Genomic DNA, 460,025 nt, shown 5'->3' on the forward strand with positions numbered 1-460,025 from the left:
TAAAACAAAAAAAAAAAAAAAAAAAACACAGATTTAAAATTTAAAATTTAAAATTTTAATGCTCATTCTTTTATATCTTCTTTCCTCCGTTTGGTTACAAAATTAAGGAAGCTTTTGAAAGCCCTGTTAATAAAGATAAATTATTATCATCTTTCATTAATTTGTTTTAAGTTATATTCTATATTTAAGCTATTATTTCCGTATCAATACTAACGTGCTGGTAACGGCGATTTCGCTTCGCATGAATTATGTCGCTGTGTGGAATAAATAATTTTAATTTTTTAAAAAAATTAGTGTTTACTATGTCCACAGATTGTTGATGATGATGGGGAACGAGAGACGTACGTGTTGCAATGAGTTTCACCCATTTTGCTAAACTATTAAATAACTACAATTGCTAAGATGAATATATATAAATTAAAATAATATGATTAAGTAGTAATGCAGAACTATTTGAATCGGCTTATTAAAATATTTCAATTTCAACATACTTTGTGAGAAAAAATTTTCTGATCTTTTAATTATTTATTTTTAATATCTTATTATTTGCTGTGACTACTGACTAAACGCTGAAGAAATCTCATGTAAAGATTTAATTATATATTTGGAAAATAAAAAAGGAAAAACGTGCTTAGACTATATTAAAAAGCGGATTGGTTCATCGGTTGACGTGGCCAAATTATTATTCAAGATTCATACAGGGAAATAGAGAAAGTTAGGTACGAGTTTACTCGTTTAGATCGAAATGGGAACTAAAGTGGATAATCCATTAGGTTTTTTTTTTAATAGTTTTTCTAAATAATGTTCTAAGAATTTTTGTTTAGGTTAATACACAGTTAATGTAATTCGCAAGACAAGAGTACGGTTAGGAGTAAAATGCATACCAAGTTAGAACGAGGATGGTATAATAATGGTGGTAGTTGGTGGTTGATATTTAGAACCGGCCGTTTGGATGTTCTACAAAATGTAGGCATAACAATTAATATTATTTTTGTGAGAGAAATGTGGTATGTGATGCATTTTGTTTATTTTTAAAAAATAAATTTAGATAAAAATATAAAATAATTAGGCTTCGAATTTAAAATTTTGAATATAGATCGTTAAATTCTTAAACAACCGCGCTAAATATGGTAGAAAAATATGACAATTAATACTGGTGTCGGCCAACTAAGAAAAAAAGAGTTCATCTCAAATAAAGTTTCTAGTAACGAAAAATGCGGAAAATTCATTCTCAATCATTCATGACTTTTTTTTCGTTAATGTGCTTTGTGATTTACAATCTATTTTACTATTCATTTTAATCGTTTATTACAATTAAAATTAAGCATTTGATCCCATTTTATTAGTACATTCTTCACCTAGTAAGCTAATTGTTGAATATAAATATTAAAAAATTATTCTATGCAGGTTAAATTTTTTAAGATAAGTGATTGTTGAAACAAAAGATTCTGAATTCTAATATAAAAGCATCATTATCATCCCGAGTTCAAGTGCATGCCCACATGCAAAAGAGTGTTATATATATATATATATATATATATATAATATAAAATTATCCTCATCTAATAACTTAAACTTTTGAAAAGAGTGGGCACATAAAATCGTATAGCATACGATAGATTTGGTGGTAGCTTTTGTCAACAACTCCAATCCTTTCAACAAAGAGCAAGAGCAGTTTCCTACGAAAACTATCTTTGATTGGTCAAAATGTGCAAGGAATCCCCAATGAAAATGAAATGAGACAAAAAGAAAAGAAGAGAAAAGAAAAGCACCAATAAATAAATCCACAACCCAAAAAGACCAATAGCATATGCACCTTGTCCCAAGTTATCACCTTCCTTATACTAATTTTTCATCAATTTAAGTTGATTCACATACCAAGTCCATGGCGCTGTCGAGTTCTCTCATGCGCTCCGTCTCCTCCTCGCATCGCTCCGTTCGCAGTAGCTCCCTCCGTCAACCCCCTCTCGTCGATCAAACCGTATCATCGATCTCTTTACCAGTTCGCGGGCATCGAGCTGTTGTCGCTCTTGCGATGGACTCGTCCCGCATCGACACCGCAGTTCCGACTACAGAAGACTCAAAGTATGCATGTTATCCTTGCTCAAAACATTAGAAGCAATATATACATGCAATATAAGAATATTGTTTTTTCGTTAAATTTCCTTGTGGTGCTACTTTGATGTAGAGCGACAAATACAACCGTTGGATCGGCAGAGACCGCAGAGGCGAGTAAAGGAGATCCAGAGTATGTGATCTTCATCAAAGATTATGCTTTTTTGGTTTTCCTTTTTGTTAAACTCCTTTTAGAACTTTATCTAATAGTGTTTTTCGTGAACGTGATTATTACAAGGTGGATAGTACTGCATACGAACGGCGAGATCGGTTCGGGTAATTCCGGTGGTCGTGGCGGCTTTTCTCTACCCAACATTCCAGTACCTCACATTCCCCCGTGGTAATTAATTAAGAGCTAATTAATTTAAGGTGTTCAAATCATTTCCTCTTCTTAATTTCGATTCAATATGATCATTACATGAAGAGTTTTGTGGTTGGATTATTCTGTTCCTTTCTTAGGGCAAGATGGGTGCTTGGTACCATATTTTGCGTCGCAATTCCGCTTTACAAGCGAATGAGAAGAATCGAAGGTACGGATATATTGAGATTTTTTTTGCTTTTCGTACACAAGAAGTTCATCTTTCGTTTTAGATAAAAGCTCCGAAATTTCGGACTTCGGTTTCCTTAATAGCGAATTAAGTTTCTTAAAAGCGGAGCGAAATAAATTCTAAATTGTTGCTACTAAATATGAACACTTTAGTTTGTGATGGTGCAATTCTAATCTTAATACCATCATGTTACATTTGTTAGATAAGGTGGAAAAGACCGCGGAAACTGCGATCGAAGTCATAGAGAAGGTGTCTGAGGTGACAGAAAAGGTAGCTTCCGACGTGGCCAACGCTCTTCCCGGCGACGGAAATATAAAGGAAGCAGCTTTGAAGATTGAGAAAATAGCTGAAGAAGTAGACAAAGATGCGGGAAAAGCCGAAGCCATCCTCCACAAGGTCCTCTCTAATTAATGCTAAAATATTATTGTCTTTTTCAATCAAGCATCATTAATTGCTCAAGAGTTTCTAATCTTGATTAGCACATTATAAACGGTTAAAATGGCAAGTTGTATATTAGTTTGTACTTTAATACTCAAGTATATACTGCACACGCATACAAGGTACACATAGAATTTTTGTGCGCACGAAGTTTCTTTGAGTTGGACTATTTCAATTTTTGACCATCAATTACTTTAGGACAATGTTTTTGCTTATAAGGAACTAACTCATCTAAACATGTTCTCCTAATTAAGTAGACACTGACCAAACAAGTTAGCATTTAAAGATTGACAAGTATTATTAGACTAAAAATGTTGAAAAAAATGATGCAATGGATATTCCAAACTTGGAAAAAAATCTATGTAGCCTTTTTGTTTTCTTTTAAATTCGAGATAGCCAATGAAACAAGCAATTGTTGGTTTAGTTCACCGTGTATTTTATTTTATTTCATTTATTAATTTATTTATATTGCTAGAGCAGGTTGATGAGATAAGAGAAGAGGTGGATGCAATAGTGAACCCTATCATCAAGGAAGGGGAGTCCATAAAGAAAGAAAAGCAAGAAGAGGACAAGTCAAAACATATCACAGAGAAAGAAAACCAAGAAAAGGAGGAAGCAAAACCTAGCACAGATCAATCACAAACCAATGGAGAATCAAATGATCAGAAATAATTCAGATTTTTTAAAAATTATTTTTTTTATCAGAAACGATTCGTAGATACATGAATTATGAAATAAAAGCTCTCTTAATTTGTTGTTGTGTTCATTGAATTTTTCTTCCTCTGAATCTTTGTAAATATATATGTCTCGGCCTTTGTATTAGGCAATGCTTGAAACACAATAGTATATGCATGCAAATTGGGCTCCACATATGATTCTATGTAATATTGGTTGCTAAGTGGTGTTCTAGGAGGCTCCCATATTTTATAGTCAACTCCAGAAAGGATATATGAGAATAGTTGATTATGTCTATTTTACTGGTCGTCCCTAAAGCAAGTGGCAAAGGATTTGATGGTTGGTACCTGAGACCTAAAATTTGAATCCTAGTTGATTCACATTTTAAACTTCATTTATAAATGAAGTGGGTAGCGTGCTACCTATCTCTCAAAGAAAAAAAAAAAGTTGATTATGCCTTTTACGTGTCCATCATTTTGTTCTTGTTTAACCTCAAGAATGAGAAAATAAAAACAGGGAAAACAGGGCTAATTCAAAAAATAAGATAGGATTTAAAACAATCAATTGTTGGACCAAGAAGTTTTCAAACATAAATGAATTTAGGGAAGGGAAAAGGTCATTTTGGCGCAGGAGATATTCCAGGTAGAAATGTATAATAATACATGGTTTTGAAAGATCACATTCCTGTCATTGTGCGGATGATCCTTGATTTTTTTCAGAAAAATTCAAATTTCCCAAATTAATATCCAAATATTCCAACATGCTTAACTTTATTCTAAATAATGGTTTTTAATAATTGTATATGTTTATGTGAGATATGAAAGTTTTGAATATAATAATAAGCTTAATAAATGAGATAGCCTCGACTTTTCAAGAAAACAGGAAAATAGAAGTGTGAAACAACCGTTGTACTCTAAAAGCTTAAGATGTTGAAAAACGGTCACGTCTGGGCTCGAGACTTTTTAGTCGGCCCATGACGTAGGCTTGAATTAAATGGGAGGAAATTAATATGCTAGGAGGCTGGTGTGACTCGAACTCATGACCTCCTGCTCTGGTATCATGTGAAACAACTGTTGTACTATAAAAGCTTAAGCTGTTAAAGAATAGTGTTTATATAATTTTATATTTAACAAGAAGAATACAATCCGTACACCCTATTTTAGTGTGTACATCGTGCTCTCCATGATCCAAGAGTTTTAAGGTATACAAATAGTATTGCTAAGAAATTTAAAAACATTAAAGATATAAGCTCTTAAAATTAAAAAAAAATTATTTTTTCTTTTGACAAAAAGATAGCGAGCTATATTTTTTATTTATTAAGAGGAATAAACTTGCTACAGGAGTGACCGGTGAGGCAACTAGGGCCTCCAGCAAAAAGACGGTGCTGGATATAATGACGAAAAAGGTAGGAAAAAAAGACAGAAAGGGGGGAGCGGGCAGCAAAAATAAGAAATATAGTGATCAGCAATGCTAAGTCCTCGCGCCCACGAGAGATTTTATGCCCCACAGAGCCTAGATTAGATTAGAGCTTTATCTCTTAAAGATGACACAATTCTGCTCCAGTCAAATTGTCCACTAGATAGCCGAAAGCTTCTTAGTGAGCTTCTTTTTCTTTTTTTCTTTTTTTTCTTTTTTTTTTTTTTTTTTTATTTCAGACTACTTCCAATGCCCTTCTGGATCAGTTCCGCCCGGAGCTCCCTTACACGATCAACATGCAGCGCTCTGAGCAAAAGTGCAAATAATGAACTTGCGACAATAAAATATTGTTCCTTTTTCTTCCTGCAGTGCTCTTTTTTTTCGTTTTTTCTTTTTTTTTAATGGGAGTCTGGCTTTTGGTACAAACATTATATATTATTCTTTTTGCCCCTTTTTTCCTTTCTGACTCCGTCTCTCGTAAGGTTGAGGCTTGAGCTATATATTTTGATGGATCGAAACCTTTTTAAATTGGATTTAGATTTAAGGAGTGCATTAGAATGACACGCATATGTAGCAATGTACGTTGGCAATTCACCGTTCAGCATTACTTTGAGATTTGTTAAAAAAAAAGATAGCGCACTAACACTTTATTTATTTTTTAAAGAATAAAATTTAACTAAAAATATAAAATAATTAAAATTTAAATTTAAAAAATTTAGAAACCAACCGTCTGAGTCCTGTCCTCCCGGTCACGGTAACGATGGCCGGGTAGTTAGGCGTATATTCCAATCCTGGGAGAGTGCGTACGCACGCCAACTGGAAAAGATTCTTCTGGGACACAAAACGAAACGAAACGAAACGAAACGGAGGAGCCCCTCGGAAGAAAGTAAACTCCTCTCCCTTTCTTGCGCTGCGCTTCTCCCTACCATCTCATCACCAACCCCCACCACCTACTCCCTCCTCTCTCTATCTCTCTATCTCTCTGAAGGAAATTAGAGAGAGAAAAGGAGAGAGTGATGGAGGAGGAGGAGGAGAAGAAGCAAGCGTCTCGTGCGCAGAGCAAGAGAGGCTGCTTGGATTGGCAATTGTCGGAGCAGTACGAGAGGGACATGCTCATGAGCGGCAACGTCCTCTCCGCCCGCGCCGTCCCCGACCTCCTCCAGAACTGCGACCTCCCCCCTCCCCTCAAGCTCTTTTCGCCCGTCGCCGACGACGAGGAGAAGAAGAGAAAGCCCGAGCCCGGTTATCGCGTCCCTCTCGGGCAGCAGAGATGGGGAGATTACGGTGAATTGGGGCCGGATCGCGGCGGCGGGGACAACCCCAGCCTGCTGAGGGCTCTGCAGCTGTCGCAGACGCGGGCGAGGGAGGCCGAGAAGCAGGCCCTGCTTGCGAGGACGACGAATCGGCGGATGGCCGCACTGCTCCTCGAGGAGTCGTTGCGGCTCTCGGCTCATCAGCGGTGGATAGCGATGCTCGAGATCGAGATCTCTATGCTGCAGAGAAAGGGATTGTGGCAAAAGGAAGAAGACGGAAGGGATGAAGATGCGGCTGTGGCTGCAGGGGCGGCGGCAGCGGCAACGTGGTGCTTCGCACTGGCCCTCTGCCTCGGCATCGCCGGAGTGGGTTTCGCATTGGGCAGATGTTTATGTTGATTAGGGGTCGTAAGCTTATGAGAGGATATAGAGCATCATCATCACAAATTTGTTTACAGGATGAGGATAGGTAGAGATCAAAAGACGAAAGCAAAACTTCTGTAAATGAAATATGTGGGAAGCATTTGTTGATCATATGTATTTACCAACGAGAAAAGACAAAAAAAAAAAAGGCAAAAAAAGAAAATCTCTTCATATCGTGAGAAGTAAATACATATTTTGCATCTTGTTTGTATGTACAGAAGGGAAATACATGTAAGCATAAAGATAGTACTAAAAAGACATTACTCCTATTATTATTATATTATAATGATATATAGTCCTACATCCGGATGTCTAATAACATAGTGTAAATATTATTTCTAGTGTTATTTCACTAAGAATTGTACACAAGATCAATAAAATGAGAGATTTTACAAGAGGAGGAAAAGGATGCTACAATAACTTCGAGAAGAACCCTATTATATACAAGGATAGTCTACAAAATATGAGCACGTTAGGTTTCACATAATTGCATGGTGTACCGACCTGAGATGATCGTAACAGCTGTCGCTGCAATCGAAGGACTCCAAGCACACCCAGCACAAGTGCTTACCACACAAGCATTCTACGTGGTTGCACCCTTCTGCCTTCTCAATCGTGTGCCCGCACGAGGGGCAGTCCTTCACGAAATCCTTTCCCTCGCGCCACTCCTCGAGCGACAGATCGGGATCGACCTTGAACTCCCTGTAGCGCTCGCACGACACAGAAGGGTGGAACTCCATGTGGCACTTGGTGCACGTCTCGACCCCGCAAGCCCCACACACGAAGGGCCTGCCTGGTTCGCCATCTCGTGGGCAGACCTTGTAGACCGATGGGCAGTCGGGGGTCGGGCAGAACCTGTAGGCCCCGCCACTGGACCCCACGAATGCGCCTAAAGAGGCTCTGAACAGCTCCTCCAACTTGTCGCAGGATAATAGAGACCTCAAGTCAACAAGCAATAGAGGCTCGCCGCAACTCTCCTTGGTACAGCATAGGGGGAACCTGTCATGGGATCTTATGGCAGACTCACACTGCTCAATTAAACAGTTCCGACAAAAGCTGTGGCCGCATTCTTCGAGCCTGTACGGATCTTCAAGCTCGCATAAGCAAATAGGGCATGTGGCCTCTGATGGTTGGATGGCTAAACTTGTGCTGCCAAGAGAGAGCACCAATTCGTTTACAATCTCTTGTACTCTCTGTTTCAGCTCCTTGCTTCCTCGGACTGAGAGGATATGGAAGCGGGTGTTGAGAAGTACTTCGACCCCTGGTGCCTTTTCCTTCAGCCCATGAAGGTCCGGGCCGAACCTTTGAACCACCTCTTTCATTAGATCTGGTGGGAGGCTGCGGTCCCGGAGCCGGATATCGAGTGGCCGATTTTCATGAAATGATAGAAGTGACTGGACCAATTTCTCCTCCGCATCAGCCACACCATTGTGAGGTCCAAATACTTTAACATTTAGATTGTACCGGTCGTAGAAAATGTATGTTTTAGTGGACCGCTCCACGTCCTTCATAAGCGTGGCACCATCACGGGACAGCAGTAACTGTAGAATAGTAGGAGTCAGGCTTTGATGGCTTATAGTCTTCCCTTTCATCAACTGCTCCAGAGGTTTCCTCAAGTCGGCTATAATCTTCGGACTGTTGGCAGATATCGTTATTCTAATGGAACCATTTACGTTCTTATCTTGCTTATAGTATGCACCTGCAGAAATGAAAGAGCCAGGATTTCAATTACTCATGGTCGCAAAGATAGCAATGAAGTCCATAAATGTAAGTAAATCTCAAATTCTGGGCCACGGCAATAAGCAATGGAAACATTTAACACAGTAAAACAAGAAAAGAAACACAGATAACCTACAGGAATCCTGTTAAAACTAAGCTTGCAAAATATCTACGTTTGACAGATGCAGCCAATGAATGGGGAAAAAAAAAAACGTTTGTCTCTTCATTAGACCTCCATTCAGCATGTCATCAGAATAGGGTATGCTCAAATACATTTCAAAGTGAAAGCAACAAAATAGGACAAGTGAAAATGCATTCCGAAGAAACTTAATCTATAGACTGCAAAATATGCACCCTGAATTGTTTCCATACATCTTGAAGTTTAGCCCATTGTCAAGCTAGTGACATTTGTGTTTCCTTGTACAGAAAGACATTAGAAAACAGGAAAGGTGAAAATGTATATACCTTACCTGAACTATACCTGAACTATAGAGCATTTTGAAATGGTTACCTAAACTTCCAAACTTTGATTCTACTTCCTAATCTCTTGCTCCTGATTGCAGTAAATTGTTTGATAATTTCTGTCAAGCTTTGTTGGAATTAATAGTTTCAGAATATTTCATCAAACAACATAATACTCTGTTAGCTTACATGATATCTCTCAGAAAGTTTAAAACTAAAATTTCTGATAGGTCAGACATTGTATAAGGTTAGGTAGTGATATCAACATTTCTGAAGTTCAGGTTCCATTTCAAAATTCAGTGCAGTTCAGGTGAGTCCATTCTAATTTACCAGCAAGGTATGCTCATATTCCATCAGTCATAAACTCAAACCAATGATATGCGTAAACGATGAGCCAGGAAAGCACATAAATAATAACCAACAACAAGAAAAAGGCAATGCAACTAGGAAGAGACTCAGCTGTCACTAATCAACAAAAATTTACCAGAACAAACACCATATGCAGTTAATTTAATCATTATGCATGGCTCTAAAGAAGATAGAATCATTAACTTATTGATGGATCAAAAAAGTAATCCTTGCTATAGGTAACTAAAGGCAATAAGCATAGAAACAAATACAAAAGAATGTTAGACCCACATACCATCCTGATGCTTAAAACCTTCAAGTAGGTGATCCAATTGCCCCTTAATTACAAAGTAAATACGAGACGGACAAGATAAACAGCTGGAAAAAATATGCTGGCACTGTATCTTTTGCCATGGAAAACAGCCAGAAAGTACTTTGCCTTGGATGTGATCCAAGGCATTTGCTGCCTCTGCATGTAGGCTTCCATCAAAAGTGATCATAGCTTTCACCATGTAATCCTTCGGTTCATAGTTATACACTTCAACCTGAAAATTGCAGTTTGGGAGATTCTTATTAGGCATGAAAGGCGCAATTTCTTTGACCAGAGCTTCTGCATAAGTAGAAACCGGAAGGTTATTGATGGCATCTCCTCTTAACAAACGAACACTAAGAATTCTCCTCTTTGTTGCATTCTTAAATGCATCATATACTTCTTGTTCTCCAATATCTTTTGGAATTCCTGTCACAAATAGACAATTTGGGTACTTAACACTGACATTACAATTAACATACCTGTCTCCAATAATTAATGCAAAGCAGTCTTTAGCAATAAAATCAACATCCTCCTTTGCGCATGAAACAAGTGCAACTCCCTTGCTGGGCCTATGTAACCAATAAACTTTTGCTCTGACTGTAGGAAATGGTAATGCTTTATGATTGAATGCAGAAACAGGAAGCACCTTTAAAAAAGAGCCATTCAGTTCCACTTTATTCAGGTTGGCTACAGCATTTTCTGCACCTTCAGGATTAAGAAAAGTTACTTTACCCCACTTATTTGATTCTAGGCCCCCTTGTGCATTTGCTGGATGCTTGTGATAATTAGCTATTCCATTGCCACATCTATCCACAATTTTAAGAAGCTCCCTGTCATTTAGTTCATTTGCCTTTAGATGGAAAATTTCTACTGTAAGGTATCTCTTCTCAAGCTCTAGATGTTTAATTTCAGCACCTGAACCAAACAGTGCAATAGAAGGAGAACTACCAAGCCCTCCATGGTACAAGCATTTTTCAGTGCATTCATGCCTCATCCATTGTCTTTCACGCTCCAAGGCATTATTAAAAAGGCAGCAAACCTTTTCCATATCTTTTGCTAAAGCCAGTAACTGAATCTCTCTTTTATCAAAGTCAACGTCAATAGTGATATGATTATCCATGCATTCTTCCTGAATATTAGAAACAAGGCAGCGTAGGTTATGATTTGATTTGCCACATAACCTTCTAATAAGATTATAACCAACTCCAGTAGTTACATTCATCACCATCTTCTGGCTCTCCAGCTGAAAAATGTCAAACAGAGGAGGCTGAATCTTATGCAAGCATTCAGAATCAACAGCAGTCACACAGACCAAATAACGACTCGATATACAAAAAATCTCACCAAAAACCACCCAGCTTGGCCTCTCGCCAAATATTAGCAATGAACAAGAAGGATGAAGTGGAATATATTGCCCTGTTAATGCCACTTTGTAGCCAAGAACGTCAGATCCAGAATACATTGCTGTATTATCAGCAAGAGACAGGAGTAGAACCTTCTTTAGTGACTTGTCATGTTCGGTAGGTTCATGCCGGTCCCATAACCAGTAACTCGGAACGATAACGTTCAGTTCATTCTGAAGACAATTTTCTAGCTCCAGAATAGTATCCCGGCATCTTCTCATTGATTTCGCATTGATGCTATTCCCCCAACACCATTTGTTCCTATTCTCATGTTCGCTCTCCCATTCCTTGTAAACTGAGAGCAATGTAAAAAGGTCTCCACCACGATGACAGAATGGCACTTTAAGGCGATCTGCTTTAAATTTCTCCTCGTCAGTACCAACCCTACAAAATATGCTGCTAGAATTTGCCATTACAGCAGCAAGAACTACACCCTCTTTTCTCAGCCCGCAGCTAAAGCAATCAAGAATGATCTTCCCAAGCCGTGGCTCGACACCTAATTTAACCAAGCAACGGCCAGTTCCAGTTAACTCAAACAAGCCATTTTTACGAATGACAGCGCCTATTCGGATTAAATTCTGCATCGCTGTGTCAACGGCACATGGGCTTGGGGCATCTATAAACTCAAATTCTCGTATGTCCTTTATACCTAAAGCAAGAATTCTTAAGCAGGCAATCCCCAGGTGTACTTTACGGATTTCAGGCTCTTGATGCGGTTGCATTAATTGATAATCATGCTGCGAATAAAGCCTGTAGCATTTGCCTGGCCCCGTCCGACCTGCTCGACCAGCACGTTGGTTAGCGGAACTTTGGCTAGTGCGGCACACTTTAAGCACATTCATCCCATTTTTAGGTTCAAACATGATATCTTTGACCATTCCGGAGTCAACCACATATTTCACACCTTGAATAGTAAGAGAAGTCTCTGCAACATTGGTGGAAAATATAATCTTTCTTTTTCCTGGGTAGTTCTGAAAAACACGGCTCTGTTCTTCACTAGAGAGCTTCCCATGCATTGGGAGTACAACTGCAGAGGGATCACTAAACCTCTCACATGCCCATTCTACTTCCATTTGAGAAGTTAAGAATGCGAGTATACCGCCATCTTCCTCAGTTTTGTGGATTACACTCACCATTTTAAGCACATCAGAAACATATGAAACCAAAGTAGCGGGAAACTTCAGATTTGAAATATAAGAAATGTCAGAAGATATATCAGGAACATATTTGATTTCAACTGGGAAGTTTCTCCCCTTCACATTAAAGGTGCGGCAACTATCAAAGTAGTCTGAAAGCTTCCTTGCATCGGCTGTGGCAGACATTATTATAAGTCTCAAGTCAAACCTCTTGAGCAGTTTTTTCTTAAGCAATGCCAGTAACATGTCGGTGTTTAAGCTTCTCTCATGTGCCTCGTCAACAATAATATGTGAAATACCAGCAAGGCTATCATCGTTCATGTAATGTTGCAGAAGACAGTGGTCAGTCATGAATATAACCTTGGAAGGGAAGCACTGTAATGAGGAGAAGGTCGGGTAAGAAGTCACAGAGTAGTCTTCGTAGCATCCATTAGTTTCCTCTGCAACCCTTTGTGCTAAAGATGTGGAAGCGATTTTTCTTGGCTGAGTACACACTATTGATCCTTCGTCAGCTAGTCCAGAATCAGCAAGAAATTGGACCAACTGTGTACTCTTACCCGAGCCAGTCTCCCCAATTAGGACGCTAACCTAAAATTATAGTTTATAAGAATCAGAAATATTTGCGAATTAATCTACAACACAGACACGTTTTACCTAAAATTACAGGTTATTCATATTGCAAAGGCCACATTTTTTAGGAAATTAAATACCGCAATAGTAGAACTTTCAGAACAAATCAATTATACCATCTATTATCAAACATGTACGTGGGCAGAGGTTCTGCAATTTAGTAAATTAAATACTGCATGAGACAAAATAAAAGTTAACAAGTGACAAAAAGCGCTTATTTACGAAAGTAGTTCGACAGGAAAGGTTCGAGCGATCATAGTTATTGCATTATACCTGATTTGAACTAATATTTCTCAAAATACTTCTTCTGCATGCATAAATTGGGAGGCCCTCCTCGAGCCTTCGGCACTCTCGCAACATCACGGCTTGGATTCGGCCCCAATTCCACTTATCCTCGAACTTGAGCGGCGTAAAAGCGCATTGCTCGCCTTCTCCAACTTCACTCTGAGGCTCTCCGAGATGAGCGAGTACACACCCCATGGCCGCTCTGAACTCCTCGAGGTTACCCTTCAACTGCTCCCTCTCGCTCTCGAGCTGCTTCCGATTCGAGCGAAGCTCTCCAAAGCTCTTCAGCGGATTCCGGCGTCGGAGCATCCCGTCCACTTTCGCGATCTCGACCGTGAGCTTCTCGATCTTCTTGCTACACCTCTCCGCCGCCTCGCCCTTGAGGAGCGCGTGCGCGTGGCCGGCGAAGAGCGCGCGGAGCCTCGCCGCCTCCTCGCTGGGATCGTAGCGCGCTGCGGATGCGGCGGCGACCCTAGGGCTCAAGTGGTGGGCGCCCTGGAGGCGGCGCCGCCACAGGAAGACGACGGCGTCGAGCGCGTCGACCTCGCGGCGGTAGCAGAGCCTCCCGGCGAGGGGGCCGAAGGGGTAGACGAAGAACTCGGCAGGGGGGATCGGGATGGCGGAGACGAGGGTGTCGACGTCCTTGGGGGCGGTGCCCCGCCGCGCGGAGGAGCGGGCGAGGAGCACCTCGAACGGCGGCGCGGGGGGCGGGTAGGGGCGGTGGGGGCGCGAGTAGGTCGTCGCCTTCATCCTTGCGGCGGCGACGGCGAGGGCGACGGCGGATGAGGAGGAGGCGAAACCCTAGAATTTTGACGAGGGGGTCCGGGGACGAAGACGAGGGAGAAGGGGAAGAGGAAGTGGGAATAGGAACATGACGGAGAAGCAGAAGGGGGGTTTATATAGGGAGGAGGACATGGAAAGGAGCGGGGGCCGGGTTCGGATTGCGGTTGGAGAGCAAGGCGCGCGAGAGGGTTTCGGGTGTACTCATTATTATTATATACGTGAAGAGGAAATTTAATGGATCGTAAATACATCGAGTGCGGAGTGGACCCGGATCACCCGGTACGATTCGGACTAGGAGTATTTACAAGGAATTATTTCCTGCACTCGGTGTATCACGCACCTTAACTCATTTTTATATTTTATATAGAGTTAGTTGCATATAGCTCTCTCTAAACAAGATATGTTCCTACAAAATTTAATTTTTTATTTTTATTCTTTCAAAAATTTTAACGCTTTCAAATATATCTTTACTGTTAGGATCCATTAGAAAAATATAATAAATCATAAGTAAAATACATAATTCTGGTTAGTGAATAAGTTAAATTAATATTTTTTACCTCTCTTATATTATTAGATAAATTAATTTTCAAAAGAAAAATTCTGCAAAATTTTAATAGTTAGAAATATGAATATCATAGGACTATTCGATATGTTTATAGGTAGCTATATACAATTAATCCTTTTATATATATTAAAGTCATAATAATAATATAATTTTGATTTATAATTTACATTTATATTTAGAAAGCTTGTTCAGTAATCTGAATAGAAATAATTTTTATTTAATTTATGAAAGGTAATTCTCTCTCGTTACTTTTTTCTCTATAAAATTTTTAAACATCCTAAAATACAAGTTAGAGACTTTAAAATTTTGCGATCTCTGTAAATAGATTTTCAGAGTACGGTTTATACACGGGGTGCACGCAATAATGTGGCGTAAAATCCAATGGGGGTTGGAGCCACGACGCCTTGGGTACCAAGGAGTCGGAGTATTCGAGAAGGGGCTGTGTCAGTGCTGAGTCCTTTTTGACGGGGCGGTGAAGGGACACCACGAAGATCAACTGCTCCTGATAGAACAATGATCGTACGGTCTACAAAAATCGTAAAGTATTCCAATAATAACAATTAATTAAACTAAACATATTTTAGGCTTCCACAAAAACTAAAATTTTTCAGTACACTATCGTCTTGAAATTATTTTATTAGGTTTTTTTTTTTTAACATAACTTGGCACACCAAAGTTCAACCTTTGCCTCTCTCAATATAAATTCAAAAAGAACAAATTTTGCAAATAAAAAAATTTGGCACCAATTAGTAAAATCAGTAATCAGAGACAAAATTATTAGAAATCTACAAACTATATGTGGTTGGTCCAACTTAGAGATCTGATAGTTAAATATAATTAGAAGTAGAATATAATTGAAATACACACATCTGAAAGTAGAGTACTTATAATTACATGTGTCTTATCCAGTTGATTATAATAGAAATTGCTACAAGCGAAATAATTTGTTTAGTTATATATAGTTGAGAAGTGTATTTTTAAATTTTTATTATTTTGTATATGAGATAAAATTACCTTTCATATAAAATAAAAGGCAATTTTTATTAAAAAAGTAATTAGAAAAATAAGCTTATGTTTTGTTTATAATTACTCTCCTAAGTTGGAACTGCTGCCAATTTAGGCATAGTTTTAACTGTTGTAGTTGAGTTTCGTACAATTTCAACTACAAAAGTTAAATTCACATTCGTCAATTAAAGCACTGAATTTAAATATGTATGTAATTATAGCTGCAATACAGTTATATTTTTATACAACCAAATAATAATCTTTTACCAGTACAAAGTTAGATTAGTTATACAATTAAAGCTCGAGACCATTTCGCTTTCACAATTCCGACCAAACAAACAAACTCTAAACTCGTCCAATATTCTCTTATTCTTAGCCTTTTGTCAATTAGAAGTAAATATCGAAGATTAAAATATTATTCTCTATCTACATGCTTTAAATCTTTGAAGAATTTTTTTTCGGACAATGTATCTTCAGAGAGTGGTCCTACGGGCCAATGGACCTACAGGTCAACATGCAGGAAAGAAAAATAACATAATAAAAGGTCTTATATTAAATAATAAATAGTACACAAACTAATGAGATTGTCATACACTAGTATAGTAGTACTGTGAATCCACATGAATCCCTTTATTTCAACTAGTTTTTTTGAGCTTCACTTTCGAAGCAATGCTTTATTCCATTATTCTTATCTTCAAAACTAGCTCTCTCTCCGACAGAAGAAAAGGAAAAAGCAGTGAAAAAAATTCATTCCAAGATTTGCCTTCTTTTATTTAAGCTTTTTGTAGGGAAAATGCTAAGATTTATTTATCATGTTTCCAAAGAATAATGATTAATTAACTTAGGAGGTAAGCTCACCGATTGGCCACTTGTATGAATATATGAAGAGTTTTTTTTCTTCTCAAAGGAAAAAAAAAAAAATTCTAAAGAACTTTATTTTCAGAAAAAAATATTACATGCTGTCTATTTTATTCATTTTTTAGAAATAAACTTAATTAAAAATATGAAGCAATTAAAATTCGAACTAAAAGACATTCTATGCGACAACGACACTGAGGTAGTCAATCATTTATTTGTGGGTTTTGTCTACAGTAGATTTTTGCCATTTTGCATCTTGAAGAAGTTCATATATAGGGATCTATGGCGGAGGTTCGAGGTGTTTGGGAACACCTGATGGAGAGTTGAAACCAAGGGACAATATTAAAAAATCTAGCTAAAGACGCAGTTTGTTGGTAGATGATTTGGTGGGAAAGAAATAATGCGATTTTTAAGAGCCAATCTTCCAATCCCTTAATGGTTGCTAGACTTATTCAGAACGTGCATGGGATAGGGAATGAAGCAAGTTTTGTAGCAGTAGATGACGTGTTCTGGTTAGCAGAGTTAACTCCATTATTTTGTTTATTCTTCTTCCTTTATTTTTCTTTTTTCACCTACAGTCTAGGTGCCTTATTTTTTTTAACTAAATTTATTTGCCTAATCAATGGAACAAGTAATGTGCTATCTTTCTCTCTCTCAAAAAAAAAAAAAAAGACTTCAAACTTTGGATACAAACTATCAAGTTATTTGCCACATATGCTAGAACAATCGGCATATAAAGAGTTATTGTAATGTTTGGAAGGAAAGAGTGTTTACAAATGTAACCTGCAAAGAGTCAGAAGTTTGGAAATCCCCATTGAGGAATAATACATTAAAAAGCATACTAAATTAGAGCACCCATACATGTTCCAAATATTGTGCTGGTTTTATTTTATATACAGGACACACAGTTTAGAAATATTGGTGTAATATTTAAATGGTCTCACTTAAAGATCAGAGATTCGATTATCTGAATATATATATGTATTTGAAATTTTGAAAAAATAAAATAAAATGGAGCTTCTTGAGCTTTAAATTAGTGTTAGGCATTTGAAAGGTTTTACAAGGTATAGCTCTACAGGTAAAATTGAAACAAGAATACATATTTATTAATACATTAATAACATAAGAAAAACTTTATGAGACTTTGAACATTTCTAATTAAATTACCTTAAATAATTATAAAAATAAAAAAATATATACCTTTAAAAAAGAGAAGGGATGTAAAGGGATGATCAAAGCAGAGAAGCAAGATGCGAAAAGCAGTTTGCGACGATGACGAAAGAGAGCTGCGAAAAGGAGATACTGCGTGCACTCGGTCCGTTCGCGCATATATTCTCTTCTTCTCTTTTTACAACCATAAAAAATTACAAGTTTTAAAAATTTATTATCTATGCATCAAGTGTTTTTAAAAAAAGCCATTGATGTACAAAAAGAAATTATCAAAAAAGTAGTGTTCAAAATTTACAATTTTTTATATGTAGACCTTTTAGAAGTTATACACGACACCGAACAAAAATTGTTGGAAGATTTTAAGAATTAATTACACGAAAACTTTTATGTTTATTATTACTACTACATAGCTTAATTAGGCCCATCATTGCAATAACGGATCCGATTTAGATTCCGGAGTTTCCAAACACGACCCAATATCGGCCCTTGGGCCTTGGCCCATCATTGTTACAAATCCAAGTGTGTGCGCGCGCGCGTGTGTGTGTGTGTGTGTGTGTGTTTTTTTCCCCTAAATTGTGTAGCCTCCTCAAGTCAATTCGATTTAGATTTGTTTTCTTTCTACTGCTAGTATTTTTTTTTTTTTACTGTCTTAGCTATAGTTTCGGTGTTGATATATTATTATGATAATTATGATTCAATGTGTTCCACACTTCGTGCTTGAGTGTTAAAACTTTCGACTGCATGGACTTCAAACGTAAATCAAGCACTCAAATTTCAGCCCCTGCTACTCATTCTTAATGTGTCTTCTTTATTCTTCTGGTCATAGTTCAAATCAAATCTTTAAGGTAGCATTTGGTTCGGGAACAAGGGGGGAATAGGCTCTTGTTTCCCTCTTTGTTCCCAAACATGATGTTTGGTACCCGGAAACAATAGTTCCAGGGTTTCAAGAACAAGCCGGTATAAGACTGGAGCTGCTGTTCCACCTTTTTTCTGGGGCAAGCTTGTTCCTGGATGAGAACAAAGTTAATTAAAATCTAAATTTAATTTTAATTACAGTAAATTATTAATTAATATAATTAATATATTTAAATTATTATTTATTACTTTAATAATTTATTTATTTATTTATTATTTATAATTAATTAATAATAATTAGATAATTATTATAATTAATTTATTATTTATAATTAAGTATTAATAATTTATAATATTTATTATTATTTATTAATAATTATTAATAATAATAATGCGATAGTGATTATGAATTTATTATTTATAATTAAATTATAATAATAGTTAATTTAGACAGATCGCTATTAGATGTTATTAATTTATTATTTATTCAATTTTATTAATAATTATTTATTCATTTATTAGATAAATATTAAGTAATTGTTAGCGCTTAATAATGTAGATAGATCTCAGTATTAGTATTCAATTTATTATTTGATAAATGTAATTATTAATAATTAGGATAATATATTAATTATTACTAGTAAATTAATATATTATTGTTATTAATAATTATTATAATATTATATATTATTTTTATTAATAATTATCAATTATTATTATTATTAATTAGATATTCAATATTGTTAATTTATTATTTATAATTATTATTATTTATAATTAATTATTAATAATTAATTTATTATTTATTTTTAAGTAATATTTTGATGTTAATTAATTACATAATATAATTTTAATTTCAAATTATAACTCTTATTCCTCTTGTTCCAATCTAATCATCCAAATACTATTTACCTTATTCCAAGAAATAACCCAATTTTAATCCAAACGTTAAATTGGTCTAGTTCCTGCTTATATCTGAATTTGTATCTATTCCTAGAATTAGCAGTTCTTACTTATACCGGAACCAAACGCAGCCTAAATTATCTTACACTATAATTACAATAATATTTCTAAATACTGTGCAGATAATTAATTATTTAGTCATGCTTTGCTCACCATGACACGAATCCTACGTGCCCAACAAGCTTAGTTATTCCTCCTGTTCCACAGTCCAAATGCAAACTCGGTCCAACTACAAAAGTTTGTACAAGTACATATTCATTACCTTGCACGAGTCTTAAGTTCCAGGTAGATAGTATCCAAATAACCTAACACACGATCTGAAAGCAACTTAATTATTGATTACTGATTTGTTGTCCTAATCAGAATGGTTTTATATTATTGACTAAGTTGCCTGTTGACTACCCTTTTCATTAATTATTTTCTCCCATTCATCACGCAGTGAGAGAGATTGAAACCATTTTTTTCCACACTATAATCATATTATTAATATTAATGATACGGTCTTAATTAATATCTAAAATTTCTCTAATTAACTAAAAACTTGAGACTCGGGCCAAAAAGAGAGGCGGCGTGTTAGGTGGTGTCATAGAAACCGACTCCTCTTAGACCCGGGCCATGCATGGAGGAGAAGCACATTTTATTGGTCCTCAAAATTTTAAACTCGAAATTTGGGATATATCACTTTAGTCTTATGCGCTGTGTTTGGTTCAAAATTTGTAATATATTAAAACTATTATATATTTTATATTTAGAATTGCAAATCTGCTCCTAACTTATCAAGTCGCTTGCTTTGAAAAATTATATTTTTTATTAATATACTACTAATAATTCTTATCAAATATGAAAATAAAAATATACCTCCTGCTCTGTAATAATTATAATAATTTAATATTGCTATAATAATTTTATTATTTTATTAATATTTTTTATAATTATTTAATTTGAATTGAACGAAAATAATTTGAATATTTTTAATAAAAAAAATATGAAGAATTTTTGAAAAAAAAAAAAATGCTAGCCACAAATCTAACTTTCGTGCACTACAAATCCATTGGTCCTCCGCTGCTCTCCTAAAGTTTGATCCAATTGTAATTGGTGGGCGACACAATTGTTATATAGATGGAAGATTAAGGGTTGAGAAATTTAATTGTGGTTAGATCTACACTTTTGATTATTTTTATCCGTTAGATCATACCATTCAACCAACCACCCACTCAATTCTAGAGGGCCCACATCATCCTAACCGCATATCTCTTAATCCAATGGCCAAAAACTTGGTAGCACAGATGACTTGGTGCTATTAATAGTATATTAGTCTAGTTATATATATATATATATAAAGAGAGAGAGAGAGAGAGAGAGTTGAGCTAGAATACTATGAGTAGCAAACGGTTCCGTTGCTACCCATTTGTTCTTGATGATGAAGCCTTCGAATCGACGATTGACATCGTTGAATATAATTTATAAAACTTGAAATATCTAGAAACCAAATTTTAAATGTTTTTGATATTATTAATTTAATGATCAAAGGGTTTCAAAATTTATAATTTTAATGATCGATATGAGGTGTTTTTTCGTTTAACGGTATAAAGATATCCAAATCGATTGAATTTTGGTTAGAAAATTTTTTTAACTTTTTAGAACAAGATCTATACTCTCGATCTTGATTACAAGATTTCTATCATCACTTTTTAAAGAATATTTATTTTCAGCCATTCATTTTGTGTCCATTTGATGGACAAGGGAACAATATCTAAAAAGCATAAAATTTGATTGTTAGATGCTTTAAGTAGTATAGATCGTATTTAACGGTATCAATCGACGATTTAGAAGCTCCATCATCGAAAATAAATGGGCGGCAACGGAGTCCGTTTGCTACCGATAGTTTTCTAGCTCAACTCTCTCTCTCTATATATAGAGTTCAGCTATGGTACTTTTAAAAATACTAAGCACTTGGTGTTTATAAATTTTTCGCCGTTGGATCTAACTCTTTGATTGTTTCCACCCGTTATATCATATTATTCGACCAACCATCCATTCAATTTTAAAAAATTATTATCATCCTAACCGTACATACCTTAATTTAATAGTCGAGAAAATTTATAAATACCAATAACGTGATATTCTCTAGTAGTAAAGAAGGATGGAGAGTAAAATAAAAGAAACACTTCCAAGAGCTAAAAGTTAATTCTGAACGTCACATTTTTCTTTTTTTTTTATGGTATTTACGCATTATCTTCGTAAACCTTAAAAAAAAAAAAAAAAAAAAAAAAAAAAAAAAAAAAAAAAAAAAAAAAAAAAAAAAAAAAAAAACTTCTCTCTCTCTCTGCTTACTATCTACGGTGAGGTACTGCGTATGCCGTAGCCTCCAGGATATGGCCACGTGTACTCAAAGATTCGTGCTGCTGATGTGATTCGGTCAACCATTTTAGTTGGGAAGGTTGAGACATGTGAGGTCGACATACAACTGCGCGAAGCTTCTAAAGGCTAAAAAGCGCAAAGGTCCAACTTTGACTCGCAAACTAGGCTTTAAAATTTGACCGAGGATTATAACTTTTCCCACAAGTATATATTTATATATAAAAAGTATTTATTTGTGGTACCGACTCAAAAGTTTAATTCCTTCAATTTGTTAATTGGTTCACACCAAACAAATTTTACCTCTCAATTATCGCGTGTGTCACAATTGCTAGCTATATAAAAAAATATTTAAGATTATTTTTGCTTTTAATCTAGTTTTCTAAATTTGAAAACTCGAAAGTTTCTCCTAATTCAATATTAAATGTTCTAAAATAAATAAGAATTCGAACCGAACTGAGTAACTAAATACTACTTCGATTTTTCAAATTATTAAAGGTTTCGATGTGGCGTTCTTATTAATTTGGTTTGTAGCAATAACCGCTCGTCATCATTTAAATTATAAGCTAAGGTATCGTTTGGCTCGGTAATAAGCAAAAAGTGGGTATTCCAGAAATAGGTATAAATTGAGGTATAAGCGGGGATTAGATCAATTTTGCGTTTGGATGAAAATTGAGTTATTTCTAGGAATAAGAAAAATAACGTTTGGTAAGGTAAGATGGAATAAGATTGAAAGTGGGTAGTTATAAATAAAAATTAATAATATTATCACTTTTTTATTTATATTAGAATTTAAATTTTTATATTTTATATTTATATTTTAAAATTTAAAATTTTAACTTTTAAATTTCAAATTTTGAAATTAAAATTTAAAATTTAAAATCTCAAATTTTAAATTCAAAATTTAAATTTTAAATTTCTAACTTTAAATTTAAGATCAAATTTAAATTTGAAAAAAAATAAAATTCAAATTTAAAATTTCAAAAATTTAAAATTTCAAAATTTAAATTTAAAATTTAAAATGTGGAATTTAAAATTATAAACTTTAATTTTGAGATTACAAATTTTAAATTTTAAATATAATTTATTATAATATTTTAAATTTTAAATTTATTTAAATTTTAAATTTTAATTTATTTTAATATTTAAATATAATTTGTTATAAAATTTATTATAATATTTAAATATAAATAATATGTATTAATATAGTACAATTAATAATTTAATAATAAAAATAATGTATTATAATATATAATATATTATATTTATATAATTTAGTTTTAATTTATTTTTTAATTTTAATTAAGTTTGAAATTAAGCATGGGAATAGCACTATTCCATCAAAATGATGGAATAGTAAAAAGCTTGCTATTCCGGGATAACTGGGAATAGCAAGCTTTGACCGGGATAAAATATCCCGGTAAAAAATGATCCCGTTTGGCGGAATAGCGGGGATAACTTTCGTTATCCCCGCTTATCCCCCGAACCAAACGGGGCCTAAGAGTATAGATTTCTTTATACTTATGTGAAAAGAATGTGCAGCTAGGATGATAGTGATTCTCCAAAGTTGAGTGGATGGATGAATAAATAGTATAATCTAATGGATGGAAACGATCAAATGAGCCGAAAATTTATGAGTATAAAAAAAATCTATATTTATGAAAATATAGTAGTCGAACTATATATATATATATATAGAGCAGGGCTGCTGTGCTCTTAGGAGAACGGAGGCTTCCGTGCTCCTGAGCTGTTTTCGATGATGAAATTTTCGAATCGACGATCGGCTCCGTTAGACTTGATCTAGCCTATTTGAAGTTTATAGAAAATAATTTTTGCAATTTTTTGACATCATTTAATTACCTAGTGATCGAAAGGATTCAAAATTCATAATTTTTAATGGTTGATATCTGCCGTTTTCAAATTTAACGATGTAGAAGTATTCAAATCAGATAAAATTTTGATACAAAATTCTTTATACTATATACAACAAGATCAATATTTCTGATCGAAAATTTTAGTGATATATCACTACTTTTTATAGAATTTTTATTTTCAGCTGTTAAAAATTATTGATTTTAAATCATTTCGATTGCTAGGTAAATAATATCGAAAAATCACAAAAATTATTTTTCAGAAACTTTAAATACGCTCTATATATATATATATATTCTGAACAAAAAAAAGTTAGCACAACGTAAGTGGCTACATACATGTGACGTTCACAATATTCCAGATTCAATCTAAGAATAAATTTTCTTTCTCATGCACTTCTCTAAATATGAATTATTTAATTAATAAGAGTCCATCCCAACATATACAATATGTCAACACCTACCGTATGGGACTTCACACACATGTGAAAGAGGGAATAAATAAACGCTAGAGGAGACGCGGCCACCCACGTAGTAGTTAGCTAGGTATTGATCGAGTCATTATTATAATCACATTACCGCGTTTGTAGAGACTCGGATCGTGCTTGGAACAGTGGACAAATTAGACCAAGTCCAAATCCAAATTGAACCATGCACGTTTCCCTCGCCTATCTACTATCTATATAAAGCCTCCCTCTAACCCTCATCTCTTCATCAAATTCATTTGCTCCCTTAATTACCACTACTTCTATTCTAATACTTCACCTTTGATTAATTTGCTTAATTAAGGTGAACTAAGCTTAGCAGCCTTAGAAATGGCTTCTTCCTACACATCTCTAGCTTTGGGTGCTCTTCTTCTCATGAGCTGCGTCTCATGGGGCTCGGCCGCCACCTACACCGTCGGCGATTCCCAGGGTTGGGGCTTTAACGTCAACTACTCAACTTGGGCTAGCAACAAGAAGTTCGTCGTGGGCGACAAACTTGGTTAGTTCTCCGAACCACCTAAATTATCAAATACAGTAATTCAATCTCTTTTTGTTAATTCGTATTTGTTAATGCCTTACTGAAGTATGACTTGAACTCGAGACCTATTATTTAGTAATGTACATGTTTGCTGATACTGTTGTATTTGCAAATACAGTTTTCAACTATCAAACCGGCCAACACACGGTCGCGGAGGTGAGCTCGAGCGACTACAACTCGTGCTCGACCAGCAACCCCATCAGCACCAACACCAATGGGCCCACCACCATCACCCTCGCCACCGCGGGGTCCCACTACTACATCTGCACCATCCAGAGCCACTGCTCCGCCGGCATGAAGCTTGCCGTCAACGTCGCCGCCTCCTCATCCTCCTCTCCATCCACACCGCCACCGAAGTCGTCATCCCCCGCCCCGCCCGCCACCCCTACGACACCCTCCACGCCGACAACACCCTCCACTCCGACCGCAGCCGCTCCCTCCACCCCGACTGCCTCCGCGCCAACCAACCACCAATCCGGAGCTGCCTCTGACCTCGTGCCGACCTTATCGGCTGTGGCGGCGATCGCCGGGCTCGTGGCGATGATCTTCTAAGCCCGGCCAGGGTGGAGACAGTGCCATTGTACACTCTCTCTCTCTCTCTCTCTAGATCTCCCTTTTTGGAGACATTATTCTTTTTGTTGTATCTTAGGTGGTGATTAGATCGTTTTACGGGGTATACGTTGATTTCGTTACGAGGGTTGATTACCAGGTGTACGTAATTTTACGGCTTCAGATATTTTGTGCGCGTGGAGTGTGTTCACATTTGTATCTTGAGATTCATTACATTTACTGATTCAATAAAGGACATTACTTTGTACCAACCCTTTCACGTACTTTTGCTTTTCCTTTTTCTTTTTAAGACAAAAAAAAGGTTTAGACTAAATTTAAACCGATGTCATGGATGACGCAATTTTATTTTAAATGAAGATCGGTTTTGGGTTGAAAGACTACACTTCCAAAAATTTTCAAGTCGATTTTATACTTGACTGCTGCGCTTTATTTTATTTTATTTTGAGAAAAAGATAGCAGATTATCTGTTTTGTTCATAAGAAGAATGAACTAAATATCTGATATTAGAGATGAAAAAATAAATCTAGATCAAAAAAATAAAAAATAAAAAAAAATTACAGAAGTAACACTGAAAAGTTAAGAAATTATGAAAAAAATCATTTGGGTGAGAGAGATTTCTTTCGACTGGATCTCCAACCGCTTGATCTTATTTTTTGTTGGGCTTTATTTAAGATTGCAAAAAAATTACAATAAATATAAAAAAGTATGACAAAAACATATTTTATTTAAGTTTATATATATATTTTCGTGTTTTGTATATTATAACAAATTGATATATCAGAAAATGCAGAAATTTATATCAGTTGAGTCATGCTGCGTGTCTAAGATGAGTTGACAGTTGGGTTAGGTTTGACAGGTGGGTTTTGACTAGATTTACGAGTTGAGTTGCACTGAATTTAGTTGATGGGTAATGTTCGGTCAAATTAATAATATTTTTTTAAGAAAAAAATAATAAGCTATTGATTTTGTTTTTTTAATCAAAATAAATTTAGTTAGAAATGTAAAATAATTAGATTTCTAATTTGGGGCCATGAATACTAATCATCAACCTTTTTGACACTTGTGTTAAAAATAATCAGTTAAACTAATAATTTGTTAGATTAATATATATATAGAAAGAGAGAGAGCGTAAGACTACTGTACTAATAGAAGCACAGCAGTGCTTATACTTCTAAGTTTGTAACTATTCAGCAATTTTGATGGGTGATTAGAGTTAATATCTCAATTCTCTCTTAGGTTTTTTTTCTCTCTTACTCTTATCACCCATCTTTTTATAGTTATCAACTTAGAAGTATAAGTACTCCTTTACTCCTAATAGCGTTATAATGCTATTATATATCTATATCTATATAATATATATATATATATATATATATATATATAATATATATATATATAGAGTCTGCTAACTATACTTTTATGAGTATAGAGTCTCTTGTATTCATAAATTTTTAGCCGTTTGATCCACCCTTTAATCCATTTTACCCGTTAGATTAATACTATTCAACCAACCACTCACCAACCCCTAGCCAGCCCACTATCAACCTAAACTGTAATCATTCTCATCCTAACCACATATTTTTTCATCTGAACAGCTAAAAACCTTATGAGTATAAGAGGCTATATACTCCATAAGAGTATAGTAGCCCCAGCTATATATATATATATATATATATATATATATATATATATAGTGGCGGCTAGATGCTTATGGAAGCACGGAGGGCTTCCGTGCTTCCACTTTGATTTCGATGTTCGGACATTTGAGATCGACGATCGCTCCGTTAGACTTGATCTAGAGTATTGAAAAGTATCTAGAAAATTAAGTTTGCAATTTTTCGATATCATTTGCTAGTGATCAAAGTGCTCAAAATCAACCGCATGAAAATAAGAATCTTACAAAAATAATGATGATATGACATTAAAATTTTAGATCAAAGTTATTGATCTTGTTTTATATGTATAAAGAATTTTCTATCAAAATTCCATGCATTTTGGATTTTTCTACATCACCGTTAACTTGCAACCTGCTCACCAACGGCCGTTAAATATTGATTTTGAGCCCCTTCGATCACTAAGCAAATGATATCGAAAAATCGCAAAATTTATTTTCTAGGTACTTCAAATACTCTAGATCAACTCTAACGGAGCCGATCGTCGCTTCGAAAGTCCAAACATCGAAAACAGAGTGGAACACAAGCAGGGCTCCATGCTTCCTTAAGCATACCAGCCCCATATAATATATATTTATTATATATAATATATATATATATATATATATATATATATATATATATATATATATATATATATATGAGTAGGGCTAGATACTTTGTAAAAGTACTCATGGGGGTGATACTTGTGTGTTTTTAGCCCTTGATGGAGAGATTGTGAGGTTGAAGATGACGGTGGTTAGTGTGGTAAGTGCAATAGTGTTTAATCCAAGGGCTATTAATAATCAAAAAGTAGATCCAATGACTTAAAACCTAATAGCACCATGATGGTGATACTTGTAAAAGTATCATAGCTCAACTCTATATATATATATATATATATATATATATATATATAGTGAGACTACTATACTTCTGGAAGCACTGAGCCTTTCGTGCTTCCAGGTCGTTTTCCATGTTGCGACTTTCGAATCATCGATCGGCTCCGTTAAATTTAATCTAAAGTATTTGAAGTACCTATAAAATAAATTATATGATTTTTTGATATTATTTGCCTAGTGAACGAAGGGGCTCAAAATTAACAGCTGAAAATAAAAATCTTACAAAACGTGATAATATGACATTAAAATTTTAGATCAAATATATTGATCTTGTTTTATATACTATAAAGAATTTTCTATCAAAATTTCACGTGATTTGGATATTTCTACACTGTTAAACTTGCAAACGGCTCATTATGACCGTTAAAATTATTGATTTTGAGCCCCTTCGATCACTAGGCAAATGATATCGAAAACTTATAAAATTTATTTTCTAGGTACTTCAAATACTCTAGATCAAGTTTAATGGAGCCGATCGACGATTCGAAAATCGCAACATGAAAAACGACCTCGAAGCACGGAAGGCTCCGTGCTTCCAGAAGCATAGTAACCAAATGGGCTCCTTTGCCACCCATTTGTTTTCGATGATGGAGTCTCCAAATCGACGATCAGCATCGTTGAACATGATCTATATCACTTAAAGTGTTTAGAAATCAAATTTCATATATTTTCAATATTATTCTTTTATCCATCGAGTGGACACAAAAATGAACGGCTGAAAATAAATATTCTTTAAAAAATAATGATAGGAGTCTTGTAATGAAGATCAAGAGTATAGATCTTGTTTTAAATTATTTAAAGAATTTTCTAACAAAAATTCAATTGATTTGAATATCTTTACGCCGTTAAACGAGAAAACGCCTCATATCGACCATTAAAATTACAAATTTTGAAACCCTTTGATCATTAGACAAATGATGTCGAAAAGATATGAAATTTGATTTCTAAACACTTCAAGTGGTATAGATCATGTTCAATGATGTCGATTGTCGATTTGGAGGCTCTAACATCGAAAATAAATAGGTGGCAACGGAGCCTATTTGCTATCGATAGTATTTTAGCTCAACTCTCTCTCTCTCTCTCTATATTTATATATATAGTATAAACTAAATTTTATTATCAGATGATTCCAAAGAAAAAGATGATTCCAAAGAATAAAAATTTTTAGAAGACCAAAGAAGTTATAAAACCGAATCGACTTAGAATCTGCTAAACCTTCACATCAAAAATTTCGAATGAATTTTTAATTAACACATATGATATGATAAATGTTATGATGTGAAATCAAGTTGTATAATCGTATAAATATAAAAAATATAAATATTGTCATTAAATTTTTTTTTAAGAAATAGATAATATGTTATCCATTTCGTTTATTTCATTTAAAAATAAATTTAATTGAAAATATGAATCATCTAAAATTTAAATTTGAAATTTCGAGATACCAATCATCAAATTCTTTACTACTTGCTTGATTGGTAATATATTGCCATTAATTAGTGCCCAAAAAATTCCAATTGGGAGGTTGGGAGAGAGGCGGCGTGTTTGGTGGCTAAGTGCCAAGTGGCAACCAACCCAAGAAAAAAGTAACTAAAAACTTTCCTCAAAACATCTCGTGGACACGTTTCCTAACTAAAAGGCAATCGCATTCACAATTAAAAAAATGGGATAATTACTTATATATTCCTCGTGCGTCTGAAAATATTCGATATACTCTTTTTTTTTTTCTTTCTAAAATGCCCCTCATATGTTCCACCATTATTATAAAATACCCCCACAGTTATCTCCTGTTAAGTTAACCTGAGTTAAACGTGAGTTAAATATCTATCACAGTTAAAAAAAATTAAAATGCCAATTTTGCCTTTAACTTAAGGGCAAATAAGAAAGATTGGTTACGGTAGAGGGATATATTGGAAAAAATAAAAAGTTGAAATACTTTTTGTACCCCTAACTTTAAGAGCAAATAAGAAAGACAATGATGGTGGAATGGTATATTTGAAAAGGGCAAAAGAGTAATTTTATAGAGATAACAGTGTTACTTAATAGATTTTAACTCTAAAGGTATATTAGAAATAGGTTGGAACGTAGGAGGGGTATTTTCAATATTAGCCTTCTAAGAGGGGTAAATCGAAAAATCGGAAACTTTTCAGAGGTATATAAGAAATTGCCCCTTAAAAAATTTTCGGATTCGTGTCGCTTACGTATATACCGAATGATAAACAAAATGATCTTAGTATAAAAACTGTTACGTGTGTATTTCTATTTTTCATTAAAAAATTTCGTAAAAAGTGAATAAATATAGGAAAGAGGGGAAAAAACAAAAAATAAAAAAGAGAGCCTTCTATTATTGACCGAAAGTTTAAATAAATATAAGTTATTATTTCTTTGAACAAATTTGATCCGATTAAAAAAGTTCACACTAGGATGGTAAAAATAGTTTTTATTATAATTAAAATAATTATTCCCAAATGAGATTATTAACAAACTAATGTTATTAATTAGTTTTAAGTTGTTCGTTAGATATATCCTTGCACATTGTTATACGTGTTAAAATTTTCCTTTATATTCATGGGCGAACTAGGTTTTGATATTATATGAAACGATTCAAACAAATTCGAAAGTTTAAGCGGATACATAGAAGTATTCTTACACATGATATGCATCAGGTTGAGATTAACTTGGTACATCGCGATCATGGTGCCATTTGAACAAAAAATTGATGAGGATGGTCCCTAACATAAGGTTGTCTCAATTACCATTATTTATCACATAGATGACACGCATCTTAAATCTTCTTAAACGGTAGTTAGACACTGACCTTATTATTTTTCTTTTTCTCTTTTGAGATAGTTTAGACTCAATTGCATGCTATATGAATGTGAGGTCCACATGCATACATACATGCACTTGAGGTCCACACATCATTTTCAAATGTGACAATATTGTAAGCATTTGACTGATGCGTATTTTCCAGGGCACACTATGATTTGATTAATGTACGCTCCATTCCTACATAACATGTCAACACCAACCATATGAGGAGGTCAAAAACACATGTTGAACATAAAGCTCGGAGGAAACGAGCAGGCATTTCCTACACCCGGTGTATCCATATATCTCAAACATTTGTGATCAATATTTATAATGTATGGGCATTTCAAGTATTTTCCATAAAAAGTTATATAAAAATTTGAATAATCTATAACATCAGAATTAAGGACAGAAAAATCAAGTTATATACATATATAGAGTTGAGCTGGAATGCTTTTTTTTTTTTTTTTTTGAGAAAGAGTTGAGCTGGAATGCTATCGGTAGCAAATCAGGTCCGTTGCCACCTATTTGTTTTCGATGATAGAGCCTTCAAATTGACGATCGGCACCATTGAACATAATCTATACCACTTGAAGTATTTTGAAACCAAATTTTAAATATTTTCGACATTATTGACCTAATGATCAAAGGGTTTCAAAATTTATAATTTTAATGGTAGATATGAGGCGTTTTCTCGTTTAACGGTGTAAACCTATCTAAATCAATTGAATTTTGGTTAGAAAATTTTTTAAACTATTTAGAATAAGATCTATACTCTTGATCTTGATTACAAAATTCCTATAATCACTTTTTCGAGAATATTCATTTTCAGCCGCTCAATTTTATGCCCACTTGATGGACAAAAGAACAATATCAGAAAAGCATGAAATTTGATTTCTAGATACTTCAAGTAGTATAGATCATATTCAATGATGTCGATCGTCAATTTGGAGGCTCCATCATCGAAAATAAATGGGTGACAACGGAGCCCGTTTACTATCGATAGTATTCTAGCTCAACTCTATATATATATATATAGAGAGAGAGAGAGAGAGAGAGAGTGGGGCTACTATACTCTTATGAGTATTGGGCCCTTCATACTCATAACTTGTTTTCGATGATGGGGCTTTCGAATCGACGATCCACTCCATTAAATATGATCTAAAGAACGCATTTAAACTACCTAGAAATCAAATTTCACGCACTTTCGATATTGTTCTTTATCCATCAAAGTGAACAAAGAATGAATGGCTGAAAATAAATATTCTTTAAAAAATGATGATAGGAGTCTTATAATCAAGATCAAGAGTATAGATTCTTGTTTTAAATAGTTTAAAGAAGTTTCTAACAAAAATTCAATTGATTTTGATATGTTTATGCCGTTAAACGAGAAAACGCCTCTTATCGACCATTAAAATTACAAATTTGAAATCCTTTGTCATTAGGCAAATGATGTCGAAAAGATTTGAAATTTTGATTTCTTAAGCACTTCAAGTGGTATTAGATCATGTTCAACGGAGCCGATCGTCATTTGGAAGTTCTATCATCGAAAAACAAATAGGTAGTAAAACGGCTCGTTTACTACTGATATAGAATTCTTAGAGCAAAACTCTATATATATATTATATATATATATATATATTATATATATATATAATATATATATATATAGTAGTATATAAGTTGAGGCTACTATGCTTCTGGAAGCACGGAGCCTTCCGTGCTTCCAGATCGTTTTCGATGTTGCGACTTTCGAATCGTCGATCGGCTCCGTTAAACTTGATCTAGAGTATTTGAAGTACCTAGAAAATAAATTTTGTAATTTTTCGATATCATTTGCCTAGTGAACTAAGGGGCTCAAAATCAACGGCTGAAAATAAAAATCTTACAAAATATGATAATATGACATTAAAATTTTAGATCAAAGATATTGATCTGTTTTATACAGTATGAAGAATTTTCTATCAAAATTTTACGTGATTTGGATATTTCTACACCGTTAAACTTGCAAACGGCTCATCATGACCATTAAAATTATTGATTTTGAGTCCCTTCGATCATTAGGTAAATGATATCGAAAAATCATAAAATTTATTTTCTAAGTACTTCAAATACTCTAGATCAAGTTTAACTGAGCCGATCGACGATTCGAAAGTCGCAACATCGAAAACGATCTGGAAGCACGGAAGGCTCCGTGCTTCCAGAAGCATAGTAGCCTCACTATATATATATATATATATATATATATAGATTCTTTGGATATGTAGAACATGTACATCCACTAAATTAAAATTTGATTCTTAAGCTTTTACGATTGAGTTTGAAAATAAATGTCATGGAACGTTACACATTCACCAAATTAAATTAAAATTTAATTATGAAGCCTTCGTGTATATATATAGACCGCCTGAATGTGGTAGAACACACGATACACAGGATAAAAATTTGGTGGGTCTCGTCTCCTACACAATATCGTCCTCAAACAATTTTGTTTGGGGACGATTCTGATGGCCGCCGCGTGGTGTGCGGCGCCTATCGTGACCCTCGGAAAAAAAAAGAAAAAAATTGCGGGTTCCGGTTTTTAGAAAGAGAGAGAGAGAGAGGAGAAAGGCGCGGTGGTGATGGGGCCCATCTGGCTCCGTGCCCAAATAAATTGTTTGGGCACGGATGCCCAGCAAATTTTTGTCCCTATGCACAAGGTGCATGCAATTAATAATTTTTCAAAGAAAAGAAACTCTGTAATAAATGATCCACTTCATCTTGCCATGTTAAAGTATATGAGGTGACTGTTGTTATTTAAAATCTAAGCTATCAACAATGGGTATTTTTAGATTTTATATTCAAAAAGGAGGACTTAAATAAAATTAGAAAAAATTAATTATGTCAGGAGTCGAGGATTTTAAGTTTTAATACCATATTATTTCTAAAAAACTAAAAAATTATAAGAGAACGCTATTTTTATATTATATATTCAACAGTTGTATAAAAATATAAGAGTAAAATTATTTCATATTATTTTAATTTGACGAAGTTGATCAATAATTATAAATATAGTATAAATGATGCGTAATGGGGAGAAGACTCTCTCTCATTAGAGAGGCGGCCACCCACGCAGTAGGCATTGATCGAGTCATTTTCGAAAGGACATAACGGCGTATTTAGAGACTTTTATAGAGCTTGGAATAGTACGACGATTTATATATATGGACCAAGTCCAAATTGAGCCATGCACCTTTCCCTAGCCTATCTAGCTACTTCCTATATAAACCCTCCCTCCAACTCTCATCTCTTCATCAAATTCATTTACTCTCTTACCACAACTTCTATTCTAATACTTCACCTTTGATTAATTTGCTTAATTGAAGTGAACTAAGCTTTAGTTAAGCTAAGTAGTCTTGAAAATGGCTTCATCCTACACATCTCTAGCTTTGGGTGCTCTTCTTCTCATGAGCTGCGTCTCATGGGGCTCGGCCGCCACCTACACCGTCGGCGATTCCCAAGGTTGGGGCTTTGGCGTCAACTACTCAACTTGGGCTAGCGACAAGAAGTTCGTCGTGGGTGACCAACTTGGTTAGTTCTCCGAACCATCTGAATTATCCAATACAGTAATTTAATGAAGTATGACTTGAACTGGAGACCTATTATTTGGTAACGTAAACGTTTGTTAATGCTGTTGTATCTGCAAATACAGTTTTCAACTACCAAACCAACCAACACACGGTCGCGGAGGTGAGCTCGAGCAACTACAACTCGTGCTCGACCAGCAACCCCATCAGCACCAACACCAATGGGCCCACCACCATCACCCTCGCCACCGCGGGGTCCCACTACTACATCTGCACCATCCAGGGCCACTGCTCCGACGGCATGAAGCTCGCCGTCAACGTCGCCGCCTCCTCTCCTTCCACACCGACATCCCCGACGACACCCTCCACGCCGACCGCGCCCTCTCCCTCCACCCCGACGGTCCCTGCGCCGCCCTCCAACAGCAGCTCCGGAGCCGCCGCAGGCCTCGTGCCGACCTTATCGGCGGTGGCGGCGATCACCGGGCTCTTGGCGACGCTCTTCTAATCCCGGCCAGGGTGGAGACAGTGCTATAGCTAGCTAGCCGTTACATTAAATCTCTAGCCCTTTTGAGACATTGATTTTTTATTCGATCATTCTAGGTGCTTTAGTTTGATTAGTATAAACAGCTTCATTATACACTTAGAGTGTGTGGATTGGGATGTTATTTGTCATGACGTTTGTATAACTAAATAAAGGAGATATTCGTACTATTTATTTTCATATTTTGTTCAATTGAAAGAGCTACTGATCAAAGAATATACTTTTCTTGGTACGCTAATAAAACACTAATAATCAATATAAATATAAATTTAATTTACACATATGAACCAACACAAGAAGATGCGTAAGGCATTTTTCGATCTGGTTGGAAAAAAGAGAGCCCGGGTGTGGATTTGGTGGGGGTGACGGAGTCGTTTTGACAAAACCTTTGTGTTTGCATGCTTTTTGACTAAGTTATTGGAGATTAGGTATATGATGTGAGATGATCCCAGAAAAAAAAAAAAAAAAAAAAAAAAAAAAAAAAAAAAAAAAAAAAAAAANAAAACTAGTAAAGAGTAATTGGTTGTTACTCAGGAAGGTTATTCTTAAGGTCCGAAGGTTCGAAAGTAATTCGCCTTTTGCCTTTATTTCTACTTTTATTTTTAGGAGCAATTAATTTTAATAGAATGTTTAGCAAACAACAATATTTGAAGCCCCCAAGATAGAATCTCCAATTAATTTGGTGTTTTTATTTTTATTGCAATAAGAATTTGTGAGGGAGATTAAGTAATATAATAATACTTCCTCTAAATTCAAATGTCGCGTTTGAAATAGTACAATTCCTAGAAAAACAATCCATTTGAATGTGACTTGAGAGGAATACTAAATAGAATAAAACAATACATGGTATAGCACTCATTTCCTTAAAATGAACAATTAATCCTTGTAAATTAAGTTGCATTTTAATGGGCACCCAAGTCCTAATTTGACTAAAATTAGATTCACCTTTCTCGCCTACTAACAGCGTTACATATCAATTTTTTTTGGGAAAACTTAAAAAACCCCCCCTGTGGTTTCATGCATTCTCACTTTCATACCCTGTGGTTTAAAACGTATCAATTTGCCCCCCTGTGGTTTCATTTTTCTCTTTTTGTTATCAATTTTATTATTTTTTTTTTCTTAAATCAGTGACAAAATTAAAATTAAAGGATACTAAAGTGAATATTCGATAAACATAGATGGTTATCTGAAGTTTTTTGTATATAATTTAACGAAATATTAACGAAAAAGCTTCTGAAAAGATAAAAACGAAACCACAGGGGGGCAAATTGATACGTTTTAAACCACAGGGTACTAAAGTGAGAATGCATGAAACCACAGGGGGGGTTTTTTAAGTTTTCCCAAAAAAAATTGATATGTAACGCTGTTAGTAGGCGAGAAAGGTGAATCTAATTTTAGTCAAATTAGGACTTGGGTGCCCATTAAAATGCAACTTAATTTACAAGGATTAATTGTTCATTTTAAGGAAATGAGTGCTATACCATGTATTGTTTTATTCTATTTAGTATTCCTCTCAAGTCACATTCAAATGGATTGTTTTTCTAGGAATTGTACTATTTCAAACGCGACATTTGAATTTAGAGGAAGTATTATTATATTACTTAATCTCCCTCACAAATTCTTATTGCAATAAAAATAAAAACACCAAATTAATTGGAGATTCTATCTTGGGGGCTTCAAATATTGTTGTTTGCTAAACATTCTATTAAAATTAATTGCTCCTAAAAATAAAAGTAGAAATAAAGGCAAAAGGCGAATTACTTTCGAACCTTCGGACCTTAAGAATAACCTTCCTGAGTAACAACCAATTACTCTTTACTAGTTTTCTTAGATGAATATTTTTCTTATTCGTTCTGTATATGATCGCATCGTTGGATCATCGATGACGTAAGTGAAATACCAAAAACCTAACATTCCAAGGTGTTGGTAGATATAATATAATCTCATTTTGAAGCTTGTGGTTTAATTTCCACATATTGATGTGGATAGGTTAGGAATCTTTGAAGGAATAGATAGCCAATTTCTGGTCCTTAGACCAACTCTTTATCTTCGGAACTTACACTGAACTCTTTGTTGGAACCTACCAGTTTATATTCTTCATGTAAATATATAGCAAATCTTCTTTTTTTTTTTGGTTTTTTCCCCTGCTTTGAAGCTACTTTTATTCTATTTTGCTGGCATGCAACTTCTGTTAGGTAATATCTCAACCAACCTCCAAGAGAACGACCGCCATGTAATGCGCGAATCTTAAGGTATAATGGACGGTTGATTAAACTGTTTTTCTCTAGGGAGGCTCCTTGGACAATCTTGGTCAAAAGAGGAATAAGTATTGCTTTTGTGATGCGCACTGTGTCCTAATAAGGGGCAAGTTGAGATATTCTCAATAGCGGAATTTCAATAGAACGGTTCAATGCACATCATATTTGAATGTAGGTAGTTGATTAAGTTAGGATGAAGCTTTAAGTAAGAAAACATGATATTGCCTGTTTTTATCTGTTTATTTTAACATTGAGAGCGAAAGATACACCAAATCAGAACTAAAATGATAACAACATGGTTCATGATAACGAGAACACAATATCCGCGCTAAGATGAACCAAGCAGAATTCGACCATAACCGCGCCTACTGCTATCCATGAAGTGTTGGCTGTGTTTGGTTCTCCACCATCCTTCCAAACACCGTAAGTCGACGAATATTCTCGCTTGGAATTAATTCGAACAGAGATAGAAATTTCGTAGCGCACGGTGAAATTATACTATTGCTATGGAAACTGGAGAAGGTTCTCATAGTGCAGGGATACAAGATCTCTCATTGTTCCTAAGATGGAAATTTCCAAACTGAAGAATTTTGTCTAGAGCACAGAGTGTCTTTGAAGAAGCTGATTATGTTGAGTAAGTTGAGTTAGGTAGGATTATGTTTTGAGTTAGTTGAGTTAGGTATTTAGTCCTCATCCCTTGCATGTCCTACTTCCAATTTATGCAGGGTTAAGCATTCAAGCCAGCTAGCCATCATTGTCCTTCAGATTTTACTTTGCAAAGAACAGCTTATGTTAGACAATGAAAGCAACAAGATACCTCACCCCATTACAGTACAAGTATAAGAACCACTTTTATCAAAGGGGGTTATCCCTTTGGATAGCTAGGTGGATTGTCCTTGTCCCACTAATTGTGTGCTTCTAAGATTAATCTAATGATAGACACAGCATTTTGCAAGTATAATTGTTACCAATCATTTTAAAATCTGTGCAGTCAGCTGAATAGAAGTACAGTTTGAGCAGAGCTGAGGAAGCAAGTTTTTTTTATTTTTTATTTTTTTTGGTTACAAGTTAAGCTCATTCCAGTTTTCTATTAGAGCGAGAGCCTTGACAATTTTGTCTGTCAAGCCATCTAATTACTGCATCTGGGATCAAAGAAGCTGATCCAAAGTAAAGACCAAATGAGCATTATGTGCAATAATTTGCCAAATTAATTCATGAGAAAGTGTACAATTATATCCTTATTAAACTAGCTCACAGTGGGACAAAAATTTTATGGGCATAGTGTCCAAACTAATTAGTTTGAGGACTATGCGGATCGGCGCCACGTGGCCGATCCGACGGCCACGGATCTCAGTTGCTTTTTCTCTCTCTCTAAAAGCATAGGATTTTTTGTCTTTCCATCTGTGGCCGTCGGATTGGCCACGTGACGTTGATCCGCATAATCCCCAAACTATTAGTTTGGGGACTATGCCCATAAAATTTTTGTCCCTCACAGTGCCCTTGGCCCGCATGTTGGAGCATGGGGTCTGGTCATTTCTGAACAGAGGGCCCAGTAGGGCTCCTAAAAGCCTTCCGGGCTCTGGCCTAGCCCTTTTTAGGGCCAGCCCCATGGGCCAGTGACCACTCCTATCACATTGGCACACCTAGCGGAGCATATACCAAACTTTTGTTAAATATAAAAATATTTAAACACCGTTTTCTAACAGCTTAAGCTTTTAGAGTACAACGGTTGTTTCACATGATATCAAAGCAAGAGGTCCTGAGTTCAAATCATGCCAGGCCCCAACATAAAAGTCTCGAACCCAGACGTGAGGGAGAGTGTTGAGTACAACGGTTGTTTCACAACTTTAAAGCACCACAACATTATTGATAGTCGATAGAGCACAACTTTAAAGCACCACAACATTATTGATAGTCGATAGAGCAAGAATCGTAGCACAGATGAATATATATATATAGATTAACTTTAATGTATTTTATATTTGTCATAACGAGTACAAGTTTGTTAATATCATTTTCCAAATATTAATTTTCTTTAGAGATAGAGATAGGTAGCATGCCACCCGCTTCGTTTATTTCATTTAGAGATAAACTTAGCTGTAAATGTGATTCAACTAGGATTCGAATTTGGGACATCGGATATCAACTAGCAAGTCCTTTGCCACTTTGTGCTAGGGACGGTCGGTATTTTCCAAATATTGTTGATGTCCTAAGATGCATGATGTGGTTGTGACTGCTTTTGATTAATTTATGCACAATATATTTTGCCAATATTTAGAGGGCCAAAATATTTTACAAAGAAACACTATGCCCATTAATTCTATTCGGGATTGTTTGCTTGTCTATAGTTGTAATTGCATGAAGGTGCACATCTAACATTTGCTGTGTTCGCTAGAAGATTCAACTGCAGTAGGAGTCAGCCTTGGGTGCTTGTAAAAGCACTAAGTATTTGGTATTTGTAAATTTTTTACCGTTAGATTTATCTCTTTAATTATTTTCATCCATTAGACCATTTTATTCAACCAATAATTCACTCAATCCTAGAAATCTTACATCATCCTAATCGCATATCTCTTAATCCAGTGGCCAAAAATCTATAAGCACCAATAATTTGATAGTTTTAAGAGCATTGGAGCGTAATTTCTACAGTAGTTAGAACTATATCCAAACTCCAAATTAATCGTTGTTTTAATTACAGCGATCGGATAAAGTAACGTTAAACAAAAGTAGCCTTACTTACCTAATCACATTTTGAACAGAAATTGTTTTTTCTTACTGAGAGTAATCTCACATACCATATATAAAACAACAAAATTCTATAAATCCACTCTTCAACTGTATAAAATCAAATAAATTATTAATAATTACATTATTTTTTACTACATCAATCCAATCAAATAAAAATTAGAAAGTTGCCTCTAATATGCTCTCTAACGATGTCTCAACCTCCGATTTGCTATCACATGTCAGTTTGGCTCTATCTAAAAAATTATAATTTTTTTTTCTAAAATTTAAAATATTTTTTAAAAAAATTTAGTATTAAAAAAAATATTGTAATAAATTTTTAGATTAAAAAAAATAAAATTATGAGGTGACAACAGATGAGAGGCTTTCTTCAACAAAGTTTTATCTCGTCGTACTACTACACAGCTGCCTTAGTTGTTTTCCACTTGCTGCTACAGTGGTCCCTTCGCCCCCCCCAATAATTAGAGGCCACCCATTTCTACACCTCACCCACATCAGCACCGTCCATTAGCTGTCCCCTAAGGACCACAAAACTCCAAGAGGCCCCCATCCGCCGACACGTGTACCCAACGGACGCCCTCGATCGCTACCACACGTACAAATCGATAATTTTTTGTTAGTTTAAAAGAGCTTTTTAAATTATAAACATCTCCCCACCACCACGTGATTCCGATCCCCCGCGCACATGGCCAAACCCCTCGTATTCCCCACCCAGCTGGCTCCTGCTACACCCAGTGACGTCACACCCCACTAACACTCTCTAGAAACATATAGATATAAATATATATATATATATATAAAATATTATAAGATATTTTTTTATTTTTTTTTAAAAAAAATTTATAGGTAACTGCATTATTTGAAGGTAAAGCTGGTTCACGTGGTTGGTGTTCCCGCGTCGAATTTACGAATTTACCCCTCGTTCATTACACCCCACATTGTACGCTGAAGCTGGCGAGAAAGATAAAATGCAAGGGGCAGGATGGGAATAGTGAAAAAAAAAAAGAATGCACTAAAAATAAAAATAATAATAATAATAATATTACAATGAACACAGAAGCACCACCACTCAGAGCGCGCGCGCTCTCTCTCTCTCTCTCTCTCTCTCTCAAACATGTCTAAACAAGTAACGAAGCCAAAGCAAAGATCAAACAACGAGGTGAAAAAACAATACAAAAAAATGAACAAAAAAAAAAGGAAGAAGAAGATGAAGGGAAATAAGGAATCCGATCTGAATGATAATAATCACATAATAATGAGGGAACAAAGAAGCAAGCGACCGATCAATCACTATCAGATCCTCGGTGGGGGTCAGGAGCTAAGAAGGAGAGTGGCCGTACGATCGAGATCCGACGGCGATCTAGAAGGCGGCGACGGCGACGGCGGCGGCGGCGGCGGCGGCGAAGAGCAGGGCGGCGGGGCGGATGGCGGAGGCGGCGGAGGTGGGGGGTCCCGGCGAGGAGGGGGGCTCGGAGGAGGGGGCCGGGGAGTTGGGAGGGGGCGCCGGGGGAAGGCTCGGGGTGGAGGGGACGGGGTGGGGCTTGGATTTGGGGGCGGGCCGGGGCCTTGGGTGCGGAGCGGGGGCCACGGGGCCGGCGGGGCGCCTGGGGTCGGCGCCGGAGCCGCGGGCGGGGGCGGGGGCACCGTGGAGGCGCCGTCGGCCACGGGCGCCGGTTGGGCGGCGGCGGCGGCGGCAAGGTCGGGGCGGCGGGCGGGCGCCGCCCGGGGCCTGAGCGGAGGCGGCGACCGCGAGCATGGCGAGCGCGCGGCGAGGAGCTGGATGCGTGAGATCCCCATTGTCGAACCCTAGAGAGAGAGAAAAAAAAAAGGAAGAGAGGGAAGAGAAAGGACGGTTCTAAGGGTTTGGGTTTAGTAGTGGGAGGAGACGGGGAGTGAGGGATGGGACGGGTATATAAAGAGGGCGTGATGGGGAAAAAAGAGTTATTACAGTGCACATTATAAAACTACGTAGTTATTCTCCAAAAAAAATTTTAAAAAAATTTATGCAAAAACAAAATAAGATAACAAAAAGGGGGAAAAAAAAAAAGCCAACTAAGAAGGAGAGGTGACAGCCGTAGGATGTGTTTTTCGCGGTTGGAAATGGGTCCACAGGTCTCACCCAACTGTACCTTTTTAATCATTAGACAAAAATTAGATAATAACAAATACTTATATATTTCTTTTTAAAATATATAATATTAATTTTTTATATTTTTGTTTAAATTTAAATTTTAAATTAATAATATTATGACAAATGGAGGTTGGATCGCACCGAACGCAAATTTTCAAAAACCTTATCTCCAAATCGCGTGTAATGTGGATAAATAGTTTTGGAAGTTTTTTTTTTTTTTGAATTGACTAATTAAGGGCCTCCGCGTGCGAACGAACGGTGATAAACAAGGTGGCGCGCTCCGTGTATAGTTTGAACGCTCCTGTTCGCGTCTCCGCGTTTGGATCTCGCCTTTCCTTTCAATCCAACGGTCGCTTTCGCACTCACGATCAGCGCCCATTTGGAACTCCACCAATTGTTGTAATTTTAGCTGTAAATTACAACTTAGCCATCGACTCGAACTTCTATCAATCAACCATTAAATTTTCACCACTTATTTTTTAAAAAAATTATTAAAAAAAATTATTATTCTCTTTATATAATATATATATATACTTATATATAACTATATAATATATATATATATATATATATATATATAATTTTTGGAGAAAATTTTAATATTTTGATATTAAGTATTCAAAATTTAATGAAATATACGCACCCTTCTCCACTGTAGTCCCAGCTCCAAGAAGCTTCTACAAAATTTGTTCAAATTAGTGACCGTTAAGGGATCATTACTACTAACCCAGAGAGAATAAATTAATTAATTAAAGTGGGAAAAATGGGGGATATTTTATGAGGAATAAACCGAGTGACAGGTGGAGAACAGCTTTATATTGTTTTTTTAAGAAAAAAATTAGATATATTTCGAGAAATCATTGGTTAGGTGCGTCCAATCAGGGAGCAATTGGCCACGTGGAGCTACCATATTCCATTTATTTTAATCCCCCATCATTTTTAATCTTAATATATTATTATAAGAATTTTTTAAAAAAAAAATAAAATAAATTTGGTGTAGTAGAGCCTGGAGCCATGGAGAGAGCACATGGAGAAGCTAATAATAATATTCGTGGTTTGATTAGTATGAATTATCACGGAATGAGGAGTTAGTTGTTGCTGGGTGTTTATTAAGCACCAATTATCCTGTAAATTTGGTCTAATTAAATGTGTATTTGGGGCACTAATCAACCTATGTTTTTTTTTTATCAAATAAAAATCAATTTGAATTTGAATTCAACAAGACAAGCAATTGAGATGTGCTTCAACAAGCAATGCTCCTTAATTTCCTTTCTCTTTCTAATAAGGAAGCTCCCGAGAACATACAAGCAATTGCTCAAGCATGAAAAGTAGACATTTGCGTTAATTTTTCGACAAAATCAAATCGAAATCATTCTCTATTTCTCTCCTAATCCGCCAACTTAAAAATGGAGTTCTTTTAGTTCTAGTTAGGTTGGTTAGTAGGGATGCAAACGGATCCGGGTTGGTGGAGCTCCCGCCCCGATCTGCCCCTACTGGGACAGTAATGAAAGAAAATAAACGGATTCAGAACAGAAAACATGATAAATTTTACGATTCGAGACGGATTTGGGACAGGAAACGGAAAAAATTTTGACCTATCCCGAATCCGTTGGCCCGCCGTAATCCGCATTAAAAAATCATTTATATTTTTAAAAAATATTACTAAAAAATAATATATTTACAAAAAAGGTCAAAATATAAATAAGTTAGCACTCTTATTTCTAATGCATTTGAAACTTTTGAATTTTGTTTTGAATTGTTATTGATATTTTTAATTTTTATAATTAATATTATTAAATTATATATATAATATTATTAAAAATTATTAATTTATATTTTTATAAAATATTAATAATATTATAATTTTATAAAAAATATTAGTGGGCGGGACGGATTCGGGGCGTCGGCAGGTTACGAGGCAGAACGAATTGTGAGATATATTTTTTAACCCGTTACGGATTCGAGACGGAAGGCAGGGTGAGATTTTACTTATCGGGGTGGGAGGCGGGGCGAGACTCCCGCTTCCATATCCGCCCGGTTTGCATTCCTATTGTTTAGTCAAACTTTTTGCACATTTCCTTTTCGTTGTTCGAAAGAATAAGGGGTTGGGGGGTTTTTTTAATAAAAAAAAATATATAGTGGAAGGTTTACTTGCGACTTGCGAGTAAAGAAGAATTTGAGAAGAAAGCTTCAAAGAAATTGGTTGGAGCAAAATATTTGGCAGCTGTATGCTTGCATCTTAAGAAGTTGTTTTACAGAAAAAGAAAAACCACATCAAGGCCGTAACTTGCAACCTAATTGACTGCGTCACATGTGGACTAAATTAGGTAACGAATTGTTAAAAACGCGTGGAACACCAACAGAATAAGTAAAGCAAAAATTCGTAGCATACGAAAATTGAATCATGTTCTCTATCAGATCATTGGTGCTAAGTATTAATTCCAAAAATTCAAACTGTTTAAAATATACAAACTAATTTATTTAAATAGTACAAGCATAGTATTCACAGGTCTCGATTATGACTCGGCACAATCAAGCTCGTGTCATTTCGAACATAATTTGGTCCAACGCGACTTTTTGCTATTTCGAACATGTCTCCTGCACAGAATAGAATGCCGAGCCTTTTAAGTTAACACATAGAAGTTGGCATTTGCCTCATCCAAGTCTCATGTCCAGTGCATTCAAAAAGAGTGCAAAGTTTGATAATTATGGCGACTGACGAGGAGTGGTATATTCCTGAGCAGCGAAGTGTTTAACTTAAACACAGGAATCTTCAGCAACCACATTCCCTCGGGGTTTTCTCATTTATTGCTCTGTTTGTGTTTTGTTTTTGTTCCAAACAATTCCTTCGCCTGTCAATTTAAGCGGGTCCCAATCACGCAATATTACAAGTTTTGGCTATAACAAATAATAATATAAAATTTTGTTATAATAAGAAAGCAAAATAAAATTTTTTGAGCTTTTTTTTCCATAAAAAAAAAAAGGACCTATTAAATATATTTTAATATGATGGTTGTTCTAATGATATGGCTGAAATAATACTTCATTAAGTAGCTCTCACCATACAAATAGAAATCCTGGTGGCTTGAGTCGTGTGATTTGAGTTATTCAAAGTTGTAAAGCATTCTTGTTGTCTTATCAAATAATAATATATATATAATAATTGAAAACTTGGCTTAGAAGTTTCCTTCTTTTTTTTTTTTTCCTTACGGGCATTTAGTTTGGCGTAAAACAAATCAAAAAATTATTTTTAGTATAAAAAATACTTTTTTATTTGTTTAGTTCGACTTTATGGATTTGAAAAAAAAAAAAATAAAGTTTTCGTCTTCTGCTGAAAATTAAGCTAGGTAAAAAATTTTTTGTTCATTTTTTCTCTGAAATTAAATAAATGTGATTTTTTTTTTTGGACTAAACAAATGTCTTGAAAAACTTTTTTTTTTTCCACTACAATTCAAAGACTACAAAAAGTAATTTTTTTCCACTGAAAATTATTTTTTACGAAAAATTATTTTTCACAATCTATCTATACACATACATTATTTCTCATAAATTTTGCCACGTGGCAACACCATAGTCTCTCCTTCTCAAAATTTTTACTCTCCGGTTATTGTGACCGCTCGTCTTCCTCGTAATGTCTGCCTCTTTGGCTTTCCGTTTTATTAATTTCTTACCTTAACGTCTGCCTCTTCGGCTTTCCGTCTCATTACTTTCTTTCCCGTAATGTATGTCTCTTCGGCTTCCCGTCTCATTAATTCCTTTTCTGTAACATCGTTGGTTCGACTTCCCGTCTCATTAATTCCTCTTTGGCTTTCCGTTTTATTAATTTTTTACCTTAACGTCTGCCTCTTCGGCTTTCCGTCTCATTACTTTCTTTTCCGTAACGTATGTCTCTTCGGCTTCCCGTCTTATTAATTCCTTCTCTGTAACATCGTTGGTTCGACTTCCCGCCTCATTAGTTTCTATTTTCTGAAAGGCGTTGCCTGAGGAGCCCGTGGGCACGACATACGGCGTCCTCGACAACGACCTCGCCTACTACGTCCGCTCCAACCTCAAGCCCCGCAGGCGCGCCGCCCTCACCCTCGCCGTCAACGTCGGGTGAGTCGAACTCTAACCCTAGCCCCCAACCTTCCTCCGTCGATCTCGACCACTTAAATTTGTAATGTATAGTTATACAAAGGGTATGTATCCCTCCCCTCTAATGGCCTTGAAGGACAAGAAATATTGGTTAAGATATATATGGACTTGCCGAAAAGGGATTGAAGGCACTGTGGTACTTCACGAAATCGTCGGTGTTAGTAGAGAATACCCTAAATGAGGGTACAAAGGGATCCGATTTCTATGGAACAAATTTTTTTCTTTTATAGTTTTTTTTTATCTTTTGTTGTTTTTCATTGAATTATAATTCTATTCTAAAAATTTTAAAGTATTTTTTATATTATTAAATTTAATTAAATATAATTATATCCGCCGCGTCGCGCGGGTTCCTACCCTAATTTTACATTAAATCAAACGGAGTTTGCATATAAATCCCTACCACGAATCCCCCGTGCCCAAGTGAATTTACAAGCGGGAAATGATCCTGCGACATCAAGAACAGTAATCCAAATGACAAGCACTCGTCTAGACAGGGCCTGTTAGTTTAAAACAAATCTTTAATTGAAGAACAAAACCAAATGTAAAAATGGCCCGCGATGAGAGATATCAGTTTCTGAGGAGTACAATTGAGCTTTCGAAGACATTAGTTTCGTTCAAGATTTAAGCGTTCATTGGTATGAGCCGTGTCCATTGTATCATATCGTGTCAGTAAGATATCGGTATAATACAATTTCCATACCGCTGGTATAATTCAAAATCTTCTATTCTTTAAATTAGTAAATAATTTTCTCAAAAAAATTTAAAAAATTGGATAAAATACATAATAAATAACTGATATATTTTGTTGCTTAAAAAAATAAATATTTTATATCATTATGTGTCGACACACATATTTTTTTATGACCGACATACTTCGGCATATTTCGACACATACTGTGCCGTATCATATCAATAAATTTCGACATGACTCTGTACCATGACTCTTAAATCCCTGATTTTGATGTATTACACAGTAACAACCCATTTGGGACAAACAAAATGGTTTCACTCCTCTTAGGAGTCTCACAAAGTAACCAAAGCAAAAACAAGAGTGTTCTGTAAGCATGCGAGGGTTAACTATGGCTTGTACTAAAATGCAACACATAATTTTCCCTTCTTCCTTTGACCCTTGCTTGTCCCTTCTTTCATGCTCGGTCTCCACTTCTTTCTTTTTGTTATCCACCCCGTTTTTCTTATTTACTTTGTCTAATCGGTAGGTGTAGAGTTCTTTATTTTGGGTTTTCTTTTTTATATTTTTTCGGCTCTTTCAGGAGGTCCTAGCTGTCTCCATCGTGTACGTTTAGTTCATTTCACTTAATGAATGAAGCAGGTAGCTTGCTACCTATTTCTCAAAATAAAAAAAAAAAATTTCTGTAAAAAAAATACAAAGCAACACAAAGTCCGAAAAAAGAAATCTCTTGTTCTAGTATATTCTTTTTTGGTAAGAATTATTCTACTCTTTTCTAACTATGACACACATTTTTTGTATTCTTTCTTAGCCATCGAACTTTCTCCCAAGTAAACGACGCTTAATTTTTTCTTCCTCAAAAGAAAATAATAAAAAGAACCATTTGTGAGGCACGGTTCAACATCTTATTTTGTATATTCTTTCAATTACTCGAGAAGCATATGGTTTTTGATACCATATTGGATCTTCAAATTTCTTTTTCAAAATAATAGGACCTTTTAGTGACCGAAAATCTAATTCATGACTTCCAACCACATTAGAAAATCCTTCCAAGAATAACTTATTCTAAAATTCAAACAAGACAATCTAAGTCATATATTTTCAAATAAAATATATTATTTAGTAGTGAAATATATTATCCTGTCAAATAATGAATATCATGCCCTTCAAAAAGCAAAATTCAACCTCCCACATTTTAATTATATATAAGAAAATATTTAGTGTATAAATTATCATTAAATAACTTATTCCAACATTAACAATATGGATGCAGATTATTATTTGAATTAATCCCATGCGTATGGATTCCTCCACACCGGATTGTAGCGAATGCATTCCCCACTAGGGGCATGTTTGTTTCAACGTAAGTAGATTTGGGGTGGAAGTAGAATTTCGGTTGAAGTAGAGTTGGGGTGAAAATTAATTCACTTCCGCTGTTTGTTTCTAGCTGTAACCAGTTTTGCGAATTCTGTTGTTTGTTTGGTAGGAAATAGATAACGTTAAAGTGTAACTCTTCATCCCCGGTATACTTATCTCCGAAATGATATCATTTGTCTATTTTGTAACTTAGTGAATAATAAATAAAAATTAATATAATTATATATGTATATAATTATATATATGTATAATTATAAAATAAAATTTTAAAAAATTTGATTATTTGTTTGCATATAAATTATAATAATACAACAAATAAAATTCTAAAGTTAAAAAATTATTAACATTTAACAAATTCATTTTTCATCATTTTCTAAATATACAAATTAAACAAAAAATATATTAAAACTTACCTAATCAAATTTGATCATATTTTAGACATACAATCAAAATAAAAAAATTTAATTACTTCCACAATTAAATATATTTGGATGAAATAAAACTAGCATTGCTTTGGCGGTGAAAGAAAAATGAGGAGTTTTTTTTTTTTTCGTAGTGTCTGCTGAGAAAAATAAAAAAATGGCGATGTGGAGTTGGGCCTGGACGTCGCCCCAACACATTAATTTCCACTCTTGCTTCTTTTCACCTCACCGAAATTGACTTCGCCCCATGGGAGGAGAAAGTCAATTTCATTATTTTTGGATGAACTAGACTTTCGGGTGTAATAAAATTACGGTAAACCAAACAACGAAAGTGGTCAGTTTTTACCGAAAATTACTTTCCTCTTCCAACTTCCACCCTATTTCCGTGCAAACAAACAGGCGCTAGGAGGGGATACCAGAATGGAAGATTCCGCCACCTCTACCACAGAGTACTCCTTTTGCTGAAACTGCCATTACCAGGCAACGCTATAATACCTGCTGTTAGCCACCTTCCAAGTGGATCCCCAGCGAAGGCCAATACATATCATCAATACATATCATCTGCACCCCGTGCATTCGTACAATCCGTGCACCGCACCGCACCCTCCTATGTATTCATTTCCGATCAGACTCTGAATCTCCCCAGTCGACTTAGTAACGACTTCTCATCTTTACACTCCTATGTATTCATTTCCGATCAGACTCTGAATCTCCCCAGTCGACTTAGTAACGACTTCTCATCTTTACACTCCTATGTATTCATTTCCGATCAGACTCTGAATCTCCCCAGTCGACTTAGTAACGACTTCTCATCTTTACACTCCTATGTATTCATTTCCGATCAGACTCTGAATCTCCCCAGTCGACTTAGTAACGACTTCTCATCATGTAAAGATGAAGTGAAGCAGGTTCAATAGGTACATGAACAGTGGAGAATAGACTGATACGATGTGATGAATGATTGACAGGTTACGGTGCACAGATTGTGCGGAGCGCTGGCTGCTGACGACAATATTTTCTTGCACACAAATAGGCATCAAAGATATCCCACAAGCTGCACATGGATGAGACAGCTGGTGCGCTTAGGTTGGCAGCTTCAGATAATTTTGTCTAATTATACTTGAAGTACTCAACATAGAAGGGTGAAAGAATCAAGAGCAGAGGATTTGCATCGAAGTGCAGGCAGAGCTTTAGCTGGCTGCAACCTTTCTTTTTCTGCCTTGTCCTCTATATCCTTTTGGGTAAAATGTACAGATAAACCACGTACTATCCCACATTGTGACCTCACACTAAACACTTCAGTTCTTGATTAGAAATTGACTACAATGAAAAAAGTTTAAAATTTACCTTATAAGATAACTAGTTTATCATTTCCATAAGGTAACTTAATTTGTTTAATTTCAATACAAACAAAATTGAAAAGGTACCATTTTACAGCAAAGATCAAGACCTTTTTCAGTGGTTTGGTAATAGAGCACAGAATAGACAAAGTTGGAAAACTAAAGTATTCAAGCAAAAAAAAAAAAAAACATAGGTACAATCCCAAGTTGCAATATCAGGATAGCACAAGGGCTTACCAGTCATTTTACCAATTCTGTTTTTTTTTTTCCCTTTTTTTTTTTCTTCTTTTTCCTTGCTTTACGAAATGGCAATAGAGGCCTTGTCCTCTATATTCTTTAACGTCAGCCTCTTCACTTCAAATAGAGGGCGACATTTTGGCACCTTTCAAATACTTTTAGCCTCAATAATTTGGCCCATAATTGAAATTGAACTTTAGTAATCCTTCACAACGGCTCGTACCACGATCATAATTTAATAGGCTGGTTGGGCAATTATTTGGCCAATTGTTTGTACCGTGAACTATCAAGAAAGAAAAATACGAACCACTGACTCTTACCTAAACAATAGGTAAGAAAATGCGAAGCAACAATGGTGAATTTTCCTTAAAACATGGACTCACGCAACATCCTTAACAAACCAGACAACAGCTTAACATCCCTTGCAGCTCCGCTATGTGATGCAACTCAAATCATAATCATAATGCTCAGGATAATAACTGAAATCATGCTACAACAATTACAAGAAGCATGAAACTACAACATTATGCTAACACAGATTTAAGAAACATGAAACTAATAATTAAGCCGTAACTACTCAAAGTTACCTTCTCATGTTTTCAGGCTCTCTATGGTTGCCGGGCTTTCGAGATTGAAACATAATTTACCTCCATTCTTTTTTTTTTTAGAGAGATAGGTAGCACGCTACCCGCTTCGTTTTGTTTTATTTTATTTAGAAATAAACTTATCTGGAAATGTGAATCAACTAAGATTCGAACTTAGGTCTCGGGTACCAATCACCAAGCCCTTTGCCACGTGCTCTAGGGACGGTCAGTAATTTACCTCCATTCTTGTTTTGTAAGTGAGAAATATCCTGTCTCTATATGTAGCATTGTCTAAGAACGGATCTCCATTTCAGACTTTTCAGTTTTAGAATGGCAAAATTTTACTTCTCGTAAACATAAACCAAGTCCGAGATCACTTGATACTCTTACTATGATCTGATGTAACAACCAACCTTTCTAAAGCCATGTAAAATGCCAGCCATAAGCAGCAGTGAAATATGCGGTATTACGGCTTGGCCTCAAGGAGAATGGAAGAGTTTGGAGCAATCTTATACCTTGGTCCACTGAATGGTACGCCTTCTGGAACAATATCATTAGGTGATTGCAGATTTGTGTCAACCTGCAATAGAGCAGTAATAATGTGGAGTTAAGTGCAAAAAGTGGAAAGTTTTACATCAAGAATTGGACAAATAAAATGGCCATGGATAGAATATTACAGTAGCCTTTCTGACTCAAAAATAATAAAGTGCTTTATCTTGATGCCATTATGATTCAACCTTCAAAATATTCTAATTTCACCCACTGACTTTAGGTGAAGCTCGCATTAATCTTGCGCTGAAAGCAGACTTTTTGGCAAAAATTTGTCTTTAATAGTAGTTAACTAGTTATGGCTGGTCCATAAGGGACACAGCTTGTAAGAGACAAAAACCAAATATTACAAGGAATACTCCAAACAAGCGCATCATCATAATTTTTTTTTTTCCAAAAAAAGCAATGAAAAGAACCACTTTTTAAAGAAGTATCTGCTGTGTTCGATTTTAATGTTGCCAAGTCTCAAAACTTTGTAAAGCATTAGAACAGAAACTTAAACAGAAAAGCTCATTTTGAATTTCTAATTATATCTTCTGTTTGAACCTCGAAAGAAACAAACAATTGTTTAGTGAATATGATGGGTGAAGGAAGCTGCAAGGTATGGAAATCCACCGAATGTACAGTGCCAAACAAAATTTCTGCTGAATTTTTAGACAAGAGATACACCAAAATATACAGTGCAAGCATCAGATAGAAATGTCGCTAGGTTTAGATCTAGCAGTATAGACTTGGTTAATAGATATATGAAGAGAATGTGGAGAACATACCACTCGGTGCCACCGTCTCATGTGGGGTGGTGAGGGTATTATAGCTTCAACAACATAGTGATGTGCGTTGAAAGCCAAGTAGATGTCTCCTCCAAATTTACGCTCATGTAGCCTGCGATCAACATTACCATAGAAGACTGAAACTAGAAGATATTGCAATTGATAGCTTTAGGTCTTAACATCAATGCAAGTTAAAAACTCAGATGAATTTTGTCATATATAAGAAATCAATTGTATAACAAATTTCTGCACAAGAATTAGATCATGGATTTATTTATAACTTACGACAAGATGTTAATTGCATAAGTCTTTTTTGCATGGAGGAGGATAAGATGGCCTTACGTGAAAGCTAAGAATTTGCTATCATGGTTCTCCCAGCTGTCCTCATGCCACGTGACATCATGCTGCATAAGTCAGTTGATCAGATTACAAAATGACAAAGTTGATCAGCAATTGAAGAACTTCCAGCAGATGCCAATGATAACTCGCACAAATCTAGTAGTAAGGCCTGACTTTGTTAAAATTGATTTTAATTTTTCCTCAAATCAAATTCATGCAATTGAATACACCAGCAGATGTCAAACTGTTTGCAATCTACACATAAGATTTTGTTTGAAAGAACAGATTATGGTTTTTTTCTCCCTCTTTTTTGCTTCTTTGTTTTTCTTTAAAAGAACAAATAGGTGCTAACAAGTGAAACCATCAATAGCAAGAATAAGAAAAGAATACAAAGTGCACATCAGCTGATGCTTTCAATCGCATAGAATTTTGTCTTTTCTTCAGAAAAATGTAACCACAACAACATGTGGCTGTATATTTAAAAAATAATTTGATCAATTCTGAGGAAGGTGCCAAGTAAAAGGTTAATTAAAGTAGGATGGCTGTGATAGCATGATGTTCTTTATTCTAGACATATTGTACCCTACCCCTTCAAGATTTCTGCATTGGATCACCCAAACTATTTTCAGAGATGCATCAGTGAGACGTCCATTTCATTAAATTACAAGCTGCCATATAATATTAAAACGAATAGCACCCTTTTCTAACTGTAGCTTTAGATAATTTTCACCCCTTGTGCAGGAAAGCACGTTCACTGGGAAGTAAAGGGAGATGAATCAAAGTTTTAAGTCCTCTGTACAATTAGCTGAATATGCAGTAAGCAAAAGTGAAGTTCAGAAAATGATATATAGGCATCACACCTTCCAACGAAGAAAATGCTGCAATTGAAAAACATCCATAGCATGGTATTGATCATTTGGTTGAACATTTGCAGCTATAATGATTCTCCAAGTTAAAAAAAGAAATTGCTTAAATGTCTAGATCATTCTATTTATATGAAACAATCCAATTACAAAGCCTAAATCTTACTTTGGTAAGAAACTTGTCCTGATGCAGTACAGGATGTTTGTGACGAAACTTTATCATCTCAGAGAAGAATCTAAAATGACCATTTTTCCTTGCTTCCAACTGATTTAATGAAAACAGAAGGAAAACATGAGAGATAACAATCAGTATTTACATTTCACAAAAATAAACAGAAAGGACCCGAAAAAAAAGTCTCGCTACCTGTCCCCATTGAAAATGATTTATGGCAGTGTCATGCCCATAACTATTATTGTTTCCATAGCGTGTATGACCATATTCATCTCCCATTAGCATCATTGGTGTCCCCTGCTTATATAATAGGCTTTATATGTAAAGAAATATCGAATGACATATGTCGACTGCACAAGAGAGGCAAAGCAGTGCTGAGAGGTTCGTTCTGCGCTTTTTATACTAGCAAAGAATATAAATGATCATCTCCCATTAGCATCATTGGTGTCCCCTGCTTATATAATAGGTTTTATATGTGAACAAATATGAAATGACATATGTCGATTGCACAAGAGAGGCAAAGCAGTGCTGAGAAGTTCCTTCTGCACTTATTATACTAGCAACGAATATAAATGATCACCTTGCTGACAAACTTTCAGCATTAAGTGCCGCAAAAGATTTCAGTAGATGAACAGAACCAACATTAGTATTATTCTGAGTTGCTTTAACAGCCTATCCATTTAGTGTTGGAAGTAAACTATAATAAGATAGTGACTGGATAATAATCATCTGAGTGTTACCTGAGAGATCATCAATGCCATGTGGAAGTTCTTCATTTGCCTCGAACGCAGACTGACAATATTAATATCATCAGTTTCTCCTATCAAAAGGAATAAGGAAAAAAAAATGCTTAATCTGATAAAAGATGGCCAACCATAGGCGGAGAATATGCTAATAGATATATCCAGTGACACGACAGAAGTAAAATTTAACCTATTCATTTTAATTGCTAAAAGAAAGTATCAAGAATTACTGAACAAATTGAGTCACAGACATAAAATGTCGACCAAATAGATGGTTACAATATATATGTATATTTACGATTTTGTTTTAAATTGCAAACTGAACCTATTATTAAGATTTCATAAATAAACCTTTGAGACATTTCAGGTTTTCTAGCTCCACAATGGATACAACGATAATTTGAAATTAAAGAATGTATGGATAAATGGTATACTGAAGGATTATCATAAAACATATCTAGGGAACCTTTCCTTCGTCTGTCTCTCAAACAAATATATTCGTCGAGATCATGCACCTTTTTCCCTATTTTTTTCCCCCTCAAAATACTATAAAAATTCTCTTGTGATCGTCCATCCTTTTCCTTTAAATTCCATTCTGGCAAAAAGAGCTATAAAACAAGATGAAACCAACAAAGAACTAAAAATTTTCCATTAGTGAAGGAAAAAGATAGTATTTCATTTCTTCCCCAAATGTTAATTGGTATATTTATTGAGTGCAGGTCCGAGTTGAAATTTCAGTAAGTCGATCGAGCTACATAACCTGTTATAATGTCTATGGTGACTGGAATTTGAGAACAACTTGCAATCCTTCTAGATAATCGGAGAAATTCAAACTTCTCAGCTGTAAGCAAAATATTTAGCAAGCAAAACAATAACATGTAGTTGATAAGTACCTTCAAATCCACAGTTCCAACTAAAATTATCATTGCTTCCATCACGACCATGTTCTCCATTAGCATCATTGTGCTATAAGATTTGGTTTTTCAAATTAAAAAAGATAAAAAACAAATTAGTAAAACATCTCTATGTATGACTATTCATGCATTTTAAAGGATTGCTCAAAGTACCTTGTTATTATATGAAACCAGATCATACAAAGTAAATCCGTCGTGTGCAATGACAAAATTGACACTATGGTAAGGCTTGCGCTTGTTTACCTGTTAAATATAGGAGCATGATGCTGAAATATGACATTCAGATTTATTCACCATGGTTGCATAACTAGGAAGTCCAATAATACAGATGAATAGATAAACAACTATAGATGATATGAAGTAAAGATCATACTCTTTAAGAGATTTGACAGAATAAATGAATAAAGTGTTTGTGGGACTATTTGATCCTGATAAACAATTTCGAATAGGTATGGTTCTTTGCTTAGAAAAGTCGGACTACACAATGGGGATATGTTAAGAAAAGAGGTGTCATTATATCAAGATATATTTACAACACTATATAAAATTTTGTCTAACTTTCTAGAGTAGATTTTAAAATCCTTTTAAATATCCTAGGATTCAATTATTAGCGACCAAAAGCCTTTCTGCTCTGCATAATTGAATCCACTCTTTGCCGGTAACTCCAACAAAAGATAATTTAGCAAGCAATCTGGGGAAATGCCATACCACTAAAATTTGTGGCTTTGTAGCTACATAGACCAGACAGATAAAGTCCTTCCACACATATAGGATTATATGAGGCAAGTAATCAGAAAGACCTTGCCAACCTGTCAGTGGAACATTACGGATATACTGCAAGTGCAAAAATTCTTGTAATTAATCACCTACCTGGTAGAGATCAGAAGATCCAGATAAACGGGTTGCAAAGGCCCCTTTCATACCAGGATCACCCTGAAAAGACAAAAATGCAAGTCCAAAAATTCAATCATATCTAATCACTAATGCAGCCCCTTACTCCAAATTAGAGTTCTTGCATAAGCATGGCATGATATCATATTGCCCGTTATGATGAAAATATTTAGCAATACTGTTCTCAAGATTATCTATCACCTTTATGAATTTCCGAATATCATCTCGGTACTTTCCATTCCATTCCGCCCATCTGTAAGATTAATATATGGAAACAGATTCTAACTATTAGACATATTAAAAATAGAGGTTCGGGTTTTCAGCAGAATAAAAAACAATTATATTAATATCTCAGTATCTCAGAATCTCAATCAATATTCACACTACAATGTATTGGGTATATCATAAAACATCAAACCCGAACTATGAACACTTACTTTAAGAAGATAACAACTAGTCTAGAAGTCTTCTAATGTTGACAATCTAGGATTTGATGCTGTGATTGGCAGAAAAATCTTCTAATTTTATGACGTGCAATAAAGGAAGAATTAATATAATTTCCATCTATTCTATCCTTCCCCACCTTCATCTTGGTGCTCTCCACCTTCCAACACGTTAAACACCTGTCCTCAGCAAGCATCCCTTGAAACATTTATCATGCTATTCTCAATAATAACCTGCTATCCATCTCTTCTGTTCGTGGTGTTGTTAAAGAGCAATATCTAATACCTCTCTTCAAGATATCAACCAGAAAATAATTTGCTGAGCTTGTCCTCACGAGCTCCCACGTCAAGTTACATTCTTACAACTACTATGCCAGGATATTTGTTGGTCGTACAAACATTTATTGGCAAAAACAAGATCTTCACAGGAAGAGGAATAAATCTGCATGCCTAACTGATAAAAGTGGCCAAAATAATAACTCAACCAACAAATTGATATATATTCTTGAATTTTGTCCATAGTTTTTAAGTCGGATTCATTTAGTCCGCTAACTTTTAAATGGAATACAATAAAGTTCATCCAGAAAACAGAATCTGAATGTAGTGGACTCAGATAAAGAATCTCTACTAGTGTTATATATCGACCCATTGAAGTAGTTCCTGATATTTTCCTTGCTTTTCACCGATATGACAAAAACTCCAGGACAACAAAAGAAGCATACACTGATACTAGTTGTTATTAAGACAGTAATACATTGAATAGAAACTCAGAGAGAAAAAGGAGCAATAGAAAACATAACGAAAGGGATACTAACAACTCACCTATCCCAATTTGGAAACCTACCAACTAGATAAAGTCCTGCGCAGTCCCAAGGTTCAGCAATTATCTTGCATCTTGACAATATAGCATCTTTAGCAATCGCCTGCAAGTGAAATACCAATAACCACAAAACTATTCCTCACTTTGCACTCTATTACAGCAATTTGTTTATGCGATTCCCCATCAGATAATTCAAGTTCCAATAGCTAAAGAAAAGTAGAAATGCTACTGCTCATCACTAGCAGTTGATATTCTTAAGTAGTGTGGAAAAGTATTAGGTCAAAAATCCAATGGAAAACGAAAAAAATCACAAAAATAAGTATTAAGTTGTTGGAGCATCAAAAGCGACTATCCAACAATTTGGATGATACAGTATTCACATATTAACAATTAAGATCTTTCTCACTTCGTGATACTTTCATTTAATTCCAACCTTTTACAAATACTACAACGTAAATCCATGTTTACATTTTGTTCACTGCTCATCCTAGCTATAAAAGGCCAACCCTTTGTTAAGTATAGACCAACATTGCACAAATGAAAGACTTCAAAACTGATCCTAATTGTTTCCCATCAGCATGGATCCTATCACAACAAACTCTCCATAAAAGAGTTTACCTAAGAGCAAGACTCACATCCATCTCCTAGAACAATTAAAAGTCATTAGAAAAATATAAACAATAATACATTGCCTAGTAAAAAGTACCTTCACAACTGGAGGTGCATTGAGGGGACTCCCATCAGATCCTCGACAAAGAACACTAGCTAGGTCGAAACGGAATCCATCTATGTGGTACTCCTTAACCCTTGATACAGACGAAAGTACAAATACTACTCATTATCAATTAAAAAATAAGCAGTTTTATTCTATGTTAAAAATTCAAAACATGTTGCCTGTGAATAGAAGATTTAGAAATCTGTTATTTGATATTAAAGCCTGAAGATTCCAAATTCATTTAGTGGTAGAAGGTTTGGTAGGCAGAATACTAGAGTATAGGTTGCAGCTGAGGCTCATTGCAAGAGGGAGAAACAACTAAAAGATTTCACTACGACACGAAAGGAGTGTAGCAAAAGTAAACACTCTTATATTCTGCCCTCACTTTGGTATATAAGGCATAAATGATCCAAAATGAAAAAAGAAAAAGAGTTGAGAGGTGTGGAGGAGATAACCACAGCTACCAATATATCATGTAATTCCAACGTAAGTTAAGCTACATAAAAAATAGTTGCACAATGCTCACTTTGAGAGGGGGAAAACGAAGGAAGAAATCAATCGTCAAACTTTCCAAGGTAAATATATAAAGGTGAGAAAAGCCTAAAATAGAATTTGTAGGTATTATAGGGATATAATATATGTTAGGACTTTCAACTCAGCCATAATATGTAACTTAAGATCATAATTAAAAAGTAAGCAATACCAATGTCTCAAGCTGTCGAGTATAAGTTCCATAACAACAGGGTGGTTGCAGTTTAATGTGTTTCCTGGATAACAACAGAAAAAGAGCTTAAAATTTTGAATAAAATATGCCAGGTAAATAGTGTAAGCGCAAAGAGTTGTTCATACTGGACTCAAAACATGTGCAGATACAGTTATATTGTTCTTCTGTAATTTCTATTAATAAATGTTCTGATTTAATAATTCAAAGACAAGTATGAAACTGATATAGGAGTCATGCAGAAGAAATATTTTTCTCCAGATGGGCAAATGTTTAAAGATCATTCTGCAACTATCATAAACTACCCTGTCTCTCTCTTTGAAAAATATTTATTAACACAGGACGGAAAATTCAAGAGTTCTATTATGGACAATTCTTGCTGTTATCACACTATAAAGAATAAAAACATGGAAGAATCAGCACAAAAATTTTGATAGACAGTAATATGCAGCTGAGGAAAAGAAGTTACCACAGCCTGAGAAATTGAGTAATTGAGCATTGTTGTTGAGGTCCACCATGTAATAAACCTACAAGCATATCAAGCAATCAAAAAGGAAGATAAATAAATGCTAATTCTAAGATGAATAGAATCGACGCAGATCAAAGTTACTTTTGTTGCCTGAAACAAGTATATGATAGCTAGTTTTGTTTTCCATCGAAAATCATGCAAATTTATTAGCTTGTCTACTGTATTCTTAAATGTTCTGAACTCCTTTCTTTTTGAATGAATGTTCTGAACTCCTTTGATCCTTTCATATGTTCAGCAAACTCAAGTCATAGCACACTGTGGTCTCTAGATACGATAACTCTCCTCCACCTTTGTGATAAACACTCAAACTTATCATTAGGTCTTAGGATTTACACCAGTGAACTTATGTTGTGTGACAAACTCGAGTAAGCACAATCAAAAAGAAATCAGAAGAGTTAAGTTTGAGTGCTTATCCTTATCTAGCTTTCCTTTTACTCAGTGTAAATGTTGACTGACAAGCTTATATAACTCCTGACTAGCTAACATAAATTGGCTAATTGAATGTAAGTAGCACCAATTTTAAAAATTTACTCCATGTAACCACAGAATACATTAAATAGCTTAGTAAAGCAGAAAATAAAATTGCAAGAACATATATTCTTGTCAAGAAGAAGTCAACAGAAGGCTTAATGATTCTTTTTTTTAATACAGAATATTAGATGAGCAAGTCAGTTCTATCGTTGATCAGAAAATGCACACAAGAAAAACCACAAACCGAGTAAAGCAGAACCTCACCTTGTTGTCAATGCCCCGAAAAGAGGTAGTGTAAGGGTCTTTATCATCAGCTTCGTTTGTATGGTTGTAAACCACATCCAAGATAACCTGAAATTGCAGCCACTGCTTGTCTTAAGATTTGATTTAAAGTTAAACAAAATACTTAGATGGATTAAATCGTGACAATTTTAAGCAGCCGACTGTATCTTTGCTCACCTCTATTCCAGCATTATGCAAAGCTTTAACCATCTGTTTGAACTCTTGAGAAGCAGCCAACGGACCACCGCCAGCACTGGCGTACCGACTCATGGGCGCAAAAAAATTCAGAGTAGAATAACCCCATGTGTTAACCTAACAAGTACGATAAATATTAAGAAATTACAAATCAAAGGAATGACAATTATCATAAAAGAGGAATAAATAAGAATAAGTTAAAGCATACCATGTGATCTCTGGGGTTTGGATACCTCTGAAATTCCAGCTCATCAAATTCAAAAACTGGCAACAGTTCCACAGCGTTGATTCCCAGTTCCAACAAGTGAGGAATCTAAAGAAGAATGAAAATTTTTAAGGAAAACCCTTCGAGGACACCGACCGTCCCTAGCGCAAGTGGCAAAGGGCTTGGGGGTTGGTATCCAAGATCCCAAGTTCGAATCCTAGTTGATTCACATTTCTAGCTAAGTTTATTTAGAAATGAAATAAACGAAACGGGTAGCATGCTACCTATCTCTCCAAAAAAAAAAAAAAAAAAAAACCTTCGAGGACGAACCACACATCAACTATAAAATTGTCGACCTTCAAATAATGGAGTCACTTCTTGTCAATCATTCACATGATAAAAAGCTTAAAATATGGTTGAAAAACTTGTATGTTGACAAATATATAGCTCAGGATAGCACATGATAATGAGATAGATATATTGCCTCTCTTCTTCTTTTTTCTTTCACTCTCGATAGGCAAAGATAGATGAAATGTCATGCAAATGATACATACATTAAACAGACAATAGCTGCAAAACATGGATAATGGCTTGTAGCCTTCTACAAATAATCTGCAATACTGAATGCATGAAGAAATCAAAATGTTTTAAAAAATAAGTACCAAAAAAATCATACTCTCTAAACCAGGAAATAAAATCTCATACCTACTGTGTGCAACCATGCCTAGCATTCTATTATTCAATTGCTTTGTTTAACTTAATAAATTCTCATGTATATTGATGTTAACTAAATGATGCTATTCTGTGCAAATTGTTATGTAAACTAAAGCAGGATAATAATGGCTAGATTTATCTCTCATAATAATCTCATGCTCACCTCATCTAATTAGAGTATTGACTAGTGTAACTTATACTACTTAAAATGAAGCATAATTAATTAATTATGTATATCATCACAGCGTAATGTTGAAAGGAACAGACTAAAGAAATGGATCTAAAAGAATCAGAACCAAATATCATGTAAAGGATGCAAATCATAGAGATAACAACATATCATTACATTCCAACTGCCTGATCACTATTGCTATTGTGGGTACCCAATGCATACGGTAAAGAGCCGCATGCAGAAATATCAACACAGTGTAGCACTTGAAAGAATGAGGTACTAAGAATAAATCAATTAATGCACCTATATTAGAAGAAGCCATGAACAGTATTTAGCTCACTGTTATCTTGCATACAATTAGTGGCAAACACTTAACGCCACAACTTACGCCAAACCAGAGAGAACCGACCTTATCGATCACACCGAGATAGCTCCCACGAATGTCTACATCTAGTCCACTCGATTCATCAGCCGTGAACGCACGAACATTCATTTCATATATGACAAGGTCAGCCTGAACAATGAAGTAGTGAATATCAAAGTGACAAAATGAGGAATTCATATTAGGGTCCATTTATTCTCTGAAAATGCAAATACATAGTGATTTACCTCAGGTATGTTCGGAAGCTTGTAATCAGGGCCCCAGTCAAAAGAAGAACAAACAAAGTCAAAGGTTCCCAGAAATTTAGATGACTTATCATTGGTATCACCAAAAAATTTTCGACCAGAAACTAATTTTGCATAGGGGTCAAGAAGGATGATGCTACTATCAAATCTATGCCCTTGCTCCCATCTCCGAGGACCATCAATGCGATACCCATAAAGAACACCAGAACTAGGCAAGCCCTAAGTTTTCAGAGTAAGAGAAAGTTAACAATAAGCTATTTGGACAGTAACAGCGCTGAGGAATGAGGTGAACCAACAACCATAAACATGCACTATATATTGTCCATTTGCAGGAAATACTCTTCCAAAATTTGTCATACAGCTAAGCTTGACAGGGAAAACAATTCGAGAAACCTTCCTACTTTCTAAAGTAAAGTCCACATCATCGGTTAGTCAATGCTACACAAATTATTTCTCAATTGTAATTAGTTGTTGGTGCTCAAACTGTAATATGGGATTATTAGACAAATTGCATGACTGATTTGTCTTTGTCAGATTTGGACCATGTTTCAAATCATTTTAATTCTGGTTTGTCCATTTGAAGCAATGACTTGCTGCTTCAACAAAGAAGAGCACATAACTTTTGCATAGATTGAATCACAATGACCCTTTGCTGATCACAAACCAGTTTACACCATGAGTATAGGAGGAAGAAGCAGGATGTGCAACTTACCAATTGCGAGAAGTCCCATAAAAAAATATCATGTCAAATTTACTCAAACAATAGAATCTATGTAAGGCCAAGAAAATTGGTAGATTTTATCTCATAAGTTGTCTAGCCACATATGGACGCTTCAATATCTACCTGAGGGCAGCAGAAATTCTAAATTTACACAAAAGCACACAATTAAAATGCAGTTGACCAAAAAAAAATCAAGGCATCAACCTTATGTTGAGTTTTCAAACTACCTCCACACAGATATGCCATATGTCGCCAGTTTTATTCCTTTGTGGATCCAGCTCGACCTCAATAATGCCAGAATCTGGTTCCTCATTATCCTCCCTAAAGAAGAATATGACAATTAAAGACATCTTGTAACGCCATATGATAGAGTCGGTTCATATTCTTTTAATCAAGATAGGAAGAAAATCTTCATCTTTCTGAATTTAAGACAAGGAGGGAAAGTACTGGTCTAAAACTCACATTTTTTCTCAAACTCCATCAGTAAGAGTAAACATACCGAAGTATATGAAAATTTATGTTAAGTACACTATTGAATTACTACTAAGACTCCATACGCCAAAATTTGTCCATTGCAAAACTATTATATTTAGTAGATTCAAACAGATATAAATGAGCATCTATTTACAAATCTATCTATATACATCCATGTACACAAACAGTAACTTCGACATAAAATAACGTCAACAATTTTGATACACCAGAATGGACAAACACTCCTAGCCAATAACTATACAGTATAGGTCAGAGATGTCAAGCTATCTCAATTAGTTTCAACAAGGAAAAATGATGAAAAGGTAAAGGAGTAGATGCCAGTGTTCGTAAAGAAAGGAAAACAGCAGGTAAATTACAAATTAATAACATGAACTCCAAACAAAAGGCATGTGCAAGCTAATGAAAAAAAGTTATAAATGTTGCTAAGGAATAGATGTCTACAAAAATATTTGCAAATTTACATAAGCTGATCTTTTAATATTGTTATGAGGAATCAGCATTCCAACTTGCACAACAGGAGATAGTCATCACTACTCTTAGTTACATAGAAAATCATGACAAATTTTTGGGATCAAGGAGGATTACCTATCTGATAATAACAAGCAAAGTGTAACCGAGAAAGCATGCTGCGAGAAGATTGCTAAATTAACTCCGCCTTCAACTTCTGATGCTCCAAGCGGGTAAGCCTTACCAGTAGAATATTTCAGTGAAAGGCTCATATCCAGCATTTGAGGAGCTTTTTCCTGAAGTGAAAATATTAATGACGAAATAGTAATATATCTCAAGCATATAGTACTGCTTTCAGTACATATTATATTATATTTTACACTAATATATATATATATATATGAGAGAAGAAGAGAGAGAGAAGAGAGAGAGAGAGAGACGAGAGAGAGAGAGTCAGGGCTATGGTGCTTGTAAAACCACAAAGATTATTGGTGCTTGTAAATTTTTTACCATTTAGATCTATACCTTTGATCATTTTCACAACCTAGATTATACTATCAACCAAACCACCTGACTCAACCCTAAGGGGGACCACATCATCCTAACCGCACATCTCTTAATACAATGGTGAAAAATTACAAGTACCAAATAACTTAGTACTTTTAAAAGCATAGGAGCTCAATTATATATATATATATATATATATATATATATATATATAATTGAGCTCCTATGCTTTTAAAAGTACCAAGTCATAGGTACTGGTAAGTTTTCGGCCCTTGGATTAAGGAATGTGCGATTAAGATGATGTGGGCCCCTTAGGGTTGAGTGGGTGGTTGGTTGAATAGTATAATCTAACGGGTAAAAATGATCAAAGGCGTAGATCTAACAGTAAAAAATTTACAAGCACCAAGTGCTTTGTACTTTTACAAGTACCGTAGCCAGACTCTCTCTCTCTCTCTCTCTCTCTCTCTCTCTCTCTCTCTCTCTCTATATATATATATATATATATAAATCTAATTTACATTGCATTTAATTTTATAAATGATAACAACAGTGAAATAGGAAGATTTTAGTGACAGTATATGCCTCCATACTAAACAACATAATGTTTACCTCCACTACGCCTTCTCCAACATGCCGACAACATACTTTTGCAGTATCGCATGCGGCGAAGTCGCTGCTTCTGACCTATGCCACCAATCACAGTTCTCTTGAATTCAAAGTAAACAACAACCAATGTATTACTATGGCACAGAAAGAAAAAAAAGGAAAGGACACATGCCTTTCCAAATATACTTTGCCAGCGAGACGCACTTATAGCTTTAGTTGATCTCACTCTACATAGAACATTGAAATTTTATTAGTACCAAGATATATCAAACTAAATAAAGCACGCTGGTGGAGGCGAGAAATATACACTAAAAACTCACGAAAAAGAAAAAGAATTCTGGAAAGCTCGCGCACAAAGTATGGGAAAATATGAACAACTTCAAGTAAACTAATATGGATAACAATCAATGTGAACTGTTGCAAATGAAAATCCATAAACTTTTTACATAGGCATATGGTGGTACCATGAAAGAAAAAGGTTATTAAATATTACAAATTTTAACATGTAGAGCTTAAAGGTGTTGTACATACATACATTCAATGGTTAGTAAAAAGCAAAAAGGGGATGAAATTAAAAATAAAAAAAAAAAAAAAAAAAAAAAAAAACCAATCGACACATGGAAAACAACGGCAAATTCAGGTAAATGCAGTCCAAATGCAAAAACTCCAGATATTACCGAATTAAAAGCAACTGCTCTCCTTGCATTGCGCTCAAACAATCACAACTCCAGAGCATTAAAAAAGAAGAAGAAGAAGAAGCATATGTAAAGACGTGTGATACCAATTACTCTGCTGTTCTTCTTCTTCCCTGTTTTTTTTTTTTTCCTCCCAACGTCCATCCTCAGAAGCGTTGAGAGCGACATTAAACCCAACCAAAACCCTTCTCTACCAACCTAATGGCGAGAAATTCTCTGCCGCATTCGGACCAAAAACCCAAGTAAAAAGATACCAAAAATTAAATTTACAAACTAACCCGAAAAATCAAAACACAAGTACCATAACCAAATGATCCATCAAACGCGAGAGGAAAAGGAGGAGGAAAGAAGAGCGGAGAGCGGAGCTCACCCCGCTCGGGAACGGAGGCCATGGCTCGCACTGCTCGGAAGGAAGAAGGAGGAGGAGCCCCGTGTTCCCTGGACTCTGCTCGTAGCGAGCAGAGGTTCCATCACTAAGAAGAAGAAGAAGAAGAAGAAAGACCAAGCGAATCAGAGTGGGGGCTTTCGCTCCTCTTCTTCTCTGGGCCCGCGCAGGGAGCGAGAGCGGTGATCCGACCTCGATCAGCGGGGAGCGGACCCACGAGTTCGCTCCGGACACGCGTTCGATCGTGCGATCCCAGAGAAATTCTCTAGCGTTATCTTTTTTTTATACATTTATTTATTTTATTATTACGATTAATTAATTGATAACTGCTGTACTACTGCTCTTTCCATTGTTATCACGACAACTCTCGTGATTGCTTCTTGCACCAGAACCTCCGCTTCCGTCCAGTCCGCGTGGCCTCTTTCTGGAGGAAGATGACAGAAAACCTTCTATTGACGAAACCGGTTAGGCCGCTTTTCAGGTGCTTACACTGCCAAATAATCCCATGCGAATTGTATAATTGTATTAACGTCGCTGTGCAGCCAAAAAACTTTTAAAAAAAAAAAACAATAATAACGTGCGGAGAATCCCTCAACTACTGGCCATTTTCAAGTGGCCCCATTTTTTTTTGTTACCGCGTTGGTAATTTTATTTTTTTTAAGATTAAGTAACTTAATTAATCAAAGCAATTTGTTGGTAGATTCATTAAACATAATAACTTAAATCACTTTCCGGCAATAACTGGAACCATCAACCATTTATAGCTACTGTAGCTATTAAATTTAACAAACTTTTAAATTAGGCTAATTATAACAACTCAAATTAACAAAAAGTTTATAGTTAAACGGTAAAAACAAAAGTAAAGTTGAGGGGCCCGTCTTCAAACACACTATAGTTGAGGGATATACGTACATGTTTTTCCGGGAGGAACGGAGTAAGCGTACCGTATAATCATCATATTTAGCCCCTTCCACAGTAATAATGCAATATTTCTCTAGTTGCGGGTACACGTATACTGCTTACGACTCAACAGCAACTCTACGGCAAATGGAAATTTAAGTAACAGAAATAATAAAACATAGATAAATTACGACAGGAAGTCAATAAGTTTAGAAGAATGTTATGAAAGCCTCTCAACATCTAGCGTGCTACACAGGAATACAAGAAGGCAGTTAACTCTAAAATTTCAGAAACTAATATCTTAATTTATGGTTCAACTATAACATCTAGTGATTGTGTTGAATTTTATAAAAAAAAAAAATGTTATCTGGTTTCTATGATTTTACATCAGTTTTACAGGTACAAAGTTACATATTGACCTCATAATAAAGTAAGAAGCTTGGGCTGGTGAGAAATGAGAGATATTTTGTGCTACAAGTTACCATGAATGCACTTTAAAAGAATCTCTGTACAGTCCTCTTATGCTTACAGGATGAAAGACAACATACAATAACGGATTATAGTCTTATAGAGGGCTAGAAATTCACACAATGCCAGGTTTCTCGGCGAATATCATGCATGTTTGCCGCAGCTAGCAACAGGATGGGTTTTGCCATCAACATCTGTTAAGAACTGCAACTATTGATTGGAAGCAGGTCATCAAAGTAGTAGAATAAATGTGATAGTATTAGAACTGATTAGAATTGCTCCGCTTACATTGTTGATAGGAGTGTATTCAAACTCAGTAGGTACCGTTATTTTGAGCTGCTAGTCAAACTGACTGCCTCTGCTGCTTCATCAGGATTTGACTCTGTTGTCTCCATTTCCTTTACTTTTTCAAGCTGCCTTAGGAGATTTAACCTCTCCGGGGCGTATGTGGATGGAATCTGCAAAAACCAGTAGATCACAAAAATGAGCTAGTGTTTGTAAATAGCATAAAAGTAAAGGAGAAGGTTGGGACACTACATACCAGGGTAGGAACATATCTTTGAATAAAAGCAAGAATGGCCGCATGCCCCACAGCAGTAACCTGGACATTAGAGGCGTCAAGTAATTTAATAGCCATCGTTTAGCATTGTACACCTATTTGATAGTTACGTAGTGAGAAGTGAAAATGAAAGTTTAGTAGCTTTGTCACCTGAATACATACATAGAGGAGCTGTTTCTAAAAAGAATAACTCACCTGTGTATTAATGGTGATGAAATAGTAAATGGAGGAATTGGTAATGTATGTTGCATTATGTTGGAGAAATTCGTAACGTAAGTTGAATGAAAGAATTTACGAACTACTAAATTCCTGGAAATTCTCCAATAGTTCATGGATTTCATCTATAGCTCAGACACTAATGAAGGTAACGCAGAATGAACCTCAAAATTGACAAAATATTTGATATTAACAAAAGAAAACTCATCCAGATGGAATTATCCTTAACTGATGATAATTTAGATCATGATACTTACTTCCTTACAGAACAAACAATCTCAAGACTTCCAAATCAAAATGATAAAAACACTCGATATTTGTGAATATATTAGTAAGCAACACAACCTATGACCACTGAGGTACTACACAGCAGTCATTCTCTAGCTGTATCAAATTACCAGAAGGATTTCCTATAAAAGCCACTATCTTCAGTATCGAGTTGGAACCTATGTAATGAATCTGCTTAGTATGCAACAAATACAAGCAGAGCAGAAGAACACAAACAGTTTAAAAGCATAAAGGACTCACAGGTAGAAGCATGAGTATCCCAATTGGCACGACAGATGCCAAATCAGTAACAGTTCTCTGAAGAGCCTTCTTTTCCTTATCTGTAAGCTCATCTCCAGTAAGTGATCTTTTCAGTAGAACCGAGGCAGCTGCCACATCTATGGCTAACAATTGAGTTCCCTGCCATACATCCTGTGTATAGAAATCAAAATAATCAGCTCTGCAAACATGTTTCTTTACCTGAGAAATTTTTTTTTTCAAACTAGTTATGAACTGATGAGAATTTGGAAAACTGGATATGCTGGAAAGAAATAATATAATTCAAATTAAAAATATAAAGGCTTCTTGAAATTAGCTTAAATCCAGGTATAGAAATCTCTAATAATGTTTACAGATTCATAACAAAGTACCGAACATATCCATTTGTCAGAGTATTTTGAAAAACAGCTGTTATTTTAGTTCTATAGGTATAGTATTAATAATATCATGAATGCAAAAGCCAATATCCTGCATGTCACAAAATATATCCGTTTGTCAGATGATTTTGAAAAGCAGCTTTATTTTCGTTCCATTGATTAGTATTATTAATAATAGTATGAACGACAAACCAATATCTTGCATGTTTCGCAAATGTACACATAAAAATACAGAACAGACAGTCCCAAAGCCATTGATCTGTATAACTTTCTACTTTTGATCTAAATAACCTTTCTTTTATCAAATCAACAAAAGAATAAAATGAGTCATACCGTCGTGGTCTCCTTAAGTTTCTCCATTGACTTGGCAATCATATTATCTTTCTTAGAAGTGGGCAATAACATAAGAGGNTTTTATCAAATCAACAAAAGAATAAAATGAGTCATACCGTCGTGGTCTCCTTAAGTTTCTCCATTGACTTGGCAATCATATTATCTTTCTTAGAAGTGGGCAATAACATAAGAGGCTTTGCAGCAGGGGCATGCTTATCTCTGTCATCTACAGGATCAGTCTCCTGAGAAATAGTCTCAAAGTTAACAGCGGAAAAAGGAAAAAAAAAAAGATGAGATAAGCTAGGTTATATCATTGCCAAATTCCAATTGTATGTGAACAAGGAATTGACAGGCATAAGCACCTAATTAAATTTTTTTAAAAAAGGATAATGGTCAGGAAACTCCAGTAGCTAGGATGCTTTTTATGAGAGAAGAAATATGGCAAGGAAAAGAAAAAAAAAAATTCATATTTGGACATCTGTGGTACTTCAAATGCTATTGTATTAAGAATTACCACTGTATCGAGAGGTTCAAATTGTACTTAAAGCTGTAATGGATAGTCTTACAATCACCTGTTTAGATTATCCTGGGAAGTTTTTTTTAAAAAAAAAAACTACCATATTGGATAAACACAGTATAAACACAAAAACCAGTCCTTTTTTTTGGGATTATATGAATTAAAAAAAATGATTAGCACTTATCTCGATTCTTTTCTTTCATGGTTCAGTTAAGAAAGAGAGAGCGATTTCATTGACAAGACGGAAAGTTTACAAAACCTCAATATACCATATACAATAGTAATAATTTTAACAAAACATAAGAGAATGGACCATATATAATACGGGAATTAGCCAACTATGAATATCACAGCCTTAAAGCACACGCACAGTATTACATTATAGATAGTTAGAAACAACATGTTAGAAACCCAAATATTATGTTGAAACTAATCAAATCTAACCTAATCACATGACAACAACACATGATGCCTGGCATCTATAAGCAGTATACATATATTACTTGGTCTTTACTCTTCAGACTACTTGGACTTTACTCTTTATACAGCGGAAAATCTGTGTGATTTGACAATTACCCATTAGAGTGACAAGAAAACTCATTTACCATGGCTAAACAACCATATTAAATAGAGATACCTCCTCATTTTCAGCATCATCTGTACTTCTTTGGACTCTCTTTTCAAGCTCAATCAGTTCATTTCTCAATGCCTCAAAGCGGCGAATATCATTTGATTCTGAATCTTGATTATTCATTTTGGCAATGGCAGCCTGCAGAGGGTTTTTTTTATTCCTGTTCTGGTCAGCACATATTATTTTGGGGAAAGAATACGAGAGCACTTCACTGCTACAACATCTAAACATCAAAAACACTAAGTAAGAGTTGCCATACATCTTGATCTGCAGTTTGTTTTCCGGGCTCACTCTTTTTAGTGGAACTCCAAACCAAGGAAGTCCAAAAACCACGAGGTTCATTTTCCACCCTAGCAACTCACGATGAGATCAATTTTCTTAAGGTAAGGACAAGTAAACCAGATTACCTTATTGACAAGTATTATAAAACAAATAATGTTTGCGTAAACACAAACCTAAATTAGAAGACTCACCTCTCCATTGGATTGGTAGATGTTGCAGCCTCATTGGAAGTTTTCCCATTCTTAATTCGTCCCTGCTCACTACCAGATGAGAGCGGGCTGTCATCAGTGTCAACCTAGTCAACACAAAAAATTGTCAAAAAAGAAATAGAAAAAGAATGTCACAAATATAAGCACTTTCCTAATTTCAAGCCAAGCAAGAATAAGAAAAGCAAGAACAAAGGATATCAGCAATGGGATAATTACTACTAGAATATTAAATGGCATATAATTAAATATTCCTTTCTTGGATAATGGTGTATGAGTTTTGTTGTGGACAAACACTGCAAAGGTGATGTAAAGTGCGAGTTTTCCGATATACAGTCGAACAACAAATTGTGATTGCATCCTAAGAAAGTAAATGAAGAAATAGCTATAGCTTCTTTCTTGCAGCCACTTCCACTAAAATCTTCATATTTTAAAGATACAGTTGAATGAGGTTTTACAAAATTTTTGTGAGATGCTAGGTAAAAAGTTGTTCTCCCAACTCGGATAAATATCCCAGGATAAAATCTGCTTGAATATGATAAATTACAGAAACTGCTAAAATTTACCTGCTCAAGTGATGCTGCCTTTGCTCTAAAAGATGCCTCAAGAAACTCAGCTTCCTTCTTAAGCTTTCTGATCTTCTCAAGATCAGAGCAGGCCGCTTTTAAATGTTCTTTTCCGGAGTTTGAACTGGAAAGATGTAATTCTTGCAATAAATTCTCCAATCTAACCAAAGCTTCCTCGACACTTTCAAGCGCCTGCAACCAGGAAATGAATATGCATCAACCAACGAGTAACAACTTGACAGAATAAATCTTCAGACCCAAAAACTAGTCTCAGAATAATATATGTTAAATACCTTATCAAAAGAATCTAGGTCCAAATCAACTGGTAGGCTTGCCCTAGGTTGTTCAATTGAATCAAAATACTCCTTAGTATCTTTTCTCCTATTCCTGTACCTCAGATAACATTTTAGAGCATATTTTTTAACATAAAATGGTAATACAAAATGTTATTGTCTTAAAGTACTTACTTTGCTATACCAAGCTCCGTCATACAATCATTCAACATGCTGTGTCTATAACACGAAAACAAGAATGCAACTATTATATAAATGGTTCATGTGCTAAAATATAAAAGGTTAAAGATAGTCCAACCATAAAGACCAGAGATTTCCATACCCTTTAGATAGATATCTTGCTGCCTTTATATGTGATGGATTCTCAAGCCATGTGCTGTACTTAATAAAACTAGTCATCCAGTAAGAGCATACACTTAAAACTCTGGAAATTACTTCCTCTGTAGATGTTCCTTCTCCTTTAACATTACCATCAGATGATGCGATGGATGAAGTACTTTGATAGAAGGGAAGCCATTCCAGTTCCTCACAGACTACCTGCAGCACCAAAAAGAGTAAAACAATATAATGAGTCCAATTATAGGATCTTACAGTATTATTGACAAAGTCCATTGTATACTGACCTCCACATACAGCTGATAGGAACTAATGGATGATAATTGTGGATAATACAACACACTCCCCCCTATGAGATAACTGAAATAGTGACAGTTTCAATAAACAAAATGATGAAAAAAAAAAATATTAACCAATTAAATGGTTAAGCGGGAAAAGTTCTTGTACGATAATACGACCTTATAATGTCTTGTATCGGGTCATCTATAGCAGTGAGACCATTGGAAGACAGATAAGATTGCGTACTTCTGCCCAACGCAATAAAAAATCCAAATATTGCTAAATCCTTTTCCAATACCTGCAATAAAGCTCAAATGTGGTCTAACCCAAGAGTAAGAATCATCTGGAATCAGCATATCGGAAAAGAGATACTAAAGAATGCTTGTGAGGCCAAGAAAAGCATTTAACAGTAACTAATGAAGTACATGGGATATGTTGTAGTCGTAAGATTTGTACAACAAACAAAACTGCACATAGAATACGAAAAACTAGAATCAAGCAACCAAAACAACACTTTCACCTCGTATGCTGTCAGTGTATGATATTGAAGTTACAAAGAACCTATAGGATACCGACAAGCACTTAGCAAGTTCTAGCCACAGTGGGAACTTAGCAAAGTAGTCATCTTGTTTCATAAGTTTCCTGTATGAGCAAGCATGAAAGACAAAGAAAAAGAAACTGCCTCCAACCTTACCATGATTTTTCATAATTATCTAACAAATACAAATAATTTTACATGTAGCCAATAACTTAAAATTAATTGAGAAATATCATGGGCAGACACAATTGGATTTTTAGTTCCAAACAAATAATATGGCCACATAAAATTCAAATGATAAGATTTAGAACTAGTTACAAAAGCTCTCCAATAGATTATCTATTTTCAACAATTAGTTAAGAAAAGAAGAAAGAGCCTTACAACATTTTATATATGAAGGTACTTGAAATTCTCACCTCAATACTTTCACATGTTGTCAGTCTTGACCATATCTTTTCCCGGTCTATAGCCCGTTGCAACTGTTTTTGAACAAGATCAACCCAAAATGATATCTCCTCGACTCCATGATCATGAAGAAATTTGCCTATAGCAGCTCTAGGGCCAAAATGGAAAAGAAACTCTCTCTGAAGGCCTATAGCTTTCATGGACTTGTATGCTTCACTTATTGGGACAAAATCAAGGAGCATATCCATGAATCTACCAGTAACGTCTGGGACCATGGAAAAGAACTGTGGACAAGAAACTTTTGCTGATCCAAGCTTTGTAACGGCAGCAAGGCAGCTCAGAGCAAGCATAAGTAGTGAGAGATCACTTGCAGTAGATGAACTTGTCGACTCCCCCTTACAGCATCTGACAGAAAGAGAGTAGTAATTTGTAAAACATCCACACTAAGTAACTTGATTATCATGAATCTTGTTCAATTTTAAGCATATAACAGGGAAGAACACGGCCTTACATTGATGTTGCAGCACTAAAGCAGGGATCCTTTTCAAAAAGATTTACAAATGTCGTCACGACCATTGGGTGTTGATGGGACCAAAACCATTCATATGCTGCCGGTTGCTTCCTAGACAGCTGTTCCTGGGTTATACTCTCTAATGGACCGCATAGCCGCACTAAACTGCATTTAAGAAACTGATTGCACAATTAACATGGCAAGTAAACTGAGGAAGTTTTTCTTTTTCTTTTTTCAGGAAAAAAGTGTACCAAATGAAAGAGAGAAAATACACCAAGAAACAATCGTCAAAGATTTGAATATTGAATACTCTATTGAGCATAAAGAGAATATATCCATAAAACCCCATGTTCCAATAACACGTATACACTTCTAAAGAAGTTATGGCAATAAAACCAGTATCATTTATCAATTATTATTAAAAAATTATGTGCATAAAGTTAAAATAACAAAAAAAAAAAAAAATTATCCAGAGCTCTGTGATGAAATAACATTAACCCAAAGAGAATAATTGACTTAACAGCAGCATCACTCGCAAACAGATTAAAAATAGTTAGTCATCACAACTATCATAATAGCTTCAAGATATATTTGCTAATAATTAGATAAGCAGCTCTTGTAATAAAAGTATTCAACAAAAGGGAAAAAAGGGATGTAAGAAGACAGTACATAGGAAGCAAACAAACTCTTTTGCACAAAAATATTGATATCCCTGTCTCTACCATCTCCTCTCGATGAAACCTCAATGACAGCTTTTAATAAACAATCCACAGCAGCCTGGAAAAATAGATTGTTAAAGTCCTGAGAAGATGGAATAGCAAAATATGGTAATAGTATGCCATTGTGCAATAACAGAACATTAGTCTACAATGATGGACCTGCTACTACTGGATTGGTCACAAAAAAATTATGAACTGGAACAACAATATTGGCTTTTAGTCCAAGAATGTTTCAAAAAAAAAGGTAAAAAAAGAGGGGCTTTAAGTACAGTGCCTATGGAAACCCTTTTTTCTGGTCAATTACTTGAATCATCATACATCAGATTTGTCATGTTTTGTAAATTTTTTATGCTTTCCCAATGGAAAAAATGAGGGTAAGACATTCTCATGCCAAGGGAGAGTAAAGCATTTTTCAAGTATGGCACTGGTTAGAGTGTACCGGTGAGGTGGAGAAGCATAATCCATGGGAACTCTCCGCTGAAGGTGTTGCGCCATTGTGTTTGTTCGGAGGATAGTAAGAGAGCAGTCTACCAATGGAGGTATCAGATTTCCACTCTACCCTATGAAATTGCTATCCCAGAAATTGGATTCCCAATGGGGAATTTCTACTTGCCAGTTCGAGGTGGCAATCCCATTACACCTTACACGGTCAGATATTTGGGTATCAACAACAACTATTCCCACTCTATCCCAAACAACCTAAAACTAAAAACACCATGATGTTTATACCTTTCTGGTGAATAACGACATGAAGCATGCAAAATGGGTACAGTTCAGTTATTGAATAGGCGAGTAATCATTTGATCTTAAACCTACTAAACTTAATTTGCTGATCAATAATCAGAAATGAGGTAAAGATTGAAATAAAAATAAACAGCATACAATAACCACTTAGGACTATACCATGAACAGAGTATAAAAATTGGAAGTAACAACCCGAGCTGTCCTTTTGAAGACATAAGTTAGTTGAAATATCAAATGCAGACCAAAAAAACACATGCTTTCAGGAGGTGCATTCCTTTCAAGACACAGGTTTTATAGGTGCACGCAGAACAACAAATGAAATAACAGCAGTAAGCAAATCGTAATGCTAATCTATCACCAACTAATGAAATAACAGCAGTAAGCAAATCGTAATGCTAATCTATCATCATCAGCCGCATCTCAGATTGTAGTTGTATAAAATTTTCAAGCGAATTAACGAAACATGTTAGCAGGTAGAGTTGAATGTACCAACGGCTCCTAAGCAGGACACCAAACGAAATGGCAAAATATATCAGATATTATGCATGCAAAAACTATGGCACCAGATAAACATATAAAGGGATGTTCATTTACTAACCTGATAAGACAGTGTCTTAACCCATGCATTTTTGTCCACACCGAGCCATGTCTTCCGAAACCAAGTGTCTTTTAATGACGAGCTATGTTCTAGAATGGCTAGCTCAATAGCCCTTGCCGCATCATGTATGGACTGGATGAGTCCGCTGCTTAGATCTTCATTTTGTAAAGCTCGATCCAACTTAACCCTCATTTGCTCCAACTCACTACTCGAACTTGTTTGCGGGACTCCATTGACTGTCACGCCGTCATCAGGAGAAGCAAATGGAGTTGCACGCCTGACCTTTCTCGCCCTCTGAAGAGGCCGCCAATGTCTCTTATACTCTAGCCACCTTGTACTAAGAACGTCTGTATCACGCACACGCAGCGAGCACGTTATACAGCAGGTCTTCTTCCGAATGCGAGGACTATAATTTTGGTCATTAGGATCAGTAACGCCTTTGCGGATAGGTATTATCTCAAAAGCTTTATGCGAAGCATAAATCTTCGAAGTGCTGCAGATTGAGGAAACAGAACTCTCACAAAGAAAAACCAAAATTACACCCAAAAAAAAACCAAAATCTATGTTGATTACAACAAAAGAGTAATAAAATAAAAAAGATAAAAACCTGGTGATGGGCCCAGCCACCCACCCCGGCGGCGTCCGAGCCTCGCCGCCGCCACGAGTGAGCCGATGGTGCGGCGCCGTCGCCATCGTCGCCCCCTCAGCTGCAGCGACAAGCAAGTGTTGGGAAATCAAGCGGTCTCATAGCTCGTAATTGCTCGATTTCAATCGGATAGGACGTGAAGAATCCGAAGTGGAGTCGGGAACAAGGCAAGGGAGGAGGGTTCGAGAGACGAGAGGGATAGGGTTTATAACTTTATATTCGGCGCGACTCTGTGGTGGCGAATCGAGGATCGTGGACGGGGTCTGGCCCCGATTTGGAACGAGAGGCGCCTCACTAGTCCGCACGTACCAACCGGCGCTGGATGTTTACGAATACTGTGGCTGAAAAAATACACCGAAAAAACTCGTGTTAGGGATTGCACGTTAAAAGCTAGCACGACTAGAAGATCTGTTCCACTGTTGCACTTACCGGTTCGGAGTCTTCGGACCGCTTCCATTTTGCAGGCATCTGCTTCGAGTTTTAATTAATTCAATTTGATATTATATCTTGCAATTTGAAGTGGTTACTAATTAAAATATGATCCCCTTTAGCTATTTGATTCAAATCAACCAAATTCATAATCTCATCAGCTGGAAAATTATTCAAAACAGTTGAATTTAACAAAATTCCTGCTGAATATAAAGTGTTGAATTTAATTAATAAATTTAGCATAATCAAGAGAACCAAAAGTCGGTAGAATGTCACTTAAAAAAAAAAAAAAGAAGATATTGAAAGGTTTATTTAAAATGGACTGTAATACCATTTGATTGTGAACTAGTCATTTATTTCCCAAAAAAAGTTATTTAGAGCTTTTTGTATGATAGAAAGCAAAAATTTCTAGAACCCAGGAAATAGAAACTCTAGTTTCAAACAGGGTAAAAGTTTTTAAGCATTGATGCTATTGATTTTTAAAACAACTTTATCCGAATATTAATTCTGTAAGCTCTAGCCAGTTTAAAGATGTCACTCTCTAACCTGTGTTTGACTCAACAGAACATTGCTAAATCCCTATGATGTTATATATTAATTTTCTTAATTACTAAATTCAGTCCAGTTTAGTCAATTTATTTCGAACTTGCTTGACTTATGAACCAACTTACAAAGTTTTACAACTTTTGACGGGCAACATTTTCCAGGCTCCTCCCATTTGGTGTTGTCCTGCAGGGGAAAGTGCATTTTAGAAAACTGCAACAAGAAGTTTCAGAAAATGTTACTTGGCATGACATTAATGGAAGAAGAAACAGTGGCCATAGAGAAAAAAATCAATCCACACACCACAAGGAGAGCTACAGTTTTGTCTACTAAAAATTCCTTGCTGCCACAGAGGCAAAATATAATTTGTTTTAACGATAAAAACTTACGACCAAAGATCTCCTGTTCTTTATTATCACCCTTCATCTGGGCATTGATGCTTTTGAATTTTCGATAAGATAAAACTATAAAGTCTTCATTTGCACATTAGTTCTTTTCCGACTTTCAGTAAGGTTATTCTTCAAGCTGCACAGGAAAGAAAAGGCTATTCATGGCAACAAAAGCTGAAAATAGGCTTCTTAATTAAACACGTACCCATCAACACACCTCATGCCATTGGATTGCTTTGTCACACTCCAATGCATCGGCCATCAAAAGTTTGTGCATAAAACGAGTGATCAAGCCCTTGCATGAAACAATTAAAAAGCATAATTAAAAATCTAATAGCAATATGCTAATCTCTAGACTAAACACACGCAAAACAAAGTAGATAGTACATCAAGCTCTTTTCTTACATTTCCTGTGAATAGGATCAGGTTGCTCACACCAATATCCCACATTTTCTGTCAGATTGAAATAACAGGTAAACATTATTTATTTTACAGATTACACAGTAACGGTGATACTGTGATATCAAATTTATCACAATATTACCATTAGATGAACAATAATAAGGCACTAAGGAGGAATCATACCAAAGATGTTTCCTTCGCACACACTCGCTGTGAGATTATTAGGGCATAACACACCTCATCCAAGACCAATGCCTGCAGCAAAATCTTAATAACGAGCACCAAGAAATCCCTCAAAAGAACAAAAAAGAAAGAAAAAGAATAAATAAAAGAATCAGGAAAAAAAACTTTTACAGTGGATTCAGATCAGAGCCTTCCAGAATTCCTAATACAAAAACACAAGAAGGTAAGTATGGCTAAAATGCAAACAAAACAGTCAAAGGATAATACGAACCAAAAAGTTTCAGAAGCTCTTCTCCTCATCGTCACCCAATTTACTTACCAAGTTTTACAACTATCCACCCCTACTTAAGTCTTGAAGCCTCCGACATCGTGTTGTTTTGCAATGATAATAGCATTCTATCTCATAAATTAAACATGCGTCCAACAAAAGCTACACAACAGCATAATATCAAAAAGTTTTAGAAAGTATTAGTCGGCAAAGAATTACTCCAGAAGGGCATAGCTATTGTTCAAATAAAACTATGGATATATAACATTAGTGGGGAGCTAGCTATAAGCCATTATCTTTGATCCTTCCTATCCAGTGGTGAAATCCAAACTTTTAACAAAGAAAACTTAATTTTTGGAACAGAACACTAAAAAAATATGCTTCATAATCAAACATAGCATCAATATACCTCGTGCCATTAGATTGTCATTTCCTTGCCTTGGCACATCCCAACCCATGGGCCCCATTCAAAAGTCTGCACTAAGAGCGACCTATTACCCCCCAGTATGAAACAATTAGCCCAATCAGTATTAAAATCCAAAACTGATTTGCTAAACTCTCAAGGAAAAACATACTAGAGAAATTAGTATAGTTATACATACCAGCCTCTTTTCTTCACAACCCAACTGGGAGTAGCATTGCGATGTTCTTGCCAATGTCCTACTTTTTCCATCTGACGGTTATACAAGTGGGAGATTTTGTATACTGCTACATATTTCTTACTAATGATCATACAGTGATAGCAATTTTTATCATCATATCATTTTAGAAGACAGATCGTAAGAACGTATTTAGTTAGATTAAGTATTATACCTAATATGATTTAAATTATACCTAAGATATTCCCTTCACTCTCAATCTCGACACGGGTTCATTCGAGCATAGCACACTTCATCTGAGACCAATGCTGGCAAAATCTTAGCAACAAGCATTTAAAAACCCCTAAAAAAAACCCAAAAAGAAACAAAAAAAAGGATTGAGAACGAACCTCTGATGTAGAATTCAGAGCAGAGCCTCTCACAGTTCCTAATTTTACAAACACATAGCAATTAAACTGTATGTTTGAAATGAGAAAAATGGGGAGTTAGAGAAAAAGCGGAACCAAAACCTTTCAGAACGCTTCTCCTTACTACCCAGCAATTCCTTCCTTTCTCACTTCTTGACCACTATCAGCAATCTACAGTTCGGTGTAGTCATGATCTGCTAAGCTTTTTTGGAGGAGAAGCGTCCTAATCTTGATCTGGTGCTTTGTTCATCGTCCAGTACACCCTCATTAAGCTTCTTGAATCCACTCTTCATCACATGCTAAAAGGCCGTGGAGGTGATACGCTCATATATCAAGCATATCATAGTATCATTTTTAGATTCAGAATAGCGAGGTATTCAGTTAACATTAATATTACATCTAAGATCTTTAATATTATATCTAACTAAGATCTCACCCTCACACCCTCAATCTCGATGTGGGATTATTAGGGCATATTGCACTTCATCTGAGACCAATGCTGGCAAGATCTTAGCAGTAAGCATCAAGAACTCCCTCAGGCTAACAAAGAAAAGAAAAAAGAATGAGGATCAGGAACGAATCTTTAATGGCGGATCCAAAGCAGAGCCTCCTACAATTCCTAATCTAAATCACATACCGGCAATGTATGCCAGGAAAGAAACAAAGATAACTAGAGAAAGATACGGACCAAAAGTTTTCACCTTCCAATCTCTTCTCTTTGCTTGGACGCTATCGGCAATCCCTGACTCAGTGTAGCCATGATCGGCCAAGCTATGCCGGGAACGAGGATCTAGAGCTCGATCCGGTGCTTCCGCTCAATGCTCGATGATGCTCTCGTTTGGCCTCTTGAATCCACAATCTCCACCACGATCTCAGAGGCGAGGAGGCGGCCACAGCCGCAACTGTGGAGGCCTTCGGTTTAGCCAAGAACCGATTGGCCGAATCCGAGCAGCAACGTTGGACCTCGGCATCTGAAGCTCGACGCCATTGCACATCTCCAACCCACGGATTCTTGAACAGGGGATAATGCATGGTATCAAAGGACTAGGGTACGAAATCCTACACGCAAAAGATGAATCGCAAAGAAGAAGAAGAGAACGAAAGAATCAAAAGAATTAGGGCACAATTCTACACGTCAAAGAACGAAACAGGAAAGGGGAAGCGAAATAATAGAGAAGGGATTAGGGAACGGAGAGGAAATACTTCGGGGAGCCATCGCCGGAGGGGAACGAGGCTCTCGGGAGTCGAAGGGTGGGCTCCTATTCATAGCCTTGATCTGGTGCAGTCGACCGTTATGGTGGATGACGTCATGGCGATGAAATGCAATTGGCGGGACTTTTCCGCCCCGACTTCGATGCCATCTGTAGAATTCGGCGTCAAAGTGCTTCGCTCCTGAGTTTAAACTAAAATAGTGGCTAGGAGTCGGCGGTGTGACGGACATTCCCGCGGACTTCGACTTAATATCATTTGCCGAGTTCAACTAGGACTGGGGTCTGGGGGTTATCTCCAGCATAAGTCATCATGCGTCATCAATCTATTGCCGAATTCGACTAGGACAAGGAGCGTAAAAGATCCATATACTCGGTGCATTGTTGAAGTCTCATGCACCACATCATCCCATCCCTCGATCCCATGCAATACTACCATCTCTGCCCTGCAAATCAGATTGGGCGGTTAAGAAAGTATTAGTCGGCAGAGAATTGCTTCAGAAGGGCGTAGCTACAGTTCAAATAAAAATATGGATATATAACATTAGTAGGGAGCTAGTTATAAGCCATTATATTCTCTTTTTCCTTCCCATCCAGTGGTGAAATCCAACCTTTTAACAAAGAAAACTTAATCTTTGGAACAAAAGACTAAAAAATATGGCTCATAATCAAACATACCATCAATATACCTCGTGCCATTTGGTTACCATTTCCTTGCTTTGGTACATCCCAACCCATGGGCCCCATTCAAAAGTCTGCAATAACAACGACCTATTATTCCCAGTATGAAACAATTAGATAATCAGTATTAAAATCTAAAACTGATTTGCCAATCTCTCAAGGGAACACGTACCAGAGAAATTAGTATAGTTATACATACCAAACCCTTTTCTTCACAACTAAACTGGGAGTAGCATTGCGATGTTGTTGCCAAAAACAACGACCTATTATTCCCAGTATAAAACAATTAGATAATCAGTATTAAAATCTAAAACTGATTTGCCAATCTCTCAAGGGAACACGTACCAGAGAAATTAGTATAGTTATACATACCAAACGCTTTTCTTCACAACTAAACTGGGAGTAGCATTGCGATGATGTTGCCAATGTCCTACTTCTTCCATCTGATGGTTATACAAGTGGGAGATTTTATATACTGCCACATATTTCTCACTAATGGTCATACGGTGATATCAATTTTTATCATCATATCACTTTTAGACACAGATTGTAACAACGTATTTAGTTAGATTAAATATTATACCTAATATGATTAAAATGATACCTAAGATGTTCCCTTCGTACTCTCAATCTCGACATGGGTACGTTAGAGCATAGCACACTTCATCTGAGACCAGTGCTGGCAAAACATTAGCAACAATAATTTAAAAATCCCTAAAACAAGATCAAAAAAACAAAAGGAAGAGAACGAACCTCTGATGTAGATTTCAGAACAGAGCCTCTCACAGTTCTTAATTTACGAACACATAACAATTAAACTGTATGCGTGGAATGAGAAAAAGGGATAGTTAGAGAACATAAGGAGACAAAACATTTCAGAACGCTTCTCCTTACTACCCAGCAATTCCTTTCTCGCTTCTTGACCACTATCTGCGATCTACAGTTCAATGTAGCCATGATCTGCTAAGCTTCTTGGGAGGAGAAGGGTCCTAATCTTGATCTGGTGCTTTTTGTTCATCATCCAGGACACCCTCATTAAGCTTCTTGAATCCACTCTTCATCACATGCTCAATGGCCGTAGAGGTGATACACGCTGATATATCAAGCATATCGTAGTATCATTTTTAGATTCAGAATAGCGAGGTAGTATTCAATTAACATTTATATTATAGCTAAGATCTTTAATATTATATCTAACTAAGATCTCACCCTCATACCCATCTCGATGTGGGATTATTAGGGCATATCGCTTCATCTGAGACCAATGCTGGCAAGATCTTAGGAATAAGCATCAAGAACTCCCTCAGACGAACAAAGAAAAGAAAAAAGAACGAGGATCAGTAACGAATCTTTAATGGCGGATTCAAAGCAGAGCCTCCTACAATTCCTAATCTAAATCACATACCGGCAATGTATGCCAGGAAAGAAACGAAGATAATTAGAGAACGATACGGACCAAAAGTTTTCACCTTCCAATCTCTTCCTCTTTGCTTGGTCGATCATGGCTCACTGAGTTATGTAAAGCTCCACGCCATTGCACATCTCCAAACCACGGGATTCTTGAACAGGAAATACTGCATGGTATCGAAGGACGAGGGTACGAAATCCTACACGCGAAAGATGAATGAGAAGAAGAAGAGAACGAAAGACGAAATACTACTACACACCAAAGAACAAAGCAGGAAAGGGAAAGCGAAATAATAGAGAAGGGATTAGGGAACGGAGAGGAAATACCTTGGGGAGCGATCGTCGGAGGAGAACGACGAACCGGAACGAGCTCTCGGGACGAAGGGGGGCTCCTATTTATAGCCTTGAGCTGGTCAGTCGACCGTTATAGTGATGACGTCATGACGATGAAATGTGATTGGTGGGAGTTTTCCGCGCCGACTACGATGCCATCTGTAGAATTCGGCGGCGAACAGTGCTTCGCTGCCGCGTTTGAACTAATAGTGGATAGGAGTCGGCGGTGTAACGGACATTATCGCCGACTTCGACTTAATATCTTTTCCGAGTTCGACTAGGACTAGGACTAGGACTAGGACTAGGATTAGGATTAGAGGATATCTCCAGCACACGTCATCATGCGTCATCAATGTATTTCCGAATCCGACTAGGATTAGGAAAGTAAAACTTCCATGTACCTGGTGCATCATTAAAGTCTCGTGCACCATATCATCCCATCCCTCAATCCCATGCATGACTACCATATCTGCCCTCCAAAACAGATTGACCGGTCAAGATGAACGTTTGAGATGGAGCAGAGAAAGTGTGGTGCACGACATGCACGGGTGGACCTGGTGGACCGGCGTGAGGCACCATGGCAATTCTTTGACGGCTGTGATCAAATCGCCCAACGGCGTTTCGTTCGATCTGGTTCGTCCAATCATTCCTTCCCCTACTCCGAAGCAAAATGAGCCGTTGCATTTTACCCTCCCCTCCCTCGCCAATTCCCGTTAGCCGCCGCAGGGGACTTCAAACAACGAACGATATTTTAGGGCGACGATTTTGGGGCCGCGTACGATTCCTCGTTCCTTTTCACATCCCTCTCTCTCCCTCGCAGGTTTTTATCACGAATCCTCTTCTTCTCCAACGAGATTTTTTAGCAGTTTTAATAAGATCGAAGCATTTGATCCGCGGATTATTCTTTTATGCATTGTTTGTTTGTTTTTGGGCTTGTAGTTTGCGTTTTGTAGCAATTGGTAGCTTGGATTTTAATGGAGTAACTAATTTGTTAGCTCACAACATCGGTAATGTGCTTGCAGAGTGAGTACATTGGGTGGTATTCTTTTTAATGGCGCTTCGCTTTGAGGTTAGTACGAATATGTTGTTGCTAAATGTATTAAACAAAAGGAATTCTTATATGCTTGTGTAAGCAATCAAATTCACACCAGTAGGTTTTCGGGCTTAGTGGGAGAGCTCTCGACTGATGGGAAACTATAAATAAAAAGAATCCTCTCTGTTTTGATCGGTAATTCGCGCTTTAAGGCTTGATTTCAGGTGGTAGGAAGGTTCAACCGGGCGCGTGCGGCACAACTGACGCTGCCTCATTTCGTATGTCAAACGCCACTTTTTATGCCTGTGGGAACTCAAGGTTTGAAATCCTTAATTCCCATGTCGTTTCGCTATACAAGTTCACACGATCGGATGTATAGCATAAAAGTTGTATCTAGGTGTTGTCGAGCTTATCTCTTCTCAGCTGAAACCAGAAGTGGAAATAGAAACTACTAGTGCGTATTCAGAACTCCTTTGTGTTTTTTGCAGGTACAATAAAAGGTCTAACTAATAACCAGCTGGAGGAAATCGGCTGCCAGATTATACTTGGAAATACGTACCACCTGGCGCTTCGCCCTGGTGCAGATCTGATTGATGAATTCGGGGGCCTTCACAAGTTCATGAATTGGAAAAGAGCTCTTCTTACCGACTCGGGTGGTTTTCAAATGGTTGAAAATATACGCCCCTGATTGCTTTTCCTTTTTTTTTTGTGGCAATTATTGAATTTGATGCAACTTGTTAGTTGCGACCGTTAATACATTCATTTAGCCGTTTCTGACTGTGAAGATATATTTTTTATTTTTTAGGTTTCTTTGTTGCATTTAGCTGATATTACTGAGAAAGGAGTAACATTTCAGGTAATTCTTTATTGCACTTATTAGCTTTCCTATTGAAATTTCCTATGCAATGCTCTAGAAGATGAAAAAATATCTGCTCGTGAATGATATTAGTTAAAACTTCTCTACATTCTCATTGACAGTCACCTGTTGACGGAAAGCCGATGCTCCTGACACCGGAAGAGTCCATCCAAATTCAAGTACGTACATCTTTTTGGGATGTTTTCACCTCATAGTCAGACAATTTGGAGAATTGATGAACTTCAGAATTTCGTTCAAAAAATTTAACTGTTAGGCAAGTGCTAAATCTTAGTGTTTTTGTCTTTCAGACTGCAAGCAATTTAATATGTTGAAGGTTTAAGTTCATGAGGTTTAGATATATTTTTGTTCATTTTCTTGTGGAAAGGTGTTTCAGGTGAATATTTAATTCCATGTGGTATATAAATGGGCCAAAGTCTATGTACTTTTTGATCTGATAAAGTAATGTTCTGATTGAGGGTTTGCACTCAAGAACATAACAAGATAAATTTTGTGGTGACATGATGTAGCGGTTTTCTCATGTGTAAGAGGGAAAAGTCGCCAGAAAGGAAATATATTAAAAACTCTAGTTGTCACTTAGTTGCGTCAATTTGGGAGATAGTATCTCTTCTTTTTATATGTAGTATCTCTTCTTTTTATATGTTGGTATTATGTTATAATATTGTCATTTTCACCTTTATTATTTCCTTATAAGCAAAGGACTTCTTATTCCTTGGAAATTATAATTTTGTTCGCAGACTTACATGCCTCCACCTAGTATTCTTCTTGTATCTTACCAAATATATGTGCAGAATAAAATAGGAGCTGATATCATCATGGCCCTTGATGATGTTGTAAAAACCACCATTACTGGTCCAAGAATTGAGGAGGCCATGTATCGCACTCTTCGGTGGATGGACAGATGTATAGCTGGTATATCAATGACCTCATTGCCTTAGCTATATTTAGCTTAAACTTATTAATCTACAAGCTTTTTCTTATAGTATAAATGACAGGATCGATTTATTCTGAAGGAAACCAGGAAAAATAGTCTGGAATACTTTGCATTCTTTGTATTGTTTTGTAAGAACTGGTGGGTGATGTCAGCCAGTCCAGTTATGCACATCATGCCTGCCTATCTAGAGTGTTGCGATTTGTGATATTTTAGCAAATAAAACTTACTGTAGTTCCTGTTTCTAATACTTTGCATAAACCTTCCTCGTCTCTTAGAAACATATGCTCATCCTTTTGTGTGTTTATCTTGCTTAATTTCTTGTTAGATTTGTTTCTTTAAACCTTTGTAGTTTTTGTTTTTGTTGCCATTATCCTATATTATGCAATCTTCAAAATTTCGCTTGGCCTTCCATTGTTTGTTTTGCTCATTATGTGAACAATAATAGGTTATAATACATTGCTTGTACTTCATTTCATCTGTCGCCAGCAGAAATCTCAATCATGCAGTTTCAAAGCTAGTTCACTTTTTATTTTTCCCGTGGATAAATTTCTTTCTCCTTCAAATTTCATGTAATATAGTTGGATGACTGTGTATCTACTGTTTAATCGTTTTTTGGTGATCAATGAGTTTCATTACATGTTCGAACATGTACAACATGGTGTGGTCTGTTGTCATTTATCTTTCTTCTTTATTGAAGTGCAGCTCATCAGAAACCTGATACTCAAAATTTATTTGGAATTGTTCAAGGAGGGCTAGATCCAGTTCTCAGGTAACTGCCACCAGAGTATTATATCTGTGACGTGAAACTTTAAATTGGCCTTTAATTGTATTAGGTTTTTAATCAAATCATTTCTTTTATCAAGAGTTTGGAACTCCCTTATGCAGAGATATATGTGTGAGGGGCTTGGTTGAACGTAATCTTCCTGGGTATGTCTTTCGATCCATCTTTTCTGTAGAGTATTATTAGAGCATTTTTTTGACATTGCTCGACTGTGGCAATCTTGTGGAATATTTATGTTGTGCCTTGTATGTTCTCAGCTTTGCCTCTCATGTGGTCTACTCCTATAGATTAAATGAATTATAATTGATCTATGTAATTAATATTTGGAAACTTCATCTGTTGTACGTCTGCCTACGGAGTTAGATGCGGTTTAAGAACGATTTGATTCTTTTGCTCTTAAGAAGCTAGCCTCATTGTCTCTCAACTCCTTAATAATTTGGAAAAGCAGTTAAGGAGAACCATTTTTGGCATCATGTGATAGGCTCGTTCTGACCCACTTTCCATGTAACCTATTAACTTGCTATGTGTACATATTAACTAGTGGAAAGTACAATATATTGCTTTAATATTAGTAGGGTGTTGTTTCGTTGAACTTTTGTGTAATAGGACAATATTGGCCTGTTATATATAACATATGAAAATATGTCTGTTCAGTTTGCTCTACCTTATTTTGTTCAACTTATCAGACTAGTGCTATTCGATTTTTAAGAGGGGCTGATTTTCTAAGTTGTTCTTCGTCAGCTATGCCATAGGTGGTCTTGCAGGTGGTGAAGATAAAGATTCCTTTTGGCGTGTTGTGGCACAGTGCACTGCTGCATTACCAGAAGACAAACCACGCTACGTGATGGTGCAAACCTTGGAATAATGTTTTTACATATACATCTCATTTAACTAATCAAGCATGCATCTAAACTTTGATTTAAACCATCCATATACATTGCAGGGTGTCGGCTATCCACTTGATATTGTAGTCTGCAGTGCTCTAGGTGCAGACATGTATGATTGTGTTTATCCTACTCGTACTGCTCGCTTTGGCTCAGCACTCATACCAGAGGTAGTCAAGATTTTTCAATTTTCTTTGATAATTTATTAAGCAGAATAACTATGGTGTTTGACTGAATATCCTTAGTTCTGAAAACATGACTCACATGATAGTTCATTTTGCATGTTATTGTTTTATGGTGCTAAACTTTTGTGACGATCGGTCTCCTTACCTCAAGTACTTGGCTTTGGGTTCTTGCTAATTATCTACAAAAGAAAAAGCTAGAAATGGAAACCACCACAATATGGAAGTGGGCCCCCCTGGCATGCTCAATGCACTATAAGGTTATAAATATGTAAGTTATGTTATTAGAATAAATCCAACATATTGCATAGGTAGCTACAGTGTTGTGCGTCATAAAAATTTGCTGTGAACCTTGAACACTAGAGTCCTAGACGCAGATCACAACTCGCAAACTCAAGCAGACATGAATATTGCAATTAGAACCTATGTAGAGCTGAACAAATTTAAACCTATCGGGTGTCAAAGGGGCATGATAAAATCAGTTTCTATGGTCTAGCTATTAAGATTCTCGATGGCTTTTGAGTTCTGTTTCTTATCTGCTGTTGTTGATAATTTGTATGTATAAAAAATGCGAATCTAACTATGTCGCTGTATTAGTGAAGTTTTATGTTGGCAATCTGAGGGAACCTGCAATTCTACTTACATGATCTCATGTTGGGTGCTATTTTTTAATTAATAGGACTTAATTTCATTCTTCTTATTAAGGGAGTTTTGAAGCTGAAAAACAGGGCAATGGCAAATGATGAACGCCCTATTGACCCTACATGCCCATGTATGGTGAGTGTTTAGCCAAAGTCAATAAAAATAGCAAACGCCACTCTTTCTGCGAAAGTGTCTTTTATACGATCGATCATCTTTGGCAGGTCTGTAAAACATATACACGTGCTTATCTACACTGCCTTGTCACAAAAGATGCTATGGGTTCTCAACTTCTGTCATATCATAACCTATCATACATGATGAAGGTATAAGCACGATATTCTAAAATAATTCTGAATTTGCAATTGCTATACTTGATGTTTTATCTTCTCTTCTTTTCTGTGTTTACAGCTCAGCAGGGATCTCCATACATCGATAGTTGAAGGACGTTTCCCTGAGTATGTCGTTTTGCTTTTCTTATTTTGTTCCAAATATCATTTACCTCCTTCTAGTAAAGTAAAAAAATGTAGTTTGACAAATTCTGGTTGGTTTGTCTGTTTATGTAGGTTTGTGAGAGGATTTCTGCGGACACAGGTTTGTTTTTTTGGCTTCATATGCATATTTCATTTCTATATGTTGTAATATGACTGCAAGTACTCAAAACCCTCTTTTTTCTAGAAGCGCTTGAAGAATTGGTAATGTCTATTATTTGTCATATTTGTTTTTACATGTAAACGTAATCGCCGGAAAGGTCAAAAGCTGCCATGAATAATTATTGTTAGAAGAAAGTAACAATATTGAAGACTAGAACAAAAAAAGAAGAGTTCATGTTATGTGTGGAAGATATGTCCAACTGATGTAGAAAAAGCTCTTTTCTTTTTTTTCCTTTGTTTTTGCCTTTTTTAGTTCCCTAATGTTGGCATGTTGTCACAGTTCCCCAAGGGTGATGTCCCGGAGTGGGTGTGCAATGCAATGGAAGTTGCCGGTATCGACATCTCTTCATGCTGTGCTTCCTTCTCACCAAGCCATTAGCTTGAAATTTTGCGATATTAGTCTTAGTTAATCAGACTAATTTCACACTCAGCCTCAAAGAGGTCTCACGGTAAGATTCTTCGTCAACAGTGTCACCGGCAGCATATAATTTTTCAGCAATATGCTGCTTTACAAGAAAGATAATACAGGTGATAATTTTCAACACGAATTTGTTGTCCCACGAACTGAGTCATACAGTTGTTGTTATTAATCATACAATTGTTGTTGTTAGCAAAGAGAAACTGTGCAAAACGCTCAGATTACCATTCTAATGTTGTTGCTCAACATTGGTTCATTTCCATTTCATTCTCTCCCCATAATCTCATCTCGCTTGCTCATGTTACAAAATTTGTCATATAAAATCAGATTGTGCTCCCTCTCTAATAGCTGCTAAGACAAGCGAAGATAACAAACAGAAGAAAGGACAACAATTTCCGAGGGATTTAGATGAACAGGAGCATACTAATTCCTCTTGATGAATAATATTTGTTGCATCAGATGTGTCTCTTAATAGGTGTCTCCCAAGGAAATGCAGAAAGAAACACAACCATCAAACTTACACATACATGTTTGTCTATAATCTATAAATAACAACATTATAAAAATTACGACAAAGTTGAATAAAAATTACGATAAAGCATAGGGAAAAAGAACTGCTGCAAAATATATTTCATCCAAAACTCCAGCAGCGGGGATCTGCTATGGAAAAATGGTGGATTCAGGATACATAGGCTTAAAAGCTAATAAAAAAGAATGCGGTATGTATGGAAACGTAAACTGTTAAAAACATAGCTGTATTGATTAGTCGAGCAAATAAGGACTAGTGCGCATTATGAGCTCTGCTGTTGATCTTCTGTACCACTATTTTCGGTCTGACTAATGAGGTGACCATTGAACTCGGATCCATAAATGTGTCCCATCTTTGCTCTTTTTGTCTCCAGGTATCTTTGGTTCTCCTTAGTTATTGGAGTTAACAGAGGAACCCTGCCGACAACACTCAACCCATAGCCTTTGAGCCCAACATACTTTGCTGGGTTGTTGGTCATCAACCTCATTGTACGAACACCTAGATCTTGTAAAATCTACAAAGATAAGGAAAATGTACAATTAGATGACAAAATGGTTCACATGGAAATGATTGCGGTAAAGGAAAGAAAATAATTAATACTTAATCCCTAAAAGGAGACAAATAATGCTTCCTCCTGTCAAAGTGGTACAAGCCTGTGGTTCATTCTCATAAATTGATGCATCTCTTACCTGGGCGCCAATACCATACTCCCGTGAGTCAACAGGCAATCCCAATTCCTCATTAGCTTCCACAGTATCACGACCATCATCTTGTAAGTTGTAAGCACGAAGCTTGTGGCCTAGCCCAATGCCCCTACCTTCATGACCACGAAGATAAACCAGGACGCCCCTGCCGGCTTTCTCTATCATCTCCATTGCCAGGGCTAGCTGATTGCCACAGTCACATCTTGCAGACCCAAAGATGTCCCCAGTAAGGCACTCTGAATGCACCCTTACTAGGATATCTTGACCATCTCCAATATCACCCTGTAAAACTCGGCAAACTAGGTAAATGCAATCAAAATGTTTGAATTGACATGTAAATGAGATGATAATATCAGCTTTTGAATAGGATAACTTTAGAGGCAACTGCCAACTAGTAGCTATCGGCCATTAAGTGACAGGACAATTATGCCTTCTTTTTATTCCTGTCCTTTTTTTTTTGTTTTCTTTAACTTCCAATATTGATTAAACAACTTTCAACTTGGAACAAGTGTTAATTCTACATGTACTTGCTGTTAGATAATATCAGGTCACCAAAAACCATGCTTTCACATACAATTTGCTTTAATCTAATCATTTTAGTTTTTCTTTTTTTTTAAGTCATAATTACAAAATGAACAGGTGCACAGTTTAAAAGATTTCTCAAAGATTCAAAATTTTCTCAAAAAGAACCTCCCAAGCAATATACTACACGTACAACAGCAATGCATGATCATTTTTGTACTTCGTAAAGGCAAAGAACAATGGTCACTAAAGCTCATTGTATAAAAATAATTTTGTCCTTTACGATGCTCACTTTAACCATTGCAATATGCTCCATTCCATCAAGAAGAGATCGGTAGCAAAAAGCCTGAACCGAACCCCATTTGAGGGGTAAGCGTGCAACAGAGGCACGCTCCACCAACTTGTCTCTTTTCCTTCTATACCTGTCATCGTGTAAATTCATGTTTAGCACAGAAACAGCTCACTTTTTATGACAAAAGCAAAAGTAAAGTGAAAAAATTAACTAGTGAATCATGTCATGTTAGAGCATTGATGAAAATACTACAAAGAGGATGCCAAAATTTTCCCTAATGCCAAAATTTAATCTACAATTTTATGATTCATCTGAATCATCTCTCTTAGAATATAAAAGAGAAAAGTAACTTTCGCACAAGCATGCTAAGTAAAAGCGTGAAGAATAGGACACCTGCCCCTTCCACAAGTGGGGATCTAAATTATGAGTAAATTGTACCAGGGTCCTCACCTTTTTAGTGTAGTTTCATTTTATTCCTCGTGTTAGATTCATGTAATTGGATCCCTAACTTTCAAATTCCGTTACAATCTTATCATTTCTATTAAGCTCCTCCATCAAATTTGGTAGAGATATTCCACATAATCATCATCAAGCTGTTATGTAATCCACACTCAGAGCTCTCATTTGCAATTAAACGGTCATTTTCATCCAATTTAACTGAGAAAATTAGTGAAAATTGGTAAGATTGCAACCAAATGAAGAGGTTAGGGACGCAAATATAAGAATTGAAAGGTTTGCGACCAAACTAAAACCTCCTGAAATTTTCAGGTCCCTTGATGCAATGACTCTTCTGATAATCAATAAGCGGAGTACTGAGACATGCACAGATAATTATACCTAATCAAGTCTGCTATTGAGACTATCTTCAGATTCTCCCTCTTAGCAAATTCCCGGAGTTTTGGCAACCGAGCCATGGAACCATCATCATCATCCACAATCTCACATAAAACTGCAACAGGTGGCAACCCTGCCATCAAGGCCAGATCAACAGATGCTTCAGTATGACCAGCTCTTTTCAAGACACCACCCTCTCTATACTTCAGAGGAAATATATGACCAGGGCGGTTGAAGTCTTCGGGCTTAGAGTTAGGAGATGCAAGAGCGACAACAGTCTTTGCTCTGTCTTTTGCAGAAACCCCAGTTGTTGTACCCTCTTTAGCATCCTAAGAAGAAAAAACATATAACAGTAGATTCAGAAGCAGAAAGAAATGCAAGTGAAACTACCAGTTGTTGTAACCTACTCATCATACAAAAATCCAATTATCCAAATGTGAATAAGGAGACCGCTGAGCAAGGCCACACCCAGTGCAACAAAAGAAAAGCCAAAAAGAAACTGCTGAATATCCAACTGACACAACAAAACAGAAGAACGGAAGAATTCTAGGTCAATTTAGTCAGAACAGTGCGAGGATAGTGTGTTGCAAATAGAAGTTGCCTAACGACAAAGGTGGGAATAAAACATGAAAGGAACTTTCATAAATTGTAGAACCAGAAGAATAAAAACCAATATCAAATAATATATCTATGCTAATTGTAGGTGCAGTTTAAAGTTTAAACAATTCTCTCGACGGCTAGCAAGAGAATTTTCTCGGGAAAAAAAGAAGACAGTTAGCAAGAGAAAGATGGACAAGGATAAAAAAAAAAAACTCTCCTTGCTTTTCTGTCATTTGTACCAAATGCTAATTTCTACCAGCTGGAAATAACCATTTACGACTTACCGATTGAAGAGAAAGAACATACCACTGAAACAGTGAATGCAGTGCAGAGTTTCTCTTCATTTTCTTTAGTTGTTACCATCAGAGGAAGCTGCAATCTTTCAAGATGTTCTCCCTTCATGCTGACACACACAATCCCAGTCCCATGTCTTACTACAAAAGCCATTGCCTCTGGCGTTACCAAAGATGCAGCCATTATAAGATCTCCCTCGTTCTCTCTGTCTTCATCGTCTACAACAATCACATACTGCAAACCAAACATCAGGGATATGATAATGAGATATTGACATATATTATATAAATGTCCCAGTTAATTTATGATAAGACACTTTCAAAGGAGTATATGTGAAAATTAAGATTTCCAAAGGCAATATATAGATAAGAAGATGACTTTGGTGAGATACATATGTTTGTGTGCGTGTAAAAGCTCCATAAAGAAATAATTGATAAAGAAATAATTGATGAAAATCAGAAAATATAGCGAAATAACATGTCGACATTCATAGCAGACCTTGCCTTGCCGGATGTCCTCGATGGCCTCTGCAATAGATGAGAAACCCTCTGTAGGACAATCTAGATCAACTTCATCATTATCAACAGAAAACGCATCACTAACAGGAGCCATGTCAGCAGAAATCGTTCCTAGTGCTACAGCATCTGCTTGAAGAACTGAAGATGGATTGTCCAGAGCATTGACGGAAGCACTTTGTCCCATTATGGCGGTTTCACCTTCACTAGATCTTGGACCAGTCTCGAAGCCACCATCTCCTCTCAAAGCAACAGCTCTCACGGTCCTCAAATCCACCAATTTAGTATTTCTATTCTTCCTATTCATTGAAAGTGAGGCGTAAGGAGACCCTCCAAACTCCTTGAAGAAACTGTGTTTTCTTGAGAGATATTGGACTCTAAATCCAAGAAAAAAAAACAAAAGAGAATGTAAATCCCTAGAATCTACGCATAGGCGCGTTTAAATTGCATCATAGTTTTCATACAATGGATGTAATAGATAAAATATTCCTGTCTATGTTTATCAGCTTACTGAATTTCATCGACTAATGATAGTAGTATAAGGTCCGAACTTCAAATAACACGCACTATGTGGCTATACCATCTTAAACAGTTAGGTTAATCTAGAAAGTTAGGGCATGTTTGGTTTATGAGTGGAATGAGAACGGGAAATAAAATTGGATTGCATTGGGATGGAAAATGGAATGATAAATCATCTAAAAATTTTTAGTATATTATTGGAATGAAAATCGAAATGAATAATTGGGACACCTACGTCTTTTAGAGAGGGGTTTTGGTTAAGGGAGAAGAGGGGGAGGTGCTTGGGCGAGAGGACTTTGGGTGGCTTACTGTGGAATGGGCCAATTCGGGATTCAAAGCCGGATTAGGTCATTCTTATTTCAGAATGGAATAGGGATCGAATTCCGATTTCTGTAAAATAAACAGGAACTATCGGAATCAGTGAATTTTATTTCGATTTCAGAGTCTAAAATAGATGAACCAAACAAGCCGTTAGATTAGATAAAAGCCTGTTGTTGATTTGGTTATTACCATAAAAAAAAATTCCCAGAAACTATGCAATTGCTTCAACTGAGCAAGACAGAGACACAAAAAGTTGCGTAATGTTGTTCACTTTTTTTTTTTGTCTTTTCCTTCCTAACATTCAAAATTTATGATACCCACAAACTTAACAAAACAAACATGAAAATGGCTTACTGATGGAGATGAACGCAAAATGTAGAAGATGAAGGAACAACCGACGCCATTTCCTCAGAATCCCACCTTATCCTCGCAAGCCGCTTCCTCACGGATCACAACAATAACAATTTCTGGAGCGAATCATAGAACTTTAGTAACAAGTTTCTTTTCACGATCCAACAAATTCTACAACAACATACACTAGATTATCTACGGAGATCGATTTTGAACAAACAAGAGAGATCGAGAAAATTCTAGAACTCACCCTACCGAAGCATCACCAAATCGATACCAAATTCAAATTGAATAAATAACAAAACGAAAATGGAACGATACGACGTACCAAAAGTGCAATCGCGCGCGCGGGGGTTGCGGCGCCGATCGAGAGCTAAAAAGAGCTCCAAAAATGGGAAATGGGGAGAGAGAGAGAGAGAGAGAGAGAGAGAGAGAGAGGGTGAAATGGGGTTCTACAATTTTCCAAAGGATGAGGCGGGTAGCGGGGGAGTAGCTGAGTTAGGAATTTAGCCCAACCCAGCTGGCTCGGAGATTATTTGAAATAAAAATATTTGAGCAATGCTCCTGTACACTAAAAAGAACCCGGCCCTTAAATTTTTTAAAATAAATAGTAAAAATATCTTTTAGTTAAGAGGTTGACTGACTTTTGTTGTCTTAGATACCAGTCACCCTCTTATCAAGGATAAACTATTTTCTTATATACAAAATTAATATAAAGGGCTTTTTTATAAATTTATATTTTCATTCACATAATGCCCCTCTAGTAATTATAAAATATCTCATTCTATTTTTGGAAAGTTTTCACCCTCAAATATTGCTATGTATCAATTAAAGATAGGGAAAGAAAAGTTAATTTAGCTGGAAAGGCTCGGCGTTGCAAATAAGAAAAGTGTGTAATTACCTTTCCTAAATTAACTTTTCTTTACTAATTTATCACATTCAAATTTTAAATAAAAAATGATGTATTATTGAAATCATTTAGTCTACCCCTAAACTCGAGCTTGACTTAAACCAGAGGTTAAAAGTTTAGCCAATTTTGAATTTATTTGTATGATTTGATTATGAAATAAAATCTTAAATTTGTTTCAATTTTAAACATTTTTTGCATCGAAAATTATATATAAATATAAAATATTGCAACTGACAAGTTATATTATACAATCTCTTAGTAATTGAATATGAAATATTATCCCCAAGTGAATGTTTGAAAAATTTTGTATTTGACTTTGTGATCAATAGTACTAACAAATTCAGTTCAATACCTTAATTAAAATAAATTAAACTTTTATAATTTTTACGAGTTTCAGAACAAATTACACATTTTTTTCTCAAATTATAAAAAACATAATACTTTGGCTGTCAAACTTTATTCAAATCTTCTAGATTATTGCATCGAGCCTTACGCTCCAATTTAGATGGCTGAATGATGAGTTGAAGTTGATGTGGTCAAACTTCAAGACCAAACTCTTAATAAATTGAAATTGGATGATAAAAGCTAAAATTCAATTAAAAAGAATGTAATATATTAATATTTTAACTTTTGAATATGGATAGTTGATCTGAAGTTGACTGTTGGAGTTATGATTATTTGATTGGATAGCTCAATCAGTGTAATATTAACTTAATTAATTTAATTTTTATTTTATTAAAAAATCCTATGTCAAAATAGGTGGTAAAGTAAAAATTTTAAAAAATAATGTGGTGGCAAAGTAAAAAATGCGCTAAACTTTGAATGGATGTAGAGTGATTTTTTAGACCATGAAATGCCAAAACAAAAATAAGCTAAACCATAAAGAGATAGTAAAACTTTTTTAATTACAAGTTGACAAAGTAAAGATAAGCTATACCATTTGAACAAATGATCCAAGTTAAATGAACTTAATGTGTAATTTAAACAAGCTAAAAGCCTTTTTAAAGATAATTTGAAATTATAATAGCTAAAATTAAATTCAAATTTATAATTTAAAGTTAATTTTCAAACATAGAATCGTTTAGTTTAAATAGTTAATAAAATTTATTTTTTTAACTATAATATAAACTAAATCTAAATTTAAAATTTAATTTTAATCAATATTTTTGAACTTTAGTGTTGTTTTTACTATCGAATGAACAATTTGAATTTAATTTTAAAAATAGAAGCCTTTAATTTAAATAAATAATAAAAGTTATGTTTATAAATACATCATAATTTACAATTTAAAATAAGTTAATATATTTGAAATTTCGTGTCATTTTAATATCAAATTAACAATTTGAATTGAAATATACTATTCATTTAAACATAAATTTTTTCGTTCTGAAAATTAAAATTAAAATTAAATTTGAATTTAATGTACACAATTATAAAGTTTAAATACAGGTTTATTACTTATCAAATTAGCACTATCTAATTTGGTAAGTAACAAAACTAAATAAGGAAACAAATATTTGTATAGGATTAATCAAATTTGGTAATTAGTTTGTATTTGTTTTTCCATATTATTCTTACGAATAGTAACCTGTTGAGCAGGTAATTACTATGCAAAAGTCAATCTCGTCTTTAAAATATGAACGGCTAGATTTAATTTAACCAGTGTATTGAAGCATTCCTCAAAATATTTTATATTATCAAATATCAATAAAATAAAATAAAAAAACTAATAAGTGGGTATAACATTTCTTTTTATATAATATATATGTATTATATCTTTTTAATTTCAGAATTCACAAAAATCTAAATAGATTTTAGTATAAAAAAAGTTTAACGAAACTAGAGGACAGAAATGAGATTTTGAAGCCCAAGTTAACCGATCTATACGTAGAATGTGAAACAGAACAAATANGTGTTTAATTTATCTCAAAAAAAAAAAAAAAAAGAGGCTAATGGGGCTAGGAATGTTCCCGAGATTGAGAGAGGATACCAAAGTGCAAAGTTCGTGTGGGCCAGCTCATTTTGATTGCCACGTCCTCCGTGGACGTTGATTGTACAAATGTGTGAAGAGCCCCTCGAGGCCTCAGATGTGAGCAGTTCTCACGATAACTTATAACACACATTGGTGCTCTGCTACCGACTGTCGCCAGCATAAATAATAAAGAACTTGATAGATAATATCTGAGGTTTCAAGTTTGAATTTTAATTAATTCATATTTTTAGTTAAGACACACCAATGGAGGAGGCATACGAATGCTGCAGCACTTGGAGGAATCCGCGGGTGAGCGAAACAAATATACCAAACCTGCATGTTTTGAAACTTTGAGAAAAGTCCGAGGGCTACGGTGCAATTTATCCAGGAGCGTGAAAGACTTGTACAACCCGTACAACCCGGGGGAATTTCCACGCAACTTCGCTTTGTTCACAAAACAGAAGTAGAAAGGGAAAATTTGTATAGTCGGACGCGAAGAAAAAGACTAAAATGTTCAAGAGTTTGAATGCAAGGAAAATAACGTTCATAAATACACTGAAAAAGTCTAAGGTTTTAATACTATTGGTACTTGGTGGTACAATTTCAACAAGTTAACACAAATCCATAATTTAATATTGTTGGTACTAATTAAGGGGAGAAAAGGAAGGGACGAAATTTCTAGATATTCACTAATCATCCTTTTAAATGCTAGCTAGCTTTGTGGCCCACTTAGTATACTTTAGGAAAATAAAGTACACTAGCTGGTGACTTGATGTGAAATAAATAAATAAATAAATAACATCTAAAGTCACAATTAATGCTTCTCCTGTGTTGCATATGAAAAATTCAAAGATAAAATTTAATTGATTCATCTTAAAATTAAATTAGAAATACTTAATACCGACTGTCTCTGACGTAAATAGTAAAGACTTGATAGTTGGTACTCAGAGGTTCCGAATTCAAATCCTATTTTATTCATATTTTCAGCTAAGTTTATTTCTAAATAAAATAAACAAAACGGATAGCATACTATCTATCTCTCTAAAAAAAAAAAGAAAAAAGAAACACCTGATACTAACCGTACCTAATTTACTAATTACTTTTAAAAAGGCTTAATAATATAATAAATATATATATAATTTGTAGGAAATCTCCTGTCATGTACCTAAGACATGCACCTTTGATCGATCTGGCCCCAGCCAATGGACTCAGTACCTTAGAATACTATTTAAAAAGCGAAATCCAATCCAAACACTAACTCCATGAACATGTCTGCTCACTTTTAATTGTACAAGAAATAACCAAGAAACTCCCCTAACCCCCCTCATCACCACCACTTTTATACACATGTTTCCCCTTGCAAATCCAAGAGAAACTGATCTACCAAGCTATATAGTAAGAGAAATATATTGTTTTAGAGAGAGAGAAAGAGAGGAAGAGCTAGAGAGATGGGAAGGTCCAACCCTAATAGAAGCATGAGGTGTAAGAAGCATCCAAAGCACAACCAATCTATAGGAGTGTGCCCCTTTTGCCTAAGAGAGAGGCTCTCTCACCTCTCTAAGCTCTCTTCTACATCTTCTTCTTCCTCTTCTTTCTTAACCTATACTATATATAGTTCCTCTTCGAGCAGCTCCTCCTCTGTTTCGCCTTACTCCGACGACGACTCCGAACTCTCCGACTCCCACTCTCCTTTGTACCATGAAGCAAAGAGATCGAGGTGGTCTCTCCTCCTTAAAGAAGAGAAGCGAGACCCACCGCTGACGAAGAGCCGGTCCATGGCTTTCGCGATCGGCCGCAGAAAGAAGGAAGAAGGTAAAGAGAAGGAGAGAGAAGCGAAGAAAGGAAAGGAGCAGGAGAAGAAGAAGAAGAAGAAAAGGTTTTGGTTTAAGTTGAGTGGATATATATCGAGGAGAGGGAGAGATGAGGAGGGATGTTCTTTGACACACTCTAAGACCCTCAAAGAGAAGCCTAGTGCTAAGTGGGTTTTATTTGCGTAGATCTTAAACCTAGTTAGTTAATTACTATAACTGTATAGTATTTGCTCCTGATTTTTTGTTGCTTAAGTTATGAAGCCCTTTTTAACCTGTACGTACCCAGCACAAAACATGCATGCATGCATGGGGGCGCATAAATAGAGTAGATGAGTACGTTGTTGCTTTTAATATCCATCGATCATTTATTTGTTCATTTAATTGGATTTATATGGTTTGTCATATTGTATTTGTACAAAAAAGTTGAAATGGGAAGGAGGGGACTAAAGTTTGCTCGAAATTAAGTACAATTGCCACGGGAGAGATCGAGTCAAATTTATAATCCACACAAAGTACACTGCGCTGAGATTTAAATGTCGCGCGAAGTGAGCAATGGGTTAATCAATTGCATTGGTCGATGATCTGCTTTTTGCATACCGTAAAGTTGAAGTGGAATGGACTGGCTAGTTAATTTGCTCACAGAAGAGAAAGGAAATATATATAAAAATGTTTTTTTTTTTCAACCTTTCTTGAATTAAAATCCCTTTCTCACAATGTAAATTAAGTTCCTGCTTGGATGTGGATCCAAATAAGTTATTCAATGATGTTCTACTCGGTTTGAGAATTTTTTATTATGATTGCAATTACAAATGTCGTCAAATGTTTCAAACAAAACGACATATTCGATCTTCCAATCATTTTTGAAATAAGATAAATTATCTCAAAAGTGAAATATGTTATCTTGACAAATCATGAATATCAAGACATTTCAAGAAGTAAAATTGAACTGCAATCATCCCATCACATAAGAAAATTTCCATACTAAATAAGATATTATTGGCCAACATACTTATTTTGACATCCAAATAAGGTTGTGGTTTCAAAATGAAAAAAAGAGTCGAGTGTGCGGTAAAATTTGAATAACTTTCAAACAAGTAGTTGGCCGTCTCTAGCGCAAGTAGCAAAGGACTTGGTGGTTAGTACTCGAGGTCCCAAGTTCGAATTCCAATTTATTTACATTTCCAGCTAAGTTTATTTTAAAAAAAAAAAAAGAAAAACACTTTCAAACAAGTAAAGCCATTTAAGGGCCCTTCCTTCAAGCATTGCATGATATCTAACAATCTAAGTAGCTTGGATCAGTTGAATTAACCTTCATTAGTTTATACCGACCGTCCCTAAAGCAAGTGGCATAGGGCTTGGTGATTGGTACCCGAGATCCCAAATTCGAATCCTAATTAATTCACATTTTCAGCTAAATTTATTTATAAATAAAATAAATAAAGCGGATAGCATGCTACCTATCTCTCTAAAAAAAAAAAACCTCGCCAAACTTAATTTTCAACAAAATTCACTTATAAAGTTCACCATTTTATGCATGGAACATGCCCATTTAACTAATGGGCCGGCCCAAGAGAGCACTTCTACGGCCCACTTATGCTTTCTAGTATCCACACCTTGTACGGTTTTGGGAGTCATTAACCCTCTATCCAATCTCTAACTAAGAGTCAAAATAAAAGCATATTCTCCATTTTCAAAAGTATAGAATTTATAAAATGTGCAAGACGTATTATCATAGCATGCTACCCGTTTCATTTATTTCATTTAGAAATAAACTTAGCTGGAAAATGTGAATCAACTAGGATTCGAACTTGGGTCTCGGGTACCAACCACCAGGCCTTTTGCCACTTGCTCTAGGAACGGTTGGTCACAGTTGAAATTTTGTACACCGTTGATTACCTGACACGGTCACCTTCTCCTTTATGGTATAATAGGTAGACAAGTCCAACTTTATTACTGTAAAGATGAATTAATGCCCCTTCCCCACCTCCTCTCTTCTTCATCTTTTTTCCCCTTAACTAGCCCTCAGCTTTTGACTTCTGCGAAAAGCACCTTGGTGGAAGCTTCAGCTTTCTTAGGTAGCAATGGATGGTTTAGTTCACCTGCTCCTCCCAATTCTATGCATTTGTTCATCTACAATTGAAAGGGTCTCTACATACACTTTCACCAAAACATTTAGGAAAAAGAAAATAAAGGGTTGTTTGAGGTTGACTTGGGCTAGATCTCTATCCATATTTACTGGTGATGTTTGATCCCTTTAATGCAGGGAAACAAGTGTGTGATTTGGATTTGTTCTGGATAACTTTTTTTTTTTTTTTTGAGAGAGAAAATGATAGGTCCATACCATGTATCAATAAAGTGAATCGAGGATAAATGTATTCTGTTTGATCCAAAAATGAGGCTCCAGTTTTTTCAATTGAAATGGATTAAATAGGGCATGTTAGGTTCTCAATTAAAATTGGATCGAATTGAGTTGTATGGTATGCACATGACAGAAGTAGAATATAAACAAAAGCGATTCTTTTCCTTTTATCCAGTAATACATGTACATTTTTTGCATTTGGATATCATGAAGTGGAATGCAATGGTGAACATAGCAATTGACCAAACTGCCAAACTTGTAATTGGATATTATGTTTTTTGTTATTTTTAAAATATAATTTTTTTGTTTAAAATATAATTTTGTAAATAAAAAAATTACACTAGTGAATAAAGTATTGCTTGCAACCGTTTGTTCCAAAATTTGTATTTGACAACGAAAGATAAAAATTTGAATTTTTTTTGTGGTTCCAAGCCTTTTTCAAATAATTTATCATCTATCTTTTCTCCGACATATCAAATTATATAAAATTAATATTTAAAATAATTAAAAAAATACAACGATTACCAAACAAGGTCTTTGGCTCTTTTCAGCTAGTAACTTTATAAAGGTATAAATATATAAAATTTATCTCAATTATCACTTATTTGGATTTAGCTTTATACTTAATCTTTCAAAATTTTAATTTTACTGTTTGATCTTTTGATTTATTTGATTTAAAATAATTAGTGACTTTTTAACTTCAAAATTTGAATGTATCACTTACTTTACGGATTTAATTAGCATATTTCATATAATTTACATAATTATAAATTTATTAAGGTAAGCAATTGGCCTAAAGTTTGTATTTTATCTAAAGAGCTATTAAATTATTTAAATTTAAGTAAATTTAAATAAATAAAAATTTTAAAAATTTGTGCAGTCAAATCAAAATAGTTTATAATTTAAATAAATTTTACACCTTTTCACCTTTTACAAAATTTTGCACGTAATTTTGCAGAAGACAAAAAAGAGATGAAAACACTTGAATCTAACAAATCCCACATCCACCTCAATACATTCCTCTTACATGCGGACACGTGTCACCGAACACGACCACTTACGACGCACCGGACCCGTCGATTGGATCAGATTGGGTCATCTCGTCTCCACGTACGCGCCTTCACGTGACCCGTTGCTCTGTGACACGTGGCGGTGGAGACAAGCGCTACGACCTATTGTCACGTGGTTGGACCACTTGTCCTACGGAAATTGTCTCCTGCACCGGGCGTACAAGTGCATATCATACACCTTGTGATATTTGTACACAACCTCGGGATATTCAAAACTTTTGTTTACATATCATTTACCATTATTCAAAATGTTTAAATTTATTTTTTAAAATATTTTTCTAAACTTCAAAGTCCACTAGGAAACTCCATGTTTAGATATATATATTCCAATAAAATTTTTTAATCAGTAAAAATATTTTTAAAGTTCTGAAAATATATCAAATATTATCCCATATATCAAACATCTAAATACAAAAATTATATAATTTGAATATAATTTTATTATCAATTGAACAGTAGGCCCTTTAAGACTAGTAACATACATAGGTAGTTGTGTTATTTAAAACTCATGATATTTATGCATATACTTTTGTAAATTACAACTACCGAATTATATATTGGTTTTATTTCATTGATTACAAAATGAGGTGCGGTTCATGATGTTTACTGTAACAAGGTGCAGGGAATATTTATCCTTCTTTTCTGTGTCCTGCAGAGTCAACTCACGCCAATAAATCTTAAAAATAAAAAGAAGGGCAAAAAAAAAAAAAGGGGGGGGAAAAGAAACAGGTTTTGAAGTTGTGAGCGAAGTTTTATTCCTTTTATTCTGTGTGGTAAGAACATAATCATATAAATAACAAATAAGTATTTTTTTTCCTTTTATTTAAATTTTTATTATAATTTAATTGGTTGGGCAGTGGATCAAGGTATTTTATACTAGAGCAAAAGTGAAACTACTTGGAAGATTGTTGATGTACTCGTAACTATGTACACTGATTTTTTTTAGCACATTTTTTCGAGACATTATCGTTATAAGAATAATACTTTGACTCTCCTTTTACAAAACGTAGAAAATATGGTAATATATAGCTACATGATTTATCGTTGTTGTGTGAATCATTTTATTTATAGTAAAAGTGTTATGTAAAATAGAATTTGAGTTGTGTTTGGATTAATCTTTAAGACTTCAACACATTTTATGAAAGCATCTAATGTGCTTATATTCTAGTTTATTTTACTCTACTTTTGCTTCTATTTCTACAACGATCATCTCAAATAGAGCATTTATAAATTAAATTTTTTATTTTGTTATTAAAAAGTTAAAATAAAAGTGCTAATTTGTAATTGATAATTACAAATAGAAGCTAACCAAATAACTGCAATATAATCTTTTCTTAAAATAACACTTTTTTGACATCACTGCGCCATATAATGGAATTAATGGCATTACCCCTTTTTTAATTTGAGTTCACATTCCTTGCTTATAAGAGGTCGTTTGGTTTTTGAAAAAAGCATAAAAAATTATTTTTCAAAAAAAATTGTGAAAAACACCATTTTTCACAACCTTTATTTTTCGAAAAAGAAATTCAAAAAAAAATGAAAACACAATTTTTTTTTAAAAAATAGATTTTTTTAATCTAGAAAAATATTATTTTTTGAGATATTTTTCGGGAAAAAAAACACTTCCTTACTAAAATTTCACACTGTACTTTAATGTATTAAAAACTAACCTTTTCGAAATAATTGTTAAACTTAGCTTTGTTATTATTATTATTAGAAAAAACTTCCAATACCACTCATATGATTTCGCACTTTCTCACTTCAATATTCTTAGGTTTAAAGTATATCACTTTCGTATTCTGTGATTTTATTTTTATTTTTTTTGTTATTCCCTCTACTAAATTTTTTCGTTAAATCGTAAAACTAAAGAGTACTAAAATGAATATTCGATAAACTATAGGCAGTATATCTGAAGTTTTTTGTATATAACTTAACGAAAATTTAAGGTTAGTCAAAAAAAAATCTCATGATATTAAATTAATGTAATTTAAACTACAGAATACTAAAAAAAAAAAACCTTAGAAATAATATTTAAAATTAACCATTATTATTATTATTATTATTATTATTATTTACAATTTCAGTACATGCATTAACTTTGACAGCGAGTGAGTCGTCCTTTCCATGTAGGACGAAGTGCGAATATTTTGCTCTTCTGCTCGCGGAGAAATTTAAAAAGAGAGAGTTTGGAAAAGACAGGGGTCAAAGTCAAAAGGAAGAAAACGCTCGCAAAAGAGAGCAGAATCGGACGCTCAAATTAAGCGCGCGCGCGCTCCACTTCCCGAGGAAATTCCAAACGCCAGCGCAAACCCCGATGTAGATGTCGCGCGGAGTCCAGATCGAATCAGAGCCGTCCTTCCAGTTGGGCCCGACGGTTTGGATTCGTTCGTCTTCGGGTCCATCAACGCGATAGTAAAAGGAAAAAAAATTTCTATCTTATTTTCATTGCACATATTATTAGGACTGTTTTGTCGCTCATTACATAAATGGCCTGAAGTACTTCAAAACCACGTGAATCACAAATAGAAAAGCCTCGCATTAAAAATTTATTTTATCAAATTTTTTTGGTATGTCAAAAAAGTAAAGATCAATTTGCATAAAAAAATTTTAGGCTAAATTACAGAAAATTTTCTTGTCAAAACTCGCTTTTTCACTTTCCTCTGTCATTTAAAAACCTACACTTTGCCCTCTTATAAAATAAAAAATGTGCACTTCATCCCTTACCATTAAGGTTCCGTTATAATATTTTTTTTATGCCAAAAATATCCCTCCGCCCCTCTTCCCTGTTGCTTCGATGGCTTTCGAGACGGCGCCCTCGCCAGCCTCGGCCTCCTCCACGAGCTCAACCTCCTCTTCGACTGTCCCCTCGACGCCATCTTCCTCAACTCCAAACGCCTCCGCCGCCGCCGCCCCATCCCCGCCAACCTCGGCGACTCTCCGGTCTCCATCGTCGTCTTCGCCCACAACAAACTTGGCGGCTGCATCCCGCCTTCCATCGGCCGCATGGCCGACACCCTCAACGAGATCGTCCTCCTCGACGACGGCCTCGTCGCCTGCGTCCCGCCCGAGGCCGGCCTCCTCCGCCGTGGATGAGGAGGACGAGGGAGAAGACGAAAATGGCGAAGGGCAAAATGATCATTTTGTCACACCGTACCCTCCTGTAAATATTTTTTATTTTACAAGGGGGCAAAGTGTAGGTTTTAAATGATAGGGAGGAAAAGTGAAAAAACGGGTTTTGATATGGGGGTTTTCCGTAATTTAGCCAAAAAGTTATTAATTTTATATTTTTGTAAAACTAGATCACCTTTTTTGATTTTGCAGATTCTGACTGAATTTTTAGAAAACTGACCAAAATACCTTTATATTTCTTTCTCTCTCCTTTTTTTTTTCGCGTTCTTTTTTTTTTCTCTCCCAAGAGCACGTCCACCTCCCCTCCCCCTTGCGGACATGGCCGCTTACACCAACCTCGCCGAGATGTATGTCGGCGACAACATGTCCCCGGACTTCTACGTCTGGGTCTTCCCCAAGTGCGACAACGTCGCCGTTGGCACCGGCACAGCCGCCACTAAGCCCGCCATCCTCAGCCTCCAAGGCGCCGCCCGCGCCCAGGCCACGCCCAAGCTCGCCGGCAGCGGCGTCGTCTGTGTCGAGGCCCACCCCATCCCCGAGCGAAGGTGTTGTTGGCCCCGTCAACGCCAACGACGACGTCGACAGTGAGCATGGAGGAGACCGAACCGGTGCCAGCGCCGGAGGGGCCAGAGGGGATATAGTGGAGGAGGTAGAAGTGGAGCGATCGATTGGTTTTTTTTTTTACTTTTCCTTTTTCCTTTTTTTTTGGGTGCAGTGCTGGTTTAGGGGTTTGTTAGGGATTTCTTTCCCAAATTTGCACATTTTTTTGTGCAATTTTGGGTGAAAATGGTGCAATTTTAAGCGAAATGGTGCAATTTTGGACGAAATTTGCATCATTTCTCCTCCTCCTCCTCATCCTCTTCCTTCTTCCCCTCCACTCTACATGCCGGCGTCACACCTGGGCTGACTCGACTACGACTAGTCCAGCACGCTCGGCGTCCGGATGGCTCTCACGGTGGTCGCCGAGAACGACAACCGCATGACCACCGCGGGCTTTTCCGACTTCCACCGGATTGACGTCACACTGCGCAGAAGGTCGGGCGGAGCCTGATGCGGCGGGACACAGTGGCGGCGCAAAAGGTCGAGCGAAGCCCGATGCGGCAGGACGCAGCGGCAGAGAGGAACACCATGCCTCCGCCGCCGTGGAGGGGCTCGTCGGTAGACAGCCCGAGGCTGAACGCGGAAGGGAAGGTTGTGTTCCAGAGTTTGGAGCGGAGCTTAAGCAGCCCCAGCACCTTCAACGGTGGGCTGCAGGTGAATTTGAGGAGGGACTTCTTCTTCTCTCAGTCTCAGGTAAAAAAAATCTTTAAAAAAAATCTTCTGAAAAGGGGGGTGGCGGCGTGAGGGGCACTTGACGGTGGAGAGGGAAAAGGTACAATGATATTTTGAATAGTTTTTTAAAAATTCGGTCCGAATCTATAAAATCGAAAAATGTGACCTAGTTTTACAAAAGCGCAAAACTAATAGTTTTTTTATGCAAATTGACCAAAAGTAAACTAAGTTTGGTGAATTTTTTTATAATAAGTAATTAATTTGTTTCTAAATATAAAATATGATATTTTATTTGAACATTAGTCCTAAATTACTAAACTAACAAATAAATAAGAGAACGTAATATGTGATGCCTCTCTTTTCTAATGAGTGGGCAATTAGGAAGAGATAAAATTGATGGATTAACATTTAATCTGAACTGATCATCAATTCGTCAAATTTGCTAAGTGTATTATGACTGACTTTAATTATATCTAATAAATATACTCAGCCATTAGTAAAAGTGGCATTAGGAATATCATTAAGTGAATGGCTCTTTGACCATGTATTACATTGCGTAAAAGAGGTGTTATTATTCGCCTTTTAAAAAAAAAAAAAAAAAAAAAAAAAAAAACAACTCAAAGGAGAGCTTAAGCATAGCTGTTTTCGTGCTGGAACTGGTTGGGTTGGGTCCTAGATGAGTTCAAGAAATGGTGGATCTTTCTTACAAGCAACTCATCCATCTCATCAGATTATTTGTGCCTGATTGGCAAGTTTCCATGCGAATAGTCGAACATGAGATTCCCATCTTTAATTACGTATATCATTGCCACAAAATTCAAAGATATATGGCCAAGAAGAACCTAAGATGGTCCCCAAAAAGATAATCAATTATATGCATAACACCGACCAAGCAATTATGGAGTAGACATCAAAGTGCAAAAGCGCCCACACACACAAAAATAAAGGAAAAAAGGAAGAAAGGAAAAAAGGAAACCACCTAATTAATTGTTTTATAAGTTCAAATAATTTCACCTCGTAATACGGCATAATAAAGAGGTAAAAATGTACTATGACCCTCTTAACTATCGATCATTTTGAGGTGGCTCTTGCAACTGTAAGTTTTTTTTTAGCTGAGACTCTCTTAACTTTTGATCTTTCTAAAATTGACTTCTTCTGATTACTTTAGCTGAAACTATTATTAAAATTTGTGGTTCTATGAATTATTAGTCATTATTTATTTATTTTTATCTGCTAAATAAAATCAAATGAAATCATCGATGAATTTGATGAAATTATTAAAATTTTAAACTAAAATTACTTAATTTTAAAATATTGAAAGTCGATAATGCTGGTTTAAAGGGGTCAGCATCTTGTCCAGTGAGGAGAAATCTGGATGGGCCAAATCACGTTCAAAATAGTGAGAGTTCGGGTTAAGCTGAATCGTGTTTGAAATAGCGTGAGGTAAATTGTACCGAATCATAACCGAGATCTGTGAGCGCTATGTCTCTATGCTTAAAGTGGATTGGTTGGATATTTTTAACGGCTTGAATTTTTAAGATTAATGATAAGCGCCGAAGATCTGACATAGAAGGTTTCAATCAAAAAGTTCAAAGTTGAGATGGTCGTTTCCAAATGGCCCGTATATGAGGGATCTTCATGCATTTATACCTTATAAATATTTAAGGCTCTAGCAATAATAACTCAAATAATATGATGAAGAAGCTCTAGGCAAAATACACTGTACACTGTTCCTAACGTGATGGATATAGAATGCTGTTAAATTGGATGCTGTGGGATGGGGACGGAGATTGAAATGCACAATCTTTTTTCTGTTCTAAACATGATTAATTGTTTCTGTAGCTTATTTGAATTTTCTGAAGGCGCGATTTGGTTAAAATTGTAAGTCGTAGTTTATTATATTTTAGTTGTTATTATTATGAGTTGAGTTTCTCAAAAATACACATTATTATTTAGAATCTGGTTACTAGCTTGATTTGCATGTAACTATGTAAGAAATACTTAAAATCATTAATATTTGTGCAGAAAAAAATTATTGTTTAAATTATTTTGACGATAATAAATTATAAGCTTCTTCAGTCTAAAGTGCTGGTATAATAATAAGAACTTCAAAAACAATCTTTAAAAAATTTCACATAAACATAAAGCAATCTATTATGAAAAATGCACAAACATATGTTATCCCTATTGGATTTGGATTTGAGTTAGAATCAAAATCCGAACCCTAACCCTTCTTAACCCTCCCTAATGCAAATGAGGATTTGAACATAAACAAACTCGAATAGGTTTGACCGCGAAACGCTTACCTCTAACTCAGTTAACATTAGATATCGTACATTGTTATTTTATTACACATGACTTTAAATATGTGTACCGTGTCAAACATTTGAAAAAGAAGGCCTTATTATTCTAATGAAAAAGAGAAATTTAGGATGTACCGAACGAAGCAAAAAGAGAAAGAGAAAGAATAACATATTATTATTATCATTAATATTTTTCACACTACATGATTGGCCAATAAACACCATAATAATTAGGAACTAGGAAGGCTAATTAAAAGCTTAGGGTCGTACTTATAAGCACATAATATTGGATTAGTATAAATGCGGAAAACAGAGTTGTAGTAGTTCCACGGAGTATCCTGATTTTGTTATACTTTAGTTTCCATTTTGCGTACAAGGGGCGTAGCACCAATTCCATCTCTCCAGGGCGGTGGTTACCTTAGTCCTCGGCGGAGCACCACACCGCGGGGGTCTCTTCCTCCTCCTCCTCTTCTTCTTCTTCTTCTTCTTCTTCGTCCTCGTCCTCTTCGCCGGAGATGGCCGACGACGGCGGCGGAGGCGGCGGCGGAGGAGGGGCGGCGGAGGCGTATCGGAGCTACAAGGCGCTGGTGGAGAGCGCGGATCGGAAGTTCGCGCGGGTGCGGGACCTGCCCCCGTACGGGCGCGGCGCCCACCACCTGCTCTACTACCGGAAGGTGTTCAAGGCGTACACGCGGCTGTGGCGGTTCCAGCAGGAGCGGCGCCGCGAGCTCGTCGCGGCGGGGCTGCGGCGGTGGGAGATCGGCGAGATCGCGTCACGGATCGGGCAGCTGTACTACGGGCAGTACATGCGCACCAGCGAGGCGCGGTTCCTCCTCGGGGCGTACGTGTTCTACGAGGCGATCCTCAACAGGGGCTACTTCGACGCCGCCGCGCGGGGGGAAACGCCGTCGCCGCGGCAGCGCCCCGATCTAGGGCTCCGGTACAAGGAGCTGCGGTTCCACGCCAGGTTCCTGATCGTCGCCATGCTTCTGAACCGCGCCGAGGCGGTGAGGCACCTCGCCGAGCGGTTCCGAGCGCTCTTGGAAGAGTCCAAGGCCGCTTACCCGGTAATTACCTTTTCTTTTAGCTCTTATTAATGTCTTAATTTGATCCGTATTTTTTTTTTTTTTTTTTTTTTTTTTATCTTTGTTGAAAAATTTAGTTCTTTGTTGAGTTGGTAAAGGATTTAGGGTGTTGTGATTGAAGATGAGCACTTTTATTTGTTTTCAAGTTGCAACGAAGAATCGAATACTCGATTAATCGCTCAAGATTCACCATTTTGTTAGTGTTCTTACTCTCTGAACTTGCAGTTCGCTCCGTAAGCAAGTTTAGTAGCCAATAATTGTGAACTTATTTATGCGTTATAGAAGTAGGTTGCTGGTTGGTGCTGCAAGCCACGTACTTTAGCAATTTGTCTCTTCATATTTTTAATTAGTAGTTTCACCTACTTATTATTTTAAGCAGCCGACTACTTATTTTGAGCAGCCAATTTCCCTAGTCGTTAGTTGTTGGTACTAAATTCAATGCTTCAGAGATGGTTCAGTCTCCTGAGTTCTTCAATTTTAACAAACTATCATTTCAATCCCTCAATCATGATGATGGGCCAACAAAACTTAAAAGTTCTACTATTATAGTCATGAATTAAAGTTTTAAAATTAAGTACTGTTCACTATAGAATATAGGGCGCTCAGCTGCTGTCTTATTCATCACTTTATCTTGAGTCTAATATGATGAAAGCGTAACTTTCTTTTGTATAACAGTAAGCAAGGTCTTGAACTATAGGAAAAATAACAATTTGTGTATGTAATCCTAGAAGTTGTTGTATAAGCAGGTTGATACGCCAGTTTTTTAACAACATTGGGAAAGAAGAATGCTCTGGTGGAAGGCTGGAAGCTACAGAAGGTCCTGATGACGAAAGCAGCCTGATAGTTTTCCTGACATATTCAATATCTGAGTTGAGATATAACTCAGCAAATAGCAATTCTGGGCAATTGTTTTGACCTTTTTATATTTTAAAGTAAGGAGACTAATCTTTTGGCTCATATTGCTGAGCTGTAGGTACTGACAGCAAACTCAATCAGAGAGACTAGTATGACGTCTAGTTATAGCCAGCGTTTCAGCCTTTTTCATGTGACACAAGACAGCAGTGCGGGCTTGCTTTTGGACCTAGAGAAGAAGTTTGCATCTCTCCGAAGTGGAGGAAGTGTATTTAGCGCTCTTAGTTTTCCTAAATTTGCCAGATAAGATCCTTTTAGTTAGATACTTTAGAAAAGCAAATTAGGTGAATTTTGATTCACATTCATCGAGGTTGTGGCATTTGTTGGTTCCAGTGTATGTGACTCAAACTTCTTGGCCCAAGTTTGTTGAGTCATTGACAACTTGAACCTTTATAGAATTCACATGTTTATGCCGAAGAAATGATACGGTAAATAAAGCAGAGTTCCAATATTCACAAATCCAGAAGATCAAAGTTGATATAGCCAAACGGCCGATTGGTTGGAGTTGAGGCTACTAAGCCCTTCAGTGTTTTGGCTGATTCAGAACCTGATGTAGCCTACGAAGGAAGATAATCGTCTGAGGTGGAGACTACTAATCCTGTACCTGCTGTTGGAATGCAGAGGCCAGAAAGTCATTTTATGAATGGATGATATTACTTGAACATCGACACAGGAACTTCTATACACAATAGTCAAAGTCTCGAACTTCTATTTCATTGGACAGATTCTGTCCAAGCAAAAAGTGAGATAACATACATTTTTATCTTGTTTGCTAACTTGTCAGCATGACATAACTGTCTGCTCCTTTTCTTTAGGTTTACTATGTCATACAATTGCTTTAATTTACATCATTCTGTTTGGATGCTGTGATACCCCTGTATTCGCATCAGTGATTACGTACTTGATGTACATGTGTGTAGTTTGCTGTGCTTTTTGACTTTTTAGCTAATAATATTTGTGAGAGTGATCCTTTTTGTTGCAAATCTTAATTCGATTGTACAGCTCTAGGTTTTTTTCCATGTTTATAAAATATAATTGCATACATTATTATTATCTATGTTCGGCAGGGATCAATTTAACTAATTATTAGCAAGTTCCATAGTTCTAGACAATTTCATATTTTGTCTAGTTTGACCTATTGAATGTTATTGCCAGCCTCTCTCACAACAGAATATTTTACTATGCAGGAGACCAACTTTAAAGAATGGAAGCAAGTGCTGCAAGAAATCACAAGGTTCTTGAAAGCAGACAGAGCTTTTACAAATTCCAGGCCTTTGAGATACAATGTGTTGTTTGATTCTCATCCATCTTCGCTTCCATATATTGCACGGTTACATTCGAGGAGGGTGTTGAGGCTTCAGGATGCTCTGTTGACAAGTTATCGGCGAAATGAGGTATGCTGATTGATACCAATGAAGCCATGATAGCCTGTTTTGTGATAATCTTGTTCTTACGATCCAGTTTAAAAAAGCACCATTTCAATTTGGATTTCGTTATTTGCAGTGTAAGCAGAATTGTAGAAAATCCACTCGAATCTTTTCATGGAGTGGATTATACAGATTGTGAACCATCCAATCCAAATTGAATGATCACCATATGTTTGTTTTATTATGGAAAAATAGTCCCCTTAATTTCAAAAAGAAAGATAGTCCCCTTGAACTATGATAATAAACATAGCTCAGAAATCAGAATACAGAAAAGTAACTAAGATTAAAATCCCGAGATCTAAAAGCAACTACGAATAAGTTAAGATGGAAAATGATAATGGAAATTCAGGTACCAGCAGAAATGATTGAAATGTTGAATATTTTGAACAAATGACCAAATTATCTAGCATTCGAATCACCAAATGTAGCATTTCTGCAACCCACAACAAATGTAATGACAATCTAACACAAGTTAGTTATGTGTCTCATCACTTTTCTAAATTTACATGGCCCCATTGTAAACGAAGTCTTTAACTCTTTAATCATCGTATAATATTTAATTTCTCTTGATAAATTCAATATTGCAGGTTTTCTGCAACTAGTCTATGGCCCTTTTCTTACTGGCTTTTATTTTTTTTGAACTTCCAGGTCAAGTTTACAGAGCTTACTTTAGATACATTCAGAATGTTGCAGTGTTTGGAATGGGAACCCAGTGGATCTTTCTGCCAAACTCCTACAAAAGAGACTGCTGAAAATGGTGGTTTCACTGATGAGAGTGGAGCATCTGGACTGATTGATATAAATCTTGCTGCGGCTGATATGACAGATCCAAATCTGCCTTCGAATCCTCGAAAGGCTATTATTTATCACCCTTCTATCTCTCATCTAATTGCGGTGAGTGTAGCAACTGGATACTAACTGTTGTTTTAATTTTTCCCAGGTAGTGAACTGGTACAAAGCTGAACCTTGTCAAACTGAATTAAATCATTTAGTTTGGTTTAACTAGCAGTTGGTTTGGGTTTTGGTTTTTATATTACCCGGGCCACTCAATTTGATTTAATGTAGTTTTTCACCCAAAATTGAACTTTACCAACTGATGTAATTGTGAATACTTGTTTGTTAAAGCAAATTACATAAATTTCAAGTTTCTAGCTGTCGCCTGAAAAATCATAATACGACTGTTAGTTGATCGGAGCTAGTTAAATGTGATTAGAAGATGATATACATCTCCTTCGTCTGTATGAATAGTAGGTACTAAAGCAGCGATTTGATTGACTCCACAATTATATACCACATATCATGCTTGTGTCAAACATGTCTGTGCAAAAAGTTATTTGTCCTGTAGCTATTTGCAGTAGCTTTTTCTAATATGATTGTTCTTTGACTGTCATAAGGTTGTATGCTGTATCTACAGGTCATTGCAACAATTTGTGAGGAGCTCTCTTCAGATGGTGTTTTACTAATATATATATCAGCATCAGGTTGTTGTTAGTGCGGTTGTTTCTTCTTTATCCTTCTGCTTATTTGAGTGGGGATCATTCCATTTACTAATTTTATGATACTTTGCAGGAAAAGCTGATCACTCTCTTGGTGGTAAACCAAATACAAATGTCTCTTCAGAAAGTTATCTATATCTAGGTTCTCGAGGAAATGGAGGTATGTAACTGTTGTCAAACCCATGATATACTAAACAATGTGAAACACATCTTGGTCTGATAGTTGAAATTGCTAGTCCTTGTACTTTTTTAGCTGACATGGTGTTTTCCTGCTTATAAGCTCGTAGTCTTTCTTGTTAGCAGGGTTGAACAACCTCTATCCCGAAGATCTGATTCCTTTTACTCGAAGTCCGCTTTTCCTTATTATCGATAGTGACAATAGCCAAGCATTCAAGGCAGGTTTGTCAAAACTTGTTCTCTATGTGCTAGCAAACATTCTCAATCATGAACGTCTCTTTTTATGATCAAATCTTGGAAACATCACTTCTAAACTGGTGTTACTCCTACTTATATTTCTGTTTTAGAGGTTTAGATCTTTTTACGGCTGATAATTATGTGACCACATGATGTAAGGAGAAGCATTTGTATTTAGAAAAATCTATGGTTATGATATATATAACTGCCTCAATAACCCTTCGAGCTTCAACTGTTTTACATGATAGACTTTAGTATTGACAACAAAAGACATGGGTGCCTGGATCTCATTTCAGTGGCTTAACACTTTTGTTTTGGATACTGTCAAACTGTATATCATATAAGAGATGATAGGCGTTGAACCACTTCAATTGCAAAATATAATTTGACACGATATCAGTGCCCACTTTCTTTTGTTGCACTTTTTGTCAATTTATCATCACATCATGTTGAAGAGTCAACATTAGCATTGCTACTTCATATTTGGTGGGCTACACTATATTGCCTATCTACACCAGTTTATACAGAGAACTTTATTATCTTTTTTTTCAAAAGTCGATTGGTTCTCGTACTTCCTATAATATAAGTTAGAAGGTCGCCCTGCCTTAAGTTGTTTTCTGTTTCTATTGTAGTTACTATAGGAAGATGATAGGAAGTGATAATGTGGTTTAGCGCATTCGTACTTCGTAGCCCTTATTCTAAATTTATTTACCCTTCTTCTCTTGGGACGTTTTTCCTTTTTTTCAAAAAAATAAAAAAGAAGAAGAAGCTCAAGCAATCAACAATCCTCTCTTGCATATTGTACTATTACCAGGCCATACATGGTGCTGAAAAGGGGGAAACAGCTGCTTTGCTTCTTTCTCCTGGGAGAACAATAACGTCTACTGCAGATTGTGCTAATAATGGAAGCCAATTTACGTACTTCCTAACTGCTCCACTGCAAGCATTCTGCCAATTAGTTGGCTTCTCTTCAGATATAGAAGCTGTAAGCTTATTCTAAGCATTTAATATCTTTACATCAATATATATGCTTGCTCTGATTTTATTTTTCCTCGCGTGATTTCAGAATGTATATAGCAGTGCCGAGACGATACTCTCATCCGCTTTGGCTGAATGGGAAGTCGTACTGTGCACATCAGATGATCTGAACCTGGTCTGGGGACAAGTTTTACCTGATCCATTTCTGAGACGCCTAATTCTTAGGTATTTTGTTCTCATTCTTCTTTCATGCAATATTTCTTAGTAAGTTTTCTTCATCTTAGACATTTATTCTTTACCACTTGATATATTTCTTGAAAATAACTCAAAATTTTGCCCCATGAGTATTAATCTAGATCTTTTTCCTTTCCTTCATAAAACTTGCTAAGATGGTGATATATGTGACATTGTATTCCTTGTTTGACTCCTTAGCATAAATATACCTTGCAAATTGATCTATAAACAATATTTTTATAGTCATTTACATCAAATTGATGCAGAAGCATGGATTTAATAGAGTTGGGAAGTTCGAATGCTTGGCAGAAATGAATGTCCTAATCAGAACACTTTGTCATTGATATTCACAAAAAAAGAAAAAACCGTTAACTCATATAAATGTGCTGAAATTAATGTTCCCTTGTGTATACATATAGGAATTAAAATTCTTCATCCAACTTACTGAATATGAGTTTTTTTTTCCTTTTTTTTCACAAGTAATCTTCTTCTCATGTAATTCTAACCAGGTTCATATTCTGCCGAGCTGTGCTTTCTCTCTTCTGCTTTCAAGAGGGTATTCAACATCTGCCCGATTGCTTACCGAGCCTTCCAGAAACAGTCTCTCCAAATTCTGCAGTAATTCAGACCAACATCCTTTTGCTTACAGAAAAACTTGGGGTCGCCAACCGTTTTAACTTTCGAGATATTGTCCGCGACTATACAAGGAACAGATGATTTGGAATTCGTATGTGCAATCTTCTGTAGATAGAATCGCAGTAAATAGACCCCCACTATTTGTTGATTGTTTTGTGTCGATACGCGGGATCATGGACTCTGCTGCGAGCTGTGCTTAGTTAGAGGCAAACCAGCGAGCAGATTCGGGAAATAGAGTTGGTATGTATCATCAGAGTATGTTCGTAGTATTTATCGAATTGTAGGGAGTCTATGATTTTTATTGTTGATAAAAGGAAACAGTAAAAGAGGCTAAAAATAGACGTTTTTGTCTGTCCTGTAATGAGCTACTTTTCCGGGGAGAGATGATTTCAGTTTTTTAAGGAGGCTTCTGCTGCAAATCTTTTTTTCTTTTTTTTTTTTTGAGAGAGAGATAGGTACCATTCTATCAACTTCGTTTATTTCATTTAGAAATAAATTTAGCTGAAAATATGAATCAATTAGGATTCGAACTTGGAAAAAAAAAAGGGATGCACGCTTCTGCTGCAATTCTCTTTTATTCAAAGTGAATTATTTTTTGGTTTCCCGGTTTCTTGTGTTGGGTTCATGCTTAAGAATCTATGCTGGTCCAGTGGCCTTTTCGAATATGTATATATATATATATATATATATATTTGCTGTATTAATCATAATAGCTTTTAAAGTTTCTTCATACTACAATGCCGTACCATATTATGATTCAAAGTTTATCAACATTTTTATAGCTGGAGTGTTATGTAACGATTCTTCTCTTTTCCTCTGTTCAAATAGAGTATACACCTGTTTAATTATTTTTTTAAAAAAGGATTATACTATGATCTGTAAGTCAAACATCGTCACTTTTTACATTGTTGTGAGTTAATAACTTGAAATTTTGTTATTAAAAGATTACTATTGCTTATTCACAGGCCATTTAAATAATATATTAGATAACACATATAAAATTATATTTTAATTTAAAGATGCTAATTATTAAGTAATAATGCAACATATATAACCTACCAAAACAACCTCATCTTCTACGGCACTAGGCAGCGACATGACAGTGGCGGTGACATTTGTAATGAAAATAATATATATATTAATAAGAGTAGAATAGTCTTCTTACTCCAAAATAATTATAATTAGATATTTAATTTATGATTAATTATAAAATTCTAACGGATGCTAACAACATAAGTATTTTTACAGACGACCTTAAACTTTGTAGGGACATATTTAGAAATGCGGTCTTTGCAGAAAGAGAAGAATAGCAAACTAAAAAATTTAAACTAAAAATTTTGAATATTAATAATTAAGTGCTTAAGTAACTGTGCCCGTGTATTATTTGTTGGACTACAAATTCTTATACAAAACTCATAGGGCGTGTTTGGTTTTGAAATTGGAGTCGGAATCAGAATCGAAATCAAAATAAGTTGGAATCGGAATCGGAATGACTCATTACCTAATTCTGTTTGGTTTATCACCTGAATTGGAATCGAAATAAATCATTCCCATTGTCGGTGTTTGGTTTAGGTGGATATAAAAAACGTAATCAAATTAATATACTAACATTATTTTTATAATATATTAATTTAAATTCAAATTAAAAAATTAAATATTAAAAATTTACATAGAAATTTTGAAATAATGTCAAAATTTTAAATCCATTTTTTTAAAAAAAATTAAACTTTGAAGTTGAGTGAATAATTCAAAATATGAAACTAAATTTTGATTTATTCAAATTAAGACTAAAATTATAATTTTAATTTTAATTTGAATCCATAAATGTAATTTAAATTTGAAATAAAATTTGAATAAAATTTTATATAAATTAAAATTTAATTTAAATTCATAAGTTAGATTCGAAATACTTGATTAAATTTTAATTTTTAATTTAAGTTCAAATTAAAATTTAAAATTATATATTTAATTTTTAAATTTTAGGTCATATTTTAATTAAAAAAGTTGAAAAAACAAATTTAATCCGAATAAATATCTATTCCGTCCGGATTCAACTTCCAATCCGACCTCTTAGGCCAGATTGAAAAAAGAGGTGATTGTGAGATTCCTATTTCACTCGGGAATCAGAATCGGAATGGAACTCTCGCGTACCAAATACCCACAAATGAATTCACCCATTCTGATTCCGATTTCAGGGTGAAAAAGAAGCAAACCAAATATGCCCATACCCATATAGAGTAACAATTTAAAAGACCAAAAGATATTTTGAATGGGAAAAGCCCTAAGGAGCAACTAGCCTGCAAGACAATGAATTTTCAATTTTTTTAAAATTTAAAACTGGTCATATTCAAACGTGCTAAATTTCCTTGAAAGTACTGAATCTATATCAAAAAGAACGGGGAGGACCAATAGACTATAGACACATGGCACATAGCAATGATGCTGAGTGGTCAATCAAAAAAATCTAGGCCAATTTTATCTTCCCACTAAATTTTATTTATCTTTTTAATTTAATGTTTTTTGTTTGTAAATTTGAAAATTTTTTGTTAGATTCAAATGGCTATAAGAGATACGCTCTACCTTGTATTTTTGATTGAAATGATTGTATCTTTTATGATCGTTTATTTTAATCCTAATATAATTATTAAAATTGCTAAAAAAAAAAAAAACTCAATTAAATACTTATTACGAAAAATAGTAAAGGATCAATTCCAAATAAGTTAAAGTGTAGAGGGTGTCTATACATTTTTTACCGAAAAAGTTAGTACGTTCCTTTCAATTCACGTAAACTTAAAAAGAAAAAAAAAGAAAAAGAAAAAGGAGAAAAGCCCAAAAAGGATTTCACGGTAAACCTCACGAGAAACGCCTAGCGATCCGTGGACGAACTCATCAGCCAATAGAGACACAGAACAAGGGCTAACGCGATCCACCCACCATCTAAAATCCGATCTAGGCCGTCACTTGGGAAACGGGAAAACACAGAAAGGGACAATCTCTACCGTCCGTTTTCATTAACACAACAATGATTCTCTGATCCGTATGAGCCGTTGGATTGTCCACGAGGAGCCGATCTCGCTGACCCGTTCTTCGAAGGCCTATAAATAGGTCTCCACCGCGTGCAAGTCACAACTTTTGATCGCTCGAGGGGGAATTAGGGCTCGTTGATTCTCTGAAAAGCTTCTTCGAGAGGTACGCCTCGGTCCTGTTCTTTTTTTTTTTTAATTTCTTTTCTTTTGCTGTCTTTTTCAGTAATTAGATGTGTTAATTTTTTACTGTAATTGTGATTTTTTCGTGGAATTCTTTTGTATTTTTTTTAATCATGATTGATCTTTGATTCGTTATGCTTCGTTTTTGTTTTGGTGATGTGATAGGTGTTTTTCTAATCGGGGATTTTGATTTTTGTGTCGTCCTTGCAGTGTTGTAGATTCGTCTTGGTTTTGTAAGTTTTATGTTGATTTGGCTTTTGTTTCTTTTCCTAGTTTTAAGGATTTCTATTATTAATCTTATCTCGAGGAACATTGTTTGAATAAGGTGCGAGATAGTTTTGCTGAGGTCTACTATCAAAGATTAATGTATGCAGTGTTGATTTGGTTTTAGATGTATGTTCGCGCAATCTCATTGTTTCAGTTTGTAGAAAGAAGTATCACTTTTAGAATTTTTAATAGATTATGTATCTGACGATGAGGTAGATCTTTATCTCACTATTTTGTAGAATCGCCGTGAAAGTATTACACTGTTGCATTAAAATCTTAACTCAATAACAGTTTTGCGATCTGCTATAATACCTGTGGTGTAAAACTTCTTGATGTCTCTGCATTGAGTGAAATTTTAAGGGTGGGCTATACCCTTGACACAATAGCACCTGTTTAATTCAATTGTAATTTTGATCAATAGAGAATCTCTCACAGTTCAATCACATAATAACATATTAGATCAATTAAGTTAAATCAATGGTATCAAGGTTACTTGATGAGGAAGAAAGACGGTAATTATTTTTTGGCTTGTGTGCGGGAAAGGTTTGATCCATCAGAATTCGTTTGTAGGCGGTAGGAGTATTGCAGTTTTTATCTTAATTTGTTTGCAAGATGATTGTCTTCTATCTGCTAAACTAGTTTATGTGATTTGTTGGTCCGGCAGATGGCTCGTACCAAGCAGACTGCTCGCAAGTCCACCGGAGGAAAGGCTCCCAGGAAGCAGCTTGCCACGAAGGTTTGTTATCCAGCATGTTTTATTGGCTAAAATGTATCGCAAACACCCTGAATTGCGTGTGACCTAAAAAACAAATCAAACCTGCGAACATACATCTTAGCTTTTTTAATGATGTAACAGTATTTACTCAGTTGCATCTGAAATAACTTTGCATGAACTTTGCAGGCGGCACGCAAGTCTGCTCCTACAACTGGTGGAGTGAAGAAGCCTCACCGCTACCGCCCTGGAACTGTTGCTCTTCGGTGAGTGCAATTAGAGGTTTTAAATTAGAGGTTTTAGGTTTTATCTGTATATTTGCTCTTGTTTTCCCCCTTTTTTTTTTTTCAGATGCATAATTAGTTGTTTGCTTTCCTCAGTGAGATTCGTAAGTATCAGAAGAGCACTGAGCTGCTCATAAGGAAGTTGCCTTTCCAGAGGCTTGTCAGGGAAATTGCACAGGACTTCAAGGTGAGATCTTGCTGTGATAAGAACATCATCTGCTGTTTATGATCAAATATTGTTCTTGGAGAGAATTACGCAAAAGCCCTGGGTATCAGGGATACACGTATTTTCTTATTTCAACTGCTTCATTTAGATACTGATTGATGATACTCTTCTTATTGCCCTGTAATATTATTGCAGACTGATCTGCGGTTCCAGAGCCATGCAGTGCTTGCCCTTCAGGAGGCAGCGGAGGCGTATCTTGTGGGTCTTTTTGAGGACACCAACCTGTGCGCCATCCATGCCAAGCGTGTAACCATCATGCCCAAGGATATTCAGCTGGCCAGGAGGATCCGTGGTGAGAGGGCTTGAGCTCTCTCTGTCTGTCTCTAGTCTCATGCTTATGTTTCTCGTGTAGTATCAGTTTGTCGAACTGATTTATGTTTTTGTTCAGTTGGTATTTATGCAACATGGACAATGTACGTTTTAAAGTCATTAGAGTGGCGTAGGATGCTAATGTTGAACCTTTTGTTATTGGTTGGTGATAGGTCATCCATCCCCTGGTGGATGTGTATTGAATTATTAATGTGTTCTATGTGGTTTTATGGATTGGACTGTTTGGCTTGTGTATCTGTGGTCGTGAGTTATCATTTTCTTTTGAAACCTCTGCTCTGTAGCAAGAAAGGTGCCAGTTCTATACTAATTCATGAAAAGTTTTAACTGACGATGGTGTTCAATTTTTTTTTTCCCCACCTACATTGCAGTTTTATTCAGACTAATGTAATAATGGCTCTCTTTATATAGCTGGTGGGTGATTTATCTTATTTGCAAAAAGGAAAAATGACCATAAAGATTGAATGTGGTCTGTCATGCTAGATTTTTGTTTGCCTTTTCGTGATTGCTGGTCATCGTACACTCTCTGGTTAAAGTAAGAAAATATGCTGAAGGTGTTTATGCATTCAAGCATGGGTAATGTTACTACATCAAATTTATTTATGAGGTAACATCTTCTGGAAGTGCAATTAGTGTACTTGTAAACAGTTTACAAATGGCCTAAACATGATGCATCGTTGGTCGAGAGCATCACAATTTGACTCTTGTTAAGATCGTGGGCTAATATGTTCTTCGAGGACTGGTTTACGACTACTTCTCATTCCAACCCTGCGTCTCTACCGAAAAAGCAAAAGATAAGGTTATTATTATACACATTATTAGTTTTTACCTCAAAGAAACAAACAAGTCTGATAAATTTCCTGGCAAAATCATGTAGGACTTGTTTGGCATGATAATGACAGTTTGATAATAGCTCATCTAATGCTATAAGATAAAGCAGAGTCAGAACGAAATCATGTAAAGACAAGCTTCTAAATCACAACTGACCGTGAAATTTTTTTGCAATACCAATGGGAGTCCTAATTGATGAATTTGTATTCAGGCTTGGTTTTGGATTCAATCTGGACAATTAAGTCCATCTCCCTCCCTCCCAAGCTTCTCTTGTATGCGGACTTGATTTGAATTTATGGAATAATCACAAAAAAAATAGTATATCAGTTTTGGATTCTCACAGCACGATTGATTTGAATTTATGGAATAATCATAAAAAAAATAGTATGTCAGTTTTGAATTCTCACAGCACGATAATCTATCGGGACAACCCCTCTCGTAACGAGAAGAGAAAACATTGCTTCCGCAGGATACAAAGTGATTTCAGAGGGGATGAAGCGGCTGACAAACTTATAAATCTCCCTCATTTTTTACTTTTTATCCAAAGATGGCTCAACTGCAAGTCATTCATGTAAGAAAAAAATTAAATTTAACCAATAAAAATTATAAATTCATTTAAAAAAATATAAATCATTTGTAAATATTATAGTACTGTTATATGTCAGATATCAGCAATTACTAACGAATTATGATAACGCAAGAGAAATTTATCGGACAGCGCGGCTTCTTCCAGCAGTCAAGTTTGCTCAGAGGCTAAAATATAGGACAAAAATAATTTCCCAAATAGAAACACGCCTGAGGAATGGGTCTCTTACCGGTCCATTTCTCGACACCAGAAGGCATCCCATCCGGCACTGCCCCTCCCAATATTAAACATTTCCCCTCCTATAAAAACCCCACCCTATTTCCTCTCAACATTCAAGCAATCACCATCGTCGAGCCAATAAAAAGCAGTTAGAGCATACCACAGGTGAGAGCCGCATCCCAATGGCATTTCTCGGCAACAAGGCGGTGCTGGCACCTGCTTCTGGTGGCCATGGTGATGGCTGCGTCGGTGGGGCCGTCGACCCAAGAAGAGTCCCAGTGCTTCTGCGACTGCATGAAGACGCAGTGCATGAAGATCCAAGGCGCCACCAAGGAGGGGTGCGCCAGAGCCTGCAGCGACGGCTGCACCGACGCTGGATTCCTGGGCCAGTCCAAACCCAATGAGCACTGTGGTTACTAATTATGTTGGCTCGCCGCGGCTTTGCCTCCTCTTCTCCTTTCTTCTTCCTGTTGTTTTTTTCTTTGCTCGCATATTACTTCGCCGTTGTAAGCTCGTTTGTACTGTTGTTTGCTGCCAGTGATATCTCTATTCAAAAATTTGTTATCTTATTTGATCAAACTTACCAAAGGAAATGGACTTTTTAGCCCCAAAAAGCTGCCTCAAGAGCGTTTTACACAAGGAAGATCAACATAAAAAAAAAAAAAAAAAGCTTTTAAAAACGAAAAAAAAGAGCTCGAATTTAAAGCTTTCGACCTCTTGAAATTCAAATAATAGAATAGCTCGGTTACAGAAATGAACAAGCGACAATTTATACACTGAGTGTGGATTTTACCCCCTCAAGCATCTACCATTACGGCTGCATAGGGGGCGCGTAGCAAAATATCATTTGTTGAATGTAACTTAAGCCTCTTGGTTGTTGTATACCACACATATTAAATTAAATTTAAATTTTAGAGTATCTACATTTCAGATGTTGAATTTGTAGAAATCAAATAAGAGCCCATTCTCCAATATTTTCCTTTAAGAGTGAAAGATGACGTATTATTTTGAATTTGAAACCACAGATATCAACTACCAGTACGCAAGGCATAATTAGTTCTAACATTAATTTTTGAAATTACTTATGCATACATATTGTTTTATTTATACATAAAACAAATCACATACATAAGTTATTTAATACCGTAAATCAATGGTAGGCGGTGTACAAATATAGGTTTACACTATGTTCATGCAATGGTGTTCTCACTCGGCCACTGCAACATTATTTTTCTACAAAAAGTAAAGACTACTCTAAATGGGTCCCTCAACTTTAACTTTTTCCAGTTAAAACTTCTTCATTCACTCATAGCAAATAAAACTAGAATAGCTAATGCAATTATTAAATTTAATTAGCTTTTTAATTAAAATAATTAGAGTAATTTAATTTTGAAAATATTAAAAGTAAGGAAAATGTTAACAAAAAAGTGATAAATTCTGGAAGCAAATTCAAATTACCTATATTTGAGGGCTTCCATATGTTTATATTTTCATATAATTAAAATTTATTTTGATAAGTGCAGCTTATAGAATTTTAATAAGGGAAAACTTCACTTTATCACTTTAGTACCCTATGGTTTAAAGTGTAACATAATTAAATTGATAAAGTGATACACTTTAAACAACAGGGTACTAAAGTAATAAAGTAAGAAATCACATGGTACTAACTTGATTCACTTTAAACCACGGAATACTAAAATGAAAAAGTGCGAAATCACAAAAATTTTTTTAAAAGTTTTCCCTTTTAATAATTATGTATAAAAAAGTATTAATTTAGAAAATTATCAATTACTCTTCAAATGGCTCCGAAATCAATAATCAATAATATAAAAGAATACGTGGTTTACATATTATTTTTTATAAGAAGTATAGTAATTAATGATTTTTGATATGTAGCCCTTGTAAATATTATATGCCACATTTAACAAACTAAATTTTAAAGATAAATAAGCTTTCAAATATAATATTAGTCTATCTTCTGTGCTTATAATTTTTATCACGGGATGATTTGGTGGAACCAGATAATAAGCAAAAAAACTAAGATTAAAAAAAACTAAATACAAAAATTTATTGAAGGTTTACATATATAAAAACCTCGTCTAATTATTACGTAATAATAATTACTATCATAGTTTACCTATGTGATTACCCAAATATAAAACACTCACAGCAAATCACGGGCCATTTCACTTCAAGCATAGTATGGTAAACAACAATATATATGAGATTGTAGAAAGAAGAGAAATTTCATAAGCCAAATATATTAAATAGGGAAGTATATAGCATTCTCATGATGCAAACATAACAGCAGCACACCTAATAAAGCAGCAAAAGAAATGGAAAACCGAGTACAGGAGGCACTTCCGTCTCAAGCCACAGGAAAAAGAAGAAAAATAGAGAGGAAAAGGTACTTGCAATTGATAAATCTGCAAGCTGGAACATTTAAAAACGAACCGGAGCAGCAGAACACGCCCATAAATAATAAGCTACTACTGCTCATCATCGGCCTTGGTTGCCTCTTTGATATCATCAACCCCATCATCCTGTATACGAAGCACGAAATGAAAAACCAGAACAGTAACTAAAGTGCGCAACAAAGAGTGATAATTGAGAAGGCAAGTATTCTGTTCGTAGGGTGTATAAAGACCTGCATATCCGAAGTCCACAAGGTGAGGTTGTCGCGAAGAAGCTGCATTATTAGGGTGCTATCCTTGTATGACTCCTCTCCAAGAGAATCTAGCTCGGCAATCGCTTCGTCGAAAGCCTACCAACAACTAGTGGTGAGTGCACTGAATAATTATAGCGCCGACACTATATCTTAAAACAGAAGTATCGAGTGACACGAGAAAAAGGTTATACTAAGAATGATCTGTGCAATCACGGGATATAAACCCACTGTGGATTGTAGATTCATACAAATGTACCCAAAAACAAGGAATTGAAATGACCAGTAAACGAACAGCATAATAAGGTGCAACGAAACTGTGAAGTACGAACTTACATAGCAACAAATTTTGTAACTTAAGGAACTCACACTGGTCGACAATGTGCTTCGCCAATAGAAAATTTACATCTCTTTACGAATCTCTGATTAATCGAGAACAGCCTAAGCATAAAGTACAGATTTTAAAGCCAGCAGGTGGGGAAAAAGATAAGTGTAGGAACAAGAAGGTGGATAGCTCAGCATGGTAGCATTATATACAAAGTGATAAACAAGATTAACAGTAAAACTCTTCTAGCTTGTCTCTTGAATTAAAATCCCATGCATAATAACCCCTCAATTAGTAATCTAATATCTCTATGAAGTGAAAACTACAAGATGTCAAGATAGAGATTCCTAGTACTTCAGAAAGAGATGGACCGAAACAAATGAAATTACATCCCTCAATCCTCTCATTTGCTTAGAGACATTCATAAATTAGAGTTGATTTTTCATTTGCCCCCGAAAAAAAATCATTGATCAAACTCTATGAATTTTTGTCATCATCAGATAATGCTCTACTTCTAGCAGATGAACAACAATCACAAAACCCTAGAATCCATTTCTTAGCGACATAAATATACAATCAGAGAAACTCAGAACTCTCGATCTGCTCACCTGCTTTGCGAGAGAGCAAGCTTTGTCCGGCGAATTGAGGATCTCGTAGTAAAACACCGAGAAATTAAGCGCCAGCCCCAGCCGGATCGGGTGCGTCGGCGCCAACTCCGCCGACGCTATGTCCTGTCACAAATCAATCAAAACTTGTTGAATCAAACTCGGAAACCCTAACCGTAACCCTAAGATCGGAAGGGATGGGGAGAGATGGGGGACCTGCGCGGCCTTGTACGCGGCGAGGGTGTTCTCGGCGGCGTCCTTGCGCTCGGGGCCGGTCTTGAACTCGGCGAGGTAGCGGTGGTAGTCGCCCTTCATCTTGAGGTAGAAGACCTTGGAGTCGGCGGAGGCGGCGGAGGGGACGAGGCGGGAGTCGAGGAGGGCGAGGATGCCGCCGCAGATGGAGGCGAGCTCGGCCTCGACGCGGCAGCGGTAGGCGCGGATCGCGGCGGCGTGGTCGGGGTTGCCGCGCCCCTCCTCCTTGGCCTCGATGGAGGAGACGATGCGCCACGAGGCCCGCCGCGCGCCGATGACGTTCTTGTAGGCCACGGAGAGGAGGTTGCGCTCCTCCGCCGTGAGCTCCTCCGCGTCGCCCTTCGCCGCCGCCACCTTCTCCATGAACTCCACCATCTCCTCGTACCGCTCCGCTTGCTCCGCCAGCTTCGCCAGGTACACGTTCTCCTCCCTGCTCGCCGCCGCCGCCGCCGCCGCCGCCATGGACGCCGCCGTGGATGGTGCTCGCGAACGCCGCGAAAGGGAAAGGCAAAGGGAAAGGGAAAGGGAAAAAAGGTTAATTTGGTGGGAGCGTATTGAGAAAAGGTGAAGGCGAGAAAAGGAACCGAGAATATTATACAGGAGTAAAAAGCGAACGAAAACGAGGAAGTGGGTGTAAAATAAGCACGAGTATTTATCCTTCAAAAATATCCATCCTCAAATAAATTCATCTAAAAATTTAAAATTTTTCCAATAAATTCTCAAAATAGAGAAATATATATATAAGAAAAACTTTTTAAGGGACAATTTTCTCTTTTATTCAATAGTTTCTCAAATTAATTTAATTGCTATCTCCAGCGGGATGTGGTTGGAGTCCTCTTCTTATTTCCCATTCAGTTTTGTAGGAAACTTGGTTAAATTGTTTGTGAGAAAATCCTCCCCGTAATGATTGCCAATCAACAAGCCCATATCTATAACTATTATTATATAATCAAATTTCAGCGACAAAAATCATAAACGAGTATTTGGGAACGAAAATAATGTACTCTAATTTTAGATTTTTTTAATTTTTTTCTCCTTTTGTACTTTTGTTGAAGTGCAAGTTGTTTAGATAGTTATGTTCTTCTTCAAACAGTAAGACCTAAACTGGGCTATAGAGAGCTCCAACACTGGGCCATTTACAGATTTACTTGTAATACGAAAAATTGGTACGTAGGCTACAGTGGATGAAAGGGCCACATTTTGCTTTAACTGCGTTGGATGTTTAAAAGTTGAGGCGCCTTTTAGAAACGTCTTTGTTCTAAAGCCCATAGAATGTGCTTCGCTAACTCGTGTTGGTTACCTATGACTCCACTTAAGATCGAAACCCAAACTTCTCAAAACAGCGCAAGTGACTTTAATTTATCCTAGACCAAAATTAATTATAAAAAAAAAGTAAAACAAAGAAATAACTAATCTTTCACACTTCTATCCTGCACCTCCTTCACTTCCAATCAAACAAGTATGAGAACTGAAAAAATTTTAGTTTCACAAGCTATAAAACACACAACAAAAAAAAAAAACCTTTATCTAAATCCTAATTCATCCGAACTTTGATCAAGTCAGTTAAGGAAGCTTTTAATCTAATCGGGCACATTAGAGCCGACTAATTTATGCTACATATTACTCATAGCGATCATGATCACTTGTTCCGTCCAATTGACAAAGCGTGCAACTTTTTTTTTTTTCCCTATGTTTCAATGTATTCTAATTCGAATGTATTTGACCTGACCTACAATATCATCATCTTCAATGTCAAAAGCAGGTTTATTTTTTATGATGTGTTAGTAACAACAATGGTGCACTTTTTTAATTATCATTTCGAAGGGCCTGCATATTATTGTCAGCAAAGTGCATTTTCGAATATAAAGAGAAAAAATAGAACCAAATCCATAGAAAACAAAACAAAACAAAAAATTCAAATTCAAACATTTCAATATGGAGAAGAAACCGTCAATTATATTATTATTATTATTATTATTATATATTGTTTTTCTAGAATTTTAAAGTAACTTTGCAAGTACTGTACCTGGTCGACGCCTTGGTTGACCAATCGCCGAGTAATTTTTTTCGCACCACAAATCCAGCTTCTGAAAAGTCAACGCCCGCATTATCCACGTTTCGTTGTGATAAAGTTGATTCGGCGTGTAAATTTCTCCCCCGCCACGTCACCAATTCGACCCGGTCTAGTGTGTACATGCACAATAGACCCAGGCACGCCTTACGGCGGTTCAGCGCCAAATCAAGGGGCGCAGAACAAATCACAGCCGTTCGATCAGCGTGATCGTTACGATATCATACGGGCCCACCTTATTGGCCCGTATTTTGACATAGGCGGTGCCCCAAATCGTAGGAGACAAGTGGGGGAGAGTGACATGATGCCAATCCAGTGGGCCCACAATCCGAGATGGGTGGGCCCACAGTGGGTCTGTTTCACTCAAATTACGTAAAGAGGTGCAGAAATATTTTCAGCCGTAAATACTTACTTTTTGTTGTTTAATTCTTCATAAATTAAATTAGATCGTAACACTACTTTTCTTCGCTTTTGGAAATAGAATGAGATAGAAAAAATTATAATAAATTAATTGCTATAGCAATTTTTTCCTCCATTTTTTTATGTGTTTGTAAAAGTTTTTGATAAAATAAATCAAAGAAATAGAATAATTATATTTCAAGTCATATACTTCCTATTAAAGATTAGAAAATAATTTTTATCTGAATTTGAATTCAACTAAAAGCCTTTTTCAACTTGAAAATCAGCTATGGGCAAACAATCAGGCCCTTAGCTCTTATTCTTGAACTGTGTTACTAAGCAAGTAATATATATATTTTTTTTTCTATCACGAAATTATTCTATTGTTCTAAATTAGTCCCCTAAAACTAGAGATGGTTTATCTTGTCCGTATGTGCCTAGACCTCAAGACTCACTAAATTTCTACTATTTAATCTATGAAGTTGGAAGTTATGGGTCCAAATTTAATCTCCACTCGAGAAATCAAATCCCGACCTTAAAAAGACCAGTTATCTGAATAATAACCACTAGACCATTGGAGTGATTGTATTGATTTTACCGGTCGATGATAGGCTCACGATAGCATATTGGCAGAGAGAATGAGAGAGGAGGAAGCCTACCAACAGCTACACTGCATTATTTATGTCCAAACAATCACACTTTTTTTTTAAAAAAAAATACAATAAAAATATCTTTCTAAAAATTATAATACAATAAATGAATTTCAGAAAAGAAAATTACATAAATAAAAATACCACATTAATTTTAGACTTTTTCAGAAAGAGAGGGCGCCGATTTCAACTCCTCAGCTGGGACGCTTTTGGAATTGGACCCAACAACGGTTTCTCTTCACACCAGGTTTGCTTTTCTCTTAAATAGAGGTCAAGTAATGTTGTTCGAATGCGTCCAACCTACGTGTATTTGGCTCTAGAGCAAGGAAACAAGAAAATTTGAATGAGAAGCGCCTCACTTTTTATCACTGAACCTCTTCTAAATTTACTGTCTAATATAGTATTGATATTGTACGGTCATTGAACCATCTTAACAAGATCTTATTGAGAAGCTAGCTCTTCAATAAGGTCGCGCTGCATAGTAATAAACTTTTAATCTGAATTGGTATTCGAAACTTGGTGCTGATGCTTTCGTATAATTCGAATATTAGAAGTATATGACTAGAAACTTCACCGTGTTTATAAAATTGCGATCACTCGAAGTATCTCTATTAATAGATTTTAACTCTTATTCACCACTTCAGCCGGTGGGTTTGTTGTTTTGTTTCAATCAATCGAGAAGCTCGCTTCGAATGCTTCAGTAGACCTGACAAATTCAATTTGTACTTGTAGATACTTATGGATTACATGCAAAATTTGCGCGTATAGATACTATTTTTTTATACAAAAAGAAATTGCTAGTAAAATAGTCAAATACCCGTTAAATTATGGATAACTTGCGGATACCAATGAATAGCGCATATTTAATTTTTTTAAAAAAATAAAAAATGAAAAAAGTAAATGCTCAAGTTGTTTTACCCGTCCCTACAATCCTAACACTAATTTTTTCTAGTGTCATTTTTTTATTATCTATTGTACGCTGCGATGTTTTAAACAATAAATTAGTTTTTGTTTTTTTAATAATAAATAATAATATATATGTCAATGTCCGAAAAGTATAAAAATAGAAAGAAAAAAAAAAAAAAAAAACTTTGTGAGAAACTCGTATTCCTGACCGCTTATCCACGGACTGGTATGGATAAAAATCATGAATAATCAAAAATTACGGATAAATTTTATCTGTATTTGTATAATCTATAAATGTAATGATCCGCCCACAAATTGTCCAATCTTTCGAATTTTCAGCCATATGCTTGAGCCTTAAAAAGAAAAAAAAGGAAAAAAAGAAAAAGAAAAAGTTAGTTTGAGCTTACCATCTTTCCTGAATGGTCATAAATAAGGTTAAAGCACAGCGAGAGATAAAAGACAAAACACACGGGTGAAACCCTGCGCGCGCGGATGCCCTGATCCCCGTACATAAATTTAACATTTGGTCACGAACAGTGTTTACGTGACCATGTCCATATATCAACCCAGTATGAATGGAACAGGGGGTTTGAGGAATATAAGCCCCTGGTAACTAAAGCTGGTACGTGCGAGCCCATGGTTTCCCTACACTGGTAACTGGTAAACCCTCTCTTATTTGGAGTACTACGTACAACTTCGAAAAACATATCACATATACCTAATTATATATACAAACATGCACAAAAACAAACTTATTTTAGGTTACTCGAGATTGCATATTATTTATGCTAAACAAACGCCTAACCACGCCTTTTCGCTCCTCAACGGAGATGAGCAAAATACAGAGACTGTACAACGCATCCAGTAGCATCTTCTCCGCGGAAAGAGGGGGTCTGAACCCTACCTTCAATCAAATTAGATGGCTACAAGATCTACTTGGTATATATATATATATATTTCTCTCTCTATCATGGATCTTTATCTATTTGATTTGAAGAGCTTAATTACATATTATTGTAGTGTTCGTAAACTGTCCTTTTTTATGTTTTTTCTTTTTCAATTTTAGATGCAATGGAACCTGCGGACGTAGGAATTGATGGATCTAGTGATTACGAAAACAAGTCTCAGGATGGGCTCATCTTTGGACAAGCTATAGCCCAAATCACGTACATACATATTCACGAGTCTGATCATTTCTCCGTACGTTTCAACGTATCTTAGCTTGTATAATGTCGTTCTCTAAAACGTTCATCGTTTTTTCAAAGCTAAGTTTGTGGTATAAAAGTATGTTATCTCTTAATAAATATTCTCTATATATCTATCTTATTAAGATTAATCATGCTTACATGTATATATATACATGCTTGTTAAGTTTAATTTGATTAGATTGAAATTAATGCTAGTTTCGGGTTTGGCAGATCGGGGTTTTCTGCTTCCCGGCCGGAGCGAAAATTCCTTTACATGATCATCCACGAATGGTGGTCCTTAGCAAAGTGTTATACGGTTCTGCAAGGGTGAAGTCCTATGACTGGGTCACCACTCCAAAATCCAAACCAAATATGAGTAAGCAAGTTTCTTTCATTATTCTTCTTCTTCTTCTTCTTCTTCTTCTTTTTCTCAAAGGTTTTAGGAACCCATAAAACAATTTCATTAAAAAAGAGAGAAGAGTACGGAGCATAAAATTATGGGATATTACGGACAATGGATTCGGTTCTTCAGAAAAAAGGGATCAATAAAACCATTAATTAGATAGAAAGATTGACTTCCAGTTTAACAATGGGCAGAGGTCTACTCGCAGAAGATTCTAAGAAAGGTGGTGTATTTATGACTAACAATGCTCAAGCACATGCAACTAAATATGTCCTCGTATATGCCTTTTATTAATTTAAGACTTAATATCAAGTACTATAGATATTAAAAACTGTGGACTTATACCAACCACACTCAGCGTAGTTGAATAAGAGTTTGATAATTGGTATGTAAGGTCTCAGGTTTAAAGTGTAGTTACTTTAAATTTTTGGTTAAGTTCATTTTTAAAAGAAATCATGAACAACACGGATATTTTGCTACCTTTCTCTCTCTAGATCTCTCTCTCAAAAAAAAAGGTAGGCTTATATAAAGACTTTTTACCAAGTAAAAAACGCTAGAAATTTTAATGGAAGTGTCTTTTACTGAATATAAGTGGTTTGATTCAAGTTTATGGACTAATTAAGGGTCAGCTTAATAAGTTGGTCTTAGGGTGGCTTAAATGGTTGGTTTGCTCATTTGTTTGTCAAAGTCAACGTGATGCCAAGATTAATGAAGTTTTAGCTATTTTTCCAGAGACAATGTGGAAATAAGTGTTTGCATATTAATTGAGACAAAGTAAAATCTTTTTATTTATTAATAAAACAATGGAGGAAATTAGCAAATAACAATCAATCTGATGTAATCTAATTGATGCGGAGTCGCGCTCTTTAGCTGAAACGACCAGGTATTAAGCTTCAAATTAATAAAGTTCCTACAAACTTTAGAAAAGTCTTTGTTTCCTCTATATTTAGGGATATATGCATAAAAAGCACAATGCTTTACAAAATTTTATAATGGTCAAAGAGATAGATCTAACAGTAAGAAGCTTACAAAACACCAAATGTTTAGTGCTATATATATATTGATAATATTGTTGTCGGATTCTATATATAAAACTAAGCTAGAATACTATTAATAGCACCAAGTCATTAGTACTATTAAATTTTCGGTTCTTGGATGAAGGGATGTCCGGTTAGGATGATTGGCTGAATAATATGATCTAATATGTGGAAATAATCCAAGGGGTAGATCTAACGGTGAGAAACTAATTAACAAGCACCAAATGCTTGGTGCTATTGATAGTATTATAGATGGTCTCTCTCTCTCTATATATAGAGAGATCTCTCTTTATATATATAGAGAGAAGGGCTGCTGTGCTCATTCGTGCTCCTAAGCCATTTTGGATGATTAAGCTTTCGAATCGATCGATGATCGGCTCCGTTAGACTTGATCTAGCATATTTGAAGTATTTAGAAAATAAATTTTACTGTTTTTTTTATATTATTTACCTAACGATCGAAAGGGTTCAAAATCAATGGCCGAAAAAAAAATCTTACAAAAAGTGGTGATATAATACTAAAATTTTGATCAGAGATATTGATTTTGCTGTAAATAACATAAAAATTTTTTTATCAAAATTTTATATGATTTGAATACTTATATGTCGTTAAACTTTAAAACGGCAAGTATTAACTATTAAAAATTATTAATTTTGAATCTTTTCAATCATTAGGTAAATAATATCGCAAAATCGTAAAATTTATTTTTTAGATACTTAAAATACGTTAAATCAAGTCTAACAGAGCTGATCGTCGGTTCGAAAGTTTAATCATCGAAAAATGACTTAGAAGCACGGAGGCCTCCGCATTCCTAAGAGCACAGAGACCTCTGCGTTCCTAAGAGCACAACAGCTCTACTCTCTCTCTCTCTTTATATATATATATATATATAGTTAACTGCCAACTGAATTTGAATCTGTATGTAGTAAACAAATAATATTGCTGTCAGTAACATCAGCGGTTATATTTCTGTGACGAGCTTTACCAATTTGATCACTCTTGAAAGGTGGGCTTGCGAAAGTAGTGGCGGAGAACCAGCTCCTACAAGCCCCATGCAAGGCTTCAGTATTATTCCCGAGGAGTGGCGGAAACATCCACTCCTTCACCGCCGTAACTCCCTGCGCCATTTTGGACGTGCTGGCTCCGCCGTACTCAGAAGAGCTAGGAAGACCGTCGACCTACTTCTCCGACATTCCCATCGCTTCTGTCCCAGGTGATCATTGGATTTTTTACATACATACTAGTAGGAAGCTAAAAGATTAATCGGGTACCGAAAATTGTTATATATGCTCATGACATTGTAATGCAATTTGCGAATAGAATGAGTTTTGATCATAATTAAGTGGCAATGGAGGTTTAAGACCACCTTTGGGTCTCAAACTTGTGAACATGCAAGTAAAATGCTGCAACCATGCATCTTGTCATTTCCTTTCCTTTTCTTTTCTTTTCTTTTAATTTCGAAGATTAACTAATTACACGCTTGTAATATTATCGTTTAGGGTTTGCAATACTCGAGAAGATAGAGATGCCGGATGATTTAAATGTGGCTGGAGCACCATACGTCGGACCTGAGCTCAGCGTGGACATCGACTTTTGTTGATCTTTTTTTTCTTTTGTGTGATCTTGTTGTGACGACTATATATATATATCTATCATGATCGTTGATCTTCTTTGTACATTTTTGTATATGTAATCTACTATACGTGAGGGGATGGTTTTGTATTCAATCCAATCGTGCATGTGAAAAACTAGCTAATATATTAAGCTAATTCACGAAGCTATGTAGTGTAGGTGGGCGAGGAATTCAATATGAACTAATTTAACACTTGACAGGAAAAAAAAAAAAAACCTAATTTAACCAGATCTGACAAAGAAAACGGACAAGACAGCCTATGTATGCACCATTCACGTGACAAGGCAGGATGAATTAATGTGAGCAGGTGATGTAACATGCATGTGATTTGATGGGTATGGTGAGATGACACCAACTCTGTTCTCATCTAAATTGTTTTTTGCTTTATAATATGTCCAAACTTTCGAGGGACTAATTTGAGAAAAAAAAAGAAAGAAAAATCCCACTAGCAACGGCATTCTAAACACGGTTAATTAACGCACGAATGTAGCCCGGCCCACTAGGGTTTGTATTAACAGGGCCCAAATCGTGTCGCCCATGCGAGGAGGAGAGGGCTCGACGGGGCGAAGCAAAACCCTCCGATCGAAAACCCCCGCAGAAGCCGAAACGCAGTTACGCAGCCCTCTCCCCTGAGATCTGCGGCGGCGCCACCGCCACCGCCACCGCGGTAGCGATTTGCGGAGAAGCGGGCTTCGGGGATGGGCGGTGGGCAGAAGCGCGGCCGCACGCAGCGGCGGCACTTCAAGCAGAGCCGCGAGAACGTGTGGAAGCTCAACCCCAAGAAGACCCGCCCCGACGCCGACGAACCCGACGCCGACGCCAAAGCCAACGCCAACCCCAAGTGGGAGCCCTTCGCCACCCAAAACCCCGGCTTCGACGAGTACTACAAGGTGCTTTTCCTCTCCACACTTCCACGAGATCGATTCTTGGTTTGGCGTGGATTTGTTTTGATGATTGGGATCTTATACGCGGTGCGTAGTTTGTTTCGTTTTAATTGCGAGTTCTTGGAGGAAAAGGTGAATTTTTTGGATCATTAATCTTTGGCGCCATCGCTATGGGGAATCCCCTCCTCCCTTTTTTTGATCTGTGAATTCATGTTTATGCTTGCGCTCTATGATGTATAACACAAATAGGATTTGCTTCACATGTATGGATACACAAAAAAAAAAACGTACATATACATGCTTGGTGTCAGCAGTAGTTGTATGCACACAGGACATGCCGTTAATGAGCAAGATCTCTTCTTGGCGAATGTCTAATGAGCATGCTACAATTACTTGAGCTGTAAGCGGATTTTGATCTGATATGAAGAAGTATCTGACCTTTACATATGAGGTAACCGATGTGCATGAAGATGTGGTATCCGATAAGAACAAGCCTGTGGTATTAAACTATCTGAGCATCATAGCTTGTGCATGCCTAGTTCTTGAAGGATTAGCTTTGTTTTTGGTTTTTTTTTTAAATGATTAAGCGATGGCAAAGGGCTGAGGGTCAGTGTTGCATGGTTGGAATAGGGGATTTTACAAGTTGTTTTGTGTGGAAGGTATGGTTTTTGTACAACGTTTGTGTTGCTAGACCATATGGTGTAAGGTTAGAGACGGGATCATATCTGGAGGGTTGATCTGTTGATATTAAGATTTCTCTCTACCTAACTTGCGCTTTGTATTGTATAGGTAATGATTTGGTAGAATTGTTCTGTAATTGCTGACGTTGCTATCTCAAAATATATCTCTAGGAGCAAGGCATTGTTCCTGAAGATGAATGGGATGATTTCATTTCTTTGCTCCGAAAGCCTCTGCCTGCAGCATTTAGAATCAATGCAAGGTAATTCTGGATTGTACTCACAAAAGGGTTGCTGTCATGCCATATAAATTTGATATCAAATGTACCATATATGTAGCAGATTTACAATTCTCTAGATTTGTTCAGAATTATGTCATTTTCTGCTTGAAATATCTTGCAGTCGTTCATAATTTTTATTTGACTATTGTAAGACCATAGTTAGTTGTTCAGTTAAAAAAAAAAACCTGAATTCTGTTAATTGAAGGATGATAATACTTGCTGCTAGTAAGGGCTTGTAGAGTTGTTGATTCTTCTAAATTTAATTAATTCAAAAGATAAGCATCATTGTCACACTAGCTGCAGTTTCTAGTTTTCTCATAGTTTTGCCTCTGAGGGCTCTTTATTCCTTGTATGTTTAGTTTGTTTTAATGACGACCTGTCATGTATCAAGTAAGATTCCGTTTGGTGCAATTGATACCATACTAGAAGTTGAAGATCAAAGTGAAATTTGCTATGCTGCCGTATCTGCAGATTAGGTGATAAATTCATCAGATGAAAATTATGTGTAGCTTGCTGTCTTATAACTCAATCTGACAAGTTTTATACAATGTGTCTATCAATAGCTGCTTGTTTAGTTCCTTAGACCTTCGTGTTTGGTGCTACATTTGCAAAATAACTAATATCAACTCCTCATTTTACAGTGGCCAATTTTTTCAGGACATTCGATCACAGTTGGAAAATGACTTCATGAAATCACTGCAGGCTGAGGTTCCATTTAAATATTGCTTGATAAATTATTAGTATTTACGTGCTCTTTTCTAACTTTCAGCCATTCTAATTGTTTACAGGTAACAGATGATTATGAAGCGGAAGCTATTAGACCATTGTCATGGTATCCAGGGAACATTGCATGGCATTTGAACTTTTCTCGTATGCAACTTAGGAAGAACCAGGCACTTGAGAGGTAGTTGTTATTAAGTAGACTATATTTATGCCAATTGAAGTATAGTACCATGAAAGGAATTTACAAGATTTCTTTTAATGCTTCATTTGGACGATATCTTTTAGTTGTACTGGTCTCTATTCATTTGGACTAAGATTTTCTTACATTGTGCTGATACTTTGTAAGCATCAATTTTGGGATGATTATTTTTTGCATCATTCTTGTGAATGTGAAATTTTATTGTAAATTGGCTATTGTCTATTTCGTTAGTCCTGTTTAATCATGCTGCCTAATGGCGAATTCCAGGTTCCATGAGTTTTTAAAGCAAGAGAATGAGATTGGGAACATAACAAGGCAAGAGGCTGTCAGCATGGTGGGCATCTTCAAATGGATCTGTTCAAGAAGCTATTATATTTTTAGTATTCCGTAGTACTTTGTTGTAGAGCTTATAGTCATTTTAAAATGTTTGCTACAGGTTCCTCCACTCTTCCTTGATGTACTACCGGATCACCACATTCTTGACAGTATGTTCTATCTCTATTCATCAGATAATTGATGTGCATTATTTGCTTTTTCATCATTTACTTGTTATAGACCATCATCTTTTCTTTTTTTTTTTTGGATGTCGTTATAGTGTCACATTACATGCATATATTGGGTTAGGACTTAGGAGTTCTATGCCATGCCCAATGCTAGGATTGTCATCTATGAGTATAGGTCGTACTATTATTATGAATAATTTATATTTATTTTTCTCTGCAGTGTGTGCTGCTCCAGGATCTAAAACTTTCCAGTTGCTTGAAATTATGCACCAATCAATAGGACCCGGAGTACTTCCCAATGGGCTGGTACTTTCCTTTAAGCTTTGAATTTCCAAGTCGTTTCTTTATGGTTAAGTGCATATAATTCCCGGGATATATCATAATTTGTTTCTTATTTTTCTCATTAATCAAAATCTACTGATGAAAATTTGATTGATTTATTAGTATCTTACACCCTAGAGAAGGGAATAATATAGTAAGTTTTATAGATCTAGGGGGTTGTCCATTGGGGCTTGATTGCTGAATCTGTTGAAGTGAAAATTGCCATTTATCCAAAGGGGTTATTTGCATTTTAACCTTTCTGTATTGGATGGTCTGATCAAGTGAGAGTCTTAAGGATTTTGAATTACGTATCCCTGTGGTGATGTGTTTTGCTTGGTGATATGTTTTGCTTTGAATGTTTCTTTAATTGACAATCAAGGTGATAGCTAATGACGTCGATGTTCAAAGATGTAATCTCCTCATCCATCAAACAAAGAGGATGTCCACTGCCAACTTGATAGTAACAAATCATGAAGCCCAACATTTTCCCAGTTGTTCTTTGAAAAAGGGTCAAGGAGTTGCTTCTGAAGGGCAGGAGGAGCATGGAATACATACATTAGAGTTTGACCGTGTTTTATGTGATGTTCCTTGTAGTGGTGATGGCACCCTGCGCAAGGCTCCTGATATCTGGAGAAAATGGTAATACATATTAGTACTCAACTTCCCTTTGCATTTGATTTCATTGGTGCTCCTTGCAGTTTTCTTGATAAATGAAAGTTATTTTCAGGAATGCAGGCATGGGAAATGGTCTTCATCGTCTCCAAGTGGAGATTGCTATGCGTGGTAACTATAGAACCTCGAGCAGTTTATATGAGATCTATTTGCATATGTACTTCTGCAGGGTTATCCACTTACATATATTTTCAAAATCATGTATTTTCATGTCTTAACTTGAAACTTCTGAAATTGTTGATACACATGTAAAAATCAAGAGAAGCAGAGTTGTTCTATGTTGAAGAAGACACTCCATCTTTATTAAAATCTATGACGTAAATCATATTGTTTTCTACTGGGAAACTTTTGTGAAGCAGCTAGCCATAGTTACATTGTAGGCTCATGCCACTACAAGTGTTTCCATTGCAGGTTTAGCTTTGCTTAAAGTGGGTGGAAGGATGGTCTACTCTACCTGTTCACTGAACCCAGTTGAAAATGAAGCTGTTGTTGCTGAGGTTAATTTGAAATCTGCTTGAAATATTATACTATAGGAACATTTCTCATTACATGTTTTACTTGTACTTTCAAATCACTTGCTCTGTATCATGTTTGAAATTCAGTAAATTAAATATTTGATAGTCTACTTCTATGTTGTCCGAAAAGCTTAAATATATAATACCTAGGATTTGCTTGCATGATTCTTGCACTGTGTGCTTAGATCTAGCTTTTCACTCTATATGAACTATGATACTTAGGATTTATGTTTACCCTCACTTTTGATTCTTCAGAACATGGAGTTGTGCATTTGTTATTTATGGCTTATATACATATTTTGATATTTACTTCTTGAAGATTGACCCCCATTTCTATATCATTCTTATAGTTGAATATAACAATTTAGTCCGGAATTTCCTTTTTAGATAACAATTTGGCCCTTCTATTAGGACACTGTCTGAAAAATGCATCATGGAAGTGCCACCAACAGACTTTGTTTGGTTAAGTATAAAATTCGAGGATAAAATTGATATTGGGGTGAAATTTCAGGGACTAAATGTTAAAGTTAAAACTTTGAGGATGAAATTGAAATGGGGTGTCAAACTAAATTGAAACTCTAAGGACAATGTTAATGTTCAGCTCAAACTTCAGGTACTAAATTTGTAAATTCTCCATTGTTATTCAGTGATATTGATGTGCTTATTTGGCATCTTGTTTTCTTTCCCCACAATTCTACCGTCCTAGTATCCTCAAACTATCGATGTTATTCGAGTTGCCTCATTATAATAATAAAATTTTTTAAAAGCTGTTGGGTTTGAAACGTCACGTTGTGATTCCTTCTTACTGTGACTGCTTGATTGGAAAAGAGTTCAAAATGTGATATTACTGTTGCACTTCATACAGTTTTCATGTTTTCTGTTATCATTCATGTTGTTGCTTAGTTTGCTGGTTTCAGTATTCTTGATTAAGTTTGAGTTACCTCTGTTTAAATTAATTCCTGTGCTTTTTTCATGTTGCCTATATGATTAAATTCAATTGAAGCAAGTTTATCTCTTTCAATCCTTGTTGTTGATTCATTTTTATCGACCCATCTAGGTTCTTCGAAGAAGTAGGGGATCAGTTGAGCTTCTTGATGTCTCCAATGAGCTACCTGAATTGGTGCGCAGGCCCGGTCTTAATACATGGAAGGTCAGTTTCAACATGAACAAATTCTTTGGTGCCCACTGCCCGAGTTTTGAGTTATACTTTATTGAATTACTTTTTTGTGCTGCTTTATGCTTATGTCTTAATATTCACCAAGAGAACATCTTCAATAATCTCTAGGCACTTCTGGTTGGCTCATTTGAAGAAGTGCAAATTCTGCCTTTTTTTACATCTTTTTCTTTTGTAACTCAACTTTTAGTTTAGAGCCCTTGATGATATTCTATTATTTTTACCTGTTGCTGTAATATTGTACTGCAATTTGTTTTTCTTATTCAATATTTTGTCTTCACAAATGTTTGATTTTGTTTTTTTTTTTTTTTTTGACCCAACACTAATAGGTACGTGATAGAGGAGTTTGGCTAACCTCTTATAAGGATGTTCCCCTCTATAGGCGAAGTGTAATATTACCAAGCATGTTTCCTTCTGGTCAAAGCTGCAAAGAAAACCATACACTATGCAATGATGTCCAAAAGGATGTAAAAATAGTTGGTAATAACTTAGGGGAGGAAACTGTAGGAGTAGTAGTTATAGAACAGGATCAGACAAATACGGAGCATCAAAATTCTTCTGATGATTTAAGCAGCAATACCATTCCATTGGACACTGTCAAAGCTGCAGCTATGGCCAATGAAGTCTCCAAAAAAAGTATACCTCCTGAGGAATTGGATAAGAATTCCATTGCAATGGAAGTTTCAGGTTTTCCACTCCATTATTGCATGAGAATAGTTCCTCATGATCAAAACAGCGGAGCATTTTTTATTGCTGTTCTTCAAAAGATGGCCCCTTTGCATGGTAATTTGGGACCGAATAACTTTTACCATATTGAGGTCTCGATGTTATTGTTGTACTCTCCTATGTTGTGATTTATGTTGTAGGAAAAGACTAACGAGTTTTTCTTTTGCAGTAGTTCCGGAGAATCATGCAAGTGAGCCAGCTAAATTTAGTCAGGTATCAGAAAATACCAGTGAGAACCCCGAGGATGAAAATGAAGCAGAAGAAAGGATATCTGGACAAGTCTCAATTCAAGCAGAAGAAAATACTGACACGAATGTTCTAGAGGAGCAACTGAAATCAAATTTAAGTACTAAAAATGCTTGCTCTACAGCTAATAACAAAGAGGAAGTGGTTAAGTGTGACGGTGGGAAGAGTGGTCACATGGGGATTAAGGATGTAGAGAGGAAAGGCAAGTGGCGAGGGGTTGATCCTGTTGTTTTTTTCACAGATGAAAAAACCATTAACAGCATACTTTCTTTCTATGGTATCAATGATGCATTTCCACTCTATGGTCACCTTGTGACTCGAAATAGTGATGCTAATCATGTGAAGAGAATATACTACATATCAAATTCGGTTCAGGAAGTCCTACAGCTGAATGATCAAGTTGGTCAGCGGCTTAAGATTACTTCCCTTGGTTTGAAGATTTTTGTAAGTGTTCTTTCTTTCTCAACCGTGTCAATGCTCTAATTGCTTTGCAGCTGTACATGAAATCTTCTGTCACTTTATTGAGCTATCAAACAGAATGTTGAATGTAATATGGCCATATTCGCCAGCTTACAGAGCTTCAAACGGAATGCTGAATGTAATATGACCATATTAGCACAGCTTACAGAGCTTCCTATTGCATATCTTAAGCTTCCTTTGTGAGTATATCCTTTAAAATTGCCAGTTTAGCTCGCTCTCCTGTTTGCTTAGATGCATGAGTAAAATTCACAAATTAAAAATTCCCTCTATTCGCATGCCTGATATTATTTGCATTTAATGATTAAGTAGTTTCTGTACTATTATTATTTTTAGTTTCATTTATGGTGTCATTTAACTGTCATCAGATACTTAAATAGATACATCTAACGGATCACATGATTACTCTATAACTTACTGATATATAAAGAAAAGGTTTAAACAATCTAACTTGGCGGTATTACGTCTTTTCTCATATTTTAACCTTTGCAGGAGAGACAAACATCAAAGGATGGATCAACATGTGCATTCCGGTTATCATCAGAAGGATTACCGTTGCTACTTCCATATATCAGCAAGCAGATTTTGTTTGCATCTTTAGCGGACTTTCAGCACCTTTTACAGTACAGGACGATCAAATTTCCAGATTTTGTTGATTCTAAATTTGGCGAAGAAGCGTCAGACTTAGTTCCTGGTTGCTGTGTTGTAGTGCTACGTGAAGGTATCCCGTATTATGTCTTGTAGTCATATTGTAAGACATTTCTTGATAACTCGTAATGGTATCTTACTCTGTTCATTTAACCTGAAGTAATGCTTCTGTTGCAGGAAATCGGAGTACAGATTCTACTGCAGTGGATGCCTCTACAGTCGCCATTGTTTGCTGGAAAGGCAAGACAAATATTAGTATCATGGTTTCCCCCTTGGACGGGAAGGAACTTCTCGAAAGACTCGCGTTTCGGTTCGGAATTAAGAGCATCTCACTAGAAGAGAATAAAAAATCAAACATGGAAATTGAGGGGGTAAGCAACTTGGAGGATGTTGAACCTATTGCGACCATCGAGACAGATAACCAAGAAATCGAGCATTAAGACTGAAAAGTAAGTGGTCGAATATTGACCCCCTTGGTTGCTGCTATTTTTGGACAAGCAGCAGCAATTAATGGTCGACAAAGTTATATCATGTAAAACCTCAACTGATATATTGAATTCTGCATTATGTATTGTGTTATTTGAGGGAGATGTTTTGTTGTTGATTTGGAAATCTTCGTATTCATGGGGGCGCTACTTGGTGAATTTGATAGACTCTTGGGCCTGCATCTGCATGTTGGGTGCTGGTCTTAAGAGAGTTGCCTCACAAGAAAGAAAACTAACATGGAAAAAATCAAGTCATTTACAGGAAAGAACATTCAATGTATGTCTCCAGCTCCCTGCTTGGCTCCTTTATAGGTGGGCAAAAATAGGTATGTAGTTTTTTGTTGCCGCAATTCCTATTTATGTATTGATTTCGCTTCCTGGGTGAGATTGTGCGAATTTTGATTGTTACATGTCATTCTTTTTGCTTGCTCCCAAAAGTTTAGTTGTTATTTTGCATGAGAATATGTGCTCAGAACTGGCTAGGAAATATCGATTTAAATCCTTGTTTGGTATCGTTGCTGTTCTGCTCTCTCAAATAGAATTTTGTATAAGTGTAGAAAGGAATGTTGGATTGATTGTTTGCAACCTTATGACCAAGATGCTTGTTTGACAATAAAAATTAAAACTTCCAAAGCAATCCTTTTGCTTTCTAGATTTTTCTTGAATTGAACTTGTCATCCTTCTTCCCGGAAAAGGTTGAGCGAGCAAAGCCTGTTGGACTGCTCCAGCCTTTACCAATCTCAGGTAGGCCAAGGCTGGCAGCAGCAAACTTGACATTTTTTTATTTGGCTGGGGTGTATTGTGAGCTAGCCAATCACGACTAAGAGGTAAGTTTTTTCTTTGATATATTAAAATATAAAAAATCAGTATCCAAAAAATTATTAAGAAAAGCACTAATGTAAAACAAGGCAAATTTTTTATTTTGTTGGTGTCGGTTTAACTATTTATTTTTTAAAAAACTTCAAATTTGAGTCTTTTCATAAATAATAACAACCCATCATAAATAACCCTTGTCAAGGTCCTTTTGTATTATTTTTGCAATTAAATGCTTCTTATTTATCTTCAAGGAGTCGTAGTCCAATCAATCATTGTTAGATAGGTGAAATGTGTCAGATAAGATGTATGTGGTTATTGTTTAATTACTTCTGCATAAGTAATTTTGTATTTCTGTTCAAACATTGCTTCACAACAATTTGGAGAAAATGGACCTAGTCCACGTTTTCTGTTTATTTATTTATTGTTTATTTTTTCAACTGTTGTTGGTGTTTGTACGACTTTGAAAATCGAACCTATTACTGTAATTTCATATGCTTCATAGATTATCCAAATGCAGTGTAGAATGTATGATTGTCAGGAGTTTGTCGTCAAATTTTTTATTTTCTATAATTATTTTTTTTCAGAGAAAGGTATCAGGCTATTATGGGCTTTGTTATGTTTTTTTTTGAATGAGCTCAGTTAGCTACGTAAAGCAATTAGACTCTGAACTTAAAATTTTAAATATCAACCATCAAATTTTTAACCAACTGTGTTACGGTCAGTCAGTTGTATATGGTCAAATTAATGCAATAATTTGACGTATTTTGGGGGGTTCAACTACGTGCCCAATATTTTTAAAACTAAGGTCTATTTATCTACCTGCTCCATTCTGAATTTTATTGTCTACTGCCTCAAAGTAATACCTGGTTTGAAATGGTCTTTTAACAACTTTGAATGAGGGAGAATAGAACAATAAATGATGAGCCATCTAAAAATGTATCATATTTCGGCGTGCTTTGACTAAAAATAGTTGAACATTCGCATAAACGAACCGCATGATTGGATTTTTTTTTTTTCCTTGTTTTATCAACAAGTTATTCGTAAGCAATTTTTTTCTGTTTATGTTTCCTAAGGTATCCTCACAGTGTATATATCAAGTCTTATAATTTTAATTGCTTTCATACGTTACAGCTAGATGGAAAACACAAGAATTGCTGATATTTTGCGATGTAGCAGTTATAACGCCATACATTTTTTTTTTGTTTTAAGCTATGTTTTTTTTTTTCATTTTTCCTTCTTTCTTTTATTTTGTGTGATCTCGTTAATTTAACTTTGCACCTTGAATTGTTTGGTCTACAGGTTTTTTACTTCTTAGCTCGCACAGGATTTCGCTTCCCATGCCAACCTAACACCCGTTGACAAAAGAGATAAAATCAAGCAAAATTGTTAATAGTGATAAGATCACTTAGGAGCTCGAGGGACGATTTACCAGGTAATATAAAAATAAATAACACACGGTTCACATCAACTCATCGAACCATATAATCCGTAAGAAATTTAAAACATCACGTGCGGATGCGCATGTTGTAGACCATTAAAAGCTGCAGTTAGAAATTGTAGTAACTGTGAAACTATAACTCATTTGTTCAAAGAAATTGGCATTAATATAAAGTCTACTTGGAGTAGTTTCTTCGTATTAGGTTTTTCAATTTGTAGTCAGATATTATTATTTAAGTTTCCTGTGCTAGCAATTCAACCTGATGCGGTGGAAGATTTGGTATGATAATAGAGATTCCAACAACGACGTATTTTAAGTAAGTTGCTTAAGAAGCCACATTGCACAAGGATCTTTCTTCTGAAGATAATGCTTGTTTCAGTGTGAATGTCGCGCCGCAGTAGTGTGTTCTTTTGCAATGTTGCAACACTCACATGCTTCCTGATTTGCACAGTGCAACAATAAATTTCTCACCAATGTGTATGGGAAATGAGGTCGCTGAAACTATATACCTTCGTGAGTTTGATTGATCTGCTCAAACATTAATTTGTGCCCAGTAACGTTCGCTGAGCTGCAAAAAGGAGAAAAAGTAATATCATTTTACATGAAGTTATTCTAGAATAATCTATAAAGCAAAAGAAGTTATTCCACAGTAATCTATGATCTAATTCTTTTAATTATTGGAATTGTGTTATTATAATCTCCCTTGCTTTATATTTAGTTAGCATAGCTCAAGCACTGATTGCAGTTACTCATTTATTATTGTAGAAGTTAACGCTAACCTAGGTTTAACTTTGTTTTTAGTTATTTAAGGATATTGTGCTAACTTTGAAAAATTATGTCCATGGAATCAATTAATCAAATGCATTCTAAAAAACACGGCAATCTCACATGATTTAGGAGTGGAAAGTTTTATTATGACTATTGTTGTTTATTAAAATAGACGGTGCTTAGTTTTAGATGCTTTAATAGTCAAATCTATTTCTTAATACTGAATCCTACGTGCAAACTGTTCCAAATTCATTGATTCTTTTCAACTAATACATCAACCATAGTATGGATTTAATGGGTATAATCAAATCTGGGCATCAATTAGGGAGGGTAATATCGAAATTTTGGTAATGCAACCTGTTGAATTGGTACTAGCTTGAGTGATCAAAATGATAATTTGGAGACTGATGAGAAAGCAACAATTTAGAGATATCTATCAGAAAAAAAAAAAAAATAGTATAAGCTAAAAAAAACAAAAATAAATTTAAAATATAGTGTAGAAATTGCTAAAATATAATAGTACAAGGAAATCTTTTTTAAAAAATAGCACAATGTAGCAAATTAAAAAAAAAACTAAAATACAGTGCAGTGGAATGCATATTTCAATCCTAAGTTTTTATTAATTTTTTTCAAACTATGTTTGAGTGTTTAGTATGGAAGCGGATAACGAATTAATATCTTTAAAAACGAAGAACACCATTCAAATTGACGAGTCCTAAATAAGTTAGATCGTTAAAATGTAAATATAAAAAATAGATAGATCAATACAAACACGACACGTTAAACACATTTTAATGATTACTTCAAGATCTGTGAATCTGCTTACGTACGTTATGTATTATTCAATACAATATCCTCTAATTTCGTATATCAGCTCGTACCGAATTCAGCTGGTGGTGTCCAAAATCTCCACCTGTAATTTGTACGGTGCAAGGATTGTGTGCCCGGAGTTCAGCGAACAATTTCTCGGGCTACAAGGAGACCTATGTTGAAAAAATTTTCCAATCTTTTATTATAATATTATTTAAAAATTAATTTGAAAGTTTAATTTTAGATTTTAAAAAATTTTGAAACAAAATTAAATAATAAATATTGTAAAGAGAAGGTTTAGATAAAACCTATGGATCGAAACGTGTAGAGTACTATTTTAAAAACGAAATTATCCCTTCACGTGCGAAACTTTTCGGCAATTACTTCTAGCAATACTGTAAGGAAGTAAATTCTCGAGACCCGAGAATTAGACTTCGTTTAGAATCGACTGATTGTCGAGTGCATAGGCTTCGGAAAGTCCGAAGATGATTAAAATGCATAAAGTGCATTAAGGAAGAGTCCGCGAGAGCAGCAGTGCAAAATTCTGCACTGGAGCAGAATTGCTCTCCGGGACCGGTCCCTGGCAGGGAGGGACCGGTCCCATCAACTGGGCTGGTGGGGACCCCGATGCAACCGGTCTCTGACAGGGAGGGACTGGTCCCCGAACGTTAATCCAGCGAGAAAAGCCGAAATTTGGCTAAGTCCCGAAAATCCAACTCTCTGGTAAGGGCCGCCGGTCTCCTGGGGACGAGTCTCTCAGGCAGGGACCGGTTTCCGAACGCGAAATCCCCTCTGCCTGAATGGGAGGCTCTTGGGGATCGGTCTCCCTGACCAGGGACCGGTCCCTCACTGCGAAAATGTCGAGTGAAGGTTGTTTCAGAGAATAAAAAGTTGAGGGGCTTATTTGCAAAATGCCTTATATGAGAGGCTTGGGGACCACTCTTCTCTCCCATCCCTCTCATTTGCTCTCTCTCTCTCACACTTTTTTCCTCTCTCTCTCTCTAGAAAGATAAGAAGGAGAGGAAGAAGAAGAAGGAAAAGAAGAGAAAGAGGAAGGAGAAGACTGAGAAGAAGAAGAAGGTTATCTTCTTCTCTCCCTCTCTCAAGCTTGGAGCTTGGTATTGAGGTAAGCCTCAACCCTACCATGGTAGATTTCTTGAGTTAGGATTTTATTGCTTAGAAATGGATCGAATGGAACCTATTGAGGTTAAGGAGATGGTTCGAGCTCGAATTTGAAGCTTGTACCACGGATTCCTCCATTGTTGCTAACCTAGGGTACGAATTTGGAATTTTTTAAAAATGTAGGGTTTTGATATCGTTTAATAGGTCGCAAACCTAATTGCTAGCTCTCTGAACGCGTGGGTGAAGACGGTTCGTCGATACCACGAGCGAGTGCGAAGATATCGCCGAAACAAGTGTTTGAGGGTTCGTTTTGCCCCGAGGAGTTGAAGCGACGTACGAGGATCGTGACGTCGAGTTTACTAGCTACGCTGCATTACTAAAAGGTGGGGGAATGCCATCCCGAAGCAGTCGAACTGCTCTCTATGTCTAAGTTCTATCGTCGATCAATTACATATTGTAAGATAGCATTATAGGGTGTTAAATGCAGTTATTACACATTATTGCATGCTAGTGTTAGTTTGGTTTCGCGGATATAGTGAATGAGAACCTAGTATGCATGAGCTGAATATGAGATGGTTAACCCTATATGTGATGAACATGTTTAGATGAATAAGAACCTAGTATGTTGAGAACTTGTCAAGAAAACGAGTGGCATCTAGTTAACAATGAACACGAACGAGTGGCATCTAGTTGACATCGAACATGGGAACCCTAGTGTAGTAAGAACACTATGAGCTTGGAAAATGCTTGATTCTATGATGAGACCAACCTTAGTTGGTAGGACCAGTTCGTGAGTTCAGATTAAGCTCACATAGCCTGTCTGCGTTTGTAGGGGTCGCTCCCCACAAGCTGTGCACTCCGGAGTATTTGTCACTTGAGGGGCAGTCGCCATGCGCTGTCCGGATAGTCTGCGAGCTGTCCGCAGGCGGTCTCGGGGAATAGTTCAGCGAGGCTTTTCCCTATGAGACTTATAAACGTGAGATCGAGTTGCCGGATTGATCGAATGATTGGGTAAAGTAATGAATAACCCTTATTGTTGAGCATAGTAATATGGTAGCTACGAATTCCTTATGAATTACATGCATGCATGATATCAGATTGAGGCATGGTAGAGTACTCACATTTCTATTTAATGCTAGTTCGTAATTGTTATCGCTTTCAAGTTTATATACCTATCTATCTGCATATCTACCTATGCCTGCTTAGACCTAGTGGGGAGATGGGCGGAGTTGGCGGCCGAACCCACTGGGAATTATGGAAGATAGTTCTCACCCCACTCTCTACAGGTACGAGTTCGAGTGTCCCTGGCGAGCGCGAGGATCATGGCAAGGGCATAGCGCCCTAGTGGTATATGTACATAGCTAGCTTTACTTCCTTTTATATTAGCTCTACTCTGTACTTATATTTGAGAGTAGATGTTGTATAGGGTGAGGTTTGAGAGTGATTGTATATATATTCTGGAAGAATGTAAAAGATAAAATAAGTGTATAAAGTTGAATGAGTTTAATAGTTAAGTTCATCTCTTTTTTATCACTTGTATGCTTTACTCGTGTTGCTTGCTCTTGGTTGGTATGCACTGTTTATGCTTCGTTATCGTTATTTGATCATGTATGTAATCAAGTGTATTTCCTGAGAACTTGTGTGCATGATTTCGTCGTTTGAGCCTTGGGCAGACAGGGGAGTTGCTGTCCGTTCGGCTGTCCGTTCGCCGAGCCCGAACCGAACCAATTTGGTAGCGGACTCGGGGCGGGGGCGTGACAAATACAACGACCACATTTCACACTTTGGCGAAAATCGCAAAAGTGTGCCAAGACGAACCCAATCGAGAAAGTAGGAAAAGACGAGATGGGGTTTAGGTATGCTCGGGTTTTTCATCAACTCGTGCAACCTCGCCCACCGGGTGTGAGCATAACTCTCATTTTCTTCCAAACAATTAGCTTAAGAATAAAGGAATATATATATACCATCAATATCCTTTTGATTTCTAATATGAGACTAAACCTCACACATGAAAATTTTAGTTGGACTCCCATATAAAACCCATTAATAATTATTTGGCTCCCCAAAGATCCTTAAGAAATTTTAAATCACAAAAATCTAATAAAATTCATCAACCCAACTCATTCACAAAGCGTACTTATTATTATTATTATTATTATTATTATCATCGTATTACAATTACTTCAACAGCTGTCCATCACATGTCGTGAATTAATCCTGCCTATTAAATTAGTGTATGTATTCAAAAAGTCTCATTTGCTCTATAATCTAAATCCACTTATCCTTGTTTGCAAATTGCAACTAGCTAGCTATATATATATATATATATACTAAAAGAGTTCCCTCCTCCCCCCAGTTTACTTTCATGGCTACCCCACAAAGCGTACCCAGATGGACACCAAGACCGAGCCCAAGCCCGCCGCGCCGTCCGGCATTGACCGAGAAAGCCGCTTTCCAGATGCACGGCATAAGCCCTGAATCGGGCGACGACTCTCCGAAGAGCGACGAGGGGTCCTTCCCCTTCGGCAGCTCCTTCGGGCCGCTGCCGCCGCTGTTGCACCGCCGAACTCCGCATCAGGAGACCGAAGTCCCCGCGGAGGTCGCAATACCGATGGCGGAGAATGGGAGCAGGATGGGCGGCACTGCAGGCCGCGGCAGCGGCGGGAGGGAGTGCGGCGGTGTTCGCTTGACGTGGGAGGATCTGTGGGTGTCGGCGTCCGACGGCAAAGGCGACCGCACGGCGATTCTTTGTGGACTCAGCGGGTACGCCCAGCCGGGGGAGGTTCTCGCTATCATGGGGCCTTCCGGGTGTGGCAAATCTACACTTCTTGATACTTTGGCAGGTAAAATAGCGAAACTTATTTGAATTTTGTTGTGTTTGGATTTAATTATGAACCACTTAGATTTGACTATTCAATCTTTCAAATTTTTAATTTTATCATCTAATTTTTCAACTTAAAATTCAAATTTTAAAAAATTAGATACTCAAATCCAAATGGCTCGTAGCTCGGATAAGTTTCATACATTTTTGCTAATAATGTAACAACTACATGCGTGGGTAGTATTACTGCGCATATATAGTTGACCATGCTCTCTGGTTTTTGTTTTTTTTGTTTTTTTTCTAAGAATGAAATGCACAGTAAAATTGAAATTATGATTACACCCGCAGGAAGATTAGGCGGGAACGTAAACCAAACAGGAGAGATTCTGATCAACGGTAGGCGACAGAAGTTGGCATTTGGGACGTCGGTGCGTATACAACACCCGCCGTTGGATTATTTTCCCTTTTTTTTTTTTTTTGGGTCTTTTTTCATACGTATCTCTGTAGTCTGTACTGGAAATGGAAGTTACAAATATGCATCAAAGCTTACACTCCTTTAGAACCAAAAGTCCATTTTACGAATCTTGATAGATTACAATGCTCTTGCTTCAGGCTTATGTGACTCAAGATGATGTGCTAATGACCACTCTCACCGTCCGTGAAGTCGTGTACTACTCGGCGCAGCTGCAGCTGCCGGACTCCATGTCGTGGTCGGAGAAAAAAGCGCGCGCGGAGGAAACTATACAAGAGATGGGCCTGGAAGGAGCAATGGACACAAGGATAGGAGGGTGGGCCGCGAAGGGCATCAGCGGCGGACAAAAGAGAAGAGTAAGCATTTGCGCGGAGATCCTAACCCGGCCCCAGCTCCTCTTCCTGGACGAGCCCACCAGTGGGCTCGACAGCGCCGCCTCGTACCACGTCATGAGCCGCATCGCGAGGCTCGCAAAAACGGAGGGCATGACGGTCGTCACGGCCATTCATCAGCCTAGCAGTGAAGTCTTCGAACTCTTCCACGGCCTCTGCCTGCTTGCCTACGGCAGAACAGTTTTCTTCGGCGCGGCTTCGGAGACTAGTGAGGTACGCAGATATCTTGATTACCAAAAGACAAAGTGACACTTGAGAGATTCTTGTTTTCTGTTAGAATTAGATTAGCAATTAATTGCGACAGTTCAGTGAATTGTTCTAAGATCATGTCCTTCTAGCTAGTAAGTATGTGTTACAGTTGAGACAGGCCTAGATGAGATGTGATCATAACAATTAATAACAGGGAATAAAAACATATTAAGCTGTTGTAGTTTCTGATTTGTTCATTGATGTTCTTCAACTTTTCTATCGATTATTACATTCTAGCTAGCTTGGTTATTAATGTTCATCATCTTTCCTTAATTTGTCGCCAGTTTTTCGCTTCAAATGGCTTCCCCTGTCCTCCGCTGAGAAATCCTTCTGATCACTTTCTAAGGACCATCAACAAAGACTTCGATAAGGTACGTGACATCTTTATATTAGTCATCTTTCTTAATTCTAAACCGCAAGCAAGTTATGGTCTCAACTACTTTCTCTAAATCAGGACATCGAAGACGGCCCTGAAGCTACGACAACGACCACAGCTGAAGCTATCGAGATTTTGGTTAATTCTTATAAATCCTCCGTCAATTCACAGAGAGTAGCACAGCGAATAGCTGAGATACGCGAAATGGTGATTCATATATCTAACTTAAGATACAAACTTTTGTTGTAACCTCGCACGTAATCCATGAACTTGTTTCCGACCTTTTTTTTTGTTTTGTTTTTTTATATGAAGGGAGGATCATCAGTAAAGAAGGGTAGTCAGGCCAGCTTTTTAACTCAGACGCTTGTTCTCACCAGAAGATCCTTTGTGAACATGTACAGAGACTTGGGCTACTATTGGTTACGATTTGCAATTTATATCGCTCTCTGCCTCTGCGTTGGGACCATCTTTTACAACGTAGGTTACTCGTACGGATCGATCCAAGTAAGTTTAAAGCTTATGAAATCCCTTCCGAGTTAAAGCTACGAAGCGAGAATTATTATCTATGTATGATCATCATTTGACAATAGTTATAATCTTTTCAGGCTAGGGGATCTATGCTTATGTTCATCGCAGCATTCCTGACTTTCATGGCAATTGGAGGATTCCCCTCTTTTGTGGAGGATATGAAGGTATATGTCGACTTGATTTTCGACAAAATAGTAATTGCTTCGCTGTTTATTGTTCACAGCAAGAATTATAGCATTAACTGAATTATCTAAGTACCAATTTAACTTGTGGTTTTCTTTTGGCGTAGATATTCCAAAGAGAAAGATTAAATGGGCATTACGGTGTCACCGCGTTCACAATTGCAAACACACTCTCCGCCACTCCGTACTTGGCGCTTATCTCCGTAGTACCAGGCGCCATCGCCTACTATCTCGTCCACCTGCAGAGAGGTGCGGATCATTTCGCCTACTTTGCTCTAGTGCTATTCATGTGCATGATGTTAGTCGAGGGTCTGATGATGATCGTCGCAAGCATTGTGCCGGATTTCCTCATGGGTATCATAACCGGGGCGGGGATTCAAGGGGTAATGATGCTGAACGGCGGCTTCTTTCGCTTACCGGACGATCTTCCCAAGCCTGTCTGGCGATACCCGATGTACTACATTTCGTTCCATAAATATGCTAACCAAGGCTTCTACAAGAACGAGTTCTTAGGATTGATCTTCCCCAATGACCGAGCCGGAGCACCTCCCACGATCACCGGTGACGAGATTTTGCGGAGTATTTGGGAAGTTGAGATGAGCTACTCCAAGTGGATTAATCTGCTTATTTTGTTTGGGATGGTGATACTCTATAGGATGCTGTTCTTGATAATTGTGAAAATCACAGAGAAGGTTAAGCCTATGATGAAGGGTATGCGGTTCAAGGCTCCGGAGAAATCCGTGCATACAATGGAGCAACCATCAACTGAACCTTAACCGTTAAGCAGTTTGAGATTAAAATGGAATAAGTATAATTCTCTATTCATACTTCATGAAAGAGAGTTTGTGTATTTGATATTGAGTAGTGATCCTTGTGTATTACTTATATGACATCGTATGAAGGTTTATGTTTATACCTCTGTGTATCCCTTTCGCGGCATAGAGACTGGAAGGCTAAAATATTAGATGATGAGCTCGAAAAGCCATACTGTTTTTTGAGGAACACTTTATGCAGAAAATAAAAAACAGTATCTTAACACTTGAGATAGGCAAAAGAACAACTGGCCTTGGCATAATTGACCTGCACAAACGAGTACGTAATCAGCGTTGCCGAACTGATGTGGAAACCCTTTCTTAAGTTTTCCTTTCCCGTTGTAAAAGACTATTACAGTAAAGACAATTACAATAGGGAAAAGAATGCTCTTGTAACGCGATAAGAGCATGTTTGTTTTACCAAAACTGTACGTTGAATTGAAATAGACTTTGTGTTGATAAAGAGAGGCATCTACAAGGCCCTACAGAACCTAGACAAATATGATGAGAAAACGAAGATACATCGTACCATCCTCGTACAGGAGAGCACATTCAATCTAGAATTCATGAAAAATAATGGCAAAATCCAACAAAACGAAGATTGCTTTCCAGGTTCCACGACCAAATTATCTTACATTGGACTGTTCGGCGATAACCTGAAATTAGCAAAACTCGTACCATCCTTCGTTCATAGTTCACGATAAGAAGCAAAATTATACTACATTTCGAGAGACCAGAACATACAGAAACAGAGCGAAAAAACAGAGTAAAATCCGAAGAGACACTACATCTCGAGAGACCAGAACATACAGAAACAGAGCAAAAAAAAACCAGAATAAGATCCGAAGAGACGCGAATTAAGAGGATTGCGAAATTCACTCAACGTTGACATGGAACACGTCCTTGCGATCCTCCTCCTTCGCCTTGGGCACGACGACCCTGAGCACGCCGTTCTTCATCTCGGCCTTGATCTGATCCATCTTGAAGCAGTCGGCGGGGAGGTCGATCCGGCTGCTGAACCTGCGCGCGCCCCCCTCCCCGTCGTCCTCCGACTCCTTCTCCCCCTCGCCCCTGATGACCAGCGTGTTCTGCTCCGCCCACACCTTCACGTGCTCCTTCCCCAGCCCCGGCATGTCCACCCTCAAGTAGAGCGCCTCCTCGTCCTCCTTCGCGTCCCACCCGCGCCGCAGGCCCCCGAGCCCCCCGCGGCNCCGCCCACACCTTCACGTGCTCCTTCCCCAGCCCCGGCATGTCCACCCTCAAGTAGAGCGCCTCCTCGTCCTCCTTCGCGTCCCACCCGCGCCGCAGTCGCCGCCGCCGCCCCCGGGTTCTCCAGCATCTGGTCCATCAGGTTCAGCACCTGGCTCAGGCTCCGCGTCGGATTGAACGGATCAAACACATCTGCGATCACACAATCAGTATTTAGATTTACCATCAATTTTGTGAAGACGAATCACAAGATGATGATTGGATTGGATAGAATAAGATGACGACTACCTCCGAAGATGGTGGGGAAGCGGCGGGAGACGGCGGAGCCGGCGCTGCGAGGGTCGACGTCGTCGGGGTGGTCGTCCTCGTACTTGCGGAGTTGGGCGTCGGTGTTGAAGAAGCGGGTGGAGGGAGCGGCGGCGGGGCGGAGAGGGGAGAAGGTGAGCTTCTCCAGAAGCTTCGAGAGAAGCACCCTCCGTGAAGCGATCATCGCGGCCATTGATCTCGAGGTGTTTGCTCGATGCTATAAGTGCAACTTCTTCTCGCCTGTAGCTATGCAGGAGACGAGGGGGTTTATATAGAGTGACTGGGGGTGGGGTCCGTGGGGACGAAAGGTTCGTTGTTTCTTGGGAAAGAAGTCCAGATTCGCGTAGAAGCTTCTAGATAGATTATAGCAACGAGAACGTTCCGGAGGGCGATTTTGGAAGGTTCCAGAAACGTGCGGCTTGTATATGAAGATCTGAGTCATCTGACGCTTTGTGAGGCTGACGTGTGGGCCCGCATCTCTGTAAGATTACGGAATTAATTAGTTGATGCTGGGTGGTCCGTCCGATCGAGATCAGACGGCTCTTGAATGCTTGCATCCGACCGTGACTTCGTTAGATCCACAAAGATTAAATGATCAATGGATTGAATTTAACGATATATATCTGTAAATTAAACAACCAAATTAAAATAGATCTATTTAAAGTATCAAATTCCAAGTTACTTGTAGGTTCTTATATTTATCAAAATTAGGAAACAACTTTAATATATTTTACCGACCGTCCCTAAAACAAGTGGCAAAGGGTTTGATGGTTGATATTTGAGACCCAAGTTCGAATCCTAGTTGATTCACATTTCTAGTTAAGTTTATTTTTAAATGAAATAAACAAAGTTTCTAAAAAAAAAAAAAAACTTCGATATACTTTGACTATCTATATTATATATATATTTTAGTTAAATCTATCAAGAAGGTAAGGACTAAATTTGGTTATAGAAGTTCGTGAAAATTCATCTGAACTAAATCATGTAGATCTAACTATATCTTAGATTAAATTAGTTTAGAAAATAAAAATTTCTAAGCTGAAGTATGTGTTGGTTTTTCCAAGGTTGTATGTGACTTTTTTTTTTTTTTTTTTTTGAGAGATAGGTAGCACGCTATTCGTTTCGTTTATTTTATTTAGAAATAAACTTAGTTGAAAATATGAATCAACTATAATTCGAATTTGAGACCTCGAACGCTAACCACCAAATCCTTTGCCACTTACTCTAGGGACGGTCGGTGGTTGTATGTAATTTTTCTAAAACTGCAAAGTGCACAAAATATCTCCAAATATTTCTGTAGATAGTATGTATCGAACAAAAATAATTTACTTGAAGATAACTATCTAATAATTTAAATTTAAATTTTAATGTTTAACTTTCCAATTTATTTGATTGGAATCATTTAAGCTATCTTAATACTTGTATCGGAGTAGGTGTTGTTTGGTAATTATGTAGTTATTTAATTAACTGGATGCAAATCATTTGATAGTTGTCGCAATTGTAACTACATTTAAATTGATTATAGTTTCAACTACAATAGCAGTAAAGATTCAAACCATACCATCTTTAATTTACAAACAGAAAAATTATTAGGACTTTTACTTATACCATACCAATTACTATTATCCAAAAATTTTAAATTTATCTCTCTATTTTCAAAATATACTTCTAAACGTCAAATTCCATTAGTAAACCCAAATGTTAGGAATATATTTGAAGAAAATTTTGTAAGGTAATAAAATATTTTGATCCATGAGAAGGTATATTAGTTATTATTCCAAATAAGTGCAATATTTATATTTATTGCTGTACAAAATCGAATAAATAGATAATTGTAGTAATCGCTGCTCTTTTAAGTGCCCACTACGGTGCATTATCTTATTGATGGTGCTGGAACAAACACGACCGGTTCGGACCGGACCGGACCATTCCGAACCGGGCTCAGCAAGTATTAAACCGCGTACCATGGGATCGTCATGAGGAGAGAGAGCTCGGTATGCGACAATGGAGGAAGAGGAGCACGAGGTGTACGGCCAAGAGATCCCCGACGAGGGCGAGATGGACGGCGAGATGGAGCCCCACGGCGCCGACGTCGACATGGCCGCGGCGGAGGAGGACGCCGTAAAGGTTCTCCGATCCCCATCTGTTTCTCCAATCTCAACCCTAACCCTAACCCTAGCGCTCCTCGGGGGCAGATGCAGGAGCTGGATGAGATGAAGAAGCGCCTCAAGGACATGGAGGAGGAAGCCGCAGCTCTCCGAGAGATGCAGGCGAAGGTTGAGAAGGAGATGGGAGCCGTACAAGGTTTGCGGAACTCTCTCTTTCCTCTAGGGTTTTGAGCTACTGAAACCCAATGCTCTACTTAATCTCTTCAGAATTAGGTGACAGTTTGTGAAGTTTCGTTCTGATCGGATCTGTTGAGGTTTCTCGTGGCTTATCTAATTGTGCAATTTCGTATTTGGTATGATGGGATTGATACGCCCGCAAACTAATTTTTTACAGTTATTTGCTATCCTGTTAGTTCTAGAATTTATGCGTTGTATGCCTCGCGTGCTGTTCATTAGAGTGGTCGTGGAGCTAATGATCGAAGGGAATCGACGTTTGAGAAGGGGTGACTGTGATAGTTGATGATTTGCAAATTGAGTACGTGGGGAGTGAGGTTGATTAGAACACTTGGTAAATGTTAAAGGGCAGATGAATGTCTGATGCATGGAGAGAAAAAGATGGCGTATTTTACTGATCAGCAATGTCTTAGAAGGAGCCTTATGGATTTTTTATCTTCCAGATCTTTTTGTTGATTTTTACCACACATTTAATGAATTTCTTGAGTAATTTCTGTATGGTATGCCTTTTTGGCTATTACCTTCTAGTAATACTAATATAGTTGATGTGTTTATTGCAAATAGATCCTGCAAATGCAGCGGCAAATCAGGCATCTAAGGAGGAGGTGGATTCTCGTTCTGTGTTTGTTGGTAATGTAAGTTTCTACATTCTCTTACTCTCTCATGGAGATATTTGATTATGTTACTTGTTGGACTATCATTAATGTGGTGGCTGTGTAATGTGGTCATATTCTATTCTTCCTGTCCTAACGTATATGTTACTCTCCAGCTGCTTGTTATGCTTAGCATTTTTCCCTCCTTGGTATTCTTGTTACGTAAGATTGAGGGATTATCTGCACTTTGAAAGTCCATAAGCTATTTACTTATATAGCTATTTGAGAATCTGATGTTTGTTAGCTTGAAGTTGTTTTAGTGCTTAATCAATATTGCTCATTCTTTAATTTATGAGAAGTATGGGTTATGCGAAGGAACATAGATAAATAAGAGCCATTTGCCACAGGCCAAGGGTTAAAAAAAAAAATAAAGATCTTTAGTAGATGTACTGCTTTATGTATGGTAGGGATCATAGTGATAGTTAAAACTTGGGTCCTGTTTTCCAGTAATGGACTATCAAAGTATGAGAACTCGCTGGGATAGTTCTGTTGGACTTTTGCATCATTGGGGATGATAAAATTGTAGCATATTGCTTCTAGGACCTTATTATAACTCTTTTGAAAATGTAGCAGATGTGTTATTGTTTTGAAAGGGTAGCAGGTGTGTTATGCGGAAGGTTTTTCTGTATCTATTGCTTTGTGTGGCCATGAGTCCATTGCCCACAGTGACTGTGAATTTGGAGATAGTTCTACTTTTTAGGGCTCACTGAAGTGGCTGCTCAATATTTGAATATTCGCCGATTTGATTGTAACCTTCATACCTTTAATATGTGCCGATTTGATTGTAACAATCATACCTTTACCTCTGCATCAAGCAATGACTTATTTCAAAATATCATCCTTGATGTAGACATATGCAATCAAGATTCAGGAGGCTGTAGGCTCCACAACAGTATATTTGTGAAAACAGTCTCCCTCTTGCTTCTTCCAGTCTTTTTTGACAAAATAAGTAGTTCTGTTTCTTTACTTTGCAATTCATGGGTGCTGAGTTTGTCCAATGTTCTTTCATGCTCTTTAATTTTAAGATTCATGGAGCAGTCTAATGCAACTCTTTTCTAAAATAGCTTATTTACTAATTCTTGCTATTTGCCCTGGTTGTTAGGTTAGTTTATGCATTCTTGATGTAAAGGGTCATGTAATTAACGCTAGGACCTCTAAAACATTATGGGTCTTCTATGGGGGCATGTATAAGCAGCGTAGTTAAGCAAAGGCAAGAAAACATTTTATGTTCCAGAATTTATAGACCCCTGCTTTATAGCACGTACAGTTTAAATAAAGGAGTACTTGTGCATATATTGGTGTCCTCTCATTCACTTTACTCGTTTTTGTCCTGCATTAGACTTTGGCTTCAATCCGTTTAATAACCAATTTCACTTAGTATTATCTTTTTCATTTTGTAGCATCAATTTGTTGTATTCACACTTTTTGCTCTTTTATTTGTTAATTTATATCTTCCCATTTATTTTTATCTTCCATAGTGATCCTATTGACTTTAATAATGGTCGCAGGGTCAGTTTTCATCAAGTTCTTTGAAATCCATGCTCCTCTGCTCTGGCATAATTCTGTGATTAACAAAAGAATAAAAAAGAAAAAGAATATACGTAACAAGAAAAATTTATTGAAAAAAAAATGAAAAAGAAAGGCCAAAAGAATGTGGGCCGAAGAGAAAGTTAAAAAAAAAAAAGTGTAAATGCACTGATTCGTTGAGAGGAAAAAAGATAGAAAAAGAGAAGAAGAAAGAAGGCCCAGATGAATTTTTTTGTGAGAATAAATTAAGGAAAAATGAGTGGAGGAACTTGGGTTCCTAGAGTGGCACTCACTAGTCAGGTCTGGAAGGACTGTTTGACTGATCTGCATCAGGCACCAAAGCTTATAAATGTTGGTCGACTTGAGCATTATGGGCACACAAGGGCGTGACATGTAAGTGTAACCTTACATGAGGCCTAACTTTTGTTGATGTGAGTTTTGCTTGCATCTAGAGTTGTTTTCTGTTACTCCAAGTACTTTTGTCGAGTCACAGCTTCTTGCTTTTATTAGTCATTGCCTTCAGATGTTTCTCAGTTACCCACCTTAGTCAATTTATTTATGCTATTTGATGGCTTTCTTTCTTACTTGCTTTTCTCTGTAGGCTTCTATTTCCTTTTATTGCACATTTTCTGTGCCCCAGCTATGTAGTGAGGTTGTGAAGAACACGAGTGTCGTACCTTACCCTTATTCTCACTTTTTTGTGCTTGTTCGCTTGGTTGTTTCATTATCAATATAACCATGCCAATAATGGATGAAGATTGTGAACCAATGGAGTAATTTCATTAAGTTAATCTGTGAAAGTAGATCTCCTGGTTTTCATTTGTTGAAGCATTATCGAATTTGTTCTACTGATGACCTAATTTGTACGACATGAAGGTGATAGATACCAGGAACTAAAGATACCACGGAAAATGACGAATTATAGACAGTAAATCTTCTGTTATTGCAATGCATGTTAGTCTCCTACTATCTGTGATAAGTTGCAGTGTGGGAAGGCACTATGTTTCTCTTTTTCCTTGAACATAAAATAGTGAAAACGGAAAATGTTTACTTGATAGAAGAAGTTATTTGTCTGATGGGTGATTTATATGAGGGGTTCGACATGGATGTTGCTCCCTGCTAAGCATCAGATATTCAGTGACCAATGAATATTGACTTGTATTCTGTGGTCTTGCAGTTAATCTTGAATCTTCTTATCTTGTATCTTTTGTTAGTCAGAAGAGCATTCTCAACAATTACCTGTTAGCTGAGTTATGAAATAATTGCTCTCTTGGATATTTCATACACTATTTTTTTTTGCTGAATTTTCAATGAACTTGTCACTGTTCTAGGTCTTATTTTTAAAAAACATTCTTTGAGGAACTAATGATCAACATCCAATGCAGGTTGATTATGCATGTACCCCTGAAGAAGTGCAGCAGCATTTTCAGTCTTGTGGAACTGTTAACAGGGTGACGATCCTGACTGACAAGTTTGGCCAGCCAAAGGGCTTCGCATATGTGGAGTTTTTGGAAGTCGAAGCTGTTCAGGAGGCCCTCCTCTTAAATGAATCTGAATTACATGGTCGTCAGCTGAAGGTGCTGCGATTCTTTGGAGCATGGCATTTTGTCACGCAAAAGTCGATAAATATTCTATGAAATTCTCATATTTGATATTTTTTCTTTTGCATTAATGGAAATACTGTTTCTCAGGTAGCGGCCAAACGAACTAATGTACCTGGAATGAAGCAACACCGCCCTCGGCGGTTCAATCCTCACCTAGGCTATCGGTTTAGGAGGCCATACGTGCCTCCTTATTTCTTCTCCCCTTATGGTTATGGGTATGTTTGTTGACTTTGTTTATGTTGTATAATTTGATGGACTCTTTTTGCAAGCATGCTCGGTTTACATTTTATGTCTTAAATGTATAATTTGATGGCCTCTTTTTTCATGTTTCCAGGAAAGTTCCCAGATTCCGGAGGCCAATGCGATATAGACCATATTTCTGATGTCGGGCCGTCTGAAGCCGTTTGTCTGTCCTTCTAGCCTAATAATTAGTGTCGTAACTATCGCAGTAGTTTGCAGTAGTTTGCTTGTGGGATTGATTCACTTGATTCCATCTGCAGTATGGTTCTTTCAAAACATTTGCTGAATTATTTGATATTGTAGCTGTGTGCCAGTGAGGACTATGGATGCGACTATGGATGAGGGACAATAAACGGTAACCATCATCCTGTTTGATAAATCAATAACTATAATGCCTATACTATAGGTTTGGCTTTTTTACAGCTTGCTTGAATTTTATGGCTGCTGATGGTTACAATCTTTTGCGGAATCTAACTTGTAATTGTATGCTTTTTTTGTTTTCTTTTGGGCAAGCCAGTTATCTTTGGCATTTTGTTTCTGACCTTCAGATTCGGTAGTTTATTAAAGACTATCCTTCATTGATTTGCTGCAATTTATTTTCATGGGATTTCGGATTTGGTGCCAGATCGCTCTATTTCTCTATCCCACCTTTTCCTGCCACTGTAGTTTTTTGTTCCCACAAGAAGTAAATAAACGATTACAGCTCCGCATTAGGGCATACTTGTCTGTTGTATTTGTTGCGTGAACTTAATTGTTCTAGGAAGAGGTGTTCTAATGGATTTTGGCATTTCGGCCTGATGAATGGTGTGGCCCGTGATAGGGCTGTTGTTGAATATGAGATGGGCCAGTTTAAGATTGGCTGGAAATTATTGGAGGCCAGCTCGTGTTCAGCGCTCAAGTGCGTGACGATCTTGAAAGCCTAACTTGTGATCAGATTGTAATTAGATCGAGCTAGCTCATAATTAGCTCAAATTGTCTATAGCTGGAAATTTAAGTCTCAAATTGATTAATTTAAAAAATGAACATGTTTTGCAGAAAAAAAATAGTCTAATATTAGATGACAACTTAGAAATATTAATGAAATAAAATTTGACTTTTAGACAAATCACCTTACAAACAAATTAATCTAAAAAAGAAAATAAAATATATGTATTCAAAACAAACTAGTCTATAAAATATAAAATATATGTATTTGAATAATATTGAGCGGAACAAGGATGAGTTGATCTTAGCTTGTATTTGACTTGTTAAGATATCAAACTAAAAACTTCAGTTTGTATTTTGACTTATTATTAAACGAGCGATTTGATGTCAAGTCGAATACAAATAACGAGCTAGCAAATAACCAAGTAACGAGCGAAATTGTTCGAGCCGACCCGTGTAAAGGCAAGTAATCCTATGGTGGTATATTTTAGCATATTGTAGTAAAGAAAATGAAAGCAACCAAATTTCCAACATGGACGGTATCCAGTCAGAGATCCCAAGAAATCCTTTGCTAACTTCCCATGATGATGGCGATGGACGGTATCCAGTCAGAGATCCCAATAAATCCTTTGTCCCCTTGAATAAGGCACAGATTTTTTCCAATTACACCTAATCAGAAGCAAGTTGGTATTGACCAAAACAATGGCGTATTAATGACGATAGTACTATTTCAATTGCTCCAGTGAATTGTTATTTCCTAAAATAGCTAAAATTACCCCTGAAGATGACAGGGCTATTTACTTGTAGGTCGACTTTTATAATATTGCTGGATATGTTAATTAGTGCATACAAAGGGAATACCACTCAATTTTCCGTCCGAAAGGGATGAGAATGTCAATAGGCCGTGAAGCTTACTCTCATGCCCACATCTTGAACCACTTTATTCTTTTATATCTCAACGACCGCATCGAGTTGTTCTGGTTTGTTCTTTGTCCATACATAACCTGAAAATGAGGATAAAAAGAGGGCGATAAAATATTACAATACAATCTCCCATCTAAAGTCCTAAGGAGGGCAAAGAGCTGGAGTAGCTGTGCTGGTTGAGCTGCCGCGACGCGATCCTCCTCTTCCTGAGCCGCTCGGCGATGATGAAGGCCAGCTCGAGAGACTGGGAGGCGTTCAGTCTCGGGTCGCAGTGCGTGTGGTAGCGCGAGCTCAGGTCGTCGAAGGTGACAGTCCGTGACCCGCCGATGCACTCCGTCACATTCTGACCGGTCATCTCCAGGTGCACGCCTCCCGGGTGGCTCCCTTCTTGCTCGTGAACATCGAAGAACGCCCGCACCTCCGCCTAAGTAAATCAAAGAACCCACACAACAAATTACCATCGGTGAAACATAAACTAAACTACGACGGTTGTTTTACTAGAAAGTAGGATACCCGCAGTTAGATAAATCATTGTAATTTTTTGACCCAGTGATACACAGTGACCAACTACCCAAGTCAGGCAGACTAGAATATAACAAGGAATAAACCTAAATCCACCAAACACCTTGGAGAAATTCTACAAAGGACATTTTGACCAGTCCCTTTCTGTGACTTAAATGGCTCAACAACTTTTGTGACCTATAATTAAGATAAGTGAAGACAATAATTAAACGATAAACTATATGACTAGAAGAAAGCAATCCGCCCAACTACTAGTGCTGGATTATGAATAACTGCAGCAAAATGATGCAAAAAAAAGCCATCTTTCAATTACTTGTAAAGAAATTAATTTTGGCCAGATCAGGTGATGTTACATTATCACCTGAGCCCTGCATTTGGGTACCAATTATTTCTATGGGTAGTCCAAGAGAGCACAATTTGACTTGAGTAGCTATGGCCTACTTGATCCGGCTGAAAATTCTGTAGAGATGTCGTAGGCTAAACCTAATTGAAAGAGCACTTACCAGGTTTGTCATTGCAAAAGCTTATTTTAGTTTTCCGCTATAGCAAAAGATCTTTAGTTTTTATCTACCAAAAGCTAAACTACCTTTCTTTGAAATATAGATGCTCTTTCGGACGCCAAGCCAAGTCGGCACTAACAAAAACTTCTAGGAAAAGAGGATTATACCAGAATTCGGTCGAAGGGCCGGGTCTTGAGGCCACAGGGGGCCTTGATGGTGTTCCCGTGCATCGGATCGCTGACCCACGTCACAATCTGGCCAGCTCCACGGACGGCCCTGATCAGATGAGGGAGCTTCACCCTCATGTTCTCTGCCCCCATCCTTGTGATAATGGTGATCCTCCCTGGCTTGTTTTGAGGGTTAAGGATTTCAATCAGCTTCACCAGCTCCTTAGGGTCCATCTTGTCACTCACCTGTTAAACATCATCAAAAGCCACACCTATCAGATCTAATCTAATGTATGAATCTATAGTTCCAAGCTGAAAACATGCAGATTTATCTGAACTAAAGGGCAGGGCATGTCTAAATAGACATCTCAACTTAAAGAAGTTTCGATTTGAACAACGAAGTTCTTATTACCTTGATGCCAAGTGGGTTGGCAATGCCACGAAGGAACTCGACATGGGCACCATCGAGCTGGCGGGTGCGCTCGCCGACCCAGAGGAAGTGGGCAGAGCAGTCGTAGTAGAGACCAGAGGTGGAGTCCTCGCGGGTGAGAGCCTGCTCATAGGGGAGGAGGAGGCACTCGTGAGAGGTCCAGAACTCGGTCGTGGTCATGATTGGATGGTCCATCGTGAGCCCAGCAGCAGCCATGAACCCCAGGGCCTCATCGACGCGGTGTGCCAGCTCCTGGTACCTATTCGACATTACAACAAACAACATTTGGGCATTAGCATGCCTTTTCCTTTAAAACTACAAAGCTACTTTCTCCCCAAATCAACATTATCAGAGCCCAATACAGATAGAATTCATATGATTTCAGTTCAGAAGAATTTAATCTAATAACTAACAAACAAGCTTAATTGATGGCTCATCATTAGAATGCATCAACTTTTTTTAACGTACAACTAGTTAAAACAAAGAGAGCTAACATAGTAAAATTGCTGATATTATATAATATCAAGTGAATCATAATCAAATCAAATCCTCCCTAAATTATGAAATTTGGCCGCATTATCAGAAGTTCTGTTAATCCCTAAGAAACCAATTAATATCCTATTAACGAATAATTGAATCCCTTAGAACTCTCCAATTTGAGATACTCATACCAACTAATAAAGAGGAAAGAGACACTCATGATAGACACATCCTAGCACTAAATTAAACAATTAACAACGAAAGATTACCTCCAAAAAGAAGAAAAAAGAATTCCAATCTCTCTCTCTCTCTCTCTCTCTCTCGCTCTCTCTCTCTCTTTCTCTCTCTACTAAAAATTCAATATTTCTAAGAATGGGAAAAGAGATTGGCGAGGGAGAGTGTAATGGTGGACCAACCTATCGCCCTGCTCGCTGTGCTCGGTGAAGTCGAGGTTCCAGTGGGTGACCCTCTGCATGGCGGCGTAGCCACCGGTGGCGAAGGCGCGGAGGAGGTTGAGCGTCGCCGCCGACTGAGTGTACGCCCTGATCATCCGCTGCGGATCCGGCGCCCTCGACTTCTCGTCGAAGGCGTCGCCATTGACGTTGTCCCCTCTGTAGCTCGGCAGCTTCACCCCGTCCTTCTCCTCGAACGGGTCCGATCTCGGCTTCGCGAATTGCCCCGCCATGCGCCCTACCTATAGAAACAACGAGATCGGATGATCGAGACCGAACGAACGAGACGAGATCTCGGGTTTTGACGAGGTCTTGTTTGGTAAGATCGAGACGAGATCTAGGGTTTCTTACCTTGACGACGGGCATTTGTCCGCCGAACATGAGGACGGCGCCCATCTGGAGGAGGATGCGGAAGGTGTCGCGGATGTTGTTGGCATTGAACTCCTTGAAGCTCTCGGCGCAGTCGCCGCCCTGGAGGAGGAAGGCGCGTCCCACGGCCGCGTCGGCGAGTCGCTCCTCGAGGTGGCGCGCCTCGCCGGCGAACACGATTGGGGGGAAGCTCTCGATGGTCTTCAGCACCGCCGCGAGCTCCTCCTTGTTCGTGTACTCTGGGAGCTGCAGCGCCTTCTTCGATCTCCAGCTATCCACCGCCCACCTCCCCGGCTTCGCGGCGATCGACGGGTTCTTCGCCGGCTCCGCCGCGTGCACGGCCGAGATCCGCCACGGGCGCCGCCGCGGCGGGGCCGCTGAGGCGCGGAGGAGGCAGGGGAGGCGAGTCTTCGCCGCCGGCCCCGCGGCGGCGCCGCCGCCGGAGGAGGAGGGGAGGAGGGAATTAGGGTTGCTCGCGAGGGCCATTTTGGGAATTGTTCTCTGTTAGGTTTAAAAAGATTAGGGCGAGAAGAGAACGAACTCCTTCCACCGAACCCTGGGAACGCTGTGGTAATGGGAGGGTTTGATATATAGGAGCGAAGCGGGGGTTGGTGAGAGTGGGGATGGGTAGTTGACGAGATAAAGTCATAAAGGGGTATTACTATTTTATTGCAATAATTAGATAAGTCATTAGAGTCATTAATAAAAGAGTATATTGGGAATATACGATTACATGAATTATCTTTGTCACTTGCAAAATGGCGAGCTCTTTCTCTACTCCGGACCTCCGGTGACATAATTGCAGTAGATCGGGGACGTAAAAAATGTTTAAGCCAAGATGGACGTTTCTGACGTGGCGTCATGCGATCCGTGTTTCTCGTGGGACCCACTGGAATTGGACCGTGGGGCACATCTGGTTTCTCTTCGTCAAGCCGCCGAGTTGGGCCTGAGACTCGGCGTGCGGGCTCCGGTTTTGGTTGGTGGGGAAGCCTGCAGTTCACGTGCTAAGGTACGTCTTGAATTCAACGAATGTGTAGAGCTAGCTATTATATCGATAAAAGGAGTTAATACTTTCCATTTTTAATTTTTAGATCAAGAATTATATGATCAGAATGGTAGTGGTCTTTTTTTTAACTAAATAATTTTTTTAGAATTAAGTGTTTTCTTTAGAATAATAATAATAATACAAAGATCATAAATGGTTAAAAAGATTAATTTTAAGAGCTTAAAACTTGGAAGCATAAACTCTTTTATACTTCTGAAAACATAATAGCTCTACTCTTCAACGAATTTAATTACTGAATAATTAATTAAATTTAAACAGACAATTTAATAATTTGTTCCCAATAAGCATGATGAGATAAACTTTGATGACACCAAACATACCCATGGATTAGACTGTTGGGCCTGCTGTGCGTCGGCCTGTTGGGCTGGTCAGAGCTGATGTGTTAACTCTGAAATTAAAATTTAAAATATTCAAATATTCAAATAGTAAATTTCTGAATTTTGGATGCTTACTTTTTTTTTTAAAAAAAAAAATTTAAATACATTTTCTTGTTTCAAGACAGCGGAAACTTCTGCGGACAGCACAGCGGCTCTAAGACGCCGGCAAGCCCGAGGCCCACCCGCAACCCACGTGAGCTCCACCACCTTCTCCGGTCCTTCACCTCCACTAACCAACTCCACCCCCCACAACCCGCCCCGGTCCAATGCCAATTGACCCGAACCCGGCCCCGCACTCTCCACCCAATCCTTATCCCACCACCGCCACCACCACAACCGCCACCAACGCCACCCCTTTAACACCTCCCCTACCCCCCAACCCATGCCCCCGCCGAACCCTAACCCTAACCCTAACNGCCACCCCTTTAACACCTCCCCTACCCCCCAACCCATGCCCCCGCCGAACTCTAACCCTAACCCTAACCCTAACCCTAACCCTAACCCGAGCGTCTCTCCCCCCTGATCCATGTCCGCCTTAGCAGGAGAGCCCGAGCGCCGTCCCCTGCCTCCTCCGCCTCCGGCGCCGGCGACGCGGAGGCTCGGGCCCGGCCAGCCGTGGTCGCACCTGGAGACGGTCCACCTGATCGACGCCTACGAGCAGCGGTGGTACGCCCTCAAGCGGGGCCAGCTCAAGGCGCAGCAGTGGGAGGAGGTCGCCGCCGAGGTCGCCGCGCGGTGCGGCTTCGAGCGGCCCTCCAAGACCGGCACCCAGTGCCGCCACAAGATCGAGAAACTCCGCAAGCGCTACCGCGCCGAGCGCCTCCGGCCCGTCGCCTCCCCCTGGCCCTACTTCGAACGCATCGACCGCATGGAGCGCGGGCCCATGCCCATCTCCGTGCGGCCCCCTCCCTCGCGGCTTCCCCAGGCGCTCCCGATCGCGTCCAGCGACGAGGAGAACGACGACGCCGAAGACGACGACGGCGCGGGCGAGGACGACGGGGTGCGGATCGCCAGCAACACGCGGAGCATCAATGGGATCCTTCGCGAGTCCAGCTGGGGGTTCCCTAGGGCATCGGCGAACCCTCCCCCTCTTCCCCCGCGGAAATTGAGCCATTACCAGAAGGTTGAAGCGGAAGACGATGATGATGACGACGACGACGAAGATGATGAAGAAGAGGAGGCGGAGGAGGATGTGGGAGTAAAGCTGATGTCGCAGCTCGCGACAGTGGTGCGGAGGTTCGGAGATGGATTGGAGAGGTTGGAGAAGAGGAGGATGGAGCTGATGAGGGAGATTGAGAGGGATTGGATGGAGATGGAGACGAAAAGGGCTGAGATGGTGATGGAGTCGCAGCGCTATCTTGTGGAGACCATTGCCGGTGCTTTCACCTCAGCAAAGAAGGCCAAGAAAGCCCGGGATTCATGAGAATGCTAATAATGCCAGGTCCTGCAAACACAATCTCCAGACCCTGGTCTTTCTTAATTAGAAAAAAGAAATTTGGGCGGAGATCGCGTTTCCTTTTGACTTTGCTAATTTAAGATTTTATTTTTCATGCCCTTGACCCAATACGGATGTAGGGATCTTGAATAATCTTGAATAATAGAAGTAGATTTGGTTTAATATTTCTACTTGGGACCCTACAGTTTTACTATGCTGATGGTAAGTTTGCATGCTCATGCGACTTCATATCTGGTATGTGCTCTCTTTATTCGGCCATATGGTTCTGCATATGCCCTTGCATTAAACATCTCATCTGTTGTTCAAGTTGTTCAAGCTTTTCATAACCATTGCCCAACTTCTGTTTTGTAGTTGAAGGCAAAGTATCGCCGTTACTGAAGTAAATGTCTGACATTCAAAGATGGTTCATGACTTCTATTAATGTCTGATCTTTTGCATTTAGCATATGTAGCTTGATATATTGAATGCATTTGGCATGTCATGTATCATATCAGGTTAAAATAGTTCTCTCTTTTAAAAATTAGAGGTAGGTTTCTAAATGATAATCTATTTGTCCTTGTTCTTGGCATTCCATTAATTAGTCTTTTAGGAATTTGTCTTTTTTAAACAGAAATTCAAGACCCTATGTGCAATGTATTTTCACGGATGGCTATATTTGAGTCCTACTAATTGCAGCAAGTGCAATTTGTGTTTTCTCTTCATTATGATCGATAGAATTTATACTAGTTGTTGTATACAATGTCAAAATGAATTGCTCGACTTTCCACTGACTGTGAACGTACGATAAGTTCAACTTATGGATTTATGACTCCTTATTCACTTGCCTCTTAATTTGCTTATTTTTTTTTACTTTATTATAGTTTACTTCTGAGTTGCAACTATTTCATGGCTTCTAGATGAGAAAGGGCAATATCGTCATTGCTGTTGATTATAATAAGCTTCTAATGATTGTAAGGACTGCAAGTATGCGTTGCTTCTGAAGAATGGAAGTCATGCATAAATAAGATGTTAGAATACATGTGCATGATGCTGAGATATATTGCTTGAAACAGAACAGGAAAAGGCAATAACAGCTCTTCAAATAGTACTGTATTTTAACCAGCTAATGTATGGTCTTAGAAAAGAACTTGCTAATATATCAAACTAATCTAGAGTCTTGTTAAGTTTTGGATGGTGGTCTCTTTAACAATGTGCGTTAGTGTGTTCTGCTGCACATGCCTAAGCTGTGAATCTGGGCCTGGGGCTAGACATAGGAAGCATACAGATCGTCTTAATTTCATCAAGATGGATTTTGTTGCTTTATGTTTGGATATGTATTTTTTTAAATTTTATTTGTTGGCTGCTTTGAATTTACATCTCTTCACTCTTTAATACCCTGGAAGTTGATACTAGATAGCTTGCTGCCTGGTTTAGTCACTGCAGCCATTAACTTACTGCTTCCAGGGATGGTCTAGAAATGAGCTTCTGTTTTCAAATTTGGTTTCCTCTTTGAAAAAGAGGATTAGAATGTGGTAATTTATTAGTGTGTTGCCTAAAGTATGACTGTTGTTATAATGCTCGGGAGGAAGTATGATGATCCTTGTACATGCCTTGATACAAGAAGATGTCAAAGAGAATTGTTTGTGTGAAAGTCAATAAAGATTATTGATGTAGAGTGGGTTAGGCCTTTGCAAGGGGATAGGAAAAAGGGACAGGTAGAAATTCTAGTTAGAATTCTGTACTGCTTATGTCCGTTGTTTACTGAAAATCTAGCATTAGGGTGAAGTGCATCAAAGGTTTTCAACTTTAGTGGGATGGATCATACTACTGTCTTGTTGCCTGAACAGTGAACAGAAGTGGTTTTTTTAGACTATTGACTGGCATTTACTAGGTGGGTAGATAGTTCGGCAACAAGAACAAACTTAAAGGATGTCAACTACATTTGAAGCTTTAGGATTCCCTCTACTGTGCAAAAGTGATGAAAATCAGATCTTATGGTCGTGATCAGTAAATAACAGATCAAAACAAGGATTTCTTGTAAATGATGAAATCGGATTACATGTTTGGCGTAATAATTGTCAGAGCCTTATGTAATTTCATGTTACAGTGTTGAATAGTAGTTGCAACATGCGTGAATTCTGTATGCCTTATTTTAATCTATTTGTATATTTTCCGTATCAACCATGTGCAACCATGTAGTTTGCTGGTCCAAGCTTAGAATGCGCTAACAAGCAAGTCTTATTGGAATGGTGTTGTAATTGTCGATGATTTTTTTTTAAAAGATTTGATGTGAAGTTGGTCAGTTCTATTAGTGCAAGTGTGGTTAGAGTACTACTAGATTTACTATACATAATCTGACTCTCACTGGAACCTGATCATGATAAGAGTCTCTAGAACCTGGATTGAACTTGTTAATGCGCCCTTTGCTGTCTCTGTGTGTTTTGTTTTCTACATTCATTGTTTGATATTCTGGGCTAGGTGCAAATCACTAGACAATATGATTGAACGTTGTTTTAGCAGTAAGAAATCATATTATTACTTATGATTTGTTACTCACATTACTACTGGCAAGAGATGTTCTATCTTTTTTTATTGCAGTCATTTATACTACACGAAGTCAATGTTCTCCCTAGATGATCTCTATTACTCTGTGATACTCATCTATATATTTATGCAGATATCTAATTTTTAGGATATATTTGAATGCCGGAATAAGATATCTAATGATAACTTATTTAATACAAGAACTCTTCTTATATTGTGTGATTAGAAAGTTTAGAAGGTCTTGATATTTATGATTTGGTAAGGAGTGATTTGTTTTATTCCGAAAGAATAATTTGAAAGCTCAATATGTTATTCATTCTAGATATTTGATCACATTCTTCATCTTTTAAATATTATACATGTTTTTTGAGTAAATTGAATTGATATAATGAATAAGATATTTTTATGTCCAAACAGGGTATTAATGTATTATATTAGGATGTATAGGATTTTCTCAGGTCATTTGTAACAACTCGGTACATTCTCAAAAGTCCTGGGTGTCAGCTGTGGTTACGCGAAAAACCTTTTGCAGGGGAGGATTATACGTCAATGAAAGGGCCGGTTATGCCAATAATGATAGGGATTCTCTTGTCATCTAGTACAACTTTAGTCAATTTGCTTTTGAATTTTGTTGGGTTGGGTTGAGTTGGATTTGTTGGACCAAAATCATGAATAAACGACAGACCATAAAAATCATGTATAATATATATTTATATTTATCTTCAATAAACTTGATAACGCTGATGTGCTATCTACAGTTTTTTTTGTTTTTTTTAGGAGAGTTACCACATATTTCTTTTTCATACGAATCTCAATTTCAATTTACACGCGTGGATAAGGAAATCTAATCCCATTAACTATCAAAACGATTTTATCTAACCATAGTGACAGCTTTATTCGAAGATTTATAGGTAAGTAGAATCTTACGAATTATTATTATCCAGCATAGTTTAACTTTATCCCCAAACGAAAGCCGTCCAAGCGTGACTCGAGAATATCCGGAAGTATATAAGTTTAGATAAGGCAAATCCGAACACTGTCATGTGGGCCCCACTGCTAGTAAAATTATAATGATTTTATTTTCTTATAATGGAAGAAAAAATAGAGGGTCTAATTCCGAAGTGTAGAATAGTTGAGGGTGTCTCCATGCATTGTCACCTTCGATTCCGCTCATCTCACCTCGCATCGTCCCAAAGCTCTCCAATTTCTCCCTCTTCCTCGTCCTCCTCTCCGCTCTTGTTACCTCCGCCATTTTTTTCTCCTCTCCCACTCCCATCAATCCACAAAAAAGAAACCCTTGCTCGAGCTCCGATCCAATCCGATGCCTCCTTAACCTCCTCAAGATTTCGAGGAGGAGGAGGAGGAGGAGGAGGAGAGGCGATGTCCCCCGCCACCGCCGCTGCTTCCCCTCGCAACCTACTGCCCCTTCCTCGCCCTCGTCGATTCTACTCACTCCCCGTTCCTGGGTATCGCCTAAAAATCCCTCCTTTCTCCAATCGCTCTTTATCCCCACCGCTTTACTCACAGTTCACGACTTTTGAGCCCAAAAAGAGTAGATTCGCCTCTTCGGTAAAGAGCCCATCTCGGTTGCCAATTGCCGTGTACTTATCCGGTAACACAATACTCAGAAACCCACTTTCCCAAATTCACCAAAAAAGTGAAAAAACAGAAGAAGAAATGATTGGAAAAGAAGCTAAAGATTTGATGTTTCAAGTGAGGATGTCAGTGGGAGTCGAGAGAAGGATCTACCGGGCCAGCCGAGCTTCGACGCCGTGCTTTCGGCGGTTGAAGTTCTCTGCATCGTGCCGCCCGCCATCTATTCGATCGGGTGCCTCATCGGGTCGGTGCTGCCGCCTGCGGCGGCCAAACAGTTCCAGGCATCGGCAGGGAATAAGCTTTTTGTATGGCAGTATTTTCTCTTGGTCGGTGCGTTGGAGATTGGGTGTTTGATTCGGTGGCGGCAGTGGCGACGGCTGTATAGGGTGAATGGGAGCGGTGTGAGTGTTGATCTGATCGGGAGGATCGAGAAGGTGGAGGAGGATCTGCGGAGCTCCACGACCATCATCCGCGTGCTCTCGCGGCAGCTTGAGAAGCTCGGGATTAGGTTTAGGGTTCTAGGAAGGCCTTGAAGGAGCTGATTGCGGAGGTAATGCTTGTTGCAATGAAGCTGTGACTTGTATATTTTAGATTAATTCTGCAATTTGCGGTTGCTTTTATTGCAATTGGTCCTTATCTTCGGAGAATTTGTGATTGTACTGAACTTTAGGCCCTTCTACATATAATCTCTTTTTTCGATAGTTTCTGCTAGAAGTATTTGTCCAGATATCATCTCATTGTTATGCAGAACGTAATCTAGAACGAGGACTTGTTTTAGAGTAACATCGTCGCATTTATATGATTTGCTATAGATATGGTGTGTTTGCTATGATCTTTTGGTGTTTCACATTTCATCATAAGAAATGAAAATATCTGCTTTGTCGGATCATGTTTATCCTGCTTCTGCTATTTGCCTTTGATTTGCAATTTTTTTAAATATATAAGTTCATACTCTTACTTAATGATTGACGGGCAGTGGTATGGGACATGTATACAGCATGATATTGTCTGTTGATATGGTAAGTTTGAGAAAATAGAGTATAAGTTGATCAGGATACAAAAATGCCTCTAAATATTATACGTGCGCATATCTGATTATGCATAGAATACATAATTTGCAATGGTATGCATTTTTATGATTCAGCTTCATCTGGCTCTTAAAGCGTACCATCGTATAGTTCTCTTCCTTATTTTATTTACATTTTATTTCTAATCAATACGAGAGAAGCTGATTTTACTGTAGTCTAACAATTCAGAAGTGACGTCTCAACGCCCACTAGAGTCTTATATAGTTGGTTAGAAGTAGATATCCAGACGATGACGGAATATAAATATAACCATGTTGAATAGTTATTAGATGGCTACGAATCTGATATCTTGTATATGGGTGTAAGGGTGTTGAAGGATAAGTAATCTAGAGTCGTAGAGTTCTCGGTGATGTAAAGACTATAGAGCTTAGGGCGTGGTTATGTTTGAGACCTTCAACACTAATATAAATAGCAAGCATTTATGCTAGTTACCAACTATTAGGAGAGGAGGAATTGATGGTTCCTTTGCTTTTCAATATTGGCTCCTTCAATTATCGTGTGCTCCAGTAAATTAAAGGTACTGGTGAAACCTAAATATTTACAATTCCAAGTTCCTTGGGCAGTAGTCAATTAAATGACAAAATCCTTTTTGAAGAAAAAAAAAAAGAAAAAATAGACATTTCGTCAATGCGTTGATCCTGCATTCTTGCTGCATGTAACACATTTTTAACCTCAGAAATTGAAGGGTTTCAATAGAAGAAATAGACATTTGGTCAATGCATAGATCCTGCATTCTTGCTGCATGTAACACATTGTTAACCTCAGAAATTGAAGGATTTCATCTATATTCACTTATGTTTTGACACGTGTGCAGACAGCAGCTTTGGCACAAAAGAATTCTGAAGCTACTGGAGCACTAGCGATGCAAGAGGACATTCTCGAAAAGGAGCTTGGTGAAATTCAGAAGGTTCTGTTGGCTATGCAGGTGACTCTTGTGAATGACTTTTTCTTTCCATGTTCATGTCTTTATAGTATTAAGGGTTAACTTTTGTTAGGTTATGGCTCCTCATTACCACATGGTTTGCCAATTATTTTTCGGAGGTTTCTTTCAAAACCTTAACATTATGTCTTCTAGAGTTTAATGAGTTATATTTATGATGATTCTTTGAGTAGATCTTCATTTGGTCGTTTGTTCTGATCCCTTTGTTTTGCAAAATTAAAATTGAGGAGATCAGGGCAACCGAGATACCTGGAGGATCTAGAATAGCCACATAATTCAGACTTATTTGGCAATCTGGAAGCTGCTTCTGATAATGTGTATTCAGTTCTCGAATGCATTCTTTGAGTAGAAAAAACTGCTTATTTTGAGAATTTGATGGGTGAATGCAAAGATACCCTGATGAGATTTAGCAAGATCAAGATGATCATAGAGAGTGATTTGATGTTAGACTGAGTACAAATTAGCTTAAATCAAAAAATTACTGGACCAAATCCAAACCATACAACATAAGCATATTGATATTTGATAAGAAGCATCTTAGAAGATTGATGCCTGGATAATGAATTGTTCATTTATGATTTCCAGAAATATAAAAAAGAACAACCCCAAAATGAAAGAGTTAAGAGAAGCAAAAGGTGATTAGGTGAACACTTAAAAAGCAAATTGGAATAAAGATCTAGGAGATATAAGCTGGACGATGGAGGAAGTCTTCTTTTCACCCTTGAATACCAACACGCAGCCTCCTTGCTTTAGCTCCCAGCATGCTAATTGGACTCCTGTCTTGTGTTTCTAAAAGTTCAGCTTCAAACATTATTGTTACCTTCTGCTTTTAGTTTCAAATCATGAACTTAAAATACTAACCTTATTCTGGGATACCAATTGGGTCAGAACTGCATCTCGTATGAAACCTTCCGATTCTTCTAATTTTCATCTATGTTCTGTATTTGTAGTTGGATACTAAGATCTTCTATATGAGTCAGATGCCACCCATTTTTGGCCTTTGTCAGCAGTAGTGGAACAACAGGTTTGGAACCAACAAGACAATCTCTCCCTGCTAAATTCATCAGCTGTGTATGATCTTCATGGACATCGTTTTTATGTCTTGTGACTAATATCCTCAGGCTACTCAAATCTTTGGTCTTCTGTCCCCTCTTTAAGTTGTGTGAATCCTATATCCCATCTTCATGTCAACCATGCTATATCTTCAAGTAATTAAAAAATTGCCTGGACTGATTTGCGTGAAAGTTGAAGATCAACTTTTTCCGTGCAATATTAGTTGACTTCAATAATTGAGCTAGCTAAGTTTTCAAAAAATTTAATTGAGTTAGCTCATGTTATTATGGATTTCATTGTTTGCTGTTTCTGATCTCACTGTGAAAAATTTCTGGATTCCATGCTTGACTGAGCACTCTCTTCAAAGCCAAACAGATGCCCATCCAGTTTCACATTCTTCAACTAAATATCTTTCTATTGAAATACTTACGCAGGAACAACAGCAAAAGCAGCTTGAGCTGATCCTTGCTATCGGCAAGGCAGGAAAGCTATTATTAGATGGTAAGCGAGAGTCTGCACTAGAAGAGGGTAACACCGTCGTTGCTACTCGCATTCCAGAGAAAAGGGAGAAGGAAGAGCTCAAGGTGCAGTCTAAAGTAGTTGCTGGAGGGAATGACAAAGCCTAGATTTTCAATTTTCTTTGAAATACTTCTCAGCACGGCCCCCGGAGGTCACAATTTTTCATGTAAGTTTGGATTAATTGTATAATTAAGGTCGTGGTTAAGAAATACAAATATGGGTAATACGCGCCTGCAATATTAAGTAGTTAATGGCTGTATATGATATGAATGTGTTGAGAAATCATTGGGTTGGAGCTCTAAGATTAGTTGTGTCAGTAATCCGATGAGCACGGAATTTTGGGAATAAATTCAAAATCAGACTTCCTAGTGTAAAAACATGGTGATTATTCTGAATGTTACTGATGTGGGGAAACAAAGATTTCTTTTCCACTATTTGAGCCTCATTTAACTTGGCTGTATGTTTTCTAGTAGGCCATCCTCTTTGTTAGTAAAAGAGCAGTATATGTAGGGGTGTAAAACGGGCCGGGCGGCACGTGGGCCGCCCGGTCCGGCACAGCCTCGGGCCGGGCTACAGCACGGCACGGGTACTGTAGCATCCGTNTAGTCTATATATATATATATATATATATATATATATATATATATATATATATATATATATATATAGGCTAGGGCTACTATACTTTTATGAGTATAGCTGTCACGCCCCGGGGTCCCTTTTCAGTTTAAAACAAAGCGGAAAAGCGTCTGAATTTTTTTGAAAACCTGACCCGAGAGTATGCCAGATCTGCCACAAATACAGGAAATCCACTGTTCACACGGACAGAGTCTCCCTTGTATTTGTACGGCGTCGCACAAGTACAAGAAGTCATCCAGGCACAACCACAACAAATGAACATACAAATAACCAACCGTTATATATATTCATACACCATTCACCATAGATTCACATTTATGCATAAATCCACACCTATCAGTTAAAATGTTTCCAACCACAGAAACAGGTTTTGAAATACTAAGATGCAAAATCCACAGAAAACCTTTTGAAAACTGTTTCCTACACGAAAACCTTTATTCTTTAAAAACGCTACCACCAGGGGGAGAAAACCTTTTATTTTACAAAATCCAGAAATCCGTTTATTACATTCACGAAAATCCATATTTTCAAATGTAATAAAAATACTGAACCATATAACTATTTAAGCTATAACAACTAAAATAATAAGGGTAATAACTATACCGAAATAACCTGGGTCGGAAGCTCTATCGACCGCTACACACGTACCTCACGTCTCGTCCTACTACTCATCGCCCACGATACCTAAAAAAAAAATGGTGGGGGAGGTGAGAACATGTAAACATGTCTCCCCTCCCAGTGGGTACCGCAAGCCGAAGAAGGCGAGGAGTACTCACCGGATCAGGAAGAGCTATATAACAATACGGGTCAGTGGGAATACAGTAGGAACAATAGTAAACGAAAGAGATGTATAAGGTAATGAGCAGATATACTAAATACAGTAGCAATAATAATACATGAACAGAATGTATAAGAACGACTACCGCTACTGTAAGAAGAATATAAAACATACCTGGGTATCAAACTATAGTAGCAAGACAAGTATATAGAAAGAACTGTAAGTATGCATGCAATAACTGCTACTATAGGCGTATGCGTCAACGGGACAATCAGTCCAAAAGTACCCAATCTAAAACCAATGCTCTCTTGGTCAGCACCGCAGACCTCAAGCCAATGCCACTACTACTCTCCAGTGCATATAACCCCTCTAGGGCTCACGGGTTGTCACCATTCACCCACTTTTTCGGAAAAGAACACTCCTTGCGGTGGATCAAACCGCCAGTGTTCGTGAAATGCGACGAGTATCGGGCGATCAATGCAATATGCTCAATGATCAACCGTCGGCAACCAGCCGGCAATCCTGCCCCCCACGGCCCATCGACCGCATGTCATCAACTGTAAGGAAGCACAATAACCGACCACTCAGGTCAACTAGGATGGGACAACATCGACATCCTCTCAAACATATGAAAATACTGCTCAATGAACCACAAGGACTGACCACTCAGATCAACTAGGATATGAAACTCGACCAATCATGTCACAAGTATAGGATATGAAACTCGACCAATCATGTCACAAGTATAGGATATGAAACTCGACCAATCATGTCACAAGTATAGGATATGATGCACTGACCGACTAGGTCACAAACATGTCAAATAGTGAATATGAGTAAAGTATAATCATCCGTCGGCAACTAACCGACAATCCTACCCCTCAGGGTATACCGACCTCAACGGTCATCAGACAACAAAGGTCGAGGAACTCACTGAATAGGTCACAAATACTGAATACTAGAATCGACCGACTAGATCGCTGATCTCACAGATAATCACGGAATCGCTCTACTATAAACACGAATTAGGGTATGGAGAATAGCTAAGTAGAGCAACAAGGAAACATGGTATCACATACAGATAGACTATACTCCTACACATGATACTAAGCATGGAAACGTCTGAGTAGAGTAAAATCAAACAACGTGGGTGTAATATAAACAATAGAGGTGCAAAGCTCAACATATAATATATGCATGGGTAATAACAAAAGAGCAAGGGTAAGAAACCATCACCGAGCGTGCACCACTGTACCAACGTCGGATCGAAGTACCCACCTGTACAACTGTCGCACCTGTCTCCTGACTGCAAAAGAACATCAACAGGACCTAAGGAGGGTCCACTGGGTTAGTGTCTAACCCACAACTAAGAAACCCTAAAAGCATAACCCCATAAATAAACCATTGAATACACAACCCACAAAAATCCCACGGAGATCGGTTTCCCAAAACCGATTACCGAACAAAACGGAAGTCCCAAAAACCGCACCGAGACTCTGCTGGGACCCACGGACTGTCCCGGAACTCACCGACTCGTACTACGAGTCACCCGCTGCCACTAAATACAATTTACATGTGACTTGGCAGCAAAGACCTTAACTCACTCCAAAACGATTATCGTCGGATAATCGTTCCGAACCGGGTTCCCGGAAGTGTCTATTTCGACACCGGAACTAGGGGTGTAAAACGGGCCAGGCGGCACGTGGGCCGCCCGGCCCGGCACGGCCTCGGGCCGGGCTACAGCACGGCACGGATACTGTAGCATCCGTGCCGGGCCGGCCCGGCCCGAGCCTTCGGGTCGTGCTGGGCCGCTCATATGTAGCCCGACGGCCCGGCACGGCACGGCCCGATACGGGCCTGGGCCGTGCCGGGCCGAGGGGAGGCGGGCGGCCCGGCACGGCACGGCCCGTTTGGGCCGTGCCAGCCGAGCCAGCACGGCCCGGGCCCTCAAGGCCCGAGGCAAATGCTTTGGGCCTTGAGGCCTAAGCTCCTGGGGAGGAAGGAAGGAAGGAAGTCCTCCTCCTCCCCAGGAACTCTCCTCCCAAGGTCCAACCTTGGGAGGAGAGGCGCCCATGGCACCTCCCGCAGCAGCTCCGCCCACGGCCCCGACGCCGAACCCCTGTCGCCCCCGCTCCGGCACCGGCCCCCAAATCCAAGGCCCCACCCGTCCGGCCGTCCCCCTCCGCCTCCCCGACCTCCTCCCCCCGGCTCCCCCGACCTCCTCCTCGGCCACCTCTTCCGAGATCCCCTCCACCGAGACCCCCTCCTCCCCGGAAAGCCCACGGCCCTCGGAAAACCCCGCGCCTCCGTTAATTTTTTTTTTTAAAAAATAATACAAATTTATTTTTTTTAAAAATAAATAAATAAATATTTACTACATTATAATTATTTTTATAAATTTTTAAATAATTTAATCAAATTTAAACTAAAATTTTAAAATAATTTTAAAACATAACTATTTTAATAGGCCGGCCCGAAGCACGGCCCGGCCCGGCACGGCCCGTGCCTTCCGGGCCAGAGGCTAGGCAGTTTGGGCCCGGCACGGCACGGCCCGAAATTGAAGGCGGGCCGGGCCGTGCCAGCCACTAGCCCGTTTCGGCCCGAAAAATGTGGGCCGTGCCGGCCCGGCACGGCCCACATTACACCCCTAACCGGAACCCACCGTCGCTCACTCGTCATTTTCGAACCCTCGAAATAACACGGGTGACCAGCCAACTAGGCTCAGCGACACAATAAATCATCCCGAGACACCGTCGGAATAATTCCGAACCGAAACCGCGTTCCGTCGGCGAATTTTGCCGACAAACGCACCGGAATGCCCTTTTCGATCTTCGCAATGGTCCGGGGCCTTGGACAATCAGTCCAGAGGTCACCCACAACTCATCCATGCTACCAACAGCAGCCGCGACGAACAAAGTTGCATAAAAACCCTTCCGAATACTCGAAATCGCATTATTTCATGCGATTTCGGCGCTTTTATGGTCCGTCCATGCAAACCAGAGGTCAATCAGCCGAGCCAAGATACCCACTGACAGGTTTCGACGTGCCGCAGGCCGTGCTCACCTTTCGGAGCAATTTTGGCCACTGTAGAGAGTGCGGGGGTGACGCGAAAGTCTGCGAACAGCGCGCACAGCATGAAAAGCATGCTTATCTCGCTAACCAGGGGCTCTCTGACCCTAATTGAGGTGAGAACTGTGATCAGCACTGACTGATGATCACCGTGCTCACTTCCGGAGGCATCGGAACAGCCTCGGGTCGCCGGAACACTATACACAATCCCAAACAGTGCACAATAATAGCAATACAAGCTTACCGGAGCTAGGCAGGGCTCGGGGTGGCCGGCGGCGGCCGGACGGCGGGCAGGCCGGCCAAGGGAAGGTGCTCCAGGTCAGAGGAGGTCGGGGCTCGCGTCAACAGGCGACGGGAGGCGGCGACGACGGCGGGCAACTATGCCCTAGTTGCACAACCCGAGGAGAGCATGGGCTCACCACGGTTGACAGGGAGCTCCGGCAGCGGGTTAGCCGGCGGTGGACGGGTGCGGCCGGCCAGGCGGAGTCGGTGCTCACGCCGGACGGCGGCGGCGCCGGTGCTGGATGTGGCTCGGTCTACACAAAGCCCAACCGGGCTGAGCCGAACAAGACGGCGGCGCTGGCGGCCGGGAGAGGTCGGGGGTGCACAGGGGCGACGGCGGTGGTTCGCCGGAGGCCGAGGGAAGGCGGCGCAGCGGATCTGGAGTGGCGGCGGCGCGCGGGCCTCGAGCCCAACGTGCTCGGTCTGGGTTGACCGAGGGTGGCCGCTGGGAGCAGGGGCAGCGCCGGCGGCGCGTGCGGGCGGTGACGGCCGACGGCGATGGCGACGGGGAGTTCCAGGAGGGTGGCGCTTCCAATCCTGAGTGGCAGCAGGGCGAGGAGGAGGAGATCCCACCACCTCGGCCAGATCGGCTCAGATCTGGCCGCAACTGGCCAGGGTGGTGGTGGCGGCGCTCGGGGGCGGCCGGGACGGCGGCGGCCGACGGCGATGATGTTGGAGAATGGTCTCGGCCAGAGGGTGGAGTCCGAGGGTGTGGGTTCACCCTGGTAGCAGCACAAGTGGGGGGTGAAGGGTGGTGAAGCAAGGAACAATGGAGAGGTGGAGGAGCAGCCAGCTCCGGCGGCCGGCGGCGTGCTCTGGTAGCCGGAGCGCGCGCGGGGAGAGCAGGGGAACGTGAGGGAGGCGATTAAGGAAGAGGAGGGGACCCAGGATTAGGGTTTCATGGTGACCTAACTCTATGATATATGTACAATTACAGAAAAACCCACCTCAGCCCTATTTTTATAATTTAGTCCCTGCCATTGCGCGTAACTTGCGCATACGCACCACCACGCTCGATCTCAAGCGATTCGGTACATAAAATACAATGACTTTTGCGAAGTTTCCGATTTGCCACCTTCGACCCCTCAGTGAACATTTCGCGTTTCCCGAAAATTCGTCCGTTGGATTTTCGATCCGATAGTGCCATCGCGTTCAGCACGACGGGGGCATCGAAACTACGATTTCGTTTCATCCGATTTGCTTGCCGATTTGCGACAAAATCTGACCTCTCTCCAAATAACCTATATATCATACATAGGCCTTGGTGGAAACCCGAAATCCTTTAATTCAAACTCGTATTTGAATTCCCTGCCACCAGTAGGTACTTGAAACATCTCTCACCCATCTCCAGATCACTTGTACAAATCACGAGGAGTTTTAAAATGCACGAATAGCAAAGAGCGGAAACCCTCTTTTTGTTAAAACTCCTTTTTCGACACTTTAGACATAAAGAAATTTTCGAGGTCTTTGGAATACACCACCCACCTTAGATGGTTACAAGGATGCTACGGTGAATTTCTTGAAATTTTTGAAGCCCTAATCCGCGTACTGCGGCTATCTGTATAGAAAATGACGTTTTTGTCAATAACTTTGCGTACACTCGTCGGATTGTCGAACCGAGCGTTCCAACGCATTTAAAATACCCTCAATTTGGTTTCTACATGATCAAAATAGATCAAAACCTAACTTGGGCAAAATCCCTCTTTGGGATGCCCTAACATGTCATTTTTTTTACATTTCTCCTAGATTGATCTCATTGCTAAGTAAAAGAAAGCTTAGTATCATCTAGGAAGCATTCTAATAAGATTTTCAAGCTTCTAGATCCATCCCTAGGGCATCTACTTTGAGCCCTAGTGATCCATCATGAGAGCACCTCAAGAAAACCATGGATTTCATGGATTCAAGGCTCTTAGAGGGTTTCTAGGTTAATTAGAGGATCAAATCTCTAAATCCCAAGGTTTAAAACCAAACCCTAGAGTTCTATGAGCAAAAGAACTTACCTTTGCCACGAGCTCACCCAAGTCCACCTTGTTGGAGAGCCACAAGATCCTCTCAAGCCTCCAAAACCACCTCTTCAAGCTTCTTCTCAACCTTCTCCACCAAACCCTGGAGTTCTAGAGAGAGAAAAGAGAGAAAATGAGAGAGAGGTGTGTGTGTGGGTCTGCTATGAAGGGGAGAAGGGATGGGTATAACACATGTTGCAACAATAGCAACTAGACCCTCCACCTTTCTAACCTGCTGCAGTTCACTCCCTGCTGACAGAGGCTTCGCGTACCGGTACACGGTTTGGTATCACCGGTACACGACCTGCGCAGAGGCAAACCCAAGAGCATACTCGGCTCGGGTTGCTTGCTGTACCGGTACAGCCATCATGGCGTACTGGTACACAATTCTCCAGAGTGCTGTTTTGCATCGTTTCGTCTCTACTTCGCGCCGTTCGATGCCAAACTCATTCTAATACCTCTTTAACTTATTTTTACCATTCCAAACTTGTTGGAATGCAAAATAGAACTTGCCCATCCATTTCTCTTGACACCTTAACCCAATTTGGGTTAAGTTCGATTCCTCATTTTCAGGTTTTGATATGTTACATCTCACTTGCACCTCAGCCTAATGTCCACTCTACTAGGACTCAGCTACCGCTCATATGCCTGATTTGCACAATTCTCATGAGTATATTACCCAATCTACTGGCTGGCCCATAGGCGCGCCCTCAACTCACATCTCAAATCCGTCTTTAATGGGGGACTCGAACCACCCGAGGGATTGTCTGCGGGACCCTACTAGGCTATCCCTTGGGACCACACATAGGCTATCCCAATTGATTCACGTGCCAAACTCCGGAGCGCACTACTTGTATGGAGCGACCGCCACAAGCGCTGAACAGACATGTGAGTAAAATCCAAATCCATTCCTCACCAAATGGGGAAATCCGGTCACTAGGACTACCATACCACAAGTGTTCTCTAACACTAAATTCTAATGCCACTCGTCAAGTTGTTTACTTGGTATACATATGTCACTCATCAAGTTATTTACTTGGTATACATGTCACTTGCCATAATGCAGTTATCCCGACTATGCTAGTCATATATCACTATACGCATCCATACAAGATCAAGTTATGGTTTAACTTATCTCTATAGGGTTCTATGTCACGAAGCTCATTCTCACGCACCCTAAACTCACGTGCCAAGCCTACTATGCTGCACTATAAGGGAGCATGCAAGAATAGTAAAAGTAACCACTAGACACCCTATCATGTATATATATCAACTAACATCTCATGATATGCCAACATCATCTAGTATATGCCACATATCATCATGCATTTACATTTATGCATCATCTAGCATTTACATTATATGCATTATTTAACACTTACATTACATGCATCCATTTAGCATTTACATTACATGGATCATTTAGCATTTGCATTATATGCATCAATGAGAACTACACTTCGCTTCGACATGGAAGCGAGCTAATAACTTCGGTGAGCACAACCCACCTTGATTCGCCCTCCGATTGCTTGTAGTCACTTGCAATCGGCCTCCCGCGGCACCCGTATCCGGCAAGGCCCGATCTTGCCGTTGCGCACCAACCGTGCGTCGAATCGTTGCCCCGAAAATTATAGGTCTACAGCTTGTTGCCGCGATGCCATAAATCTATTTTCATGATTTTTGGACGTTGCTTCGGCCCTCTAGGCGGAAACGAAGCTAAAAATGCCGTTTCTTCAATATCTTCGCATAGACTCGACGAATCGCCGAACCGATTTCGCAAGCGTGTCAGAATACCTAGCAATTAGGTTTGTATAGGTTTAATTTAACCCCTATATTTTACAAAATCCGATTTGGAGCCCTAACATGCAATTAACCTCTAAATAATTCAAATTAAATAGAGCAACATACTAACAATGCTCATTAAAGGCTAGTAGAACACTTAAAGTTAAGGATTAGGTCAAATCCCAAAAGCTTACCAAAATGTGAATGCCGAGACGGAAGCACGCCGCTCCAACGAGCGCACGAAAGCTCGATCCGTCGCTCCCAACACGTTCACAAGCTCGCTCTCCACCAACCCTCAAGTTTCTAGAGAGAGAAACAAAGGAAGTAGAGAGATATCTACCACCATGAACGCATGGTGTGAGGTGGTGGTCGGCTGAGGGGAAGAAGAAGCAATGGCTTCTTTTATAAGTAACACCCCAAAACATTATTCACTTCAGCAGTTTAAAACTGACGTTTTTTGCCGGAGCCCTTCTGAATGTCCGTTTGCGCTCAAATTTGACAGACAGGCTCGGTTTTACCTAATAAGTATAAAGAAATTTTAATCTTTAAGTTTCGACCATGTTTGGTCACCGAAAGCTCTACTGAACTGTAATCTTTATCAGATAGCTGTCGGATTTTATTTTTCACTTTCTAGGTGTCAGAATGGCATGAAGCTTTAAATCTAGCCCCATAAAAATAATTTTGACATATCCTCCAGTTTTTATAATTTTCTGACACTGTGCATTTTCTGCTAATTTATCTGCCCCATTTCTCACAGAAAATTCTAAATCTTCTGTTTTCACTTCGATTTCAGCACAGGTCATTTCCAACTTATATTTCACTTCTCTAAATCCAATAAAAATAGTATCTCATACTATCTTTATTTATTTTCACTTTTATATTTAATATCCGGTATATTACATTCCACCGCAACCTCACCGGAACCATTCAAATGGCTTTCCAATCAAATGTACCCCGTAGCTTTATAATTTTAGAAGTCCAGTACCTTACAAAAATGCATGATTTTTTATTTTATAATGAAGAAACTAACATAGGGGGAGTTCACCCATTTTGGTGAGGTCAAACCCATAAAGAACTCCTCGGATCCCCTTCGTTTGCACCAACGAAGATGTCCACTGGTCTTCTAGCTCCTTAAAGAAAATTCTAGGAGGGTTAGACGAAATGAACGAACACTCCACGTGTCCATTTTTAATCAACCCAAGAAGAAGGCAAAACTCACCTAGAATGGTAGAAAAACCCTCCTAAAATTCAAATGAGAGCTAGAGCCCTTCAATTCCAACCTAGATGAAGGTTCTACACCTATCAATTAAGCTCCAAAAGCTATAAATCAGAAATCCCCAAATGAACCCTAGATTTCTCATTTCTAGGTTTCAACACAAAAATTCTCCAAAAACATGATCTAAAGGGAAGATCAAAGCTACTAACCTCTCTTGATGCTCCAAACCTAGTTGGCAAGGTGCTAGGGTTGAAGATCTTTCCTCCAACAAGCTCCTATCCAAGCTCCAAAACTTCTCCCATGGTGGAAAGGTTACCAAAATGCAAAAAAGAAGCAAGTGGAGAGATCAAACCTCAAATCCAAAGCAAAAGAGAGGGAAAAAATTCAAGGAAAATGGAAGAGGAACCCTACTTCTTCTCCTCTTTGGTTGCAGCATAAGAAGCCCCAGCTAAAGGGTGTGGGGTATATAAAGTGTTGCAACAATTACAAAGAAAATCCTCAAAAAACTACAGACTGCAGTCTGCACTGCGTATCGGTATGATGGAAAGAGTACCGATACCAAGCAGCAGCCTGCGCAACCCAAGCCTCAGGTAAGAGAGAAAATGCACTGGGTACCGGTACCCCTGCGATGCCGTACTGGTACTAAGTCCAGTACCGGTACTCGGCCAATACAGTACCGGTACTCTGCTCTGCAGAGTCCAACCCGAGTGCAGCTCAAAATCTGAATTTTGGAGATTTTGGTGCTATGTTTTAAACCTCACTCCTCAGGGTTCGAGTCATAGGTCGGAACAGAGTCAACGACCCTCCAGAAAACCTAAAAAAACTCAGAACACAGATCAAACACTCGAAACTCGCAATTTGCTAAAGTTCAGTGTGTTACAATAATAATAGTGTTTAATAGTGTTTCCTAATAAAATTCTAGTTAATTGTATATATAATTATATTTAATTGGTATAATTTGTTAATTGGTATTGTGATGTTTGGACATAGAATCGAGTCCTTGTGAATGGGCAAAGCCAGGTGCTTATAGGACCTCTTCGACCCAGTACTGTACCTAGGTATGGATCTATATCACTAAGGTCAGTATATGAATCTGTTGCGTCTTTTCTCTCTGGTCTTGGATCACCTACTAACTACTGCCCTGCGACAAGGACTGGTAATTTGACTTAATTTGATTTAATAGTGTTTCCTAATAAAATTGCTATTCTATATTTGAGTATAATTATAATAGTTGTGTTTAACAGTGTTTCATAATAAAATTCTAGTTAATTGTATATATAATTATATTTAACTAGATTTTCACCCGTGCGATGCACGGCTAATATAATAATATAGAATAATAAAAATTATTATGTGATGATAACAAAAAGATTTTCTAATTAATTTTATATTTTTTAACAAATAAAAAAATATACTATCAATCTTAATTATAGTACATATTAAAGTACACAAGCTAGAGAAAAAAAAATTTGGACCAAAGTAAATATTCAACTAAAATGCAAAATTCAATCCTGCTCTATTATCTATGAATTGGTGTTACATATTGATGTGCGAAATAAAATGATAACTAAAATTGATATGAAAAATTACAAATGACATTAATATTTAAGCATATAATGAGATCAACTAAACTTTCATATTTGACACAAATTAGAGTAAGCACACATATATTATGTTCCTACTGTCACTTTTAAGATTAAAAAATATATAGATGTTGGTTTTCAAGAAAATATAAAGAAAAAAAAACTTTGTTGCCTGAAGATGAAAAGTTACAGGAGTGACAGTAGGGAAAAAAATTACAAAATAAAAATTACAGAAGTGACAGTAGGGAAATAATATGTTCTATTTTAAAGCATCAATATTTAAGGGCGAAGAAAATTACAGTAGTGATGTGAGTTTTAAATTTTTTTCTCTTTCCAAAAATGCCTCTATCCTTTTTTACTAATATTTTTATGTCCAGAAATTTTCAACCAATCATTTCAAATAATGAACTAAGTAATAATTTATTCCCAAATAAAGATAAATATTTTCATTCTCACGCATAATATCCGCACCGCCAATTCTTTCGCAACATAATATCTGTAAATTTTTCAAATATCTCAACATAATTATAGGTGACTTTGAAATAAAATTTCCTTCATTATATGTGATTTTTAATAATATAGTAAAAGATATTAATTTTTTATAAAAGCGTGAGTTTTGAATTTTTTCTCTTTCTAAAAATGTCTCTATCCTTTTTTACTAATATTTTATGTCCAGAAATTTTCAACCAATCATTTTAAATAATTAACTGAGTAGTAATTTATTCCCAAATAAAGATAAATATTTTTCTTCTCACGCGTAATATCTGCACCGGCTAATTTTTTTGCCACATAATATCCGTGAATTTTTTAAATATCTCAACATAATTATAGATGACTTTGAAATAAAATCTCCTTCATTATAGGTGATTTTTAATAATATAGCAAAATATATTATTTTTTTGCCATTAGATCTTATCTAATGATTGAAAATAAAAATATATGTTAATTTTTGTGACAATATTACCCTCGCATTTATATCCTATTTTCTATCTACGCGTTTCTCAAATATTTTTCTTCTCACGCATATTATCCGCACCAGTCAATTCTTTCGCAACGTAATATCTGTGAATTTCTCAAATATCTCATTAATCCACCTATCATTTGAATTTAATAATATAGTAAATAGAATAGATACGATGACACGTGAAATACATATAGAAAGCCACGTCAGGAAATTGTCTCTATCTTTTTTTACTAATATTTTTATGTCCAGTAATTTTCAACTAATAATTTCAAATAATTAACTAAGTAGTAATTTATTCCCGAATAAAAATAAATATTTTCCTTCTCATGCGTAATATCTGTACCCGCCAATTCTTTCGCAACGTAATATCCGTGAATTTCTTAAATGTCTTAACATAATTATAGGTGACTTTGAAATAAAATTTTGATTTTTAATAATATTTTTCCTAGAGTAGTAATATTCGCACCTACCAATTCTTTCGCAACATAATATTCGTGAATTTCTCAAATATCTCGACTTTGAAATAAAATCCTAGGTGATTTTTAATAAAATAGTAAAAGATATTATTTCCTTTAAAAATTTAATTTTATTTTTCCTAAAGTAGAAAATCTGTATTTGAGTTTGACACGTAGATTTTCTATATAGTAAAAGATATTATTTTCTTAAAAAATTTAATTTTATTTTGGATAATTATAAGTGATTTTGAAATAAAATTTCCTTCATTATAGGTGATTTTTAATAATATAGTAAAAGATATTATTTTCTTAAAAAATCTAATTTTATTTTCCCTATGTATAAAATTTCATTCATTATAGGTGATTTTTAATAATATAGTAAAAGATATTATTTTCTTAAAAAATCTAATTTTATTTTTCATAAAGTATTATTTCCTTAAAAAAAAAAATCTAATTTTATTTTCCCTAAAGTATTATTTCCTTAAAAAATCTAATTTTATTTTTCCTAAAGTAAAATATCTATATTTGAACTTGACACGTAGATTATTTTCTCTAAAACAGTAATATCCACACCCGCCAATTTTTTCGCGTGAATTTATCAAATATCTCAACATAATTATAGATGGCTTTGAAATAAAATCTCCTTCATTCATTACAGGTGATTTTTAATAATATTGTAAAAGATACTATTTACTTAAAAAATTTAATTTTATTTTTCCTAAAGTAGTCATATTCCCTAAAGTAGTAATATCCGCACAACATAATTATAGGTGACTTTGAAATATTCTCTAAAGTAGAAAATCTATATTTGAGCTTGACAGGTAGATTTTCTATATAATAAAAGATATTATTTTCTTAAAAAATCTAATTTTTTTTTCTAAAATAAAAAATCTATATTTGAGCTTGACACGTGGCAAACATATAGAGCGCCACGTGTCAGCTTCTCACATATCTTTTAAATTATTTCCATTGTAATATATAGATAGTAAATTAATTTTAAATTTTAAATTGAAATATAGATTTGCAGTAGATATTCTGGCAAAAATTTGGATAAGCATGAATTTTTTTTTTTTCTTTTTTAGAGATAAAAAAATTAAATAAAATTTTAATTAAAATGTAGATTCACAGTAAATATCTTTCGGGTGGTAAAAAAATTTGGATAAGTGTATCTTTTTTTATATTTTAGAGATAAACAGAAATTTAAAGTTTGTTTCATTACGTTATTTATTTTACGTAAGGAAAAAGGAATCAATATTTTTTCCCACCAAAAAATGGGTCTGTCGACAGGCCCAAATTTGAAATATGTGCTTATATATATATATATATATATATATATATTCGAGCTTTTTGAGCCTAATTGAAGAGAATCCAGTACTGCCGCCGCTTTCCCGGGAGGAATAGCGCAGGTGGAATGGCCCGCCGCCGCTTTCCTACCTTCCTTGCAGAGGCTCGATCTCGCCAACCTAAGCTTGTTTCTGCCCGCCGGGGACGCCATCTCGAGCAGCTGCCCGGCGCTCAAGTACTACCGGCTATCGATCTTCTCCGCCGCGACTCCCAAGCTCGACGTGAGCTGCCTGCTCCTCGAGGTTTTCGAGCTGACGACGCGCGTCAGGCCGACGGGCGGCGTGATCAGTATCTGCGGTGGCAGCGTCAGAGAGGTGCGGGTGCGCCAGGAGTTCGCGCGCTCCGCCCCGTCTTACCTGAAGCTGTCGGCGCCGGGTCTCCGGTCTCTGGAGTGGGTCGGCCTGCTGTCGCGCTCTACCGCCGTCGACACCGCCGATGCTCTCGTCTCTACCCTCGTGATTCGGACAGACCGCTCGCTCGTCGAGCATGATCTGAAGAAGATGCTGCTGAAGGCCGGCAGAGGCCGCAAGCTTTCCATGCTTAAAGTCAATCGGCTGATCTTGCCTAAATGCTGTATAATTGCGGTATATATGCCACCTGTAATGTTTGTTAAACGAGTCGAACATGAGATAGCTTGCTCGTTAAAACACGAGAACTATATCTTTTATATTTTTATATTTAACAAATACTATCTATAAACCTTCTTCTTTTTATTCTGAAATGATACGCTGAATTAAATAATATTGTAGGATTTGGGCAAGTTAGTTTTCGATCGGCGCAATGAGGTGAATAATCCACCAGATCAGAAATATGAGATCTCAAGCATTTAGAATTGACTGCCTACTTTGGAGGATTTAGCTCGTTGGGTGTTGCCTTCTTGCTCAAGATGTTCTCTAAGATCGAGACACTGCATGTGTCTGTCAGCGGAGGATGTATCAAAGATTCAGTAAGTAAATCTGTTGTTACATTTTATTATTAATATGATTTTAATAACCTTTTGATAACTTATACTCTTGCATTCATGGAGGAATGCAAGTTACTTCATAACTCTACTTTGATTGAAACCTAACCTATGCTTTCGTAAACTCCTATAGCACTAACTACGTAACCTATGGGTTTAATACTATCGTAACCTATACTTTTGAAGCCTATATATAGAGGGCTTCTCTATTCACTTCAACATAACATAAAAAAGAAAACTACAATATCTATATTCTACTTGAGAGAGAGAAGGACAAAGAAAGGTGTTTCTTTTGGTGGAGCTTTGGGCTCATCTACTTGTGCAGAGTTGGTGAAGCCACACGACGAGGGTCGAGCCGTTGTATCCCGGAGGGGACAAGTCAGTGCTCTGCTGCATCGGTTCAAAGGCTTTGCCAACCGCAGAGGGCTTGAATCTCCTTAAAGAAAGCGAGATATCCGTGCCTCGGCTTGATCGACTCGTTGATATTTTTTAAATTATTTTGTAGCTAACCTCTATTTTTTGAATATTTACACCAACAATTTTAAGGAGATTCAAAAATGGAGGNGAAATAGATATTCATCATAATTTGACTTTTAAGATTTACTTAAATGTTGCTTGTCTCTGTTGCACGATTTCTGGGCCTCGTCATTTCTTAAAATTAAAACACAGGAAAGTCCAACTAAGTTTAAAAACAAAGGAAAAAAAGCTTGGCATTTTCAGTTCTCCTTGGACCACAAAGTTACAACAACAACAACAACAACAACAAAAAGGCCCTTTTCGAGCTATAAAAGGCTTTTGTTTAACCTAATTTTGTTACTTATTAATGCAAAACGGCATTATTGTTACATTTTTCTCCAATCATAATTTAAGTTGTAAAAGTGTTAGGTCTCTTCCTTGAAAAACTCTCCTACTTAGATATCCTCATTAATTACCAATTTGTCAGCATCTAATCAGAATTGTTTTCATAGCTGTGAACCTCTCAGCATATTTATTGGTTTTATCATCTCTCCTTTGCAAACATTCTACTTCCTACCTATTTAACTAGCATGGCCTTCAAAAAGCATCAGCTAGAACATTTGGCAAATAAAAAAAGTTTAGAAATCTACTTTAACTAGAAAGTGCAATAGATCGATTATTCTTATAAAATACAGATTCATTTTGTAATAATATCGTTATCAGGTCATTTAACAAAATCGGTTGATGTTGTTTTAGTAGCTAACTCAAACAGTAATTCTGTAAAAATTCTAACTGAATTAAATACATTTTTACGTCATATGATGCAATGTCCTACATCAATAATAAAGATACCGAGGGTTAAGAAAAAGTTTAGGATGTAATACTTATATTACTGATCTACTTCCTCCATCCAATCAAAAAGTCCTTCCGGAATTCACCTATCCCATCATTATTTTTAGAAAAATATTTTTGTCATACTTTATTTTTTAAAAGAAAAAATATGATTGGTTGTTAATAGATGATGTGGCGTAATTTTTATATAATAGACTTTCTCGAGGGTTAAAGTGTGCGTATACCAGATGATTGAGAGTTTTCTAGGGCATGTCTACAGGGCTACAACCATCCATCAATATTTCTTAGCCATTACCTGAAAGTATTTTGTCCCCTATCATATTCAAGACAAGATGATTGGAATGCCTCTCATCCTGCATGTATATAGCATGCCAACAAACTTTATACTTATGCTCCATCAATTAGTGTGGCCAAGTTAGGTTTTATGGACCCATTCGATGATATGACAATATCTCAGATTTTCTTTTTTTTCTTTTTTTTTTTGAGAAAATGAGGGATGATTTTGTTTTATTTTTGTTTATTTATGTGAGTTAGCACGTGGGCTGCTTGCTTCATATTGCATATGTATATAGTCCATCCACATGATGGGAATATAAAATTTCTAGAGAGTAGTACTAGCTTACCATTCGTTAGGAGATATTTTAATTTTTTATATTTGATGAAAATTATTAATAATTTTAAATAAAATATATTAATTTTAAAATTTTTTTCAATCGAAGTAGCTTGAAAAGTTAATAACAAATTTGTCATTCAAAATATAAAATGTACAATAATTTTAAAATATTATAAATTTTGAATCAAACCGCCTTTGATCGTATTCTTACCTATTGGTCTATGTACATACTATATTACTATGAAACCTTGTATTTTTTTTCTCCCAACATTTTTGAAATATTTTTTGAAAAATGGGTTAAAGATGGATTATAGTGACTTACTGATCAATAAGATGTTTGTAATATATCTAAATAATTTTGATTTTTGTTATCTATTATACATGCAAACACATCAATAATCTATTAAAATAGTACTTTAGAACACAAAAACTTTGTACCCTACATATATATTATTATTATTCTTAAAAAATGTCGACATGTCGGCAAATAAATTAAATAGTCTTAAAATTTGTATATCATAAGTGTTAATTAATCAACATATAGAAACTAACATGGTAGGGAACAACAGCAGTACTCTGCTCGGAAGGAGAAAAGGTACTCCATATTTTAATATCCAAATTAATAAGTAAACATCATGATTATATACAAACATTTATGCCCGTGCATTAAGCAATTCCGTGGTGTGGTAGGACGATTCCCGTACGGCCGTGAGTGCACCGTACCACGTTCACAGCGATCCGTACACTGCGTCGCTTCGGCAGAGCGTCTGATGCGCTTAATTGACCTCTGATTCAGTGTCAGAATCTCACACACACGCACGCGCGCACACAAAAACACACACGCGCACGCACACACAAACACACACAAACACGCACACCGAATCTGCGTTTTCGAAGTGCGATTCTTTTCCCAGACGATCGCAAACTAATAATAAGCTCGCATCATTTCCCAGTATCACACGGATCTCTATTTGCTTCAAGTCCTAATAGAAACGACGAGATCACAATCGGTGTTTTCTACGCATAGAGACGTTTGCAGGTGTACGCTAGGTGAGGGAAAGCATAGCCCAGCAATGAATGGGAGACCATATGAATGAGTGAAAACAACCGCGCGCGTGTGTTACGAAATAAGCGTTTTTGATCGCAGAGCCTATTTTGCTGAGTCTTTTGCAGGTGTCTTTGGCTCATTTTAGAGTTGGCTAACGATTTCAGAGTTAGAAAGTTCAATCAAGCGAACAGAATAAGAATTAGGTTCAAAAATAGAGAATCTCGATTGTGACTTACTTTATTGCGATTATTATCATGTAATCGAACGCTGTCGTATTTGCCAACACTAATATTTTTTTAAAAAATTTACTTTTAGGACCAATTCGACAACTCCCAACAGCAGCTTCATTTGTAAAAGCGCGCGAGAGAATCAAACCTCTGGCCGTCAAATAACAAATCGAATAACAACCACTAAGTTATCCCAAGCGGCATCATCTTACGTACTTAAAGAGGGTTATTATACAAAACTTCCGGTTATAGATATACACAAACAGCAACATCACAGATTCACATTAATATTACAGCAGCAAACACGTCTCACGGATACGTGGGGTCGCACAACAGCAGAAACAAAAGCACCATTAACTCCCAAAAGCTAACGCTAGAGCTATTAACACAGCACTATAAGCTTTTCCCTTTCCCCCTCTCTATTTCTCTCCTCGATCGATCTCTCTTTTCTTTTTTGTTTCTTAATAAAAAAAAAAAAACAAACATATTATTACAAAACGGAAAGGTCGAAAAAACGAAAAAGAAGGAACAACGTGAGGACGACGACGATGATTAAGATAAAACTAAGGGTGGTGTTGCTCTCACCACGGGTGCCACGTCAGACGAGGGTGGCGCACTGCGACCTTGTTGGTCCCACATGGCGGGCAACAGATACCTCCTCCGCCGAATCCGTTGGGTGTAGCTCGCCCCGTGGTGGGGTCCACCAGCAGCTGCCCCGGGTAGCCCGGGTCAGGCGCCCTTCCCGTACACCCCCGCGCACGCCGTCGCGCCTCCACGGCGCCGCCCGGCCCTGGAGAAGCCGTCCCGAAGGGGTTCGTGACGGCGCCGGCGAGCAGCCGTCGCGAGGTTGATGACCAGCCGTCGACCCCGACGTCGCCGTTGGGCGGACCAACGGCGGGGCCTGCGGGCCGTAGATGGGGCGGTGGAAGGGCCAGGCGCACTGGCCCGGCACTGGGCCGAGGAGTCCCCGCCCAGAGGTAGTGCGAACCGGCCGGCCGCGGCGGCCGCGCGGGCGGCGTGGAGGCCGCAGCGGCCGAGCAGAAGCCGTCGACGAGGACGTCGGGCGGCTGTGAGGATCGCGGCGGATCGCGCCGCGGTGCGGGCGCGAGCGCGCGGCGAGGCGGCGAGGTCGGCTTCGGAGAGGGTTCTGCCGAGGGAGAGGGATTCGTCGAGGTGTTGGGCGCGAGAGGCGCCGCCGCGGCGGGCGGCCGCCGTATCAGAGGGCGAGGGTGCGCCACCACGAGGCGACGGAGGGGGAGGGGAACGGGGAGGGGAGGGGGAGGAGAGGGAGCGGACGAAGTCGGCGACGATGGAGCGGTGGGAGGCGGGGAAGCGGCCGTACCAGAGGAGGTGGAGGGTGTAGTTGCCGGTGAGGAGGGACCCGTTGTGGTAGTCTAGGGTTAGGGTTTGGGGAGGGACGAGGAAGAGCTCGCGGGGAGTGGCGGCGGAGGCGGCGTAGAAGAGGAAGAGGAAGAGGAAGAGGAAGAAGAAGAAGAGGGGACGATCACGAGCCATTGCCATTGGGGAGGTTTAATTTAGGGGATTATGGGAGTAGTAGGGAGAGGGGTTTATTTATATACAGAGTGGGGAAGAGAAATGGAGTGAGACACTGATGAGTGTGAGAAAATAAGTAGAGATTAGTATATATTTTCAAAAGAGAGAGGGCTTAAGTTTGGGAGAAAAAGAAGGGCTTAAAAGTAAAATTCACTTTAGCCCTTTAAATTTTTTTAAGATATTTTACTACTTTTCGAATCCAACGGGTGTTAAGTTATGCATTCTCTCTCTCTCTCTCTCTCCCTCTTTAAGTTGTACAAATAGTAGTTTTCTTTTACAAATGCATACAAAAATTTTTTGTGAGGATCGCCTCATTTACTGGTCTTAGCTCTAAATATGCCTATCAATTCGAATCACTGAGTCCAACAACAGAAAAGTTTTAACTGGAACTATGTTTTAATTAAGATACAAGCATCAAGTGTAGCGAATGACTCGTTTGTATTTTTTTCTTTTTTTGAGAGAGATAGGTAGCATGCTATCTATTTGTTTATTTCATTTAGAAATAAATTTAGCTGAAAATGTGAATCAACTAAAATTTAAATTTGAATCTCGGATATCAATCACCAAGTCCTTTGCCACTTCCTCTAGGGACGATTGAATTATTCTGAATAACACCTTAGATATATATAATACGAAATTCAATCATCAATAAAAATAATATTTGTTACATCTTATGCGGTTAGATCGTATTCGAATGTCGACATAAGGTATTCAGTAATCACTATAAGTTTAATTTTTATTCCTTAAAAAAATTTAATTAATATTCGTATATATTTGATCAGATAGTATATTTTATCTATAAAATAATTTATTTTATTTTTTATAAATCGAATATACTATTTCAATCGAAATATTGAACCACACTTTCAACTCCAATCTTAATAAAATACTTTTGTATTTAGTTAAATATTAGTAAGTAATTTATTTCCACATTTAAACAGAGAATTAGAGTTTGCATCAAAATTGAGAAGATGAGAGAATCCACCACACCTGATGGAGAGGGGGAAAAGTGGAAAGGGGTGTAGGTAGGCTCAGCCTAAGCCTGCGCATGGGCTTGGAAATGGAAAGTGGTGACGTGAGAAGCAAGGGATAAATAAAAATGGAGAGCAGTGTGATAAGGACCTATGAACCATGAACATCTATTTCTTTTTGTTTTTTTTTTATGATTACACCTTGCCAATAGGCCCTAGCTTTTTAAGTTACAATTTCTTATTAAAAAGGAGACTTAAGATATAGTATGGAAAAATCTGGATACGTTGCTGCAGCAGCTCCTGAGACTACAGCAGTTTGAGCAAATAATTTAGGAAAATATGTAGTATTTATAGTTATATATCAATAAATTTATATAAGTATATGACTATGATGTTTTTCGCAAGCACCACTCATGTGATGCCTTCAATTATTTTTTTAATTTTTAATAAATTTATTTTTTTTGAAAAATGACTAAATTTTAAGAAGACCACTATCATTCTAACTCTTTGGTTCGCTTTTTTTTTTTTTCCTGGAATCGAAATCGGAATTGAAATCGGAATAGACGAATCCGTTTGTGGGTGTTTGGTATGCGGGAGTTCCATTCCGATTTCAATTCCCGAGTGGAATGAAAATCCTCCAATCACCTCTTTTCCAATCCGGCCTAGGAGGCCGGATTGGAGTTGAATCCGGATAGAATAGATATTTATTAGATTAAATTTATTTTTGCAACGTTTTTAATTAAAATATGAGTTTAAATTTAGAAATTAAATTTTAATTTAAACTTGAATTAAAAATTAAAATTTAATCAAGTATTTCGAATCTAACATATGAATTTAAATTTAAATTAAATTTTAATTTATATAAAGTTTATTCAAAGTTTATTTAAAACTTAAATTAAATTTATGGATTCAAATTAAAATTTAAATTGTAATTTTAAATTTGAATTTGAATAAAATCGAAATTTACTTTTATATTTCGAATTATCCACTCAACTTCAAAGTTTATTTTTTTTTAAAAAAATATAGATTTTAAAATTTGACATTATTTCAAAATTTTGATGTAAATTTTTAATTTTTAATTTTTAATTTGAATTAAATTAATATATTATAAAGATAAAGTTAATATATTAATCTGATTACATTTTTTATATTTACCCGAACCAAACACCGACAATGAGAATGATTTATTCCGATTCCGATTTAGGTGATGAAACAGACAGAAGTAGGTAATTAGTCATTCCGATTCCGATTCCAGCTTATTTCGATTCCGATTCTGATTTCGATTCCGACTTCGAACCAAACACGCCCTATAATTCTTCATATAAGGGTCAAAAGTCGAAATCAGTAACTCCTTTATACTTCCCTAAATATAGTAACTCTAGAGTGAGGCTACTATACTTCTGGAAGCACGGAGCCTTCCGTGCTTCCAGGTTGTTTTCGATATTGTGACTTTCGAATCATCGATCGGCTCCATTAAACTTGATCTAGAGTATTTGAAGTACTTAGAAAATAAATTTTATGATTTTTCGATATCATTTGCCCAGTAATCGAAAGGACTCAAAATCAATAATTTTAATGACCGTGGTGAGCCGTTTGCAAGTTTAACGGTGTAGAAATATCCAAATCACGTGAAATTTTGATAGAAAATTCTTTAAACTATATAAAACAAGATCAATATTTTTGATTTAAAATTTTAATGTCATGTTATCACGTTTTGTAAGATTTTTATTTTCAGCCGTTGATTTTGAAACCCTTAGTTCACTAGGCAAATGATATCGAAAAATTGTAAAATTTATTTTCTAGGTACTTCAAATACTCTAGATCAAGTTTAATAGAGCCGATCGACGATTTGAAAGTCGCAACATAAAAAACTATCTGAAAGCACGGAAGGCTCCGTGCTTCCAGAAGCATAGTAAGTTCGTGAAAATATTATGTCTAGTTTGAGATACAACAAATTTTATGTCTAATTTGATGGCCCTCAGTCCAGCTTCGTGAAAATATTAGGTTCTTTTCGCCCCCCCAGTTGAATCCAGAGTAGAAGAAATATTTTAAGATTAGAAGTGTGGAGACATACATAAGTAAGCCGCTAGCTCACATCACGAAAGGTTTTGTAATAATATTAAAAACTTTTGTAAGAAAGTAACAGTTAAATACTTTTTTTTTATTTAACCGTCATTATTTCATTACCTTCAATCTCGAGGATCAAACTGATTCTTCCAAAATAATGTTTAAATTTTTTTTAAAAATTAATTAAACGATAGATTAAAAGGCACAATTAAACTGCATCTAGCTAGTTAATTAAGTGCATCTTTACGCAGTTCTCACTCTCTACAATCTACACCACATCCAATGATGATCGATCTTTATACTACAGCTGTTGCATTGCCATTTTAAGAACCGTGACGTCACGTACGAGCGAGCCAGGTCGTGATGTTGCAAGGTTTCCAGTTGGGGGAAGAGATGTGCTGGGTCTCGCGAGGCGCCGACGTTAGATGCATCAACAGTACCTATCAATCGAGAACTTAACTTGTTTTGAATACACTTCTTGTTCCTGACACAACTGACAATGAATTTAATAGTTGGTATTGAAGATTTCAAGTTTGAATTTTAATTGATTTACATTTCTAACTAAATTTATTTCTAAAAAGATTAAATAAAACGGATAGTATGTTATTTATCTCTTAAAAAAATTTATTTTGAATACTTGGTGGTGGTTTGAGAGGAGTTATGTAATGCTTAAATAGTTCCATATCGGATGAAAAATCGATTTCGATCAGAATATATATGACATACACGCTTGTAATTATAACTGGGTTTAAATGTTTTAGACTGATTATTTGGATCCAATGAGTTATTGTTGCTAGCTGGTTGGATCGTTATAAGTTTAATTTCGGCTTCTTTGAAAAGCACTTTTGCACGAACTGGACCAAATTGATTCTCTGCAGAAAAAAGTGTTAGCTTTAGACTAGTTAATAATTTAATAGGCATGAGAGCATGGCTCCATTAGGAGGCTTTTAATTTGAGCAGAATTAAAGACCACGACCTAACAATTTGCGTTGGAGTTTCTCGTACTGAAGATAATAATTAATTTTTCAACTAAAAAAATTATAGCAAACATTCTAAACTCTATACTTTTAATGAGGATTCAACCTGCTTCCTAAACTTTTTATAATGTTTCATTTTTAATTTTTATCTTAAAATAAAAATTACTGCTTGTACCTAGTTCATCTATATTTTCGTAAACCAGAATAGCATTTGATTCCTTTTCAATAATTTTCATACATGGAAAAAATTGGTACTCAAAGGACAGTATTGTTGAAATACGAGAGGAATATAATGAGATGTACTGGTCACCAGTTATAAATAATTAATAACTCATCCTCATAAAAATATAGACGAATAAAGTAAAGTTGTTTAAAAGTTTAGGGGCTGTGATTGTCGAAATTAAAAGTTTGCAGAGTAAAATAAACTTAGGATGAAAGTTTACAGAGAATAGTGGTGCCATGCATGTATCCATTATTTATGCACCTCACTATAATTGATCGAATTCAATGAGAGAGAGAGAGAGAGAGAGAGAGAGAGACCAACAAAACTTGACTTGTTAAAGAAAGGCGACTTAATTATTCCTTTTGTCCTACTTAAGCGACAAGTACTGGTTACGTAACTCGCAAGATTGTCATTACTTTTCTTTCTCTCTCATTCTAAAAGCCAAAAAAAAAAAAAAAAAAAAAATAGAGGTTTTAAAAAGACAACGAGCCGAAATAAAACTAAAAAGAAGAATGCCGAGTTGCAGAGAGAATCGATTGTTTGCCTACTACTTTATTCCTAAGATATTTTAGATTTTAACCTTTATTATTTTGAGACAACTCAACTTTTCTACCCAAGTATTTAAATTCAAATCTTCACCACTAGACTCCTGCACACCCGTACATAATTTCTTTGGAAAGTTAGGTAAGTGTATTTATTTTAAGAGCAATTGCTTATATATCCTTGAAAAGCTTTAAACTTTTTAATTTATTTCTCTTAAAAGACTAATATTGAAATTGTTCTTTTTACGTTCCAATCTATTTCTAATATATCTATAGAGTTAAAATTTATTAATAAACTTTATTATCTCTATAAAATTACTATTTTGCCATTTCAAATATACCCTTTTGTCATTACTGACTTTTCTTTTTTTTTTGAGAAATAGGTAACACGCTATCCGCTTCATTTAATAAGAAGATGAATTTAGCTACATAGAGTAGGCAGTCAGGGCCTTTCAGAATCACCGACTTTTCTTATTTGCCCTTAAGTTAGGGGCAAAAAAAATATTTTATTTTTTGGTCTTTTCAAATATACCCTTTTATCATCACCAATATTTCTTATTTGTTCTTAAGTTAAGGACAAAAGTGGTATTTTAATTTTTTTTAACTGTGGTAGCTATTTAACTTACGTTTAACCTAAGTTAACTTAACGGGTGGTAACTGTAGGGATATTTTGAAATAACGAGAAATATATGAAAAGTATATTGAAAAGAAAAAAAAAAAAGTAAGAATAAATAAAATATTTTTGAAGTTTCAAAAGGTATAGAAGCAATTATTCTTTTATTTCAAGTAGAAGTATGTTAGGTTTATTAAATCTGACCAAATACAAATCAAATAAAATTGACATATTTATTTATATAGAAATTAAATTTATTACTAGCATCATACAATTTCCTCAACTCTGTATTTTAAAAGAGGGGTAGAAGTATTAGAAAATCAGATATCTGTTATAATACCAATTATTATGGTTGAAATTTTACAGAAAAATTACCGCTGGTTAAGGTGGCAGATCTCCAACAGATCGATGATGCTAAATATATACTTATTTTGCTATATATATATATAGAATTAACATGCAAAGATTTTTAAAGAATAACTTGTATAAGATATTTTGGAAGACGCAAATCAATCATGGCACTCAGTGATATGGTGGCCAAGCATAATAATATGTAGAATATATAGAATTAACATGCAAAGATTTTTAAAAAATAACTTGTATAAGATATTTTGGAAGACGCAAATCAATCACGACACTCAGTGATATGGTGGCCAAGCATAATAATATGTAGTTTACAGACTAATCCTAATGCACGTAAAGATTAATTCTCATAAAAGAAAATTAAGGTACCGTTTGGTTCGGGTATAAGCAAGAACTAGCTATTACAGGAATAGATACAAGTATGGAGATAAGAAAAATAATGTTTGGATGAAAATTGAATTGTTTCTGGGGATAAAAATAATTTTAGATAGTTTTATATAAAAAATGAAGATGTTGGTAGGAATAATCGAGAATTACTATTCTCGAATAAAAAATTAACGTTTGGATATAAAAGAAAGGATAAGGATCTATTTCTATTCCAATTTCCTTACCAAACGTTGCATAAAAGAATAAAATTTAATAGTGGCCGAACATTAATAGAGCGTGGACAAATGCTGTGTCGTCCAAATCACCATTAATAAGTGTGCTCGAGCATGACGAACGTGGACAAATACAGTAGCGACGGCGAAAGCCGAAAAGTGCAGGGCCCGGCAGCGACCGAGGCGGCCGATCAAAAAGCTGTGGGGTTCGGGCCGGAGTGAATGACGCCGACAAAAACCCCACTCGCATTCCCACGTGCGTGGGAATGAGTAAGGGATGGAAAGAGGCAAAGAGCACAAGGACCTCGTGCGTGTGTACATGCATTTCTTTTCTTGCACGAGTGGCCCCATTGCCTCGAAACCCAGGCCAATCAGAAGCAGCCAAGTGGACGTAGCTGGACGGAGTAATAATATTTATTTATACATTACATAAAATGATTCCGCCGCTCATTCAGTTTAGTATTTGAAGAAGCTTGCTTGAATTGCCGGATGCAGATTATTTACTGCGCGCATTCCACTATTTGGATGGCAAAATCGTTTTACACGCAACATTTGCTGTGTACAAAACTGTTGAGCACTTGTATTCGTTAATTAAGAAGGATGGCAATTGAGACATTCAACAATTTGCGTTAATGTATTTAGAGAGGGATGGGGAGACGATCGAGAAGTGGGGGGGGATAATTGGCCGTGGCATAGTGCTTTTTGGTTTTGGATATATATATAGTTGAGCTAGAATACTATCGGTAGTAAACGAGCCGTTTTACTACCGATTTATTTTCGATGATAGAGCTTCCAAATTGACGATCGGCTCCGTTAAATATGATCTAAACCATTTAAACTGCCTAGAAATTAAATTTCACGCATTTTCGATATTGTTCTTTTATCCATCAAGTGAACAGAAAAATGAATGGCTGAAAATGAATAATTTTTAAAAAATGATGATAGAAGTCTTGTAATCAAGATCAAGAGTATAGATCTTGTTTTAAATAGTTTAAAGAATTTTCTAACAAAAATTCAATTGAATTGGAGATATAATTTACGCGCGTAAACGGAAAACTTCTTATACGACACCATTAAAATTACAAATTTTGAAACACTTTGATCATTAGGAAATGATGTCGAAAAGATTTGAAATTTGATTTCTAAACACTTTAAGTGGCATAGATCATGTTCAACGGAGCCGATCGTCAATTTGAAAGTTCTATCATCGAAAACAAATCGTAGTAAAACGGCTCGTTTACTACCGATAGTATTCTAGCTCAACTATATATATAATAATTATATATATATATATATATATATATATATATATATATATATATATATATATATATAAAGAGAGAGAGAGAGAGAGAGAGAGAGAGAGCTAGGCTGGTATACTATCGGCAAGGTTTAAAGTGCCGTGGCACGGGGCGTGCCGCTACGTCCTTAGGCACGGTAACGGCACGGGCACGCTTGCGTGCCGACAGATATCGCACGACCTCCTACGGCACGCTTTGGCACGAATTTATTAAATTTTTTGGTTCCAGTAAGCTTTTATAATGTTATTTTGAAAGATTTAGGCAAGTTATTATTAATTTTTGCTATGTATAGCTTATTATACTCATCAATTAACATGCATGTAAGCATTTTGTATATAAAGTACAACTATACCTGATGTAGAATATAAATTAAAATTCTTTTGTTTTTATTTTTTTTTATTTGAAAAGTACAACTATACTTGCTGTAACAATTGAAAATTCTTTTGTTTTTAATTTTTTTATAATTTAAAAAATTATAACAGATAAAATGATAGAAAATTTTATTTTTTCTAAAAACGTTTCAAAATCTATATATTGATTCGATTAGGAAGTATATAATAACTAGAACAACGAGAATAGTACCGCAATTACATCCATATTTTTTTTATTCTTTTAAAAAATATCTAATCAAAATTTGTTTAGGAGATCAATTTTTGTTCCCCTGATTCATCGAAAACTTCGCGGTGCGACAAATTTTGACAAAATAATTTGCGAAGAAAAAATGGATGTCTATATCCCAGAGAACAAAAAAATAAAAGAAAAGTGAACAAAAGGCAATATAGATGGCCGGGCGAAGGCTCTGTATCCCAGAGAACCAAAAAAAAGAGACAAAACCGAAAAAAAAAGCCAAAAAAAAAAAAAAAAAAAAAAAAAAAAAAGGCCGGCACGCGGCACAGTGCCGCGGCACATGGCCACGTGCCGCTTTGTCTCGAGCGGCACGCGGCTTGTGCCGCAGCACCCAGGGGGGGTCCGAGACCCCCCTGTACCGTGCCCCCTTCTTGGGGGCACGGTACGGCACGCCCCGTGCCGTAGGCACGGGGCGGCACCTTCAACAATGACTATCGGTAACACGGAGGCCTCCGTGCTACCAAGTTGTTTTCAATGGTGCGGCTTTCAAATTAATGATCGGTTCCGTTAGACTTGATCTACACTATTGAAAATATTTGGAAACTAAATTTCATAATTTTTCAAAGTCATTTACCTATCAAACGAGTAGTGTAAAAATAAACGGCTGAAAATAAAAATATCATAAAAAATAATGATAAAAGACTCGAATTTAAGATCAGAGGTACTGATCTTACTCTAAATAGTGAAAAGAATTTTCTATAAAAATTCCATCAGATTTGGATTGTTTTACACCGTTAAATTCACAAACGCATCAAATCTACCATTAAAATTGTTAATTTTGAGACCTTTTGATCACTAGCCAAATGATGTCGAAAAATTATGAAATTTAGTTTCCAAATACTTTCAATAGTGTATATCAAGTCTAACGGAGCCGATCATCGATTTGAAAGTCGTATCATTGAAAATAACTTGGTAGCACGGAGGCCTCCGTGCTACCGATAGTATACCAGCCTAGCTCTTTTCGACATCATTGACCTAATGATCAAAGGGTTTCAAAATTTGTAATTCTAATGGCCGATATGAGGCATTTTCTCGTTTAACGGTGTAAAGCTATCCAAATCAATTGAATTTTTGTTAGAAAATTAAACTATTTAGAACAAGATCTATACTCTCGATCTTGATTATAAAATTTCTATCATCACTTTTTAGAAGATATTTATTTTCAGCCGATTATTTTTACGCCAACTTGATGAACAAGAGAACAATATCGAAAAAGCATAAAATTTGATTTCTAGATATTTCAAGTGGTATAGATCATGTTCAACGGTGCCGATCGTCGATTTAAAGGCTCCATCATCGAAAACAAATGAGTGGCAACGGAGCCCGTTTGCTACCTATAGCATTCTAGTTCAACTATATATATATATATTATTCAGCTACTGTGATTTTAAAAGTACCAAGTTATTAGTGCTTGTAGATTTTTAGCCATTCGATTAAGGGATATGCGGTTAGGATGATGTGGGCCCTAGGGTTTAGTGAGTGGTTGGTTGAATAGTATAATCTAATGGTTGAAAATGATCCTATGAGTAGATCTAACGGTAAAAAACTTACAAGCAGTAAGTGCTTGGTGCTTTTACAAGCACCATAGTTGGACTATATATATATATATATATATATAACTAGGCTGTAATACTGTTAATAGCACTAATGACTTGGTGCTATTAAGTTTTTCACCATTGGATTAAAAGATGTGCGGTTAGGATGATGTAGGCCCCCTAGGGCTGAGTGGGTGGTTGAATAGTATAATCTAACGGATAAAAATAATCAAAGGGGTTAATCTAACGGCAGAAAACTTGATAGCACCAAGTGCTTGGTGCTATCGATAGCATAGCAACCGGACTCTCTCTCTCTCTCTCTCTCTCTCTCTCTCTCTCTCTCTCTCTCTCTCTATATATATATATATATATAGTACTAATATATATATATATATAGAATTATGCTACTATACTATCAATAGTACCAAGCCCTTGGTACTATTGAGTTTTCGACCGTTGGATGAAAAGATGTGCGGTTAGGATTATAGTGGTCCCCGGTTAAATTGATAGTGGTCCCCTAGGGTTGAGTGGGTGGTTGGTTTAATAGTATAATCTAACGGGTGAAAATGATCAAATGGTAGATCTAATGGTAGAAAATTCAATAGTACCAAGGGCTTGGTACTATCGACAGTATAGTAGCCGGACTCTATATATATATAGTTTTGTTAGAATACTATCGGTAGTAAACGGCTCAGTTTACTACCAATTTATTTTCGATGATAGAGCTTCCAAATTGATGATTGGCACCGTTAAACATGATCTAAACTATTTAAACTATCTGAAAATCAAATTTCACACATTTTCGATATTGTTCTTTTGTCCATCAAGTGAACAGAAAAATGAATGACTGGAAATGAATATCCTTCAAAAAGTGATGATTTGAATTTTAGAAGTACCAATCCCTTTGTGCTTCTAAGTTTCTAACCCTTAGATCTACTCCGCAATTACTAATACCCCTTGGATCAAATACTATTTCACTTACCATCACCTACCACCATCATCTCAACCCTACTTCTCTCCATCCAATGGCTAAAAACTCAAAAGCACCGAAAAGAGAGTACTGTTTATTGTGTGGTATGATGATTGGTGTTTGTCTGGAATGTGACAAAGTCTATAGTATCATATTTACACCACATTATCGGTAACAAAATAATTATTTAAATAATTATTTTTTTTGAGAGAAAGATATAATTAAAATATTTTGTTTATTAATCATGATGAAACTACTGAACCCAAGGGAGACAATTTATTAGTTGGGAATGTCACGTCGGCAATATAATTGATACATTCTAGATTTTTTTCCTGGAATGTTTACTCCGCTCGGCCAAAAGACGTAGGTACCGGTGCTCACCATTTAAAAAAGGAAAAGATTTAGAGGGTGTTTGGTTTTCTAAAAAAAAATTATTTTAATAAATAATTTTTAATCTGTAAAATTATTTTTTATTCTTTTGATATTTTTAAAAATAATTTTTCTGAAATGTTTTGTTTCGGTCTTTATGAAAAACTATAATATTTCTTTTTTTCAACTTTATTTATCCCAAAAGAATAAAAACTATGAAAAAAAAATTTCATAAAAATTTTTCATAGTTTTTTTAAATTAATAGTCTTTGTGTTTTTCGAGAAACCAAACACTCCCTTAGTTAAAAATTGTGGAATGCGTTACCACATGTTTTATGAGTCGGTCTATACATAATAAATTAGCATGTCCAACGCAATTGATTAAATTGCTAGGATTGGATTTCAGGGACCTTGGATAAGCAAACAATTTTTTTCATTTTTTCTTTCTCGCAAATAAATGGAAGGAATTAAACCCAGTGTCGCCTTAAAAGCAAAAGTTTCTTTTGCACACTCTAAAACGTGACTTCCCTGCTCTACTCTTTCTAGTACATTTCTTTTTCGTCGTGAATAGTTTTCTTGCTCTGATCAGTATATTTAAGCAGTTTCGAAAAAAATTATACACTTGTCATTTTGGCATGTAGTTCATTGACTTTTCTTAGAAAATTATGTTGTATTAATCTCGTTAATTACAGTAGCCATCTCTAACATGGTAATAACTACTGAAGCCTCCTACTTTCGTACTACGTAGTCTGTTATGTCGCATTCAGCACTACGTAGTCTGTAACGTCGCATTCAGCATATATACATATATATAATCCTCTCAATTTTGAGGGGAAAGAACAAATTTGACATCAATCGATATCGAGTGTTGAAACTTATCTTTTTCTACGTGATTCGCCCAACTACATTATTTGAAGTCATTATCAGTGCAAGTTTACATCATTTAGCATCTTCTATAGAAACATCATTATATGTGATGTAATCATCCAACTCAATCCTTTTAAACAAATGCTACTTGTTTGTTCAAACGTTGGTTGTAAATATTTTCACACCCTTTCATCCAAAAATTTAGACAACTTTTTTATGTTTTTAATATTAAAATTAAGGACTAATCATTGTACTAGCTAGTGTATAAAAGCTGGTCCTAAGAAAGAAAGATGATAGAATTTACATTCATTTTTTTACATTCAACTACGAGTATGATTTGAGCATTCGTTGACAAAAGGATAATTCTAAGGTGATCATCTCATTGCTATTGAGAATAAATCAAATCAAATGGTTTGTTTAGATTCTTTACAAAAATTTATTTTCAAGTTATAATGAATAAAAAATTTTGTTACAATAATACCAACTCGCTGCATTGCGCGAGTTATTACAATAGTCTATAATGATTCTGCTAGTTCAGTAATACTTTAATAACTATACAATTTGAATTGAATGATAAAAATTAAATATTTTCAATAAAACATATTAAGAAATCTATAAACTATTATTAATCTCCATACTAAAATCCACATGGCAAGCCGTCCTTAATTGTGGGCTGTGGGACTCATTTTTTAATACTTATTTCTTTTTATTTTCACTTATAGCAACCCTTCGTTTTTCTATAGAGTTCGTTTGGTTTGGGTATAAGTAAGAACTAGTTATGCTGGGGATAGGTACAAATATAGATTTTCGTAGGAATAAAGGTATTTTTTTATTTGGATGAAAATGTGAGTATAAGTTGGAACTAGAAAAATTATGTTTGGATGAAAATGTGAGTATAAGGTGGAATAGTTGGTAGTTATAAATAGAAAATAATGATATATTACTCCTATAATTGAATTTAAATTTTTAAACTGAAAATTTTAAATTGAAAATTTTAACTTTTAAATTATAAATTTTGAAATTAGATTTAACATTTTAATTTTCAAAATTTTAATTTTAAATATCTAATTTTAAATTTAAGACCAAATTTAAATTTGAAAGATAAAAATATCAAATTTAAAATTTGAAAACTAAAAATATCATATTTAAAATATAAAAATATCAAATTTAAAATTTAAACTTTAAAATTTATAATTTAAAATTATAAATTTAAATTTTAAAATTATAAATTTAAAATAAATCTCTCTCTCTCTCTCTCTCTTTCTCTCTTTCTCTCTCTCTCTTGTATCGGGGTGGAACAGTTGTTCCACCCCTGGGTAGGAACAACTTGTTCCCACCTATACCGGTACCTATACCCGCGCACAACTGGGTATAGGGTGGGAACAAGTGTTCCCCACGACCAAAAATCCTGTTTGGGTACAAGAGTAGGAATAAACCCCCTTATCCCCCCTCTTGTACCCAATCCAAACACTACCATAAAGTACTAATTAATGTGTCCATTTCTCTACCTTCAAATCTGAAATTCAACCCTTTGCCTTCCCGTCTGTTGATGTTCCACTTAATGAATCCAATTCTTTCCCTGTTGCTATATAAAATTGTCGCCAATTATGCCATCCCATCCACACCTACCTATTCTCTCTCTTTATTTTTTTCTTTTCTTTTTTTTTTTCTTCTTTGTTAATGATGGTCTCTCTCCCTCACCTTTTTTCTAGACACTGCGGCATCCGCCACCGCCGAAGGGGTCGTTGTCGCTGTCGACGTTGCCATCATCGGAGGCAACAATAGGGGCATCGTCTTTCGAGGCAATGGTGGGGGTAAAGGAGGAGGCGTGGAAGTTTTCAAATATGTGCTTCAACCACGTGCTACAAAGTCCTCTCCCACTATTATGAAGGAATGTTTTTTAATGTGTTTTATTATTTGGATTTTAGTTAGGTTCAGAAATAGTGGCATTCTTTTTTTTATTTCAATTTTAGTACAGTTGAATAGGATTTTATTCATAAAAAATTAGTAGATATGGGACCTCCTAATATTTTTTGTTAGTATTGATATTATATATAGCACCCCCTTAAATTGGGTGTAAGAGGTTTGTTTGATGCACTTTTGTTTTTGACTTTTTTGATAAAATAAAAATTTTTAGACATTTTTTTTAAACTTTTTATGTGTTTTTTATTTTTCTGAATTGTTGCTATGTAAAGATTATTATGTAGGGGACGTCGTACCATACTGGCACCAGTGCTGTTGCCATCGCTAGCCGCCCCCTGTGCGATCCATCGGACTAATAACGTATACAATGCTCGAATTATTGATGTAGATGCTCATCCTTCAACTACGAGTGTAATTTGAGCATTCGTTGACAAAAGGATAATTCTAAGATGACCATCTCATGGCTATTGAGAATAAATCAAATCAAACAGTTTGTTTAGATTCTTTACAAAAATTTACTTTCAAGTTATGATGAATAAAAAATTTGTTACAATAATATTAACTAGCTGCATTGCGCGAGTTATTACACTAATCTATAATGATTCTACTAGTTCAGTAATACTTTAATAACTATATATACAATTTGAATTAAATGAGAAAATTAAATATTTTTAATAAAACATATTAAGAAATCAAGCATCAACCAAATGGGCCCTTTGTGTATGATGAAATCGATTTGGATTATACGTACACAAATTTAATGCAAAAGTCAAAGGGACGAATGAGAGGCAGCATACGTTAATTCCGCCGACGATTTACGTATGGATAGGGAGACATTTATTAGCTTAACTGCATGCGATTAATGGACGAAGTTTCTCTTGATGCTGTAGAAGGGTACGCAATATATATATATATATATATATATATATATATATATATATATATATATATATAGGATTAAAATAAATTAATTATGGATTAATTGGAGTTCGTATTTATCGTCTGTATAACCGTAGAACGGGGATCGGAATGAGCAACCATATATAGTTTTTTAGCTCGCTAGCTAGTGTCACCTATTTTCCAGCTAATTATATATTATTATAGACAATTAAACAAGTAAAACATTTTAGTTTTGTTGTTATTTTCTTTGTTTAACTCCTTCCTCTCGTTCGTATATGTATAAGTGAATTTGGCATGAGAGTTTTTGCAGGGATTTTTAGCATATAGTATCATGTAATTAGTTTATGTTAAGAGATGATGCTTCATATGTGGTCAATTGAAACAACGAAAGTGTGAAATTCAGGGTAACCAGAGAATGCAACCAAAAAGTACAATGTATACGATTAACATTTAGACACCGACCATAACGTACAGATGTACCCGGGTTCGGTGGTGCGTAGGCTCAAACAGCTGATTGATTCTTGGAAGGACTCCTTATGACTGCGTCTTTTTTTTTTTCCTCTCTCTCTCTCTGAGGTCCTAGTTGTCTCACCCCTGTAGTCTAATTCATATCTTCAATGAATGAAACAGGTAACGCGCTATCTATTCTCAAAAAAATATTTAGACACCGACCGTCCATAGAGCAAGTGGCAAAGGGCTTGGTGGTTGGTACTCGAGACCCAAGTTCGAATCTTAGTTGATTCACATTTCTAGCTAAGTTTATTTCTAAATAAAATAAATGAAGCGGGTAGCGAGCTATCTATCTCTCACAAAAAAAAAAAACATCTAGACTAAGTTCTGCAACCCTTTAATGAACTATTTTTTAGTCTTGCTTTTTTTTTATTTTATTTACTTTTTTTATTTTATGTTTCTAAGTTTTTTTTTTTTATCATTCATTTTTATTTCTATTTTTATTTTTTGGTATGGTGGTCTGTAACTTATTTGAGGCCGAGTTGTTTCAACTTCTGAATTTGAATTTATTTTCTATGTGAATGAAGTGGGTACGTAGCGTGCTATCTCTGAATGCATATATGTAGACAACTAATTCTCGCCAATTATAGACCATTTGCAATCGTATTTATCTTTCCATGTTGTATTCAAAGAAACCTTGAACGTAATGAAAGTTTTATACAATGTTTTGACTTTCGAGTGCCAACCTGGTGCTAGCTAGTGGTGAAATTGGTGGATGGATAGCGAGCCATTAGTTTAACCTAAGTCTAGATGCTACTACGTACACAAGGGACAAAGTGATTCGAAAACATTGTGAGATCCAATGAACACATAAATAAATGATAAAATTGTTCCCCGTGCAACTCCACGTGTGGCTGATCACAAACCGGTCGAGCCATCAGCGCCGGTAGGATCGAGTGAGGTTGAATCTCTATCTCTGGCCTTTGTCGTCGTCGTCGTCCACACCGGCACATGATCCAACACTAGCTATTTAACTAGATAGCTCTAATTAACACACAAGCACGTTACTGTGCAAGATATCTAGGGATCATGCAAGGTTTTAATGACATTAAGAACTTAATTAATGACTTAAAATCATACGAGCCAACCAGTGGTGCTTATTATAATCAATATTGTAAGTTTTTGCTTAAATTGCTAGGGAGACATGTCCAAGAGACATGCTGGAGACTAGTAGAATCCACTCATTTATATCTATATATTATTCTCCTTAAATTTGTGATATACTAATATGTTTTTAAATTATTGGGTGTGGACTGCATCTCGAACTGTCTCAAATCCTCGATGTGTATATATATATATATATATTTGTTTAAATCAAATCGAATTATTCTTTTTTATTGCTTGAATCGAATTGGATCATATTTCTATATTGGGCCGAACTATTCTTTTTTCATTTCTTCGGTTGTTATATTTTTTCAACAGTAAGATAAATTCCACTTCTTATTGTCACTTTTATTATTATTATTATTATTATTATTATTATCATCATCATCGTTTTTATTTTTTTTTAATTATCTATCTGTTGTTTCGTGAATTGCTTCACTAGTGTTTACATTTTTATTTTTTATTTTTTTTAAAAAAAACAGCACTAGCACTGCAAGCTCCATTATCACATAACAACAAGATGATCAGAGAACACTAGAGATGTCAACGGGTTGGATTCGGGGCGGATTTTTAAAAATCCGAACCCGAACCCGACTCCAAACCCGAGACCCGAACCCGACGGATTTTAAAAATCCATATCCGAATCCGAACCCGAAAATTTGAACCCGAAACAATTATTTCTTTTTTCAATATTGTAAAATATATTATATTAAATTTAAAATTTTAAAATACAAATTCAAATATAATATCAAATTTTTATATATATATTTTATATAATACAAAATAAATTTGGATTCGGGTCGGGTTCGGATTTGGATCGGGTACAATCAAAATCCATATCCGAATCCATATCCGTCGAATTTTTATTTTTTATATCTATATTCATATCAATGAGATATATTCGTTTCGTTCGAATTCAAATTTGAATAAAATTTTAAATATTCATATTTATTGACATCCTCAGAGAACACCGTAGGAGGCACAGGAAGAGCGTAGATAAGCTTATTTTGTACCATGAGTTTCCTCTATTATTGAGGGGACATTGTTGGAGAAAGTGATTGTCTTCTAGCTATAAAATTGGTACGTACTTTACGTGGCAACAGAAAAAGAAAAGAGGGAAAAAAAAAGAAGTAATGTTTGCCTGTAGCCACTAGTCCATTCTCTAATTAGCAGAAGACAAAATTACCTCTATTTTCCTGCAAACTGCAGGTTTCTTATATACCAACCATTTCAAATATATTATTTTTTATTTATATACTCCTAATTTAAGCGTTTGCCGGAAAAAACGTAAAATTTTAAAAGAGTATAAAGGAGGAAGAAAGTCTCTAGTATGGAGTACCACACTTTCGCCATATTATTAATAATAAATTAATTATATATATATTTTTTAAAAAATATAATTAAAATATTTTTTATTAATTATGATGAAATAAAAAAATTTTAAAAAATAAATTTATTAATTAAAAATATTACGTCAGTAATATCATTTATGCATTCTATTTTTTTCTTTTTTTTTTTTTTCTCCTTCGGAGAGGAGAACTCACGAGTGAATCGTGACTGGGTGACCGTACGAGAGCAATTGCGGAGGACCGCGCCACCTCGCACGCAAACCAGCTACAGCTGGCACGTACGCGCTCGAACCCATCCGCAACGCAACGGCCGTTCCACCCTCCAGCGACCCGCTTCCCCAAACAAAAACTATGTCCAGCCTGTCTTCCCACCCCTTTTGCCCCTCCTCGATCAACGTTCCCATTCTTGTTCGCGAAGAAATTGGGACAGCAATCAATTTCTTTAAACTTGTGATATCTCTCTAATCTTTATTTTTTTAATATAAATCTGAGGGCACGATTTAACCCGCACGGGTAAATTTGAGGTGTCCTGTTCCCAGCAAAAGCTAAAAATGAGGTCACTGTACTCTGTGGAGAAAGGGTATTTTAGTAAGAGAGTAAAAAAAAAAAAAAAATTCATTACATCCACGTTACAGCTGTCCAGTGACCGTCCCTAAAGCCACAAGTGTGACAACGTGGGCCCACCACCATTGTCTCTTTGTTTCCTTTCTCTTTCCAATCCTTTATCTTTGAGCCTCTGAGCCCCTTATTTAAGCACACCCCTTCGTCGAGACCCTTCCACAGTAGACCAAAGCGTCTTCTAGTTCTTCCCCTTTATTACACTGTTAATAATTAGTTAAGCCTGGCTCTTCTAATGGCTGCTTCTTCTTCTTCTTCTTCTTCTTCAAGAGTGAGTATTGCTCTGTTCCTCCTCTTATGTGCTTCTACGCTTCTGTTCCAACGCTCCTGTGGGGCGAGGACGCTCACCGCGCTGGTGGAGCAACAACCCCTCGCCATAACCTACCACAGGGGCGCGCTTCTCACCGGTAACATCTCCGTTAACTTCATCTGGTACGGTAAGTTCACCGCCTCGCAGCGCGCCATCCTCACCGACTTCGTCTCCTCCCTCTCCTCCTCCTCGTCCTCCAAAACGGAGCCATCCGTCGCCACGTGGTGGAGGACCACCGAGAAGTACTACGCCCGGTCCAAGGCGCGGATCCCGACGCTCACCCCCGGGGCGCAGATCCTCGACGAGTCGTACTCGGTCGGTAAAACCCTAACCGACGCCGACCTCGCCAAGCTGGCGGGCCGCGGGGCCCGCCGGGACGCCATCAATGCGGTGCTCACGGCCGACGACGTGGCGGTCGAGGGCTTCTGCATGAGCCGCTGCGGGGCCCACGGCTCGTCCCGGCCCGCCCCGCGCCGGTCCAACTCGGGCCGGTTCGCGTACGTCTGGGTAGGGAACTCGGCGGCCCAGTGCCCGGGCCAGTGCGCGTGGCCCTTCCACCGGCCCATCTACGGCCCACAGACCCCGCCGCTGGTGGCGCCTAACGGCGACGTCGGGGTCGACGGCATGGTGATCAACCTCGCCAGCATGATCGCCGGCGCCGTTACGAATCCGTTTGGGGACGGGTTCTTCCAGGGGCCCAAGGAGGCGCCGTTAGAGGCGGCGACGGCGTGCACGGGGGTGTACGGGAAGGGGGCGTATCCTGGGTACGCCGGGGACCTGCTGGTGGACCCCGCCACGGGTGCGAGCTACAACGCGAATGGGGCCCACGGGAGGAAGTACTTGGTTCCGGCACTCTTTGACCCGTCAACGTCCTCCTGCTCCACCTTGGTGTAGGACTGGATCGGACTACTTTTTGTACACACGTGAACTAGTTACAAAAGAAAAGAGACTAGAAAATAAAAAAAAACAAAATATGGAGGCGTGCGTAGTGCTATATATATATATATATACAAAATATAGTTTGTATGTGTAATTCTTTCGTTTGTTCGACGAGACTGAAATAGTATCTCAATGTAAATGTAAGTTTTCCATAATATATTACCTTGTTATATGCTTGCGACATGCATTATCTATTAACTATATATTAATCCTCAATACAATACAATAGCTGATGTGGTAAAATTTTAATTTTTAAAATTTTTTTTTGTTTTTTAATAGTGAATTTGTTCTCTCATCTACTCCCTATAACTTAACCTCTACAATTTAATTTTTTCTTTTAGTTTAGTGTGATATTATTACAAACGTTTTATTTTAACAGCTTTTATTGTTATAATTTTATAAGTGGTTTTTCAACTTTCTATATCAGGTTAAATATAAATAGCTAATTCAGTTAATTAATAATCTTTATTATCCATCAAATATTTTTTTTTTATAAACTGATATTGCCATTATTATTCATTTTTCTATTTTTATTACTTTCCTATTTGACCTGCATGAGTATCTAACAATTACTAAAAATCTTGATCTAACTTTTCTATATTAGTATTCTAATTTTAATATCCAATTTAACCCTTTTCAAATTCCAAGCATTTTGTAACCTAAATTAATTACTGTTACTTATTTCTTACAACTTAAAATTTTTCGTTGAGAATATTAAAAAGTTTGCTAACAGAGAATACTAATAGTCTTTGTTTTTAAAATTTTTCATGTGCTATAGCTATAAAGTCTTCCCCCAAATTAGAAAAGTGTTTTACCATCATGTATTTTCATGCAAAAGTTATAGAAGATTCAATAAAACTGCTCAACACTCCATAGGAGCAATAAATCATAATATAGTAAGTTTCAGCATATTGATAATATATTATTTAAATAAATTTTTTAACAAAATTATGGCAAAGCTTATATTTTTTTTCTTTTTACATATATATTTAGAGCTCTCTCAGCTTTTGAATAAAAAGTTAGCATTTAATTAGTTTTTTTTTTAGAATATATGTTGAAAACTGTTTATGGTAATAAACAAGCCTATTGCACCATAAATTTATTCTAAACTATGCGTCAAAATAAAATTTTGATAATATAATAAATAATTTAAAAATTTTTTATTATCTCATATTTTATTTTGCAATATTAGTTTTTAAATACTCTATCAACTATATAATATTATATGCGTTGTATGAAAAATTAGGTGCAAATAAATAATTTTTCATTCTTTTAGAAGTAGCAGGTTACCATTAACCAATGAAGGATGCCATATAACTATTAATATTTTGAATGTGTTCAGTGCATCATAAATTTACTCTAAGATATAAATCAAAAATAAAATTTTGATGGTATAATAAATTATTTAAATATTTTTTAATAACTGTATATGACTGACTAAAATTTTATTTAACCGCCGCGAAGCGTGGGTCATATATTATATATATAGATATATAAATGTATAACTCTGACATCTTTTGTCGTTTCTCTTTTCGACGCCTCTTTTTATTTCTTTCTTTATTTCCTCGCCATATTTTTTTGTATATTTATAATTTCAAACTATCATCGATAATCAAAAATAATAAAAAAATTATTTTAATAATATTTACCTGCTGCATTGTGCGGATAATTATACTAGTTCTATTGAAAGCCGTTTTAATTCAGCTAAAGAACATAGGGAACAACGCCACGTATTTAAATTTTACATTTTTTTCAATCGATGTTCGGAGTAATTATAACTTCAGCCTATTGTAGTTGTAGTGTAAAATTTTCTCATTCACCATACTGTTTTATCTATTGCTATCATTCCAATCATCACTTTGACATGTGGAATATTTTATCTTGTGGGTCATTTACGTGTTCGATCTCTTTTTTGAATCAAATGGCTAAAATTTGAAAAAAAATATGATCGGACGATTCCCTCATTGATCAGCGCATGAAATGAACGAGAATATGATCGGACGATTCCCCCTCATTGATCAGGCCATGAAACGAGCCCGAATCGTTTTTAATCGTGGCAGTGAAAACGCAATATGTGTCCAAACAACAATCTGCGGACTAACGGTATCGAATTGATTCGAAGGTTTTTGAAGCTGATTTTGGGTGAAATTATGACCAAAAAAAATTCTATAAAGGCACACTTTATGAAACAGTATATGAGTGAGAACTACGTTAAATATAAAAATGTTTAAACATCATTCTTTAACGGCTTAAGTTTTTAGAGTACAACGGTTGTTTCACATGGTATCAGAGCAGAAGGTACTGAGTTCGAATCACGCCAGACTTCTAGCATATTAATTTCCTCCCATTTAATTCAAATCCACGTCATGGGCCGATTAAAAAGTTTTAAGCCCAAACCGTTCTCTAATAGTTTAACCTTTTAGAGTACAACGGTTGTTTCACAGACAAGTCCCTAAAGTTTTGACCATTAAGCTGATTTTTTTTTTTTTTAAATCAAATTCATATTGTTAAACTACTATCTTTTAAAAAAATATATAAAATGTATAGTTTGGTTTTGATGCCTTGAATTAAGAAGATGAGATGGAGCGTTAGCATCAAACCTTCCTCACACAATTTTTTTGCAAGCTCCTTTTAAAAATTAGCCTAGTAAAAAGCTTATTTGGCATTGCCGGATAAATTTCCTTTGACGCTGTGTTTGAATATTAATATTAGAAAAGGTGTTACATAAAATATTTAACCAACATATATTTCCTCAAAATAAAATTAGAAATTTCAAATTATATATAATGTAATTTATTTTTTGCTAAAGCAAATTAATATGCTCTTCAATTCACCAAACATTAGAAATTATTTTTGAACAATTTTAGGACCGGATTGGATGCCGGAATAAAATATCTAATAATAAATTACTTCATATAAAAATTTTATTATATAATTAGAGATTAAGTTTAATTTTTATTTTTTAAAAATATTTTAAAATTAAGGATGACAAAATACAACCTGATTTGATCAACTGATCCAATATAATCAAATTATAGATAAAAAAAGGCTAAATTACAGAAAACCTCCTTGTAATAACCCGCTTTTTCACTTTCCCTCCCTGACATTTAAAAACCTACACTTTGCCTCCTGTAAAATAAAAAATATGCACTTCACCCCCTACCGTTAGGGTTCCGTCAGAGTTCCGTTAAAAAATATATTTTTATGCCGAAAATACCCCTCCGCCATCTCCGTGTTGCTTCGACTCTCTCCGACTCGCCACCTCGCCGCCGCCTCGCCGCCTAGCCGCCTCGCCGTCCTCCACTGCCTCGCTCTCACCCATATCCCCTTCGCCGTCCTCCGCCACCTTGCCTTAGCCTTCTTTGCCCTTCTCCTACTGTCGCCGAAATCGAGGGCGGTGAGGGTGCAGAAGGAGAAGAGGAGCAAGTGGAGAAGGAAGTGGAAAGAAATCGCGGCCGATTGAGGTGGGAATCACGGCCGAACGAAGGGGCGACTGAGGAAGATGGGAAAGAAGACGACAATGGCGAGGGGCAAAATGGTCATTTTACACACCGTAACCCCCTTGTGAACATTTTTCATTTTACAAGGTGGCAAAGTGTAGGTTTTTAAATGTCACGGGAGGAAAGTAAAAAAGCAGATTATTATAGAAAGATTTTCTGTAATTTAGCCATAAAAAAATTTTATTCAAAAAATTGAATACGGCCTTTTGATCACACTCCGTGCCTATCTATCTTAGGGGGCTGGGGAGCATTGTTAGCTTAAAGAGACCAGCATTTTATTCTATAGGCGGAGGTTAGTTTGAGCCGAGTTATATTCGAAATGACAGGAGGCCGAATCGGATTGAACCATATTCAAAATGGTGTGGAATTAGTTGAGCCGAGTTATTATCGAGATTTATATAGATATTATATTTGTATACTTTAAGTTAATTGATTATCTTAAATTTTAAGATAATGTGTTGGGAATATTCGACACTTGACAACTGTTGCCAGCCTTTGGTCCACCTCCTTGACGCCCCCGCCCTCAGAAGACAGCCCTTTGCCAGAAGGAATCAAAGGCCGTGCTAGATATGGCCTAGTCAATGAGCCGACACAGCGCAGTCGAATTCCAGCTATTCAACTCCTAAACCTTCTATTTTAAAAAAAATATGGGCTAGCTATTCGAGTTATCTATATCATCGCATGTGTGCCATCTGTTTCTCGTCCGTATTTTTTAGCAAGTGATGTATTCGTGGTGTAGGGTGAGAGAATTTTGTAATTCAGCGTGTCCCTAGGGACACGGGAAACATTGTGTAGTGTAGCAACTTATTTTCTATTTACTAATTTAATTCAATCGACAGGATGAAGTATAGTACGTTATCCAGTACCGGGTTGTTAAATTAGCTAGTAAGCTGTCTTGGAACGAGAAGGCGGAGTGGGAGAAATTTATGAATTTCACTGACTCCACTTCGTTCCTCTATCGCACTGAAGTTGAAAAGCTGTCTCACTGTATAATTACGAGTGTGAGTTTTAATAAATTTGTGACCTTAATGATGGAACAAATGTCATTTCCGGCGATGTTTTTCGGAGTCACGAATCAACCTTCAGAACCCCCCAAGATAGCCGGGTCGTAGAACTATCTGATTGGTTGTATGTCGTTATAACTATAGTATAATTACAGCTAGCTAGATTCTGTGTTTGGCTTAATTTATTTAAATCCAACTACTACAGTTGGAACTGGATAAGAAAACTTAACCGCAATAGTTAAAACTATGCTTAAATTGGCAACAGTTATAACTGCAGTAGTTGGAGAGAATAATTTTAAACAAAAATATAAACTTAGACAATCTCACAATCACATATATAAAATAATAAAATTTTAAATATACGGTTCTCAACTGTATGTAACCAGTGGAATTATTTATAGTTATGATACTTTCTATGATATAAGTAAATAAAATACATACATGAGTTATAACTGTTGCAAACTAACTATATACATTTATAGCCGACCGTTCCTAACGCAAGTAGCAAAGAGCTTAATGGTTGATATTTGAAGTCCCAAGTTCGAATCTTAGTTGATTCATATTTTTAACTAAGTTTATTTTTAAATGAAATAAATAAAACGAATAGCATAATATCTATCTTTCAAAAAAATACTGTATATATTTATAGTAATATGCATATTTAATTATACTGTATTTTTAATTGCATCGAGCCAAATGGGTGTCAAATTATCTAATAGAGGTACCAAGCAAGCATTGTTCGTATAGAAGGGAACCACACCGTGCATTAAAAGTACCAGTAAAATCTAAGCTAACCAGCTAAATTCAGACCGAAACCGACCCTGTTCCGTAGTCATGTAGAGCTTACAGGAAAGTTCATGCATCACATGCCCTCCAATTAATTCGTCCCCATCCAGAAATCAGCGGCGTAGTCGACGGATTAGGCCTCCTCCTCGACTCATATCCGTTCCTCGTCCTCCGTTGTTGACTCTCACAGTAATGTAATGTATACTTCAATTAATAATGTACAAGCACACGCGCTGCATACCCATGGGTAGACACATACAGCTGCATCCGGATTCCCAGTTACTGTACGAAGCTCACGCGAAACACTCCAGAACCAACCCAACACACTTCATCTCCCTTCCTATATATATATATATATGTAGAGGCCCTGGCCTTCTCCTCCTCTTCCTACAAGACACACAACAATCTCGCCTCTCCTCTCCTCTCCTCTCCTCTCCTCTCCTCTTCTAAAATGGCTGCTTCTCACTTGTTACTAGTACTAAGCATGCTTCTGATGAGCTTAGCCCGTGCGTCCACGGGGTCTCGAAAACTCGCAGCTTTGTACCAGCCACAACCGAACCTCCTCACGTACCACGACGGCGCGGTGCTCGAAGGCGACATCCCCGTCTCCGTCCTCTGGTACGGTCGCTTCACCCCGGCCCAAAAATCCATCGTCTCCGATTTCCTCCTCTCCCTGATGGCCCCCGCTCCCCAGACGCAAACCGCTGCCCCTTCCGTGTCCCAGTGGTGGGGCAGCATCGACCGGCTCTACCTGTCCAAGGCCGCGGCGGGGGAGGGGGAGGGGAAGGCCCGGATCCTGCTGGGCGATCAGGTGTCGGACGAGGGGTGCTCTCTGGGGAAGTCGCTGACGACGCCGCAGGTGGCGGAGCTGGCGGGAAAAGCACGGGGGGCGGCGAAGAAGGGCGGCGGGATCGCGGTGGTGCTCACGGCCGACGACGTGGCGGTCGAGGGCTTCTGCGTCAGCCGCTGCGGGGCCCACGCCTCGGACCGGGACTCCGGCGCCGCCTACGTGTGGGTCGGGAACGCGGCGGCCCAGTGCCCCGGCCAGTGCGCCTGGCCCTTCCACCGCCCCATCTACGGCCCACAGACCCCGCCGTTGGTGGCCCCCAACGGCGACGTCGGGGTCGACGGCATGGTGATCAACCTCGCCAGCATGATCGCCGGCGCCGTCACGAACCCGTTCGGGGACGGGTTCTTCCAGGGGCCCAAGGAGGCGCCGTTAGAGGCGGCGACGGCGTGCGCGGGGGTGTACGGGAAGGGGGCGTATCCGGGGTACGCCGGGGACCTGCTCGTGGACCCCGCCACGGGGGCGAGCTACAACGCCAATGGGGCCCACGGCAGGAAGTACTTGGTCCCGGCCCTGTTTGACCCGTCGACGTCCTCCTGCTCCACCTTGGTGTGAGACTGGGGGAGGGGGCGCACAATTTTTGATTACTTTGGGACGCATGGTTGTGATGTGTGAATATGGCTTTATAGTACGTTGTTGTGATTTTTTTTGATTCATTTTGAAGTATGTATGTCCTCTCTTGTTAACTTGTTAGTTGTTGCTCTCCAAAAAAGTTAAAAAAAAAAAAACGTCCTCTCTTGCGACCGTAATCTAATCCATCCATTTTTTTATAGTAAACAGAGTCAACGCTTACTTGGACGAGCATATGAGAAATCCGTTACTTACGTAGGCCCAAAATAGACCACTCAAAAACACGGCAGATTTTGGTGTCTCGGCACCGACTTTGCATATATAGTCTGCAATAAGTCGCTATTCCGTCGCCGAATTCTATGGTGTTTTCAACTAGCTCCGCACATAGCTCCGCCGAGTCTGATAATCTATAAAAACTTAAAAAGTAGAGAATGCAATAAAGTGTGTAATAAGGCCGTCGAAGGCGTTCAATTCGGATTAGATCGATCTCCCCGCTTCAATGGCGTCCACTTCCTCCCTTCTCCTCCCCTCTCCACCCTCCACCTCTCGTCGCCTCACCTCTCCTCACCTCCTCTCCTCACCACCCTCCTCCTCTCGCCTCCTCCGGCGACCTCCCCTTCGTCTCCGCCCTTCTCCGATCGCCTCCGCCGCCTCTCCGCCGCCGCGCTCGGCCTCAACCGCCGCCGCCTCTCCGCCGCCGCGCTCGGCCTCAACCGCCGCCGCCTCGTCCCCTCTCCACGCCCTCATCTTCGACTGCGATGGCGTGATCCTCGAGTCGGAGCACCTCCATCGCCAAGCCTACAACGACGCCTTCGCGCACTTCCGCGTCCGATGCCCCCCCGCCTCGCCCGAGCCACTCCACTGGGCCTCTGAATTCTACGACGAGCTCCAGAACCGGATCGGCGGTGGAAAACCCAAGATGAGATGGTTTCCTACTCAATTCTCTCGCTCTATCATTCGTTCAAAACCCTAATTCTCTGTATGCGGTTCCGATTCTTAATGTCTTGTGTTGGTTGGGATCGGCAGGTATTTCGGTGAGTACGGATGGCCTTCTTCTTCGATCTTCGAGACGCCTCCATCGAGCGATTCGGATAGGGAGAAGTTGGTTGATGTCCTCCAAGTAAGCAGAGTTGAATAGTTTGGAAATGTGCTACGTACATCCTCTTATTGTTGAATTATTCGCCTAAAATGATCAAATTAGTTTAGGAGAAAGGAGTTATCAAGTGTTTTTATGATATAAATTAGTGTCCTGTTTTTTTCTGTTGAGCATGCTTAATTGCATACATAAATTCGTAATATCAACTTCTTTTTTACTATAGAACTTGGTTAGGATATTTTGCTGAATTTTAACCGATATATTGTCCTCGACCATCGGAATCTATCCTCTATGTTGAACGCTAATAATAATTCATCCAGGCGGTGTTCTTTCCAATTTTGTCTCTTTCACAGCAGTGAGAAATTACTTTTCGTTTGAAATTGTATTTACTTAAAACATGATTCCCTAAATCGGCAGCATATCTGAGATTGTTCTTTAACACTTTCCCGAGGTGCCGTTTCTATTTTCCCGCGGTTCCAATCAACAAGCTTATACATTGATGCTGAACCTTTTCTTTTTCTTTTTTCTTCTGCAGGATTGGAAAACCGAAAGGTACAAAGAAATTATCAAATCTGGAACTGTAAGTTATTTTTTGAAACCTGATAATAAATTTTCCTGATGAATATTGTTGCAAAAGATGCTTCGCTTTGAAACTTTTAGCTAATTGATGAAGACTTTTACGTCATTAGGTGGAGCCTAGACCCGGTGTTCTGCGATTAATGGATGAAGTCAAGGGTGCGGTAATATGACTTATTGCATGTACCTTTATGCGAATAGATGTTAGTTTGACTTCATACATGAGCTCTTTAAATGTGGATTTAGTTTTTTGATCTTCTATGTGTGTATATTCCTGTTGTTTGGGGACCATCTCAGTTACATTGTAGAAAAGGTGCTGATGACATCAAAACACTTAGTAGGGTTTATCTTATACTGTTGTAGGGTATCAAACTTGCTGTTTGTTCCGCGGCGACTAAAAGTTCGGTTATCCTTTGCCTTGAAAATCTTATTGGGATAGTAAGCCATTTTCTGTTGTTTCTTAGGTAACCTTGTCTTATTAATGATTTGTTGTAACCTTGCGCTGACGCTGCTTTTTTTGGCCTCTTTCTCCTTTTATGTTACCAATAGGAACGATTCAGGAGTCTTGACTGCTTTCTTGCAGGTATATACTTCATTATATTTGTTTGTTCATTCTATACTCTTAATAACAAGATGTGATCAATGCCTAACTTTGTTGAAGAATGAATTCTCAATGAACAAATTAGTAGTTTGAAGTTCATATGTTCTTTCAATTCCAACTTTGACAGAAAGTGACTCGTTCAATCTCCTTTTGCTTTGTCGAATTCTTGACAAATAATTTGTGCTGCACTTTCATTGTTGTCAAATGATTTCCCTGGTTGCAGGTGATGATGTCAAAGAAAAGAAGCCTGATCCGTCAATATATATTACAGCTGCTGAGGTAATAAAAGAAATAAAAACATTTTTAAGTTTCCTTTCTTTTTAAAACTTACTAACTTCTCTAGCTAATTTCTTCACTTCTGTGATTAGAAACTAGGCGTGCAATCAGAGAACTGTCTAGTAGTGGAAGATAGTGTTATTGGGCTACAAGTAGGTCCTCGCATTCTGCAATATCAGCCTATTTATTGCCCCTTTTTCGGTCTTTGAGGAGATTTTTATTTTTGATAGGCGGCAAAAGGAGCAGGAATGTCTTGTATAATAACATATACATCTTCAACCGCTAATCAGGTGAATTTATGGTCTGCTTTTAAAACTCGCAGCACTTCACAAAACCTGATTCTTCGCCTTGTGACTTTGTACTTTTTTTTTTTTTGTATATTAATAGGATTTTAAAGATGCAATTGCAACCTATCCTGATCTGAGTAGAGTGAGGTATGTATTGTTTCTGTAATGTTTAAGCTTGCTTTGTTTGTTGATGCATAATGGAAAGTTGCTGTGTTCGCAGGCTCGAAGACCTCAAGTTACTGCTCCAAAACACTTTGGTTTCTAGCTAAAAATTTCCATTCATTTTGCCTGGGAGCAATGCATGGAAATACGAGGCGTGGACACTGTGCTTCCATGTATTTGATTTCCAATGTTCATTTATTATTTCTCCAAATGATTGGAGATTGAGATATTCTAGTGTAAGAATGTATCTATATAGCAAGTCATGTTGCATCTTGCAGTAAGCATCCTCTTTAGTACCTATTCAAAAATAAAATAAAAATAATATAAAATCCTCTTTTGTTTTTATTTATTTCCTTGGTGAAAAGAAACCCCATCTTTCAATAGGTACTATATTGGTAGTTTTATTCACAGATAGCTTTCCAGAGTCATTTTAACCTGTAGCTAAGCTTCAAGTTTAACCGGACTAATATACAAGAGTTTCTGGAGAGAACATCATAAAATTAACATCTTTCACATGATTTTATTTTTGAAAAGCAAATTCGGATGACGAATTCATTAGCCAATCTACAAGCGTGTCACTAGAAACATACTACTTGTAGAAAATAAATATATTAAACCCTGAATCTACAAATTCTAGTACTGTTAAGACGACAGCTGGTAATTACATGATATCAATTACAAGTTCAGTGAAAGCTCAGCGTGTGTCAAGGATATTAGCCCTTTTATTATTCACTCAGAAATGTTGCCTCAGAGGTCAGAAATTACGATTCTCTATATTTGCCTTTCAAACAGCACAGGTTCAAATCTTGGACGGTAGTATCTCATTTTTTGAGAGTTTGTGGGTGCAATATATATCTTTCGTTTTTTTGTTCTTTTTTCTTAAACAAGGTGAAGTGATCACTGCACTGTATGTAATCGAAAAGAACATATAAGTTGAACTCAAAGGGTGTTTTTAGTCGCATATCCAACCGACGCTGAGTAATAATGCCGAAGATACAGCACCTCTGACTGACATTAATGTATGCTTTCCATATGAAACCATCATCTAGTCCCAAATTTGTAACTTCTACAACAATTAGCCAACGCAACTGCTTCAATGAGGAAAATGTCTCATGCAGTTTGCTTTCCTCAAGCCAAACAAACCTCACGCTGAAGCTTGCTACACTGCTTCATTTCAAGGGCTTTCACATCACCTTGGTCGGCTCCAACTACAACCACTAACTCTTGTTGCATTCTGCAGGAGATGACGGTTTAAAAGATCAAGTTTGTCGATTCCATATATTGCCCTTGACGATCGGTCCACAATAGTCCTGAGTTTTACGTCGAGCTGATGATCTCTGACTCGATGCGGAAGAATTATGCGGCCCTACTGAAGAAAGTGTTGGTGAAGCTCAACAAGTTGCAGGGCGTACCCCTGGTGAGTTGTATTGTATACAACTTTTTAATGCTTTCACTTTGGATCCTACGTGGGTGACCTGGGGCACAAATGTGAGCTATTTTATGGCCTAGCTTCACCTGGATGAGCTCATTCAAAGAGGATATATATATATATATATACCACTTTAGCTTTATCTCACTTTAGCTTTATCTCAAATACTTCGTTCGTTCGAAAGGTGTAATGTGGGCCGTGCAGTGCTTGTGCCAGGTTGCATGCCAGTCCAGTAGCACGACACAATCGACTTGCATCCACATGTTGGCCGTCCGTGCCGAGCTGCAGGCCGGCGAGATTTAGACCTGCATGGCCAACGCATGATGCACGGGCCAGACCGTACGATGCCAATCGACTTGCATCCACATGTTGGCCGTCCGTGCCGAGCTGCAGGCCGGTGAGATTTAGACCTGCATGGCCAACGCATGATGCACGGGCCAGACCGTACGATGCCATGGGCCGGCTGGCCGCAGCCCCGCATGGCCCACACATGATGTACAGGCAGAGACTTTAAATTAAAGTAGTGAAGATTTTTCTCTATTACACTAAACACATATTAACGTGTGAAGACTCGAATTCAGAACCTCCTAACTTCTTTTAGCATATCTATATTCGGCTCTTCATCATATGTGACATTAATTCGAAAAAGTCTCCATTATATAAGATTGTTGATCTTGTTTTTATTGCGCAGATGAGAGTTACTTAACAAAATTGGTTACCTGGACACTTGCATAGACCGGATCCCTGGAAAGAAAGGCATCTGCCTCAAACATCTTCCTTCATTTATCAGAACAACAGATCCTCGCGCCGTCTCACTAAGCATGGAAATTGAATTAGCTAAGACTTGTTCAAGAGCTTCCGGTTTAATGTTCGACACGTTCGATAACCTCGAGAATGAAATCATAAAACCTCTGATTGCATAATAAGATGAAGCCTATGCACTTGATCCTTTCGAAAGCTATGATTGCATAGAGTGGCTAAACAATCAAAAGAATGTTTCTGTTATTTATGTGAGCTTTGGGAGCACCATATCAATAACATCCCAGGATTTAACTGAATTAGCTTGGCGACTCGCAGAGAGCAACTTTGCCTTCATGAGGATCATTAGGCCTAGTTTAGTAGAAGGCGGTGTCGAAGCATTTCTAAGGAGTTCATCGAGGAAACTAAAGAAAAGTGTTTCTTCGCTAGTCGGTGCCGACAAGAGGAAGTGCTCTCTCATCCTTCTATTGGTGCTTTCGTAACTCGCAACGGTTGTAGTTCGATGTTCAAGAGCATCTGCAGCTACGTGCGGCGATGGTTTGTCGGCCAAGATACGCAGATGAATGCGCAAACTGCTTTTTGGCTCGCAAGAAATGGAGAGCAGGGATAGAGATGGACCAGGAGGAAAAGAGAGAAAATGATAGAGAGGTGGTGAGTGTGGTAATGGAAGTAAAAAAAAAAAAGATGAAAGGGAAGGGGATGAGGGAGAGTGCAATAAGATGGAAAGAGATGGCACAAGAAGCTGCAATGTGTGGAGGGTCTTCATATGACAAACATGGAGAGGTTACTAGGGGACATGAATGAATCCCCAATCTCCTGATGAATTAAAGGATAGTATTAAGACAAATATGGTAGGCCTGTAATCTAAATAAGATATATTTCCTAGCTAATCATGCGGTGTTTTAGAGTTGCTCTATGTAGCATGAATGAATCATAACAAACATTCAAAAGATCGCGAATGTGAATCCACATTTAAAATTTTCAACATTTCTTCGCATGGTATTCGAAATGTCTCGCGACAGATGATTCATTGAGAAGATGCCTGACAAGAATGTTAATAAAAAAAAAAAATGAAAATAATCAAAAAACAAATAATGAAGATTGTTTAGTAAATATCCTAGGGCACATGTCACAACTCATGATCATCCAATTCACTTTGCCCTAGTCATGAATCTTTTGTAGGAGGGGAAGAGAGAAAAAAAATTAAAAAAATTAAAAAAAATCTCTGCTTAATATCACTTATTTGAGCGAGATTAAATCTTCTCATGGTACTTCCGAGTCGCCAAATATGTCGATGAATGAAGTGAGAGTTGAAAAATATGCAAACTGGCTTCTTCAAGCATCTGTGCTCTCGGCATTTGATCCCGCCGCCGACGGCGGTTGTGAGGCATGAGAATCTGAGACAATCAAGACAGTTGAAAATTGTAACCATGTTCAAATATATATGTTCCAGAAATTATATCATTTACATGTTAGATTTTATTTATCAGATCTGAAGTTTTAGTTTTCCTGCATCATAACTTCCAGGGAGTGTTGGCATGCCATCTTGGGACAGCACAGTTTATTGGACGTGATAAAAATTGTTAGTATGTTCTCCAAAAAAAGTTGAAACTACTAATTTAGGAAGTATGAGTGTTAGATATTGAATATGACTGCAGAGTAAATACAAGCAAATACCATTTTCTTTAATCAGACAAATCCTATACTTCAATAGAAAGGACTAGTTTTTAGTTTTGTGCCTTAAATTTGGACGAGAAAAAATAAAAGCAAAAATAAAAACACTGCCAATGCCACATGCATGGTTTAAGACATCATGTCCTGTAAGTACTAAATGTTGGGAATAAATTAAATGCCTTGCATTATAGGTGCAAAAGTTCTGCACATCAATGTGCATAAAATTTCTGCACACTATAATCTAGAATCATCTGACAAAAGGTGGGATTGATCTCCACCATTGAATTTCTTCTTCTTGGTGGAGATTGATCTCGTCTTTTATATGGATGATCAAATAAGGGTGTGCAGTAAATTTTTATACACTAGGATAGTTAAAAGTATGAATTGGCATATTTGCTTGTGAGTTAGACTGATGTACATGCAAGTAGCTAATGATCTATTGATGTTCAACTAAATGTCATATGTTAAATTTGAAAATTTTAGACCAATTTCTAATTATTATATTTATCGTATCAACTCATCAATAATAATATTTTAGGTTACTGTACACATGTAACTAATCAAAGTAATATGCACAAAGAAATACTGTATGTACGTACCCTCAAACGTGAGGTATAAATTATACATCCATCCATCTATCCAAAAAATTTACACATTTTTTTATTTTTTAATATTATAACAAATTAATGAGATTAGTATAAAAAATGTTAGTCCTTTGATAAACAGAACGTAAAATTTATACTTATTTTTTGAATATACAGAAACTTTTATAAAAGATTACCTGTTATGTTGAGGGGTTGTTGTCTCACGTGAGGAGGGTGTTGGAGTTGAAAGTTAGAAGGCAAGGATGGCGGAGGAAACGGCCCCTCCATCTGGGCCGTCGGATACTGAATGTACGGTGGATGCGGCCTGTGCTGAGGTGATTGAAAACTAGTCCTTGGATTTGGCATGGTGTATCCCACACCCGTATAATGGTACGGTGGAGGGCCCACGGTGGATGGTGAGGTGGCCCCATACATCTGGTAGTATTGCGGAGTCATCTGAGGATTGTACACAGCCTGTTCGTATTTAACATTTACTTATTTACAGTATAGTAACGTTATAAGAAAATATCTAGATATAGGAAAAGGATTAAGGATTCGATGATACATATGTACAGAGCTAGGCTGCGATACTATCGGTAGCCGATAGTATAGCAACGGGACTCCGTATATACATATGTGCGTTAATATATGGGAGAGCCTGATCCGATTAACATCAGCTAAAATTTTCGTAGTATCAAAATCGGAGCTCATAATGAATCAGAAATGTCAAAGAATAAAATTAGAGCTTCACATACTCGTTTCTGTAGCACAATTGGTTTTGAATTTCAAATCCATCAACCAACTATTCTGAATAGCGATAATAATAATTACTATTTCATACGTAAGTAACGCTTGTTCTCTTTTTCTTTTCTTTTTTTTGAAAAAGCGCATATAAATATATGTAACTTTTGTGATTAAAGTTCACCAACCAAGTGGTGGTTTCAAAATGTGCATTAATATCTTGAATTGATTGTGATATGAATAAATTTTGGACTTAGTCACTAAACACCAAATATCCAAAATAGAAAAAAAAAACGAAGAAGAAGCTAATTTTAGTTGAGATAAGAGGAAGCACTTTACTTGTTGGTATCCATAATCAGATGGGTAGGTCATATACCTGCAAAAGTAGACACAGTAATAAGTGGATAAGCTAACAATGGAGGCACTATAAACGTAGTGGACTTTTGGGCCCACCAACTATTTAAAGCCCAATTAATGAGCTCATTGGAGTACATTGTCAGAGAACAGGACCATCCATAATTTTCAAATTGAGATAAACCAATAAATATTTTTGCAGTTCCACATGGACCTTGATGTGCCTATATACACATATATAACCCTCCATCAGATTGGCCCAAGAAAATCAAACAGCAATATATTTATCAACAGTCATAATAAAGGAGCAATGGCCTATATATCCCTGAAAAATAGAGAAACTGTGAATTATCTCCTATAAAAACATGATAAAACCCTTTAAAAACAATTTTTAGCAATTCGAATTGCGAGATATTGGCAGTCGATTGACGTGAACAAACAGTCATTTGAGAGAATGTATTTAAACTTTAGAAAATAATTTTTTTAAAAAAATTGCGGAGATAATATAGGCGTTTTCCGTGCGGCCGCATGCAAGGCTCATTGGAGGCATTAATTCTGAAGCAAACAGAGGCCACTTCAGAATGATTCTATGGTGGAGCAGTGGAGAGGGTCCACTGAGTTAAATGCCTGTGGCCATTGCTCCCCCACCTATCTATTAAATAGGCCTTCTCTTTGGCCCATCTGTGCCTTGGGTGGGACCGATTCTATGTTAGTAAAGACTACTTAGGCCCAGTTTGGGAAAGCGTTCTTCGAATACACTCGATTACACTCGCTCCATATTTTAGAGGGCACCTGCAAACACTGGTAGCGCTTGCGAGCTTTCCTCCTCTGATACTCTAATAAGTAGCGGTTGGAACTACTGTCACCGGAAAGCGTTTTACCGGATACTTCTTTAGTAGTTACTCTAACGCTCTAAAATGAATTTAGATTTTCTTTTTGTGACCTACGAGCCGGCAAAGCGAGCTTGTTGAAGCAACTCATTCCCAATTTACGTGCTCGTCAAACAAAGGACCAATCTAATGTATCCGTGCGTGAGATTCATAAGCCACGCACATAATTATTTCACTATAGCAACTACATGCAACATGCATGTTAAAGATTGTGGGTATTTGTAAGATATATATAGTTTTTGTATCGGACGCATACCCGAATTGAGTAGGGTAGATTACTGGTGGGTGAGGAGGAGGCATTTGGGCTGGCACTCTGCTATATGGTGGGCCCATGGTCTGTGGTGGGCCCTGGTATGGGGGCCCAGCTGGAGATCTCCCTGTGCACAACAAAATCTCCTTTAGGTCAGAAATTGGATTAGAGGGGGCAAAAAGAAAATAAAAAATGGCACAGGATGTGCAATATTTAAGTAAACTAATGGATCTAGAATTAGGTTAATAATTCGAACAACTACACATGAGTTAGTACACCTACAGTTTGCTAATCGCTTCGATTGTATCTTCTCTCTTGTTAAACTACCTCGGTGTTCCTTAAGAAATGTATGAAAATATTACAACATAAGCATCCAGACTTATATCTTGTTGCTTATCGGAAAGACGAATACGCTTGTTTTAATGGCGCAAGTGGTCGCAGCATCATTATGATGTTGGTCTTCATATTCTTTTATCTCTACTAAGTCTGCATAGAATATTACCCTATGATTTTAATATGAGAAAAAAAGAGAAAAGAATCACTAATGGATGGGTGGTCTACAAGCTCAAAAGTAGTCTTCTTGGTGTTCTTGGTCTTCCATTTGACTTAGCCAGCGTAGCTAAACCAAACTAAGTGGTTTACTTGGATCATACCGGATAAGATCCATATTCTAAATTATTGTCTACAAGGAACCGTTTAAAAATAATACCTATCAAAATAACATTATAGCTCATTGACAACCCCAGGCTTGGTAGCTAGGCTAGCTGACCTAGAACAGCGTCATTAAATATGTGTTCAAACGTATAACTGTGAAGCATAATGTGATTCCAACATAATGCACTCCCTTTGACCAATAATTGAAACCTTTAATTAATAACAACATCAATTTTCCACACAATTAAACCTTATGAGCTAACGTTTGGATAAAGAGGATATTGAGGCATCGTAGATATGAATAAGATGGTATCAGAATCCAAGCCTAAACTAGCAAATCTGCAGTTGAATTTTATTCTATTCAAATCTTAAAGCACCGTAGAATAAAATTGAGGGTATATATATATATATATATATATATATATATATATAGTCCGGCTATAGTGCTTATAAAAGCACGAAGTACGTACTTGGTGCTTGTAAATTTTTTTACAGTTAGCTCTATACCTTTGATCATTTCCAATCGTTAGATTATACTATTCAACCAACCACCCACTCAATTCTAGGAGGCCTACATCATTCTAACCGCATATTCTTTAATCCAATGATAAAAAATCTATAAGCACCAATAACTTTGTACTTTTAAAAGCATCGAAGCTCAATTATATATATATATATATATATATATAGCTAGGCTCCTATACTTTCGAAAGTACGGAGGTCTCCGTGCTTGTAAGTTATTTTCAATGATGGGACGTCCGATTCGGCGATCGGTTCCGTTAAACAAGATCTACGCTATTGGAACTATCTAGAAACCAAATTTCATAATTTTTGACTTCGTTTGCCTAGTGAACGAGTAGCCTCAAAATGAACGGCTAAAAATAAAAATCTCATAAAAAATAGTGATAAATGACTCAAATTTCAAATCGGAAATATTGTTCTTGCTCTTAATGTTAAGTAGAATTTTCTATTAAAGTTTCAAGTAATTTGGATACTTCTACACCATTGAACTTAAAAACGTGCCACATCGGCCGTTAAAATAGTCATTTTTGAGACCCTGTGATTGCTTGATAAATGATGTCAAAAAATTATAAAATTTGGTTTCATGATAGTTCCAATAGTATAGGTTATGCCTAACGGAGCCGATCGTCGAATTGGATGTCCTATCATCGAAAACAACTTACAAATACGGAGGTCTCCGTAATTTTGAAAGTACAGGAGACGTACTATATATATATATATATATATATATATATATATAATTGGACTGGACTACTATTAGTAGCAAAATCCCATTGTTGCTACCAGTTTTTTAGCCTTTGGATCAACTCTTTTCATCATTTCTAATCATTGGATTAAATACTATAANATATATATATATATATATATATATATATATATAGTTTTTTAGAAAAAAAGAAAAAAGAATTTACGCGTAAATTTAGGCCAGGCTGGCTGAAGCCTTGGTGCCACACACACCATGTACACGAAACTTTTCAGCAACTGTTACAACATTGGGCCCCACCCACGTCTTTTAAGTCTTAACCCCTCGCAAATATCAATGGCCACCGAAATTGAGAACGCGCACATAGTAATGTACACCCTAAACACCAACCAATCAAATTTTCCTAATCTTTTGTTCTAAGAAATTGTACTAACGGTTTTGTTGTTTAACAATATTAATCATGATCACGTACCTCTCTAGGTGCAGATCCTGCAAATCATACTGTTGCTATCATGTCAAATGAAAATAATAATAAACAAAAAAATAGTATGTACTATTATATATTATATACTATTTACTATTAATTATCATTATCATCATCATTATTACTAATCATATTATTATTAATTTCTCCTTCCATGTGGTTCCAGCTCACCTCGAGGTGGGGAGGGGCGAGGCCGGCCCTGGGAGGCAATGTTGCAGTTGGCTCGCCGGCCGTCGATCACCGGGTTCGGCTCCGACACCGACCGCCTCGCCGATTCCGCGTCCCGGAACGTTACCTGCCCCATTTAATCAATTCCCATTTTTTCAGCCTTAATTTTTCCTATTAGCTTTTTTTTCTCAAAAAAAAAAATACTACTAATGGATAATCAACCGTATTCATTACACATAAATCAATCTAATAGTGAACATTCTATATGTGTAGTAGAGTTTTAGTATGTATATAATTAAGATGTATATGTTTTATTTATAATGATGATAGATAGGAACAATTAGAAAGAGACTTAGAGAGATTTTTTTGTAAAAAAAAAAAAAAAAACCAACCGCCTAAATAACCCACACACGTACACAAATAAAGAGCACTGTGATTTTTTTTAAAAAAAAAAAATTAGTATGTTACCGTTTCATTCATTTAGAAAATAAATTTAGCGGCAAGAGAGAGCTTACAAAGCCATAGCCTTTGGAGCGGCCGGTGTTCTTGTCGCGGATGATGACGGCCTCGAGGATGTCGCCGAAGGGCTCGAAGTAGCGGCGCAGCTCCTCGTCGGGGGTCTCCCACGCCAACCCGCCGACGAAGACTTTCGTGTGGGTCGTGTCGCCGAACCTCGACCGGAACTGCCAGCCGCCGGAAGCAGAAGGGGTGGAAGAGGAAGAAGAAGCAGCCATCTATGCAAATTGATAACACCACCTCAGCCTCTTAATTTTCCAGTAACTAGCTAGCTAGCTAGCTAGATGTAGTAAGGGGGGGGGAGAGGTGGGCTTGGTTTTCTACTAATGAAAAGAAGACATGGGTTTCTTTGTATTTCACCCAATCATAGCCGGAGAAGTAGTTAATTAGTTGGGTCTATCTCTAACGCAAGAAGAAACCGATGTTAATTTCTCGGATGAATATGGGTTGCAGTTTTCTCTTGATCCTCTTCTTTGGTGGTCTCAGCTCCTTCCATGTTCCTATAGCTTCTTAATTTTGAAGAGAGAGAGAGAGGGAGAGAGAGAGAGAAGAGAAATAGTAGTAGAGGGATCGAGCTGGGAAATTAAGGGAGGGAGGGAGGGAGGAATCTAGAGAGGGTGGTGCGAAGGGGTAGTTCCGACAGGTGAAAAGGGGTTTCTCGCAGCTGCATGAGGGGTTTCGATATCGAATGACAGCTGCATGATGATCACCTCCCTTCTTGCTATTGCTCTCTCTCTCTCTCTCTCTCTCTCTCAGTTTTCCCCCTTGGTGTCCTCTGTCCTCTCTGTCTCCTTCTCAAAGTCCTTAAAATACATATACATATCAAGTAAAAGGTCCATTCCCTCTCACCATCCCTCTCTATGTGGTTGTTACTATTAATTATGAAATTTAGAATGAGTCAGTATTATACACATTAAAATTTATTTATTTAACTTTTATTTCAACTCAAGACCTAACTATAGGATGAGAGTGTATTTAATGCGAGTCCAATTATAAGCAAAAATTTTCTACTCAGCTGCTAGTGTACCAATGAATTTTTTTTCTCTCTCACTTCTCTTACTTGATTATAATAAAATCTTCGTTAAATCAGAGGCTAAAATTACCGCCCACTTTTTTTACAGATTCTTTATATCACACTACCTGATCAGTAGCAAACTCATCAATTGCATCACAGAAAATCTGATTTGCTGATAGCGAAACTCAATTTTGAAAAGCCAAACCACTGTCGAATTACCAGTATAAAAATTTACTGGACGACATTACGTACCGGGATCTTCAAGGGTACCAAGGTAATATTCACTCTTAGCCTAAAATCTGCTCACATCCCATGTTTTGTAGCTAATGAAGAGGGTGGTGTGATGGAAAAAGATGGATATGTCTAATTCTTTTAGTCCTCATCCCATCTGTCCAACAACTGAGCCAGATAGACTGAGTTTAGGATATAAGTGATAGAGTGCGACCAAACCACACCTCGTGATTCAACCAAGATGGGCCCAATTCAGGGTGTCATGATCCTTTAATGGAGCTTATTGGTCGTTGTCGTTAATTATAACCGAACCCCCCTAAACCTCTTTGTTAGCTCTGATTATTTTTCTCCTTTATCAAACAACTCTCCTTAATTAAGCATGCTAATTCCGTACGTTAAGCAGTGGATTAATGCATGGAACAGGACCACTTCGCAGTTATAGCTTTAATTTCGTGCTCTCACCCTGTACCCACACGCTAGCATCTTTCCTAGGAAAATAAAGATGTTTTAAGATATATAATTAGGCGGTGCGGTGCATTGATAGTTGGTCATCACACTACAACACAATTAGATTATAGCGATATATTTTTAAAATATTTTTTTGTAAGTGTCCCATTTATACCAAAATTTTTAAAAAATTCTATTAAGGGGTATAAATATAAAACTCAATTCAACCAAATATAAAATATTACTCTACTTATCCCATTCTACCCAGCCTATTTGTCCCGATCACAAATAGAAAAGAAAGAAAAAAAGAAGAAAAATAGATCACCATCTTTCATTCTCTACTCACTCAATACATTGAAATCCTAGGCGAAGAGCCCCTCGCTCTCCTCCTCCTTCGCGCCACAGCCGACGAGATAGAGTTCCGACGGTTGTTAAATGCTTAAATAAATATTGGTAAATTAGCAGTATTCTCTTTAAGTTATACCAACACTCTTAAAGTGTTACTATATACCTAGTGATTCTATATATAACAATATTTTTAAAAAATATCGGTAATTTAGCCAGTAGCACATTTTTTGACTTATACCAACATTTAAAAGTGTCGCTATATATCATTTTTGTTGTAGTGTCGGAACATAATTTGCAAAGCTTCAGTTAGATCCTTAATTGTTTCATTTTTTTTTAACAATAAGATTGGGCCTTTGTGTTCTTTTGATGAAAATGATTTGAATGCATGCCAGGTAGAGACATTCAATTAAGATCATAAAATAAGTACAGTACAGAAAAAGAAAATAGAAGAAACTAGAAAACCAGGAAATTAAGCCAATGATTGAGCCTAAATTAGCCCATCTGTTCTTTTAATTATAATTGAGACCGTCAATTTTCTCACGGATATATCACCGTATATAGTTCATGAAGGAATTTAAATACGAAGATTCAGATAAATAGGTATATTTCTAAGGTTGCAAAAAAATAGTGTTTAGGGGACCTAAATGTAACATTTGAAGACCTATCCTGGGAGATGTGGCAAAGAAGAAACAAAACAATATTACTTTAAATATAAAATTTTTGCACAAAATGCAATGATGTATATAAAGGACTAATTTGAAAGAAAAGGAGCTATAAAAACACACTAATTAATGGGCTGATTAGGTGTTACCCTGATGCTTGATTATATCCATGCAAATGGAAGTTTAATACTCATGATGCTAATTATTCATTCTACAAAGCTTCTCGTGATATATATATATATATATATATATATATAAAATATTTTTGTGGTTACAATATCTCTTTACGTTCACAACTCACGCACAAGTAGCTTTTAATTAACTTTATTAATAATCACACGACCCGAGGAAATAGAGATGTGGGCAACTTATAATGGGAAAAGCAAATCAGTTTCTGAGTTAGTTTACTTAAAATTAATCACGGATATATAGATTATTATGTGCCCAAATAACGAATGGCGTATAGTACAATAATAAAGAATTCTTTCTACCTCATTTTTCACTTTAGAAAAAGGCCAAGCATGTCCTTGTACAAACTGTACCAAACTGTATACATTCATATGCTTTGTCACGCCACCTACTTAGCAACCTTTTAATATGATCCTTTTTCTGCTTTGTAGCTACTGTTTATGGTGGAGCACACACCAACTTGAGATTTGGACTTTTTATCGATCATGAGAGAGAGAGAGAGAGAGAGAGAGAAATCAAGATGAGCAAGTCTTTGCTGTAACAGATGTTTTATATAGAAAATAATTTTTATTTTATACATTTTCATCCTTTTTAAACTTACGAGGATAAATTTTTTATGCTATTATATATCATTTCCGGCATAAGTGGTAAAAGTTTTGATAGTTAGTATCTGAGCTGAGATTTAAGTTCAAAACTTAATTATTTCATATTAAAAAAAAAACCAAAATAACTGGTAATATAAATTAATTAATTTTCAAATTTGAAATCTGATATATCAACCATCAAGCATTTTATCATTTATATTAAGAACGGTCAGTGTTGTTACAGAGAAGAGTTAAGAAAACTCTGCCGAAAGAATTTGACAGGTTGTTTGAAATTAAATTTTGATTTGAATGAAAAGTGTATATATGTGTTGCTCACCGGCACCTTAAAAAAAAAAGATAAACTTCAAATATCACTCCTATAGTTTCACGCTTTCTCACTTTAATGCTATATAATTTAAAGTGTATCAATTTAGTACTCTATGATTTTATTTTGTTATTTTTGTCCATCAATTCGTTAACTTTTCGTTAAATAATATACAAAAATACTTAAGATATTTCACATATAATTTATTGAATATTTATTTTAGTATTCTTTAGTTATAACTTTATTACTGATTTAGCAAAAAAAATTAATGAAGGAGATAACAAAAAAAAATAAAAGTATATGGTATGAAAATGATACACTTTAAACTATAAAATATTAAAATAAAAAAATATGAAACCTCAGATATTTGTATTTAAAGTTTTTCTAAAAAAATAATTTTGCGAGAGAGAGAGAGAGAGAGAGAGAGAGAGGGGGGGAGCAGTTGTCCACGTGGTTTGCTGGCCATCACTAATGTGGGTGAGTTCTAATTTGGGAGTTTAAACGGTTGGCTTTACACGTAGGATGCCTTTGACCATTGACCAAACCGACCAATGGGGAGGTGAGAGCTAACAACAATAGATTCCAACTTTTCGAGCCCTGTTTGACCGGATCTTATGCCCATTGAATGCGTATCTTTTTCTCTTCAGTGAATACTATCTCTCCATTTATTCCTTAACATTTATTTTCTATTTTTTAAAAAATGACTCTAATTTTTCGTATCAAACAAATGGCCAAGTTTATTGTGATATAGCTGCCTTGTGAATTGTGATGTCACTTTAAACCAGTTAAAGAGGTGAAAATTTTTCTTTTTTAAGTTAAATAATGAGTGGTTCTTTTATATATATATATATGCCACTTTAAACCAATTAAAGAGGTGAAAATTTTTCTTTTTTAAGTTAAATAATGAGTGGTTCTTATATATATATATATATATATAGAGAGAGAGAGAGAGAGAGAGAGAGAGGGGGGAGGGGATTCCTACTCAGTGCAAACAATTATTTTTTAATTTCTCAAAATTGTAACGTTTTATACCTAATTTCTATGACGTTGAAGAAAATAACGTCAACGTCACAGCATCCTCCAAAAAATCTCTATCAACAAATGGTTAATTAGTTTCAATATTTAATATTTAATTGTGGCAGGTACGCCAAACATGTTTAGGATATTGAAGTTTGATTCAAAATGAGATCTAATAAATTCTATTCAAATCATACTTCATTAAATAAACTTTAAAACATACATCGCTGATAACAATTTTCTTATAATTTATGATAGAAGCATCTATTTTCAATCTGCTTCCGAACGTTTCTCGACGGAAGGTCCCCATTTTTTCTCACAGTTTTAGGATACTTCGCATGATAAGCTACTTGTGTTGGGTTAGTGGCCATAATTGGTCGAGTCACATGATTGGGTCGAGCTTAATTTGCGGTCTGAGCTCGATCTATCTGTGTGTGCGTGTGCGTGTGTGTGTGTGTGTGTGTTGCGTGCTGTGCGGATATGACCTGGCCGGCACAAGCTGTCAACCTGCGGTTCTCACGTGCGCATGTGCACGCGCGACAACACCACCCCCTCCCGCGCGCATGATCGCCTAAACGCGCCCGAACACCGCCACACCGAACAAGCAGATCCCGAACAAGTGGGGCCCGCTGTACTAGGCGGACACGTGGATGACACTTGGTGGTGCTCGGGCGGTGTGCGGTCGTCGTACTTGGATGCGGGTCCTACGGTTGGGTTTGGTTTTGGTCGGCGGTGGATTGGGTGGGCCGCGGGGTGCTGGTGGTAAACCTTTTCTTTTTTTTTTTTCTTTTTTTTTTTGTTCCTTTTTTCACGAGTCACTCCTTTTCGACAGTTAATATTATATTTCAAGTAGCCTAATAGCATGGAAAAGTATATGTGCGCAGAAGCACGGAGGAGAACTGACTGAAAGTATAAAGTTTAGCTACGGTTAATAACGCGATGCTCACGACACTACAACAAAAATAATATATAACGACACTTTTAAATATTGATATATGTCAAAAAAAAATATTGTTTGCTAAATTACTGATACTTTTTAAAAATATTGTTATATGTGAGGGTCGCTATATGTGGATCGCCTCAATATTTGGCACCCACTACTCCATCTATTTGTGGCAGAGGGACGTGTGGCGGTCGTAGTCCTCTGCAGTTCCTGAAAAATCCTCGCAGCTGAACTCCAACAGCCGAACCCTATCTCGTTGACTGCGACGGTGGAAGAGGAGAAGGGGACATGATAATTATTTTTTTTTTCTTTTCTATTTGTAATCGGATCAAGTGGGTTGAATCAGGTTGGTTGAGTAGATAAACTTTTTATTTTTGATTGAACTGAGCTTTATATTTACACCTTAGTAGATTATTTAAAAAAAATTAGTATAAATAGAAGACTTATACAAAAGTGTCCGAAAAATATGTCCTTATAATCTAATTCTGTTGTAGTGCGAAGCGCTAGTAGTGAATTTTTTTGAAACCATATTTGCAGGGGAAAAAGCTTACTAGAATGATATATTATAAGAAGAGAAAACTATTAAACAAAGAGAGCTATAGCAAATGAGCCTCACAATGGTGGATAAATGTTAATACCAATACTAGAGCAAGCTTAAAAAATAAAGTGACCTATGGCTTCCAAGATGATAATTTACATAATTTTTGAATAGATAGATAGAGTAGAGAGGTTTCTCTACGATCATTCTTTCTAATAAGTTGAATTGAATTGAAGGAAAATAATATAACCAGATTTTTCGAGAGTAGAGATGTTTCAAATAAAGTGACCTATGGCTTCCAAGATGATATCTCATTAGATAGTATATTTTAGTTTTGTTTTTAAACAAAAACCAAAAACAGGAGTTTGCGGAGTATGTCAAAATTCTCTAGAAAAAAGGAGATGATACTGAAGAGAGGATCTTAGAATATCATGAAGCAGCTGAATACGATAGCAGCATGCTAGTGGTAATTTGGCTGAAAAGAAATAATATGATATTTAGATCACTTTTGCGGTCCTATTCTTGCAGTTAGCAAAATAAAATGATTGGTGACTTTATAGAAGGAGCTTAGTTCTTATCAGGTATACGCTACTACTTAGTTATCTCCTTTCAAATTTCAATTTTAAGTTGGCCTTTTCTATTTTTTAATTTAAATTTTGATGTTCCATCTACCTATTTCAGAGGTTTTATTGTTTCACCTCTGTAACTAAGTTTATTTGCTCTATGAAGAAAATGGGTACATGCTATGCTTATACATATACTAAGTTTATTTGCTCTATGAAGAAAATGGGTACGTGCTATGCTTATACATATCATATATATATATATATATATATATATACACACACACACACAATTTAACGCACTTAAGGTATATTCAAAACATCATTTAGCTTCGTTGATGCAAGGATAGGTTAAACGAAGATGTAATTGAGATTTGCTAGTTGAAATTATTGTGAGTTGGTAATACCAAATTGAATCAAATGAGGCCAATAAGAGGTCGTGATCTCGAACAATCATTTTCTGTATGGAAATTTAATTCTCATGGTAACAATGTCATCCAGTGCAGTTGTATAAGGTCAGGGGCTCAAATCCCTGCTTACACATTCACGAAAATGGAGGTCCATACCTCTGTTCATTCAGGTACGAGCCTACGAGCAAGTTAAATAATAATAATCATAATAATAATAATCATGGTTCAAAACGAAGACAACTTTGGAAAGAAGAAATTGGTCACATGGATTGGATGCTTATGTTTGGGTTAAATATTTGAGCCTAATGGGCTTGGATTTGGCCCGTATAGCCATCAACTCAGCCCACCTCACATTAGGTCCATTAAAAGTTAGGCCATAAAAAGAAACAACTAGGCCCAAAATGAGTTGGGCTTCTACAGTGAATAACGAATTGGGCCCAGTAATAAACTTGGGCCTCTAAGATTGCTCTAAAAGGGTCGGGCCATTGATTCACGTAGTTACTTAGAAGTATGGGACTCAAAAATCAAAATCCAAATTTGTGCGTTTAAAATCAGAATGTTATTATCTTCTACGAAATTTATATATATTATATCACAATAAATTATTCTAAATTAAAATTTTAATATAATGGAATTTGAACTCAGTTATTTAAATCCCCGAACTAAGTACAAACTTATATATTTTATGGAATGACAAATGAAATAGTCTCGCATTGAGATCGACCCCACTATTTTTTTTTTTTTTTAGTTAATGCTTGGAATGAATATCTTTGAGATTGAACCCTAGTCACAACTCACAACATGTATATCTTGGGGTCCCACCACCACACTAGTGTGTAGAGTGGGATAGGTAATTGATATATCAATATTTATCAAAGTTCAAATAGCACTAACTTTATGGAGTGGAATTATGTGACCATAAATCCTTGTCAAATGCTCCTTTTCTTAATTTTGTAACTCCGTCAATTTGTGTTGGTAGTCACAAAGCACTATCAATTTCTTATTTTCACTATTTTCAGTGCTTCAGGAATGATTTGGCGCATTTGAATTATTAATTATAAATTCTAGAAAGAGACCCCACCATTTTAGGTCTGATTCCAATGTCTCCTAAACTTTTTCATAATCAAGATGGATAATAGTTTCGATAAAAATCTTAATCATAAGTTAGAATAAAATTACTTTATCTTATCTACTAAATAATAATAATTATTATTATTATTTGTATTGTTTGGAGTATTATGTGAATTTACCAAATAAAGTTTGGTCGAACTCCAGCATAAGTGGACGGTGGAGAATTGCCCAAATTTGGTAACGAGGGAGTGTCGAAGGTCAACTCTTTGTCAAAATTCAACACTTACTCCTCCTCCTATTATTATTATTATTATTATTATTATTTATTTATTATTTATAAGACCCCTAATAAGGTGTCAACGTACGGATCGTCGCCCAATTTAAAAAGTTTGCTTTTTTATGGATTTTACTTTGTTTTACCTATTTTTATGAGAGTCTAAGCGAAAAAAAAAAAATCTAATATGAATAATAATGATAATATTAAAAATTGACCCGTCAATTAAATTTATTAATTTTTTTCTTTAATTTGGTTTTACTATCTCAATCAATTTTTTCCGCTTCACACACAAACGGAGCGACCGTTGTGAATTTTATTACAAATCAAATTATACTATACAGTATAATTGAATTATTATATTATGCCGAATCTTATGGACAATAATTACCGGCCTTTAGAATTTTAAAATAATAAAACGAAATTATATAAAATGAGAAATCACGTCGGTTTCAAATTTTAAACCTTTTCTTGTGATACCATGTTATAACTATTTATTATTTCTAAATATTTAAATAAATTTAAAAATTATTTTAATATTTTATATTCATCATTTACATGCCAACCACAATGGTTCAAAATGACTGCAACAATACATGCTAATCGTACGTACCAATATCATACACACACAGTACTACATAATAAATATAAATAATAATACATTAAGAATGTTGTTGTACGTACACCTAAATACTTTTACCATTATTTTTATTTTTTTTATTACTATTATTGCAATGCGAGTTCGAAGGGATTACAAAGGAAAAATCTCGTGACAAAAACCTCATTAACATTATTATGTGTACTTCACTTAGCCCCATTCTTTTATGATGTAGTTATTGAGGTATATGGGGGGTCGTTCCATGCATATTAATTGTTTCCTGCCTCAGCATGTCCTGTTCCTACAACTCTTTTATGCACTGCACACTCTCCTCGTCTTCTTCTCTTACGAAGTCACCAATTGAGCTAAAACCCCGATCTCTGTACAATTCCTTGAGCAATTCTCCAATCTGAGTTTTGATTCTAATCCAATTGGATCGGCCGAGAGAAGGCGAATGTCGCGGCCGTTGCACCGCGGGCGATCCGGCGGCGCCCACCACCTGTTTGATCAAATGTGCCAACCAAATAACTTGTCTATTAATGGATATGGACATGAGCTCCCGGGCTTCGGCGGGATCATGAGAAGTAGGAGGAAATTGATGCTCTTCGTTTTCAAACTCGGTGTAGTTTTAGTCACTGTTTTTACCCTTCTCGGCTCCTTTTATTGGGCCGTCTCCCTCTCCGTCTCGTCGTGGAACAGCGTTTACCGCAATTACCGTCGGCTGCAGGAACAGCTTGTCGCGGACCTTTCCGATATCGGGGAGCTCGCGCTCGGCGTTTCGAAGTCTAAGGAACTTGAATTCTGCCCTGAAGAGTACGAAAACTACGTCCCGTGTTATTACAATGTATCGGAGAGTTTGGATTCAGTGGATCTTGAAGCGAATATAGAGTACGAGCGTTGGTGTTCTCGCGGCCCTTCCTTTGGTTGCTTGATTCTCTCGCCGACGAATTATAGAATCCCGCTTAGGTGGCCGAACGGGCGAGACGTCATTTGGAAGGAGAATGTGAGGATCACTGGGCAGGAGTTCTCCTCTGGGAGCTTAACTAAAAGGTAGATATAGATGTTGATGTGAGGTTTGATTTTGACTTTGATTCGTGTGCACGACGTGGTTTATTTACCTGTGTGTTCGTAGGATGATGGTAGAGGAAGAGCATATCTCTTTCCGCTCCGACTCCCTGATGGTTGATGGAGTCGAAGACTATTCGCATCAGATAGCTGAGATGATTGGACTGAGGAACGAGTCTAATTTCAATGAGGCAGGGGTGAGTGAGAAAACTTTTGTGACTTTGTCATGAATAAATTCATGAGATTTTAGTAGGATGCCTTAAGGAAAGGAAGTTCTATTCTGATAGTTTGTTCTGCTGTTAAATTTCTATATCAGAATGATCCGAGTGTATGCGAGAATGATGAATGTTTAGTTTATCGCATGGGAATTATGGGCTTTATTTTTAGAATCATGCTATTAGCTTGACATTTATTATTCACATCTTTTCCACTAAACTGCAGCAGGAAATAGATTTCTAGTCATTCCTAAAAAGTAAGTACAGATATAATTTTGTCAATATTAGGCTGAGAACTATTTTGTTTTAGTATGTCTTTGGAGACAAATTTGTCTCTGCTGGCTGGAAAATCATTCAAAAAACGCTCGAGACATTCGATGTTATTTCCTCGAAGCCCGTTTTGATTCGTGAGGGGAAAGGGCTCCACCTGGTGTTGATTATGGTTTTCATCATTAGTTTGTAGTGTTTCATAACTAGTTTGATATAACTTATGCATCAGTCCTTGGAATTTTACAGATCAGAACTATTTTAGATATAGGGTGTGGATTTGGTAGCTTGGGAGCACACCTTTTCTCAAAGCAGCTGCTAACTATGTGCATTGCGAATTATGAGGCTTCGGGCAGTCAAGTTCAGCTCACAATGGAGAGAGGCATTCCCGCTTTGATAGGTTCATTTGCTTCGAAACAGCTCCCATATCCATATCTTTCCTTTGATATGGTGCACTGCGCTGGATGTGGGATTGAGTGGGAGAAAAATGGTATGCCTCAATCAACCAAATTTGCTTAAAATCAGGCCTGCAATGAATGATTCATGCCTCTTCATTTGTTCTCTTGTCCTCTATCTTGAACTTTTTGTTTTGCAATGATTAGTCAATCTCTCTTATTCTAGGTTAACTAATAACAACATTGTTTTATGCACATAATTGGATTTGTGGAAGTTCACTAGTAATTGTTTAGATTCGGTAGATGGGAAACCAAAAAGCCATTATCAATTGGAAAAGTGGATTATTGAAGGAATGTGCCTTCCCTGTATAATAGAATATTTTCAATTTTTATCAATGAATTCTTTATCCATTAATTTTTTTTTTTATAAAAAATATCAATGCATACTTTTTATTAGTAAAGTTGGTCCTGTCCTCTGGTCCTGTTCAATAGCGTTTTTCTAAGAAACTAAATTTCCACCACAAGGTATCATTATTTTTGTATAAAATAATTTATTTCTTTTGAGCTGACTTAGGTCCCTTCTATCAAATGACCACAGTAGAATATTAATCATTGTTTTTAAATTGGCCTGGATCTCTTTGGAAACGCCCCAGTAAAACAGTAAACACTACTCTTATACTGTGTGTTTACATTTTGGTCCACTTTATTTGTTATTAAACTTATTGCTGTTTGTCATCTCGTTGCAGATGGAATATTCTTGATTGAAGTTGACAGACTTTTAAGGCCTGGGGGTTATTTCGTCTGGACTTCACATTTGAACACTGTTAGATCTCTGCGTGACAAAGAGAACCAGAAGAAATGGACGGCCATCCGTCATTTTGCTGAAAACCTTTGCTGGGACATGTTGTCACAACAAGATGAAACAATTGTGTGGAAGAAGACTACTAAAAAAAAATGTTACAGTTCTCGGTAAGCACTCACATGATTATACCGATGTTTGATCTTAATGAAATTTTGCCACCTAACACTGGTCATAAATAGAAAAGCGGCCTTTACATGTATATTCTTGCAAAGTGATCTATTTGCATTTGTACTCTCGTAAAACCTAGATTAGAGTATACATGCCCTACAATAGTACAGTTTCTCAGAAATATTCTTATCTCAAGTTGGGTAGTCCTTTTGCAGGGATATATACACAAATTCAGATTTTGAAAGGAATTCTGTCTGTAATTAGATAATTTTGAAGTGCTATATATGGAAAAACGGGCGTGCACTTATATGTTTGTGATTTACAAGGATATATTTTACTTGTTTTCCAGGAAAGCTGGACCAGCAGTCTGTGGTAGAAGCCATGATACTGAGTCTCCATACTACAAACCACTTAATCCCTGCATTGCTGGAACAAGAAGTGAGCGGTGGATTCCAATTGAATATCGAACCCCCTGGCCAGCTCGGGTTCGATTGAACTCAACTGAACTTAATATACACGGTAATATACACCACAAAATCATTTGTTTTTCCCATTTTTTGCCTGTTTATGCAATTATTAACTCTACACTATCTGGGATGGAAGGTTGTCCTGTTTCATATGCAGATGTTTTTGAGTTGAAATATAAACATATGTACTGCAGAAAAAATTATTATTATCATATATGTGCCTGCAGAATCTGAGTTTTCATACATGTCCTTTAAAAATTTAATTTCTTCTGTGGCCTTATACTTGTAATTATACTCCTATTTTGCAGGAAAAAACCTTCTTTTTTTTTGAGAGAGGAAGTAGAAAAATACCTTTATCAGAGTGTTTTTTGTAAGAAACTGCACTTTTGAGGGGCATCTATTAAAATTCAGATGTTAGAGGGGCATATATGTAAATTGATGATTTGTAGGGATATCTGTAAGACCCTTTTTTAAATTTCTATTGACCGGTACTTCACTTCCTCAGGCGTGCAGTCAGATGACTTTGCTGAAGAGGTTTCAAGCTTGAATTCGGCAGTGCGGAACTATTGGTCGCTGCTTTCACCACTTATATTCTCAGATCATCCAAAGAGACCTGGAGATGAGGATCCCCAACCACCATTCAACATGCTAAGGAATGTGCTAGACATGAATGCTAGGTTTGGTGGATTTAATGCCGCTCTTCTCGAAGCTGGGAAATCTGTGTGGGTGATGAATGTTGTGCCTGCAAGTGGTCCTAACTATCTTCCTCTGATTTTTGACCGAGGATTTGTAGGAGTTCAGCATGATTGGTAGGTTACTTTTTGCTCTCATTCGATACACATATTTTTGCAGCCTCATGCAGATATTAGCATATACTGAAACATATCTGGGTCAATTCTCTTAGTACAAGCTAGCGTAAGAAACTTATGCTGGAGATCTAACTTCACGAACCTTTGGTGACATAAATTGTTCCAGAAACTCATAGGTCATAACCTTTTCACTATTATCTACAACTAAAATCTTCAGGGTGTAGACAAAATCTGTCACTGGTTAGTTGTTTGTAATATAATCTTTGTATGTGCATGACTTATGAATAGTTAACAGATATTAGGGGAATAACGTCCATGCCATCTTGAATGATAGCTCGAAGTGTGGGACTGATATTTATTACACCTCTGGATAAAATTATTCTTTAATTATATCTGGAGTCTAATTACTAGTTTTGTGGAACTTGGATTAGGTGCGAAGCATTTCCGACATATCCAAGAACTTACGATATGGTGCATGCTGAAGGATTGCTTTCGCTCGAGAGGCATCAGAAACACAGGTGTTCCATGCTTGATATATTCTTAGAGGTTGACCGCATTCTCAGACCAGAGGTATGGCTTAATTACTTCTTTATTTGCGAATTCTTTGAGTTACAAGATGGCTTACGGGCATATTTGATAAGCCAATCCAAGGAATTGGACGCGTAGAGCAATTTTTAATTTGAAGAACATTGCTTGCATTCCTTATTGTTGAATAATTCGAATATTTTTCAATATTAGATATCTAGTCTTTAAGCCTAAATATCTGGTCTCTGGCCCCATCTCACGCTGGCGCATGTGCAGGGCTGGGTAATACTTCGCGATACAGCTTCTCTTATTGAAGCTGCTAGATCAGTGACTGCACAGCTGAAGTGGGACGCCCGTATGATAGATCTCGACATCAGCAGTGATGAGAAACTCCTAGTCTGTCAGAAGCCCTTTTTCAGGAGGCAGCAATGATTATATACCATAAGTTAACAATTAACACAGGTTGTTATTTGGCGGATGATGGCAACAATAAGGAAAAGAAGGATTACAAAGTTAAAAACACAGGAGGAGGTAAGAATTATTGTTCAGTTAGCATAATCTTGTACTTCTATGGAAAGCGCAAGGTTTCCATGGAGCTTTGTAATTAGCGAAATAGGCAACGGTCCTCTCAGACATAAGGTCATGTTGTTCTTTTTCCTGGTCGAAGTTCAGTATAAGGATAGGAATTGTAGCTGCGAAAGCTATCTTAAGTTTGAAGCATACAGAATAAAGGGTTGATGCTGCAGTACACACACAGGTCACAGCCAATGTATTTATGTTGGTATATTACTTTTGAACTCATTCCTCCTTGAATGGGCACTTATTCTTTCTTTTTGTACATTCTTTCTTTGGTTATTGTTGCAGAACCAGTTCAGCAAATCAATGCATCATTTTGTGTTTACTAGGAGAGTGTTTTCGATTGATTACGGTATTTAACCCTGCAAAGTATTTCCTTTTGGAATTGAACATGAAAATTTATCCGACCTAAAAAGGAAAAGAGTTACTTCGTAGCTGCAATTTACACCAAAATTTGCATTAGTGTTGATGGTCAGAATTGGACAAACAAATTAAATTGGGCGAGTGTTTTACCTAGTAGATTTGATTGGTTCCGATAAGAGTACCCAACTCAAATTTGTTAATATTTGCCTCCCTTTGGCTAAAACGATTGAATTAACTTATCAATCTATTTGGTGAACCAACTATCCATTGCTTTATGATTAGAGGCAAGTAATATATTTGGTGAAACCCACTTACTATTTATAATAGGTTTATTAGATAATAAAGTATGCTTAATTATCGTTTGAATAACATTCGCATGATACAAAAATAAATAAAAATCCGACCACTTACTATTTATTATAGTTTTATTTATCTTTTTAATAAAATTAGCATGATACAAAAATAAATAAAAATCCGACCTTAGCTCAGTTGGCAGAGCGGAGGACTGTAGTTGTCTTCAGTAATCCTTAGGTCGCTGGTTCGAATCCGGCAGGTCGGAAATTTTGCTTTTTGTTTTTTTACATTATAATTCTAAATTATTATGAAGTTTGATATAATTTTGTAAATTATAACGATAATTTTGTTGTTACTTCTGCACCACAATAAACATAAACATACTATGAGTTGCAAGTTAAAATAATATTTGAGCCCTTTGAGCCGCATAACGCCCATGAATCGTAAGTTCAACGGAGTCAAGGCCAAATCCTCGAACCGGTATCTTCACGGCTAAACAAACCCTTCCCGTCTCCCCACTCACTCCTCTCGCGACCTTTTCCCCCGCCCATGGCGCGGCGCCTCTCCGCCGTAAACCGAACGTTTCTCTCCAATCTCTCTCCCTCCTCACCCCTCCCAAACCCTAACCCTAACCCTAACCTCTGCACCGCTTCATCCGGCGCCGCCGCCGCCGCCGCGTCGATCCTCCCCTTCCTGAGCTGCAAGCGCCGGAAGAAGCTCCGCAAGAAGATCGCGAGCCCCCGCGTGGCCCCGATCCAGCGCGAGCCCTCGCTCCGCGTCGACGCCCTCGACGTTGCCCTGGACCGCGACGCCGCGTTCCGGTTCCTCAACCGCGCCCGCTCCTTCCTCGCGCGCCTCCCCCTCCGCTCCCTCCCCCTTCCCCGCCGCGGGCTCCCTCTTCCGCGAGCTCGGCTTCCCCCGCGGCCGCAAGGTCTCCCGCTAACGCCCTCCGCCACCCCCTCCTCTTCCACCTCCCCCGCCTCCCCCCGGACTCCGTCCCCCACCTCGCCTTCACCCCTCTCATGGACTCCCTCCTCGCCGAGGAGCGAGCCCTCTTCGACGCCCTCGAGCCCCGCCGCGTCCAGGCCGTGCGCAAGCTCCTCATGCTCTCCGCGCGCCGCCGCGTCCCCCTCGCCAAGCTCCACCACTGCCGCGGCGTCCTCGGCCTCCCCGACGACTTCCGCGACCGCGTCCGCAAATACCCCGACTGCTTCCGCGTCGCCGTCGACCCCGACGGGCGCCACGTCCTCGAGCTCGCCCGCTGGGACCCCGCCCTCGCCGTCAGCGCCCTCGAGCGCAGCTTCGTCGCCGACGAATCCCGCGCGCGCCGGACGTTCAAATTCCCGCTCCCGCACCGCAAGGCGTTGCCCCTCGACGAGGACGACGCGCAGCGGCTCGACTCGCTGACGACGCTCCCGCTGATCTCGCCCTACTCGGACGGGTCGACGCTGACGCCGTGGTCGGTCGACGCCGAGAAGTATCGGGTCGGCATAATCCACGAGTTCCTGAGCCTGACGCTGGAGAAGCGGGCGTCGATCCACCACATTGTGGAGTTCAAGGAGGAGTTCAGCCTCACGCGGCACACGTACCAGATGCTGCTCAAGCAGCCGCGCGCCTTCTACCTCGCCGGCACGGAGATGAACTGGACGGTGTTCCTGAGGGACGCCTATGGCGACGACGGCGCGCTGATCGACAAGGACCCGCAGGTCTTGTTCAACGAGAAGCTGGAGCGCTACGCTTCTTGCACCGCGGAGTCGGATCCCGAATGAAGGGACGGATAAATGATGGAGGTGATGATGGTTCCATTTTGGTCTCAAATGCTCGTTGAGGCATTATTGTTTGGTAGGCACTGATACGGAAGGTAAAGTTTATTATTATCATTCATTCCATTGTCGTGGCTTTTTTTTTTCTTTTCTTATAGTATTTCGCTGATGGTTGGAGCTGGAATTGCTGCGTCTTTTCATTATTGATAGAACGTATAGCATTGATAAGCTGAAGATACAGCACACTTCTTAAATGCCGAGCACCAGATCCTTACGTTCTGATGCTGCCCCTTTGGTTGCTTATGACTATGTTTCTAAACGGTGGGATTTAACATTTTACCTTTCGGTTGATTATTTCTGCCTGATTTCATTCATGTACATGTACTTAAATTCACTTGTCATTCACTTTGGCACGATTGACACAGCCTGTTACCCTTTTCTATATTGGCGTTGTATCCTTTCGTCATTAGCCAAGTAGATAAGTTCATTCTCATCTTCTGCTTTCGCCAATCTATAGTATCTTCTCCACACTGATGTAGTCCATTCTGCACTGCAGATGTATGGTGCGCGAGAGCTCTCTCGATCTTAGAAGAGCTGAGCTGCTGAGCCTAAGATTGGTTTCAGCTAGCCTTCTGAATTCGTTCGCTTTTACCTGATCGACAATTTCATCGGGTTGCCGATCAGAACTATCAGCTGCGAGTTGCCTTGTGCTCAGTTAAGCGGGACTTTGTTTTGCCAGAAACTGCCAATGGGTATGGATTCGCATCAGTTATACTCTTATTACCGCTCAGCATTGTGAATGATGGTTGGGTGGGTCATTTTACATGTAAATTGCAATAAGAGATCAGGCCCTGTTATCCCCTTGCTTTTTTGGAGTTTGTGGAGAGACCAAATCTACTTGCTAGTTTCGTTTAATATGAATCTCATCTGCTCTTGTATTTACTCAGAGTAGTTGGTGCAAGTTTTCTGAGGTGAAGTACTTTATAGCTACTCATTGATGTGAAAAAGTCTAAAATGTAATAGTCACGTAGATAATGTGGTGTCTCCGACTAATTTTGTTCAGGTTTTAAGATTTATCCATTCCATTATGACTTTTAGAAAAATATTTTTATTATACTTATCTCTCGAACAGAAAAATTTGATTGATTGGAATATAAATTACGAGGTGTGACCGTCACAACACTAGACTTCCTTCACTAATGCAGGCTTAAAATGTCCTTTCGATTGGTGCTCATTTTGTTTTCAACCATTAGATTGAAAGATTTTATGTACTAGCTTGATGATTATTTGGTGGTTTGTTCAACAAGTTTTAGTGAAGTACCTTTCATCATTATTATTATTTTTTTCAATTTTTGGTACGATTCATGAGTTATTAGTAACCAGCTGATGAACAAGTACAGCTTTATCATTAGCGTGGAAGTTGCAGGAGTCGTCGCTTTGAGAACAATTTTAAGGGCCAGCCAAAAGATAGAGACTTCTGAATACTTTATTGCAAGATTGTTGTAACGCTTGTACAATTAGTGAATTATTTCTTCGCAGTTGCAAATTAATTTCCCTGAACCTTCGAGTGACAATGCCTTCAAGTTTATAACAAATCTCCATATTATTATCTCACTTGTGCTTGTAAATCAGTTCCATTTCCACTTTAAGGTGGCGCTTCGTTTATTATTATTGTTATTATTATTATTATTGAGGGTAATTCACTGTGGTTCTCAATGATCAGGAGGGGAAGCCGCATTAGATTAGGCATCATCTTACTTTAAGATAAATCTTTGTTTGTGTCCTCTGATTATTTAGCTTCTATAAGAAATACGACAGCAACTGCATTCCTGTGCTTACTGGCATTTCGATAATTTTTACGGTTCCCTGAAAATTACTTCTTTAAAAATTTTCCTACGTCATCTTTTTTTTTTTCCCTCTAATTAAAAACCATATGATAGTTTTATATTAAATAATATTTTAATAAGATTTACTCGTGTATTTTTTTTTTCAGAAAAATAATAATGCTGAGCTTTGTTAATTTCTATCAAACAAATGAAACACTATGATACGTCAATAAAACATCTTGAGCTTAAAGATAAACTATACATGGACTTACAATTTCGAGGATTGTCACGTTGGACTGAACCCGACATTTAGGATTAAATCGGATAAATCTAATCTGGTTCGAAACCAGGCGTGGTCCGAATTAAACCTGGCTCGACCCAGTCGACGAAGATTGCTGACGTGGTGGACCAACTCCATTAATAATTTCACCGGCAATTACAATTGCAATAGGAATAAAAAAAGACAAAATAAATAAAATAAAAAGGAAAGGGCTTTTTATCGCCTGCGTGGTCGGCCATACACGAGGATATAGCTCGTAACGCGGTGTCTCCCTACTCTCCCCTCTTTCTCGCGTCGTCTCTCTCGACCTAGGGTTTACTTTCGCTCTTTCCCCTCCCCATTCCCCAAGCAAAAAATTCGTGCCTCGCTCTTTTAACTCCCTTCTCGCCGCGTCCATGGCAGCTAGGGTTTGGAGGGCGACGCTCCTCCTCCTCCTCGCCTCCGCCACCTCCGCCGCCGAAGTATGCCCTAGGGCCTCCGTCGCCTCCTCGATCGTGGGACATGATGCGGTGTGCTCGGCCCTCGATACAACGGCGGTCGATAGCTATCCGATCGGCGTCGTGGAGGTTTTTCTCTTTTGATTTTTTCCCCCCCTTCTAATTCCCTGTGATTGATTCCACCCTATGTTGTATTTGATTTGATAAATCTGTGTCTTTGTGTCTTTGATTCATTTTTTTTTAAAATTTGAGATATTAGTATGGAGTATTTATTTTAGATTCCCTGGTCCTAATTAGCTTTGTGAATTACTTAATTCTATGACGGTTAGATTCCGTGGAGGAAAAGCACAAAGTAATACTAAAAGTTAGCTTTTTGGTGGTTGAAGAGAAATATTGCTTGTGTTTAACAGAAACCAAAAAGCTAGCTTTGACTTGTCATTTTGCTGTCAATCGAAAGTCTGAATGAAGCGCTTTTTAATTTTTCCATATCTTTTTGATAATAAAATGTTTATACCAGGATAGATTAGAGGAGTTTCTTACGAAATAGTAGTTATTTTTAGGGCTAAATTACAAAGTTGCAGCTTTTAAGTGTTGAAAATATTTTATATCATGTAGATTTTGTTTACTTTTGATGGAATGGAGGTGCATAAGTTCATTTGTTTTGTTAGTTATTACATTGTTGACTATTGTATTATATAATCTGACGGTTTAAGGCTTTGGTGAAAATTCAAAGCCAAATCAAGATGATTCTGTCCTATGAACTGTGGTTTAGAAAGGTCAAGGACGTAAACTTGCTTATCAATCAGATGCTTGAGAATTAATATTCTTCACAAGGATTAATTTTAAGCATGTAAATCTAAACTCGACTTTTAGGCTCTATCATTAACACCGGTAGGATTCTGACTGCTGAGTTTTAAGTTGATTTAGGTAGTTGAGTTATACATGCAAAATTGATTTGAGAAATTATTACTTACACAATGCCTATTTTAATGTTCTAGCATTGCTATCATTGTGAAAGTAACAGGCCGACAATTGGCTGCGCTCATTCCTCACACAACACTTGGACTTTTGAGCTATTTTTTTTCATCCTGATACTTGTTTTTCTCTGTTGTATTTTTCATCCTGCTAAAAATTATCTCTTTGTGATTTTCTAAATCCTGATGCACTTATCTATACTAGGGAGATGAGGCTACTCTGCAAAGGGCAGTGAATCTGGTGCACTGGAACAGGGAGGATTATGTGGCCGTGCTTTTCTATGCTTCCTGGTGTCCTTTCTCCAAAATTTGCATGCCAAATTTCCAGAGTTTGTCACTGCTGTTTCCATCCATCCGCCATTTTGCATTTGAAGAATCTGTCATCAGGCCAAGGTGTGTGTTCAGTTAGTTATATTTGCCGTCTATAATTTGATCATTCATATGCATGGGAAGTTACTGAAATTTTTAAATCGCAGCATTCTCTCAAGGTACGGAGTTCATGGCTTCCCAACACTTTTTCTCTTAAACTCCACGATGCGTGTGCGGTACCATGGAGCTAGGACAATCAATTCCCTTGTTGCTTTTTACAATGATGTTACAGGTAATTTGAATTTCTTCCGTGGTTTATTGGGTTATTTGAGATGGTTCATTAAGTTGGGAAAAGTTGAAGAACCTCTTAAGGACATTCTTAAGAATTACTTCCTAACGAGCATTTTCTTTTAGACCTGAACCTTTTGCGAGGGTGACCTTCATACATACAAGCTTTCTTGCTATTTTTACTCTCAAATGTTCCTTTGTTTTTGTATCACATAGAATGAAATTCTATTCAATTAGAAGTCGTTTTAACATCTTGGCTAACAGACCGACTGTCCCTAGCGCAAGTGGCAAAAGGGCTTGGTGGTTGGTACCCGAGACCAAAGTTCGAATCCTAGTTGATCCACATTTCCAGCTAAGTTTATTTCTAAATGAAATAAACGAAGCGGGTAGCAGCATGCTTACCTTTCTCTCAAAAAAAAACATCTTGGCTAACAGATCTAAAGGTCAAATTGTAGTTTTTATTTTGAAATTGCTATTCGTCTTCTCCTTTCTGAAGCTGGTCCCGGATCTTACATTGTTGTGTTTAAATTCTTGAAGGGATCAATCCTGCATTGTCGCATTCAATGCCTGTGGAGAGGATCGAAGACTTGCTAGCCGGCGATGAAGTAAAGGAAGACATTGTGCAGGAAAACTGCCCCTTCTCATGGGCAAGGTCGCCGGAGAAACTCCTTCAGCAAGATACATATCTGGCACTGGCAATCTGTTTTGTGCTCCTGAGGGTGCTTTATTTCCTTCTTCCGAAACTTAAGACAGCCCTAAAGCGGATTTGGAGGCGGCATACCCGTTTTGCAAGTTTGATGAACTTGGGCCATTATTTCGAGGCACGTATGGAACAAGCCAAGCAAGTATTCGGGAGGTTAAACCCATGCAAACGAAGCAACTTACGGAATGGTGCGATGAATGCTACAAAATGGGCCTGGGCCTCGAAATCACTAGCGTCAGTGTCAATCGGAGAGCCGAGCTCCGGGAGGGCCTCTGCTAGCGAAAGAAGATAGAAGTAGAGTTCTTGCTTTGTTTGTCTGTATAGTAGATGGGCCACGCAATGTTGTTTTTCTGAGTTTTTTCTTTTTTTTTCTTTTTTACTTTTGTTTTTCTACTTATTTATTGGTAGCGGGTAGGGGCGTCGACAATTTCCTCTCTTGGGGGAAGATGATTTAATTGCCAAATTAATTGCAGTTACTTCCTGTGGGGTTATCCACATCTACATCTGATATTCTTGGAAGAATACACCCCCTGTATTCATGTTGTTGCCGGAGAATACTATTTAGCTTATTCAGAAATCTGTCGCTGGTGGCTGCATGAGCTGCTTGTGTTATTCCACAATTGCGTGATCTCGATCTCTTGCTTTCATTATGTTATAACAACAGATTCATTTTCACAATTGGAGCCCATTTGGGCAGATATGATCGGAAATGAATGAAGTGTAGTTTGAAATACATGCAGATGAAAATATAGTCGTTCGAACTATCTATGTTTTGTTTGGGTGGTAATAAAAAATGTTGTGATTATAAATAATTTACTATATTGCATAGAGTGAAAAATTATACTTTATAAAATCTTATTACTTCATATATACGATTGCGAGATTATTCCCAATATAGGGAGGGAAAAATACTGTAAGGTTAAGTTTGATTTTGTTTAAGATTATTATATTCAACTGCAGTATAGTTAATTAAATCTTTTCTTGTAATTTTAATTACAGTAATTAAGCTTAAATGCACTAAATTAAACACCACATGTATATAGCTATTACTATACGTAACCAATTAATTTATGGCCTCTGGAATGATTTTGACCTTTCATGCGAACTGGGACTAAGGACGTACGGTAACGCGTAAGCAAAGTCCGCTATGCTAACTTACCGATTCAGAGTTTCAGATATATATTCATGTGAGATTAGTGCTCGAACGAGCGACTCTTCCTGGTACCATCTCTAGACTTAAATTTAACCAATCGTTAAGCAAAGTACACGAAACGGATGATGTCATCTAGCAAATGACAACCACCGTTACCTCATATACATCAGTTATTCAACCTGCTAATAACCATACATTTTTTTTCTTTTTTCGCTTCTATCTCTATATATATATCCGCCACTCAAATACGCATATGATTAATAATCCGCACGTGTAATTCTGGAAGGATGGAAATTAATCCAGTTGATATTATTTGCCTTATGCATGATGCATGGTCAATCTTATTATTTGATCATTAATTGAAATTTCTTGCATTTATTGAAGACCATATATACGTCCATGGTATGATCGAGAACATAAGCTAAGACATACATGTAAATATCTATAATTAATTCAAGCACGTGCTGATACGAAGAGCGCACCCATCACACTTAAGACTCAGTCACAATGCTCGTTGGCTTCGACCCGACTCAATCTACTTAGACGTTGGGTCTATTGTTGGGCATCTTGTCGTTAGATCTCTTGTAGATCGCACCTCTACTTAACTTATTAGTTTCACCTAACTCAATTTATTAGTCTTTTGGATCTGTTATCACGAGACAGAATGTTGGACCTATTTTAGCCCAACAATAAATAGCTAACAGAATATACATGTATTTATCTCAATTTGAATTGAGAAATTTAATTATCTGAATAATACTATGCGCGGCTGGAATGATAAAACAACTGCTGCTTTTTTAAAAAAAAATTCCCACATACAACACTAACTAGTTCTGTGAGAAAAGAGAAGAAGAAAATCAAGATTAATTAGTTTCGTGAGGAATGCAATAGAATATAAAATGCATGTGTTGTATTTTGATTTTTACTCCCCTTTCTTGTTTTTCATTTAAAAAAGAAAAAAACCTAGAGCATATGAGATATGGTCCATAAATTGATGATAGATACAGTACTGGACAAGGTCGAATTCAAGCAAAAGTTGTGATCAGCTTAGTAAGCTAATCACAAGTGACATGCATGATTCGTGAACATGCATGTCCCGAGAATTTATCCCTGCCGTGCAAAATAAAGAGTCTTGTCCACGGCGCCCCGTGACCTCCAATGACAATTTTGAACGTATACCATGAACTTATAATTATTGCAAGCGAAAAAAATCAAACAGCTAAGCCTATAAATACCTGTTATAACTCACGTATGCTTGTATGAAACGTTGCATGCAAAAATAAATGCTTAAAAAAGGTACTTTGTTGAGCAAGAGAAAGAGATACATATATACAAGCTAGGAAGGGGATATATATATATATATATGGGCGTTTCTTTAGAAGCCTTGGCCATGGCGGGAGCCGACAACGTCGATTGCTCTATAGACTTTGATGAAGATGATGATTGTCTCTTTCCTCAACATCTCCTGGCGAGTAATAAATTAGTTGGAGTAGATGAGAGTGATGAAGATGTTGATGATAGTTCCTCGGAAAGTAGACGAGGATTCAGTAGAGAGGAGATAAAGGCGAGTGATGAAGATGATGATAGTTCTTCGGAAAGTAGACGAGGATGTAACGAAGGGGAGATAGAGGCGAGTGATGGAGATGATGATGGTTCTTCGGAAAATAGGCGCGGATGTAAGGGAGAGGAGGTAAAGGCGAGTGACGAAGTAGATGATAGTTCTTCAGAAAGTAGACAAGGATGTAACGAAGAGGAGATAAAGGCGAGATTGGCGTTATGGGCTAAAGTAGTTGCTTCCTCCATTAGAGAAAAGTTTGGGATATGTTGATGTTAGTTATCTAGATCGAAGAGGAAGCTTCAGTGCTGAGCCTTTAGAGCGCTTGTGATTGCTGGATTAATCCTTTCTTTTTGGCAAGTTAAAAGATTTAAATGTTGATTTTTTTTTTATTTTTTTTTTTTTTGAAATGCAATGTTCTCAGCTTTAGCCTGCATGTGCATGTGCACGTGCATGTGCTTTTCTTTCTGCTTGTTGTACAACTGGTCTAGCCAGATTATTGTTGACCTTGCAAGCTGTCGTATGGTTCATATGTATCTATGTTGTGTACTGTGCTTCTCTGTAGACTTTTTTAGTTAACTTTTCTCTTCATATAACTGGGTTAACCCATTTCCCAAAAAAAGTTGAAAAATAACTGTCTAATAAATACATTGTATCTTCATATTGTCTCAAATTGTTTGAAGTTAATTCATTGTATCTTTAATTGTTTGTTTTAATTTGCAAAATAATCAATAAGAATTAGTGCTTCTACACAATGCAAAAGTTTACCATTGGACTGTGATTGATAGAACTCTAGATACAAGCAAATTATTGCGTAAAGTTATAGAATATCTATTTTAAAGATGGGAAAAAAAGAGAAGATGATCACTAAATATTCAATTCAGCTTTTTTTTTTTAGTAGTCCATTAATTGGTAGGCATCTTTGAACACACATTTTTTAAATTATAGTAATTCCTCACATTTAAATGTGTTTCCTTGCATTCTAAATTTTTTTTAAAAAAAAGCTTATAAAAGACGAGTAGTCAAGAAGGATGCTTATCCTTTAATTAATATTCTCAATTAATTAATTAATGTTCTGATTATCTAACTAACTTACTTTATTAACTAGTTATCTAACTAATTAACTAACTAGTGAAAATAGCTACTCATTATATAAATCTAGTATTCTCTAAATCATGTACAGTTTATTAAATTAACTTTCTAAACTATCATATATTTACTTTTATATTTTATAACCATACGCATCCACCATTTTCCCTCTTCTGGCCCAATCGTGAAGAAGCTATTATTTTATTTCTAAGAATAATTTATTTTTTAGCTAAAATACAAAAAATTAAGAATTTACTTATTTTATAAATTATTTTTATTTTAGAAATAACGAGAAATAGTTTTATTTTGGAAAACTTCAAATATCGCCTATGTGGTTTCATACTTTTTACTTTAGTACCCTGTGATTTAAAATGTATCAATTTAGTACTATGTGGTTTCACACTTTTTTATTTTACTACCCTGTGGTTTAAAGTGTATCAATTTAATACTCTGTGGTTTCATTTTTTTCTTTTCATCGGCTTTTCTGTTAATATTTCGTTAAATTATAAGCAAAAAAACTTCAGATACCCTACCTAGATTTATCTAATATTTATTTTATTATTCTTTAATTTTAACTTTGTCATTGATTTTTTTTTCCTCCGTTAATATTTCGTTAAATTATATACAAAAAACTTCATATACCCTACCTAGGTTTATCGGTTTTAACTTTGTCATTGATTTTTTTTTTCCTCCGTTAATATTTCGTTAAATTATATACAAAAAACTTCAGATATCCTATTTAGATTTATCGAATATTCACTTTAGTACCTTTTAGTTTTAACTTTGTCACTGATTTAACAAAAAAAATAGTGAAATAGATAATAAAAAGAGAAAAAATAAAATCATAGGGTACAAACTTGATACATTTTAAACCACAGAATACTAAAGTAAATAAATGCAAAATCACGAAGGCTAACTTGATACATTTTAAATCACATCATATATATATATTATTATATACATAATTTTGGAAGCATGATTTTCAAAGTAAACTACAAGCCGCCATGTGGTGTATTTTTATGAGAAGTTTTAATATAACTTAATAATAGTATAGCTTATTGTGTTTCAATATTATATATATAAAATAGTTATGAGAAGTTCTAATATAACTTTATAATAGTATAACTTATTATGTTCTAATATTATACTAGCGTAGGGACCCGCGCGATGCGGCGGGTAGAAATATTTTAGTAAAAATTTATAGTCTATAGATTTAACAAACAAATAAAAACGTTAAAAAGAAACAGAAAAAATATTTAAAATATTATGAAGAGTAATAAATAATAAAAAAAAACTAAAGAGATTCAAATTCACACTTAACTAATCATATAAAGATATTTATCAATCCTATTATCTTTTCTAATTCAAATTAGATTTTTCTTAAAAATCAATTATTATTGCATTTGTTTATGGACATTCAAATTGTCATGCCATCAAAGAATTAGCACGAAATGTAAAAAAATAAAAGAAAAAATATGAAGGAATATATGATAGTCATACAAATAAATTTAAAAATAATAATAGTTAGTTTTTAACTACCGTTAAATTATAAAAATCCACTTTTCATATATCTGTAAGCTAACAATCTATATATTATGTTAGTTTGTTGATGTAAATACTAATTTAATCAGTTTTTTTTATAATTTTACTCCATCAATTTTGTTTAACTCAAATGACTTATTCATGAACAGTAATATGCAATAAAAAAAAAAGAGAGAGAGAAATAATACATATTCATCCGACATAGAAGGAGAGGAATCTGCATTAGCAGCTTCAATTAGACAATTCGAAAGTTTTATCCGATGACTCCATTTTGCCATTCTGTATCGAAAAAATCTCCTAATATCATCTATGGTCTTCTCGAAAGAGGATAAAAGAGGGCATTAGACCAAGAACAGTCTCTTTCCTTTTATATAAATAAATAAAATTAGGAAGAGTTCAGAAATTTTGGGATGTTATTGGCTATGATAATAATAAAAAGACTCACTTTCTAAAGCAAAGCTTTCTATCCTCCTTTAGGCTAGCAACGAAGCTTTAATAACCAAGAGGTCTTATCTTTTATTACATGCATACCATTATTTATTTGGAGTTTGATAACTAAGAGGTCATGGCTAGCTTTTATTACATGCATACCACTATTTTGTATTTGGGAGGTGAGAGGGGAGCAGTTTTGGGAGATGAGAAGGTAGTAGTTTTGGGGATTCATTTAGTTTTATTTCTTTTATTATGTTATATGCATGGAGTTACATGCATATATATTTATATTTCAAAACAGTTTTGGAAAATGAAGAGGTAGTAGTTTTGGGATTCATTTAGTTTTATTTTTTTTATAAAACTTTTATTATGTTATATGCATGGAGTTACATGTATATATATATTTATATTTCAAACCATCATTAAAAACTTTTATTATGTTATATGCATGGAGTGACATGCATATATATATTTATATTTCAAATCATCATTAAAAAATATGAAAAATCTAAAAAAAGAAGAGCTTGCCATGTCATCATTCTTATTGGGGATTCATATAGAATTATAGATATATAAAGTGATTTCATGAAAAATTTTAATTAGTAATAAATTACTCAAAAATTATAATTAAAAGTGAGAAAGTGTGAAACCAACTCGGTATTTGAAGGTTACCCTTTTATTTTGGAACGAATCGCCACGTGGGCGCATCGAGCCTCGTTGTCTCCTCCTTTGCGTCCCCACGCGTCGCTCCTCGCCGTTCTCCTTCCTCCTCCTCCCTCCTCGGATCTCCCCGCTCCAAGCTCACAACCCCCACCATTAATGGCGGCGCTCGGAGCCCTGGGCTACTACTCCCAAAGCAACTCCCCCTCATGGTGGAAGGAGATCGACGCCTCCGAGGAGTGGCAACGCGGCATCTGCTTCGCACTCTCCGCCTCTTACGCCCTCGTCTCCCTTGTCGCCCTGGTCACATTCCCTCCCTAAATCCCTCTCTCTCTCTCTCTCTCTCTCTCTCTCTCTCTCTGCTGTGCTCTCTGTAGTTTTTCTCTTTTATATCACTGGTAAATCGTGTGGCATTGTAGTGTAGTTGGAAAGATTGTGATGAGAATCTTCGATTCTGGCTTAAATTTACTAAAAAAATAAGTGTGATTTGGATAATAATTACTTGTAATGTTGTAAGAACTGGAGCCCTATGCCATTTAGATTATGTAATATTGCCTATGGGCACACTTTCCATTTTACCATAGAACGTTGGAATGAACTGTTCCAGCAGTTTTACCTTGGAACCTTGGACAGGCAATAATGTCGTCAGACATGTGATTTACATCGAGGAAAGAAATTATGTTGTTAGTGCTCATACTTGGAACCGATTTTTGGATGTCATAATTCCTGTTTTTGTACTCTTTTCTCCTTGGAAACTGATGGTTTCTTATTATAGAAGTATGATTCATCACTGCCCGATCAATTGATTTTCCTTGTGCTGCCGAAAGTTTGAATGAACAAAACACAAGTGTCTGTTTGATCTAGCTTCTCATACTTCGCTGCTCAACGAGCAAAAGTCATTCATTTGGCAAAATACAAGTTACAGAGAGTGGTGCATAGCCATGATGCTTACATTACTTTTATCTGATTAGTCTTTCCAAGCCCTTTGCACATGTGGGAATGAAATAGTTCTAAATTACATTTTAGACTCGGTATGATTTTTAGAAGTATCATTGCTTTAAGCGACAATTATGCATGCAATTGCTAGTGCATCTGACGTGTATTACAATGCTTATATTGATTTGGCCCAATTTGATTCTTTTTATGAAACTATCATAAATCTGAATGGCTTAGGAATTTATTTTTCGTATGGGGAAGTTAAGCCAGTTACTATTCAACAAAAAAAATAAAAAAAAAAGTGACGGAGGTATATGTTATGAGCTTTGTTAAACTTATTTTTTTAACTTACTGGCATTCTTTTTGTTCGTTTGTTCTGAAAATTGTCTTTGTCAGGTGCAACTCATTCGGATACAACTGAGAGTACCAGAGTACGGATGGACAACACAGAAGCTCTTCCACTTAATGAATTTTGCTGTCAATGGATGTAAATTCATGGTTCTTGTGTGTTCCCCTGATTTAATCTGCTTTTTCATTTCAAATAGTAACTGTGCTTGTATTTGTTTGCAGTGCGTGCAATTCTATTTGGCTTCTACCATTCGGTTTTCCTTCTCAAGTCAAGAGTAAGTGCCCGCCTATTGTTGTTGCCAAGAGATTGAGCAAACTGAGTTACTCACAGTATTAATTCAGGCCCTGGAGATGGCACTTCTTGATCTTCCTGGTTTGCTGTTCTTCTCAACCTACACTTTGCTAGTCTTGTTTTGGGCAGAGATATATTATCAGGTACTATTACTTTGTTTGTTGCGTATATCCTCTCATCTAATAGTCAGCCTGAAGTTAGTGGTTCTAAAATCTATTGTCTGTGTTTAGGCTCGAAGCCTCCCAATCCATAAACTGAGACCAGCATATCTTATCATCAATGGGGTTGTATACACCACACAGGTAGATGATTTTGTTTAAATATCTCAGGCATGTAAGGTGCTGTAACCTTTTTCTCTTTTGTTGCTTGTAGATTTGCATTTGGATCTATGTGCAACTTTCTTCTAGGCCTGTTGCTGTGGAGGTTGCTAAGCTTTTCTTAGCAGGTTTCATTTTGCAGCTATGAGACTTTCTATAAATTCTCTGCGTCACCACATTGCACTTATTTTGTTTTTGTCTGAATTTATATACATGGTTGGTTGACTTTATTGATATCCAAATATATTGACATCAATACCTCCATCTTTTTGTGCAGTTGTCTCATTTTTTGCTGCTTTAGGATTCTTGATATATGGTGGAAGGTATTGATTCTTCTAGCTGAAGAAAGCTGTGGACTTTCTTTTACTTTTCAGGAATAACAAACTATGGATTTGTCTAGGCCGGATTGAATTTGATAGTGTACACCTGGTTATCCCTACTATTGCTTACTCAGATTCTTGTCTGATTAAAGGTTGTTCTTCATGCTGAGGCGCTTCCCGATTGAATCTAAGGGTCGGCGTAAGAAGCTAAATGAGGTAATATTTATCAACTTGTTTTCCCCCTGCTTTATTACTTAATTCGGGATGAGTAAACAGTGATCGACTGTTTAATGTTCACTGGAAAGGGAAAACGTTTTTCACGTTGGTGCTCCTGTCTAGTGTGGCATATCTGATGTGATGTTGGTCACTTGATAGTATTATGGTTTTCCCATCACTCTTTGTTTTCTTTAAGGTTTCTAACTTCATTGACGATAGTATTTTGGAACTTCTACATTCTAAAATTATAATGGTTATGAATATGACTCGTTGTGTGATCCTGATCTTCTATGACACGAAGTGCCATCATTTGTCTCTTTCTAGGAGCATTTAATTTCCCTACATCAGTGTGGGAAATATCAACCCTTGCAAGTATTTTAAAACTATTCTTCTAGTGTATTCGGAGATCATAGATGCTTGATAAGAACCTTTTATTGTGTCACTTAGAACGTTATCATGCAAATAGTCATAAAAAAATCTCTTCTGACTTACGGACGTGAGTTGAAATCTCTATAAATGGTGATGCTTCAATAATTGAAATTATTTCTCCATAGTGATTAAACTACGATGTGGAAAAAAAAAAGATAAAAAAAAAAATCGAAGGACAAGCATTTACCATCTAAAATTTTCCGTGACCTTTTTCCGGCATCCTGCATATTCTGGATTAGTTCTCATCTGAGGACAAGCTCTGGCACTCCTTGGTTTTTGATATGTGACAACTATATTTATTCAATTTCTCTTTTTTATGCCTTATGGTTTTCTAATGGTAACGTGCTGTACAAAGGGTGACTATTCATGCATCACAAAAATTAAGAGCCAGTGGATTGGCAGTATGGGGTACTAAATTGGTTTCTGGAGTTCTAAATTAAGGTTAATGTATTGCTTTAGTTGACTTCTTTCTTAAGCATCAACTATGCTGAGCTGCTTTTATTGCTTGTGCGGCCTCATGCTCATCGTGATAGTCTTATTTTGTTTCACAGGTTGGTTTTGTAACTGCAATATGCTGCACATGTTTTCTTACACGCTGTTTTGTGGTAGGTCACTGAGGTTCTGATTTTTGTTTGTGAATTCCAGCGACATTATCTTAGACTAGCTAGGTGGACTAGACTTTTTATTGTTGCCTTATAAATTCTTGATTTTTCTGTAGGTCGGCCTTTCTGCATTTGACAAGGATGCCGACGTTGATGTCCTCGATCATCCTGTGCTAAATTTGATCTATTACATGGTCAGTTGCTGCTTTATCTCTCTTCCTTATTGCCTCCTCTGTAGTCGTGGGAAACGAACTTTCTCATCACTCTTGCTTTTAATCTGATCAAATTGGTGCTGGCTTTCCTGCTACTATAATCTTTTCAGTTAGTTGAAATTCTGCCGTCAGCCCTTGTCCTTTTCATACTTCGTAAGCTGCCGCCAAAGCGAGTTTCAGATCAGTATCACCCTATCAACTAGTAGCTCAGTCATGGTGAGGATTCCTAACAAGGCAAACCATATTTTTATGCTTTTTAGAGCTGAATTTGATCAATTTGTTGATTGTTCTCTTTTTCTTACATTGCTTTATTTTTATCAGATAGTACGAAAATTTTCGTGAACACCGAGCCACAGTTGCTCTGCTTCAGGGAGGAACTACAACGAAATTTTCTCCTCTCCTTTTTCTTTTTCTTCTCTCTCTCTCTCTCTCTCTCTCTTTGGTTTCTTTTATCTAGTGATGGGATTACTGTAGGCCTACCGATAGTGTAGCTAGTTGCCGAGTACTCACGCTTGTATTGAGTTTTGCGTGGATAATAACATGAAACTAACTGTTTCAAATATATGTGCCTGTTTTATTATATGTTTCTTCTAGTTTGCAAATTAATTGAAGAAACTAGATGGTATAGTTCCCCTAAGATATATATTTGGCACTATTCTTTGTAGAATAGTAATCAATGAGAAATTATTTCTAAAAAAAAAAAAAAAAAAAAATGGTTGTTCCAAAGTATGACTTAAAAGGCATCAGTTCCCCATACCACCAAAAAGCAAGTAGCCATCTTAATTTTAAATAGTTAAACCGCATTATATGAATAATTCTCCTGGTTAAATAAAATACCATTTCTTTGGGTCCATCAGTTTTCCTTAATAGCCGTTAGTAATGTGAAAACAAAAATTTGATAAATGCAATTCGTGCATTTAAATTAAGAGGGTTTAAAACTTGTACTTCGCCATGTGATTATCGTAGAAGCCATATGTTGCTTCATTGGTGAGTATGTACACTCATAGAGAGGTGCAGAAACTTTATAAGAATATAAACGTTTTTCCTTTTTTTTTTTTTGTTTTGAGACAAAGATATAAAAATGTTAAGCAATTAGATTTTGAACTTAAAATTTCGGATACCATTCGCGTTAGAAACCATAGGTATTTAAAAGGCAATTTTTCCAAACAAGTCATATTATATTATGAAAGTTAGGCTGTTGGAAGTGCCTACAAAACATTTATCTTTCAATTAGTTAATTTTATTTGTCTTTTCCTTCGCGCTTCACAGATTTTATTAACAATCAAAGCTCACAGAGTCATTAATTTTAATAAAATTTATGACTTCTCAGGAAAACTATAGCTTAAATGAAAAGCGACAGTTGCATCGCTTGTATGTACATAAAATTTCGTAACGATTCGAATCGTCGATCAACTCCGTTAAACTTGATCTAAAATATTTAAAGTACTTAGAAAATAAATTATGCGATTTTTTGATATTATTTACCTAGTGAATGAAGGGGCTCAAAATCAACGGCTGAAAATAAAAATTTTACAAAACGTGATAATATGACATTAAAATTTTAGATCAAAAATATTGATCTTGTTTTATATAGTATAAAGAATTTTTTATCAAAAATTCACGTGATTATATATATATAGAGTGAGGCTACTCTGCTATCGGAAGCACGGAGCCTTCCGTGCTTCCAGCTCGTTTTCGATGTTGCGACTTTCGAATCGTCGATCGGCTCCGTTAAACTTGATCTAGAGTATTTGAAGTACCTAGAAAATAAATTTTATGATTTTACGATATCATTTGCCTAGTGAACGAAGGGGCTCAAAATCAACGGCTGAAAATAAAAATCTTACAAAATGTAATAATATGACATTAAAATTTTAAATCAAAGATATTGATCTTGTTTTATATAGTATAAAGAATTTTCTATCAAAATTTCACGTGATTTGGATATTTCTACACCGTTAAACTTGCAAACGGCTCACTACGGCCATTGAAATTTGTTGATTTTGAGCCCATTCGATCACTAGGCAAATGATATCGAAAAATAATAAAATTTATTTTCTAGGTACTCCAAATACTCTAGATCAAGTTTAACGGAGCCGATCGACGATTCGAAAGTCGCAACATCGAAAACGAGCTGGAAGCACGGAAGACTCCATGCTTTCGATAGCATAGTAGCCTCACTCTATATATATATATATATATATATATATATATATGCAACTAATTGTTTTCTTTCCCGTACTTTCACTACATAAAATTTCGTGACGATTCGAGAAGCGACAGTTGCATCGCTTTAAACTGTTCGTCTCTCGGATCTAACGTGAGGATCCGCCATGCCCATGACACGGGTATATCTTCCGAAACCATCTTGAGTCGTTGAGATTGCAGAATTGTGTCTCAGTGCATTCGGGCTCGAGCGTTGTCTTAAAAATAATTCTTTTAAATATAAAATGGGCTCGAATATGGCAAAAACAGGGCATGACCGGACGCGGACCGGGCCGGGCCGGGCCACATGTTTGGTTTTCTGGGGCGAGACTCGACCCGAGACTTACTTAGTCAGAACCGGGTTTTGGGCCGAGTAGAGAACGCAGAGAACTTCGTACGCGGAAATATCTGCGATTTTATGCATCTTCTCTGCAAAATGAAAATAGAAAATAAATAAAAAAAAAATTGATGTTAACAGAGGTGCAGAGATATTCTTTTCGTCGTTTGTGAAACTCAACTTATATTTGCGCTAAGACAGTGGTCTCGTACGTGTATGACTGAATGCATTTTCCATGCATTTATCTTTTATTTTTTCATTGTCTTTTTTTCTTTTCTCTTTTTTTTCTTTTCTGTTTTTTAAAGATTAGCAAGAAAATTGGCACGTTTGGTTTAAAGAATTTGAGACTTCAAATAAAAAATCAAAATAAGTGTGGATTAAAAGATTGGCATTTTAATTTCCACTCTGAGGGAATTGAATCCCTCTCGTCATGGGGTTAAGAGCCAACTTTGATTTCGAAGTGATTGAGTAAAATAATTTTTTTTTTCTTGACCGATAATTATTTTGAATTCGCCGTCGAAAAATTTGATGATTAGTATGTGAGATTTCAGATTTAAAGCATTGTTGCTTTATATTTATAAGTAAATGTATTTTCAAAAAGATTATCAAAGCCGGTAGAATACTATTTTTCTCAATTCAAGCATATTAGGAGTGCCGAAGAATATATTAGACTTAGTTTTCCGATTATATTTGCAAAGTCTCAGAATGCTATGCTAGATGACATGCAATGCTATATATGCTGCATGAGAATAATCATTTGATTCGTGTTTGCTTGCTGGTACAAGCTGCGCATATTATTCTAATCGAGTTGCGATTTCCATTAACGAATTCTTTTGTCTAGTTTTACTGAAAAATATGTTTACCAATCTACCCTCATTTTCAAAATATTTCTTATTAATCTAGTCTCACTTCAAGGGATTAAGAAAACAATAAAAATTTATTTTTAGTGGTAATTAAGAAAGGTCTTTCTCTCCCTTTCCGTGGTACGTACCTACTTTTCTCTCTCTAACTCTCTCTCTCTCTCTACCCTCCCCCTCTCCCCACCGGTTCTCTCTCTCTCCTCCCCCCTCCCCCCACCGGTCTCTCTCTAGTAATCTAGTTCTCTCTAGCTCTCTCTCTCCTCCTCCTCACCCCACCGGTTCTCTCTCTATCCCCCATTCTCTCTCTAACTCTCTCTCTCTCTCTCTCTCTCCTCCCCTACCTCTCTTCACCTCCACCCCCACCGAGAGAGGGAGGAGAGAGTGAGTTAGAGAGAGAAGGCTAGAGGCTGGTCGCACTACAATAAAAACGGTCTATAGCGACACTTTTAAATATAGGTGCATGTCAAAAAAGTACTGCTAGCTAAAATTACCGACACTTTTAAAAAGTGTTGCTATATGTGGGGTCGCTAGGTATATAGTGACAGTTAAAGAGTGTCGCTATAACCTAAAAGAGTGCTGCTAATTTACCAACACTTATTTAAGCATTTAGCAACTGCCGAAATTCTATCTCGTTGGCTGCGGTGGCTGAGGAGGACGACCGTAAAGGCTCTTCGTCTAGAATTTCAGTGGATTGAGTGAAGAGAGAAGAAATGATAGTAATTGATTTTTCTTTTTTTTTTCTTTTCCGTTTGTAATCGGGCCAAATGGACTGGGTGTGGTGGGTTGAGTAGAGTAATCTTTTATTTTTGGTTGGATTGGGCTTTATATTTAGGCATTAGTAGATGTGTTTTTAAGTTTTAGCATAAATGGGACACTTACTCAAAAGTGTTCCAAACATGTGTCCCTATAACCTAATTCTGTTGTAGTGTCGGGATGGGGGTAGGGGTGGGGGTGGAGGTGAAGATAGGCGGAGAGAGAGAGAGAGCTAGAGAGAGAACTGGTGGGGGAGAGGGGAGAGGGGAGAGGGTAGAGAGAGAGAGAGTTAGAGAGAGAGTTAGAGACAGAAAGGAGGGTACATAGCCGGGAAAGAAAGAGAAAATCTCTCTTAATTATCACTAAAAATAAATTTTTAACATGTTTTTTTTTTTGTTTTTCTTAATCAGTTCAAATAAGACTAGATTAAAAAATATTTTGAACATGAGGCTAAATTGGTAAATTTGTTTTTCAATAAGACTAGACAAGAAATTGGCTCGATTTCCTTATATATGCTTGAGTTAGATTTTGCCAATAATATATTGACTAGTACATGTCATATACATATATTGGTTTTCGGTGCATTATATAGAACTGCTAACAAAGAGTGCTGTTTAATTAATTTCTTATTATAACCGACTTTTTCTAAAGCAAATGGCAAAGGATTTGATGGTTGATACTTGAGACCCAAGTTCGAATCCTAGTTGAATCCTTTATGTTGATATTCCACGATATTCCAGGTTACTGAGTTAAAAAGATTTTAATAATTAATTTTCTTGGGAGGAAAAGATTCTTAATTGAGACCGTTGGTTGTTATAACCAAATTAGTATGCGAGTCCTCTTTCGTGGAATGCTAACCCCAAAAGTTTGAGTTAACGTTTGAGCTGTTCCTTTTCGTGCTCTAAAATGTCGAAAATAAATGGATTAGCTGGATTAAAAGTTCTCGTTCTTACTTCGTTTTCAGTGACAAATGGACCTGCAGAAGTGGTAGTTGTTGGGTGAGAGATGTAATAGATCAGAAGGCTTGCAAATATAGCACAGGTACAACATCAAGTGCAACTTCACAAGGTAAGAATTCCTGCCAAGTTGGCCATAACGGTTGGGAAATTAAGAACAGGATAGAGTTGTTTCTTTATTTCCACAAATGTGGTCACTTTTGTATCTTGCGCGTTTGTCTTCTTTTATCGCGTTATATATATAAACATATATCTATAGATCGTAGCAACTTAAGTAGACCTGATCCTGTGATCATTTCTCTAAAAATCTTTTTTTTTCTTTCTTTTTTTAATCATATTCATTCGAGAAGTCTATGTATGCTGGATATAAGAACAGATAAATACCTCTTGCATGATAGAATTGAATATATAGCTCTTGGTTTACTCTTTCCTGTTTTGCATATTGAGCTCTTCTTTCCTATTTGTGGCAATTTATTTACAGGAAAAAGCTTAATTAACGAGATAATTTCTAATCATTTTTTATGCGCTTTGTTCTCGATCGTTCCTGTTCTCATGATTAATTGCTAGCGCTGAAGCGACATTGAATACTGTTTCTTCTTAATTAGCTTGGTTCTTATTATTAATTCGTGATCAGAGTCCCGTTGTCAACATCGGGGGGATTCGTGATCAGGGATTGACCAATGATTTCGCAGTGCTAAATTTAAGTCACAACCACTAGGCTATGTACGAAGGTTGTTATATATAGTTGAAATCATAAAGATCTGATGAAATTAGCATTAGATTTGATGGACTTTAGAGCTACTATAATACGTGCCTAGCAACTGTGCTGCTCATTTTTAAAAGAGGATTTGTTAGATATCAACAGTGACTCAAATATTATTCACTTGTGCAGTTCTTGCTTCTCGAACATGGGCTTAGATATATAAGGTTAATTTAGCAGGTTATTAATTTATCCATATATATATATATATGTTGATTCCTCTTGTCCTTAAAAAAAGTAATCGAGTGCAAGGATACTGTGTTTTTAGTGCGAATCACTTACGACTCGCGTGAGTGGCGGATTTGCGCTTGATTTTGATCTAAACAAGTAACTTGTCAAATGAAATGTCTGTCGAAGAAGAGAAATGATCGATCGATGAATCCAAGTTTACGACCAGACCAGTTTTGACTGAAGTTAACAATAGAACTTTTTCCATAAATTATAAAATAGGTTGAACAAGATATATATTCACGAATTAATGGTCTCACATGTACCCTTTTAGGTGATATTTCTTGTATGTGGTAGGTCCATTAAAATATCACGCATGTGTACATCCAGGTACTGGTGAAGGGGAGAGTCTCTGTGTAAATTATTCTCAGCCTTTTTCATGTGGTTTAACTTTAGCTTGTTGCCAACGCCAAATGATGCAAGGATTGGAGAAAAAAGTAGGCATAGATAACAAAGCAGAGGAGAAAAAAAAGGAAGCAAAGGTGAAAAGCCCCTTTCCTTCCTTTTTAGTAGCTGATACTTGTCGCATTGACTCCTTGTAGTAGCTGATGCCACCACTACTATCCTTTTTCAGCTGCCTCCTATTGTAGGATTAGTTGTTATCTACTTAATTTTCTAACTCTAGCATGGTTTAGTTTTAAGGGGCAATTGTTTATATATCCTTATAAAATTTTTTATTTTTTTATTTATCCCTCTTAGAAGGCTAATATTGAAAATATCTTTTTTACGTTCCAACCTATTTCAAATATACTCATAAAGTTAAATACTATTAATGAGCTCTGTTATCTCTATAAAATTACTATTTTGCCCTTTAAAATATACCTTTCTACCATCACTGATTTTTCTTATTTATTCTTAAGTTAGGGGCGCAAAAATTATTTTGCTTTTTGGTCATTTCAAATATACACTTCTACCATCACTAACATTTCTTATTTGCCCTTAAATGAAGGGCAAAAGAAATATTTTAATTTTTTAAAACTCTGGTAGATAGATATTTAACTCACGTTTAACTCAAATTAACTTACCGAGTGCCGACTATAAGGGTATTTTTGAATAACGGAGAAATATATAAAGGGTATATTAGAAAGAAAAAAATAAAAATAAAAGAGATATTTTTAAAATTTTAAGAGGTACATAGGCAATTATCCCTGGTTTTGAATTCGATTTGCACAAACCAAAGGATATTAATTAGGGACTTCTTTTGGTGCTTCATTAAATCCAATAATCATATTTGCAACTGGTCGACGAGAAAAATACTGAAATGTTTAAAATAAATACAAGCCCGCAAAAAGCTCATCGATCGTTAGCGAGGAATGTCTCCAGCTCGAGTCCATGTCGAGAGAGATGGTGGGGCTTAAATTGGGTGTTGGCCGCACCAACTCGGCTGCTAGCTCTTGCTTCGACATCCACATTGAGTGTCGCCATCTGTTTTTCTCCACCTTGCCTTATTATTTGTGACGTACAACCAAAACCTTAAACTAAATCTTTAATCGGATACAATTCCACGCAATAAAGTCTTGCTTTTGAACTTCAAATAGGAAGGCATGCATATTCGGTTATCTTCCTTTTTGGGCGTGTTCGTTGGGATGAAAGTGGGGAGGGATAAAATCGTTTTCGGCCATAAACCATTACTTTCTTTTCAATCTAAAATCCACTTCAATTCAAAGCTCAGTTTTTGTGAAATAAGCAGGCCTTATATGTATACACTTTTTTTTTTGACTACAATGACTCACTAATTCTGAGCTTGAACTCATTTTCCTCTGATTAGCGCACAATCAAATAATGTTGGCTTAAATGATATAGAGTAGGACTTGTGTGTTATTAAAAGTACAGAGGTCTATGTGCTTCTAAACTGTTTTCAATAATAAAACTTTCAAATCGACAATCGACTCTGTTAAACTTGATTTAGCATATTTGAAATATTTAAAAAATAAATTTTATGGTCATTTACCTAGTAATCGGAAGGACTCGAAGTCAACAGTTGAAATTACAAATTCCACAAAAGTTATGATATAGCATTAAAATTTTCGACTAGAGATATTAATTTAGCCGTAGATAGTATAAAAAATTTTCTATTAAAATTTCATCTGATTTGAATACTTATATACCATTAAACTTGAAAATGAAAAACGTCAACCAATATTAGATATTGTTGATTTTGAAATCTTTCAATTATTAGGTAAATAATATCGAAAAACAGCAAAATTTATTTTTTAGATATTTCAAATACATTAGATTAAGTCTAACGAAGCTGATCGTTTATTCGAAAATTTAATTATCGAAAATGGCTTAGGAGCACGAGGGGTCCGTGCTTCTGATAGCATGCAAGTTCTACTCAATGAGATATATATTTCTAAATCTTAAGACGGTAAGGCCCTTGTTTTTTTCCTTAAAAATATTATTATTCAAGTGCATGAGTCATGGAATAGGGAGTCCCTACTGGGAATTTGAATTCCTATTCGCTCATGAAATATGTTTGAGTTCCTAATTAGTTTGAAAAGTTTGGATTTTGTGCGGGGGTACTATTGCGCGCAGGAAAGTTATGCAATCCCCTTCCTCAACCTTTGTGTTGATGCCATGATTTTAATGTTATATATATGATTGAGCTAATTTAGCATGAGTCGGCATCTTAGCCCACTTAAAAGCGTAATTTGAGCCAATTGAAAGAAGGGGTTGGTTAGAGTAGGAAAGCTGTCATGTCCTTGTGGCTCTATGGCGGGTCCCTTCTGATTGAGACCACGGGATACAACTTTGCTAAACAAATTCCCTAACATGTTCATTTATATTAATCACATATATATTTTTATTTAGTCAATGAAGTTTGATCATGATGTTTAATTATTTGAGAAGTTTCCTCTAGGTCGCAATTCAGGGATTAGATTGTCAATTAACCTTTTCAATTTTCTTTTTAAAATTTTTTTTCCTACTATTTTGCTGTTCCTTTTGTATTGCCAATTACAATAGCTCCAAGCCTCTAGCTAGCCATTTCCTAATAAGAAGGTTCAATTTGTTTGGGTGATGTGGTGTCCTTAACAAGCATGTGTACGTAGCCTTTTAGCTTTAACCCTTAATTATTTGCTAGCCCTATAAATTAAAGACACCGTCAAAAGACTCATGAACCATATATTAAACTAAAATCAGATCGTAAGCGCAAGCATTTTATGTTACAAGAAATATGTCAATTAGTGATCGATCTATACTCAAACCTTAAAACCGCGTATATAAATATGTCGACAGCGTCATCAAGTGATAAAATGCAAGGATTTCCACTCCTAATTAATCTGCTAAATTATTTTTTTCGGAGATAATAGAATAGATATAGAATATTTGGCTTGTTTGGCTCGAATGGAGTTTTTGTATAATTGGCGGTATATATATCAGTACGTACAGTGCTATTCTAAAAAATGATTAATATTTTATTTTAGATGGGCTTGCAATCCCCTCAGTCGCTACGTAGCTAGATAAAAATAGTGAGATTATTTTCACAAATAAAAACTTTTTTTTAGCCTTTAAAATCTTTAGAGGCACGTCCTATAATTGCCATATATTGAAAATTATAATTAATCGAAGCAGTGAAGCTGCTTTTGAAGGACAAAAAATTGGAAATCAGGTAAACTGACACCCAATAATATAGCTATTCCATAAGATTGATCTGAAGGGGTAAAAAAAAAAAAAAATCTAAATAACCAGAACAACACCGTTTATATATAGAGGAGGCAAATTAATTAAGAGCATATATGAACATTTAGTCATTCATAATCACGTAAGCAAAATTGCACTTTATTATGATTTTAGTTAGAAATAACCTCAGCAAGAAAAGGACTCTTAATTAGTGCGGTAGAGAAGTTAGTGTGAATATGAAGACTCAGTGCGACGAGAGTAGTTTGCTTTGCTTTCGTTATGTTTGCGTGCATGGGGAGTTTTTACGACCCCACGTCGCAGAACACGTGGAGTATCCATAATGACGTGCGTAATATCCATCTAACTTATTATTATACGGAAGCTGACGAGTGCTTAAATTAACTGTTCCACAATTAATATGATCATTTTTAAAAAAATTTGAATGCAAAAAACTATACTAATTATATAGTCATGCAAATTTTCTTTATTCCGAACTTTTGTGAATGGCCATAAGTTAATTGTGTGGCACAATCTGCATGAGCTCAGCCAATCATCATATATAAGTATATAATTAGCTCATATCAATTTAATTACAAAATTTGTTTAACTAGCATGCATCTACCATCCTACGTAGTTGATTGTTTGATATGATGGGTACGTGAAAATCAACTTTTTTATAAACTTAGTTGCAAATGGTGAATCAATTAGGATTCGAATTTGAAATCTCAGATATCAACCATCAATTCCTTTGCCACTTACGCTAGAGACAGTCGGTGTACGTGAAAATCAATTAATGTACAGTTTGATCGTAAAATTTCATTGAACTACCGGGGGAGTCAAATTAAGATTAATTTTTCTTCGAGAGTTGATTTATTCCACTGAATGTGTGCGTTGCGGGAGTCTCTTATATTAAAAATACAATTAAGTTTTTGCCTAACTATCAGGATCACATCATTTTTCTTCAGCCACTCTTTGTTTGTAAATGTTATTTAGAGAAATGCTTTAATACACTATAAATATTAAAATCTAACTCTCAATTAATAAAGAGTATAATTGGATTTTACATAAAGTAATCTGTTGAACAAGTTACCAATTTGAATTAGTTAATATAACAAATTTGGAAAAAAATTAGTAGTATACATCAAATTTGTTAGCATTCTATAAATATTAAATATTTTATTTACTTTTGTTACTTATCAAATTAGATAATACCTAATTTGTTAAGTATCCAACTCAAAAAAGTATTGAATTTAAACTTAATTTTTGAAGTTGGAGTTGTAATGTAAAATTTTAATTTTGAAATTTATATTAAACTTTTAAAATTTGAATCTAAATTGTACTTTTAATCGTAAAGCCAAATTTTAATTTTTGATTTAAATTGAAATTTTGAATTTGAACTAAAAGTTTTATTTTAAATTTGTGTTTTTTATTAAAAAAAATTGAAATTGATTTATACTTAAGTTTTTTATGTTGTTTTGAATTTAACTTTATAGTTTGGTTGTATTTTGAATTCTAACTATTGTTGTAGGTATTTGAGATTAAGGTCATAATATTCTTAGTGGACTAAAATATTTTGCAATGATCAAAATACCCATTAGATAGGTATGTGGTGAATAGTAACCTATATATGCCTCAATAGTAAGGGTCATTTTTAAAATCATGTTACATCTCAACCATCTATTAAGAAAAATAAATCCTCAAAATTTATATAGTGTATTAAAGTATTACTCTTACTAATATGTTTTTGGAATAGTTGGTTATCAAGATGTGTACATGATATATCTTCGAGGAAAGATATATATATATTACAACAACTGCTATAAGTTAAAGACATGTCTCAGAGCTAGCTACTGCTAGAAGTTAAAGAGTACATGGATGTCTCAGTCACATGAGTGGCGCATGCATGCCATGCGCTAGCTAATTAATCTCACAAATTAATTATATATGTTCCATGCAAAATGGGGTGATCAGTCATTTCGCATAATGAACTATAAATAAAACCAAACAGTGGCAAGTGTACAAATAAGCAAGCTAGCCATTATTAAGTTCTGGTGGCCAACTGAAATACTAACTTTAGAGGTGGTGGTTATAGTTCCCCCCACCCCCATCCCCAACAAGGCCTCCACCATTTCCTATGGGGAGATCTCCTTGTTGTGATGAGCATGGCCTCAAGAAGGGGCCATGGACCCCTGAAGAGGACCAGAAGCTTGTTGATTTCATCCAAAAGCATGGCCATGGGAGCTGGAGAGCCCTTCCTAAGCTTGCTGGTCATTTAACTAACAATTAATCCCTTCACAACATGCATTCATATATATCTGCTCCATGTGTATCTTTTGGTTGATATTAAATTATTAATTAACATTTGGAGCTCTTTGTCTCTCTAATGTGTAGGGCTCAATAGATGTGGCAAGAGTTGCAGGCTAAGATGGACCAACTACTTGAGGCCCGATATTAAGAGAGGCAAGTTTTCTGCTGAGGAAGAGCAGACCATCCTCAACCTGCACTCGATCCTTGGCAACAAGTACCTAATCCTCATCTTTATACTCTCTCTACAGCTAGATATCTCTCTTTAATTCTCTCTATATATATATCCGTCAACTTCTCCTTATACCTGCATGCATGCTCTTGATCTGCTTTCAGGTGGTCGGCGATCGCAACGCACCTGCCAGGTCGGACGGACAACGAGATCAAGAACTTTTGGAACACGCACCTCAAGAAGAGGCTGATCCAGATGGGGATCGACCCGATGACCCACCGGCCCAGGACCGACTTCTTCGCCACCCTCCCCCAGCTCCTGGCCCTTGCCAATCTCCATGAGCTCGTGGACCACCGCCCGTGGGACGACCACGCAGCCCGGCTCCAGACAGAGGCCACCACGCAGGCGGTGAAGCTCCAGTGCTTACAGTACCTCCTTCAAACGGCGGCTGCAGTGACTGCGACCTCTGCCGCCACCAATAACCTCAGCGGTGTCGCTGCTACCAGCGAGTCGGAACCTCTAAGCCTCTGGAGCACTCCGCAGCTCCTCTCTTCCCAAAGCCAAGTTGGTAATGAGATCACAGATGAGTTTGGGATCCCGTGTTCATCAATGTTGGAGCAGCTCGTGAACAATGACGAGGCCCATGACCTAGGTTATAATCGTGGTGATCATTTTGGACAAGGAGAGAACGGCACAATAAGAACGCCATTGTTATCCCAGTGCTCACTCCCTCCACTCACAGATGTCTCCTCTTTGAACCCTGGGGATGCTTGTAGTACTTTTGCTTCGCCTGATCAGCTTTTCTTTGATGAACCGTTCATCATCGAGTTTCCTTGAGTTTTATTTACGTATATATATTGTATGCAATAGCTATTTATTATACTTTTTTTCAAAATTCTGTTGCTGCGTGCGCCCATGCATTGCTAACAACTCATATAAACGCAATGCTTTTTTTTTTTTTTAACAGATACTTGTATATATGTAAACACACACTTGTTCCTATATATATACACGTAGAATGGCTTGGATTTGAGTGGACATTTGTATTTAATTAGCTATTAATGCCTTCTTTTTTTAATCTCTCTTCTTTACGGATTAATAGTTCCCTATATATTGGGTGCATATATAGAACTTAATTTGTTTTCTATCATACAAACTAACATCTTAACTCCAGTATCAATCATATAATCCCACTCAAGCATCATCATTAGGATGTTGTTTCAACTCTTCGAATTAAGCGTAATTAGTTTGTCACCACCTCTCCATGTTGGGAAATAAACAACTTAATTAATTACTAATCACGCCTCTTAAAATTTTGAAGGACCAGTACCCATTGTCCACCTTCTTAGTAAGCATGGTGGGTTTGATGCGCCTTTTTCTGCAAGGGCTTCTTAATTAGAGCCAAATTGGGAGATACATAATAATTACTAGCAAGATGAAACAAACCTAAAACCTTTTCACTTACGATCAGTGCTTTGAGTTAACCTTAATTAAGTGAGTTTTTTTGTTTGTAAAAGATTAACTAAAACTGGGATTGTTAGCTCATCGTTGTCAAGGAAATGTCAAAAGCCACATTAAATGAAAGAAACAGTTTACTACCTAATCCTCTGCCCACATATATATATATATATATCTATATATATATAATATATATATATATATATATATATATATATAGGATACCTGATGAAGTTTCTTATGTCATAGATGAAATATAAATAATTTTACAAGGTGTATATATATCAATTACCTAATGATTTGGTGCCAAGATGTACAAAGTTGGTGGCGGTGGGAAGGAAATGGGAGACCTCAAATGTATATATATCTTCTTTATTATTATTACTATATTATCATCATCATCATTTTATTTTTGAGTATTAGCTAGGGACTTATTACGGTAAGCTTAATTTGGCCCTTTTGAGTATGTTTTATCCATCGACTATTTATTTTTGTAAGTTCCTACATTATTCTAGAAGATCAATTATTAAATGATAACTGTGCCCAAGAAAACAAAAAAAAGAAAAAAAGAAAACAAAAAACTAACTGGGCTGAAACTAGTATATATCTTCCAAGTCCTTTGGATCGAGGGATTCAATGGCTTAGTGTAGGCCTATCAATGGTTCGGGCTCGGCCATGATTCGAGTTACCATTGAAACCCTTCGTTAGGCCCGTTTATTGGACAGCTGTATTGGATCTTTCGGGGCCCACTTATGGCCCACTATTAGGCCGTTGTCAGTTCATAATTGAAATAGAAATAGAAAATTGAATTGAATTGTATAAGGATGAAAAATAGAATGACAAATTTTTAAAAAATATTTGGTTTATTACTAGAATGAAAATCAGAATGGACATCTAATATTTTAAAAAAGAATTTTGATTAAGAGAGAGCGTGATGAAGGAAGAGAAGATCAGGGAAGTGCTTATATATAAGAGAGGATTTTGAGCAGTTTATTTTGAAATGAACAAATCCGAAATTCAAAGGCAGATTGGATCCCATACATGGATTAGATGGTTTCCATTCTAGAGAGGAATGGAAATCATAATTCGATTTCTGTAAAAACAAACAATAACTATCGGATTCAGTAAAACACATTTCGATTTTAAAATATGTGAACCAAACAAGGCCTAAGAGTGGGCCTTGAAGGCCACGACACATGTAATTAAGTAAATGCAGCTTTTCAATGGTTTGCTCGTAATGTTCCAAAATCGCTAGTAGTTTGCTAAGTGGTTAAATGCTCAGAGGTTGGAGGCCGAGTGCGAGTGTGAGCTTAAATTTCAGACTCATGGCTCTGACATTTCAGAAGGGTTTACGAATAAGGGGACTCCGAACTGAATCAAAAAGAGGGAACGAAAAAGAAGAAGAAGAATGGTCCAGACCAACTTATGCGAGTGCTTTGCAAATTGCAACATCTGTGAGAATCTTATATCATTATCTTCTACAAAATATTCCTCCTGCACTGACGAAATCGTGTTATCATCATATCATGATTTTAGGCACAGCACAAACGAACCAACAAAATGTAAACGCTTGATCTGAGTTGTACATTTCTATATATTTGCCGCAAAGAGTCCCATCAATGAACCCATGGTCGGATCCACTTGTCTTTAGACTCGCGTGCAAACGAACAAAAAGAGTACACGTTCAACGCTTCTTATCCTTTCATTCGAGGCCATCTTAATTGCATGTCCTCAGGATGAACATCACGTCTATATCTGCACGAGATTGGAGCAAATTTCTTATAGCTTTGCGTACAGAAATTTTTCGTCTAATTTTCAAATTCCGTTGGTTATTCGCGAAGTTAAATCTAACAGATGAGAATGACTCTCAATTTTAGCGAACGGTTTGATTGAGAGTTATGCTATTTGTGCGTAGAAAAATTTTGCACATAATATTCGATAAGATTAATTTGCACCTCTCAAAGTCCGCGGGGTTGCTAAGAGAGAGTTTCAGCAAGAGTTGTGAACGGTTGTCACCCTCATTCTCATTTTAGTGACTTTAGCTATGATCCCCGTGGAAGCAGAATCGCTAATCGTATGTGGTCGGCAATGTGTTAGGAGATTATTTTGTGGGCCAGTAAAATGTATTGATGCGAAATCGCATAAAAATGGGTCAATAAAATGTCATCAGCATAGAAGACTGTAGGATTCTATTGCTTCTCGGCTGAGCTATCGGGTTCGGTCCCATTCGTGTATAATTCACCTCAACAATGGCTCACCCTAGCTAACCGCGGAGGACGCATAATACAAGATTGAAATTAAGTCCCTATATTAGAACATGTACATATTACAACAGGAGAAAAAGAAAAAGTTGGAAAATATGGAACAAAATCAATTCTATATATGGTACACAAGCATCGGCACATACGATAGATATTTGTACAGTAAATAAAATATGTAATCAATTGAATATCAAGGTATATAGCATGTAATTTTTAACAAGATCTAGATTTGCTAGAGGTAACATACACTTCTCTACTACGTACGTATACTATGTACTTGTATTTGGAAAATCGCAAATTTAATTAAATAGAGGGCTAACAACTGTTCACATGAAAATGAATTATTTTGACTTAAAAAAACTATTTTCTAAATTGCTTAGCTAACTAGTAAGTGTTATGAAAGAAATGTAAATAAATAATAAATAAATAAATCTTTGAAGCAGTAATTTTATTTATTATATATATATATATATATATAATATATATATATAATATATATATATATATATATATATATATATATATATATGCTTCTGGAAGTACGGAGCCTTCCGTGCTTCCAGCTCGTTTTCGATGTTTTGACTTTCGAATCGTTGATCGGTTTCCGTTAAACTTGATTTAGAGTATTTGAAATACTTAGAAAATAAATTTTATGATTTTTCGATATCATTTGTCTAGTGATCAAAGGGGCTCAAAATTAATAATTTTAAAGACCGTGGTGAGCCGTTTGCAAGTTTAACGGTGTAGAAATATCCAAATCACGTGAAATTTTGATAGAAAATTCTATATACTATATAAAACAAGATCAATATCTATGATCTAAAATTTTAATATCATATTATCATGTTTTGTAAGATTTTTATTTTCAGCCGTTAATTTTGAACCTCTTTGTTCACTAGGCAAATGATATCGAAAAATTACAAAATTTATTTTTTAGGTACTTCAAATATTCTAGATCAAAGTTTAACGGAGCTGATCGACGATTCGAAAATCGTAACATCGAAAACGAGCTGGAAGCACGGAAGGCTCCATACTTCCAGAAGCATAGTAGCCTCACTCTCTCTCTCTCTCTCTCTCTCTCTCTCTATATATATATATATAGAGTACGTCTCCTGTACTTTTAAAAGTACGGAGACCTCCGTACTTATAAGTTATTTTTGATGATAAGACATCTGATTCGACGATCGGCTCCATTAAGTATAATCTACCCTATTGGAACTATTTAGAAATTAAATTTTATAATTTTTTGACATCAATTACCAAGCGATCAAAAGGTCTAAAAATAATTATTTAAACAGTTGATGTAGCACGTTTCTAAGTTCAATAGTGTAGAAGTATCCAAATTATATAAAAAAATTAATAGAAAATCTTACTTAATATCAATAGAAAGATCAATACTTTCGATTTGAAATTTGAGTTAGAATATTTTCAAAAGCACGAAGGGATTAGTGCTTCTAGATTTGTAGTCCTTTGATGGAGGTATTATAGAGCTAGCTAGGATGATAGTAGCCCACCTGGATTGAGTGGTGGTAGGTGAAATAGTATTTGATTCAAAGGTTCCTAATAGTCAATGAACGAATCTAAGAATTAGAAATCTAAAAGCAACAATGGCTTGTTATAGACTTTTTGATGTATTTAGCTCAACTCTATACTGAGAGAGATAGAGAGAGAGAATTTAATGCATCATTTGACGTTTTAAATAGTAAGAGAATTCAAACATCCAAGATGTCAACAAAAAGAATATACTTATATGTAATTTTTTCACGGTTTGAATGTACATCTATCTATATCAGGTCTGTCAGATTTTTTCATTAATTTGTAACTGAACTTATCACACACCAACACGAATTTTGTGAGACATCGTATTCTAATCATTCTTTTAAGTCGAGACTCTATATACCGGTCCTACTTAAAATTCAATTTAGTCTTGATTATTGCTTGTTGCCTTGTTACTCACGGTCCATCATCATTCGGGCGAGCGATTGTTTGGACCACTGAGTATGTAATGAAATCCAACCCCTTCGATATATATTAGAGATATTTTTTTAAAAATTCTGACTTGTAAGAAACTGATCAATCAAATAAGCTTCTTGTATAAAAGTATTTGAACATGCAGAATTAATGTCTCGTTCAATGAGCGAAGTTTAGGCTCCAGAAACATCTGAAAGGAATTTTATCTCCGCACTGAAAAATTGAACATTACATCTTCAACATCGCACGATATATTTCAGTATCTGCTATTTCCGTCACCCTCCCTGTGCCCCAGCAATTACAATCAACCAAGAGAGAGAGCGAGAGAGAGAGAATGAGTTGTTAAAATATAGCTATCTCAAATAAGGGACCAGAAACATCATCAAAAATTGAAATGAGCGGTGGGAAGCAAATGTCCAGAAACAATAGTGGTCCTCAAAAGCACTACAACCACTCCTTGAGCAACTCTTATGCAAAAGAGAAGAAAAATAATTGAGGGTGACAAAAAAAAAACAAAAAAAAAGGAGCATTATCGAAGGGGATGAGATGAGCCCACAACACACCTGTACAGGAATAATATATATTAGATTTTGTTTATCCCTACATCTTTGCTAAAAGGAAAAATGATAAAGGATCATCGACGACGCATTAAAGAAACACAGGGCCTTTGTGACATTTACTTATCAAGCAATCAATTGCGTATATACATCGCGTGGTTTCTACGTTTGTTGGTTTATAGGAACCGTCCAAATCAATTAATCAACAATTATTAAAATTGAAGTTTTTTTTTTTTTAATTTTTTTAAAATTGAACTGTTGCAACTTGCAGTGATGCCCGAACTTTGGGACCATTGGCCTTATGTACTTTTAATTATTAATATTTGAGTTATATTATATAAATAAATATTTTTCTTTCTTTTTCTTGAGGAGAGGTGGATTGTTATTTATAAACATTTTGCGTGTGTAAATATGCTGATTAAATAATAAAATATTACCTAGAAAAGTCTGTGTTTGTCCTGTTCTACATATTTCTATAGTTTATTTTAAAAAATCTAAATATTTGAGCAATATAAAAAGAGTGGTTAATATAAATAATATATTGCACCTATGGATAGTAAAATCTTTAAAGGAGCATCAATTAAAATGCTTACTTATAATCATATAAAAAAGTTCTCGGATAATTTGCTTGGAAATTCGAACCTGACCACAATGTCCATAGCTGGAAAAGTTATTATATGGACCTGCTGGACCATGAAAGACCATCAGGGGCAAGGATGCCAAAGTCTCCAAATGCTGGAACATCAATGGATGGAGATGGCGCTATATCTGTAGAGGGTTTCTGGTCTCACAATCTTCTGCAAATCTCAGGCAATTCGCGCTGTTGAGAGAGCTGGTTCTCCGTTTTTCGCCAAACAACGACCCGGACCGGCCTATTTGGCGGTGGAACTCCAACGAGTTATTCTCGGTCAAATCCCTCTACAATTTCCTGTCTGATGGTGGACAACGAGACCTGACGTACCGACACTTATGGAAACTCAAAATCCCCATCAAAATTAAAATCTTTATTTGGCTGCTGCTACGTAAAAGACTACCCACGGCCGACAGACTGCTCAAAAGAGGAATGTCGGTAGTACAACAGTGCGTCTTCTGCGTTTCTTCGATGGAATCCTGCGATCATCTCTTCCGCGAATGTGTGTTCGTCCGTTACCTACTTCTCTCTGTCGCGAACCTTCCGACTTCCCATTTGGCGGATCCTAACGATGTTCGTGACTTCTGGACCTCCTTTTCCAACATTCAAGATGCTGCTAAGAGGTCGGAGGGTCTATCTTATCTAGCGGCAATTTGGTGGGTTGCGTGGACCGAACGAAATAATATTAGCTTCAACTCGGCAGCCCCCCATGCCGCTCGGGCCCTCCACCGAGTCATCTCCCTTGCCAAAGCTTGGATGGAGCATCTCTGACTTTCTTCCTGCAGTTAGTTTTACTTTTAGTTACGCTTTTTACCTTTTTCTCTTTCTCTTTCTGTTTTTTTTGTCTCTTTCCCTCAACGGAGGCCCTGGCTGCTTCCAAAATGTTCGCCTAGTTCATTTTGCTTAATGAATGAAGCAGGTAGCTCGCTACCTATTCTCAAAAAAAAAAAAAAAAAAAAAAAAAAAACTCTGGCCCGCTATAAATATAGGAAATAAAATGTCGATATAATTATTTAAGAGGGCATAATAAATTTAAGAGAACCTCGTAAATGTGGAGGGCATACAATTAATACAAAAAGTTCAACACAAAAAGCTGCACGGGATTTGTGCTATACAGTTGCGTATCTTTTTTTGGGTTCCATGTGTACTCACAGGTTAAACTGTTAAAGTAAAACAGTTTATGGGATTATGGTATTCTTATTACATTATTACAGCTTAAAAGAATTTAAAAATATTTTGAATCTTCTAGGTGGTGGTTGTCGCCCTAATTTTATAGTGCTTAAGGCGAAAATTAAACAAGTATTTTAACCACACAATTTCAAATTAGACTTTATAATACTTTCTTGCACTATAGTTGCATTGCACTTTGAGATACGCATCCTATTTTTACATTAATAGAAAAAAAGTAAAAAAAAGTCCAACAACAACAGAGTAAGAGCAAGAAATAACAAAAAAAAAAGAAAAAAACAAAAAGGAAATCTGAAAACCAATCACCCCACATCCAATGGGCTTCGGCCAGAAGTCCCAAGCGCTTTCTTCACCAGTTAAACCCTGCTGCAGTAAGTATGCTTACTTCCCTGCTCCCCACAAAGAACTATTTACCTATCTAGCCTCTTTACAAAAAAATATTCCCTATCTAGCCTTCTTTTGAAAAATATTCCGCATCTAGCCTCATTTTCAAAGATTAAAGAAAAAAAGAGAAATTAATACCTTTAATATATATTAANCCATCTCTACGGTTCTCTCCCTTCCTCTCTCTCTCTCTCTCTCTCTCTCTCTCTCTCTCTCTCCCCGTCTCCATCCCGATCGATCATTCCCGTCCATCTCTTCCGCCTCACTTTGTGGATTCTCCTTGTTTTAGCAGCTCGTTGATTTTGCTCTCGTCTAACGATGCCTAAAATGGATGGCTTCGTGTCTATGCAAATTAATCTGGGTTTCTTTTCTTTTTTTTTTTTCCCTTCTCCCCTCTTGATTTGGATTCATGATACGCTATTCTAAGTCTCTCTGCTCCAAAAATATATATATTTTTTCTATGATTTTTCTCATCAATAAAATTTTAAGTTGATTTCCAATCTTATCACTACGTTTTCTATGATCCGCACGGCATGTAAAACTGTTCATACGCTCTTATTCGGCCCTTCCCTTTTTTTTATTTTTTTTTTATTTGGGAGTTACTTTTAAGTTTTTGTCGATATTACTATTTTTTTTTTGGAAAAAGAAAAACCTATATAGCTTACATGGACTATGAATCATTTAGAATTGATTATCCACCTTTTTACATTTTAATTTTACTATCTAATATTTCAATTTGCTTCATTTGAGTTCATCAACAATATTTTGACTTTAAATTTGAGTTCATCGTTCATCTTTACTAGATTTAATTAGTATACTTCATGCAATCTTTACAACTAATAAATTTATTAAAGTAAATAATTCGTTTGAATTTTGGACTCAAATTGAGCAAATTGGAACGATATATATTTTTACAACTAATAAATTTATTAAAGTAAATAATTCGTTTGAATTTTGGACTCAAATTGAACAAATTGAAAGGATAGATAACAAAATTAAAATTTTGAAATGTTTGATAGCAGATTTAAATTGGTCTTAAGTTAGGTGTGTTTTCACCTTATACTTTTCATACCTTTCAAAATTGTTTGTAACAACAAGCTTGTGAAACGATGAATAAATTTAATGTTCGACAGTTCTTTCGAGCTATATTCTTTTCTTTTTCGTGCAGCTTATCCTTTGTTCTCGTTCTGCAGATCCTCTATCCCTTGTCAGGGACCACAGGGTGAAGGAACTTTTAAGTGCTGAAGGCGTAACTGTGCGCTCGTTCAATGCCGATCTGCTTTATGAGCCATGGGAGATTAACGACGAGAACGGCCATCCGTTTACTACCTTTGCATCTTTCTGGAATAAATGCCTCAGCATGCCCAATGACCCTGCAGCACCTCTGCTGCCACCTAAAAGAATAAATTCAGGTCTGATCTGCTTCTATCAGATTGTCCACTTTATTCTCTACTAATTTTCATTCATTATTCAAGTATTTTTCAGGTGTTATGGCTCAAGAGGAATAATGAATTTAACTTACATGCTTCCTGGAGTCATTAGTGTTTATTGCTGTTTAACTTTTGTGTGCTCTTTAATGATGTGAAAATGGTTGTGCCTGAATGTTACTTGTGATGAAGTCTCCTTGGGTTCTGATTAGTGCAAAGATCTCTGCTATGCCAAAGATGGTTGGTCACTTGGTGGTATGCCTACTAGAAGAAGTATCAATCAAGATAATCCTTTATTTGTTATCGTAAGAATCAACTGCAATCCCGCATCTCTGTGCTAGTGCGCAGTTTATTGTCTAATGTGCCATTTGAGCTTACCAGTTAGGCAGTTAGTCTTGTAACGATTCAAGTACGAAAGGACACTGAATTTCTTTTGTCTGGAAAAAAAAAAAAGAGAAAATTTTCTGATTATTTTTGTTTTACATGTTATTTTACGAAATAAAGTCTATAGGGTTGGATCATTGGACCTGAAACTGCGTGCTTTGTATTTCTGTTTCTTCTGTAGAAAAATTAGTAATGTTGATCATGCAAGCATATATATAAATGAGTTTGGCGCAAAATTAGTAATGTAGATCATACAGGCATATAAATGAGTTTGGCGCTTGATGCCGTTGTCAATTCTTAAGTATTGTCATTTTCAATTTGTAACTACTGGGAACTTTGTTTGGATAGAAGTTTCTGTTTGCACTTTATGACATTTGTTTTTTTTTTTTTTTTTTTTTTTTTTTTTTTTGTTTCACTACACTTCCATATCCTTGTCCTTTATTTGGCTGAGTACAAGCTTGGCATCTTTATAGTTGCCTGCTGAATTGAACTTATACCAAGCGGACATCATATTAGTATTGCATGTTATTTGAATATACTTTGACATGAAATTTTCATTTTTCAGTTTTATTTTGAAATGTAAAAACAATATAAAAATTCATAAAACATTATTTGTCTCCAAGGAACCCAATAACTTATGAACTCTTTTCTCTTTCTCAGGTGACATATCGAGGTGCCCATCAGATAACTTGGTCTTTGAAGATGACTCTGAAAAGGGAAGCAATGCTCTTCTAGCTCGAGCATGGTCGCCAGGTTGGCGCAATGCGGACAGGTCCCTGACTGCCTTCGTAAATGGCCCACTGATTGGATACTCTGTGAACCGAAAGAAAGCAGATAGCGCAACCACATCTCTTCTTTCGCCCCACTTACATTTTGGTGAACTAAGCGTCCGCAAGGTCTTCCATCTTGTTCGTATGAAGCAGCTCTTGTGGACCAATGAGGGAAACAGAGAAGGCGAAGAGAGTTGCAGCTTATTTCTCAAATCTATCGGCCTTCGAGAATATTCTAGATACTTGAGCTTCAACCACCCGTGCAGTCATGAGAGGCCTCTTTTAGCACACCTTAGCTTTTTCCCATGGGTGGTAAATGAGGGCTACTTTAAAATTTGGAGACAAGGTAGGACTGGTTACCCTCTGGTAGATGCTGGTATGAGAGAGCTGTGGGCAACCGGTTGGCTACATGATAGGATCCGTGTGGTTGTGTCCAGCTTCTTCGTGAAGGTCCTGCAACTTCCTTGGAGGTGGGGGATGAAGTACTTCTGGGACACGCTATTAGATGCTGATCTCGAAAGCGATGCCCTAGGCTGGCAATATATATCTGGAACTCTTCCTGATGGTCGTGAATTGGACCGTATTGATAACCCTCAGGTATGATCTTTCTATATATTCGTGCAGTCTCGGTTAAGTCTCTGTAACGTTCTTGAGTATATAAAATTATACTTAGTAGAGGTAGCCCTCGTTCCTGATCTTCCTTCACTGGTTTGTACGCTTCTGCATTTGCACACATGTTTGCCTGTTAGTTTTATGCTTTTCATTCTTATTTTTGGTTTATTTAGTTATCCTGTGTTTATTTGATCTTTGAAGTTTTGTGAAATTCCAAGTGTAAAGATCTGCCTCTTTGAATTCTTACTGGCTCTTTTTACCTTGTTTGGATGTGGGGTGCGGGTGTGGGTGTGGGAGGTTAATTCTGGTAAATGTTTTACTTAAATGGCTAAGTGTAGATTGCTTGATGGAAAGAATTCCTTATAATACAGAATGCCACTCGTTATTTCTTTGACTTTGATCCAACATCGTAATTTACAGTTTGAAGGTTATAAGTTCGATCCAAAGGGAGAATATGTACGGCGCTGGCTTCCCGAGCTTGCCAGGCTACCTACTGAATGGATACACCATCCATGGGATGCACCTGAATCCGTGCTACAAGCAGCAGGAGTTGAGCTAGGCTCCAACTACCCTCTCCCTATTGTAGAAATAGATGCCGCAAAAGCTAAACTCCAAGAAGCCCTTGCAGAGATGTGGCAGCTAGAAGCTGCTTCACGAGCCGCAATAGAGAATGGAACGGAAGAAGGCCTCGGTGATTCTTCAGAATTACCAATGATCGATTTTCCTCAAGAGATCCGGATGGAGGTGGATCGTGAACCAATCAGGACAAATAATTCCCCTACAGCAGTAAGGAGACGTGAGGACCAGATGGTTCCTAGCATCACTTCTTCATTTGTTAGAGTTGAAGAGGAGGAGGTTTCTGTAAATTTAGGAAACAATGGTGAGGACAGTAGGCTAGAGGTGCCTTCAAATGTAGATTTTGAGACACAGCCCCAGAGAGAAGATATAGGTCAAGCTGCCAATGAAACCATAAGAAATAATGTTACCCAACATTTCAGTCCTACAAGGATTCGAGGTACTGTATATTCGGCATCGGAATCTTCTAGTAGCTGGACCGGGAGAGATGGCGGTGTGGTTCCTGTTTGGTCCCCTCCGACGACATCTGGCCGTTCAGGGCATTTTGTTGCTGATGAAACTGCTGTCATTAACAACAGCTATTTGGAAAGGCATTCACAGCCTCAACAACTAAGGAATTGGAGGCAGATTTCACAGACAGTGTGAGTATAGAATCCCATAGCATTCTCTTGTCAAACTCAAATATTCATGTTCTACACTGCTATTTGAATATCTTCGTCTCTTGTCAAAAAGCTAAGTTGGTGTTTGGTTCCACGTAAGCGAGGTGTGAAAACAGTTTTTGAAAAAGGATTGATTCCCTATAAAATACTTTTCAATGGAAAATGATTTTACGTATTCTAGGGCAAATACTTGTTTTCATTTTTTCTGATTGTTTCAGCACAAAAACACAAACTGAAACCAAAAGAAGTTTTTTCTCATCCTCACTCTCCCTTGCGTTTCTTTTTTTTTCTTTTTTTTTCTTTTTTTTTTTTTAATTTGCAAATCAAACAAGTATGTTTCACAAACATTTCAGTTTGGTCCCAACCAAACATCAATAAACACAAATTTTGTTTCCATGGAGAACACTATTTCAGGAAAAATCAATTTCAATAGTTTTATGCGGAACCAAATTCTCCTAAATTTAGAGTTATGTTACTCTTTTAAGTGCTCAAAGTGCCTTTTTTGTTTGTAAAAGTTATTTGAGTTACTCCTAGTTGCTATACCTTATGCTAACAGTGTACAAAATCTAAAAACAGGACGACAAGTTGGGAGGTGGAAAATGCTATGCAGCCGAATGCTATCGGTTAGACTCTAGAGTGGCAAATACTAAATGTAAATTATCTTCCCCCCCTCCTTTATTGCTTGCTCAAGCAACCTGATCTTCCAATGTGAAGTTTCTATTGCGAATCTAGTGCTCTAGGACCTGTAGTACACATAGCTGTTTGTATAGTTGTTACAAAGGATTGTATCATTCACTAGATAGCCAGTCTCTCTAAATAATGCATGTCTATATCCTTCATATTTTTGAATTTTTGGTTTATTGAGCAGCCAAATATTCTGTTTCCTGAAAATTGATGCAGTACAAAACTGGAGGTCATACTTCTCCGGGTATGGCCATAATGGCTTAAGCATGCATTATTGGTTGATTGGTCGAAGATACGATGTATCATAAGGATATGATGCAACATTAAGATTTTTACATAGGTAACTTTGTATATTTTCCTTCTTACTAGTAGTCAGAAAAATGAAAAGTAATTCTCGCTCATGTTTTGCAAAAACAGTATGACATTTTTTCTTGTTTGAGAAACATTATATCTTTCTTTTGTTGAATGGAGCTGAGGCTTAAATCTTGCTATATCATTCAGGTTTTTTCTGTGGTTCTACGAGGTACAAGTCTAAGGGATAAGATTTAAAAAAGTAAATTACTACAGTTACGTTTGATTCTTCAAAAAAATTGAGTTAATTGAATATTCTTTTGCAGGGTAAAACAAATTGTTAATTTGTGGGAAGCTTAATTACTTGCATCATATTTCTTTACTTTAAGAATTTCTTGCCTCAGTTTGACATGTTTCTTGCCTTTTGTCACTTTGAATGGAAAAGCTTTATGGATCATTGTTGTTTGAATATCTAAGCACATTGCTGAAACCCCAGTGAGCGATAATGCAATTAGAAAGGGTGAAAAAATTATTTACAGGAAAGTAATTTCCAAGTTAACAGTTCTTAAAAGATATGTGGATAAGAAAATGGCTATGTTGCCCGCCATTTATGCCATCCGCATATTCTTTATTCAGCAGTAGGTCTTTTTTAAGGTTATATGGATATTGATAACTGGTTCTGTCGCCCACCATTTGTGCAAATTATTGTAGAGTAAAACTACTATGCTATAATAAGTATAGAGGATCTGCTGTTTCTAATTTTTTAACCTTTAGATCAATTTCTTTGATTATTTCAAATCTGTAGATTAATACTATTATCTTGTGGGAACCATTCAATCTTAGAGGTACTATTTAACTCTAGGGGGACTCCAATCATCCCAACCGTACAATTTTTGATCTAAAGGTCAAAAAGTGAAGAGTTTCAAATCCTGTATGCTTTCGATAGTATAGTAGCTCTACGCATCATTACAGGTCTTTTAAGGATACTGGAGCAAATTTCTCAAAAGAAAAATTCTCAAAAAAAATACTGCCATCTCAACCCTTTCTCGGCCTAGTTTAAAATTATAGACAGCAAGATAAACACTATCTGAATTATTTTTCCTATATATAATAGTAGAATGAGAAAGAGAGACACTCTTTCTATAATTTTATTATTTATTTACAAGATAGATAAATTTTTGTTATCAGTCGGTACATCCACCAGGTCCACCGAAATAAAATAAATGTCCATCATGTTGTCCGTACTTGCTTGAATTAACAAGTTCACTAATTGTGTAACATTCTTCCTTTTCGGCAATTTCAGATTGTGCGCCATCAATTAAGTCATGAGATCTTCCATCAGAATAAAATATTTCAATATTTTTAAAATACGCTGCTTTTCTTTTTAATTCACTGGCAAAATGTCCACTACCCATCGGAGGACTAATATCATTCTTGTCATAAATAACCATTCCACCCCATGAAATTGCAGTTGCTTTATCAGCTAAACTTTTAAATTGAGACTTTGGCCAATAGCCAATTAATTTGGCTTCACCTAAATCTTCTCTGTATAAAAACCAATGTCCAGATTGAGCATCCTACAAGAAAAATAAGTATGCAAAAAATAAATGGACCACAAGTTAATGTGCATAATAATATCACCAGTATGCAATATTACAAATACTTATTGGGTAGGAAGTAACAGCATTCAAAGTGAAGAACAATAACAGGATTCTAAAGTGAATAAACGACATCGTGTTGCAACTTTTTTTAAATGGATATTTCTCGGTAGTTGAAGAACTAATTCATTTTGTTACCATCTACTAAATTGCCAATTATGTCCTTTTAAATCCTTTTGAGGCAATGGAGATCAAATAATCAAAACTTAAGAAAGTTTTTTAAGAATGGATAGTATTTTAGATGACAAGTAGCCCTTTAAAATGCGTCTAAATATCAAAGAATAGTCCAATGCATGAAAGCATTAATGAAAATTAGGAGTTGAGTTAAAATACTATTAATAATAGCAAAACACTTGCCATTATCAACTCTCTAGCACTTAGTTGCATAATTGTGACACCATCAAAGCCTAAACCCTAGAAATCCAATTATCAAAAGTTGGTAGTAGGAAACACTTGCTACTATTAATAATATTCTAATTCTACTATAAAATTAGTTAGTTATCGGAGATCTTAATTTTGAATACTAATTGATTTACATTTTCAACTAAGTTTTTTTTTTTAATAAAAAAATAAAGCGAATAACATGCTGCTTTTTCTCGGAAAAAAATTGTTTAGTCAATTTATACACTTGTAACCATTCCTTAAAAACTTTTTCTATATTTCTAGACATCTATGAGTTTTTGATAATGAAATATCAATTGAAAAGTAATTTGAAGGTACACACAGTAGGTCCACAATATGTTTTTTTTTGTTTCTCTTGGGGACTTTTCTCATCATTATTACAACATATCTAAAATTTTAGTTATTGTTAGGTATTTTATTTCTACTAAGCATTACAAGTTTTGAAAATTGTGCTATACATAAAATGAAATATGTGTTAAATATCTTAAAGATGAGACGAGGCACTCAACCTTTTTTATACTAAGTGTTATATCATACTGCTCATGACCATTGTAAATGGAGACGGGATTAACTACACTTCCGGGTGTAAGTACATCCCAATTGACCATTACAAAGACTTCGCAGTCAAGATTATAACAACCTGTTGAATTATAATTATCCACCTACAGTTGAAGAAGTAAAGTTATTTAGATTATTAAATATTTGCAAATTATAAATAACAAAAATAATTCCGCACTTACCGTCCAATATGTAAAAAAATGAAGCTTGTTGTCATGATATAATTCTGGATATACCTATCATAACATATTGCTAAAAGGATTAAAAAAATTGAGACCGCCAGAGAATTTAATTGAGCCAATAAATGAATGATGAGAGAAATAAAAGAAAATTCACTAACTTGCTTTTGTAGATTATAATTTACAGGTGGTTTAAGTATCTTTGTTATTAATGATTGGATGCTGCCCATAGCAACAAGTTTTTTGAAAAATCATTACTAAGTGTAGACTTATTACCGTACATTTTAAAGCGTTTTATTTTATTTTATTTTTGGGAAGAGATCATTGAAAGAGTTGAATACATAGAATCATCCTATCCTATCACCCTTTATTGAAATAATACAAAAGGAGAAAACTAATATATATATATATATATATATATATATATATATATATATATATTATATATTATATTATAATTTGAGCTTTAAAATATTTTTAAAAGTATCCACCCCATTTCGTGCTTTTAGATTTTCTAAGCCCTTGGATCTACTCCTTCATTACAATAGCCTTGAATCAAACACTATTCCACTACCCCCTACCACAATCCTATCACAACCTTACATCCTTCCATCCGATTGTTAAAAACTCAAAAAGCACCAACCTTATTGTGCGTAATATATATATAGAGTAGGACTGCTGTTGCCTCAGCGCCTCCGTGCTCCTCAAGCCATTTTTCGATGTGGAATTTTCGAATCGACGATCGGCTCCGTTAGATTTGATCTACGTATTGAAGTGTTCTAGAAAAATAATTTTTGTGATTTTTGAATATATTTACTAGTGATCGAAAGGGTTCAAAAATTAATAATTTTAATGGTTGGATATCCTGCCGTTTTCAAATTTAACGTAAGTAAATATTCAAATCTAGATAAAATTTTGGTAACAATATTCTTTATACATCTACAACAAGATCATATTTCGATCGAAAGATTTAGTGCTCTCTACACTAAAACTTTTTATAGATTTTTAATTTTCAGCTTTAAAAATTATTGATTGTTGAATCTTTTTGATTGGCTAGATAAATGATATCAAGTAAATTATAAACGAATTATTTTTCTAAAACTTCAAATACGCTAGATAAGTCTAACAGAGCCGAATCTGTTGATAATCGAAAATCATCATCGAAATACGGCCAGGAGCACGAAGGCTCAACAGTCCGCGCTCTCATCTCTCTCCTCTTCTCTTCTCTCTCTACTATCTATATATATATATATAATATATATATATATATTATTTGAAATTTTAACGCATTAATGAGAGATGTAGGTGTTGAAGATGATAGTGGTAGTAGTAGTAGGTGAAATATGTTTGAATCCCAGGAATATTAGTAATTAAGGAGTAGATCGATTAGGGCTAAGAAACTTAGAAGCATCAAAAGTTGGTGCTTCTAAAATATAATTCAGCTCAGTTATATATATATAGTATATTATATATATATATATAATATGCTATATATATATAGACCGTGCGTCTGGGGTGCTTTCGGAAGCACGGAGCGCTCCGTGCTTCCACTTTGTTTTCGATGTTGGGACTTTCAAATCGACGATCGGCTCCGTTAGACTTGATCTAGAGTATTTGAAGTATCTAGAAAATAAATTTTGCGATTTTTCGATATCATTTGCCTAGTGATCGAAGTGGCTCAAAATCAACGGCTGAAAATAAAAATCTCACAAAATATGATGATATGACATTAAAATTTTAGATCAAAGTTATTGATCTTGTTTTATATGGTATAAAGAATTTTCTATCAAAATTGCACGTGATTTGGATATTTCTACACCGTTAAACTTGCAACCGGCTCACCACGGCCGTTAAAATTATTGATTTTGAGCCCCTTCGATCACTAGGCAAATGATATCGAAAAATCGCAAAATTTAATTTCTTGGTACTTTAAATACTCTAGATCAACTCTAACGGAGCCGATCGTCGATTCGAAAGTCCGAACATCGAAAACAAAGTGGAAGCACGGAGGCCTCCGTGCTTACGAAAGCATACCAGCCCACTCTATATATATATATATATATATATATAAAGCAAGGCTAGTATAATATCAGTAGCACGGAGGCCTCCGTGTGGTTCAACGTAAAATAATTTTCCGTAAGAGTTGAAGTTTAATTTTTCCGTTGTTATTCAGCAGAAAACGAAATTCTCTGTAAGACTGTCACTGACCCTTTTTTGTTTGTAAAAGTTATGGAGTTACTCCTAGTTGCCATACCTTATGCTAACAGTGAACAAATTCTAAAAACAGGGCGACAAGTTGGGAGGTGGAAAATGCTATACAGCCGAATATTCTGTTTTCGGTTGATTAAACAGCTAAATATTCTGTTTCCCGAAAATTGGTGCAGTACAAAACCGGAGGTCATACTTTTCCGGGTATGGCCATAATGGCTTAAACATACATTATTGGTTGATTGGTCGAAGATACGATGTATCATAAATGAAGTAATTCTCGCTCATGTTTTTTTAAAAACAGTATGACATTTTTTCTTGTTTGAGAAATGTTAAATCTTTCTTTTGTTGAATGGTGCTGAGGCTTAAATCTAGCTAAATCATTCAGGTTTCTTCTGTGATTCTACGACGTACAAGTCTAACAGATAAGATTTAAAAAAGTAAAATACTGCAGCTACTTTTGATTCTTCAAAAATTAGGTGAGTTGAATTTCTTTTGGCAGGGTAAAACAAATTGTTTGATTGTTGGAAGTTTAATTACTAGCATCATATTTCTTTTCTTAAAGGACTTTTTGCCTCAGTTATGACATATTTCATGCTTTTTGACACTTTGCATGGAAAAGCTCAATGGATCATTGTTGTTGAATATCTAAGCACATTGCTGAACCACCCAATGAGTGATAGTGTAATTAGAAAGGGTCAAAAAAAAAAAAAAAAAAAAAAAAAAAAAAAAAAAAAAAAAAAAAAAAAAATTACAGGGAAGTAATTCCCAAGTTAACAGATCCTAATAGGTATGTATGTGGATAAGAAAATGGTTATGTTGCTCACCTTTTATGTCTTCAACATATTCTTTATTTAGCGGTAGGTCTTTTATGATTATGGATACTGATAAATGGTTATGTTGCCCATCATTTATGCAAATTATTATTATAGGTCCTTTAAGGATACTGAAACAAACTTCTCAAAAGAAAAAAAATCCTCAAAAAAGGTATTGCCATTTCAACCGTTTCTCGGCCTAGTAGAAAATTATAGATATCAAGATAAGCACTATCTGAATTATTTTTCCTATATATAATACTAGAATGAGAATGAGAGACATTCTTTCTATAATTTTATTATTTATTTCCAAGGTAGATAAATTTTTGTTATCAGTGATCACATCCACCAGGTCCACCAAAATAAAATAAATGCCCATCATGTCGTCCGAACTTGCTTGAATCAACAAGTTTACTAATTGTGTAACATTCTTCCTTGTCGTCAAATCCTTCTTGTGCGCCATCAATTAAGTCATGAGATTTACCATCAGAATAAAATATCTCAAGATTTTTAAAATATGCTGCTTTTCCTTCCAATTCAATAGCATGGTGTCCACTACCCAAAGGAGGACCAGCATCATTACTGTTATAAATAACCATTCCACCCCATGAAACCGCAGTTGCTTTATCAGTCAAAGTTTTAAATAGAGACTTTGGCCAGTAGCCTATTAATTTGGGTTCGCCTAAATCTTCTCTATATAAAAACCAATTTCCAGATTTAGTATCCTGTAAGAAAAATAAGTGTGCAAAAAAAATAAAACGAGAAGAAAAATTAGGAGAGGTTAGCTGATCTCAATATCATGTTACGCAAGTTAATGTGCATGATAATCTCACAAGTATGCAATGTTACATATGCTTATTGGGTGGAAAGTAACAACATTCAAAGTGAAAAAACAATAACAACATTCAAAGTGAAGAAACAATGTCATGTTGCAAATTTTATTTAATGGATATTTCTTGAGCAGTTGAAAACTAATTCATTTTCTTATCCATCTCTTAAATTGCCAATTATGTCCTTTTAAATCTTTTTCAAGACAATGGGGATCAATTATTCAAACTAAGAAAGTTTTTTAAGAATGGATTGTTTCTTAGATGACAACTAGCCCTTTGAAATGTGTCTAAATATATATAAAAGAATAGTCAAATGCATCAAAGCCTTAACACAAATTAGGAGTTAAATTAGAATACTATTAACAATAGCAAAGCACTTGCCATTAACATCTTTCTAATCCTTAGTTGCATAATTGTGACACCATCAAAACCGAAATCCTAGAAATCCAGTGGTCAAAAATTGGTAGCAGAAAACAATTGCTACATTCAACAATATTGTAACTTTACTAAAAAATTGGTTAGCCGTATAGCATAAACGGTCAAATATCAATAGTTTTGATGATAGGAGATTGTGACATTTGATCCTCAACTTATTATAATTTTCCGTTTAAAATTTTTAGATTAATGTACTCAAGTCTTGCCATAAAATTAAGTTAATTGAATAATAATGTATAATTGATTTAGCAGCTTAATGATTAATTGCTACATTAATCAATCAATCTGTATTATGGCATGGTAATGCCATAGCATTGACATGACATTGTAGTCAGTGCCACATCATCATCACATCACTGGTAAGATTTAAAAGAGAAAAAAAATTATTGCTTGCACCTGGTACGCTAAATTATCTAAGCACTATAAACAAAGTTTAAATAATCAAAGCATAATCTATTAGATATATTTACAACATAAAAAAAAGATGAGCATAAGAAAATTTGATTTGGTGCACCAAGTGCAAACAAAAACTACATTTTCCCCTTTTCCTCCCACCTGATGATGTAAAATTTGAATTTAATATTTTTAAATTTAAAATATTAAATTGAAAATTTAAAACTAAAATTTGAATTTAAATTTATAATTTGATTCCAAAATAAAAATAAAAATGTAAAATTTGTGCTCAAAATCAGAAACATATTTCAAGATGCAAGTTTTAGTTGTTTCTGGTTTTTGACATCGAAAATAGAAAATTGATTCTGAAAATTCGAATCAAAATTTGAAAACGAGATTGCTAAACGCTCTATTGAGCCGAAAGTTACTTTTCGGTCCAAATTCATTTTTCTAAAGTTAGGCCAAACACTCACAAAAATAGTTGCTAGTAATTAACTTAAAAATAGTTTAGTGAATTTTTATACACGATGAACTTGTAACCATTCCTTAAAAACTTTCTCTAATACACGTATGATATCTTGATAAGATATTTGTACACTTCTATGAGTCTTTGAGTCTTTGATAATGAAATATCAATTGAAAAAATCATTAAACTAACTTGAGGTGGGTGAGAGAACATAGTTACATGTGCGTCTTTGTATGCAACATATATAATAGTAAAGTGTCGTTATTATAACATATCTAGAATTTTAGTTGCAATTAGGTATTTTATTTCTACTAAATTGCAAGCTTTTAAAACTGTGCTATACATAAAATGAAGTATCAAACATCTTAACCGTGAGACAAGTCACTCAACCTTTTTTATACTAAGTGTAATATAGTACTGCGGACCATCGTAAATAGAGACAGGAGAAACTATACTTCCTGGAGTAAGTATATGCCAATCAACCATTACAAAACCTTTGCACTCAAGGTTATAACAACCGGTTGAACTATCAGCATCCGCCTACAGTTGAATTAATAAAGTTATTTAGACCATTAATTAAGCATTCGTAGATTACAAATAACAAAAAGTAATTCATACGTACTGCCCAATGAGTGAAAAAATGAAGTTTGTTGTCATGATATAGATCTGGATATACCTATCATAACATATTGTTAAAAAGGATTAAAAGAATTGCGACCATCAGAATTAGTTTAGCCAATATAATAATGATGAGAAAAATAACAAAAAATTACTAACTTGCTTTTGTAGTCTTATGATAATTTACAGGTACTTGTTGTTAATAATTGGATGCTGTCCATAGCAAAAGTTTTTTGAAAAATCATTGTTAAGTGAAGGCTTATTGCGGTACATTTTAAAGCATTTTATTTTATTTTATTTTATTTTTCGGAACGATCATTGAAAGAGTTGAATACATAGCACCGTCCTATCCTATCACCCTTTATTTCAATTTAAAATTTGAAATAAAACAAAAGGAGAAGCTAAAATGAAAAGAATATATATAAAATAATGTATTACGCGCGTACATGAAAGCCTGTTTCTATGGAATTAAAGATTTCACCGTCATTCACCACCTCCATTAAGTATGCACTGTGCTGTGAAGGTTTAATATCATTGGGTAGATTCCACACATTTATCTTGGCTTTAGTGCCATAATATTCACCTGACCCTTTTGTTACATAAGAGGTCCACTATAGAAGGAGAAAAGGAGCTACGTAAATAAATCATCTTTGTCGTAATTGTAAAGAAAAATTTAAAAATATAAAAACTTACAGATACATGCATTAACAATAACAGAAACTGTGAAGCGCAAACTAGATTTATATTCATAATAACAGTCAAACTTTGATTGTATTTTTTTTTTAGTGATAAAAAACTCTTTTAAATTTTCATACTGAAAAACTCTTAAAAATTCTCATACTTTTCATTGTTAGGTAATAAAATGAAAAGTAGATTATATGAAAAGAGCAAGCTTAGTTAGGGGTTAAAAAATAATGCAGGTAAATTAGGGTGATTCTAGAAGTATGAAAGATTTCGTGCTTCTATGTTTATCTCAATAATAGAACATCTAAATGAATGATTATTTTTGTTACACTTGATTTTGAGTATTTGGACGATCTGTTTTAAATTAATTTTATGATCTTTCATGTAATATTATACTTTATCAGCGAGTAGCCTTTTGATGAAGTGCTGAAATAATTATCTTATAAAAAATGATGAAATAATACTTAAATTTTACTTTAAAATGTTAATTTTGTTTTAATGAGTGAAATAAACTTCCATCAAAATATCTCTTAATTTAAATTACTGAATACTATTAAACTTAGAAATGCTTCACATCGACAATTACAATTATTGATTTAGAAAACATCTTAATTGCTATGGTGCATAATGTTGTAGAAAATTTTGAAATTTGATATTCAGATGTTTGTCGATATAGATATCTCACCGTTCAAGATAAATTAGAAGTATACAAGCCTCCATATACTGGAAGAAGCACTTCAACTCAAGTTGGAAGTAAAATTATAATTTGTAATGAACAAACATAAAGAAGTTAAAGAATCGTTGATAGAAAACTGCCTAAACATCTAAAAGTTGATCTGGTTGTACCTAAGAGAAACTTAGGAAGATTAAGCTATTTGGCGACTAGCTTACATGTATGATATCGTATGAATCAGCTGTTTTACCATGCATTTCAAACTGTAAACAAAAAGTAGAATGATTAGCATTACATATAAACAAATTCCTTTTTGCATTTGAAATTAGTTATTAACTGCATAAAAGAAGACATTTAATGAAGTACACAGATGCTTACCATCGTATGAGTTCAGTGCTCATTAACATTCTTTTTTTTATAAGAAGACTAATTAATTTGCTTTAAATTTAGTGTTGTTAGGTAACTTATGGAATTTCAACATGGTAAAATCTAAAGTAAATTTTTACAATTGAAAAATAAGTAAATCTTCCAATGAAAATTTTGAATTTGTGTGTAGAATGTTTGTGATTCAGTCTGAAACGAATTACAAATTTGTAGGTTAAACTATATGCAACATTTAAAAATAATAGGCAAAAAATTATAGCCTGTTTAGGCCCTACGTCTTCGTCACAGAGACTAAGATCACCAGATGATATGAGACTTGTCTTATTAAGTTTGTTAAATTTTGATCCTCGCGTAGCCTGTCCTTCTCAGACCGCGACTTAGCCTGTTATTTCGACCCTGGCTCAACTGAGATGTATCTCACACTTTCGGTTGGTGATTTGCTCTGATACCAAATGTAAAGATTCGACTCGCTAATAATAATAACTCGTTGTGTCTAAACCACCAGCCCAAAATATCTAAATCATCATCTGTTATGAGACTATTAGTATGTCATAGAAGTTTATTTAATTAATGGTTGATTTTGAGGTTGGGGGTTTAAACATGCACATCTTGCTTACTCGACCCTCTGGCTCATATATATATATATATATATATATATATATATATATATATATATATATATATAACTTTTTTACTACGTTTGGATAGTATTTATTGGTGTGAATTTTCTTCTTAAAGTCTCCAGGATAGAATTTAAATTTATATAAATAGTACGCACCTCAAGTATCCTTGTCCAGGGAGCAAATGTCCCATAATTTGTTGGCATTTTGTGAAAAAGTATGAAAATATATGTACCTGAGTTTTGCGGATGAAAGGATAAAAAGGTTTTAGCAACTCTTTTCCATGAACTTTCTCACCCACCATGAGAAGATAAAGTAATAGTAATAGAAAATATAGTAGTACATGAGATAGCTTGGAGGCCATGGAAAAGCAGATAAGTTGATCTATTGTGCAGTCCCCCTTTCCTCTTAAATACCAAAATCTATTGACAAACTTGACAATTAATAAATGTGCATATCTTTGATATTATTAGATAATAAATATACAAATCTTTAATTTGACCTTCGTTTTTTCACTAGGTATCGTTCAAATCTAAAGGATAATACTCCATTTCAACACCGACCGTCCTTAGAGCAAGTGGCAAAGGGCTTGGTGGTTGGTACCTGAGAACTAAGTTCCAATCTTAGCTGACTCACATTTCCAACTAATTGTATTTCTAAATGAAATAAACGAAGTGAGTAGCATGTTACCTTTCTCTCTCAAAAAAAAAAAAACCTATTTCAACATCTAACACACTCTCGGTTCATATCGACTTATTTATCTTATCTTTTGAAAAAGTAATTCTGGTGAAAGAATTTTAGTTAAAAAAATTGTTTTTAATTAATAGCTATAGAGCTTGTTGAATCTGTTAAAAAAATAAATTTTCTAAAAATAATTTTATAAAATAGTTTGACAAATTTTGTGAAGTAATTTAAAGTTTAAATATAAAATATAAAATATAAATTCTAAATTTTAATTTTAAAACTTTAAATTTTAAATCTTATATTTTAAATTTTAAATTCTAAAGTTTGAGTTTTAAAATTCAATTCAAAATTTTAATTTGAAATCTAGAATTTAGATTTTTGAAATTTAATATTTAAAATTTGAAATGTAAAAATATAAAATTTAAAATTAATGATATAAAATTTGAAAATTGAAATTACAACATTAAAAGTGTTGAAATGTAAAATTTAAAATATAAATATAAAATTTAAATTTAATTAAATATTTAAAATTTGAAATTAAAAATTTATGAGTTGAAATTTAAAATTTAAAATTTGAAGTTTGAAATTTAAAATATAAAATATAACTTTAGAATTATATAACATTTAAAATTTAATATGTAAAATCTTCAATTTAACAATCTAAAATTTAAAATTTAATTTAAATTTACATTTTAAATCTAAAATAAATTTTAAATTTTAGTTTGAGCCAAAAATCAGAAGAATTAAATCTTAGGGAGAAAATTTTAACTTTTTTTAATTCTGGGGCCTATAAAATCAGAAATCTAATTTTGAAAATCAAGATCCGATTTTACATAAAGATTAGCAAACTCTCTATTGAAAAAAAAAAAATCAATACAAAATTAATTAGAAAATTTTTTTGTTATCATCACATAATAATTTTTATTATTCTATATTGTTATATTAGCCGTGCATCGCACGGGTGAAAATCTAGTTATTTTCTAAAAGCTAGACCAAACAACCTATGTATCTATATACATATATATAGAAAGAGAGAGAGAGAGAGAGAACTAATTAGCTAAAATACTTTTGAAAATATAGTAATAATATAATGTTTGAATCGATGATGATCAGTTCTGCTAGATATATAAACAGTACTATTAATAGCATCTAAAGATTTAATGTCTTAATTTTCAGTTTTACTGATTTGTTTTGTGATAAAAAATTATTAAAGTTGTAAATCAAAATGACCGATATGATACCTTTATAAATTTAACATTGTAGAACGATCCAAATCAGGTAAAATGGTAATAAGAAAATTCTTTACGCTTTCTAGAATATGATCAATATTTTTGGTCTAAAATATACGTATTTTATAATTATTTTAATAAAACTTTTAGTTTCAGCTAATTAATTTCTGACTATTTATTTATGAGACAAAAAAAAAATAAAAAAATTATTAGTTTGATTTTTAAATACTCCATCAATAACCTATAACTTAACTATATATTATTCCTCAACAACTGCACACGTGGCGCGAGGAGGCTGAGGCGCGGGCGCGGGCGGCAGCGGGTGCGAGCGCGGGGACTAGCGCGGGAGCGGGGGTGGGCGCCGGCTCGGGGGAGGGCTCTGGTGCTGACGTCGCGGGGCGAGGGCGGGTGTGGGCTCCGGCGCTGGTGCCGGGGAGCAAGGTGAGCGAGAAGGACAGCGCGGTGGCCGACGGAGCTGAGGAAGCGCACTAAAGCCGTGTGGGCAGGTGGGCGTCGGAAGGATAGGCGGAGGTGCGCGCACGTGGGGAGCGCCGGATAAGCCGCGCTGTGCGTCCTTGCGGCGGAAGCCGAAAAATAAAAATCACAGTGTCTTGATGGCGTGGTGTAGTTGGCACGGGCAGTCCACTGAGGCCACAGCAAAGGCTACGTGACCCTCTGTGGAACCCAAATGGAGGAGGAGAGTGTCCAACTCAGGTGGACAGGCCTATAGCTTCTCCGGTCGTCTCTCTCTCCATATATATGAGTATTAGTATATATACATAGAATAGGACTGAATACTTTAATAAGAGAGAGATACGATCACATTTTCTGACGAACAAACACTTATAAAAAGCGACTCGGAGTGAGCTTATATATGGAACGCGACGGGGGTAGGAGTAATAATATGTATGTGTGTAGATGGTAACAAGGTAGGAAGTTGGAAAATGGTCCCGCTAGGGTTAAGTTGTGCCCCAACTGGGAGGTGTATATTATTTAATTACCCAATCTATTAAGCGCAAACATAATTGAAAAAAGTTGATCCAAAGGCAAAAAACTGGTAGCAAGCAATGAAACTTTTGCTAGCTAATTAGCCCAGTCCAACTCTGATTAGTATATATATAGTAACTATAGTATATATAAGTAAATATAGTATAATAATAAATAGTATATATATTATATAAAGTATAGTGTAATTATTTATAATATATATATATATGAGTATTATAAATATACTAATATAGTATATATATAGAAGTAAGTATGTATATTATTATTATAGTATATATACTAGTAATAATAATATATAGGAGTTTTGCTGAGAATAAACTATCGATAGGTAAACGGCTCGTTTACTACCGGTTTGTTTTCGATGATAGAGCTCCCAAATTGAGATGATGCGGAGGCAACCGTTAAAATAATGATTCTAAACTATTTAAACTAATACTGGAATCAAAATTTCAACGTACAATTTTTTATATTGTTTCGCGAGGTTGGTCTATCAAGTGAAAAAAATAAAGTGGCTGAAATAAATATCCTTCAAAAATTGGATGAATACAATTTTTATATTTAGATCTAAAGAGTCAGATCTTATTTTAAATATGTTTAAAGAATTTTCTAAGACAAGAAATTTTAGTGATTTGAACTTTCTATACCATTAAAACGAGCAAATGCACCATAGTCGTCCATTAAAAATTAAGATTTTATGACCCTATTGTCGTTCAGTTAGTGATGAGCCAAAAAAATCAATGAATTTTGATTTCTAGATAATTTAAATGTTCTTACATCATGTTCAACGTGCGGGGATGACGGCGATTTAGAAGCCTATTGCATGAAAACAAATCGTAGTAACCGAGCAAAGATTTACTACCGGATAGTAGGCGCCAGTCAAAATCTCATCTACGATCTCTCTAATATATATATAATAATATAAGTTCGATCGAATGATTTGGGGAGTTTGCATATTCTCTCCACCTGCGTCTCAATTCTCAAGATCTCATCTCAGTCTACATCTCGATCTTCTCACCACACGAATCTCTCTCTCTTCTCTCTATATATATATATTACTATATATATCAATAGGAGATAATGATATTAGTAATTAATTGTTCCATCGGAGTGAAATTGGGGTTGCATTTGGCTCGTGGTTTTTTTTATTGTTTGTTCTTTGAAAGAAATAGGTTATTATCCTACCCGCTTCATTCATAATATGACTGGAAAGTAAATTAGGCTTACAAAGTGGATAACAGCGCAGGCCAATTCCGAAGAGGTAAGAAGTGTCAAAGTGAGGTAAGCAACCCCAGAAAATCAATAAGACGCAAAATGAAAATACGAGAAGATAAACGTAAAGCTAAGAAACTGAAGCCGGCGTCAGCGCTGAATATGCGGTCCAGGAATACCGAGCCAAAAACTTAACGACTCTGCTAGGAAGACCACGGAGGCGGATTGGAGGGGCGTAATCGACAAGATTCAACGTCCAAAAACACCACCCGCCGCAGAACAAAAGAGGAGGACGCAGAGAATTAAGTCTCTTATTGTAGATCAGGCAAACGCAAGAGTCAATCTTGATTCAGAAAAATCTTCTGACGACTCTCCGTAGCTCAGGAGTCACTCTGCCATAGGCCACCAACCCGTCGAAGTTGAAGAATATGAAGCGAACGTGGATAGAAGAGCACATGAGGTGGTCGCAGGTCTCAGTGTTGATGGCGCAGAAGATGCAAGGTTGAGTCGGTAACCATCCTCGTGCTTTTGGGCTGGGTTTAATTAAGTCTGTTTTTTTTTCTTTTTTTTTCTTTTTTTTATAGAAGATGAGTCCCTCAAGTACTGTATTCTACGTTAAACTGTTCGGGAAGCATTTCTCCCAGCTGGCGATAGCTGGGATAGTAATCGGTGGAGCGCTTGTCTTTGTCGGGATACTTATTCTCATCACTTGCTGCCGCAAACGCGTCATTGCCGATGTGCGGCGGCAAAATGGGGGCCTGGAGATGATGGCTTTTCCGCATGCTTAGGCTTTATGCATGCGGTATTTTTTTTGTTTTTTTTTAAAACAATATCTGTAATATGTATTGCCGTTTTTTTGCTTTTTTTCTTTTTTCTTTTTTTCTTTTGTTCTTGGGTAGGGTAAGAATGTAGTACATAAATGCAGGGCAGCGGTGTGATTGGGTTTGAAAGTTTAATAAAAAAATTTCATATGTCTCAAAAGTAGGTGTTATATATGTGATTACAAATATTTATTTCAGAACCGACTAAAATCGGTTCAATTTTAGTTCACGGAATTTTAAGAATCGAAATTTATCATTAGATTTTTTAATTTTTTAAAAGTCAGTGAAAAAATTAGATTGATTTTGGTTTGTAAGCACATAAAAATGTTGATTTATTTGCTTGGCCAGTTTGGACTTTGGAACTACAAAGTCGGTTCCGAGCACAAGTCAAAACTTTCTAATTATGGCTGGTTTCACCAACTCAAAGGACTTGTACTTCAATAATATTTGGTTTGAAAGACCATCAGCTACAAAATCATGCTTGTAACTTGAAATAGAAAAATTTTTCAAATGAATTTCTTCAATCCATCTTAATATATAATTATTATCTATTTAGCATGAACATTTGAGAAATTATTCAAAACAATAAAATCACTAATCTCTTTCAATAATATTATAATGTGTATTTACACGTAACTTTTTTGGTAGAAAACTAAATATGAAAAAATAGAAAAATAGTGCCAGTACTGAGAGCCACATTTTGATTGCCATTCTTCATGCCACTTTATTATCTGAGAGTTTATAAGTAAAAAATAATACAAAAACTTATATACATTTGAGTTACAAAAAGGATTTGACGAGTTGTCCCATCCAATATTACACACGTGATCTCATGCAGAAATCGTGCGAGCTCCCATCACGTGAATCAACGAATACATGACAAAAAAGAGAAACACGTGATTAAAAAATTAACAGGATTCAGAAAAAAAAATAAAGAAAAGGCTCAGGATATCCAATTTGAAGTGTGGGCATTACTCAATAAAAAATTTCCACATCACTCACACAAATGCGCCAAAAATACACAAGAATAACATTTTATCGATACATTTAATTTGCAGAGTTTTGCTCCCATACTGTTTATTAACTATTGAGATAATTTAATCTGGGCTTTTATGCCACATCAAGATATCGATTGGTGGAACCGTGGAACCGGTAAAAAAATTATGGATGATATATATATATATATATATATATATTCTTAGATCTAGTGCATCTATTATTTCCATGAACCGTCCTTCGTGAATACAAACTATGTAATAATTTAAATCGAACTGCCCAGAAATTGCATACCATGTCCGTTAAAAATCGACTTAATGAAGTAAAATCATGCGATCGAACTGAAAGCTTTCTAGAGCATGCATGGTGCGCAACATTCATGATACACTGGGTGTAGGCAATAACATCTGATTTAGAGAGTTGACTATGGGAGTTTGTGAACATGCAAGTTTTAGTAGACCACTCAAATACAGATCGTTTTCAAGTTCCCGTCTTAATTAAATTCTATAATGCAATTTTATTAGTTGAATAATAATTGTGTAGTTGATGTGATAATAATACAATATCTTAATTAATTATTTCTTCGTCATCAACCATATACTATTATATTATTATTTCATTAGCAAAGTATTATTATTTAGTCAATTAAATTGCATTATGAGAGTTAGATTATAATAATGAAAACAATTTAAGTAAGAAATTATAATACTTTGCTAATGAAATAATAATATAATAGTATATGGTTTTATTTCTTCGTCATCAACCATATACTATTATATTATTATTTCATTAGCAAAGTATTATTATTTAGTCAATTAAATTGCATTATGAGAGTTAGATTATAATAATTAAAACAATTTAAGTAAGAAATTATAATAAATTATAGTTCGAGAATCAAAGTGTTGCACCTCATATAAAATTTAGGGGTATATTCAAAACGNTTATTTCATTAGCAAAGTATTATTATTTAGTCAATTAAATTGCATTATGAGAGTTAGATTATAATAATGAAAACAATTTAAGTAAGAAATTATAATAAATTATAGTTCGAGAATCAAAGTGTTGCACCTCATATAAAATTTAGGGGTATTTTCAAAACGTAATATAGTTGAGGTGTCTGAGTACATTTTAATTCTATCCCCCTTTGTGTGGGCCGTAGACTTTTATAAATGACAAAGATACTCTTACCAGGTGACTAGTATAGTACTAGATGGAAATGGAAAGCGTATAGCCGGTCATACTGTTAGCGTCCCTTGGGCCACGGGTGTGGGCCGTGCTGCCCTGGCTAGGACGGCCCAGTTCTGTGCCGTGTGACGGGTTCTCCCTCAGCAGCCTGGACAGTGCTAGATTATCGGGCTTAAAGAGTGAGGCCCAGCACGATCGAAAAGTTTGGGCTGGCTTGGGCCAGTAAGGGTGCTTCGGCATCCGTGCAATGCTGCAATCCGGCCCGAAACCGTGCCTGGCCGCCTCGTGGTGGCCCAACCCGTTTTATTTTGTTATATATATGGACCTAATGCTCTTTTATATATTATATTTCTTGTCAGCTTTTATGGCCCATTCAAAATTTTGCCGCCAATAGGTAGGTACTTTTCCATTTTGTAGTATTTCACATACAGTCCAAAGTTGAGTCTAATAAAATATCCTCTATTTTTTTGTTTTTTGGAATGGCAGATTCAAAATCAAATTCAACAATAATTTTTCCAGTAAACATGAAAAATTGCTTTACCTTCGGTCTTTCTAAACATTTTTAAGAGGCCAACAATAATTGGGAAAAAAAAAATTTATTTCCCCCCTTGCATCCTTGATTACTACTGCATCTTCTAAAATTGGCTAGTATATACGGCCTTTTATTGTCTCAAATTGTAAGGACTAATTTGGCAACTGGTATTGAACTGGATATTATGAGACCACAAGAAGATGTTGAGGGAGGAAGGGGATCCGGTACTTGAAGGTGTTGGAGTTTGCAAGAGTAACCATGCTGGATCAAAAAATCACACTGGAATAGATTTATCAATCCCAACCAAGAGATTGGGACTAAACAAGATTGGAAAAAGTCTCATTGTAGTCTGGTTGTATCTAAGAGAAATTTAGGAAGATTAAGCTATTTGGCGACTAGCTTACATGTATGATATCGAAGGAATCAATTTCAATAGTTTTAATAGTTTTATGTGGAACCAAATTCTCCTAAATTTCAACAGTTTTATGTGGAACCAAATTACCCTAAATTTAGAGTTATGTTATCTTTTAAGTGCTCAAAGTGCCTTTTTTGTTTGTAAAAGTTATGGAGTTACTCCTAGTTGCTATACCTTATGCTAACAGTGAACAAATTCTAAAAACAGGGCGACAAGTTGGGAGGTGGAAAATGCTATACAGCCGAATGCTATCGGTTAGACTCTAGAGTGGCAAATACTTAATGTAAATTATCTCCCCCCTCTCCTTTATTGCTTGCTCAAGCAACCTGATCTTCCAATGTGAAGTTTCTATTGAGAATCTAGTGCTCTAGGGCCTGTAGTACACTTAGCTGTTTGTATAGTTGTTACAAAGGATTGTATCATTCACTAGATAGCCAGAGTCTCTAAATAATGCATGTCTATATCCTTCATATTTTTGAATTTTCGGTTGATTAAACAGCTAAATATTCTGTTTCCTGAAAATTGGTGCAGTACAAAACCGGAGGTCATACTTTTCCGGGTATGGCCATAATGGCTTAAGCATACATTATTGGTTGATTGGTCGAAGATACGATGTATCATAAATGAAGTAATTCTCGCTCATGTTTTTCTAAAAACAGTATGACATTTTTTCTTGTTTGAGAAATGTTAAATCTTTCTTTTGTTGAATGGTGCTGAGGCTTAAATCTAGCTAAATCATTCAGGTTTCTTCTGTGATTCTACGACGTACAAGTCTAACAGATAAGATTTAAAAAAGTAAAATACTGCAGCTACTTTTGATTCTTCAAAAATTAGGTGAGTTGAATTTCTTTTGGCAGGGTAAAACAAATTGTTTGATTGTTGGAAGTTTAATTACTAGCATCATATTTCTTTTCTTAAAGGACTTTTTGCCTCAGTTATGACATATTTCATGCTTTTTGACACTTTGCATGGAAAAGCTCAATGGATCATTGTTGTTGAATATCTAAGCACATTGCTGAACCACCCAATGAGTGATAGTGTAATTAGAAAGGGTCAAAAAAAAAAAAAAAAAAAAAAAAAAAAAAAAAAAAAAAAAAAAAAAAAAATTACAGGGAAGTAATTCCCAAGTTAACAGATCCTAATAGGTATGTATGTGGATAAGAAAATGGTTATGTTGCTCACCTTTTATGTCTTCAACATATTCTTTATTTAGCGGTAGGTCTTTTATGATTATGGATACTGATAAATGGTTATGTTGCCCATCATTTATGCAAATTATTATTATAGGTCCTTTAAGGATACTGAAACAAACTTCTCAAAAGAAAAAAAATCCTCAAAAAAGGTATTGCCATTTCAACCGTTTCTCGGCCTAGTAGAAAATTATAGATATCAAGATAAGCACTATCTGAATTATTTTTCCTATATATAATACTAGAATGAGAATGAGAGACATTCTTTCTATAATTTTATTATTTATTTCCAAGGTAGATAAATTTTTGTTATCAGTGATCACATCCACCAGGTCCACCAAAATAAAATAAATGTCCATCATGTCGTCCGAACTTGCTTGAATCAACAAGTTTGCTAATTGTGTAACATTTTTCCTTGTCGTCAAATCCTTCTTGTGCACCATCAATTAAGTCATGAGATTCGCCATCAGAATGAAATATTTCAAGATTTTTAAAATATGCTGCTTTTCTTTCCAATTCAATAGCATGGTGTCCGCTACCCAACGGAGGACCAGCATCATTACTATTATAAATAACCATTCCACCCCATAAAACCATAGTTGCTTTATCAGCTAAAGTTGTAAACAGAGACTTTGGCCAGTAGCCTATTAATTTGGGTTCGCCTAAATCTTCTCTATATAAAAACCAATTTCCAGATTATAGGTATCTGTATAGAAAAATAAAATTGTGCAAAAAAATAAAACAGAAGAAAAATAAAAAAAAAAAAAAAAAAAAAAATTTAGGAGGTGTTAGCTTGATCTCCAATATCATTTACGCAAAGTTAAGGTGCATGATAATCTCACAATGTATGCAATTTTAACATATGATTACTTGGTGGCAAGGTAACAAACATTTTCAAGTGAAAAAACAATAAGCACATTCAAAAGTGAAGAAACAATGTCATGTTGCAAATATTTATTTAAATGGATATTTCTTGAGCCAGTGAAAAAACAATCATTTTCTTATCATCTTTAAATTGCCAATTATGTCTTAAATCCTTTTTTCAAGCAATGGGGATCAAATTATTCAAACTAAGAAAAGTTTTTAAGAATTGAGAATTGATCTTAGATGTGACAACTAGCCCTTTGAAATGTGTCTAAACAATATATAAAAAGAATAGTCAAAATAGCATCAAGCCTTAACACTAAATTAGGAGTTAAATTAGAATACTATTAACAATAGCAAAGCACTTGCCCATTAAACGTCTTTCTAATCCTTAGTTGATATAATTGCTGACACCATCAACAGCCTAAATTCCTGAAAAATCCAGTGAGTCAACAAATGGTAGCAGAAAAATTTGTACTATCAACATTTCTAACTTACTAAAAAATTGGTATCAGTTTAAGCGTATAGATAAACGCGTCAAATATCCCAAGTCGTCTTGCCATAAAATTAGTTATGGAAATAATAATGTGTAATTGATTTAGCAGCTTAATGATTATTGCTACATTATCAATCAATCATGGTATTATGCATGGTAAATGCATAGCATTGACATGACATTGTAGCAGCTGCCACAGATCATCACATCACTGATAAGATTGGAAAGAGACACAAAATTATTGCTTGCACCTGCTGACGCTAATTATTGCTAGCCCACGTATAAACCAAAGTGTTAAAATAATCAAAGCACTAATTTCTATTAAGATATAATTTACAACATAAAAAATAAGATGAGCATCAAGAAAATTTGATTTTGGTGCGCCAAGTGCAACGAAAAACTACATCTCCCCCTTTTCCTGCCACCTGGATGATGTTAAAATTGAATTGAATATTTTTTAAATTTAAAATATTAAATTTAAAATTAAAACTAAATTTGATTTAAATTTAAATTTTAAATTTGATCAAAATAAAAATAATAAAATTTGAGCTCAAATCAGAACATATTTCAAGATGCAGGTTTTAGTTATTCTGGTTTTTGACATCGAAAATTGAAAAATTTGATTCTGAAAATTGAATCAAAATTTAAAACAGAGATAGCTAAAACGCTCGATTGAGCCGAAGTTATTTTTCGTGTCCAAATCATTTTTCTAAAGTTAAGGCCAAAACGCACAAAAATATTGCTAGTTAATTACTGAAAAAATAGTTTAGTCAATTTTATAGGACGATGAACTTGTAAACCATCCTTTAAAGAACTTTCGCTAATACACGCCTATGATATCTTGATAAGATATCTTGCTACACTTCTTTGAGTCTTGATAGCCTGAAAATATCAATTGAAAAAATTATTAAACTAACTTAAGACACATTGTCACGAAATATGGGGGAGGGGGGGTGCGCTTTAAATGAATATACATATATATATAGTATATATATAATTATATTATATATAGTATATATATATAGAGTAGAGCTAGAATACTTGTAAAAGTATCACCCAAGTGATATTGTGTTTTTTAGCCCGTGGATGGAAAGCATGTTGAGGTGAGATGATGGTGGTAGGTGGTGGTAGTGAATAGTGTTTGATCAAGGACTGATTAGTAATCAAAAGGTAGATCCTAATTGGGCTAAAAACACACAATATACGTTGGGTGATACTTCGTAAAAGTATATAGCCCTACTTATATTAATATATATATATATATATAAATATGATATAGTAAAGCGTTTTCTCAATATTAATAGTAAGGCCATTTGTGTTAAAATAAATTCACTGTATTTTGAATTTTTGCCAAAAATCGGGTACACTTTTTCGTTTTTGCAGATTCGGTCCACTTTTCAGCAAACTGACCAAAATCTTATTACTTTTTCTCTTTCCGTCTTTCTCTCTCTTCTGTTTGCTCTGTTTTTTTTTTTTCTCAGCCGCAAGCTGGAGGCTGGAAACGGTCTGTCGCGCCTCTCACCCTCATGCTCTCGCCCTCGCCCTTGCCCTCGTCCATGCACCCCCCATTTTCCTCGCCTCCGACCCCGCCAAGGCCACGCCGCGATTTTTTTTTTTTGCTTTTTTCTTTTCTTTTCTTCTCCGACTCTTCTCCACCGTCTCCGACGACGAAGCCTCTCGCCCTTCCCCACCCTTCTCATCTCTCCCTCTCCCTCATTTTCTGCCGCCTCCGACGACGATTTATCTTCGCCGGCGCCGACATCGACACCGTAGAAATCACTGCGGCACTACAGCCTCGGAGCGGGAGGTCCTTAGCGGCGTCGTCACCGGCGCCGTAGCTGTTGGCAGAGAAGGTGACAAAAAAAATTATAGAAAAAACAGAAAAAAAAAAAATAAAGATAAAAAATTATATAAAAAGAAGGATGAAGATGAAATTGCATCTTTAATTACAAAAAAAATTATAAGTTGCACTATTTAAGATGTAAAATGCTGCTTTAATATAAAAATTATACTCTTTAAACAAAAATTATACTATTTTTTATATTAAACTGCATCATTTTAAGTGATATTTATACTGTTTCTCCTCTTGTTGCACCATTTCTATGTAAACAAGAGGAGAAACAGTGCAACAAGAGGAGAAACAGTATAAATATCTCTTAAAATGGTGCAGTTTCTCCTCTTATTCCATTGTTTCTCCTCTTGTTGTACTATTTCTCCTATTGTTTACACAGAAATGGTGCAACAAGAGGAGAAACAGTGTAACAAGAGAAGAAACAGTAGATATATCTTTTAAAACAGTGCAATTTCTCCTCTTGTTGCACTATTTCTCCTCTTGTTTACACAAAAATGGTGCAACAAGAGGAGAAACAGTATATATATCTCTTAAAACAGTGCAGTTTCTCCTCTTGTTGCACTGTTTCTCCTCTTGTTACACTATTTCTTCTCTTATTTATACAGAAATGGTGCAACAAGAGGAGAAACAGTATAAATATCTCTTAAAATGGTGCAGTTTAAAATAAAAAATAGTGTAACAAGAGGAGAAATGGTGCAACAAGAGGAGAAACAGTGCAACTTTTGTTTAAAGAGTGTAACTTTTATCTTAATGGATGCAATTTACATCTGAAAGAGTGTAATAAGAAGAGAAACAGTNTATCTCTTAAAATGGTGCAGTTTAAAATAAAAAATAGTGTAACAAGAGGAGAAATGGTGCAACAAGAGGAGAAACAGTGCAACTTTTGTTTAAAGAGTGTAACTTTTATCTTAATGGATGCAATTTACATCTGAAAGAGTGTAATAAGAAGAGAAACAGTGTAAATATCTCTCAAAGAGTGTAATCTTCGTTTAAAGAGTGTAGTTTTTATCTTAAAACTGCAGTTTACATCTTAAGTAGTGCAACTTATAATTTTTTTTACAGTTAACGATGTAATTTCATGTTCATCTTTCTTTTTATATAATTTTTTATCTTTATTTTTTTTTCTATTTTTTCTATACTTTTTTTTGTCACCCTCTCTGCCAACAGCCACGGTGGCGGCGACGACGCCGCTAAGGACCCCCGCTCCGAGCCTGTAGCGCTGCAATGACCTTTACGGTGTCGACGTCGGCGCCGGCGAAGATGCATTGTCGTCGGATACGGCAGAGAATGTGGGAGAGGGAGAGATGAGAAGGGCGGGGAAGGACGAGAGAGGCGTCGTCGTCAGAGACGGTAGAGAAGAGTCGGAGAAGAAAAGAAAAGAAAAAAGCAAAAAAAAAAAAAAGTCGCGGCGCGGCTTTGGCGGGATTGGAGGCGAGGAAGGTGGGGGGTGCGTGGACGAGGGCAAGGGCGAGGGCGAGGGCGAGAGAATGAGGGTGAGAGGCGAGACNAAGAGTGAGAGGCGAGACGGACCGTTTCCGCCTCCGCTCTGCCGGCGAGAAAAAAAAAAAAAAACGAGAGAAACGAAGAGGAGAGAGAAAGAGGAAAGAGAAAAAGTAAAAAGAGTATTTTGGTCAGTTTGCTGAAAAAACGGACCGAATCTGCAAAAACGAAAAAGGTGGCCCGATTTTGCAAAAGCCCAAAATAAGTGGATTTTTTATGCAAATTGGCCTTAATATAACATATCTAGAATTTTAGTTGCAATTAGGTATTTTATTTCTACTAAATTGCAAGCTTTTAAAAATGTGCTATACATAAAATGAAGTATCAAACATATTAACCGTGAGACAAGTCACTCAACCTTTTTTATACTAAGTGTAATATAGTATTGCGGACCATCGTAAATAGAGACAGGAGAAACTATACTTCCTGGAGTAAGTATATGCCAATCAACCATTACAAAACCTTTGCACTCAAGATTATAACAACTGGTTGAACTATCAGCATCCGCCTACAGTTGAATTAATAAAATTATTTAAACCATTAATTAAGCATTCCTAGATTACAAATAACAAAAAGCATTTCATACTTACTCTCCAATGAGTGAAAAAATGAAGTTTGTTGTCATGATATAGATCTGGATATACCTATCATAACATATTTTTAAAAAGGATTAAAAGAATTGCCACCATCAGAATTAGTTTAGCCAATAAAATAATGGTGAGAAAAATAACAAAAAATTACTAACTTGCTTTTGTAGATTTATGATAATTTACAGGTACTTGTTGTTAATAATTGGATGCTGTCCATAGCAAAAGTTTTTTGAAAAATCATTGTTAAGTGAAGACTTATTGCGGTACATTTTAAAGCATTTTATTTTATTTTATTTTATTTTTCGGAACAAATATTGAAAGAGTTGAATACATAGCACCGTCCTATCCTATGATTCATATCACCCTTTATTTCGATTTAAAATTTGCAATAAAACAAAAGGAGAAGCTAAAATGAAAAGAATATATATAAAATAATGTATTACGCGCGTACATGAAAGCCTGTTGCTATGGAATTAAAGTTTTCACCGTCATTCATCACCGCCATTAAGTATCCACTGTGCTGTGAAGGTTTAATATCATTGGGTAGATTCCAAACATTTATCTTTGCTTTAGTGCCATAATATTCACCTGACCCTTTTGTTGCATAAGCGGTCCACTATAAAAGGAGAAAAGGAGCTACGTAAATAAATCATCTTTGTCGTAATTGTAAAGAAAAATTTAAAAATATAAAAACTTACAGATACATGCATTAACAATAACAGAAACTGTGAAGCGCAAACTAGATTTATATTAATAATAACAATCAAACTTTGATTGTATTTTTTTTTTTTAGTGATAAAAAAACTCTTTTAAATTTTCATACCGAAAAACTCTTTAAAATTCTCGTACTTTTCATTGTTAGGTAATAAAATGAAAAGTAGATTATATGAAAAGAGCAAGCTTAGTTAGGGGTTAAAAAATATTGCAGGTAAGTTAGGGTGATTCTAGAAGTACGAAAGACTTTGTGCTTCTATGTTGATCTCAATAATAGAACATCTAAATGAATGATTATTTTTGTTACACTTGATTTTAAGTATTTGGACGATCTGTTTTTAATTAATTTTATGATCTTTCATGTAATATTATACTTTATTATCGAGTAGCTTGTGATGAAGTGCCGAAATAATTATTTTATAAAAAATGATGAAATAATACTTAAATTTTAGTTTAAAATGTTGATTTTGTTTTAAAGAGTGAAATAAACTTCCATCAAAATATCTGTTAATTTAAATTACTGAATACTATTAAACTTAGAAATGCTTCACATCGACAATTACAATTATTGATTTAGAAAACTTCTTAATTGCTCGGTGCATAATGCTGTTAGAAAATTTTGAAATTTGATATTCAGATGTTTCAAATAGTATAGACTATTGTCGATATAGATATCTCACCATTCAAGATAAATTAGAAGTACATAAGCCTCCATATACATCAAGAAGCACTTCAACTCAAGTTGAAAGTAAAATTATAATTTGTAATGAACAAACATCTAAAAGTTAGGGTGTGTTTGGTTTGTACTATGAAAAATTACTAGTAATAAAAAAATATACGAGAATCGTATTCATATTCATCCTATTACTAAGAATGTAGCATTCCTGTGTTTGGTTCGCACGGTCATATTATTTAGTCATATTATTTAAATTTACCAAAAAATATATAATTAATTTATTTATTTCTTTAATTAATTTTTGATAATGCTATTAAAAATTTAATATGTTTAGAAAAAAGAAAGAGAGAACATAGGTTAGAGAGTGAGAGCATAATTAAAGCATCTGAAACGTTAATCAACCATTCCTCTTAGGGTGCGTTTGGTTCGCACTATGAAATATTACTAGCAATAAAAAGATATCTGAGAATCTTATTTCTATTCATCATATTACTAAGAATGTGGCATTTCTGTGTTTGGTTCGCACGGTCATATTATTTAATCATGTTATTTAAATTTACCAAAAATATACAATTAATTTATTTATTTTTTTAATTAATTTTTGATAATGCTATTAAAATTTCAACATGTTTAGAAAAAAGGAAAAGCGAACATAGGTTAGAGAGTGAGAGCATAATTAAAAAAATAGTAAGAGAAATAGAGTCGAGGTTAAAAGAAGTGAGAGATTTGAGATTTTAGAAAAAGAGGGGGCGAGAGAGCTTAGTTTAGAGAGAGAAAAAAAAGTTTAAGTTTAGAAAAAAAAAGAAGATAAGTTTAAAGAGAGATATGAGATTAGAGTGTAAAGAAAAATAATACCAACTAGCCGGTAGGTAAGAAGAAAAAAAGAGATTAGACATATTATGATTACCCTAATCCTTAATCCATTAATATGAGGATACCCACCCTTCCTCGAGGGAATGAGATTAGTACTTTGGGATGAATATCATTCCGAAGTAAATCCAATATTACCAACTAGATTATTTAGTGCGTTTAACCAAACACCGTTATATTTTTTTATTTCTATTGGATTACTAGGAACCTTAAAAAAATAGCACGAACCAAACGCACCCTTAAAGAATTGTTCATAGAAAACTGCCTGAACATCTAAAAGTTGATATGGTTGTATCTAAGAGAAATTTAGGAAGATTAAGCTATTTGGCGACTAGCTTACATGTGTGATATCGAATGAATCAGCTGTTTTGCCATGCGTTTCAAACTGTAAACAGAAAGTAGAAAGATTAGCATTACTTATAAACAAATTCCTTTTTGCATTTGAAATTAGTTATTAACTGCATAAAAGCAGACATTTAACGAAGTACAGAGATGCTTACCATCGTATGAGTTCAGTGTTCATTAACATTCTTTTTTTCATAAGAAGACTGATTAATTTGCTTTAAATTTAGTGTTGTTAGGTAACTTATGGAATTTCAACATGGTAAAATCTTAAGTAAATTTTAACAATTGAAAAATAAGTAAATCTTACAATGAAAATTTTGAATTTGTGTGTCGAACTTTTGTGAATCAGTTTGAAACAAATTACTAATTTGTAGGTTAAACTATATGCAACATTTAAAAATAATAGGCAAAAAATTATAGACCATTTAGGCCCTACATCTTTGTCACACAGACCAAGATTACCTGATGATATTAGACTTGTCTTACTAAATTTGTTAAATTTTGATCCTCACGTAGCCTGTCATTCTCAGACCGTGACTTAGCCTGTCGTTATGACCCTGGCTCAACTGAGATGCATCTCACACTTTCGGTTGGTGATTGGCTCTGAAACCAAATATAAAAATTCGGCTCGCTAATAATAATAACTCGTTGTTTCTATACCAGCAGCCTAAAATGTCTAAACCATCATCTGTTGTGAGACTATTAAAATGTCATAGAAGTTTATTTAATTAATGGTTGACTTTGAGGTTGAGGATTTAAACATGCAAATCTTCTTTACCGGACCCTCCGGCTCATGTATATATATAACTATTTTACTACGTTTGGATCGTATTTATTGGTGTGAATTTTCCTCTTGAAGTCTCTAGGATAGAATTTAAATTTATATAAATAGTACGCACCTCAAGTATCCTTGTCCAGGGAACAAATGTCCCATAATTTGTTGGCATTTGGAATATATAGTGAAAAGTATGAAAATAAATATACCTGATTTTTGTGGATGAAAGGATAAAAAGGTTTTAGCAACTCTTTTCCATGAACTTTCTCACCCACCATGAGAAGACAAAGTAATAGTAATAGAAAATATAGTAGGACATGAGATAGCTTGGAGGCCATGGAAAAACAGATAAGTTGATCTATTGTGCAGTCCCCTATTCCTCTTAAATACCAAAATCTATTGACAAACTAGACAACTAATAAATGTGCATATCTTTGATATTATTAGATAATAAATATGCAAATCTTTAATTTGACCATCGTTTTTTCACCTGGGGGCTTTTGGGCATTTGGTTCAGTGTAAACGAACTGAAAAATTATTTTGGTATAAAAGTACTTTTTGCTCGTCGAAAGTAAAATAATTTTTCGTAAGAGTTGAAGTTTTTATTTTCCGTTGTTATTCAGCAAAAAAACAAAAATTCTCTGCAAGAGTGTCACTTACGCTCTCCTTCTCCTTATATTACAGATAATATGCAATATGTTCCTGAAAAGTTCTAAAATATCTTATATTTTTTTTTTTGGTTTCAAATATACTCCTTATATAATTTTCTTATTAGAATAAAAGCAGAAATATCTAGCTCGGATGCAAAAATACCAAAAGAGAATCAGAAAAGAAAAAAAATAAAACACACAGTATTTACATGATTCGACTACTGGTCAGTCTGGTCTACATCCACGGACGAAAACGGAGCCGAGACTGATATTATAATTATAGTGGGGTACAAAATATGACTCTCTCATAAAATCCTAGTCCCAAAATACACACCTAATTCTCCTCATTATCCGCACCGAAATAAATAGAATAAAGGATATATTTACAATAATGACTAAATCAAAATATGATTACATAGGAATACAAATTCACTAGAATTAGGAATTAATATCTTAATTGAATTTGGCATAGTCTAAGCTAAACTTAATGAGATAACCAAGACGGAATAGGATTAGAAAATATTGCGATTCTAGAATTCGAGATATATCTAACAATTTTATTATTTAAAAATGCTCTCACTGTTAGTGTCTAAAAATTTAATATCTTAATTTTCAATATTATTTGCTTAGTAATTAAAAGGTCTCAAGGTAGTAAATCATAATGACCGATGTGATACGTTTATAAGTTTAATAATATAGAACGACCTAAATCACATAAAAATATAACAAAATGTTTTTTTGCACTATCTAGAGTATGACTAGTATCTTTGATCTAAACTCGGCGTCTTATTATTATTTTTATAAAATTTTAGTTTTGGATGATCAATTTAAGATTATTTATTTATTAAAGAAATAATATTAAAAAATTAAAAATTTTAATTTTTTTAAATATTTGAAATAGTATAAATTATGCCTATCAAAACCGACTGTTGATTGGTATGCCTAATCACCATCAAAATAATTTGCAGGCACGGACTATAGGGGTGTAAAAAAGGGCCTGGAGGCCTGTGGGCCGCCCAGCCCGGCACGACTCCGGGTCGCGCCGTGGCCTAGCACGATACTGTAGCTTCCGTCCTTGGCTGGTCCGGCCTAGCTTCATGGGCCGTGCTGGGCCGATCTTTTTGCGACTTTTCCCGGCACGGCCGCACGGCACGGCCTATGTCAGATCTCGGCCGTGCCGGACCGCAAGGTCGCCCTGCAGCCCGGCACGGCCTAGGCCTAATTTACTTGTAAAGTAGCTTGCATGCAGGGCTTTGTAGGCCAGGCTTTGGCAGGGCCTATATGGCTAGGCTAGCAAGCTTTGGGGCCTTTTAACATCCTCGGACAGATGGCCCAACGGCTCAATAGCAGTTGGATCCTCTTTTTTCTTTTTTTCTTTTTTTTTAAATATTTATTTTATTATTAATTTTTTTAAAAAAGGTTAAAAAATAAAAAAATATATATTTTTTGATCAAAATGACCACAATGCCCTCACTAACATTCGAAATTTTAATTATTAGAAAGGGCATTTTGGTCAAAAAATAACTTTATATTTTTTAAAAAAAATGATGTAATGAAGAAAAAAAAAATAGATGCTTTTTTTTAAGTAAAAGAAAATGATGTAATGATGAAAAAATGATGTATTGAATTTTTTTCTCTATTGTTTGTTTATTGGTTGTATATTTTGTTTTAAATATATTTTAAATTTTTTAAATTTTTGTACTTTTCTCTAATGTAATTATATAGTATGATTAATTCAAATTTTACATATTTTTTGTGCTTTTTTTTCGAATATCAATTTCTCTTCAAATAATTAAAAAATTATGAAAAAAATTAATATTAATTTTATATTAAAAAGTTAAATTTATTGTTTGTGCTTTAGTTTTTTTTAAAAAAATTTACAAATTTTTTAAAAGAGTTTTAAAAAGGTTTGATATAATTGTGCAAATTATATAAGTCAAAAAGTTATAAATTAAACTTTTTTTGCTTGATAAAATAATTTTAAAAAATACAAAAAAAAAGAATGGAAAAAAAAGTCCGAACTGGCCCGAAGCCCGGCCCAGGCCGTCCCGGTCCGTCCTGGGCGGGAGGAATTCTACACTGTCACACTTGCACCACGTCATCAAGTCAATCACATTCCTTCTTTTCAAACAAAAGTACAATAAAAATATTTTTTTACAATCATGATTAGACATATACCTCTGAAAGGAGACATTTGATTGGTTTGTTACACCACGTCACCAATATACCCGTTGCATTCTAGAATGTTCCCTGGGCGGGGCTTCCCCTCCAAGAATACAGGCCAGCACCGACCGGCCCGCATTTGTAAGCGGATAGGGCTGGGCCGACCCTTCGCCCGGATCAGCCCAGATAATGTGGGCCGTGCAAGCCTAGAATAATTCTTGTTCTATACTGCTACTATAATCATGCATACAAGCACGACAGATATACAATAAAGCAATTCGTCCTTTCATGCCCGGCAAGACTATACATCTGTTGGATCAATGAAATTCTGGGCCTGCTTTTGGGCTGGGTTAAATCGATTGTCGGAGGCCCAGCTAAGCTTATGGAAGGTTGGACCTAATGCTAATCTACGAGAGCATTGGGCACGTAAACAACAACTTTAAAATATTAATTGTTTAAAACAAACATTTTAAAATCCAAGATCGACTATAAATAGAAAATATCATCGAATTAAAATTTGCTAGTATAATCGCAGGACTAAAATTAGTTAACTAAGCACATGAAGTTTAGTTCATGCCTCTGCATATGAAAAAGTGTGAGTTAAACGAAAGCATCAGAACCCTTGTTATGGAACTCTTTTACGAGAAGCTAAGCTAATTAAATCCTAGCCAGCTATCTCCTCCTCTCTATTCAAAACTTCTTCTTTCGTAGTTCGTATTAAGTGGATGTGCTATAGATAGCAATGGGCGGTTGAGCACCCATGAGTATATAGATGAAGAATTGAGGTGCAACCGCAATACTCGGTGGCTAATCCAAATGAGGGAAGGAGGGGGAGGAGACGAATAGAAAGAGCAAAGTAAGAAGTGATAAATGAACTTTCAAATTTTAAAAGTGCCATCCACGTACGTAGCTTCATCAAGATGAGTAAATTGGGTGACCGTGAGGTGGTTAAGGCTACCACTTTCGCGGTGCGATGTGTGTGTATATATACAACTTGTTATCGGCAGTTCCAATACATATTACACCAACTCAGATTGATCATCTGCAGTTCATTCCCTCCAATCCCCTAGGTCGCAGCATTTCTTCTTCTTACTCTTTTCCTCTGTTATTTTATAGATTAGTCCCTCAAATTCACCCGACTTTTCTTTGTTCGGTAAGCACTTCTCCCAGCTGGCGATAACTGGGATAGTAATCGGCGGAGCGCTTGTTTTTGTCGGGATATTTATTCTCATCGATCACTTGCTGCTGCAAGCGCGCCATTGTCGACATGCGGCGGCAAAATGGGGTCGCGGAGATGATACCTTTTCCGCATGCTTAGGCTCTATGCATGCGGTTTTTTTTTTTTTTTTTTAACAATATCCGTAATATGTATTGCGTCCTTTTTTTCTCTTTTTTTTTTTTGTTCTTGGGTGGGGTAAGAATGAAGTAAATAAATGTAGGTCAGTTGTGTGATTGAGTTTAAAAGTTTAATAAAAAAATTACATATGTCATAAAAGTAGGTGTTATGTGATTACAAATATTTATTTAAGACGAACCAAATAAAATCGGTTCAAATTTTAGTTCACGGAATTTTGAGAATCAAAATTTATCAAAATAATTTTCGAAAAGTCAGGGAGAAAATTAGATTGATTTTGGTTCGTACAGCCAGTTTGGGACCACAAAGTCGGTTCCGAGCACGAGTCAAAATTTTCTAATTATGGCCGGTTTCACCAACTCAAAGGCTTGTATTTTAATAATATTTGTTTTGAAAGACCAGCAACAAAATCATGCTTTGTAACGCGAAATAGAGAAGATTTTCAAATGAATTTCTTCGATCCATCTTAATGTATGATTATTCTCTATTTAGCATGAACATTTGAGAAATTATTCAAAACAATAAAATCACTGATCTCCTTCAATAATATTATAACGTGTATTTACACCTAACATTATTGGTAGAAAACTAAATATGAAAAAGTAGTGCCAGTACTGAGAGTCACTTTTTGATTGCGATTCTTCAGGCCACCTTATTATTTGAGAGCTTATAAGTAAAAAATAATACAAAAGGTTATATACATTTGAGTTACAAGAGGATCATGACGAGTTGTCCCATCCAATATTACACACGTGATCTCATGCAGAAATCGTGCGAGCTCCTACCGCGTGAATCAGCGAATACACGACAAAAAAAAGAAACAACTAAAACTGATTCGGTTTTATAATAATACACGAGCAGCTGATGGGATAATAACGCAGTATCTTAATTATTCTTTTGTCATCAATCATATACTATTATATTATTGTTTTCATTAGCAAAATATTATTCTTTAGTCAATTAAATTATATTATGAGAGTTACACTTAAGCATACGTTATTGGTTGATTACTCGAAGATAGGATGTATCATGAAGATATGATGCAAAATTAAGTTGTTTACATAGGTAACTTTGTATATTTTCCTTCTGACTAGTGTTCAGAAAAATGAAGTAATTCTCCCTCTTGTTTTGTGGAAAATAGTATGACATTACTGTTCAAGAAACGCCCGTTATATCTTTCTTTGTTGAACGGTGCCCATCGAGGCTCATACCTTCATAAATCGTTTAGGTTTTTCCCCTGGTTCTGCTATGGGTCTAGCAGATAAGATTTTAAAAAACGTAAAATACCGCAGGAACTTTTTTTATTCTTCAAAAAATTGAGTGAAATGAATTTCCTTTTGGAGGGTAAACCAAATTGTTAGTTCGTTGGAAGCTTAATTACATGCATCATATTTCTTTTCTTTAAGGACATTTTTAGGTAGAGGACAAAAATTTTATGGGCACCGTGCCCAAACAAATTTGTTTGGGCAAGGTGCCGGATGGGCGCCGTGTGTGTGGCGGCGCCCATCGCAACCCNAAAAAAAAAAAAAAAAAGTGGGGCTCCGTTTTTAGAGAGAGAGAGAGAGCGAGAGAGAGAGAGGGGATGATGGAGATGGGCACCGCTGCACATGCGGCGCCCATCCGGCACGGTGCCCAAACAAATTGTTTGGGCACGGTGCCCATAAAATTTTTGTCCTTAGGTAGGGGCATGTTTGGTTTCTCAAAAGGCGAAGTGAAAAAAGTTATTTTTACAAAAATGACTTTTCAGTTCGATTGTTTGATTGTTATAAAGTAAAAAATTGAAACTATAATTTTTCATATTTTTAATTATAAAATTATATATAAAGAGGTGAAAATTTTAAATTTAAATTTAAATATAAAGTCACAAATTTGAATTTAAAATTTTATGTTGAATTTTAATTTACAAATAAAATTTAAAACGTGATTATAATTTTAATTCAAATTTAAAGTGAAATTGAACTATAAAAATAAATTTAAATATTAAAGTTAAGACCAAATATATCCTCTTAGTTAAGCTCTCCACTTTCGATGACTTTCGAATTTTTTGAGCCGAACTAAAAAAAGTGAGATTTAGTTATAACTCACTTTATCAGCCCACTTTCATAAAATAATTTTTATATTCACTTTCGTAAACCAAACAACTGATAAGACGCCACTCTCTAAAAATATCACTTTCGATACTTCACTCTTGGCGAACCAAACATGCTCTAGACAAAAGTGAAGTACCGAAAATAGTACTTTTTAAAAATAATATTTTACCGATTGTTTAGTTTGTGAAAATAAATATGAAAGTCACTTTTATGAAAGTGTACTAACACTCAAAAAATCAGAAGTTATCAAAAATAGAAAGCTTCAATAAGAAGTTATATTTAGTCTTAACTTTAATTTTCGAATTTATTTTTTAAGTTGAATTTCACTTTAAATTTGAATTGAAATCATGATCATGTTCTGAATTTTATGTGTAAATTCATATTCAACATAAAATTTTTAAATTCAAATATATGACTTTATATTTAACATTATGTTTTAATCAAATTATTTTTAGCTAGGTACTTTTATGTTAACTTTGAATTCATATTTTTCCAACTTAAATTCAAATTATTAACTGAAATTTAAATTTAAAATTTAAATATTTAGGTCGATAAATTCAAATATAAGTTTGCTGTTTATATTTAATTTCAATAATGAGTTTTCATTTGAACTTTGAATTCAAATTATGAATTCAAATATTTAGTTTAAGTTGTGATTTAAACTAAAAATTTAATTTAAATTTAAATATTAGTTCAAATTGTGAATTCATATCTGAATTTAAAATTTAAGGATCAAAGAGTGAACTAAAATATGATTCAAATTATAAATTCAAATATGAATTCAAATTTGAAGAAATGTTCTAATTCTATGTTGAATATTTATTTTAGAATTTAATCTCAAGTTGTGAGTTATAACATAAACTTTAAATTCAATTTGTAAATTTAATTTATGTCATAAATTCTAATTATAAATTCAATTAAGATTTAAGTTTATATTTTAAAATATAATTTTGAATTCTAAATATAAATATGAATATAAATTATCAATTTAAATTGCGAGCATAAGTTGTATGTTTATATATATTTTCACCTCTTTATCTGTAACTAAATAAAATTGCAAAATTATTAGTTTAATGTTTTACTTTATCGCCAACTAAGCAATTGAACTAGAAGTCACCTTTACAAAAGCGACTTTTTTCACTTCTGCCATTTTAGGACAACAAAAAATTTTCATAATTTGATATATCAACCACAATTATTTTACTTTTGCTGATGAATAACAAGTTCGTATAAAAAAAAAAATTTGAAAGCAATATGTCATTTTTTTTTCCCTTTTTTTCTCGGATAGTGAACAATCGTCTTAGAAGTAAAGGTTGCAAACAATCTGTCGTTCCTTCTTACATTATTTTATATAAAAATTGATAACACCAAATAAAAACTAAATATATGTTGTCATTAACATCATCAATTTCTTTGTCTGCCGCGACCGAACCCGCCTCGCCGTAGGTATTTCTAAGGCGAGTAGCCATTCATGGTACAAATTAAATATGTTTAAATTTTAGTTTGAAATCAGGTTTATAGGTTTATGGCTTCCAACAGACTCAAGAATCTACTCTTAATTACCCCACACTTTCAATATTAAGAAACCCTCGATTAAGAGACCAAATATAAATGCTGATAATAAAAGAGACCGAACATGAAAATAAAAATTTATTAACATGATTTGCCGTGTACGTGGCTTAAGCAGGGGCATTCCTACACTATACATAGAATTCATAAAATTAATTACTCAATTTATAGACTTGATGGTCGATTTGGATTAGATTGAGATGCTCAGTTTAGCGACATGGCGGTCGAATTTCGATTGAGTTGTTCAGTTTAGCGACATGACGGTCGATTTGAGTTTTGATACTCAGTTTAATGATATAGCGGTCAGTTTGAGTTTTGATACTCAATTTAATAACATGGCGGTCGGATATTCAGTTTAATGACTTAACAGTCCTCTGTTCAGTTTAACGATATGATGGTCAAATCTCAACTTGATTTGCTCACTTTAGCGACTTGGCGGTCGATTGAAGTTGAGATACTCAGTTTAGCGACATGGCGGTCGGTTGGGATCAAATTGAGATGCTCAGTTTAGTAATATGGCGGTCGATTTTAGATTGAATTGTTCAGTTTAGCGACTTAGCGATCGATTTGAGTTTTGATACTCAGTTTAAGGACATAGCGGTCAGATGTTCAATTTAACGACTTGATGGTCAAATATTCAGTTTAACGACTTGATGGTCATATCTGAATTTAATTTGCTCAGTTTAGCGACCTGGCGGTCGACTGAAATTGAGATGCTCAGTTTAACGGTATGGCGGTCGAAAGGGTTTGATTTGGTTGCTCATTAACGACTTAGCGGTCAAATGTTCAATTTAATGACTTAATAGTCATTTGTTCAGTTTAACAACTTAACGGTCATATTTGAACTTGATTTACTCAGTTTAGCGACTTGGCGGTCGATTTTAGATTGAGTTGCTCAGTTTAATGACATGTCGATCCGTTTGAGTCGAATCTCATGAAATTGGTTCATGAAATTAATTCGTATTAGGAGCCCATTTGTAAAGTCCATTGAGTTGGGTTCATAACTAAGGTCCATTTGGAGAGCCCATAAAATGGGTTTATTAATTTATGATAAGGAGCCATTTCGAGAACCCATTAGTTTATAAAATTAATTTATGACAAGTAGGGCTCATTTGGCAAACCCATGAAATTAATTCATATAATTAATTCATAATAGGGAGCTCATTTGGAAGACCCTTAAAATTAATTCGTAAAATTAATTCATAATAAGAGGCCCATTTGGAAAGCCCATGAACTTAGTTTGGGTTGGTGGCATTTGGATGACATAGCTTTGGTAAATTTAGTTGGGTTTTATTTGTAGACTTTGAATTTTTTTTATTTATGAATTTTGGGTTTTAGATATCATTTGTGGACTTGGGTTTTCGATCTTATTCGTGGACTTTGAGTTTTGAATCTTATTTGTGGGCTTTGGGTTTTGGGTTGAAAAATTTATTCATATAGATTTTTATTGGCTTCGGATCCAAATCTACATATGGGTTGAGATAGGTTTCGGACTTTATATGTTCTGGACCTTGGACCCGAATCCGCGTGTGGACTTGGATTGGTTTTGGACTTTATATGTTTTGGGCCTTGGACCCGAATCTGCATGTGGACTAAGATTGGTCTTGAACTTTACATGTTCTGGGCCTTGAAGCCGAATCTGTATGTGGACTGAGATTGGTTTTGGACTTTACATGTTCTAGGCCTTGTACCCGAATCTGCATGTGGGCTTGGTGCTTTATTTTTTTAGGCTGCTTATGGAATTAGTTCATTGAGCCCATAAGTAAATGATGGATTGAACCATTTTCAAATTAAATAACTCTAATCCATTTTCTCAAATTCCCCCTCCCCCCTCCCCCACTTTTTATTTTTTTTTGCTGGTTCTTCTTTTCTCTTTTTTTTTGACTGAGAGACAGAGAGAAAGAAAGAGAGAAACCCAACTCCCTCTCCCTCTCTGTGTACGGAACCGAGAGAGAAGGAGGAGTGCTCTCCTTTTCTTTCTTTCTTTCTTTCTCTTTTTTTTTGTTATTTTTTTCCATTTTTTTTATTTGTTTATTCATATCTTTTTTTTTGGTCCAAATATACGAAATTGATCACGTCGAGCTTGTTATGAAGATGGCGATGCTTATCACGAAGAACCGTGCCTATCATGAAGATGGCATATGGTTCGAGAAATGCCTATCACGAAGATGGCGAATCAAAACCATATTCGTCTATTTTTTATCATTTTTATTATTGTTTATTTTTTTATCACGTTTTGTTCAAGTACGCGGAGTTTAATTGTGTCGAGCCTATCACGAAGATGGCCACTCGATTAATCCTTTCGACCATGTCGAGTCTATCACGAAGATGGCCGCACGATTTACATAGTAAAATAAACGGTGCACGATCAACCGTTTTGACCATATCAAGCCTATCGCAAAGATGGCCGCACGGTTTACGTAGTAAAATATCCGGTGTTCGATCAATCATTTTGACCATGTTGAGCCTATCGCGAAGATGATCGCACAATTTAGAGATTAGCAATACATACGCACGGAGGAAGTGACGATTTGATGTCAAATTTAACCGATTTAAAACCTATCACGAAGATCGTTGGGTTGATCAAACCGATAAAAAATCACACTTACGCTATTCGTATGTATGAATTTCTCTTATTGTCGTAAAAGTCGTAGTGATCGTCGTTGCCGTCAAATGCAAGAACCAAAGTCTCTTTTTTTTTCTTTTTTTTTTTTCTTTTGCTGGGTACGGACAATGGAGGGGTGCACATGGCACCCGCTCTGCCAGCAAGCCCAAGGCTCCCACTTTCGTGCATGTACACGAGGGAGGGAGAGAGAGAGAAAACTATGTATTTTTTTCACTTTTTTCTTTTCTTCTTTTTTTTTTTCTTCTCTTTCGGATCTCTCTTCTTTTTTTTTTTTATTNTATATTCGAAATTATAATAAATTATAGTTCGAGAATCAAAGTGTTGCACCTCATATAAAATTTAGGGGTATTTTCAAAACGTAATATAGTTGAGGTGTCTGAATACATTTTAATTCTATCCCCGTGTGTGCCCTAGAGTTTTATAAATGACAAAGATACTCTTACCAGGTGACCAGTACTAGATGGAAATGGAAAGCGTATAGCCGGTCATACTGTTAGCTTGCCTTGGGCCACGGGTCTGGGCCCTGCTGCCCTGGCTAGCACGGCCCAGTGCCGTGCCGTGTCACGGGCTCTCCCTCAGTAGCCTGGACTGTGCTGGATTATTGGGCCGAAAGAGTTAGGCTCAGCACGATCGAAAAGTTTGGGCTGGCTTGGGCCAGTGAGGGTGCTTCGGCGTCTGTGCAATGCTGCAACCCGGCCCGAAGCAGTGCCTGGCTAGGCCGCCCCTGGTGGCCCAACCCGTTTTATACTCTTTATATATATGGACCTAATGCTCTTTTTTATATTATATTTTTTGTCAGCTTTTATGGCCCATTCAAAATTTTTCCGCCAATAACTTGGTACTTTTCCATTTTGTAGTATTTCACATACAGTCCAAAAGTTGAGTCTAATAAAATATCCTTCTTTCTTTTTTTTTTTGGAATGGCAGATTCAAAATCAAATTCAACAATAATTTTTCCAGTAAACATGAAAAATTGCTTTACCTTCTGTCTTTCTAAACATTTTTAAGAGCCCAACACATAATTGGGAAAAAAAAAAATATTTACCCTCTTGCATCCTTGACTACTAGTGCATTTTCTAAAAATAGCTAGTATATACAGCCTTCTATGGTCTCAACAATACTAGCTTTGTCAAAAAAATATTGCTGGTCATTATAATATTGTAAGGACTAATTTGGCAACTGGTATTGAACTGGATATTATGAGACCGCAAAAAGATGTTGGGGGAGGAAGGGGAACCGGTACTTGAAGGTGTCGGAGTTTGCAAGAGTAACCATGCCGCATCAAAAAATCACACTGGAATAGAATTATCAATCCCAAACAAGAGATTGGGACCGAACAAGATTGGAAAAAGTTTCGTTGTAATCTCACCAGCTCCAAACCCAAACCAACACTAGCTTCCCATCTTATCAAATTCAAATCTGGGATGCCAAATTAAGAAGCGCTAAAGACGGTTTTTTTTAATTGTATCTTGTTCTCAAATTTGTGCAATTATATTTTTTTCAAATTTGTACAATTATTGTTTCCCTACGGTTAACTTTTCAAATTCATTCTTCAACTTGCGTTGTTTGCAACACCTAAAAGGTTATTAATCATGGAATAAGCCATCTACAAGTTGGTATCAATCGCTGATTATCCGCAAACAACAACTACGACTCCATCCATTGCTTGCAATTCAAAACATTCTTCCAACAAAAGAAAAGTGAATTGGAGGATAATATCCCACTAAAGACTTAGTTCCCCATACACCAGAATCACTTCCATGTGACTTATAAAAATTTCTAGTGTGCATATTATTTGGTAAAGACAGCCTTAATTAGATGTGTTTTTTACACTTAATAACCATTTATTTTTCCACCATACCTTCTACCGAAAATATATACCATGCACATCTACTCTAATTATGGCATCAGGTGCTTACCAAAGGTACAATATTGTTGAATTACATTCAAAATAACAATCAATTTTCAGCCACGAATTTAATTCTATTATCTCAGATCCTAATTATATACCAAGAACAGGATCACCGTAAAATGAAGGATCGACAATCACAGCATTACATTGTTTAGTCTCCAACTTCAAAAATTAAAAAATATTCATTTTATTTGTTTAAAAGACAGACAAACTTTTGGTATCAGTTGTAGCATCCACCGGGTCCACCAAAATAAAATAAATGCCCATCATGCAATCCGAACTTGCCTGAATTAACAAGTGCACTAAGTGTGTAGCATGCTTCCTTGTCGTCATATCGAGCTTGTGCGCCATCAAATAAGTCATGAGAATTACCATCATGATCAAACATCTCAAGATTTTTAAAATATGCTGCCTTTCTCTCCAATTCACTAGCATAATGTCCACTACCCATCGGAGGACCAGTATCATTCTTGTCATAAATAACAACTCCACCCCACGAAATCTTATTTGCGCTATCAGCTAAAGTTGTAAAGAGAGATTTTGGCCAATAGCCTATTAATTTGGCATCACCTATATCTTCTCTATATAAAAACCAATCTCCAGATTTAGCATCCTGTAAGAAAAATAAGTGTCAAAAAATAAAATGGCAAGAAAAAATTAGTAGAGGTTAACTAGTCCTAATATCAAGTTACCAAAAAGTTAATGTGCATAATAATCTCAAAAGCATGCAATGTACAAATGCTTATTGGGTAAGAAGTAACAACATTCAAAGCGAAGAAATGATGGCATGTTGCAATTTTTTTTTAAATGGATATTTCTTCAATAGTTGAAAAGCTAATTTATTTTCTTAATTACCATCTCTTAAATTGCCAATTATGTCCTTTTAAATCCTTTTCAAGGCAATAGGGATCAATTAATGAAAACTTAAGAAAGAGAGAATGGATTGTATCATTGTATGTTAGATGACAACTAGCCTTTTGAAATGCGTCTAAATATAAAAAAATAATGAAATGCACCAGGTATAATATAATACACTAGGTATCAAATGCACAATAGGTACAATTCTTTTTCCCTTTTTTTGGTATTTGGGTCTTTATTTGCACGAATTGATTATAAACTGCAATATGTATGATAGTAAGGCATTTTTCTCATAAATATTAAAACATATATGGAATTTCAAGTTAGAGTAAGGTATTTTATTTCTACCAAATATTGCAAGTTTTGAAAACTGTGTGGTACATAAATAAAATATGTGTCAAATATCTTAATCAAGGAGTACGTCACTCAACCTTTTTTATACTAAGTGTTATATAGTACTGCTGACCATCGTAAATGGAGACAGGATTAACCACACTTCCTGGTGTAAGTATATCCCAATTGACCATTACAAAGCCTTCGCAGTCAAGATTATAACAACCTGTTGAATTATAATCATCCCTCTACATTTGAAAAAATAAAGTTATTTAGACTATTAAACATTTGCAAATTATAAATAACAAAAATAATTTCGCACTTACCGTCCAATATGTGAAAAAATGAAGTTTGTTGTCGTGATATAATTCTGGATATACCTATCATAACATATTGCTAAAAGGATTAAAAAAATTGAGACAATCACAATTAATTTAATCCAATAAAATAATAATGAAAAAATAACAAAAAATTACCAACTTGCTTTTGTAGATTTATGATAATTTACAAGGTTTAAACCTTTGTTATTAAAAATTGGATGCTACTTGTAGCAAAAGTTTTTTGAAAAAATCATTAGTTANTTCTTCCTCTTTTATTTATTTTTTATTTATTTATTTTTTATATTTTTATTTTATTTATTTATTTATTTATTTTTAACTCAAATATTCTCATTATTCATAGTCATAAATGTTTAAACTTTGCAGAGAGAAAATTTATTTCCGATTAATTAGAACAGCCACCAGGACCACCAAAATAAAATAAATACCCATCATGCAGTCCATACTTTCTCGAATCAACTAGTGCGGTAACATTATAGCAGTCTTCCCGATTAACATCAGACTTTGCAATATTTGCAAGGTCAATGGATCCGCCATTCGAATCGAAGATCTCAATATTTTTCACAAATGCTGCTTTTCCTTCCAATTCAGAAGAATAGTGCCCACTGCCCATCGGAGGGCCAATTCCATCTCGAGGATTGCTGACAACTCCACCCCATGAAACTATGGTCGCCTTCTCAGCTAAAGCCGTAAAGAGAGATTTAGGCCAATAACCTATCACTACAACAAAAGTACTTTTTAGTGGCGACTTTTTGGTGGCGACAGAGAATGTCGCCACTAATGCAAATAATATGGTGGCGACAGAGAATGTCGCCACTAATGCAAATAATATGGTGGCGACATTTATTTGTCGCCGCTAATGCATAGAAAATGGTGGCGACAATTATTTGTCGCCGCCAATGCACAAAAAATGGTGGCGACTTTTATTTGTCGCCGCCAATGTATATAAAATGGTGGCGACATACAAGAGTCGCCACTGAAATAGAATATATAGCGGCGACAGTTTGTCGCCGGTAAAAAAATAAAATTTTAGTGGCGATATTTGTCGCCGCGATATATCCTTATAAAGTGCGCCCGAACTTCCCTCCCTTTTTTTCACCACTCACCAACACATCATCTCTTCAAAATGACAATTTTACCCTTACTTGTTTAATGTCTATTACATAAGCTCTGGGGACTTTATTGTCTTTTAACATATAAAAAGAAATATAATAAAATTACAGCTGTATACACCATCTACCCTTTCTCCCTCAGCCTCACTTGTTTACCCATCTTCATCGTCCCATCCGCCTCCGCCAACTGTGGCTCCAGCACCCCTCATCGTCTCGTCCTCCCCTGCGGGCGCCAACAGTTGCTTCGCCGTGGGCCGCCTCCCACGCGGCTCCAGCACCCCTGCGGGCGCTGCAAACGTGCGCCGCCTCGTGGAGGTGCTTCGCCTCCCCACCCGCTGCGGCAACCACATCGTTGCCCTCCACATCCGCAACCCCCTCGCCGCCTCCACCCTCCTCTACTCCCACGGCAACGCCACATGTACGACCTCTTCCTCGAGCTCAGCATCCGCCTCCGGCGTCAACGTCCTCGGGTATGCCAACAAACCCCCCCACCCCACTACTTTATCTCTTTCAAAAAAAAGGGTTTGCCCTAACTTCTCACCGCTGCGGCCCTGCTTCCGACCCCTCCTCCTCCCTCTCTTCCCTTCCGGCCGCTCGCCGAACGCCATCGGAAGCCCTACTCTTCAGAAATCGAAGATCAAAGATCGGGTTCTTCACTTTTCAGAAATCAAAACCCTCCTCGTCGCCTCTTCCTCTTCCTCTTCCGCTTCCGCTATCTAACGATAGATCAGTAATTGGGTGGTTCTTTACAAACCAGGTACGATTTGAGTTTTCATTCTTCAAAGCAAAAGTTTGAAGCTTTTAGTCCATTCTCTGTTAAGCTTAAAATTTTAGGTTTCTCAAGGTTGTTCTATTGCATATTTATAATAAGATCTTTCTCTCAGTTGATAACTTTAAATCAGATTTTGATCGTGATTAGAATATATTGTGATCTAATTTTGTCCAGACTTTTGGTGTCTATTGTCTTACAATTGAAGTTTACCATGCAAGGAATGCACAGTTGGGCCATTTCCAATTTCGAAAAAGATGGGAAATTTTCTTTTATGTTCTTAGAAACTGTTTGTGACTAATTCATTCCTAATCACATCCCATCATATTATTTTGTTCCTCAATTTGTTCTTGTTACAACCTCTTATCCTGTTTTTTTTTTTTTTTTTCTTTACATTTTTGTTTCAGTTACATGCTCCACATCCTTAGCATACCCAAGGTCTTGTATGATAGGGTCCTTTTTGCAGCTCCCATCAGCTTAAGATTGTTGTTGTTGTTGTTGTTTTTTTTTTTATGGTTTAAACTTTTAAGCCTGTTTGGTCTCTCTATAACGCTATTGCAAAAACTTCAAATGTAGAGCTTTCAGAAAGTTCGTAAATTTTNTATTTTATTTTATTTTGAAGAGATCAATGAAAAAGTTGAATACACAACATCATCCTGTTATGCCACCCTTTATTTCAATTTTAAATTCGACATAAAATAAAAGGAGTAGGCTAAAACAAAAAGAATATATATATAGAGAGAGAACTAAGCTACTAAGCTACTACTATTAATAGCATTACGTCATTGGTGCTATTAGATTTTCACTCATTGGATGAAAGGATGTACAGTGAGAAAATAGTGGTTGATTGAATAATATAATCTAATATATGAAAATGGTCAATGGGGTAGATTTAAAGGCGAAAAACTTATTAGCACTAAGTATTTGATGCTATTAATAACATAATAGTCTGACTATAGAGCTACTATGCTTTAAAAAAATTAAATATAATAAAATTGGTGTTTCCAATTTTTTGGTACTTGGATTAAGAATTGTAGGATCGGAATCCCTTTATGGTTGAATGGTCTCAATTGGGTAATAATATTAATCCAAATGTCAGAAATGGTCAAAGATATTGATCCAAGAGCCAAAAAGTTGAAAGCATGAACTTCTTTATAATTTTGCAAGCATAGTAGCTCTACTATATATATATACATGTATATATATATATAATGTATTACGTACATGAAATCCTGTTTCTATAGAATTAGTGATTTCGCGATTATTCACCACCCATATGATGGATCCACTTAGATGTGAAGGTTTAATATCACTTGGTAGATTCCAAACATTTATCTTGGCTCTGGAACCATAATATAGGCCGGATAGTTCTGTTTCATAAGCAGCCCACTACAAAAAGAGAAAAGGAGCTACATAAATAAACCATCTTTATGGTCATTGTAAAGAAAATTTCAAAAATATAAATACTTGCTGATACATTAATAATAACAGACACTTTGAAGCACAAACTAGATTTATATTTATAATAATAGTCAAACTTTCATTGTATATTTTTTTTGGCGAGACAAAAGGCTCTTTTAAATTTTTCATATTGAAATGCTGTTATAAATTTTAGGAAAAACTTCAAAAACCCCCCTTGTGGTTTAAATTTTTTTCACTTTAGTACCCAGTGATTTAAAATGTATTAAGTTAGTATCTTGTGGTTTATCACTTTATCACTTTTGCACCCTGTGGTTTAAAGTGTATCAAGTTAGTACCCTGTGGTTTTGCACTTTATCACTTTAGTACCCTGTGGTTTTAATTTTGTATCAAGTTAGTATCCTGTGATTTTTTAAACCATAGGGTACTAAAGTGATAAAGTGTAAAACCATAGGGTATTAAAGTGATAAAGTGCAAAACCACAGGGTACTAACTTTGTTAAATATAAAAATGTTTAAACACCGTTCTCTAACAGCTTAAGCTTTTAGAGTATAACGGTTGTTTTACATGGTAGCTTAAGCTTTTAGAGTACAACGGTTGTTTCACATGGTATCAGAGCAGTAGGTTCTGAGTTCGTAATTTCCTCTCATTTAATTCAAGCCCACGTTATGGGCCGACTAAAAAGTCTCGAGCCCAGACGTGAGGGGGAGTGTTAAATATAAATATGTTTAAACACCGTTCTCTAACAGCTTAAAATTTTAAAGTACAACGGTTGTTTCACAAACTTGATACACTTTAAACCACAAGGTACTAAAGTGATAAAGTGGGAAACCATATGGTACTAACTTGATACACTTTAAACCATAGGATACTAAAATGAAAAAGTGTAAAACCGCAAGGGGGATTTTTGAAGTTTTTTCTAAATTTTATGATCTTTCATAATAGTCTACTTTACAATCAAGTGGCCTTTTGATGAACTACTGAAATAAATATTTTATAGAAAAGGACGAAATAATACTTAGGTTTTAGTTTTGAAAGGTTGATCTTGCTTTAAAGAGTGAAATAAATTTCCATCAAAATATCACTTAATTTAAATTACTCAATAATTGTTAAACTTAGAAATGCTCCACATCTACAATTAAAATTAAAGATTTTGAAAACTTCTTAGTTGTTAGGTACAAAATGATGTTAAAAAAGAATAAAATTTTATTTTTAGATATTTCAAATAGTATAGATTATCGTCCATATAGATATGCCATTATTCAAAATAAAGTAGTAGTACATGAGCTTCGAAGCATAATTATAACTTGTAATTAACAAACATAAAGAAGTTAAAGAATCACTGATTGAAAACCACCTAAACATCTAAAGAGTTGATCAGGTTGTATATATCTAAGAGAAAGTTGAGAAGACTAAGTGAATATTGTAGTCAAGCTTTATTAATTAGTGCCAAATGATTCATTGAAGCTCGCTTAAGTATATATTACTATTTGGCGACCAGCTTACATGTGTGATTTTGTTTGGATCTCTATGTGCTCCAAGCTGTAAACAAAAAGCAGCAAGGTTAGCATTGCTTATAAATAAATTCCTTTTTGTGTTTGAAATTAGTTGTTCACTACACAAGAGAAGACACTTTTAACAAATTAAGTACAAAGATACTCATCATATATCCTCTCTAGTAATACGAGTTCAATGTTCATTAACATTTTGTTATATATATGAAAACTAATTAATTTGCTTTATATTTAGTGTCGTTAGTTTGTGAAATTTCAACATGCTAAAATTTAAAGTAAACTTCTGTGAATCAGTGATCTGAAACGAATTACTAATATATATGTAGGGTAAACTATATGCAACATTTATTTACAAATAATAGGCAAAAAATTATAGTAACATAAAGAGAGATTCTTAGTCCACAACCCAAAAGTAGTAGTGCCATAAATAAATAAATTAAAAGTCATAGCATTACATATTGCATAACGTCTAGGCAGGTGGCATGTGAGGGCATTTAATACCTTATTTATATAAAACTAATGTATATATAATGAGGGAAATTAACATATTTAGAAAACAAGAACTATATTCAAATTACATTTTTTCAGGAGAATCTGTGAATTTTTTTTTAATTTATATCAATACAAACTGGATTAGATCAAATTTTGTGGCATGCCAATTAAACTTTTTTATTTTTCTTTAATAATTAGATATTTTTAACATATCATCTGTGAACTATTTTCATCAATATTAGATGTCCAGTGTTAATTAGATTAGAGGTTTATTCCATTAACGGTTGATCTTGAGGTAGCAGTTTTTTAAGCCTTCATCTCTTGCTAACTTGAGGCTCAACATTTCTCAATGTGGAGTTTACCCATGAAGTCTCTATGATTGAATTTAGATATATAAGCTAAATTACAAAAAAAAAAAACTCCTATGTCAAAATTCATTTTTTCGCTTTCCTCCACTCCTATTATTTAAGAATCTACACTTTACCTCCCTAAAAAATAAAAAATATTCATTTCGGACTCTGCTATCAGTATTTCATTAGGGTTCCGTCTATATACTATTATTATATATATTTTTATACTGAAAATACCCTTCTACGGATGAAGAAGAGTTGGGGAGAAGAGGAAGAGGGAGAGGGCATGTTGGTCATTTTGTCAATATAGTTAACATCGTACCCCTCTGTGTAGGGATGTCAATAGATATAGATATTCAAAATTTTATCTGAACCCGAACCCGAACCCGAACAGAGCAAATTTATTCAATGCTAAATGGATATGGTTTCGAATATGAATATCAAAAATAAAAACCCGACGGACATGAATAGAAATATGGATTTTGACTATACCCGATCCAAACCCAAACTCGACCCGAACCCAATCCGTACCCGAATTTGAATTTATATTTTAAAATTTTAAAATTAATATAATATATTTTGAAATGTTGAAAAGAGAAATAATTGTTTCGAGTTCAGATTTCCGGGCTCGGGTTCGGGTTCGGGTTAGGGTTTCGCGTTTCTGGTTGGGTTCGGGTTCGGATATGTATTTTTAAAATCCGTCGGGTTCGGGTTCGGGTTCGGGTTTCGGGTTTAGAGTCGAGTTCGGGTTGGGGTTTTTGAAAATTCGCTCCGAATCCGACTCTTTGATATCTTTATCTCTGTAAATATTTTTTATTTTTTAGAAGGATATCTCTACCTCTGTAAATATTTTTTTATTTTTTAGAAATATAAAGTGTACATTTTTTAAATAATAGAAATAGAAAGTGAAATATATATATCTATATATATATATATATAGTACGTACGTACCTCAAGCATGCTTGCTCAGGGACCAAATGTGCTATAATTATTTGTTGGCTTTTGGAATATATTGTGAGAAGCATGAAAATATATATACCTGAATTTTATGGATAGAAGGATCAAAAGGTTTTAGCAGCTCTCTTCCATTAACATTCTCGCCCACCGTGAGAAAACAAATTAATAGAAAACGTAGTACATGAGATAGCTTGGAGGCCATTTTTGTGGAAAAAATAGATAATTAAGTTGATCTATTGTGCAATCCCTCTTTCCTCTTAAATACAAAAAATTATTGTACCCAGCAATAAATGTTCATATCTTTGATATTATTAGATACTAAATATACAAATCTCTAATTTGGCCATAGTTAATTTTTTCTCTTAGTATGGTCCAATCCAAGATAACATTCCATTTCAATATCTAACATCCTCTTTTGGTCTGTCTATATAGGTTTATGTGGTTTAACTTTTGAAAAAGTGATTCTATTTATGTAATTTTGGTTCAAAAAATTATTTTTAATTAATAACTCTAGAGTGTTTTGTTCAGCCAAGAGAAAAAAAAATATTTTTGAGATTGGAAAGTTTTCTGAAGTAAATTTATAAATTTTAGATTTTAAATTTTAAATTTTAAAATTAACTTTTAACTTTAAATTTTTATTTTAATCCAAACATGGAATCAAATCTTAGGCAGCAAATTTTAGCTTCTTTTCATTTTGGGGCTTCTAAAATTAGAAATTTAATTTTGAAAATTGTACTAAAGTTGTAAATCATAATGACCAATGTGATACATTTATTAGTTAAAAATTCTCTACACTATCTATAGTTTGACCGGTATTCTTTGATCTAAAATTTAAATCCTCTATCATTATCTTTATAAAATTTTGAAGTTTAGCTGCTCAAATTAAAACTATTTGTTCATTAAACAAATAATATTAAAAATTTAAAATTTAATTTTTAAATGATTTAAATATTATAAATTTTGTCTTATGAGAGTATTGAGATGTCCAAAATAAGTTAGATGCCCACACTATATACCGGAATTATTCTTGTCCTACACTTTTATATACCCACCGTTCCTAAAGCAAGTGACAAAGGGTTTGGTGGTTGGTACCCGAGGTTTCAAATTCGAATTCTAGTTGATTCACATTTTTAGCTAAATTTATTTCTAAATAAAATATACCTCTCAAAAAAAAAAGAAAAAAGTACATGAAATATAATAAAGTAATTCATGTCGTTATCAATGAATTTTCGGGCTTGCTTCTGGGCTGGGTTTAATTGATTGTCGGAGACCCAGACGTTGAGATGTCAAGAAATAAATAAAATGTCTAGGACCAGGCGACCAGCTAACTTTTCTTAGGTCCCAAAATTGTAGGCCCACCCAAGCCTATTAAGGTTGTATCTAATCCAATCTACAAAGGCATTGGGCACATCAAAATTCAACAACTAATTCAAAATATTAAATATGTAAACAAATAAAATTTAAAATCCAAGATCGGCAACAAATCAAAAATATCACTGAGTTAGGACAATAGTAAATTCGGATTCAGCAAAAATTCGGTAATAAAATTCGTATTCTAATTTTTAAATTTGTTGAAAAATACAGATAAAAACGAATTTGTCAATTATTCGAATACGTAATTTTTACGGATAGCTTAATATTCGAAATAAAAAATTCGACTATTAAATTTTTTTTTTTTCTCTAAATTTATGCTATTAGCCGGGTGCAGCCGAGGTGGTTTCAAAATTGTAATGGTGAGCAGTGCTCAGCCTCGCGGGGGGTTCCGGTGGCGAGCGATGCGCTGTCCGGTGGTTCCGAACTTTCGATGCTCGGCGCCTCGGCCTCACGGAGGGTTCCGATGGCAAGCAGTGCGGGACTGGAGTGGTTCCGAAGAATTCGAACTTCTGATGCTCGGCCTCGCGGGCATTCCGGTGGCGAGCAGTGCACGGCCCGGGGCGAGGAGGGTTCCAAAAAATCCGATCTTCGCTGTCGCGCAGTGTGTGGCCCTGCCTCAGCTTCTGATGGCGATCGGCAAGCCGCCGGAAGGGAAAGGGGGGAGGAGAAGGGATTGGGGCAGAGGCAGGGAAGGGGGGAGAAGAAGGGATGGAGGAGGAGGCAGGGAAAGGGGGAGAAGAAGGGATGGGGGAGCGTGCCGCGTGGCCCGTGCGCGAAGAGAAGCACCGTTTTTTTGGCGAATAATTCGGCGGTGGAGTTTAATTCTCGAATAATTACCTTAAACTCAAAAATTCGTGAATTATTCCGAACTTTTTAGAAAAGGTACGTAATTTGTTATTCAAAAAATTCACAAATAAAAATTCACAAATAATTCACAAATTAACTAACAATAGAATTCACCCGTTTAATCGCTGGATTTTAAAACGGATGACGTCAGTACAACACTATGCTCAGTTAATTAAACATACAAAGTTTTTTTTTTTTTTGAAAGAGATAGGTAGCACGCTAGCAGTTTCATTTATTTTATTTAGAAATAAACTTAGTTAGAAATGTGAATCAACTATGATTCGAACTTGGGACCTCACATACCAACCACCAAGTCCTTGGCGACCAAGATTGAAGCGGATATTATAACACTGCAAAGAAAAATGGGGAGAGGAAGGAGATCTGATAGCTAGAAGATTTTGAAATTTGCAGGAGTAACTTGGTTAGGTCAAAATTTTATACTGGAATAGAATTATCAATCCCAACCAAGAGGTTGGGTTGGGACTGAGCAAGACTGGATAAAGTTTCATTGTGTCTCATTAGCTCCACCCTCAAACCAACACACTTCCCCATCTTATCAAATTCAAATCTGGGATGCCAAAGAAGCCTGGAGACGATTTTTTTTAGATGTATCTAGTTCTCAAATTTGTGCAATTAATTAATTTTTTTCAAGTTTGTCCATGCATGCTGTTAACCTTTCAAATTTATTCCTCAACTTGTGTTGTTTCCAACGCCCAAAATGTTATTAAGCGTGGAATAAGCCACCTAGAAGTTGGTATTAATCACTGATTATCCACAAACAACAACTAGTATTCCATTCGTTGCTTGCAGTACAAAATATTCTTCGAACAACAGAAAAGTGAATCGGAGGATAAATATATATCGACCCAGTAAGCACTTCTCTGCCATCCTCCAGAGTCAATTCCATGTGGCTTATCACCAATTAGCTCAACTACAACAAGGACCCTAACTTTTTTTAATTGGTGCCCAATTATATACCAACAACAGGATCACTATAAGATGAAAGACCAACGATAACAGCATTACATTGTTTAGCCTCCAACTTGAAAAAATAAACGATATTTATTTTATTTGTTTAAAAGATTGATAAATTTTTTTTATCAACCATCGCATCCACCAGGTCCACCAAAATAAAATAAATGTCCATCATGTCGTCCATACTTGCTTGAATCAACAAGTTTACTAATTGTGTAACATTCTTCCTTATCGGCAAATCGATCTTGTTCGCCATCAATTAAGTCATGAGATTTACCATCAGAATAAAATATCTCAATATTTTTAAAATATGCTGCTTTTCTTTCCAATTCACTAGCATGGTGTCCACTACCCAATGGAGGACCAGCATCATCCGTATCATAACTAACCATTCCACCCCATGAAACCGCATCTGCCCTATCAGCTAAAGTTGTAAAGAGAGACTTTGGCCAATAACCTATTAATCTGGGTTCACCTAAATCTTCTCTGTATAAAAACCAATCTCTAGTTTTAGCATCCTGTAAGAAAAATAAGTGTACGAAAATTAAAATGACAAGAAAACATTAGGAGAGGTTAGCTGATCCTACCGCATGTTTTTTTGTTAAGAAATAGATAGCTAGCTACCTGTTTCATTCATTAAGTAAAATGAATTAGGCATACATGATCCTACCGCATGTTAATGTGCATAATAATTAATCTAGTATACAATGTTACGATTGCTTAGTAGGTAAGAAGTACTAAAAGCATTCAAAGTGAAGAAACAATAACAACATTCAAAGTGAAGAAACGATGTCACGTTGTAACTTTTTTCTATGGATATTCCTTCACTAGTTGAAAAGCTAATTCATTCTCTTACCATCTCCTCTTAAATTGCCAATTACGTCCTTTTAAATCCCTTTTAAGGCAAGGGGGATCAATTAATCAAAATTGAAGAGAGTTTTTAAGAATAGATTGTATCTTAGATTAGCCCTTTGGAATGCGTCTAAATATAAAAGAATAGTCAAATGAATGGAAGTATTTAACGAATATTAGGAGTTGAGTTAGAATATTATTAATAATAGCTAAACACTTGTGCCATTATCAACTTTCCAGCCCTTAATTCCATAACTATGACACCATCAAAACCTAAATTGTAGACACCCAATGGTCAAAATTTGATAGAAGGAAACAATTGCTACTATCAGTAATATTCTAGCTCCACTATAAAATTAGTTAGCCTAAATAAAGAATAAACAGTTAAATATCAATTAGCTTTGATAATATGAGATTGTGACATTTGATCCTCAATTTATTATAATTTTCAGTTTAAACTTTGTATATTATTGTAATCAAGTCTTGCCATCAAATTAAGTTAATTCAATGATAATGTATCACTGATTTTGCAGCTTACTGAATATTGCTACATCCTCAATTGTAACCAACCTGCATTGCACGATAATGACGTGGCATAGACATGACCTTATAGTCAGTGCCACGTCATCATTACATCACTACTAAGATTATGATTGAAAAAAAAAAGGTATTGCTTACACCTAATGCGTGAAATTATCTAAGGACTACAAACAAAGTATAAATCAAGAGTTTTTCAAATTAAAGCATAATCTATTAGATATATTTACAACATAAAAAAGGTGAGCATTAAAAAAACTTGTAAATTCTAGACAATAATTTTGCATGCATCAAACAAGTTTTATTTAGTGGGTTTGAATGATTTGGTGCACCAAGTGTAAACAAAAACTACATTTGTATATCTCTCACCCTCCCATGCACCTAATGATGTAGTGATGATGTGGTATTGATTGATACACTACTTTAACATGACACCATCATTTTGGTTACAATTAGTGATATAATAATGACTAGTATGCCATGTTATTATCATATTAGAAAAGAACAAATCCGCCCCTGTAGCAAGTGGCAAAGGACTTGGTGGCTGGTATCCAAGACTCAAGTTCGAATTTTAGTTGATTTACATTTCCAACTAAGTTTATTTCTAAAATAAAAGAACAAATCCAGTCAACTTAAATTGAAGAATTTAATTGCTACAATTTGGATTGTTTGAGCTAGAAATTGTGAAAGATAAATACTTAAGGACTAAAGTGTCATCTACATCATAATTTAAGAACAAATGATGAAACTTAGCTTTTATAATACTAAACTAAGGGAAAAGCAAATAGTGACACTACTACAGTGTATAATATTTGTTTTCATCTAAAATAGTTGTTAGTAGTTAACTTAAAAGTAATTTGGTCAATTAATTCACAGTGGACTTGTAACCATTCCTTGAAAACATTCTCTAATTCAAGAAATAATTTGATAAGATATTTTGATAAGATATTTCTACACTTCTACTAGTCTATAATAATATTGAAATATCAATTGTAAAAAATCATTAAACTAATTTGAAAGTCCATGGTAGGTCCACAATATGTTTTTTTTCGGGAGACATAGTTACATATGTGTCTTTACTTGGACCGGCTAGTTATAAACTGCAATAATACAATATTTTCTCATAAGTATTATAACATATTTGGAATTCCAGTTATAGTTAGGTATTTTATTTCTACTAACATTGCATGTTTAAAACTATGCTATGCATAAAATGAAGTCTGTATCAAATATCTTAACTGACCTTTTTTACACTAATTGTTATATAGTACTGCGCTCCATTATAAATGGAAACAGGACCAACCACACTTCCTGGTGTAAGTACATTCCAATCAACCATTACAAAGCTTTTGCACATAAGATTATAACAACCAGTTGAATTATAACCATCCGCCTACAATTGAAGAAATAAAGTTATTTACACCATTAAATGCTTCGCAGAATACAAATAACAAAAATAATTTCACACTTACCGTCCAATATGTGAAAAAGTGAAGTTTGTTATCGTGATATAATTCTGGATATACCTATCATAACATATTCTTAAAAGGATTAAAAATCGAGATCCTCAGAATTGATTTAAGCCAATAAAATAATGATGAGAACAATACAAAAAATTAACTTGCTTTTGTAGATTTATAATAATTTACAAGTGGTTTGAGCACCTTTGTTATTAAGAACTGGATGCTGCCCATAGCAAAAGCTTTTTGAAAAATCATTAGAAAGTGAAACTTATTGCAATACATTTTAAAGCACTTTATTTTACTTTATTTTTCTAAAGAGATCATTGAAAAAGTTGAATACATAGCATCATCCAATCCTGCCGCCCTTTATTTCAATTTAAAATTTGAAATAAAACAAAGGGAGAAAGCTAAAAACAATGTGTGTGTCTGTGTGTGCGCGCGCACGCGTGTATATAGAGTGTGTGTGTGAGAGAAAAAGAGAGAGAGTTAGACTACTATACTATCCGTAGCATAGAGACTTCTGTGCTATCAAATTATTTTTAATGATGCGGCTTTCGAATCGATGATCATTCCATTAGATACGATCTACGCTATTGAAAATACTTAGAAACTAAATTTTATATATTTTTAATTCAATATTATTTGATTAGTGATAAAAAATTTCAAAATTAACAATTTTAATGGTTGATATGATACGTTTGTCACCGACCGTTCCTAAAGCAAATGGCAAAGGACTTGGTGGTTGGTACCTGAGGTCCAAAGTTTGAATCCTTGTTGATTCACATTTCCAGCTAAGTTTATTTCTAAATGAAATAAACGAAGCGGATAGCGTGCTACCTAACTCTCAAAAAAAAAGATATGATACGTTTGTTAATTTTTTAGTGTAAAATAATTCAAATTCGATGACATTTTTATAAAATATTCTATTCACTATGTAGAGTAAAAACAGTATATTTTATCTATTATTATTTTTTTTATAAAATTTGTATTTTTAGCTGTTCATTTTTAAACTATTCATTTGATATGTAAATAATATCGAAAAATTATAAAATTTAATTTTTTAAATACTTTCAATAGTGTCGATTAAATTTAATAGAGCCGAAACTATCGATTTGAAAGTTATATCATTAAAAACAATTTGGTATACCTATAGTATAGTAGCCGGATTATATATATATAATATCATATTACGTACTTGAAATCCTGCTATCACGGCATTAGTGATTTCATGCTCATTCGACACCCACATTGCGTACCCACTTTGCTGCTGTGAAGGTTTAATATCATGTGGTAGACTCCAAAGATTTATCTTGGCTTTAGAGCCATAATATTCACCTGACCCCTTCGTCGCATAAGCAACCCACTACAAAAGAAGAAAAGGAGCTGCATAAATAAATCATCTTCGTCGTAATTGTGAAAAAAAATTTTCAAAAATGTGAAAACTTATTGATATAGTAATAATAATAGAAACTGTGAAGTGCAAAACTAGCTAGATTTATATTTATAACAATAGTCAAACTTTAATTGTGTGTGTGTGTGTATCTGTGAGATAAAAAACTCTTTCAAATTTTCATACTGAAAAACTTTTTTTAAAATTCTCATACTTTTTCATTGTAAATTAAGTTAAATTGAAAAGTAGATTATATAAAAGAACAAGCTCAGTTAGGAGGTAAAAAATATAGCAATTAAGCTGGGGTGATTTTAGAAGTATTAACGGACTTTGTGCTTCTATTTTGTTCTCAATGATAGTAAATCTGAATTGATGATTATTGCTGCTACATTCGATTTGGAGTATTTGGACAACATGCATTAAATTTTATGATATTTCATAATAATCTACTTTAAAATCGAGTAGCTTTTGATAAACTACTGAAATTTATAAAAAAATGATGAAATAATACTGATCTTGCTTTAAGGAGTGAAATAAATTTCCATCAAAAGATCACTTAATTTAAATTTCTCAATACCGTTAAACTTAGATTCATTTCACATCGGAAATTAAAATGATTAATTTTGAAAATCTCTTAGTTGCATATTTGGTACATAATGATATTGATGTTAAAATATTATAAAATTTATAGATATTTCAGATAGTATGGTTTATCGTCGATATAGATATTTTATCATTCAAGATAAAGTAGAAGTATATAAGCCTCCATATACTTCAAGAAGCACTTCAAGTCAAGTGCAAAGTGTAATTATAACTTGTAATTAACAAACATAAAGAAGTTAAAAACATCATTGATAGAAAACCGTCTAAACATCTAAAAGTTAGTCAGGTTGTGTTGGAGAGAAAGTTAAAAAGATTAAGTGAATATCATAATCAAGCTTTATTAGTGGCAAATGATTCCTTCAAGCTTGCATAGATATTACTATATGGCGACCTGCTTACATGTTTCATTTCTATTGAATCGGCTGTTTTACCATGCGTTCCAAACTGTAAACAGAAAGTACTAAGGTTAGTATTGCGTATAAACAAATTCCTTCTTTCATATGAAATTAGTTATTGACTACACAAGAGAAGACATTATACAAAGTACAATGGTACTCACCATCCTCTCTAATAATGCGAGTTCAATGTTCATTAACATTTTTTTTTTTTAATATACGAAGACTAATTAATTTGCCTTAAACTTACTGTTGTAGATAATTTAATTTCAACATGTTAAAATCTACAGTACATTTTTAAATTAAAAAATAAGTAAATCTTAATTAAAAAATTTGAATATGTGTGCAAAATCTTTGTGAGTCAGTTTGAAATGAATTACTCATATGTAGGTTAAATTAAATATATGCAACATGTAAAACTAATAGGCAAAGAATTATAGTAAAAGAGAGAGATTCTAAGGCTTAGTTTGGTATTGAGGTATATCTAACGCTATTAGATAAAATGGAGTTGAGGAGAAAGTATATAGTGATATACCTTTGCGTTATCCGGTGGGACCGCAGAAAATATATCGTAACCGACTAATCGCGATATACGGAACGCAATATTACGTACGGAAACAAACATGGTATTTTTCTAACGTACTTCCTCACCGCACGTAACGCAATCTCCCCGTAATTCCAAACGAAGTCTAAGTCCACAACCCAAAAGTAGTAGTGCTATTTGATTTATATATAGATATCCTAAACTCCTAGTAGTTAGTAGTGTATGACATGAAATACCACCACAATGTGGTACCATAAATAAATAAATTAGAATTCATAATATTACATATTGCATAATGTCTAGGAAGGTGGCAAGTGAGTGCATTTATAGTTTACTCATGATACAACTAATATATATATATATATATATAGAGTGGGCTGGTATGCTTTTGGAAGCACGGAGCCCTCCGTGCTTTCAAGTTGTTTTCGATGTTCGGACTTTCGAATCGACGATCGGCTCCGTTAGAGTCGATCTAGAGTATTTGAAGTATCTAGAAAATAAATTTTGCGATTTTTCGATATCATTTGCCTAGTGATCGAACGGGGCTCAAAATCAATAATTTTAACGGCCGTGGTGAGCCGTTGCAAAGTTTAACGGTGTAGAAATAATCCAATCACATGAAATTTTGATAGAAAATTCTTTATACCATATAAAACAAATCAATAACTTCGATCTAAAATTTAATGTCATATCATCATATTTTGTGAGATTTTATTTTCAGCCGTTGATTTTTGAGCCATTCGATCACTAAGGCAAATGATATCGAAAAATCGCAAAATTTATTTTCTAATACTTCAAATTACTCTAGATCAAGTTAACGGAGCGATCGTCGATTCGAAAGTCGAACATCGAAAACAAAGTGAAGCACGGAGCGCTCCGTGCTTCCAAAAGCACCCTAGCCGCACTCTATATTATATATTATAATAAATATATATATAGTAAGGCTACTATGCTATAGGAAGCACGGAGCCTTCCATGCTTCCAGCTCGTTTTCAATGTTGCAACTTTTGAATCGTCGATCGGCTCCGTTAAACTTGATCTAGAGTATTTGAAGTATCTAGAAAATAAATTTTATGATTTTTCGATATCATTTGCCTAGTGATCGAAGGGGCTCAAAATCAATAATTTTAATGGTTATAGTGAGCCGTTTGCATAATGTCTAATAGGATTGGGACCATTGTCCTATCAAGTCGTTTTGCATGATCGGAACTTCAAATTGATAATCGGCACCGTTGAAATTGATCAACACAATTAGAAATATTTAGAAACCAAATTTTGTAATATTTAAAAATCATTATCAAGTTCATCTTAAGAGTTCAAAAATAAACAGCCATAAATGAATAACCTTCTTAAAATAGAGGTTAGACTTTCTCAATTCATAATCAGAGTTATCAAACATTATCTAAATAGTATAAAAAAATTTCTATCAAAAATTCAAGCAATTTGGATTGTTTTACACCGTTAAACAAGCAAACGGCTCATATAGGCCGTCAAAAATTGTCGATTTTACGACACTTTGATCACCATGTAAATAATTTTTAAAATTTATGAAATTTAGTTTCTAGATATTTTAAATACTTTAGATCAACTTCAACGGCTCCGATCATCGATTCGGAACCTCTATCATCAAGAACAATTTGATAAGACAAGTACTACAATCCTATTAATAGGATAGTAGCCCTAGCCTATATATATATATATACATATATATAGTGAGGGGAAAATATATTTAGAAAACAAGAACCAAATTCAAATTACATACTTTCAAAAGACTTAACTTATATTTGTGATAAAATTCTTTGATTTATATCAAATATAGAATCGATCAAATCGAATTCCATGGCATGCCAATTATACTTTCCGTTTTTCTTTTAATAATTAGATATTTTCAACATACCATCTGTGCACTATTTCAGTCAATATTAGATGTCGAGTGTTCTTCTTCTTTTTTTTTTTTTTTTTTTGTGAGAGAGAGAGAGAGAGAGAGAGAGAGAGAGAGATAAGTGTTAAAATAGATTATAAGTTTATTCGATTGATGGTTGATCTTGAGTTTGGGGGGACCTTCATGTCTAGCTAAACGGAGGCTCGAGCCTCCGGAACATGCATAGAAGTCTTTTATTAAGTTTGGATCGTATTTTTCATGTGGATTTTTCTTTTGGAGTCTTTATGATTGAATTCATATTTATATATATAAATAGTACGTACCTGATCAAGTATTCTTGCCCATGGATCAAATGTCCTACAATTTGTTGGCATATGGAATATATTGTGAGAAGCATGAAAATATATATACCTGAATATTGTGAGTGAAAGGATCAAAAGGTTTTAGTAGCTCTCCTCCATTAACTTTCTCGCCAACCACGAGAAAACAAAGTAATCCTAAAGAAAATATATGAGAAAGCTTCGAGGCCATGGAAAAGCAGATATAAGTCTTCTGTGCTATTCCCTCTTTCCTCTTAACTACCAAAACAATTGTACCCACATATTTTAAAATTTTAATTTCGAATAGTAAAAGACATTAAATGTGCATATCTTCCACAGTACTAGATAATAAATGTGCAAATCTTTAGTTTGACCATTGTTTTTTTTTTTTCTCTTAATATGGTCCAATTAATCCAAGGGATAACACTCCATTTTCAATATCTAACAAACTCTCTCAATTAATATCGACTTATTTGTCTTATTTTGAAAACGTAATTCAGCCAAAGTAATTTTGGTTAAAAAAACTATTTTTAATTATTAGCAATAGAGTGTTTGATTGTGTCGTCAAAAAAAAATAATTTTTTTGAAATAATTTTGCAAAGTGGTTTGCCAAATTTTCTGAAATAATCTAAAATTTCAAAATTTAAATTGTATATATAAATATAAATTTAAAAACTTTAAATTTTATTTTTTAAATTTTCAGATTTTGAATGTGAATTTGGGTTTGAAATCTAGAATTTAATTTTTGATATTTAAAATTTAAAATTTCAATGTAAAATAATAAATTAATAAATTAATAAATTAATAAAAGAAATTTTAAATTTTAAATTTTAAATCTAAAATTATAACTTCAAATTTTAAAATATAAATTTTAATTACCAATTTAAAATTTAATATTTAAATTTAAATCTAAAATTAAATTTTATATTTTAGTTTTGCCAAAAATCAGAAGAATCAAATCTTAGGTAGAATATTTTAGCTTCTTTTAATTTTTGGGACCTGTAAAGTAGAAAATTTAATTCTAAAAATTAATACCAGATTTTACAAAAAGTGTAGTAAATGCTTTATTGAAAGAAATTATTTTTATGCATAAAATTACTTTTTAAAAATGTTAAACCAAACAATCACACCAACACATACATATATACATTATATATTATAATATATATATATATATATAGAGAGAGAGAGAGAGAGAGAGAGAGAGAGACCGGCTACTATACAATCGATAGTACCAAGCTCTTTATACTATCGAGTTTTCTACCGTTATATTATACTAATCTACCAACCACCCACTCAATCATAGGGGACCATTATCATCCTAACCGCACATCCTTAATTTCATCCAACTGATGAAATCTCGATAGTACCAAGTGTTTTGTATTATTAATTAGTAGCATATATATATATATACTACGTCTTATTTACTTTTGAGAGTACTAAGACTTTATATTTGTAAGTTATTTTCGATGATACGACATTCGATTTGACGATCGGTTTTATTAGGCATAATCTACGCTATTGAACTATCTAAAAACTAAATTTAATAAAAAATCAAAGCCCTCTATCATTATTTTTATAAAAGTTTTAGTTTTAGCTGTTCAATTTAAAAATATTTGTTCATTAGACAAATAATATTAAAAATAATTAAAATTTTTAATTTTTAAGTACTTTCAGTAGTGTAGATTTGTCTATCTAAGTCAACCATTGGTGGAGATATCTTATCATCAAATAATTTGAAGGTACGGACTATATGTCGGAATTATTCTTGTTATATACTCCTATATACATACATACATAACGTATAAAAAAGCAATTCTTTATACACACAAACATAACGTATAATAAAGCAATTTTTGTCCTTTCTCGCAGGGACTATCTGTTAGATCAATGAAATTTTGGGCTTGCTTTTGGGCTGGGTTTGATTGTATTGGCACTGGGTTAAACTGAATGAGGTGCGTTCATGATTTGGTTGGATTCAATAATTATTATATTAATTATCTAATTAGACTAAATAAAAATTTCACTTTTAAATTTGAAAGTTAATAGATATATATTCTAACCATATTTACATAATAATTAAAAGATCAAATCTTTGATGATTCCATCATAAAACCGATTCGCCCTAATCTTTTACTTACTTATTAGGGTTTTATGATTTGTTATAAATGTATGGACTGTTCTCTTATTGAAATATAAAAAAATAGAGAAAAATAATAAACTCGTAAATAATTTGTCAGTCATTTTGTTAGAGAGAGATACTATATTCTCCATTAACCTATTACTTCTAAAGGGTTTTGAATAGTGATTTAAAGATCGTGCTCATTCTTAATTAATTCGATTTACCGCGGGTTTGAAGTGTTAGAAGATCTTCATGGGCGACCTGAAAACACGTGAATCAATCTTTAGAATTCAGAAGACTTTCATAGACGATCTAAGGACACGTGAATCAATCTCTACTATTCAGACTCATCGCGTTCTAGCACGAGTTGCTTCCGCAAAAGTTCGAACGAATATTTCCGTTGTATTCTATAAATTGATTGTTGGAGACCAAAATAGATAAAATTATATGTTTGTGAAGAAATAAAATGTCTAGGACGGCTAACTATTTTTCGGTCTAGAAATTGGAGGCCCAGCCAAGCCTATTGAGGTTGGATCTAATGCTAATCTACTATGGAAATTGGGCACATCAAAATTCAAGAAACTTTAAAATATTAAATATTTAAAACAGTATTTTAAATCCAAGACCGACAATAAATCACAAATATCACTGATTTAAGAACTTCTAGTTTAATCACTGGATTGAAACGGAAGACCTCAGCACAATTCTATAATTAGTTAACTAAACATATGAAATTTAGTTCTTGCCTCTGCACACGAAAGTGTGAGTTACACGAAAGCAAAGAAACCCATGTGATGGAATTACTTCTACCAGAAGCTCATTGAAACCTGTCTTCTCCTCTCTATTCAAAACTTCTTCTATTGTAGTTCGAATGAAGTGGATGTGCTATAGATGGCGATGGGCGGTTGAGCACCCACGAGTAGATGAAGAATTAAGCCACAACAACACTTGCTCGCAACGCAACTCAAAATTTTGGAAAAAAGCTGTAATTCAAAAGAGGGAGGGAGGGAGAGGAGAGGAATAGAATGAGTAAATTAAGTAAGAAGTGATAAATGAAGTTTCAAATAAAAGCACGTACGTAGCTTCATCAAACTTGGGTGACGGCCGGGGAGTGGTTACGTCTACCGCTTTCGCAGTGTAATGTGTGCGTATAAATACTACTCATTATCAGCGGTTCCAATCCATAAACACCAACTCCATCGATCATCTGCAGTTCATTTCCTCGATCCCCTAGGTCGCATTTTTTTTTTCCTTCCTGCTGTTTTCCTCAGTTGTTTTATAGATGGGTCTCTCGACTTACACCGGCGTTAAATTGTTCGGTAAGCACTTCTCCCAGCTGGCGATAGCTGGGATGGTGCTGGGCGGAGCCGTTGTGTTTGTCGGGATTTTTATTCTCGTCACTCGCTGCTGCAGGCGTGCTGTTGTCGACAGGCGGCAACAAAATGGAGGCTTGGAAATGATGGCTTTTCCGCATGATTAGAAACTACACATGCGGGTAAATATATTTTCTTTTTTTTTAACAATACCTGTAATATATGTGCGTGCTTTTTCTTTTCTTTTCTTTTCTTTTTTTTTTTCCTTGGGTGGGGTGATAATGTACTATAATAAATGTGAGGCAGTGATGTGAGAAAAGAAGATTTATTTGGCATGTGTCAAACGAAATAGCCTCTTTAGTTGACTCTGGAATTTTAAAAAGATTGCCTATGTCTCAATTTTAATAAAAAGATTGCCTATGTCTCAAAAGTAGGTGTTGTGCCATGAAAAAGAAATCCATATAAGAAACAACTAAAATTGATTCGGTTTTTGTTCGTGAAATCTTGAGAACCGAAATTTAGACTGTTTTTGATTCATAAGCATATAAAAAGGTTAATCGGTTTGCTGGACCAGTTTGGGACCGCAAAAGCCGATTCCGAGTTCCAATCAAACTTTTCTAACTGTGGCCGATTTCACCAACTCGAAAGAAGTGTGTACTTCAACAATATTTGCTTTCACAGCATCGTATTATGTTTGTAACTTGAAACAGGAAAAAAAATTTCGAATGAATTTCTTCGGTTGATTTGAATGTATAATTATTCTTCTGTTTAACATGGGCATTTGACAAATTATTCCGAACACAAAAAAAAAAAAAAAACACTAAACTCTCACTCACACTAATGCTATAATTTATTTACAAATAAATTTGCCGTAGAAAATAAGTGCTAATACTAACAGCCATTTTTTATTGCAATTGTTCCGTCAGTGGCCCTGGGACTTATAGCCTGACGGTTGACATGAAGTGGGCATTACATGCAGTGCTTTACACCAGGTTTGGTTTTCAGGCAACAAAACATATACACGAGTTACAAGAGAAATTTGACGAGTCCTGCAGGCTCCGGTCCAAATATTACACACATGACCTCATGCAGAAATCTGCAAGCTTCCCACTGCGTGAATCGGCGAAAACACGACCAAAAAGAGAAACAGACCGAGAGGTCCGCGGGCCCACCGGGAGCAACAATTTTTTAATATTTAAATTTATTTATAAATATAATTAAAATTATTTAAAAGGTTCGTAAGTAAATAATTATATATGTTTTTAATATTAATAATAATGTTAAAAGTTTTAAAACAGGATTAAAAATTAAAAAGAATCAAAAATAAATGGTGCTCGATACTTAATTTGGAGGGTAGGCATTAATCAATCAAAAATTTCACATCATTCACACAAATACGACAAGGAATAACATTTTAGGATATCTATAATTTGTGCACATGTATGCACAACCTTACTTATTGTTATCTACATTCTTTTGTAAAATAGCAAGTTTTCTTATCAAAAAATAATCTGAATATAGTCACATAGCTTCCAATAATTTTGAGAATACAAGGTTTCCATTCCACATTAAGGATAAAAAGCAATTAGTTCAAGTGTGGAGAAAAGAAAATCTAAAAAAATAAGGGAGCCACAGACAACAAAAACTGATATGAGAATAAGAGAAGTGCTTGCAGATCCTAAGTTAAGACCTATGATGACTTATCTGACTCTGCCGCTTTTTGTTCCTCCTGTTTCTTCCTCAGGGATGGCGGTGGCCTAACAACGATGCTTCGCTTCCATTTTTTATCAAGCTTTCTAGAGAGTCTTTTGTTGATCCCCTGTTCGATTTCCCTCTCTCTTTTCACAGTCAACATACGAGCAATCTGATGACCATAAAACTCATATTAGTGTGGATTAGTAGCGTAATCAAACTTTCTCAGAGAAACCCCTTCTTTTGAGAACATTGCAAAGTCCCACCCACATCTTGATGTTAACAATGAATGGTGGACAAACACATTCAACTACCAGAATCAATAACCAATATAAATATTTGATGAGATTTCCCTCTTTAAGATGCTTGAAAATTGCAAATGCCGAAAGAAACATGCTCAAGTGTCCTGGCTCAAATATGGCTGTTCAAGTAGACAAATGCCTCTAGCATACTTTATGATTACTAAAGACCCTCACTTAAAAGTAAAGTTTTGTAAGCATCCACTTTAGTAGTGAGGGATGACATTCAAAAATTAATATGCGAAATTAGTAGAAGAGAATTAAAAATAGAGAAAGGAACAAGTTACAATCTGGCATCAATAGTTTGGACATAGTGAGGAAGTTAGTTTAAGATAGTTCAGATATTCTACAAAACTAATAGGCACCTACAAAAAGATTAGTTAATTTGAAGTCAAAAGGATACACAAAGGAAGAGGGGTTCATATATGCGTGTCAATAAAAATTATGACCCTCAGCTGAGGGCAAAGGATCCAGTCTTAGTTAATGGCATATATTTCTTTACTCATCAAGCCTAATGGATTTGGGACCTATTTGTGGCTCCTGAACTAAGCAGAGCACATTGAAGCAACAGTGACAAATCAAAAACTAAAGCTTCCAACTAGAAGACGTGAGGATGACACCAGTCTATAATGAGTAACAAGATTCAAATTTTGGATTTTCAATAAAGCAAAAAAGAAAAACAATAATCACAATTAACATTATAATCAGCTATGCATAAAAAGTAAAGCATATAATCTTTCCAGTAAAACATTAAGAATTGCTAGTTTAACCTCTTCTGTTAATCATTCTAAAGATTTTCAAGAGGCCAACATTAATGGGAAGAAAAAATATATATCTTTACACCTTTGTATACCTTTGTATCCTTGACTACTACTACATCCTCTGAAATATGGCTATCATATATGGCCTCCCGTTGTTGACAATACAAGCTTTGTCCAAAAATATTTCTAGCCACCAATTAATTGTCATTTGGCAACCAGGATTGAACTGGATATTATAAGACTGCAAAGAGAAATCGAGGGAGGAAGGGGATCTGGTAGCTTGAAGGTGTTGGAGTTTGCAGGAGTAATCTGGATGGGTGAAAAAAATCATACTGGAATGGAATTATTAATCCCAACCAAGAGGTTAGGACCGAACAAGATTTAAAAAAGATTCATTGTATCTCACCAGCTCTGCATCCAAACCAACATCATTTTCCCATTTTAACAAATTCAAATCTGGCATGCCAAACAAGGCCTAAAGATGGTTTTTTTAATTGTATATTGTTCTAAAATTTGTGCAATTAATTTTTTTCAAGTGCATCCATCAGATTAATTTTTTAAATATATTCTTCAACTTGCATTGTTTGCAACACCTAAAACATTATTAAGCATTGAATAAGCCATCCACAAATTGGTATTAATCGCTGATTATCCACAAACAGCATCCAATGCTTGCAGTACAAAATATTCTTGGAACAAAGGAAAAGTGAACTAGAGGATAGTATCCCGCTAAACACTTGTTTCCCATCCTCTAGAATCACTTCCATGTGGTTTATCACCAATTAGCTCAACTACAACAAAGAACCTAGCTTTTTCAGCGATGCCTATTTTGAATTTCTAGTATGCATATTATTTAGCGACAGCCTTAAATGTGTTCATTACGCTTAATAACCTTTTTCTTTTTCAACCATACCTTCTACCTGAAAATTACACTATGTACATCTACTCCAACTATGGCATCAGGTGCTTAGCAGAGGTACCTTGTGGAATTACATTCAAAATAACAACCAATTTTCAGCTGTGGGTTTCATTCTATTATCACAGATCCTAATTATATACCAAGAACAGGATCACTATAAGATGAAGGACCAACCATAACAGCAGAACATTGTTCAGCCTCCAACTTGAAAAATTAAACGACATTCATCTGATTTGTCAGATCCAATCCAAATACTAGCAAGTAGCTGTGACAGAAAATGTCCAAGTTCTTAACGGAGAAGAACCTCCAACTTTCTGTACAATGAGCTACACCTAGTTTGCAATCCGATGTTTACTTCTAAACCAATTTTCATCCCCACGATCTCAATCCTACAACTGTAAGAACTTGTAAAACTCAATCCAATTTGAAAGCACGTATAACTGCAATCGAAATTGCCCAGAGATCACATTGCTGAGCCCGCACCGGTCAATCCAACCCAACTTCACTACTATCACTGTGTGCTGTGTGTTCTCGTTTGTTCTAAAAGCCAAACTACTCAATTGCTCTTTTCTCTTTGTAACCGCATAGCTATTTGGAAACGAGAAGTTCTAATTTGACAAGCGATTATGCAGGTTAAAGAAATAATAATAATAATAACGTAAAGGGGATTGGTTTTCCTGAGCACCCTTTTGCGCATGCGGCCAAACTCGCTGGACTTGAACTCGTTGCGCGCGGATTTTTGAAGGCGCAGCATGAAGAGCTCGCCCTTGAGGTCGACGACCTCCTCGTTGAGCTCCTCCGTCGTCTTCACCCTTATCTCCTTCATCTCCTCCTCCCTCTTCGCCATTGCCACCACCGCCATCCGCTTATCCCCACCTCCGCAGCGAGCGGGGAATGGCGGAGGGGTACGGATGCTGCTCCCAATTCGAATCCCGTGGAACGAGGACCTCAGAGAAGGTAATAGAGGCGAAACCCTAGAGGAAGGGGAAGCGAAAGAGGGAGGCGAGGATAAACCGAGCGCCATCATCTTCTTCCTAGTCTTGCTCCCTTATCTCTTCGTCTGGGAAAGGAAAGGTACGTAGCGATAAACGGGAACCCTCCTCTCTTGTTAGTCGCTGGACAAAAGGGTTGGGTCAGTTTTGGGCCGGGTTACGCCCAGAATTTTAGAATGTGAATATCCAGCCATTTTCAAACAGGGCCATAAACGATGGATTCGCTGAGAGGCCTTGTTTTTTAAAATACCTCTTTGCTTCAACTGCTAGCATGCACACTGGGCAGTGAGCCCGTCAGAGCAGTCTCACGCTGTCGGATGGTAAATGTGGTGGCACGAAAGTGTGTTTATTGGATGTGGTCCATATAATTTATTTAAAATAATTTCTATCCACAAAATTAATAGAACAATTCTACGGACTTGTACTATAAGTCTTTACATAATTTTGTTTTATAGAACCATCCAGAACCCTTGTAATCAGAACAACATATAATTTTTACGAATCAAGGAGGGTCATGACCATCTTGATCATACATTAATCGACTTTGCCTCTGATATTAAGATCTAAAGTATTAAATCGTGAGTTACCGTGAAAGCAAATAGAAAATATATATATTTTTATTTACTTTCCAATGGGACCGTAGATATTATATTTCGACCGAATCAAATTTGCATAAAAGTTTTATCACAAACATAAAACGCGCACTTTTTACCTGCACCCAGTGCACTTCATATGCAACCCTAAACAATGCCTTTACCACTTTATGTGACGGACAAACAAAGAAAGGCAACAATAGATACAAATAAAAATCATGATTGTTGTTTAGGATGGTTTAGCCCCTTATTAATTTAAAGCTTCTATACTAAAATATAAACAAAATATTAAGCAAACAATAAGTCTAAATCTTCGTGGCCCGAAAAAATGGATGCTCAATTCCAAAGTCATCAATCTTCAAAGGGAGCCTATGTGATGCTTGACTCATGAATGGTTTATATGAGATCTTATATCATCTTGAATTTGGTTCTGGACCAAATGGATATATAGATATTTTTAAAATTTTTAAAACTGTAAAGCACGAGACGACTTGAAATTCAATGGATTTACCTGGGTTTGGCTCCCAGAGACACGCACACGCACAACACCTTAGAACTCTTTCATTGTATATTTGTATGCCACGCATCTTACTGATTACCTCTCATGATTTAGACAAAAACGTTAACGTGCGTGGCGAATGAACAAGTGGGCTCACGGCAGGATGACTTCTTCGGAGTTGCCGCACTCGCACTTGAAGCAGATCTTGATTTCGACTCCTTCGGGCACCCTAATCTCAGCTTTGGTCTTCATCTCCCACTCTTTATCTTCCTTCTTTTCACTCTCACGCCGCCGAGCCCCGGTCATTTCCGCCTCCATCTTCTTCTTCTTCTTCTTCTCCTCTTCCGCTTCTTCCTCCTCTTCCTTCTTCGCATTCGATTCCAGCATGCCAAGTGATAGAAATATTCAAATTACTTGTGAAAATGTGATGCGAACAAGAAAAGAAAATGCCAATCTTTGGAGCACTAACAAATGGTAAAGTCACTTGTTGCGTTTTATCGACTGGTAAAAAGAAAAGAAAAAGAAGAAGCGGGATTAAGAGACCTTCTCGGTGATGCCGGGCGCAGGAGGGCATCGAAAGGGACAGGGCACCTTCGCCGTCGGCTCTGCTTCGGCGGGTTGGGAGGGATCCGAGGCCGTCGTCCCGGCGGCCGTCGGAGAAGGGTTCGGGCACCCCGGGGAGGAAACGGGCGGCCCCGTGGACGACAGGTCGGTGGGCACAGGGGAGGCGAGGATGTCGTTCTCCTTGACTGCTGCAGCGACGGCAGAGGGGGTCGGGTCGGAGGCCGAGCGCGCGAACTTGGCGGGCCGCGGGTGCTGCGCGGCGGAGCTCGGGCGGGGCCAGGTGGCCCAGCGATCCAAGGTGGATCGCCTTCGCTTATTGCCGCAGCATGGGCAGGGATCGCTGTAGCCCACCATCTCCTCTTCCTCCTCTCTCTCTCTCTCTCTCTCTCTCTCTCTTTGGAGCGTTAGTGGTTTCTTGGACGCTTTCTCTTTCGCTTTCCAGAGGATTGCGATCTCGCTACTTTGGGAGGGGACCTTGGGGAGGGGGGGAAGTGGTGGAAGGCGACGGAGAACTTATAGAGCGCGAAGAGAAGCTATTGGCTTGGTACCAAAACTCTATTACAAACGGGCCAGAGTTGACCCGTTGAATTCTTTTTCTTTTTTAATAATTTTTTCTCCTTAAAATTATGGAAATATCCTCCAACGGGCAGAACACATCACACCCAACAATTTTTCCACTTTAAAATTATGGATGATACACCAGGGCGCACTATGGCCTTATAATTGAGTTCACTATCTTGGTAGAAAATAAATTTGTCAAACAAGCTGGCAATCTAAGATGAGCGTTAAGTAGAAAGTTTATACACGTTCATATTCCAGAAACTAAAAAGGGCAAGGAAAAAACTGATAGCCTAATCCCAGCACAAGTTCACTTGAATTTGTTTAGATATATTTGATGATTTTCATGCTGTACACGCTTGCGACCGTCTTCAAGCCCGCCATAGCCCGTCATATTCAAGATCTTCATCACTTACCGAGGAAAGCATACTCCACTTTTTGAGAGCTCGCTTCTTTGCCCTGATTATAAAAAAAGGTGGCGTACCTAAGCTACATTCTTGCACAAGAAAAGAGTTCTTGTATAAATAACCCAAAATATACATGGATAGTCAGATAAAACAAAGAACCAGTCTACCATAAAAAAATCACTAGAATTCCCCGACCTGATGTTCTCATCAACAGTGAGATTAGCACCATGCCTTTTGTTCTACTGCCAGCCGCCGTACTGCTGTTGTTGGTTTCGGTTTCCACCCATCATGTTGGGGCCGCGGCCAGCTCCTGAAGCACCATATGGGCCACCTTGGGGATAACTTGGCGCACCGACTCCATATCCACTACCGCTCCCACCTCTAGGCCCACCGGTGGGCGGCATGCCACTGCCAGCATAAGGCGGCGCCCGCCCTTGCTGCTGATACGGGCCGCTGCCGTAGCCACTACCTTGGCCCCCACGAGTTGGGTTATACCCTCCAGTCGGATTTCCACCCGGTGGGTACCTGCTGGGCCCTCCAGAGGGCCCACGGGGCTTACCATAGTGATGGCTCGGGCCTGCAGCCATGGGGGGCGGGGCAGTGTGGATCGGCTGGCTCGGGCCAGGCCTGATCTGAGGGTGCGGCTGGCCCGTTTGCTGGATGGGAGGCAGTCGAGTGTGCGGCTGCGGGTGCTGCAGCTTTTGACGCTTCGCAGTTTCTTCTTGCTGCCGTTGCTGCTGACGCTTTTTCTTTGTCTGAAATTCGTGTGAGGACTCATACTTGGGCAAGCTGCATCATGATACCATGATTGAGGTGAAAATTCTGAAGAATTTGGCAAAAAAAAATTCATAGAGTGCTGCTTATCATATTGATACCTTTTGGGATCACAAGGCAGGGGATCAGTCCAGAAATACTCTGCATCAAGTGCATCTTTGGCAGATATCCTCTAAAGAATGGAAAGGAACCAAAAATAGTTAAACATGACAAATAATACAAGGGCACAGCCCCCATGCTGCATGAAAAAGTTTATGATCAATTTAACTTCAGCTCTACATACAAATGCAAAATTCAATAGATGCACACCAACACAGATAAGATATGACATGATATTTTATCATTAGGTAATCTAGTAGCTTTGAACTGCTCAGACGTTTCCCAGTGTAAAGGGGTAGTTATAACCGAGAAACTCACATAGCATAGGTCAATGATGTTCACAAGGTGAAGAGTTGCCGGTACATATAAGATAAAAGCCTTATTTCACATAATCAAGATAAAATTTAATGTTAATAATACCTGAGAGGGATCCAATGTTAGCATCCTCTCCAGTAGATCCAAAGCATGACGATCAAAACTGTCAAATCAAATAAACCTCTAGTTAGCAAATATAAAATGATTGAACATTGGACCTCACTTTGAATTTCTATATTCCAATCCAGCTAGTTTGATATTACCTCATACAAAAGGCAACAAAGCAGTTGATAACAAAAGGAGAGTGCAAGCAAACTACTTACTGTTTGAAAACCTCTCTAACACGTCTCTTCATGGGGCGTGCAGGCTTGAAATTGTTATACCAGGGAATTTTAGTCACTCCAGGCCAGTTAACCTCATCCGGAGTTCCACAGAGCTCATATATTTTATTCAGCTGCTCCGGCTACAATACAGAAAAGAGAGTCAATTGGTATTATTTTGCCATAAAAAACTTCAAATGATAAAACAACTAGAAGGAAGAAAAAAAAAATCAGATCTAACAGAAAATATGATACCAAAAAAAATGAAAAGACTACATCACTCTTTTTAGCATTTAATAGAATGTTCTTCAGTAAATGTAAATGTTAAGTTGCCATCATATTTGCAATATTAAGCATCTATTTGCTTCTATTGATCAAATAGTTGGCTGAAAAACAGAAAGTGTTAGCATATACATAGGATCTCAACTTTTGTTTCTTATCCCTCCTTAACTAACAGCACAGAGTACTGTGTGACTTTCTCACAGTACTCCTTTGATACCCTTACATATCATATGCCTTAAGTTGTCATCAAAATACATGTACTCTCCCAGTATCTTGTCGAACTTAGTTTTTAAGGCCCTTGAAAACACTGAAGGATTGGTAAATTTAACTACTACAAACGTACTGAGAGAAACAAGGAGAAAAATTATAGATGCAGGAAATGATACCTCATTCTTTCCAGGTAATATTGGTTTCCCGTGCAGCAGTTCAGCAAAGATACAACCAACAGACCACATGTCAACTGCTGGACCATATTTTGTGGCTCCCAGCAGCAACTCTGGAGGTCTGTTCAACCAAATCATAACGAACAGAAACTATCAACCACGAAACATAGCACATTGTGTCAACCCAGCAGATTAGAATGAAACTAAACATAACATTCTGATCGTTGAAGAATAGGAGAACTTACCTATACCATAAAGTGATTACACGATTGGTGAGATTTCCATTGTGATCACTAGAGAATGATCGTGCAAGCCCAAAGTCAGCAAGCTTCAAATTGCCCTCATTATCAATCAAAAGATTGGACCCTGCACAGAAGTGAAGTAGCATATCCTAATAGAAGTCAAATAGAATCAAAACCTCCCTCACACTTCTTGGTCAACCCTGCAAAAAGACAGCCAAATATTTCTACTGGTTCATAGTACCTTTAATATCACGATGTAGCACTTGATTGACATGACAATAATGAAGTCCCGTTAGGAGCTGCTTCATGTAACACTGATGTAATAATAGATTGATTAGAAAAACATAGATTTACCTTTGTTTACAATGAATGATAAAAACAGATAATGCAGGCTTTCCAAATTACCTTAATCTGAGGCACTGTAAACCGCATCCCAGGCCTATCTGACAATCCAGTCAAATCATGATCCATATATTCAAAGACCATGTAGATGCTTCCCTTGTACTTGTTACCCTCAGCTGTTTGAAACAATTTGAAATTACTGACCCAGAGGATGGTCTACTAATGATAGCGAGTGAGGACAAATGCGGCTGTAAACAAGCAATACCTGGTTTTCCTTGTTCATCCTTTTCAGGACCTGGGAGAGTCCACACAAAATCACCTTATAAAACAGATACATCTGACGAGAAGATGGAGATAAAGAATATCAGAAAAGTACCAGGAGAAGTTACGATCTCCTTCAGCTGGATAACATTCTGATGATGCAGCTTCTTCAGTATTTTAATTTCACGTATGGCTGTAATAGGGAACTACAAGAAAAGGAGCACTTAACCTTCTACCAAATAGCGAGGAAGGGTGTATCTATGGAAGGGGAAAGAGAAGAAAGAAGGCATACCCCTTCTCTTTCATTATCCATTCTAATTTTTTTCAGAGCCACTATTTCACCAGTTTTTGTTTCTCTAGCCATGTAAACCTGCCTGCAATTCACAAAGAAGAAGACGAAAGTCAGTACTCCGATTCTTAAATTCCAATAATAGGAACAGCATCTCCTCTCTGCATCATACTTCTTCGCCTGTTTCGCATCTGGGATTGGTTCCCATTCAATAAGTCGAGAGTAAAACTGGCGAAAGCCAAGAGCTTAGCAATTCAGAGGCGCCTGAGTATTAGAATAAAACAACCCCATTTATCGCACCAGTTCCTTACTCTCGTCGTATCGTCTCCATTCCGATCCAATGCCAAGTGAATAAGCGCTTACCGCTAGGTTTAAGAAAGGAAACCGTATGAAATAACCCTAAGACCGTGAAAAGGAAAGGATCAAACTCACCCGTACGTGCCTTCACCGATCTGCTCCAATTTCTCGAAGCAATCGACGCTGCGAGATCCCCAGGAGGGGGACTCGTCCAGATTCAGCTGCCCGGGAGCGGCCACAGCCATTAGTACCACCGCGGCCGCGACTCGCACAGAAAAAATAAAAAAAAATGCTACCCAAAAACGCGGCACAAACACACCAGAACAAAAGGCGGTTTACTATCTGAAGCCAAGAATAAGAAATCGAGAGAATTAGTCGATTAGGGTTAGGGTTTTGGGCGAGGAAGAAGGGGGTAAAAGGGCAACAGGGAAAAACCGAACAAAAGAACGAAGCAACGAAAAGACAAGGAACAATAATAATAATAATAATAATAATAATAATAATAATAATAAAGCTCACCTCGCACAGCCGCCGAATAGTGGAGAGATCGAGAGAGAGCGCTTTAGAGGTTTTGGAGAGATTCGCACGAGGAGGAGAAGAGGAAAAGAGGGTCGTCGTTTTCCCAGATGGTAACGGGGGATTGGGAAACTACTTGCGCTTGATTAAGATGGACCTTCTACCGGATATTCCGCAGAGATTTCATGGACTGCCATGGTAAATTCAGATAACACTGGGCTTTGCAATGCGCGAGATTTGAGTTTCCGCGAAGTTCTTATTTGGGCCGGGCCTGAGACGCCTGAGATCGAATTTCATCTGGGCCGAGTGCAAGTTGTATGTGGATTGTGTATGTTCATAGATTAAAAAAAAATCGCCTACTAATTCTCTAAATTTATCCTTAACAATAATAATAATTCTGTTGTTGTTTATCGCCAAAAATTACCCAGATGTTTCCGAGTTGAGCACACGAATTAAATTAATTCACTCAAAATTTAACTCGTGTGATTCCATGATTGTCAAATATGTGATCAAATTGTTGAGAATGATAGTTTTAACGGGGATTGCAGCGGAGTTATTATCCAGTGATTACAAATTTAACAAAGGTTAATTGTTCCAGACTAAGTGAAAAATTTTATAGTATATAATCTACGGATAGAGATAGTATACTCCTATGAGTATAAATATTTTTGTACTTATAATTTTTCGACTGCCGGATGAAGAAATATGAGGTTAGAATGATAGTAGTTGTCTAAGGTTGAATAATATGATCTAACGAATAAAAATGATTGAATGGATAAATTTAACAGTCGAAAATTTATGAATATAAAAAAACCTATATACATATTAAAATATAATAACCGGACTCAAAATCTAGCTCAAAATAATTAGCAACAACGTCAATCGAGAAGAAAAAAGAAAAAAGAAAAAAAAACCTGATGTAAGGGGTTTAATGCTTGACCCAACGATAGCTTGAAGAAGTGTAAACAAAAAAGCATCTCCGAATCACCATAAGATTAGAGTTTGATCCGTTCCTTAAATAATAATTTAGTTTCAACTGTTTTTTTTTTTTTTTTTTGTGCTTGGTTTGTAGAAAAAATAAATTTTTTTAGAAATTTTTTATATTTTATTAAAAATTTTTGCTTTCAATTTTTAATATTTTTTTAAAAAAATAAAAAACTTTTTTCTTTCAACTATTTTGAAGAGTGATAAAGAAAAAAAATCGTTTTTTAATATATTATTATACAATTTATCACCATCATCTTTATCTTCCGAAATTAATATATAATATATATTATATATATATATATATATATATATATTATATATATATACGCAGTAAAATTATCTCGCTCTATTATTTATCATCTCTACTGACTTCCCAAGCATTATTTATTTCCCTCACTATCTTTACAGTAGCAATCACACTCTCTCTTTACATCCGTAAAACCTACCGCTGTCGTCGCGGTGGATGGAGCCCTACACGCATCTCTCTCTCTCTCTCTACGTTGACGTTCTACTAATTAGTTGTGTCTGTAAGCTACCGGTGCCGCTGTTGCGCATGCAACTTGCCAGCGCTGCCATGAACTATGGCTACGTCGCACCAACAAAACTAACACGGCATCACGCAAATTTTAAAATTCGGTAATCTCATCATTCTTTTATAAAGTTGTTTATGTACTAAAATTTTCAACTAACTAAAAAAATAAAATAAAAAATATTTTTGCACACAAACCAAACACGGATACATAAAAAATATATTATTATTATTATTATTATTATTATTATTTCGTCAAACCAGCTAATAAAAAGTAGAAAAAAAATCTATAAAAAAATTTTCATCTTTAATTGTTTTAATTATTTTTTAAGAACCAAACATGCCCTTAACATCTATGGACAACGTTCAAATCCGGAATTTCGTGGGTCTTCTTTTCAGCCCATATCCGGCCCAGAGGAAAATTCTGCTCACGGTTACGTTGGCCTCCGCGAAATTCTTTGGGGGGCCGCAACGGGAACCTAAAAGCGGTACGGAATCGTCCATATCGCGATTCACCCGCGATGATGATGATGAGGATTCCGTAGGAGAGCAAGAAATCGGAGGAGGAAAACAACGGGTAAAACCGGAGGGAGTCGAAACAAAGATCTCCGTGCTCACCACTCACCACCGAACAATCCCTCCCTCCGCTCCCCAATCATCTAGTTGCGCGCCGAGGATCGAAGCCCTAGGGGTTTCGCGTCCTTTTCCCCCTCCCCGAAGGATCCGCGTCCAAAACCCTAGAACGGCTAATACCTCGCGATCGCCCACGGTGGAGACCTCGTCGTCTACGGCGGAGAGGGCCCGCCCCGGCGCTGGGTCAGGGTTCCGGTACCTCGCCGGCGCCGCCGTGGGGTGGTGGGAGAGGTGGATGGTCATGGGATCCTCCGGGTCGAAGCTCGAGAAGGCCCTCGGCGACCAGTTCCCCGAAGGCGAGAGGTACTTCGGCCTCGAGAACTTCGGCAACACCTGCTACTGCAACAGCGTCTTGCAGGTCTCCTTCTTCCCCTTGTGGGATCCTCTATTCGCTTTTCTTCTTGTCTTCGTGCCATCTTTGCAAAGAAATTGTTCCGAGATGTGACCAGAAGCATATCCTGCCCGTTATTACTGTTGTTTCTTTCTTTCGTTTTATGCAAATTTATTCCAGAAGACGGTTAGGGTTCTTCCGGTCGCAACTTTGTATGATCAGCATCTTCTTGCGGCCTGAGACGATTTTTTAAATCTTTTGCTGTTCTGTTTAGTTTCTGCATAATTTGTGCTTGTATTAGCTGACGCACAACCAAAAGCAACACAACTCTCTTTTGAATTTTGATGCTCTGCTCCTGTTTGGAAGGGAAGATTTTTGATGTGATGAGTAAAGTTGATTTGATACGGCCACTGGTCCTTTTATTAGTGGTCTGTACTGAATCAAGAATAAGATGAGACATGCACTTAGACTCACTTTTCTTAATTTAAGCGTGACTGATTTATTTTCAAAATTCTGCATGAATTAGTTAATTTTAACTAAATATATGCTAGAGAGTAAAAATGTTAAAGTACATTAATATCTCGTCTGATTCTGAACATTTAGTATTTGGTGAGTAATAGGAAGATAACATTGGAAAAAAGAAGTTTGATGCATGTTATGGAAACAAATTCTACTGTACATAGTATTGAAGGATTGAGAGGAGCATCATTTTGTTTTTTTGTTGTTATTTGTGCCCTGTAAAAGTTTAATCAAACACTTAATTTTGTGTCATCTGCATTTGTTACATGCAGGTTAAATGTTTGCAATAGCCAGTGTTATTTCAACAATCTGTTCTTTCCCAGCCTGCTATGTGTTCTGTCTAATTAGTATATAAGTTCAGTACTAGATCTATGTCATCTATCATTTAGTATGAAAACATATTTTGGTTGTTCTTTTCTTTAATTTTCTTATAACTTTGACATCTTTAATATCGCTGCTAAATGTTATTTCCTTTACTCAGGCACTTTATTTTTGTATTCCTTTCCGAGAGCAGTTACTTGAATACTATTCAAATAGTAAGAATCTAACAGATGCAGAGGAAAACCTTTTGACATGTTTAGCAGATCTTTTCACTCAGGTAAAAGATCTTTCAGTCAAGCCTATTCTTGTGCTCTTATAATAAAGTTACTATTTCCTTTGCTGCTAATACAACTTCTCTTGATATCTATGTTGGTTATTTCATATACATATTGAAAATGGTTGTACACACTTTCATATAGGATTCCACCACCCAGCCCCCCAAACCACCACACCTGCCCCGGCTCCCCCGATAGTTGTTGTCGTTCTAGGGTTCTTAGGCCTAGTTTGGTAATGCAGTGGTTAAAAGCATTATTTTTATACTATAGAAGATCTAAAAATTTCAAAAGCATTTTCATTCTTTCCTTTTTTTATACTATAAAATTGCTGTTGCAATTGCAATGGGAGAAGTTGCAGTCACAATTTTAAAGTATTGGAGGAGGATGAATTGTATGCGCTTTTAAGTTATTTGGACCTTTCAAAGTATGAAAATGGTGCTTTTAGTGACCACATTTCCAAACTAGGCCTTCCTAGTTATTAGGGAGGTTTATACTTTAAAATATAAAAATTTTGACTGCAGACTGATATTCCTTTTTTAATTTTCGGCCTGCTGATGTATGTTGTTTGAGGATTCTGATTGATTTTCATTACTATAAGCGATGGGTTGGTGGAGTAGATGCTTGTTGATTTTCAATTGCTTTAAGCCTTTAATTTGCTACACACGACTAAAACCTGGGATAAACCTGGCATATGCCTGCCTAATGAAATTTCTAACATGTGAAACCAATTATCACCTGTAAGATGAGATTTACCTTCATGGGTTTTTAGATATTTATATACCAGCATCCAAAATTGCCCTGCCGCTGAAACCTGACATTTGCCCACCTAATGGAACCCGCAATATCCAAATTCAAAGCAACCTCGTAACTCTATGCGCTTATAGGAAAGGCTTATGCCTATTTGACTTGCAAAGGGATATTCTGTAACATCACCTATGCAACGAAATGAAACACTTTCATGGAACACAAAGCCCAACCGATCTACATTTTAATTTCTTTTGACTCTATTGCTTGACCATTTAAATCGGAACTGTCTTGGACTATTTTGATGATTTTATATATGCGATATGATCATTGTAGGTAGGTAACTCAATTGATCCTTCGGACTTGTCAGCAATATTAATTCACTTTCAAGTAGTTCCTTTTAGCGTGTGATTTCATTGCAACGTCTGCAGGTATAATTTTTCTTTCCAAGAACTAATAGGTGCCACTAAATGCAGATAAGCTCCCAAAAGAAGAAAACCGGTGTTATTGCTCCTAAGCGATTTGTTCAAAGGGTGAGGAAACAAAATGAAAATTTCCGTAGCTACATGCACCAGGTAACTTGATTCCTGCATTAGTAGATATACTGTTGCTGCCTTTGGATAAGCAGCAGTCTCGATGAGGATGAATTTGTTTGGCAATTGTACGACTGACTTCTCCTCATGGGTTATCTTTTCTGTGGTGATTGGTTAGGGTGGGATTTTAAGTTGGTCTACTTTTATATTCTGAGAAAGACTTGTGCTTTTTGGGGAGCACCATGCAAAAATATTTTCTCTTAGTAAACTGAAGTACATCAAAGAAACAGTAGTGTGACAGTGGATGGTTCCCTTTCAGATTCTGTATTGCATACAACTTGGTTTACTTCCCCCCCGCCCCAACCTCAGAAAAGTGTCCCCAACACTGCGGAGGGCCATCAGGAAGAAATGCTTCATGTCGAGCTGTTCATATATTTGAGGAATGTGTTTTGCTTGTGTTTGACTTTTGCCTATTATTCAGGCTTTAGTTGTTTTACCTAACGACCCACCTTTCTTCTCCACCTATTAACTGGTTAATATCAGTTTCTTTTTAACTCAAATAGTCAATTCCATATAAATTCTTTACGATTTTCGTTGACTGAATTGGAATATCCAGCATGTCTTTTTATTGAAAAATGTAGATCCCTGACATGTAATATCGCTTGTTTTTTCTTCTATTGATTTTATCAATATAATCTGAACGTCAAGTTCCATGTCTAAATCATTTTCTCATTATCTTGCCCTTTTGCAGGATGCTCATGAGTTTTTGAATTTCCTGTTGAATGAACTCGTGGATACTCTTGAGAAAGAGGCTAATGCTGCCAAAAGTTCCCCAGAAACTTCACCATTGCCTGAAAAAATTGCTAATGGACCGCGCCATCCTCTACCTAACGGGGTGCAAAAAGAGCCAATTGTCACTTGGGTTCACAAGAGTTTTCAGGTAGGGTTCCCTCATGTCCCTGCAAGGTCTTAGGATCTCTGTTCCCGCCCTGTCCCTGCCAGTGAGCCTTCCCTTGTCTCGTAGTTTCTTTAAATATACTAAAGTAATTTTTTATTTAGAAGTAAATAAATTCAATTTAATTTTAATTCAAATGAATTTAAATTTTATCATTATTAAGTTTATTTTTTATTCATTGTCAAATAATTAAGTACGACACATTAAATTACTAATAATGTATAGCAATCAAATATTATTTAATTAATATACATTATGAAAAATTAAATATGTTTAAAATATTTGATTAAATTAAAATATATTAAAGGCATTAATATGAGCATTCTATATATATAAATTATTAATTAAAAACTATGTACTGATATATTGTATTATTTTGCGGGGATTGGGTATTTTGCTGGTTGGAGAGTAGTACTTCCGTCTAGGGGTGTAATGTGGGCCATTCCGGGCCGGCACAACCCACATTTATGCGGGCTGACCCGGGGTGGGGGTTGACTCGGCTCGGCATGGCTTCAAATCCGGGTAGGGCTGTGGTGTGCCAAGCCGGGTGTTTTGGACCTATATCATAACACGGCTCCCCAGCTCGGGCAATAAGTGCCAGACCGTGCCTGGCCTAGTGTTGTGCCGGCTCATTGTATATTTCTTTTTTTTAAAAAAATATTTAAAATTTTTTAAAATTTTTTAAATTTTAAAATAAATAAAAAATCAAAATACCCTCCCTACATATTATAGGGTTATTTTGGTGTTCTTGTAGTGGGCTTTGGCTTAAGAAGTTGGATTGGACCCTGTTCCCCCATTGGAACTTGGTCCTTGGACCCGGTCCTTAGTCCAGAGACCAAGTCCTAATTGGGCGCCAAGTATTAAGGCCCAACGCTTATTTTTTACTTTTATAATCTTTTAAACTTCTCAAATTTACTTTTGAAATTTTTAATATTATTATTATAAATATATAATTAATTCTTTACAAACATTTTAGATAGTTTTTTAAATAATTTTAGTTATACTTATAAAAAGAAAAAATTATAAAACATAAAAAAAATATAATATAGGTGTAGGTCAGGTCAGGCCTGTCCGTTAGGTATGGGCCATATGGGCCTTGCTGTGTTGAGTCGGGCTGGCCTGCAGGCCACTCAGCCTGTTTGACACCCCTATTCCTGTTCCTCGCCCCCTCCTAGAGGGGGTGGTGGTGTGGAAGTTCTCTTCCATCCCCATCTCTTTCCCAATGGGGACAAAATCCTGTCGATCCCTGCCCAATTCGGGGAGGATCGCCGCCTGTGGGAAAAATTAACATCTCTATTTTTCAGGTGAATCAAATTGCCCAAAGTTTTTCATGGATTTTTTGGTCTGCAAGGGCCGAAATGCATTGATCCGGTTTCTTGCTGTTCAATTTTTTTTTTTTTTGATTTTTTTTATTTCTTTACAGGGTATACTGACTAACGAAACAAGGTGCCTACGATGTGAAACCGTCACTGCCAGGGATGAAACATTCTTCGATTTAAGCCTTGATATCGATCAAAATAGTTCCATCACAAGCTGTCTTAAAAACTTCAGTTCCACAGAGACCTTGAATGCTGAGGACAAGTTCTTCTGTGACAAATGCTGCAGGTAGTCTATTTATCTTTCTTTTTCCTTGAGAAGTGACTAATGACAATTGTGACTTTGTGTATTTAACAGTTTTATCAAATGCACTATTTTATTGTGTAAGTATGGTTTCGTTAAATTTACTTGTTAAATTTACTCGTTACATTGTGCAGCCCTAAGTTGGCTACCCAAATTTTTGTGGACCCCTATCATTTTCTTATAGTTTTTGTGCTTCACTTCCTCTCCGAACTGTATGAATCTTCTTATGTGAGAGTTACTTTACATTCCTTTCTTGCATAAATTTTACTACCTGGAATATGTTAGGGTGCTAGTGAGAGGTCTTGATTATAAAGGTGGTTCAGCTTAACTGACTTTCCTTTTTCAATATTATCAGCTGATTATTTTGCTTCGCCTTTTAATGAATTGCTGTTTGCACTTCGCCTTCTACATGAAAGTTGTGAAAGTGGATGTTTATGCAGTTTGCAGGAGGCCCAAAAGAGGATGAAGATAAAGAAGCCGCCACATATTCTGGTCATCCACCTCAAGCGCTTCAAGTACATCGAGCAGCTTGGCCGCTACAAGAAGTTATCGTACCGCGTGGTGTTCCCCATGGAGCTGAAGCTCACAAACACTGTTGATGGTGCAGATGACTCAGAGTACTCCCTTTTTGCAGTTGTCGTCCATGTAGGGACTGGCCCCAATCACGGCCACTACGTCAGCGCGGTGAAAAGCCACAGCCATTGGCTCTTCTTTGATGATGAGAATGTGGATATGATGGATGAATCAACCCTGCAGTCATTCTTTGGTTCTGCCCAGGAGTTTTCGGGCAACGCTGATCATGGCTACATCTTGTTCTATGAGTGCGTCAGATTGAGGAGCTGAGAGATTTCCCCCCTTTCCTTTTTGACCTTCTAGAACTCTTTCGTTCTTTTTTTTCCTGTTATTATTTCTCCCTCATTGTGGAATTAGAAGAAGCTCTCCGAGGTTGTGAATTCAGATGTGTTGTGACAGTGTATATTTTTGATGGTTGCAGTGTACAGTTGACGGTGAGGACATGCCTTCCAACAATAAAAAGAGGAGGGTAAATGGGTGTTAAAATGTTTTAGAAAACCTTTTCGCTTTCTATGTCATTGTCTATAAATGGGAAATGCATCTATCTTTGTCTGCAAATAGGAAATGTAATCATCCTTGTAGAGATGTTGTTCGAATGTTCACATTTTTTTCAACAGTGCGGGTGTAAACGGGTGTTAAAGTATTTTAGGCTACTTCCTGTTTTACTTTCTGCATCATTGTCTATGAATGGAAAATGCAGTTATCTTTGTCTATAAATAGAAAATTCAATTATCTTTGTAGAGATGTTATTCGCATGTTCATGTTTTTGTCACCCCCCTGCCTGAGCGTAAATAGATACTAAAATGTATTGGGGAACTTAATTTTGTGTCATTTTCTATAAGTAGGAAATGCAATTATCTTTTTCTATAAATAGAAAATATTAATTATCTCTGTCTATAAATAGAAAATGCAATTATCCCTGTAGAGATGTGATCCGGATGTTTTGCGTCATTTTCTAAAAGGAAGAAATGCAATTATCTTTTTTTATAAATAAAAAATGTAATTATCTTTGTTTATAAATAGGAAATACAATTATTCCTGTAGAGATGTCATCCAGATGTTCATGTTATTGTCACCAGAGGCTTTGATGTGATGTGAGAGTGTAGTGTCTATAATGGAAAATGGAATTATCCCTATAGAGATGTTTTCCGGATGTTCATGTTTCCGTCGCCGGTGACCAAGTCCCTGTTGTGATATGATAGAGTGTACTTTTGATGGTTGCATTGTATAGTGGACGGTGAGGATATGCCTTCCAACAATAAGAATGGGAGTGTAAATGTGTGGTACAATATTTTAGGGAACTTCCTTTTTCGCTTTCTGTGTCCGCGGGTGTAATGTCCGCCGGCCGGCAGGCACGGCTCACATTATTCAGGCCAAAATGGGTTATCGATTAGTCTGGTTAGGTCCGTATTTAATTTCAGACCGAGCCGGACGGACCCGAACTGCCTAGCCTTCAGCCTGGCACCCCTCGGACGGCACGGGTCGTGCCGAGCCGGGCTGTGCTTCAGGCCGCCCTCTTAAAGTTTTATTTTTAAATTTTTAAAAAATAGTTAGTGTAAAATTTAAAAATATAAACAATAAATATTTTTATTTAAATTGTTAAAAATTTATAAAAATAATTATAATATAGTAAATATTTAATTTTTTTTAAAAATAAATAAAGTTGTATTATGTTTTTGTAAAAAAAAATAAAATAAAAATTTTGGTCCGGGAGAGGTGGGGGGTTTCCTCGGAGGTGAATTCTACTTTGCATCCAAACTATAGACTCAAATTATTTAAATTTGAATCTAAAATTTAAACTTTTATGCTGAATTTTGAATTCAAATTTAAGTTTACCTTATGAATTTTAATTCGAATAATGAGTTCAAATGTCCAATTCCAAATGTGAATTCAAACGTAAATTTCCCTTGAAATTTTAATTTCAGTTCAAATTATGAAGTCATATTTGAGTTCACAATGTAAGATCAAATGTTAATTTTAAATTTGATTCGAACTATGAATTCAAAATTGAATCCATGCTTTATTTGTCAAGTTCAAATTTGAATTCAAAACGCAAATTTAAGTGTGGTTTTAAAATTCAATTTCAATTATGATTAACTTAATTTTTGAAATCAGGTAAATTATACATTTAAATATTTATTTATAAAATGTAATTATAAATTTATATTAAAATTTAATTTTTAACTATATATTTGAATTTCGATTTTTAATTCTAAAATATACATTTTTGTCATCAGTACTGTACATTTAAATATACATTTTTAACTTAATTTTTGTCATCGATACTGTACCACCCATACCGTGCCGACCAGGCCCAGACTTCTGGGCCAGACATCTGGGGCCCTCGGCCCGGCCCGGCCCTGCCCGGCACGGCTCAAAACGGGTAAGGCGACACGGGCGGCCCGACACGACACGGCTCGACACCTGAAGGCTTGGGGTCTAAGCTCCTAGGGAGGACGGCTTTGGAGCCCGCCCTGGGAGGACTGGGTTTGGTTCAGTGGACCAAATAGTTAGTTTTGGTCGATTGGACAAAAAGGCTATCTTAATTTTTTTTTTCAAAAAATAATACAAATTATTATTTTTTAATATTTTAAAATATTTTATTATTTTATAATTATTTTTATAAATTTTAAAATTTTAATCAAAATATCAATTTAAATATAATTGTTTATATTTTTAGATTTTATATAAGTTTTTTTAAAAAATTAAAAAGATAAATATTTTAAGTGGTTGGTCCGCAGCACGGCTCGTCCCGGCATTGCCCGTGCCTTCCGAGCCGAAGGGCAGTGCTGGGCATGAGGCTAGATTGCTTCGGCCAGGCCGGGCCTTCTCCTAGCTTGTTTAAGCCGGGCTAATGTGGGCCATGCCGAGCCGGCATTGTCCACATTACACCTCTAGCTGCGCATTACCTAGGGATGTAAAATGGCTCATATGGCACATGGGCCTCTAGTTAGTTAATTCGCAAATTATTCGCGAATTATTGAAAATCCGAATTAAACGATCCGTTTACGAATTTTTCCTAATTAAAGAGAATTATTAGCAAATTTTTGGGCCAGCCGAATTATTCGCGAATAATTCACGAATTATTGAAAATATGAATAAAAACATTATAATTTTTATTTTTAAATATAAACTATCTTATATTTTATATTTTATACCGAATCTGTCTTTTAAGCTAATTTTTCAACGAATTTAAAAATTAGAAAACGAATTTTATGCGTATCATATCAGTACCGAATTTTTACCGAATCCGAATTAACTAACTATGCATGGGCCACGCAGCCTGGCACGGCCTCAGGCCGAGTTACAGCACTGCACGGATATTGTAGCACTCGTGTTGGGCCGGCCTGACCCGAGCCTTCGAGCCATGTTAGGCCGTTCCTCTATGGCTCGACAGCTCGGCATGGCACGGCCCGTTTAGGCTGCGCCAACCAGGACAGTATGATCCGGACCCCAAAGTGCCTTGGGCCTTGGGGCCTGAGCTCTTTGGGAGCCCTCCTCCCCAGAAGCTCTCATCCCAACGTCTAACCTTAGGGTCTAACCTTGGAGGAGTTATTTTGGTCCAATGGACTAAAGAATTTTGGTCGAATTTAGTCCATAGGACGGTCGGAAGTATGGCCTGGCCCGACACGGCTCGTGTCTTGCGGGCCGAAGAGCCATGCCAGGCCAGAGGCTAGGCAGTTCGGGCCCGGCACGGCTTAGCCCGAAATTGAAGCCAGGCCGGGCCGGGCAGGCCCTAACCTGTTTCGGCTCGGCTAATGTGGGCTGTGCCGGCCGGCACAACCCACGTTACACCTGTTAGTACGCAATACCATTAATTAATTACAGAAGGATATGAATACATCCTTCCAGTGCATCCCTGTTAACACCCAATACCACTAATTAATTACAAAAGGATATGAATACATCCTTCCAGTGCATCCCTGTTAGCATACAGCCATGCAGATAACCAAAAGAGGAATTACGACATTAAGAGGAATTTATGTATATATATAAGAATTAATCTATGTTTATTTCCATATCTATTTGCATTAGAAGTTAGTTGAATATAATAATTGCCAAAAACCATTAATGGCAAGACATCATCCATATTGCCTTAAAAATATATCATGAGGATTATCCTGATACGCAGAATTGAATTATTGCACAGAAAAGAAAAAAACAAAAAAACAAAACATGCCATAAAATGCCAATTAAAGCATACTAATCTACACACCATCTACTAATATATATTGCCATATATGAAGACGAAAGTAGGATTGTAGATGTATTGTCAAGCTTTATCCATGACTTACAAGTGCTTCCATATTTTGGCTTTCGTATTACTCTCTCTTGCTTGTTGCTCTCAAGTTAGAGCAAGATTAGTCGCGAAACATGAACACATTGTAAACTCCAAGAATTATCAGGTAAAAAACTGTTTTGTAATCATACTCTATAAATATAATCAACATTTCTATGTATTTGTCTATGCACAATTCATACAATTTATTATTACAAAATAATAATTGAGATTTATAATTATAGAATGAAACATATCATGGAGAAAGAATTTCGACTGGCATCAAAAAACCAATAGCGGCAAATTTTCCTGGTCTCCAAGAGAAAGAGCCCGACAAGGCCCGTCATGTAAGCATTTCATTCTCCCTAATTATAAACATATTGGCTTAAATACTTTGCATTAAACCCCCTTGATTCTTTAGATTAAGTCTTAATTATTCCCCTCTATAAATAACTGTATCAATTTTCCCCTTATATTTTACCTTAAAATCAATTTGACAAATGAGAGTAGTAAGATTTATCAACTATAATTTCACTAACTGAAAAAGAAGTTTTCCTTTATTTGCTTGATTGTAAATATAGAAGTTGCAGCTTAGGAATTTGGATGTAAATACAAAATATAACATGCCAAACTATTCTCATGACATTATGCATCCACACGTTAAACAATTGCCCTCAATTTTTGATGTAATTTTTATGCAATGATAAGTAAAACATGAGCTAAAATGCAACGACGTTTTGTGATTTAATCAAATTTAATTGTCTCCTCCTTTCGCAAAACGCTGATAGAGATATTTTAGGTTATTAATACATTTGTTTATAGAATAATCTATTTGTGTTTGCTGGTGCTAATTAAGATTTTTTTTAAAAAAAAAACACTTTTCTAATTTTGTCTAATATGGCTTGTACATGCAGTGGGCGGTTTACCAAAGAAGAGTTTCTGATGGCCCGTTTTATGGTGGTAAAGCCCAACTAAATGTTTATGCTGTGCCAAATATTCAATCCTATCAGATCAGCTCTTCTTCGTTTTGGCTTTCAAGTGGGCTTGATGGCCCATCAAAAAATTTCAATGCAATACAGGCAGGATGGCAAGTATGTAATTTTCTTACATAGTGTTCTAACAAATCTTCTGGTTAACTAGAATTTTGAGAAGTGCATGATATCTTGATCTATGTGATTGGCAGGTAAATCCTGCGTTATATCATGATTATGATGTTCATTTCTTCATTTATTGGACTGTAAGTATAGAAAGATATATTTTTTTTATTATGATCACTGAATGAGTCGTTCAATATTGGAAAATTTTTTTTCTCTTTCGTTCTTATTTTTTGTTTTTCTTTCTTACAGGCGGATGGTTACGAGTCGACGGGATGTTATGACCTTTTATGTAAAGATTTTGTAGTAGATAATTCAGCTAAACTGAAACCGGGTTATATAATTACTCCAGTTTCCGAATATAATGGACCACAATATTATTTTACACTTAGAATACAGAAGGTATAGTAGATTTAATACCTAGCCAGCACAATTTTTAATTCTTGATTATATACACTTTTGGTACTACTTGAAAGTTAAAATACGTTTTTAAACTTGTATATTCCATGACATACACCTAGAATTGAAAATCAAACATATCAAGCAAGTTTAATGTATTGCAACATTTATATTTCGTGAATAAAATATATGCATACTTTCTTAATTTTATTTATCACTTATATTTTGATTTTAAATTACTGTAGAATTTACAAACCGGAGATTGGTGGTTATATAGAGATGATGGAGATGATGCTGGACCTTTGGGATATTGGCCAAAATCTCTCTTCACTACTTTAACAGACAATGCATCTACTGTTGTATGGGGTGGATTTGTCGACAGTTCTTCAAAAAATGACACTGGTCCTCCAATGGGCAGTGGACATTTTTCTTCAGAAGGAGAAGGAAAGGCAGCATATATAAAAAATATTAAGGGTGTCGATTCGGTTGGTGATATTTACACTGTTCTCAAGAACATGGTGACTTACTATGTTGACAGACAAGATTGTTACAGTGTTAGCGATTTCGAGGGTTCAACTGGATCAAAAGGTGGGGACGGCTATGGATATTTTCTCTTTGGAGGACCAGGTTGTAAAAATTAATTTGAGAATAAAATTATGAATAACTTATTGAAGCAAATTATCCTAACGGGCATGAAATTAAGCACCAAAAGTCTTAAGGCATGAAAAAATCATTATGGTGTATCCTGTAATGCCGCTTTGGCAGAAATTGAATTTATATGTGCTAAAATATTGATAGTAGGATGCTACTTAATTCTAGTAGAATTTCGTGTTGCTCTGAACAACTGTTGCACAACTATGACCTACTTTAATCCAGCTACGTCCCGCACAGAGGAGGTTTTTTTTAAGAGAAAGATTTAGCAAATTATCTATTATTATTAATTATAAAAATATTTAAATAACATTCTCTACTAGCTTAAGTATTTAGAATATAATGGTTATTTTACATGGAATTAGAGCTAGAGTTTCTGAGTTCTCTCATTGACGTGGGCCTAACAAAAGTCTCAAGTTCAGATGTATGTTTTATATTCATGAACAAAATTTTTTTGAGAAAAATATATTCAAGTACAAAATTAATATTTAGATCTTTGGAGGACCAAATATAAGTAAGAGGGTCCAACAAAAAAAAGGTGATGTTCTATGTTCAAATTGTACCATTATTAAATTACTTTCCTAAATCCAAATCAAATTAATTTTCTGCTAAAAACCTGTATTTAAATCCAATTGATTTAGGAAAGTAATTAATTGGATTTTCGCATAGTTCTTTAAAAAAAAAAAATGATATGGAAGAAGTTTACCACTAGAATTTATTTGTTTTCCCTTTTTAACTGTGAGAATCAAAGAGTTAATAGATGTAAGCTTCATTTTGACCTAATTTTGGAAAAAATTATTGACCTTATGACCCACGATATGGTAATAGGTTTAGAAAAAGAAAGAATTTTGTAAGTGATCGTATCAATTAAGAGAAAATTTGACTCATTATGATACTATCTCCATTATATACTAAAAATTTTAAAGGTGATTGGATCAACTAAGAGCATCTTTAGAAATTTTGGAACCATTGAGTTAACCTTTATTCATTTGATTAAGCTATTAGTGCAATTCACATAATTCATGTGACAAAATTTCATTGCAAATGATGTACTCAGAATTTTATAATGTGAGTATCATTAAATTGTTCAAATAAAAAAGAACTGAAAGGCTAGATAACTGATTCAGATTACTGATTCATGCCGTTGAATGTGGTTGTCCACTATTCATTGTCAATATCAAGATGTGAGTAGGACTTTGCAATGTTCTCAAGAGACGCGATTTTTCTAAGAAAGTTTGATTGCGCTACTTATCCACACTAATATGAGTTTACACTATTACGAGTTTTATGGTCATCAGATTGCTCGTATGTTGACTGTGGAGAGAGAGAGGGACATCGAACAGTGGATCAACAAAAGACTCAACTGGAATTACTTTACGTTCCTTTCTTGCATAAATTTTACTACCTGGAATATGTTAGGGTGCTAGTGAGAGGTATTGATTACAAAGGTGGTTCAGCTTAACTGACTTTCCTTTTTCAATTTTATCAGCTGATTATTTTGCTTCCCTTTTAATGAATTGCTGTTTGCACTTCGCCTCCTACATGAAAGTTGTGAAAGTGGATGTTTATGCAGTTTGCAGGAGGCCCAAAAGAGGATGAAGATAAAGAAGCCGCCACATATTCTGGTCATCCACCTCAAGCGCTTCAAGTACATCGAGCAGCTTGGCCGCTACAAGAAGTTATCGTACCGCGTGGTGTTCCCCATGGAGCTGAAGCTCACAAACACGGTTGATGGTGCAGATGACTCAGAGTACTCCCTTTTTGCAGTTGTCGTCCATGTAGGGACTGGCCCCAATCACGGCCACCACGTCAGCGCGGTGAAAAGCCACAGCCATTGGCTCTTCCTTGATGATGAGAATGTGGATATGATGGATGAGTCAATCCTGCAGTCATTCTTTGGTTCTGCCCAGGAGTTTTCGGGTAACGCTGATCATGGCTACATCTTGTTCTATGAGTGCGTCAGATTGAGGAGCTGAGAGATTTCCCCCCTTTCCTTTTTGGCCTTCTAGAACTCTTTCGTTCTTTTTTTTCCTGTTATTATTTCTCCCTCATTGTGGAATTAGAAGAAGCTCTCCGAGGTTGTGAATTCAGATGTATTGTGACAGTGTATACTTTTGATGGTTGCAGTGTACAGTTGACGGTGAGGACATGCCTTCCAACAATAAAAATAGGAGGGTAAATGGGTGGTAAAATGTTTTAGAAAATCTTTTTGCTTTCTATGTCATTGTCTATAAATGGGAAATGCATCTATCTTTGTCCGCAAATAGGAAATGTAATCATCCCTGTAGAGATGTTGTTCGAATGTTCATATTTTTTCAACAGTGTGGGTGTAAACGGGTGTTAAAATATTTTAGGGTACTTTCTGTTTTACTTTCTGCATCATTGTCTATGAATAGAAAATGCAGTTATCTTGGTCTATAAATAGAAAATTCAATTATCTTTGTAGAGATGTTATTCATGTTCATGTTTTTGTCACCCGTGCCTGAGCGTAAATGGGTATTAAAATGTATTGGGGAACTTAATTTTGTGTCATTTTCTATAAGTAGGAAATGCAATTATCTTTTTCTATAAATAGAAAATGTAATTATCTTTGTCTTTAAATAGCAAATACAATTATCCCTGTAGAGATGTGATCCTGATGTTTTGCGTCATTTTCTAAAAGTAGGAAATGCAATTATCTTTTTCTATAAATAAAAAATATAATTATCTTTGTTTATAAATAGGAAATACAATTATTCCTGTAGAGATGTCATCCAGATGTTCATGTTATTGTCACCAGAGGCTCTGATGTGATGTGAGAGAGTGTAACGTCTATAATGGAAAATGCAATTATCCCTATAGAGATTGTAGCAAATAAAAGAATACTAAAGTTCGGTATAAATTAACCTAGTGTAATCAAGCCTTCTGAGTTATGCGCTATTTTATATGACTCTTCAATCTGTAAAACATTTAATTATGTTATCTAGCCTTTCAGTTCTTTTTTGTTTGAACAATTTAATGATACTCACATTATAAAATTTTGAGTACATCATTTGTAATGAAATTTAGTCACATGAATTATGTGAATTGCACTAATAGCTTCATCAAATGAAAAAAGGTTAACTCAATGGTTCCTGAAGATGCTCTTAGTTAATCCAATCACCTTTAAAATTTTTAGTATATAATGGAGATAGTACCATAATGACTCAAATTTTCTCTTAATTGATACAATCACTTACAAAATTCTTTCTTTTTCTAAACCTATTACCATATCGTGGGGCATAAGCAAAATTAGGCCTAAATGAACCTTACATCTATTAACTCTTTCATTCTCGCAGTTAAAAAGGGAAAACAAATAAATTCTAGTGGTAAACTTCTTCCAAATCAAATTATATATTTTTTTAAAAGAACTATACGAAAATCCAATTAATTACTTTCCTAAATCAATTGGATCTAAATACAGTTTTTTAGCAGAAAAATAATTTGATTGATATTTAGGAAAGTAATTTAATAATGGTACAATTTGGACATAAAACATCACCTTTTTTGTTGGACCCTCTTACTTATATTTGGCCCTCCAAAGATCTAAATAATAATTTCGTTCTTGAATATATTTTTCTCTACAAAATTTTGTTCATGAATATAAAATATACATCTGCACTTGAGGCCTTTTGTAGGCCCACGACAATAATAGAACTCAGAAACTCCAGTTCTAATATCAGATAAAATAACCATTGTATTCTAAAGACTTAAGCTAATAGAGAATGTTATTTAAATATTTTTATATTTAAAAATAATAGATAATTTGCTAAATCTTTCTCTTAAAAAAATCCTCCTCTGTTCGGGAGGTAGCTGGATTAAAGTAGGTAATAGTTGTGCAACAGTTGTTCATAGTAACACTAAATTCTACTAGAATTAAGTAGCATCCTACTATCAATATTTTAGCACATATAAATTCAATTTCTGCCAAAACAGCATTACAGGATACACCATAATGATTATTTCATGCCTCAAGACTTTTGGTGATTAATTTCATGACCGCTAAGACAATTTGGTTTAATAAGTTATTCATAATTTTATTCTCAAATTAATTTTTACAACCTGGTCCGCCAAAGAGAAAATATCCATATCCGTCCCCACCTCCTGATCCATTTGAGCCCTTAAATTTGCTAACACTGTAACAATCTTGTCTGTCTACATAGGAAGTCACCATGTCCTCGATAACATTGTAAATTTTTCCATTTGGATTGACAACCTTAATATTTTTTATATATGCTGCCTTTCCTTCTCATTCTGAAGAAAAATGTTCGCTGTCCATTGGAGGACGATTGTCATTTTTCAAAGAGCTGTCGACAAATCTACCCCATACAGCAGTAGATGCATTGTCTGTTAAAGTAGTGAAGAGAGATTTTGGCCAATAGCCTAGAGGTCCAGCATCATCTCCATCATCTCTATATAACCACCAATCTCCGGTTTGTAAATTCTACAATAATTTAAAATCAAAATATAAGTGATAAATAAAATTAAGAAAGTATGCATATATTTTATTCATGAAATATAAATGTTGCAATACATTAAACTTGCTTGATATGTTTGATTTTCAATTCTAGGTTTATGTCATGGAAAATACAAGTTTAAAAACGTATTTTAAATTTCAAGTAGTACCAAAAGTGTATATAGTAAAGAATTAAAAATTGTGCTAGCTAGGTATTAAATCTACTATACCTTCTGTATTCTAAGTGTAAAATAATATTGTGCTCCATTATATTCGGAAACTGGAGTAATTAGATAACTCGGCTTCAGTTTAGCTGAATTATCTATTACAAAACCTTTACATAAAAGGTCATAACAACCCGTCGACTCGTAACCATCCGCCTGTAAAAAAGAAAAACAAAAAACAAGAACGAAAGGGAATTTTTTTTTTCGATATTGAACGACTCATTCAGTGATCATAATAAAAAAAATCTTTCTATACTTACAGTCCAATAAATGAAGAAATGAACATCATAATCATGATATAACGGAGGATTTACCTGTCAAGCACATAGATCAAAATATCATGCACTTCTCAGAACTCTAGTTAACCAGAAGATTTGTTAGAACACTTTGTCAGAAAATTACATACTTGCCATCCTGCCTGTATTGCATTGAAATTTTTTGATGGGCCATCAAGCCCACTTGAAAGCCGAAACGAAAAAGAGCTGATCTGATAGGATAGAATATTTGGCACACCATATACATTTAGTTGGGCTTTGCCACCATAATACGGGCCATCAGAAACTTTTGCTTGGTAAACGGCCCACTTCATGCATGTACAAACCATATTAGGCAAAATTAGAAATGTGTTTTTTTATATAATACAGATTTTTATTATTTGATTTTTAGTCAAATCCAAATACGATGCCCAACAAGATTATAAAAAAGTATGTCTATATGTAAAATTTCAACACCAGATCAAAGTCTAATGTAAGATTTTATAAATTTATTTTCTATATATGTCATTTCAAATTTTTTAACATATTATTCGTAAAGCAGCACGTGTTCGACTTAGTAATAAATGAATTAACGAGCAGAATCAGAACTAAATTTTTCTATTCCATACTTTAACGAGAGTCAATTCAAAATCAGATTATTTCATAACTGAGTCAAGAGTCAGCCTTATCTCACTTGCGATTCGCTTGCTGACACCCCTAGTATAGATATAGATATATATACATAAATGCCTCTTTTGGTCATCTGCATGCTGCTATACAGGGATCCACCGGAATGGATGTATGAATAAATTCCTTCTATAAATTAATGATAGGGTATTAATTAACACAGGGTGGAGATATCATGCACACACAAAATGAAATTACCATAGTGCCCCTATATGGTACATGCCAGCTGCTTGGCACTGAACAATTAAGCATTGCTTGCTCATGATCCCTTCCCTTCGAGCCAAATTTGGTTGCTCATAATTTACTGAAGTAAAAATATTTATATTTCAAATTACTTCTAAATAATTGATTTTAAATTTACAAAAATGATTTTTAAGAATGGCGATTTTTAAATTCGATTATTTGATTAGCTCTAAATAAATTTATAGTTAAAATTTATAAATAAATACTTAAATGTATATTTTTACCTCATTTCAAATATTACATTACGAATCATAATTGAAATTAAATTCTAAAATGACACTTAAATTTGCATTTTGAATTCAAATTTGAACTTGACAATTGAAGCATGGATTCAAATTTGAATTCACAGTTCGAATCAAATTTAAAATTAAAATTTGATCTTACATTGTGAACTCAAATATGACCTCATAATTTGAACTGAAATTAAAATTTAAATGGAAATTTACGTTTGAATTCCAATTTGAAATTGGACATTTGAACTCATTATTCGAATTAAAATTTATATGGTAAACTTAAATTTGAATTCAAATTTCAACATAAAGGTGTAAATTCAAAATTTGGACGCAAAGTAAAATTCACAATTTGATTCAAATTTGTTAATTAAAATTTCGATGCTCAATTTTAAACTAAAATTTTAAAATAAATTTATATTTATATTTACATTTATAATTCAAATTCATAACATAAAATTTAATTCACAATTTGAATTCAAAATTCAAGTTGAAGTTCATGGGTGAAATTAACTTGACTCAAGTTTAAGTGTATTTGGATTCAAATTGATTTTACAAAATAAAACTGGAATTTCAATTTGATTTTACAATTTAAATCCAAGCTTTAAATTTAACTTTAAATTTGACATTACATTTTACAATTTAAATCCAAACTTTAAATATATTTAAAAATATATTTAAATTTNTATTAAATTTAAATTTAAATATTGAATTTAAAATTAAAATAAAAATTTGAAATTTGAGTCCAAAATCAGTATCAGATTTCAAAAAGCAGCTTTTTTCTGCTTCTGATTTTGGGCCTTTCAAAATCAGTTTTCTGATTCTAAAAAACAGAATCAGATTTTAAAAGTAAGTTGCCAAACGCCCTATTGAACCGAAAATCACTTTTCAACCTAAAAGCGCTTTTTAAAGGCTAGGCCTAGCTTTTGAAAAAGTGATTTTGGTTTTTGAGAAATTATTTTTGTTAAAAGCTGTAGAGCGTTTGGCTCTGTTTAGATAAAAATGATTTTTCTGAAGTGATTTTGAAAAGTTATTTAGCAAAATTTTTTTAATGTTTGCATAATTAATATTTTTATTAAATTTTATTTTAAAATAATTTTAAATCTAAATTTAAATTTGAATTAAAATGAAAATTTTTAAATTTCAAAAACATACAAAATTTAAAATTTGATATTTTAATTTAAAAAATAATTTAAAAAATTTAAAAATTAAAAATTAAAAAATTAAAAATTAAAAATTTACAAATTTAAAATTTAAAAATTTAAAATTTAAAATAATTATGAAATTTAAAATTTAAAAATATAAATAATTACGAAATTTAAAATTTGGAATTTAAAATTTGTAATTTAAAATTTGAAATTTGGGATTTGAAATTTGAAATTTAAAATTTAAAATTTAGAATGTAAATAATTATGATATTAAAAATATAAAATTTATTATTTAAAAATATAAATTTAAATTTTAAATTTCAAAGTTTAAATTTAAACTTTAAAATGTAAAATTTGCAATTTGAAATTGGAAATTTGTGAAATTTGAAAATTGAAAATTGAAAATTGAAATTTAAGATTTGAAATTTAAAATTTAAAATTTAAAATAATTATGAAATTTAAAATATAAAATTTAAATTTGAATATTTAAAATTTAAATTTTAAAAATTTATAATTTGAAGATTTAAAATTGTAATTTAAAATTTAAAATTTGTAAATTTTAAAATCTAAAATGTCAAATTTTAAATGTTATCTTAAATTTTAAATTTTATATTTTAAATTTGAAATTTTAAAATCTAAAATTTGAGATTTGAGGTTTAAAATTAAAATTTAAAATTTAAAGTTTGAAATCTATTTTTTAAATTTTAAAATTGAAAAGTTAAAATTTAAAAATTCAAAAATGAATCTAAAAACTAAAATTTAAAATTAAATTTAAATTTAAACATTGAATTCAAAATTAAAATAAAAATTTGTAATTTGACTCCAAAATCAGAATGAGATTTTAAGGAGTAGCTTTTTTCTGATTTTGATTCTGGGGCATTCAAAATCAATTTTTTTTATTTTGAAAAGCAGAATTAGATTTTAAAAATAAGGTTGCCAAATGCTTTATTGAGCCAAAAATCACTTTTCAATCCAAAAGCGCTTTTTAAAAGTTATGCCGAACACCCCCTAAATTAGAGAATAGCTTGTTCTACCCAATAGATGGAACTACTATTCTACCCTCTTAACAGGTTATTTCGGAATAATCTGTTAACGCGGGGATAAATTAACATGCCAATTTTGTTTGGTGTTTAGCAAAAATAGTGAAATAAAAGGAGTTATTCCCTTTTTATTCTACAACCAAACGGGGCCCTATGGTTCTGATTTGCAACAAAAGAAGAGAAACTTCATTGCAGCACTTGTGATTTCTTTTGCCCTTGTGGGAAGAAGACGGTGTTTCACCTCTAGTGACTGTACATTATAAGCTAATTAAACAACAACAGCAATAATGTATAAGCCCATCCTCCAAAACATTCAATTCCGGGCATAACCACACAAGGCCTTTGTTGATTTAAATATTTAAAGCTCTTAAGTGAAATAAAGATAAAAGTGAAGAATTTCCATAACTATGTGGTTTCAGTGTGAGTACAGATTTCTTGGCTGGTCAACGGTGTACATAGGAACACTACTTAGAAATGTGGGTTAGCTACATGAAGATAACAACAACTACTGAAAAGGAAAAACATGCATGAGAAGCTGAACTTCTAGTTTATAGGATACTAATTAAAGAAGAACTGATATCACTACGTACTGGTTTGGTGGCTAGAAAATGCCTATATATACAAGCTTGTAGGGATGAAGGAAAAGAAAGAAGAAAGGTAAACCGGAAAGAAAAGATGGAGGGAGACTTCAATAAACACGCACCACCGGCTTCACCCATCAGCTTTTTCCAGGAAAGAAACAGCCTGCCAGCTGGAACCATCGCCGCCATCGTAGTTGGGGTGGCGCTGGTGGTGATCGGAGGGGTGGCTCTCATCGGCTGGTGCTGGTGGAAGCTCAGCTCCGCAAGTTCCGGCGGAGAGGGGGAGGCGGCGGCGGTCGTCGAGCTGACGGCCGTGGCCGCACAGCCGGTCGTCTCATTTCCTCCAGCCCAACATGCGAGCGAGGAGCCAGAAGAAACATGCTACATCTGCCTCAACGATTTCGCCGCCGGCGACGAGCTGCGGCAGCTTCCGTGCCTACACTACTTCCACAGGCACTGCCTCGCTCCTCTCCAGCGTCCTTACTGCCCTACTTGCAACTTGGCGCTCGACGGGCAGTGAAAGGTAGCAGCTTTTATTCTTCACTTTTTTATTTGAAAAATGAAAAAAGTATAAATATTAGGCTGTAGCTACTAGACAACCGGTACCTGTCCATGAACCGGTTCCACCTATTTTTTAACTCACTAGTGCTTGTGAATTTTTCACCCTAGGATCACCTCGAGATCCGTGCTGCTGTTTTGTAAAGGATCGTAACGGGCGTTTTCCTCCTTCCGTCTCTCTCTCTCTCTCTCTACTCTCTCTCTCTCTCTCTATCTACCCGCAAACCAAAACCCAACTCCTGGTCCTAGTCCTCCTCCACAGTCCACACCGCAGCCACTTTCCCCATCACCCCGGACTACCTCGCGGCACGGATCTCGAGCCTGAAGCACCACATCCACGCCCCTAGCACCACGCCTCCTCTGCCTGAAGCACCGCCCTCTCCCTCCCCGTCTACCCACCACCGCCCCGACCCCGACTCAGGCCCCCAACCCCACATTCCATGGCGAGTCTCAACACAAGGTCAATTTCATCGCCGCCTGCAGGCACCAGACGACTCAAATTAGGGCAAAAGTTTCGTCTATTTTAATGTGCCAAATCAATTTTAATCTGCCTATAATCAGGAATCAAACTGCAGCTTGGTGAAGATTTTTTTCTTTTGCACTAATTTGTCACCATAATGTTGCAGCTGATGACGCTGCTGCTGCTGCTCCCTTTTATTAGAAAACAGAAAAATGACATGTCCCCAACAAATGGCTTTTATCAGTCATGCGTATGAGACATATAGGAAGAAAAATAATGCTTTCAACAGCCGTACGTTGTTACATTTTGTGGTCCCATGTTTTGATTTAAGAGGTTTTCCAGAGTACGACTTTCATTAATTGCTTGTACCTTGCAACTTCAGTTGCTTTATGTTTATGATTTGCTTTGAAATCCTTCCTTCGACAATTTTCTTCAAAAGGGAGAAGAATAAATGGGTATTTAATGATTCTTTCATGATTTTTTTTTTTTTTCCTTCCCTGTATGTGACAAACGTATTGCATGTTTAGTGAGATATAAAAACTGCAGTATATAAAGTCTATGACTAGCACAAGCAACAACGTTGACGATACTACATGATAGTATTCTTATGGCTTTATTTTGAAGGTAACTCAATTTGATCTATATTTTGTACAATTTATTCAGAAAGCTTTTATTTTGTATTCTAGAATTACGATACTTCTCTCTTTGTGTACAGTAGCTTATTTGTAAAGGATATTAATTTCCTTTCATAAATTTAGTTATTGCAAAAATGGTTCATAAGCCTTCTTGTTGGTAATTGTTCTTTCTGTTTTATTAAACAGTCCACAAAAAAGCCTCTGATTTAGCTTTGCACAGGTTATTGCTGACCTCAACTTCTTCTAAAGAATAGAGTTCAGGAAGTTACTACTTGGACAGCGGCAATGGCAAAAAGAATTGAAGTGGAAAGAAAAATTTTATTGTATTCATGTTAGTAATTATGTGTCTTAAACTTTTGTTCAGCTAAATTGTATTAGAAAGAGAAAATTAGTATGAATAGTAGACATGAGTGTTATTTTAATATGTAATATGAGAATTTATGTTTTTATATTTATCGCAATCAATGTATGGTTCCTTGTTGTGTTCATCAAAATCAACGTATATTTGTTTACTTTTATATTGATTCCATGTAAGGATTGTGTTGTATTAACGCAGTTATGTTTGTGTTCATTGCTACTTTAAATGTTCGACACAGAACTGTTAATATTTTCTATTAGAAAAATGCAGAGAACATAACAACACAACACCAAGTTGCCATAAAACAAAAATGCAAAACTAAAAAATTTCAATTATAATTCAATTAATAAAATTATAATAAAATTATATATATATAATTTTATTAATTGAATTATTNATAATAAATAACTTAATAAATAATAAATTATAATATAATAAATAAATATAATATAATTATATTCTTGTATAATTAAAAAAAATTTAATCTAAAACAAAAATGCAAAACTAAAAAATTTCAATTATAATTCAATTAATAAAATTATAATAAAATTATATATATATAATTTTATTAATTGAATTATTATAATTTATGTATAAAAAATTAATTTAGTTGTTTTAGATTAAATTTTTTTTAATTATACAAGAATATAATTATATTATATTTATTTATTATATTATAATTTATTATTTATTAAGTTATTTATTATTTATATCTAAATTATAGTTTTAGATCATTCATTTTTTGCTAAATAAACAACAAAACTAAAAAATTTTAATTCCATAGTAATGAAACAAATAGTAAGGGGGAAGTAAATTTCACCGAACACTATTTCAACTCAAAATTCACTTCAACCCAAAGTCCACGGGTTCTTAACGAATACGTAATATCTCTAAAACAAAATCAGAAGCAAAATTTTCAAGAAAGTGGACTTTCTATCGTAGATGCAAAGAGTAAACAAATGTGAAAATCCTGCTGATTTGCTTTGTCCAAAATTGACAACCGAGAGTGATATAGATCACATAAATGAAGCACATTATACTTATATGGTGCACAATGGAATTAATCATGAAACCCAACCAATATGAATATATTTAAGATATACACAGCGTATAAACATAGAAGATCACTAATGCGATAAGATTTGCTCTCATGAACATATATCTTTTCTATCATCATCAAAAGGTGAGGTCAACCGTTGAAACAAAAGGTTTTAGGAGCTGCAGCTGTATAAAGGCTGAAAATAGTGTTACAGCAAATAGAACAAAAGTCTGGAAAATACAGATGGTTCATAATGCAAATGGCAAAAAATTTGGTGGTTAGCACTAGGTTTCAAGATCGAATCCTAATTAATTCACATTTTCAGTTAAATCTATTTCTAAAATAAAATAAACGAAGCGGGTAATATATTACCTATTCCTAAAAAAAAAAGTATGAAAATACAAATCATTCTAGAAACACCTTCAAAAAATTATTTCAAAGACAACTTTCATATCAGTTTAAAATTTTACCTCAATTTCAAAGAAATCAAGATAGTTAAAACCAAGAAAACGACATACAAAAAATAAATTTTGATATATAAATCTTAAGTGGGTTTGGCGAGTTAATTGAGTGTGACTGGTTGACCGAGTATTATCCAGTTAATAATAAGTTGGCTGGTTGGTCAAACCGTTTACAACCAATACCCATTTAGTCCAAAAGTAATACCTATTTAGACCAAAGCAAAAACCTTACATAGATGGTGCTCCAAATTAACAGACCAATTATGGTTAAATCGCAAAACTTCAAATAAAAGAAAATGCATATATAATAATTCATAGTTTAAAATACTTATAAAATTAAGAAAACGATGGTCACACTAGTTTCACTTTATTGTCTCTTGAGACGCTCCTTCACAAATGTTTTATAGTTCTTATCCACAAATTAATTAATTAGTACAGCCTCCTGGTCCACCGAAAAGGAATTTTCCATAGCCATCAAAACCTCCATTCTTATTTGAAGTCTCGTAATCTCCAACATCGTAACAATCCTTTCTATCAACATAAGAACCAAGCATTTCCTGGGGAGGTGAGAAGATTCCACCTCCAGAGGTGATGTACTTAATGTTCCTAAGGGAAGCTGCTTGCCCTTCACCCTCCGAAGGAAAATGTCCACTGCCCATTGGAGGGCTCTTATCACTTTTCCAAGAACGAACATATCCACCCCATTCAATATTAGATGCATTTTGTTGCAAGGTAGTGAAAAGAGAATTTGGCCAATAACCTATAGGCATTGTTGTATTATCCTCATCATCTTTATATAACCACCAATCTCCAGTTTTTGAATCCTAGAGAGGGAAAATTAGAAGTTAGTAGTGAAATTAAAAAGACATTATCTTTTGTAGAATGATAACAAAAGTCGCTAGAAATTTAACAACGTTTTGATATGTAGATAACATAAGCTTAAGAAGATGATCTTCGATTTTAGCCTATATCATCTGAGTTTCCAAGTATAAACACAAGCTACAAAAGTGTTTCATAAGTATTTGAAGTGCATGTTGTGAAAACCACGAATCTGCATCAACAAATCAAGATTAGTTATATATACCTTTTGTATTCTAAGCATAAAATAATATTGTGGTCCACCGTATGTGGATGGAATTAGCGTGTCTCCTGGCACAAGTTGGGATGAATTATCTAATACAAAACCCTTACACAAAAGATCAAAACAACCGGTGGAGTTATAACCATCTGCCTGTAAAGGGGAAACAAAATCGTTAACACTTTCACCATCAAACCAATCTTTTAACTATCTTAGTAAATAAAATTTATACTTAACCGTCCAATAAGTGAAGAAGTGAACGTCATAGTCATGATAACGTGCAGGATTCACCTAAAATTACATAGAGCAAAATGTTATTCACCCGGAAAAATTTAGATACAACTGGAAACTCCGTAAAAGCTAGGATTGCAAAAATGAAATGCGAAATACTTTATAGGAAATTACGTACTTGCCATCCTGCTTGTACTGTATTGAAATTTTCTGGTGGGCCATCAAGTCCATTTGAAAGGGAAGCTGCAGATGCGGTTACTTGATTGGATTTAATATTCGGCGCGCCATATACATTTAGTTCGACTCTTGTACCATAAAACTCGAAATCTGTTTGATAAACCGCCCACTGCATGTGTAAACCAAGAAGATACGATGACAAATAAAAAAAAAAAACTAGTAACATATAAAAAGAGCTCTCATTAACATACAAGTGACAAATGTAAAAGACATCTAGCTAGCGTGAAAATTAAACGACTAAAATAAATCATTAGGCAAAGTCAAAATCTCACATGACGGGCATAAGCTGACTCATCCAGAGGACGATAACCGCTTGACATTATTGGATGGTAATTGAAGCCTTTCCCATTCTGCATGAAGCTAAACATCATTAAGCAATGAAATAGTAAAATATTAGTTTAAATTTGTCAAAGAAAATATGTAGCTATTTGAATATATATATATATATATATATATATAGATATCTTTAATTAAATAAACAATGTAAAGAAATTTGATCAGAAGAAAAGCCCAATAAGTAAAACCAAAGTTCGTCCCAAAATGAATTGAATCTTCTCAATTTATTTAAGCTAAATGTAAAAATATTAATACAGTTTGCAGGTACTGGATACCTATGACACTCCGTTTGAAGGCCTATGAGCTGTATAAAAGAAATATTAATGAAGCTTATGATTTATTTTTTTGAGAAATGAAGCTTATGATTTAGATCTAAAAAGAAAAGAAGGAAAATCCATTTAAGTTTTACATGCATGTAATTAAAAATTTAGAAAGCATTGATTCTAACCCGAACACGCTAAGTTTGTACCTTATGATTCTTGGAGTTTTCCGCATCTAACTGCTTCCCTACTACTCTACCCTGGGCGAGACAAAGAAGAGAGAGACAAACGAATGTGAAAAGATTGAAGCTCTCGTACGCCATGTATGGAGCTTCACATACGATGAATACGTATCTGTGGCTGTAGATCAAATATATAATAGTAGCCCTCTAGTTTTTCTATGGTAATCAATTAACTTTTCATAAATCACCATAATAAAAACTTTTCATAAATCACCATAATAATTAATGTTCACGCTCTAATTAGGAATAACGTACATATATAATACCTTTACTTATTTTGCTCTCGTGTTGCCATATCTTAGACAAATATATGTATAGTATAATTGCACTATACTATACTACCACAATTTTCTAGTTAACTATTGAGTTTTAAAAGGAAAAATGCGATATAGCAAGAAAAAAGGATACTAAAGTACGGAATAATAGAATGTAATTAAGCGTTTTGAGCTATGCGCTGTTTTATATAACTGTTCAAATTTTAAAACTATTGATTTTTGTTATCTAGCCGTACAATTCTTTTATGAACAATTTTATGAAACTCACATTATAAAATTCTGAGCGCATCATTTGTAATAAAATTTAGTCACATGAATTACATGAATTGTTTGAATAGCTTCATCAAATGAATAAAGATTTCCTAGAACAAGTGACAAAGAGTATGTTGGTTGGTATCCGAGATCCCAAGTTCGAATCCTAGTTGATTTACATTTCCGACTAAGTTTATTTCTAAATGAAATAAACAAAACGGATAGCATGCTACCTAGCTATCTTTCACAAAAAGAAGAACTTATCAAAATCAATATTTAAACGTAGCCAGGGTGCAGAGCTACAGGGGTGTCATGCAGAGGCCACGCGCAGATTTTTGTATGTGATGCACATACCATAATAATTCAAATTTTTTTCTCTTAATTGATCCAATCACTTACGAAATTCTTTCTTTTTCTAAACCTCTTACCGTATCAAGGGGCACAAGGTCAATAAACTTTTTTTTCCGCAAAATTAGGTCTAAATTGACCTTACAGCTATTAATTTTGGTATCAACAATGCCCCTCCAATAGTCTTTCGAATGAGCATTCGGATGACTATTGGTGCCAAATCGACTGTTCAAAAGCACAGCCGAGACTCAAGCTTTAGTTTCGCTGGTTTTGATCGGCTTTAGAAAAACGGCGCTCTATCGTCCCAACCACATATATCTCGGCTTCATCAGCCGATTCTTTTACTTTTATTCGATTAGTTCGGCTCTTCTTGAACCGAATGTTTTTCTATTAAGAAATTCTTCTTAAAGAAAGTGGCTATATCTCGGCTTCATCAGCCGATTCTTTACTTTTACTCGATTGGCTCGGCTCTTCTTGAACCGACTGTTCTTCTAACAAGGATTTCTCCTTGCCTTTGCTTTGATTTTTATATCGGCTCCATTGCAGCCGATCGTCCTCACTTTTCTTCTGAAATTGCTCGTATTGGGCAACTCGAACACCTAGATCAAATAGGTTAGAAAAATACTTATCTTCAAAATGATCTTTTATCTTAAAATGTAAGCCATTTAACGCCATTTTGGCGAACTCTGATTCCGGCATTCTCATAAAGCACCGGGTTTTAGCTATTTTGAAACGGTCCAAATACTCTTCGACCGTTTCACCTGACATTTGTCGGTATAAAGCCAAGTCGGCGACCGATAATTGTCGCTCCGATCTATAGAATCGCTCATGAAATTTTCTTTTCAATTCGTCCTAATCTTGGACGGAATTAGCTGATAAACTTGTATACTAAGTAAACGCCGTTTTAGTTAACGACGTGTTAAATAATCGAAGTTTCAAAAATGAGTCAGCGGCCGCTTCTCTACATTGGGCCGTGAACCGGGCTATATGCTCGACCGTATTCTCGGTCTCATCGCCCGAGAACTTGTCGAACTTCGGCATTTTCCAGTTTGCCGGATATGGATGCTCTGTATCTATATTTGCTGGATACGGGGATCGAAAAACAGGCCGCATAGCCGGCCTGGCCCCTACTCCGAAGGTATTCCGAATGACTTCCTCAATCTGAGCATACAGCGGAGCTTGTGTTTGAGCCGAATTTGGCCCTTGAGGAACTTCAGAATTCTGTATTGCAGGGTTCGCTCCTTACATATCATTAGGGGCCTGCCCCCCAGCTCTAGCCCCTAAATTTTGGAGCTGGTATGCTGCCATCGGCGGAGGTGGTGGCAATCCCCATGTAATTTCCGGCTGTTGTGTGACACCCCAATAGTCCCACATCGGATGGGAATGGAGTTGTCAGGGTTTATAAGTGACTTAGACACTATCAATAATAACTGGGCTTAAGCATTTTGGACTGTGGTTGGGCCCAACGAGTTATTATTGCCAGTGGGTTGGGTCGTTACATTTGGTATCAGAGCCGGTTCACCAGCTGGACATGTGTGGCGAGTCTCGGCTGAGCTAGGGTCTAGATGACGGGCTAGCGAGACGAGTCTCACATCGCCTGGTGATCTTGGGCTGTGTGTGTTTGGACTGACGAGGACGTCAGGGCCTTAACGGGGGGAGTCTGTGACACCCCAATAGTCCCACATCGGATGGGAATGGGGTTGTCATTGGGTTTATAAGAGACTTAGACACTAGTAATAATAACTGGGCTTAAGCATTTTGGGCCGGTTGTTCGGCCCAACGAGTTATTGTTGTTAGTGGGCTGGGTCGTTACATGTTGACCAGTATTAACGACGGCCGGTCTGTAAGCCGCTTGGAATGGTGCCCCATGGTATTGGGGCTGTCCATTTACCGGTGTCGCAGGATTTTGCAACATTGATGTTATCATAGGCCTTTGTAAGCCTGTCATTGGTTGCTCATTTCGGGTCAATAATTGCCCTATTCGTGCAATATTTTCATTATAGGCCGTGATAGCGGCCAGCACCGCGTCTAGTCGAGCGGTACTTTGATGGATATTTTGATCTAAAGTTTGCAGGACTCGGCTCATCTGGCCTAGTGCCTGAGTTAGACTCGGCTCTTGATGAGCCGACTGTCCACTAGTTTCTTCTTCAACTGGCAAAACTGCTTGACATTCGCCAGTATTATCTGAATCACTAGGTTGATCACTCCCAGAATTTCTAGGAACAACCCTATTACGTAGATCATCAGCCATAATAATTTATATAAATATAAATTTACCTAAAAGTGTGTCCCACCGGGCGTGCCAAAAAATTGTTGGTGCCGAAATTCCCCGACCCTTGACCCGGTCAAAGTTCTTCCTCGGGAAGCGCTCGGGATGTGAGACGGCTGCGAATAGTGACCCTCGAAGTTTGCGCCCTTCGATAGACCAAGCGATTCGGCTGATGCGGGATCAGATCAGCCTGGTTCGAAAACCTCTATTGTATAATCAGTTCGGCTGGGATGAGCCGAATCCTTAAAACAAGCCAAAAAGTGGGCAGAGAGAAGAGCCGAATGGCCAGAACAACTGGAGATCTGGTCGGCCTAAATAGCCGAACGTGACTTTCTATTGAATAGAAAATGAAAAAGTACAAGAACAGGGGAGTGATGCCCGTGGGGCAGACAGACTCCAAGTATATTCTACAAGGGAGTGATGCCCATGGGGCGGACAGACTCCAAGTATATTCTATAAGGGAGTGATGCCCATGGGGCAGACAGACTCTAAAGATCTAAGTTACAGGAACTACTCCTAGGGAAAGCAGTAAATGCGGAAAAGAAAAAGATTACATTTAGACTACTCCTAAAAAAGCGATAAAATGTAGAGGAAATAAGGGTGGTCTTTTGTGCGCAGGGGCGAAGACCTCTATTGCAGGCTTCAAAGTTACTATTTATAGCCCACATTGGTTGAAAGTAGTTGGGGGGAGTGGTTGTAACCATGATCGTGGAAATTATACTAACTCCTCATGGAAGTTACGCTAACTTCTCATGAAAGTTACGCCCCAATCTTCAACCGTTCCCGCCTTTTTGTCCTTCAGGCGTCTTATTGCTGACTCCTGGTGTACCACCACTACAACAAAAACGGTCTATAGCGACACTTTTAAATGTAGGTACATGTCAAAAAAGTGCTGCTTGCTAAAATTACCGACACTTTTAAAAAGTGTTGCTATATGTGGGGTCGCTAGGTATATAGTGATAGTTAAAGAGTGTCGCTATAATCTAAAAGAGTGCTGCTAATTTACCAACACTTATTTAAGCATTTAGCAACTGCCGAAACTCTATCTCGTTGGCTGCCGTGGCGGAGGAGGACGACAGGAAAGGCTCTTCGTCTAGAATTTCNTATGTGGGGTCGCTAGGTATATAGTGATAGTTAAAGAGTGTCGCTATAATCTAAAAGAGTGCTGCTAATTTACCAACACTTATTTAAGCATTTAGCAACTGCCGAAACTCTATCTCGTTGGCTGCCGTGGCGGAGGAGGACGACAGGAAAGGCTCTTCGTCTAGAATTTCAGTGGATTGAGTGAAGAGAAAAGAAAAGATGGTAATTGATTTTTCTTTTTTTTTTTTCTTTTCTGTTCGGGCCAAATGGACTGGGTGTGGTGGGTTGAGTAAAGTAATCTTTTATTCTTGGTTGGATTGGGCTTTATATTTGGCATTAGTAGATATTTTTTTTAAATTTTAGCATAAATCGGACACTTACTCAAAAGTGTCCCAAACATGTGTCCCTATAACCTAATTCTGTTGTAGTGCACGTGTCCTTATTGGCTCATACGTGGGTTAGGTCGGCTCAATTTTGGTATCAACAGTTGCAACAAATGGAAAAAAAGTCTGCAAATACAAATTATTCTAGAAACACCTTAAAAAAAAATTTCAAAAGAGAACTTCCAAATCAATTTAAAATTTTATCTCGATACCAAAGAGAAGACATTCAAAACAAGACTTTGATATGTAAATCTTAAATGGGCTTGGCGAGTTAATTGAGTTTGACCGGTTGACCTGATTTATGACCCACAGTTACTAGTAAGTTGGCAAGTAAACTGTTTACAACCAATACCCATTTAGTGAACAAACCAATAACCCACAAAACTGTAACAGATTATACAGATGCTGTTGCAAATTAACAGACCAATTATGGTTAAATCCGATAACTTCAAGCAAAAGAAAATGCACATATAGTAATTCATAGCTCAAAATACTGCAAAAACAAGAACTCATATTTCACCAATGTTTCGCCAATGTTTTCTTCAGACTCTCTTGAGACGCTCTTTCACCAATGTTTTCTTCAATAAATTATTCATATTTCTTACCGACAAATTAATTAGTGCAGCCTCCTGGTCCACCGAAAAGGAATTTTCCATAGCCATCAAAACCTCCATTCTTATTTGAAGTCTCGTAATCTCCAACGTCGTAACAATCCTTTCTATCAACATAAGAACTAAGCACTTCCCGGGCAGGTGAGTAGATTCCCCCACTTATGGAGATGAACTTAATATTCCCAAGGGATGCTGCTTTTCCTTCACCCTCCGAAGGAAAATGTCCACTACCCATTGGAGGGCTCTTATCGCTTTTCCAAAAACGAACATATCCACCCCATTCAAGATTAGATGCATTTTGTTGCAAGGTAGTGAAAAGAGAATTTGGCCAATAACCTATAGGCATTGTTGTATTATCTTCATCATCTTTATATAACCACCAATCTCCAGTTTTTGAATCCTACAGAGGGAAAATAATTAGAAGTTATTAGTGAAAAAAGACTATCTTTTGTAAAATGATAACAAAAATCGCTAGAAATTTAATGACATTTTGATATGTAGATAACATAAGCTTAAGAAGATGATCTTCAATTTTAGCCTTTATCATCTGAGTATCAAATTACAAACACAAGCTATAGAAGTGTTTCGTAAGTATTTGAAGTGCATGTTGTGAAAACCAAGAATCTGTACCAACAAATCAAGATTAGTTATACCTTTTGTATTCTAAGAATAAAATAATATTGTGGTCCACCGTATGTGGATGGAATTAGCGTGTCTCCAGGCACAAGTTGGGATGAATTATCCAGTACAAAACCCTTACACAAAAGATCAAAACAACCGGTGGAGTTATAGCCATCTGCCTGAAGAGGGAAAAAAATAGTTATCTCTTTCACCATCAAACCAATCTTTTAACTATTTTAATAAATGAAATCTATACTTAACCGTCCAATAAGTGAAGAAGTGAACATCATAGTCATGATAACGTGCAGGATTCACCTAAAATTACATATAGCAAAATGTTATTCACCCAAAAAAATTTAGACATAACTGGAAACTCTGTAAAAGCTCAGATTGCAAAAATCAAATGCGGAATACTTTGTACGAATTTACGTACTTGCCATCCTGCTTGTACTGTATTGAAATTTTCTGATGGGCCATCAAGTCCACTTGAAACCCAAACAGAAGACGAAGTTACTTGATTGGATTTAATATTCGGCGCACCATATACATTTAGTTCGACTCTTGAACCATAAAAAAAGCCATCTGTTTGATAGGCTGCCCACTGCATATGTAAACCACGAAGATACGATGAGAGGGGGAAAAAAATACTAACCTAGCTATAAAAAGAGCTCTCATTAACATATAAATCACTAGGCAAAGTAAAAATCTCACATGACGGGCATAAGCCGACTCATCCAGAGGACGATAACCTCTCGCCATTATTGGATGGTAATTGAAGCCTTTCCCATTCTGTATGAAGTGAGACATCATTAAGCAATGAAATAGTAAAATGTTAGTTTAAATTTGTCAAAGAAAACATCTAGTTATTTGAATATATATATCTTTAATTAAATGAATATGAATAGTATAAAGAAATTTGATCAGAAGAAAAGCCCAACAAGTAAAACCAAAGTTCGTCCCAAAATGAATTGAATCTTCTCATTTTAATTATCCTAAATGTAAAAATATTAATACAGTTTGCAGGTACTGGATACCTATGACACTCCGTTTGAGGGCCTATGAGCTGTATGAAAGAAATATTAATGAAGCTTATGATTTAGATCTAAAAAGAAAAGAAGGAAAATCCATTTAAGTTTTACATGTAGTTAAAAATTTAGAAAGCATTGATTCTAACCCGAACACGCTAAATTTGTACCTTATGATTCTTGGAGTTTTCCGCATCTTCATGCTTCGCTACTACTCTACCTTGGGCGAGACAAAGAAGAGAGAGACAAACGAATGCGAAAAGATTGAAGCTCGCGTAGGCCATGTATGGAGCTTCACATACGATGAATACGTATCTGTGGCTGTAGTTCAAATATATAATAGTAGCCCTCTAGTTTTCTTTGGTAATCAATTAACTTTTCATAAATCACCATAATAATGTTCACGCTCTAATTAGGAATAACGTACATAATACCTTTACTTATTTTGCTCTCGTATTGCCATCTTACACAAATATATGTATAGTGTAATTGCACTATACTATACTACACAAAAATGCGATATAGCAAGAAAAAATATACTAAATTAAGTACCCAATAATATAATGTAATTAAGCGTTTTGAGCTATGCGCTGTTTTATATAACTGTTCAAATTTTAAAAATTTTGATTTTTGTTATCTAGCCTTACAATTCTTTTATATTTGAACAATTTTATGAAACCCACATTATAAAATTCTGAGCGCATCATTTGTAATAAAATTTAGTCACATGAATTACATGAATTGTTTGAATAGCTTCATCAAATGAATAAAGGTTCCCTAGAACAAGGGGCAAAGGGCATGGTGGTTGGTACCCGAGATCCCAAGTTCGAATACTAGTTGATTCACATTTCCAGCTAAGTTTATTTCTAAATGAAATAAACAAAATGGATAGCATGCTATATATCTCTCAGAAAAAAAAAAGAAAAAAAAAAAACCTATCAAAATCAATATTTAAACGTAGGCAGGGTGCCGAGCTACAGGGGTGTGATACCATAATAATTCAAATTTTTTTCTCTTAATTGATCCAATCACTTACAAAATTCTTTCTTTTTCTAAACCTCTTACCGTATCAAGGGTAGGGGTGGAAACGAGCCGAGCTCGAGCGAGCTTATGTCAGCTCAAATTCGGCTTGAAATTAATTTCGAGCCTAAATCTAGGCTTAAGCTCAGCTTGAAATTAATTCGAGCCGAGCTCGAGCGAGCTTAATTTCGAGTTGAGCCGAGCTCGAGCTCTAAACGAGCCGATTGAAATTCTCGACATTATATAATCAATAATTTAATTTTTATAGAACATTACCTACAATTTGATACAACATGTCCAATAGTTCAAAATACAAAATAATTATAAGAAATGTGAGCTAGGATGACTTCCTGACTAGATGAGGGTCTGAGAGAGAGAGAGAGAGAGAGAGAGGAAAAAAAGTAGGGATTTGAAAATTTGAATGTTATCATGTTTTAGGGTAATGTGCAACAGTGAAAGTCTGAAAGGGAGAGTGTGTTATGTAAATTTAGAGTTGGGCTCAATTGTATGATTGTACTTGTTGGGTTTATTTTATAGGCCAACAATAATAGCCCAAATTAAATTAAAGCCTATATATAATTAAAATACATTATATTTATAAATATCATCCCCATGTTGATATCACGTTTTTAGCCATTGGATCTACTTTTTGATTACAAATAGCCCTTGGATCAAACACTATTCCACCTACCACCATCTACCACCATCATCTCAACCTCACATCTCTCCATCCAAGGGCTAAAAACACACAAGTATCACTTGGGTGATACTTGTAAAAGTATTCTAGCCCTACTATATATATATATATAGAGAGAGAGAGAGAGTCCGGCTGCTATACTTTTATGAGTATTGGCTCCTTTATACTCATAAGTTTTCGACCCTTAGATTTATTCCATTAATCATTTTTATCCATTAGATCATACTATTTAACCAACTACCCACTCAACCCTAGGGGACCACTATCATTCTAAGTGGGGACCACCATCATCCTAACCACACATCCCATCAATCAACGGTTAAAAATTTATGAGTACAAGGGGGTCTATACTCATAAGAGTATAGTAACCCCAGCATATATATATATATATATATATTCGAGCTTTTCTAGCTTTTCGAGCCTAATTCGAACGAGCCGAATAATACTCAAGCTCGGCTTGAAATGATTTTCGAGCCTTTTATTTTGTTCAAGCTCGGCTCATTTAATTTCGAGTCGAGCTCGAGCGAGCCGAATATCGAGCCGAACACGAGTCGAACGCGAGCCGGCTCGCTCGTTTGCCAGCCCTAATCAAGGGGCACAAGGTCAATAAACTTTTTTTTCCCCAAAATTAGGTCTAAATTGACCTTACAGCTATTAATTCTTTGAATCTCGCAGTTAAAAAGTAAAAAAAAAATACTAGCGGTAAATCCAATTGGTTTAGGAAATTAACTTAATAATGGTAAAATGTGAACATAAAACATCGCTTCGTTTCTTGGACCCTCTTAATTATATTTGGTCCTTCAAAGATCTAAATATTAACAGTCCCTTAACATAAAACATGCCTTTTTTTTTTTTAGTTCATGGCTTATTTTTTTAAGAAATAGCTGCATTACTTTTGTAGCTAAATTTATTTTTATAATAAATAAAGTAGGTTATTTGCTGTATCTTTCACTTAAAAGAGATAAAAAAAAAAAAAAACCTCTGCTCCAGAGGTAGCTGGATAAATCATTGCTGTGCAACAGTTGTTCACAGCAACCCTAAATTCTACTAGTAAGTTGCATCCTTCTATCAGTACTTTAGCACATACAAATTCAGTTTCTGCCAAAACGGCATTACAGGATACACCATAATGATTATTTCATGCCTCACGATTTTCGGTGCTTGATTTCATGCCTATTAAGACAATTTGCTTCAATAAGTTTCATAATTTCATCCTCGAATTAATTTTTACAACCTGGTCCGCCAAAGAGAAAATGTCCATAATCATCCCCATGTCTTGATTTACCTGAACCCTTGAAATCGCTAACACTATAACAATCTTGCCTGTCAACATAGAAACTTACCATGCTCTCAATAACATCGTAAATATCGCCAAGTATATTGACAACCTTAATATTTTTTATATATGCTGCCTTTCCTTCTCCTTCCGAAGGAAAATGCCCGCTGCCCATTGGGGGACTGTAGTCATTTTTTGAAGTGCGAACACATCCACCCCATTGAACACTAGATGCATTATCCGCTAGAGTAGTGAAGAGAGATTTTGGCCAATAGCCCACAGGCCCTGCATCATCTCCGTCGTCTCTATATAACCACCAATCTCCGGTTTGTAAATTCTATGATGAATTAAAAACCAAAATATAAGTGATAAAGAAAAAGATGCATCTATTTTATTCACAAAATGCGGTAAGTTGCTATACATATAACTTGGTTGAGATGTTTGAATTTTAATTTTCGGTGTATGTCATGAAATATATCAGTCTAAAAACAATTTCAGATAGTACAAAAATATCTATGTTGTAAGAATTGAGAATTGTACTATATATGTATAAAATCTACTTTACCTTTTGTATTCTAAGTGTAAAATAATATTGCGGTCCATTATATTCGGAAACTGGAGATATTATATAACCCGGCTTCAGTTTAGTTGAATTATCCAATACGAAACCTTTACATTGAAGGTCAAAACAACCTGTTGACCCATAGCCATCCGCCTATAAGAAAAAAAATAAAAAACAAAGGAGTTTAATTCTTGGATTTTGAACGGCTCATCCAGTGATCATGATAAAAGAAAACATTCCTATACTTACAGTCCAAAAAACGTAGAAGTGGACATCATAATCATGGTATAACACCGGATTTACCTGCCAATTACATATATCAAAATATCATCCACTTCTCAAAACTCTAGTTAACGAGAAGGTTAATTTGTTAGAATACTTTGTTAAGAAAATTACTTACTTGCCATCCTGCCTGTATTGAATTGAAATTTTTTGTTGGGCCATCGAGACCACTTGAAAGCCAAACATTAGAAGAGCTGACTTGATTAGATTTAGTATTCGGCACAGCATACACATTCAGTTGGGCTTCAGCACCATAATACTGGACATCAGAATCATTTGTTTCGTAACCGGCCCACTGCATGTGCAAACGAAAAAAGACAAAATTTACAAGTAGCAAAAAAACAGAAATAGTATCACTATCGCCATTTTACCAGAGAAGAAGACCAACAAATTAGGCTAAATTACACACTGCACAAAATTACATCAATTTTTTTACTTTATCTCTCCTAACTAGGCCTAAAAATAGAGGGCAATTGTTTAATGTGGCTGCATAAGAATGGTTTGGCATGTTATATCTTGTATTTCTTATATCTAAAGACCTAAGCTGTAATTTTGTGTGACAGTTTTTCTGTTTATGTAACTACATTTGATGAATGCTACAACTCTCATTTGTCAAATTGATTTTAAGGTAAAATATAAGGAGAAAACTGATACAATTGTTTATACAAGAGAATAATGCAAGTAATTGAACTAACATGTTATAGGAGAGAATGGAACTCTTACATGAAAGACAAAGTCGGAATCTTTCTCCTGGAGACCATGAAAACTTGCCGCTATTGGTTTCTTGATGCCAGTCGATATCTTTTCTCCGTGATATGTTTCATTCTATATTATAAATCTCACTTATCATTTTGTAACAAAAAATTGTTGATAATGTGTCTATAAAAGTAGGTAGAAATATTGATTTTAATTATAGAGCATGATTGCAAAACATTTTTTGAGAAACAGAATGCACTATGCCAAAAAGAATGTCACGCTTTTAATTACCTGGTAATTCTTGGGGTTGACAGTGTGTTCATGATTTGTGACTAATCTTCCGCTAACCTCAGAGCAACAAGCAAGAGAGAGTAATACGAAAGCCAAAATATGGAAGCACTTGTAAGCCATGGATAAAGCTTGACAATACCTCTACAATCCTACTTTCGTCTTCATATATGGCAATATATATTAGTAGATGGTGTGGAGATTAGTATATATGTTTTGGCTTTTTATGGTATGTTTTGTTTTGGAATTTTTTTAATTTTCTTTCTGTGCAGTAATTGAATTCTACGTATCTCGAGATTTCAGGACAATCCTCAGGATGTATTTAAGCGATATGGATGACGTCTTGCCATTAATGGCTTTCAACAATTATCATTTTCAACTAACTTCTAAAGCCAATGGGTGTGGAAATATACATAGAAATGTTGATCTTGTTATAGATAGTATAAAAAATTTTCTATCAAAATTTTATCTGATTTGAATACTTATACACCGTTAAACTTGCAAATGGCATATATCAATCATTAAAAATTATTGATTTTGAATCCTTTCGATCACTAGGTAAATGATATAAAAAAACCGCAAAAATTATTTTCTAGATAGTTCAAATACGCTAAATTAAGTCTAACGAAATCGATCATAGATTCGAAAGTCCCATCATCGAAATCGACTTAGGAGCACAGAGGCCTCCGTGCTACTAATAGCACACAAGACCTACTCTATATATATATATATATATAGTAGGGCTATTGTGTTATTAAGAATACAGTAGTTTTCATACTCCTAAATTTCTAATCATTCTTCAATTAGGGTGAGAGAGAGAAATTCAAAAAGAAGAAAAATTGAGACACAACTTCTCTCTAATTTTTCTTCTCTCTCACACTCTAACTATTCTTCAAAATTGATAGGTGTTAGAAATTTAGGAGCATAAGGACTGCTGTAGTTCTAATAGCACGGTAACCATATATATATATATAGAATTAGGCTGGAATACTATCAATAGCGAAAAATCCAATTGGTTTAGGAAAGTAATTTAATAATGGTAAAATGTGAACATAAAACATGCCTTTTTTTTAGTTCATGGCTTATTTTTTTAAGAAATACCTGCATTACTTTTGTAGCTAAATTTATTTTTATAATAAATAAAGTAGGTTATTTGCTGTATTTTTCACTTAAAAGAGATAAAAACAAAAAAACTCTGCTCCAGAGGTAGCTGGATAAATCATTGCTGTGCAACAGTTGTTCACAGCAACCCTAAATTCTATTAGTAAGTTGCATCCTTCTATCAATACCTTAGCACATACAAATTCAGTTTCTGCCAAAACGGCATTACAGGATACACCATAATGATTATTTCATGCCTCATGATTTTCGGTGCTTGATTTCATGCCTATTAAGACAATTTGCTTCAATAAGTTTCATAATTTCATCCTCGAATTAATTTTTACAACCTGGTCCGCCAAAGAGAAAATGTCCATAATCATCCCCATGTCTTGATTTACCTGAACCCTTGAAATCGCTAACACTATAACAATCTTGCCTGTCAACATAGAAACTTACCATGCTCTCAATAACATCGTAAATATCGCCAAGTATATTGACAACCTTAATATTTTTTATATATGCTGCCTTTCCTTCTCCTTCCGAAGGAAAATGCCCGCTGCCCATTGGGGGACTGTAGTCATTTTTTGAAGTGCGAACACATCCACCCCATTGAACACTAGATGCATTATCCGCTAGAGTAGTGAAGAGAGATTTTGGCCAATAGCCCACAGGCCCTGCATCATCTCCGTCGTCTCTATATAACCACCAATCTCCGGTTTGTAAATTCTATGATGAATTAAAAACCAAAATATAAGTGATAAAGAAAAAGATGCATCTATGTTATTCACAAAATGCAGAAGTTGCTATACGTATAACTTGGTTGAGATGTTTGATTTTTAATTTTCGGTGTATGTTATGAAATATATAAGTCGAAAAACACATTTTAAATTTCAGATAGTACCAAAATATCTATGTTGTAAGAATTGAGAATTGTACTATATATGTATGAAATCTACTTTACCTTTTGTATTCTAAGTGTAAAATAACGCTGTGGTCCATCATATTTGGAAACCGGAGTCATTATATTACCCGGCTTAAGTTTAGTTGAATTATCCAATACAAAACCTTTACATAGAAGGTCAAAACAACCTGTTGACACATAGCCATCTGCCTATAAGAAAAAACAAAAGAAGAAAACATAAAAAACAAAGGAGTTTCTTCGATTTTGATCGGCTCATCCAGTGATCATGATAAAAGAAAACATTCCTATACTTACAGTCCAAAAAACGTAGAAGTGAACATCATAATCATGGTATAATGTAGGATTTACCTGCCAATTACATAGATCAAAATATCATCCACTTCTCAAAACTCTAGTTATCCAGAAGGTTTGTTAGAATATATACTTTGTTAAGAAAAATACTTACTTGCCATCCTGCCTGTATTGAATTGAAATCTTTTATTGGGCCATCGAGGCCACTTGAAAGCCAAACATTAGAAGAGCTGATTTGATTAGATTTAGTAGTCGGCACAGCATACACATTTAGTTGGGCTTTGGCACCATAAAACGGGCCATCAGAATCTTTTGTTTCGTAAACCGCCCACTGCATGTGCAAACCAAAAAAGACAAGATTAGAAAGTAGCAGCAAACAGAAATAGTATCAGTATCACCATTTTGCCAAAGAAGACGACCAATAACTTGGGCCAAATTACACACTGCACAAAATTACGTCAATTTTTTTACTTAATTTATCTCTCCTAATTAGGCCTAAAAATAGAGGGCAATTGTTTAATGTGGCTGCATTAGGATGTTTGGCACGTTATATCTGGTATTTTTATCTAAAGACCTAAGCTGCAATTTTGTGAGACAGTTTTTCTGTTTATGTAACTACATTTGATGAATGTTACAACTCTCATTTGTCAAATTGAGTTTTTTAAGGTAAAATATAAGGAGAAAATTGATACAATTGTTTATACAAGAGAATAATACAAATAATTGAACTACAATGCTATAGACATGACATAGGAGAGAGTGAAACTCTTACATGAAGGACAACGTCGGAATCTTTCTCCTGGAGACCATGAAAACTTGCCGCTATTGGTTTCTTGATGCCGGTCGATATCTTTTCTCCGTGATATGTTTCATTCTATATTATAAATCTCACTTATCATTTTGTAACACAAAATTGTTGGTAATATGTCTATAGAAGTAAGTAGAAATATTGATTCTAATTATAGAGCATGATTGCAAAGCATTTTTTGAGAAACAGAATGCACTGTGCCAAAAAGAATGTCACGCTTTTAATTACCTGGTAATTCTTGGGGTTGACAGTGTGTTCATGATTCGTGACTAATCTTGCTCTAACTTGAGAGCAACAAGCAAGAGAGAGTAATACGAAAGCCAAAATATGGAAGCACTTGTAAGCCATGGATAAAGCTTGACAATACCTCTACAATCCTACTTTCGTCTTCATATATGGCAATATATATTAGTAGATGGTGTGGAGATTAGTATATATGTTTTGGCTTTTTATGGTATGTTTTGTTTTGGATTTTTTTTATTTTCTTTCTCTGCAGTAATTGAATTCTACGTATCTGGAGATTTCAGGACAATCCTCAAGATGTATTTAAGCGATATGGATGACGTCTTGCCATTAATGGTTTTCAACAATTATCATATTAAACTAACTTCTAAAGCCATTGGGTGTGAAAATATACATACATTCCTAGGAAATGCTATATATACATTAATTCATTTTAATGCTATTGGCTATCACGCAGTATATATATATATAATTATATATAGTGCGGCTAGGATGCTTTTATTGAAGTACAGAGGGCTCGTGCATCCACTTTTGTTTTCGATTATCGGACTTTGATATCGACGCATTTCGCTCCGTAGACTTGATCTTAGAGAATCATTTTTGAAGTATCTAGAAAAATAAATTTTGCAATTTTTTTATCGATTATCATTGTTGGCCTTAGTTTTTGATCGAAGTTGGCTCATAACATCACACGCGCTTTTTGAAAATTTTAAAAAACTTTTCACAAATTTATTTAATGATGGACATAAATTTTTAGATCAATTATATCTTTTATATTAGTATAAAGAATTTCATTCAAAATTTTTATGTGATGATTATATTCTACACCGAAACTTGAACCGCGCTCACCACGGGCCCATTTAAATATGGTTTTGAGCCCCTTCGATTCACTTAGCAAATGATATTTCGAAAAAACTTCACAAAAATTTATCTTTCTTTAGGTTACTTCAAAACTCTAGATCAACTCTAAGCGGAGCGATCGTTGCGATTTTCGAAAGTCGACATTCGGAAAACAACTTTGGAAGCCGCGAGGCGTGCTCCAGAACACATTTTACCAACCCACTATATATATATTAAAAATTAATTTATATATATATATATAGATATTTATAATATATTATATATAAAAGCCTGAGAATACTATCAATAGCACTAATGTATTTTGGTGCTATTGAATTTTTAATAATAGCCCTTTTGATTGAGAGAATGACTGTCGGTTTAGAATGATGATGCCCTTTTAGGGTAGTGAGGTGGTTTTTTGGTTGATAGTATAATTAACGTGCGTAAAAAAATCAAAGGAATTTAAATCTAATTAGTTTAGATAACTTGATAGCAAAGTGCTTGGTGCTATCAATAGCATAGCAGCCGGACTCTCTCTCTCGACTCTCTTCCTCTTTCTCTACTCTCTGTGATATAAATATTATATAATAATATATTATATATATACATATATATATATATATTATATATATTATAATATAAAATTTTTATGCTACTATACTATTTCATTTTAGTACAAGCCCTTGATACTTATTTTTGAGCGCTGTGATTAAAAAGATGTGCGGTTTAGGCATGATAGTTGATTTTTCGGTTAAATTTGATAGTGTACCATAGGGTTTGGTCGGCGTGGTTTTGGTTAATAATATTAATCTACGGGTGGAACATGACAAAGGAATTTTATATTCTAACGGTTTTATAAAAAACTCAATAGTTTATAAGAATTTTGATAATTCGATAGTTTATAGTAGCCGACATATATATTACTATTATATATTATAATATATATATATATATATATATATGTAAATGTAAGATGTACAAATTGAACTCAAAATTTAAGTTAAAGTTACAAATCATAACCGAAATTAAATCCAAAATCACACTTACATTTGAATTCAAATTTGAACTTGACAAAGCACGAATTCAAATTTAAAGTTAACATTTGATTTTCAATTCTGAATTCAAATACGACTTCATAATTTGTCTTAAAATTAAAATTTAAATGGAAATTCAAGTTTGCATTCACATTTGTAATTGGATATTTGAACTCATTATTCAAATTAAAATTCATAATTTAAACTTAAATTTAAATTCAAATTTTAACACAAAAATTTAAAATTTAAATTGAAATTTAAATAATTTGAGAGTAGTACTATTGCTATTAGGAATACAGTAACCCCTATACTTCTAAGTTCCAAATCATTCATCAATTTTGATAGATGGTTAGGATGAGAAAAAGAAGAAAAATTAGAGAAAAATTCAAAGAGAAGAAAAATTGAGACACCTAATTTATTCTTATCCTAACCATCCATCAATTTAACCATCCATCAAAACTGATGAATAGTTAGAAACTTAGGAGTACACGGACTGCTGTGATCCTAATAGCAAAGTAGCCCTGCTCAATAATTTGAATCGATATTTGGATGTAAAGTTGGATTCACAATTTGATTGAAATATTTTAATTAAAATTTTAATTTATAAATAAATTTACATTTATAGTTCAAATTCAAAATATAAAATTAAATTCACATTTTGAATTCAAAATTCGTTGAAGTTCATAGGTGAAATTAATTTGATTCAATTTTACAATTAATATTTGGATTCAAATTGATTTTACAAAATAAAACTAGAATAAAACTCTGAATTAACAATTTAGATACGAACCTTAAATTCAACAATATAGATTGAAAATTTTCATGGAAAATTAGAATTCACATTAAAATTCAAAATGCAAAATTAAACTCATAATTGGCATTCAAATTTACGTTAAAACTCAAAAAGGTAAAAATAAACTCAAACATGGAAGTTACACCAAGCATTATATTTTTCATAGCCTTCTCACTTTTCTGAACTTACGAATTTTTTAAGCCAAAACCAAAATAAATAAAATAAAATTTAGTTATAACTCTCTCCACTACCATTCCATGCGTTGTTATATATGATTAATTTGTTTTAATTTTTTTATATAGCCGTTCAGTTCTTTTTAATTTAAACGATTTAATGATAATTATATCGCATCATTTGTAATAAAATTTAGTGATCGACATGAATTACGTGAATTGCTTGAATAGCTTCATCAAATGAATAAAGGTTAACTTATCAAAATCAATATTTAAAGGTGAGCAGAGTGCAGCCTGGGCCCCACCCTCAGCTCCAAAATTTCTGGAGATGCCATTGGTTGATCCAATCGCCTTTAAAACTATATGATGGACATACCATAAGAGTTCAAATTTTCTCTTAATTGATCCAATCACTTATGAAATTCTTTATTTTTCTAAACCTATTACCATATCGAGGGGCATAAGCCATAAGGTCAATAATTTCTTTTTCCCAAAATTAGGTCTAAATGAACATTAATTCTCGTGGTTAAAAAGGGAAAAAAATTCTGGCCGTAAATCCAATTGGTTTAGGAAAGTGATTTAATAATGATAATGTTATAATATGAACATAAAACATCACTCTTTTTGTTGACCTCTTCATTATATTTGGTCCTCCAAAGATCTAAATATTAACTGTCCTTGAACATAAGACGACGTGCCTTTTTCTTTTTTCATTCATGGCTTATTTTCTTAAGAACTAGAAGCATCGCTTTTGTAGTTAAGTTTATTTCATAATAAATAAAGTTGGCAATTTGTTCTATCTTTCTCTTAAAAGAAGGTAGCAGGATTAAAGTAGGTTATTGTTGTGCAACAGCTGTTCGTAGCAGCCCTAAATTCTATTAGAAGTTGCATCCAACTATAAATACTTCAACACATATAAAATCAATTTCTGCCAAAATGGCATTACAGGAAACACTATAATGATTATTTTATGCCTCAAGACTTTCGGTGCTTGATTTCATGTATGTTAAGACAATTTGCTTCAATAAGTTATTCATAATTTTATTCTCAAATTAATTTTTACAACCTGGTCCGCCAAAGAGAAAATATCCATAGCCGTCTCCACCTCCTGATCCATTTGAACCTTTGAAATCGCTAACACTATAACAATCTTGTCTGTCAACATAGGAAGCCACCATGTCCTCGGTAACTGTGTAAATATCGCCAATTGAATTGACAACCTTAATATTTTTTATATATGCTGCCTCTCCTTCTCCTTCTGAAGAAAAATGCCCGCTGCCCATTGGGGGGCTGATATCATTTTTTAAAGAGCGAACATATCCACCCCATTCAACATCAGATGCATTATCCGCTAAAGTAGTGAAGAGAGATTTTGGCCAATAGCCCAGAGGTCCAGCATCATCTCCGTCATCTCTATATAACCACCAATCTCCAGTTTCTAGATTCTATAATAAATTTAAAATCAAAATATAAGTGATAAATAAAATTAAGAAAGTATGCATATATTTTCTTCATGAAATATAAATGTTGCAATACATTAAACTTGCTTGCTATGTTTGATTTTCAATTCTAGGTGTATGTCATGGAATACACAAGTTTAAAAACGTATTTTAAATTTCAAATAGTACCAACAGTGTATATAGTAAAGAATTAAAAATTGTGCTGTCTAGGTATTAAATCGATTATACCTTCTGTATTCTAAGTGTAAAATAATACTGTGGTCCATTATATTCGGAAACTGGAGTAATTATATAACCCGGCTTCAGTTTAGCCGAATTATCTACTACAAAACCTTTACATAAAAGGTCAAAACAACCCGTCGACTCGTAACCATCCGCCTGTAAAAAAAGAAAAATAAAAAGTAAGAACGAAAGAGAAATTTTCTTCAGTATTGAACGATTCATTAAGTGATCACAATAATAAAAAAAATCTTTCTGTATATTATATACTTACAGTCCAATAAATGAAGAAGTGGACATCATAATCATGATATAACGCAGGATTTACCTGCCAATCACATAGAGCAAAATATCATGCACTTCTCAAAACTCTTGTTAACCAGAAGGTTTGTTAGAATACTTTGTTAAGAAAACCACTTACTTGCCATCCTGCTACTATTGAATTGAAATTTTTTGATGGGCCGCCAAGACTGCTTGAAACCCAAACAGAAGACGAGCTGATTTGATTTGATTTAGTATTCGGCACAGCATACACATTTAGTTGGGCTTTAGCACCATAAAACGGGCCATCAGATTCCTTTGTTTCGTAAACGGCCCACTGCATGTACAAACCAAAAAAGACAAAATTAAGAAGCCGTTGCATTTTTGGTCATGTTTTAGCTATCACTGCATAAAAATTACATCAATTTATCACTTTATCCCTCTTAATTAGGCCTAGAAAAAGAGGGCAATTGTTTAATGTGGTTGCATAAGAATGGTTTGGCATGTTATATCTTGTTTTTATATCCCGAAGATCGAAGCTGCAATTTTATGAGATAGTTTTTCTGTTTATGTAATTATATTTGATGAATATTACAACTCTCATTTGTCAAATTGATTTTAAGGTAAAAATATAAGGAAAAAATCGATACAATTATTTATACAGGGGAATAATGCAAGTAATTGAGCCAATATATCGTAGGGAAGAATGAAGATCTTACATGATGGACATAGTCGAGATCGTTTTTCTGGAGACGACGAAAACTTGGCGCTATTGGTTTCTCGACGCCGGTGGAAATTTGTCCTCCATGATATGTTTCATTCTATATTATAAATCTCAATTATTATTTTGTAACAAAAAATTGTACGAAATGTTTCTATAAAAGTACATGGAAATGTTGATTCTAATTATAGAGCAGCATGATTGCAAAACACTTTTAGAGAAACAGAGAATACACTGCCCCATACCTCGTAATTCTTGGAGTGTACAATGTGTTCATGTTTCGCAACTAATCTTGCTCTAACTTGAGAGCAACAAGCAAGAGAGAGTAACACGAAAGCCAAAATATGGAAGAACTTGTAAGCCATGGATAAAACTTAACTATACCTCTACAATTTGACATTCGTCTTCATGGCAATATATATTAATAGACGGTGTTTAGATTAGTATGCTTTCGCTTTTTATGGCATGTTTTGTTTTGGAATTTTTTTAATTTATTATTTCGGTGCAATAATTAAATTCTATCGTATATAATCCTCAGCATATATTTTTGAGGCGATGTGGATGATGTCTTGCCATTAATGGTTTTCAACAATTATCATATTCAACTAACTTCTAATGCCAACAGGTATGGAAATAAACATAGATTAGTTCCTGGGAAATACAATGGGATAGAGGTATACATAAATTCATTTAATTGCCATTGGCTATCACGCAGTATGTAGACATCATGCCTTTTAAGAAGCTTTTCCCCCAAATGTCATAATTCCTCTTTTGCGTGTCTATATATATATAAACGCGCTTTATTGCCACCCATTTATTTTCGATGTAGAGTCTCCAAATTAATGATTAGTATCGTTAAACATGATCTATACTACTTAAAATATTTAGAAATCAAATTTCAAATCTTTTCGACATCCTTTGCCTAATGATCAAAGGGTTTCAAAATTAATAATTTTAATGGTCGATATGAAGAATTTTCTCGTTTAACGGCGTAAAGATATCCAAATCAATTCAATTTTTGTTAGAAAATTTTTTAAACTATTTAAAACAAGATCTATACTCTTAATCTTGATTACAAAATTCCTATAATTATTTTTTAAAGAATATTTATTTTCAGCCGTTCATTTTTGTGTCTACTCGATGGATAAGAAAACAATATCGAAAATTTATGAAATTTGATTTCTAAACACTTCAAGTAATATAGATCATATTCAACGGTGTCGATCGTCGATTTGAAGACTTCATCATTGAAAGTAAATGGATGGCAACATAACTCGTTTGTTATCGATAGTATTCTGGCTCAACTCTATATATATATATATATATATATATATATAGAGAGAGAGAGAGAGAGAGAGAGAGAGAGAGAGAGNTACAATGGGATAGTGGTATACATAAATTCATTTAATTGCCATTGGCTATCACGCAGTATGTAGACAACACGCCTTTTAAGAAGCTTTTCCCTCAAATGTCATAATTCCGCTTTTGCGTGTCTATATATATATATAAACGGGCTTTATTGCCACCCATTTATTTTCGATGTAGAGTCTCCAAATTAATGATTTGTATCGTTAAACATGATCTATACTACTTCAAATGTTTAGAAATCAAATTGCAAATCTTTTCGACATCATTTGCTTAATGATCAAAGGGTTTCAAAATTAGTAATTTTAATGGTCGATATGAAGCATTTTCTCGTTTAACGGCGTAAAGATATCCAAATCAATTGAATTTTTGCTAGAAAATTTTTTAAACTATTTAAAACAAAATCTATACTCTTAATCTTGATTACAAAATTCCTATAATCATTTTTTAAAGAATATTTATTTTCAGCCGTTTATTTTTGTGTCTACTCGATGGATAAGAAAACAATATCGAAAATTTATGAAATTTGATTTCTAAACACTTCAAGTAATATAGATCATATTCAACGGTGTCGATCGTCGATTTGAAGACTTCATCATTGAAAGCAAATGGATGGCAACAGAACTCGTTTGTTATCGATAGTATTCTGGCTCAACTCTATATATATATATAGAGAGAGAGAGAGAGAGAGAGAGAAAGAGAGAGAAAGAGAGAGAGTGTTGAGCTAGAATACTTTCAAAAGTATCAAGAGGTTGGTGATTTTGAATTTTCAACCCTTAGATGAAAAAATGTAAGGTTGAGATAATGGTGATAGATGGTGATAGGTAGAATAGTATTTGATTCAAAGACTATTAGTAATCAAGGAGTAGATCCAAAGACTAAAACCTAGAAGCACCAAGGGAGTGATACTTCTAAAAGTATTCTAGCTCAATTATATATATATATATATATATATATAGTTGTGCTGGTATGCTTATGGAAGCACGGAGGCTTCCGTGCTTCCAAGTCGTTATCGATGTTCGGACTTTCGAATCGACGATCGGCTCCGTTAGAGTTGATCTGGAGTATTTGAAGTAACTAGAAAATAAATTTTGCGATTTTTCGATATCATTTGCCTAGTGATCGAAGGGGCTCAAAATCAATAATTTTAACGACCGTGGTGAGCCGGTTGCAAGTTTAACAGTGTAGAAATATCCAAATCATATGAAATTTTGATAGAAAATTTTTTATACCATATAAAACAAGATCAATAACTTTGATCTAAAATTTTAATGTCATATCATCATATTTTATAAAATTTTTATTTTCAGCCATTGATTTTGAGCTACTTCGATCACTAGGCAAATGATATCGAAAAATCGCAAAATTTATTTTCTAGATACTTCAAATACTCTAGATCAAGTCTAACGGAGCTGATTGTCGATTCGAAAGTCCGAACATCAAAAACAAAGTGGAAGCACGGAGCCCTCCGTGCTTCCATAAGCATCCTAGCCGCACTCTCTCTCTCTCTCTCTCTCTATATATATAGAGTTAGGCTGGTATACTATCGGTAGCACGGAGGCCTCCGTGCTACCAAGTTGTTTTCAATGATGCGGTTTCCAAATCGATGATCGGCTCCGTTATACTTGATCTACACTATTAAAAATATTTGGAAACTAAATTTCATAATTTTTCGACATTATTTGGCTAGTGATCAAAAGGTCTCAAAATTGATAATTTTAATGGTAGATGTGATGCATTTGTAAGTTTAACGGTGTAAAACAATCCAAATCAGATGAAAATTTTATAGAAAATTATTTTTACTATTTAGAGTAAGATCAGTGCTTTTGATCTTAAATTCAAGTCTTCTATCATCATTTTTTATGAGATTTTTATTTTCAGCTGTTCATTTTTAGACTACTCGTTTGATAGGTAAATGATACCGAAAAATTATGAAATTTAATTTTCAAATACTTTCAATAGTGTAGATCAAGTCTGACGGAGCCGATCGTCGATTTGGAATCGGCATCATTGAAAGCAACTTGGTAGCACGGAGGCCTCCATGCTACCAAGTTGTTTTCAATGATGCGGTTTTCAAATCGATGATCGGCTCCGTTATATTTGATCTAGACTATTAAAAATATTTGAAAATTAAATTTCATAATATTTCGACATTATTTGGCTAGTGATCAAAAGGTCTCAAAATTGATAATTTTAATGGTATATGTGATGCATTTGTAAGTTTAACGATGTAAAACAATCCAAATCAGATGAAAATTTTATAGAAAATTATTTTTACTATTTAGAGTAAGATCAGTGCCTCTGATCTTAAATTCAAGTCTTCTATCATTGTTTTTTATGAGATTTTTATTTTCAGCCGTTTATTTTTAGACTACTCGTTTGAGTATAAAACTCTTACTACTCATAAGTTGTTTTCGATGTTGGAGTTTTCGAATCGACGATCCACACCGTTAAACATGATCTAGAGTATTTGAAACTTCTAAAAAATAAATTTCATAAATTTTCGAAATCATTATAAAGTCCATCTATAAAATGAACAGTTAAAATCGAATGGCATTCTAAAAAGGATGATCGGGATGCCCTCTCAATTTAAGATCAGAATATTGATTTTCATTTAGGTAGTGATAAAATTTTCTATCAAATATTAACCTATTTCGATTTTTTTCACGTTAAACAGCATAATATTCATACGGCCATTAAAATTGTTAATTGTGACCTTTTTTGATCGTAAGGTAAGTGATATCGAAAAATTATAATTTAATTTCTAAAGTTTTAAATGCTCTAGAGAAATGTTTAACGGTATGGATCTCGATTCAGAAGCTCTTATCATCAAATCATTATGAGTACGAGGCGATCGTACTCATAAGAGTATAGTAGCCGGACTCATATTTATATATATATATAGTCCGATTATGATGCTTGCAAAAATACCAAGCTTTTTGTGCTTGTAAATTTTTTATCGCTTGATTTATGTCTTTGATCATTTTCACCCGTTAGATTATACCATTCAACCAACGACCCACTCAATTCTAGAAGGCTCATTTCATCCTAACTGCACATTTTATATTTAGAATTCCAATGATACATTATACAATTAAAATTCAAAATGTAAAATTAAAAAAATGTAAAATTAAAAAAATGTAAAATTAAACTCAACCCTAGGAGGCTCACATTTAAAATTCAAAATGTAAAATTAAACTCATAATTGGCATCTAAATTTAAGTTAAAACTCAAAAAAGTAATAATAAATTCAAACATGAAAGTTACAACAAACGTTATATTTTTCATAGGCTTCTCACTTTTCCAAACTAACAGAATTTTTTTCAGCCAAAATCCTTAAAAAAAAAAAAACTTATAACTCACTTCACCATTTCACTTTTGTAAAGTGATCTTTATATTACCTTTCGCAAACCAAATAACCGATAGAACACTAATTTCTGAAAGGTTAACTTCAGTGCTTCACTTTGAGAAAAGAGGACGCAAAACAGAAAAACAACTTATGATTGCAGGGAGAAAAAACAGTGAACATGAAAAAGCTGTTCCCCTTTTAACACAATGGTGAATCAAGCTTTTTCGTAAGCAAACTAATAAACTGTAACGAAACAAAGAGAGGAAACATAACCCTGTAGTACAGATAGCAACTGTCAAATCCTTTCCCATAGGTAAGTTGCATATCTCACATTTTTGTTGGGTCATTTGCGTGGTCAAGAGCAGTTAAGTTTCATATCTCGCATGATTTCAGCTTTCCGAAGCAGCTGCGCTCTGAATTTCCTTGTATGAGCCACTTTGCTCATCAAATGAGTACCTGCACAACAAAAAAGGGATTAACACAGGCACATTGATCATATGCCACAAGTCAGCAGGTTGGTCTACACAGAGAAACAAAAGACATTTATTAACTAGAACAAAGGTAAAGCATAATTACCAAGTCCCTGTCGAGGCACTGCAATAAAGCCCAGATGTTGGATCATAGTAATACCCCAAGCTGCTGCTATAGTAGTAACTGGAAAAAGACAGCAAACTTTTACGATGACCATACATATTATTGCAAAAAAAATGCTTGCAAGTAAACAAACAACTGAACCAACACACATTGAAAATAACAATCAAAATGCCACAAAAAGGAGTTCACATATATGGTTCTACAGAAAAAAAAAGGGGGGGGACGAAAATACAGCTGCTAAACATGTCCTACCAATATAGTAATAATTTTGCTTACAAGCAAAGAAACAACACCTCAGCTGTCGAATGTTACAATAGCCCAACTACCTAAAACCATTTTCTCTCACCAAAAGGATATCAATTGTCACTAAAGTAAAAATAAATATTTCACCAGGAGCAAGCGCTCAAGCTAGAAACCTGAACCATTGAATTTCCTCCACCCTCATTACTAAAGTTGCATGTAACGACCATGACCCAAAAAAGTTACTCAAAACAACTGCTTTGTTAGAGATGTTCCTAACTCCTAGAGGGACCGAGACATGGCATGTAAATATGCAAGTCCAATCGCTTTTAGAAGGCAGTTAAAAAAACTAGCGAAAGTATATTTGTTAGCAAAATATGAAATAGGTCCCTCCCATAACTTGTTGCAATTCAAGGAATAATAGAACATACATTATTTCGTTAGTTTTGGTGCCTTCCAGTTTGAACATAAATTACAATCGTATCAGACAGTACAGAGGTGACAAACTAGATGCTGCATATAACGAATATGGTACTGATTAAGCAGGGGAAAAAACATATAGCTGCGTGACCTACCCTGACGAAGGATCATACACGTAATCGGAGCCCAATCCTCCATCACTAGCTTCTGCACATCGGCACAAGCAAAAATTATCCAAACAGAAATGACTACCAATATAATGATACAAATAAACTAATCCCATGCAGGTTCCCAAAGTACCAAGCTTACGACATCGATAAAATTTACCACCAGTCCAAGTTCTGTGACGAACCTGAGCCTCCTGAATTAATTACAGGAACTTCGGAAGTAGAAGTTGAACCCGTAGCATTTGGGTCAGACTGCAGATTGGCATCAGCATCGTCATCGTCGTCCCCAAACATGTCAAACTTATCATTGCCATCACTAGATGAAACTGGAAGGGTAGAGATATTTGCCGCTGAAGAACCAGTGCCAATGTCCCATATTGATGAGTTGCGTGATTCGTGTTCTGCAGTACTGCAAAAAATATCTTCCACATGTTTGGAATCAGAAGCTTCACCATTGGTGCTACCTGATGATCCTCCCCGTGCACGAGCTAACCGTTCATAACCTTCTGTAAAGGACAAAAATTGAGGCAAACCAAGTCAATTTTTTATAACTCCACGAAAGTTGTAAAGATTTGTACATCATGGTAAGGTACATAATGTCGTGTTCCAAAACATGAAGGAAATTTTGGAGCAAGTTCTCCTACAATAATATGAATCCAACACAAGACACAAGATTGCTAGTATGCATATCCAACGACTTCTAGATATAAAAAGAATTTACATGGAAATTAAAAGGATAGTTACCAAGAAACAAAAACAATAAAATCTAAGACAGATCTACTAAATTATAACACACTAACTATCATGCAAAGAACAAGTTAATGAACTAAGAACTATCCTTCTTATTCAAAAACATATTATGCATACTACAACTTGGATTAATGAGAAACCAATGAAGCTTTAGACCAGAACTATTTGAAACACTGCAAGGGCATACAACAAAATGAAATTGGAAGGACGGATGTGAGCACAAATAAAAATCGGACAGCCATTAAAAACCCAAACAAATTTCTAAAGATGCTTTACAATTGCTGTGTAAGAAACTCACCGGATAATAGATTAAAGAGAAGAATAAACTAACCTGCTTCCCGCACAAAGGTCTCTCGTTCTTCATGGTAAACATCTGTGCAAGAAGTGATAAATGATAAGATTATGGTAAGAATGAAACAGAACAGCCATTCATATATCGTGGTATTAAGAAATTTTGCACAACGAATAGCTATGGAACTTCCTGGGAAAGAGAACTGTGGAATGGCATATTTGCCAGCCCAACACGCTTCTGAAGCGTACCAAGATAAAAAAAAAACACTTACTACAGATGATACTCAACGAACAACAAAACAAACACGCGATTAAAAGCGGATAACTTAACTGTACTCGCCATGCTCCATCAATTTCATGGCATGTTCAGTCAGTTGATCAAACATCTGCTTTGTGACGTCAGACATCTTTCCTCGCTTGTCAGTCGAAGTCCCTTTCAACCTCTTCAAAGCCTGTATGATCTGAAAAAGGAAAGAAAGGAAGAGATTCAGTTCATTAACAGAACAGTGAAACTTGCAATCCCATACATGGCCCAACAGTGCAAAGACCTTCCAAGAAGTTATCTTTTGATGAAAAATATTAAGGATGATTTATTCATTCATCTTAATGCTGTAACCAATTAGGTATCTAAGCAGAAGCTAGTTTATGCTGATCGTGCTACTGCCGCAAATAAAATAGTCAGTTCACTCCTATCAAAACTTACCGTTTCTCCAGCTTGAAGAATATTGGCTATGTTTCTTTTCATTTTCCCAACTTCCTCCGACGAGAGGTCATGGTAGTTATCTTCCGCATCTGTTTTCTCCTGGACTTTTCTGGCAAATCGTGTGTCCACTTCCACACTATCCAGCCACGCGTCCTAGATCAAGTGATACGTAACTAAATACATGCCAACAGACCATAGTATAAATAGATACACGCCAAAAGAGCATATTTTGCATATAAAAAACAGTTGCGAGTAAGGAGGGAAAAAAAAAATCACCTTGATTTCATTTTTACTTCTGTATTCGACAAAATTTCCATTTGCATCGAAATAACCTTCCTCCCTCTCTTGCTCCAGATTAAACGGCTCGATTCGGATACCGTCATCAACGAAGTTCACATCGTCCTGTGAAATTCACTCCCCGTTAGGGTATCTACACATTAATCTATGAGTATAGATAATACTAAACTCGTAACTGAAATTAACAGCGGATCAATGCGCAACACGATGATCGAACCTCGTAATGGACTTCGGCGGCGAAGACCTCGTCGGGTTCTTCCTGCCGGGTCAGCTTGCGGCGCTTCGCGCGCTGCTTGGCGGCGATCTCAGGGTTCATCAAGCTGTCGAGGTCGTCGGCGGCGACATCGCCGCCGTAGGAAGAGGCGGCGGAGGCGGAATCGCCTTTCTTCGGCTTCTTGCCCTTGGGGAACCTCTCCCTCCGCTCCCTGGAAGAGGGCGAAGAGGGGGAGAGTCATATACTACACACAAGTAGGAAGAGTAAACCCTAGAAACGAAGGTGAAGAAGAGGACGAGGAGAGCGTACTCGGGACGGTGCCGATCGGAGTCATCGTCGTCGGAGAGGGCGAGGGGGCGCTTCGGGGTAGGTCGAGAGCTCTTCCTCCCAGTTTCTTCCATGGATACAGCGAGAGTCGGTCCCTGTGAGTCGGTGTTATTTTTAAGCGGAGGCGTATATCCTAGTCATTATTATAGTATATTTTCACCAACGACAACGACGACTCCATGGCCCAATGGATAAGGCGCTGGTCTACGGAACCAGAGATTCTGGGTTCGATCCCCAGTGGAGTCGACCGCTATAACAATTTGTTCTTTATGCCCGTTTCCATACGGGCCGGATGGGGGCGCGGGAGGCCCATTAACAAATTTTTTAACGCCCATTATCTACGGGCCGAATGGGTGTGCGGTTGGCCCATTTCTTTTATATTTTTATTTTTTTAAAAAAAAAAAATCTTGCGAGATGCACGTGAATCGCACGTGCCAATCCACAAGTGCTTCATCTCTCTCCCTGAGCGGCAACGGAGGGGCGGCTTCGTTCGCTCCTGCTACGCGTCCCGGCTCACTGCGTTTTCCTCTTCAATCTCACTCAACCTCGCACGACATCATCCATAGGTAAAATTAAAACCCTCTCCACAATCCCTTCCCCCTTCACTGTTTATAAGAGTGATGAATCCGCTGTATGTTTAGTTCTTATTGTTCCCCTTGTTATTCTCTCTCACAGTACTTTGAGTTTTCCATTTTAGTAGCTACAGAAATTTCAGGAGATCATAAAAAAAGGTGGTACTTAGCATTCTTTTTTTTTTTTTTTTTTACTCTTTAGTGACATTACGAAAGTTTTCTCGAGTGTTTTTCTCTAGAATGATGAGGAAAAGCTCAAATTCCTAAACTCATAATTTTAAGGATAATAACAAGCTGGTGTGTCACTGCAGCCGAGACACGGCTGCTTAAGATGGAAGCCCATCTAACTAATTATGTTTATGAGAAAGTATTGTTGCATGAAAGAAGAGATAAATCTGATTCTGTGGCACTTCAATTTATTGTTAAGTAGAATAAACCAGCTATGGCGTTCATCGCGGAATTTCGCAGTTGCAGAAAATTTGCATACAGCGCGTATGTATCATCTATGTTGTGATCATTCTTTGGTGTTATTTGACGAAGCAACTATGTGGAAGTTCCTCGCACTATTGGTTTTGCATGTTGTTTTTTGCCGCCAGATGCATCATGCTATTAGACCAATTTTAATTTTGAGTTGATGTACATTTTTAGGATGCTGAGCTTGAGGTATACTTCACCGATGATGGTGGGGAGATTGGATATGACCGCGCTTACTCGAAAGTTCAATCTTGTAGTTGTGAGTACCTTCTCCTTTGGGGAAAGTTCATTGTTAATTTGTTCAAAAATTGGTTTCTTTCTTGTCAAAAATTCTATATAGAATCATATAGGAACCATTTTCGTTCTCCTGCTTATCCCTTCACGGTATTTCTCAAATTGTAATTCTCTTTCGAAATCACCCGCATAATTATCCGTTTTTGGGTTGTATCTAGCAAGGCAATGTCAGGTAGCTGTTCTTGAATCATGTGCTATATTTATGCATCGTATTTAATCGAGTCCATCATCTATGTCAGGTTTGTGGTGCAAGGGGCCCTAGACCCAGATATCCTCGTGTATGGAAATCGCAGAAAAGAATTGGGACAATTTCAAAGTCACAAAAGCTTGTTGACTGTGTGAGATTCCTCCGCACTTCTACTGGTGCAATTACTTCTATATCTATATTGTCTACAATTATCTGTGTCTTTTAGCAATTACAACTATAGCTAACAAGCAAGCACTTTATCCCATATTTGCAATTGCCTATGTGCACTCAGACTTCCATTCACCTTTGTTTTGAAGTTCTATGTCAAGCCAATTGCTATGATGCCTTATTTTACCACTAAAATGGCATTGGTTTTTCAGCTCCCTTTAAAGGCATATTCTACTTAAATAGGAATATTTTTATTTATGTCATTTGTCGTGTTCATGTAAACAATTGACTCTACTGATTCACATAGTGCCATGAATCAAACTTTCCAGGTCACAAGAGCTTTAAGGAAAACAACATTGTATCTGATTTTTAATGTTTTTCCACATATCCGCCCTGCAATTTACCCTGCTGAAACAGGGAATGACAGAATTTTTGAAGCTTCAAATTCAACCAAAATTTTTCAAGTATTGTGGAAGTCTATTTCCCCTATTAGCTTTATGCAATCTTTTATCTTCTATCATTTTTGTATGTCTCTTGAAGATTTCCAATACTTGGATTAAAAGAAAATTTTCCATTGTTCAGGTCAGAACATCCTAGTTTTATTTTTGTCATGATACTTTTGTAATATGTCAGTGAAGTGACAGGTTTAACTGAGGTTTATCACTACTTAGCATGCTTAATTGCTTATAGCTTTACTTTTTTATTAGCATGCACATAGCTTTACTTTATGAACATGTTTTCTTTCGTGCTGCTTTTACCTATATCATACACTCCAAGTTTTGTTTATGGCATAAAAGAAGCTTTACCTTGCAAAGAACCAATATTAGTTTTCTCTTCAAGTATTTAAGATGAATTCACCGTAGGAGGTTAGTTTAAATTTGCAGTTTGTGTTTAAACAGGAGGAAAGATTGACTGAAATCATAATATAAACAATTCCTCAGCAATTTGACTGAAATCTTTGGATTGGTTATATTCCCCCTAAAATCATAATATTTCAGGGAAATACAAGATTAACCATCTAAGGTTCAGATAAGAATCAAGAGGCTTTTGATTTCTTAGGCAGTATATGGTCTTCATTTTCCAACATGCACATTGTGGCATTGGTGCATTACGCTATAGAATCTGTAAAGCAATGTGTATGCTGATGGTAAAGTTGTTTATTAATTATTATGATAGTGTTCAAGCTGTAACTAAGTTGGTAGTTAACATTTATTGTTCTGTTCAAAATTGTTTACCTTTCAGATATTTCACTTTGTTAAATATCTACTCTGTTTATATTACAGGTAAAAGGATTATCAAATGTCAAGGAGGAAGTTTATGGAGCTCTTGATTCATTCATTGCTTGGGAATTAGAATTTCCTCTTGTTGTAGTGAAAAAAGCACTGAAAACCCTTGAGACTGAAAAGGAGTGGAAAAGAATAATACAGGTATTCAGAAAGATGACTTTACTGTGCTATTGTACTTTGTTTTCTTTTTTGTATGCTCGATTTAATGTGAAAACACAGACATGGGTGATTTAATTGTAGGTGATTAAGTGGATGTTAAACAAAGGTCAGGGAAAGACCATGGGTAGCTACTATACTTTGTTAAATGCTTTAGCGGAAGATGGGCGTCTCGAAGAGGCAGAGGAACTGTGGATGAAGATATTTTCCGAGTATTTGGAAAGTCTGCCTCGTGTTTTCTTTATGAAAATGATATCACTATATTACAGCAGGGGGATGCATGAAAAGATGTTTGAGGTATCATAGAATAGTTTTTTATCAGTCATTTCCCCTTGTCATGCATTACATAGGTGAACAAATTTCTTTTAACTATAGAATCCTATATAAGTTGTCATGAACTAACCTCTTAGTTTTGGCTTGACAATATATGGAATGCAAGACCGACTAGCTGTTTTTTTTTTCAGTTCAATAGCTGGCTGAATCCCACATAAGAAAATGACTTTTTCTTAGTTACAACAATAACTTTTCCTCTCAAAAAAAAAACAATAACTTCCCTGAGAGCTCTAAGGCCATGTAGAAATATATGCTTGACTTGAGAATTAATCATCTTGAGTGAGACTATAGCCAATGACCAAAAAGTAATTCTTGGGCCTTCTTAATCTTTTTGCATATAAATCATCTATTTTTCCAACCATTGTAATTTTTTAACTGAAATATGTGCAGTGGATCTTCAGATCTAGTCTAACTGTTTAGCGAACGACACTTATATAAATAAACCATAAATGTGAGAAACGATCATAGATCTCGACTGTCTGGAGGACTCTTTTTTCAATTACTACTTGACCGTTAATTAGATAATTTTATTTGTGTGTAACCATTAGAAGACTCAAGTCACAATTATTGAGCTTGGTTGTTTTGCAATACATACGTGCAAATTGAAGTAACAAATGCAGCAAGAAGGTAAGTCAGAACAAGTTTTAAGAAAGGAGATTTATCATCACCATCTTGCCTTTACGTTGTTGTAGCCATTTTATGTTATAGGCTATTTACTTTGATGCAATATAGTTTGTTTCTTTCCTTGGGTTGGGTACAGTGTGCTTTTTTTTTTTCTCTTTTTTTTTTTCTTTTGATGAAAAAACATCAACTGCACGAGAAGCAGACACAAGTATGCCTGCCATGCCTTTGCCATTTACAGTGCTTTATTTTCATACTTCAACATGCGACCATCTCTTTTAATATTCTGGTAAGATGGCATAATGTCAAACACTCAAACTTAGTGTGAACTTAGCCAGCATGCTGTTATATATGGTTTCAGTTTACTATGTTGCACATTTCTTCTTCTTCAAACGATTCAACTTTGTTGTTCCTTTATTTCCTCTAGGTATTTGCAGACATGGAAGAACTAGGCGTGAGACCAGATGGTTCAATTGTAAGAATATTAGGCGATGTATTTTTGAAGTTAGGTATGTTGGACAAATATGAGAAGTTAAATAAGAAATACCCACCGCCTACATGGGAATATCGATACATTAAAGGAAAGCGTATAAGAATCAGGGTAAATACGACAAAAAAAATCAGAGAATGAAGCTTGTACGAGCCTTGAGGGTACTTAAATTGAGAGCAGAATTCACCCTCCAATGAAGCTAACAGTTATTCCAGTTGAAGGAAATTATGAAAGTGACTGGATGATCACGAGATGAAGAATTGCCACAGTAATGTGCAATATTCAGATAAGAGCAGAACACTCAGAATGCTTTACAGGTTTGAAGGCAACTAATAGTACAATGAGTAATACAAGTGAAAAGGAATCTGAATTACCAGAGGCAGGGTATTTCCAAGCAACAGTTTTGTTTGGCCTTTGTTCCTCAGTCTGCTGTGGAAAAGAAAATTGTGTTTCTAATTTGGTAATTCTGATTGCGCACTCCAATCCTATTTGTAATTTTTCACCTATTGCTTGTAAAAACATTGACGTATGTTGTTGTTTGGTGGTAGAACAGCCATTCATTCATGCTGTGAAATTACAAAGAGGTTCATGAGAAACTGACAGATGTCAATGAATGATACCTTCTTCTGACTTCCAAATTAAATTCGAAATAGACGTAAATTTAAAATTTAGAAATAAGTTAGTGCAACATAGCAGAGAACCCCACATCCCACAGCTGAGAAGAGTACATTCAATCTCCTATCTCGCGTCTATTATTAACGGACCAGCCAAACATTACAACCTCGAACACGGATAAGCAACAAAAGAACGTCAAAATTCCAACATGCGACAGACAAGCTGCCTCTTCCAAGTTCGTTTATGTAAATACTTCAAAATAGCTGCTTTTCAGCATACAACATATCGGAGCTACTAGGAAGCAGAAGTTACCCAGAGTCTTGGTCTAGACGAGGCTTCTGAGGCACTCATTTGAAATAAGTGGCAGTAATATAGTTGGAGTTCCAATATTGCTAAGAGCTTACACCATACACACGGATCCTCTCATCGATCTTAGTGTTGCAGCAGGGGCAGCTGAATTTGCCCCTCTTTTCATGGTCCTCATTGCACCTAGCACAGAGAACCTGGTGGGCACAAGGTAGTAGAACCACGGACACCTCATCATGTTTGCAATTCACACATTCGCGGTGATTGCTAGGCTTCTGAGAGGGCTCTGGTGGCTTATTTAACACATTAAGCCCTTTCCCACTGGCTTCCTTTGGTGGCCTTCTTGTATCTGCATCCCTAAAATTCAAAGTACTGGGGAGGGGAGAGTTGATCTGTGTTGGTTCAGCAGAAGCTTGCAGCCGCGAAAGCTCCTCTTCTAGCCTTCCAATGTCATCTTTGTACCGCTTGGAGTCCATTTCTAATTTCTGTCGAAGTTCATCCTGTCTTCTTTTAATGCCAGCTTCGATTGACTCTTTGGCTCGACGTTCCTTCTCGGCCAGTGCAATGGCTTGCTCTTTCGTCTTTGATTCTTCTATCAATTTAATCTACAAGTGGGAAGAAATCAAGCAGGATTAATATATAGCACAGTTCAATCTTGCTACCACTGATCAGTTTGGTGGTATATAATAGAGAATGAAGTACCATTAGTAATAGATTGAGATTCATTGGACATAATATTTGATTTCTTAATTTATAGATGGAAAACTATCTCTTGATGTAAAGGAGTCTACATTGGCAGGTTCCCTCCTTTGACGTACTCAACCTTCATAACACATTTATCCACTGTCAGAACAGCAATTGCGATGGTTTGATATCCTAGGCTCAACTTTCATATTCTCAAAGCCTCCATAAATGTCTCGTGTTATCTCATGATACAAAAAAACAATAAAAGAACAGTTGGTATAGAAGAAGAGGAGATAATCTGTGCCACCTACCAGTCTACCATTCATGGCCTCACAGGTATCAAATTAAGTTCTAATCCAGCAAGTAAAAGATAAAACCTTACAACCAAGGGCGGTAAAAGGATAGAATTGGATGTTTAATAACATACATATTTACTCTTCTAAAAGGAAAAGGAAATCAATACTTCAAGAGCACAAGCAAAAAATTTAAAAAAAAAATTGCTATATTGGATGATGGTATCAGAAACATATAAGATGAAAATCATTGACTTATAATGGTTGCCATAAAAAACTAATAATGCATGCTTTGTTTAAGATAATAACAAAACAATAATACACAATAACTACAAGGTTATGTCGAATTATAATTCCTAACAACAGAAGAAATCATGTAGATTTGGCAAGACAGCAAGAAAATGGTATCTCAAGAGTTCCGACAATTAGTGCCACAACCTTTTTGTGTCTCGAACTCTCGATATTATTAGATGGCCGATATTTGATACTGAATAAAAATTGCTGAGGGTGAGATGATCACCAAAAGAAATATCCCACCCACAGAAAAAATAAACTTTGTCGTGGTGGTGATGAGATTCAACATTCTTATTCTTAACTATGCTATTGAGAATGATTGTTGCAATTTCATCTGGAACAAAGAGCACAACTCAAGGAAACTGCATATTATGGACAAGAAAAAGCGAGGAATTCTTTTGCCTCTAAGATGACTAAACCTAAGACGATTTTGAATAAAAAAATCACCCTACATATTTTATAGCACATAGAAATCTCAAAGAAGCACAAATTCATGATATCTCTTTTTCTGCCAAGACATCTCTCGCTAAGGAATCCTGCTGAAATGGAGACTGTTAAGTATCTAAAATTCGAAGAAAGTACAGCAGCAATAGCTTCGCTGGACCCCTAAGCACAATTAGAAGATGAAAACTTCACATCTTTCTAGAGTAAACCACATGAACAAACTATCAATCTATCATCAAGCACACAATCTATGAACCAAATATAAAAGCTGTGATTGGGGTCCTGTTCGTTCTCACCTCAATTTCTTTAATTTCCTCCGTGATCTCACTTAACTGTTGCTCAGCCTGCGTTATCTTCCGTTTCTCCTTGGCCATCTCCTCTTCAATCCTCCGCATCTGCTTCTCCGTTGCCTGTGCTTTCTTACAGGTCCTCCTATGCTTCTTCATCCCCTCCTCGCAATGCCTGACCAACTCCGACGCCGTTAACTTCGCGGCCTCCACCTCCGCGCGGATCTCTGCATTCTCCATTTCCAGCCTCCGCACAACGGCGTTCACGCAGTCCACCTGCCCGCTCGCCTTCTTCATCACATCCTCCATCTCGGAGAGCCGCTTCATCATCGCGTCCTCCACGGCCTGCTTCTCCTTCTTCAGCCTTTGCTTCTCCTCCCGCTCCATCCTCAAAACCCTGAGCTCCATGAGGTCGTTGCTCAGCTTCTGTGCTGCCTGAATCGCCTTCTTCTGTGCCCACTCCCTGCGCTCCTTCACCTGGAGCCCGAGATCGCGGATCTGACGGACGAGCTCGCAGATCGTCTGTGTGTTTGGATCAGATTTTCCTTCCTGCGACTTCTCCGAAATGCTCAAACCCTCGAGGTCCTTTAGAACAGAGTGATCGAGGTCGAGGGTTTGGAAACTGCTGGTGATTGGCGCGGGGTAGGGGGAGGAGGTAGGAGGAGGACCGGCGGGGAGATCGATGGTGCTGGCGCGGCCGACCTGGAGCTCGCCCATGAGGAGGCACCACATGGCGTCGCCTCGGGAGAGGGAAGGGCGAAGCTGCTGGAGGAGGCAGACGAGGCCAGCGAGGGAGTACTCCTCAAGGTGGCGGAGGTCGGTGAATCCCTTATCGCCGCCGGCGCCGGCGGACGAAGCGGCGGCGGAGTCGTGGTCGGCGGCCGCGGCCGCGGCGGCGGGATTGCTGAGGTAGCCGATGGCGTTGTTGAGGATGTTGGAGAGGACGTCGGAGGAGCCGTAGCAGTGGCCGGAGCAGAGGACGGCGCGGAGGGCGAGCTCCTCGTCGTAGCCGAGGGCGACGAGGCGGGAGAGCGCCTCCTTGTAGACGAGGTCGAGGTTCTTGAGGAGGAGCTCCTCGAGCTGCTCCTCCGTGCAGTACCTCCACCCGGATTCATCACACCCGCTGGAATTAGCGTTAGGGTTCGCGCTCCCGAACCCCGCATCGAGATCCCCCGCGCCGCCGCCGCCGCCGCACCCAGCTTCGGCAGCGTAGGGGAACGACGCAGCGGGTATCGCCGGAGGGGGAATCTTAGCGGCGGCGGCGGCCTCCGCCGAGCTCTTTGCGGCGATGCGGTTCTTGCGGCCGTTGCGGCTCGCGCGATCCCTCGCTTGGACGCCCATTGGACGCAGCGGGGTTGGCGGAGGCGGCGTGCGAACGAGTAGGAGATCGGAACTAGGGTTTGAGAGCGGAGCGATCGAAGCGAGGGACGACGACGATGAAGGCGAAGAGAAGGTGGTGCGGAACGGACACCACGAAGGGGCAGGGGATATCTCGGAGGTGTGCGACACGTGCGGGTCGGGAGGACGAGGCGCGGAACGTCAACGTGTCCCAACTCCCAAGGGAAAAAGCCGTTTCGCGGAGCAAACCAGCGCGGTGGGCCCCGCAGTCAGAAACTGGGATCCACGGGCGAGATATAACCGCCGTCGGCTCCACGTCGATCTCGAATCGGACGGTCGATCCCGGTTCTGCTCGTTTGAGGAGGGCCGAGGGGCTCGCTAGAGGAAGTAGGCCCATGGGCTTAACGTACTTCTAGTTAGTACTCATCTAAAACAATTTAAGCGTCCGTCAATGAGGAACTCTTGTGCGCACAATAAACTACGAAATCAAATTTTTAAGGCACGTAGCAAAGACAAAAAAGAAGGATTTCCACAAATTACAATTTATTTGTCTCATTTCTTATTGTAGATGTTCCAGCGTAAAACAGGACTAGAAAATAAGATGGGGCTCGCATGTTATTAACTCTTTTAAGGAAATCTTAAAATACATTTGTAACCACAAACATCTTTATTATATGTAAATTGCAATTCAGATTTACTAAGAACCCAACCTTCTTTGAAAACTCAATTCTGTGACACTCAATGGCATCAAAGTTCTAAATAAATTACAAAAGCATTACTGTATCACAACCGCACCACTCCACAAGAAAAGAAAGAGTAAAATACACTTCAATATCTAAGAATTTCATGGAAAGATGCCACACTAATCAATTATAGTTGCTGGTTGAAATATATTTTCCTCACTTCCCGTCCATTGACATTGCTCGCAATCGCATCTACTCAAGCTCTTCACAAATCTCTGCGTATTCCTCTTATCGGTTGTATTCGTAACTCTAATCTTTGTCTCCACCAACAAACTCGGTGCCGGCTCGAAGCTTTTCGAAGCCTTACGTGCTGAAAGAAGCTTGACACATTTCTCCAATGATATGTCTCTTGATCCTAATACATCCTTCCATGCCAGTTCACCTCTTCCTAAGAGCTCTGACCCTCGAAATCTTTCGAAGAGTAGAGTTCTCCTCCTCCTCAGCTCAAACACCACGCTACGCGATTCGAGTAGCTCATTAATGTGATCTGAATTCCCTGAGCACTCGAACAATGCGAGCTCGCTCCAGCAGGGATCGTTTGTCGAGACGATCTCGCGAGTATCGACGGAGATCCTTCTATTATTACCTGCAAAAAAGTAGTATCTAATGAAAAGGTTCCCCTCAACTTCTCTTTTGAAGTTAGTTAGTTTCCCAACTTTAATCTCAAACTTAAGGTTAGCAAGACCATGAGAGTAAGACATGCTGCAGAGAATCAGATGATAAAGAGGCTAAAAACGCTTAATATGAGTTGGTTTAAGAAAGCTTGATGAAGGGAGAGCTCATATATATAGGAGTTTGAAGTGCAAGTACATGTGAGCCTATATTTGAAAAGAGAAAATGGGAAAGATTGAGACCTCCTATATCATATTCATATTATTTTATGTGATTTTTCCTGAGAGATCTGAATTGGGCGCATTAGAGGAAGAAGTAAATAAGCTCTTGGATGATCCAAAGGCCAGTTAAACAAACCATAGAGATCATAGAGTGAGTGGGCGACTAGATGGGATAAGGTCGCGCGCTTACAAACTTTACAAGTAGGCATGAGTTACTGCAGTTTTGACATCCAAGGCATTCTGCAGACCCCACTATAAAAGAAGTGCGCCATAGCAGCACTTAAAACAAAAGCTTTGGTAGGGCATAAGTATGTGAGTTTTTAATGATCGGTCAAAGATGATCGTATCGTCCATTCGACTCTGGTTCTTAGCTTTAATGGCAAAATACACAACTCACGTGCATCATTTGGTTTCAATATTCTCTCTTCGATCCCCACCCAAAACTGTTTTGTGGTTTCACTTTTGTACCCTCAATTTGATTAGTCCTATAATTGTATATGATAAAGGCAAACAACAGCATATCAATTGCATAAAATCAGGCTTTATTTGAGCCCCAAATTATTCGCTGCATTTCTTATCAAATCGCCACATACAATTAAACTAATATCCAGTGCATATCTGCAACAGTATTGAATGGATATGGTCACCAACTCTAGCATCCGTCACCGACCGTCTCTAGAGCAAGTGGCAAAAGCTTGGTGGTTGGTATCCGAGGGCCCAAGTTCGAATTCTAATTGATTCATATTTCCGGCTAAGTTTATTTTTAAATAAAATAAACGAAGCGAGTAGCGTGCTATCTATCTCTCAAAAAAAAAAAAGAAAAAGAGACCTCTAGCATCTGTCTCGCATTCTTAATCTCCATTTGTGATCAAAAAGAAAAGTTGATACGGAAAAGATTATTAGGATCCTATATCTTCATTATTTATTCATGCAGCCTTGGAGGTTACTTCAGAAACTAGACAAACATAAAATCATAATCATCATGCATGCATGCACTTGGCATAATTTTAGTTTGTGCAGGGGGGGTACTGAGTGGGTCAATTATACTTGTCTTTAAGCTGTAGAATCAAAGCTGAATGTGTTGATGTAAGCGGCGTCGGCAAGTAAGTGGCTTTAATATGTGGCTAACACTTACTAAAATGAGTGCTTAAGAGCTAATTAGCAAGGAAAAAATATATATAAAACCTATAAAGCCATCTCAAAGACAAAGGGAAATTGTTCACTGATTAATTAATAGCAGATTTCTTACAGCAGCCACACATGTCAAGGTGCTGTTGGCTTCTAGGTCAATAAGAGAATCAGATAAATGGATGTGTTTCTCTAATTAATGCAAGATAAGCTATAAAAATAATGCTAAGTAAGCAACCAATTTCTATATTTCCTCTCGCATGCTTCGTTCCCATGTTTGAAGGCAACTTGCCAACTTGCCTATTGGATATTAGTTTCACAAGGATGGAGCGATAAACCATGTGATTAAATAGTTATCCGTGTGTTAAGAGGTTCATCTTTTTCTAAAGGTCTATGTTTAAGAACAAGAGATAAACTCCATACTTTTGGTCCACCCTTTTTCCATTTCCTTCCTCAAAGGAACCAAATTTCAACAGAGAACTTGGTTTGAAACACATATGAGCAAAACCGACGAGACCCAGCTTGCTCGGCCTGATTTATTTAAGGGTCAGATTTATTGGTTTGGTTCGGTTCGGTCATTTAAGAAAAAAAAAAAAAAAAGGGAAAGGAAAAATACCTGACAAGTTGGGGCCAAACTTTTCTCTTTTAATCTGTTTTTGAAGTTGATCCGCACAATATATAAGTGTATACATTTCAGTCTGCTAATATTAACAACTTATTACCGGTCATTCCTAGAGCACGTGGCAAAGGGCTTGGTGGTTGATACCCGAGACCCAAGCTCGAATCCTAGTTGATTCACATTTTCAGCTAAGTTTATTTCTAAATGAAAAAAACGAAGCAGGTAGCGTGCTATCTATCTTTCAAAAAAAAAAAATTATTAACAACTTATTTAGCCAATTGAAGCACGACAAACTCTTCCCAGTTAAGCTCTAACTTTCTTGCTAGACTTACATGCAGGTCAAAAATATTCAAGCCTAGATAACCAATAATTCCCATATATTCCTGTACAAAGAATTTTAATTTCTACATAAATTATTTGATTCGAGTATTGAAAAAGTAAAAAAACGTAACGTCACTCACCGCCCATCATCAGTTGGAGACTTGGGCCGGGTCCAAAAAGGCCAAAGAAAAAATGTGTATCAGTTATTTACCCTCGTGCGCTTTTCGGTCCGTTTAGCCTGCTTGATTTTGTGTTGCGATTAGAGGCCGAGTTCAGTTTCCACGATGGCCTGATGCACTGCGCCATAGAACTGCTTGGGCCAAATTTTGGATGTGTGGGTGGGATTGATCGGAGTAGCCGTTTGGATCAATTAGAAATTGTGATATACCAGGCCTTATAGAACGCGAGCTCGATGCAATTCAACGCAGCTAAATTGTTTATTGGGCTAGAACGGAAACCATTAATCTGTGTGTAGAAATTCTTACAATGGTGTAATTACACCGCACTAGTTTACCCTTTTTTTCACTTTCTATATTATACTATTTTTTTTTCCGAAAGTACCATTTAATTATTAACTAGTGAATTACCCGCGCGATGCTGCGGATATAAATTATTTTTATAATAAATTATATATTTTTTAATATTTTTATATAGTTTTATAAGTCTAATTATTAATTAAATAAAAAGTTATATAAAAATAATTATGCACAAAGTAAATTTATACAATAATTTATTTTATAAAATTTATATGAAAAGAATTTGAGATAAATCTATCAAAATAATTTAAGAAAACCAATAAATAAAAGAAAAATAAAATTGTAAAAAAAATTATTTAATAAAATTAATTATATATATACATATATACACTATATTTCTAAAATTTTAGTCATGAATTTTAAATTCTATATTTTTTTTATACAGTGATATTTTATGTAATTTAAATTGCATTTATTATGGTAGATTTTATTACGCGATTTATTACGCGTATTATTAGAATTTAGAGATTTAAAATTTTAAAGTTTGAAAAGTTTAAAATTTGAAAATAAATATTATAATTTAAAATATAAAATATTAAATTTAAAATTTAAAACTTTAAAATTTAAAAATATCAAAATTTTAAATTTTGTATTATATATATATGTGTATGTGTGTGTGTGTATAAAAGGAGAGAGAAGAGGAGGGTTGGGGGGACACGTGTCACTCTAAGGTCCCCCCAAACCCTCATTTAATGTAGTTAAAAATAGATTTTTTCAATCCATACACTATAAGTCATAAATAAATCTATAATAATTTTACACAAAATTATTAAAATAAAAAGTTAAAAATAACATAGCATATATTCAACTTATTTCTACATAAAAAATAAAATACATTAAAACAGTAAAAAATTTGTTTAAAAATAATTTAATAGAAATTTTTAATAAGTCTATCATGGAAATTTATTTTGTATTTTTTTATTATTTAACTTGTGTCGCTAAATAAAGTTATAAAGTCTAAAAATATAGATATGTTAACAGTAGTGTAGAGATCGGTGAAAAAATAATTAGTAATAGTTATAGAAAAAACAGTACAAAATGAAAGTAAAATTAAATCTAAAATACAATATAAAAAAATATAAAGATAAACAATATTTTTAAAATAATTATAGTATAGTAAATAAAAAAAATACTAAAATTAAATGTTTTACAAATGAATTGATCTATAACTCATCATTAGCGCGATATCAACGAGACGACGAATACGAGCATTGTTCGTTAAAGTATCGAGTCAAAATTCAGCTCGATATTCGGCTCGTTAAATAACAAGCGCGAATACGACCGGCTGCACAAGCGATGCGGCCGATTAGCAATTATAATTATAGCAAATGATTAGATTGAATATATATAAAATAAAAATTTATAAAATGCTTACCATGTAGACATTAATCTAATGTATGAAATTTTATACATATCGTTTTTATACATAATTGAGCCCGTTTTAATTTTTTAATTATAAAATCAAATAATAAAAAAATATATTATATATATATATATATATATATATAAATATAAAATAGGAAAAACTTCAAAAACCCCCTTGTGGTTTCGCATTTTTTCATTTTAGTATCATGTGGTTTAAAGTCTATCAAGTTAGTACCATGTGGTTTCGCATTTTCTCACTTTAGTACCCTGTGATTTAAAGTGTATCAAGTTAGTACTCTGTGGTTTTATCTTTGTATCAAGTTAGTACCCCGTGATTTTATTTTTCTCTTAATGAAACATTAAACCACGGGGTACTAAAGTGAGAAAGTGCGAAACCAAAGGGTACAAACTTGATACACTATAAATCATAGAATACTAAAGTAAAAAAAAGTGAAATCACAAGTGGGGTATTTAAAGTTTTTTCTATAAAATATTTATATTCAAGTTGTTATCGAGCCGAACACGAACGAGCTGATTCCAGCTCATATTCAACTCGTTTATTAAACGAGCTGAAAATTTTAGCTCATGTTCGGCTCATTTAGTAAACGAGCGATTCAATATATATCGAGCCGAATATAAACTGGCTAATGAAACTGGATTGCCGCTGCAACTCGTACAACCTTGTGTGTAGAAATTTTGTATATATGTACGTGTGGGTGGGGCTGTAGAAGCTGTATTTCCGGAAGAAGAGAAGGAGCGTTTAAAGGGGGGAGGAATGTGTCGGTGAGAGGCGCCGGTGCACCATCAAACGCGTTAAGTGTGTTGGGGCCCACCCCCTGAAAACGACACTACTGCTTGCATTTAAGGTGATTAATATTGTCCTTTTTTTATTTTTCTTTTTTTTTAAAATACTGCTTTAGTCCTCCTTAGAAAAGTTGAGCTGGACCTCACTTTCTAATACCTCCATCTCACTGATTTATTAAGATTCTCCGCTTTATGCTTCGGACAAAAAAATGTGTAACGCTTTTAGACTATTATCTAATCCCTGGGGGGTCGTAAATGAAGTACCATAAATAGTAAGTAATGTGAATTTAATAATAATAATTAAAAAATATCTTTGCATATTTCTATCCGTTAATTAGATAACATGTTAGCGTGTTATTGTTTTAATGCAGGTGCTTTTTCACCTAATGCAGGTGCTTTTTCGCCTAATATTTTGATATGGTTTTCGTGATTCAAAGAGAGTCAACTATTGGCGTTTCGAACTCAAACCACTAGAAAATTTTCGCTTAAATTACTAATCAATGATTTAATTACCTTATTTTTGTTGGATTTTTTTTTCATTTCTAGAACTAATTTACTGTTAATATGTTATAGTACTACGAAACAGGATTCAGATCAATCTCAGATGTCTTAACCAAATCTAAACACAATCTATCCTACTATTACTCAGTGTTCTTTATCTATTTCTCTACCGATCTGTGTCTTAAAAATTCATAATAGTTTGACTCTAGTGGACCTTTGCCGGTCCATGTGCACTAATCTTTAGTAAAATTTTCTTATAGTGCCTAAATTTGAATACCTCAATGTAGATGTAGATGCTATTGAAAATTGTCGTGGACTCTGAGATTAATTAATCAAACTACACCTAACAATTAAATTGAGAGTATTATGGTTTGCCACTTTTTTACTTCCCCTTAGTCAACAAGTTTCCGAACTTTGGTCTGGTCAAAAAATAGGAGCATTTTCCTAGGTACTCTATTTTAATTATTGAGTACAGATCCGTGCACCTAATGCCACTAATATTTTGAAGTGAGTGTTGGTTGCAATTGCATTTGTAGTTAATTTATCCGTTTTGTTGAAGCATGAAACTCACCTGTTTTTTTTTTTTTCCTGGAAACTTTGCAGTTGTTTGGAACTTTCGCCTTACATGTTTCAGCAGTTGCAGAGATTATTTACTTGCTTGCATTTGATTTTGAAAGCATACTTTGCTGATAGAAAAGTGGTTTTATTTCTTATAGAGGCATTTTAATCAAAAGAAGATGCTCTACGTACCTCGAAATATTATTGATATATATTTTTTTTGAGAGATAGGTAGCACGTTGCTCGTTTCGTTTATTTTATTTAGAAATTTAGAAATAAACTTAACTAGAAATGTGAATCAACTAGAATTCGAATTTGGGTCTCGGGTACCAACCATCAAGTTCTTTGTCACTTGCTTTAGGAACAGTTGGTGAAATATTATTGATATATTAGTAATCTTACATGACACTCTCAGAAAGTATATGTTAATTAACCAAAATTTTCTAAAGAGGCAGACCCTCTCTTTTGGGTAAGTTTATTAAGCCATCCAAAATTAGCAAACTCCCTCCCTTTCTATTTTGAAGGAGAGCTCTATTATATAAAACAAAGTAACAACTTAATTGAGTTTATGATAGAGAAGTCCATTTAATTTGATGGTGGTATTTGTAGAGCTTATAACAAATAAATAAAGTACGAATTTAATCAGTGTTCACTAATCTGAATATGACAGAATTTAATACACCTAACCTGTTAACAATAGAAGTCAGATATATTATTAATAATATTATTGCTAGTTTTAAAAGATTAGGCCAATAATTTTGTCCTGTTCATTTCCTACTATCCGTTTCAATCCATTCCGCGAGGGATATTCCTCTTCACCTTCACCAAATACGAACAGAAAAAGCCCATAAAATCATAAATCATAAGCTACCAAAAATAAACACCCTCCCTTCAGTTTATGGAGAACAACTACTGTATATTTTATTCCCTCTTTTGTAAAACTTAATTAATTAAGTTTTCACCATTTATTGCACATAATAATAATAATCCCCAGTTTATACCTCCCCAGTAACATTTAAAATCAAAACCCAAAAAATAACTGTAAAAGGCAAAAAAACATAGTAAAAATTATTAATCAACACTACCCATTTCCAATTTCTCCGTGCCCCCAGCAGGATTCTCCAGCTGCCTCCCCATTCTCTTCTATAAAAACTTATTTTTCCTTCTTTTTTTCTTTTTTTTTTTTGTTCCTTTTTTATCTTCCCAATATGCCCCCACAAAAAAAGAAAAACTTCAGGGCGTTCCGGTTTTACACCCGTCATTTCCCCTTTCTAGGCTTTCTTTTCCCAGAATAGCCCCCCCGAGAGGCGGCGTCTAGCTCTTCTTCCCGTCCTCGCCCCCGTCGATGCAGACGTACTCCTTCTTGCGGCGCTCGGCGCGCGCGAAAGCGCAGATCACGAGGAAGCACGCGGCGTAGACCGCGTGCACGCGCCACGTGGCGCGCGGGGGCTCCCCCGCCACCGCGCGGTGGAACACCGCGGCGTAGTAGTGCAGCCCCACCGCGAGCCCCACCACCATCTGCGCCAGCGCCGGCGCCGGCGACGCCCTCCCCCCCGCCCCATCGGCGGCGGCGGCGGCGGGGAAGTGCGGCGTCGGCGGCGGCGGAGGCGGGGGGAACGCGGCGACGAGGTCGACGAGCTGGAGCACGAGGTAGGCGACGTAGCCGAGCGACTGCGCGGCCTGGGCCCAGGCGTAGGCCCCCGGCGACGTCGCGTAGAAGAGCCGCAGCGGCTCGAGGCCCGTGGCGAGCGCCGTGGCCGCGAGCGTGGCGAAGTAGATGGCGAGGTAGGCCTGGGCGAAGACGAGGAGGCGGCGCACGAGGGGGAGGCAGGAGCCCAGGTGGCGGAGGAGCGCGCCCAGGAGGAGCAGGGGCGCCGCGAGGAACGCCGCGGACGCGGCGAGGGCGATCCTGGGCGCCCATTTGTGGCCCAGGTACGGCCTCACCCCCTCCGCGATCCCCGCGTTCGCCGCCGAGAGGTACGCCCTCGAGGTGCTCGACAGCCGCTCCAGGTCCGGGACCAGCGCCTCCTGGAGCCGCGCGGGGAGCCCGCGGAACTCCGAGATCAGATCCTCGCCGTCCGTCTCGTCCAGCCACGCCGGGTGCTCCTCCTTCGGTGGCGGCTTCGGCTTCGGCTTCGGCTTCGCCTCGGTGGGTTGTTTGGGCCTCGGGGGGGAGGGACTGGGGATGTTTTTGACCTTTTTGAGGGGTTTGGCGTCATCGGAGGTCGAATTTAGCTGCTTTTTGAGTTGGGTTTTGGTTAGTTTGGTGGAATTCGACTTGGCGGGCTTGATGGGCTTGATGAGCTTGGGGAGTTTGGTGGAGTTGGAGGGTTTGGGCTTCGCGGTGAGGGTTTTGTTGAGCTTGGGGAGCTTGATTTTGGAAATGTTGGTCGAGGAGATGGTCGTAGTGGTGGTGGAGTTGTTCTTCTTCTTGGGTTTGAGGAGTTTGGTTTGGTTCTTGCTCTCCAAGATGGGCTTTTTCTTGAGGAGTTTGGAAGCTGAAACCGGTTTGTTGTCCTCTTTGTTGGTGGGAGAGAGTAGGTTTTTCTTGCTCGAAAGCTTCATCTTTTGGGACTGAGATACAAGCAAGGAGGAAGAGGAAGCAGAGGAGGAGAGGCCAATGTGGAACAAGAGAATAATGGTGACGAGGAGAAGGGCAGTGGGAGATGAAAAAGAGGTCATTTTGCTAAGTGGGTATTTCTTAGAATGATGTAAAGTTTAGAACTTGGTAGAGAGAAGAAGAAGAAGAGAGAAGAAGAAGAAGAAGAAGAAGAAGAAGAAGAAGAGGTTGGGAGGTAAACGAAGAGGGACTTTATATAGTATGAGAGAGAGGAAAAGACAGAGAGGTAGGGGAGAGGGGGTTGGGGAGAGAGTGTATTAAGTGGGAAGGGAACGGGGCCACTACATAGCGTTGACAGGGGAAGAGGGGGAAAGGGGGGTGGTGGGTGGTCACAGGATCACATGGTGGCCGTGTGGAGACAAAGCTTATGGGGCAGTGAGTGAAGCACTACACTAGCCAGCGTATCCTGTAGCAGAGTATATTGCGAGCATTATTACAGGGGAATAAAAGCTACAGGAAAAGCCTACATCTTCTTGGGCATTTGACAATCTAACCTCATCTTCCTCGCAGGTGCACACCCCAATATTAACGGTGATATTATCATAGCAGAAATTTTATTAATTGATTTGCTCATAGGGTGCTTGGGTCACACAACCCTATCGATTTATTTATGATGAAGTTTAGTGTTTTCTATCTGTTTCTTATGCTTATTCTGTGAAAATAATGAATTGGGGTTTCCTTTTACAATGTTGCTTACAATAATGTAGAAGCGACTTGGAGTTAATGTTGGTTGAAGAAGATTGGGCAATTCTCTGTGCACTGAACACTATGACCTATTACATGGATCACTGTTCCCTGTCAAAAACTTCGAGCTAACTCGCTGGTTTCTGATTTTGAGGGGAAAGGCAATATTAATGTTCCTGTCTACAATTTGTTGTGCATTTGCATGTGGCTTATCTACCTTTAATACTCATCTTAGGTTAATTCTTTTTCCTTTTCTTTCTCTTTTTTGTGTTCATCATTTGCCAGTACTTTTTCCTCCAAAATGGTGCTCTATGTGTTTATGATTTTAGCTCTTTATTTCTTTTACGGTAGACATACAGAACCGTAACTGAGTACCAAAATATCAAAATATCATGCGTAGTCATTTTATTAGTTTCAATGATGGTGATATTTACTGTGAATGTAATAAGAATTGTATAAAAAATAGCAATACGCTAAAAGTAGGGCAAATATTTTTTTTGCAAGTACTGTAAATTTGTGACAGAAAGTTTGAGCCAGGTTTATAAAGAGAAAATGTCTCACAAAGAAAGAGATATATCAGCAGAAACCTCTCACCATGAATTTCTTATGTAAGATATCTGATCTCTGAAGCACATACATACTATCCTGCAGCTTCATTATTTGCTGGACTTGTGCAAATTTAATTAGTAGGTAGGCATAAGATGAAGGGCCGTATTCAATGTTGTGGGGCATACGATATGATGTATCAGCCTAACTATTTTGAGGTAAAGGGAGAAGTGAAGGATCTGCTGCAACAAAACTACCCACAAATACTGCAATTTTTTTTTTCTTGGAGGAAACGAATATTTTTACATTTTCTGGATATCTGCAGTTGCAATTCTCAAACTGAATCTGAAGTATCCTAGCATAGAGACTCTGTATGTTGATTTTGTGGACAAATCAATAAACTAATGAGCTGCAATTAAAGAATTGTAACAGAGTTGCTTTGGATCTTGATATTGAAATTTGATTGGTACTTTGCATTGAAAACCAAGTAGAAGGACAGTGCTCGCTTTCCTTTCTTTCAATCAGTAAAACTATGATCTAATTTCTCACGCGTGTCTAACTTTTCCCTTTTCTTTCTAATTCTATCAAAACATCGAAAAGGAGGCGTTCCTGGAGATCTCCTTTATGTTGGCATGGTGGTCACTCATGTTCAAAGATTCCTGGTAGATGAGAATTTATTGACATCACACTGCCTTCATCATTATGCAATTCCATTGAGTTGAAGCAGTTTTCAATTGTCCTTCATGTAAGCCAAATTAAATGTGCCATGCAGGTTATGTAGTCCTCTTTTGCATTATTGTACCTATATTTTCACGACCTAAAAGGAGTAAATATTTCCTGATGAAAATTCAATATGAAAATCTTCAAGAGTCCTCAAGAAAGCGGCATGTGAAGCTATGAAAGAGACTGGATCAATCAATCTGAGACTGGATTAATCAATCTGAAACTATGAACTCAGGTGAATTTCTGCCTCTCGCTTTCTTTAATACGAGCGATCAATCTCGAGCTTATTTGGAGGCGAACAAGTTAGCTTATCAACAACAAGCTGGATTGCGAGCCTCGCAACGATATAGTTGCTTTTTGAGCCAATAGTTGCGAGTTCATTTTACAAGTACATATTTTTGAGGAAGTTACTTTTATTAGTAGTTACTTTTATACTTTTTGAGCCCTGTACACATTTTACAAGTACATAATAATAGTTACTTTTATATATAGTAAGAAGCACTAAATGTTGGTTTGAAAAAGGTATCCAAGGGTTTGAATGCGAAAGCAAATTGAGAAAGTACTTGGTTAAAACCAGTAAAGCCGGCTGAGAAAGAGCCCAGGCTTTCTAAAGTGAGCTCTCAGGAAAGGGACCCTCACTCACAAAATTTCCAAGAACTCATTATGGACCACTTCATAGAGTACTCATGAAATCCTGTTCGTTGTGGCTTAATAAACTACATGATTTCATAAAGAGACTAATTATTTATAGAAATTACAGTTCATTATCAAGTTATAATTAAATATGTAACTTATTTGAGTATTTTAGATCAACAGATTGGGTTTGAATGGTTGCTTCAATTTTTTAAGGGGCTTGTGATGTATGAGGTATTTCTCTTTACTATTTTTGGTAACCTGCTTGTAAGGTCTTTTCGAACTGTAGTTTTGCATTGTTCACATGGCTTGAGTTGAGCAAAGACAAAATAGATTTACTTTTTACGATTTAAATAGTTTTTTTGGCAAATGGAAGCATGATTTTTCACTGGTAATTTAGGTAAGATGGCTCTGGTTGATGAGTATAATACTTCAACCAATCTTCTTTGGAAGCCTCCGATTTTACCCAACCAAACCTAGTTCACAATTTAATATCTCCAAACATGACCAGACCCAACCATTTTCCACATGAAGCTAACCAGGTTGCCTATGATTAAACATGAGGTTGAACTCATTATCTCCTAAGATTCTGTTTGGATGCATGAATATTTTATTCTTGATAAGTTTGTACATATTGGTAGATGAGGAGTGTGATTAAGTATTTAGAATTGAATATTATATTCAATTTTTAAGTCATTTTTTCAGATAAAATAAATCATCTCGTAGATAAAATATGCTGTCTTATCAAATCTTATCAAATTATAAATATCAAATCTTCCAAGAAGAAAAATCAAACTCCTCTCTTACAATCATAATAATAGAAAATTTTTATACCGTATAAGTTATTTTTGGATAATTTATTTTGACCTTTTAACAGGCCTAAATGTCAATAAAATATTCATAAAATATCTCTATTCCAACCAACTTGCAGAGCCGCTAATATTAATTGTTTAATGCTTTGTTGTTACTTCTCTTATTTTCCCGAGTGGGCACCACACATACTAAGAAATCTTCTAATTAAAAGAATGTAAATTGTTACTTAATTTGAAAAAGAATGTTTAGTTTGTCACACCTGGCGTTAATCATGGAATTTGATAGCGATTTCATGTTGAAATGGATAAGAAGGTAGTACGTATTAGGGGCAAATTAATGCTTCCAATTTCAAAACGCCTAAGATTTTCTCAAAAAAAAAAAAAAAGGATATATATAAAAGATGCTCATCTTATACATAATCGCATCTATTGGACATGTGATGCTGCTGTACCTAAGCACACTCCCTTGGTATACATGCATTTTCATTGGGACGACTATAATTAGGTGAAGGAGACAAGATCTTAACTTTTTTCTAAAACGATTAAGGGATTTGGAGCATGTAAAAATAAATCTCTAGCGATATTGAGAAGGAAATGTCAACTACCACATGGAATCTTTGCTGGAACTTGGATCAAGTAGAGACCAAATTAAAGGAATCCCATAGAGCCACTAGATGGTGGAGCCAATTTGTTTAAGAGTTAATTAGTAGATAGATCCTCCCATCTATTGATAACCAAGGTCCTATAGCCCCCCATTGACCCACCAAACTGATCCGAATATGATACAAAATTATCGGGTTCTGAGTCCTAAAACTAGATCTGATTCGCGAGGTTTTGGAGTTTGTGCTTAATTACCAAAAAAAGGACAAAATTTTTGTCCCTCCAAATCCCAATCTTTTGGTTTTTAAAGAAATAAACAGCTCTAGTATTCGATTCGCCGGTGACAACCCAATTCACGGTGTTCCGACGAATAAGAGTAGATAGTGTCTGTTTAGATTAACGTCTGAAGTAATTTCTTTGCTTAATAAACTAGCGAATTAGATATTCAACAAGTGATAAAAAAAAATTGTAGAGTTCATTGCAGTGGAAAGGAAGTGTGAAGTGAGGAATAGAAACCGGATGAAGAAAAAGAGAAAGAAACCTTTCACTCATATATATGAGTACATCCAACTGTTTCTGACACCAAAAGAGTTTTAAGCACAAGGAGTATGATGATATCATGGCCCTCCACCACATGCGTATGTAATGGGTGCATGTGAGACTTTATAATTAGGAACTTCATGCTTTCCCGGAAATAACATGTTAAAAGTAGGAAAGAATAAAATTATGTTAAGTATATGCACCACTTTAGAACAATCAGAACATGGAAGAGATGCACTCCAGATCAACCATTGGCTACATTTTTATTTCACCCTCTTCACTGTATTTGAAAATTAACAGATACAAAAATTAAACAGGATTGAGAGAAGAATATTGACAAATATCGCGTGAAAAACTGTTTACAATTAATAGATCTTATCAAGGTGTTGGTAGTATAAAAAACTACTCATAGTGATAATTTTTCTCAACATGAATGAATACTTCAATTAAACAATCAGCGCCGAATGTCCTATGAGCCCTGGCTCGAGGAATGGATAAATTACTGGTCAAATTTTGAGGATATCAATCACTAATTCTTCGTACTGTTTCACGTTAGATGAGAAAATTTTGTTTGCACCTGGCATATATAGAATATATATTTATTTTCAGCAAAAATTTTTTTCCATTGCTTTGCTCGTCAGTAGAGACTAGAGAGTGTCCTTAATTAGGTGTTGGTGACGAAGGTAATAATTTTGCTGCCACATTCATGAAAGGCTCAATGATTAGCAATGACTGTATAGAAAGAAAAATGTTCATTGGCTAAACCTGGCCATTACTTATGAGCCTATTTATTAAGACAAATTCACTGCATCTATTTAAGTTCATAGACTGAGCAGTGCTTCCTCAGTTTTAAGGAATGAGGAACGTACGCAACCACATGCTACGTTGTGGGCTCTATTTTTTTGGGAGTTGTTCTCCTAAGTCTCCTTTGTGCTAGGTTGTTTAATGATATACTCTGTGGTCCGACTGCAAACGGCCCGGATCGGGTGCGGGAGGGACCCTCTACCCCCAACCGCGTATTCTTAATGGATCGGGACAAAAGCCGATGAAAAACAAGAAAAAGGCCTTAGCAAATCAGAGAGGATTGAAGACGAATTATTTTAATCTTTTATTATTAATTTTTATTTACTGTTCTATTGGAAAATAAGACGGATCGAAGTGAGACCTCCGCGAACCCAAATCCAATTGCTTCCTATTCATGGGTACGTCTCAGGGCCACTGCGTTTGTATTGAAGAGGAATTCTCGGAGTCAGTAGTGCTACCACTTTTTTTTTTGTTTGGGGGGTGGGTCATGCTTAATTTGGATATGGCATTTGAATGTAACTACTTTAATGCTGTAATAAAAAGTACAAAATAAAGCCTTTCACTCTTCTAATCTAAAAATAAAAGCGAATACGAATACAATCCCAAATAACTCCTCGTGCCAAGGACCATAATTCCCCGTGCCAAATAGTTATGGGTACGCGTTGCAATAAAGGCGTCTTCTCTACAAGACTACAACGTACCAACTCGTGTCAAATACAATCCGTTTCGTGGATACTCCGAACACCGCTCGGAGTTGAAGGTAAAAAAATAATTAAAAGAAATCGTTATCCTGTTACTGTGTTACGGTGTTAGAGAGAGAGAGAGAGAGAGAGAGAGAGGAGAGAATGGCGGGAGCGTTGGGGAGCGTGGGGGCCGTGCTCCCGCGCTGCAGCTTCCTCCTAAACCCTAGTCGAACCCTAATGAGACCAACAAAGCCCTCGCTCGCCGCGGCGATTCGCGCCTCACCGTCCCCCACCACCGCTACCGCCACAATCGGAGCCAACGCTGTACCTTCTCTCGAATCCTTTTCGTCCTCTTCTCTTCTGTCGTTTCTCTTTGATCAGATTAGGGGAACGTGTAGAATCTCAATCTTTCTCGCGTAATTTTTTTAGTATTTTTGTTCGTAATCGTTTAAGGATTCCACGAAGTCGGTTACATGATGGGTTTCTTTGTGAATCTATATATGGATTTAGGGTTCCATATCTATTTATAACATCATTTGTTATCACACGAATGTAGAGGAGAAAGATTTGTGAGCTGGTTGAGCCACTTCGTCGAACTACTTGTGGAACTTGGAATGAATTTGAGACCAATTTGATGAATTAGCTTCAAAAATAGGATTTTAATTTTTGGAGAATATGTATGTGCAGATAAATTTTAAGTGGTTAAAAGGGGTACTAGCCAAATATTAATGTGCATTGGAGCTTTTACTTGTGACAGTAATTACTGTACAATTTTGACGAAGCATCTTTCTGGAGAGAGAACTTTATTTTAGGGGAAAAAGTAAAGTTAGCTCCACTGAAATAGCGAAAAACTGTGCCTTGTTTGCCAATTTATCTATGACATAAGTTGTTTAGATCTTACCCCACATTCTCGAGTGCAAGGACTATGTGTAATTGACACTGCGTGTTCAACAATTTCTCGCTAACACATATAACTTCTTTGGCTGTAGCTGCTTACTTTTTGCAAACTTATCCTTCATTATACCAACTGTTTCTTATGATAATGAACTACTATAGTAACGGCTCTGAAATACCCTCTTTTTTTTTTTTTTTCTTTCTCTGTATCAATCGTGCTTTTCAGGAGCTTGCTCTAGAGGCAAAAGTTGAATCTAGAAGGAACAAATTAGCTTGTCCAATTTGTTATTATCCTTTGATAACTAAAAATGATCAAAATTCGTAAGTGATTTATCCTTGCCCAAAGGTTTCAATTTCTTACCTTCGTTTTATTTTGTATTTGAATCTAATTCTACTCAATATTTTTTACTTGATTAATTTTTCACAGAGCATCCACATATGGTTACACCCTTGAATGTAATTCTTGCAAGAAAGCTTACCTCAATAATGAAACATATATTGATCTCACAGTTGCTGGTGGTTCTGAGGACTACTCTGAGACTATGCCTGCTGCAACAGAACTTTTTAGGTACATTTCTGCATCTTCTCATATAGCTAACTTGAATTTCGAGGGGGGAATAAATGCAGAAAACCCCCTCGTATATCTGACTAAATTTACTCTTTTTTCTTCAAACTAAAATAAGTTAGTTGGTTTTAAAAAGTGAAAGAAGAACAAAAAGCACGTTGGGCCATGAATTCTCATTCGTCCTACAGAAATATGAGCATGATTGAATCACATAACTGTAGTTTCAGTTACAGCTTACTGATTTTATTTAACTAGTTCCTGTATATTAGTTCTTACATATACTTCATACAAACAGGACCCCGCTGGTATCGTATCTTTATGAGAGGGGATGGCGTCAAAATTTTGTGTGGGGCGGGTTTCCTGGTCCAGAAAAAGAGGTTTTATGACTTAACTGTCTCAACATATCGATTTCTAGAGTTGGATGATAACATTTCTGATTTTAAATTATTCATACCTGCACAAAGGTGGTGCATCTTTTCCCTTTGACACAAAAACTATATGCAACACTTAGTAATCTTTTACATTTTGTTGCATCCTGTGAAATTCACGTTTCTTCAATGCTAACATCTTAGTAGCATTCTTATGTTTTGACTGCAGTTTGAAATGGCTAAGGACTATCTAAAACCAACAATAGGAGGAACAATTGTTGATGCAAGTTGCGGTAGTGGCTTATTTTCAAGGCTATTTGCTAAGAGTGGAATGTATTCTCTTGTTATTGCGTTGGACTTCTCTGAAAATATGTTGCGGCAGTGCAATGAATTCATTAAGCAGGAGAACATCTCAAAAGAGTACGATAACCTCCACCACTCTCTCCCCCCACCCTCTCCACCCACCCCGCTCCCCCAAAAAAGAAAAAAAAAAAAAAGGAAAAGAAAAAGAAACTTGCACGCATTTTTGTTATCAAGAATAAAAAAATTGCTCATACAAACAAAAAGAAAAAGAATAGTAACACCAACAAACAAAAAAGAGCAACTTTTCCTATGTAATAAATGTATTAAGAGCATCTTAGGATCATCTTCTTAATGCTTTGATTGACATTTCTATTTATTGAGGCCTATTCTTAGAGATTTTTTTTTTTTTTTTTCAATTTCCTTTCAGGAACTTAATCTTGGTGAGGGCTGATATATCCAGGCTTCCTTTCTCTTCAAGTTCCATCGATGCTGTACATGCAGGTGCTGCCATACATTGCTGGCCATCGCCCTCTACAGCTGTAAGCTCACTAGAAAAGTTATCAATTGAAAACTTTTCATTAGGGTCTTCTGGTTATGTTGTTGTTTTATTCCTTGCCTATTTATTCAGTTACATTGCAATTTTTCCTTCGAAAATCAAAAACACAGTAGCGACAATTTGTTTCAAAAAATGATATCAAAACAATGTATGATGTAAAAATGTATATAACCCTATGTTCCTTTCCAAAAAAAATGAAAAGAAATGGTGAAGGACACCAAATGCAAAATACGAACTTTTGTGTGTAATTACTAGCTACTATAGTAGTTATTACCAGTATCCTTTATAAGTTCGGCCTTATTGTCTTTTCCAGGTTGCAGAAATAAGTCGAGTTCTCCGCCCTGGAGGTGTTTTTGTTGCCACAACTTTCATTCTTGATATTCTCCCTTCAACTATTCCTGTGCTGAAAACAGTACGGCAGGTAATAATAAGTTGAATAATTAATTATACTGTGCTACTCAGTTTGGTGTTATCCTGCATGATAAATAAAATGTGCAGTTACATTAATAAGTAAATTTAATGATATGTCTGGCAGAATAGTAATATAATCGAAGACACACAACTAGGAAGCTATATGCATATTAGGTGGTTTTCTAAACGCATTGATCTGATTCCTATCACGGTGAAGGTCAAGCTGCCAATTGTGAAAGGAACCAGAAGGTTGATTTAGTTCAGCTTCCCAGTAAAATATATTGTGCATGGTTAATGAAACATGCTAGGATTTCATGATTTTAGACAGAAACATCCGTGGCTTAATAGTCATACAATGTGTTTTTTAGCAGACCAGTTTTTGGGTTTGATTTAGTTTTATTTTCATTTGAACAATTGTACCCCATTTTTGAGTTGATCTTCATTTGTCTCGCAGTATTTTGCTCAAGCGACGAGCAATACCATCTATCTATCAGAAGGTGAGCTCGGAGACCTTTGCAGAGCATGTGGGCTGGTTAATTTCACATGTGTGAGAAGCGGACCTTTTGTAATGCTCTCGGCGAGTAAACCAAGATAGTTTGTATTCTTTTTCCCTAACTAATCTTCTCATTTTATTTTATAGTCATTTGTCATTCATCACTACTCGGGACGCGTGATGGATGAACATGATTTAATCATTTTGAGGACCTGTCACAGTTTCATCTTTTTTATTCTATATAGAACCAAGGAGGAAAAATGTAAAATATATGCTGTTGAGTAGTTCCAGTAATATTCAATTGGTCAACTGTTCTCTGCCTCCTTTAAAGCACATTTTTCCCATCCAGATTCTCTGTGAAATGCAAATAATTTATAAGCTGGCGAGTAAGGGGAGATCTCAGATCCTTTACTTGCTACCTAACCTGGCATCATTCAATTCAACCTGTCCATCTGCATTTTATTTCCATGTAATGCATCAGTATGCCTGTTGCCCTGTTCTTATTAATTGCTAAATAATCTATGAAGATGTAGGGAGCAATAATATCATAGCCCATAGCTTTTACATTATGAAGTACAGTACCTTAAAATAATGGGATTGTTTACAGAGTCACAAACATACTAAGCAGAGAAAGGGTCGTAAGATTAATAAAAATCATTTTACAAAATTGTTCCGATTGAAGAGTTCACAAAATGTTGACAGAAAAGTTTATAATCCTAGTCCCCGAAGATGCACCAGTACCGAGAGTAAAACCGCTTCTATCAGAGAATTTTTTCTGTGTTTTATAGAATGACGCCCATTCTTTTGATTTCTATCTTTGTGAGTTTAGAAGTCTCTCACAGCTTACATCAGTCTCGACTTCTTCCTCTTCATAGTCAACATCAATTACACTCCTTATATCATCATAATCTGCATCGTGAATGTTATTCCCTAACTCAATCTGTTCGATTTCTGATGCTATTAGAGAATCCATTCGCGCTCGTTCTCTGTCTCGGGGATAGGCGCAATAAAGGAGGGAGTAGATGGAGCAACATAACGTCATCGGAATGGCTATGGCAGTGTATAGTGCTTTGGCTAGGGAGGCGGCATTCTCTCGGTCGATTGTAAGGCCATTTTTCTCTGCTTCTCCAGAGGGGACAGGCTTGTAGCCATAAACATGTTGTGCCAAAATGCCGACCATAGGGGGAGCAAATGAGGCAAGAATCGACTCGAAAGACCGGTCCAGAGCGTAGATGCTTGTTCTCGATTTCTCCGGGACAATCTCTGCGAAGATGGGACTGCAAACACCAACAGTAAGATGCTTTCAGATGGAGACTGTTCATAGTATAACAAGTGTCGATGCGAAAAGAAAACTATGACGTACTGCTGCAGGAATCATAACAGATGTCGATTTGTAACGTACTTGTTTGTAGCCGGGGCATTCCAAGAGGTACTCAAGCCCATGATAAACAGGACGATGGCGTACGCAACTCCGGAAGAAGGATCATCAGGTAAGGCCAGCAGCAGCACAGCCGCAAGCGGAATAGCAGAGCCTGCGCTTATCTGCGACAAAACTATCCTCCCAGAATTGGGGAAATGCTTGGCAAGAAAGTCCCCCATCTTCCCCCCGAAAAGCGAACCAATCGACGACGCGACTGAAAACAAAGTCATGAGAACGCTCGTTCCCTCGTGACTGAACCCGATGAGCTCGAGCCACATCGGTGCGAAGGATAGAGCAGGTGACTCCCTGAGCCACAATGATTTGGAATGAAGGGATCTGCATGACAGCTTTGGCCTCTTTGATCAGCTCCTTAGCTTCTTCCCTCGCGGACTTCGGTTGAACAGGCTTTGAGTTTGAATTGGAGCCGTCCGAGAAGCGAGGATCGACCGCGAAGAGTCGGACCAAGATTCCGACGAGTACACTTATAATAGCTACGAGGTGGAATGCAATTCGCCAACCCGCGATCCCCATGATTGTAGTGGACGCTAGCATAAGGGCAAAGAAGCCTCCGATGATGGAACCGAAATTGCCGGTGAGCTGAAGCCATCCGAAGGCCGAGCCGCGTGTGTTGTCGTCGGTGGAGTCGGCGACGAGGGACTGGATCGCGGGGGTCACAAGGGCTAAGCCGATGCCGTTTAAGCCTCTTGAAATTGCTACCTGCACCTCATCTATTTATACGTTTCGCTACAAATTTTTGGAGCTTTAATTAGTTAAGAGTACTGCTCCATTAGTACAGAAGCAAGGAAGGAGTACATTAAAGAACTGTTGTGTCGCAGATTCCAGCTGGTCAGTTATAGATCTCTCATTTAAGTATCTTCATATTAATGTCCACAGGTTAGGCGTTTTACTTATTATATGCAGATTAAAGCAAATTTTATCTGGGAAAAAAAAAGTTAGCTACCAATTGAGTACCAGAAATTATCATAAACATCTCTAAACATTCGTTATTTTGAGAGGGTGGGGTGGGGGGCTAGAGGATCGAGCAGGTTTTTTTTTT

General features: G+C 36.1%; 47 protein-coding genes, 1 long non-coding RNA gene, 2 other non-coding genes and 3 pseudogenes across 78 annotated transcripts; 31 read left to right on the top strand and 22 right to left on the bottom strand.

Moving 5' to 3' along the window:
- On the top strand, window positions 1,805–3,867 carry LOC109706444. Its single transcript, XM_020227256.1, has 6 exons — window positions 1,805–2,085; window positions 2,189–2,248; window positions 2,354–2,455; window positions 2,575–2,645; window positions 2,866–3,059; window positions 3,582–3,867. The coding sequence occupies exons 1-6, from the start codon at window positions 1,886–1,888 to the stop codon at window positions 3,771–3,773; spliced, it is 819 nt and encodes a 272-aa protein (XP_020082845.1). The 5' UTR covers window positions 1,805–1,885; the 3' UTR covers window positions 3,774–3,867.
- LOC109727846 lies at window positions 6,302–6,844 on the top strand. Its single transcript, XM_020258048.1, has one exon. It carries the CDS (start codon window positions 6,302–6,304, stop codon window positions 6,842–6,844), a length of 543 nt encoding a protein of 180 aa, XP_020113637.1.
- LOC109726829 (ATP-dependent RNA helicase DEAH12, chloroplastic-like) lies at window positions 7,042–14,113 on the bottom strand. The gene is made up of 3 exons (XM_020256635.1): window positions 13,153–14,113; window positions 9,693–12,837; window positions 7,042–8,567 (listed from the first exon to the last, which is right to left on the bottom strand). Exons 1-3 carry the CDS (start codon window positions 13,912–13,914, stop codon window positions 7,348–7,350), a joined length of 5,127 nt encoding a protein of 1,708 aa, XP_020112224.1. The 5' UTR covers window positions 13,915–14,113; the 3' UTR covers window positions 7,042–7,347.
- On the top strand, window positions 24,321–25,436 carry LOC109725733 (blue copper protein-like). Its single transcript, XM_020255057.1, has 2 exons — window positions 24,321–24,576; window positions 24,734–25,436. Exons 1-2 carry the CDS (start codon window positions 24,408–24,410, stop codon window positions 25,165–25,167), a joined length of 603 nt encoding a protein of 200 aa, XP_020110646.1. The 5' UTR covers window positions 24,321–24,407; the 3' UTR covers window positions 25,168–25,436.
- Window positions 33,781–34,837, top strand: LOC109725741 (blue copper protein-like). The gene is made up of 2 exons (XM_020255071.1): window positions 33,781–34,120; window positions 34,242–34,837. Exons 1-2 carry the CDS (start codon window positions 33,952–33,954, stop codon window positions 34,619–34,621), a joined length of 549 nt encoding a protein of 182 aa, XP_020110660.1. The 5' UTR covers window positions 33,781–33,951; the 3' UTR covers window positions 34,622–34,837.
- On the bottom strand, window positions 41,021–41,416 carry LOC109727854 (basic proline-rich protein-like). The gene has a single exon (XM_020258058.1). The coding sequence runs from the start codon at window positions 41,414–41,416 to the stop codon at window positions 41,021–41,023; it is 396 nt and encodes a 131-aa protein (XP_020113647.1).
- LOC109725994 (isoamylase 3, chloroplastic) lies at window positions 50,193–66,334 on the bottom strand. 4 transcript variants are annotated; one of them, XR_002220397.1, is made up of 25 exons: window positions 65,550–66,317; window positions 64,657–64,711; window positions 64,488–64,562; window positions 63,510–63,667; window positions 62,657–62,750; window positions 61,691–61,927; window positions 61,491–61,595; window positions 60,199–60,303; window positions 59,973–60,107; window positions 59,778–59,864; window positions 58,983–59,040; window positions 58,496–58,559; window positions 57,784–57,883; window positions 57,080–57,180; window positions 56,016–56,067; window positions 55,794–55,856; window positions 55,077–55,166; window positions 54,903–54,975; window positions 54,007–54,086; window positions 53,459–53,563; window positions 53,261–53,359; window positions 53,092–53,165; window positions 52,235–52,296; window positions 51,893–52,004; window positions 51,134–51,153 (listed from the first exon to the last, which is right to left on the bottom strand). XR_002220397.1 is itself a non-coding variant. In XM_020255420.1 (24 exons), exons 1-24 carry the CDS (start codon window positions 65,648–65,650, stop codon window positions 51,040–51,042), a joined length of 2,325 nt encoding a protein of 774 aa, XP_020111009.1. In that variant the 5' UTR covers window positions 65,651–66,119; the 3' UTR covers window positions 50,193–51,039. The 4 variants fall into 4 exon arrangements, 3 of the variants coding, with proteins under 3 accessions (XP_020111009.1, XP_020111018.1, XP_020111027.1); XM_020255420.1 differs by lacking the exon at window positions 53,092–53,165 and having other exon boundaries at window positions 50,193–51,153; window positions 65,550–66,119; XM_020255429.1 differs by lacking the exons at window positions 51,134–51,153; window positions 51,893–52,004; window positions 52,235–52,296 and adding an exon at window positions 52,943–52,985 and having other exon boundaries at window positions 65,550–66,324.
- LOC109725950 lies at window positions 66,749–76,565 on the bottom strand. 8 transcript variants are annotated; one of them, XM_020255368.1, is made up of 20 exons: window positions 76,196–76,557; window positions 75,589–76,081; window positions 74,223–74,304; window positions 73,528–73,702; window positions 73,028–73,421; window positions 72,253–72,371; window positions 72,082–72,154; window positions 71,781–71,995; window positions 71,633–71,677; window positions 71,459–71,552; window positions 71,166–71,357; window positions 70,585–70,688; window positions 70,371–70,461; window positions 70,118–70,249; window positions 69,127–69,205; window positions 68,964–69,010; window positions 68,236–68,406; window positions 67,474–67,533; window positions 67,221–67,390; window positions 66,749–67,142 (listed from the first exon to the last, which is right to left on the bottom strand). In XM_020255368.1, exons 1-19 carry the CDS (start codon window positions 76,279–76,281, stop codon window positions 67,259–67,261), a joined length of 2,784 nt encoding a protein of 927 aa, XP_020110957.1. In that variant the 5' UTR covers window positions 76,282–76,557; the 3' UTR covers window positions 66,749–67,142; window positions 67,221–67,258. The 8 variants fall into 8 exon arrangements, 7 of the variants coding, with proteins under 7 accessions (XP_020110957.1, XP_020110968.1, XP_020110964.1 ...); XM_020255379.1 differs by lacking the exon at window positions 68,964–69,010 and having other exon boundaries at window positions 66,749–67,126; window positions 69,080–69,205; window positions 76,196–76,556; XM_020255375.1 differs by lacking the exon at window positions 68,964–69,010 and having other exon boundaries at window positions 66,749–67,136; window positions 69,080–69,205; window positions 76,196–76,556.
- On the bottom strand, window positions 76,748–83,106 carry LOC109726014. 2 transcript variants are annotated; one of them, XR_002220403.1, is made up of 18 exons: window positions 83,078–83,106; window positions 82,553–82,950; window positions 82,097–82,436; window positions 81,948–82,022; window positions 81,716–81,786; window positions 81,543–81,606; window positions 81,341–81,417; window positions 80,658–81,108; window positions 80,156–80,513; window positions 79,557–79,994; window positions 79,437–79,474; window positions 79,051–79,343; window positions 78,858–78,939; window positions 78,181–78,610; window positions 78,001–78,048; window positions 77,813–77,890; window positions 77,596–77,731; window positions 76,748–77,392 (listed from the first exon to the last, which is right to left on the bottom strand). It is a non-coding gene; the product is annotated as an uncharacterized LOC109726014 (long non-coding RNA). The 2 variants fall into 2 exon arrangements; XR_002220404.1 differs by lacking the exon at window positions 77,596–77,731 and having other exon boundaries at window positions 77,801–77,890.
- On the top strand, window positions 83,758–89,741 carry LOC109704293 (queuine tRNA-ribosyltransferase catalytic subunit 1-like). 2 transcript variants are annotated; one of them, XM_020225054.1, is made up of 16 exons: window positions 83,758–83,903; window positions 84,106–84,152; window positions 84,341–84,434; window positions 84,605–84,783; window positions 84,922–84,972; window positions 85,095–85,151; window positions 85,782–85,902; window positions 86,627–86,693; window positions 86,810–86,851; window positions 87,447–87,552; window positions 87,649–87,759; window positions 88,477–88,548; window positions 88,635–88,736; window positions 88,822–88,868; window positions 88,977–89,004; window positions 89,344–89,741. In XM_020225054.1, the coding sequence occupies exons 2-16, from the start codon at window positions 84,135–84,137 to the stop codon at window positions 89,440–89,442; spliced, it is 1,194 nt and encodes a 397-aa protein (XP_020080643.1). In that variant the 5' UTR covers window positions 83,758–83,903; window positions 84,106–84,134; the 3' UTR covers window positions 89,443–89,741. The 2 variants fall into 2 exon arrangements, with proteins under 2 accessions (XP_020080643.1, XP_020080648.1); XM_020225059.1 differs by having other exon boundaries at window positions 83,763–83,903; window positions 84,329–84,434.
- Window positions 90,070–95,465, bottom strand: LOC109704280 (probable bifunctional riboflavin biosynthesis protein RIBA 1, chloroplastic). The gene is made up of 8 exons (XM_020225048.1): window positions 95,291–95,465; window positions 94,966–95,078; window positions 93,755–94,148; window positions 93,269–93,490; window positions 92,366–92,691; window positions 91,529–91,658; window positions 90,700–90,996; window positions 90,070–90,524 (listed from the first exon to the last, which is right to left on the bottom strand). Exons 2-8 carry the CDS (start codon window positions 95,013–95,015, stop codon window positions 90,273–90,275), a joined length of 1,671 nt encoding a protein of 556 aa, XP_020080637.1. The 5' UTR covers window positions 95,016–95,078; window positions 95,291–95,465; the 3' UTR covers window positions 90,070–90,272.
- Window positions 99,120–100,226, top strand: LOC109706647 (protein AF-9-like). The gene has a single exon (XM_020227592.1). The coding sequence runs from the start codon at window positions 99,293–99,295 to the stop codon at window positions 99,839–99,841; it is 549 nt and encodes a 182-aa protein (XP_020083181.1). The 5' UTR covers window positions 99,120–99,292; the 3' UTR covers window positions 99,842–100,226.
- Window positions 109,979–117,374, top strand: LOC109706637 (protein SCAI). Of its 3 annotated transcripts, XM_020227576.1 has the most exons (9): window positions 110,005–110,855; window positions 112,973–113,179; window positions 113,861–114,106; window positions 114,627–114,693; window positions 114,782–114,868; window positions 115,012–115,103; window positions 115,937–116,107; window positions 116,189–116,325; window positions 116,844–117,374. In XM_020227576.1, exons 1-9 carry the CDS (start codon window positions 110,304–110,306, stop codon window positions 117,049–117,051), a joined length of 1,767 nt encoding a protein of 588 aa, XP_020083165.1. In that variant the 5' UTR covers window positions 110,005–110,303; the 3' UTR covers window positions 117,052–117,374. The 3 variants fall into 3 exon arrangements, with proteins under 3 accessions (XP_020083166.1, XP_020083167.1, XP_020083165.1); XM_020227577.1 differs by lacking the exons at window positions 116,189–116,325; window positions 116,844–117,374 and having other exon boundaries at window positions 109,979–110,855; window positions 115,012–115,107; window positions 115,883–116,101; XM_020227578.1 differs by lacking the exons at window positions 116,189–116,325; window positions 116,844–117,374 and having other exon boundaries at window positions 109,982–110,855; window positions 115,012–115,107; window positions 115,937–116,101.
- Window positions 120,012–122,231, top strand: LOC109706588 (histone H3.3). Its single transcript, XM_020227524.1, has 5 exons — window positions 120,012–120,159; window positions 121,108–121,179; window positions 121,345–121,421; window positions 121,536–121,626; window positions 121,801–122,231. Exons 2-5 carry the CDS (start codon window positions 121,108–121,110, stop codon window positions 121,969–121,971), a joined length of 411 nt encoding a protein of 136 aa, XP_020083113.1. The 5' UTR covers window positions 120,012–120,159; the 3' UTR covers window positions 121,972–122,231.
- On the bottom strand, window positions 125,856–128,092 carry LOC109706660 (14-3-3 protein 6-like). The gene is made up of 4 exons (XM_020227605.1): window positions 127,440–128,092; window positions 127,227–127,349; window positions 126,276–126,392; window positions 125,856–126,171 (listed from the first exon to the last, which is right to left on the bottom strand). Exons 1-4 carry the CDS (start codon window positions 127,935–127,937, stop codon window positions 126,118–126,120), a joined length of 792 nt encoding a protein of 263 aa, XP_020083194.1. The 5' UTR covers window positions 127,938–128,092; the 3' UTR covers window positions 125,856–126,117.
- Window positions 132,275–135,855, top strand: LOC109728598 (plant cysteine oxidase 1-like). The gene is made up of 5 exons (XM_020259054.1): window positions 132,275–132,440; window positions 132,568–132,701; window positions 132,920–133,064; window positions 135,135–135,341; window positions 135,628–135,855. The coding sequence occupies exons 1-5, from the start codon at window positions 132,287–132,289 to the stop codon at window positions 135,726–135,728; spliced, it is 741 nt and encodes a 246-aa protein (XP_020114643.1). The 5' UTR covers window positions 132,275–132,286; the 3' UTR covers window positions 135,729–135,855.
- On the top strand, window positions 136,262–144,700 carry LOC109728590 (tRNA (cytosine(34)-C(5))-methyltransferase-like). 2 transcript variants are annotated; one of them, XM_020259043.1, is made up of 15 exons: window positions 136,262–136,651; window positions 137,497–137,585; window positions 138,245–138,311; window positions 138,392–138,507; window positions 138,793–138,859; window positions 138,962–139,010; window positions 139,249–139,334; window positions 139,729–139,988; window positions 140,077–140,132; window positions 140,433–140,518; window positions 141,594–141,686; window positions 142,040–142,493; window positions 142,609–143,126; window positions 143,652–143,880; window positions 143,985–144,700. In XM_020259043.1, the coding sequence occupies exons 1-15, from the start codon at window positions 136,460–136,462 to the stop codon at window positions 144,245–144,247; spliced, it is 2,625 nt and encodes an 874-aa protein (XP_020114632.1). In that variant the 5' UTR covers window positions 136,262–136,459; the 3' UTR covers window positions 144,248–144,700. The 2 variants fall into 2 exon arrangements, with proteins under 2 accessions (XP_020114632.1, XP_020114627.1); XM_020259038.1 differs by having other exon boundaries at window positions 136,263–136,651; window positions 142,606–143,126.
- On the top strand, window positions 151,530–155,268 carry LOC109706905 (ABC transporter G family member 11-like). Its single transcript, XM_020227926.1, has 8 exons — window positions 151,530–152,089; window positions 152,416–152,495; window positions 152,680–153,144; window positions 153,465–153,551; window positions 153,635–153,763; window positions 153,869–154,060; window positions 154,162–154,248; window positions 154,374–155,268. Exons 1-8 carry the CDS (start codon window positions 151,612–151,614, stop codon window positions 155,040–155,042), a joined length of 2,187 nt encoding a protein of 728 aa, XP_020083515.1. The 5' UTR covers window positions 151,530–151,611; the 3' UTR covers window positions 155,043–155,268.
- On the bottom strand, window positions 155,653–156,853 carry LOC109706906 (24.1 kDa heat shock protein, mitochondrial). 2 transcript variants are annotated; one of them, XM_020227927.1, is made up of 3 exons: window positions 156,573–156,853; window positions 156,386–156,479; window positions 155,653–156,290 (listed from the first exon to the last, which is right to left on the bottom strand). In XM_020227927.1, the coding sequence occupies exons 1-3, from the start codon at window positions 156,784–156,786 to the stop codon at window positions 155,954–155,956; spliced, it is 645 nt and encodes a 214-aa protein (XP_020083516.1). In that variant the 5' UTR covers window positions 156,787–156,853; the 3' UTR covers window positions 155,653–155,953. The 2 variants fall into 2 exon arrangements, with proteins under 2 accessions (XP_020083516.1, XP_020083518.1); XM_020227929.1 differs by having other exon boundaries at window positions 156,576–156,852.
- On the top strand, window positions 158,507–163,392 carry LOC109706064 (polyadenylate-binding protein 2-like). 4 transcript variants are annotated; one of them, XM_020226876.1, is made up of 6 exons: window positions 158,507–158,720; window positions 158,795–158,897; window positions 159,500–159,570; window positions 162,501–162,692; window positions 162,807–162,934; window positions 163,054–163,392. In XM_020226876.1, the coding sequence occupies exons 1-6, from the start codon at window positions 158,598–158,600 to the stop codon at window positions 163,100–163,102; spliced, it is 666 nt and encodes a 221-aa protein (XP_020082465.1). In that variant the 5' UTR covers window positions 158,507–158,597; the 3' UTR covers window positions 163,103–163,392. The 4 variants fall into 4 exon arrangements, with proteins under 4 accessions (XP_020082465.1, XP_020082460.1, XP_020082473.1 ...); XM_020226871.1 differs by having other exon boundaries at window positions 158,507–158,714; window positions 158,789–158,897; XM_020226884.1 differs by having other exon boundaries at window positions 158,507–158,714.
- Window positions 164,656–168,303, bottom strand: LOC109706050 (phospho-2-dehydro-3-deoxyheptonate aldolase 2, chloroplastic-like). The gene is made up of 5 exons (XM_020226856.1): window positions 167,710–168,303; window positions 167,323–167,600; window positions 166,409–166,685; window positions 165,997–166,242; window positions 164,656–165,231 (listed from the first exon to the last, which is right to left on the bottom strand). Exons 1-5 carry the CDS (start codon window positions 168,211–168,213, stop codon window positions 164,941–164,943), a joined length of 1,596 nt encoding a protein of 531 aa, XP_020082445.1. The 5' UTR covers window positions 168,214–168,303; the 3' UTR covers window positions 164,656–164,940.
- On the top strand, window positions 169,591–170,794 carry LOC109706058 (trihelix transcription factor ASIL2-like). Its single transcript, XM_020226861.1, has one exon. It carries the CDS (start codon window positions 169,697–169,699, stop codon window positions 170,591–170,593), a length of 897 nt encoding a protein of 298 aa, XP_020082450.1. The 5' UTR covers window positions 169,591–169,696; the 3' UTR covers window positions 170,594–170,794.
- On the top strand, window positions 174,530–178,779 carry LOC109727867 (annotated as a pseudogene).
- Window positions 181,726–183,545, top strand: LOC109727876 (homeobox protein engrailed-1-like). Its single transcript, XM_020258076.1, has 2 exons — window positions 181,726–182,070; window positions 183,180–183,545. The coding sequence occupies exons 1-2, from the start codon at window positions 181,726–181,728 to the stop codon at window positions 183,543–183,545; spliced, it is 711 nt and encodes a 236-aa protein (XP_020113665.1).
- On the bottom strand, window positions 197,199–198,282 carry LOC109727885 (annotated as a pseudogene).
- Window positions 216,749–218,030, top strand: LOC109723897 (protein EXORDIUM-like). Its single transcript, XM_020252401.1, has one exon. The coding sequence runs from the start codon at window positions 216,834–216,836 to the stop codon at window positions 217,800–217,802; it is 969 nt and encodes a 322-aa protein (XP_020107990.1). The 5' UTR covers window positions 216,749–216,833; the 3' UTR covers window positions 217,803–218,030.
- LOC109706564 (protein EXORDIUM-like) lies at window positions 223,418–224,672 on the top strand. The gene has a single exon (XM_020227484.1). The coding sequence runs from the start codon at window positions 223,589–223,591 to the stop codon at window positions 224,537–224,539; it is 951 nt and encodes a 316-aa protein (XP_020083073.1). The 5' UTR covers window positions 223,418–223,588; the 3' UTR covers window positions 224,540–224,672.
- LOC109706563 (haloacid dehalogenase-like hydrolase domain-containing protein At4g39970) lies at window positions 224,957–227,897 on the top strand. 2 transcript variants are annotated; one of them, XM_020227482.1, is made up of 11 exons: window positions 224,965–225,481; window positions 225,581–225,674; window positions 226,186–226,230; window positions 226,340–226,390; window positions 226,590–226,664; window positions 226,776–226,809; window positions 227,051–227,106; window positions 227,196–227,255; window positions 227,334–227,393; window positions 227,491–227,537; window positions 227,611–227,897. In XM_020227482.1, the coding sequence occupies exons 1-11, from the start codon at window positions 225,054–225,056 to the stop codon at window positions 227,657–227,659; spliced, it is 999 nt and encodes a 332-aa protein (XP_020083071.1). In that variant the 5' UTR covers window positions 224,965–225,053; the 3' UTR covers window positions 227,660–227,897. The 2 variants fall into 2 exon arrangements, with proteins under 2 accessions (XP_020083072.1, XP_020083071.1); XM_020227483.1 differs by lacking the exon at window positions 226,590–226,664 and having other exon boundaries at window positions 224,957–225,481.
- On the bottom strand, window positions 230,691–238,052 carry LOC109706565 (RNA-binding protein 38-like). Of its 2 annotated transcripts, none has more exons than XM_020227486.1 (6): window positions 237,280–238,052; window positions 236,768–236,891; window positions 234,240–234,360; window positions 233,079–233,115; window positions 232,196–232,454; window positions 230,691–231,137 (listed from the first exon to the last, which is right to left on the bottom strand). In XM_020227486.1, exons 1-6 carry the CDS (start codon window positions 237,496–237,498, stop codon window positions 231,076–231,078), a joined length of 822 nt encoding a protein of 273 aa, XP_020083075.1. In that variant the 5' UTR covers window positions 237,499–238,052; the 3' UTR covers window positions 230,691–231,075. The 2 variants fall into 2 exon arrangements, with proteins under 2 accessions (XP_020083075.1, XP_020083074.1); XM_020227485.1 differs by having other exon boundaries at window positions 232,196–232,472.
- On the top strand, window positions 246,585–252,109 carry LOC109725684 (probable pectin methyltransferase QUA2). The gene is made up of 8 exons (XM_020254970.1): window positions 246,585–247,545; window positions 247,628–247,757; window positions 248,292–248,532; window positions 249,184–249,406; window positions 249,757–249,926; window positions 250,380–250,683; window positions 251,115–251,253; window positions 251,485–252,109. Exons 1-8 carry the CDS (start codon window positions 246,950–246,952, stop codon window positions 251,638–251,640), a joined length of 1,959 nt encoding a protein of 652 aa, XP_020110559.1. The 5' UTR covers window positions 246,585–246,949; the 3' UTR covers window positions 251,641–252,109.
- Window positions 252,622–252,706, top strand: TRNAY-GUA. Its single transcript is given in 2 exon segments — window positions 252,622–252,658; window positions 252,671–252,706. It is a non-coding gene; the product is annotated as a tRNA-Tyr (tRNA).
- On the top strand, window positions 252,825–255,813 carry LOC109725692 (protein ROOT PRIMORDIUM DEFECTIVE 1). Its single transcript, XM_020254982.1, is given in 4 exon segments — window positions 252,825–253,298; window positions 253,300–253,381; window positions 253,383–254,302; window positions 254,761–255,813. Coding segments are annotated over 3 exon segments (1,218 nt in total). The 5' UTR covers window positions 252,825–252,990; the 3' UTR covers window positions 254,211–254,302; window positions 254,761–255,813.
- On the top strand, window positions 256,523–259,638 carry LOC109725699 (5'-adenylylsulfate reductase-like 3). The gene is made up of 4 exons (XM_020254996.1): window positions 256,523–256,876; window positions 257,927–258,114; window positions 258,198–258,322; window positions 258,856–259,638. Exons 1-4 carry the CDS (start codon window positions 256,706–256,708, stop codon window positions 259,311–259,313), a joined length of 942 nt encoding a protein of 313 aa, XP_020110585.1. The 5' UTR covers window positions 256,523–256,705; the 3' UTR covers window positions 259,314–259,638.
- Window positions 265,482–269,710, top strand: LOC109725079 (tobamovirus multiplication protein 1-like). The gene is made up of 12 exons (XM_020254144.1): window positions 265,482–265,755; window positions 266,785–266,875; window positions 266,959–267,011; window positions 267,079–267,171; window positions 267,259–267,330; window positions 267,401–267,473; window positions 267,623–267,668; window positions 267,818–267,881; window positions 268,862–268,915; window positions 269,029–269,106; window positions 269,235–269,340; window positions 269,446–269,710. The coding sequence occupies exons 1-11, from the start codon at window positions 265,612–265,614 to the stop codon at window positions 269,325–269,327; spliced, it is 861 nt and encodes a 286-aa protein (XP_020109733.1). The 5' UTR covers window positions 265,482–265,611; the 3' UTR covers window positions 269,328–269,340; window positions 269,446–269,710.
- Window positions 280,794–282,370, top strand: LOC109725870 (myb-related protein Zm38-like). Its single transcript, XM_020255270.1, has 3 exons — window positions 280,794–281,111; window positions 281,236–281,365; window positions 281,485–282,370. The coding sequence occupies exons 1-3, from the start codon at window positions 280,979–280,981 to the stop codon at window positions 282,155–282,157; spliced, it is 936 nt and encodes a 311-aa protein (XP_020110859.1). The 5' UTR covers window positions 280,794–280,978; the 3' UTR covers window positions 282,158–282,370.
- On the top strand, window positions 288,631–295,348 carry LOC109727890 (cryptochrome-1). The gene is made up of 6 exons (XM_020258100.1): window positions 288,631–288,854; window positions 289,926–289,936; window positions 290,964–291,182; window positions 292,242–292,948; window positions 293,384–294,180; window positions 294,775–295,348. Exons 1-6 carry the CDS (start codon window positions 288,631–288,633, stop codon window positions 294,824–294,826), a joined length of 2,010 nt encoding a protein of 669 aa, XP_020113689.1. The 3' UTR covers window positions 294,827–295,348.
- On the bottom strand, window positions 336,632–339,218 carry LOC109727897. Its single transcript, XM_020258111.1, has 5 exons — window positions 339,209–339,218; window positions 338,413–338,621; window positions 337,929–337,982; window positions 337,701–337,850; window positions 336,632–337,024 (listed from the first exon to the last, which is right to left on the bottom strand). Exons 1-5 carry the CDS (start codon window positions 339,216–339,218, stop codon window positions 336,632–336,634), a joined length of 816 nt encoding a protein of 271 aa, XP_020113700.1.
- Window positions 347,874–355,935, bottom strand: LOC109727908. The gene is made up of 5 exons (XM_020258124.1): window positions 355,826–355,935; window positions 352,993–353,037; window positions 351,796–351,963; window positions 350,381–350,530; window positions 347,874–348,266 (listed from the first exon to the last, which is right to left on the bottom strand). The coding sequence occupies exons 2-5, from the start codon at window positions 352,999–353,001 to the stop codon at window positions 347,874–347,876; spliced, it is 720 nt and encodes a 239-aa protein (XP_020113713.1). The 5' UTR covers window positions 353,002–353,037; window positions 355,826–355,935.
- LOC109706834 (50S ribosomal protein L29, chloroplastic) lies at window positions 360,666–365,981 on the bottom strand. Of its 3 annotated transcripts, none has more exons than XM_020227844.1 (3): window positions 365,468–365,981; window positions 364,937–365,287; window positions 360,908–361,033 (listed from the first exon to the last, which is right to left on the bottom strand). In XM_020227844.1, the coding sequence occupies exons 1-2, from the start codon at window positions 365,840–365,842 to the stop codon at window positions 365,078–365,080; spliced, it is 585 nt and encodes a 194-aa protein (XP_020083433.1). In that variant the 5' UTR covers window positions 365,843–365,981; the 3' UTR covers window positions 360,908–361,033; window positions 364,937–365,077. The 3 variants fall into 3 exon arrangements, with proteins under 3 accessions (XP_020083434.1, XP_020083433.1, XP_020083432.1); XM_020227843.1 differs by having other exon boundaries at window positions 364,937–365,290; XM_020227845.1 differs by lacking the exons at window positions 364,937–365,287; window positions 365,468–365,981 and adding an exon at window positions 363,526–363,937 and having other exon boundaries at window positions 360,666–361,033.
- LOC109706833 (cyclin-dependent kinase C-2) lies at window positions 366,145–370,732 on the bottom strand. Of its 3 annotated transcripts, none has more exons than XM_020227840.1 (14): window positions 370,577–370,732; window positions 370,193–370,399; window positions 369,764–369,845; window positions 369,587–369,677; window positions 369,476–369,505; window positions 369,274–369,386; window positions 369,110–369,182; window positions 368,872–368,992; window positions 368,630–368,747; window positions 367,965–368,104; window positions 367,747–367,804; window positions 367,329–367,399; window positions 366,649–367,242; window positions 366,145–366,505 (listed from the first exon to the last, which is right to left on the bottom strand). In XM_020227840.1, the coding sequence occupies exons 2-13, from the start codon at window positions 370,300–370,302 to the stop codon at window positions 366,693–366,695; spliced, it is 1,557 nt and encodes a 518-aa protein (XP_020083429.1). In that variant the 5' UTR covers window positions 370,303–370,399; window positions 370,577–370,732; the 3' UTR covers window positions 366,145–366,505; window positions 366,649–366,692. The 3 variants fall into 3 exon arrangements, with proteins under 3 accessions (XP_020083429.1, XP_020083430.1, XP_020083431.1); XM_020227841.1 differs by having other exon boundaries at window positions 366,145–366,535; XM_020227842.1 differs by having other exon boundaries at window positions 366,145–366,542.
- On the top strand, window positions 372,564–379,263 carry LOC109705141 (ubiquitin carboxyl-terminal hydrolase 4-like). Of its 2 annotated transcripts, none has more exons than XM_020225902.1 (6): window positions 372,564–373,080; window positions 374,054–374,170; window positions 375,389–375,487; window positions 376,197–376,385; window positions 377,824–378,005; window positions 378,461–379,263. In XM_020225902.1, the coding sequence occupies exons 1-6, from the start codon at window positions 372,958–372,960 to the stop codon at window positions 378,861–378,863; spliced, it is 1,113 nt and encodes a 370-aa protein (XP_020081491.1). In that variant the 5' UTR covers window positions 372,564–372,957; the 3' UTR covers window positions 378,864–379,263. The 2 variants fall into 2 exon arrangements, with proteins under 2 accessions (XP_020081491.1, XP_020081486.1); XM_020225897.1 differs by having other exon boundaries at window positions 372,813–373,080; window positions 375,389–375,445.
- Window positions 383,781–385,006, top strand: LOC109727918. The gene is made up of 4 exons (XM_020258135.1): window positions 383,781–383,963; window positions 384,056–384,109; window positions 384,219–384,368; window positions 384,611–385,006. Exons 1-4 carry the CDS (start codon window positions 383,781–383,783, stop codon window positions 385,004–385,006), a joined length of 783 nt encoding a protein of 260 aa, XP_020113724.1.
- LOC109706595 (ubiquitin carboxyl-terminal hydrolase 3-like) lies at window positions 386,537–396,068 on the top strand. The gene is made up of 2 exons (XM_020227532.1): window positions 386,537–386,931; window positions 395,951–396,068. The coding sequence occupies exons 1-2, from the start codon at window positions 386,612–386,614 to the stop codon at window positions 395,952–395,954; spliced, it is 324 nt and encodes a 107-aa protein (XP_020083121.1). The 5' UTR covers window positions 386,537–386,611; the 3' UTR covers window positions 395,955–396,068.
- LOC109727923 lies at window positions 397,834–399,873 on the bottom strand. The gene is made up of 6 exons (XM_020258149.1): window positions 399,760–399,873; window positions 399,227–399,304; window positions 398,896–399,063; window positions 398,724–398,777; window positions 398,493–398,639; window positions 397,834–398,232 (listed from the first exon to the last, which is right to left on the bottom strand). The coding sequence occupies exons 1-6, from the start codon at window positions 399,871–399,873 to the stop codon at window positions 397,834–397,836; spliced, it is 960 nt and encodes a 319-aa protein (XP_020113738.1).
- Window positions 418,711–420,711, bottom strand: LOC109727931. The gene is made up of 6 exons (XM_020258161.1): window positions 420,592–420,711; window positions 420,345–420,446; window positions 419,786–419,962; window positions 419,639–419,692; window positions 419,374–419,523; window positions 418,711–419,130 (listed from the first exon to the last, which is right to left on the bottom strand). The coding sequence occupies exons 1-6, from the start codon at window positions 420,709–420,711 to the stop codon at window positions 418,738–418,740; spliced, it is 996 nt and encodes a 331-aa protein (XP_020113750.1). The 3' UTR covers window positions 418,711–418,737.
- Window positions 425,088–429,187, bottom strand: LOC109706779 (angiogenic factor with G patch and FHA domains 1). 2 transcript variants are annotated; one of them, XM_020227757.1, is made up of 10 exons: window positions 429,046–429,187; window positions 428,740–428,947; window positions 428,502–428,627; window positions 428,226–428,378; window positions 427,854–427,983; window positions 427,563–427,604; window positions 426,667–426,987; window positions 426,470–426,521; window positions 425,637–425,714; window positions 425,088–425,516 (listed from the first exon to the last, which is right to left on the bottom strand). In XM_020227757.1, the coding sequence occupies exons 1-10, from the start codon at window positions 429,135–429,137 to the stop codon at window positions 425,450–425,452; spliced, it is 1,269 nt and encodes a 422-aa protein (XP_020083346.1). In that variant the 5' UTR covers window positions 429,138–429,187; the 3' UTR covers window positions 425,088–425,449. The 2 variants fall into 2 exon arrangements, with proteins under 2 accessions (XP_020083346.1, XP_020083347.1); XM_020227758.1 differs by having other exon boundaries at window positions 428,740–428,980; window positions 429,046–429,161.
- Window positions 429,237–429,309, top strand: TRNAR-ACG. The gene has a single exon. It is a non-coding gene; the product is annotated as a tRNA-Arg (tRNA).
- Window positions 429,482–434,218, top strand: LOC109728401 (pentatricopeptide repeat-containing protein At4g21190). Its single transcript, XM_020258798.1, has 6 exons — window positions 429,482–429,629; window positions 430,284–430,368; window positions 430,643–430,741; window positions 432,042–432,185; window positions 432,285–432,497; window positions 433,582–434,218. The coding sequence occupies exons 2-6, from the start codon at window positions 430,285–430,287 to the stop codon at window positions 433,783–433,785; spliced, it is 744 nt and encodes a 247-aa protein (XP_020114387.1). The 5' UTR covers window positions 429,482–429,629; window position 430,284; the 3' UTR covers window positions 433,786–434,218.
- Window positions 434,366–438,067, bottom strand: LOC109728395 (MND1-interacting protein 1-like). Its single transcript, XM_020258787.1, has 2 exons — window positions 436,577–438,067; window positions 434,366–435,170 (listed from the first exon to the last, which is right to left on the bottom strand). Exons 1-2 carry the CDS (start codon window positions 437,906–437,908, stop codon window positions 434,652–434,654), a joined length of 1,851 nt encoding a protein of 616 aa, XP_020114376.1. The 5' UTR covers window positions 437,909–438,067; the 3' UTR covers window positions 434,366–434,651.
- LOC109728409 lies at window positions 438,482–439,581 on the bottom strand. 2 transcript variants are annotated; one of them, XM_020258808.1, is made up of 2 exons: window positions 439,334–439,461; window positions 438,482–439,234 (listed from the first exon to the last, which is right to left on the bottom strand). In XM_020258808.1, exons 1-2 carry the CDS (start codon window positions 439,347–439,349, stop codon window positions 438,768–438,770), a joined length of 483 nt encoding a protein of 160 aa, XP_020114397.1. In that variant the 5' UTR covers window positions 439,350–439,461; the 3' UTR covers window positions 438,482–438,767. The 2 variants fall into 2 exon arrangements, 1 of the variants encoding a protein (XP_020114397.1); XR_002220968.1 differs by lacking the exon at window positions 439,334–439,461 and adding an exon at window positions 439,503–439,581 and having other exon boundaries at window positions 439,098–439,234.
- LOC109706643 (formin-binding protein 4) lies at window positions 446,209–448,173 on the bottom strand. Its single transcript, XM_020227583.1, has one exon. It carries the CDS (start codon window positions 447,993–447,995, stop codon window positions 446,628–446,630), a length of 1,368 nt encoding a protein of 455 aa, XP_020083172.1. The 5' UTR covers window positions 447,996–448,173; the 3' UTR covers window positions 446,209–446,627.
- On the top strand, window positions 454,030–457,869 carry LOC109706682 (uncharacterized methyltransferase At1g78140, chloroplastic). Its single transcript, XM_020227633.1, has 8 exons — window positions 454,030–454,282; window positions 455,079–455,173; window positions 455,280–455,420; window positions 455,713–455,794; window positions 456,015–456,205; window positions 456,516–456,627; window positions 456,958–457,065; window positions 457,510–457,869. Exons 1-8 carry the CDS (start codon window positions 454,121–454,123, stop codon window positions 457,648–457,650), a joined length of 1,032 nt encoding a protein of 343 aa, XP_020083222.1. The 5' UTR covers window positions 454,030–454,120; the 3' UTR covers window positions 457,651–457,869.
- LOC109706681 overlaps window positions 458,108–460,025 on the bottom strand; it is a 3,123-nt pseudogene continuing 1,205 nt past the window's right edge.

This window comes from Ananas comosus, linkage group 2 (genome assembly GCF_001540865.1).
Source record: "Ananas comosus cultivar F153 linkage group 2, ASM154086v1, whole genome shotgun sequence".
NCBI classification, from domain to species: Eukaryota; Viridiplantae; Streptophyta; class Magnoliopsida; order Poales; family Bromeliaceae; genus Ananas; species Ananas comosus.

Bases quoted from the DNA above. Each gene is read 5' to 3' on its own strand.
- LOC109706834 (XM_020227843.1), bottom strand. From the start codon at position 365,842: ATGGTGGGCTACAGCGATCCCTGCCCATGCTGCGGCAATAAGCGAAGG. The intron at 365,291-365,467 runs GTCTCTTAATCC...TCGAATGCGAAG, and splicing joins CGCCCGGCATCACCGAGAAG to AAGGAAGAGGAGGAAGAAGC.
- LOC109706660 (XM_020227605.1), bottom strand. From the start codon at position 127,937: ATGGCGGCGGCGGCGGCGGCGGCGGCGAGCAGGGAGGAGAACGTGTAC. The intron at 126,393-127,226 runs GTGAGCAGATCG...AGTTGTTGGTAG, and splicing joins CTTGCTCTCTCGCAAAGCAG to GCTTTCGACGAAGCGATTGC. The intron at 126,172-126,275 runs GTCTTTATACAC...CTTCGTATACAG, and splicing joins TGTGGACTTCGGATATGCAG to GATGATGGGGTTGATGATAT.
- LOC109706647 (XM_020227592.1), top strand. From the start codon at position 99,293: ATGGGAAGGTCCAACCCTAATAGAAGCATGAGGTGTAAGAAGCATCCA.
- LOC109727876 (XM_020258076.1), top strand. From the start codon at position 181,726: ATGCTTTGGGCCTTGAGGCCTAAGCTCCTGGGGAGGAAGGAAGGAAGG. The intron at 182,071-183,179 runs GTTAATTTTTTT...TCGCGTCAACAG, and splicing joins TCGGAAAACCCCGCGCCTCC to GCGACGGGAGGCGGCGACGA.
- LOC109706779 (XM_020227757.1), bottom strand. From the start codon at position 429,137: ATGGAAGAAACTGGGAGGAAGAGCTCTCGACCTACCCCGAAGCGCCCC. The intron at 425,715-426,469 runs GTAGGTCACGCA...GTCTTTTTCCAG, and splicing joins GTGTATGATCCTTCGTCAGG to TTACTACTATAGCAGCAGCT. The intron at 425,517-425,636 runs GTAATTATGCTT...TTTGTTGTGCAG, and splicing joins AGTGCCTCGACAGGGACTTG to GTACTCATTTGATGAGCAAA.
- LOC109727890 (XM_020258100.1), top strand. From the start codon at position 288,631: ATGTCGGTAGTACAACAGTGCGTCTTCTGCGTTTCTTCGATGGAATCC. The intron at 291,183-292,241 runs GTCTGATCTGCT...TCTCTTTCTCAG, and splicing joins ACCTAAAAGAATAAATTCAG to GTGACATATCGAGGTGCCCA. The intron at 292,949-293,383 runs GTATGATCTTTC...CGTAATTTACAG, and splicing joins ACCGTATTGATAACCCTCAG to TTTGAAGGTTATAAGTTCGA.
- LOC109706637 (XM_020227576.1), top strand. From the start codon at position 110,304: ATGGCCGACGACGGCGGCGGAGGCGGCGGCGGAGGAGGGGCGGCGGAG. The intron at 114,694-114,781 runs GTTGTTGTTAGT...GATACTTTGCAG, and splicing joins AATATATATATCAGCATCAG to GAAAAGCTGATCACTCTCTT. The intron at 116,326-116,843 runs GTATTTTGTTCT...AATTCTAACCAG, and splicing joins CTGAGACGCCTAATTCTTAG to GTTCATATTCTGCCGAGCTG.
- LOC109728395 (XM_020258787.1), bottom strand. From the start codon at position 437,908: ATGGGCGTCCAAGCGAGGGATCGCGCGAGCCGCAACGGCCGCAAGAAC. The intron at 435,171-436,576 runs GTGAGAACGAAC...TCCCACTTGTAG, and splicing joins AGGAAATTAAAGAAATTGAG to ATTAAATTGATAGAAGAATC.
- LOC109727931 (XM_020258161.1), bottom strand. From the start codon at position 420,711: ATGGCTTACAAGTTCTTCCATATTTTGGCTTTCGTGTTACTCTCTCTT. The intron at 420,447-420,591 runs GTATGGGGCAGT...TTTATAATATAG, and splicing joins TACACTCCAAGAATTACGAG to AATGAAACATATCATGGAGG. The intron at 419,524-419,638 runs GTAAGTATATAA...CTTTTTTTACAG, and splicing joins ACTTCTTCATTTATTGGACT to GCGGATGGTTACGAGTCGAC.
- LOC109706905 (XM_020227926.1), top strand. From the start codon at position 151,612: ATGGCTACCCCACAAAGCGTACCCAGATGGACACCAAGACCGAGCCCA. The intron at 153,145-153,464 runs GTACGCAGATAT...ATTTGTCGCCAG, and splicing joins CGGCTTCGGAGACTAGTGAG to TTTTTCGCTTCAAATGGCTT. The intron at 154,249-154,373 runs GTATATGTCGAC...CTTTTGGCGTAG, and splicing joins CTTTTGTGGAGGATATGAAG to ATATTCCAAAGAGAAAGATT.
- LOC109706563 (XM_020227482.1), top strand. From the start codon at position 225,054: ATGGCGTCCACTTCCTCCCTTCTCCTCCCCTCTCCACCCTCCACCTCT. The intron at 225,482-225,580 runs GTTTCCTACTCA...TGGGATCGGCAG, and splicing joins GGAAAACCCAAGATGAGATG to GTATTTCGGTGAGTACGGAT. The intron at 226,665-226,775 runs GTAAGCCATTTT...TGTTACCAATAG, and splicing joins TTGAAAATCTTATTGGGATA to GAACGATTCAGGAGTCTTGA.
- LOC109728598 (XM_020259054.1), top strand. From the start codon at position 132,287: ATGCTAAACAAACGCCTAACCACGCCTTTTCGCTCCTCAACGGAGATG. The intron at 132,441-132,567 runs GTATATATATAT...TTTCAATTTTAG, and splicing joins ATGGCTACAAGATCTACTTG to ATGCAATGGAACCTGCGGAC. The intron at 132,702-132,919 runs GTACGTTTCAAC...CGGGTTTGGCAG, and splicing joins ACGAGTCTGATCATTTCTCC to ATCGGGGTTTTCTGCTTCCC.
- LOC109725950 (XM_020255368.1), bottom strand. From the start codon at position 76,281: ATGGCGACGGCGCCGCACCATCGGCTCACTCGTGGCGGCGGCGAGGCT. The intron at 72,372-73,027 runs GTGAGAATTTCA...GCTTTATTGCAG, and splicing joins CAACATGTGAAAGTATTGAG to GTATTGGAAAAGGATTTAGC. The intron at 67,391-67,473 runs GTATGTAGTGTC...TGGTTTTTGCAG, and splicing joins AAAGATATGTTCCTACCCTG to ATTCCATCCACATACGCCCC.
- LOC109704293 (XM_020225054.1), top strand. The intron at 87,553-87,648 runs GTGCAAACCTTG...TATACATTGCAG, and splicing joins ACAAACCACGCTACGTGATG to GGTGTCGGCTATCCACTTGA. The intron at 89,005-89,343 runs GTTTGTTTTTTT...ATGTTGTCACAG, and splicing joins GAGGATTTCTGCGGACACAG to TTCCCCAAGGGTGATGTCCC.
- LOC109706643 (XM_020227583.1), bottom strand. From the start codon at position 447,995: ATGACCTCTTTTTCATCTCCCACTGCCCTTCTCCTCGTCACCATTATT.
- LOC109725733 (XM_020255057.1), top strand. From the start codon at position 24,408: ATGGCTTCTTCCTACACATCTCTAGCTTTGGGTGCTCTTCTTCTCATG. The intron at 24,577-24,733 runs GTTAGTTCTCCG...TTGCAAATACAG, and splicing joins CGTCGTGGGCGACAAACTTG to TTTTCAACTATCAAACCGGC.
- LOC109725079 (XM_020254144.1), top strand. From the start codon at position 265,612: ATGGCGGCGCTCGGAGCCCTGGGCTACTACTCCCAAAGCAACTCCCCC. The intron at 265,756-266,784 runs GTCACATTCCCT...TGTCTTTGTCAG, and splicing joins TCGTCTCCCTTGTCGCCCTG to GTGCAACTCATTCGGATACA. The intron at 269,107-269,234 runs GTCAGTTGCTGC...TAATCTTTTCAG, and splicing joins TAAATTTGATCTATTACATG to TTAGTTGAAATTCTGCCGTC.
- LOC109727846 (XM_020258048.1), top strand. From the start codon at position 6,302: ATGCTCATGAGCGGCAACGTCCTCTCCGCCCGCGCCGTCCCCGACCTC.
- LOC109706565 (XM_020227485.1), bottom strand. From the start codon at position 237,498: ATGGCTGCTTCTTCTTCCTCTTCCACCCCTTCTGCTTCCGGCGGCTGG. The intron at 234,361-236,767 runs GTGAGCTGGAAC...TGTTGTGCACAG, and splicing joins TCGCCCCTCCCCACCTCGAG to GGAGATCTCCAGCTGGGCCC. The intron at 231,138-232,195 runs GTAATCTTTTAT...TGATTGTCTCAG, and splicing joins ACAACCCCTCAACATAACAG to ATTCTCATGCCTCACAACCG.
- LOC109706588 (XM_020227524.1), top strand. From the start codon at position 121,108: ATGGCTCGTACCAAGCAGACTGCTCGCAAGTCCACCGGAGGAAAGGCT. The intron at 121,422-121,535 runs GTGAGTGCAATT...TGCTTTCCTCAG, and splicing joins CCTGGAACTGTTGCTCTTCG to TGAGATTCGTAAGTATCAGA. The intron at 121,627-121,800 runs GTGAGATCTTGC...ATATTATTGCAG, and splicing joins AAATTGCACAGGACTTCAAG to ACTGATCTGCGGTTCCAGAG.
- LOC109706444 (XM_020227256.1), top strand. From the start codon at position 1,886: ATGGCGCTGTCGAGTTCTCTCATGCGCTCCGTCTCCTCCTCGCATCGC. The intron at 2,249-2,353 runs GTATGTGATCTT...GATTATTACAAG, and splicing joins GCGAGTAAAGGAGATCCAGA to GTGGATAGTACTGCATACGA. The intron at 2,456-2,574 runs GTAATTAATTAA...TTCCTTTCTTAG, and splicing joins GTACCTCACATTCCCCCGTG to GGCAAGATGGGTGCTTGGTA.
- LOC109706682 (XM_020227633.1), top strand. From the start codon at position 454,121: ATGGCGGGAGCGTTGGGGAGCGTGGGGGCCGTGCTCCCGCGCTGCAGC. The intron at 454,283-455,078 runs GTACCTTCTCTC...CGTGCTTTTCAG, and splicing joins CCACAATCGGAGCCAACGCT to GAGCTTGCTCTAGAGGCAAA. The intron at 455,795-456,014 runs GTTTTATGACTT...TTTTGACTGCAG, and splicing joins TTCCTGGTCCAGAAAAAGAG to TTTGAAATGGCTAAGGACTA.
- LOC109706833 (XM_020227840.1), bottom strand. From the start codon at position 370,302: ATGGCTGTGGCCGCTCCCGGGCAGCTGAATCTGGACGAGTCCCCCTCC. The intron at 369,678-369,763 runs GTATGCCTTCTT...CTTTTCTTGTAG, and splicing joins TGGATAATGAAAGAGAAGGG to TTCCCTATTACAGCCATACG. The intron at 368,105-368,629 runs GTATCATTTCCT...TCTGTATTGTAG, and splicing joins TATTACCTGGAAAGAATGAG to CCGGAGCAGCTGAATAAAAT.
- LOC109706050 (XM_020226856.1), bottom strand. From the start codon at position 168,213: ATGGCCCTCGCGAGCAACCCTAATTCCCTCCTCCCCTCCTCCTCCGGC. The intron at 167,601-167,709 runs GTAAGAAACCCT...TTGTTTCTATAG, and splicing joins GACAAATGCCCGTCGTCAAG to GTAGGGCGCATGGCGGGGCA. The intron at 166,243-166,408 runs GTAATAAGAACT...GATGTTTAACAG, and splicing joins CCAACCCACTTGGCATCAAG to GTGAGTGACAAGATGGACCC.
- LOC109705141 (XM_020225902.1), top strand. From the start codon at position 372,958: ATGGTCATGGGATCCTCCGGGTCGAAGCTCGAGAAGGCCCTCGGCGAC. The intron at 373,081-374,053 runs GTCTCCTTCTTC...TCCTTTACTCAG, and splicing joins ACTGCAACAGCGTCTTGCAG to GCACTTTATTTTTGTATTCC. The intron at 374,171-375,388 runs GTAAAAGATCTT...CACTAAATGCAG, and splicing joins TAGCAGATCTTTTCACTCAG to ATAAGCTCCCAAAAGAAGAA.
- LOC109725870 (XM_020255270.1), top strand. From the start codon at position 280,979: ATGGGGAGATCTCCTTGTTGTGATGAGCATGGCCTCAAGAAGGGGCCA. The intron at 281,112-281,235 runs GTCATTTAACTA...TCTAATGTGTAG, and splicing joins AGCCCTTCCTAAGCTTGCTG to GGCTCAATAGATGTGGCAAG. The intron at 281,366-281,484 runs GTACCTAATCCT...ATCTGCTTTCAG, and splicing joins CACTCGATCCTTGGCAACAA to GTGGTCGGCGATCGCAACGC.
- LOC109727918 (XM_020258135.1), top strand. From the start codon at position 383,781: ATGCAGTGGGCGGTTTACCAAAGAAGAGTTTCTGATGGCCCGTTTTAT. The intron at 383,964-384,055 runs GTATGTAATTTT...TGTGATTGGCAG, and splicing joins CAATACAGGCAGGATGGCAA to GTAAATCCTGCGTTATATCA. The intron at 384,369-384,610 runs GTATAGTAGATT...AAATTACTGTAG, and splicing joins TTACACTTAGAATACAGAAG to AATTTACAAACCGGAGATTG.
- LOC109706058 (XM_020226861.1), top strand. From the start codon at position 169,697: ATGTCCGCCTTAGCAGGAGAGCCCGAGCGCCGTCCCCTGCCTCCTCCG.
- LOC109725741 (XM_020255071.1), top strand. From the start codon at position 33,952: ATGGCTTCATCCTACACATCTCTAGCTTTGGGTGCTCTTCTTCTCATG. The intron at 34,121-34,241 runs GTTAGTTCTCCG...CTGCAAATACAG, and splicing joins CGTCGTGGGTGACCAACTTG to TTTTCAACTACCAAACCAAC.
- LOC109725684 (XM_020254970.1), top strand. From the start codon at position 246,950: ATGTCGCGGCCGTTGCACCGCGGGCGATCCGGCGGCGCCCACCACCTG. The intron at 249,927-250,379 runs GTAATATACACC...TCACTTCCTCAG, and splicing joins AACTGAACTTAATATACACG to GCGTGCAGTCAGATGACTTT. The intron at 251,254-251,484 runs GTATGGCTTAAT...GCGCATGTGCAG, and splicing joins ACCGCATTCTCAGACCAGAG to GGCTGGGTAATACTTCGCGA.
- LOC109706595 (XM_020227532.1), top strand. From the start codon at position 386,612: ATGAAGATAAAGAAGCCGCCACATATTCTGGTCATCCACCTCAAGCGC.
- LOC109726829 (XM_020256635.1), bottom strand. From the start codon at position 13,914: ATGAAGGCGACGACCTACTCGCGCCCCCACCGCCCCTACCCGCCCCCC. The intron at 12,838-13,152 runs GTATAATGCAAT...CTATAATTTTAG, and splicing joins GAAATATTAGTTCAAATCAG to GTTAGCGTCCTAATTGGGGA. The intron at 8,568-9,692 runs GTATGTGGGTCT...TCATTTCTGCAG, and splicing joins AGGTTTTAAGCATCAGGATG to GTGCATACTATAAGCAAGAT.
- LOC109725994 (XM_020255420.1), bottom strand. From the start codon at position 65,650: ATGGAACCTCTGCTCGCTACGAGCAGAGTCCAGGGAACACGGGGCTCC. The intron at 60,304-61,490 runs GTCGGTTCTCTC...ATTCTTCTTTAG, and splicing joins ATCTCGGTGTGATCGATAAG to ATTCCTCACTTGTTGGAACT. The intron at 57,181-57,783 runs GTACTTTTTACT...TTTCACTTGCAG, and splicing joins ATGCACCTCCAGTTGTGAAG to GCGATTGCTAAAGATGCTAT.
- LOC109704280 (XM_020225048.1), bottom strand. From the start codon at position 95,015: ATGGCGTCGGTTGTTCCTTCATCTTCTACATTTTGCGTTCATCTCCAT. The intron at 94,149-94,965 runs GTAAGCCATTTT...TCTTGGATTTAG, and splicing joins TTTTGCGTTCATCTCCATCA to AGTCCAATATCTCTCAAGAA. The intron at 91,659-92,365 runs GTATAATTATCT...ACACGATGACAG, and splicing joins TCAATAGCAGACTTGATTAG to GTATAGAAGGAAAAGAGACA.
- LOC109725699 (XM_020254996.1), top strand. From the start codon at position 256,706: ATGGCAGCTAGGGTTTGGAGGGCGACGCTCCTCCTCCTCCTCGCCTCC. The intron at 258,115-258,197 runs GTGTGTGTTCAG...TTTAAATCGCAG, and splicing joins GAATCTGTCATCAGGCCAAG to CATTCTCTCAAGGTACGGAG. The intron at 258,323-258,855 runs GTAATTTGAATT...AAATTCTTGAAG, and splicing joins TTTTTACAATGATGTTACAG to GGATCAATCCTGCATTGTCG.
- LOC109723897 (XM_020252401.1), top strand. From the start codon at position 216,834: ATGGCTGCTTCTTCTTCTTCTTCTTCTTCTTCAAGAGTGAGTATTGCT.
- LOC109706564 (XM_020227484.1), top strand. From the start codon at position 223,589: ATGGCTGCTTCTCACTTGTTACTAGTACTAAGCATGCTTCTGATGAGC.
- LOC109706064 (XM_020226870.1), top strand. From the start codon at position 158,598: ATGGAGGAAGAGGAGCACGAGGTGTACGGCCAAGAGATCCCCGACGAG. The intron at 162,693-162,806 runs GTGCTGCGATTC...ACTGTTTCTCAG, and splicing joins TACATGGTCGTCAGCTGAAG to GTAGCGGCCAAACGAACTAA. The intron at 162,935-163,053 runs GTATGTTTGTTG...TCATGTTTCCAG, and splicing joins TTCTCCCCTTATGGTTATGG to GAAAGTTCCCAGATTCCGGA.
- LOC109727854 (XM_020258058.1), bottom strand. From the start codon at position 41,416: ATGCTCGCGGTCGCCGCCTCCGCTCAGGCCCCGGGCGGCGCCCGCCCG.
- LOC109727897 (XM_020258111.1), bottom strand. The intron at 337,983-338,412 runs GTTACCGCACTA...ATGTTATGATAG, and splicing joins ATCGGGAAGACTGCTATAAT to GTATATCCAGAATTATATCA. The intron at 337,025-337,700 runs GTTGAGTGACGT...TTTTTCTTACAG, and splicing joins TAACACTTAGTATAAAAAAG to GATGCTAAATCTGGAGATTG.
- LOC109728590 (XM_020259038.1), top strand. From the start codon at position 136,460: ATGGGCGGTGGGCAGAAGCGCGGCCGCACGCAGCGGCGGCACTTCAAG. The intron at 136,652-137,496 runs GTGCTTTTCCTC...ATATATCTCTAG, and splicing joins GCTTCGACGAGTACTACAAG to GAGCAAGGCATTGTTCCTGA. The intron at 141,687-142,039 runs GTCAGTTTCAAC...CAACACTAATAG, and splicing joins CCGGTCTTAATACATGGAAG to GTACGTGATAGAGGAGTTTG.
- LOC109727923 (XM_020258149.1), bottom strand. From the start codon at position 399,873: ATGGCGTACGAGAGCTTCAATCTTTTCACATTCGTTTGTCTCTCTCTT. The intron at 399,305-399,759 runs GTACAAACTTAG...AGCTTCATGCAG, and splicing joins AAAACTCCAAGAATCATAAG to AATGGGAAAGGCTTCAATTA. The intron at 398,778-398,895 runs GTACGTAATTTC...ATGTAATTTTAG, and splicing joins CAGTACAAGCAGGATGGCAA to GTGAATCCTGCACGTTATCA.
- LOC109728401 (XM_020258798.1), top strand. From the start codon at position 430,285: ATGCTGAGCTTGAGGTATACTTCACCGATGATGGTGGGGAGATTGGAT. The intron at 430,742-432,041 runs GTGAGATTCCTC...TTTATATTACAG, and splicing joins CACAAAAGCTTGTTGACTGT to GTAAAAGGATTATCAAATGT. The intron at 432,498-433,581 runs GTATCATAGAAT...TATTTCCTCTAG, and splicing joins TGCATGAAAAGATGTTTGAG to GTATTTGCAGACATGGAAGA.
- LOC109727908 (XM_020258124.1), bottom strand. The intron at 350,531-351,795 runs GTACGTAATATG...CTTCAATTGTAG, and splicing joins CCGTGATAGCAGGATTTCAA to GCGGATGGTTATAATTCAAC. The intron at 348,267-350,380 runs GTCAGTTAAGAT...TTTTTCTTACAG, and splicing joins TAACAATTAGTGTAAAAAAG to GATGCTAAAACTAGAGATTG.